This window comes from Balaenoptera physalus (assembly GCF_965194825.1).
Source record: "Balaenoptera physalus genome assembly, chromosome: 18".
Lineage (NCBI taxonomy): Eukaryota > Metazoa > Chordata > Mammalia > Artiodactyla > Balaenopteridae > Balaenoptera > Balaenoptera physalus.
Window position 1 is genome coordinate 18,334,501 of NC_138899.1, and position 576,716 is coordinate 18,911,216.

General features: G+C 37.2%; 1 protein-coding gene and 3 long non-coding RNA genes across 21 annotated transcripts; 2 read left to right on the forward strand and 2 right to left on the reverse strand.

Moving 5' to 3' along the window:
* Nucleotides 1-157,738: 157,738 nt before the first annotated feature.
* Nucleotides 157,739-169,389, reverse strand: LOC309647429. The gene is made up of 2 exons (XR_014256047.1): nucleotides 169,322-169,389; nucleotides 157,739-169,063 (listed from the first exon to the last, which is right to left on the reverse strand). It is a non-coding gene; the product is annotated as an uncharacterized lncRNA (long non-coding RNA).
* A 228-nt stretch (nucleotides 169,390-169,617) lies between these two features.
* Nucleotides 169,618-191,594, forward strand: LOC309647401. Its single transcript, XR_014256016.1, has 3 exons — nucleotides 169,618-169,732; nucleotides 189,592-189,672; nucleotides 190,585-191,594. It is a non-coding gene; the product is annotated as an uncharacterized lncRNA (long non-coding RNA).
* A 19,736-nt stretch (nucleotides 191,595-211,330) lies between these two features.
* LOC309647409 lies at nucleotides 211,331-217,471 on the reverse strand. The gene is made up of 3 exons (XR_014256027.1): nucleotides 217,204-217,471; nucleotides 213,195-216,866; nucleotides 211,331-212,384 (listed from the first exon to the last, which is right to left on the reverse strand). It is a non-coding gene; the product is annotated as an uncharacterized lncRNA (long non-coding RNA).
* A 16-nt stretch (nucleotides 217,472-217,487) lies between these two features.
* On the forward strand, nucleotides 217,488-416,005 carry LOC309647393 (uncharacterized protein). 18 transcript variants are annotated; one of them, XR_014255995.1, is made up of 8 exons: nucleotides 217,488-235,116; nucleotides 245,324-245,427; nucleotides 282,420-282,517; nucleotides 349,666-350,786; nucleotides 355,645-355,720; nucleotides 355,910-355,977; nucleotides 357,993-358,075; nucleotides 375,511-376,547. XR_014255995.1 is itself a non-coding variant. In XM_082434735.1 (8 exons), the coding sequence occupies exons 5-8, from the start codon at nucleotides 350,771-350,773 to the stop codon at nucleotides 403,495-403,497; spliced, it is 309 nt and encodes a 102-aa protein (XP_082290861.1). In that variant the 5' UTR covers nucleotides 217,488-235,116; nucleotides 245,324-245,427; nucleotides 254,995-280,620; nucleotides 282,420-282,517; nucleotides 349,666-350,770; the 3' UTR covers nucleotides 403,498-405,828. The 18 variants fall into 18 exon arrangements, 4 of the variants coding, with proteins under 4 accessions (XP_082290861.1, XP_082290859.1, XP_082290858.1 ...); XR_014255997.1 differs by lacking the exon at nucleotides 355,910-355,977 and having other exon boundaries at nucleotides 349,666-349,702; nucleotides 350,729-350,786; XR_014255998.1 differs by having other exon boundaries at nucleotides 349,666-349,702.
* The last annotated feature ends 160,711 nt before the right edge of the window (nucleotides 416,006-576,716 follow it).

Below are 576,716 nucleotides of genomic sequence, written 5' to 3' on the forward strand. Positions count from 1 at the left end.
CCAAAGAGAGCCCTGAAACTCTCCACCATCATCTACATATGAACTGCTGCCAAACGCTAATCTTATTTCATGCTAACTTTAGAGATCTGGTGACATCTGAAAGAAATCTTGCAGTTGCTGTGGTCAGAGGACTTCAGAATGAACCATGCCATATTTTTGCTGGTGACAGCGTTAGAAGAGGGTCACAAGAAGACGGAGCCGGGCTTCACAGGGGAGAGAGATGGGAAAACTGTGTTTGGAGACATATACACTCTTTATTTCGAGACATACACATCCTTAGGCAAACTGAATAATGTTAATGTTTCAAGAGATTTTTCTGCAACTTTAAGAATACTGTACAATCTTCTGTTTTCCTTTGTGGACTCAATCAACCTTCTTAGAAATTTAACATTCGAGGTTTTCTAGGTCTGACCTGAATTCTACGACAAATAAATCTTCTCTCAGAAAGTTTCCTAGAACTATCAGTTTGTTGATATAGTCTATATTCAAATGTATTTCATATGTTTAAAACTTGACACCATCTCAAGATTTTATTCTGATTCATTATGTTTTAAATATATCTATTTGAAACCTCTCATTTTAAAATGTTTTGTTTATGGTGTAATTTTACATTAGAATTATTCTTATAAAAATAACTCTAGATGTTTATGGGTAACAAATACATGTGAAAGTTTTGTAACATATAACATGTTATCATCAATACAATTTCACACGGGAAAACAAAGTATGAAAGTACATGTTACAGGTAGAATAAAGAACTGGGCTGTTTAGTGTTATACAGAAGAGGTAGAGACATGATTTCTACCTTAATGGAAATTACAGACTAGTTGGGGAGGCAAGGCTGACACAGAAACACAGAAATGAAAATTAAGAATAAACATGGGCGTTAGACTTTGCAATGAGTGCCAAGGGGTTCAAGGAAGTCTTGATGCAACAGGGAAGTTTTCACTGAAGAGAAGCAACCACTGAGGGCTTTGAAGACTGAATATAACTTGGACAAATAGCAAAGAAAGAGAAAGATGTTCTAGGAAATGGGAACAAAATGAAAGAAGATGGAAAAATAGTAATTTGATTTGCCTGTGGGATAGTGAGGACAGGAGTCTGGCTAGATTGGAACAGGATGGTGAGAAATAGCAAAAAAAAAAAAAAAAAAGTAAACAATAACAATAATAATATTGAGTAAACAGCCTTAAATGGGGTCAGGATCTGAACTCAAGCAATCTAGCCTCAGAGCCTCTGCACTTTCCACCACATTAAATATAACAAATAGGTCTAAATAGAAAATCAGCACCCCAAAGAGGAAGAGAAATCAAAAGTGTTAACGTTTTCTGCCAGTATAAAAAAAAAAAAAAAAAGAGAAATATTACTTGTTCATTCGTTTAGGTACCGAATATTCTTGAATATCCATCACATACAAACTTCTGTGCTAGACCAGAAAAATACAAGTGGAGAAGATAAACTTTCTGTCCTCAAGGAATTCACAGCCCAGTCAGGGAGAAAGGCAAGTAAATAGGCACCATTTCATTTTCTGAAAAGACTACCACATCCTTAAGAGGCAAATCCTTTCTTTACTTGTCTTTCTTCCTTTCTTCTTCCCTCCCTCCCTCCCTTCCTTCTTGCTTTTCTTTCCTTCTCTTTTCTCAGTACTTGTCTCAACTGGTATATTAAGCTTCAGGAAAGACAATGTATTAACAAAATGTTTAATATAACAAATGCAAAAGCAAGTTTTCAGGCAGTTATTTTTTGTAATGACTTGGTGTAAATTTGAGAACATGACACTTAAGCCGAAATTAGAAAAGATTCTGAAGAGATATTGTTATCATTATTATTATTATTATTAAACGATAAATGTGATCAGAAGACATTATTTATCACTCAAGTCCTTCATATATGCTGATGCTGTTAGACAACCAATTTTCTTAAATATTATGCTCTAGTATATAAGTAACATGAATAACACACTAATTTAATCATTAAGAAAGAATTAAAGATATTTACTCTACTAGAGTCAATAGTAAAGATATGTACTATTGTAGATGTAACTTGATTGAACACTAATATTTATAAACTCAAAAGCATGGCCCATGTTCAAGAATAATATTTGTTCTGAAAGTCTGACAATTTAATATTTAGCTAGGTACAATTAGCAACCATTACAAAATGATGTTTACCCTTTTAGTATCTTGGACGCATATTTGCCTTATATCTCAAACAAATTGGACATCCTCTTATATTTACATGAATATAAAAAAATTCCTGCTGATAGAAACTAAAAGAAAAAAATTATACTATCTTTCAAAGTATCTGATTTAAAACCATTGTCATCTTATGACCAGTTATTAGATTAAATGTTATTTAAATGGTTTAGTCAAATTCAGTCAAGTACATGTGTGCGTGTACTTAAGAATCATCACAACAAATTCTAACATTTGCATAAGTTAAATTTAAATTCACGTAAGTTATTGTTATTTTTCCCTTCAGCTTACCATCAGATGAAACAATTAAATGTCAGTGTAATCAGCTCCTGTTTTTGTCCATGGTGTTTCCACTGATAGCATCAAAAAAGAATTACCCAGGGCTTCCCTGGTGGCGCAGTGGTTGGGAATCTGCCTGCCAATGCAGGGCACACGGGTTCGAGCCCTGGTCTGGGAAGATCCCACATGCCACGGAGCAACTAAGCCCGTGAGCCACAACTACTGAGCCTGCGCATCTGGAGCCTGTGCTCCGCAACAAGAGAGGCCACGATAGTGAGAGGCCCGCGCATCGCAATGAAGAGTGGCCCCCGCTTGCCGCAACTAGAGAAAGCCCTCGCACAGAAACGAAGACCCAACACAGCCGAAAATAAATAAATAAATTTAAAAAAAATTACCCATTTGGTGGTATCAGTACCTTCAAGACATGACTTTGCCAAAGAAAATTTCAGCTGGAAGAAATGTCCTGCTACTCCAAGCACAGATGAGCCCCCATGGAGTTGGAACTCATCTGGTTTTGTGGGTGAATGAAGAAGGAAGTGCCACATGTCAGTGGAATACTAGATCATAAGTTGGCATGTCAACAGCTAAATGGGGCCTTGAATTACTACCTTTCAAGAGGTTTTGTCATAACCAGAAATATATGTGCCAATTTCCAAAAGACAAGTCTTCACATATTTAAATAAACCTTTTGCAGAAGTTTTACTGTTAGGTGGAGAATACCAACCCAAATTCCAGGTCAGTTTGATGAGGAAGAGTTGATTCATGGATTGGGTCATTTGACAGATATTTTCAGTCACATGAATAAGGTAAATCCTTAGATTGGAGGCCTTGAAGTGACACTGTAGATACTGATGAAAAGTCGCTTAGCTTATCTTTAGACACAAATTGCCACTCTGGAAAAGGGATACTGAAAGCAGACACCTTCGTGGATGGTCCAGCACTGGAGAAAATTCTTCAGACTATGAATGATAATAAGAGAGGTCAGGAAATTTCACTCCAAATGGGAATCTGCAAGCACCTGTAAGCCCTGCAAACCACGCTTGAAGATGTCTTCTGCACGATCATAAGGATTCCTAACTTGCCAAAGAGGATCAGATCAAAAACCACTCCACTGTGTTGAGTCTGAATTCAAGTCAAGCACCAGCAGCCTTCTTCTTGAATTTACTTTATACCTTATTTACCTGATAATTTTTTAAATTCACTTTCAATTTGTGAAAAAGTGAGAGGAAGGTATAATTCTTTGGTCAAAGGATAACATTATAACATTGGTCAAAACTCTTTCTGTGGCAAGTGACAACTCAAACTAGCTTAAGTAAAAATGTAAATTTAGTTGGCCTGTATAAGTAAGAGTTTTTTCATGGTGAATCTTCATGGATCTGGGATTAAAATGATACAGGCTTGCACTATCTTTCTTTTTTTCCACATTGTGGGGGAAAAATGGCCACCCACAACTTAGTAACCCCAACTGAAAGATGAAGCTCTTCCCCTATAGCTATGAAAGTAGAGTCTCATGGACTTTGGGGTCAAATGCTACCTTTTACCCAACATTCTCACTGAGACTGATTCAGGTGTCCACTTTTATGACTAAAGAGAGGTGGAGTAACTCATTCCTCACAGGAAAATGGACTTCTCTCACCAGTAACAGAGTAGGATACATGGAGAACTGTTCATGGTCCCCCTGGGAAAAACACACTCATCACCCCACAGAGGCAAACTGGGTGTGTTGAACAAGCATGATGTAAAGATTGTCATCACAGTGACAAGTTATGTCTCTTACCTTGGTTTCAAAATTTATTCAGTTCAGGTAATCTTGCCTTATGGCGAAAGAATACTTGAGCAGACTCATGGCTTTTGTGGTCACTCACTCACAGAAAATAAAAGTTCTTCAGTTACTGTTAGTGGTAAGGACAGTTTCAATTTAAAAAGTAGAATGCCCAGTACAAATTATAAAACAAAATCTTAAATTTTATTTAGTGTCAAACATTCTTTTTCTCCTAAACTGCGACCTGCTTTCTCTGGAGACACATCATGGGAAGTGGCAGTGGAGGGTAGTGGGGGGACAGAGGGGGTGTCTTTCTGCTCTTGGCCCCCACCCCTTCTCTTCAGAGATTCCTTAATGCAGGATCTCTCTCTCCCACAGCGCCCTTGACCCAGGCAGTCAGATGAATTTCACCTCCAGATGGTCTTCCACCATTCTCTCCGCACTCGTATACCTGTAATGTGTTCATCTTCGTCCTTTTCCTGCTGAGGTTTTCTGGCCCTTACACAACAAGATCCATGATATCCTACACATGTCTGACATCTGGCTCATCTGTGCAAAACCACAACATAACTTGGTGTCTCCTGACCAGTACCCATGCCAACAACTCTTCAGTAAAGTCTCTTACCCAAACTCCTCTTTACCTTGACCCCTTTTTACACTCCTTAAGGAACAGGTCTTTAGAGCCATTTCCTTTCTAATTCTGCATACGTATGCTTCTTGCGGGCAGACAATTTTAACTGCTTTGTTCACTGCTCTATCTCCAGCACTTAGAATAACAAGTGACTCATTATAAGCACTCCACGTTGAATAAATCAATATGAAGTTGAGATCTGTCCCCCTCTCAGTTAACCTGACACTGATTACTGGTGCCTTTGTCAAAACGGAGACAGGAAAGTCCCGCTTATAACATCATTTTAGACGTGCACAAATAATTCCCACATTTCCTCTATTTAATAGAGTAAATACAATTATCCCACTTACAACTGAAAATGCACTTACACTTCCCCAGAGGCAGAGAACACAAAATCAAATCTAGCTACTAAGTAAAATGGTATGTCCAGGATCTCTTGAGAAGCACGTTTTTCCTGTCCAATGTGAGGTATCATATCTGGCAACATTTGACTAAATTGTAAGTTTAATCACCCTATGTTCTGGTTTATCTACTGTTGAGTCACAAACCACTCCAAAACTTAGTGGTTTAAAACAATAATGTTTACTTTGCTCTGCAGTTTAGCAAGGGCTTGGTGGGGACATGCCATCTTTGCCCCTCTTGGAGTTAGCTAAAATGGCTTAAAGGCTGATGGCTGGAATCATCTGAAGACTCAGTTACTCATGTTTGGTTGACACTGACTTTCAGCTGAGATGGTGGCTGGGATACTGACACATGGATTCTTCCCACGGGTAATTAGCTTCCTCAGAGTATGCTGGTTTGGTTCCAAGGGCAAGTGTCTCAAGAAGACCAGGCAGAAGCTGTACCCCTACCAGGAGGCAGCCTCAAAACTCACAGTGTCAGTTTTTGCATGGTCACAGGCTCTCCCAGATTCAAAGCGAGAAAACACAGACCCTCTCCACATCTCAACAGACATGTCAAAATTGCACCATACTAAGAGCATGGAGGCTGGGATACACATTATTGTGATCACCTTTAAAAAGCATGCTCTTCTCCATCTCAAACTACCAAATATAATGATGAAGACAGCAGAATCGCCACCTTTGGAAAAAGAGCAAAAGTGAGACAACAAATAGTGACGCTTTATACCGTCTCCTGTGGCCAGGACAGGCAAGGCCCACAGTCCTGATTATTGTTCCTCAGGCTGCCAACCTTATGCTCCTCCACAGCCGTGCCTGGAGGGGCTTAGGGAATAAGTCTCTATCTTTGACAGCTCTCTTTTTGTTAGTGATGGTTCTGAAGTTCTGAGAAAACACAATTAAGGGAATTAATCATAACAGTATTTTCAGGATCCAGGCTTGTCTTGAATTACCTAAAATCTGAGGTGCTGGTCAGTTATATTTCTCTTAGTTCCACCAGTTAGAATGCTGTTCTAGGGTCTGAACCCCTCAGATACACTCACTGCCTTTTTGCTCCTCTCAAACCCCACAGGCTACTGTGTGACCTGCCTTTTGTTAGAATGAAGAAAGTAGGGTATTTCTTCCTCTGCCTTGGTTGGCATCTCTGGCTGATTTCCTTAATAATCCCACCCCCTGAGTCTCAGGAACACTTCCTCCTCCTGTTGTCCTGTAAGGAGATGGTACTCCCTGCTGTGGCTCAGCCCTGGGTTGACACATCATCCACTCGACTTCTCTAAAGCATTCTATCATCTAACCAATTCCACTATTACAGGTTCTTTGTTTCAAATACTTAAAAGTACTTTAGTATCATTTAAGCCACTGTTATTCTGACTCTCTGTTTCAGCAGCTGAATCTACAAATTTTTACAAGTCGAATTAAATCTATGGAGTGTTCTCTATCTAAATGGTGACCTCTCCCATTTTAAAGTATATTATTCCTTTCAGAGAAGAGACGTATTTACTGAACATTTACTAAAGGCTATACATTTGATACATCATTCAATTCTCACAATTCAGTAAAGTTGGAGGATCACCCTGCTTTTATAGTGGAAAAACCTGAGACTCAAGATAAGTTAATTAAGTAGCTTATCCAGTGTCTGACTCTTTATTATTCTTAACGTTACACTACACCACTGCATATTTTATTTTCTATCATTGGTCTTTACCCCGATTTGAGATTAGCCATTTGATGCTTAGTAATACATTTTAGTGTTTTAGTGAGCACCTCCAAATCAGACATTTGTGTTCTTAATAAGTACCTTTTCATCTATACTTTGATAAATCAAAGTTTTGGCTGAGAATTAGCTACTATAAGAATCCAGTTAATAATCAGATGTGGGGCTTCCCTGGTGGCGCAGTGGTTGAGAATCTGCCTGCCAATGCAGGAGACACGGGTTCGAGCCCTGGTCTGGGAAGATCCCACATGCCACGGAGCAACTAGGCCCGTGAGCCACAACTACTGAGCCTGCGCGTCTGGAGCCTGTGCTCTGCAACAAGAGAGGCCGCGATAGTGAGAGGCCCGCGCACCACGATGAAGAGTGGCCCCCACTTGCCACAACTAGAGAAAGCCCTCGCACAGAAACGGAGACCCAACACAACCAAAAATAAATAAATAAAATTTAAAAAAAATAATAATCAGATGTGGAGAGGAGGATAAGGCATTTCAGGATAGGTGGACATGACAAAATCACCAATAATTACTTTTTTTACTTCTTGCCTACTAATCTCCTAGATCCTAAAAAATACATTTTTTGTAGGAAAAAAATCATAAATTAGTATTAAAATAATCCTGTTACTTCGTATACATGGTAGGCTTGACATGAGTTAGAAAGAAATCATATTGAGTTAATACAATGTCATTATTATAATCTATTGTCAGCTACTATACTGTCACAAAAGTACTTCACCATAAAGTGATGGTTTAGTTGAAGCTACATTTGCAATGAAAATGATGAATAGCATCTAAACTTATTTGGTGTCACCTTGAAACATGTTTGCAAGCCCAGGAATACGCTTCTTTTATGTATATTTTATTACATGTAGACTAATTTAGTGACAATTTGAGTTTTTCTGAGTTTCTTTTGGAAAAAAATGTTTTAAAAACGACTTGGGTGTAGACAGAAGTCAAAGAAATCTGTAAAGCTGAGCGTGAAAGTGACAAAAGCCTCAAAGGCGGGCAGTTTTCTAAGATGTCCCCCTATATTCCCTGTCCTTGATGTACACACCCTGCCCAATCTCCAGGACTGTGAATTGAATGTGTTTTACTCCTGGGATTAGGTTATGTTATATGAGGCCATTAACCTTGAGATGAGGAGATTATCTTGGAGGGTCTGACCTAATCATATGAGCACTTTAAAGCAGAGAAGTTTCTCTGGCTGCTCACAGAAGAGGAAGTTAGAGAAAGTCAAAGGGTCATTCTCCATTGTTGAGATGGAGGGGACCTCGTGGTAAGGAACTGGGACCAGCCTCTAAAAGTTCAGAGCCACAGCCAGCAAGGAAACAGAAACTTCAGTTTTACGAGACCAAAGAGATGTATTCTGCCAATAACAAGAATGAGCTAGGAAAAGCCTAGCTCCACATGAGAACATGGCTGGCTGACACCCTGATTTTAGCCTGAGCAGAACCCAGCCACGCTGTGCAAGGCTTCTGACGTATACAACTGTAAGCTAATAAATGGGCGTTGTTATAAACTGCTAAGTTTGTGGGAATCTGTTATACAGCAATAGAAAAGAAGGTGGCCTGAGAGCTAGCTTTCAGCACACTCGGAAAACATGGGGTTGATGGAACATGGAGGGACGAATTTGCACAGCCTTGCTCTACGTGGCCATGCTAGGGCTCCCCACTGTACTCGGAACAACTGGAGTGGGTTTATGGAGTACTGAAGTTTCATTACTCAGCTGTAGTCCATCAAAGGCATGTATGGTGTCCCAGCTTACCAAGCACATTTGATCTGGGCAAAACTCCAAGAATTAAACTGGGTTGAAGCTTGACTCCATCCAGCATTTTGGTCCATAACCACATTTGTAAGCTGATGGTAATCCAACACATTGGGTGATAGAAAACCCCTGTTATAAATACGCTGTCTCCAAATCCAAATGCACTACCCTTTAGAAAGATGTGTCATAGTCAATGAAAATGGTGTACTGAATTTATAGAATAATCTTTCTTATTGCTTTATTATCCAGCGAACATAATTTGAATTTTTGAGAGTTCTTGCCTGCAAACTGGCAATTTACAGATATGCACAAATACAATCACAAAAACCTAAAATATTGTTCAGTGTTATGCTGACAATTATTTTCTTACCTCAAAGATAGTTGTAAAGTATATTATTCAATTGTTCTGGGCAAATGAAATATTCCTGAAAAGCTGGACATAAACAAGTTTCTTTTAGTAACGTAATTGCTACTGAACATATTTAATTTTAGAGATACAATTCATTGGCAGCCCTTATCTCTTTGACTATGGTGAATGTGAAGCCACAGCAGCTCAATTAGGGAGTGAAGTTACCCTTATTAATAACACCAGCTGTTCTACGTCACAATTCTCTATAAAATGTGTTCTACGTTTTATTGGTTTGCTCAACAGTTTTAGTATCTTCAAGGGATGGAATTATTATTATTACCTATTATTATGCTGGCTGGTTAGGGCATGGATACACTTTTACCACAATGACATTTTAAGTCTAGCAGATTTTTGCATTTTACTTATGCCCTGAATACTAGAAGAATTTTATATACATTAACCAAAGCGTGATATGTGGGCCATGTGAGATGACTTTAGACAGCACACCTAAAAATAATTTTACTTAAGTAGTTAGAAAATAATATTATGTGCTGAGAATAATATTTACGGCAAAACCCTGATGCTGATTTTTTTAATTAAATATATTTAAGTAAAAGTGAATGAATATGATAAAATAATAAGGTAAATATTATTTTTGTGTTATATGGCTATGGCAAAAATTTTGAAAGTAGCTTAAAATGACTAAAATTTGGGAAATACTACATCATTTCTAACTTTCTACCTCTATTTGATTCCCAGTTTTGAAATTAGTTATACCCCTTTACTTTCTCACAATATATTTTCAAAAGCATCAAGATAGTGTTAGCAATTACGTTCATTTATTTTGGAAAATGAAGGCATTTATTTTTAATTATTTGAATATTTTTACTAAATGACTCACAAAATACCTTCTCTTACATAAAGTTTCTAGATTCAAACTTCTGTGAGTCTTGTGATGCGTGTTTAAAATCCAATCAGAAAAACAGATTTATTTATTCATGAAGTAAATAATGAAAGTATTTACTTATTTATTTATTTATTTATGAAGCTCTGCTTCATATAAGAGTTTGAGTTTTGAGATAAGTATATTTGAATTTAGTCAATGAAAGAGCTGATCATCAATAGTAAATCACTTTTACAGTGACTGCTTCTGTGTGTATGTTTTAAAGTTTTCATATATATGTAAATATTTAAATACTTTAAAAACATATTTTAGTGTATTATATTAAATGATCTTCATATATGTATACGTATACATATATATATTTAGTTGTTATAAATTACATAACTGAAACCTGATCAGTATTTGTGATTTGATAATAGAAATCACGGATAACGTTTTGTTAATCATCATCTTGTGTTCAGGATAAAAGAGAACCAAGTCACTTAGTGCTTTTGAGGATGAACAAAAATACTACTTCATTATGAAATATTCTGCGCACCTCCAAAATAAATTAGAATTCTCCCATCCCACCCCTAGGGCCTCCAAATTATCTGAATCCTCCCCAGATCATCAGCAATGAAAATGGATAATGTTTTATATTGTGGTCTGCCTCATTTAGTGTTAGTTACTACAGCTATTGCCTCTGTCTCTGTCTTGCTGTGTGATTGACACTAAAAGCAATCTTAAGTTGGAGAAACAGATTCTTCTTATTCTTCTTATTTAGGTGCACCTTGGAATGCGTTATAATTACATACTCAAGGGAACTTATGCTGAACACAATTTTACATTTACATCATGGGCTCTGCCTGCAAGCAGTGACAGTAAAGAGTAATGAGATGAAGCCAAAGATTGCTGCAAACTCTTCTTTGCAAAAAATGGGTGGGGTAGACTCAAGGGAAAGAAATACTGCAAAAGTTCCATGTCAGATGGAAGGAAAATAATACACTTAATTTGAAAGGAATATAAGAAAGATTGTGTTAGTTAGGGAGCAGTCTCAGCTGATACAACAAAGAGACCTATATCAGCTCACAAAAGCAACAAAATATTTTTAAATTTTTCTCTCACATATCAGTCCAGAAGTAAGCAGGAGATTCTGCTTCATAAGGACATTCAGGAACTCAGGTTTCCTATGTAGGGCTCTTTAAAACCCTTGAGTTTCCCCTTGACCACATCTTCAGAACTGGCTCACTAGCACTGTGTCTTTACTTAAGACCAAGGGAAAGAGAGAGGGGAGCAGACACTTACTTGTGTTAAGAGCAAGACTGGTATGTTACATGTATCACTTCTCCTCACACTCCATCGTCAAGAACCCAGTCTTACATACCTACAAAGGAGAATGCGAGAATAGAGTCTCTGGCTGGGGTACTCACCAAAAATTCAAGGAGTTTTATTATTAAAAGGAAAATGGATAAAGAATCCTGGAAAACCGAAGTTTCTGTCTTCGGCCTCTAGCCCCAACATGTTCACATGCACCAATCTTCCCATGAAGAAAACACAGAGCCTCCCCAAGGAATGCAACTTCAAGTGCATCTAGTTATTGTTCCCAGTTCAAAATCTAGGGTTGCCTAGTGATGTTTATTTCTCTCCAGCTGATCTAAAGGTGGATCTTCAAGGACTAGCAATTTATTATCTAATACACGAGTTGCACTACCACACATCTTGATACAGGATAAAGAGCTGCAATAAAAACTACCATTCTGAAAATGACAAGTGGGAAACATAGTAATCACTGTGATATTCCTGTTTGGCAGGAATTGAGAAGTCTTCCTTCCCAGGCAAGAAAGTAAACTCCTTGGTTAGGCTCTGATTCTGATCTCTGGAATCTCTAGAAAGAACTTGTTTGTCTACTGCTCTCATGGCCACTGGTCTTACCCCCTGGGAGAGTCATTCTTTTCCATTATCTGGAAGAGATATCAGTGGTATCATCCTATATCAGTCTGGGTCCAATCAGGAGAGAGAAACCATGTGGTAATTTGAGCAAGGAAAGTTTAATATGAAGAATCACTAACTAAACAGGGGTTTGGAAGAACGAGGGATTGGCTAGTAAAAAGTAAAGAGAACTCTGAAGAACATAGGAATAGCAAATGTAAGGAAAAACCACTACCCTATGACAAAGATAGGGCCCCAAGGAAGAAACCCCCTAAGCACTGAGATCTTGAACTTGTTAAAGAAGGTCAGCGTGGCTCACTGAACGCCAGAGAAGAGAAGTCACTGTAGGGTTAAGTCAGGGGAATTTATCAGTAATCCACTCTCTGGAGAGCTAGGGATGGCTATTCAGGGGGTAGTGTCCGGCCATGGGTATTCCACTATGACACTGCCTGAGGAGGCCGCTGCCTCAGTTGCTGCTGTTACACACTGAGGGAGCTGGGCAATGGAGAAGAGCCCACCGGGTGAGCACACCAGAACCATCCCTTATCCAAGTCTAGCTGACACATAATATTAACCATCATAGCCAATATATGGTTATGTGCCCACAGAGCTAGAAGACATACTGCTCAGAACCAAGGGGCAAAATGAGAATTGGCTTCAAACCATTACTCCCTGTGACCTGTTTGCAGAATTTGTGCTTCTTGACTTTGAGACTTTGAGGCTGCCATATTTGAAGTCCATGTTTGGAAGGAGAGTGGGTGGGAAGTGTTTCTACTTGGAGGACTTAAAGAATACACTGAACTTGATGCTACAAAAACTATCTGGTAACTTTGGGCTCCTTAGTGCAGGGAAAAAGTTGGGGGAAAAAAATTATTTATTTATTTACTTACTTATAAACCTCACAGTAACCACAAATCAAAAGTCTAAAATAGATCTACACACAAAAAAGAGAAAGGAATCCAAACCTAACACTAATATACTCATCAAATCACAAGGGAAGAAATCAAAAGAGAAGAAAGAACAGATAAGAACTACAAAAAAAACCCCAAAACAATGAACAAAATGGCAATAAGTACATACCTATCCAGAATTACCTTCAATGTAAATGGACTAAATGCTCCAAACTAAAGGCATAGAGTGGCTGAATGGATATAAAAACAAGGCCCGAATGAAATTAGAACACTCCCTAACACCATACACAAAAATAAACTCAAAATGGATTAGATACCTAAATGTAAGACCAGACAGTATAAAACTCTTTGAGGAAAACGTAGGAAGAACACTCTTGGACATAAATCACAGCAAGATCTTTTTTGATCCACCTCCTAGAGTAATGGAAATAAAAACAAAAATAAACAAATGGGACCTAATGAAACTTAAAAGCTTTTGCACAGCAAAGGAAACTACAAACAAGACGAAAAGACAACCCTCAGAATGGGAGAAAATATTTGTAAACAAATCAACGGACAAAGGATTAATCTCCAAAATATATAAACAGCTCATGCAGCTCAATATTAAAACAACAAACAACCCAATCAAAAAATGGGCAGAAGACCTAAATAGACATTTCTCCAAAGAAGACATACAGATGGCCAAGAAGCACATGAAAAGCTGCTCAACATCCCTAATTATTAGAGAAATGCAAATCAAAACTACAATGAGGTATCACCTCACACCAGTTAGAATGGGCATCATCAGAAAATCTACAAACAACAAATGCTGGAGAGGGTGTGGAAGAAAGGGAACCCTCTTGTACTGTTGGTGGGAATGTAAATTGATACAGCCACTATGGAGAACAGTATGGAGGTTCCTTAAAAAACGAAAAATAGAATTACCATATGACCCAGCAATCCCACTACTAGGCATATACCCAGAGAAACAATAATTCAAAAAGACACATACACCCCAATGTTCACTGCAGCACTATTTACAATAGCCAGGTCATGGAAGCAACCTAAATGCCCATCGACAGATGAATGGATAAAGAAGATGTGGTATATATATATACAATGGAATATTACTCAGCCATAAAAAGGAATGAAATTGGGTCACTTGTAGAGACGTGGATGAATCTAGAGACTGTCATACAGAGTGAAGTAAGTCAGAGAGAGAAAAACAAATATCATATATTAATGCATATATGTGGAACCTAGAAAAATGGTACAGATGAACCAGTTTGCAGGGCAGAAATTGAGACACAGATGTAGAGAACAAACGTATGGACACCAAGGGGGGAAAGTGGGGTGGGTGGTCGTGGTGGGATGAATTGGGAGATTGGGATTGACATATATACACTAATATGTATAAAATGGATAACTAATAAGAACCTGCTGTATAAAAAAAAAAATTTAATTTAATTTAATTTAATTTAAATATTAAAAAAAAACCAAAACTTTCCCTGAAAGCCATCAGGGAGTTGGGTCTTTTGAGCACTAGCAGCCTGGACTCCTTGCTTGGTGCCCTGCAATAAACACTGCACTTTCCTTCACCACAAAAAACTAAAAACAAAACAAAAAAAACAAGGCCCATCAAGAAACTCACTTCACATCTAATGACACACACAGACTAAAAGTGAGGGGCTGAAAAAAGGTATTCCATGCAAATGGAAACAGAAAGAGAGCTGGGATAGCAATACTACATCAGACAAAACAGACTTTAAAGCAAAGACTGTAACAAGAGACAAAGAAGGACATTACATAATGATAAAGGTCAAACCAAGAAAAAGATATAACAATTACAAATATATATGCACCCAACATAGGAGCACCTAAATACATGAAGCAACATTAACAGATATAAAGGGAGAAACTGACAGTAACACAATAACAGTAGGGGACTTTAACACCCCACTTACATCAATGGACAGATCATTCAGACAGAAAATAAATAAGGAAACACTGGCCTTAAATGACACATTAGACCAGATGGACTTAACAGACAGACATAGAACATTCCATCCAAAAGCAGCAGAATACACATTCTTTTCCAGTGCTCATGGTACATTCTCCAGGATAGATCACATGCAGGGCCACAAAAGCCTTAATAAATTTAAGAAGATTGAAATTATATCAAGCATCTTTTCCTATCACAACGGTATGAGGCCAGAAATCAATTACAGAAAGAAAACTAGAAAAAAACACAAACACATGGAGGCTAAACAATATGCTACTAAACAACCAATGGGTCACTGAAGAAATCAAAGAGGAAATCAAAAAATACCTGAAGACAAATGAAAATGGAAATGCAACAATCCAAAATCTATGAGATGCACAAAATCAGTTCTAAAAGGGACATTTATAGCAATACAAGCTTACCTCAGGAAACAAGAAAAATCTCAAATACACAACCTAACCTTACACCCAGAGGAACAAGAAAAAGAAGAACAAACGAAACCCAAAGTTAGCAGAAAGAAAGAAATCATAAAGATCAGAGCAGAATAAATGAAATAAAGACTAAAAAAAAAAACAGAAAAGATGAACAAATTGACAAACCATTAGCCAGACTCAAGAAAAACAAAGAGAGGGACCAAATAAATAAAATCAGAAATGAAAGAGAAGTTACAACTGACACCACAAAAAATACAAAGGATAATAAGAGATTGCTGTGAACAATTATACACCAATAAAATGCACAGCCTAGAAGAAATGGATAAATTCCTAGAAATGTAAAATCCCCCAAGACTGAAGCAGGAATAAATAAAAATATAAACAGACAAATTACCAGTAAGGAAACTGAATCAGTAATCAAAAAACTCCCCCAAAACAAACCAGACGACTTTACAGGTGAATTCTAGAAAACATTTGAAGAAGAGTTAATACCTATCCTTCTCAAACTATTCCAAAAAAATCAAAGAGGAAGGAATGCTTCCTAACTCATTCTATGAGGCCAGCATCACCCTTATACAAAAACCAGACAAAGAAACCACACAAAAAAGAATATTACAGGCCAATGTCACTGACAGAACAAATAATTCTAAAATTTGTATGCAAGCACAAAAGACCAACAACAGTCAAAAATCTTGAGAAAGAAGAACAAAGATGGAGGTATCATGATCCCTGATTTCAAACTACAGTAATCAAAATGTATGGTACTGACACAAAAACAGATACATAGATCAAGGACTCAGAACAGAGATACCAGAAATAAACCCATACTTATACTGTCAACTAATTCATGATAAAGGAGACAAGAATATACAATGGGAAAGACAGCCTCTTCAACAAATGGTGTTGTAAACTGATGGGCTAAACACAAAAGAATCAAACTGGCCTATACTCTCAGTCCATATACAAAAGTAAACTAAAAATAATTTAAATGTGAGATCTGAAACCACAAAACTCCTGGAAGAAAACATAAAAGAGTATGTTTTCCTGGACCTCAGTCTTAGTTTTATCTTGGCTATGTCTCTTTGGGCAAGGGAAATGAAAGCAAACATAAACAAATGGGACTATACCAAACTAAAAAGCTTTTGCACAGCAAAGGAAACTATCAACAAAATGAAAAGGCTGCCTACTGAATATGAGAAGATATTTATAAATGATATATCTGATAAAAGGTGAATATTCAAAACATACAAAGAACTCATACAACACAACATCAAACAAACAACCCAATTTAGAAAATGGGCAGAGGAATTGATAGACATTTTTCCAAAGAAGACATACAGATGGGCAACAGACACATGAAAATATGCTCAACATCACTAATCACTAGGGAAATGCAAACCAAAACCATAATGAGATGTCACCTCACACCTGTTAGAATGGCTATTCTCAAAAAGACAACAAATAAGTGTTGGTGAGGATGTAGAGAAAAGCGAACCCTTTTAACCCTTTTGCACTGTTGGAGGGATAGTATTCAATAAATTGGTACAGCCACTAAGGAAAACAGTATGGATGTTCTCAAAAAATTAAAAATAGAACTACAATCCGATCTAGCAATTTCACTTCTAAGTATTTTTCTGAAGAAAGCAAAAACACTAATTTGAAAAGATATATGCACCCCTATGTTCATTGCAGCATTATTTACAATAGCCTAGGTATGGAAGCAACCTAAGTGTCCACTGACAGATGAATGGAGAAAGGTGTGGTGTATATATATATATATATATATATATATATATATATATATATATATATATATATATATAGACACATACATACATACATACAATGGAATATTACTCAGCAATCAAAAAGAATGAAATCTTGCCATTTGTGACAACATGGATGGACCTAGAGGGTATTACGATAACTGAAATAAGTCAGACAGAGAAAGACAAATACTGTATAACTTCACTTATATGTGGAACCTAAAAAACAAAACAAATGAACAAGCATAACAAAACAGAAACAGTCACAGATTCCGAGAACAAACAGGTGGTTGCCAGAGGTGAGGGGATGGAGAGATAAATGAAATAGGTGAGGGAGATTAAGAGGTATAAACTTCCCATTATAAAGTAAACGAGTCACAGGGATGAAATGTACAGCATACAGAATATAGTCAATAGTACATTTGACCTTTGAACAACACGAGTTTGACCTGCCCAGGTCTACTTATACATAGGTTTGTTTCAATGGTAAATACTATACAGTAGTATATGATCTGCAGTTGCTTCAGTATGCAGATGTGGAATCGAGAATATGGATGAACTGGAAAATGGAGGAACCACGTATATGGAAGGCTGACTATAAATTATACATGGATTTTCGACCGCAGGAGGGTCAGTGTCCCTAACCCCCAACTGTTTAAGGGTCAACTGTGAAAACTCTGTATAAGTGACACATGGTAAGTAGACTTATCATGGTGATCATTTTGTAATGCTGAGAAGTATCAAATCAGTATGTGTGCACCTGGAACTGACATAGTGTTGTAGGTCAATTATACTTCAAAAAAACATTTAGAAAACGTGGTGGAGAAAGGAAATGATAAATGACAATAACAGAGACAGGACTAGCTACAGTAACAGGACCGTAACTTTTTCCAGAAACACTCTTATATTAAGTGCTTGCTGAAATTGTGGCCAGCCATAACTTTAAAGGAACTCTGTGATAAACTGGGATTAATGCAGGACACAAGTGGATCTGAGTGGTGCAAGGAGTGCATCGTGTTGAACGTGTCTCTTGTGCACCATTTTTATCTACCTAATCATACTTCTTACTGCAGCTACTTCTGAGGCAAGTTCTACACAAACTAACCAACCTTTCAGAGCACACAGACAATACTTCACCTTGAGCCTGTGCAGTATATCTCTTAATTTATGCCCAAGTGAATCTAAAAGATTTCAGTGTATATGTGTTTTCCAGAGAGTGGGATGGTTAACCACTGGAGCCATTTTAGTCAGCAGGAATTGAGAACCAGTAAGAAAAATGATTTCCCCTTTTTATACCAGGCAGACAGCTTTGGAATGCATTTCATTAGGGTCTCCAGAGGGTTTCAAGGAATGGAACACCAGGCAATTTTAATAGTGGCCAACTTGATAACTCCCTTCCTGTTTCATTCCTCTCTTCCTAATTCCTGCCCTTGGGATAATTTTAAAATAAACTACTTGCATGCAGGTCTTTGTCTCAGACTCTACTATCAGGGCAATCCCATTTAAGGTAGAAGACTCTGCACCCAAAGGTCATCTAGGGTCCTTTCAACCTGTTGCTCTCTCAACCCTAGAGTTTCCGTTTGCTTCTCTGCATAGTCAAAGCTGCCTCACCAGCACCAGGCCCATATTTCATCCCAAAGATAGGAAAAGAGATAGTGGAAGATAATAAGCACATCGCTTTAATGGAAATGATCTGGAAGTTGCACATATCACCCCTGTTTACTTCTCATTAGCAAGAACTTAGTCTCATAGCCACTCCTACTGCAAAGGACCCAGGACTCTCTAGCTGGGCAACCATGTGCCCAGGTAAAACTTCGCTGATCCCGTTCCTAGATGGAGAGGGGAAAAGAGATAGTGGGGTGAAATAAGCAGTCTCTGACAAGAAAACAAATAGAAAATGTAGTAATGCATATTAATAATATTCTAAAAATATTCCCTTCACCACCAAGTAAAAGTCCCTGGGTATTGGGCGTATAAATAAGCCATACCACCCATGCCTGACACTAATTGTGCCATTTTTCTCAACCAGTACATACTATATTTATTTGCCACCTTTTTTTCAGTTCCCTTCGATTCTCAACACCCGTTTTTTCACCTGTTCATTTCTTAGAGAACTTTATTTTTTATGGACTAATTATTTTTATATTAAGAATAGTAACTATTTGTTTCAAACATTTTTAGTGTTTGTATTTTAATTTTGATTCTGGCTTCTTATTTATTTTTGGGTTCTTGTATATAACAATGGCTATTGGAGACGTATTTATTTTGTTCCATTGATTTATCTTGATTATTGCCAGTGTGTCTCATTTTATTAGTGTACCTTTATAAACCATTTAATACCTAGTATATTTCCCATGATATTCAATTTTTTTCTCATCTTCTTGCCTGTTTGTTCTTCCAGATAGATATAAGATTTTTGCCAAATGCAAAAGTAAATTCCACTAAATTTATTGGAGCAGTGTTGGCTCAATAACGTAGTATGTGAAGACTGATCTATTACCGTTTTCTCATACAGAAACCTGGCTAGTACTCTATTTATGCAACTTTTCTTTTATGAATCTCAGTGATGTTTAAACGTTTCTACCTTTCGCTCTGCATGTCTCAAGATTTTTTTCCTAGGTATTTTATACTATTTTGCAGTCTTTTATTTTGTAACTTGTATATATTAGAATCTAGGAAAACCATTGTCTTTTACATCTTAATCTTATGGCAAATACCTCACTGAAGCCTCTTATTAGTCTTGATTTTTCTACTAATTTTCCCTGCGTTTGCAAAGAAGGCAATCATTTTGAATGCTAGTAATGATCATTTTGCCTCCACTTTTCCAATAGTTATGCCAATTATTTCTGTGATCTGTTTCAGTGAGTTTATTAACACTACCAAAGCAGAGCTAAGTCATAGTGGTGACAGCAGCTGTTGTAATATACAATTAAGTTTGTTATGATCTTATCTGCATTGTATTTATGTAGTTCTTTTGCATGTCATAAGTGAGATCATCCTGTTCTATTTCTGTATTTTTTGCAGGTGCTAGTGCTAACCTGAAGGAATGCGTTAGGAAGCCTTTTCCCTTTTTTCCCTTTTCTTCTAGTTTTCAAGAGTTTATAACAGCATTGGAACTGGCTCATCCTCAGATATTTAAAAGAGCTCAATGACCCCAAATTCTCCAGGCTCAAAGGCTTTGATAAGAGTGATTATTTAGTTACATCTTAAAGTACGTCTTGGTTATTGATCAGTTTCTATGTTTTCTGAATCATTTTTGGTAATACGTTTTCTCCAGAAAATCAGTGATTACATCAAGATTACTTTTAGCATAGAATCCCCACATAACTTTTACCTTATTTTTAAAAACTAAGGTTTAAACCAAATTCCAAAGAATAAAAGCACAGAAAAAGAAAAAAAAAATCACTGAAAAAATATCTCCACTCAGACAACATTGCCATGGACATTTTTGCATGTATTTCTCTCAGTCTTTCTGGTGAGAGTCCTTTATGTAATTCTTTCCATTAAAAAATATACTCATTTTTAAGTTTTTTTTTATTTGAACAGAAATGTGGTTATTCTGCAAAGTTTGGTGGAAGTATAAACTCAGATATTAAATCCCCTCAAATCTTTCTGTTCAGCAATAAGTAATATTTTGCTGTTATTTAAATTTTGAGTCTAATTATCATAATGTACAAGATGTTCTGAAAGGCAGTATAGCAGTTAAGAAACTGGTTCTAAAACAAGACTGCCTAGATTTAAATTCTGGCTCTTCCACTTATCAGCCCTGTAAACTGGCTGAGCTGCATATCTGTCTCAGTTTCCTCATCTGTAAAATGGGAACAGTGATTGTAGCAGTTATCTCAAGTGTTGCTGTTGAGATTAAACAGATAACCAGGGTCTGACACTGGGTCAATAATTGTCAGATAACTATTAACTTTAAGTAAAATTAATATAAGGATATTCACAAGCCCTGTATGAAGGATGAAGGGCTGACACTCCCATGCCTCCTGAGATGCACAGGAACCATTTTACCTCTCTCCTGAGCCATAATGAGTGGCAAGAAATCTGGTGAGTCTTTCTCAGGCCTGTCACCGGAGTGAAGTGCCAGGGCCAGCTGTCAAACTCCCAGTATAACTGGGATGTCTGTTACCTACCTGTGCCCAACCCTCACAAGACAGGAAAGAGCCATCATGATGTTTCTGCACTCTTTGCTCCCCTCCAACCTCAGCTGTCCACATTCCAGGGAACTTTTTACGGTCTTGAAAGACAAGAAGCTTTTCTTTGACATCATTATGCAATCTTTTAAACTCACTGTTCTGTGGGCATGGGTTCATGAGATTAAAAAGTCTTTGGGAGACCTTCATCTAACTTGGATTAAAATGGCATCAAGACAGACTGCACACCATGCAAATTCCAGGCACTCTGAAGTTAAGATGCCTAGGAAATACGAAATATTGTTATGACTATGGCCCAATAAATAGGCAGTTAATTCAGGTGGCAGTAAGAATCCAGTAGAAAATAATTTTGGTCTTCATCATCTGTTTCAAAATATACCATTGTTTTAAATACTAGTCTTGCCTCTGAGTTTTCCATATGAATGTAAAAGACCCAACTGAAACTAAACAAGTGTTATGTTTACCATTATAGTCCCCCAAGTACTTAAAATTTTATAAGGATAGGTTAATAATTACTAGGCAAAATCCTTAACCATGTGCATATCATTGATGATTGATAAGTGGATAAACAGATAAAGAGAGGGAGGGGGGAGGCAGGAAAAAAGAAGAGAAGGCAGGTAAGGGGAGGGAGAGAGATGAGGAGACACAGAAAGGAAGGAAGAAAAAGAAGGCAGGACTCTGTGATGCTTCCTGGAGCAAACAGAAAGTCCTGAGGATTTAGGAAGAGTAGAGTTCTGCTGTCATTAAGTGCATTTTCTAAAGATAACTTTATTCGTTTTATCCTGTATGGTCATCTCAGAGATCAAATTTGCTAGGCAATTGCTTAACTCCACTTCAGTTTACCTGTGCAAACAAAGTCACTGGGTCAACATAAAAGACTCAAACAATTTCAAAAGTGGAACATTTTGAAAGCATTTTGTTTGCAAATACAAATATACCTTATGGTTAACTATTTAGTAGAGATTGATTTCCTCAAACTTGGCTCAATTATTTGATGGGTTTAAGACAGAACAGTGTCAGCATTACTTAGACTATTAAAACATGGTGAAAGTGTAAAAATCAATCATTAATCTCAAAATTTTCTTCAGCATCTTAGTAGCATGTGTTCTGTGTTTACCTAGCACTGTACTAAAAAAAAGTGGGCAAAGATCATGGCTAATTCATTCTCAGCCACTTAAAATAATGGCATTATATAACATGCTTATTTAACATCTGCACCGTTAACCTCACTGAATTATCGAGTTATGACTTTACCATTTCCCAGGTAGATTTTTTTAGGCTCATTAGTGCTTCCTTATTCCAGATCCTATCATTATCCAGAACCGGATATGTGTAAGAAACCTATAATTTAAAGTTGAATTACATGACTGTATAAATGTCTTGCTGTCCCTTTTTTAATATAGCAAATGAATACAAAGCAATAACCCTATATAAAAAATGAAAATTACTTTTGGATGGCATCCTTTTGGACAGACCTATGATTAAAATATCACAGCAGGCTTTAAACATCAGCAGGGTTGAATAAGTTTTTAAAATGAATAAAATGTGTGTTTTGGGTCTTTGATATTTTAATATTCCATCAGCACTTTAAGTAGGCAAAGCCCTTCTATAGCAGTGAGATGTCTCATATTCAATATAAGCAAGAAAACCAGGAATTTATTCTCTGACAAGTAGCATCAATCAACTATGACTGAATGGTTTCACTTGGTACTAAACTGCACACTCCATTTTTGGCTGGAAAAAAATTGTAAAATATTAGATTCCTCACATTAAGCAAGGATCAACACACCATGACTAAATCTGTAAAAAAACAAACAAACAAAAAACTTGATTACTGTATTTATGGATGCTAAATTTGACTGAGTTAAAATGTGCCCCTCTAATTACCTGTATGTTATAATGTGTGCCAAATGCACACACTGTTTTAGTCATTTCCCTTCTGAACTCCAGGAGCACCTACTTTCGGAGCCTTTTATTGTTAGTTACCACTACATTTTACTAATTCCAATTCACACACGAGATTTATCTCCAAATCACCTACAATCTCCTTAAGCACACATAGCCTTTAGTATAAAGTTATGCATATATATTTTTGCAAATATTTGCCAGTTTATTAAGTAGGTTACTTCCCAAGGACTACAACGATCTGGGGGAGAACAGCAATGGCCAAAAAGTAAAAAAACAAAAAACAAAAAACACAGTAGTCCTGAGGTCATCGACTCAGTTCTCATTCCCTAAGTTACACAAAAGGAAAACTGGTTGGGAGTTACTTCTGCAAGATCTGTTCTGAACCCTTTTTTATCACACTCTGACCCACTAGTAAAGCTCCCACAATCCACCAGATCACTATTCCAACCCATTCAGCCAACCCTGTCACCTCTGCAAAACACATACAGATGTGCGCAGATAAGCTTTTTCTTTATATCCAGTGCCCCCGATCCCCTACTGTTCAGTGTCTTTTTCTATCCTTTCCATCAAAGTAAGCATAATCTTAAGCCTTGACCTCTGGACAAAATTTGGCATCAGATGAGAAATTTAAGAATAGTGTGAAAATCTACTGCAGTGCATCACAGAATACACTAATTGTAAAATAATATTTGGGATGGGAGTGATCTTCAATTCATTCCACAGACATTTACTGAATGCCTATTTTGCAGTCATTTTAGAGAATACAAAGTAAGATCTGTTTGTTGTCTCTGAGGAGCTGAGGCATCACAGAAGCCTCATCGCCAGGCCAAGAGCACCAAGGTAGGGGATAGGACTTAACTTTGAGCATGGCCAAACCACCACCCGCCTACATTGCCCATGGCTACAAATAACCAAGGTTTGCAGATTATGAAACTAACTACATGAATTAAAACACAAACTACTTAAAACTATTTTCTGTGCTAAATTTCCATAATTGCTTACTTTTGCTCCCTTTCTTATCTTTTACTTTGTGTGTTTTCTTAGCTTTTCCTAGTAATTTCTAAGTTTAGTGTTTTATTCTGCTAGTGGTTGTTTTGAAACAAAAATGTTTAAACCATTTCTGTATCCTAATTAACAAAGCGAGGCAAAGACTGCTTATTTACCTTCTATATGCCTCCAAAGGCTCATTTCCCAGTTTTTGCTGTTTGAGGTTTTAGACCCTGACAGTCTCTTTACATTCTATCTTCACTTCTTAAAGCAATTCTTCAATGTTCACGTTTTGTTAGCTAACATGACAAATATTTCATTTATTTAATGGCTTCCCCATTCTAGAGGTCTTTCTTTAAATAACCTGTTGACTGATGTAGTTCCATAATTTTCCTAGAATGAGTTAAATAATACTATCAGCCCTTGCCACTTTACTCAGACAATGACAACCGGGGGCTTCCCTGGTGGCACAGTGGTTAAGAATCTGCCTGCCAATGCAAGGGACACAGGTTCGAGCCCTGCTCCAGGAAGATCCCACATGCTGCGGAGCAACTAAGCCTGTGTGCCACAACTACTGAAGCCCGCGTGCCTAGAGCCCGTGCTCCGCAACAAGAGAAGCCACCGCAATGAGAAGCCTGCGCGCTGCAATGCAGAGTAGCCCCCGTTCGCCGCAACTAGAGAAAGACCGCACAAAGACCCAACACAGCCAAAAATAAATAAAATAAATTTTTAAAAAAATACATTATTCTTAAAAAAAATGACAATTGAGTGTTTACTGAATTTGAGTAATCATTTTCTTTTTAGACCTCTTTAAGCTGGCATCTAAATACTGCAGAGGAAAATCCTGAAGATAATCTTAGTTTACTTTTTCTAGATTGCTAAAAAAAATATTTTCCTTAATTCATTAATTTTACTTAAGCTCAGTCTGAAAAAAGTCCTAATTAGTTTATGTAGGCCTGAGACTCTAACAGTGTCCAAGCATGACATAATTCCATGAGAAGAGGGAAGGCATGGTAGGCAGAATAATGGTCCCCCCAAATATCTGCATCCTAATCCCTGGAACCTGCAAACAGTTCACACAGTAAAGGGGAATTAAGGCGGCAGAAGGAATCAAGGTTGTTAATCAGCTAACCTTAAAATAAGATTATTTTGAAGTATCTGTGTAATCACAGGGGTCCTTAAAAGTGGAAAAGGGAGGCACAAGAGGCCAGAGCAATGAGGTGTGCAGCCTCAGCTCACCATCACTGGATCTGAAGATGGAGAAAGAGGCAGTGAACTAAACAGTCTCTAGAAGCAAGGGAGGCAAAGGATCCTCCCTGAGAGCTTCCAGAAACACTGCTCTGCAACACTTCAACTCTAACCCAGTAAGACCTGTGTCAAGACTCCTGACCTACAGAACTGCAAGATAATACATCTGTCTTGTGAATGAAACATATGGCAGAGATGAAGACCTGAGCTGAGTAGGGTAATCAGGGAAGGCCTCTTTGACCAAGTGACATTTAAGCCGAGACTGAGAAGCAGCTGAAATCAGCCAAGTGCATCACAGGCCAGTTAAAGAATGTTTGCCTCTTACATGCTCAAGTTGTCACCTTACCTGAAAATCCTCTCCCTTCCCTCCTCCCACCCTTCTCCTTACTGAGCCAGCCAAAATGTATTCCATTCCCCCAACCCTCAGGTTGGTACTCATTATTTTATATCTTTCTGCCAACCAGCCCACCCTGCCGCTGAAGATGGTGTATAAGGGTCAGGCCTGAACAGGCTTAGTCCCCAGGTTAGTTCAGGTGGGTTCTGAGACCTAAACTTGTCCAAGCTGAGTGAAGCTGAAACTCCATTTCGAAGGCAGGGCGAACGGAGGCCTATTTTTGGCTGAATGAGAACCAGGATAGCCAGGACAGGTTATATAGCTCACTGGGCAAAAGAGAGAAAGTAACTTGCCTAAGCTACTAATGGGGAAAAAGCTGGTACTTAAACCAGGAAGTTTCCCTCTTAAACATTACACTAGGAAACTCCTTAAGTAGTTCTTTAAATTTCTCAACCAAGTAGCCAAGTACCACATGGTGACGTACAACAGCAGTCTTCCAATTGGAGTTTACGTATTCAGATGAACTTACGTGAAGGCACGCGTAGTTTTGAGGACATCAACGGCCGTCCACGTTTCTGTATGTTGTTTCCCAAAACTAATCTGAGAAGGTACCTGGTGTTTCCCTTTCTCAACTGCCCTTCCCTTTCATCACAGACTACGTCTCAAGCATACTGGTTTTACCGGTATACTGCTTTGTCTCAGGGTGCCACAGACGGCTCCTATTTTAATCAAGGCACCCCACACCAATGTAGGATTTCTTGTATCCCTGAAACCTGCTAGGAGTAGAGTCGAAAGTGAGCACACCATACAGTATGTCAGCGCCATGATATTCTAAGAATGCCAAGTTGTTTAACCACCAAAATGCAGATTTAGAAACTAGAGTGCCATTGAGAACAACGACAAGAAATACTACGTGAGACAGAGCCCAACTTCATCCAGCCGGCACCTGTCACAGCCCGCGCATTCTCCTTCCTCCTCCTCGGTGGTCTGGCGAGTGCTCTGCTCCGCCCTGGTGGTCTGAAGGTCAGTTGTTCATTTTGTGAGATTTAAGAGTGAAGTTCAAGATCTACTTCCAACGTTATCACCATTACACTGCCACACAAATGCAACATAGAAGGCAAGATCTTTATTTTGTTGACCCTTCACTTAGGAGAAAGGTTTTCATTTTTTGCCAGGGGATTACTAGATACTGTGAATCTTTTACTTGCCATCTTGTTAACACTCCTCTAGTCCTCCCCCTTCAACTAGGCATCTGATAGACCGCCAGTAACGCACTTTACAATTACCTTTTCTGAGCCCCAAATGTACTAGCAGACCAACGTCTTTCACGTTTGCCATGAGCGTCCACTGAGCCTAACAGCCACATTCACCCATGTGAACTTCCACTCATTTATGCAGAACTTACCAGGTACCCTTACGTGCTAGGTACCATTCTGTGTGTTGAATACGCATCAATGAGCGGACGTCTTCAAACCTTTGACCTCACGGAGGAGCACCCTGGAGGGGAGGAAGGCATGTTTAAAGTGAAGATTCCAATTCTGCTTTGGGGAAGGGCCTCCGATCCTGCATTTCTAACAAGATCCCTAATGATGCCACCAGTAGTCTATTAAGAAAAACGACCCAGGGAAAGGGAACAGAGAACATCGGAGGAGAGCAAGTTTGACAACTGTGCAGACTGGAAGCAAATAGGATTAAATCAGTTACATGGGGAGAAATTTTTCCAAGCTAAGGTAAGACCAAGTACAAAGTCCATGAAGAAAAAGTCCGCCTGGCGAGTAAAAGGTGGGGATGAGGGGAGGCAGAATAAACCACTGTATAATGACAATTAGGGGGTGAGCTGGAGGCTCCAGCAAGTTTCCCATTTAAAAAGTAGTCCATTGTATTATGACTAACAATACGTACAGTCAAGAGCAGAATCAGGCATCAGGAATGTTCACAAGGCAGAAACCATACCCTATTTAAACTCAAGAATTCTAAAAATCAAAGATGTGAGAAAGTACAAGTTCCATAACTTTCTTGAGGAAAAGAGGGCCAGAAAATCACTTGCCTTTACAACGACCCTGTAAGAACAGGGTGACACCAATCCTCAAGGAAATCCAGTCCAGCACAAAGGCTATTACACACCTGGTGTATTAGGTGCTGTTACCAAAACAAAAAAGTATCATTGGAGAAAGAGGAGACACTACTACTTCAAGTTGGGAGAGGAAAAGCCTGTTGATTCACAGGCCAATTTAAGGTTGGTGCTAGCTGAAAGGTGTCATGGCAAGCAAAGTAGTCAGCTATGAAACTAAGATAATTAAAGTATGTGAAACATAAAATGGTGAAAACGGCCGTCTTCTAGTCTTACGTAGTCTCTTACCTCCATCCAAATTCCAAGGTGCTGCTTTGACATTCTGCATTCCTCTGGCTCATCATTTTGGGCAATTTAGGGAAATGGTTACATTCTCAAACACATTCATCAAGATCAACAGATTTCTCATGTTTGTCCTCCTAGCAACCAGCCCTACTTAATCCCCAAAGATCTTATCTAACGCATCTGGACTAAAATTGTAGAACTTAATATTCTGAAAAATATCTTTGGGTAATTACAATGCCCAACTGTGGTTATGAACCTTGTCCTATAAATGTATGATCACTCTAGAATTCCAGCAGTGATTTTCACTGAACTTGATGCCTAGCCTAAGGCCACCTAGTGGCTTGAGGGGTTCACATACTTGAACAAATGCAGATAATTTTTATCTACCCTTGCAAGGTTCTGAATTCCCAGCTCCCTCAATCTGTTGAAGAGTGGTACAGATCGTTGTATCTGAATTAAGTATAGAAGAATGATTCCTTTAAAGTTTACGAATGGAATTTCAGTCTACAGAAGTTGAAGTCAGCATTAACAATTTCATAGTATACTTCTTATACAGCAGACATGTAAATTGCATACATGCTCACTTTCTCTTCTATTAAAGTGTACACACGTGTTAATCGTGCAGTTAAAGAATGGGGATACTACAGTGAACTTTAATTTGGTGTCATTCTGCTTGGCCAACCTCAGGTTTTTGTTCTTTACCTCCATACCATGTTAAATACTTACCTCATTAAGGACAAAACCTGCATTTATGCTGGCATTTACTTATTTTTGAAGTACTCAAAACTGGAATTGTTACTTTACTGGTCATAAGTACAACCTAGTATCTTATTTTTAAAATATTTACTATGATTTTTAACACTCAAAATTGTTGAGGGTTTTGGAGATTACTTTTAAATATACTACAGATCCATTAAGAAACACCTACCATCAATCCTACCATCAATAAATACTGTGGTATTTACTAAAAGCAGTTGTTTTAATACCTTTCACACACTTTGGTTTTCTCTTGGCTTAAACTTCAGTGCATCAATAGACAAGAAAACTTATCAACATATGCACCAATATCCCAGTAAGGACAAAATGGAGATGCTCCACTTAACTAGATTAATAAAACCTCAACTGGCTGGTTTTTAAGTGCCTATGATCTATAATTTAAGATAAATAAACAATTTGTAACTAGAATCCTTCTTATCAGATTTTAAGTTAATGTTAACAGGAATTAAGTCAATCTCCATATTAAATCCAGTTCAAGAGTGATTTGAGTATTTGTCAGATTTAAGACAGTAGGTCAAGAATAATATTTTTTATAGATTATTGACATGGGTTTGAATTCAGAGCCCATTTACCAGTTTTATATCCTTGTAAATAAAAGTTTGCTGATCTCATTTCCTTATCTATAAAATTAGGATATTACAGATGCCACAGATATCAAAGTTAGATAAGATAATACAGGTAAATTGCTTGGGTATCTGTTCCTACTCCCCCAATTACCTCAATTAATAAGCATAGGTGTTCGGATCTTTTACAGTAACAAAAAACGCCAGAAAAACTGCCACAACCAAGAATAACCTTAAAATTTTTATTTCAAAATGCTCATTCTGGGCAATTTAACAAGTAGTTTTAAATGCATGATTTTATTTATTTACATTAAAAGCACTAAAAACAACTCAAATAGCATGACTAAATTGCAAATATGTAAGCGTCTCCAAATGCTGTATCTGTGCTCAATTAGAAAAAGAAAACTAAGCCTTCTTCAGTAATTTTTCTATGGCCTTAAAATTCATGGGATACATCCATCTTCGTTACCCTTGAAAACTCAGTAAGAATATTACATCCTGAATTTAACTTAACAAAACAGAAAACATTAATTCAGACTTTAAGCACAATGAAAGCTTAACAACCTCTAAGGCAAAGAATTGTGTGCTGTCTCAAGTAGGCATGGTATTATTTCCAGTTGGACAACAAAAATTGGCCTCATATACTGAGCTCTCCTTACCTTTACAGCTCAGCTTCGAAGCTCCTAATTCTCTGATGCTAGACAAACTACCCCCAAGGTTGTCAATTACTAACAGAACAGTACTTCATTAAATACATAGTAAACTTTAATGTGACACCAAATTGTTCTCCAGGCAGTTGTAGGTTGCTTTTTGTCAGGAATCATTCTGTAGGGCTCTTCAAACTACAGGGAAAACCCTCAAGTCTGGTTTGCTCTGCTTAGATAGGTTTGCCTGTAAAACGAAGATCTGGAAGTTTTTAGTAAAATCACCACTACTTTGCAAGCAGCTTTGGAAAAGAAGAATTTGTAAAACTGTAAGTGCTGTCCTTTTAAACACAGACTGGAGAACTGTAATATGAATAACATGCAAAAGAAGATTATGAGGTTATTTTTCTGAAAATAGCCTTAAGGCTATCAAACTTGAAAAATTAAGTCATTAAGGAATGCCAAGGTTAAAAACACTATAAAAAAATGGTCGGAGCTGTTTTTCCCCAGGTCAGTTACACATGAGGCAATTACCAGCTATAATCAACTTATTCACTTATTTGTATCTCAAAATGGCTGAATGTCAACCTTTATATTTATATGGCTTTTCCTCAGCGTAACTTGAAAACTATGTTGTCAAGCCTAAGAAAATCTTTAGACTCAAGAACACAAAATTTGCCACACATTTGAAAGTCAAAAACAAATCAAATGCAATTCCTACTAAACCCTGTAACAACCTCAGCTCCACTGCCAACACCCACACGAAAACGTTCACATTTATTAAAAGTCCAATTAAGTTTTGAATACATGTACCACAGAAGTTCAGCATCTAGGAAGAGTTGCCATTTAACCTCATGATTCTTTTATTGGGTTGGCCAAAAAGTTGGTTCGGTTTTAAGTAAAAATAAAAGACACATTTGGGCCAACCTAATACTAAGTTATTACAATTTAGCACATTAAAGAAATCATCTGGCAGGCTTACTTCCACTTTGAACAAGAACCCTAGAGTATTTCCCCCAAGATGTAAACATCACTTTTTTCACTCATAAGCATAGCACACTGTTTTGTAGACTACTGTAAGCCATGCTAACACTATGGGACTTTCAGAGCACAGTTTAAAGCAATGTTTGTCATTAAACAACCAAAACAATTTTTAGGTTCCCTTCAATTCAAAAGGTTTAAGAACTCAAATTAAAGGACAGTTAGATTTCCATTTTGTAAACCACTACACAATTCTTAGTATTTTCTCATTCTGGAAATTTACCTTTTAATGAACTTCAGAACTGTGAAATTCTTACCTTTTCTATTCAGGGCTTCTTAATTAAACTCCTTAAACTTCTTAAAGAAGGGATATATTAGAGGTTAAACTTTTATTAGATTTCACATAATGATGTTTTCTAAATGTATCAAGTGGTATATTAAGTAAGGTTATGTTAATTTATTTCATTACTAAGATAGCATCCTTCTTCCTAAATTCAGCTTGGGTCCAATTTCAACAACTGATCATTTAAAACTCAGATCATTCTTAAGTTAACCCACATTTTTCTACACATACGAAACACAGGCTAGAGACAAAACACATGGAAGAAGAGGCAGAAATGTTGGCTAAAATACCCTCACTGCCTCTTCTTAGGTTCCATTCGTCAACTGTCACCGCTGCCAAAGTCTGCTTTATGAAGAAAGTAGGGAAAACAAATGTTAACTATAGGGAAAACAAATGTTAACTACAGACTTAAGAGAAAAACCAATTTCAGACTCCCACTCACACTCTTGGCATTAAGACCTGCACAAATACATACTTGTCACTCCGTTTAGCACTAGCACATCTTGTTTTCTTTTTAACTCCTATTTTTAAGTTCCAGAAAGCTAAGAACAATCTAAGCATCAATAACAGTTTATACATCATTAACAATTACCAAGAAAACATGCATATAACCAGTTAACAGTTAAACATCAAGAACACCAGTACTGGTAAAAGAGTTATTTGTTTACTAGAAACAAAAAGAAAACCTCCCTTCCCAAATCTAAATTGCATGCTTAAAAAATAACAGAACGACAACTTTCTTTACACAATGCTCTAAAAAGAACGGCATTTTGACCTAATTTAAATTCTTCACTATTGTAAAGCAATATAATTTATTGACTTCTAGATTAAGTAAAATGTCCTGAACATCAGGTCCAAAGAAAGCATAAAGGCATATCTTCACTTTACAGATCATCATCATGCCATTTATTAAAGTAAATTTCCCTTACAGACACAGTTGTAATGAATACTTGATAACCAGATAAATCTAATTTGACAAAAAAGTCAAATACAACGTGCAACCTGAGAAGAATGCTTAGTACAAAAACATGACAAAACCTGATTTCAAGGAACAAAAAGTTGCGTGTGTGTGCACGTGCGCACACACATGAATTTTAGACAAAATAATTACAACCACCTTTCCCCCCAATACTTTATATATCTCTGGAACGGTTAAAAGTGGAAGTCGAATCTTCAGTAATATTTAATTTTCAAAATCTTCTGGTCACAATCCCCACCAAACTCAACAGGCCGGGACAAGTGCAATACCATACAGAAACACAGCATTGCAACCGATCCCAACCTGTGTAGAAAGGGGTTTGATTTTCCCTTACTTTTCTACAGACTTTTCACTACCACAGTCAGTTTTGCATGGATTTGCACAGCAGAATATCACACAGCTGGATGCAAACCTGCAAAACTAACCATAGAACAGTGTTCAGTAACTGGACAGTCTGGGCGACAGGCCGAGGCTGGAGCTCTACAGCTAGCAGTACTTTAAGTGCTCGTAATGCAGTAGATAACGAAACACTACCTGCACTATAAGCACTTTAGTGCTGCAGAAGCTGTCGCGTCACACACACCAGGCAGGTTCTACATCGACACAATAAAAGTACACAGAATTAGTAAACATCACTTGAAGGCAATAGCAGGCCACCATCAGTTTTGCATAGATTTGCACAACTACATTCTTCTTGTAGTGCAACTATGCAAAACTAACAGAGGACGGCAAACAAAAAGTATTAAAACACCTATATACTTCCTTGGCTTGGATTATTGGATGAATACATAACTTCTTATGCCAGAAGGAGCACTTAGGGCAGTAGATGCTAATCTACTTCACTATCTGCACTAGATGCACCTTAGAACAAAAAGCACTCAACACCAGCAGGCCCTGCGCTTTCAAGCCCACCCTGGCTTCCGAGCGAGGCAGCCGTCACCATAATGCTACAAGTGCCTTCACTGCAGTAGATGCACGTATCACTACCTGCACTGTAAGCACTTTGACATTATTCTGACTGGTCACAATCTTCAGTTTTACACGGTGATGTTCTCTTTACTCCTGCTAAATTTGAAATAAATAATTAGACAAAACAATACCTCAAACTCTTAACAGTTACAAGACACACAAAAGTCAGCATACACCCTAATAGGGAAGAGAAAATGAGTTTAATTATCTCAAACCTGCAAGTTCCATTTAGAAGCAAATTTAGACCTTAAAATTATAAAAGGTTTTTTTTCCATAAGACAATCGTAATTAACCATCATTCTAACACTGTATATGAACACGGTAGCTCTTCCTTTGCCATTCCCAAAGGCATACTTAAAAAAAAATCAAAATCGGACTGCATATAAAAGAGACCTAATATATATCACCAGGGCAATCTGACTCATATACCTTTTAGAGGAAATCTTCACATCCACGTGGCAAAACATTTTTCTTTTCTTCCAGCTTCCAGTTAGCAATTACTTGGTAAACTGATTAATAAAATTACCGTTCAGACTACATTTCAAGTGTATCAGCTGGTTGTAGAACTTAAATGTCCCAGTTAAATTATTTTAAGACTTGAAAACTTACTCCAGATGAGATCTATTTTGTCACCCAACTTAAAGCAGTTCTGAATTTTGTAAACTGTGCATCAGCTTGCAAAGATTTATAATGGCATTTGCGTCGTACTTTTACTAACTTACACATTAGCTAACCCAAACTAAGTTTTCTTAAAAGAAAAAAAAAAGACAAAAAAAAAAGTATAGAGTATAAAATAACTAGTTTACCCTTTGAAATCCCAATCCCATCTTATTTATTCAAATCAAAGATTAAAGTCAAGAGAAATCTGTTTTTAAAAAGTTAACAAATAAAATTAAAATATACACTTACCCACTCGGGCAAACTTCCTTCTTAGCAAATATCCTTAGAAAAGCTTTTGGTGCAGTTAGGTCCACGTGTATGGCTGGAAAGGGGGGGAGGGATGGGAGGAAAAAAGACAAACATTTGCTCAAAATTACTACCACCCTCCAAATCCGTATTTTAAACTCCCCCCCCTTTTATCAATTAATTACATCCATTTGCAAAACTGAGGTTAAGGTAGTCAGGCAATACTGGAGTTTAAAAGACCAACAATATATGGGTGAAAAGGTGTAAAAGAATAAAGTTGAAAAACTCACATGTATTAGATTCACCTCTTGTGGAAATACTCGAGTGTAAGCAACAGCAATTGTTAACTCTACTGCACAGCTCCACTGGGAGGGAAAAGCAGTAGCAAAGGGACTATTCTTCACCACCCCTCCCCCAATCAAGACCTCGTGGCTGCAAGCCGGGATAAAGAGTTGTTTCCCCAACTGATGTGGTCGAGATAGCACTATGCTAATTTTTCCTCTTGGTGATATTACAGAAACAAGTCTGCTTTCTCCAGTTCCAGTCTGCCTTCGTCCCGCTTAGGAACAGAAAAGAGGGCAGGAGCAGCCGGGACTGCAAAGTGCCCGCCACGCTCATGGAGCCCGGGCCGGCAGCACATGTCGCACAAGGGGGCGCGCGGCCCTGCGATTCCCGGCGCGGCCGCCAGGGGGCGGTGGGTCAGAGTCGGGGCCTGCCGGACACGGCACCACCCCCCCCACCCCGTTTCCCGGCGGCAGCCGCGCGGCGACCGGCGGCGCCGAGGCCCGAGCGCGGCGGGGACGCGGGCGCGCCGCCCCTCCTTTGTGTCCCCCAGCCCCCCCCCTAGCCCGGCCCAGAGGGGCGGGGGCTCCGCGACTGCGGTGCCCGCCGCACGCGGCCCAAGGCCTAAGCCGGGAACAATCGGCGGCGGCGCGCAGTCGCCGCCATGTCCCCCGCCCTCACCCCCGTGCAGCCCGCCCCGCAGGAACATGGCGGCGCCGCCGCCGCTCCCGCCGAGCCGGGCTGGCCCTCCCGCGCCGCGCTCCCAACCAGCGGGCGACCGAAGACGGCTCCACGCCGCCGCCAAGGCCGGCCCGGGCCTGCTCAGCCGGCCGTGGTCCGGGAAGTTGCGAGCCCCGCCCGTGGTCTGCCCACGCGGGTTAACAAAGCCCACTCGGAGTAGGGGTGGCATCCAGGCCGCGCCGCCCCCAGCACCCGCGCCATCCTCCCACCCTGGCGCGCACAAAGTTTGGGGGCCCGCGGGCTCCCGGCCACGCCGCGCCGCCCGCCGGCGCGCAGGTACCTCGTGGGCGCGCCCCCTCCCGGCCCGCGGCCTGCCCCATGTGCCGCTGCCGCCGCCGCTTTGTTCTGGAGGCGCTTTAACTCGCGCCCCCGAGAGAAACTTTCCCTGCCCGGAGACCCCGCGTCCCGCGTGCGCCCGGAGCCCTGGAGGGGGCGCAGGCCTCGTGCGTCCCTTCCCCGAGGGGCCATTGTGTGCGCCGCGCGCCCACCCGGTCGCCCGGCCGGCCCAGGCAGGGTCCGCGCGGGTCCCGGGCGCGGCCGCCGCGCGCACGCCACCCCCTCCCACCCTCCCGTCCGCGGCCCGGCCCTGCCCCTCCGCCAGCCCGCGTGCCAGCTAGGGGGCAGCGAGTCGCCGTTGCCACACGCCGGGGCGGCCAACGGCCCGAGACCCGCCCCGGCCCCCGGCCACGCCGCGGCCGCCACGCTGCCCCGGGCCATTCCGCCCCACCCGCTCGCCGCCCTCCGGACCCGGCCCGCACACAACAGGTTTCACTCACTCGGCGGAGGGGCGGGCAGACTCACCAGGAGGAGTAGCCGCCACCATCTTCGCCTCGCCCGCCGCGGGCTCTCGCTCCCGCCTCCCCACCCGCCTCCGCTTTACTACGACCGGAGGCCCCAGGCCGGGGGTGCGGCCAGCCGGCCGGCCCGCCCCGCCAAGGAGGCTTCGCGAGGGGCGCAAGCCGTGGCGGCGCGGCGGGGGTCGTCCCCACCCCCTCGGCCTCGCCCGAGGGCGCGAAGTGGCGCGAAGGCGCAGGTCGGGTTGGGACGGCGGAACCTCGAAGGACCATGTGGGTGAATGAAGGGCGGCGGCTCCCGCCTCAACGTAAATACGGACAAGCCCCACTCCCTCATTAGCATAAAAAACAAAGTACTTCCGACCTCCCCGCCCGCCCGCCAATCACCGCAGGCCCCGCCCACGGCGGCTCGGGCTCGGCAGCCCGGAGAGCGGGAGCCGGGAGACGCTCGCGGCGCAGTGCTGCCTTCCCCGGTCCGCGCTCCCCCACCGCCCGCCCACTGCCGCCCGCCTCACGGAGCTCCTCGCCCGGACACCTCGCGCCACGCCTCCGGCACGCCCTCCGTTAACAAGCTCCGCGCGCATGCAGACCGCCGCGCGCCGCACTCCCCCCTGGAAGCGCACGCTTCCTGTGGCTTCCTGGGGGCTCTGCTCCCGCCGGCCCTTTACATGTACGCTATGTGATTACTGTTTATTACTTTTCTTGCCCGAGACGGGTCTCGGTGGTAATTAGGGCCTGCTCCATGCCAACGTGAACCAGAGATAAGTAAAACCCAGTGACTTACTCTCACGTCGAAACGGGATTACTCAGTGCAAAGATCATTTTAGACACAGAGGTAAATGCCTTACACCCAAGACTTATGAATGCACAAATCGCTGAAATGTGTTTCCTTAACCCGGCCGTGTGTAAGCCAAAACGCATGCCTGAGCAGAGGTTTCACAGCTGCAGTACCTGATCTTCCTCCCATACCCCGCTGCATTTAGTAAGAACTCTTGGCTCTCCTGTAGAAACAGTAGATATCGGAAAGAACCTCATAAACAACCACAAAGCAAAGCTGAGAAAGCGAGCCCACTCGGGAGTGCACCTCCTTCTACATGTTGTGGTTTAGGAAATTCCAGAATTCTCAGAAACATAATTGTTAAAAGAAGTGAGGATTCGTAGCACTTAGTACAAATACAGTAACTTTAAATTGGTTTTAATAATACAGTATTTATTGGAAAGCCCATGCCACTATTCTGTGATTTTACAAGTCAACTTGTAAAAAAAAAAAAAAAAAAAGATACTGCCAGAAGACGTCTATAACGTACAAATGTGAAAATTTTCGACGTTCACATCTTGATGATACTGCTATTTACTATCTTTCTGACTCGTTTTATCATGCTTTGCTTAAATTCAATTGCCAAATTAGTGATGATATAAAAAATTGCTTTTGCCGCTCTTTTATATTAAGGATCTATTTTCTAGATATTTCTGCTTTACAAATCAAAATAGATGGCCAAATCTGAAATTTTACAATATTTAATCTTTCTATAACAGTCATTTATGAGTCTTTCAAAGGGGAAAACTGATTGCTAATTTTATTAAAAGTCTAGTTTACATTACTTTTGGCCAGCATTGATAGGTCAGATTCCTTTTTCTCTAAAATTTTATCTTCAGCTGTGAAGTAGAATGGTTAGGAGGAGGGGTGCTGTGAGTAAGAGTTCATCACGTTCTCTGAATCATGGGAAATCCCACCGATTTACAGTTTTCTTAGCAGGAGAGAATTATTTATCTCATAGTTTATTTCCAATTAAAGTCAACACTGCAGTACTCCTAGTTTGGAAAAGCTGTTTTTAGTCATCTAACAGTATTTCTGCGGAAATCTAACATGTAACCAACTGTTTTCTATGACTACAGTATGAGATTTAATTGTTAATGTATACATTTTTTACCGTAACCAGGATTTTGTAATATGTAAATTCATTTAAACCTACTTACTTGGAAATCCCAGAAAGTTTCACAATTAGTAGATTACACTTTATTTTTAAGGGGTTCACTCACACTTCTTTTCAGCATTAATAAACAAATTATTGTAAGTATAATTAGAATAATCGAAAACTTTCCCATCCCAATGAGTTTAAAAATTAGCCAACTTTATATATATTTTTTGAAGTCACTACTAACTAACTGGAAACTCATCCTCCTCCATTTAAAGGGCCACAGCTAGTCATACTTTATAACTAAAGATTTTGTGGTTATGATTTTGAAGATCAGGAAAATAACTAAACTGTTAACAAATGCTTTCTGCAACCAAGGAATGTAAAAATAAAGCTATCTGAAATGCCAAAGTAGACACACAGCCTTCTCAAGTTAGCTAAAACACACAGTACTATTTTACACAATCCGGAACATTTCAGATGAAATGAAAATCTCAGTTCAATATCAGAACAGTTGCATATAACTGACTGTTTACATTATATATAGTAAGTACTAGAGAAATATCTGTGTTTTTCACTTTTCACCCAGATTGAATTGAGAATGTGTAAAAACTTCTGACCTTATTAATAACATTCAGAATTTTATTCCCTGTGTTGTGCTGTTTGACTATGTCAGTATCAATTAACTTAACTGTATTGAAATTTTGAAAGATAATTTCAGTTAAAATATTCTTGTTTTGTAACATCATTATAGGTTTTAAGAAGCTAATGAAGCAATAATTCCCATTCACGTTATAGATTTGAGAATTTAAGAACAATGCCAGAATATAAGATGAATACAACCATCCGTGTTATTTTAAAACTATATCTATGTATAATTTGAATACTAACTTGGAGATAGCCTACAAGTTGGTTATTGCAATTAAGTATATTTCATATTTTGGCAATTTGGCGTTGTTAACATAGATTCCTATAGTAATTTATTATTTTTTCACAGTGTTTGAATTTTATGGGAAAGGGGAATAAATTTAAACACCACTTTGACTTTGGAAAATTAACTGGTTATAAATCCAGTACATTTTGAACTCTTTTTTGTAATGTAGCAAACAGCGATCAATGAGACAAATTCAGTGATGAAATTTTGGATTTTCTACAATATATATTTGTAAATGTCTAAAAATGCATAATCTAGTCTTACCATATAAATTATGGTTTATATTTAGGATTTTTATAATAATTCAATGCAAATTAACAATCATCTATTAAGTGCCTGCTATTTTTCTGGCACTGGTGGAAGTTATAAAAAGGAATAAGACAGAACCTGTGCTTTTGAAAAGTTTAAGAATTACACAATATTACGGATTACCATGAATGTTTCACGAATAAACCAAAAGATTGAAGTCTTCAAGTTTTTATTTTATTTATTCCTTCCAACGTCTAATAAAATAATCCCACCAGAGTCATGTTATTTTATTTCTTTAGTTAAGAATTTCGAACAGCTACATTTTGTATGTTATTTGATAATTGTGCATAACATTAATATATGGATTATTTGCTATGAATGGCATTCAAAGGTGCTATTAATGAGCATAAATTTATAGTGAACACAAAGGCCATGCTTATTTAACCTGATAATTCCATCTATGGTTTTGAAATTAAGAAAATATAAATTATAGAGGGAAAGATGAATGTCTGTGGTTTTGAATAAAGAAGCAATTGAAGAAAGTGCTTTCCTTTTTTTTTATCTTTGAAATTGTCCCTGAGGTACTCTGTAGAGCCAGATGGGGGTAATTGACGATTATTTAATTAAAACTAGACATACTAGGTACTATTTGCCACAATGAAGAGACAGTATCTACCCTTAAAGAGATTCAGTATGCATTGATGTTTGTCAGTATATTTAAAATTGTATGGCTTTTAGAAAACAAATTTAATGCATTTTTAATTAAACATTTCAAGGTGGTGTACTACTATAGTACCTTACAGTAAAGTGTTTCATTTGTTTTTCATTTGTTTTTACCGGAAGAGTGTAACATCAAAATTAGAAGTAGCTTATTTTAAATTTCTTGTTCTTACCTTAAGCCAAGTTCTCAACCTGGCTGTACTTTACAATCACCCAAGGAGCCTTTAAAACATGCAAACATCTGGCCCGTACTTTGCAGATATTCTAATTTAGTTGGTCAGAAGTGGAACCTGAACATCGTTTTTAAAAAAAATTTCCAGGTTATGCTTATGCTAAGTCAGGATTGACAAGCTCTGGTACTTAGTTCTTGCATTAAGTACTTAGTACTGCATTGACTGATCAGTACCTTTGGCTGGTTAATCTTGATAGGTGCTTTGCCATTGGCCATCCATACTGCATATGTGCATTATTAATTCACGCAGAGAAACCATAAGAAACTGACCCCTGATATTTCAAATCCTTCACCAAAGATTTATGGGCATAAAAGTTAAAAAAAAAAAAAAAAAGACAACTTTCAGAAATAATTTTGAAAAACTTATATGTACATTAACTGTAGCAACCTTTGTTGATGAGGCACATTGGAAACTATAGAGTGCAGCTATATTTTCGCTATCTGGGGCTGCAGTTTAATTTAACTAATAAATCCACTTAACAATGGAAAATCATAGCAAACATGGATTGTGTTGTATTTGGAAAAATTCTCTGTAGCAGACAGGTTTAGATTTAAGTTGAACTTTTTTTCTCAATCACTTAGCTGTGAGAAAGGGGTATATGGAGATCATCTGAGTCATCTATAATATTGTTAAAATAATAAAAGGCAGACAACAAGAGGACAGGTCCCAGGTAGAAGTAATTACCAAATACTAATGCTATTAATCAATTTTACTTAATTTCCTAAAAGCATTTTAGTTTTCCTTTATGGTTTTGCTTTTAAATATAGGCTTTAAGTTCAATTTATATTAGAGGAAACAAGTTGATTCAGCCTGACCTAGTTGATCTAGGTCTATTTTGTTAGTCAATAGTTCCAGAAACAAGATATTGATTACATAATTACCTCTTTAAGATTGGTTAAAATAACACAGATTTCATAATTGTTATATCATTTTACAAAACTACACTTGAGTACTTATATTTTCACCTTAACATTCAGGCCTAATACTTTCTATATATGTCAAGGTGATAAAAATTTATTTTTATTGTATGTAAATCGTTTTTAGTTATGTGAATTATATTTGCAAATAAAAACTTCTGAAGTCACTTTAAAAGTTGCATGACAATGTGTTCAGATTGAAGATATGTGATAGTTCAATTGCTATAGTTCTATAAGTGCCTAATGAATAATTAAACTGATAACAATTATAAAAACACAGAAGTATTATTTACATGAGACTTCCAATAAAGTGGATACATTTTTGGAAAATCCTACAAGCCAATGCACCCTTGCTCCCTTAAATGCCAGTTAATTAGTTAATTAAGTCTTTTCCAAATGCAGGCAGTAAATGTCAGTATGTTAGCTTATTTTTCACATACCAATACTCAAAACAAGGAGGTACCGTATATTACAAAGTATTGACCAAGTAAAACCCAAACCGAATTGGAAAGAAAGCTGACATTTCTATGTCTGAGATGATAAAAGTGTGAAGGCCGATTAAAAACTTTATGGAGAATGAGTCGGAGCTCTACATTACAATTGTCCGAGAGAAATCACTACCCACCCGAGCCTCAGAAACTGTCTTGAGAATCTGAATGATTTTCTTTGTTTTCTGAGAATACATGCACGATGGCATTGTGGTGGTCGGAAGACCAGCTGTGTCTGACACAGTCGCTTACAGGAATTCCCAAATTATGTGGGAATACCTTTAAAAGCAAATGATATTAGATTTAGCCATACATATTTAGATATGCCCAGTGTTAAATTTGCTTGCAAAATGTTTAGAGCAAATTGTTTGTTTTCCTTCTCTGGCTGGGAGGTCATGGTAGCTGTAACAGGGAGCTGCAAGTAAAATTAATCCAAGAGAATGTTTAAAGCCAAGTGAAGATAGGAAGGGAAGCTGAAGTTTATGAGCCATAAAAGTCCACAAAGGGTAGCAAGATAAGGATAAGGCAGAGCTCAGAGGATGGGAATGGGGTGTGGAAATTAGCCTAGGAAGTGGGTGCTGGAAATGTTCTATGTTTTTGATCTAAGGGGTGGTTACATGGATGTAAAAACAGTCATCGTTACACACTTGGGATTAGTGTATTTTCTGCTCTCTGTTCTTTGTATATTATCTTTCAGTTTCAAGACAACAATACAGACAGCAATAACAACACCAGGGAGGAAGGAATCAGTGCAAAAACCCAAGGGAAACAGAAGAGCAGGGATTAACGACACACGTAGAAGGACACTGGTTAAATACCTGCATACTGTCTGTTGCTGGCTGCTGTGTGTTCTCTAAATGATCTTGCATGGAGGAGCTAGTTGCAACTAAAGAGTCATGCAGAGGACAGATAAATCAGTCACAGGTAATATTTAAGAAACTACTAATGCCTAACATTAGCCAGACGATATCAAATATTCAAGAAAAAGACATCTCTAACATTAGCCAAGAGAATTCTGTTTTTCAATATTAAATGTTTAAGAGATGACTAACATCTTACATTATCTAAGTGAGCTGGCTGTTCCAGTAGGCATTGTTTATATTCACATCTCACATTAGCTATAGGAGCTGACTATTTCAAAATCCAGTGTTCAAGATTAGTGCTTACTATTGGCAAAAATATGAGTTATTTTGAAGTCTAATGTATGTTCATCTAAAATAATTGCCACAGAGTATGTGCTCAAAAATTATTTGTTGAATTCATCAATGAATATGAAAGTTCTATCTGCAGAATCAGGAATGTAATTCCCATTTTATGAATGTATCCTTAGAGACATATTTAATGAATAAATCTTGTAATTCTATCTGAAGAGGGAGACGGACATTTTTTGGTTTTATTTATACGTATGCAGTATTATACAAAGGGACTTGAAGTCTTTGTAGGAACCAGTGGGAGGCTGGAGAATGGAAGAGACCAGAATTAAGAAAGAGTGGAGATACTGGTACAGACTGTGACAAGATTATTAAGCTTTGGATCTATGAAATCGGAAGTGAGTTGGGACTAAGGGATAAAATTTTGATAATGGCTATGGAGTGGGGTTGTAATCAAAATGGCAGGGAGGCAGACTGACAGGAAGAGGAAAGGGTGATCATGGTTAAACACATGACCCAGAATCAGAGAAACAGAAACAGGAGAGGCACTGAATCAGCTGCTGTTATAATGAGTGGGTCTTGGGAAGACACCTTTTATCTGGGATGGCCCAGTGATACCCAGAGCATCCGTGGCCCCCAGATGAATGTTTTCTGTCTTAAATTGCATTGGCCACTGCCTTCTTCCACTGTCCATGAGTCATTAGATATCATTTGATATCATTCTCTGATATCAAAATTAAGTTTTGACAAGTGAACATGTGGGGAAGTTCAGCAGTGAGCAAGATATAGGTTGATACATCCAGTTTCATGAGAACTACATACTATATCACATATCCCTGCCATAAAACTAAAGTAGATGTGGGACAGAAATGGGTGTTTCTAACAGAACAACTTTTGACTGGAACTCTGAAAGAATTGTAATAGATTATAGCAGATTGTACTTTGACTATTAATCAACTGAATATAATATTAATATAACCACTCATTCACTTGTGTGTGTTTGTGAAGGTAAGTGATTGCATTCTCTAATTTGGGAAGCTGATACAAATAGTTTGATAGTGATTAACAAATCCACATATGGATTTGCCTACATGAGAACAGTCAAATGATCAGTAATCATTATCTGTGAATATGATATCTAGCTCGCCAAACTGGGGACACGGAAATGCAAAGAAGATACAGGCAGACCCTCTTTTACTGTGCTTCTCTTTGTTGCCCTTTGCAAATATTGCATTTTTTACAAATTTTACAAATTGAAGGTTTGTGGCAACGCTTCAACCTTCAATTTAGAGCAAGTCTAAATTGGTGCCATTTTTCCAACAACATTTGCTCAGTTCATGTCTCTGTGTCACATTTTGGTAATTCTTGCAATATTTCAAAATTTGTCATTATTATTATATTTGTTATGGTGATTATTTTTTAGACATAATACTATTGCACACTTTCTAGACTACAGTATAGTGTAGATATAACTTTCATATGCACTGGGAAACCAAAAAATTTGTGTTACTCACTTTATTGCAGTATTCTCTTTACCGCAGTAGTCTGGAACCGAACTTGCAATGTCTCCGAGATACGGCTGTATTAGGATTAGAATAGACTTCCCCGCTCTTCCCCCAAAGCCTGCAGTTCCCTGTGGAACTGTGGAAAGCAGGTAAGGACTACAGCAACAAAACAGTCAATGTAAAGCAACAGCAATAATAACACTACCTGGTAAATCTGAAATGGCGACAAAATTCTGTCCCAACTGGGAGTTTTAAATTTTCCCTTTTCGGAGCGTATACTAACCACTGGCGGTCCCGAAGCAATAGGAGAGAGCAAGTAAGTAAAGGTTAGACTGACAGAGCAATAAGAAACTAAGTGTGGGTAGATTCTAAGACAGACCACCAAGGGCCACCATCTACAGTTCTCTCCTCTGTGTGCATTGCCCCTTCCCCTGATCCTGAAGGCAGGACCCTCTCTAGCTTCTTTTAATCTTCTTAGACAAGATTAACTGCTGCATTTTTGCAGTACTTCATAGATGTGCTATCACATTTGATATATTTTAGAGTACATTCAAACAATATCAACTAAACTAGATTTAGAGGTTTAAAACACTCCATGTATTTTTCACTTTTGTTTTGACTCCGAAAGAAAAGCCTGTATTTTTGTTCCCTAAAACTGCCTAGGTAGAACAGTATTGTTCATTTTATATGGCATTACTAGTCATTAGGAATAGTCAACATGACTGTATTGAAGAAAAATTAAAGAATTTAAATCTGAACATTTCCAAAGCATCAAATCCTCCTTCAGGAAATCTTTAAAAGAAATGACCCTTTAAAAAAAAATCTCACCTTCTTTAGCTCCCACGGATATTCACTGAATAGCAAAGTTGCCATTATTCTGACGGCTAGAATAAACAAAAGTAAAAAATTATTCTTGTACAGTCAGTTCTAGCCAATAGAGAATTGAGATTCAGTAATATAGATTAAGTAATCCCTTTCAACTTCTCCTAAAGTCTTAAAGGCATCTCAAAACCCTCTCAGGTGGTCCATAAAACATCTGGCATTTCCATGGCTATTTATTAAAGTAGGAACAACGTATACCAACGTTTAAAGTATGGAATTTAGAGCAACAAGGATTTGCATGGGGGTCCCCACTGTTTTATTCACTAGCAAATTATCATGGATAACCTTCGACCTCTCAATTTCCTCATTTTTAAAATAAGAATCTTAATAATATCTACTTTATTGTTGTTAAGAATTAAATGAAATAATATATATAAATGGTTGAAGGTCATAAATAGTACACAAAGATAATAAATATTAGCTTTTATTATTATTAACAGTAATATAAAGTTAAAATATAAGATTATTTGCCAACATCTAGGATCTTTTTATTGTTGAAAAGATACTAAATTATAGTATTCTACATATTGAACCAGATTCTCAAAACATTCTATTTTATAAGATTAAATTATAATTGAAGACGTTGTAGTAATTTTTCACCATAAAAGTGGCCATTTTACTATCAAAGGATCTAAAAATAGCTCTATATAGACACTTCTACATACCCATGCACACATATTCACACATGCAGGGCATGCAGAACTGGAAAGGCTGTGTGTTCATGAAACAAGATAAATAATACATTTGAACCTAGTCATGCAGTTAGTACAAAGGGGAGGAGAAACATTTTCTTCCCAAGTCTGTTGTCCCTGGTTTAAGATTTATGGGAATGAAAAATAACTTTTAAATTACCTCTAAACTGATACATTTGCTCTAAATGGAAATTGACATTGCCTTCTATGGTACATGATAGAACAAGTTTCCCACCCCCGTTTTGGCCAAATCCAATGTTCAATAATGAATGAATGAATGAATTCATTTATTCAGTCGACAAATAATCCTTGAGTAAGATACAGAAATGTATAACACAGAGAGCCTGTTTTCAAGGAGAAATATCCATAGAATGGACATGTGTGTCAGTATTGTATGGGAAAATAGCCTGCACAATGCCTCCCAGTGAGAAGATGCTGGATACAGGGTTTCTTTGTATGTGTCTATACGTTTTAAAAATAAGTATACAAACAGTGGATCTTCACTGATACGCCTGCACCATTTCAGTATTGTTTGTTCGGAGAACTGAGGTTAAGAGAGTTGCCAGCGTTTGCTGGATGGGTGAAAAGAAAGCAGGAGGAGGGCAAGGAATGCTGATTTCTCTCCTTGTTTATTTAAGAGCTCATCGAAAAATCTCTTAAGGCTTTTCTGCGAGAGCTGTCTCCTAACCCCCTACCCTCTGCAAGAATTAGAGCCAAGTGTTTTTTCCCTTTCCTTTGTAGAATGCATTTAAAACTGCAAATCACCCCAATGTTTTCCTTGCTCTACTTTTTTTTTTAGCACTTATCATCTTAAATAAAATATTCAATTGAATTTACTTTCTTATTACTTCTATCATTTATTTTCTGCCTCTCTCTCCTCGAATAAAAAGGTCTATAAGGACATTATCTTTTTGTTTTTGTTTGTTTCTTCACAACCCAAAGATTTTTGTTCTTTGATCCATCTTTTTCTTAATTCCAATTTTGTTTTACTCAAAGTCATTTCCACTCCAGTCCTCCCAACACCCCTTGCACCAAACCCTCCCTCTGCCAAACTGGGAACAGATAAAGCCATATGGGAAAAAAGCAACAACAGAGAACAAAAATTCTAAATGTTATTTAAGTTAAATCTTAAATTCAATTTATTTTAATGGGGTATGTGTGTGCATAAAAAAAACTCTCCTATTTCTAAGTTTATAGCCTCCTTCTGGGAGATGTTAATTTATTATTACTCATGATAGTTACAGAAAAATGGCAACACCTCAGTTAATTGGCATAATTACATACCATATTGTCCCACTGGTTGATATTCTCTGATTTTCCAAGGATTCATCTATTTATGCAATCGAACAATCAGAGACAGGCCAATCCTGATAGGGTGCAGGAATCTGGGTCAATGGAACTCTTTAACTTGCCTTTTTGTATTGGTAGACTCTCTAATTAAGTATTTTTAGAAATATACCACTTTTACCAACCCAAAGCCTTTAAATAGTCTTCTAGAATGGACTGTGTATATAGTCAGCTCTCTTTGCAAATCTTGCTTACAGACCATTAGTAATGCAGGCCATCAACCTCAGTGTCAATACATTTTGAAAGAGGCTTTAGAAAATGCCAGTTTTATAATTCCTTTTAGTGGCTTACCCTGAAGGAAACATATAATCTTTCTCTAAGGCTTCAAAACTGTAGAAACGAAGATAGTTCAGAAGCATACTTTGGTAGACACCTAATCATTAGGGCTGACTCCTAATTCCTTGCATGGAAGACAAACCACAAAACCATCCCAGCAAAAAGCAGGGCAAATTCAGGAATTCATTTAAAACTAGGAAAAACTTTTATTTTATTTTGATCCAGAAATCCTGTATATACACATATGTGCATATTTTGGTCATGCTTGTTAAATTATAACTTTCTAATGGATAAGAGCAAATAACAAATATTTTAAAAATAAACTGTGTTTGATAATGCAAGGAGCTGTAATAAATTATTTTATGAAAAAATTGAACAATTGAAAAGAATTTAAAAATAATTCCACTTTAAAGAGGTAATGATTGCACAAACTTGTATAAGTGCCATTGTCTCACTCAGAATCTGTGGAATTATTTTTTTTTTTCCTTGTATCAAAAGTGCAGCTCACATAACTTGAAAGCCAAAGGAAGAGAACAGAAAGCTTCAGAAACGGTTGTGAATTATTGGATAATGGGATGAGATAAGTACTACTGTCTATTAACCTAGACTTTATCTCCAAAATAATAAAGATTTAACTGTACTTGCTATAAACTGGCATGGCCCAAGACTGCAGGTTTCTTACTCCCAATTCATGGAGTTTGGGGGAAAGAAAGGGCAGAGGGAAGAGATTCAGCCAAGCTGCGTAGGAGTGGAGAGCTTTACGTTTGGAGATTTTGTTTTCTTCAATTTTTGCCTCTAACTTTTGGGGCAAACATGGTGCCAGAGGCTCGTGGGTTACAGTTGACTAGGTGCCTGTTAATAAGGGTGTGGCTCCAGCTATTCTATTAGGAATAACCCCTTTGGTTGGATCTAAAATGAGGTCAGTAGTCCTCTAGAAATTATATATAGCATGCTCCTTTTCCACTGGAAACACTTTAACAAGTATGCCAAAAATACACACATACACACACACACACACACACACACACACATATACACAGACACACACAGACTGACTTTCTGGATCAAAACAAAATAAGGGTGTTTTGGAGTTTTAGATGCAGCTTCTGAATTTGCCCTTCTTTGGTAGAAATAGTTGTGTCTTTGGTGCAAGGAATTAAGAGTCAGCCCTAATGATTAGTGTGATTAGGTGGTTTCCATAGTATTAATTTTCAAAGAGGGCTAAGAAGTACTGTCACTGAAAATTCTTTCCCAATTCCTAAGTCTTCCATAACACCTATTAAAATCCCTACCATTAATCACACCTTTTTGCGTGAGAGATTATCTCCATAAGATTTCTATTAAAACCCATATGTTATCTCAGCAGGGTGGCACAGTAACTCATGGGCATATGTTAGATATTCATGTTATTAACCACATTAATATATTCATGTTGGTATACCTTATTAACTGTTAACCTATTAACATAGCAACAACAGAATCTGAAGGGAAGAGCTAACTTTTGATGTGGAAGAATTTTGAGGGAATTTGAGAATTTTGGATGTCAGAAATAAAGGGCATTTGGCAAGCTAAAAATATTTAGTATGGCACTGAAAGAAGTAGTAAGTGAAAGGGTGATACGGATAATGAATGTTTGAAAAAGGATATATGGAGGGCTAAATGGATGAAACAAAGTTTGTCTATGTTACGGTTTGTCTATGGTCAGCTTGAAAATTTGAGTAAGGAACACGGTAGATCTAATATTGCTCCCCCAGACCTATAGTCTCTTTTTTTCAAAGCCAAGATATTCCAGATACAATTTTGTTTTAAAAAATTGTAAAGAATATCATTATTATAACTTTCTCTGTGTCATTTAATAATGTGGCAATGCTAAAATGTTAGTCTTCTATTCTTGATTACCTTTTCTAGCAGTTAATGGAAATTAAATGAGAAAATAGTTAAGTCAAACATATGTTTTGTTTTTTTATTTAATCAAAGCTCTCTCTTTCTTCTGCAGAATATACTGACCCAAGTCCACAGCGTACTCACTAGAGCTACTAGGCTTCCTTCCAGTAAGTTCTAGGTTTCTACTCTCACTAGTCAGAGCTGGGGGCTTGCCAAAAATCAGTTGTGTTTGTTTCCAAACCGATTTATGCTAGCTGTTATTGTAATTATGTAATTGCATTAAATGTTACGTAAACTAATGAAATAAGAGTTGAATGGGAAAATTGTTGTTTCTAGGAAAACTAAGTTGAATGCCTTAGAAAGACCCCCTACAGACAATATGATTTTTTTTTAAATGCTGTTAGCTTAGATATGCATGAAAAACTGTAGGTTTTGAAGAAAATAAGCCAAAAATCTAAAAAATTCTCATTGTTTTGCTAATGTTTTACGATTGTTTCTTCTTTATTAAACTAATATTAGAAATCTCAGAAGATGCACTGAAATATAGTTCATATATGAAGGACATGATCTAATCAATAAAACTCTAACCAGTGAACCTATACTTAAAAACAAGGCCTGGGCCCTACATGGAGGGGATTTCAGAATAAAAGGTACTCTTAAATGTTTTTTGTTAATTTGTTTATAGTATGTAATGTTAACACAATTAGAATACAAATTAATCATTTTGCATTTGCTTGTATATTAATGCAACTATTTGTATCAAGTTGCTAATTTACATGTCACAGTTTTTATGAAGCCTAATTCTAAGCATGCAGTGTAAAACGCTGATTGCTGTAGCATTTAGCAGATTTATTTGTAATATGTGATGTTTTAAAGGCAGCTAGATTGACTTAGGTTTATAAAACAATAAAGAGTAATTCCTTGTACCGTTTCCTAAAATCGAGGTCAGTTTGTAAGACCTCGTATACTTCAGGTTGAAGGGATGAAGATGGACTGCTCAGAAAGTATGGGGCTGTGTGTGCTTAAACTATTGTTATGGACTGAATGTTTGTGTCCTCCCAAAATTCATGTGTTGAAATCCTAACCCCCAATGTGAAGATATCTGGAGGCAGGGTTTTGGGGAGGTGATAAGTTCATGAGGGTGGAGCCCTCGTGAGTGGGATTGGTGCCCTTACAAAAGAGACCCTAGAGAGCTCTCTAGCCCCTTCCTCCATGTGAGGACCCAGCAAGAAGATGGCTGTCTAAAAACCAGGAAGTGGGCTCTCACCACATATCAAATCTGCTGGCACCTTGATCTTGGACTTCTCAGCCTCCAGAACTGTGAGAAATAATGTTGTTTAAGCCTCCTAGTCTATGGTGTTTTTTGTTATAGCAGCCTGAATGGACTAAGACAACGGTATTACAGAAAATGTGATCTACAGCAGTGAATCTCACACTGGTCTCTTGACAGATGATACAAAGTTCACTAACCTATGATGAAAAAAGGAAAATAAGGACAATGTAGTTATTTTTAAAATCCTAAATGCATTCCATATTAAGGACTGCCATTTATTCTTAAATATGTCTATTGTTTTGTGTTAAAATTGCTCTTGAGATTAAGATAATGGAAATTTTTTTGGTTAATGTCTTTAATGGGCAAAATAAAATTTTGGATACTCTTGGATACGCTATGTTAGAGTCTTCCCTTTTTTTTTTTTTTTTGGTTAGTACTTAGTGTTAGACACAAGTGGGTAGAGGAGCTATCAGCTTGCTTGAAAACATAACCTGTTTTATTTATTTTATTTACAATAAATTTTATAAGACATATGGATATGGGCCCATAGGCAAAGCTTGATTAACCATTGTTCTACAGTCTACAAAAATAGAAACATCAAGGGCACTCTGAACAGCTTTAGAGAGCATAACAACTGTGTGTTTTTGGTAAGGTTTAAATTCAAGCAATTCAGTGTTTTAGACTTCATTGTGAGATTATAGCCTCTCATTTTGGTGGGATTGAAATGCCCTTTATGAAAGGACAATAATGGTGATGTTTAGGGAGTGGTGTTTATTTCTATTAAATGAATAAAATTAAAATACAAATTAAAAACATAACTAAAAGACAAGACTGTGAAATCCCAATGCCTGGACTGTGCAGACCAGTGATTCTAAACATTGTTTTTTCCCCCCAAACCTTGATTTTACCTCAACACAAATATGTCTCCAGTTAATCCACTGAATGCTGTGAAATTCTCAAAACTCATTATAAAATTTATTTCAGACGAAAACAGAACTCTATGCCAATCAGCATGTTTAAAAGTTCAGGGGAGGAAATCACTGGATCAGTCAAAGGTAGTCTGTTGCGCATTTCTGACGGCAGGTGTGTGATGGAGAAGTTTCCACTTTGGAGTTCAACAGGCCGGTGGCAGCATGCACACAGGCGTCCCAGGAGACAACAGAAGCTCCAGGTCCGGCTGGACGTGGGCCTAGAGGCAGGGTTGTATTGCCCCAAAAGTGGAGCCTCTCCTTATATCTATAATGACTACCACTGCGCTGCAAACTTCCGGGGGATAAAAAAAAGTAAAATTAAGGTGAGCTTTGGAAACAGTTATACAAACCCCTGAGGGAGTCAGCCTGCAAGTTGAAGTGTGTGAATACGAGCATGTGTGGACACGAGGTGGCTGGGAAAGGGCTAGAAGGGGAGGAATAGTGAAAGGAAGCTACAGGCTTTAAAAAAGTCTGGGTTCAAATGCTTCAGCAGCAATTGGAAGAATATTCCAACAGCCCAAAGCAGGTCCACGAGAGAAGGTTCATGGACCTGCTCCACGAACAGGGCAGAGGAGGTGAAGTGGGGTTGGAGAGGCTGCCTGGTCCAAACTTGCTAGAGATCCGGGTGGCCTGAATGTGGTGAGCGTCCGTCCCAGCACACTCCTCTGACACCCACAGGGTTCCCTTCAGTCCCCAGGGACAGGTGGGAGGAGCCGGGCTTGCAGATTCCCAGAGGCGAGGCTTGCAGACTGGACAGTCGTAAGAACCCAAGGTCCCAGGTGTGGACTTCACTTGTGAGCCGAGGTCCATTAGGGCAAAGTGCTGGACCTTGAGGTGGGTGCAGTCCCACTCCTCCTTGACCTGGGCTGCACCCACGCCCTCGGCTGTGGGGACCCCACCCCCCCGGTGCTTGGCCTCTTGGCTCCCTGACTCTCTCAGTTCTACCCAATCCTGACCACCTATAGGTGGAGGCATGGGGGAGGGGAGCAGGTAGAGGGGGTGGAAGGGGTGCAAGTACAAGGCTTGTTTTCTTTACTAGATTTTCTAGATGTACTTTTAAATTTTATTACAATGTATTTCTTTCTCTTATTTTGTTTCTGCAAGTTGATGTTTTCGTTCTTTAACTAGTTTCAAAGTGACTTCTTTCCAGAGACATCACATCCTGGTGGGCGCAGGTGCGTCACCTCCAGCTCTGGCTTGCAGCTCGCCTGGGAGGCTCCTGCCCCTGCTCATCTCATCACTAGGAGGGGCTGTTTGTCCCCAAACTGGGGACCCCAGGGCCCTTCCCCTCCCGCTTCTGCTGGGCCCCTTTATGCTACGTCTTTCCCAGTCTAGACGGGTATGGGGAAACTCAGAACTTAGGTAGCTGTGAGCTATTATTTCAGTTTGCAAAGTGAGATCTAGGACCATGTGGGTTTTCACTCATCTCTGCACAGTCTTTGACAGGGTGATGCCAATAGGTTTTCAACCAGCATCTAATCTAAGTCGTCTGCTCTTCTTTGGGGACTCATCAGAAACACAGCATTCTTCTTGCTAATTTTAATCAGTGTTTTCTGTGTTATTATTATTCTCTCTATATTTTTACCCTGTAAGTGGTAGTGGTAGGATAGGAATGTCCTGGGTATTTTGCACCTGTGAACTGATTCACAGGCTAAAGACTGCTGTTTTAGGGCAGAATTTAAGTCCCCCAAACTGCATATCAATTTGATCTTATAGGTTAAAATCTTCCCTGTAGGAGCCTTCTTTCCACAGTATTTTCCAGAATGTAAGTAAGTTCCCTTGCTCACACCTTGTTGTTATTGTTGCTGTTGTTGATTTGATAGTATAAGTTCTCTCAACCAGCCTCCCCCTAACTGACGCTGGGTTAACAGAACTTCTCCATTTCTTTCGTGACTGATGCCAAAGACACTGAATGTTTAAGGCTAATGGGTTCCTCTCTGATAAGTAAGTCAGCTCATCTTTGCTTCCAGCAGTTGAGTTGTGTGCTTATCAACAATCTGAGAGTTAAAACCCAAAAGATATCAGTTCTGAAAACTATGTCAGTTGCTGTTGTTACTTTAATGGTGCAACTTAATTAAAAATTTTGTAAAGAGATACAAGATAAGTTTGAAAAGAAAACAGTTATTTCTAGAGAAACTAAATTGAATGTTTTAAAATGCTTCATGAAAGACATGATCAAAACTAATGTTAAAATGTTGTGGGAGATTGAGGATGGGAGAAAAAACTTACAAAACCCCCCAAAGTCTGCTCTCTGCTGAAGTGTCTTTAACTGTAACTTTTAGCCTGTCTTGAATTCCTGTTCTACTTGAGAGAAACTGAACCTGGAAATCGTACACAATTCATTAGATGTGGGCAAGAAAGATGATGTAGAGTTTCAATCAATGGGCTCATAGGCCAAGAAATAGACTAGACTGTATATGAAATGACTGGTGAATGAAACATGGATGTCTATGTATATGCATTAGCCTTAAGTATTTTAATTTAAAACAAATAAATGTGTTTTTCCATTAACAGACTAACCAGGGTATTAATCCTATCAGGTAAGCCGTTTCTACTTTATTTAGAAGTTTTTGAATTTTTTGAACGTTGGGTTTTTGTTTTGTGAACTGCTTTATTTGGTAAGTTGGTGCCTGGCACATTGTAGGTGCTCAATAAATAAATTGTTCAAGGTGTGAATGAATGTGACGATTGGGCTTTTCAATTTGAAAGAAAAAAAATGTAAATATGTCTATATTTAAGGTGGTCCTCCATATTATCTTAGGGGGTGAGACTGGGGGATTGGTGGAGGTGAAGGAGAGATGGAGGAAGAGACTCTTTTAAGGGAATAACACGACTGGGCCGGGGGACAGCTTTTTCAAACTCTCCGCACCACCATTCTGACACTTATCCTCAGTGTGTATTGTCCACCTTCTGCATCTTCCTTCCTTTTCTTTACTGAGATCCCCTGCAATTTTGTTGAGAACCACTGCCTTAAACTCTCGTCTGTATTGTAATGTAGCTCTGACGAATTTAGAATTAGTGCCACACACATCAGGAATAATACCTGTCCTGGTTTACTCTGCACTTTAACAGACACACTTTTTTGCAGGTTTGTTTCCTTGTTTATTGGTCAGGGGAAGACAAAAAGTTAGTCAATAGGCTACTTTGAAACCAATCAGAAAGTTACTGGCAATTTGCTAACCAGTTATATGATTAAATTCAATTTCTTTCCCCCTTATTTTGTTTTATTGTGAAATACGGTACATATATAAATTTCAAAACCCAAAAGCTGATATAAAAAACAAAAACAAAACAAAAAATCCACAAAAAAACTGAGCACTTGTGTACCCATTATCCAGCTTGAGAAATAAACTGTTACAGGTACCTCTGAGGTCACTTGATTGCACATTATCCTACCTTGCATCCCTTTCCCTCATTCCTAGAAATAGTTTCTCCCCTGAATTTGGTGCTAACCATTCCCTTGATTTTTCTTTATAATTTTACTATTTTTGGCTGTATTCTTAAACAATGTGTGTTTAGTTTGCCTGTTTTTGAAATTGAAATCAAGGAAAGGAATCATATTGTATTCCTCTGTCACTTAACTTTTCACTTAATATTTGTTTCTAAAAAATCTTCCTCATTGATGCTGTAGTTCATTGATTTTCTGTCTCATAAAATGTCCCAGTGTATAAGTATGCCATGAGTGGCTTAACTTATCCACTGTCGTTGGGCTTTTGAATTATTTACAGTTTTTCTGCTATTGTGAACAATATAGCTATGAACTTGGACATGCCGCCCAGGGCACAGGAGGAGGAGTTTCTCTAGTCTATACAGTATTGTACACAGGAATGGTCATACAGTATGCATATATTAAACTTTACCAAGCAAAGTAAAATTATTTTTCCACATTGGTTTTAGCAGTTTACACTTGCACCAGCTGTGTATGGATGTTTAAATTCAACTTTTCAAAACAAGGCAGGCATGTGTAGATTTATCTATATCCTGAATTGCTGTGGAATAGCTACAGTTGGAAGACAGAAGCAGCTTGATGTTCATTTCCTTTAAATCTTACATTCTCCAGAGGAAGAGGGGAGCCAGGGAATACATATGATTCTGTTTATGCTAATTTAAGATATGTTGGTTAAATAAGGAAAAATTAAGTAGTAGACCTGAAAAAGAAAGGAGAATATTTTCTTGTTCCTCTTAATTAAATCTTTGAATTTAATTGCTTACTGTGAAGGTATATCAGAATATATGGTATGCCAGATGTAGGAAAACACATCCCAAAGTCATTTTGTCCTTATTCTGTAAGAACTGTAATAGCACAAAGGTGACAGTTGACTACAGATTTGGGGGGAAATCTTTTTGTTAATTTTATTTTATTTTTCCTTTGATACTATAATTTAAAAGTTTCTTGAAATAACATGCCCTCTATTCTAACAATTGCTTCTGATGTTTTGTGCTTTAAGAAATGAAAATATATGCATTTTACATTTTTAAACACTAAACAATTTTTATTTCCTCATTATTCCAAATTATGTTAATAAAATATATTTAAAGGCTTTGAGACAAAGTGATCTATTTGCCAAATGTGAAAAAGAGACTTTATTCAAGAGTCTGGATTTAATTGTCCTCTCAAATGCTTCTAATTTCAAATTTCCAATGTATTTTAAGTATATACCATTTTCATCCTAATTTCCAAACTAGCAAACATGGATGATTCCAAGAAGTTCAGAAACTACAAGAAAATGACGAAGAAAATATTTTATGTGACAAAGTTGAAATCAGCAAAATGTATTGCTATAAATGTATCCTAATTGTTCATTTCTGCCATACGTAATTAAATGATGCTCTTTCTGCAAATATGAAAGCCCTTGAAAAAGTATTTAGCAAATTATACTTAATTTGAAAATAAGTATTAATTATTAGCTATGAAGAGATTATTTAACCAATTCAACCATTTTCCTCCAAATATTTCATATGTATATATAAATCTAAAATTCAATATGAATTTATATTTTGCTGCAGAATTTAGTCAAGAATGATGCTAAGAATGAAAGGAAAGAAGTTACTGTACTCTAATATTTATTAATTTATACATAATCAGTCAATAAATGTCATTTCAGTAATTGAGTTTTGTTCTTTACTAACATTTTTGATGGCATAAAGAAAACATATTTGTGTTTAACAAGTGTTTTGAATTTCCAGTTTCTTAGTAAGATTCAAGCTCACACTGTGACAATGAAGCAAGACATAAGATCCTATTTAACAACTGTCCTTCAAAAGGGAACAATGGATTTACTACTAGTTTTCTTTTACTTGTGCATTCTGCCCTTAGCTACAGCATGCACAGTTTGACCATTTTAAGCACTTGAACAGCTGCTAATTAGCAGTTTTAATAGTCAAGGAAAGGGTGAAGCATGTTGTGCATATAAACTGTACCTAAATGTTTTTTCTGAATAGGATTGCACAAACAAAAGCCTTTAAAAACTGCATTTTTCTTCATGATCCAAGGTAACATAACTATTCATATATGAATCTCCATGTGTTTCCTAATTTATCTTGCAAAATGACCCACAATATACACACTTTGAAATAATTTTTTAAAACTTATAGACTTCAAAATATTTAGTAGTAGGCACATACAAACAAAGGTGAGAATTACATTATCCACTGGGAAAGAATGCTAACTTAAAAAAAAATCGTTACATCTCTATGCATAGGAATTATAATCCTAACAATTTTTCATTAAAAATTCTGCCAAAATTTCTTAAGTAATGAAAACAGATAGTTGAGAAGCTTGTTTGCCTAGAATGGTCAGACTGATTTATTCAGAATTAACGATAATTCTGAAGGCTAGATAACTTAAAAGATTGAAAGAAAAATTTTAGTTTCAAGATGTGGTTCACATCAGACATTGCACATGGCACTAAACACACCAGTTTTAAAATTCTAGATGCCTTAGAAAACTATATAATACAAATAGCTGAGGGACTGTATTCTTTGTTGTCATTTTGTGTCAATTGCAAATATTGGGGGTTTACCTGAAAACAGAAAAGAAAGTTAGGTAAAATCCTACGTATTTCGTTATTTAAGATGAGAAAATATTAACTGTTTCAACAAAATCAAATTTTGCAATGCTAAATATTTGCAAAATTTTTAAAATGGTAAAAAACAAAAAAAAAGGAAATATCATCCAGCAATAACAAATATGCCAACGTTTTCTTTACCTGAAAATCTATACTGCTCTGCAGGGAGGAGTGGGGCAAGGTCCCCTGCTTGTCGGGTTGGGTGGTGAAGCATCTGCAGAAACCAGAGTAGATGATGATTGAAAAGCTTTCTTTCAAAAGATCCACCTGTAGGGACTTCCCTGGTGGTGCAGTGGTTAGGAATCTGCCTGCCAATGCAGGGGACGTGGGTTCGAGCCCTGGTCTGGGAAGATCCCACATGCCGAGGAACAGCTAAGCCCATGCACCACAACTACTGAGCCTGCGCTGTAGAGCCCGTGAGCCACAACGACTGAGCCCACATGCCACAACTACTAAGCCCGCGTGCCTAGAGCCCATGCTCTGCAACAAGAGAAGCCACCGCAATGAGAAGCCGGCGCACAAGCAACGAAGAGTAGCCCCCGCTCGCCGCAACTGGAGAAAGCCTGCGCGCAGCAACGAAGACCTAATGCAGCCAATAAATAAAGAAATTAAAAAAAAAAAAAATCCACCTGTATCCCGGGATTACTCTTGTGAACTTTATATTTTCAAGTATCTTTTGTTTTCAGAGTGAACAAGTGGAGTTAGTTTCTCCCGCTCAGTGGAACCTTTGTTCTATTAAATGCACTTCTTGTAATATTTATATTCTCTGACAGAGCTGCTTTCGTTCCATCATTTCTAACCTGTACCATTCATTCCATAGAACACGGTCTGGCTCTTCCTGCTGTCACCAGTATGGCATTTGCAGCTTTACAGACACACCAGGAAATTCTTCTTCTAATGTTAAAACAGCATGAAAAAAAAATAACATATTAAAAAAAAAAAAAATCCTGTCCAAAAAGTCCCATATTAAATGCTTCCCATATTTAAATCCCCTGATTTAAAAAAAAAAAGTTATTTTATCTCAAATAATTTAGAAAACTTAGGTCTTGTATTAAATTTTGTTATTTTGTAAATTGCTTCAAGTATGAGATTTATGCAGATTGTGGAAGAAGTTATGCAGAAGGAAAGAAAGGGGAGCAACACAGAAATATGCTTTTTATTCTTTTCATTGTCATAATCATGTTCATTCATATAAAGACTCTGAAGACCAGACATTTTAAATTATTTCTGCTGTTGATCACTAGATAGTCAGAACTCTAATTAGCAATTAGTTAACGGTTTCAGCTTCTTTTAGAAATGTTTGCCGCAGTCTCTCAAGTAGGAATTTTTAGTTTCACTGACTTACCTTCATCCTGCCTAACTCCCTGGTAGTGATATTTAATAATAATGAAATGCCTACAAAGGATACCAAAGAGAAGGAAAGCACTGGAAAGCACCGAACTGGGCAGTGAGTGCCGTAAGAGTTACAATTTAATTGTACCATAAATACCCAAAGAAAGATTAAAAAAAATTTAACAACCCCACAGTTGATCGGGTTCGTTTAGAAAATATCTAAAGTGATTTGGAAAGTAGAGGAAGTTATCTGTGTTATTCAAACAAAATAGAGTATTCCTTTTTTGTATCTGTATGTTTTAGGCAGAGATAGACCTGAGGCTTTTTTGACCTTAATTCTCATATGTTCAACCCTCAGATACAATTTAAATACTTAGAATAGGGTGTAGTCAGTAGAACTAAAGATTTGAGTAAGTTTGAAGGCTCTATGGATTGAGTCTGAGATGAATTATATGACTTGGAAATTATTTAAACAAGGAAAGAACTCATGGATTCAGGGAAAATAGCAGGCATATTAATACTTAGCAAATCTAATTAACGTTTGTGAGTTGTTGGCTTTTACCTTTATGTAATCTATTAATTCTTCCTAGGATGGATACACATTAAAAATTTTTTTAAAAAACCAAAAACAAAGACAGCCGGGGGTCATTTTGGTAAGATTTAAAGATGCTAGTCCTTTGAAAGTTTCCAGAATAAACATTATCTTTGTGCCCAGGACGTTTGTGGGATGTGTGTGTGTGTGTGTGTGTGTGTGTGTAGAGGGGGTGCTGAAAGAAGATAAGGATTATCCAGAACAATTTCAGAAGAGAGAAAACTGCTATCTCAGTGAATTACAAAGATGGCTAGACTAGCAGAGTACACTCTTAATTGTTTGCTGATAGACTCCTTTGTAATTTGCAACATGCTTCTGGGTAATGGGACCCTGGGACAGCTCTAGTCTAATTTCACTATCAAAGCCAGATTAAGTACCATAGTGCTATATGTGCATGTCTCAGAATTTAAGATGAAATCCTCTGATATTAACTAGCTTTGGGACTTTGGTGAGTCTGTTAATGACTCTGGACCACACTTTTCTCATTTATAAATTGGTGATAATAGTACTGACTCAACTAATCTCACAGGATGGTTGTGAGGATCAGAATGAAATAATATATAGCATTTTATAAAATTCTTAAATATTAAACAAATGAAAGGTGTTTTACTCCTACTACCTGGGACCCTTGGTTTCTAGGCATATTCTCCCTGAGCATAATTTCTTTCTATCTGTTTCTCTCTTTTTTACTCCCCTCCTTCTGCTACACCATACAGCTTCCTAATGATAGTGTTTTCCCAAGAATCTAACCCAGGGTTTACAAGACCTTTCCTAGAGCAGATACTTCACCGGTTACCAGTTATCAATTTATTGCCTCTCAGCTCCAAATGCACCCTTCACTAGCTGTTCTGAGAGTCCACACTGAACTCTGTAAGCAATTTTTGTTTTCAGTGAACATGATGTAAATTTAGCCAGTAGAGGGAGTGGGAGGGACATTGCCGGAAGAAGAGAGTAACTTTTAGGATCCCTACGTGGGCTGTTTTCCTTTGCTGGCTCCTGCTGCAAGGGTACTCAGCGCTGTGGGTTTGTGAGGTCAAGCAGTGCAGCATGTCCCAACCCTGCGCCTCGAGCCCCTAAGTTCCTCAGGAACCTTGTACCCCCAGCCAGGGCAAGGCGACTGCCTTTCTGCAGCCCTACTGACGTTGACACCAAGACTCCAGGTTTCTCTCCTGCAGGACCATCCTTATCCTTTCGCACATTCTCCTGTGGCTCTCTCTCTCTCTCTATCTATCTCTTTTTTTTTTTCTCACAAACCTATTATCTTATATTTCTGAAGTTCAGAAGCCAAAATAAATCTCTTTAGGCTAAAATCAAGGTGTTGGCAGGGCTGGTTTCTTCTAGAGGTTCTGAGGGGAGAATCCATTTTCTGGCCCTTTTCAGCTTCTGAAGGCAACTGCATTCATTCCTTGGCTCGTGGCCCCTCCATCACATCACCCCAATCGTTTGCTCCCATCATCACATCTACTCTCCTGTGGCTCTCTTGCACATTGAAGGGTTATATCTTGCTTTTCTAGCAACGGTGGACCACCTGTGGCCCAGCCGTGCAACCAGCCTCTCTGCCATCCACTGGGCTACAATCACGCCTTTTTCAAATTAGGTCTGAACCTCAGCCTCAGAAGGGGGCCATTCTTCCAAGTTTGTCCTTCCTTAAGTACATTCCTTCAACCTCAGCGTACCTTTTGGTATTCTCTGTACATCTCTATAACTACTCTCCTGTCATACCTTGATAATTCTTTATATTAAACATTCCCTATTTAAATTACTGTGTGATTTCTGTCTCTTGATTAGTGCCAGACTAAGACATTGGCTGAGAAAATATCACATAATTATTTTAAAAATCTATGACAGTCACAGCAGTACCCTAAGTTATTTTTTTATATTTTTTATTGAAGTATAGTAGATTTACAATGTTGTGCCAGTCTCGGCTGTACCCCAAAGTGACTCAGTTTTACACATATATATATGTTCTTTTTAAATATTCTTTTCCATTATGGTTTATCCCAGGAGACTGAATATAGTTCCCTGTGCTATAAGGTAGGAGCTTGCTGTTTATCTATTCTAAATATAATAGTTTGCATCTACCACATCCAAATTCCCAGTCTATCCCTCTCCCTCCCCCCTCCCCCTTGACAACCACAGTCTGTTCTCTATGTCTGTGAGTCTGTTTCTGTTTTGTAGATAGGTTCATTTGTGCCATATTTTAGATGCCACATACAAGTGATATCATATGGTATTTGTCTTTCTCTTTCTGACTTACTTCACTTAGTATGATAATCTCTAGTTGCATCCATGTTGCTGCAAATGGCATTATTTTCTTCTTTTTTTGGCTGAGTAGTATTCCATTGTATATATGTACCACATCTTTATCCATTCATCTGTCAGTGGACATTTAGGTTGTTTCCACGTTTTGGCTATTGTGAACAGTGCTGCTATGAACATAGGGGTGCATGTATCTTTTTGAATTATAGTTTTGTCTGGGTATATGCCCAGGAGTAGGATTGCTGGATCATATGAACAGTACCCTAAGTTATAATTTCCATTTCTATTATTTTTATTTAACATATTCATTAACTTAAAATAAGTCATGTTTTCTATTGGTTATTAGCATCAAAGAAAAAATTCATATAATTGCAGCTGGCACTAGACATGTAAATGATATTAGCACTGCAAATTTTGTTTTCCATTTTATTCAAATGTCTACTTTGCCCATAATTTCTGTAAGACCAACATTTACAAAACTATCAATAAATCATAATTATAAATGTTACTATCTCAGCTACTGAACTCTTAAAATATTGGGAAGCAGATAAAAAAGTACAATTCAAGTGATCAAATATTTTCCTGTATAATGTTACATAACTAGGCGATATTCTTTCTTTATCCCAAATAGTAATTGTTTATCATTTTTACTGTCTCTGGGTCAAGGTAACTGTGAATTCTACTGGTCAAACTTCTTTACTTTGACCAGAAAACAATGACTCTGTCATTGGTAAAGCATATGGTGGGTCACTGTGCTGATAACAAGAAAATACTATATGCCTTCGTGTATCTAAGATGCCATTGGTTGTAAGACACATAATTTAATTATTTATTCAATGTATGAACAAAGGAAAAGTGCTGGAATTAATTGTAAGACACTGTAAAATGTAAGAGATATGCTGATTCAGAGATGTTAAAATGTGGGACTTCCCCGGTGGCGCAGTGGTTAAGACTCCAAGCTCCCAATACAGGGGACCCAGGTTCGATCCCTGGTCAGGAAACTAGATCCCACATGCATGCCACAACTAAGAGTTTGCATGCCACAACTAAGGAGCCCACATGCCACAACTAAGGAGCCCATGAGCCACAACTAAGACCCAGTACAACCAAATAAAAATAAATAAATAAATATTTTTAAAAAAGAAGAGGAAGAAAAAAAAAGAGATGTGAAAATGTGAAAAAAATATGCTTCTTAGAATTGATGAAATATGGTAGAATTCTAGATAATTCTTAGTTAGGCCTGAATAGCCTTGGTATTGCTGCCCTGCCATAATTATCAAAATTTAAGTTGAAAGAAAAGCTGTTTTCTTTGTATTATTATAATATTGTACTTCTAAAACTGGAAGGTGGTTTGGTGTGTTAGTTTAATAGCCTATAGGGTGCGGGCTGCTTGGGCACCGTCAGACCACATCACATTTGAACACTCTGCCCTTATTCATAAATTGGGTCTTATAGAAACCTTGGCTGGTTTCAGCTTCTTTTCTCAGTTTGGCCTGCCACAATTTCCAGTGAGCTCTCTGTGACAATTTAATGTTTATTCTTAGGGTCATCAATCTGTAAAAAATTAATAAACGGAAACCTCAATTAAATAGAGGTGGAGACCACTAGGGGGAGCTCTCACATCCTGGGACAATAGCAGAGCCCAACAGCAAGAAGAAAGACTCCTTTTTCCTGGCAAGGATTCAGCCAATGAAACGCCATGGACTCTTTGTTTACTGCAGGCCTCCCAACTTCCTTTTCCTCTCTATAAAAACGATCCTTCCCTCGCTGTTGGGGGAGACTTGCACGTGGCTGGCCATGGCTGCAGACCCTGAACTGTAATTCTCTGTTGATCCCAAATAAACCCATCTTTGTGGGAGAAATCTCTGGCAGTCTATTTGTTTCAGGTCGACAAAGCCCACTCCCTTCCCTCCACTTCCTGTCACTCAGATGCTAATTCTATCTGGGTCTTGTAGGCCTTTATGGTTGTTCCTGTGTGCTCACATGGTGAGGTTTGTGGTGTTTTGTCCTAGATGTTGTCCAAAGGTTTTTGGTTTTGCTTTTCTTCTTTTGGCCTGTCTGGTCTATTTTTATGGATGAATTAAGGGAGATTCCAAAACTACACCACCACAGCCAGAACTTTACCATAATCCTTTTTTTTTTTTTTTTCTTTAAACTGCCACTTCCAGCCCATTAAATTAATTCATGAACTTCTGAAGGGTGGGGATCTGCAATTTGAAAAGCAATAGTCTATGTAGTCCATGCATCATGGAATTTATTAAAATACTGTACCTGCATACAGATTATTGTGCTTGTGTGCATCTCTCTTTGGTGATGTTCTATTCACTCCCCTCCCCTCTCCCCATTCTCATCAATCTGATTTCCAAAAAAATCTAGAAAACCTGCTTTAGAATGTGTCCATAGATTAAACAAGATCAACAGAATGTATACCTCAACTAAATTGTTTTACAAACCCATTAATCTCCACAGTGTCTCTTTTATGGAACATTTTTTGTTTTTATTGAATAAACGTTGCTTTACATTGAAGGATGCTAAAAGATGTTAAAATAAATATTATTATATTTGTTTTTATTGTATTTATTTTAAGAATGCTCTTACATTATTATGTCCTCTTAACAAGTATCTGTAGGAAAAATTTCTCTCATGTCTCAGTATCAAGGATTGTCAAGTGTCTTAATTATTATTTGAACAACATAGAAGCAAATAACTTATGAGTATTTTTAGGGTATGAATAGTTAAAATACATGGCTGATTCTTAAGCTTTTAAACTTTGATTATAGACAGATATTTTCATATTGTGATATCAACATGAATACCCCTGTATATTTGCCTGCTTTTATAGTACTATTCAGCAATATTCATTCTCCATTTATTCTTTTTTTTAAGCATAATTTTAAAAAATATTTATTTATTTATTTTGGCTACAGCAGGTCTTAGTTGTGGCACGTGGACTTCTTAGTTGTGGCATGCGGGATCTAGTTCCCCGACCAAGAATCGAAACCAGGCCCATTGCATTGGGAGCATGGAGTCTTACCCACTGGACCACCAGGGAAGTCCCCTTCACTTATTCTTTTTCTTGTCTACTTGTGAGACTCTTTTGCCTGTTGCTGATAATATAATAAAAACGTTGCAACGAAGTACTAAAACATAGGTAGATAATGCACTAGCTTCCTGACCTGGTGAAATGTCTTTATATTTTCAATTATGAAAAATCTTGGCTCTTCATCGTCTCAAACAATAGAACGAACATACTTTCACTTTTCTTAGTTGCAGTATTTCCTAGAAATAGGAATATTTTTTAGAGATACTTGAATATTTCTTAACATTCTTTACAGGGCAATGTTTCTATCTCACTGCCTTTAAGATGCTGAGATTTCAGATTGTTTGGTTCTCTTCTGAGCAGAAATACTTCTCCATTGATTTTAACTTGAGCCAGTGAAAGTATTATTCCAATAAATATAAACAAAGCTGAAACTTTGTGTCCTTTTAAGAATATTATTGCAATCTTCCTTTCCAATTACATCCTTTAAAGAACAAGTACTTCAACTTTACAGAAAAAATATTTCATGAGGAATTTGATTATTCAAGCAAAAAATTCACGAGATGTTTTGATTTAAAAATGTACTATCTTAAGTCAAAAGTACCAAATTTCCAGAAAGCAAGCACTGGTGATGAGGCTAATTTTAGAAGTACAAGGTTATAATCATACAATTCTCCAGATTTGTCTGAGTCTTCTGAATGCCTACGTAAATGTATTACTATTCTGTGGGTAGCAGTGATCCAGACACTGGCAAGAAATTTAGGGGAAAAAGTTCCAGATGCTGGGACAGGAATTGGTAGGAGCTTGGAAGGGCTTTAGTTCTAGGGGACACTGAGTTTTAGGCAGAACAAGAACTCAGAAACAGAGGCAAGGCAGGTCCTGGTCTCTCAGAACTAGGGCGCCACATTGGCACTGGCCTAATACCCATAATGATGAGTGTCAGGAAGTGTGGCTGCAGCTAAATTAATATCCACTGTCACAGATACCTACTAGATCCTCAGACTCTTGGGCTGGGCTGTAATCTAGAGGTAGGCATCAAACTAACCCAATTATGGGACAAAACATGTATAAGTCAGGAAATCTGTGGGTTGGATAATTAGTACATTTGAAGTAGGGTGCCATCACCACATTTCTACAAAATGAGAAAAAATGAAATTATTATAGAAAACACAAGTAGCATTAAAAAGATCATGATCCAAGAGTAAAAGTAAGAGAGACAGTTATTTGTTTTTTTCTTTTTTCTCTTTTAAAAACTTGCCTATTTCTCATTTAAGTGGCCTCGGCTTGACTCCTTAACTTTGGCCAGGATCTGGCCTAGTCACACGTTCTGTTTAGTTCCTGGGAGGAGAACAAAAGATTCTTCTTCATGAAAACTCAAACTATCCAACTTTCATACTGTCCTTAGTATTCTTCCCGTGTGAGAACCTCGGCTGAGGGACCTTCCTGATTTTCAAGGCACTGGAACACTAATCTGGGATTAAGTATGGTATAAGATGATATACAAGAGTCAAGTGAATGTATTGGCAAATAAACTAATTGTGAGAACAAATCTAAAATAGTTGGGTGAAGTCTCATAAAAGAAGAACTTTTGGGCAGTTCTGCAATTAACAAAACCTGTGTCAGCAACACCCAAAAGGAGCAGAACAAGGCCTATCTGACAGTAGCATTTTACCTCTCTGAAGTTAATATTTTATGGCAGTGAAAATATACTTGCAGCTTACTGAAACTCACTTAAGAAAAGGTATATATTTATATTCATTGACATACAGTTGAGTTCTCCTGGCAAGCTGGCTCTGAGTATAAAGGGAGTACCCAGGAAGCCAGGCATTTATAGGAAATAGAGGCTGAACGGGTTCATCCTTCTCTTCTTAAAAGTCATATCACAGGTCTCCTGCAATTTAAATGGAACCATAAAACATACATAGTGTTTCCTTTCTCTCAGCAAATGATAATTTAGAATTATACTACAGAGAAGAACCCAGAACTATATAATCACATACTACCTTCACTCTACAGCAGAGTCATTATATGGCTTTACCACTGTCTTTCCTGTTGCGATCCAGTTTTACATTGATTATGAGGGAAATAATTATCCTGACTTATTTTTCTTAATGCATTTTTTAAAAACTTGGCATTAAATTCCATATTTTTATGTGTAATTGTCTTTATGATTGCACTGGAATGTTAGTTCTGTGAGGACAGGGACTTTGTCTTTTTAGTTTGTAACTGTGTCCCCAAAGTGTCTGAAATAGTGCATGACGCACAGTAGGTATTGAATAAAGGAATCAGTGGATGAGTGAATGACTGAATGTTCTAAGGCATTTTTTCTACAATTCCAAGAAGGAGAATACATTGTGCAACACAGTGATGGTATGGAAGAGAAGGCTAAAGGAACTGATGATCTTTCTTTTCCCCAGCAGGTTCATGGCCTATAAAATAAGAAATACTATGCCATTTCATGCCTCTGTCTCCCATTTTTGGTTTATAAATGACATAACTTTTAATGTGAAAATGTGTGTTAGGGTATGATATTAGAAAGGCAATGTTTTTTAATAGGTATGGTATTGGTATAAAGAGTTCTAAACAGAAATATTTTATTTAGTAGTTTGCAAGCTGGTCATTACCCCAATACTTATGAAATCACATCAGAAAACCTTCTTAATTTCCTTCTGGGAAATTTCTATAAGCAGGGAATAGTGTATCATATGGGACTCTAATAAATTTGTTTTGATGATATTATTTCCTGTTTTTTCCAAAAGCTATTTAATTAGTCAAATGGACTTAATGCGGTAAAAACTTTTCTGAACTATATCCATACATGACATATGCACACATATTTTTAGTACTGAAATAAATATTTACCATAGGTAATGGTGAAATTTGGCTAAGGGTACACACTGGAAGAGCGTTTGATATATTATAAGCACCATTTAATTCTTAGATATATAATTATTATTATTTGGAGGACACCATTCACTTACTTGAGTAAATGTTCAATAACTGATTTAAAAGAATAGCCAGAGTTTGATGCAGAGCGTGACATGGGAGAAAATCTTTATTGTAGAAATATAAGTTGTAAATTGTTTAGATATCTAGAATCTACACCATTAATTGGGAAGATTTCATTGATTTCGGAGTAAGAAGTTTAAATCTTGCTTCCTTCACTTACTGCCTTTCTTAACTTCACTTTGCCTCAGTACCTTCCTCTATAACATGATATAGTATTATCTACTTTACTAGATCATTATGAAAACGTATTTGAAAGGTCATTTAAATAAGACTGTGTGTTCATGTTTACATATCATTGTGCATGCGATGTATGTTAAAATAGTCATTATTAATACTATTGTTATCATCTGGTCTATCCAGCTACACTATGCATGGATCTCTGTATACATCTATCCTTCCTAAACAGTCAACTAGCCTTTTAAAAATATATCTCTGGTATCTCATCTTCTTGGCTTCTAATGTATCTACTTTCTGAAGAGAAAAGAGAAAATAATTTCTCATTACTTCCATAAAACAGTAATGCTGATTACCAAAAGTTTTCCCTTATAATGGTCTCTACTGACTTTTCTTTAACTTCCACTCCTTAGCCCTAATTCTGCCACCTTGGTTCCTGACTCAATTCTCTTTTTAAACAAGTAGAAAATATAACATGCTGCTCAAAATCAAAAACTCAGTATCTACATAGTGTTTTCCAAAAATCTAAGAGAGAGATATTTGTGATCTAAATTTGAAATAGCATGTCTAGCAAGACCATAGTAATTCCACTATGAAGAGCAAAAAATCTTTACAATGCCAGGTTATGTTATTATCTAATTACTAAAAAAAAAAAAACAAAGCTGGACTATTAACTAGGATTTAAAAAAATTTTATATCTCATTGTTATCTACACTAATCTCCAGTTCTTTATTACATACATTTCCTACGTGGTTGTGGGTATGATAAGGGTGTGCTTCACATCATTGTCTGTTAATTGTGAGCAGGAAGGATTCTGAGATAAGGATGAATAATTGAGTAAACCAAAAACTTCACCAGTCAAAATGCTGGAACCCCATGCAGTAATAAAGCATTAAGCTGAATTAACTTTTAACTTACCCTACAAAATTTTCTTTAGTTTCCCCAGCTCCTCCACTGAAATTCCAATGTGGTCTTTGGTTTTTAGCTGAGACGTACCTCCACACACTGAAGATTCATGATAATGCTCTCTTCGTGTTCCATGTTGGAGCACGGTTCTTTCAACCAGTTAGCAAATCTTTCTTTGAGTTCTGCAGTGTAATAGCCCTGGTGACGTGCTGGCCTCTGCACTCAGGAGCCTCTTCTCTAACAGGGAAGGTAGTTATCAGCCAAGAAATCACAAATGGAATGAGTATTACAAGGAGCAAATCAGGGGGACCATATTCTAGTCTTGACAAAAGTGGGGATCACTTTTGTCAAGAAAAGGTGTTCTCAAGAAAATGAAACAACTTGTAATGAAGCCTCACCACTAAATGGCTCACCTTGGAGAGGATGCAACAAATCCTTATAATTTATCTCATGTCTTGATGAGACATATTAAAGTGAAATTCATATGGTGTAGATATGTAAATGTGGAGTTTCAATTTCTTTTTGAGGTGGGTTGGGCCCTTGGGGGAAATTTAGGGCATGAAAATATGAAACAATTTATTCTTTCATCAGAAGAGTTACAGGAATTTCCCATTCTGTGAAAGAATGCATTTTCCTTTTAGACTGATCTGAACCATGTAAAGAGATACCTTGAAAAGTCTGATGGTCGCTATGTACCACTAAAGAGTGCCATCATGGTGTCAGTGTAAATATCTTTACCTTTTTTTCTTCCAATTTTATTGAGATACAATTGACATACAGCACTGTATAAGTTTAAGGTGTTCAGCATGACGATTTGACTTAAATACATTATAACATGATTATTACAATAAGTTTAGTGAACATCCATCATCTCATATAGAAACAAAATTAAAGAAATAAAAAAAATGTTTGTGATGAGGGCTCCTAGGATTTACTCTCATATATAACATACAGCTGTGTTAATTATATTTGTCATGTTGTATACTACCTCTTAGTACTTATTTATCTTGTAACTGAAAGTAACAGCCTTCATCCAATTCACTCTCCCCCCACCGCCGCCTCTGGTAACCACAAATCTGCATAAATATCTTTAAAAGTTTTTTTCGCGGGGGGTGGGGGGGCTCAGAAAATCACCATGCTATTTTTACTATCAGTATGAAATCTCAATATATAGTAAAGTAGAACTAGGCATTGCCTATACATAAGCCAAATCTACTTTAGTCAAAGAACTAATTCAACTGTTTGACAAGATTTAACCAGTTCTTAACCCTTATCAAAATACATTTGGAGACCACACCTAGAGCCCAGGTATTGATCTCTAAGACCTTTCCACACCATAATGGCTCCTTGGAGAAGTGGCTGATTCCTAGAAGGAAACAAGGTAACTATAAGATGAGACAGTAATAAAAAATCTTTATGCTACCTTTATGCTGTAAGGTAAGAAAGAACAAAACAATCACCACACAACAACAACAAAAAAAAAAAAAAGAAAGAAAGAAAGGAAGGAAGGAAAAAAATACATATGTTATAACAGGAAGCAAAGAAATAGGTGAGGGAGATTAAGAGGTACAAACTTCCAGCTGCAAAATAAATGACTCATGGGTATGAAATGTACAGCCAGGAGAATATAGTCAATAACTGTGTAATATCTTTGGGTGGTGACGTATTGTAACTAGACTTATCCCTGTGATCATTTTGAAATGTATAGAAATATCAAAACACTATGTTTTGTATCAGGAACTAACATAGTGTTGTAGGTCAATTATCCTTCACAAACAAACAAACTCATAGAAAAAGAGATCAGATTTGTGGTTAATAGAACTGGGGGACCAGGGGGCGGTCAGTAATTGGATGAAGGCAGTCAAAAGGTACAAACTTCCAGTTAGAAGATACATAAGTATGATGGATGTAATGTACAACATGATAAATATAATTAATACTGCTGTATGTTATATATGAAAGTTGTTGAGTTCTCATCACAAAAAATTTTTTCTATTTCTTTAATTTTGTATCTGTATGAGATGACTGATGTTCACTAAACTTATAGTGATAATCATTTTGTGATGTATTTAAGTGAAATAATTATTCTTAAATTTATACAGTGCTATATGTCAATTATATCTCAATAAAACTGGAAAAAAATTTTAAAAATGGTTAAAAATACTACAAGTTCTTTTAAGATATGTTCAAGGTATTTCTTTTATGCTATTGTAATAAAATAATAAAATACATAACACTAAAAAAAAAAAAAGAAATATCTGTGTTACAGGACACAGGATCCTGTTTGAAAGGGCTCCTATTGGCTAAATATGAGAAAATTTGAGCACCAAAATAATTAGATCCAGTAATTCTAATCCAGTGAAAAAAGCAACAGAATGCCTGAGTGCACTCTGATAATCAGTTGATAGTTAGATTAATGAATGAATGAATGAATGAATGCTAGAGAAGGGAGGCTCTTATAGTCGAATACTGAGGGTCGAGTTGTAAATGTGGAGGGAATGCTGGAGTTGAAAAATCAGCTTTTGCAACCACCACAGTACAGATCTGAAGAGGAAAGAATCGTAAGTAGATACTAAGTCTAGAGGATCAGCATATTTGCATAGTCTTAAAGAGTCTCCTCCAAAACTTTTTCTCAGTTACATGGGGAAAATTAGTAATTGCACAGTTGAGAAATCAGAGGACACCTTGACTCGTGACCAAAATTATTATCATCAGTGAAGAACAGATGGACATTGTATGCCCCCTAAGAGGATACAACATCACCAATGCAGTACTCTAACTGGAAATGCACACCCTGAGTCTAATTGTGAGGAAATATCAGACAAATCTAAAATGAGAAACGGTCTATTGGAAAAAAGAAGACCCAATTCTTTAAAAGTGTCAATGTCACGAGAGACAAAGAAAAGCTAAGGAAATGTTCCATTTCCAGTCTTCCTGAAGAAGGCTAATGAGGCTTAACAACTAAATGCCGTATCTGACTCTAGTTCGGATTCTATACTAAAGGAGAAAATATTATAAAGTACATTACTGTGTCAATTGACAAAGCTGGAAGAATGATGGTTGACTAAACAAAAGTAATTTATCTGTTAATTGCTGAAGTTAATAATTGTACTGTGATTCAGTAAGACAATATCCCTATTCAATGCAGGAAATTCACACTGAGACATTTAAGGGAAAGTGTCATGAAGTATATTTTTTACCCTCAAATGTTTCAGAAAAGACACCCCCCCCCACACACACACACACACTTACATATATGTATACACAATCTGATTATAAAGCAAATGGGATAAACTTTTAACAATATATGAAAGGGTATATAGATTTTTTTTTTACTGTTCTCACTTCTGCAATTTTTCATAAGTTTGAAATTATTTCCAAATAAAAAGTTGAAAATCTATTTATATCATAAAGTTATTTTAAAATTTTAATGCTAAAAATTATTTTAATGATATAAAAGTTTAGACAAAAATGAAGCTTCTTATATTAAATAATTCAAAATCTGAAAAGAGTTAGCATGTAACATTCTGCTTAGGAAGTATTACATTTTATTGATTTAAAAATGTTATTTTTAGTATGATGTGTCTTTATGTATTTACTTATTATCTGAAAAACACTGATTTAAGGATAGATGGATCAATAGATCAATTGATATATAATATTTTAAGGAAATTCATAAAAAATTTTTAATTATAGCTTCTCTTGGAGAACTAGTATAAGATGATATTTTTAAAGACAATTTTAAAAATCAATAAAAACCTCACTTTTTCACTTTACTTCACTTTTATTTCAGTTTTTCACTATTTATTTCACTTTTTTCAAATTATTTACTGTTACCTCATGAATATAGTTAGTATAACAGCTCTTATCTTAACCAAACACAGGGCTGATAGTTATAAAGTTATTGAAACACAACCTTTTTCTCCCATAGACACAAGATTCCCTTATCAGTTGTAACAAATACCTCTTCTGTTCATTGATATTCAGTTAATAAGTGAATGTTTCTGTTCCATAATTTACATAAGACGATTTCAGTGGACTTTGCTAAATGACATACTGTGCTGACCCAAAGATGAAAGCCTTGATGTTGTTCTTGCTTGGAGAATGTGAAAAATGATGAGCAATTCTAAACTCTTTCCATTTAATTTTCAACAGACATCTAAAGTATAGTTGGCAGCGAGATTTTTGAAACCTATATCAACAGTGGATGAGCCCTTTAAACTCTAAGTTAGCCTACATCCCCAACATTCATGTTTTAAGGGGCAGTCATCTGACAGTACAATTGGTAAGCAAAATAATGGATTAATAACTTTGTATTATTTATTTACAGTTGTTATCAATCTGAAATCTGTTAATAAAAGCAAATAGCATGCATTTGTAGTAACCAAAACCTCTTTTTTATTTATGAAATTATATAATGAAAAGACCCTTAACACTATACAAACACATAGTGAACTTTGTACAAAAATGCTAACTAATTGAATTTAATTAGATTATCATAAAGAAATTAGTAATAGTTGGAGTTATTTAATAACCAATTCCTTGAATGTATCTTGAAACCGAATCTACCTTGTATAGCTAAAATTTGAAGCTATATCTGTATAACCCAAAGAGTCAGATAATTCAATAAGTAACTCAGATATATAAGTTGTTGTCTGCTTTGTTCTAAACAGCTAGATTCAGTATTTATAAATATACAAATAATTGACAACCATTTTTAGTTTCCTTCTGTACATTAGATCCTCAGATCTTATTCATCTTATAGTTGAATGTCTGTGCTGTTTGACCAACATCTACCCGTTTTCTCTTCTTTCCGCTTGTTGTCAACCACCATTCTACTCTCTGTTTCTATGAGTTTGACTTTGTTTTTTAGATTCCAAACATAAGTGATACTGTTTTTCTGTCTGGCTTAGCCTAATGTCTTCTGTGTTCATCCATGTTGTCACAAATGGCAGGATTTCTTTCTTTTTTATGGCTGAATAAAGTTCCATTACATATATGATGAAATATAATGTGATATGTATCTCACATTTTCTTTATCCATTCATCTGTCAACAAGCTTAGGTTGTTTCCATGTCATGGTTATTGTGACTAATGCTGCACTGAACATAGGAGTGCAGATATCTCATTGAGATAATGATTTTATTTCCTTCATATGTGTATCCAGAAGGGGAATTACTGTATCCTATGGTAATTCTAATTTTAATTTTTTGAAGACCCTCCATACTGTTTGCATAGTACCTATACCAATTTACATTTTTGCTAACAGTGCACAAGGGTTCCCTTTTCTCCACATCCTTGCCAATATTTGTTTTCTTGACTTTTTGATAACAGCTATCCTAACAGGTGTGAGGTAATATCTCACTGTGGTTTTGATTTCCATTTCCCTGATGATTAGTGATCTTGAGCATATTTTCGTGTACTTGTTGGCCATTTGTATATCTTCTTTGGAAAAATGTCTATTCAGGTCCTCTGCCTATTTTCCAATCAGATTATTGGGGTTTTTTTTTTTGTTTGTTTTTGTTGTTTTGCTACTAAGTTGTATGAGTTCCTCATAAATTTTAGATATTAACTCCTATCAGATAAATGGTTTGCAAATATTTTCTCCTATTCTTTAGGTTGCCTTTTCATTTTGTTGATTGTTTCTTTTGTTGTGAAGAAGCTTTTTAGTTTGATGTAGTCCCACTTGTTGGTTTTTCATTTGTTGCTTGTGCTTTTGGTGTCATATCCAAAAAATTCCTGCAAGACAATGTCAAGGGACTTTTCCCCCACATTTTCTTCAAGGTGTTGTATGGTTTCAGGTTTTACATAGGTCTTTAACCTATTTCACATTAATTTTTTAGAGTGGTGTAAGATAGGGGTCCAGTTTCATTTTTTTGCACGTGAATACCCAGTTTTCCCAGAACCACTTATTGAAGAGACTATCCTTTCCCCATTGTGTGTTCTTGCACCCTTTTCAAAATTAGTTGACTATATTTGTGTGAGTTTAGTTCTGGGCTCTCTATTCTGTTCCATTGGTCGATGTGTCTATTTTTATGTCAGTATCATACTGTTTGGATTACTATGGCTTTGTAGTATAGTTTGAAATCAGCAATTGTGATGCTTATAGTTTTGTTCTTTCTCAAGATTGCTTTGGCTATTTGGATTGATCTTCCGTGAGATCCGATCCTTTCTGTATAGTTATTCTCCATTTTTTTGCTCCATTATGTTGCAGTAGGTCCCTAGTTAGACTCTTGAGCCTTCCCAGGGCTATTTTTGTTTGTGGATAGCTGTTTAATTTGTGTGTGTGTGTGTGTGTGTGCAAGAGGATGAAGGCTAATATATCCTACTCTACCATCTTACTGAAGTCACTCCTGGGTAATGTTGTAAGGATTGGATAGTTGCTAAAAGTTCCAAAGATAGATAGATATATAGATATTATTTTTATTACAGTGTCTAATATATTATAATTATTATATATAAAACATTGATATATATATGTAATGGGTTCACACATTCATTTAAAAATTTGGATTAAACACCTACTATGTGCCATCACATTGTTAAAAAGTAATAACAGTGAAGAAAATAAGAAGGAAAAGCTAACAGGTAAATTCTGGAACACTTAAAGGAGCTTCTCTATGGAGGATTTCTAGAGACCCTGATTTCTGGAAACATTCTGCAATTGACATTTGATAGATTGACCCAAGCAAAATGAGAAATGCCCTCTAGTGGAGGATATAGGTTTACCATGTCTGGTCTAAGTCCAGCCTGCTTCCTTAGGGCACACTTCAGGGCTGAGGTTTGGCCTAGGGAGGATAGAGTTTAGGGGTGACAGGGGAGAGTGGATATGAAGAAGGCAGAAAGCAGCAACTTTTTAGAGGAACCATTCACATTGTTTCTCCTTAGTAACTTTATCCCAAAATTGCACTTACATTTTGGAAATTTTCCTTACTTCTGAGTACTTTGTTTTCACATTTTGAAGATAGAAAATCATGAGAAATTTCAAACTGGAAGGAAGAATGTGAACCTTTGACCATAGGCTTCCATCAGTGTTTAAAATTATGCATATTTCTATTTCTGCTACTTATAAATTATTTAGGCATAGATAATATTATCTTAATATTCACAGAAAAGTCAGGTTGTTTTCTTTATCTCCTATTTGGGTCATTCATTTATTCATTCATTCAATGTTTAAAAACCAAAAGAGTTGCAATCAGCACAGTTAATTAGTTTCCTCATCAATCTATGCTTGTGAGGAAAATCAGTCAGTACATTATTTTTCATCTTTTCTTATTTTTGACTTTGTTTATTAAAAAAATCGTTCTTTAGGGACTTCCCTGGTGGTGCAGTGGTTAGGAATCAGCCTGCCAATGCAGGGGACATGGGTTTGATCCCTGGTCTGGGGAGATCCCACATGCCGCGGAGCAACTAAGCCCGCGAGCCACAACTACTGAGCCCACGTGTCACAGCTACAAAAGCCCGAGTGCCTAGAGCCTGTGCTCTGCAACAAGAGAAGCCACTGCAATGAGAAGCCAGTACACCACAACGAAGAGTGGTCCCCGCTCGCGGCAACTACAGAAAGCCCGTGGGCAGCAACAAAGACCCAGTGCAACCAAAAATTAATTAATTAATTTTTTCTAAAAGTCTGTTTTTAGTGCCTACTGTGTGCTTCTTGGAGTAGAGGACAGAAAGAGGAATAAGCTAAACTCTTTGTATGTAAGAGTGCATTATTTATGAATGCAACTTCCTGGCTCAATTTGTATAATAATGCTATAAAACACTGTATGGTTCTTATAAATTTGGAAATCATAGTTGTTTTTAATAGTTTACAATGCTATATAAGCGAAGCTGTGATATGTTGATGAAAATGTATATTAACATACATTATTAATAGTTTAACTCCCTAGTGGTCGAAGTTCAGAATCACATGGAGGGCTTGTTAAAACATATTGTGACCTCACACCCAGAGTTTCTGATTCAGTGCATCTGGGGTGAGATCTAATATTTTGTGATTCTAACAAGTTCCCAGAAGCTGCTGATGCTGTTGGTACCAGAAACACACTTCGAGTTAAATGAAGACTCCACAAACTAAAAGGCATAGGCTAAATCCAGCCACCACCTGGATTTTTTTAATAAATAAAGCTTTATTGAAACACAGCCACTCCCACGGCTATTGTGTACAGCTGTTCTTATGCTACTGTGTCAACATAACATAGCTGTGACAGAAGAGACCTTATGACCTGCAAAGTCTAAAATATTTACTATCTGACTTTTTACAGGAAAAAAACCAAAAATACTGACCTCTTATTTAAATGATCACTGTGTTACCGTCTGGTATTCTCACTTAACACTATTCCTATGACTCTTAGTTGAATGTTAATCACAAATCCAAAGCAAGAATTACTTGCTTAAAGCTGTTTTGGGGTACGTATTATGCAGTTTTTAAGGATTTAACAGGTTCCAGAAAGTGTTGACTGAAAAGTAAAATAGAAATTCCTTTTCACTCCCCCAGAGTGTGACTATGCCAGTAAGAAAAACAGAACAAACTGCAGTTTAAAGGGTAAATTAGTTTGATGACCAGACCTAATTTTTACTGTAATTTTGGTTCCCAGTTTTCCATAGTGAGTATGTTCATTTTGTTTAATAACAAAATTTATTTTATAATAAATTATGAAAGGAAAAAATTGTCCTTTAAAATAGAAACAACAGTTTCAGTTTTGCAATTTTTTTAATATCATTTTTTGCTTATTTTTTCAAAACAAAGAGATCTTTCAATATATTTTCCACTGGATCATAAATACAAATGTGAAAGTAATAAAATTACAAATGATAATATGTTATGCAGTGGAGGCTAACACAACATTGTAAAGCAACCATACTCCAACAAAAAAAATAATAATAATAAAATGGCATCAAACTTTACATCACTGAGGATTGAAAGAGGCCTAACACTGTCTCTACAGCTTTCCCCAATGAACCTGATAGTAAACAATATCAGAACTGTAAATGAGCACAACATATGCATGCCTATTTGAAGCATAACTCATTATTTGAGATGAAAATAAGGCTAGACGCTATTGTCCTGTTATGGACTGAATCGTGTCACCTCAAAATTCATGTTGCAGCCCTAACCTCAAATATAACTGCATTTGGATTTAGGGCCTTTATGGAGATAACTAAGGTTAAAAAAGATCATAAGCGTAGGCTCCTATCTGTTAGGGCTGGTGTCTCTATAAGTAGAGGAAGAGACACTAAAGATCTCTCTTTATTTGAGCTGATGGACAGAGAAAAGGACATGTGAGGACACAGTGAGAAGGCGGTTGTCTGTAAGCCAGGAAGAGAGGCCTCACCAGAAACCAACCTTGCTCTACCTCGATCTTGGACTTCTAGCCTTTAGAATTGTGAGAAAATAAATGTCTGTTGTTTAAACTACCCTGTCTGTGGTATTTTGTTATGGCAGCCTGAACAGACTAATACATGTCTCTTGTGCAAAAAGACCTTAGCAATAATCAAACACCATCATTCTTGTAAATATATTTGACCCATCAACCTTGCAAAGGTATTTGAAAACAAATCACAAATATTTTAAAGGAAAGGTACTAGAATTTCTATAGCGAAATAGAGAAAAACACAGAAGAGAGACTTTAGCTAGGAGGAGTAGAAGAAATAGACAAATAAGAAAATAACAACATGGCAAAGATATCCCTCTTGCCTTAAGGGATGGGAATTTACTAGAAGAGACAGGTATAGAGAATTAATTGCAATACAGTAGCATAGTGTATTAGTATTCTGTTGTTGCCATAAGAAGTTACCACAGACTTAGCAGTTTAAAACAAAACTTATTAACTCACAGCTTGATAGATCAGAAGTTCAATATGGAACTCGCCAGGCGAAAATCAAGGCATTGGGAAACTGCATTCCTTACTGGAGGCTCTGGGAAAGAATTTGCTTCCAAACTGATTCCAGTTGTTGGGAATATTCAGTTCTAGGTGGCCAGAGGGCTGAAATTCTTTTCCTTGCTGGCTGGCGGTGGGGGCCATTCTCAGCTTCTAAAGACAACATGAATTCCCAGACTTACCGTCCCCCTGATTGTTAAAGCCAGCAAAGGCAGGTCAGGTCCTTCTTATGCTCTGATTCTCTCTGACCTCCCTGTCTGTTTCATCTCTCCTGCTCTCTTCTTCTCTCTTTTTCTTTGGCTTTTAAGATCTCAGAGGTGATTACCTTGGGCTCACCCTATCTTAAACTCAGCTGATTACTAACCTTAATTCTATCTGCGGCATTCCTTCATAGCAGAACCTAGAGTAGTGTTTGAATAACCTGCTGATGGGAATCTTGGGAGGGGTCACCTTTAGAGACAGTGTCTGTGGTTATGTTACGTGTAGGGTACGTTCAGAACTCTGCACCAGGATTTCTAATGCCTTCACTTGAGAGCAGTGAAATTGTCATTGCGGTGCCTGTCACTTATACCAGTCTTTTTGCCACCACTGCAGTGATTATCTTCAGCACCATAACTCCTGTCATAGGAGGGTATTTAGACAAAGCTCATTTTAGCTTTACTCTTTCCTTTGCAACCTCCTTGCCCTAGGACTCAGGCGGGAGTCCTTGGGCATTTGGCCAGAGAGGAATCTAATATAAAATTATTGTGCAGCACGTTTCCCTCTGACGACAATCTTTTATCCTTGAAACAGTCTCATATACACCTACATTTTCTCTCCTAAGAATGAATTCTTCCTCAGAAAGATCCTTGGACTCTCATGGAAATAGATTCCTGTCATTCCTACCTCCTAGGACCTATAGGTTTGCCCAGATATGCCCAAGTCTTAGGATAAAGATAGATTAGGTTAAAACTGAAGTCCTTGCTAGACCATGCTGCAAAAATGTACACTGGAACCTCCATTTTCCTTAGGTTTGGGGTACACTTTGTTCAGACTCCCCAGTTCATGCTCTGTGAGAATTCAAAGCCCTCCCCATGATTTCCACAAACTCCTCTCCAGCATATTTCCTCATGGTCTTGTCTCCCCCTTCTCTATCTCTGCATATTTATCAGTTAGGATTTTCTTTTAGCAGCATGTAACAGGAATGCAACAGCAATGGCTCAGACAAATAGGGGATTATTTTTCTCAGTCTGGCTTTACAATGTCATCATTGCCCTGGGCTCTTCTCTTCTTTCTGTTCCTCCACCCTCAGTGTAGGGCCAAGGCGCTTATCCTCCTGGATGCAAGATGACTGCTTCACCTTCATTCTCCTGACCACACGTCCAGTAGGAAAAAGGAAAAAGAGGAGACAAAGAGTCACCTTTATAAGGAAACCCAAATCCCCAGCTGTCCTCCAGCTACATTTGTTAATTAAGAAAAGCAAGGGTACGGCTGTTGGACAGGTATTAGTAGTGGCTGCCACAGAGAGAACCTTCTCGCTTCTGATTTCACGCAACTCAAGCAAACAGTCTTGCCATTCATCAGTTCCTACCGAAGATCACTCCACAGCAAATCTTTTCAAGAGTTTAATAATTTTCCTGAAGAGCTGAGATGTCATTGAGAATGGTGCAGTTTCTCAAATGTCTTCCTAGCTCCACCTGTTACTCTTTCTTACTCCTCATTTCACAGGAAGAGGGTCAGGCCATCAGTGCAGAATTCCTAAGACGAATGCCTGTGCCAGTCATTAATACAGTAATCTCCCACTCTGCTGCATACATGATGCTCTGATGTAAAAATACATACTGTAACAAGAAGAAAATATTCATGCTCTACATTTACATCGTCAAACTAATATTGTTTCCCACATTCACAGGATTGCAATCTCCAGAAAGTCAATATCACAGCCCATGTGGAGAGAAACAGCTGTGAGGAACCACAGTTTCAAAACTATTCTTCTGAACTTAAATAAATTGTTAAAGCTCAGTAGCGTTGTAGCAGTGTGATAGTACAGAGTCTGAAGCTATTTCATTAGAAGTTAGGAGACCGAGTCCTGCTTTTTTGCTGTGACACTAAGAATGATTGCTCTAAGAAGCTGGAAGAGTCCTATTTTGATCCCCGTGTCCCCATCTGTAAAATAGAGCTGGTCAGAATGATCTCTAAGGTCCCAAAAGGTCCTGAATTGTGAGGGGAAAAAAGCTTGTAATCAGCCATTGTTTTAACAGAAAGGAGGAATATAAGAAAAAAAGATGGGAAATATAAGAAAAAGAAGCCATAGAGAAGAGGCAGGGAAGGAGAGGCAAGGAAGGTAGGAGAGAAAGAATGAGGGCAGTTGGAGAACATCTAACCTGGTCAGGCAGACAGTTATGATCTAAGAGTAGGTGGGACGAAGGGAAAATACAACTACCTCGTACTCCACTTTTGGCTGTGGTGAGGCGGTCAGTTCTGTCTTGTTTGTAAAGCAGCAGTAAAAGCTCAGTTCCCTGACTTTCATTTCTGTGCCATATTATATGATGTTCCCTCAGCATGAAGACACTAGTTCATATCAAAGCATTCCTATTTCCATCACTGTGCCTGGCTTATACCTAGCCATCCTTCCAAGCTTGACATAGGAAATATCATCTTTGCAGGGGAGCGTTCAATCTTTTGCCTATACCCTAACTCTATCCATATTTTGACTTATGTTTTTTCCTATGGGCTCTTATACTTCCTGTGTTTTCTTCTATCAGATGTATGTTTACATACAGATGTAGTTATTTATTCATTTTGTGAGGCACTAAGTCAGCAGGGTTTATTGAGTAGATACTATGAGAGAAAGCACTGTGATAGGTAATAGGGTCAAAGATGAGTAAGATAGTGGTGCTTTCAAGGACTGAATGAGACTACCAGGGGAAATCACTTAAAGGGAAAAGATAAATGCTGTAAGATATGCACACAAATCCATGAGAGCAAAGAGGAGAGGTATCTAAATAAAACTGAAGGAATCAGAGACGGCTTTCCAGAAAAGACTCCTACGTTCAGACCTGAAGACAGATAATTATCTAGCAAAAAAGGATGTACAAGTAGGCACGCCAAGGAGAGGGCACAGCATAGGCAAAGGAAGGGAGAGAAGTGTGGTACAGTTGGGGCTGTAAGAAATCAGTGTGGTTGCAGGAGAGGGTTGTCCTGGTGATGGTGAGCAAAGGATGTTCATGACCATCCTGGGTACCAAGTTCAAGTTCAAACCCCTGAAAGCCATGGAGAGGTTTTAAGTAGGGGTTTGACATGATCATTCACACATGGATGCCACAGAAATACTTTTGTTTTTCTTCTGAAGTGTTGATTTAAAAAAACATACTGAATCGTAATCATGTATTTCTTCTATCTTGCCTAGTAGACTATAAATTTTTTTGAGGGCAAGGATGGTGTTTTATTGGCATCTCTTCACCTAGCAAAGCTTCTGCACATAGTAGGTAGGCATTTACTAAATATCTGTTGAATGAATGAATAAATGAAAAAAATGAGTAGGGGATGTCATATGGAAAGAAAAGTGAGCTCGTTAAATGCATCCAGAGATGCTGTTAAATTGCAAACAGAATGGAAAATACTTCGATCTCTCTAAAAGCTAGGCTTATACCTCCTGACCCTGATGCTGCAGTGACCTGAAACCCAGAGCTATTTTTCAATGTCTTAAATCCTGAAAGTAAAAATACCTTTACAATATGGTGACTTGATATTGTTAACAAATTTAGAGAAGAGACAGACATGAATTCCTAAAAGGTATTTACTTCCTCATGCTAATACAATACGTAAATACAGTGTAAGCAATATTTAACAGTAAACTATAATGTTAATGACTTGATTTTTAATGAAGAAAAAAAATCCTTGGCTTGGTCATGGGCATTTTTTGAGGTAGTATTTATATCTACCTTTTATTTTACATTTAGATTTCCAAATTTTAAACTAGCAACACTACTCATCTAGTGCCACTTATAGGATGGTTTCTAGGAGTAAGTAGTAACCAGTTTCCATATTTATAATTTCAACCATATTCCAGGAAGAGTAAATGCGTGCAAAAACAGTAAGTGGAAAATTGCTGTTGTCTTTCTTAAATAACCATGTCAATGAGAAGCCTAGTTATTCAAGACCCTGAATCTATAACTAAGATCAAACCACATATTTGGTATCATAGAATCTTAAACTACAGGCCTAATTCTTAGAAAATAAATAATTTCTAGGTAACTGGTCTTGCAAACTCACACCTATAAAATACAACAATTTTATATGTGGTTTTAATCTTTATTGCGAAGACCTTCAAATGCTTTATGGACAGATTAATCCTCATAACCTCTATTTGGGAGATGGCAAGTATTGTCTTCATCTTATGGAGTGAAAAATTGAGTCATCTAAAGGTCTTGGCTTGTATCCAGTAAGCAAACTGGAATGTGAAGGGGAAGAAAAAAAGCACCTTAAATCTGCTGCCTCTTGGTTTAGCGCTTCAGTCACTAAAGTTTGGCAGCCATCTCACTGGTAAATTACAAAATTTATTCCCTCCTGAAATTCAGTCTTGGCAGATGTTTCCTCTGCCTACGGAAGAAACACTTTTTCTCCTCCTAGGATTTTCCCTAGTAGAATTTGAAAATGCTGTTGGTAAAAGAGCAACTTTGTTGGTTTTTTTTAAAGTTAAATAAGTCTATCATTTAACAAAGCTTATATTTAAAAAACCCACTTTTCATGCATCAAGCTAATATTTTTTAATTTAAAAATTGACTATATTTGTTAAAATGTCCAATAAATATATCATTCATTCATATAAAACTTTAAATGTGATATATGTGTGGTATAAAGATAAAAGTATGATGTAAAAAAATAGTAAAACCAACACAATGTACCCCCAATCCAGCTTAAGGAATACATTACCAGTCACTTGGAAGCTCTCTTTCTATATCACTAGGGGGTATCCATGAATGTTGTATTTATCATTTCTTTGATTTTATTTATAGCCTTACCACATGTGAACATATTCCTTAAACAAAAACAACATACTGTTGAGTTTTGTCTGTTTTTGAGCTCTATATAAATGGAATTATACTGTATGTATTCTTTTGTGATTTACTTCTTATATCATTTTAACTCCAGTATTTAATCCCATTATGTATATACCAAAATTTATTTTTCCATTTATGTGTCAATGGACTTTTCTGCATATGTATATATATATATATATATATATATATATATATATATATATATATATACACATATACATATATAGTGGCACATATATAGTGCCATTACAGACACTGCTGCTATGGAAATTCCTGGTGGTAACTCTTGTCTTAGTTTGAGATCCCCCGAGAGCAGAACTCGATCTACTATATACAGACAGTTTATTTGGAAAGTGATCTTAGGAAGCAAGAGTAAAGATGAGTTTGTGAAAGATGATCATTAATTCTTATTTAAACAGTTGGTAGAATGTGAATTGTGAACAGATCTCATTTCAAAGTCTCTGTCTTTTGACAATTTGACTATGATGTGTCTAGGTGTGGGTCTCTGAGTTTATCCTCCTTTGAGTTTGTTGAGATTCTTGTAAATAATGTACTTATTTACAAGTGTATTTTCTCTATCAAAATGTGAGCTCTTAAAAGGAGGGATGTGGCCATATCATTTCTTTATCTCTAGCATTTGCTGTCTAGAACAGTAAGTGCTTTGTTACATTTGAATTAATTAATGTGAAGAAGGTTCATATCCAAATACTGTGTACCATGCAAACACAGCTAGACATAGTGGATCCTCTGGGGTATTTTTACACCATTTAAAGAAATGGATACTTTTCATTACATGGAATTAGTTTTAGAATAAATAGAAATATCATGAATTTCTTGATTTACTCTACAATAAATCTTATCCTATAAGACAGCATAGTGTAGTGGTCAGAGCACCAGCTTCTGAATAAGCCAGCCTGAGTTCAAATTCTTGCTCTGCCACTTATTAATTGTGTAGCTTTGGGCCAGTGACCTCCTATAGGCTTAAATTTCATCTGCTGTAAAATAAGGAGGGGTTGCTGTAAGTATGAAATGACATACAAGTAGATGGAAAACAATTGGCATAGTTCTAGACACATAGGAAGCACTCAATAAATTGCATCATTAATAAAATGATTACATGTATACATAATATGTGTAAAATAGATAACAAATAAGAACCTGCTATATAAAAAATAAATAAAATAAAATTCAAAAATTCAAAAAAAATAAGTAAAAAAATAAATAAATAAAATGATTAGGATTCCACTATAGAGAAAACCATAGATCAATCTCATCAATGTACATAGACATAAAATTCTTAAATAAAATGCCATTTCATATGATTTTTTAAAAAGATTTTTTTGATGTGGACCATTTTTTAAAGTCTTTATTGAATTTGTTACAATATTGCTTCTGTTTTATGTTTTTTGGCCGCAAGGCATGTGGTATCTTAGCTCCCTGATCAAGGGTCGAACCTACACCCCCTGCATTGGAAGATGAAGTTTTAACCATTGGACTGCCAGGGAAGTCCCCTCATATGATTTAGTAAGCAAAAATATTTTCTTATGACCAAATAAATCTTTCCCAGAACTAAAGAATGTCGCAACATATGGGATTCTAATAATAGAACAAATATCTTTGCTTCTGATCTTCCCTCTATATTTGATATGATGTTGATAGAACTGCCAGATGATTTCTCCTAAAATATAGTACTCATTGCTTCATTAATCTGTAAGGATTTTTTCCCCAGTGTATTTGCATTATCTATAGAATAAAATGCTTAACTTGAATTCAAGCCCCACATCTATCTATATTCTGGTCCTCACCATTTAAGTTTTTCTTCTGATATATCCCCATGCTACCATTAGGCCAGAAATAAAGTGGGTCACCCTTCTCTTTCCAAATGTCTCATGCTTTTCTATCTCTTTGCTTTTGTTCATGTCATATCATCCGCCCCCAAAACTGTAACTCACACTCTTTCCTTTGGATCATTCTTCTAAATCTGTGTACAGTCATAAAACAATCATATATTTTGTGTGAATTTTTCTTACTTTTGTAGTTATTGTGCATTTAATGCTATTATAACTTAAAGGACTTTTAATTTTTTTTAACTAGACTTCAGTCTTCTATAGGAGAAGGGTCTAGTTTCTTTTGTAGACTCTATGTGCAATGCTTTTGGTTACTAAGGAAATATGTGTTGATTTTAAAACCATCTTTACAAATCACACTTTGTAAAAGTTCAGTCTTAGCTTGTAATCTTTTCCAGTTACGGAGAAACCACTTCACTTCACTTTTCAGGAAACTTAATGTGATGTGCTCTGATCAAATGCATCTGTTTGAAGTTCTATTCTAACACAAACTTAAAATTTTAAACTGTATGCTGGTTCACAAGGTGAGTTTATCAGGGAACAGATGTGTCTGTGTCACAGTGTGATGGTTGCCGTAGAAACAAATGAATGGGACTAAATTATTAATTTGGTGATTTTAGGGTGGAAGAATGAAGACGTTTAGAGTGAGAATATTCTATATATAATGTAAATATAGAACACCAATTGCAGGAGAGAAAATTTGATTGGAAGAGAACAATTGTTGAGATTCTATGGTCTTTCTCTTCTGGCCAGTGTAGGAAGGCTGGAGAGAGGGGACTGCCAATGAGATTATGTTTTTGACATCTACCAACCATTCTCCATGAGGAGTCGTTTTTGTTTGTATTATGCAGGACTGGGAAAGAAAAAGGAAATGAGAAAACATTGGCTATCTCTTTTGAGAAAGGAAAAAACCAACTGCTTTTGTAGCCAGAGTTCTCTAGGTAACCTGACAGAAAAAAGAATAGAAAAAAACTGTCCTGTTCTTAGCAAAGGATAGAACAAGAATTCAGTAAAGCATCAATAATAATTGAGGATAAGTAAAATGGACTGCTAGTGCTACCTTCAGTTTCTTTTAAAATTACTTCTTTAAAATGTACTTCGCTCAGTAATGGCTATGTTTCTCTGATATTATAAAGAATTATTTAATGTAGACATATATCACTTTGACCCTCTCTCAGTTACCTTATGTTACGGAAATGTGGATATTAGATCATGAAGATTTTAGAAGCTACCACTTATCTCATGGCAGTATATTTTAAACAAAGGCAAAAAAGCTAAAAAGAAATACACAGCTTCTTGAATATTGAACTTGTGAGTCCATATCTATTAAGTCATAATGTTGACATTGAGCAACCATGTCAGGAAATCTATCTTATATTTAACTAGAATCCTTATATTTCAACTTTTATTTCTCAGTCTGTCAGTGAAGAATGTATCCTTTGCTGCAGTGGGATTTACCATGAAACTACTCAAGTTTAGCTTCATGGTTTCTCACTTGCATAGATCCCTTCCAAAGCCCTGGAAGAGACCCTATCATTGTGTCACATTTTTGTAAAATTTGAAAAAGTAAGATATTTTAATTGTACTTAGTTAAACTGCTATTACTTTGTATTCATATGTACTCTCTGTCTTGCTTCCCTTTGGTGATAGATGGTGGTAGAATGGCCAGGGGCATTTTAGGGATTCAGCTGAAAGGGAAGTTGAGTGTTGGATACATTTAGTTTGAATACAGGGAACATACTTTCTTCGTGGTTCATTGCCATGTCTAAAAGTAGTTCAGTTGTTGCTAGTTACCCAGTGATAGGAACTATTTCCAGGACCATTCCTGCATGCTTCCCAGATGACCAACCAGGTGCTGTGAAACGAAGATTTAGGACCAGATGCTGTAAAATGATATGAGCTTATGCCATGGCACTTGCCACTGGACCTATGTGGGAAGTGAGGAAAATTAAGGGTTGAAGTGTATGGAGCCAAAAGCTAATCTATGGGAAATGCTTTTTCAGACATGTAAAATTATAAGCAGGGAATTGGTTCTCACTAACATCTAATCAAAATGGAGATTCTCCTTTATCAGGAATACTTGGTAGTGTGGCATATAAAATTATTAATTCATCATCTATAGTTTTCCTTTTTATTGGGAATCGCACAATGGAGAATTTATCAGAATATCTGTTTGTAGGGCATAAACCTGCAAGTACAAAAAAAAAGGTCTATGTGTGAAGTCACATGTTTTTGTGCATCCTAACCTCAATGATAAAAAACAAATTTAAAAGATTGACCATACTAGAATTGTCTTTCTATTCTCTCTCTACAAAATGATATTGGAACAATGGCATATGAAGAGACAAAATCTAGGGAGTATAAAGATGTGCTAGACAATCACTAAAAATGCTATTTTTGAGTTTTTGATGTTTGTGATATTTGTCAGTTTTTTAAAAATTATAATTTGTTGTGATTTCTTTTATCATTCTGTAAAAATGTTCTCTTGAGTACCTATTTTCTTTCTTTTCTTTAAAATATGTCCCAAATTAAATATGGTTAAAATCCCATAAAATCTAGTTTTGCCTCTCTATGTTATGTAATGATAGTTAAAACTTCTAATCAATTTAGTTTAAAAAAGTCAGCTGACTCACTCAAATTTTTCAAATGTATAGAAACAGCATAAAAATTCTTCATATGGTATAAAAGTCACTCATTCCTTTTTTTCTAAGAGCTAAAATAATGAGTTCCTTTAATTTTTCTTTATGTATTATATTTTGTACACCATCCCTATCCCATAGAACTTTCTGTGATGATGGAAATGTTCTACATGTATGCTGTATACTATTATAGCCACTAGCCGTATGTGGTTATTAAGCATTTAAAATGTGGTTGGTGAGACTGAGGGATTGAAATATTAATTTTATTTTATTTTAATTAATTTATATTCACCTTGACATAGCCACACAAGTCTGGTAGCTCCCATAGTGGACAACGCAGTTTACACTCTTAATCAACTTTGGGATTAACTGTTTGTGTCTTGTCTGCATTTTTATCTAGTCATTTAGTATAGATTGTGAGGTCTTTATGCAGTAAAGTCCTAAGTCCTGACTAACACAATGTATATTATTCAGAAAGTTGTGTTTCATTTTTGAGTGATTTCTCAAATTAAATATTCTCATATTCTGATGATGTTGTGAGCATTTTTATAGGCAGGTCCTTGTTTATTATGTTTATTGTTGGCAAATGCTAGAAAGTGTAAAACCATTGTGGAAATTCCTCTTTCAAACATGCTTTTCAACATGGTGAAACAATCAATCAAAGAGTGCTTTATTTGGGGGAAAAGATGCATAAACTCCAATCAATAATGCATTCTGCTTTCCTAAAAGTTATGCTTACTAGAATGAGCTTGACAAGAGTTTGACATAGTCAACAAATGGAGACTTTCTGCTATATCAGAATGAATTTAACAGCTATAGCCAGATTATGCTCTACAAGTTTAGAGTGATACCCAAGGCCTGTCCCTGGAAGATGATTGTTTACACCCAAGAGCAATTCCTGGAATGTAACAGGAAGCTGTGCATGACCACAGAGCTGAGCTGGACGCTTCTCCAGGCTTCCTGTTGGAGGGATGACTGTTTTTCATTCCCCTCCAGGAACAGATGAAAATCACTCTGAAAACCATACAGAAGAAAATGCTTATTTAAAACAAATATGACTTCCCTCAGATATACGATTCTTTATAGAATAATCTCCAGATAACTATTATAGCAACAAGAGTTGGAAAACTAAATAAAAACTTCAGAAAAATCAAGAGCAGTCTCGACATTGAGATTCAGTATATTGCAAAGTTACACTGAAATTCAATATTAGTATTGAAATGATTTCTCAATCTTTAGACCCACAAAAATTTACAAAGCCTACAAATTTGATTAAACACATTTTTCATTGTTACTTTCTCTGTATTTTCATGACATTCTTGTGTTTTTGTCCACTCTTTTCTTGCCACTGGATTAAAAGAATACAATGAATTTTCTATTGAGTATAGTACTCTGTGTGCATATAATGCTAGATATAGGAATAAAACTGATATAAACCACCATCAGGATATTTGTTTAATTTAGTTCATTGTGTCCTTAAGGCAAGTGGGTGATGGCATGTGTATTTTTCAGTTTTCATTTAGAATGGACCTTAGTGCTGGGTGTACAAAAATTCAATTTGCTTAAAAACAGAAAGTCATAAAAACACAAAGTAATAACTTTTTTGGAGGCTCAGTTTTATTTATTCTTATCTTTTGATTTTTAGATTCTCAGGGTATATACATTTGCTAATTTTTGTGGCAGGAATCGGAGTTTATGTAGAAATATAATCACTTTCATTAAATTGATATATCCATATAAGAAAAAATCCTGGAGACAACACCAATGTCTATAAACAGGTGAATATATAAACAATCATGGTATATTCATACAGTGAAACACTCCACACACTAAAGGAATACACACCACAATATGGATGAATCTCAAAATACTTAGGCTGAGTGAAAGAAACCAGGAAAAAAAACACATGTACTATTTATATAAATCCATAAATATATTTTTATTTGTGAATATAAATATATAAATCTTATGTAGATTTCTATAAAATACATCCTGCTGTATAGTGACAGAAAGAAGATAGCTGTTGCCTGGGTCTGGGGTAGAGTGGAATGTGAGAAGCGGTGTGTGAAGGAGGGACTACAAAAGGCCAATAGGAAACTTTGGGTGGTCGTGCATATGTTAATTATCTTGCTTGTGGTGATGGTTTCACAGGTATACATATGTCAAAGCTTATCACCTTGCACACTTAAAAAAACACGGTTTACTTTATGTAGATTTTATCTCAATAGAGCTGTTTAAATTTTTTTTAATTAAAATATAGTGCTCTAAAAATTTTGACTACTCAAAAATAAAGCCATGTACCCAAATAGTTTTCACAGTCACATAAAAGAGACTAGGTGAGGTCCTAGTAAGTGCTGAATAAAATACAAGGGATACCTCAAAGAAGAAAATGATCAGTTTCCCAAAAAAGCACATCAGATGGTATCATCTCCTGTCTCTATGAATGGCATCAATCTTCATCCGTTTGCTGAAGCAAGATACTTGAGAGTCCTTCTGGACTTACTCTCTCCCTTGCTCTTTCATCCAATGTTACAATTTCTTTTCTATCCTATACTAGATATATTCTAAATGTATCTAATTTCTGTCCTGTTTCCTCTGGCCCACCATCCACTGCTTTGGTCAGATCCTCATTATTTCCCGTCTGCGATTACTTTCTAAGTAATCTCCATGCTTCCAGTCTTCTTCCCTTCCAATCCATCCTCCACACGACAAAGGAGAGTAGATACCTGCAGGGGCCAGGGAAAGAAGCACCTCCCAAATGCAAGAGCAAGAGAGAGAGTTCTAGTGGTAGGAAGCCAGGTAACAAGAGCTATGGCCTTTGGTAGGGAAAGGCCATAGCTGGCCCACGGCCTGGAGGGAAACAGGGAAACAGATGTGACTTCATATCCACTTTCCTTCAGTCTCCTACCCATGACTTTTATTGGTCAAACCCAAACTGAAAATCAGGAAGCCCAGTGGAAGTAGTTCGCAAAGGTTGGCCTTCCAAGATACAGAGCGGGGTGGAAAAGGGAAAGAGTAGATCTGGAGAGGCAGACAGAGATTATATTAGCACATCCTTCTAAAACATAAGATGGATCATATTATTCCCTTAAGAAAATAGTATTGTGTGTTTAGGGGCTGGGAAGACCTTTGCCCCTACCTTCAAAGTTGAAAGATAATACTTTGTTCATAAATTTGCTGAACTAAACAAACAATACTATAATTTATTACATGCCTACCATGTGACAGGCACTGAGCTAAGTATTTATATATATTATCTAGTTTAATTCTCTCAATGTCTGTGAGAAAGAGATGCTATTTTCATTGTTTTACTAATATTGAAGCTTATCAGTGTTTACAATGACACAATATTATACTTGCATAATGAATAATCTTATGTGAATTCACTAATACTTGTAGGGAGGAAGATGGGAAGCAAAATGACAATTTAAATAATACAGATGATCCCACCTGCTAGTTCATTTAACACTAGTGAGAGCCTAGAGTTTCCTTATTTTGTACAGTGTGATCCTTAAACACACACCAGCTAATTTAGTGGGTACTTAATGGAAGAAACAAGGCAGAAAGAAAACTGGTGATTATGACTTATTAAGAGATGGCATGTTATTTTCCAATGGGGACCAATTCCTAAAGGGTTTTCAAAAGTAAATTTTGTGTACCTTATTTTCATCTTATTCACTGACTTCAAAACCTAACCCTTTGATAAGATAACACTACTCTTAAGAACTAGACCCTGGATTAAAACACAGCCTGGTTATAAAAAGCCTGTGTGATTATAAACTCCTTGCTCTTTAGCATTATTGTATATAGTCTCAAATAAAAGGATCAAAAGTGTCAATTTTTTTCTTTCTCCCTGCAGAATTGGAAGCTTGAGATTATTTTTCTTTTTCTCAGTTTACTGTTACTTAATATTTTGGGGTGTCTGCAACTTGAAAGGCAATGGAAATTTTATAAGTTACCATTGTCTTTTATTAGCATAGTTTTTATGAAAGGGTACACTTATAAAGTAGTATTCATATTTTAGTGTGTAGGAAATGTCAGATTTTCTATTGGATATAAAAAGTTTATTTCTATAACTTATAAAATATGTCAGAAAATTTTTTAATGTGTTCAAGACTCATAGCAATTGTTTTATCTTGTTGTTAGTGTTCTTTGTCTAAACACTGTACATAAATATTTAGTGTTAACAATCTAACATTGTTGGAGACCCAAATACATCCATTTTTAGAGCAGAAGTTACTTCTTTTTCAAAGAAATTTTAATGAATAATATATACTGGTTGAGATAATCATATATTTCTCTTTGAGTCCACACTCCTGCTTTAAAAATTTCCTTCTCATTCATGAGGTACATACATTTATATCAGTGTTACTTATTTGCAGGCTTTGTCTTCATATTGAATTGGAAGTGTACCTTTCTTATTTGTATCTTGAGGATACCTAAAATGTACCTGCAAACAATAGACATTCAGTAAATGTCTGCTGAATGAATGAATGAATGTCTTCAATGACAGCTACCAAGATTTATTCAGAATTTTCATTAATTCCTTTTATAACTGGCCTACAAAAAATTCAACTGTTTCTATCAAGAGGTGATATAAACTTCTGTTACATATAAACTTCTGTTATATGGAGCTATAATTGTTATATCTTATACGCTTGAAATAAAAGCTTTTTTATTTCAAGCAGAAAACAACAACAACAAGACAATCAATGGCAGAAGGCACAAATTGGGCCGACTCAGTAGCAGTAGTGTTCTGTGGGTGTGCATAATACGTTTTGTTGTTGCTTTTTCCTTTTTTATTTTGGCCACGCCTCCGGGCTTGCGGGATCTTAGTTCCCAGACCAGAGATGGAACCCAGGCCCTTGGCAGTGAGAGCCCAGAGTCCTAACCACTGCACCACCAGGGAATTCCCATAATATGTTTTTTTTTTTAAAGGTTTTTAAGTTACTATTTTAAAATCAGGTTATTTGACATAATAATTAGGATTCCTGGATTTTCTTAAATTCGAAGGTAAGCCAGCACAGCCACTGTTCCCAAAGGCAACAGTAGTCTTAGCATTTCTTAGGTCTGGCCTTTGGTGCTCTGTAGGTCACTGGAGTCCCCCCCCGGCACGCAGTGCAAGCATCTTCCCTTACACTTGGCCAGATTCATCATTTACACCAGTCGCCCTGAGCCTGGGGGGTAAGTGAAGAAAGTACTCACACTGAATGCTTTTAAGGGAATCAGCTTCTAGATTTCCATGTTCTGGTATTCTTTCCTAACATTAGTCTGCCTGAGAACCTACCTGAGTTCACGATAACCCAGGTTATGGGGATGCCCTCTCCTCACCCAAATCTAACCGTGGAGGAATGCTCTGGGACATAAAACACAGGGGGCTGGAAACAAAATGCAAGCCTCCTGTAATGATTAACCAAAGCACTGCAAGACCTCAAGGGCTGCCTATCTTTCCTGTCTTATACATATCTGAGTTCCCGCTGAAGACTGTCATTAGAAACAGGGTCCATTCATGATGCTTGAAATTCAGATAAATTCTAGAACAGGATGGTGAGAATAATGACAATTTTTATTCCACTTATTTGTTAATTAATTAATTTAATAATTGGATAAATGCATGGCTCTTGAGGGAAATTCTCTTTATTATGCAACTAAGGAGAGTTTATAAGAAACACTGAACTCTTTTTTTTTTTAAGCTTTTTATTTATTTATTTTTTTGGATTTAAACGTAAAGTTATTTTGAGTCGACCTTATTTTTCATCTTATATCATATTGCTACATGGGTACAATTTTATCAAAATAAACAGAAGGCAAATTAATCATGAAGTCCAACAAAATTGATGGTTTTAGTTCTGATTTTGATAGTTGATTCTTATTTTTAATTATTCTCCAAACCTAAACACCACAATTCAGTGTGTACATACCCACCTATTAATTAGAGGAACACCAAATAATGACTGTAAAATTGTTCCTACACAGATAATAAGGTAATTAGGTAATCTACGTACATAGTTGATGAAAAACCCCTTTTTCTTTAAGGACAGATTTGGAGTTTGAGTTGCCTCTGTTCTTCATTCACTAATTCCTAGCCTAGTGATTATTCTTTTAAAAGAAATTATTTTCTTAAGTATACAACGTTCCACTCTCAAAAAAAACATGGTAACTTAGAATATTAAAATGCTTATAAAGGATTGCCACCTACAAATTACAGAATAGAAAATTTAAAAATAACTTAAGTAAGTATACAATTATTTTTGCAAGCCGTTAATAACCAGTTTGTGTAAACTATTGGTAACAATGAAAAAAATCCAGTTATTTAATGGATTTTAAAATATTTTGTCCTTTCTTTTTTCTCTCTTTTTTCATTACATAAACTGTTTTTTTTTAAACTTGTTTGCCATGTTAAACAATAGCTGTTACTTTGAAGATGTTTTGTCCTGAACATCAATGTCTCCAGTGGAAATGGTGGCTGGCATGTTAGAGTGTGAATAATGCAGTGATCTGGAATTGTCCACCTTTCAGTCCAAGGTGAGAGTCACTAAATAGAAATAGAATTCATGATTTTGAGTTCAGACAAACTGCTTCCGAAATCTTTGCAAAAAGAACTATTTTAGAGACACAAAAGGTCTTATGAATTTCTACGAGAATAATATCTAGCAAGCAAGTCCTAACATTGATCACAAATTATCTCATATTTATTTAGCTCCATTTGCAACTACACTCATTTTCTGAAGATTACCCTAAAATAAAAAATAACCTGTCCTGCATCTCCATGAACTGCTACTCATCTCAAGCCCATCGGCTTTCTCCCTCTCCAGACTTTTTAATTTTTCTCAAACGAACAAACTCTACCCTCTTAGCCTGACTTGAAAATTTTCCTTTATGCCTTTTTTTCTCCATCTTCTCCAAATCCAATAATAAGAAACTGACAATTATTTCTTCTTGTCATTGGTAGCTCATTTGAATTCCCACTGTCATTATCTTGGTCCCAGAACTCATTACTTCACAGCAAGACTGTTCTAATAATTTCTTAGCTGATCTTTCTTGATCGTGTTTCTGGCTTCTTCGATATTTTTATATACCACTGCTTTCTTTACACAGTTTATCTTTCTTACTCAAAATCCTTCAAGATTTCCACTTAACCAAGAAAATAAATTTAAATTTCCCTTGTCTATTATCTAAGACCCTTCACTTCTGACTCTGGTCTATTAATCCAACCTCATGGACTCATTCAACAGACAGTTTTGAGAGTTACTCTGTGCCAGAAACTGTGCTGGGAAGTTGGCACATAAAGATGTGTAAAGTATGTTTCTTGGTCTTCACAAGCTCGCAGCGCTTCTCAGTAAGAGGGCATTAGCCAGTAACAATTTCCATGGCCTCCTCCACAATTGCAAGTGCTATGTTTTCATCCAGTGACTTCTTATTTCCCTCATGAAACCTTCTTTAACCAACCCAGTCATCCCAGTTGCTTCCTCCTCTGAACTTCTATGCCATGAGATTTGTTTATGATAATGTAGAGGACTTGCTCTTTTTTCCCCCCAGCTTTATTGAGAGATAATTGACCTATAACGTTCTGTAAGTTTAAGGTGTACAATGTGATGATTTGATACATGTATATATTGCAAAATGATTTAGTAAGGTTGATAACAATAAGGTTAGATGAGACATCCTTCTCCTCACATAATTATACTTTTTGTGTGGTGGGGGGAGAATATTTAAGATCTTCTCTCCTAGCAACTTTCAGGTAAATAATACATTATTGTTAACTACAGTCACCATGCTGAATAATAGATCCCCAGAACTTATTCAGCTTGTAACTGGAAGTCTGTACCCTTTGACATCTCCCCATTCCTCCAACCTCCATCCCTGGCAATCACCATTCTACTCTGTTTCTATGAATTTGGCCTCTTTTTTTTTGTAAACTCCAAATGCAAGTGAGATCATATAGTATTTGTCTTTCTCTGTCCGATTTAATTCACTGAGCATAATGCCCTCAAGGTCCATCCATGTTGTTGCAAATGGTAGGATTTCATTTTTCTCATGTCTGAGTAATATTCCATTTTATTTATATACCACATTTTCTTTATCCATTCATCCACTGAGGAAAGAACAGTGAGGTTGTTTGCATATCTTGGCTACTGTGAGTAATGCTGCAATGAACATGGGGGTACAGACATATCTTCAAGACAGTGACTTCATTTCCTTCAGATATATACCCAAACTGTTGGTCATTTGTATATCTTCTCTGGAAGAATGTCTGTTCAGGTCCTCTGCCCATTTTTCATCAGATTATTTGTTTTATTGATATTGAGTTGTATGAGTTCTACATATATTTTGAATATCAAAGCCTAGTCTGGTATATACTTTGCAAATATTTTCTCTCATTCTGTAGGTTGCCTCTTCATTCTGTTGCTTTTTTCTTTGGTTATACAGAAGCTTTTTCATTTGATGTAGATCCACTTGTTTATTTTTGCTTTTGTTGCTTCTGCTTTGAGTGTCATACTAAAAAAAACTAACATGACATTGTGCTACATTGTGTACTTCTGCCAAAAAAAATTTTTTTTTAAAAAGCAATAAACAAGATTGAGGTCTTCATATCTGGCTCTGGAGGCGTGGATGGAAGTGTCTTTCACCCGGTCCCCGGATGGGTTGGACTGGTCTCTTTGCAGCTGGAGGGGCTAGAGCTGAGCATGGGGCCCTTTCAGAATTTCCTGAGGTGCAGATGCGCTGTCTCCTGCCTGGTCCTTGTGTCTGCAGGACTGCTCATGGACCATGGCTGGTAGGGGCTGGAGCCAAGTATAGGGTCCTTTCAGGATCTCTGGGAATGCACACACGAGTGTCGTCTACTGGGATCCTAGTTGGCAGGTCTGCTGGTGGATTGTGGCTGTGGTGGAGTTGGATGGTCCTTCAGGATCTCAGGGGCTGCAGATGGAAGTGTCTCCTGCTGGGACCTGAGACCCTCAGGACTGCTGTTAGAGGGCTTGAGCCAAGTATAGGGCCCTTTCAGGATCTCCAGGTGCACAAACAGGAGTGTCTCTTGCACAGTCCCTGCTCCAGCAGCTGTTCATGTACTGTGGCTGGGATGGGAGCCCAGTTCCCGGGCCTTTGAGAATCCTCAGTCTAACAGAGTTTGCCAGGCTGCCCTCCAGGGGCTCCCATACCATGGCCAAGAGAGGCAGGAGCTGGTTCACAGGCCACTTCAGCATCCACAGCTGGGACCAATCTCTGTAATGCCTATTACCCAATGCATGAGTGGGCATGACTGCTCCCAGGTCCCTTGGTGTCTGGTGCTGGTGACAGGACCAAGCCAAACGGGGCTGTAATCAAGTCCTCAGGGGTACAGAGCCGTTTCCAGGTCTGTAGGTGGTACCAAGGACATGAGAGTGTCTCCTGAAGGGTCCCTGTGCCAGCAGGACTGTTCAGACTGTAGCTGGAGTGGGCTGGAAGTACAGGCCCTTTCAGAATGTACAATTTGACCATATTTCGTGAGCTTACCTCCAGGGGCTCGCGGATTGTGGCAGAGGGAAGCTGCAGCCAGCTCACAGGTCACTTTGGGGTCCACAGCTGGAGCTGTACAACTTGATGCATGGGTGGGCGGGACTTCTCCTGGGTCCCTCCGAAGCTGGTTCCATCTCTGTAGCCCAGACTGAGGTTGGCGAGTCAGCCATCCAGCTGTGTGCTTGCCTTCTCCAAACAGCTCTCCTCAGTCTTGGACTGCACTGGGGTTTCACAGTCTCCTACCTGGATTCCAACACTCTCACGAAGGCACTTTTGTCTATGGATGGATCCGAAAGTGTTGTTGCTGAGGCGGGGATACAAGCTAGGGATGTCTTATTCTGCCATATTGCTGACGTCACTCCTTGATAACCTAGATGACTTGCTCTTTTTTTTTAAATTAAATTAAATTTTTTTTTTGTTTGGCTGCATGGTGCGCAGCCTGTGGGATCTTAGTTCTCCGACCAGGTATCTGAACCTGGACCCCAGCAGTGAAAGTGCCAAGTCCTAACCACTGAACGGCCAGGAAATTCACTAGATGACTTGTTCTTAACCAGGGGCAGTTTCACCCGCCACGGGGCAGTTACTAATGTCTGGAGACATTTATAGTAGTCATGACTAAGAGGTGGGTGTTACTGGCATCTAATGCGTAGAGGCTAGAAATGCTAAACATTTGAAAAATGCATTGGACAGCCTCCCACAACAAACAGTTATCTAGTCTCAAATGCCAATATCACCAAGATTGAGAACCCCTGATCTGGGTGATTGTTCATCTGTGCATACAAGCCTTTTTCTGATTATGCTATAAGCTTATTGAAGTAGAAGCCATTTACCTTTCCATTTACTTTCCTCACTTTTAAAAGACACAGTATAGTGGGTTGAATGGTGCCCCCCTCCCAAAAAAAGATATATCAAATATCTGGAAGGTGTGAATGTTGCCTTATTTGGAAAAAGGGTCTTTGCAAGTGTAGTTAAAAGTCTTGAGAGGAGGGGATCATTCTGGCTTGTCCAAATGAGCCTTAAATCCAATGAGAAGTGTCCTTAAAATAGACACACAGGAGAAACACACAGAGGGGAGATACACAGACAGAAGAAGAGTAGGAAATGTGACTACAGAAGCAGAGATCGGAGAGATTGGAGTGACGGGGCCACAGCAAGACACACAGAGGAGAAGATGATAGGAAGATGAAGGCAGAAATTGTAGTGAAGTAGCCACAAGACAAGGAATCCAAGGAATGGTGACAGCTACAGTGAGCTTGGAGGCAAGGAAGGATTCTCCCCTAGAGCTTCCAGAGGGACTGCAGCCTTCCTACACCTTGATTTCAGACTTCTAGGCTTTAGACTGTGATAGGATACATTTCTGTTATTTTAAGCTATCAAGTGTGTGGTAATTTGCTATAGCAGCCTCAGGAAACTTACACACATAGTAAGTACAATGCCTTACCCATAGGAAGTATTGAATACTTAATAAAATTTCATATTTATGATAAAAACTGTCTTGCTTCTTTGAAGAAATTCAATTATGTTTCCTTACAAAATCTAATTGAATGTGTATTCTTGTACTTCTATGTAACCTTCCTCAATGCTACAGTGTGCCACTAAATGAGACATATTAGACATATTAGCACATGAATGAATAGAATACTACCCATAGGAGAGGTCACTCAATGCAATTATCAGGTGTCAATGTACTAGATATAAATTCGTTCATGTATGTACTCATTAATTTATTTCAAATGTACGCCATATAGATGTACCCTACTGAACTTATTAGCTATAAAATGTAATGTTGTCATTTAGAAGCTAGTTGTGGTTAATGTAGCTTGTAGCAACATCAGCTTTAATCTCTAGATGGCACTATGTTATAAGGAATCAGCCTAAGATCTGCAACTACAATTTTCATATAACTGTTTCTGGAAATGAAGAATATTTTCCTGCTAAAATCTTCCAAAAATTATATATAACACTGTGAAAGTTCTATTTTACTAAATATGGCTAGGCTTCTGATTTTCATAGTACTGTGTGATATGTACAGATAATAGAGGAATTGAGTTCTAAAACATGCTAGCCAAGAGTAAAGAATCTATCAGAAAAGTTTATTTTCATTTAACTTTTTTGATTATTCTGCATACATTTTGTTGGCAAATGTACAAGCAACAAATGAGATAGCTCTGGTTTCTCATGTGAGACCATCCACATAACCTGGGACTTTATCTTTGATATTTATAGGTAAAGATTAATAACCTACTCTTCATTTTACCTTAAAATATAAACAAGGTGACATATTTATTCTTTATCCTCATTGAAATTCCACCTTCAGTCTCAGAAAAGATGAGACAAACTACTGCTGTCATCTTTTCCTTAATTCTTTTTCACATTCTTGACCTTCTTTTTTGAAGAATATTTTTTTTGCCTTGAGTCTCCAGTGACTTCTAGGAATTTTAAAAAGTCTATATTCCTGAAGGCTTTAGTAATTAGATCTTTCTCTATCTGCATAGGTGGTAAACTCATTTAGCCAATCAAATAATCTCTTATCTTTGTCTTCTCCACTTTCAAAGCATTTTGAACCACTCTTAAGGTACTTTTTTCATTTATTGTTCTGTATTTTAATTATTTGCCCAACTCTTACCTTCTCTACACTCCTGGGGGAAGGCATCTTGACTTATTTACCTTTATGCAAATGATATGTGCCTAGTAACTATCTTTCAAATTAAGTGGATTTGGTAGTGCATGATGTGATTTGATTCAGAGAAAAAAAAATAGTGTGTTTGTTAATGCCACTTGCAGCAACATGGATGGACCTAGACATTATCGTACTAAATGAGGTAAGCCAGACAAAGACAAGTATCATATGATATTGCTAATGTGTGGAATCTAAAAAAATGATACAAGTGAACTTACTTACAAAACGGAAACACTCTCACAGACAGAGAAAACAAACTGATGGGTACCAAAGGGGAACGGGAGTGGGGAGAGATAAAGGGGGGAGAGAGTGGGAGGAGTTTGGGATTAGCAGATACAAATTACTATACATAAAATGGATAAACAACAAGGCTCTACTGTATAGCACAGAGAACTATATTTAAAATCCTGTAATAAACTATAATGGAAAAGAATCTGCAAAAGAATACACACACACACACACACATACACAACTGAATCACTTTGCTGTATAATAGAAATTAACACAACATTGTAAATCAATGTACTTCAATAAAAAAACAGCTTATTTATAAGTTGTTTTTTTCTGAACATTTAAAAAACAATCTCAATGTCTTTGATTTGAAGTATAAAATGAGATTACCAAATAAAAACAAATTTTCTTGATCAGATAAATGATGTGGGGATTAAATTTGTTACTGAGTAAAATTTGGGGGTATTCCAAACCGAGTTATTTGAATTTTCCCATTTTCCACATACAAATGGTAAACAAATCTATCGCCACCCCTTGCCAATTTCAACCTTTAGTTTTTACTCTTTCTTCAGATCTCCACTTATCTACCAAATCTTACAGGTGTAATTATTTGATTTTTAGAGAGATGTTACCCTTTTTTGTTCCTAAAGCACACTGCCCTTCCCATATTATAGCTCATACATTGGATTTTCATTGTTCATTTCTTTGTCTATGCCTTTTATCATTCTTTAAATTTCAAAAGGGCAAAGAACCACATATACCTTATTTACCCTTATATACCCAGCACCTGGCACAGAGCCTGCTGCATCATGACCACACAGTGTTTGCTGTGTGAATGAGAGCTGGACAACTGATTTAAGGATGAAAGGGAAACTTTTACATTATTAACTTTACAAAGGTTGGGATATTTGTTATGTGTCAAGAACTATGCTAAACACAAGCAATAAAGCAGTGAGCATAATAGACAAATCCTCCTGCCTCCCTGGAGCTTCATTTTAGTGGGGTGAAGACACGCAAATCAATCAATAAATACATAAGTAAACAAATGAATGCAAAATAAAAGATAGGTAAAAATAGCTAAATGTAGTAATAAATAAGCATATAACATATAAAAATGAGGCAGGTGAATGCGACAGAGAATGTTAATGCAAAAGGCATGAAGCAGAAGCTGGCTTGGCATGTTTCCGGAACACAAAGGAGGCTGGGGTGAGTGAACTAGAGAAACAGATGCGGTTGGAAATGTGACCGAAGAGGAAACCTGGTGTCAGATAATAAAGGACCTCGTAGAACCCAACAAGGGCTTCGGATTTCATTCGAGATGGGATGTCTTTGGACCAGAGTCGTGGGGCTGAGGGTAGCAGGAAGTGGTCAGATTTGGTTTCTATTTGAGTTAGAGTTGTCAGACTTTGCTGAGGGAATACACGTGGGGTATGAGGGGAAGGGAGGCATTAAGGATGACTGCAGCATTTTTAGTCAGAGCACCTGGAAGAATGGAGCTGTCATTTATTGAGATAGATAAGAAATGGAAGTTAAAAAACAGACGTGGGGATAGGGAGGCTTTTGCTTTTAAGGCGGGAGGTAGAGCAGCAAGTGTGCCTGTTAATGGATGGTCCCCTAGTGGGGGAACAATAGACAGCTAGTGGGAAGCAGCTGCATAGCACAGGGAGATCAGCTCTGTGCTTTGTGACCACCTAGAGGGGTGGGATAGGGAGGGTGGGAGAGAGGGAGACGCAAGAGGGAGGGGATATGGGGATATATGTATACATATAGCTGATTCACTGTGTTATAAAGCAGAAACTAACACACCATTGCAAAGCAATTATACTCGAATAAAGATGAAAAAAAAAAAGATGCAGAAAAGCGAGGTGACAATTCCAGGAGTGTTCCTTGATTTGGTGAAAAGTGTTGTGACCTTACACAAGTGAAGCAGTTGTCTTAGATAGTTCACCTCATGTGCAAGGATATAAAGGTACAGAAAGATTGGTAAGATTAGTAGGTTTGAAGCTGGGAGCATTTGGAAGCTCTCTTATGAGTACTTTTATTTTTTCCTATGAAATAAGAAGCAAGATTATCAGTGAAGAGAATAAATGTTAGATGTTGGAAAAGGGAGGAAAAGGTGCAGATGATAGGTTTTTAATATGAGATGAATAATGTATCATACAGGACATTATTCCAAGTGGCTAAAAAGAATAAATAGCAGTACAGTCTTCATGACGTGGTTACATTTCAACTCTCTCTCTCTATATATATTTTTGCCTGTCACAAGACACAGTTTTTAACACTTTAACATCTCTGAAACTGGGTTGCAACTTACAGTTTAATTGGCTGCCCTTTTTCCTTCTTTCTTTTCTTTTTCTTAACATCTTTATTGGAGTATAATTGCTTTGCAATGGTGTGTTAGTTTCTGCTTTATAACAAAGTGAATCAGCTATACATATACATATATCCCCATATCCCCTCCCTCTTACGCCTCCCTCCCACCCTCCCTATCCCACCCCTCTAGGTGGTCACAAAGCACAGAGCTGATTTCCCTGTGCTATGCGGCTGCTTCCCACTAGCTATCTATTTTACATTTGGTAGTTCAACTGTATATTTTTAAACTAACAGAATCTAATGGAACAACTAATAGTTTACCAAGAAAGTTATCATGCTTTGATATTTAACTTTAGTCAAAACCAGATGATTTAAATATAATATGAAATTCTCAAACTGTCAGAAACTGCAAGTATATTGAATAGCATAAGAATGTTGTAGGCTGAAGTTGGCTCTGCCTTTTTTTTTTTTCCTTTGCTCTTTTGAGTGAGTTGCTTCAGTTACCCAGATGTAAAAGGGGTTATAATATATGCTCTGACCACTTCCCTGGACTTTTGTGGGGAATAAGTAAAATAATAATATAAGTTAAAATAATGACGCAAGTTAAGATATTTTGTAAGTAATAAAATGATAGATCAACCTAAGGTTTTATTATTTTATTGTTGTTAATTCTGAGAAAGTATTTTATGGGTCCAAATATATTGTATGTTACAGTATTAAAAGCAAAATGCAGGGCTTCCCTGGTGGCGCAGTGGTTGAGAATCTGCCTGCCAATGCAGGGGACACGGGTTCGAGCCCTGGTCTGGGAAGATCCCACATGCCGCGGAGCAACTGGTCCCGTGAGCCACAACTACTGAGCCTGCGCGTCTGGAGCCTCTGCTCCGCAACAAGAGAGGCCGCAATAGTGAGAGGCCCGCGCACCGCGATGAAGAGTGACCCCCGCTTGCCGCAACTAGAGAAAGCCCTCGCACAGAAACGAAGACCCAACACAGCCATAAATTAATTAATTAATTAATTAATTAATTAATTAAAAAAAAAAGCAAAATGCAAAAGGTCTAAATTGATGTGGGGAGAATACAAGTTGGTGATGATATTTATGAGGATCTCTTTCCACTCTATAGCAAAGACATCTTAAGGATTTTAGGTTTCGTTAACAATTTAAGTCTATGTGTCTTATGTTTTACGTTAGCAGGGCACTGCCTCCTCATCCTAATTGGTGTTTGTCTTCAGTCTGCTTTCCTTTTCATTTCTTGATGGAGATGTGAGTTAAGCAACTTCTCTATGAAGTTTTCTTTTTGTCTCCTTTTGAATAATAGCCTTGAGCCATACTAGTGTCGCTGATGGTAACGTTCAGCATCCCAGGCTTTGTTTCTAAGTTAAAGTGAGCTGGCTTCCAGATGTATAGGTAGAATGAGTTGTATTTGATAAGATTAAGAACTCTTTAATCCCAGATACAATATTCTAGTTAAATGATAACATGTCCTTTGAACATCGTAAACAGTAATATCTTGATTCCCTAGGTGATTCGGAAAAAAAATGGATTTGCTTTCTTTACAAAGTAATCATTCCATGTCATTCATGAAATAATTCAATAAATATTGGATGCTCAGAGAATAATTTCACAGCAGGCTTGATATTAGTAGTAAAGAGGCATACGCAGAATGTATTTAAAGTCTATGAAACGTATTCCTTAGTTATGGTAAATAACATTTTTTGTATCAGTGTCTTTAAACAATGGTCAATCCATGCGTAGATAACTCTGTTCTGTTTGTGAGGTTATGAAAACAGGAGGAAGCTGCAGCAGGCTATGAAGAGACCCAGAGTAGCACTAGCCTGGTGGCCCGAGTGTAGGTTCTAAAGTCAAACAGCTCAAAAGCTGAATCCCAGGTCCTCCACCTGAGATTAGCTGTGTAATTCTGGAAAGATTAGTTCGATCTCGGAATCTCATTTAAAAAAAGGAAAAGAAAAAGGCCACTATTAATGAGCCAGGAATTTGTGCATTAGTGCTAAAGCTTTACATGAATTATTTCATTTAGTCTTCCTAACATGTGTATGAGGCAATTACTATTTATCCCTATATCTTGCTGATGAGGCAGCTAGATTGGGGGGGCTGTAAGGATCCTGATTAAGATCACACATCAAATGAGTGGCAGAAGCACAACTCTACCAGAAGAGGCAGACTACGGATCCCATGCTCTTAAATAGTGAATTAAATAGTCTCATTAATAAACATCATGGAAATGCCAGACCTTGGATGAAACATCTGAAAATGTCTAACACAGCTTGGGGTCCCATCCACTGGTCTACAATCCTATCACCTACCAGTGGTGGGCTGAATTCTAAGTCGGCTCCCATTGTAGTGCATACACCCTATAAAATCCCTGGGATTGGGAATATGAGGATTTCACTCCCATGATTGGTTTATGTTACATGGCACAGTGGACTTTAAAAGGGGAAGATTTTCCAGGCGGGCCTAAGCTAATCACATGATCCATTTAAATCTGGGCCTAGGGGTCAGAGACCAAGTCAGAGGAATTGGAAATGGGAGAGAGATTGGACATAAGGGAGATTCTCCACGTCTGGCTTTGACAATGAAAGAAACCACATGGCTTGGAATGTGTATGTGGAATGTGCGTGGCCTCTAGGAGCTGAGAGCAACCCTTGGTGGACCCCCAGCAAGGAAATGTGGACCTCAGTCCTGTAATCACAAGGACCTGAGTTCTTGAGAATCCCGAATGAGCTTGGAAGTGGATATTTCCCTCAGAGATTCCAGATGAGAACTCAAGGTGGCCAACATCTTGACTTGAACTTTGGGAGACCCTGAACAGAGAATCCGGCCAAGTCTTGTCCAGACTTTTGACCTATAGAACTGTGAGGTAATAAATGAGTACTGTTTTAAGCCATTGCTTTTGTGGCAGTCTGTTACACAGCAAGAAAAAATGAATGCAATGCCTCAAAGTTGGTGGTGATGATCAAGTATCCAGTATGCCTAGTTAATTATCAAACCATGATCATTTCCATGGTAAAGCATTAATTTTCAGTCAGTTTTTATTAACTTGAGAATGGAGAGCTGATAAAAGAAAAAAGCCTCAAAACGGCAAGTGGTACATACAAACCACTGAACCCTTCTGGAAGAAGGCCTGGAAGTGATGGACACAGGAGGCACACACAAATGAGCCAGGAGATCTAGGGGTGGCTATTGAGGGTCCTTAGCAAGTTCAAACTCTAGGATTCCTTGGGGTAGAACTTAAGGGTGAAACTAAAGGGCAAGTCCTGCAGTGGGGGGAAGGCATTTAGGGTGGACAGGACCCAAAGCAAAGTTTTATTTGATTTTTTCTCACATTGGCTTTGCCCTTAATATAGTTTTATTCTAATTAGACTAATATCTGATCACGTTGGTTCAAAATAATGGCATTATTTTCGAGTCAGTGCTTCTACAAGTCATCAAGTCTGATTGATACTGCCTTCTACATTTCCTCTACATTTCCATTTCCTTTCCTAGCCCCTTATTCTATCCTCTGGTGACTGGTTTCTATTAAAAACCTCTACTTGGCCATCCGCAGGCCCATTTCTGTGCGTTACCACCAGATGCGTCCTGCCTAAACCTTTCGTTCCTCACGTCACTCCCTCGCTCATAACTTCTCAGGATTCTATCTCACCAAGATCTTTGGTCTTTCGGCTTCCCTCACTTTATGCATGAGGAAAGTGAAGCCCGAGGGGTCCATTTCCTTACTCAATGTCAGAGCAAGCAGAGGGCGAAATAACCTAAACAAGATCTCCTGATTTAGTTCAGTGCTTTTTCCATGACACTATTCAACTTCTCAGAATGGCTTCAGGGTTTTTCACCTGTATTTCCAACCTAACTTCCCCACTCTCAGTCTCTTTAGTTTTCTCCCCGTGATTCGCCCACTCCAGACAACCCATTTCCCAACTGTCCTGGGAATGTATGACTCACCGTATTCCACCTAGTGGATGCTCCCTCGTTTGTCTTTGCCTTTCATCGTTATGGTATTTTTGCTTGCTGGTCGCTTGAACTCACACCGGTTCCTCCTTTCTCTGAACCTCGTCTGCATCCACTGTTTGTATCACTCACTAACACATGAAGATCACAAGCCACCTCACTTAGTTGTAGATGATTCACGGCTGACAGTCTTACCTTTCTAAGAAGATTCTGCTTTCCAGGGTGATACGTATGGTTTCTCTTTCATTTGTAGCCAGCTCCGTGTACAGCAAAAATAAATAATATATTGAATTAAATTAGTCTTATTGTTCTTCTGCACTGGTTACATTCTAAATCAGCTAACATTTATTGAGAGCTTATTAGCTATTAGTCAGGGGCACAAGAGGTGAGGTAGGCTAAACCTCTGTCTCAGATGAGCCCACATTCTAATGGGGAAGTGAATTGCTCTGAAGTAATACGATAAATACATTGTGCAGTGAGTTTGGGGGTTACACTATTCCTATTATCAGTCCACTGATAACAGAAGGTGGGGTATCGTGGCTGGTCTGAATCTTGTCATGGCTTTCCTCAGATGCAGCTGTTGGCTCATACAGGGATTTTATTGTGATACATGCTATACTGGTTTCATGCTCTAGACAGTCCAACACACTCAGATAACTAAAAATACTGCAGCAAAGCCACATTCTAAAGGACTTTGCTACAGCATGGATCCAATTATTCTAAGTAAATAACCTATCCAATTAGTTGTCTTATTGTATTTTCATTTGAAAGATGCTCTGGTCCAGAGCCAGTTAATTAAAAAATCTATTTTCAACCAGGTTTTAAAAATTTCAAACAAATATGCCTTTACCTTATTGTGAACAAGGTAAAGCTTAGAATATTGGCCCTTCAGAAACATGTTGTAATTTAATTATAATAAATTCCGTTGCTTTGACAATGGCTACCAATGAAAACAAATCTTTTCCACATAATACTTTCTAAAAAGGCAAAAAAGAGAAAGACTGCAAAGTCCAGTTGACAAATTGCAGTCGGTCTGCACTAGGGTACTTTAGTACATCATTCAGTATCACTGAAATGTAAAGGAGCTTTGTTAGGCTTGAAAAATTGAGGACTTGGATTTCTACCCAGTTGCAATAACACAGTGTAGCATTGTTAGCTCTGATTCAAGTGCAACTGATCAAAAGGTTATTGAATATTCCTTGTCTCTCAGCCAACCCTGAATGTCTTCTCCCTGACTAGAATATTTGGATCCTGCTGTTGTTCATTAATGCTTATCTTACATTCCATTCACTATCATCATCTACCTTTCTCAGTAATCAGCTAATTACATTTTAAGATAATTAGTTTAATGAAAGTGTGGGAAGTATGCAGTAAGAATCTAAGTGATATTGTCATGACCTCTACGTGTCAATTTAGTAAAAAAATAAGCAACACCAAAAAAATTAAAAAGAAGGAACACTTACAATATTATGTATGTTCAAAACACAGTGTGTGTTTTGCTGAATTACTTCAAATTAAGTGCTAGTCTCCTTTGGGTGCAATTGCTCCTTGGGGGTATATAATGATATGTTGGATGTTACAAATGTGAATAATACTTTCAAGCCACTGGGGCAGCTTTTTGGCCCTTACAGATATAATGCTTGTTGCTGCTTGTCCTGTTTATGGATTTCTCAAGTACAAATAGGAAAATATAGAGAACTTCAGATTAGTAAAGTAACTATTTTAATAGAAGGACTAGAGTCATACTTGTAGTATTTCTCCATTTTAAAAAAAGACTATACGATTACATTCAACCTAAACCTCAATGCTTTTTTCCCTCCTTCCTTCCTTCCTTCCTTCCTTCCTTCTTCCCTTCCTTCCTTCCTTTCTTTTTCTTTCTTTCTTTTGTTCTAGAAATGTATATGTATATATGTGTGTCTTTATTGACCATAGCACTCTGTTAATTTCTGTATAAGAAAAGAAAAAAGAAGTGTATTGGAGATGCTTTCTATCTATAAAGAGGTTATTATCCTCTTAGTGGCAGCCATGATAATGTGCCTCTCAGGTCCTCCAACTACAGGGATCATAACTGACCAAGGACTATTGTTCCTTTGCATTGAGTCCCTGCTTCCTAGAGGCTGTTCCCAGCCAATGGCTGAGTCAGCTGAGATACTGAGGCAGGCCTATTCCTGGGAGACATGGGACTCCTATGCCAGCTGCCTTAGGTCCACGGACATCCCCTGAGTACTTCTGAACCTTCCTCTGACAGCACGGCCATCTAGGACACTTCCACCTGAACTTTCTTCCCATTCTCCTCCTTTGGGATCAGCTTTTGGATGGTTCTCCCAGCCTCCTCCAATTTGCTCCCTATTTTCTTTCTCAGGCATTTTTCTCCATAGAAAATCTTCGCACATTTAATCTCATCTTGATATCTTATTCTTGGAGGACCCAGTCTAACACATTAGTGATTAAATCAAATACTCAGGGAAAATGAAAAGGATCATTATCAGGAAGTATAAAATAAGAGGCAAAACAATATAGTTGAAGAGGTCACAAAAATGATATAGAGTACTTGATTCATGTAGGTAAAGGGAGGACGCGTAATGTGTATGAGTCAGTGAGCATTCTAAATGAGTGCAGTACAGAAGAATTGAAGATGGGTTTGAAGGGTTTATTGAAATCAGATTTAGAGGACATCAAATATCATGCTAACGAATTTGGCTTGCCTTTTTCCTCTGTATTCCTTCTCCTGAAAATGTGACAGCAGAGGGGCTTCAAAGGTTTGAGGAAGCTGGGCACCAGCTGGTGTTTCTCCTTTGGGTTCTTACTACAGAGGCATGACTAGTATCAGGTGTCCAGAAGCCCAAGTCCAAGAGGAAGTCTATGAAGGGGAACCTTAATACTAGCTTGGGATTTGGGATTCTGACACCTTGGTAGTTTCCTGGAGAGCTTAAGTATTGCACACATACGCGCAACAAAGACTGCTTTTGAGACTCAAGTCTTAGTTCTGTATCAAGAACAGGCTAATTGGCTTCTTTCTCGTCTTCCTTCTAGAAACTGGGTTACAATTAGCAGTGTATGGGCCAGAGTTGAAGAGTTTTGTTTGGCAACACAGCGCAGGCTTTATTTGGCAATGATTGTGCTTAAATGAAACCAGAAATTTAACATCAAAATCTGAATGTATGACTGTTTTTGAATAATCAGTTTATTTGGCTAGATTTTCATTCCTCTTTGACTGCAAAGCTGGAGTTGAGTAACAACTACTCCGTTTGGAGAGGGCAAGGGTTCTTCAGTGTGCCACGATGCCCACTTTACCTGGGAGTCTAACGTCTGCTCCACGCTGTTAGTTTACATTCCCGTCCAGTGTTGGAAGCCTTTTGAGCGTGTGACCCCACCTACATTTCAGCCTTGCTTTCTAGATCGTGCCACACAAGTGTCAGAAGGCTGTACCAGCTCAGCCACATGGGCAGCAAGTTTTTGCTTTCAGGCAATAGCTTTGTGTATATGAATAAGACAGCTGAAATGCATTGGATCCCAGAGAACTTGGCTGTGAGATCCTTCTTGTCTGATCAAGACATAGAAAGGGTACCATGTTCTACTGAGCACCAAGAGGATTAAGTTGGCGATAATGGCAACTGAGCGTCCATGCGATTAGCATTAAGACCAATGGTTGCAGAGTCTTGCTGAGGGATAACCCAAGTCCTGCCCTCATCTAGAGGTGATGAGGAAGATCAGTGCTTGTTTGAGGATACATGTAATGGAAAGTATTGTACAATGTATCATAATGATTTTTTAAAAATTGAAGTATAGTTCATTTACAATATTTACAATATTGTGTTAGTTTCAAGTATGAAGTGATTCAGTTATATATATATATATAAAGCTTGTTTTTCTTTTTCATATTCTCTTCCATTATAGGTTATTACAAGATAGTGAATATAGTTCCCTGTTCTATACAATAAATCCTTGCTGCTTTTCTATTTTATGTATAGTAGTTTGTATCTCTTGATCCCATACTCCCAGTTTGTCCCTCCCCGTCCGTCTCCCCTTTGGTAAACATAAGTTTGTTTTCTATGTCTGTGAGTCTGTTTCTGTTTTGTATATAGATTCATTTGTCTTATTTTTCGACTCCACATATAAGTGATATTATATAGTCCTTGTCTTTCTATCTGACTTATTTCACTGAGCATAATATTCTCTAGGGCCATCCATGTTGCCACAAATGGCAATATTTCCTTCTTTTTATGGCTGAGTAATATTCCATTGTATATATGTACCACATCTTTTTAAGCCAATCATCTGTTGATGGGCACTTGGGTTGTTTCCATGTCTTGACTATTGTTATCATCATGTTGTATGAGGGTTCGTCTTTGTTGTATGAGTACTTGCATAATCTGCCTACAAAGGTCCAAAAGCATGTATCAAAAGGCCACAGGAGCTACTCCTTCTGTGTCCCAGACCACAAGGCTTACATTTGATTTCTCTGGTCATTGCTCCTACCTTACAGCCCCATAGATGAGGAATCACAAGCGTTTTCTGTAAAGTGCCAGATAATAAATATTTCTAGCTTTGTGGGCCAGATGATTTTTGTCACAACTATTCATCTTTGCCATGGGAGTGTGAAAGCAGCTATGGGCATTATGTCAACAAAGAGGGATGATTGTGTTGCAATAAAAGTTTATTTACAAAAACGGGATGGGTAAGATGTGGCCAGCAAGTGTAACTTGCCAACCCTGCCATAAGGCATATGAAAAAAGGATACACTTATTACAGCCTTCAAAGCCACAGCTAAATTCTCCAAGAATTTAGGGGAGTGTCGTGTCAGAACTCCAACCGCCACTCTACATATTCCAGATTTCCCCCTTCTCCGGTTAAAACGCAAGCTTCTCTATACTTCTACAATCTGCTTCCTGGAAAATTCTGCTTTTCTCCTCAACTCTCTCATTGAACTCTCCATCAGTTTTGTCCTTCCTGAGTCACCATAATTTTTGGTTTTAACGAACCCCTGATTCTCCCCTGAGCACGCTGGCGCTATAGCCTGTGCAAGTGAACGCAACACCTGGAACATGACCTCTCATTTCACTGACATTTTCATGTCCCCAAAACTCAACATCACTTCATCTGTCCACTCTTCTTGCTACTCCCATCACCTCCTCCGTCATTTCTATGCCCGTTATTTCCAAATCTGCAGTCCTGACAAGAATTTCAACTTGCATGTCCTACTGCATAACTGATATCCATTCAGAGACCTAACAAAGAGCTCAAACTTAAGATTGCCCACACTGAATTCTGTATTTCTGTCCTTAAACCTGTTTCTTCTTTGCCTTCCAGCCTTAGAAAATGACCCCACTTTACCCTCAGCTGCTTCAGTCCCAAGCTTGTATTCTTCTTTCTTACTTATTTCCCACTTTTAAGCCGTTAAAACACATTCCAGCTCTCCTCTTTTCATTATTACCCTTTAGACTATTCCACCTTCATCTTTTCCCTGGATCCCTGGAATAACTACCAACAAACTCATCTCCTGACTCTCACTATTCATCGTCTACACATAGCAGCCATAGTCAACTTCTAAAGCATAAAGCAGATCACCTCTCCTCTTTAATCTTCTGATTCAAAAAAGAGCAAACTCCTTCTCTTTTTTCTGTTAAGCTCTACCCAGTGTGGACTATATCACTTGGATTTCATTCTTAGCATTTCCTCTCTGCTTACTCACCATAGTGTGGTGGCCTTCTTTCCACTCCAAGCTCATTCCTGCCTTAGTGCATCTGTGCTTGCTCTATCATCTTTCTGGATGGTTCTTTCCCTTCATGTATCAAAACTGAATGTTTCTTGTCATCCAGATTTCAACTTAAATGGTGTCTCCCCAGACACCCTGACAACCCAATATGAAACAGCCATCCTGTCACTCTACATCATGTCACCATATTTTAATTTTCTCCATGGTATTTATCTCTATCATGGCTGTTTTGTTCATTTACTGTTTTATGGCTCCTATTAATTTACCTTGCTAAGTTCAGACCACCTCTTCCTTTCCTCTCTCCTGCCCATTTCCCTGTTATTCCTGTTCTTCAATACTTCTGTAGCTTACCATCACGTTCTGTTCTCCCAGCAGGCCTCACTGTGTGCAGAAACTGGTGGGGGTGGTGTTGTGTCCCCACCTTCTGCTTCCAGTGGGTATTGTGAGAGTGTTACTGCTCCTGAGTCTTTCTGGCCCAAAAGCTTGTGGAGGGTAGACCCATAGAGTTGGATCACTTTTTTCTTTGCTTACTCAATAACCTTAGTTCTTTATAGTCATCTGATTGTTTTGCATACTCCCTACACATCAGCCCCTTCTAGTTTTCTCTCCTTGGTTTTGGTGGTAAATTGTCTTGACTGTCATTTCAGCAACTATCCTGCAAATAGCTCTGGCCTCTGTCCTTTTCATCACACCATCCTGGCAAGTCATCATTTCTAGATGAATCCAACTTCTATGCCATTATTCTGCTCGATAAGACTTGCTGGAGAAAACTGAGAAGATTGGTACCATTATAAACTTAGAGTCATCAACTCACCTGGGCCCTCAGTACTGCCTGGTAATCTTAATATATTTCCCAATCGGACTCATGCTCCTGTGCACCACACAAGTATTTCAAATATCCACCCCCTCACTCACAGCAAATGAGCTCACTAGCTACTCGACAGAAAAAGAAAATAAGTCCTGAGAGGCGCTCCCTCAACTTTCCACCACCAAACCTGCAAACCTTTCTTCCTTCCTTCCCTCCTGTCGCACTGGCAGAGGTGCTCCTCTCTTGAATAAGGCTGTGTCCTCTCTTGTCACTTTGGAGACTATTCTTTCCTCCTTACCAGGATCTGGCACTGTTCAGTTATTTTCGACTCTGTACCTGATGCTTCTGTCTCCGGCCTGGGTCTCCCTCACTCATTGTTCTCGTTGGGTTGAATTTCTCTCAGTTTCTGGCATCCAGCCGCCTTTTCTCACTCACTCCTTTTTCCTCCCTCTTTTGGAATTTTCAGCGCTTGCTCTGTCTGCGACACTCCTTGTCCGCTATGCTGCCGCTCCCACCACATCCTCTAGTTGATTTGTGCTCCTGTCGGAGTTCAGCTTAGGTGTCAGCTCTTCCAAGTGACCTTTCCTCTGCAGATTATATTAGGGTCTCTATTACTGCTTCCATCACATTTCGACCTTCCTCTTTCTTGGTACCATGATAGATATAATTTTTTGCTTGATATTTATTTTCCCTGATTCACTGAAAGCTCTAGGAGGGAAGTGACAATAAGTGGTTTGTGAGCCACTCTTTATTTGTACCTAATAAAGTGCCTGGCACAACCCTGGCATTCATTCGTGGATATGTGTTGAACGAATGAATGAATAGAAGGAGAAGGAGGACAAGGAAGAGAAGTAGGGGTAGAGAAGGAGGAAGGAGGAAGAAGAAAGGACAACGAAGGAAGGAGGACATCCCAATGAAAAGCACCCCCTAAAGCCTGCAGTGGCTTTGGCTAAGGTGTTTAGTTCATGCCTCCCTTCACTAGGTTGCCCCCTGGCTCCCAATAGATGGGAGGCCCCTCCCCATCAGGAAGGTGCTCCAGACTCACTCACTGTGTTACCTATAACGCTTGGGTAACAAGCACTCTGATGAAGCTCATCAAAGATGGGGTAACTCCAGGCTGCCCCCAAACCACTGGCTTCTCCAGCCTGATGTGTCTCATACTCCATTTCCTGGTGTTGTTGTTGACCAAAGAGTCTGATGTTGATCACACCTCCTTGAGGGTGGATTTGGGCGCAAGGTGCTCCTCCTACTGGCCATAATATACCCCTTACGATGAAGTTTTAGGTGGACTTTGGCTTGGATTGGAGAGATTAGAGTTTGAGGGTTGTAGTCTGGGGCAGCAGTTAGGAAGGTACTGCAATGGATGAACAAAGTGATAAGGATCTAAATTAAAGTGGTGAGAACTCTCACTTTACATTATTAGATCATGGGTACACTACTGAATATTAACATACAGCTTAAAAACACTAAAAACAAAGGACTAACTCAAACAGGCGTGTTCTTTTGTGTTTCCGCAGAGTGATAGGCTGAGAAATTGGTAAAATTTTTTTTTAAAAAGCTAATTTGAAGACATCAAATCGGGCTAGTGAATAACAATAACATTGCTTTAAGCAAAGGAGAGCATATTAAAAATACAAGTTTGCTATTTTAATTAGTAACAAGTTAAAAGAAAAAAAGAAAATTTTTAAATCCTTAAGAATTCAATTATAGAAACCTCTTAGATAAAATGCTATATGAATTTGATTTTCTTTTTATCATCTTTACCGTGTCACATAAAGAGTACCAGATGACATAAACAGATGGACTTGTCTTATATGTTACAGCTTAAAGCCTTCTCTAGCATTTTTGGGCCATATTCATAAACTTAGGATATGGTAGAGCTAACTTGCATCTGCTTACAATCTTTGAGAACTTCTGTTAAAATTTATTTTAGTAAGTTATAATATGGCAAGGCTTTTTAAAACTATGGACAATATTATGTCCACTTTAGAAATAAGGTCTGAAATATATTTTAATACTTCTAAGTAACTATAAGTTTGCAAAACGAAACATGCCTTTACTCAAGTTTTCCTATTGGTGAGCATTTTTAAGGAAATCATTGTTTTTTGAGGATAGTTTCAACTCATGAAGGAAATGGGAGAAAGACATGGAAGGATTCTTGTTCTATTTAATACTTTCTGTAGATTTGTATACTTTTCAAAGCATTTTAGGATTACCAATTTCATTCTTTACCTATGTTTTGCTATTTTGATAAGTAGGACGGTTATCAGCTTAGCAAAAAAGCAAGCTGCTTTGTCTCCATTAACATTATGAACTTTGAGAAAAGAATTTAGCCATGTCCACTCTACTTGGCAAGAGTTTGTCTGATTTTAGTCAATGTAACCCTTGAATATTGTACCCACATCTATAAATTGACAGGAAATGTCACACAGGGTCTCAAGGAATTCTTAAATAATTAACATTAATTAAAAGAATAGGCTCATATTTAAATAGTTATTATTTGGGTTATTGAAGAAAAAGATTCAAACTTCATGAAATTCACATCTAGTACAATTAATTTTTATAGAAAATTATTTATTGTCATAAGGCATTTAATAAATTGATTTTGAGTTGTGTAAACAGCAGGAAGAAACATGCTTTCTGAGCTAATAGTCATAGCTTTCAGATTCTGATTACTTGCTGACTACTTCATGATTTTAGAATAAATTTAATAACTTTTAAAAAAATATTAAAAAAACTAAATTTTAACGCTGGAAACTGTAAGCCTCAAAGAAGCTCCAGGTCAGGTAGTTATATACAGAAAAACATATATTCACTTTTCAAGCAAGTGTATGTAAAAGACTGTCTTTTAAGTAGGAATCATTGAGTAAGGACAGGTCCCTGAGTTATGTCCCTAAGGTAGAGCCTAAAGGATATACCCGTTCGCCGTTCCTATAATCAACAGCTGCAGATGTTTAGAACTGGGTCTGAGAGAAAAAGTACAAGTTGATGAGTCAAATGAAAAATGATAATTTAGAAGCTAAAAAGCTGGGGTTTCTCAACCAAGAATAGAAAAGAGAGGTTGAGATATGAAAAGCATACATTCTTTTATTTTTTATTATCGGAATAAAATTGCTTTACAACGTTGTGTTAGTTTCTGCTGTACAACGACGTGAATCAGCTATACATATACACATATCCCCTCCCTCTTGGGCCTTCCTCCCCCCCGGCCCCATCATTCATGTGTATTAAATGTTTTTGGTTTCTAATAGCTGCGGGTAGAAAACAGCCTGTGATACTCGTGGGCACCCCTACTTACAGTCCACACCAGTGTGTTTGCTTTCAGCTCCTAATGATGGGGCTGAAGCCCTAGAATTCAGTAGTGCCATCAGATTAATAATGTCACCCAGGGAATCCATTACTGTCAACCTCTATTCCTCTGCAGCGAAACCTCCTTATTCTGAAGTCCTTCGAAGCACCTTTCCTCTTTGTGAGGTGCTCGGTTCTGAAATACTCAGTTCACAATGGAAAAAGATAAAAAAACTTTGACATTCTCCATTTTATTCAGGGCAAAGAGAAATAAACGTGAATGTCTCTCAAGCTTGTGAGAGGTGACCTTTGTTGTCTTGACAGGAAAATGTAAAACCACCCATTTTTATATTTGGCTTAATAAGGTACGTGAGGTAGCAATGTTCAATAGCCAAAACTGACTGGTGATTTTCTTTCTAGTTGACCCATTAAAATTGGCTGAAGATAATGAATTCATCCATCACTTATGACTAAGTGTACTGTCCCCTGCATGCACTCAGGATAATAGCATTTTAGAATGAAGGGTATTAAAATCAGCAGATAAATCTAACATTACTGGGGAAAGTCATTTCATGATGATCATTCAGAGGTCATCATTATACACATTCATACCAGTTTCCAACTGGTTGAGGCCCAAAATTGGAGAAGAAGAGGGCAGGAAAGAAGCAATTTCTTTCAGGTGACATTAGTATTTTTCAGCTACTAGTTTGCCCAGCCTTTTTTAGGAAAAAAAAGAGAGAGAGATAGCAATTAGAGTGTTTCCCACTTCCGGTTCTGTAGATTTTTTTTCTGCTTTTCATGAAGTTGAACTTTTATATATCTGATTAATATTAAGCTACATGAAGGAATAATCTTCGTACAGAATAAGACTGAAGTCTGCTGAAGAACAGAAGGGCTTACGCAGTTCCAGGAGAAGCTGTCTAGTGTAAGCTGAGGACCTCCAGCTTCCTCCTGGCCTCCACCATTTACTGCCTGCATCAAGTTTGCACAAGTTATTTATTTATTCTCTGCCTTGGTTTCCTCAGCCATAAATGGGGATAATAGTATTAGCTACCTGGTGAGTTTGAGGTGAAAATTAAACGTAGCTATATACATAAAATATTTGTCATAGTGTCTGGCGCAGATAAGTCCTCAACAAAGGTTATTCATGGTATTATTATTATTATTATTATTTTTCTGTTCTGACTAGAAATGTGAAAAAATAAAAGGTGCTGAGTAGATGTATTTTGTGTGTTGACTTTTCTTGTTTTTCTTTGTTTCTCAACTAATTGCTGTAGAATACTCTCTAAACCAGCTTGCATTTTTCTCTTATTGGGTTTTATAGCCCTCTTAATCAGAAACTACCCTTGTTTAATCAAACCAACACATACACTTTAGAAAACTTGGGATCTGCAAGACGAAATATTGGAGTTAGCATATAGTGGGAGCAGGGGAAGGGGAGGGGCGAGAAGTCTGGAATTGTCAGAAACCTCTGGAATATGAATGGTCTGATTTATGGTTCTTCCATGATGGGAGGTCATAAAAAGACAGGACCCCAAGTGTCACTCACCTGAAACCTCTGTCTACTGTTCATTATGAGTGACTCCTGTTACGCTAAAGGACCATGGTGAAGGGAAGTGGATGTAGGAGAAGATACTGCAACCAGTTTATAACGCAGGAAATTCCTCTCTGTGAAGTAGATTTCAGGCAGGACACCTGGTTGCAACTTTGGTTAAAGAATACCAAGCAAATCAAGCAAACTGGCTCCTATGGAGCCCGAAAAGCCATCCCAAAGCCCATAAGAGAGGCCAAATTCCCCTAATCTGTTTTCTCTTTACCCTGGGACCCTTTAGGAGCTGAGGCAGGGTCCTCTTTCCTGATATGCCTGTAGGGAATATATTCATTTTTCTCATCATCTGCTTTGGAAACCATAACTGACCACTGTATACATGGGAGACACGCTGATAGAAAGTTTAGCTTATTTGCAGCCCATCTTTATCAAGAAACATTTATTTAATGGTTAAATGGCTAATGTGGTTAGACCCTGGGATGACTAATACAATTAAGACATAATCCTTGCCCTCAGGGATCTCACAGTCTAATGAGGGAAGATCCTTTGATATCATGATGCTAGTTGGCAACTTAAGCATAAACATTGCTGTAGAAACAGAGGAGGTAGAAGCCAGTTGCCCAAATAATCCATTGCTGCTGACTAATTTTGTTTAGCCTCAGCTTAAATTCATTCATTTAAATAAAGCTCATTTAAAGAGACAGATGGTCTCAAAAATGAAAATATCCCTAGACTGGTTCCCCCAGTTAACATATCTTGATAGAACTGAATAAAAATGGGGCTTCCTTAGGCTTTAATGTTTCTTACGTTGTAGCACCAAAGGAGGTGCTCCTAATTCAGCAGGACTTCTTCCTTCTAGGCCTTCTTGGTCTCCACGTTTGCATTTTGATTCTTTTAATATTTATAGGACAGCCGTAAGGTGCTCTGCACGGTCACCAGTTATATAAATTTTGTTGAGTTTCACTCTTAAAAAGCAACATTGGAGCATTCCACAGACATAAATATTTATTGGTGGAATTATATATCAGAAGAAATCATTTAAATTCATTACTCACTGTGCCCCTGAGCTATAATCCTATTGTATAGAAAGCACAACTAAGAAACCCCCCCTCCAATGCTGTAACTTGGGTTTAGAATCCAAGACAATTAGTGCACTGATGTAAATTCTATATTTCACAAGAAAGATTATTATTACTTACCACAGTAAATTGAAATGTAAACGACAGGGAAAATGTGCTGTTAAGTGTTTTGACCTGATGGCTAATTTAATTGCATGCTGCAAGCCTTGTGGACCATATCTACCAAATTACAAGTTTGAATATTTTTAAAAATTGTGAAATTTTGGTTGCACTGTAACACATAAAGGTCTAACAGAAATTTGATGTCATTTAATATGAGTATCTATTCCTCATTTCTTCTAGATACACTTAGGCTTATGCCTCCTTCTTGTTCACCTATTGTCTTTTCTGCCCACACCATCCCTGGAATGGGTTTGGTGTCCCCAACTTAAAAATTCATTCTCAGTTCTGTAAATCATCTCTTTCTTTGTAGTAAAATACACATAACATAAAATTCACTACTTTAGCCATTTTAAAATGTACAGTTCAATGGCATTAGTTCTAGAACTTGATCATCACCCCAAAAGGAAACCTCATAGCCACGAAGCAGTCACGCCTCACTCCCTCCTTCCCCTGGCAACTGTTAATATGCTTCTGTCTCTATGCATTGGTCTTTTCTGGATTGTGTAGCTTCTCCTGATGACCAGTACTGTCCAGCACACAAACACTCCAGGTCAGCCTGGAGTGCCGACCTTACTCTTATTTGGAGAAACTCAAAAATTTCACCTCTTGTCCAATTTTTTATGCATGTCCCAATACTTACCTGTGGGGATACTGATAGCCTGGATTTTAACTCTGTTTTGCCTTTTCACAAACATTTTGTTATACGGGACATCCAATGTGTTAAGAATGTCATCTGTAGCTACCGGTGGCTGAATGTGAAGATCACGGGATGGTACAATTAGTAATTACTTCAGAGGAAGAGAGCTACTACTTGGGGTTTACTTTACATAGTGATCCTGAAAGCCAGCAAATGTTTACTGAATAGTAAGTGCAGAGTGCTGGGAGTGTATTAAGGTAACATTTTTAGAGATTATGTGGGTGGATTAACAAAGCACTCAATCCCTCCAGCAGTTAAGGAAAAATACTGTCTCTTCAGCTTCTGCACCAAAGAGGAGGCCAAATAATGTATTGGACTCTTTGGATATTGGACCTCGCTTGGATATTCTACTTGTTCTTTTATATCAGCTACACTGAAAAGGGGCATCCTTTGAGTAGGGCTGAAATCAACAGGAATCTTTGCAAGCTGTGCACAAAGCTTTGACTGGTGACAGTCTATGTAAGTGATGATTTTTCCTATTGACATCTCTGTCAAAAGGGAGGCAGCCTCCTCCTGGAGGTGGCCCCTGGAGCTTTGGAATTATCCACCTAACCTTGTTACCGAGTACACTGCTTAGAGAATGCAAAGCAGTTTGCTACTAAGACCTTTTGGAAACTGAACGTCTGACCCATGTATGCCTTATAACTCTCCAGCCTGACGTGCCCATTTTATGGTGGGTTCACTGGGACTCAATCTCTAATGAGCTGGAAAGGGCAGCTGTCACTTGGAGGGAAACTTTATCCTCCATTTAGCCACCTGAAGCAAAGCCCCTGGCTCAAGGAGGACTTCAGTTCTCTGAGGATCCCCTAAACACCTGTGCTTAGTTCATGGGATGGTTCAGCTAATCTGAAACTTGATGGTGTCCCTGGGCTGCTGCAGCTGTTCAGCCTCAATGCCAGCAATGCAGAGTCGGAAATGGAAGTGATCACTCTAGTCAGTGGACAGAACTCAAGGTCATTCTCATAGCCCTGGTTGATGAATGTCATTACATTTTTACTGACTCTTGGCTGCTTAGTTTGCCACGTGGAAAACTATAGACAGATCGAAGATACTCCTCTTTGGGGCCATGAGTAGAAGATGCAAATCATGGCCGGTGAAGAATCACTGAGTCACTTATGTAGATATCTACTTTAGGAGTGTGTTCCCATGAAGTCATCTGCAATCAAGCTGCTGATGGAGCCTGCGCTGCCCTGAGTGACAGCATCGTTGCCTGTATCCGTCTTCATACCAGACCTCACAACACAATGACCATGATAGACTGGACACAGTCCACTAGAGGACTCCATGTTTCTGATGCAGAGGCTACCACTGCATGATGGATTTATGACTCCTGCCAAAGGTTGATGGGGAAGCCACTGTACATGGGGTATGGTTCCTGCCTACTCCTGAGAGACTATCAGACTTATGACCCCCTTCTTGGGGCTATTAGTGTATCCTGATCACTGCTGACACTTTCCAGGTTGTGAAGTTGTTGCAGTTTGACCAGCCAACTCTGACCACACTACTGTAGCCCTTGAACTAGTCTATATCATGTTTTTGCCTTTCTAGACCACTTATACTCTGACAATGGAGAGGCTCTATCACAGAAGCCATATGAAAATGGGCTGTTAGTCAAGCTATTTGAGAGATTTTCCATGCTCCGGACCATCCACTGCCTTCTGGTATTTCGAGTATTGGAATGACTGCCTCAAAAATTAACTCAAAAACATTTTTGACTCTAGTTCCCTCACCTCCCCCTGATGCACACACCTTAGTAAAGAAGTTTGATTATGGAATGCACCATCTTTGGAAAGGGATTATCTCGTCTCAGCTGCTTCCTGTGTTATGATTAAGGTGGAAAGTGTCAAGTAGGAGAGTTATACAGACCTATTTTGAAAATTCTGGATTCTGTCCTGACCATACTGGGTATGATACTTCTTTCTTCTCCTTAATGCCATCTCCACTCTAGTCTGGTTTATACACTCTTTGAGGGCAGCCTAGCCTAGGAGAATCAAACTTTACTTGGTTCAGTCACCTGGATTATCTTGTTGGATTGACATGGTCAAAGATCATATGGATAGTGACCACTTGGGCTGAATACATTAATCCCTGAATTTCCCCAAAATAGTCCACATAGGCTAAAATGGGGAACATAATGGTTCTCTCTAAGATTTATGAAAAAACCTTTGTCCCGCTTCTGCCTGACCCTTCTTGATGAAAGTTCTGGATGCAGGAAGAAGATGGTTGGGAAAAAAAAGGTGAAGTTATAGCTACTGGAATAGGACACACTGCCTTTTTTGGGGGGGTGGAGGGTGGGTAAAAGGAGAGCAACAACCTGGGGAGGGAACACTGTAGACCCTGGGGGTTACAGGGGAAAGAGGGACATTATTGATCTCTGTCTTTCAGAATTAAGCCCGGAGCTTTCCTCACCCAGGAAAACATTATGGTGTGTTTCTCCCAAACTGTTATGAGTACCTTGAAATAAACTAATTGCTGGGTCTTCCATCTCTTGCCACATGACTCTGACCATAATTTGATCTCTAGTCCCCAAAACTTTTCCTAGGATTCTATTAGAAGCATCAAAGATGGCCCAAGATCCTGAACTTCCCATGCAAAACACCTGTCATTACCTCAAGACATCTTTTCAAGCCCTGTTCCTATAGCCATTAAGGTGGCATGGAAAAACAGGCAGGTTGGACTAATAGCCCTAAGGCAGCTCTATGGACTGAACGCTGGTGTCTGATCAAAATTCATGTGTTGAAGCTCTAATTCCCAATGTGATGGTATTTGGAGATGGGGCTTCAGGGAGGTAATTAGGTCATGAGAGTGGCAACCTCATGAATGGAATTAGTGCCCTTATAAGAAGACACAAGAGAGAGATAATCTCTTTCTCTACCGTGTGAGGACACAGCTAAGAGACTGCTATCTACAAACTAGGAAGAGGGCTCTCATCAGAATCCTGATCTCGGATTGCCCAGACTCCAGAACTGTGAGGAATGCATTTCTGTTGTTTAAGCCACTCAGTCTATGGTATTTTATTAAGGCAGGCTGAACTAAGATAGACAGTATCTCCAAAAATAATAGATTCAATTATTTGAATTGAACTGGGAACCCTGAGGCTTACCAGCCACCGGAGAGGTCATGTAGGAAGCACTGTTACCTGTGTCCCCTGATTGATGATGGTCCCAGCTGGGGACTCCAGTAATTGATTTGGTCCCAGCCTCTGTGGGATTAATTATTGTGGCTGACAAAATGGTGTACTAAAGAGAAAATTCTCCAGAAGACAAGATAGTACAGAAATGAGAAAATGTTGGGAGACAACTCTCCATAGGTTTTTTCCCCTTTCTGCACATTTTTTGACTAGAAGGACTAACTGCCTTTGTTCTGGACGATATCTTAGAGGATGTTTGTGTAGCAAACAGCCTTGAAAGATTGAGATATTGTTTTTCTCTGGAGCAAAGGGCAGTTCTTCTTCCTGCCTATTATAAAAGATTTGGAATCCCTAAACTCACTGTGCTTCCATTTGTAGTGCAATCCCCTTGATGTGCAACCGTCACCTGGCCCTCTTTGCATTATCTTACAGAATTGAGATTTAGGATCCAGCATAAGAAAATTTAAACTCTGACTACTGCTCTTTATGTGAGTAATAAATTGCTTTGTCTCTGATCCAGGAGTGTTTTGTTTTTTGCCAGCATTCATGAAACTGGCAGGATCTCTTGTTAGCTTGCAAGAAGGGTAAAAATTTCAGATTCTTCACAGTTCCTGACAAGCATAGCCTGGAATTGGGTCTAAGCTGTGATGTGGATAGAGAAGTTGTTTGTGAAAACAAAATTTTCAAGGACTGAAGCCAGATCCACCAGCCAGAACTGCTCATGGAAATGTAGATCATGCCAATATGCTTTGAGGAATCAGAGGAGTGTATTTGAGGTTCTATGACTGGTTTTGCTTAAAATGTATGAATTTTTGGTGGGCTAATGAAGTGATTTTCTATTTTAGCTAAATTAATTGAATAATCTGAACCCATGGTCATATTATTTCTTAACTGCACAGAGTTGACACACTAAATTTTTCTTGGTTATCGCAACAAAGCAAGACTATCTGCTCATTCCTAGATACTTGGACAAGTAACTACAACACAGTTCTCATAATAAAAGCCAAGAAAAAAGCACAGTCTTACAAACTGGGTTACAGTTTTGAAACTGAAGAAAGGTCGAGATTAGATCCCCCATTATCAGAAAGGGGGCACCATTGTAACAGAATAAATTGATTTGGGAAATAATGCTGAAAGCCAGTGAGAGTCATGGGGCACTGGGTCTGGGTCTGGGTGATTAAAAAGATGATTCAGGGTACAAATGGGGGGTTTAGGGTCAAAGAAAAGACAACACTTCATGGTGAATAGTTAATAGAGAGAGTGACGTAAAACTAAAGCCCACCCTCTGTAGAAGCCACACGGCTTACTTGTATCTTGTCCAGCTCCTGCTGGAGGAAACTGGCGTGTGGCTAAATCTGAAGATGTGATGACTTAGAGCTGGAGATGGGATTGTTCTGCAATCAGCGGCCTGTGCAACTGCCAGGGAAGTCAGGGCGAAGGGAAAGGAGGCAGGAAACTCTGTGTCCTGGAGTTTACTGTCTGTGAGAATGATGCGCCCTTAAGGGGCTGAGGGAGCAGGAAATGGGAAACTGCTCCAGGAACCAGGAATGATTGCCTAAAGGGGGTCAAGATAGTGCCATCAGCGTGCTTAATTTGCCTTCATAATGTTTCTCCTAGAGCTTCCAGCAGGCATAGCTAGAAGACTCATCTCTACATGCAAGGGACAGACGCTTATTGTTATTATTGTTGTTACCGTTATTATTACAGGAACATTTATGATTATGTCATGGTAAAATATATATTTGAACCAGCAATTAATGAAACTCTCTCATCTTATTACTTTATTGTGTTGAAAGTGACATAAATTAGTTTTATTTCTATTTAGCTCCGATGAATAAATTTGGATGCTTTCCTTCAGTAGCAATATTACTTCTAGTATTTTCTATCCAAAGATGGGAGAAAAGATCACTTTGGAAGAAAGGGTCTAACTAAATATATAGTTTTATTTTCGAAGTCTACACTATGCATTTGCATTATCAAAATATGAATAGATATAAAACATGGTTGTAACTTCCTAAATTATACCAACATGGGGTAGGGAGACAAAGATAAAATGTGGGTAAATTCACAGTGGGCTTCCTCAGTTCAAACCTTCAGTTTTAAAACTGTACTTATTTTGGTTTGCATACTTTATTATTCTTCTTATTTTGGACGTGGGGGGAAAAGAGATTATTCAGGGAAGTGTAACAAATACTGAATCAAACTCAAACTGAGAGTTGATTATAGAAGAGCAGGGATCAGGAGTTCTGTCACCAGAATAAAGGCCTAAATGGGTCTTGGTTCTTCCCACTTTCATGTCTCCATGATTCACACCTTACACATGCTTTGTGCCTCCAACAAGGTTACATCTCAAATACCATGTGATAATCTGCAAATAAGTTATCATCCCTTAAAAATTTCAAATAAAATGACTCTCAGTCATTGCAACAATGACTTCCTTCCCTTCCTTAGGGTTCCCCTGTCATAGTAATGTCAAGACCCAAAGATCTGCAAAAAGAGTCAGTTTCCATGACTGCTACAAATGAAGAGGGGGGAAAAAAATCAGAAAAAAAACCCCGAAACCAAAACCAGGAAAACTGGCTTAGTTGTCCAAGATCAAGGCTAAAGAGTTGTTTCCTCTAATTTAGATATCACTGCCTTATTTGATAAACTCCTCACGGGCAGGGCAACGAAGGCAGCATGGGTGCGTGGAACAGGGCAATCAGGCAGCACCAGGAGGCAGAATTGCCGGCCACCAGCCTGGTGCCAGTTGGGATAGTGGGGTTAAAGGTCTCCCTGCACACAGCGCCTCCTCAAGTTAGGAAAAGACCACAGATTGGACACTGAGCTTTCTCTTCTTAGATTTTGAGCATTGTTTTCTCTTTAATAACCCTATATGAAGTTATAAACATACCTTCAGTATAATGCTTAGCATGAAAGAATGAGATAACAGTCTCAAGGCTGTTGTGGTCACTGAGGGAAAATAGGAAAATTATTCCCATAGTAAGAGAAACATTTTTGCCTCCAGCTCACTTATTGCCTTATTTGTTGGGTTACCTTGTTTGTATTCCTTAAGTAATTATTAGCTAACATCTTAATAAAGATCATTAGAAAAGGGGCTGTGATAATTAAAGGGGGAAGAGAAGGGTTTCAATACAAACTTGGTCTACTTCTCAGTTTTGCCCAAGGTGGGATCAGCTCCAAGGACTGGAGAGAGTCTTTGGCTCCTTCCCACCGCCAGTTCTCTGCTGTCACATCTTGTGCACACTCTGTGCCCCCAACAGTGAAACACCTCAGGCACAGGGCTGTACAGCCCAAGCCTCCTATGGAGCTTATATTTTATTATGCCAAGAACTTTCTGCTTTCTATGAAAGTAGTTCTTTGGGTGAACACTCTGTCTATTCCTTTTCTTAAATTCTTGCTCTCAAGTGAAAAACTGCTTTGAACGCTACAGAAAACCTACATAGAGAACAGAACTGGGAGAAGAACAGAGACAGTAGCCATCTGTTGATTTGGCTATCTTAATGCAAATTGGAAAAGCTTCCTTTTTTCTTCTTGAAAAAGATTTGTTTCACTCTGAAATTATATAAATGCATAAAGTAGTTAAAAAGCCCGATGTTAAACTAATAATTTCTATCCCCGAACTTATAAAGTGATATGATTGACTTTACTCACCTTCTAGCATATAAAACTCCAAATAAATATTTTCAAAATTAGAATACATAATAGGAAGCTTTATTCTTATTCAAATGGTAGTATCATTTTCTGAAAATTTTAAGATATACACTTTTGCAATTGGCTTCAGAAATGAATTACAACCAGACCAAAAATTACTTTCACTATATAGCATATTTTCTTGCCTCTTTTTCAACTTTTCATCAGAGTTGGAGCCATGTACCTCCTGGCTGTTTTCAAAATTCAAATCTGTTGTCGACATAATTTGTCACCTTTGTATTTTTCAAGTCATTTTCTTTTAGTTTCAAAAGAGATCCATGACTTTAGAGTATAGCGGCAGCAATGGACAAATGTCGAAAGTTTCCAGTGAAAACAAGGATTATAAAAGGACAGCACTTATTTAATTTTTGGCATGTGGCAGGCTTGTTTTTAAAAAGTCACTTTGCTAAATATCCAACCCCATATATTTATCTGTTTTCAAAACCATTGGAATTGATGGATATTAACTTTGGGTGTTAGAAGAACCCCCTGAGTTTTTGTTTATTTGCTTGTTTATTGCTGTGAGATTGCTTGTCATTTGCTTTGAACCATCTCCTTATTCTCCTATAAAGATGCCAAAGCCAGGAGCTTGGCAGAAAGGCAGTCAGCTGTTGTTAAGAGATTCTTAACTGAAAAAATAGACTCATGTTCCTCCTCTAACATCTCTGCAGCTATTTTGAAAATAAATTTCTAGGTTATTTTTGTAAGTGGATGGCGTACAACTCTCATAACCACATTAGTTAAGGATTTGGAATCTATAGTAAGAAGCTCTCAAGAATTTGAAAACAAAATCAGAAGTGGGCCCTCATAATGAAATTGTTACCAATAGTCAATATATGATGGAAGATAGCCAACTGAAGAAATAACACACTGAAGTAAAAAGAATGCTATTAAATTAACCCATTTTAAGAAGGCATTTGTAAATGTATTAATAATAAAAATTATGTTGTTGTTGTTGTTTTAATATTTAAACCCTAGCAAGATGATCACAGGGGTTGAATGCAGTGGGTCCCAATGCCAGTCTATAGATAAGCTGCATCAGAATGACCTGGGGAATTTAAAAATTGTTATCATTTAAAATGTTTGACGTAGTCTCTACAGACTATTAATTTAGAACTATTGAATCAAAATTTCAGAGACCAAGGAATCCTTAAATTTAAAGACAATTCCAGGTCATTCTGATGCAGCTGGGCTGCGGACTGCATCTGAGACCTCCTGGTGCAAAGGAGGGTATCCATAACAACGGTCTCAGGGAAACTACAGAGTAGAATAGACTTTTGAGAGCAGAGAGGAACAACACACAATCCTTGCTTTCCGGAGCTCTGGGTAAGGGGACAGGGGTTGGTGTTGGGGATTGCCGAGAATGAATGCTGTGCAGGCACCAAACAGAGAGGAACCTGAACATTTCTGGAGAGTCCAGAATGAACTTTCACAAGTGATGTTTGAACTGAGTATTATGGGATGTGAGATTAAGCAGGTGAATGGAAGATACAGGAGAGACACTTCGTGTGCAGAAGCTCTGGTCTGTGAGAAAGCATGTGCTTGACAAACTGTGAGTAATTCTTAGGATGGAGGGAAGGAGGGGGGGGAGCTGAGAACACTGAGGAGGCAGGGACCAGATTTGAAGAGCATCATATGTCATACTAAGGAGCTTTTATTTTATTCAGCATGAAGTGGGTGTCATTGAATGATTTCATACAGAGAAGCGACAAGATCAATTTAGCATTTTCACGTGCCATTCTGAGGGCAGTGTGGGGAGTAATGGGGAGCTGAGTGAGGTGAGAGCCAGAGCAGTTAGGAGGTCATTGCAATAGCCCCAGTGAGAAAAGAGGGGCTGTGGCAGCATGAGAAGAGAGGAGGGAATATCCTGAGCAAGCCATGAGCACTCCTTACGGACACAAGAATTACTTCCGCCAAAGCATCCCGGTAATGCAGGGAAGCAATGGTGTGACCTTTGAGGTTATAGCCTCGGAGCCCTGAGCATCCCACCATAGCACCACATTTCTTTGAATTGTTAGAAAACATCTTTTAAAAACATGCTCATTTTGCATTCCACAAACTTTATGCATTTATGTTCATAAAATGTGATGTGTTACATTATTTGTTATGATGAAGATGACAAGGGGAGAAGGGTATTCCAGGAAGATTCATTATGTTTATTCTGTGCCTTCATATATTACCTGGTATGATGTCACTGTCCATGGATGTCCTCATATTCCTGTTTGAAAACCACAGAAGGGGACAGGCGTTAAAAAGGCAGAATTAGAGGAAACCATAAACAAGACCAAAAGACAACCCTCAGAATGGGAGAAAATATTTGCAAATGAAGCAACGGGCAAGGGATTAATCTCCAAAATTTACAAGCAGCTCATGCAGCTCAATATCAAAATAACAAACAACCCAATCCAAAAATGGGCAGAAGACCTAAATAGACATTTCTCCAGAGAAGATATACAGATTGCCAACAAACACATGAAAGGATGCTCAACATCACTAATCATTAGAGAAATGCAAATCAAAACTACAATGAGGTATCACCTCACACCGGCCAGAATGGCCATCATCAAAAAATCTACAAACGATAAATGTTGGAGAGTGTGTGGAAAAAAGGGAACCCTCCTGCACTGTTGGTGGGAATGTAAATTGATACAGCCACTATGGAGAACAGTATGGAAGTTCCTTAAAAAACTAAACATAGAACTACCATATGACCCAGCAATCCCACTACTGGGCATATACCCTGAGCAAACCATAATTCAAAAAGAGTCATGTACCACAATGTTCATTGCAGCTCTATTTACAATAGCCAGGACATGGAAGCAACCTAAGTGTCCATTGACAGATGAATGGATAAAGAAGATGTGGCACATATATGCAATGGAATATTATTCAGCCATAAAAAGAAATGAAATTGAGTTATTTGTAGTGAGGTGGATGGACTTAGTGAAGTAAGTCAGAAAGAGAAAAACAAATACCGTATGCTAACACATATATATAGAATCTAAAAAAAAAAAAGTGGTTCTGAAGAACCTAGGGGCAGGACAGGAATAAAGACACAGACATAGAGAATGGACTTGAGGACACAGGGAGGGGAGGGGGAAGGGTAAGCTGGAGGAAGTGAGAGGGTGGCATGGACTTATATATACTACCAAATGCAAATAGATAGCTAGTGGGAAGCAGCTGCATAACACAGGGAGATCAGCTCGGTGCTTTGTGACCACCTAGAAGGGTGAGATAGGGAGGGTGGGAGGGAGACGCAAGAGGGAGGAGATATGGGGATATATGTATATGTATAGCTGATTCACTTTGTTATAAAGCAGAAACTAACACACCATGGTAAAGCAATTATACTCTAATAAAGATGTTTTTTTAAAAAAAAGGCAGAATTAGAGAATTTGGGTGTGGGAACTGGGGGGATGGAAGTGTAGGACAATTCCCAAGTTTCTGACCTGGGCCCCTGCTTGGATGACGATGTCACTGATCCCTGCTGGGTGGTCAGGGGCGTGCAAAGAGTCCTCTTTCTTTAGGAGAAAGGGGGACAAGGAAGAACAAGTTTTTTCTGGAGCAGTGAGGGAATAATGGTTCCATTGTGGCATGTTGCTTTTGAGCTGCTTGTAGGCACCTGAGTGGAGGAGAAGATACACAGGTAGATCCATGGCTCTGGGCTCTGGAGAGACACTTGATTCAGAGATACACAGACATTAGTTGACAATAGTTATACTTCGAAATCATCTTTACTGATACTAGAGATGGATTTAATATTTGCTTCCTGGATAAGTCTAGTCTGTTAACCTCATTAGTTTCCCAACTTAGTACTTGAAAAAGTAAACAGTTCTGCTTTGAGACAGTAGGGGTCAGAGGAGGTGACTACAGGGTTAACTGGAAGGGAAAATATTCCGTCTCCTTGGTTAAGTCAGAAGCAATTCTTAAGGACTCAATCCTCTGCTATGTGCTTGCTATATTCAGTAAAAGATAGAAAATGAAAAATGCAACAAAAGGTGATGATAGGAAACAAAATGACAAGATAAGAGGAAAGAAAAGAAAATACAGGTCAAAAGCAGTAAGAGAAATAGGTGAAATAAACAATTTAAGAGAAAGTGCAAATGAAATAAAAGCAGACTAAACCAGAAACAAAAACTAATGCGAGCTATATATTTTAATCAGAAAATTTTATTGTGACTTTTTTATCCTAAAGAAATTTATTTCCAAAGGAAACACCTGAAAAACACATATAAGCAAAAAGAAAATTAAGCCATTCATAATTTAATCTTCTGGGAGATAAACATTGCTAACATTTTGGTTCATATTCTCCTAGGTTTTTTTTCTCTATACATGCCTCCCACCCACATGTTATAGGATGCATACCACACAAGTCTATAGTATATATGCACATTTACAACAAATGTGTACATGGTAAAGTATATATATCTATGACCAAACAGTGTATATTACAGATATTCACATACACGTTAAATATAAACCATTTAAAATTCTAGCAGAGTAGAGGATAAAATTAAATTAATTAAAAGCAATATACTCTAAGTAAAATAAGTTTTTTTTTTTAACATCTGTATTGGAGTATAATTGCTTTACAATGTTGTGTTAGTTTCTGCTGTATAACAAAATGAATCAGCTATATGTATACATACATCCCCATATCCCCTCCAAGTAAAATAAGTTTAAATTCCAAAGCTAACGCCCTTAGGGTGGTTAGGGCTCTTGAGTTAGGACCCCTTGAAATCTTCCCTGAGCCTCCCTCCTTAGAGTTATATTTCCCTGTAGGGGATCTTTAGCAGATGGCCTTTGAGCTGAGAGCAGAAGGGCAAAGGGCATGCCCTTTGCCCTCTCGGTGGGTCCCTGTATTATCTTATGCAGCTGTTGGAGATGCTTATCAGCCTTCAAAGGTCGCCTGCAGGGAATCCCTGCTGGGTGCCTACTGGCACATAGAAATCCCCTTTCTTTGGAGAGTCTCTCTCCCTCCAGAAGCCAAACTGACCAACTGGTGTTTAGCCCAGGACAGTATATAAAACCCTTTTAAATGCACCATCTCATCTGATCTTCACAATAATCCTGTGAGGCAGGTATAATTTTCTTGACCTTTTTTTTTTTTTAGGGGATTAAGTCAGTTTGCTTAAGAATACAAATAGCTAATAAGAGGTGCAGCCAAAGCTCAAACCTACATCTCTGACTCCAAATCCTATGATCTTTGCTCTACGTTTACAGAGCCCCCTGCTTCTGAGTAAATAAAATAGAGATTCTGGGTTTCCAAGGCGGAAAGCCACACTTGCACTAATGATGCCTCCACCTTGAGATTTTGAGTCTCCTTGGAGTGTTCTTTAAAAGAACTATGTGGATCTCAGTAAAAGCACAATAAATATTTGTTGGAAAAGAAACAGATATATTTTTATACTTCGAGAGTCTGTGCAAAGTTTGAGTCCATCTTTCTTTGACGTTCGATTCAGAGGTATTTTATCTCTTTTAGATCTCAGAATCATGATCTTATGATTTTAATTAATGGGACAATACATTTTTTAAAAAAGGCTTTCCCAATGCAGACAGCAACTTACTAACTTAAATTGAAATAAAGTAAGCTATGGGGATAAGGGTGCAAATTTTGACACAGAAAGAGAAAATACCAGATACTGGGCAGCAAAAAGCATGTGAGGAGAAGAGGAAGAAGCTTACAAAAGAAAGAAAGAGGACATTTCTTTTATAATTATGCCCAGGACTTCCCCCGTCTACACCTGCTATTTTTGTACTTTCTTTATGAAATTATTATAGTGGAGTTATTTAGCATGCTATAGACCCATCAGACTATTTCACTTGCTCTCTTGCCTTCTACCAACCATCTATCAACTACCCTTTTCCTCAGTATATTAATGGGTATAGAAACAAGGCATTCGACCGAAGGAGTTTAAATGCAGAGATCAAATTCTCCAGGATAGTGCTTTTTAAATCTGTGATGCAGCTGAACCCATTCTTTAAACAAGCACCTGTATGGAAGCCCAATAAGTCAAACAAAAGCAGAGCTGGTGTCATGGGGGTGGGAGCAGGAGAGCAAGTTGCCGTCTCCTCAGGCCCTTGCATCCTTTGTGGCAACCTCTGTTGAGGGGTCTAACTCCTAGGATTTGAAGCAGGTTGAATCCTGCAGTTTTATGCTCTATAATATAATGAAACAACAAGACAGAATATATTCTATGTGTCTCACCTGGCTTCACTAAAAAGCAGAGCTTGGGGCAGTAAGGGATCTGGGTGTCACATAAACTCAGTGTCATAAAAATGGGAAGTGGTAAAACCAACTTGTGTCTAGTAACATTTCTCTCTATTTTTCTTACGAAGTGTTCATTGTGAACATAATTTCATGAGAGAATAGATGTTCTGTCATTTTCAGAATTTAAAGAATGGGATGAATAACTTTTAAAAAGACTGTAAATTGCATTGTATATCTTTGATTTGTGGTTTAGCTCCACCATCCATCATGACGTTAGGAGACAGAAGGAGACTCTTGATCATCAATCTATCCTCCCGCTCTTGTCAGTGTTTGTGTCCTCAGATGAACATGATCTGTTTTTATTATTTATTTTTCTGAAAAGGCTTGAATAAATTGAAATATAGAAGCTTTTATTCTATGCACATATTTTGTAGAATTGCATGGTTTTGGAACTTCTTGTGGTTAACGTTTGGCCAATCAGAAATGGAGAAAATAAATTACATATATGTATTATATGATAACCTCTAAGTCTGTTTGCTTTCTACTGGACCAGAGGATATTAGATTCTTTTGTACTTTTATAAATCACATGGTGAAATCTTTATGAAGCTTTTGTGAAAATTATGTAATTTCTAAAGTGCTCTTTCTATTAAGAACAGAGGTTTTTTATTTTTTAATTGAATAATGTTTCATACTCAGCATGCTTCTGCTTCTGTGTAGTAGCTAGAAATCTTGTGAGGAGTTTTAATTGAACGTGAACCTGGCATTGTTTTCTATTTCTCTTTTGTAAATAGTTTTTAGATTTACCCTCATATGTTGCGCAGTTTTTCTCTATACCCAATCACATCCTTCATTCATTTTATGGTGTTTCCCCAATCTTGACCTTTTAGGTATACAAGTTTTCCAGAACTTGACTCCAATGAAACATCTCTTAACTTATTCATAGATACACAGCAACTATCTCTGCATCCTAGAGAAACTTAGGGGATGCTGACCTCATTCTTTCTCCATAATGATCTCATTGGAAATCAGAAGTTCCCTTAAGTTATTTTCATCCCACACTGTTTTAAAAGCCCTTCATATATGCAAGAAAAGTTGGAGGTATAGGTATACAATATAAAATGTCTACTTTTTGAGTTTTTAAACAACTATTATGAGAGGAATTTGTTTAGAGAGCTTGTGTGGTGGAACACTATGGATGAGAGTATGGATTCAGGAGCAAACAATTCCTGTGGACCAGACAACTTCTTTGAAGGAAATTATCATATAAAGAATATACAAAGTTTTAAACTGACCACATAAGAGTCCCATGTTTCTACATACATGGAGGCAAGGTTAGTTTTACCATGAATTTTTATTCTCCAATATCTTCCTTTGGCATTAGAGGGCCTGTGTGATCTTGTTGCTAGCTTTTGCTTTTTTGATCCTCATAACAGAGATGGTAATTCCGAAGATGGCTACATTAAAGGAGTCTTGTTAAAATAAGTTTAAAAATGAGTGTGAAAGTAAAAAAAAAAAAAAAAAAGGAACAAAAAATTATGAGTGTATTGCATGAGAAGGCACCAATCAGGTTTGCTGTTCCTTTCCAAGTACAGATGAGTATGACATCAGCACACACATTCTGAAATGCTCAGACATTTGAAATACCAGCCTTTTTGAGGCTTTCAAAGTTCTGGCTTCTCAGGACAAGATTAAAGAAAGGAACTGACTCAACACCATTGAAAAAAGGAATAGATTCAAACTTGAACTCAAAAGCTCTGTTTTCAGTTGAGAAGGTCTTATTGCTAAAGCTTGGTTCTGTTCACAGGCTGGACACGCTGATCAAGACCACTTCTTTTGTAACCTCTTATGACAATATGTGTAGATAGTCATATGTGACCCTTTATAATGCTTCTGTTTTGCATGCAATCTGATGGTTATGGGTTTTTGTACAAGAATTTCCGTTTGAGGCTAACCTTTATTCCTGGTGTCATATATAGTTCCTCTTAAGATATTTATTGCAATTACTTATGATTCCTTAATGTGAAGTTTTGCAGAACAGTAACTGCCATCTCTTGCTTTGTTCCCACTACACTTTTTTTTTTCTTTTTTAAACAGACTTTACTTTTTGGAGCAGTTTTAAGTTCACAGCAAATTTGAGTTGAAAGTACAGAGAGTGGCGCCCGAGCCGGCGGGGCCGGGGTCACCCTAAGCTGGGACGGCGCCACGATGCTCAGCAGGTTCGTGGGCCTGCGCTACCGTCAGCTGGCCAGAAACTGCAGAATTCCTCACATAAAACCTGAAGCAGGGACTTCCCTGGTGGCGCAGTGGTTAAGAGTCCTCCTGCCAATGCAGGGGACATGGGTTCGAGCCCTGGTCCAGGAATATCCCACATGCCACGGAGCATCTAAGCCCGTGCGCCACAACTACTGACCCTGCGCTCTAGAGCCTGCAAGCCACAACTACCGAGCCCACGTGCTGCAACTACTGAAGCCCACACGCCTAGAGCCCGTGCTCCGCAACAAGAGAAACCACCGCAATAAGCCAGTGCACCGCAACGAAGGGTAGCCTTCACTCGCCACAACTAGAGAAAGCCCGCGTGCAACAATGAAGACCCGACAAAGCCAAAAATAAATAAATAAATTTATTGAAAAAAAAAGAAAGTACAGAGAGTTCCCATAGACCCTGGTCCCCACAAGTGCATGGTCTCCCCCACTATCAATATCCTGCACCTGAATGGTACATTTGTTGCAGCTGATGAACCTGCATTGACACATTGTTATCACTCTAAGTCTATAATTTACATTAGGGTTCACTTTTGGTATTGTACATTCTATGGGTTTGACAAATGTATAATGACATTTACCATGAAAATATCATATAATGCTGCTCTAAAAATTCTCTGTGCTCCACCTATTCACCCCTCCCTTCTCTAAAGTCCCTGATAACCACTGATCATTTTACTGCCTCCCTAGTTTTGCCTTTTCCCAAATGTCATATAATTGGAATCATGCAGTATGTAGCCTTTACAGAACAACATACTTTTTTTTAAAAAAACAAAAATTATTTATTTGCAAATCATGGGATTCATTTCTGGATTGATGGCTATTTTTTAGGATTAAAAAATAGTAAAGATGGTAAAAAAAAAACCCCATATTTTTCAAGAGCTATGAAGATTGCATTCTTTGCATGGTGGCTTCATCCAAGTTCGGGGGCCGTTTTCAGGTCCTGGTCTCTAGAGGTAATTTACTGCCTTAACTCTTTGCATATGGCGTTTCCCTGCCTCCTGTTTCTGTATTTCTGGATGAGATACCTGAGGAAAAAAAGAGACAAGTAAAGCTAAAATACTTGAAAAACTTTAAGATTCAGTTTTCTATTTTCATCTACTTTTCTGTCAAGAAAGAAAATCCTGAATTCTACCAGGGACATTGCTCTTTAACATAGTTCCTGCCTTGCTGGAATTTAGAAGACGTGAAAATTTCAAAATGGGTTGTTTCAGGCTGAATTTTTAATTACTTATTTTAGGTAAGACTTTCTGTTCTTCCAGACTAAACCTTGAATGGTTTGTCATTATGACTACTCTGGCTGCTGTGAAATAAGGTGACAGGGAGGTCTTGCTTTTTGTCGGAAGTAACTATTACAGACCTTGTTAGGTTGTGGTAATTTCTCCCCTCCTACACGGATGGTGTTAAAGGTTCAGAATGTGAAGTCTTAAAATCTCATAATAAGAAATCCATTTTCCTTTGAGCCGCCAACCCAACCAAGTTTCCACGTCACGATCTGCAAACATCATTACATTGAAAAACTGCTTATGAGTAGTCCTAGAGAACTGTGGAAAGAAACAGTTATATGTGTGAGTTTTGGCAGCTGTCAATTCCCAAGTGTTAAGTATGGACGCCTCAGGCAAGGCAGTGAAAATATTTAAAGAGAGGTGAGATACTGAAGGAACAAGAGCATTAATTTCAACATCATTGTTTAGAGTCAAATTCGGCCCTACTGTAATACTAAAAGTGCCTTACACTTTGTTCCAAGTATTTATAATGCTAATATTTTAAAATTTTGATTAAAATTTGTCATGTGCTCTTCTTTTTATCAATGGAATGTGATTTAGTTTTGAGAATAATTTTAAGTGTATGTGAAATGAGGAAGTCACAGAACCAAGGGACATTATTACCTGAAGAGGAAGTGGTTTAGGAAACTTGTCAATCACAGTCATGACTAAGGAGCCACTTTAGTCATCACTTCCGATCCTTACTAGCCGTTATCTGGAGGAGGGCAGATGGTGGCACTCAAGCTAGATACCACACTAGTGAAAACTGCTTGGGGTTGGGGATGAGGGAGATGCATCAAAGATATGTGTCTCTAAAGTGTGTTTAATTTTAAAAATTCAAGTTTAAAAATTACCTGTAAAATACCACAGTAATCTGTCCACCCTGAAATGCAGATGTTCTTCAATAGAAAAAAACCCTATAAAGTTCACATAAAAATAATGAACTACGTTAGAAAGGAAAATAGATTTTTAGTCTAAAATGAGTCACCTAGAGTTATATAATGGATAGATAGATTGATTGAATGATGAAACTTAACAGAAGGAATAGATAGAACAATAAGAGTTTGCCAAAGTATAGTCAAAGGTTTAGGCATGTGGAGGTGTAGTCTAACATAGCTCACCTTTCAGATCAGTTTCTAACAGATTGAAAGTGTTCTCAAAAATTTCATGTACAAAAGAATGTAATATAAAAAATGATTAATATAATTAACTCTGCTGTATGTTATATATGAAAATTGTTAAGAGAGTAAACCCTAAGAGTTCTCATCCCAAGCAGAATTTTTATTTCTTTTTCTTTTATTTTGTATCTATATGAGAGGATGGACTACACTTATTGTGATAATCATCTCATGATATATGCAAGACAAATCATTATGCTGGACACCTTAAACTTATACAGGGCTGTATGTCAATTATACCTCAATGAAATTGGAAGAGAAAAAATTCGAAGTATAGGATATCTTTATAGGGATCATGACTTATTACAGATCCTGGCACTGGTCCTGTTTCTTTTAAATATAACAGGGTGAAAATATGTTATCTCAACAGCTGGCTCCAGAATTCCTTTTAGGAATGTTTATGCAACTTTACTGGGGCAGGTGAGACCCTGAGGGTGTGGGTATGGACAGGAGTTAAAATATAGAAGAAATTGTTGGGCTTCTGTGAGTCAGATGCAGAGAGAGAAGGAGAAGAAGAGGTGGTGGTGGCGGTGAAATAGGGAATCAGAGAAACTAGGAAGGTTAGAGGCTGGGGTGCCACATGGGATAGAATCACTTGGGGGAAGTGGCTGAAAAACTACTCCCTGAGACTCCCAAACCTCCAGTGAAATTCTGTTATGGTTAATACCCTTCACTTTGTTGATGCTTTTGAGAGAGGGATTAGAAGAAGGACCGTCGTTCCATATTTAGGATGACAACAGAACCAATATATAAAAAGAGCCATGAGACAAAGAAAATGCTAAGAGAGTAGATCTTAAAAGTTCTCATCACAAGAAAAAAAGAAATTAATTATGTATGTGATGAATGTTAACTAAACTTATTGTAGTAAACATTTTGCAACATATACAAATATTGAAACATTATGTTGTACACCTGAAGCTAATATATTGTTATATGTCAATTATATTTCCTTTTTAGAAAAGCCGTGAGACAGAGAACATGGAAACAATTCACCTGGAGTTAGAAAATCATATCAGAAGAGATTGTGAGAATTTAAGACACACCTCTAGCCAATCCTTTCCCAAACATTTGGATATATTAAAGGAAGGGTTTTTTTGTTTTTTGTTTTAGCCTAAATTATGTATTTTTTCTTCTTTCAGTTTGTGTTCTTTTTTTATTTATTTTTGGCTGTGTCGGATCTTGGTCGCGGCACGCGGGACCTTCGTTGAGGCATGCGGGATCTTTCTTTGCGGCCTGTGGGCTTTTTGTTGCCGCACATAGGCTTGTCTCTAGTTGTGGCATCTGGGTTCCAGAGCACGTGGGCTCTGTAGTTTGCGGCACACAGGCTCTCTAGTTGAGGTGTGCAGCTCAGTAGTTGCGGCACACGGGCTTAGTTGCCCCGTGGCATGTGGGATCTTAGTTCCCTGACCAGGGGTTGAACCTGAGTCCCTTGCATTGTAAGGTGGATTCTTTACCACTGGACCACCAGGGAAGTCCCCTAAGGGAAGATTTTGAATTTCCCCAATCCATGGAATGGGAGTTTGAATCAATCTTATTTAGATTTTTAAGGGGCTAGGAGAATAGATTACATTGTAGTTACACAATAAAGTGTGATCTCTTCCATGATTGTGTGTAAAAAGAAGTCCATCTAAAACTGATTTCTGTGTATGATGTTAAGTATGGATGTAATTTTGTCTTACTTTATTTTATTTGTAATAGAGGTGATGATAAATTTTATCTTTGCTTTATCGTAAGGAGAATACATTCAACATTTCACCATTATGTGTGATGTTTGTTTAAATTTTCTTTTTGTAGATGTCTTTTTTCAGGTTAAGGAAGTTCTTTCTATTTTCATGTTTGTCTGTTTGTATTTCTTATGAAAGATACTGAATTTTATCAAATGCTCTTTTTGAATTCACTGAGGTAATAACATGATTTTCTTTAATTCTATTAGTGTAGTGAATAATGTTAATTTTTCTATATTAATAATTTTGTTATAATTAATTTGATCCTACATTTCTGGAATAATTCCAGCTGGGTTATTTCTTTTTTCTTTTTTTAATATTTATGTATTTATTATTTATTTGGCTGCTTCGGGCCTTAGTTGCAGCACACAGGATCTTCGTTGCCACCTGCAGGATTTTTGTTGCAGCATGTGGAATCTTTACTTGTGGCATGCAGCATATGCTATCTAGGAAAAGATTACTCACCAGTAATCTCCTGGGTTATTTCTTTTACACAATGCTGTACTCAATTTTCTGAACTTATGCTCATAAATGAGATTGGTGAGTAATCTTCTCCTAGATATCATAGCTTGAGAGCTCCATAAAATGTATTGAGGAGGATACCCCTTTTTTCTATTCTATGAAAGCTTGTGTAAGATTGGAATGATCTGCTAGAAAGCCATTTGGACCTAATGTTCTTTTTTGGGAAGATTTTTAACTATTGGTTTAATTTCTTTAATGGTTATATACTATTAAATTTTTTACTTCTTGGGTCAGTTTTGACATTTCCATTTTTTAAGAATTTACCTATTTAGTCTACATTTTCAAAATATTTGGCACTAATGTTACCCCTAATAACTTATTGTCATGTATTTAATTTCTGCAGCATTTATAATTAAGTCCCCTTTTCATTATAAATACCTTCTTTTGTATTGTGCCTTCTATTTGTCTCTTCATTAATCAAACCAGTGTTTTTAATGTGTTATTTTTTTCAAATCCTTTCAAATTTTGGTTTTATTGATCTTTTATTGTATTTTTTTCATTGTTATGATTTTATCTTTAATATTCCTTTTCTTCTGCTTCCTTTGTGTTTGCTTTTCTGTTCTTTCTCTAAATGTTTGGATTGCATGCTAAACTCATTAATATTGAATATTTCTACTTTTTAAATGTAAATATTTCATATTTCTAAGTATATTTCTATATCCTAGGTGCCGCTATAACTCTAGCAACCATTTTTTGATTTTGTTTTTGTAAGTATGTGTGTGTTTGTTTCTTTCACCTTTTTTGTCTTCTTTTAGACTTAATTTATTTCGTCTTTTTTGGCATTTTACTTTTTTTTCTCAACTTGTTTAGCAGTTATGCTTTATGTGTCTATTCTTCTAGAAATTATTCTATTTATTTTAACCTGCATATTTAACAAGGTTTAGAATTATCAAAATATTTACTTTTTAACTATAAAATAAAAAAAATTTTAGAATGCTATAACTCTGATAATATCTCCTTTTCAATTTACATACCACTGTTGTCTGATATTTTGGTTCTGTTACCTTGTTATATTTTAATGCTAAAAAATAAATATTATTGTTATTATTTTCTACAGTCAATACTTGTTTAGATTTAATCACAAATTTAACAGTATCTTTGCTTATGATTCCTCCTTCTTGCACTCAGTCCTTTCTTCTGGGATCATTTTAATTCTGCCTAAAATATATCCTTTAGACTTTTCATTATAAATGATTTTTTTGATAAACTCTCAGATGTTTTTGTTTGTTTCTTTTTTTCATTCTCATTTTTTCTACCTCCTCTTTATTAAAAAGATTCAGTTTTCTTTTGTTTGCTCAAAAGAAAGCAGTAGTAGTTAAAAAGACAAGAAATGGGGGAGGGAGCAGGGAGGAAAGAGGATTTTTTGCCTAAAGGGTATAGAGTTTCTGTTTGGGATGATGAAAAAGTTGTGGAAATGAATAGTGGTGATGGTTGCACAATACTGTGAATGTACTTAATGCCACTGAATTGTACACTTGAAGATGGTTAAAGTGGTAAATTTTATTTTATGTATATTTAAACACACACACACACACAAAGCAGGCTCAGGAGATGGATTGCCTATATTCAAATTGCCTATCTTTTATGACATAAGAACCTCAGGCAAGTAAATCAACATTGATTTTGTTGATTTGTTGAGCCTTTGTTTTCTCATCTGTCAAGTGGGGAGATAGCATTATTTACCTCATAAGGCTCTTATGAGGACTGAATGAGTTAGTATATGTAAAATGCTTTAAGTATTTTGCCTGTCCATATTCTCCATTCAGTGAGCATTAGGTACTATTATTTTTCTTTGTTTCTCATATAGAGAGATTACTATCCCAGGATAAAAGTGAGAACACAGACCTAGGAAGGGCATGTAACTCACCCAGAGTTTAAATATAGTGTTATGACTGAAAGTCTATGCTTCTTCCCTGGAAATCCTGGCTGTATATCCAATGGTTTTTACCCAATTCTGTCTTAGTTTCTATTTCTCTGCCATGTTCAGAGATATGAGCATGTAACATGACAACTATTATTTTTCTTTATGTATTTGCTTGCTTAGTTTCTGTGAGTTTATTTAATGCCACCATTTAAAAAACAAGTTTCTGTCATTGATTAATTTAGTGTTTAAGGTAGTTTATGAAATAAAAGTCTTCATACCGTGAGAGTAACTGTCATACTCTTTCATGTTACTATTATGGTACTTGAGTAATTGTCAGAAAACAAACACAACTTTGGCTGCCTTTCAATTCTCATAATAGCCTGAAGGTACTTGTGAGGATGACAATTTTTAGCTGTTTTATGTATTTGTTTGTAGTTCTGAACAAAGGAATATATTTATCTTGGATTTTAAAGACCCAGTCTATTTCTATTCTTTTTTAAAAACTTTATATTCTTTCTTTGTTGTGACAAAAGTTAAGAAAAAATTAAATTAAATATATAACTGTAGTTTTTGAAGAAAAATAATAGAAAATTACATAATATAACCATATCTAGTTTCTTAATCTGTAGGTCTTTTGGGCATAGAATATATATTTTGAATACAGTTAAGTAATTCATAAAGTTTTTTAAAAATAAATTTATTTATTTATTTTTGGCTGCGTTGGGTCTTTGTTGCTGCACGCAGGCTTTCTCTAGTTGCAGCAAGCAGGAGCTACTCTTCGTTGCGGTGTGCAGGCTTCTCATTGCGGTGGCTTCTCTTGTTGCAGAGCACAGGCTCTAGGCATGTAGGCTCAGTAGTTGTGGCTCGTGGGCTCTAGAGTGCAGGCTCAGTAGTTGTGGTGCACAAGCTTAGTTGCTCTGTGACATGTGGGATCTTCCTGGACCAGGGATCGAACCCGTGTCCCCTGCATTGGCAGGTGGATTCTTAACCACTGCACCACCAGGGAAGTCCCATAAAGATTTTTCGATATAAATAATATTTCTCTATTTTTTAAAAAAAGCACATTCAATTGCAGTTACTGAAATTGTTAACCTTATTGATCAGGCAGTCAAAGTATCTTTTAAAGGTACATAGAATGTTGAAAATACTTATATATATGTAAACAGGAAACATTTTATAATATTCGTGAAATAGTCCCAATTTTTTGATTTGGAAAAAAAATTTTAATTCTGTGTAATTGCATTTTTAAAGTGAAACTTATAGTGGAGACAGAAAGTAATTTAATTGATTAAGTCAGAACCCATCAACAGAGAAAGACTTTCCAAGTGCCCATGGGACATTTACAAAGTAAACTTCATACAAGGACACAAATAAAACTTCAACATGTTCGAAAAATTAAAAATGTACTAATCACGTGTTCTGAACACAATAAAGCTAAAAATTTACAATGAAGTTAAACAATTTAAAAAATATTTTAAAATACATGTATAAAGAAACTCTCCTAGATTTTATGCAGAGTGAAAATCAGAAATGCAAAATAAGTTATTTAGGAAATAGATTTAGACATTGAAATAGATGGGCAGTAGCCAGATCTATAATTGAAGCAAAATCATAGCCACAATGCTTCCATTATGGAAATGAACGAAAATAAACTAAAAGATCAATTCAAGAAGTCACAAAAGAAGCACAAATTAGTGATAAGGAATAAAAGAGAATAAAAATGAAAAAGATAATGTAGAAATAATAGATAAATAGGAATGATAAACAAATCCAAAACTAAGTTTGGCCAACCTCTGGCAAGTCTAATAAAGGAAGAAAGAGAAAATTAAAATGCAGAGAGTCAGGATTACCACAAAAGATATTAAGGATGACTAAAATTTTGAATAGCTATGTTAATAAGTTAATATAAAAGTGACCTTTTGTATTCTAGAAAAATATAATCAAAATGAGCACATCAATAAGAAGAAAAACTAAGTAAAATTTAAATGTTAATAAATGAAGGATATCCAATGATCAAATTACAGCACATGCTATAGCAGTTTTCAAACTTTATTACCATGACACATGGTAAGAACTACGTTTTACATCATAAGCCTTTGTATAAACAGAGTTATATGTATATAACTGAAACACAAAAGGCAATCTATGGAATGGGAAAAAATATTTGCAAACCATATTTCTGAAAAAGGGTTAATCTCCAAAAAAAGAAATGCTATAACTCAATAGTTAAAAAAGACAAACAAAAAAAACCCCACTAATAACCTGATTAGAAGATGGGTTAAATACTTGAATAGACATTTCTCTGAAGAAGAAAAACACAAGCCGAAACCACAATGAGATATCATCTCACATCTGTCAAGATGGCTATCACCAAAAACACAAGACAAGTATCGGTAAGGGTGTGGAGAACACTTTACACTGTTGATGGGAAAGTAAAATGGTGCAGCTGCTGTGGAACAGTATGGAGGTTCCTCAAAAAATCAAAAATAGAATTACCATGTGTTCCAGCAATCCCACTTCTGAGTATTTTTCTAAAAGATTGGAAATCAGGATCTCAAAGAGATACTAACACACCTATGTTCATTGCGGTATTATTAACAAGATGTGGAAACAATGTAAATGTCCATCAACAGATGAATGGCTAAAGAAAATGTGGTCTATACATACAATGGAATACTCTTCAGCCTTAAAAATGAAGGTAGTCCTTCAATATGGGACAACATGGGTGAACCTTGAGGACTTTCTGTTAAGGGAAACAAGCCAGTCGCAAGAAGACAAATACTGCTTAATGCCACTTGTGTGAGATATCTAAAACCTAATGCCACTTGTGTGAGATATCTAAAATCGTCAGTCTCTAAGCGGCTCCCACACCAGTCCAACTCTAAACTCACAATCTCAGGTGTATGGAGGAAGGCTGCTCATACACCCTTTGGCTGCAGCCAGAGCAGAAATAGTGCTGTCCGTGTAGGGGTGAAGCAAACCTGCAAGGTTGATTGTGTTCTGTGCTGGTTTCCATTGTGTGCTCCCCTAATTTGGCCTTGGGTTCGAGCAATAGAACGTGGTATATTATTACCTGGCCATGGGAACACAGTTAGGTACCTCCAGCGGTCCCTTAAAATGAAGGACCTCACAGAAGACACACATACTTTAAATACACATTTTTCCCAGCAGATCATCCACTTCATGTAAGTTCCTGTAGGAATATTTCAGCAAGCTGGAAGATAAAAATATCCTTTAGCATCAGGCACTTCAAAAATTTTAATGAGATGTTTTTAATTGGCTCTTCAGCTTTCATTTTTTAAATAAGGCAGCATTTCCTAACAACTCAGAGCTGGCATAGCTTTTGGTGGCGAAATGTAAGAAATGCATGAAGTTCAACCCTTTAGTGTAATAAAGATCAAGTTGCTACTGATTTTCAAGCCAATTGAAGTTATGTCATAAAAACTTTGTTGATGTCTACTGCATACAACTGATCTTACTCATGTAATATTTTAAGGGCAATTAAATGTAATATTCATCCCTAGGAGAAATTGTGGACTAATTGTTGTAATTTTTGTTTGTTTTGAGACCTACAGTCTGGATGGCCCCACCCCTAACCTGGTGAGAATAAATAATATTTAAAAAATGGAAGAACCATGGAAAATTCAATTAATTTTCCTGAGTCTGTCTTCTTCATCTTTAAAATATAAGTGTTGGATAAGTTGATCTCCAAAGTCTAAATGTATGAAATTCCAAGATTCTAAAATTCTGGGTATAAATTTTTATTTTCACCTTTGCTATCTAATAAAACCAGAAATTAATATTTTTCAGTGATTAAGTTGATTAGCTAGTGTACTGAAGACAATTGCAGAGGTTCTCCATAGCACAAATCTGAATGTTATTACCACCAACATACTTTTATTGTTGTTCTAATTTACTGTGACTTAGAAATCATAACCATTTTACCTTAAAATGGTAATGGTGTAAAAAAAAAGAGTCCTGATTTAGTAATTTCTTCACTTTTTACTTTAAATATGCTAGGAATGTAAGGATTCTATATGGCAGGTAGCATTAATATTTCAGGTGTACCTTTGTACAATATGCTATGTCTGTCACTTTTAAACATTGAGTTTGAAGAACAAACGTTTAAGACATTTATGATAGGATATTTTAAAGATGGAGGGGAATATATGGGTTTCTCTGATCCCTGTGTTTTACAGGTGAAGAAACTGGGACTTGTTTATGCCAAAAGAACACAGGTGTTAATGTACGTCCATTGTCGATTCAATTCCGGACATTGCTACTTACCAGCCCTTTGACCCAGTGCAAATTACTTAAACCCTCTGAAGCTCAGTTTTCTAGTCTCTAAAATAGAGATAACAAGACCTACCCTGTAGGACTGTAGAGAGTATTAAGTAAGAAAGTAAGTGTGTTGTCCATTTAGGTTGTGATGAATAGAGGCTCTGACAGGCTGATGTAGGTAACAATCTCAGGATGCTATCTCAGTATGGCCTGCTTCTCCCAACTGTCACAGCCCTGAGGGGCCACAGGAAGAAATCAGCCTGGCTGCAGGCAGGGCCTTTTCTGTCCTTTAGCAGCAGAAATTCCACAGCCTTTTGCTGGTGTTTTACCTTTAGCAATCTCTCTGACCTCTGTTCCTGCTTTTTTATTTTTCCTCTTATTGTTATTAACCAATCAAATTGTCTTCACAAATTTATTAAGTTCTCAGAAAAAAGAAACCGATTGACAGGTAATCATCACTTTCTCTGTTTAAATGAGGTTGTTTATGAATTAAGTCAGATACTCCCATTTCACCAAGAGGAAATGGGAAGGGAATTTATAAGTCAGACAACATAGCTGCCTCATTCAATTATACATATTGGGATTGAAGAAAGTGAGTGGCCTCACCTCCACTTGTTTGGTGCTATACACATGATCTGAGAAGATTTTTCTCATTCAGTCTAATTTTAAAAAGAAAAATTTATGTAAATTGAACTGAATTAGCCATTCTTAAGTGATTCAGTTTTTTTCAGAATGAACTTTCTGACATCACTGCCATAAAAATCCACATGTGCTTTTTATAGACTATTGATATAATTTTTTTTCATTTAAATACCACTCAATCTTGAAATCAGCATCTTAAAGGTGAAGTATTGAATTTTAAATTCCCAAATTACTGAATCATAGGGCTTCAAGTGAGCTTGTTTTGTTTTTAAAGTCCACTTTTCTGGCTGTTAGGAGGACTGTACATAAAGTATCACAGTCAAATAAGGTTGTATCCTGCTTCGAAAATTCCCCCAAAGGGCCGTAGTATGTAGCTCATTTTTTCAATAATAGACAGCTATTTGCCTTATTGGAAGCATAGGAATCTAAGCTAATAGTTTACCATCTCCAAGCTTTTGAAGATAACATCTTCTGTCTTTTATTATTTAGAAATTGCTGTCAGCCTAATTATTGAACCTATGCAAATAATCTGTCTTTTTTTCTGGTTGCTTTAAATGTCTTGTCTATGATGGTTACCGTATAGTTTCACTATTATCTTTCATCCTCATCATCTATCTATCATCTATCTATCTATCTCTTAGTCTTGAATGGATCTTTTGTTCTTTGAGTCATAAATTACAATCAGAATATTTTATCACTTCAGGAAAAATGTCAACCATTATCTTTTTGTGTAATACTTCTCCTGTGTTCTTTTTGTTATCACCATCTAGAACATCCATTAGCTGTATGTTGGAACTTCTCATTTTATCTTCTTTGGCTCTTAAATTCTTTTACTTTCCTAATTCTTTATCTCTCTGTGGTACATTCTAGGTAATTTCCTAAGGTCTGCCTTATCTTTCAGTTCAATAATTGTGTCTTAAACTGTGTTTTATTTGCTGTGTAATCTGTTTATTAAAATGCAATTTCTGTGATTATATTTTTCAATTTTAGAAGTTTTAATTATTCTTTTTCAGATATACCTAATCTTTTTCCATTGTGTCACATTCTTTTCTTAAGGTTTGATTCCTCTTTTAATAATACTTAAAATGCTTGTTTCTCAAGGGTTTATCAGATTCTTTTTTATATAAAGTTTGTGGGGTTCTAATCTTTTTGGTGGTTGTCTCGGCTAATCATTGTTGATGGTGCAATATATATATATAATTATATATAATTTTAAACCTACCTTTAGCATTGCATGTTTAGAGTACCTGTAAGAATATAGTGAACTTGGATGGAAGTTTTAGCCCTCCAGTACAGTTTTGTTTTTGCTCCTACCAGACACCCAAGAAGTAATCAGATGCCCAGGATCACTTTTGTTGTTGTTGTTGTTAATTTCTTGGCTTGGGAGTTCCTAGATAACCTGGTAGGAGAATTTTGAAACCCAAACCCTCCAAGGTGCTGGCTCATGGTTTGTTTTCAAAGGAGATTTATTGTCTTTTTAATTTTTTCTCCACCAAAACCCATGGCAGAGACTGAGTTTCTTTGTTATCTTGTGGAGTTTGTGAGTACATTTTTTTTTTTTCTACTCTACTTCTCACTGAGAATGAAACATTTTGAGGTCCCAGATTTATGCAGGGGTTTTAGCTCTAATTTCCTACTTTGCATGGGCCCAAGACCTTGTTTCTTGCCACTCATGGATATTTAAACCCAAGTTGTATGTTTACAAAGACTGTCCATATCAACCACTCGTAGGCAAGGAGAGATGCCTGTTGGTGTATTCATTTACTGCATTAGTTGTCAATTCTCTTTTGTTCCCAGTTCCTGCGTATTTCCCTTTCTTAGACTTTCAAATATGCATTTAGGTGAATTTTATCTAGCATTTCTAGGTGTTTGTGCCTGGATAATTTTTAGTATATCCTACTCCACCATCTTGTCAGAACATGTCATATAGTTATTAATGGCTGTTCCCTTAATTAAGTACTTGAGAAGTCAAATGAAGCTTTAAAATTACCTCTTCTTAGGCAAAATTCCATGTTCCTTCTTGGCTTTTCTCTTGAAGTAAGTTAGTTGTATTTACCATTTATTGACTTCTTACTACATACTTACTGCTTCAGTTATGTTGCTTTGGTTAACCGTCACAAAGTAATGAAAGGTTGGGTTTATATGCTTTTCATAAGAGAGGAAATTGAGACTCGAAGAGGTTAAATTTTCTAAGGTCACATAGTCGGCAAATGGCACAGGCAGGATGTCAGTGAAGGTCTATTGGATACAAGAGACCTCGCTCTTAAAACTTATCTATATGGTGCACTGAGGTGACCATTTTCAAGAGGCAACAATATTTGATGTGTATTATCTGATAGGCTTATTTAAAAAAATTTTACCTCCTTTTATATTTGGCTTTAGAATATGCCATAAATTTGTATATGTATACACACATGTATCAATATATATTTGTTTATTTAAATAATGTTCTTCTTGTTAATGTTTGGCTTTAGAATGCACTTTATGATTTAAAAAGTGTTCTCCCGAGCCATGTTTCCTAGGCAGATGTTAAAATCAATCAGTGCATATTTATCACTAACGGTAATTCACTAAGTACATTATATTCTTTCATTTACTTATATGACAAGGCAATGCTGGCCATGATTTAATGACTCATGATCATCTACAGGATAACGCCCATCATTTTCAGCCTGTCACTTAAAGCCTTCATGAACTAGTCCCACCCCCCTACCACTGACCTCACCAAACGTTGTTCTGTGCTTTTGGAGTGAGAGAAGATGCAGGAAGGGCCCCTAAGCATGCCTCCCCTGATTCCAGTCTAGTGATTGGGTGGGTTAGGGCCAGTTGCTGAGAGAGAGAATGCAGGAGGTGAGGACCACGATTGGAGACAGAAGGAGAAAACGCGTTCAGCATCGCACATAGTAAATTTTAGCTACTAAACTTGGGTGGGACGTTCAAGTGGAGATGTCTAGGAGTCAGTTAGATTCTGGAGAAAAGGAGAGAGAGTTTTGGGCTTCATCTTCTCAATCACAGTGAAGTTCCTGGGTACCAGGAACTGCATTTATATTTTATAATGTCCTTACTCTGTGCCTTGCTCAGTAGGTGTTCTCTGCCTAGCGTTAGAATCTTTGGAGTTATTTACATTTTACTTCCATGTATTTCCAGAACACCCTACTTACCAGTGCCTTAGCCCTTATCACATTGTATACCTTAGCTACTGTCACACTGTACTGAAATCTCCTGCTTAATTTTCTGCTCTCCCCGCTGGACCATAAGTTTCTGGAGAGCAGGGACAGCAGTTTCATTTATTATTATAAAAGGCACCTGGTGTTAAATACATACTGTGGAATAGATTAGTAGATACTTCCTAATTATATTTCTAATTCAATATGGTATTATGAAAACACATGAGGTAAGGAAGTAAGCCAGACAATTGTTACGGAGAAATGAGTAGTAAGAAATAAAGGCATTCTCTCCTGACTGGCCCAGGAGGAAAGCGCCATGAAAGTAGAAGCCCTCATGAAATGTACTTGCTTGGAATTATTTCTTACTCTTTAGCCTGAGAATGAACGGGAGTAAGCTCACTTCTTTCTGCTCTTATTGTGCTTTAGTGCTCTACACACACCAGTTCCGTATTCATTTTTCACAAGGTTAAAAGGGTTATTTGGAATTGTACAGAATGTTCTTCCATTGCTATGAAAGGAATGCATGTTGGTAACTCCCATTAGCATTTATCAAAGTTTATATGTACCTAACTGAATGTAAACAAAATGCTTCAAATTCACATTTCTTATAAACCTTGTTTATCATTAATAGTTTCACTATTTAAATGATAGGAACATGCACATGCTTTAAAACTCTATTAGTTGTTTAAAAATGTCAAGAAAGGTAAAGTTTATGTAGTCTGCCACCTGCTAATGCCTGTAAAATCATTCCTGCTGGAGATACCGAATTGTTTTCCATTATATTAACATTGCATGAATAAAATCCCAAGCCTTTTAAATCACAAGTTTCGTAAGGTGTTGATTGGCCTGGAGCGGGATAAATTCAGACAAATATTTATGGTGCCAAGAGTTGTGTATATAAATATTCTCCCTTGAAAATGTTTCCAGTCCACTGTTAAACTGCCAAGGTGATATAATTTAACAGGTACAGCAATGAATAGAGAGCCAGGGGTCACTGAGTTTGAATTCTTTCTCCATTCTCACTTTAATATATGACCCTGAACCATTTGGAGCTTTCCAAAGTCAAATTCCTAATTTGTGAAATGAGGAAAAATTAGCCATACCCTTGTGGGGGCATGAGGGTAGGGTCCATGGTTATAAAATCTTCTAAAGTGTTGAGTTATTATTAAAATTCAGAACTGCATAATATTGCCATTTATGAAGAAATTGGTTTGCATTTATTGTTAATCTTCACAATGTATTTGAGAACTGTAATTTATAATAATACCAATTACCATTTATTGGATGTTTGCTGTCATCCAGACACCATCCTGCGTGCTCTATATGCTACGTTTACTTCTTGTAACAAGCCTTTGAAGCAGGTATTATTCTTCCCATGTAATAGGATTAACATTGCAGGATGTGATGTGCTCAAGATTGCTCAGTTTGAGGATAGAACAACCAGGATTCTAACCCACGTGATTCTGACACCAGAAGGTTGGATTCTTACCCTCTATGCCACATTGCCTTCATGCTTTACAAGTGTGGTCTCTGAAGCTTAGAAAGGTCAAGCTGATCAATGAAGATCACAAGTTAACCTGCTGGATGGTTTGAAAACCCAGAGTGTTTGATGAGGGAGCCCTAGCTGTTTCTATTATTGCTTCTCTAATACTAATGTGCTTGGTGTCTTTCGTACCCTTTCTCCATTGGATTACCAGCGTAATTGGAGTCAGCGTTCTACTGAACGCCCTCATCTCTCTAATCTCAAAAATCCAATCTTGCTAATGAATTCTACTTTAGTGGATATGAAGGCGGAACCGGTTGCATTTAAATCTCTTTGGAATTCAGTTCCTTGTGGCTTACGTGAGGGGCTAGGATGGTAGAGTCTCCAGGTTTCCAACCTTCATTACAGTGTAGCCTCTTTGAGAGAACATACTGATTTCATCTATTGAGGCTCTGGTGCCTAACTTAGTGTCTGAAACTTTGTAGATATACCCAAACTATTTGTAAACTTTTAATGAAGTTGCATTAAATTCATCAAGACTAAATCAAATAGATTTTCCACTCTACTTCAATGCTTACTAAAATGGCAAATATATATTTCCTTTATAAGATGAAGGGAATTAATTATAGTGGCCAAATGATTTCCTTGAATAGTTGATTACATCTTTGTTCATAAGACAGAATACGTGAGCTAGTGTCATGGCCACACTGCTTAGGTAGATACACCTAGAATCATCCATTTACTTTATCCAGATGAAGCTGCCCAAACCAGTCATGCCGTCCTGCATCTTTTTTTCTGTTTTGTTTTTAAGGGATTATTAATCACTTACATCTGAGAGTGAATGAGTTAGAACATATAGTGTGATATTCCCAGACAGCATAAAGTGGTTAAACAGTAAATCTCCAGGTAGTTGTATCCATGGGATATAATGATTCCAATAGGAAGATAGTTCCAGAGAGCCTGAGGATTTCAAAATAAATGGACTTATTTTTAGTTCCTATTCCATTTGTACACTGCTCTCTTATAGGTAGTCCAAGAGTGGTATGATTGCTTCTAACAATAGAAGTTATTCTAAGCATGCTTTCATGTAAGTAGAGGAAGAATTGAAAGGTTCTTTAGGATTGATTTACATGTTGCCAAGTATGTCCAGGACAAGCAGCAGTTCCATCTGAGTTCTTGCCATTTGTGCCACAATAAGGCACCTCCCAGTTGGTCCCGGTGTGCCTGCAGTAGGCAGAATAATAGCTCCTAAAGATGTCCAGGCTTCAACCCCCAGAACCTGTGAAGATGTTACCTTACATGGCAAAAGGGACTTTGCAGATGCGGTTAAGGTTACAGACCTTAAGATAGGGGAGACTGTTTTGGATTACCTATGTGGGTACAATCTAATCACGTGAACCTTAAAAGCAAAGAACCTTTTCTGTCTGTGGACAGAGAGATGGATGACGAAGGACTCAATCCACTGTTACTGTCTTTTTTAAAGGGGTCACAAGCCAAGGAATGCAGGTGCCTCAAGAGGCTGAAAACGGCAAGCAAACAGCTTCTTTCCTGGAGCCTCCAGGAAGGAAGGCAGTGCCTTTGATTTTAGCCTGGTGAGACTTGTATTGGATTTATGATCTATAGAACTGTAAGGTCATACATTTGTATTGTTTAAGCTGATAAATTTGTGGTAATTTGTTACTACGGCAATAGGAAACTAATACAGTGACACTGTACGTGATCTTTCCTGAATCACAGCATTAGATTTTTTAAAGACTACCTTTTGAGGAGTATTTATGATGTGTTAGGTATCATGCTAAACAGTGTGAGTGTGTGTGTGTGTGTGTGTGTGTGTGTGTCTAATCATCATGCAACAACCCTTAAAAACCCAACTATGTTATCGTTCCTACTTCACAGATCAGAAAACTGAGGCCTGGAAAGTCTAAGTTACTTACATAAATCACATATCCAGTAAGTGACATAAGTATTACTTGAAAACAAGTCAATCTGGTGCCAAAACCCATACTGGGTCTACTATACCATTCATATACAAAATATGAAGATTAATTGCCTTTATTAGAAGGAGTTCAAAGACAATGAAGTTCATGTAAAAAAAGACTTAAGTCATGTCAGATCTTTAGTTATCTTAGATGTCAAATAATTTTCCCCAGCACAGTGCCTGGTGTGTTATAGGCACTCAATATAATGTAATTAAATAAGTGAAAAATCATCGTTGTTGAACAAAAATAAGGGTTATAGGTATATATTATTACATTTATTGTGTTCCACATATATATTACTTGTACTGTTGATGCATATGTATAGGAATCACATTTTTTCTTCATAAAACTAGCATAGAGATGTTACTATTTGCCACAAAAATCAAGGATTCAAACAGATTTCTTCTGCATTTATAACATTTCAAGTTATAATTACATATTATTTTTAAAGAAGTGATTTGTAGGTCATCTGCAGTTTATTTTTATATTTAATACCAGTAATGAGTTGATTTAATAAGGTAAAGAGATTAAAGTGGAAAAAATCTATATAAACTTTGGCATGAATGTTCTCATTAAAGTATTAAATGAAGATTACTGAACAATGCAAAGGAAATTAAATGACCTTTGTTTTTCAGTCAGTTTCATTTTCTTATTTAAATTGCCAGTTAAATTAGAAAGCTAACAGCAGCTAACTAAACCATGTTCTTTTCATTCACAAAAAGTGTCCACTAATATTTAAACACAAACTTATGAATAATAGTGCAACTTATTTATTAGTTAAGCTCCATTCCAAATTATTCCATTTTAAAATGATTCCTAGATGCCCTAAGGAAGAATATAGATGCTACAGAAACTTCAATTTCATAAGAAGATGAGTTACAACTAAATTGGTCCAGAGGACTGCAAATAAGAAATAAAATCTTCAGATAACCAAAATAATATTTTACTGTTTATTTCCTTACAAATCTTTTATGCCTGTTTCAACAAAGACTCCTAAATTATACTGGTTCATTTTATTAATTAAAAAAAATAGTCATCATCTTTTTATTAAAATGACAAAGGTTAATATTTGGCAACAATATAATCAGAGGAAATGGAGAATGTTATCTTCCATTTAGTAGAAATTTATTAAGTAGCTATGAGTAAGATACTTAACCATACACTAAAGAAATTTTTTAAATACTTAGTTTTGATATTAATAGCATGTGAATTTATTTTAAATCTGTTAATATAATTACACCTATATGCATTCAATATAATAATGCATCATTATGCAGAATTAGTTATATATAATGTATTGATGCCTAAGTAATAAGCAATCTAGATGCAAATACTTAACTTTGAAGACTTAGGGGATAATTCACGTGTGTTTTATATCACAACAATCTAGACTATAGCATATATCAAATAGCCAAATGATTAGGCCATTCAAACATTTTTTAATGACTAAATAGTCCCAACCTTGGGAATGGAAGTGGGTAGTTTTAGGAGAATGAAAAATAGAGGAAATTTCAGATGGGAACAGCCATGGTGATTTGGGGAATTCGAGTCAGAAATCAATCATGGACCCCAGTCAGGTCCACAAGGCACCAGTGCCCAGAGAGTAGTTATCAAAATGGAAATAGGGCTTGGAGCACAGGGAGAGGGGTTGAATGCAAGAGGTCTCGAAGCACTTCCACATACTGGTGGCCAAGAAGGAGTGGTCTAGAACCAGAGAAGAAGACTGCAATTGGAACCTATGAAAAAGTGAATGTCTTGACAACTAGTAGCTAATTATATTTGTCTTCCTTTTCCCCCTTCCCTCCTATCTCTGCAGAACCATTGTTTCTCTGCATTTATTTCCAGGGTGATTCCTCTCAACGTGAGTACAGGATTCTCACTGCTTCCATCTTCCATGTCTGGACCACTGCTTCCTAATTATCTCTTCTTTTTTGCATCTTTATCCTCACTCTCTTTTCTACCTCTGTCTTCTTTATTATGACAAAGTCAGGCCTGTCTATGAAAACTCTTCCACGAGTATTCCTAATTTTAAAGGGAATCTAGTTGATTCTTTTTTTCATTCCCTGTAAATATTCACACACATTTAACTCAAAATGCTTTATTATTTTCTGTAACTTCTGGTTTGCATAAACGCTAAAATAATGTATATATTAATTATGCTTTGCCATTTACTTATCTTTGGTTTCTGTGAAGGAAAATGCCACTATTTTTAGTTCCTGATCTTGAAATAACTCACTTTGAAATGCTGTAAAACCTTAATGAATATCTAAATTCATATAAATTATTTAAGCTATAATTTCCTATCCTAAACAGTCATTAGATTTATATGCATCCTTAGATCTCTTTCCAGCTGTACCAAATTAGCTTTTTTGAGTCCTTTTAGTTTATGATTTCAGGCAACGCAGAAAGTATTGCTTTCCTAAGTTGTATTCTAAGGTTACAAACAGCAATCTGACTTTAAAATGCCATTTAGAATGTTTCCTTCAGTTAGCATTCATGTAATAAAAGCGCAGTTTTATCTGAAGAATTATAGAATGTATAACATCGCCTGATTTTCTTATTTAGAGATGATGAAACTGAAATATAGAAAATTGGATGAAGTGCTCAGGGTTTCAAAAGGAAGTCTGTATTTTGGGATGCTCTCTTTTCTTTCTTTTTTCCTTTAAGAAATCAAGTGCAACAGAACGGTTTTGTTTGAATAGTAATGACTAAGAAATCAAGCAATTGAAATGGTGGCATTTTACAATTAAAATATTATCTTAGATTTTAATTTTTTTAACTACACAATATCTAAGAATTTATAAATTCCAATATATGTTTTTCAGAGCATCCCTGATTTTATTTTTCACTACATTCTTTTTCTGAGGGTTTCAATCTCCAGAAGACAATAAGGAAGAATCATCTTCATCTGTTCCAATAAATGCATTTTCTTGTTCTTATATTTTCTCTTTCTAGCCTTTAGATTTGGGCTCTTTCTGTTTCTATCTCACATCTCTTAGAGATTCATTTCACATACTTCACTCTGCTAGTTATTAACGTTTCCTCTCTGACAATTCCTTATTTCTCTTCTCTTGAAAGGGAAATCCTGCTGCTGTCATTACTTGTTCTTTAGATTTCCTTCAGACCCTCCCCTTTTGCCTGCTACCCAATTCCCAGTTTGCAAAGAACCTGTGGATGGCAATATTTCTTTTTTTTTTTTACTCAAAATGCTCAGAATGCTGCTTGCATAATAATGATGATAGATATATTGTATTTATAAATTACCCTTCATTTGGTGATCTCAATGTAATTTATGTGCATAAATTCATTAATAGTCTCAATTTTCCCAGGAGGTGGTGGATCAGTGTGTTTTTTCTCTCCTTGAGTGAAAGGGAAAGGAATCAGAAAGACAGGATTTGGAACCACTGTTAATCTAGAAACACGATGCTGGTGCAAGGTCTAATAGGACAGGTTTTGGGGGGACAATACAAAAATCTGTGTCAAAACCAGACTTCACTAATTTTAAGAAAATGATACGAAGTGGAGTAAAATTACCAGAAAATTAATTTTATTTCAAAAACACTCTACTTTCAGTTTCCCTTCCCCTACTAGCATTTCTAGACTCAGACAAGACGTTTAACGGGTAGCAGATCACTTTCTTCTTGCCATTTCTTTTTTTTTTTTTTAAGATTTTTTTTGATGTGGACCTTTTTTTTTTTTAAGTCTTTATTGAATTTGTTAAAATATTGCTTCTGTTTTATGTTTTGGTGTTTTGGCCACGAGGCATGTGGGATCTTAGCTCCCTGACCAGGGATCGAACCTGCACCCCCGGCGTTGGAAGGCAAAGTCTTAAACACTGGACCGCCAGTGAAGTCCCTTGCCATATTTAAGGTAGATTCAATTTAGTCTTGTTGGCTTATTACATTGCCCTATGCATTTGCATTTCAGTCTTTTATCTCACGCTGTGTCTTGATTATGATTGACAATGAAAGAATTCTTGGAAGTTATCTTAGATTTCCTGAAAGCAGAACTTGAGATGGCAACTTTTGAACAAGTGGTTTATCGTGGGAGTACTTGCTGGAGAAAGGGAGTGAGGAAACCAGGAGAGGGCAGAGAAGAAAGCTAAGCAAAAATTTCAGATGGAAACTAGCTTCAGTCTATTCCCAGAGGGAGCCTCGTGGAGCAGAATTGCTTCACTGAGTCAGTCCCACTTTGAGGCAGGGGCTTGGCTTGTACTCGCCTGTCAGTCATATTTTTGTGCACCGCCCTCTGGGGAGAGTGTAATCACCCAGGCAACGAAGTTCTCCAGCGCAGGGGGCAGGTCTGAGCCCTCAGTAACCTCAAAGAAGCTGAAGAATGGGCACCCAAGACTGGGAAAGAAGATTAAAGTGTATGTATCATATAGCTTTTATGGTGTAGCAAACCACTTAGTGACTTAAAACTACAGTGAATTATTACATTTCACATTTCTTTAGGTTGGCTATTTGGTGGGGACTCAGCTGGACAATTCTTCAGGTCTTGGGAGGTTTCAGCTCTCCTCAGCTGGGTCTTGCTCACATATCTGGGGCCTCTGCTGGAATGGCTGAAACAGTTGGGGTAACTGCAGCTCCTCTTCGTATAATTTCTCATCATCTATCACAGGGATCTGCCAGGTACACCCTGTGGGCCAAATCCAGTTTGCTGCTTGTTTGTGTAAATAAAATTTTATTGGAGTACAACCACGCTTACTTGTTTACATATTGTCTAGGTCTGCTTTATTAAAATGATGGCGTTGAGGAGTTGTGGCAGAGACTGTATGATCCCCAAAGCCTAAGATATTTACCATCTGGCCTTTTACAGATGAAGTTTGCTGATCCCTGATCTATCAGGACAGCTTCAGGCTGGCTTGAATGGTGGAAGAAGCATTCTCAGTGCAAAAGTGGAAGCTGCAAGTTCTCTTGAGGCCCAACCTTGGAACCTGCACAAAGATCCTTCTGCCTATTTCTGCTCATCAGAGGAAGTCATGAGGCCAATTTGGATCCAAGGAACAGGGAAATAGACTCCACCTCTGGGGGAGGAACTGAGGAAGTGGGTGACTGCTGTCTACCACAGTGGAGTCGTCATGGCATCCACTACAGAAGTTAGCCTGAGGTAGGTATATTTTGCGGATGAGGAGACCCTGACAGGTGATATATGTGTGTCACATATCATACAACTTGTTAGGAGAAAAGTCCAAACCAGAATCTTGGTCCTCTGATCAATATTGTACTACTATTTGAGCTCTGCTATGGTGCTTTTGCTCTATAGTTACATGTTGGAAGTAACTTTTGTTGGCTGTTGAATATTGCTCCCCAGGACTTTTAAACTGTTCAGTGTGAATTCTATTACATACTAAAGAAAAATATAATCAAATATTAATCAATCACTGAAATTTTGACTTTCCCATTTAAAATCAATTGTAATATAAAATTTAAAAATTGAAAACTTTATTTATTATATGTTGTATATAGTGCCATGACACAAATGCACTCTTCGACCAGGTAGACAAACTAAAAACATAATAATGAAAAGTTAAATATTAAAGGATCTCATTGTAGACCAACTATTTACTATTAATCTTACTAGGATATGTCATTAGAGGAAATGTATGAAAACAAAAGTATGTGATACCCTGCATATTTCTTGTACATTATCTTTAAAACATTTTGTGATTGAAACTGCCAATATAGGATCTGGAACACAACATTTATAAGCATCATAATAATTCATAGGTTTATTGAGCATTTACTACATGCCTGTCACTGTTGAAAGTTCTGTATATATGTTGTTTCATTTAATCTTCAAAAATCTATGAAGTCCTATTATTATCTCCATTTTATTGATGATGAAATTGGGACAGAAAGTCACACAAATAGTTAGCGATTGAGGTAGGATTTGAATCTAGGCAGCTGAAATCCACTACCTGTACCTTCAACTATGTAAGAATCCTGTCCCAACCACATCACTTACCAGTTCTGTGACTTTGGTCAAGTCACATAAATATACTGAGCCTCAGTTCCATCACTGAAGAGTGGAAATAATGATACCTATCTCCACGAGCCATCCAGTAGAGTGATGTACGGGTATGTGGATTTCTCTGGGGAGAGCATCAGATTCTCTAATGGATATATAACAACAAGAACTATAAAGGTTAGGGACCACTACACAGAAAGGCCGACTTTAATTATTAGATGGATATTTCTGTTTTTAGGGGGAAAAATCAAGGCAAGAAAATTTTCTCAAAACATGGACAATAATTACTTGCATAAAACTTTAATGTTCATTTCAGTTTGTGGTAAGTGAGTGAGTCAAGGGAGCAGACCTTCCTCAGTGACTTATACTTTGGTTTCTGTCTTTCATGGAATCTAGAGAGAGACTGGGCCTACATAGTCCCTGATGGCCAATGAAATTCACTAACCTGAACATCAGGCAGAAAATCAGTACAAGTGGTGTTTTCCCCCTTTATTCTTTCTTATATTTCCACATTATTTTTGAAGTTGTTTTGAGGACTGCAATGCTGATTTTTTTCTCCTGTGTGTGTATTTTCAATATCCCAAACACAAAGTGAGGAGAGCTGGAGATGCTAAAAACATTAGCTTGCAAGTTTTTTTGCACTCTTCACATTAAGCCTGTGATAAAAGGCCCACTGGAGGGCTGTGTTCAGTGCCTAAAGTGAATGCTTTAAATTTAATGGTACAATCAACATCATTTTTCCCTAGTAACTACTATTATGCTCATTTAAGTAGATTCCAGTGTAGTTGTTTTTCCTTTTACATTACGCTTTGTGTATAAATATAAGTGAGATGGGTTAGTTTATGTATAACAAGTATCTAGCTAATAATTTACTTTGCCTGTTATTTATCTCTATCAAGATGAATGTCTGCCTCTTTCCCATTCTTGGTTCATAGCCATTATCCTAATAATGTTAGTTCTGCATTTTAAGAATTCTGCATGGAGTTGCTGAAAATTGCTTAGAAGTACTTCATACCAGAAGGTTAAATCTCAAAGAATTTTGGTCTTGGATCTAGCAAGCTAAATTGCTCCTAATAACATTATATTAATTAATGTCAGGTCAAACTATTTCCTTTCCTTTGTGCTCAGTTCCAAGTACCCCAGCAAGTGATCTCAGCTGTGACAACCACAAACTGATTTGAATGGTAGAGGTTGAATGGACTTAAACTACTTGGTATTCTGAAAATAGCTACTTAGTTACAGATTTGACAATATTTTATCAGCTTTCAGAATCACTTTTAACAGTAAATCAACTCTTTCTTAAAAAACTGGTTTGAAGTTGCCTAGATACCGTTTATTCCTCTTTCCCCCAGATACTTGTATAAATGTGGTAGGATGGAATTAGTTTACATTCAGAGACAGATCTAGCCCTGGATGATTTTTCTGCCCTTTGGACACAGTGATCATGTTTTTCTTGTCAGTCTTAGCAGGCTAGCAAGGAAGTCAGAGCTGAAGGCAAAAGGGAAGGGAGGATGTTAGTGGATAAATCGTGGTGCGCTCACTGCCCACCTAGGCACCCTCTGTTCTGGTCCTGAGATTCGGCCCAGTGCACTGCTCAAGTTGTCCTTCCATACACCCTTGGGCTCTGAGTGGAGCCCTGTTTCAGGCCCACTCACAGTGTGAGGAAGGTCCTTGTGAAACCGATTAACCAACTGATGGTCTCCTTGTGGTTTAGTACGCTAACCGAAGCATTCTTAGTTTCAGGAAGTTGGAAGTTCAAATGAGCTTTAACCCATGAATTGAATTCTTCTAGGTGTGAAATATATGTGGCTATTATAGCCATAGTTATCTAAGAATTTCTTAACCACGTTGATAGGAATGAGTTTGTTAATATTTGAAAGTCTCATTAGGAGAATATCATATCGTTAGCTAAGCCTTAGATGATAAAAATGTAATAATATATAGAATATTTCAAATTTATTTATGGTATATTTCTAAAGAAATGTTTTATCCAAGGGGAGAAAGGTTTTATCAATACACTTTTCAAGAAGAAATAGAGGAAAAATCTGAAAAGTCTAAAGAGATTTAAATAGAAACCAGAATAAATATTGATTATATCAACAGGTTATCACCACTGAGTGATATTTTGCCTTGTACACTGTAGGTTATAATGAAATCAGTTTTATAATGAGTCACCATATCTACACCAAAGGTGCCTGGGACTGCCATGTTAGAACCTGAGCTTTCTAAAATTTATCTCAAAACGATTGCTGCAGTTAAAGGGTGCTAGTCGATAATACAATTTGTGCTGCCATTTCTGTTAGTAATTTTGGAGGACAGCACTAGGACATATTTAGAGTCTAAACAAAATTTGGATTTCTCCATTGGGCATTAGATGGCAGTATTAATCAAGACATTCACAGCTGACTTGTGTTACAGCTATTTCTAAAGGTACTCATAATTCTCCTAAGAACGTTTCATGAAATAGTTATTTATCCTGCATTTTCTACTTCTGCAAAGGGAAGGCATAAAATGTACCACAGGTCTGGTTTTGTAATCTTTTACCTCTTCTACTTACTTTTGTTTTAGGGAAGCTGCTAAAAGACAAGTGACTTTATTTCCAGTTGGTTATTTCTAATGTTAAGTGGTCAAAATGTTTCTTTTGTAATTTTTAAACAGTTTTTCTCTTCTTGTGGATATAACTGCATATATGTCATGATTAAAATTTCAAAGTTAGAGAATGGCCAATATTTTTTTTTATGGGCTTTAAAAACTAATGTATTATTATTTTATTATTTTTATTTTTTAATTTAATTTTATTTATTTTTTATACAGCATGTTCTTATTAGCTATCTATTTTATGCATATTAGTGTATATATGTCAATCCCAGTCTCCCAATTCATCACACCACCACCACCCCACCTGCCACTTTTCCCCCTTGGTGTCCATACATTTGTTCTCTACATCTGTGTCTCTATTTCTGCCCTGAAAACCAGTTCATCTGTACCATTTTTCCAGGTTCCACATATATGTGTTAATATATGATATTTGTTTTTCTCTTTTTGACTTACTTCACTCTGTATGACAGTCTCTAGATCCATCCATGTCTCTGCAAATGACCCAGTTTTGTTCCTTTTTATGGCTGAGTAATATTCCATTGTATATATGTACCACATCTTCTTTACCCATTTGTCTGTCGATGGGCATTTAGGTTGCTTCCATGACCTGGCTATTGTAAATAGATCTGCAATGAACATTGGGGTGCATGTGTCTTTTTGAATTATGGTTTTCTCTGGGTATATGCCCAGTAGTGGGATTGCTGGGTCATATAGTAATTCTATTTTTAGTCTTTTAAGGAACCTCCATACTGTTCTCCATAGTGACTGTATCAATTTACATTCCCACCAAAAGGGCAAGAGGGTTCCCTTTCTCCACACCCTCTCCAGCATTTATTGTTTAGATTTTCTGATGATGCCCATTCTAACTGGTGTGTGGTGATACCTCACTGCAGTTTTGATTTGCATTTCTCTAATAATTAGTGATGTTGAGCAGCTTTTCATGTGCTTCTTGGCCATCTGTATGTCTTCTTTGGAGAAATGTCTATTTAGGTCTTCTGCCCATTTTTTGATTGGGTTGTTTGTTGTTTTAATATTGAACTACATGAGCTGTTTATATAGTTTGGAGATTAATCCTTTGTCTGTTGATTTGTTTGCAAATATTTTCTCCCATTCTGAAGGTTGTCTTTTCGTCTTGTTTGTAGTTTCCTTTGCTTTGCAAAAGCTTTGAAGTTTCATTAGGTCCCATTTGTTTATTTTTGTTTTTATTTCCATTACTCTAGGAGGTGGATCAAAAAAGATCTTGCTGTGATTTATGTCCAAGAGTGTTCTTCCTATGTTTTCCTCTAAGAGTTTTATAGTGTCCAGTCTTATGTTAAGGTCTCTAATCCATTTTGAGTTTATTTTTGTGTATGATGTTAGGGAGTGTTCTAATTTCATTCTTTTACATGTAGCTGTCGAGTTCTCCCAGCACCGCTTATTGAAGAGGCTGTCTTTTCTCCATTGTATATTCTTGCCTCCTTTATCAAAAATAAGGTGACCATATGTGCATGGGTTTATCTCTGGGCTTTCTGTCCTGTTCCATTGATCTATATTTCTGTTTTTGTGCCAGTACCATATTGTCTTGATTACTGTAGCTTTGTAGCATAGTCTGAAATCAGGGAGTCTGATTACTCCAGCTCCATTTTTTTCCCTCGAGAATGGCCAATATTAAGCATTATTTATAATGATCACATGTAATCTTATTTCAAATGTACCATTTACAGGGAGTGGAGTGCCACCTCTGACTAGAATCCTTGCTCATCCACCAAATAGCTGTGTCCATGGGCAACCGATTTAACCCCCATGCCTAAAATTGCTCACCTGCAAAATAGTGATAATACTAGTTTCTATCTCACAGTCATGTTGTTGAGGATTAAGTGAATTCATATACATAAAGTGCGTAGAACAGTATCTGGCACACAAAAAGCACTATGTAAGTGTTTGCTGGTGATGGGGTGGGAGATGCCACTGTAATCCTAACACCTGCTCCCACAGTGTCTTTCTATAAAATCAGTCTGATTTCTTCTGTCTCAAGTATTTTGCAGAACACACCAATCAGAAATGACATTTTAAACAGTGAGCTCTCTTGGCTGCTGTTGCCAAGCAGGTCGATGTTCAATGGAGCCAAACAGACGGCATCATGGTTTGCATGCCACACAATGGGGGATTCTTTTCAGCAGTGACCAAACTCAGAGGTGACTCTTCCTACCAGAAATGTCATGGAATCAGGTTCCCCCCATGCCCTCAGCAGAGCAGGGCACAGGACGCAGACCTGGCAGCAGGCACAGAGGTGTCAGACTAGCAGCCATCAGAGAGAACCAGGAAGCTGCAGGATGCATGAGAGAGAAACCATTTTCAGGGACATGAGTAATCCTTGGCAGGCATTCAGAGGGGCACTTTGGAGGACAGTTGGAAGATCATTTACCACGGGAGACAAAGACTTGGATATTGAATGGGAACTTTTGAGATATTGCAGATAACATCTGAGACTTCTCAGTCCCGGTCCTGGGAGGCATCCGACCCCCATGAGGGGCAGGATAAGAACATCCTTAGGAGGTACTCCAAAGACGGTACGCAGAACCGAGAGATCAGAAGAGAACCGTAGATCAGATGCTTAGCATCATACACAGCTAATGGTTTTCACCAATTCTCAGTGAGGAGAAAGTATATTTTCCATGATATGTATGATGAAAAAAAAAATAACTAGCATTTTAAAAAGTTAGGCACACTTTATGTACATTATTTCCCTTCATCCACAATATAACAGTAAGGTATTCTTTCCTATTACGATCCTCAGGAGAAAACTGAAGTTGAGAGATGTTAAGTAACTTCCCCAAGGTAATTCAGTGTCAGGGCATAAGTTAACTGATTAGTAAAACTGAATATAAGGTTTTACTATGTTGGTTCAATCATTCTCCATTAAGTCTCTTATTGTTTCCTAAAGCTCCTAGTTAAAGAACCCTTCTAGGCAATTTTAAAGATACTCTTGTATTATTACTGATACAGAAGGACTGAAAGGATTCTACCTGATGATTTCAGTAAAGGTACTGGGTCCAAAGACAAGGAAACAAAATAAGTAGCTTTCTTTAGAGAATACTGCCTTCTTAGGACTGACTGTGGTCTGGGTATGTTACATGTATGTGTGTCTGTACCCGCATACACACACACACATGCACACACATACATACATTTAAGTATATATTTGTATTTATATATTTATATTTATATGAATGTCTATATTCATGTATACGGATCTTGCCTTCTTTATGCCTACTATATCATCCAGACAAAATTAAATATAGGATAGTTTTCATCATTCCAAGGCTGGGATTTCAGGAGCTCTGGACTTAAGGTTTTATATCTTTTAATTTTCTAAGACATAACATTCATTTCAACGTTTAAATTTGACCTTGTCTGACCTTATAACTCCCATTCATCTATATTATCAAATGGAACAACATCTCATTCTAATGTTAATATCTATTCATGGAAATCAGGTTTTTCACGTAAACATTCCTGACTTAACCTTTCTAATAGAGAGGTAAACCTCATTTAGAAGGTTTTTTTTTTTTTAACTTGAAGTAATCTGAACGAAAGTATCATTTTAAAGTCTCCCTGACATCCCCTTTCATCTTATATTTCATAAAATGTATGAATTAGCATTCATACATTGTATTAGCATTCAATAAAGCTGCCAGTGATTTTTTTCATAATGCTTGTGTCTAACACTAAGGAAAAAAATATGACTCATCTGCCACAGTGGTTGGATATAATGCCTGAAACCACTGTTTACAAGGTCCATTAATGTTTACAGCTCTGCCACTTTCCTTCATGGTCTGCAAAGCATTTTAGTTCAGACTGAGTTTTTCTTTCATAGCAACCGATTTTCTATAGTGTGGATATCTCTTCAACTTAGAAACTCCAAAGGGAGTTCTGATGTCTTCCGTGTGAAGACCAGGTAATACATTAGTGTTGCCGGGCAGCAGAGCCCTGTAGACTGTGATTTGTTTGTAGTGAGAGGGGAGACATGCATCCTGAACTCCAAAGTCAAAATGGTATCACAGATGACAATGTCTGGTTTCTGCTAAGCAGTTCGAAAGCTTGTTTTATTTTTTTCTATTGTTAAATTGTTAAAGAAACAATTCTTGGTGCCATTGCCTCTTCAGATCCTCCACACCTACAAACGCTTCATGCATGAATATATATGCATATTGGAAAATGTGATTTGGATGGAGTGAGAACTTGGGCTGAAAACATCTATACAACTTATCTATAAAATGAGCAAAATACTTGCTCATTAAAAAACTTACTACACAAGATGTCAAGCAAAGCCAGGAATACAGTGAATTAAGAAAGATGCCTACAGAGAAGGCCCTTGCAGGGTCCTGAGAGGGAATATGCCTCCTTAAAGTTCATGCCCGAGGAGTCTCTCTTGCTTTGCCCTGGTTTCATCCCTCACCCTCCCATGAGGCTTCAACCTACACCTGTATACATTCACATTATTTTCATGAAGGGATATTGTCATTTAATAGATTTTTAAAAAATTACTTCTGCTAACGACACAAGTTAAAGTTGTGTTTTTACAACTACATGCATAAACGAGACTTCACATGGTAGCTGGCTCCAACTGAATTTACCTAAGTAGTCTGTACTTGACAATGCTGAGTTTCTAGATCTTAAAAGTATTAGGGTTTCACTGTAGTAGATTATGTGGGTGTCGCTACACCTGTTCTTAATTTAATGGCAAGTGAGGTGTCTGGATGGCAGGAAGTGACTTTGAAACATGACCATTAATTCTAGTGGGATTAAATTTGAGGAAACAGTCATTTGCTTCTGAATCAATGGCTTCTTGTTTCTTTTTCAGAAAAAGGCTACCAAATCTCAAAATAATTGCCTTTTCCCAAAATTACAATATGACATTTGGAAAAAAACCCTTAAAACACACACACACAACAAAAACTTAGCTTCTTATTAAAATATATAATACTGTGCTGAAATGCAATCATTTCATATTAATTCTGGATTAAAAGAATCACATATTTTAAAGCAGATTGCATGCTAAATGGAGTGCAACTTGTGAACATATCTGTTATTTAAGATTTTTTCTTTTAATAGAATTCATTTTAGCCTCACCACAGCCAAGTAGTATTAGTAATGGCTCTCAGCCAGCACCTAGAAATAACATCATTCAGTAGAAATGGATACTGTAATTCTGGTCTTTAAAATTGAAATCTAAGCATACATGCATAGTTTGCTAAACTTATGAAGAGCGGTGAATAGGGAGGTGACTCAGGTGAAGAAATAACACTAACATTAACCAACAATAAGCTTCTCCAATGAAATATTTATTTTGAGTGGTTAAAGATATGCCCCATTTTGTTCAGCGATACACTGTTTTATCAAAGACAGACATTACTGGCTTCCCCTGCTATTGAAAAGTAGAGCGTTCCTATGAAACCTTTCGTAAGCCGAAACGGCTTAAAGTGAAGCAGCGAATTGCTTAGGACACATCTTGCTAACGGATGCACAAAATAAATCGAGATGAAGCCCAGATGTTCATAGACACAGTTCAAAGCTATGGAGGCTAGATGCTGAGATGCTGAGTGTAGTTCCTGGGGAAGGAGCTCGGCGGGGCCACTCTTGCTGCTGGGACGCACCCTGCCTCTATAGCAGCTCCCTGCAGAACAGAGGCTGAACGCAATTTTCACTTTTCACCTTTTTTCGTAAAAATGAAAATCCTTTTTGGATTTCTTTCGGTTATTGAAAACAGGTACTAGTGCAGAATTTTCATAAGAATAAAGTTAGAAAGCAGGGGTTACCTGTATTTCTTTTAAAAATAAAACATATATATATATATATATATATATATATATATATATATATATATATATATAATGTTCATTATTTTAGATGCCCCAAAGCCTTTATTTTATTCAGCCTCTTCTTTATCTGATAGTTGGTACAGTTTCTCCAAATACTACCAACCTAGCACATATGTGGAGAGCTGGCACTACATCTTGGGGAACCACATGTAGGCATTTAAAACATATTGAGTACATACACGTTTAAGGACCTATTGTGTGCCTGTCACAGTACTTCAGGTGATAAATACAAAGATAAACACAGCCTCTATTTTCTGTCTTCAGGGAGCTTAGGGAGAGCCAAACTCCACACAAACCTCTGTGTAGATGCAGAGCTACCGGACAGGGTCTGAGTATGGACCTAGCTGATGTCACGGTCCACTTGGAAGACTGCTGTGGCTCACATGGGCCGCGTGTAAGGCCTGTCCTACATATCTGTTTGTTTGATGTTAATAATAATGCCTGTCTACAAAAAAAAAAGAGGGAAAACGGACTTTCATCTCAAGTGATTTTAACACATCCTCTAGCAAGCCTGGTCTTTCACAAGAATGAGAAGAAAATGTATTTCCCTCTCTCTATTCCTTATACCTTCCTATCCTGTCTTTCCCTGCACTTCCCAGCACCTCACTATTTCACACAATTTCTCAGTGTCCTCCCACTGCCTGTGGCTGGTGAGCTAACAGAGTCTCCACCATATGACCCTCTAGTCTAGAATGGGGCCTTTTTCTGTAAGAGGCCACATGGTAAATACTTTTGGCTTTGTGGGCCACCTAGGTGTGTGTACAGTGTTCTTTGTTTACAGCCCTCTAAAAATATTCCAATCTTTCTTAGCTTTCTGGGCGGCACAGGTCAGCCAATCCCTAGCGGTTCTTCAGCACCCCAGTAACCTGGAAGGCTTGTTGAAACACACATTGCTGGGCCTCACCCAAGAGTTTCTGATCCAGTGATCTGGGGGTGGGACCGGAGAATTTGCTTTTCTAACAAGCTCCCACGTGGTGGTAACGCGGCTGGTCTTGAAGCCACACTTTGGAAACTGCTTTAGAGTAACCGTTCTGAATCATGCCGGCCTCTTGGCATCACCCGAGGAACTAAAAAAATCAAAACAAAACGAAAAATCCCAAATTATGTCTAGGCCCATCACAGGACATAGGAATAGCTGCTCTATTTTTATATGGTTGATACATACCCCAGCCCCAACCTGGTACTTTGTGTGTACACACACACACACACACACACACACACACACACACACACACGAACCCCTCCATTACATCTTCTTGTTTCCTAGGTGATTACGGCACGCAGTCAGGACTGAACGCCATTGTTCTATGCCTTGCGGGACTCACCCCTCCCCACCAGAAAATGGTATGTCCTGGGTACTCTTTCCCCAGGAACTCAAAGCTGGGCGTTTATTTAGTCCGCTTGAGAATTTTGCCCAGAACCAGTGATTCTCTTGCACTCTATTTTCAGGTGTGCGTGGAAGGGTGGGTGGGAGATGCCCAAAATAATTTCCGTTGACTCTCTCCAGCAGCTTTATCTTTTGCTATTTCTTTTTCAACCCTGCTTCGAAGGTGCTTTCAGGAATGTGCAAGGTCAGGAGTCCAGTTCGGCAGCGGCTCCCTCCCACCTTTAAAACCACTGTCTGGGAGGAGAGCTGCAGAAGGGTCCAGAAAAGAAGGAACAAGCGAAGGGGAGGACGCGGAAGAAGGGCGCAGGAGGTGGGGCAAGAAAGGGAGGCGAGCCCAGGAGGCCGAGAGGTACCGGCAACCCTGAGACCCCGCCTTGCTTCCCTGCGCGCCGCGCAGCGCGCCCTGGCCGCCTAGGAGAGATGGAGAGGGGCCGCCTCTGGCCGGCGGGGGCCGGCTCGCTGTCCCCACCCCCCCCCAGGAGGCCGGGTGTACCAAACCCCAGGCCCAGTTCTGATCGCTGACTGTCCGCTCCCGGGCGAGGGCTGGTCCCCGCGTTCCCGTGGCGCGCGCTGGGCACTGCGCTCTCGCGGAGGGCGCGCCGGGCCGGCGGCGGAGAGAGAGGTGCGCCCGGTCGGAGGCGCTGGGGCAAGCGGCCGGGGAAGTGGCGCCGTCGTCCGGAAGCTTCTTCCTGGAAAGCCCCAGCAGATCAGCCCTTCTGCTTTTTCTTGCTTCTCGTTTGCTCCTTGCCGTCCTTCTGGGTTGCGCTTAGCTGATGAGGGACCCCTGGACCAGAAGGAACTGGCGCACACCGAGGGTGTGTGTGTGTGTGTGTGTGTGTGTGTGTGTGTGTGTGTGTGTGTGTGTGTGTGTGTGTGTGTGTGTGTGTGTGTGTGTGTGTGTGTGTGTGTGTGTGTGTGTGTGTGTGTGTGTGTGTGTGTGTGTGTGTGCGCATACTGGGTCAGAGTGTCAGAGTGTTTAAATTCAGCAAACCTTGACTGGTCAACTCCTGAGAAAGGCTGGAGTTGCAGTGGGGTCCAGCAGATAAGGAAATGCAGCTTGCCATTTATTCCTCTCAGTCTTGGGCTCACTCTGTGTAACTGGGTTGGCAGATCTCTCATCAGAAGATAGAAAGTAAACAGAATATTTGCGTTTAAAGTCGCCAGCCTGTGGTCTGTGATGACCCGTCAGATACGACCTTGTCCATGGTTTCTTCCTCTGGAGTTTTATAGTACATGGTTAATCTTTCCTAATGGTACTTATCACACCAAATTTGATTTTTTAACCTGTTATTTCATCTTTATATACTGAGTGCTTGGACGCAGGAGGGACTCACAAAATGTCATGGAATGACTGTCCTAATGCAGTAATTCTCAAACTTGAGCGTGCATGTCAGAATCGCCTGGAGGTATCGCTAGCAAAGAGTCTTCAGTCCCACCCTTGGAGTTTCAGATTCTGTAGGTTTGGAGGCCCACAGAATTCTCAGAAGCCTGAGAATCTGCATTTCTGACAGGTTCCCAGGTGTTCTTGATGCTGATCTGGAGACCACACTTTGAGAACCACTGTTGTAGGGATGGAGCCTCAATCCTCACTGAATATTAGCATTAGATTCATCTTTGGAACTTTAAAACACAAACAAAAAAATATGGCTCAGCCCCAGTGCCAGGTATTCTGAATTAATTGGTTTGTCATGACACTGGGCCATTTTGATATGTTTTAAAATCTGCTCTGGATTCATTCTTAGGTGATTCTCATCTGCTGCTAAGGCTGAAACCTGGGCCACAGCGCCGGCAAATACCATCATTAGAGCCACCCATTTAGAGTAAGACATTTTTCCCCAAGGGGTGTAAAAAGCACACCCACTGCCTCATTAGGGGATCAGTTTGATTGATTTGCTTATCCTGAAAAATGGGAAATGAGACATACGTAGTCTCACATGGGGAAATACTCTGGAAAGAAGGAGGGTTTGTCTTGCAGGTAGATGATCCAGAGAGAGGATAAGGCAGAGGGAAGGGCATTCAAGTAGAGGTGACCTCGTTAAGAGTGATGCTCTCCTGTGGGCCTGAACTGCATCCCGCCTGCATCCCCACTCCTCCAGCCTCCTTCTTCCTAATTAGCCAAGAAACCCTCTTTATAACGCTGTCATTTAGTTTTAGCCAAAGGAAGTCATCATTTAGTGCTGGCCTTTTTAGGGAGGTGATCATGTTTAAAGGTATGAACCAGAAAGAATCTTCTGGAATCTAGACATGAACAGAAAAAGAGACTGGTAACTATAGGTGTGAATAAAGGCACATCTACTGAACCCCCTGAGGATCAGAACACAGGAGAGACTTAGAGATCCTGTCAGTCTGGAAGAGAGGCCCCTGGCGAGGCACAGGTCATCCAAGTGGGAGGAGAGATTTCCTAAACCTTAATTCACACCTACTCTCCAATCTGCGAGTTCTCCTGCTAGTGGAAAGAGCTTCTCTACCAATCTGATAGTGGAAATATAGCCTCTCGTTTTCATTTTGATTTGAAATTGTGAATTGCTAGTGAAGCTGAACATATTTATATGCTCACTGTCAATTTTAATTTACTATTCCACGACTTGATTATTCAAATCCTTTGTTACTTTCTATGGGAATGTTTTTTCATAGTAACGCTTAGAGTTTTACGTGTTTTAAAGACATTGATTTCTTTTGTATACATTTTTATATTTTTGTCATTTTTCCTTGAATTAAAATTTAGTACTGAAGGTTTAAATGTTTGCACAATCAAATCTATTATTAATTTTTCCTTCTGGAGGTTCTGCTTGTCATTATCAAAAATTCGTTTTCGTTTGTTAGATAAATTAGATAAATATTCACTGTGCAATTTGTATATTTATTTTTCATTTAAGCTTCTAGTTGGTCTGGAAATAATTTTGCTCTAAAAGATGAGGTAGGGATTGATTTTTGCTGCATTTTTCAAATGGAGACTCAGACCCAACACAATTTTTATTAACAACTTGTCTTTTTTCTTGATTTGAGATGCCACCTTTATCTGTAATTATACCTAAGTGTATGTGTATATATATATATATATATATATATATATATTCTGTCTCAAATATCAATCTCTCTCTTCTCTGGCCAGTACCTCCCTTTTAAAAATTATTGTAGTTTTTTTTAAAAGAGGATTTTCATATTTCAAAGAGCAAGAACCTCCTTATTTAAAAAAATTTCTTGTGTATTCTAGCTCATTTATTCTTCCAAATGATATAAGAGTTTGCTTTATTGCCTTCCCCAACTCAAAAATTATAATTATGACAATTTGGAACAGCTAAAGATGTTCAAGAATGTCATTCAGATGGAGGGAACAGTGTCAAGAAAATATCCCATATCATTTTCCCACATCACTGGGAAAATACCGCTCATGGAGAGTTGTCAACAGGTTCATAAGAGATTTGCTTTATTTTGCTCAGGAACGGCAAGATAGTGAATATTCAAAGTTGCCTTTTGATTAATAAATTAGTTTAAAAATAATTAACTAACCGAAAAATATGACTAGATAGACTATAGAATGTCTTAGAATGTATATTATTTGAGATAAGCTAAACTGCAAGGGATGGAGGTTTAAAGAATATGGAAGATGATTTCTTTCACAGGTAATATTTGCAGGTCGATAGGGCAACTATATTCCTCAAAGTTATTTGGTACCCAGGTTTCTGCCAATTTCATGTGGTGCATGGCAATCAAGAAACTGGATTGCTGCAATGTCTGAGTTACATCAAGAAAGAAGGGGAGAGAGTGCATGGAACAGATAAGCTCAGGGTTTTAAGGCACGGCCTTATTTCATTATGAGACTGAAAAGGCGTCCATCGCTTCTATTTATATTCCTTTGCCGAAAGTGTAGTCATGTGACCACACCTAACGGTGAGCAAATTTAGGATGTACAGTCTTGATTGGGAGGGGACATTCCCGGGACAACTGTTTAAACACATAGTGGGAGAGAAAGATTAGATCTTGATGGCCAGCCTGCAGTCACAGCTCAGGAAGAAAAGAGTCTGCTGTGCCTAAGCCTATTTGAGCTTTCTGAAATGAATCCCACCTTCCCACACAAAGGATGTATCAATATATGAATCTTGACTCATTTAAATGAAGGATGAGTCCTGGCCAGACTGCATCTCCCTTTCCAGCTCTGCTTTCTCTCATTCTTGTTTTCCTGGTTCTTTGACTTTGCCTTGGATTCTTCTTATATGGAGGCTAGCATTCCCCACTTAGCTCCCAGATAGTATGATAAGATCTGTACTTGGCAGAGAACCGGTGGCTCCTCTCTCGCTTTCCACCCTGGTCATGATGTCCAGGTCTCACTCTCCGGTTTCACATTTGTGAGAGAAGCCAAGAGTTACCCCTCTCCTGTATCTTGTCTCTCCAGCGGGCTTGTTGATTCTTTCTTCAACCACACCTTGACAGGAGAGAGGGGCCTGAAATCTGGTGCGGTATTTTTTGATGGTAAATGAAATATTTGGCAACTTGCTATTCAAAAATAAGATGGAGTGAAAAAATGCAATTCAAGCTTGGGGTGTTCAGATATTGGTAACACTATTAGTAACAATGGGAGAAACTGATAGGTAGTTAAATGGAGGCTTGGGTAAGAAAACAAAATAAACATGACATTTGATCTGCTCTGCTAAAACTTTTGTTTCTGTGTTGAAAACTAGCCTATATGTGGTGGGTGGATAGAAAGACATCATTGTAACGCATCAGTCACATAGGTCAGTCCATGGGTGATTTGCCCCAGCAGGTTACTGTTTTACACCATCAAGTGATAGCAGCTGAACACAAATACAGTAACACAGCTGGTGTACAGGAATAGAGTCTGTGCGTGATGTTCCTTACCCTATGCTCTTCCTGTTGACTCAGTGCGGCCACAGGACACGGGCTTTGTCTTGGAAGTTCCTATTTTGCAACTCTCCCCAACATTTGTCCATTTTGATCTTGTTTACAACTCAGCAGCCTCAACTCTTCCTTATATCCCCTTCCGCCAATACTTTCACTTAGTATTTCTTCATTTATTAGGAATGTCAATGTCTTTTTAACAGAGCTAGTATTTTTCTCAAAATCATTATTGTTTTTGCTAGCATTCTTGTTATGGATTGAATTGATAGTGAGTGGTCTGCCCATAATCTCATTTTTTGCATAATCTCTGGTTATTTTTCATGTATGATTTTGCTGAGTGTGGGTTTTTTTTTTTAGGAGCAGATATATTGCCTCATAGCATAAATTATATTTTGTAAATGCAACATGACCTGAGAAATGAAGTCAGCTGGTGATCTTGCTGTAGCATTTGATTTGTATTTTGTGTATATTTTGTTTTTCTCAATAAGATAAGAACCTTAAAAACTTAGGGATATTTAAAAAAAATATTCCTTATAAGGCCCAGCTTAGGGCTGTGTATTATAAAAAAAAAATATAAGGCTTCCATCTGCCTTCCTGGGTGTGGGGAACTGAGAGTCTCATCTTTGGCCCAGAACATGCCTTCCCCCGGGACAATGAAACCACTTTTATCGAGGACAGTGGCATGTAGAACTTACTAAATGGTACTGTGTGTGACCTGGGTACAGTGACTTAATGCGAACCGTTGACGTGCATCTTTTCCTTTGTAGATTTAGTAATAATCTATTAAATCAGATTAGGCATCCTAAGTCAATGTGGGCATCCCCCATCACACATAGTTAGGTTGGTACATCTTCTCTGCCTCTGAAACGAGATGGATGGCTGTGTATTTCAAGATGCAGGACCAGCCAATGTGTCAGCGCTAGAAAAATCAAGTGGGTACAGTATTGCTCTAAAGCACTCTATTGGCTGAACATCTAAACTCCTTGCTTCCCGTAATTCCTATTAATGCTACAAAGAGCCAAAGCCAACTCCTTGCTTTGCCAATCCATAGCTGACTTTGCTGGTCCCTTATTATGTGAGCAGTTGGAAGGGCAATGGTACAGGAAGCTTGAGATGACCTGTAAAAATTGGCCAGGAGTCATTTGGAGCGATAGCTTCCGTTTCTCCAGAAACTGTTGAACCAAACTAGTGAAATTGTTGGAGATGTTGGATTGGCTACAATGGATTTGTCTGCTGGCATTTCTGCTGCTGTTCTTGGCTGCTTTCCCTTGTCTGCTGCTGTCTGTACTGATGTCTGTGCAGCAGCGGGAAAGGGCAGCGTGATCTCAGGGGCATCATACCTTGTGAAGTCTCAGGCCACTTTTGTCTCTGTGGAAGCTCCTAGTGTACCCATAGGCATGATAGGTTAAGAGTAATACATATCCTTTTGCTTGGGTGGCTGATGTTTGAGATGGTTGCTTCCATATTTGCTAAACCTGTATCGGGAAAAGCAAACCCACATGGCCTCGAGTTAAGTGAGAAGGTCGTACACTGACATTTAGACCAAATCTGTTAGCAGCCAAGCCAATACTTGATATAGATTTAAACTCCATTTTTATTCACTAGAAGTCCTGTGTTTACTATTATTTTTTCAAGCAAAGATTTATAGCTGTTTAAGTATATAATGTTTTCATACAGTTTGAGTGAAATTATGTTTGCCGCTGTGTGAAATTCTTCCCGGTATTCTAAAATTAAAGCCATTCTTTGGTAATTTTCACACCCTTCCCCCACTAAGAGGGTCATTCTAAAATATTTTTCTGTCATTTAATGAAGCCAATGCCATTTAAGGCCGTTTTGTACTAATTAGCTTGGGTGTCATGGATTTTTTTTTTAAATAATTAGACCCTAGGTCTGACAGTAGGAAAATAAGATTTGATCTCTGTGCCTTCTTAGTAGGCTGTGAAGCACATGACACTGTTTGAATTTGTTTAATTTCGTTGAAAAGATTTTCCTTTCTCACCCCATTGCCTTATGTCTCTTGGGGGGAAAATCCCTTCTTTAACTAAATACATAGATTTCTGGGTACAGATGAAAACTTCTTGATATTCTGTTTACTGGTAATGGAAAACCAAACCTACGTTATGGATGGTGGAATCAGAGAACATTCCCCAGAAGGGGCTAGACCAGGGCTATTTGATTTCCAATTGAAAACCAGAGTTGAGGATTACTGACTCATTTTTGCCTTCAAGAGTATCCATTGCCATTTTCAAATAGTATTTTTCTTGAACATTTAGCATGGCCAAATCAAGTAGGCAAAAGACTTCTCAGCCTCTCTCTGTGTATATACATATGAACGTAGGGAGTGTGTGCAGATGTATGTGTCTTAGCCTGGCACCAAGGAACCTGAGCCCTTCTCCTCAATGAGGTTTTCTCTAATACCACTTTCGTTGTATCTTTTTTTTCCTCCTCAAGAGTTTAGAGCAGTTTCTCATGGGCCATCCTATTTCTGTGTCTCTGGGTGTCCAGAATTTCACTCCACCCAATTTCTATGTCTTTGCAACCCCTTATCAAACTGTCTGTTCCATCAAGTAGCTTCTTCATTGTTCCCTGTACACATCATGCTGATTTCTCTTTTTACTAGAAGTCTGGCATATATTAGGTTTACTTGTCAGATGAATGAATAATTAAATGAATTCCTGACTTAAGTGCTTTGCTCAGGCTGATTCTTAACAGGCCTGGTATGAAAGGAAAAGACATTCACACCCTTTTCTCTATTTGGCTTCAAATCCTCAGTGCTCATCTCCCATCTCTCTTCCTTCCTGAAGCCTTCCTTGGTAATGGTCCAGCTCTTTCCTTTCCCTTAATTCATCCTGAAGGTATCTATTATATATTTTGGTACTTAATTTTATGTTTAACTTAGCACTTTAATGAACAATTTCTTATATCATTTGATTCCCTATTTCACAGAGAGTTTTAACCACACGAAGATTTCTGAGTGCTGGGACCCTGCCATCTTTTTCTTTCATATCCTCCAAGGAATTTCGTGCACAATATCAAGCGCATAATATGCCCTTGATAATAAATACTTAGAGAATTGAAGTGAATGATATTGATTAATCTCTGAATGTGATCGATTTGTGTTATTGCTACAATGCAATCCATCACCTGTCTCTCTCTACTATTACCACTAAGTCAATAAATCACGTTGTCTACACATGCATAGCCATGTGTGATTTGCACACATACACACACACACCAAAGAAGCAGTTGTCTACTGGAAGATTAATTTTTAGGTGGTTTGTCATGCTGTGCAAAAGAAAAGGAAGTAATTCGTTGCAATCTCTACTCAACCTCCTTCCCAACCATGGGAAACTTCCATGAACAGTCAAAAATGTTCTGCCCTCTCCATCCTGGGCAAGCATCTGTTGTTCAAAAGTGGTCCTGCATTTAGTGACTGCTCTTCCATTTATAAACTGTATAACCTTGGGCAAGTGATGGAACCTCTCTAAACCTTGATTTCATCCTTATAAAGTGAGAATAATCATGTCACCCTTTTAAGGCCACTTTTGGGATTAGTAATAATGCCAATACCAGTCACCATTTATTGAGATTACTCTGTTCCTGGCAGTGTGCTCTGTCCATAAGTTTTCTCCTTTAATTGTTACGACATCTTTGGCATATACTAGGTGCTCAGTAACAGTGGCTATTATATTTCATACCTTGGCTTAAATACACACTGAGTCAGATTGAAGATTGCCAAAGACTCATTTTTCATTTCCCAGGATTGGCAGAAAGGCTTAATGCAGTCAGGCTACTACCAGGTGCCTGTGGCCACAGGCCAGTGTAATGGTTGGTCTGCGTGGAGGCCAGACCCTGGGTCCTGCCATCCCATCTCCATAATGGCCCTCGGGCCCCGGGCGGCTTGCTATCACAGCAAAATCTGGCTTAGGAAACAAGAAGGTACTGCCCTGCGTTGCTTGAGAGCTGATTCACACTACAGTTCAGTAGAAATGGCAAATCAATTTCATTAAGCACAAAAAGAACTCACTTATGTAAAGTGAGGTGACACTTCAAGGATGGAGAAGGGTACAATCTGAATGCTGTGAGCAGGTCTTGTTTCCTCTGAGCTAAACACTGGAATAATGGGACTTAGCTTTTAACAGGAGGGATTTAGATTAAACTTTGGTTAAGAGTTTCTTGATGGTGAAAGTTTTGAGCTATTCAAGCACATGAACAATAGCACGTTGAGGAACTTATCTAGGGGTTTTATCTTTTCTTCACAGATTTCAGGGAACTTCTAGGAAGCAAAGAAATGGCCTGGATGACCTCGAACAGTAATTTCCCAGGACAGTGATTCCTTTTCCCCTCGTTTCCTCTTCCCCTTCCTTTCTAAAACAAAATTATATTTTAAATTTTATTTCTACCCCCATTTCATCCAGTTAAACATTAGACTTTGGGGTGGGGCCTGGAGATTGGTTCTTTTGAAAAACTCTGCAAATGATTCCATTGTGCACACAAGGTTGGCACCTGCCCCTTGGGTAGAACGAGTCCCAGAAACCGAGAGGGACTGATCCTGTGATGGGATCCAATACTGGAATGTAGTCCTATTTCCCTGCACCTGTGGTTGCATCTTCCATTGTGATCTACAGAGCTGAGGTGAATGGAGAAAAGCTGTCTCCCCTCCACTTTTACAATAATTTTATAAAGTTCCCTAATGGAGTGATCTTAATCTTAGTTTCTTACAGGTTCTCTGATTGGTACATCTTCTATGAACTTCTTACTGCAACCCCTCATGTGAAAATCAGTTGTAGAGCCTTTTCTATTACTGTATCCCACCAGAAGCTTTGCCTACTCATAATTAACACTCATTGAGGTAATAATCAAGGGTATTTTTTTATGTGCCAGATTCATTAGCATCCTCATTATACAAATAATGCAGATGAGGCATTGTTAAGGTTAAGTAACTTGTCTAAGGTCACACAACTTAAGAATGATAGAGCTTGATTCAAAGCCAAATCATTGACTTTCAAGCTCATCTTCATGGTAGTGGGATCCAGCCACGAGGGAGCTAGAGATTGGTGGCCAGGTGGTTAGCAAGAGATGAGCAGGCCAGTAGTACTAGAAAGGGCTGTTGGAATACTTATGTTTTTTAACCCAACACGGAACTGAAGAATGCTTTTATTCACGAGGTAGCAGCCTCAGGAGATTGAGGCTCAGAATAAAGGGAGATGACTAGAACAGCTCAGGAAAGCCGTCAAGATCACTGGAAGCAGAAAGCTAACATCAGGATTCCCCTCAGCTCTAGGAGGAAGAGGAATCAAAAAATCAAGAATGTGTTCAGAGTAGCTGTGTGTGTTGGGAGTCCCACGAGAGGGGGATGGAGCCCCACAGCGTGAGTGGGTACAGTGGCTGATGTTTTATGAGCGCTCGCTCCTGTTGTAAGCAAACCGTATGCAAGTGGGATGCATTTTTAAAATTTCATCCTCAGAATAATTCCAAGAGATGGATAGCCTTTCCATTTCCATTTTAACTATCACACATATGAAGCTGTAACGAAACTACCCAAGTTCAAAGACAATCAATATTATAACTGAGATGTAAACCCTAGACTTCAGAGCCTTGGCCCTTCACCCCACACACGCTTGTCCCCATCCCCAGCCTGGGGACTCCAGCTTCCTACTCCTTCCTTTTTTTGTGAGGAGTAGATCAGTCAGGAAAATTGAATTCTAACTCTTTCCATGTATTAATTCAACTAAGTTAAACTGCTAGCACTGTCAAACATTCAGTATTTATGGAGGGCATCTGATGTGTCTGGTTTGGTGGGAGGGTAGAGAAGAGACTTCTGTTTTTGAGGAAGTTCCCTACAGTCTGTGAGCCGTGGTGAGAGACATAGCAGTTCACTCTCTCCCACAAATGATCAAATGATCATGTGACACAGGCCCAGTCAGCAAGGAGAGGTTCACGCCTGGGGCTTTGAACTTTCAGATCTTCAGGGGAAAAGTGACCAGTGAGACATCTCCCACAGCGGTCTTGGAAGCATCAGAGGAGGCTTAGCTTGAGTGCCCACTGGGAGCACTGTTAATAAGAAAGCACCCTAATCGGGCTGCTCAGTGGGAGCGCGGAGCCCACCTCCTCTCCCTTGGGTGCTGTCCATTTCTGAGACTCACTCTCCAGCTGCCTTCCACCTCCCTCAAGCAAGCCTTTGAGATACTGGATACCCTTCAGTATTTTGTTTTTCTGCTTAAATTTGAATTGATTTCTGTTGCTTGCCACGAAGGACCCCTACTGATGCTGACTGCTGCACTTTAGAACAACTTATAAACAGACAGATTATATACAGGAAATATACAGACTCGAGATATATATATATATACACATATATTTCCCTTAATTGTTGTTATCTTACACTTTAGCTCCCTCAAAATCTTGGTCATATTATAGAAAAGTTTTTTCCTTCTCTTCTAATTCACTTACATTTATCTCACTTTCCAACTTTCTTTTGATCTACTTTCCTGATTTATTCATTTGACTGCTTCTCCAGATTTCTTTCCCAGCCAGGTGGGCCACATATGGAGTCTTTAATACTTCCGTCAGCTCTCTCTCTGGGTATTCTGCACCTTGGCTTACCCTAATCATAACCATGATCGCCTTGTACTTTTACAAGGGTTTGCTTATTTCATTTATTTAGTGTACTGTTCAGTTAATGACTTAGTCATTGTTAGCTGAAAGTTTCTGCACTGCTTCAACTTGGAAATAGAAAAAGAGAAGTGCTGCCTTTTTTTTTTTTTTAATCTGAACTGGTTTGTATTGAAACAGAAAATGAGTATTTTAATTTTTTCATCGCTGTTGTATCTTCTGTAACCTCAAGTTAGAGCGTTATAAATTCTTTCTCTTGTAACAGCACTTCTAAAACTCGAGGGTATTCAGGGACTATCTTTGGTTATTATGACCCTGACATAAAGGACAACATGAGCTGTTTTTGAGTAAAATAAAGTAACAAGGAGGGAAAAATAGCCTAGTTAAAACTACAAATAACATAGCTGTTTTTGCCTCTAAGGAAGTGGCATAGTTTCTCTCTGGAGACTTTGTTTAAGAAAATATTTAAAGGTCTGACCTTGGGAGCCAATGCCTATATGATTTGGAAGGAGACAACAAAATAGAAGATTGGTAAATTGACTGCAAAATGAAGAGAAATTGATTGGTGGGAGCTTCCTAGGAGAAGTGAGAGGGACAGATCAAGACTTGCAATATGGGAGGAGGTCACCACCACACAAGGGTAAATGTTCTGTAGCGCAGGAGATAGTTGAGAGACTTTTAAGTGTGGAATGTCTAATATTTAATTTTTGTCCCAAACCTCCAGTAAAGAATGCTACATGTCCCCTTGATTTAATGACCTTCTGAGGTGTGAATGGGTGATTTCCAACTGAGAGAGTAGAGGCCTCAGATGGGCTAAGGAAATAGTGCAGAGGGGAAGTGACTTAGTAATTGATATGAACCAGTTTCTCTTTCCCCAAATAGACCAGAGGAAGGAGAACCCTGAAAGAGGATAAGGGTGGCCTGGAAGTACTCAGGTTGTAATTGTTACTACACAGCCAAAGTTTTGGGGAAAGAAATTGACCAAATAGGAAAGCAGAAAAGGAGACATTAAAACAGGTACAGCAAAGACAGGATTGGCTTGATGAACAAAAGCAGAAAGAACTGGAGCTTCTCCTGTTTTTCCCCTGTGTTTTGCAATGCTGCAGTGTGGCAGGTCTATCGCTCCTCAGTAAATATAGCTCTTAAGTGTGCAACCAAGTGGCATTAACTCTGTTTAGTGCCATCTAAATGAGGTGAGCAGTTTCAAGGTATTTTTCTCCAAGAGCCTCAGTCAAAATCAGAAAATATAAAAGAATATTTGAACACCTAACAGAAATGTAATTAAGCATCTTTAGAATGTAAATTTCTTAGTGGGAATGTTTGTGTAATGGAAATTATTTCCTGATAGATGATGGGTGGAGAGGCTACTTTATATTCATGTTTATAATTCCAAATGTATGATTTATATGACTGTAGTCACAAATTCTTAAAAAAATTTTTTATCCATGTATAATTGACATATAGCATTATATTGGTTTCAGGTATATAACATAATGATTTGATATTTGTATACATTGTGAAATGATCAACACAATAAGTCTAGTTATCATCTGTCACTGTACTAAGTTAACCTTTAGGATTTCTCTCTTGGCAACTTTCAAGTCTGCTGTACAAAATGATTGACTATAGTCACCATGCCATCTATAATACCCTTATGATATTTATTTTATAACTGGAAGTTTGTACCTCTTGATCCCTTTCACCTGTCTTGCCCATTCCTCAAACCCCTGGCAACCACCATTCTGTTCTCTGTATCTATGCTTTTGTTTTGTTTGTTTGTTTTGTTCTTTAGATTCCATACGTAAGTGAAAGCATACAGTATTTGTATTTCTCTGACTTATTTCACTTATAATTCCCTCAAGGTCCATCTGTGTTGTTGCAAATGTCAAGATTTCATTCTTTTCATGGCTGAGTAATATTCCCTTGTATATATGTACCACCCCTTTATCTATTCATTCATAGATGGACACTTAGGTTGTTTCCATATCTTGGTTACTGTAAATAATACTGCAGTGAACATGGGGGTGCATATATCTTTTCACATTAGTGTTTTTATTTTCTTCAGATAAATACCCAGCAGTAAAATTTCTGGGTTGTATGGTAGTTCTATTTTTAATTTCTTAATACAGCAGGTCTTGTTAATCTCTTTATGAACAAGAAACAACTTCCCAGTTTTAAAAAATGTCATTAAACTCCATGGAAATGAACAACATAAACTGGTTAGAACCAACTAGGTCCAAGACGGTGGAAGATTCGGCTTCCAGTAGACCTTGAGCCTCATTATACACTCATAATACATTAGCATGTAAATGACATACCCACAGGTGCCATGACAGTTCCCAGGCCGACCATAAAAGGTCAAAAAGTGGGTGGTGGCCCAAGTCCTGGAAATCCCCGCCCCTTCCCCAAAGTAGTTGGAATAATCCTCCCACTCATTAGCCTATGAAATTACCCAGCCTATAAAAATAACCACCCCATATTTTGGGGCCTCTCACCTTCTGAGATGGCCCACACTCTGTCTGTGGAGTGTGTATCTCCCTGATTAAACCTTCTTTCACTTTACTGTGGCTCACTCTTGAATTCTTTCCTGCGAGAAGCCAAGAACCCATACTTGGCAGCCGTCTCAGGGACTCACCTGAGATCTGGGACATGACCATCCTCTTGCGTCCCGCTTTCTTTCCTGCAGCAGAACTAGTTTTAAAATTATGAGCAGGTAGTTTTGCTTCCTGTCACTTTGTCCAATCTCTACCACACACTGCAGCTACTTCAAACGTCCCCTAGCATGGAGATGATCACGGCGCTCTTCTAACCAAGAACTTACAGAGTGATTCTTCCCTGTGTGTGCATTTGATTGGCAGCAAATAACAATTATTCAACTTATCTTTTTATTTTGTATCCTGCTCTCCTATTTCCTTAATATATATTTTTTTAATTTAGGTGAAATTCATACAAAATAAAATTAGGTATTTGAAAGTGAACAGTCCGGTGGCATCTGGTACATTCACAATGTTGTACAACCACCATTCCTCTCTCTCTCCTCCCAAAACATTTTCATCACTTTGAAAGGAAATGGCATAGCCATTGAGCAGTAACTCCTCATTCTCCCCTCCCCCCAGCCCTTGGAAACCATCAGTCTGCTTTCTGTCAGAAAATGGATTTGACTCTTCTGGATATTTCATATATTTGGAATTATGTAATATGTGACCTTTTTGTGTCTGGCTTCTTTCACTTAGCATAATGTTTTTGAGTTTCATCACTGTTAGCATGTATGAGTACTTCATTCCTTTTCATGGCCAAATAGTATTCCATGGTATGGATATGCCACATTTGTTCATCTGTTCACCCATGGATGGACCTCTGGGTTGTATTTAGATAGTGTGAATAGTGCTGCTATGAACATGCATGTATATATAGTTGTTTGAGTACCTGCTTTCATATCTTTTGGATAGATACCTAGGAGTGGAATTTCTGGGTCATAAGGAAATGTTATGTTTAACTTTTTGAGGAACTGCCAAACTATTTTCCACAGTGGCTGAACCATTTAACATTTCCACCAGCAACATATGAGGGTACCAGTTTCTCCACATCCTTGACAACACTTGTATTTTTAAAGAAATTATAACCATGTTAATGGGTATGAAGCAGTACCTCACTGCAGCTTCAATTTACTTTTCTTTAATGGTTAACGATGTCGAGCATCTCTTCATGTGCTTTGGACAGATGTTTATTTAAGTCCTTTGCCCTTCATTAACTGCGTTGTTTATCCTTTTGTTTTTGGGTTTCAAGAGTTCTTTGTATATCCTGTTTACCAGACCCTTGTCAGATATACGAATTACAAGTATTTTCTTCCATTCTGTTGGTTGCCCTTTCACTTTCTTGATAATGTCCTTTGATGCACAGAAGTTTTAAATTTCTGCTGAAGTCCAATTTATTTTTAATTTTGGTGTTTGTACTTTTGGTGTCATAGCTAAGAATCCATTGTCAAATCTAGTGTCATGAAGATTTGCCTCCATATTTGCTTCTTGGGGTTTTAAGTCTTATATTTAGGTCATTGATCTCTTTTGAGCTAATTTTTGTATATGGTGGGAGGTAGAAATTTCCTCCTCATTTTTAGATCATCAGGCAAACAGAAATGCATTCATTCAGAATAAATTCCTGTCTCCAAGCCTTTATTATTCTTTCTGCCTCCAATGGCCTAACTTATTATTGTCACTACCTGGGTTTATATTAACAATCATTCAATGTGCTGCACAAATCCCAACTATATTTTATATTCTTTCTTAAACTCCTATAACTTGTCTCCACTCCCCAGCTTACCAAAATTAACAGAAATCATTTGTCTTTTCTCTGAACTCCCATAACGTCTCTTAGGACACTAATTCATAAATCCATTTATTCATTTATCCAAATAGTTATCCACACATTCAAAAATATAATTATTGGGCATCTACTCTGCTAATTACTAAACTCTTTTCAAATATACTATGTATTTGTGAGCCATATTATATCACATATATGTATGTAAAAATATATACATATATTATTGTATATATGAAGGTATCTTCTTTCTCCTACTGGGGTAGAAGTTTTAAAACATGGAGACATCATCTCATTGATCTCTCCATCACTCTTTGGTCTCAGCTCAGAAAACTGAGTGAATTAATGAAGCTCAAATGCAATCATTTTCTAAACATTCTACCATTGTCTGTATAAACAACTGCCTTGCCCCTCACGTATCTTTCGCTACCATGAAGCACTCACCTCAGCTGCAGTTTACAGCACTACACTTTCCCCAAACTTATCAAATTCACTGCACCCTCTCTCCTTTGGCCCACTACTCATCCTTTCTTTTTTTTTTTTTTTTAATTTTATTTATTTGGTTGTGCTGGGTCTTGGTTGCGGCAGGCATGCTCCTTAGTTGCGGCTTGCCGGCTCCTTAGTTGTGGCATGCATGTGGGATCTATGTGATTTGCAGTTTCTTCAGGGTGGGAATTGTTGCGGCAAGATAACCATCAGCTATTTCCCGGCAGTGAAACCAAAGAATACAGGATTATTTCAACTTACTTGCTTATAGAGTTTATATAAATGATTGTGCCAGGCTCATTTGAAGTTTTAGTAAAGCCCGTTTGCAAAGTGCTAATATTAGAAGTGGTTGATATATCTTTTAAGTATTTTTTTCCTCAAATATTCCTTATGTAAAGATTAGGGGAAGTTATGATAGTTTTATTGTGTGTGTATGGGGGTGGGTGGGTGTGTGCACATGTGTGTGATATGCTTCCTTTAGCTCAACCATGGTGAACAGGGTTTCAAAAACTCTTTTTCTAAGTAGTCTTGAAGCAATGAAAATGGCCATGGTGGATACAGGATTGATAGCTTCTAACACAACATCTGACATTTTAATCACATCCCACATTGAATAAAGACACACTGGTGGATCTTTTCTAAGTCTTTGGGTTTTTTCAACTGATATGTTTTGATGACCTGTTTTCTCCAAGCTACAAAGCAGTCCTCGGATAGAAAAGATCTTAATTTAAATACTATTTGCTACACAGCACTGGTAAGATAAAAGATCTATTCTTGGAAAATGAGAAAAGATAGAGGTATTCAGAAAATAAATACTGCTGGTGTGCTGAAAAATAAGGCACAAGAGCCATGATTTATTTAAATACTGCATTCCATTTAATGTAAAGTAAAATCCTGATAACAGTGTTCTTAATTAGGTGGTTATTTTCTGTTTCTCTTGCTTCCCAGCAAAACTTTCCAAAGCACTTGCTGATTTTTAGCAATGCATTAGATGGCAGTGTTCACATAGTTTACAATGGCACTTACTGCCATCGTTTTATTGCACAGAACCAAATATACACCTTCATTTTGGATTTTACACCATTTCAGCTCTGTCTCTAAAGCTGCTCTTTTCTTGGAGTCCTTTTACGCCTTTGGTGCAACGAGGGAAAAAACATTTATAAGAATGTTAGTAATCGTGGATATCCCAGACAGACATAAAAGCATGAATCCTGATGCCTTACTTAAGCCATAAGGAAATATGGCAGATCCTACCTGTTTTTCCCTCACGAGTATTTGAAGTTCACCGAAATACACATTACTGTCATTGCTGATCTGAAGCCACCCATGCTCACCTGAAATTAAAGCCCGGTCTTTTTTAACAAGAAACTTATAAGGTTTGAATCACAGTTTTATTAAAAATTATTTCCAAAAAAAAACTTGTTTCCAGTTTAAAAGTCTTAATTTCACTGTTGCTGTTGTTTTTTCTTATGCCTTTATCTTTTGACTTTTTATTGACTCTGAGCCTTTGGCTTTGGAAAAGAAAACCTCAGTTCTAACCCTCCTTGTGCTTCTATTTATTTTTATCCTCAAATCCAATAAAGATAATTTACCAAGTCCAAGGCTGAGTAACTCACTTAGAGCTGAGTCCATTTCACACATGGACCAAATGCCAAATAATTTAATATGTCTTAAATGCCATCAGGGAAATATCTCAAAGGCCTAAATCAAGAAGCCTTTTTAGCATTAGGGCATAGCTTTCTTTTAGAAATTTAGTTTAAAGCAACCCCACATCCTCAAGTCACTGTTTTTCTCCAAATAGCTGAATGGTCTTCCTTCTCCAATTTCTACCACCCAGCAAAATCTGTCTTCCAGTTTTCCAGAAACACAGAGACCTCTTGACCCGGGAAGGTATGATGCCATATGTTAAATCCACTTAGACTAAATTTAGAAGCATCTCTTTCCCTACCCCAAGTGAGATCAAGCTGTCTGCATGGAGAGGATAGGCAGGACTTCCAGAATTAAGGGCTTAGAGGTCAGAGGAATAAAGCGAGCTTTGTGATACCTGAGATTTAACCCTTCTTATTATTTCCAGAAACACCAGAGGTTTTGGCTACACCCAATGATAATAAACATTTAAATGGAATAAAATCCTTTTGGAAGGTGGAACTCTCAAAATGAGTTTGTTGAATGAATACCCTCTAACTGTGAATGATAATGTATATCTGATTATAGTTATGAAATTCTCACATAAAATAAAGATTGGCCCAGTGGATTCTCTTATCCTATTTTGTAGGTGAGGAAAGTGAGAATCAGGGAGGTAGTGCTCAAGTTTGCATATCTAAGACTAATACCCACATCTTCTGATTCCTGATCTAGTCTTTCCATCAAACTCTGAAAACTCAACCAAATCCAATGCAATTTTCTTTTCTGTATAACAGTCTGGATTATGTATGTCCTATTTAAACATTGGCTCAAATTTCTCTTGACTTGTTAGCTCAAGGTGAAGCTAGAAGTTATTTTCTCTTCTGGTCAGGAAATCATGAGGAATAGCTAGAAAGTCCCACATACTTCTTAGCTGGCTAAACTGCCATATTATTTCCAGGTTAATCTGAATACTTTTAAGAGCCACTTTTCTCTGGATTTAAGGATTTTGAAAGCTGTGGGTAGTATTTCAGAGAATTCATCTCTTAAAGGAAGACTGAAGCAGGAAAATTTCCTTTAAGTGAGAGGTTCCATGAACAAACAAACAAAAATTTACAAAGTTGCGATAGACTACATTTGCTTTTTAATACTCACCATATGTCTGGTTTTATTCAGAGACTAGAAAAGTGGGTTAATGCTTATTTTCACAGATCATATAAATAACAGCCCTGCTATTGCTTATTTTTTCTAGGTGATGATAGCATTTTGGATTGTACTAAATAAAGTGCTAGGGAAAAACTTAAAACCATCCCTAATTATTAATAGAGACAGTTCAGTAATAGGTCTTTGGTCAGTGTCTGTAATACTTTGGACTTGAGTTTTAGAGTGTGGACTGTTTTACAGCTAGAGATAAAGGTGATTGCTTTTAGGGGTTTCAGTATTAATATTTTCATTTCCTGTTGTCTTTTTCTCCCTTTGATTTTTTTTCGGGCTTTGCTTAATGACTTATCAATCTAAAACTGAATTTTAAAATAACAGTCCAGCAACATTCTTTCGTATTTTTCTTTGCTTTTGTATCTATCCCCTCTTAGGACACCAGCTTTCCCCTATCTCAGTGGTAGAAATGCAGCTAGACCTGCCTAGGTTAGTGCCCAGAGGGAAGGAAGGCACTCCCTTTCGTGTCCAGGCGCTGTGCTAACCTGTTACATATGTGCTGGGATAATATTTCAAAGTGCTAATTGTCCAGTATAACTGCCAATTCTCCCCAGCTTGGCAGCTAAATGGAAAAGCAACGTGGCCTTGGGGACGATTTACAGTGGGGAACAAAGTTCTTTAGCTTTTAAGTTCAAAGGGCACCATCTGGGTATGAGAAAGGAAAATTTTTGAAAAGGAATGCAGTCAGGGAGAACAGGTTTTTCTTCCTAATTTGAGACGGAAGAGATAAAGGAGGCTGGAGCTGGCAACCAAAGTCGTCCAGTTCCCAAAACACCGGACTTGATGTTAACGTTTTTACTTTCCTTCCTCAAAACGCGTGCGCTGCAGCTTTGTTTCTGAGCCCACCCAGAATCAGCAGTTTCGCAAAGGGTAACAGATTGAGGTTACTTCTTTGGGATTTGTCACAAAAAGGGAACAATTGAGCACCATGGACACTGACTGAAGAATTGATTAAACATTTTGGTTGAAGTGCTTATAGAAATGCTGCTCAGTAATGGACTTAAATCTTCCTATTCTTCGTCATTTGTGAGTTAGTAACCACAGGTCTTGCCTCAGCCCTACCCTTCCTGATCGTTCTTTCTTTTGGTTTTACAGAGTTTACAGGCTCCTGATAGAGTGACTTCACCTTCAAGCAGCAGCACTGTGAGGGCTGTCTAGCCTTTGTAGCCAATCTCGGTAAGTTCCCCACTTTCTTTCAACTGCAAAGCTGCTCATCACCTACCATCTGCCTTTCCGTCTTTCCTGGCCCTTCTCTCCTTCACACCCCTAGCCCCAGCGCATCCAGGCCCTGCAGCACACTGCCCTGGGTCGCGCGTCTTTTTTCCACCAGTCCCCTGGCAACATGCAGGATGGGAGGGGTTATTTATTTCCTTTAGAAGGTTGTCATTTTGGGGATGAAAAAAGTGTGACTTCCAGGAGTGACCAGTTTAGCATCCTGCTAAGAAGAGTTCTCCTGCCTTTCCTCCTGCCCCAGGAAACAAACCCAAACCCTTTCTCTTACTTCCTGAGTTTCTACTTTTAAAGTGTGCCTGCAGCAGCCATCTTCAGAAGGGTAGCGACCACTGCTGCTGGAATTGCAGAGGGAGATAGGAGCTTTTACATCAGTCCCTGTGGCTCCTGCAGTGTTGGGCTACTGCGAGCAGAGCGAGTGGCGCTGGATGTGAGGGTCTTAAGTTCACGCAGGGCCAGCCCTTATGCAGATGTCACTTTGGACAACAAATCATTTGTCTCTGTCTCAATCCTTCATCTGCAAGGTGGATTCTACTGCCCCTGAATTAGGATACAATGAGATGAAAGATATTCCAACTTTTTCAAGATAAAGATGCTTTATTTTAAATGCAGAGTAGTGGTATTATTCTGCAGAGACAGTGTGATAAAAATATCCACTATCTTTTATTACAGACTAATAGACTCAAAATGTATATACTAGTTAGATTGGATTTCAAAGCAAATCTGTTTTAGAAGATAAGTAAAATCTGAAGTGTTTTTGACATCTTCATTCTGTACAAATTATTTAAATCAAACAATTTTTGTAAAACTGAGCAAATTGTGTTGATTATAAATCAGACTCTTCCTTTTACTTTGAAGGTAACAGTTGGGCAAATTAGAAGTCATTGTGTAAGGAAAGTGAGCACGAAGAACAAAGGCTGTTGGATTCTTCGCTACTTAACGAGAGATCTTGTTTAGCTCCAGCCGTTAGGAAAACTCATCACTTCCTATATTTGCTGGTGACAATCAAATGCAAGAAAACACAGCTTTAAAGAAAAAAAGTCTAAATAAATACTTTAGAGGAGATGCGGATCCTTTTACATTTCCTCAGATGAAAATACTGCAAAGTTGGTGAGAGGATATTTATTTCATTCAGGAAATCCCAGTCAAATCTTTCCTTCTATTCAAAAAATTGGAATTTAAATGAAAAACATGCCTTCATGTCACAGCGATGTCCTACGTGGCCTACATTTCAAAATTAATAGATGATAGACATAATTTTTTCTATCTTGTTAAAAAACTATGATCAAATCGTAAGTTTGTTTCTCTTCAAATGTTGTGATGTGGCAGGAAAAGAGGAGAAGATTTGGTCAGGGATTAAGGCTGAAAGATTGATGAAGTCCAGATAGTTGCAACATGAGACGGGAAGAGGGACAAGGTGACTGCGGAAAAAACCATCTCGAGTTTCTGCAGGAAAATGATGAAGAGTGGAAGGAAGCCTAATCTGCCTCAGAAATGCAAAGACATCTCAAGTCTCCGCTAACTACGTTCCTGGGATGAGATGCAGAAGTATCACAGCTCTCACTTCACCCCCCACCACAAACACTTGCACGACTGCCGCGGAAATTTAAAGCTCTACGCGTAAGGACGTCAATATTTCAATTTAGAATTTTACACCTGATTAAAGACACAGCCTCCCCTCCCTTTCAGTTTGTTCCATGTACTGGTGGGTTTTGGTAAATATTTCTATCTTCTGCATAGGGTTATGAATAACTTAGAGGTCAGGGAAACCCTCTCTCCCCTTTTCCCACTTTTAATTGTATCTTCGGCAAGACTTACTTATTGTGAGAGCTTAATAAATACCCTTAATTAAAATTTAAGAAATGAAATGTATCCAGTTTACAAGGTGTTTGTTTACTGTACAAAAATTATAAACACAGGTTCACAACCAGTAGAATGATACTGATCATAGGGCCGACTAGGCAAAAGCATACCTAGGCAACTGAAAAACATGTAATGAAATTTCAGAAAAATAAATACTACTTTTAAAAGAAAAATCTCAGTCTGGGAAATACTAGAAAAAAATATTTGCTTGTAGCAGAGACATGCAGGTTTCTCTATTTGCCCCCTGCTCTCTGGCCCCCAGGCCTTTCTCTGCCTTGCTCCGCGTTCTAGGAATACAGCTTCTATGAACATAAGTTTTTATTTCTCTGAGATAAATGCCCAAAAGTACAATTGCGGAGTTGTATGTTCAGTGCATGTTTTATTTTGTAGGACAGCTCCATTTTAACCTTTCCCATAGCTCTGTCAATATTCTCTTAATCCTTTGAGTTAGCCATCTCTTTCCTGTTTGAACTGATACACTGAAATTGGAGAAAAATGAAATGCTGGAAATATAAGAAGTCTCTGATTTTGTAAAACTTGTTTCTCCATGTGATCTTTGCATATAAGTACATAGGCCACCAATTTTTTAAAACTCACAGCTGTAAACATAGGTCAAGAAAGGTGAACAAAGAAAAATCACTGTCTTTCCCCACCTCTCACAAGAAATCCAAGATAACATCATCTTCTGAAATACATCAGCAAAAGCTTAATTTGGCTCTGGTTATACCTATTAGCTATTGTCTTCCGTAGGTCATGTGGATTCTACACAATGAAAAATAAAATAAAAACATCAAAAAGCTACAAAACTCAAATTAACAGTAAAGTGAGAATCACCCACCTATACGTGAATGTGTGGTATCATAAGCATATCCAGCATCGCCTAGCACAACTGCGTAAGTTGTTAGAAAGGGCAGAGAACATACAGCATGTCCAAGGTATGGTCCTGAAATAGTGGGATGATCTGAGCCTCTCTTCTAATTAAAATGCTACGTATCATTAATCATCCATCCATTCATTAATGCATCCTACAAATATTTGTTGGTCATCTACTGTGTAAAATGCATTATATGGGGAAGTAAGTTATCTCTCTATGCTCCAAGTTAATTCTCTGAGGACAGAGTAATTCATCAGAAGTAGCTTGAGATATCATCCAAACACTAGTGAATATGTTAGCAAACTTGAAAGAGGAACTCTGTGCTTGAATTTAAACAGCTGCCCAATTCTGCATGAGAAAATAATGGAATCATATACATTCACCCCAAAAGAAAAGCTTGATTTTAAAAGGTATTGGTGGCAATGGTACAAGAAAAATATTGATTGAAAAATTTTTCTTACTGAGTTTATCATTCATGGATGACACAAACCTAGACATAAAACTGCTAGATCTTACAACATTAAAATTGCTGCCTTACAAATACTATAAATGGTGTGTTAGTTTAATACATGATCAGAAGCTTAACATGCTATATGGTTCAAAAGAGTAGTGCAGATAAGGAAACAGCTCAAAGGTAAAAAGAAACACAGATATCCTTATTACTCTCCAGAATGTGTGGCACTAGAAAATGGGCAAGAATCAGAAGATGCTGGACAAATTCAGCCTCTAGCACTTTCCCACTGTGTGTAATCTTGGGTAACTCACTGCCTGGGTAGCCTACCTGTCTCTGTCTCTCTGTCTGCATGTCTGTCTCTCTTTCTCTGTAATTCTAACATTTTTTCCCCAGTTTTATTGAGAAATAACTGACATACATCACTGTATATGTTTAAGGTGTATAGCATGATGGTTCGATTTGCATATATTGTAAAATGATCACCACAATAGGTTCAATTAACATCCATCATCTCATATAGATACAAAAAGAAAAGAAAAAAAATTTTCTCCTTGTGACGAGCACTCAGGATCTACTCTTTTAACAACGTTCCTGTACAACATTCAGCAGCGTTAACTATAGTCCTCATGCTACATATTACATCCCTAGTACTTATTTGTCTTATATCTGGAAGTTTGTTCCTTTTGACCACCTTCCTGAAATTCCCCCTCATCTATCTCTTCCCCTCCAAAATTTAAAGTAATGGTATATTAACCCCTGCCTTTCTAAAGTGATTATAAGACTTACTTCACCAGATTTTCAGAGTGGCCCAAATGAGAAGCTGTATATGGAAACACAGTTAAATACATGCCTTCATGATCAAATAGCATGATTTCATTACAAACGATACACTTATTCCTATCAGTTTTTTCTAACCATTAAAATTCTTGGAAGTCCCCTTTTAAAATGATATTTTTGTGACCACGTTCTGTGCTTCAATAAAGAATCAATCTCATTATGTTACAGCTGCACTTCCTTTTTGGTCAGAACACCTTTCCTTGGTTTAATCACCCACTTTACTCAACGGCTTCAAAATTACCTTTGATTTTTTTCAAAAAATTCACACCCTCAAAGAAGTGAACATTTGCCATTACTGAAGATATTCAAAACAAATTCCCCACATTTTCATTTTAACTTTTTAGTATAAATAATATATACATATAGGTAGCTCCATAAATCCTAAGTGTAAAGCTCCATGAATTTTCACAAAATGAACACGCCAGTTAATCACAGCCCAGTTTCCATGTCAGAAAATAGACCATTGTTAGCATCCCAAAGCCCCCTTTTTGCCCTCTTACAGTCTTTAACAATTCTTTTCTTCCCCTATCCTGATAGCCATTAACATAATTTATATAGATGAACTTTATATACACAGGGTCACAAAATATGCATACTTCTGTGTTATTTACTCAAAATTGATAACTATCCAAGTTGCATGTATCTACAGTTCATTCATTTTCACATGATGATATATTGAATGAATATTATGAATATGGCACCATTATCTACTGTAATGGTTTGATGATCATTTGAAGGGAATGTCAACCAATTTGGGACTATTTCAAATAGTGTTGCCGTAAACATTTTTGTACATGTGTTTTTTATGTATGCATTTCTCTTGAGTACATTCTTAGGAGTGGAATTGCTGCTTCGATGGACATGCATTTGTTCACTTTCATTTGATACTACCTGTTTTCAAAACCGATGGTACCAATTTGGACTTTTATGATTGGTATCTAAAAATTCCACTTCCTCCTTCCCTCCCTCCCTCCTTTCCTTCTCCCTCTCTTTCTTTCTTTCTTTCTTTCTTTCTTTCTTTCTTTCTTTCTTTCTTTCTTTCTTTCTTTCTTTCTTTCTTTCTTTCTTTCTTTCTTTTTCTTTCTTTTTCTTTCTTTCTTTCTTTATGAATTACTAAATTTCCAAACATAAGGTGGTTTTACAGTGATTTGACTGTTATTGATTTCATTATACTGGAGAAGATACTCTGTCTGATTAAATTCCTTTGAAATTTGTCACAGCTTGCTTTCCAGAACTGCATACAGTTTTGATAACTACTCAATGTTTATTTGAAAAAGAATGTACATTCTGCCATTCTTGGTGCTTTGTCATATATTAACTCAATTAGGTCAAGAGTGTTAGAATAATTGTTCAAATCTTTTAGAACCTTAAAAATTTTTTTGTCTGATTTCTCTTTCCTTTACTGAGACAGGTATTTAAAATCTTTCACTATGACCTTTCTACCTCTCTTTATATTCTGGCAATTTTTGCACTATATATTTTGCAGGTATATATTATTAGGTGCATACAAATTTAGAGTTGTTTTATCTTCTTTGTGGAGGAATGTGAAAGAACATCTCTTTTTATGTCTAGCAATGCTTCTTTCCTTAAATTCTACTTTGTCTGATATTAATTTATATATGCTAGTTTTATTTGAATTTGTGTTTGCATGAAATATCTTTTTCTCATGCTTTTGCTTGCAGCCTTTCTTTGTCTTTTCATGTGTCTTTGTTAATGTGTCTTTTAAGCAGCATTTAATTTGGAGTTCAAAAAACCCAGTCTGGTAGTTTTTAAAAACATTTAGAGTATTTAGTCCACTTATCTTTATGCATGGGTTTTTGTTGTTTGTTTGCTTTCAATTTTTTATTTAAGTGAAATTTACATACAGTGAGACGTATCGTAAATGTATAACATGATGAGTTCTTACAAATGTATACACCCATGTAAGCAACACCTCAATCAAATATAGAACTTTCTCGTAGCCCAAGAAAGTTCTGTTGGCCACATTACAGGCAATCTCCACTCCACTCTCATAGACAATCATTGTTCTCAGCTCTAATACCATAAATGAAATTAGATATGTAATTCATATAAATGAATGATACAGCATGTAAGCTTTGCTCCACGTGAAACACCTGAGACGTGCTTAGCATGTATCAGCAACATATTCTTTTTTATTGCTGAGTAGTATAACATTGTATGACTGTTTTTCTATCAACATAGAATTGACCTGTTTCCATTTTTGCATATTATGTATAAAGTTCTTATAAGCATTTGTATGTGTATACATTTCCGCCTCTCTTGGAGAAATACAAAGGGTTGATATTTCTGGGTCACAGGATAGATGTACATTTAATTTTGTCAGAAGTTGTCAAAAAGTTTTGCAAAGCCATTAAATTTCTTTACACTTTTACTAGGCCACTTATATGTGATGTAATCTTTGATACATTTGACATTAAATCTATTATCTCACTCTGTTTTCCATTTGTTCTGCTTGTTCTAAGTTTCTTTTTTGAGGGTTTTTTTTTTTTTTTGCATCTTTTAGCTTTCACAAAATATTTTTATAGTTACATTTTCCTTCCTTTAGCTTTTTGGTTACACATTAATTAATTATATTAGAAATCATAACATCAATCCTTGACCTATAAGAGTCTAATATAAATGGAATCTTTATTACTTCTTAGACTATATGAGGATCTTAGAACACTTTAATAGCATTTATTGCCACGCCTTGCCTTTTGAATTATTGTTGTCGTGCATTTTAATTCTATAAATACTTTTTACCACATAGTGTGAAATTATAATTATTTTCAGTTTATATTTATTTATTTAGACATACATATTTAAGATTTCATAGCTTTTTATTCTTTCCTGCATTTCTGTGCTTCTATTATAACTTTCCTTTTGCTTGAAAAAATACTTGTAATATTTCTTTTATGCAAATCTGTTGGCAACAATTGCTATAATTTTAGTTTGTCTAAAAATGTCTTTATTTGTCTTCATTTTAGAAGAGTATTTTTACTGATTATACATTTCTAAGCTGGTAGGTTTTTTTCTATTCACTTAAAAGATGTAATTGCACTGTTTTCTGGCTTCATTTATTTCCATTGAGTTATTATTATAAGGGTCATTTTGCTCCTTGAAAATAAAAACTTGTAATTTTTCTCTAGATGTTTTGAAGGTTATCTCTTTTCTTTTTTTCTTTTTTTTGGTCACATTTTGGTGATTTGCCTAGGTGTGTTTTTCTTCGTATTTATCATACTTGAGGTTCATATTGCCTTTTGAATCTGAGGCTTGATATTTTTTATTTATTTTAAAGAATTCTTGGCTATTATATCTTCAAGTATTAATTCTCTCTCTTTTGCTCTTGTTTTCCCCTTTGGGATTCTAATCACACACATACTAGATTTTGACATCTTGTCCAATATTCTCCTAGTCTCTTTTCTCTCTTTTCTAGCTTTGTTCTCTCTATACTTCAATCTGGATATTTTTTCCTTGGATACATTTTCCAGGTCATTTTCCTTCCTTCAGTTGTGTCTAACCTATTATTATGCCTATCTGTTGCATCCTTAATTTCACTTTATCTAATTTTTAGCTCTAGAGAGCTCATTTGATTCCTCCTTTGAATAGATTTCAATTTTCTTATAGTCTTAGTCTATTCAGGCTGCTATAACAAAATACTATACACTGGGTTGCTTGTAAACAACAGTGATTTATTCCTTACAGTTCGTGAGGCTGGGAAGTCCAAGATCAAGGTGCTGGCATATTTGGTATCTGGTAAGTTCACACTTCCTAGTTCATAGATGACCATCTTCTCACTGTGTCCTCACATAGTGGAATGGTCAAGGGAGCTCTCCGGCATCTTTTTTATAAGGGCATGAATCTCATTCATGCAGGCTCCACCCTCATGACCTAATCCCTTCCCAAATGTCCTATCTCCTTATGTCATCATACTGGGGATTAGCTTTCAACATATGCACTTTGGGAGGATGTAAACATTCAGTCTATAGGATTAATGATATTCTTCATTTTTTCAAATATTTTCTTGACCTATTGTAAAGTCTGTACCCCATAATTCCATTATCTATCTTATATCTGCCTCTGTCACCTATTTTCTCTATACATCTGATCTCAGATTTTTTGGTTCTCTTCTCTGTGTTTACTTTCTCTCCACGATCTTGGCCCGTCAGTTCCTGGACTCCAATTTTTCTCCCCCCAGCCCTGTTAGACTGTAGAAAGCTCTGCTTATCTTTTCTGACCCTTCACACCCACATTCTCCTCAATTTGTCAGCCTTTATATCTGTGCTGTTTGGGAAGGGCAGAGAGCTCAAGGGAAAACTGACATAAAATGGAGGCTCATCTCAATGAGTGTCTCTTCCTCTTGGGATATTGGCCTCTTAAGACTGGCTGCCCCGATTGCTCTCCAAAACCTTCACGCAAATTCTTAAAAAGTATTTTGTCAAGCTTGTCAAGTTGTTCTTGGTGGGAACACCAGTCTACACTAGTCTGCAATAACTCGAGTTATTTACCTTCAGTGTTTCTGGCAAAGCCACATGACCTACTAGCTATAGAAACTCTGGGGTTGTGCAATAGTCCAAAAGCCCTTTTAGCTTCAGGGCAGAGGCAAACTGCCATCAAGAAAAGCCTGGCCAGCTGTTCTTCCAAGTCAGCCATAAGCAAAGCTCAGAGAAAATTAAAGAAGTAGGTCCTTGGCTATCCCAACCCCCTTAGAAAAAGTAGATACTTGACAAAGTCTGCTCTGAGGAGCAGCTCTGAACTATGCATGGAAATTTCAAAATGTCCGAATTTTCACAATACTTTTTGTCTGATTGTTATACTATAGAAATATTATAAAACATGAGGCACTACCCTCTCACCTACAGAGAGAAGTGGAGACTGATACAATCATTCCATCAACTTGGGCTGTGTCTATGCTATTAGTTGAAATATCTTAATCATCAAATCCCCTGCCTCTCTCCCAAATACACACACACCCCTTCTAAAATGCTCTAAAATTCATATGTGTAAATTTAAATATAGGGTACATCAAGAGGAATACCACAAACACTAATTTGAAAAGATATATGCACCCCGATGATCATAGCAGCATTATTTACAATAGCCAAGACATGGAAGCAACTTAAGTGCCCATCAACAGATGAATGGATAAAGAAGATGTGTTGTGTATATATATACACAAGGGAATATTACTCAGCCATAAGAAGAATGAAATTCTGCCATTTAAGCAATGTGGATGGACCTAGAAAATATTATGCTTAATGAAATAAGACAGAGAAAGACAAATGCTGTATGATATCGTTTATATGTGGAATCTAAAAAATAATAGAAATGAATGTATATGCAAAACAGAAACAGACTCACAGATATAGAAAACAAACTTACAGCTACCAAACGGGAGAGGGAAAGGGGGAAACAAATTAGGGGTATGAGATTGATACGAACTACTATGTATAAAATAATAAGCAACAAGGATATACTGTATAGCACAGGAAATTATAGCCATTGTCTTATAATAACTTATAATTGAGTATAATCTGCAAAAATACTGAATCACTGTGGGGTACACCTGAAACTAGTATAATATTGTAAATCAACTATACTTCCGAAAAAAGAGAAATGCCACAAACTTCTGTTTCAACTTTAAATGGACTAAAATACTGCAAGAATTACTTTTTATTCTCTGAGTTTTTTTAAAGAAAAAGCAAAAATAGAATTTGAATGACTAAACACTAAATATACAATTAACAAAATAGTTGATTAATTACTGTAATAAATCAGAGTAACAGAATTAGAAAATAAGTTTATAAAGACAAATATTGTTCACTCATTTCCTTTCAGTTACAATGAATTTCATCCCTTACTATCTTAATGTATTCTAACTTCTGGATTTCTCATTTTGCTGGATTATTGAGATTAACCTCAAAATCCTTAGAAAAAGAAAATGAACAGCAAAAGCAGCATTTAAAATACTGTGAACCTTTTAACCATTAAATATATTTTTGAAACTAGCATTTACCAACATTTCAGTGTCTACTGTTTACCTAACAACTGTATAATAATGAATTTCTGCCAAAGTAATTTTATCCTTTCCTTCTTTTTAAAAATCAAGTCCTATTTTTATTGTGGTAGAGGATTTTACTATTTAAACAATCCTGTAATAAAAGCATGAGGAAAAAGAATTTCTTTGGTAAGGTCAGCTCTTCCTTTTTGTTTATGTTTGTCCAAGTTTGGAATATCTATTATTAAATTGAAAAAAATGAAGCAGAGCTATTTTTGAGCAGGTATAAATTTTAAGTAATTCTGAAACCCTATTCAAGAACTGAATTATATTTGAGGTAATATGACAGATTTTGAAAACACAATTAGAGCCTTTGATATTAATGAATGCGTATTTAGCTAAATTAACATTTATGGGTTGGTTGTCAAGAGAGCTATTTCCTAGGAGGGACATCTGTCTCCCTGTGGTTCCCCCTATTGAGAGGCCATCTTCAAGACAAGATTTTCCCCTTAAAGCTTGCAGTAATGTGAATTCATTTTTAATCATAAGGTTAAACGTAGTCTTATGCGTTCTCTAAGTTCTCATTCTCTTTATTTGCTTTCCTTTGGTAGTTGTCTAAAGCCAGAATCCTGCAGCTTATTCAGAAATGTTTAAGCCAGACTGCCAAACATCTCTTCCTGCAGCTTTTGAAAAACCATTTCTCAGATGTATAGGAATTCTTGTTTGTCGAAAATCTGCATGAATCTAAAATTAAACACAACAACAGAAATTCATGTTGAAAAGAATTTGTAAAGAAGGAAACCATGGCAACAGAATCATTTATTTTTAAACCGCACCAGCCCTTATCTCTACCTTCACCCCAAAACTAAGCACACTTAAGCCATAGCTTTCTCCATGCTGCTTTATTCCCATTGTAATTTGGCAACAGTCAAAAATAGCCACAGGAATTGTTATATTTATATTACTAAGTACTGTGCAAGCCAGGCTTCTTCATGTTTACTCACTCACATTATCCTGCAAATGGCCTTGGAGGAACCTGCGTGGTTGTCAAGGGGAAGCTCAGGTAATGCATCCTTCAGGGGTAACACCAGTATTAATGCCAAGGACAGGCTCTTTAGTGGGGAGATTAGAGTCCTGATTTAATTACTCAGGGATTCCACATCTTATCAGAAGTGGGCTGACCATGCTGGGCAAGAGCAGATGTAACTGCAGCAAATTCCAACATGGTTTCCCTTGGCTCCCAGGGACCCTGTCTGTGCACAGTATCTAGAAAGCTCTGTTCCTGCTATACCACTGCCTTTTATATCAGTGCCCAATGTTACATCACCATGCCAGGAGAACTTCCACTTACAATGTACGGGCTTTCTTTAAGCCAACAATTACAAACTTCAGGCAAAGACTGTTTGGTTAAAATGTCTTAAAAGTGCTCATCAGAAATTTTCAGGTGATTGATAACACTGGAAAACACAAGCATATTTTCTATGAATAATTTCAAAACCAACACACTTTCCAGACGGGTATATATTTGAAAATCTACTAGCCTCTTTTAATAAATATCAACTGATAGGGTATGGTATTTGCAATGTGTCTTTCCTAATTCCTTTGTCTATTCTGATTTCTGTTAGTTCAGTCGCGTGAAGAACTTAGGGTGTCTGAAGATAAGGGTTCATTCCTCATTGATTCAGTTGAGCTATGCAACCCAGAAGAGCCCTAAGAGAAATGCAGACTTTAGTTTTGCAGATCAAAGCCTTGAGTAATAGAAATAGGCACAAGAATACATTTGAAGCCATGAAGGGCATTAACCCAATAAGCCAATTGAATTACTTGGAAAATTGATCTTATATTTTCTGAAATAAATCAAAATCTGAGAGTTAAAAGGATGCTGGCCCACTGTCTGTGAACCACACTCAGAGTTAAATCAGAGACGGCAGGAAGCCTCCGTCTTACAATATATTCCTAAAAACAAGAGGAGTGCAGAGGCATTGGCTCCTTAGTGCTTCATTCTAACTTTTACCTCATTTAGCCCACTTGTTTCTGTGGCCCACTTCCCAGGATTTCCCTCCTTTAAGTTGGTCTGTAGGTCAATTTGCCTGACTTTGTTTCACTGAAGTCTTTCTGGGTATGAAGGAGCCAAAGGTTATCAGGTTTATTTGCACAAAAGCTTTGGGAAATTCTCACATAGATACTTAATGAAAAGAATGAATCCTTACCAGTGGCACGAAGTGCCTGCATTTTTCTGAAGTAAAGGAAAATAAGAAAAACATTGTTCAGAATTATGTCTTTGAAATCAGACAAAACCAAAAGTATATGGTTTTTCAGCTTCAGTACAGAGAAAAAAAACCTTTCTCTTTGGAGGAATTATGAGGAGAAAAGCTGGAATTTCATGCAGTTTCCAGCTGCAGCTACTTTGTATCAATGATTACTTCTTTGTCTCCAATACTATCCATTTTTGGTAGCAGCGCTGAGGATTTATTCAGCAAATAATTATTTTGTCGCTACAAAGTCTGAGCCACTGCCCATGATAAAGGGCAGGTGTAGAGTCGGGCTGCAGAAGGACGGAAACATGAGGGGTTCCAGGTGTAAATGAGGTTTTGAACAGCCATCTCTCACCAGCCCAGAGAGACACACAAAATGAAAGGGGCTTTCTGCAAGAAAAAATAATAAGAACATAAAAGTAAAGAAAAAGGACAGAGGAGAGTTTTTCCCCCCTATATTTTGTGGAATATTGCTAAATGACCATCCTTGAAACAAACCAAATTTTGACACTATAATTCAATGAACAGAAAAAAATAAAAATAAAAGATTATCCTTTCTGAACCTATGGCCAGCTTTGCTATAGTCAGTCTTTATCAGCTTGGATGTCTTTGCATTGAAAGAACATCTAAGAAGCTGATAAAGCTAAATATATCTATTATTTGGATATGACACTGGCATTTTATTAAACATATTAATTAGGTGAGCAAGTGACAGGGAACATTTTGAAATGTCTGAACAAATTGCTTTTAGGCATTCAAGGTGCACCCACTTTGGGGAGGACGTAGTATTTAAACCCCTTTCTGTTGTCAGCAAACACCGTAATGAAAAGAATGCTGAAGTGAGCATAAGGGATAATTGAAGATTTGTACTTGAATATTTTATTTATAGCTAACCTATTCTTTTTTTAATTTTTATTTTATATTGGAGTATAGTTGATTAGCTAGCCTACTCTTAAATTGATGTTTTAAAGTGTCTGATGTGTAATAAGATAATGAGAATTAATATGTGAGGCAATCAAGGAAAGGAGAAAGCAGGGTAGAAAACAGCTGAGATTAAGCTAGAAGAGGCCTGGGATGCAAAAGGTATGTTTCATGAGGTGCTGCCCCCTTGCCAGCAGAGAGCCATTGCATGCCCCAGAAGCTTTCTGGCCACCATCCTAAATGGAAAACAAGCACTTACATGATTCACATTGTCCATGAGCTAAATCTGGAGCAGTTGTTCAGAAGAAGCATAATTATTTCTGGTACTTAGACCTGAGAGAAATTTCCCCCTCCCATGGGTCCTCGTAAAAAAGCCAGTGAGTCATCTGGTGAAGGTCTGGGAGAGCATCTTCCCCGGGGAGGGGAAGAAGGGGGGCAGGGACATTTCATGGAGGAACTGCCTCCTATCAGGCCCCTAGGGTCTTGCATCCACTCTTCCACTCAGTAGTAAATGAAGTCACTTAACCTCTTGGTGACAGAGATGCTTCAACTGGAAAACAAGGGCCTGGGTGAACTCTTGGGCTCCATCCAGCAGTAAAATTCTGTTTCTTGGATACTGATCACTGCAGTATGTCCTTTAAAAGCTCTGCTTGCTACAATTTTTCATCTTAGAAAGGCATATTTCAATATTCTTGAGATAAAACTATGTACATGTGTTTGTGTGTACGTATTCAGACTTTTTATTCATTGATCCACTGTTCCAGACATAGTCCAAGGAAACAGAATCCACACCAGTAATTTAAAAAGGGAACATTTAATACAAAGAATTATTAACTGGTAGCAGGTACACAGCCTCTAAGAGGGCATAAAGGAGAACTCAAAGACTCTCCTAGCGCTGAGAGACAGTACTCAATGAAGGAAGACCACTGGGGTGAGAGGGGCTCATCCTCTCCAACACAGATGTAGAATTCATTGCTGACAGTGTGGCTGGACCCACTGGATGGCAGAGAAGTTCACTGAATAGCTCCAGGACAAAACTGATCACAGCCAGCTGGCAGGGGCTGGTGAGAAGGGAAACCTGCAAAGGGATTGAATTCAGGAAGCCTTCCACTGGGGTCCCGGCAAGGCTTGCTGGAGGGCTGTGCCACTGGACCTCCTGAACACACACCTCTAGCAGCTGCATCCTAGGAGCAAGATGAGAGGATGCAAGCAAGTCGAGAGAAGTCTTTTCTCTGGCACTGTCCCTCTCTGACACCCTCCACTGACAAAGCTTAATATGCTGCCAGCTGGCAAAGGAGAAATCTTCATGGGTTCCAACTCCAATATCGTAAAGCAAGGCAACGAAGGGTAAATTTGGAGCCCAGAGGCAATTAATTGATCATGGGCATACCTACCTTTCCTTAAGTCATTAAATTCCAAAATGCGTAGTGTGCAAATGCTCATGACACATTTTATGCTACAGTATAAAAAAAGCGATGCATCTTACAGTGTTCAAAGTGTTGGAATAACAAACGGTGGGAGTGAGGCCTAGGGTATCAGTCATTTCACCAACAGTCACTCAGTAAGCCAATAATCATCTGAAAAATATTTGGGGTAAATGTTAATTCATTTATTCAGGCAGCCAACAAATATTTGATGAGTACAGTCGGCCCTCTGTATCTGTGGGTTCCACATCTGTGGATTCAACCAAACATGAGTTGAATATATTCTCAAAAAAAAACTTCCAGGAAGTTCCAAAAAGCAAAACTTTGATTTCTCATGTGCCAGCAGATATTTACATACCATTTACATAGTATGAGGTATTTTAAGTAATCTAGAGACGATTTAAAGTATACAAGAGGATGTGCATAGGTTATATGCAAATACCATGCCATTTTATATGAAGAACTTGAGCATCCATGGATTTTGTTATCCATGGGGGTCCTAGAACCAGTCCCCTGTGGATACCAAGGGACAACTGTACCTACTATATGCTAGGTGCTGGAGATACAGAGAAAGATAAAAATGAAAAAAGCCCCAAGGACTTTGCAGTGATAAGTGCTCTGAAGAAGGTGCATAAGTACTGTGGAAGAAAAGTTAGGCAGACGTTACCTACCCAAGAAGGGGGAGAAGAATGTCATCAGGAAGTGCAAGTGAAGGTGAGTGGAAAGGAGTTAATTGCCCAAATGGAGGGTGTGGTGGGAAACAAGTGTCCCAGGACTGGACACATCAGGTGCAAAGACCCACCATGGGAAAGGACATATATTCAAGGAACTGAGAGAAGGTCTGTGTCCCTAAAGCCTGAGGATCCCTTCTTGGGAAGGGGTCACTGAGAGAGATGAATATTCCAGTGGAACACCTTTCACTTCACCTGCGCCATCTGTTCTCCTGGGTCTCCAGCCTGTTGGCCCATGCTGTGGATCGGGACTTGCCAGCCTCCCTATTTGCATGAGCCAATTCCTTATAATAAATCTCTTTCTATCTGTACTACACTTCCTACTGGTTTTGTTTCTCTGGAGAACCCTGAATAACACAGGTTTTGATAGGTACGAAAATACCATGCAGACACTTTTAAAGGATTTTGTCTCTATCTCAGTGGTTCACAACCGGGGGAAATTTGAGGACATTTGGCAATGTCTGGAGACATTTTCGGTTGTCACCACTTGGGGAGGGTGATTGGCACCTGGGGAATAGAGACCAGTCTCTATCTTCTGAAATGAAAGAAGACAATCCCCACAACAAGGAATTATCCCATCCATATTGTCAGCAGTGGCAATGTTGAGAAACCCTGCTCTATCTGGATGCATAGTGACTGACATATGTTAAGCAGAGTTGCGCGTGTGCAGTTGGGGTGAGGTGGTGGGAGGTGAGAGCAGTGAGACTGATGGTTTGCATTTCGAAAATATCTTGCTCTAGAGGAAGTCCATAGCAGGGGGTCTTGAGAAATACTGCTGTCAATATTAGCCTTGTAAAACCCTAAGTAAAATTGGTTTGTTTACTATCTTTCATAATATTATTATTTTAAAATCACAGCTATAAAAATTCTAGAACCCTGTCTTTCAGGAAGAAGGAGAAAATGAGAGACAGCAGTATTTCAGTGACTCAGAGTAGGGGAAACAATTAAAACATGGATAATGTCCATCAGTTAGTTATCTTATCCAAATGATGTAGCACAGATTTCTGTGAAATTAAGGGATCAATTTATTTTCTATTGACTCAACTTTCAGACTCAAAAACATGTTCAGGTAAGAATTCAACAAATTCCCTCAGATTTCCATATGGTTAATTAAGTTTTACTGAAGACTAGCTCTACAGGAAGTCATAAATATTCCAGTGGAAAGGTAACGACGACTAAATTCTGAGCTTTCTAATTTGAAACCACAGGACCCTTAGCTGAGATCTGAGGGGAAAAGATCCTGGTTGCTGCAGGAAGTTTTTGGTATTGAGGTGACAGAAGTGATAATTAGGAAAAAGTACATTCGAATAGCACAGGATGTCACATAGTATGAAATACGTTCAGAGAGCATAGTATACCTACCACTCCATAGTTTGCTGCCCATTCACTTTATCTTACCTTGACCTCAGGAAGGATAACATTTTAAAGGTTGGACACCTTTCTGTCTGAATTCACCTTTCTGAATTCTGTCTAGAGATTACGAAAACGATAGATTGCAGATACACTTCTATAAACAGATTTGTATTAAGATTTTTAAAAGAGATTTTGTTTTCAGCTCTGTTTAAAATGAATTACAAATAGTGAAAAATTTTTGTTGCAAAGATTTTAACTAGACTTGTTTGAGTACTTGGCAAACGCTTAACTTTCCTTCTAAATTCTAATTGAACCGGGTCATTGCTCATCTAGAACTAACTTCATCAGTGTGCCAGTTTTCACTGTATTTTCAAAGTAGCAAGCACTTCTTTTGATTCTTAGGGAATGAGAAACTATCAGAAAAAAAAAGAAATTGGTGGATTTCCACTATACAGCCAGTGAAAACAGCTAAAAATTAAACTGTCCCCAAAATAAATATTAAAATATTCTATCTTAATGCAAAAAAAAAAAAGAATCTCCATGTGGGCTGGGAAATAAGTAACCACAAGAGTATTCCTTAAGTAGACAAATCCTACAGTATTAAAATTCAAGAGATTCCATTTGTTCTCATCCTGGTGAAAAAGCATACATCACTCTTTGCTGTATTGAGCCTTCTAGACACTTTTTTAATCTGTATCTTCAAGCGTCCCCTTCCCCATTATTTGTTTAAAACAAATAAGCAAGCAAATAAACTTGAGTATTAGAAAGGAAAACTAGTGAAAACTCGAATTACTTGATAGTTAACCAATCAGTAGTGTATGTTAGATCCTTAACAGTTGATATCCTAAAGGCTAAGTTTGGGACTGACATGTACACACTGCTATATTTAAAACAGATAACCAATAAGGACCTACTGTAAATAAATAAAAAAATAATAAAAATTTAAAAATCACTGTAAAAAAAAGACTAAGTAATATTTGGGACTTAATACTGTATATATTCAGTAACTGACTATTCAATCCAGAGGGCTCCTGTATACATTTTTAAAACTATGAACTGCCTTGGTGCCTCAGCTGTACTTGAGCTGGTTCCAATTCTACATTTTACTCCCAGTGTTTACACATATTCACCTTTCACTCACAATCCTGATAAGGGGAATTGCATTTCTTTGGAGATGGAAGCAATTTAGATAGTGGTTAAAAGGAAGTGTTGGTGAACACACAGCTGCAGGGGTGACGTCTGCAAGTTTTCATGACCGGCCTGCAAAGAATCAGAAGCACAATTTATAACAGCACCAACCTTCCCACCGCTTGCTACATTACATTTTAAATCAAAGAAAACAAAGATTTTAAGAGCGGGAACATGTGGTCAACTGTTCACACTGTAGTCCCTGAAATCAATCTACTCCACCGGAGGACACTTTAAATGTTAGCCATTTTCCTTCGTGCTTTGTGACTTTTTTGTTTTTGTTGTTGATACTTATCTTCTCTTGGCCAGACTGTTGGCTGACACACTATTTTTAAACATTTATATGACTTCTTCTTATGCATTCCAGAGGGGGAAAGACCTTTTGTTATAGGTAGTAAAAATCAAGCGAAACAGAGAGTCAGGGTTGTGATTTGCCAAAGGTCAAAGGTCATGACAAGTGAATGACTCCAGAGGCCTTGAGGTCAAAGGTGCAACTGCAATCCCATAACCTCCACTCAGTTTTTTACATCACAAAGGAGAACAGAGCTTTTCTAGCTTCTGTGAAGGAGTCTATAGGCATGTTCACATTTTTCCGTGAAAAATTATTTCAAAATGATTCTGCCCATGATTATTTTTCCTCTTGAAACCAAGTGGCATGAAATAAGCTTTTATATAAATTGAATGTCTCCTTAGCCTTTTATTAGTATTCTATATTGGAAACCTAGAGGAGGAAGAACTAACAAAGATTAATATGTGCTTTTTAAATGGAAAATAAGCACATTTTTTTAGAAGATCAAAACCCATACCAAAGAAGTACATTTATCTTTTTTGTTATTTTTTCCAATCCATGTGTATTTATTGAGTGTACCTAAAAATCTATTTTTCTTGGAAAGCTAACAGCAATAGTGATCTCTTATGCTTTCTATTTGGCATATACCTTTACGCTAAATTCTGAATACAGGTCCCAAATAAAGTTTTTGTAATGGGCACCATTCTGGTACTATTATAATGTGTTTTTTCTTTCTTTCTTTCTTTCTTTTTTTTTTTTTTTTGGCTAATTTAAAACAAGTAAATACCAGGGCCACTGTTTAGATCAGAATGTCTGTGGCAGATCTCATAATATATTAGTAGCTGGAGCTATATCTATAACATGTAAATGGGGAGAAAAATGCAAAACCTTATTTTTCAACTCCATTGGTTTCTAACCTCTCACGAGCACTTAGTTCCACACAGAGAAGGAAATAGTCACGCTGTAGAATCCTGTGGCCCATGAAGGGTAATTGGATAACATCTTTTGAAAGATTTACAAGGCTGCCAAGGATTTTGCCAGCTTTAAACCTGATTGATTCAGTGTGAAAAGATCTGAACAATTCTGACCTAAAAGTTTAAAGGCAGACCTTTCCTGTGAAAGTATAATTTAAAGCCTGTAATAAAATTGTATTGGAAAACACCACATTGAAGAACACAGCCATAAATTGCCAAACAGCATTATGTTAAAGGACATTTTTTTCCCGTTAAGTCCTCTGAAAGAACCCTAATTGTTCACCAGATACTTTAATAATGAGGTGTTTTGGGTTTGGCGCTTTTTTTTTCCTGGAAAAAGTCCCTAAAGAAAGACAAAATTACCCAACTATTTTGCCTCCCTAACCAGAAAGTTTGACTTCTTGCTTAGAAATGCAGATGGAATTTCTACAACTTTTTTCTTATTAGGTAAAATAAGGAAAAGTGAAATTTCATTTATCTTTAACAAACAAAGAGTAGACCAAACAGACTTGTTTCATATTTTAATTTTTCAAAGTGCTGATTCTCATCATATATTTATTTCCGTCTTGACAAAATATATATACACATGATTAGTGCAATACTTTGTGGGTAGGCGCAAATGCTTGTGATGACTCAGACAGATTAATGATTAAACATCTTCCAGCTAATTACTCCAGGCCATTAATTATTTATCCAAGCCCATAAGTCTATCATCTAGTTTAGCCTCTCTATTCTACTGCCCATTTTAGAAAAGACAGGTTTAGAAAAATGGAAGTGTAAAAATTTCAAATAAACAAAATTAAGTAGAGTACATACATTTTTTTTCTTTTTCTTTAAAATCAGGGGAAAATTGAGACCATGGTATTTAGACAAAAGCCTGTTTATCTTTAAACAATACCTCCTTTGTGACAGGAACACTAACTTTGCATTTCCTCCTCAAATTTCAGTTTGAAGGATTTAGGGAAAAATTCCATGTGCCCACTTACCTGTGATTTGAGCAATATGCCATTTGCCTGTTGATTCTTTGAACCACGTGAACTGGTCTTAGACGTTTAAAATAGGAATCTTGATTTATGGGTACTTTTGTCACTACATATATATTTACATGTGACCAGAAATGATTGCTTTCTCTTTAAATTTGTGAGCACACTAACTTTCCAACAAATTGAAAGCCCTCCCATCTTTTAAAAAGGCAGCATAAGAACAGAACTGTGGCACGAAGGGGAAAAAAAAGCTTCAATTAAGAAACACACATAAATAGAAAATAAAAATAAAGGAATTCCTTTAAAAAAAAAAAAAAAAAAAAAGAAACACATAAAGGACGAGCCCTCTTCTGCGTAAAATAGTTGGTACCTAGAAGAGGCATTCAGAAAGGAAGGAGGGACAATGTGCTGGGCTCTCAGATTTCTTTCCTGAACAATTAGGTAATTAGTTAGCTCAGCCTTTCACCCCCTTCCATACTCTAAGTAGAATTCAGTGTCTAGGAGGTAATTCAACCAGCCACCTGAAAATCCTGTCTTGTGAATTAAAAGAGTTCCCCCTTACTGCATCAAGAGTCGAATAATTTCCACTGTATCAGCTTCCAGCTGGCTGTTAGCAATTTCTGCCGGATGCATTACTTCATTGGTCTATACCAGTACTCTAAACTGGCAGGGTCCCCAGAAGCTCTTCTTCAGAACGTTACAGTTAGTTAAGCTGAAAATTGTTAACTACTGGAAGAATACCCCAGGGTGAATGAAGAGGCAAATTACGGATTGGCAATAAAAATATTTTTTGATATGTTCAAATCACATCAAATATCTCTATACAAAGTCATCCTCCAAGAACGGCTAAGAACAGAGAGACAGCCTTTTCTAGCGGCCTGATTTTGGGTTCTGGTGCCACCTAGTGGGGCAGGGAGGAAGAGAAGATGCAAAAGAGGACTAACCCTAGTCATCACTCAGGAGATCAAGACGATTGTCTTAATTTCCTTCATATCACTATGTATATATATATTTAAAACTTTATCACTTTCCTCATGCAGTACTTTTCAGCACTCCCCGTCAGTTAAAGGACTGAGATCGAATCCCTCTTTCGCTGACCTTCAAAGCCTCCTGCAGCCTGATTCCAGTCTATCTTTGAAGCGTTACTGGGCAGCCATTCTCCGTGAATTTTTCCTAACAGGCAGGCTGGTCTGCTCCAGACAACATTCCTTACCTTTGCTCATGTTGCCTTTTCAGTCAGCATAGATTCTCTTACCCTTTTAGAATCTCATATTTAGAAAGATCTTATGGTTAGATTAGATGTCTTCAATACTAGCACCTCCCAGAAAATTCCCCCTTAAGAAGTCCTCCAACCTCTTTCTGAGGCAATGAATTTAATCTTATCTGAAATGGCTTGTTATATTTTCAGCTACTTCTGGTACACAGTACTTTCTTATACTGGACCCACACCGCCAGTTCAAGAGCCGGGTAAGTGCTAGATGTAGGTGGTTCAGTGCACAGACTCGGGAACAAGGTGGGTTCAAATTCCAGCTTTGTAACTTTCTAGTTGTGTGACATTGAGTACATGATAAATTCCCCAGGTCTTAGTTTCTTTACCTGTAAAATTGGGATAAGAACAGTGCCTATTATCATTCAGGGTCATAAATCAGCTTATATGTGTGAAAGTGCTTAGAACAGTTTGTGACGTACAGTATGTACATGCTTTGTAGGTGTCCGATTTATTATATTTATAGCTTTGGGAAATCATTAAGATACAGGTGATGGCTGCAGTAATGAAAAGAGTGTACTGAACAACACATCTCAGTGTGTATACTTGGAGCACCTACCTGTAAGATGCTCCCCTAGCTAAGGTTCCATGGGGACGTAAGTTGGGGAAATGCTATATGCTATATGCAGCCCTGCTGTGTGCAGCTATATCCTATATTATATAGATGTATGATAGTTAGCATAATCAAGGCTGTCAACTCCTGACATATAACAACCTACCTTTGTCTAGCTTGGCATTTCCTAAACCTTTTTGACTCAAGAATTCTTTTTTTTTTTTTTCCTCCCGATGTGGACCTTTTTTTTTTTTTTAAGTCTTTATTGAATTTGTTACAATACTGCTTCTGTTTCATGTTTTTTTGTTTTTGTGGCCATGAGGTATGTGGCATCTTAGCTCCCTGGCCAGGGATCGAACCCACATCCCCTGCATTGGAAGGTGAAGTCTTAACCATTGGGCTGCCAGGGAAGTCCCAAGAATTCTTTTTAATATAACATCTTAACATCTCATTACCCATTTATGTTTTAGGAGAGGGATCTTCAACTCAAAACCTTAAAGGACAAAGCAAATAGTGTAAGCCAGGGAAGTAGGCCGGGTGAAATACAGTATGGAGTTGGATGAATTATGGAAAACTAGAGGACACATGTCTTACCTAAGTGCATTTCAATTTGGTTTGTGAAAAAACACTGTGTAGGCCAATGAAAACATAGCTGCAAGCTGAATCTGGGCCATGTTCAGCAAATTTGTGATTCCTGTAGAGCAAGAAAAGAGAACTAGCTGCGTAACCTGGGGAAGAACCAATTTTTAGAGATATTCAAGAGAAGCTAACAAGAAATTGCAAAGGAACAGTAAGAGATGTGGAACCAGGAAAGAGAAGCACCCTGGAAACAAAAAGAGGCAAAACAGGGAGGTCTCTGGGGCCACAGAGAAAGTGTATTGGTTTCCTTTTGCTGCTGTTACAAATTAGCACAAACAGTGGCTTAAAACAACACACATGTATTATTTTTCAGTTCTACGGGGCAGAAGTCTGACCTGGGTCTCACGGGCTACAAGGAAGGGGTCGATTGGCAGGGCTGTGTTCCTTCTGGAGGCTTTAGGGGAGAATCCACTGCCTATCCTTTCCCAGCTTCTAGAGCCTGCCTACAGCCTTCGGCTGGTGGTCCCTCCCTCCAGTGAAGATGTGTCCAGTCCTTTTCACGTCACATCACTCTGATCACCTCTCCTGCCTCCCTCTTCAACTTTCAAGGAATCTTGTGATTACATGGGACTCACCTGGATATTCCAAGATACTCGCTCTATTTTAAGGTCAACCAGTTAACAACATGAATTTTATCTGCTGCATTTTTCCCTGCTCTGGTATATATGATATTATATAGGTATTATATAGATATTTTATAGATATCTATTGTGTAGATATTATACCACCATACCTATGATCTCTGAAATTCCTATAGGCACCTAAAGTAGCTCCTTTATTACTGACTTAACTAAGAACAAACCCAACTTCGCTCAGGTTTGCGTGAATCACGCAGCACCATGAACACATGCAGATGTCAGCATACCTTAACTGTAAGTGAAAGTCTCCATCGCTACATGACAGAGTTCCAGCTGCACATGAAGCAAGACCAGCTGAACAACAGCAGCGATGCCAAGCTCCACCCGGATTCCACAGGTCCCAGGAATGGAATCCGCCACATCCTCATTCCTTGATATGCCCCACTGGCAGCAGACATGGGCCCCTGCAGGCAATGGACAGCCAGGAGTTATAAATAAACAGTCAAACAGCCCTTTGCTCTGAATGGCTAATTGCTAGCTGCTGCTTTGAGGCTGCTGCTTGGGGCAATACAGTTTTACTCTTGGAATCCTGGGCATTAATTGTTCAACCATATCATCCTTAATCTAGCCCACATGAGACCAGGAATTTTGGAGGGAAAATGCTTGAGCTATAAAGCCTGTTAATCTTCTCAGACTTTCAAAATAGCCATGCTTCCTGATGGAGATAAAGGAAAATGCTTGTCATGATTCTGTTGTCTGTTTACAAGTAAATCTTTTATGGGGTCACATTAGGGACATTGTAAGGCTGTGTTATGCTGATTTGAGTTTTCCAAATGCCAAAATGAAGTGATCCGTGAGTGGCTTGGAGTATTGTCTTAAGATCAGGAGGCATGGGGCATTTGTACCTATGGAATATCACTCACCTTTAAGGAAATCTCATTATTTGAAAATTTAGGGAAACTGGCAATCAGCCCTGTATTCACTACAGAATTAATTCAACAATCTATGCATTTCTAGTATGAATTGTTGACAATTGAAGCCATTTTATTATCTAAGACATTCAAATGATCACTTCTGCATGTAAAATAACATCAAAATAGTTGTAAGAGCTATAATTTAATGTTTATCAGATATCTTAAGTGCTTTTTTTGTATCCTCTCATTTAATCCTCACAATTTCCATTTTACAGGAGAGAAAACTGAGGTACAGTTGATTTGAATCCAGGCAATCTGAGGGTCAAGTTCAAGCTCTTAAGCCTTTCATTACCTCCTTGTCATGAACTTAAACTTCTTTTTTTTTTTTTTTTTAGTTAATAGTGTCTGTGAAGCATGAGTCTGTAATATTAGGGAAAAAACTGGCTGGTTTTAAGTGAAAATAAATTGAAATGGAAAGCAATTAATTTTTCTTAATGTGAATGAAGGTTGATCTAAATGCTTATAGAGAAGGGATTTCATGTATGAAAACTTACCAGAAAAAAAACCCCTCTTCTCTGAATAAGCAGTCATAGCATTAATCCTTCTATTTTTTTAATCTTTATATTTACATTTTTTATATTTGTTCTTAAAATTTGGTATTTTCTACCAAAACCACTGGTATATTTTCTCTCTCTCTCTCTCTTTCTATACATACAACTAATGGAATATATGTATTCCATTATTTATCCATAAACCAACTGAGAATCATTGCCCTGGCCGTCTTTACTCGTCTATAAATCTTTCAGTTCTCCAGTGTTTGGAAAGGAAGTATAAGCAGTAGAATAACCTGCAACCAAAGAGGCTTTTAGTCAAAGCCTTGCCCAAGCCTGACTGGCTGTTTGTGCCTCAGTATCTTCTATATGTAACATGAGAACCATAGCAGAACCTAAAAGGCAGGGTTATTGGGAGGATTACATGCAGTAAGGAATGTCAATAGGACCCTCCCTATGGAGGAACTTTAGGATTCGAGGCTTCTAAATCAGCCGGTTTGCTGACGTGCTGGTAAAAGACATAGTCTCGTTTTGGGAGGTGCTGGTTAAATTCCAGCCCTTCTCTCTGAGTCAATAAGCTAGGACTCAATATAAGCCCCACTCAGGCTGACCTCCCCGTTCTGTGTCAGTTATAAACTGCACCTCTAGCAAAGACAGGTTTTCCTCCAATGTGTGGTGGCCTTGAGGGAGATTGAGAAATAGTGAAACAGAGATCTAGGAAAATTAAGTTACTGAAAAATCACTGAAGTAATATACGTTGGAAAGCGCATGATGGCACCATGTGTATAAAATTTTCAAATACAAAATTTTTTTCTCTATGGTTATTGTTAACAAGGCTGTTGCCCCAGAATCATACCCCTGCCCCTCCCTCTAATAGAAACCAATTACTCTTATCTCAGTTTCAGGAGGAAGCTGCAAAGAGAAAAAACAAGAACCGGTTAGGACCAACAAGGCCCACGATGGTGGAGCATTTAACTTCCAGTAGACCTTGAGCCTCATTATACACTCCTTGTAATGTATTAGCTAAATGACGTGCCCACCAGCTGATGATTGCCATGACAACAACCGGAAAAGCCCAGACAATTGCGGAAAAGGAGAGTTGCATCAGTTCCGGGTTCAAGCCACCCCCCTGTTCTTGGATAACTCATGAATATTCCTCCTGCTCTTTCCAATTCCCTCCCTTTTTACCTGGACCCTCCTATATATTTGGTGTCTCCACCTGAATTGGGTTAAGAAGTTAGTTGGTGGGCTTCCCTGGTGGCGCAGTGCTTGAGAATCTGCCTGCTAATGCAGGGGACGCGGGTTCGAGCCCTGGTCTGGGAAGATCCCACATGCTGCGGAGCAACTGGGCCCGTGAGCCACAACTGCTGAGCCTGCGCGTCTGGAGCCTGTGCTCCGCAAGGAGAGGCCGCGACAGTGAGAGGCCCGCGCACCGCGATGAAGAGTGGCCCCCGCTTGCCGCAACTAGAGAAAGCCCTCGCACAGAGACGAAGACCCAACACAGCCATAAATAAATAAATTAATTAATTAATTAAAAAAAAAAAAAAGAAGTTAGTTTGTGAACTAGGTTCCCACTTCTCCATTCTTTGATCATTGAATAAAGCTTGTGCTGTTCCAGTCTCAGCATTGCTTTTGCTATTGGCGCAGAAATCTGATCAGAAGAGGAATCTCCCTGGCCGGGACAGGGGGTCTCGGCCCTGGCTATGACCCCAGCCTAGGTCCGGTTGACCAGTTTGGTAACATTATGACCATGGGTGCAATCATTTTTATGTAGCCATGTAACTTACATATGGATTGTCTAGATTTCTTTCTTTTGTATCTTTCAGGAAATTAACCTCTTTTTTTTTCTTTTGCCATTGTAAGATTCCTTAAAGAAATCTGAAAAAAGACACTCAAATGTTTCAAAATAACTATTTTGCAGTCCTAAATTTTTTATACTTAGCATGTTTTAGAGTATTTATAATTTTAAAACACTTTATTTTAAAATTACTTTAGATAATGTTTGTTGAAATGGCTTTTTAAAAATTGCTTTTGAGGATGTTTGTAGCCATTGTGTGGAGCCAGCAATTAAAGAAGGATTTGACACTTCAAAAAATAAAAGACTTTCAGCATGTGAAAAAAAAGTCATTTATAATCACACTTCAAACTATAGCTGTTAATATTAACAGGGATAGTTATAGCTGAAAGGGTCGTTACACACATAAAGGAAGTTTCACTAAATATAGTCAGCATTAATGAGAAGTGTTGACAAGAAGAACTGAAAATAAAACCTTGAGACAACTTTTTTGATTTAAAATTCTATATTTTGTGTGTGAATGTCATTTTTGAGGAAATTACACTTTTATGCAACATAATAAAGAAATGAGAAAATAAGCCAAAGAAAATGCTACTTAGCTAAAGTAGCAGGATAGTCTTAAAATAGGCACATAACTAGCCCATGGGACAGCTGGAAGCTTCATCTTGGTCACTCTGTTGGTCTGTTCAGGAGACTTGCCTATTCCAATTTTTTTTTTTTTTTTAAAGAAATTCACGTTCTTTTTATTTATTTATTAATTTATTTATGTATGGCTGTGTTGGGTCTTCGTTTCTGTGCGAGGGCTTTCTCCAGTAGCGGCAAGTGGGGACCACTCTTCATCGCGGTGCGCGGGCCTCTCACCATCGCGGCCTCTCTTGTTGCGGAGCACAGGCTCCAGACGCGCAGGCTCAGTAATTGTGGCTCATGGGCCCAGTTGCTCCGTGGCATGTGGGATCTTCCCAGACCAGGACTCGAACCCGCGTCCCCTGCATTGGCAGGCAGACTCTCAACCACTGCGCCACCAGGGAAGCCCTGCCTATCCCAATTTTATTGCAATATATCGTCTTATAGTTTTAATTGAATTACATGAAAATGATTTTGTCCTGATAAATAATCTGGATATTCTTCACTATAACACAGGGTTAATATTCTTATAAATATTAAACCAAAACATTTAAATTTCTTACTGAAAACGTGTCTCCCTTCAGGTCAAGGATATAGGGGAAGGCAGAGTTTGGTTTCCTTACTTAAAATGATAGCCTTGCAAACCCAGTTATTTTCGTGAGACGGTTTTCCTAATTTATTTATATAGGGTGGAGGCCCTGAACTCAGGTTTTCCACAGAGAAGATAATCTTTCCAACATAAAGACACAGTAAACTCTTCTATCTTCATATTTTTAAAAAACCCACAGGACTCAAATAACCATTATTTTTTTCATTGTGCTATAGAAGAGCAATATTCTCACAATGACATTTGAATCTTTAAAAGAAGGTTAAATTCATCTCATTATAAATTGAGTGATTACATTCATTTCCTCAGGTTTGTGCTCTGAGGAATCTGGGAATCAACCCCAGTGCCACTGGATTTTAGATATGAGATGTTGGACAAGTTGCTTAAACTTCTCAGAGTTGATGGAAGCATAATACACACACACACACAGACACACACACATATATGTGTATATATATATGCCTATGGCTACCATGGCTCATAGAAAGCATTTATTAAATATAACACAAATTACAGAAATATAGTAGTGATTTAGGCAGCCAAAATATCAAGCTAACTAAAAATATTCCAATGCTCTGGTCATACCACCATTCTCCAAAATGTGCATAGTTTTCCCCAAAATGTGCGTAGTTTACTTCAAATGTGTGAGCACAGCCTAGGTGAACCAGGAACACTAGTAATTTGACTGCAATAATAGAATGAATATGTTAAATAATTAATTGCTTGGCTTTCATTCACTCACTTGAAATATATTTAATGAGCTTCTGCTCATTAAGTGCTGTATGCCAGGCAAGGGCCTGGGCAGTGTAGATACAATGGTTAAACAGTGCTCGCCTCTACGGAGCTTACATTCCAGAAGGTAGAGACAGCTCAGTAAGTAAGTAAACAAACAATTCACCAAGATAACTTCAAATAATGGTAAGTACTTTGAAGAAAATCAACAAGAGTCATATGTTGAGTGACGGGGTTAGATCTACTTTGAATTGGGAGCCAGGGAAGTCCTGGATGAGGAATTGACATCTAAGGTCATAGGTAAGGAAGAAGGAGCCAGCAAGGCATAGGTCTGGGGAATCAGTGTCCCCAGCTGCGTCTGCAAGGAAGCAGAAAATGCAAAAGACTCTAAAGAAGAAAGAAGCTTGCTTATTTGAAAACAGGAAGAAACCGATGAAGGTAAGAAAAGCACAGTAAGTGAAGGGGGAGTGGGGGATGGGATCTGGGTCATGCAAAGCCTTGCTGGTCATGGTAAGAGTTCGGAGGTTTTTAAGCAGGTGAACGAGATATCTGATTTGCAATTTAAAGATAGCTCTGCCTGCTGTATGGAGAGTGGCTATGTGGGGACTTAAGAGTAGAAACAGAAGATGGATTAAGAGGCTATTTTGTCAGAGAAGACATGAAGAGGTTTGGCTTGAGGTAGTAGCTGTGGAGATGGAGAGAGTGGATGTTATAAGCCCTATAACATATATGCTCCAAAAGGGCATATTTTGGAAGTAGAGTTGGTAAGACTGCTTGACATGAGGAGAAATGAGAAAGGAATCAAGAACAACTCTAAGGTTTTTGGCTTGCAATTGGGTAGTTTGTGACACCATTTTCTGAGATGAGGAAACTTAAGGAGGAAGAAGGTGATGCCATGAGGAAAATTTTCAGAGCCACCTGGCCAATCTCAAGTGTTGGATGTTGTCCATTTCTCCAAATGTGATGCGATGACTTGGGAACTGAGAAAACCTGCCTTTTCCTTCAACCTTTTAAAATATCATTCACCTTCTAGCCCAAGCCTAAAACTTTATGCAAAAACCTGAATCTTTATGCTTAACATATGTCCACAGCTCCATATCTGCTATTCGAAGATCCATTTAGGTTGAAAAATTAGAAGATTTGCATAACTCACTTGGTAGCAAAACTCATCTGATGTGATCTCATTTGGTGGCAAAATCCAACTTGGATTTAAGTGAGGCCATTTATAGCCTTCATCCCTCTTAGTATCACAATTCACACATTTCAGTGCAGAAATATTAACACATCTGATTACAGGATGCCACCCTAGATCTTATTGGATTACATAGGATATGGTATATGTATGATATTATCTTTATAAAATTAAAAGAAAATTGAGAATTCTGAAACACATCTGTCTCAAGGTCTTAGAGAAGGGATTATACAGCTTGTACTCTTAAACTTCAAATTGGACAGTACTTAATTATGTATTTTACTAATTGGTATTAAAAAATGTTGACTCCTTTTGTGAGAGAAGGGGTTTACAAAGTACACTCTGCTCAGGTGAAGAGAAATTGGGAAAACAAACCTTGCTGACATTACAATCTCTTTAGATCCAAGCATGGAGAACAATGTAGGGGACTCCAAAATAATGGATTTTGAGGGCAGGAAGGTCAGTACTCTTACGAAAGAAAAAGTCATACAGACAGACAGGTTAAATTAATCAGCAGTTGTTTCACTGCTGTAAATATAGAATTGTGTCAAAACCGTTAAATCATTTTGCCCAGTTAACAAGGAACAGTTTGAACACTTAATGTCATTAATTCTAACTGTACATTTTCCACATTTTAGCTTTTCTGAAATTGGCATATATCTTACAATCGATGTAATCTTAAAATGGACCTTGATCAGGTGGAAGGGATGATGTGTTATTGCTTGAGTGTGCTCGACCTTGGCTGTTGTTTCTGACAGCATGATGGGAAAACTGAAACCCTCAACGTCTCAATCATAAACTATCTAGGGACCTTAATAAGATGGTGTCTTAGTTCACTCAGGCTGCTATAACAAAAATACCGTAGGCTGGGTGGCTTATAAGCAACAGAAACTTACTCCTCAGAGTTCTGGAGGCTGGGAAGTCCACGATCAAGGCAAGGGCAGATTTGGTGCTTGGTGAAAATCATATTCCTGATTCACAGATGGCTGCCTTCTCGCTGTGTCTTCACATGGTGGAAGAGGCAAGGGAGCTATCTGAGGCCTATTTTCTAAGGGCACTAATTGTACTTATGAGGGTGTCATCCTCATGAACTACTCACCTCCCAAAGTCCCCACCTCCAAATATCATCACATTAGGGATTAGGTTTCAATATATGAATTTTGGGCAGACACAAACATTCAGTCTATGGAAGAAGGTCTTAGTTGTTACCTGAAACCTTCCATTGTCAGTATCAGTTAAGATCAAGAAAGCACAAGTATCAAAACTTGCAGGATGTCAGAAACTTCAAAGAAGACCCCAAAGACAATATTGGGACATATTTTAAAAGTATCACTAGTTTTCTGGATGGCATAGAGGGTGATATTTTATGAGAAAACAGAGCTCTCTGTGATTCTTTGTGGGAAGTGATCCAAAAGAGTAAGATCTGGTGAAGAAGTTTTGGAGTTCCTTTACCAATTCATTTTTTATTCTCTTTTCCTTTTTATGAGTGCAAAAGAGTGAGCTATGAAAAGCATTATATGCATATATAATATTTTGCATATATTTCAACAAGTATAAAATAAAATTCTAGTTATAAGAGAGCATTGTCAGTTTAATTGGCTGATTAAAAAGCTCTACATGAACCAGGGGTGCATCTTAAAATTGATAACGTCTCAGATTTGATGAAACACTATTCTCCTTTACAGAAAAAGGCTAAAAGGACTTGGGGGTAGAGGGAGGACTGTGCAAAAGGCAAAGATTCCAATCTCAGATTATACTTCTTCTACTCTGCTTTTTTTCTGAGCCCAGGTTCATCTTTCCCTTTGGCCTTTTCCTGGTACTCTGCTGCTAATGCTTAAATGGAGTATCCACTTCATTAATTTCCAGCATTTCCAGCACATAAACCTTTGAGTACAGGTCAAAGACTGGACTTTTGGCCACGAGTAACTTGGGTGGATGTTTTTCTCAATGATGGCATATGCCTAGAAAGGTTAGGCTTTATTTTCATGAATCCTAACCTAATGCAAAATAAACTTTGAATTTATATTCCTTGAGTCTATCCAGCCTACATGATTTTTCTCTTAAATTCTCATTACTAAAGAAGAGTATGAGACCATTTATCTGTAAAAGTTTTTGATGTGCAAAATTGTATATCTACAGGTTGCAAAAAAATGCACACGCAATAGAAATTTTGTCAGATTTTCAGCTTTTAGCCAAGACACATTAAATGTCACGATTCATATTGTATTTAATCTTCCTAGAATGTCACAGTGACTAGGACACTGGTTTTCAGATTCTTTTAACTTGACTTGTGGTAGTCTGAATAAAACTGTATCCATTGAGGCCAGTTCAAATGTGCTAACACGATTAAAAGAAACACAAATCTTAATTCCAAAAATATTAGAAAGTAAAGTCTTTGTGGATATTTTCTGTATTTTTGATGTTGCTATAAAGCATATTTTGTAAGTAAACTATCTACAGTCTAATGGCTAAGTGAATAAGCTAAGAGCCAGACTATCTGAGTATGAATTCCAATTCTGCTACTTTTTAACTGATTTCAGCAAGGTACTTATTTTCAATGTTCCAGGGTTTTTTTATGTGTAAAATGGAGGATGCTAAGATGCTATTACTATTTTATAGTGTTGTTGTGAGGAACCAGTTGAAGCCATACATGTAAGCCACTTAGAACAGTGCCTGCTACATAATTAATAATCAATAAATTTTTATTACTGCTATTAATTTTTAAAATCTCTTTTATATATTGCTCTCCCTCATAGTGGCAGTTATTTCTCAAAATTCTTTCCCTTGGGTGTTTCAAAACTCTAGCTTACTTCATTATGACACTTTCTTCCAGGTCACTTGTTTTCTTATTTTCTCCTAAATGTAGCTCTGTTCTTTCTTATATAAACCAACTTAGATTTTGTAGGCACAATTCTCCACGCGTTATTTCAGGTAGCCTAATAAAAGTCTGGAGTCCAGTAAAATCTGGAGAAGGTAAATAAAGTATCTTTCTAAGAAAGAAAAGTGACTGGTACAGGAGTATGAGGTTGGGAGGAGGGGAGACTGTTATTTCTTATATTTTATATTGTGTCCATTCTGGTGTGTTCTTGTGGGAATTTTTTCAATTGTATTTGTAAAAGTTGTATAAATATATAAAATAGAACATGAAGTCATTTGGCCTCCCAGCCAACAGTGGAAAATATATGCTGACAGTTATTTTTAACAATTAATGGAATGAAATTTAATGGGTCAAGTCTGGACCGGAAGGCAGGGTGTGTTATTGATTTCTCATTGAGGCTGCCAAAGCACTCTTCTTTCTTCTTGAGTACAGTGGAGTAACACATTTAGAAATGACCTACAGGAACCCTTTGAAGGTTCATTGCCCTAAAATTAATTTCAGTACTTTAAGAACATGACAAAAATATTTATAGTATATATTTTAGTAATATACTATACCCTATATACAGTGGTGTGCTGGTAATATACTATACCCTATATACAATGGTGTGCTGGTAAACGTTTCACTGCTGCACCCCTACACCCATCTTCTCCCCCACCCAAAAAAGCCACAACCTGTTTTGTCGTACTTTCTGGTTTCCATGGTATAAATACTTCCACTGTGGCCAATTTCAAAGTACCAATGTGACATCACTGAGAAGATTTGGGAAGAGATATTAGTAGGATACCATTATAGGATATTTCCACCACAAATATATAACAAATGTAAGTAACCTCAAGAACATAGATAATAGGAAAATACGTTAAAGCAACTAAGATGTGATGAGTTTTAAGTATCTACTGTCTTTGATTTTGATGTAATTTATTTAATTTTAAGTTTATGTGATTAAATTTTTGATAATGGCTATGTTTAGTGACTGACTTTCAAACTTCCTGAAAATTAAAGAATTGATGCTTATAAGCCTCTATGAGCTGGCTTTAAGCACAGTACTTCTGTATATATGTTATTTGATGTTGCCCCTTATAACATAATAACATAGGTTAAAATATTGAAGCTTAATCTCATGTGATGTCCCTCCCTCCCTCCCTTCCTTCCTTTCTCCCCTCCTTCCTTCTTTCCTTCTTTCAGTTTTTGCAGATTTGCTGCACATGTCAAGGACTTAAATGGGCAGAAATCAATTTGGACAAATGATCAAGTTACTCATTTATGGTGTTGACATGGGGACTGAAACAAGGTTATATTTCATAAGAATTTTATAATATAAACTTTATATATCATGATATATGTACATATCTGCCAATGTATCTAGATACAGTAGAAGATCTATCTTTGTTTCTATGAAAACCATGTTGAATGCTATGGAAAGAATCAAGAAAGGCGAGTCACTAAAAAGGCTCTCTAGGTATGAGCTAGAGCTGTGAAAGACAGAGATACTGAGTACCAGCTGACAGTTTCTGTATCTGATTATACTGCTAGCCGCTGCTTTAAGTTGGACCTCTTTAAAGAAATAAAACTGGAAATTTTAGATAATGAACTTCTGAATGTGGAAAATACTAATCTGTTGATTTCTAATCAAAGCAAATATCCATATGTAAAGAAAGGCAAACAAATATGTTTTTATGCTAAAATAAATTTTAATTTAATTATTTCTAATGATTACTTGCTTGAACCTTTTCTTTTTTTCTTTTTTTACCATTAACTGACAAACTACTGCTCCAAACCCAGTGAATAATATGGCTTCAAATATATTTATATTTATCATTTCCAAAATTTATAAATGGAGATTAAGAATGTTGTAAGCCAACCAGATAATTAATAGCTTTAGATGTTTCTCTCCATACATTTAAATCTGACTAAATTCAATAGAAAAAAACAATGTAGCTAGTTCACCTCTTTTGTTGAAATTATTACACAATTTATTTATTTTAGAATCAATCTGCTAATTCCTAACAGTTCTTGTTTACATTTTGTTATGTAGTCCAGGCATAGTAGGTACTTCTAAGGGGAAAAAAAATCCAAATTCTCTTTATCACAAAAGTCTTTGTCATGAATGTGACTTTATAGATGCTTCTAAGGGGTGTGTGTGTGTGTGCACAAAATAATTATTAAGGGATTTTTGTTTAAAAATTAATATTAAATTTGTTACAGTCACAAAATTTAATATTTAGTTCTTTGTTAAGTTGTAAATCAATTTATAGAGTTATAAAACAAGAAGAATTTAATAATACCTTAAAGAGATCTATAATTAATGATTGGTGCTATTTAAAACTTAAAGACTAGTAAATATTTTAAACTAAATTTTCATTTAACTAGTCAAATATACTTTTAAAGTAATTTGATTTTTTGATCAACATTCAAATGCTCATGTAGTATATTTACTTATTAAAATTATTAAAATGGTTATTTGTAAGTTCCATTAAATGTCCAATACTTTTCATTAGTATTTCACTTGCACTTTCAACTTTAAATCACAAGTTGAAATCAATTATTCAGCAGCACATTAAATTGAAATCACAAGGCTGTTCTTTTAATAGGACAAATTATCTGGAACACTACAAATTATAGAAACTAAAAACCCAGATCGCTTAACACAAAGATATTAACACCACATGCTTGATTCTCTTAGGCTTTTCTACGCTTAATTTTAAAACCTCCCTGGGTTTAAAGAGTCGTATTTGCTAAATAAACAATTTTATTATTCCAAGCAATTTGGAGGATACCTTCTTAGCTGGTTATGATTGTGCAATGACCAGAAACATTTGACAGAATATTCACTGGCCTCTTTTTCATGACATTTATGGAACATCATAAGCTCTATTTATAATCTCTCATATTTAGAGCCATAGCCCTGTAGCCCCAGAGGTCTGTTTTCCAGGGCTACTCATGGAAATCTGAAATTCCCACCCATGATGCTATATTAATTGATTGGTCTTTGCATTTCTTTGTCTCTTAATATTTAAATGGCCTCCTTTGCAAGTTAAAAAGACCTTAAAAATTTTGGAGATCCTACATTCATTTCATATTCATTTTATCTGTTTGGGGCCATACAACTTTTGCAAATATAATAATGATATATGATTAAATTTTGAACATCTCTCATGGCTTTAACCGTTTGGCCAAGTCTTCCAGGATCTTTCTACTGTCAGAAAAGCATTTGAGGCTTCCTGTTAGTTTAAACAAGATCATAGTGGTGGTTCTATGACTTTACCACCAAAAGAGTGGAACGGAGGCATGCTGAAGAGGATTCATCAGTGCTGTCTGTTCAATCCTCTGTTTTTGGATAATGTCTTCTCTATGAAGAAATTATGCCTATGACATGAGGATATAAAGAGCCCTTGGAAACATTTTAAACTTCTAGAATTATAAATACTGTCAAGTTGGACTATTACCTCCCTCAAACCCTTGGTCTCCTGGGTCCCTTAAAAAAAAACAAAACAGTATCATTGATTTCTCATGAAAATATACGGAACATAAACACAGGGGGCACATAGATCAAAGATGTTGCAGCAGCAGCTGTAGTATAAGCATCATATGCCTTCAGGATGGGCTACGACATACCACCATGGGCAGAGGGGGGTGCGGGGTGTGAAAAGGAGGAGAGGCAAGTTAGGGAACGGTCTAAATGTAGCATTATTTCAATCCCACCTTCATATCTTTCTGTATTTTGATGGAAAATGATTAGAAAGTAATATGTTTTTTGCGTTTGAGTGCCTTCACCCTGCATATTATTAGAAAATTCACTACATACATCATAAATCAAACGGCAATCATAAAATCTCAAAATACACCCATAAATCTTAAAAATGCTTTTCTGAGATGAGATTTGGTGTGAGCTAGTCAACTTTTCACGATACCAGGCAAGGAGGCATTGGGCCCACCAGTAAATCTGTTCCATAAAAGTCATGTCAGAAACTACCAGTCCACTGAATTTTTGTTTTAATCTAGATTTCAAGCAGTTACACTTTCCTTTGTGGCTCTCCTTGCCTGCTACAAAAGTTGTCCTATTAATTGCTCAATGTCTTGAAATCATTTTCCAAGTAAAATGTGATTTTCTCATGGGGACAACTTGTATACCCTGAGACCATGTTTGTACGCATAAGTTGAAGTAGAAAGTTAAGAATTTTAAGTCAAATGCTTTCAACCTTTGCTTGCAGCAAATCAGTCTTTGGATTTGAATTATCATGGTTCCAGTTATAACTTGGAAAATAGTTTCACTTGAAATCAGCTTTAAAAATACTCGAGTCAGTAACAATTAGCTTTGAAGGACATGCAACGTTTTTTTAACCAATGTTTTCACTCTATAGTTGTTTTTTGGTTGTTAACATCTGTGTTAACATCCACTCATCTGATGGATGGGGCACAGCTGTAGATATTAGCTCAGGAAAGAGGATGCTGATCTAGATTAGAATGTATGTTTCCTTGTACAAAGAAAGTGAAATGCTAAGTGAACATGAGTCCATTACTCAAGTCTAAATTCACGTCACCAAAAGATCTTATTGATGAGTTTGAAACAGATGCAGGGCTTAAGACAAAGGCAGGAATAAAAGATAAATGCAGGAATGTGTGTGTGTGTGTGTGCAAATTGTTAGGTTTTATGTTGATAAAAGCTAAAAGTCAGGTGAAACTCTTAACATTAAAAGTACTTTGATGTTACTTTGAAAAACGTATCAGTTTTCCATCATTTGGCAAGCAAATTTTTTCCTGGGTACTCTCTCCTTTTCTTCCTTTCACTATATATTTTTCTAAATCAGTACCACTCCAAACTGATATTATCTATTTATTTAACAGTTCAATCAATGAATGTATTTATGCATATTCATAATGCAGGCCACTGTTTTAATAGTGATCTCCTGGACTGTATATTCAATGTTTTATATAGCCTTTCTAAGGATCACAAAATTATTTGAGAAATTTGGTAATTGGAAGAGATCTGTATTATCAAAGTGAAGAATTGAGCAAACTGTAAAAATAACTGTGACAATTAGGGACAGAAAAAGAAAGGGAGGAGAATACTTTTACCCTAATTCAGATTCCAGGCAAGAGGAATTGTCATTTATAGAACTATCTGGAAAATTACTTTTATACTTTAATTCATTCAAATAGTATAAGCTTTGGCCTCATTGATAGTTCATACTACATACATATAAATTGTGATCAAATCCAGGAAGTATGTATTTTAGTAAAAGTGACTTTTTGTGATAGAAAGCCTTGTATTCTGTAGTTTTCATCTTTTTTTAAAAAAATCCAACTTTCCTTTTTGGTTATCACTGAATCCAGTTGTCTGCTGTGGTTTGAATACATGCAACGAATGCTTAACTCTGTGGTTCTACTCAAGTGTTAAATTAATAATGGTGCTGGTTTGTTGTGTGGCCTCTGACTCACTTCCCACAATTCGAGGAGGTGTCAGAATTATGGCTTCTATTAATATTGCTCTGTGAGGGATTTGCGCACCAATCAGATTTGCTCCCAGAGAGAATCAGGAGAAGTACGGTAATAATATTTGTTGTTCTTCATTTCAAACCTTAGAAGGCACACCAGTCTCACCTTGTCAAGTCATTTCAAACCACCCACTGATCTGAACTTGTCCAACCTGATAGCTCTGTGCATCTGCCGTGATTGTGGCTAAAGTGGTCAAGAGCTGAAAAACAAAATAGAGTCCCCGAAAGATACTTCACTAGGATGAAAATCAACTTCCAGAGAAAATGTTTTCCATTTCCCAGGAAGCACAGCTAACATCATATTTACTGTGACTCATTTACTGCAGGGGAACATTTCCTCATGGATTCAGTCCTGAAGGTAAGTCAGTGACATTGATAGTAAATGCATTACAGCAAACCGTAAGTATCCTTTTGTGTCCCAAAAATAGAGGCTTTTATTTAAATATCATGTAAGAGATGTCTAAAGTCTGCTGAAAAGAGTTTACAACGACTGAGTAAACTTAACACAACAGGAGTAAGGAATAGTATTATTCCTAAAGAAAATTTTTGTCCATAGGACTTGTTTTACTTAAAAAACAAATCCTCTCACCTGTGGTATCCTTTGAAGTAGAGAAATACAGCTCAACAAGTCTACTTACCACAATTGTGGCAGGTTTTTATTGTTGTTGTTTTTGTTTTAGCTTATGTTTCCCCAGTGAGAGGGATTTCAGTAGGTTTGACTGTTAAATCAGTTCAATACAGAGCTCTTCTTCTACTGACAGAGAAGCATTTTGATTGAAGATCTCTTTCAACCTTGAAAGGGTCAGTTAAATTTTACCCCAGCCAATGGCTTTATTGTCTGAGTTGCCATGAACTGTGTTTCAAATAATAGGGCCTCTGCTCTACTTTTAAATCTAGTACTTTCTAGTGTGTGTTGCTTTTGTTTCTCCTAAAAGGAAGGGCACTGGAGGCATTTTTTTTTAAAGTAAATACATAAATACAAAACAAACTTCAACCATTGTTAGTATTATTTTTACCCCATGAGAGACATACTTTTCAGTTCTTTATGAAAAAAATTTTTTTATTGGGAAAAAGCTTGACGCTTTAATTTTTACACAGAATTCAGCTGGGTCAGGGTACCAATGCTTTGTAATCGATAAAGGGGATATGATATCTAAGATATGCATTTTTAGCTAAATCTATATTCTCTGCTTCCTAAATGGGCATTTCACTGCATATGTTAATGCTACCAATAGTAGCATAAAACCCCTCCTCCTCCCTCCTCTATCTTCCCTAATCTCTCCTGAATGCAATCACCTGAAATTCCACCACTGAAGGCTTTATTTCTGCCTGTAGATGTTTTCAGTGCCACCATAATTTTCCAAATCTTTGTTGAAAAGAAAATTTCTCAGGGAAAGAAAATATTTAAAAAAGTCATCAGTCACTTTTACCTATGTCAGAATTAACTTTGGTTCCATTCCTGAGATTGGATGTTGATCAAGGAAGGAAAACCACACGTACTGGAGATTGGAAAAGATAGAGGATGTGACTTAGTGCACAAAAATCAACATTTCATTAGTAATTTTAATTGATTGCAGCCAGGAATCTTAAGGCTTTTATAGGATTGGCATATAACTTGAATGTTTATATAGAAGAAAGGTTTCCTCATGCCCAGGTTGCAGACTAGGCTTAGAACATGGTTTTTCTTAATCAAAAGTTGTGTTGGTGGCACTAAAACAGAAACTTCAAATTATTAATACCTGGTATTATTTTCCAGTAACATATGTCCCCCAGTCAGTTAGTGATAAGTCTCCTACTTTCACAGAGAGATCCTATGAAGACTGAACCCTGTTCCATGTAGCTGACTCTAGTTGGAAAGGTCTAGGAGGTCTGCCAAGGGTAGAAACAAAATAACTTGAAGGGATTCTCATGACATTTCTGATCACCGGTGGTACTTGGATCTCTTCTCTACCTTTCTCTCTTCTCTCTCTGGATGATCTCATACATTTTCATTCCTTAAATACTATATTGTGCTGATGATTTCAAAATTAATATCTCAGCCAAGACGTCTCCTTTGATCTCCAAACTCACATATACAGACATGCCCACTAATCAGTATTTCCACATGAACATAACTAAGCGTGGGCTACTGATTCCTACTTCCACCCAACCTTGGTCTTCCATCCGTTTTGTTGGGGAGGGAGAGACCAAACCAATACATGCATTAACGTTCACCCATTTCCTCTAAGGGTCAGTCCTGGTTCCCTACTTTCCTCACTCCCATCTCCACCATCTAATCCTTCAGGAAATGCTATTCAATCAAAGAGCCCTACTTTTCCCTGTCATCATCATGATTGCCCCAATTGAGGCTGCCATCATCACGCAACAGAGATGCTTCTGTGGCCTTTAACTAGCTTTCCCACTTCCACTCTGGTTTCCCTTAAAATCTAATCTTCACAAGGCAACCAGAAAAGTGGGTTTTTTGTTTTTGTTTCTTTTGTTAAATTAGATCATGACCTCTGCTGTACTTGGAATAGGTCTGAAACTCTCTCATTGCACTTGGAATAAAATTTTTACCTTGGTTTTCAAGCCTCTGCGTTATCTGTCCACTGCCTCGTTCTCCAACTTCATCTTCTGCCAAACCCCCTCTCACTTACCGCTCTGGCCTCACTGGCTTTTATTTCTGGTTTCTTGGACTTTCTGTTTTCTCTCCCTCAGGAAACTGGCACATGTTCACTCTGTTTGGAATGTATTTCTTCCCACTTTTTGAATGGTTGTTCTTTCTTTCTCACCTTTTAGGTCTGAGTAGATGTCGTTTATTCTCAGAAGTCCCGGCTGACCCTACCCCTTGTCCACACATTACTATCTACCCAAGAACAATGCTTATTTCCTTTACTATGCTTTCCACTAGGCAACAAATTACAGGAGGTCAGAGAAGATGTTTGTCTTATTCATTGCTGTCACCCAGTGTTCGCCATGCAGCCTGGCACTTACCTAATATTTGGGTATTGAATGAAATGAATTCTCACTTTGTCTTGATTCTCCAGTTGCTGCAACCATCCTGAAACCTGTCTGCTTGCTTCTTTTTATTTTTTAGAACCTCTGCTGTTTCTCATTTATTTTCCTTACTTCTTTCTAAGTACCTTCTTCCTTGTTGGTTTCTGTGCATTATCTTAGACTTTGATTCTCCAGTTTTGAATCCATGGGTGTTCATCTGATCAATTCATTTAAATGTATTTGTGAACCCTTTAAATGAAAGGCGATTGGTTGGACATTGCAGGACATACAACTATGAGAAAAACAAAAGTCTACTCTGATGCCATTGGCACGTTTTTGGAGATAGGCATGAGGCAGAGATCAAGGAAGAAAAGGTAGGTAAACAAACAACTACTACGTTCGAATAAGGTAAGAACTACAGGGATTTCAAAATGCCTCACTATGTTCTTTGGTGCTGACATACTACATAGTCTAAATTTTCTGGTTTCTAGGACTCAGCTTCATGCTTTTGTTTACGCTCTGGGATTTGTCATAATTCTAAAACTGAATATAATATTCTTTTTTTGTTACTCACATACATTTTTATATTTCTACAAACTTACCTAAGAATTTCACCTCATTCGTTTAACAGACAGTTACTTTAATGACAAACAAAAGATTTAAAGAAGCTTGATTTATAATTTGAATGGCACAGATAATGGAAAAGCCAACTGACTACAGTATATTATTAAATATACTGTGACTAGATTCACCACCTCAAAACACTGATGTCATCCTGAAGACACACCCTTGACAGTCGTCCATATCAGCAGCACCAATAGAATTTTTCATTAAATTATTACACCCACTCTCTTATAAGCAAAATTTCGCTAAGGTTTTAGAATCTACAAGTGAGAGAGCTGCTTGAAAGTATGGAAAAATTTCAACCAAACTTTAAGAAATGTTTAGAAAATGTTAAACCAAACCTATTTCCTTTACTCAGTTAATATAATGCTTTTTCTTTTTCCTTCTTTATAAGGAGAACCTTCAGCAGTATAAAAATTCATTATTACTTCACATTGGTCTCTTTGATTATTCAAATATTAATCTGCAAGAGAACCAGCCAGAAAGTGTTCATGTTGATCAAACCTTGGATCCAAATTCAACGGACCAGTGGTTATTAAAAACTAGTGGAAGCTTAATTGCATAGCCACCTCAGTCCAGCAAAAACCAAAAGACACAAACAAAAACAAGGCAGAAAAGGCCCACAGAATTAAATTCTAAGCATTTGAATCCTGCAGTATCAAACTTACTTTAATAAGAAAGATTAATGCTTTCTTTAAGTTTATCCAGGTAGAAACAGAACTTTTCTGATCACTAACAAGAAATTAATGACTAGAATCTTGTGTCTGGTGTCTCAGTTTAACATTGTTAATTGTTTAGTCAGCCATCAAACATATATAAACACATAGAAACGTTTCCAAAGTTGCATAAGAATGGTGTTTGAGATCAATTCTCATAGTAATTTATCAGCTCAAATATATTGATACTTCGATTTTCAATTCACATAGTAGGCAGAACTAGCAGCCACTTGCCAATGTGAAGGGAAATCACAGGAGAGGATAAGGACTTAGAGAGGTTTGAAAAAGAAATTTTATAATTTATCAAAACAAAACGTTATGAACAAATACCTTACTGAATAAACCCAGGTCCCTGCCACCAAGGAGTGTACACGCTCCAGAAAGTTGTGAATGAGCAACTGAAATCATTTTCATTCATAGACTCTTTTAAAAAAAGAAATACCATAGGCAGTCATAAATATAGTCATGTCACTTTTTTTTTTAATAAATTTATTTACTTTATTTTTGGCTGTGTTGGGTCTTCCTTACTGCACATGGGCTTTCTCTAGTTGCGGCGAGCGGGGGTTACTCTTTGTTGCAGTGCACAGGCTTCTCACTTTGGTGGCTTCTCTCATTGTGGAGCACGGGCTATAGGCACACGGGTTCAGTAGTTGCGGCACTTGGGCTCAGTACTTGTGGCTCACGGGCTCTAGAGCACAGGCTCAGTAGTTGTGGCACACAGGCTTAGTTGCTCCGCAGCATGTGGGATCTTCCCGGACCATGGATCGAACCCGTGTGCCCTGCATTGGCAGGCAGATTCTCAACCACTGCGCCACCAGGGAAGCCCCATGTCACTGTTTTGATACTTCTTTTTCTTTCTGTTTTATGTTTTTTGTTGTACAAGAGGATATTAATTAGCTTAATTAGATGGTATTGAAAACAAACAGAAATTTCATTTGAGAATAATTACAAAGCAATGTCTCCTTCTTTCCTTTGTTTCCTAAAGGTCAGTGTGACCCTGAGACTGAACCAAACATAGTCCAGTCCCTATCCAAGAGGAACACTCATCAGATTTTATAGAATTACTTGAAATGCAACTCATCACTCTGCGCTGAATACAGCAACATTTTGATAAAACGAAACTATCAGAATAAAAGAGAGTTTGGAACTAGTGAACGTCAAAGAGAACATATTACTTTCAAAATTGGATCATTTTGAAATTAATGCAACCTAATGCAAGCATTATTGTCTTAAAATGATTACTGAGATATTTCATACATTTAATGAAGAAAATTGAGAAATTTCATAAATAATAAAGCTAGTGTGCTGTGATTTTGAAGGCACAAAGTTAGAGCGAATGATTTGAGTTGCAGCGTTTTATTATGTAAAATAAGTGTCAATATCATTGATTTGAGTTATAGCGTTTTATTATGTAAAATAGGAGTCAATATCATTGATTTGAGTTATAGGGGTTTACTGTGTAAAACAGGTGTCAATATCATTATTACTTCACTTTCCAGGATACTTTATAAGCTCTTAATATAATTTAGTTTAGTGGAGTGCACAGCAAAACAAGTAGTATTCTCTGGTACTACATAACGAATCTTTGCAACAGCTGTGCATTTACCACTCTCAGCTGCTCCAGTTACATTAATCATCCTTTTAACAGCCTGACACCTGTCTCTTATTATATTTGAGAACAGTTGTTAATTTCTTTAAATTTTCCCATCCCTCTTAGTGCCTTTGCACTGCTTTATTTCTCTAATGCACATTTATATGGTCTATTATATTAATTCTCTCATTTAATCTTGAGAACTTAAAAATTATTAGGAAGTTAATTGTTCAGGGATCATAGGTTTTTCTCACTTACAGCATAACTCTGTTAAATGACACAGTTTGTTCCAGCTTCTTGCTGACACTGCAAGGGATTGTCTAGAACAAAGAGTTCAATTACTTTCACAGTGATAATCATATATCATTATGTAGAGGCATGGATCCTTAATTCCCAAGCCAGCGCCCGAAGCAGCGTGGCAGCAATAAAGGACACATTCCAAATTCCTCTGTCCACTGCAGCATGCAGGTAATAACTGAAGAATAAAATAAGTGCGTCTCCTTGGCTATGCTCTTTACTAATTGGAATGTTTGATGCCTACAATGAATCATGTTCCAGTAATTTTTATTCACCCACACAAGATTTTTCTCAGAATTGATTTGAGATGCGTCGTTCCAGGCCAAATATATATTTACACTTTATTTTTTTGAGAACTTTTCCTCCATGATTTAGGAAACACTTTCTGGTCCTTTGTAACTTTTCAAGGTACAAATAAAAGTCAGGAAATAACACTGACTTTTGAGTCTCACAGGTAAAGAATTCCTCAGCGTTAACAAAGCCTGAGCGCTCCTTCTCCCCACACACTTTTAGACACAGAGGTTAATGTGTAATCCAGACCATTCTCTTGTTCAGCTATCCCAAGGTCAACAAAGAAACTGAATCAGAGAGAAGAATATTTTGTTTGTTTCATAGGCAGGGAAATGGCTTATGAAATCTCAGAGCAGGGTGTGACCTCATTAAGATAAATGTAAAAATAACTCACCAATCATAAGTTATGGAAACAGGAAATCAACGCCTGTGTTTTACAACAAAGGCACTCTTACATTTCCGGTATAAAAAAAGCTTCTGTTACCATTTTCTTTCCTCTCCTCCCCCCTCTCCTGCTATCCTCTCTGTTTGGGCAGGAAACTTGGCTGACTCTGCCCAAGTTGTCTGCTGCCCTTTTGTTCTATCATCTGCCCAGCCGTGGTGGGAGAAGGCTGATAAATTTCCCCCGTCCCCCCGTGAGTAGGATGAGTAACTTCCAAATCTGGGAGAGTTACAGTCAAATTGCCTTTTGGAAGAGAAACATGGATAGTGAGCGCAGTCCTTACTGTTAAATGCTTTTTTCTTGCTAAAGCTGCTCAGGATCTTATCACCTATTTTTTTACCTGATGTTTTGCAGGCTCCACGTAACTAAGAGCATTAGAGATGTTCTACGGTTGCAAGCACATCATTTTATTTACAGAAAATAACTCCAAAAGGAGTTTTGTATTGTAATCACTTCAATCAAGTAGCGAGATTGGCAAGTTGTAAGCTTGAAATTGTTCCATTGTATTTGTTTTGCTTGATTTTCCCTTTCTTTCTCTCTTCCTCTCTCCCTTCCTCCTTCCCATCTTCTTTCATTTCTTCTTTCTTTTTGGTAAGTTACTCTGTGCCCTATTGTATTCCACGTACCTAGCTCCTACACCTGGACTTCAGTCGATGATATTCAGCTAATGTTTCTTCTGTGTCTCTTTTATAAATCATCTGTAAATATAGCTCAGTATTATGTAATCTATATTTAAAATGTCTTCTATTTTACACAAGTCGAACCTAAGACATTGGAGTTTTCTGTTTTTCAGTCCCTTCCATAGCATAATGTTGAAACTAAACATGTACTCTGCTTCATATAACTGGGAACTAGTATTTTTTTCATACATAGTCATTTCTATAGATATAGCAGATTCTTTTTAGGGTTAACTGGTAATCTGTTGCCTTTATCTGTTATGTAATCCACCTTGACGACTGTGAGACACAGTTTACAAAAGTATCACTGTGTTACTTTGTAAATATTTAATAACGTGACAGTTCCTCCAAGTTTAGGTAATCAGAGCACATGACCCAATCAGGTTGAATGCAACCAGACGGGGAACAGCCTGGGACTGGAGAGTTGGCAACTGTAATTAATCATTAATTGACTTATGTATACCTGGGATAGGTCAAAGTAGTGATGATTATTAACCTTGGTTACAATTTAAATGGCCTAGGGATCTTTTAACAAGTACCAATATCACACCAATGGAATCCGAGGTGGGGCCTGGGCACCTGTATTTTAAAAAGCTTCCTAAGTGATTCTGATGCAAGCGAACCTGAGAATCCTTGGGTTTGAATCTCTTAGTAATATCAATGAAAAAACAAAACGGTTTGGGGTCATTTTAACCAGGTCATCAACTATTGTTCCTACATGCTCCTGACCCTCTTACTACTCTTTTTTCACTTTCACCCTTTCCTATTTATGAAAATATAAAAAGTTTGGGTTGGACTCATAATCCTGCCAAATCAAAATTTGCTTTGCATATATTAGCTAAGGCCTGGCTACCCTCTTGGCATCAGTCTCCATTTCAGAAAGTATTTCAAATTAGCTTTCTTAAATATGTCATGATCTCATTTGAAAAACTGTCATTCTGAAGTTTATGTTGTAAAAATTTGTTTACATTTATATATATATATATATATATATATATTTCTTTTTTTTTTTTTACCAGTGGTGATTTTTTAATTCAGGCTTATTGAGGAATAATTTACATACAGTAAATTTCACCATTTCAAAATGTACAATATGTTGAATTTTGGCAATATATATAGTAATATAATCATTGCAATTGAGATATAGCACATTTCTATGACCCCAAACAAGTTTTCTTTTGCCCCTTTGTAGTCAGTCCCCTCCTCCACCATCACCACGGCCCCTAGCAACCACTGATTTGATTCTTGTCCCTGTAGTTTTGTCTTTTCCAGAATGCCACTAAATGGTATCATGCAATATGTAAGGTTTTGTGTCTGTCTGCTTTCACTTCACATAATGCTTTTGAGATTCATCCATGTTGTTGCATGTATCATTCCTTTTTACTGCTGAGTAGTATTTCATTATGTAGATGTATACTATAATTTATATGTCTATTCACCAGTTGATAGACATTTAGGTAATTTCCAGTTTTGAGCTATTACAATAAAGCTGCCACAAGCATTCATGTAGAAGTCTTTGTGTGGGCATATGTTTTTATTTCTCTTGGGTAAATACCCAGGAGTGGGATTTCTGGGTTATGTGGTAAGTGTATGTGTAACTTTTTTATTTTTTTTTTTAACATCTCTATTGGAGTATAATTGCTTTACAATGGTGTGTCAGTTTCTGCTTTATAACAAAGTGAATCAGTTATACATATACATATGTTCCCATATCTCTTCCCTCTTGCATCTCCCTCCCTCCCACCCTCCCTATCCCACCCCTCTAGGTGGTCACAAAGCACCAAGCTGATCTCCCTGTGCTATGCGGCTGCTTCCCACTAGCTATCTATTTTACGTTTGGTAGTGTATATATGTCCATGCCACTCTCTCACTTTGTCACAGCTTACCCTTCCCCCTCCCCATATCCTCAAGTCCATTCTCTAGTAGGTCTGTGTCTTTATTCCCATCTTACCACTAGGTTCTTAATGACCTTTTTTTTTTTTTTTCCTTAGATTCCATATATATGTGTTAGCATACTGTATTTGTTTTTCTCTTTCTGACTTACTTCACTCTGTATGACAGACTCTACCTCCATCCACCTCACTACAAATAACTCAATTTCGTTTCTTTTTATGGCTGAGTAATATTCCATTGTGTATATGTGCCACATCTTCTTTATCCATTCATCTGTTGATGGACACTTAGGTTGCTTCCGTGTCCTGGCTATTGTAAATAGAGCTGCAATGAACATTTTGGTACATGACTCTTTTTGAATTATGGTTTTCTCAGGGTATATGCCCAGTAGTGGGATTGCTGGGTCGTATGGTAGTTCTATTTTTAGTTTTTTAGGGAACCTCCATACTGTTCTCCGTAGTGGCTGTATCAATTTACATTCCCACCAACAGTGCAAGAGGGTTCCCTTTTCTCCACACCCTCTCCAGCATTTATTGTTTGTAGATTTTTTGATGATGGCCATTCTGACCAGTGTGAGATGATATCTCATTGTAGTTTTGAGTTGCATTTCTCTAATGATTAATGATGTTGAGCATTGTTTCATGTGTTTGTTGGCAATCTGTATATCTTCTTTGGAGAAATGTCTATTTAGGTCTTCTGCCCATTTTTGGATGGGGTTGTTTGTTTTTTTGTTATTGAGCTGCATGAGCTGCTTGTAAATTTTGGAGATTAATCCTTTGTCAGTTGCTTCATTTGCAAATATTTTCGCCCATTCTGAGGGTTGTCTTTTGGTCTTGTTTATGGTTTCCGTTGCTGTGCAAAAGCTTTTAAGTTTCATTAGGTCCCATTTGTTTATTTGTATTTTTATTTCCATTTCTGTAGGAGCTGGGTCAAAAAGGATCTTGCTTTGATTTATGTCATAGAGTGTTCTGCCTATGTTTTCCTCTAAGAGTTTGATGGTGTCTGGCCTTACACTTAGGTCTTTAATCCATTTTGAGTTAATTTTTGTATATGGTGTTAGGGAGTGTTCTAATTTCATACTTTTCAATGTACCTGTCCAATTTTCCCAGCACCACTTATTGAAAAGACTGTCTTTTCTCCACTGTATATGCTTGCCTCCTTTATCAAAGATAAGGTGACCATATGTGCGTGGGTTTATCTCTGGGCTTTCTATCCTGTTCCATTGATCTATATTTCTGTTTTTGTGCCAGTACCATACTGTCTTGATTACTGTAGCTTTGTAGTATAGTCTGAAGTCAGGGAGCTTGATTCCTCCAGCTCCATTTTTCTTTCTCAAGATTGCTTTGGCTATTCGGGGTCTTTTGTGTTTCCATACAAATTGTGAAATTTTTGGTTCTAGTTCTGTGAAAAATGCCACTGGTAGTTTGTTAGGGATTGCATTGAATCTGTAGATTGCTTTGGGTAGTAGAGTCATTTTCACAATGTTAATTCTTCCAATCCAAGAACATGGTATATCTCTCCATCTGTTTGTATCATCTTTAATTTCTTTCATCAGTGTCTTATAGTTTTCTGCATACAGGTCTTTTGTCTCCTTAGGTAGGTTTATTCCTAGGTATTTTATACTTTTTGTTGCAATGGTATATGGGAGTGTTTTCTTAATTTCTCTTTCAGATTTTTCATCATTAGTGTATAGGAATGCAAGAGAGTTCTGTGCATTAATTTGTATCCTGCTACTTTACCAAATTCATTGATTAGCTCTAGTAGTTTTCTGGTAGCATCTTTAGGATTCTCTATGTATAGTATCATGTCATCTGCAAACAGTGACAGCTTTACTTCTTCTTTTCCGATTTGGATTCCTTTTATTTCTTTTTCTTCTGTGATTGCTGTGGCTAAAACTTCCAAAACTATGTTGAATAATAGTGGTGAGACTGGGCAACCTTGTCTTGTTCCTGATCTTAGTGGAAATGGTTTCAGTTTTTCACCATTGAGGACGATGTTGGCTGTGGGTTTGTCATATATGGCCTTTATTATGTTGAGGAAAGTTCCCTCTATGCCTACTTTCTGCAGGGCTTTTATCATAAATGGGTGTTGAATTTTGTCAAAAGCTTTCTCTGCATCTATTGAGATGATCATATGGTTTTTCTCCTTCAGTTTGTTAATATGATGTATCATGTTGATTGATTTGCGTATATTGAAGAATCCTTGCATTCCTGGAATAAACCCCACTTGATCAAGGTGTATGATCCTTTTAATGTGCTGTTGGATTCTGTTTGCTAGTATTTTGTTGAGGATTTTTGCATCTATGTTCATCAGTGATATTGGCCTGTAGTTTTCTTTCTTTGTGACACCTTTGTCTGGTTTTGGTATCAGGGTGATGGTGGCCTCGTAGAATGAGTTGGGGAGTGTTCCTCCCTCTGCTGTATTTTGGAAGAGTTTGAGAAGGATAGGTGTTAGCTCTTCTCTAAATGTTTAATAGAATTCGCCTGTGAAGCCATCTGGTCCTGGGCTTTTGTTTGTTGGAAGATTTTTAATCACAGTTTCAATTTAAGTGCTTGTCATTGGTCTGTTCGTATTTTCTATTTCTTCCTGGTTCAGTCTCGGCAGGTTGCGCATTTCTAAGAATTTGTACATTTCTTCCAGGTTGTCCATTTTATTGGCATAGAGTTGCTTGTAGTAATCTCTCATGATCATTTGTATTTCTGCAGTGTCAGTGGTTACTTCTCCTTTTTCATTTCTAATTCTATTGATTTGAGTCTTCTCCCTTTTTTTCTTCATGAGTCTGGCTAATGCATTATCAATTTTGTTTATCTTCTCAACGAACCAGCTTTTAGTTTTATTGATCTTTGCTATCGTTTCCTTCATTTCTTTTTCATTTATTTCTGATCTGATCTTTATGATTTCTTTCCTTCTGCTAACTTTGGGGTTCTTTTGTTCTTCTTTCTGTAATTGCTTTAGGTACAAGGTTAGGTTGTTTATTTGAGGTTTCCTGTTTCTTAAGGTAGGATTGTATTGCTATAAACTTCCCTCTTAGAACTGCTTTTGCTGCATCCCATAGGTTTTGGGTCGTCGTGTCTTCATTGTCATTTGTTTCTAGGTATTTTTGGATTTCCCCTTTGATTTCTTCAGTGATCACTTCATTATTAAGTAGTGTATTGTGTAGCCTCCATGTGTTTGTATTTTTTACAGATCGTTTCCTGTAATTGATATCTAGTCTCATAGCGTTGTGATCGGAAAAGATACTTGATACGATTTCAATTTTCTTAAATTTACCAAGGCTTGATTTGTGACCCAAGATATGATCTATCCTGGAGAATGTTCCATGAGCACTTGAGAAAAATGTGTATTCTGTTGTTTTTGGGTGGAATGTCCTATAAATATCAATTAAGTCCATCTTGTTTAATGTATCATTTAAAGCTTGTGTTTCCTTATTTATTTTCATTTTGGATGATCTGTCCATTGGTGAAAGTGGGGTGTTAAAGTCCCCTACTATGATTGTGTTGCTGTCGATTTCCCCTTTTATGGCTGTTAGTATTTGCCTTATGTATTGAGGTGCTCCTATGTTGGGTGCATAAATATTTACAATTGTTATACCTTCCTCTTGGATCGATCCCTTGATCATTATATAGTGTCCTTCTTTGTCTCTTGTAATAGTCTTTATTTTAAAGTCTATTTTGTCTGATATGAGAATTGCTACTCCAGCTTTCTTTTGATTTCCATTTACATGGAATATCTTTTTCCATCCCCTCACTTTCAGTCTATATGTGTCTCTAGGTCTGAAGTGGGTCTCTTGTAGACAGCATATATATGGGTCTTGTTTTTGTATCCATTCAGCCAGCCTGTGTCTTTTGGTGGGATCATTCAATCCATTTACATTCAAGGTAATTATCGATATGTATGTTCCTATTCCCATTTTCTTAAATGTTTTGGGTTTGTTATTGTAGGTGTTTTCCTTCTCTTGTGTTTCTTGCCTAGAGAAGTTCCTTTAGCATTTGTTGTAAAGCTGGCTTGGTGGTGCTGAACTCTCTCAGCTTTTGCTTGTCTGTAAAGGTTTTAATTTCTCCATCACATCTGAATGAGATCCTTGGTGGGTAGAGTAATCTTGGTTGTAGGTTTTTCTCCTTCATCACTTTAAGTATATCCTGCCACTCCCTTCTGGCTTGCAGAGTTTCTGCTGAAAGATCAGCTGTTAACCTTATGGGGATTCCCTTGTGTGTTATTTGTTTTCCCTTGCTTCTTTTAATATGTTTTCTTTATATTTAATTTTTGATAGCTTGATTAATACGTGTCTTGGCGTGTTTCTCCTTGGGTTTATCCTGTATGGGACTCTCTGTGCTTCCAGGACTTGATTAACTATTTCCTTTCCCATATTAGGGAAGTTTTCAACTATAATCTCTTCAAATATTTTCTCAGTCCCTTTTGTTTTTCTCTTCTTCTTCTGGGACCCCTATAATTCGAATGTTGGTGTGTTTAATGTTGTCCCAGAGGTCTCTGAGACTGTCCTCAATTCTTTTCATTCTTTTTTCTTTATTCTGCTCTGCAGTAGTTATTTCTACTATTTTATCTTCCAGGTCACTTATCCGTTCTTCTGCCTCCGTTATTCTGCTATTGATCCCTTCTAGAGTATTTTTAATTTCATTTATTGTGTTGTTCGTCGTTGCTTTGTTCCTCTTTAGTTCTTCTACGTCCTTGTTAAATGTTTCTTGCATTTTGTCTATTCTATTTCCCAGATTTTGGATCATCTTTACTATCATTATTCTGAATTCTTTTTCAGGTAGACTGCCTATTTCCTCTTCATTTGTTAGGTCTGGTGTGTTTTTACCTTGCTCCTTCATCTGCTGTGTGTTTTTCTGTCTTCTCATTTTGCTTATCTTACTGTGTTTGGGGTCTCCTTTTCACAGGCTGCAGGTTCGTAGTTCTCATTGTTTTTGGTGTCTGTCCCCAGTGGCTAAGGTTGGTTCAGTGGGTTGTGTAGGCTTCCTGGTGGAGGGGACTAGTGCCTGTGTTCTGGTGGATGAGGCTGGATCTTGTCTTTCTGATGGGCAGGTCCACGTCTGGTGGTGTGTCTTGGGGTGTCTGTGGCCTTATTATGATTTTAGGCAGCCTCTCTGCTAATGGATGGGGCTCTGTTCCTGTCTTGCTAGTTGTTTGGGATAGGGTGTCCAGCACTGTAGCTTGCTGGTCATTGAGTGAAGCTGGGTCTTGGTGTTGAGATGGAGATCTCTGGGAGATTTTCGCCGTTTTGTATTACGTGGAGCTGGGAGGTCTCTTGTGGACCAGTGTCCTGAAGTTGGCTCTCCCATCTCAGAGGCACAGCCCTGATGCCTGGCTGGAGCACCAAGACCCTTTCATCCACATGCCTTAGAATAAAAGGGAGAAAAAATAGAGAGAAAGAAAGAGGATAAAATAAAGATAAAATAAAATAAAGTTATTAAAATAAAAAATAATTGAGAAAAAAAAATTTTTTTTTAAAACAAAGCAGTTTTTTAAAAAACATTTTATTTATTTATTTATTTTTGGCTGTGTTGGGTCTTCGTTTCTGTGCGAGGGTTTTCTCTAGTTGCGGCAAGTGGGTGCCACTTTTCATCGTGGTGTGCGGGCCTCTCACTATCACGGCCTCTCTTGTTGCGGAGAACAGGCTCCAGACGCGCAGGCTCAGTAGTTGTGGCTCACGGGCTTAGTCGCTCCGCGGCATGTGGGATCCTCCCAGACCAGGGCCCGAACCCGTGTCCCCTGCATTGGCAGGCAGACTCTCAATCACTGCGCCACCAGGGAAGCCCAGAAAAAAAATTTTTTAAAGTAAAAAAAAAATAAAAAACGGACTGACAGAACCCTAGGACAAATGGTGAAAGCAAAGCTATACAGACAAAATCTTACACAGAAGCATATTCATACACACTCACAAAAAGAGGAAAAGGGGAAAAAATAATATATCTTGCTCCCAAAGTCCACCTCCTCAATTTGGGATGATTTGTTGTCTGTTCAGGTATTCCACAGATGCAGATACATCAAGTTGATTGTGGAGCTTTAATCCGCTGCTTCTGAGGCTGCTGGGAGAGATTTCTCTTTCTCTTCTTTGTTCGCACAGCTCCCGGGGCTCAGCTGTGGATTTGGCCCCGCCTCTGCGTGTAGGTCGCCTGAGGGCATCTGTTCTTCGCTCAGACAATACGGGGTTAAAGGTGCAGGTGATTAGCGGGCTCTGGCTCACTCAGGCAGGGCGGGGGGGAGGGGTACGGAGGCGGGGCGAGCCTGCGGCTGCAGAGGTCAGCGTGAGGTTGCACCAGCCTGAGGCGCGCCCTGTGTTCTCCCAGGTAAGTTGTTCCTGGATCACGGGACCCTGACAGTGGCGGGCTGCACAGGCTCCCGGGAGGGGAGGTGTGGAGAGTGACGTTTGCTTGCTCACAGGCTTCTTGGTGGCGGCAGCAGCAGCCTTAGCGTCTCCTGCCTGTCTCTGGGGTCCGCGTTGATAGCCGCGGCTCGCGCCTGTCTCTGGAGCTCGTTTAGGCCGCGCTCTTAATCCCCTCTCCTCGTGCACCAGGAAACAAAGAGGGAAGAAAAAGTCTCTTGCCTCTTCGGCAGCTGCAGACTTTTTCCTAGACTCCCTCCCGGCTAGCTGTGGTGCACTAACCCCTTCAGGCTATGTTCACACCGCCAACCCCAGTCCTCTCCCTGCGATCCGACCGAAGCCTGAGCCTCAGCTCCCAGCCCCGCCCGCCCCAGCGGGTGAGCAGACAAGCCTCTTGGGCTGCTGAGTGCGCTGGTGAGTGCTGCTCGGCGCCGAGCCTCTGCGCCCCTGTTGCTGTGGGATCCGCGCTGATAGCCGCGGCTCGCACTCATCTCTGGAGCTCGTTTAGGCGGCGCTCTGAATCCCCTCTCCTCTCGCACCAGGAAACAAAGAGGGAAGAAAAAGTCTCTTGCCTCTTTGGCAGCTGCAGACTTTTTCCCGGACTCCCCCCTGGCTAGCACCGAAGCCCGAGCCTCAGCTCCCAGCCCCCGCCCACCCCGACGGGTGAGCAGACAAGCCTCTCGGGCTGCTGAGTGCTGCTCGGCGCCGAGCCTCTGTGCGGGAATCTCTCCGCTTTGCCCTCCGCACCCCTGTGGCTGCGCTCTCCTCCGTGGCTCCGAAGCTTCCCCCCTCCACCACCCGCAGTCTCTGCCCGCGAAGGGGCTTCCTAGTGCGTGGAAATCTTTCCTCCTTCACGGCTCCCTCCCACTGGTGCCGGTCCCGTCCCTATTCTTTTGTCTCTGTTATTTCCTTTTTCTTTTGCCCTACCCAAGTACGTGGGGACTTTCTTGCCTTTTGGGAGGTCTGACGTCTTCTGCCAGCCTTCAGTGGGTGTTCTGTAGGAACAGTTCCACGTGTAGATGTATTTCTACTGTATCTGTGGGGAGGAAGGTGATCTCCACGTCTTACTCTTCCGCCATCTTCTCCTCTCTCTCTCTATGTTTTTAAGTCACTGAATTCCATGGTTTTACTCTTTGAACTAATGCTTTCTCTTGTTTTTCCAAAAGTCACTGCCTTCAAAATTCAGACATCCCTTTAATTCTAATACAAAAGGATTTTGTAATAAACATCATGTTCAAGTTTATAATTTTATAGGCTGATAATTAATGGCACTCATGTATATTATTGGGTCTGTTCCAACTTCATTGTCTCCTGATTTTTAAGTAAAATCATATCTTATATAAAAATGTCAAATTTTGTAACTTTCAAGTTCTTTCATGTAAATATAGTCACAAACCAGAACATACACTCTTAGTTCATGTATCTAAGTTCATGATTATTTAAAAAAAGTCACATTAAATATATTCATTTTTACTTTTCTTTCCTAACCCTCAAGAATGCTTTTCTTTTTCTTTGTGTGGCAATCTCCAATCCTTTTTGTCTTCTAGATTCTGGATTTGCTTTTTTTGTTTTTTCTCATCCGTTGTACTTTATGAATGGCCAGTGTCTGGCACATGTACCATATATCGATTAGTTCTTGCTGCAAAACAAATTACTCAGAAGTTCCATGGCTTAAAATAACAGTCGTTTGTAACTGTTCTTGTCTCTCTGAAGGTTGGCAGAACTTCACCTGATGTAGGCTGGGCTCAGCTTTGTAACTTTGCTTCTCTGTGCAGATTTATGGGATGCCTGGGGCAGCTCTTCTTCATGCTGTGGCGACCAGGATGGTTTCCTATTATGTATCTCTCATCCTTCTGATATGACCACAGCACCACTTGAGGTATGTTTTTGTTTTTTTTTTCATAAATCTATTTTATTTTTACTTATTTATTTTTGGCTTCATTGGGTCTTCATTGCTGCACCTGGGCTTTCTCTAGTTGTGGCAAGTGCGGGCTTCTTATTGCAGTGGCTTCTCTTGTTGCAGACCACGGGCTCTAGGGTGTGCGGGCTTCAGTAGTTGTGGTACGTGGGCTTCAGTAGTTGTGGCGCACGGGCTCAGTTGCTCCACAGCATGTAGGATCTTCCCGGACCAGGGCTCGAACCTGTGTCCCTTGAGTTGGCAGGCGGATTCTTAACCACTGTGCCACCAGGGAAGCCCGAGGTATATTCTTCTCATGAAAATGGCAGAGAGCAAGTGGAAACACAGGAGGACATTAAGGTCTTGGTTCAGAAATTGCTTACTTCTACCCACATGCCATTGACTGAAACAAGTTACAGAGCCAACCCCAAGTCAAAGGATAGAAAAGTCTACCCTGTCCTTCCTGAGGTCATGCAAAAGTATGGATGCAGAAAGAGGGTTGGAATTGAGGCAATAAGTCAATCCATGACACAGCAATACTTCTCATTCTTGTGCTCTTGGCTGATGTCATTTACCTGTTAAATCAGTCTTTCCTGTTGAGCTAAGATTGGTCTCAGAATTGTTCTCAAGTCAGTGTTCTATGAAGCTATGCAAAATTGATTCCCTAATAGAGTAGGAACTGTTTTCCCTTCCTTATCTAGTGTTTGCTTTCTTCATGTTGATTGTTTCTTCCTCCTTTATATTAAACATTAAAATTTGGTCTAGATTGGCTGACCAGTATAAAGCATTAGTTACTCAACATATTTTTATTTAACAAATAGTTCATTTTTGCCTTCTGTTAGGACAAGACTGCAGGGAGGGATGACACTTCTCTGCCCTCTTAAGGGCAGATGTATGGCCACTGACTTATGTTCCTAATGGAACGTGAGCAGAAGTGACCCATGTTTCTTCCAGGATGAATCCTTTAATTTTGAGACTCTTCCATGCTTTTACCCTTGCCATGTGGTCATGGAAGCAAATATTGATCTGGAGACCCTGGGTCATTACATAGAAAACAGATTCCCCTTAAGCATCAGCCAGACTCACCACCTATTTGCTTAAGTGAGGAATAAAACTTTTTTAGGCCACCGAGATTTTGGGACTTTCTGTTACCCCAAAACTTAACCTACTGTGAACAAACTGTGTTTTCCCAAAACTGAAGCTGAAGATAAAGATATGTATAAATGAATGCAATTCACTGGAGCCAATTCACAATTTTAGATGAACAAGAACAATATAATCATAGAGGTCTAGGAAAAGAAGACCTCAGCAGACAAATGTGAGTGATTTTCAATAGTTCTTTTTCTTATCATGGGTAGCTACTCAAATTGATGGCCTTTGAAAGAGCTCTCATGCTGATCACTATATCTACCCAAGTAGGAGAAAATTTAAAAAAACAAAACAAAAAAAACTAAGTGAGAAAAGGAGAGGCTTAAAAACACCAAGCAAAGGGGGTATCCTTAGCAAATTTTCCTTTTCTGCTGTCACTCCCACCTGACTGAACTGATGTTTGTATATGGGGGTATTGATTGGGAAGGTATCTTTGAAGAAGTTGTCTATTCAGCCTTTGTTTTACATCAGGCTAATCTTGGACTGAAATTTAAGACGCTGCTCTTACAACTCTCTGAATTGATTTATCTTTTGCCTGCCCTGCAAAATTGATTTTTGACATTTATTTTGGTATCCTGGAAAGTACAAAGTTGAGACTTTGATATATTTGTGGACAGAGACAGGTAATATTTTTTTTGACATTTGGCAGAGAAGTGTCCTAATTCATAAAATATTTTGGGACATTCTTAAGAATGTTCAGGAACATTGCTTCATTCGTAGGGACCCAACCAGTCCCTTGAGAAAGAACTTGAACACTCTACATAGTTAGGGCTCAGATATATAGAAACAGACTGATAGACTGATGGACCTGGAAGCAAGGATGGATATGAAGAGTTCCTGTTGGAGAATTACCATGAATGAGAAAGGAATCTGGTAATGTAGGCCAGAATAAACAGGTAAGGATGGATGTCAAGTGTGGTAGAAGTACTAGGTATAGAATGAAGCTGTGCTTTAATACTCTCAAGTCCAGAAGGTTATCAGTGCTCATGGGCTTTGAGAAGAAAAGGGCTGAGATAAACACAAAAGCCTAGGGAACTGGAGGCATGATTCTCCTGTGACTAACCACCGCCCCAGCCCTCAGAGACCTGAAGGTAAGATGTGGGAATCACTTACTTATTTCCTGAGATAAAAAAAAAATTACCAGAAACATGATGGTCGGCCGCAGCATAAATATGGAACAATGAACTATCCCAGTTTACAGACAGCAAGAACTGAGAACTCAAAGTGCAGAACAACTGTTGGAAACTGATCATATGTGAGACACACCCCTCATGTCAGGACTCCCAATAGGAAAGAGACTGTACTTTTGGAGCCATAAAAATGGTAAGGTTTGGGTGCCTAGAATATAACTGAAACTATCTCTGGAAGATGATAAATCTGAAATCTGAAATATATATCTCAATTTTATGTGAAATATACATCTTCAATTTCAGTTTAAGATTAGTTTGATATAAAAGCAAAGGCTGAATAGACAACTTCTGTAAAGATATCTTCCCAATCAATACCTCCATATTTAAACCTCAGGGCAAACATTTTAGTGAAACATACATACATACAAAAAGAGGACTAATAATAAATGTAGAACTCAAGGAACTTCCACAAAATGAACAGATAAGTAACTCCAGAACCCAGATCAAGAAATGGAATATTACCAGCATCCCTGAAGCCTCTTCATTCACCCTTCCAGTCAATATACCTTCAAGACTGACATAGCGTAGTTTTGCTTGATCTTGAACTTTGTATACATGGAACCACACGGTAGACATTTTTTGTATCTGGCTTCTTTGACTCAACATTTTATGTCTGAGATTTATTCCTTTTGCATGTAGTTTTAATTTGTTAATTTCTTATTGCCCTATAGTAATCCACAGCATGAATATAGCACAATTTATTTATCCATTCTACTGATGATGGATTTTTTTTTCCAGCTTGAATTTACTAGGAATGGTGCTAATGTGAACCTTCTAGCATATGTGTTTTGATGAGCATTTGTACAAACTTCTGTTCTTTGTATAACTAGGCATGAAATTACAGGGTCATAAGAGGATGCATATATATAGCTTACTGTAATGAACAGTTTTCCACACTGGTTGTACCAATTTACATTTCCATCGACAGTATATGAAATTTACACTTGTTCCATGTCATTACTAACACTTGATACCGTCTTTTATTTTTTCATTTTAGCCATTCCTGTGTAATTATAATAGCCTCTCACTGTGGTTTTAAATTGAATTTCACTGATGACTAATGATGTTGAGCACTTTTTCATGTTATTAGACATTTTGATATATTTTTTAATGAACTGTTCAATTTTTTTGGTGGCTTTTTTCCTATTTGTCTTTTCCTCATTGATATGTCTTTGATAATTACTTCTTATGTCAGAACATATTCTGAATTATTTCAATATTTTAAAGTTTGTTGTCTTTCATTATGGACCAGATTATGGTCAATTTTGGTAAATAGCCCATAAATATTTGAAACAAATGTTAATTCTATCACTCTAGCACATTTTACATATGCTAATTAGGTAAAGTTTATTAATTTTAGATATTTTATATCTTTACTATTTTTGTATGATTTTTCTGCCAGCTATCTAGAGACCTGTGTTAAAATCTTCATATATGATTGGGGATGCACATTTTCTTTATTTCTGTAAAATTTCGCTTACATATTTTGAAACTATGTTTTTGGATACACATAGATTTAGGATTGTGATATCTTTCTCTTGATTGATCTCTTTAGCATTATGAAATATGCCTTTTTATCTGTGGGAATCCTTCTTGCCTTAAAATCTAATTTAACTGCTACTGATAGAACTGCACTATCTATGTGTCTATCATCTATCAAGTATTATTATTAGCATGGTACAGGTTTTCCTATCCTTTATTTCTCAAACTTTCTGTGTTCTTGTATTTAAAGTGTGTTTTTCTTTTTATAAATAGTATATAGTTGGATGTAAGCAGCATGTAGTTTGCCTTTTATTTGGAGTATTTAGTCCAAATTCATTTAATGTAATATTGATGCAGTTGAGTTTATAGATACCATTGTATTACTTGTTATCTTTCTGGCCCACCTGTATTATGTTTTCTTTACTTCTGTGCTTTTAATTTGAATAACCAAATATGATTTTTTATTATTTAAATTTTCTCTTCTAAGAACAATGTGGTAGCTGCTAGCTGCAGGTGGCTATTTAAATAAAATTAAAATTTTAGTTGCTCAGTCATACTAGCCACATTTCAAGTGGATAATCATCTCATGTGGCTAATGGTTAAGATATTGTCAGTATAGATATAGGACATTTCTCTCATTTCAGAAAAATCTGTTACACAGTATGGTTCTAGAGGGTGCTACCTGCATCTTTATTAGGGTCTACCTTAAATTATTATTTTTACCACTTGCCTCATAATGCTAGACTACTCTTTTTTTTTTAACATCTTTATTGGAGTATAATTGCTTTACAATGGTGTGTTAGTTTCTGCTTTATAACAAAGTGAATCAGCTATACATATACATATATCCCCATATCTCCTCCCTCTTGCGTCTCCCTCCCATCCTCCCTATCCCACCCCTCTGGGTGGTCACAAAGCACTGAGCTGATCCCCCTGTGCTATGCGGCTGCTTCCCACTAGCTATCTATTTTACATTTGGTATTGTATATATGTCCATGCCACTCTCTCACTTTGTCCCAGCTTACCCTTCCCCCTCCCTGTGTCCTCAAGTCTATTCTCTACATCTGTGTCTTTATTCCTGTCCTGCCCCTAGGTTTTTCAGAACCTTTTTTTTTCTTTTTTTTTTTTAGATTCCATATATATGTGTTAGCATATAGTATTTGTTTTTCTCTTTCTGACTTACTTCACTCTATATGACAGACTCTAGGTCCATCCACCTCACTACAAATAGATCAATTTTGTTATTTATGGCTGAGTAATATTCCATTGTATATATGTGCCACATCTTCTCTATCCATTCATCTGTCGATGGACACTTAGGTTGCTTCCATATCCTGGCTCTTGTAAATAGTGCTGCAATGAACATTGTGGTACATGACTCTTTTTGAATTATGGTTTTCTCAGGGTATATGCCCAGTAGTGGGATTGCTGGGTCGTATGGTAGTTCTATTTTTGGTTTTTAAAGGAACCTCCATACTGTTCTCCATAGTGGCTGTACCAATTTACATTCCCACCAACCGTGCAAGAGGGTTCCCTTTTCTCCACACCTCTCCAGCATTTACTGTTTGTAGATTTTTTGATGATGGACTGGTGTGAGGTGATACCTCATTATAGTTTTGATTTGCATTTCTCTAATGATTAGTGATGTTGACCATCCTTTCATGTGTTTGTTGGCAATCTGTATATCTTCTTTGGAGAATGTCTATTTAGGTCTTCTGCCCATTTTTTGATTGGGTTGGTTTTTTTTTTGATATTGAGCTGCATGAGCTGCTTATAAATTTTGGAGATTAATCCTTTGTCAGTTGCTTCATTTGCAAATATTTTCTCCCATTCTGAGGGTGGTCTTTTCATCTTGTTTATGGGTTCCTTTGCTGTGCAAAAGCTTTTAAGTTTCATGAGGTCCCATTTTTTTATTTTGGTTTTTATTTCCATTTCTCTAGAAGGTGGGTCAAAAAGAATCTTGCTGTGATTTATGTCATAGAGTGTTCTGCCTATGTTTTCCTCTAAGAGTTTGATAGGGTCTGGCCTTACATTTAGGTCTTTAATCCATTTTGAGTTTATTTTTGTGCATGGTGTTAGGGAGTGTTCTAATTTCATTGTTTTACATGTAGCTGTCCAGTTTTCCCAGCACCACTTATTGAAGAGGCTGTCTTTTCTCCATTGTATATTCTTGCCTCCTTTATCAAAAATAAGGTGACCATATGTGTGTGGGCTTATCTCTGGGCTTTCTATCCTGTTCCATTGATCTATATTTCTGTTTTTGTGCCAGTACCATACTGTCTTGATTACTGTAGCTTTGTAGTATAATCTGAAGTCAGGGAGCCTGATTCCTCCAGCTCTGTTTTTCTTTCTCAAGATTGCTTTGGCTATTTGGGGTCTTTTGTCTTTCCATACAAATTGTGAAATTTTTTGTTCTAGTTCTGTGAAAAATGCCACTGGTAGTTTGTTAGGGATTGCATTGAATCTGTAGATTGCTTTGGGTAGTAAAGTCATTTTCACAATGTTGATTCTTCCAATCCAAGAACATGGTATATCTCTCCATCTGTTTGTATCATCTTTAACTTCTTTCATCAGTGTCTTATAGTTTTCTGCATACAGGTCTTTTGTCTCCTTAGGTAGGTTTATTCCTAGGAGAATATTCTAACTCTTATACTTTTCCAAAATGTTGTGTTATTATTGTCATTCATTTAAATTCTATATATTTTAATAAGCTTTTAATTTTCCATTTGCTTTAGAATTACAGAAAAATTATGAAGATGCTACAGAGTTTCTATATAAATCACACCCAATTTGCCCCATTATACATCTTACATTATTATAATACTTTTGTCACAGTTAACTAATATTGACATATTATTAATGAAAGTCCATACTTTCTTCAGATTTTCTTAATTTTTACCTAGTGATCTTTTTCTATTCTAGAATCCTATCCAGGATACCAAATTATATTTAGTTGACATGTCAATACATTTTTAAAAATTCTCAAGACTTACTGTTACTTTGTACCACTGATATTTGCTTGTATGTGCCCTGCCCCCAGAAAGAATGGCTGCAGATATTCAGGTCACTTCTGCGTGGTTCTTCCATGTCCAGTTTATTAGTTGCTAGTTTTTGTTGCTTCTGCAGTAATATGATGTTTTAAATAAATGTGACTTTTGTATTTTATCTACCTTTTGTAGTCCTTTGTGGGAGCATTGGTGTAGTATGAATAACTCAATCCTTCTCTTAGTTCAGATTTTCTAGATTTTATTTTTGTCTGAACAGTGGCTTTTCAGAGCATGGAGATTAGGATAAATATGGCACATGTTTAGCCATAAAATTATTATTTATAAAATTACTTTCAGAAATAAAAATAACATTAAGAAACTCTCCACATAACCCTGAAATGTATAAATATTTTCATTTTTTTCTCATTATTTATGGTAAAATTTTATAGTGCCTTATACAACACTGTCTAATATTACAGCATGTTGACTCTATGTACCTACCATTTTGAGCACAAATAAGCCTTACTTTGTTGTAATACAGAGCGAGTTCATTAAGACCATAGGTGCAAAGGAACAATTATTTTTTTAGTTTCCTTAATGTTGTTTTGTGAACTTTCTTAGTAAGGCCCTTTGAACTTGCACGATTTCTGCCAAGGGTAACCTGTTCGCAGGCTTTGATACTTTGTCTTCATTATTCTCAGTTTTCTGCCTAGTAACAAAGTTTGTTAGTTAAGCTAATAGCCATGAATTGTGGTTCATTAATTGAAACTTCAGATTCACTGGTTTTTATAAAAAAGCCCACAGTCACTTCTTAAATCACTTTCAGATGAAGTTAATTTCTTCTAATCATTTTTGTTGTTGTTGCTTCTTTTTCAATCTTTGTGCAAAAATAATTACTAGAGATTGATTCATGAAAAATAACTAAATGGTTCAGTTTGTACAATGAGTAAACTAGAAAACATAAAATCCTGATATTCTTTTCAGGTGATATCACTTCAGAATGATCTGATAAATAGAATTAAAAAAACTGGAAAAGATTTTTATAATCTTTTTTTTTTCAGTTTTTGAGATTAAATAGTAAAAAATGTAAGAGAGACAATTATATAATTTTATGAAGACCTTAACGTGGCAAGTTTTAAATTTTAATTCACTTTCTTGGTGTTATCACAAAGTACTTTGTTTCAAGACAGCATCATGTAGTTCTGAACTATTTTTTCTTTTTCCTAAAATTATTTCAGTAAAAATTCCAAATATACAAGAAAAATATTTTACATATAACACAAATTTAATATATATGTATGTGTATATATATATGTTAACACATACATACAAGCATACACACACATTACAAATAGAAATATAAATAATATTCTGTTGAATCTGTAATGGTAGAAAATATAATTTTCAATTGTCCCATATCTTGTCACCTCTCGGGAGAAAAGTGATCTTCATTATGTGGTCAGCTTTCAAAGTTGAGTGAAAGTTTACTTGCTAGTTACAGTGCTTGAACTCCTGTATAGTAAATTAGGTTCTACAAAGCTCCCATGTATTTACTGGAGTTTAACAAAACTGCATGATTTTGTACTACTTGGGTATCAGCAGGAAGCAACCCCTGGGAGAAGAAATCACAGCTGGGAGCAATTAAGACTGATTAGTTTGTGGCTGAGGAAATCAAAATGGAAAGAAACTTCTCTTCGGGGGAAATTAGGAGCTGCATTCCCAAGCATTTCCGAATTAAGTGCAATTCTCAGAGGAATTTAAGACTGAGGGAAAAATGTGAATTTCAAATATTTCGAGGTTTTCTCAGCTTATTTAACTTCTGCATAATCACTATGTGTTGACTCTTGGATATTTGAAGGAAAAGAAGTTCAAGTAAATTGACCAACTTTTCTTTTTACATATTTCCCTTTTTCCACATAGCTGAAGTTTTCCTTAATATTTTCATTTGCCCTTATAGACAGAATATAGATGGTTTCATAACTTTTTACTATTCATTTTATAGCGATTGGGTTAGCTGTGCTTTCTGAGATATTGGCAAAGCATAAATATCAGTTCTCTTGAAAAAAATACACATTATTGTGTATGAGATTGGTCTGAATTATCTTTCAGAAACTGTAAAATAGTCCAGTTGAAATTTTAAGCAAGAAATATGCAGAAACTTTTTACATAATTCCTGAAACTGCCATCTTGGATAAAAAATTGGTTTCTAAAGAGCTAGTAAGGATGTGCTTAATAAAGCAAAATAAATTAAATATAATAATAGAATGCATAGTTTATACTGGTTTCTTTTCCTTTATATTTGAATTATAGGTATGCATTAGAAACATATTTCTTTTGAATAGGCTGAATTGGGTTGCTAACAAATTATAATATAAATGTAAATTAAATAGGAAGTTGTTTTTCTAGATTTTTAAAAATAATCTATCAGAGATTCATTTATTCTCAATTCTACTTGTTAGTTGGTACTAACCTTGTTTTATGTGGATACCTTTGTTACTGTATTGAACCTTCTATAGCAGAAATATTATGACAATACTAGGATGTTATAAGCAATAATGATTCTATTTTTCTTTCTCTTAACAGATAGAATGGGTTATTTTCATATGTAACCATCTATCTAACATGATATTAATCTGTATCCAGATTTTCAAAATAATCTTTTAAAAAATTTTTCCTCTTGCCTTTCATTCCATCTCTCTCTCTCCCCTCTCTCACTATTGGGTGTGCTGAAAATATTACAGATGAGGAGCAAAGTGAAGGCCAATATTTGAAAACATTCCAAATAATCACTTTGAAGGACTGAAGGTACAAAGGGCATAAACAATGTAAGAGAAGGAATGCATAATTATTAACTACAAAAGATATGGCTTGGTGGGGTGATAAATAACTGAACCAAAAATTGCCTTGAGTTTTATTTCTAGATATACCTCTGTGTCACCTCAGTTAGTTTCCTTTAATTTATTTCACTACTTTAACCACTTTAGAGAGTGACTATGCTAATTCTGGATGATTGGATAACCTTAATGTTATACTTTTAGAAAAAGCTTCATTAAAAATATATTGAGAATCATACACGTTATTTCTGGTCTGGGGCAATTATTAACTAAATTATAGGAAGTCATGGTTCAAAATTCTGCAATTGCTGACCAGGGATATATGAAAAGGGATGGTTATTGCCCCAGTTGATTTTCTGTTTCCTAAACCAGTACTCAATTTTTTATGTTTACGTCCCATGAGTTCTTCTATAAAAGAACCCAAGTTTCAACATAAGAAACACAAAAGCTCATTTCCACATTGGAAATGCATATATTTGCCTGCATTACAAAGACATTCACAGTAAGATCTACCAACATAAATCACTGCATTAATGTTGGGGGTATATATTCTTGACACTGGAGATTTTATATCTGATAATACTGTTTTTCTCGGGCAGGACAAAATACATTACTATCATTAGTAGTTTAATAGAGCTGCTACCTACGCTGACAAGACAGTAATAAAAAGGCCAGCACATTGCGAGTGAAGTGGTGTGGAGTCTACAAAGAACCACAGAAACCATTAGAAAGAAAGCCCCGGAAATGAGTTAAGCACAAGTCTCAATTTCCAAGTTTATCCTATATGATCCATAGCAGGTCAGGTCAGCAATATATTCCTACTTGCAACTGGATGTGGGAGTTAAATTATCAATAGAAAGAATTCTTGGAACATTTAGGAAAGCGCTTCTTGTCACCAGTGGTCTTCAAACTGGGACACATATAATCTGGGAGTGAAAGAAAACTTTCCAAGGGGTAAGAAAGCCCGGGTGTTTTTAAGGGACAGTTTTCAGATCTTCCACTTTACTATGAACTCTTTCCTAAAATTAGTCTGTGACTGCTTTCACAATAATACTTCTTCCATTTTATCAAAGTAAAGCATCCCTCTTCACCCCAAATCTTACTACAGAGTTTTAGACCCCTTTGGATACTTCTGTGAAAGCTTTAAGGGCTGACAAAGCACAAAACCCCTCAGAGATTACCATCTTTCCCTCCTTGTACATATTCTCTTAAGCATACAGTATGGCATTAGAAAGCAGGGTATTTTGCTCTGTATGGGATCTTCATGGAATCTGCTGAATTCAGGTGTTTGGTAGCGTTGCACTGTGGGATTAATGGCCACATTTATTCAAAGGTTTTCTTTTTCTTTTCATCATCTGTCCTCTTATGAAAAATGCACTCCTTTAGCAGGAGAGTCTCATGAAAGCACATCTAAACAAATATCAGTATGAAATAGTGAACAGTAAAAATATTTTTCCCATGTATGTAAAAATAAACCATTCTTTTCCACTATTCTCAATATTCATCCTTGGAAAGATTTTTAAAAATTACCTTCAAATAACCAAAGCAAACATAGATTATTGACAATGCCTTTTAAATTCTAACTGAAATATTTTCAAGTGCTACCAATTTGTTCATGATTCATTGACTAAAAGTCTAAGGCTAGGATTTTGTTATGATTTCTTTGAGATTCATAATAAGTCATATTATGAAATATTTATTCCAATTATGGCTAACCCTTATCTTATTTTACCATCTAATATTTAATATTTTCTGCCATCTATAGACAAAGTCTAAAATCACATAGTAGCTCAGGGATAGATTTAACAGTATATGCCTTTCCATTTCATTGAGTACATTAAAAAAGTTCAGTCATGATATATATAGTTAAATGAGTTGTTTCTGATTTTGATGCTTGATTATTTAATTATTCTACTAAGTTGAATCTAGGACTTCAATACTTGCACATAAACATTTTTCAAAGAATATAGATAAGTTTAATTTTAGCTATTATAGTATATTCAGTTATATTATATCTCATTACAAATTAAAGAGAAACTATATTTTTCTACTCATTTTCTAAAGTTATAAATGTGGATAAAATAAATGCATTTGGATCTTTATCAGTTTAATCTTGATGAGACAACCTTTAGTAATCAATATTAAAGGTATTTTATTTCTTATAGAAGGGAAGTTAGATTGTGCCATTCAGGCTATATTGAGAACACTTTTCACAAATAGAATAATCAAAATATGTCAGTTCAAGGTTTGGATGGAAACAGAGTATATTTTAGAAAAATTGATATTATAAAAATGTTATTAAAAATATTGTATTGGAAAATATATATTGAAGTGAACAATGTTCTGACTTTTCCCCACCCTTTCTGAGTATTCCAGGTGTGTTGAGGGGTCCCCAAGACCACCCATAGGTTTGGTGGTTTAGTAGGAAGACTTGCAGAACTCAGCATATAAGTCAAAAAGAAGTGCCCCCAGATGAAGGAGTTATGGTCATAATTAATGGTCACTTAAGTCTCGGTAAAGCTTTCCTGATGTACTTCTTACACACTCAGAAATTAAAATCTAATGTCTGAGCAACAAATCCTTTTGCAGACAGGTGGTTTCAAATTTTCTGCTTTCAAAGCAATTGGAGGACAAAATATTTGAGTTGGTAGCTGACATATTACTTAAATCATTGTTGATGATATAGCATGTGTAAGAGCCCTTTCATTCATTGGTCATTCATTTGTTCAAACATGTATTCATAAATATTAATTGAGTTTAAAGTCTATTAGGAGAAACTGACTATTACGATGTAGTAAATGATGTGATAGTAGCATGTATGAGAAATGTGGGTTCACAAATTGGGGTCACCTGAATCAGATTGGTGTTCTGGAGGAGTTGGTAGAGAAAATGGGAAAGGATGCAGCAAGTTCAGGTTTGGATCTGGCTTTTAAAAGACATATATTTTACCAGTAACTTCTATCTCTAAAGGTTAAAACTTCACACGATATGCCCCTCAGTGGGGGAATGGATAAGCAAACTGTGGTTCATCCTCACAGTGGAATATTACTGGCAACAAGCAGGAACAGACACTGCTCCATACACTAACATGAGTGGATCTCAAATGGGCTATGCTAAGTGAAAGAAGCCAGATTCAAAGGTATGCTTCTGTTTATATGGTATTCTGGAACAGGCAAAATTATTAGGACAGAAAACAAGTTGGTAGTTGCTAGGGGATTCGGATAGGAAGGGCTGACTGCAAAAGGCATGGGGGGATTTCTGGAATGATAGAAGTTTTCTGTATCTTGGTGGTAGTGATGTCTCAGAACTGTCCGCTAAAAAGGGTGATAAGTACCTTAATTTTAAAAAAAGCAAGTAAGAGTTCATATGACCTTAGCTGTATTCCCATAGGTGCAGCTATGCATGTGCACACACACATCCATTCACAAAGCTGTGGGTCACTCGTTCCTTGCTGTTCCTGTTTCCCTGTGAAAGGGTCCCCAGCAGTGCTTCTCAACTGGAGTGCTACTGGATTTTAGGCAGGATGATTGTTCATTGCCTGGGAGTGTAGTATGCTCTGTAGGATGTTTGGCAACTCTGGCACTCACCCGCTAAATGCCAGGAGCACCTACATACATTTCCCAAAGTCCCCTGGTAATATGTCTGCACCCCTGCTGAAAACTACATGCCGCACGTTTTTTCTGGACTCTCTCTATGTAGAAAGGAGTAGTTCTCTAATTTATCAGTGAAGAGGAGAGAGCTGGCATGTTTGCCTCACTCTTTCTTTTTTGTGGGAGAGAACTGCCTACCTGTAGAGAAAGTACACTCTAGTCTGCTCTCTTCCATGAGTAGTGGAATTGACTTTGCTTCTGCCACATCTTGGGATTGGGAAGTGTGAAAAGGAAATTCACATGAGTGTTAGCAAGCCATCTGCCAGCTCACCTGCCTTGTGTCCGATGAGCTAGCTTTTAGCCTTAAGGGAACTGGCACTTTAGTCTCCATCAGTCTGATTGCTGTATCTGTCTCATCAGAGTTTGGGAAGGAAGGAGAGGAATGTGATATAGAGACCCCCTGCCCCCGCCTCAAGTTTATGTAACATTCATTAGAAGTATCAAAGGGTTACTACATGGCTTCCAATCTTTAGTTCCTAGCATAACACACACACTGAGCATATTAACCCAGACCTTGGAACTCAAAGTAATACTAAGGCACTGAACTTTCTGGAATTAGTTCAATAGGTGTGTATTAAAAACTAGTGCTATTTGCGTCTCACAGCACACCAGTTGTTTGAGTTCTTCATCCACCTTCGAAAGTTTCAGGTCAGGGTTATATAGCAGCAGTGTCTCCCGTGGTAACCCAATGTTAGGCTCTCTAATTGTGACACCAACTGATCTACACTAACTCCTGCACTGCAATTTGTACCCTGCATGCAGTATAGATGAAACCACCAGTGTTAGGTGGAGACAAGCTTTCCCTTTGAAGCATGGAACCACTTTAAAAAAAAAACAACAACAAGAAAGTCTTTATTTTGTGGGATAATGGAAGTGTCATAACATGGAACATTATCAGATCTTTTTGTCAGTGACTTTAAAAGCTAGACGCACTACCACCTACATCCTGAGGTTGAAAATTCTTGTTTTAAAATAGTATTGATGGCATTCTGAGATGACAGAGGTATACTAGTCTCTGAAAAAAATTAAGTAGGCAATTTATTCCTCCTACCTTATGTAAAAGTTATTTACATCAGTACTATCTTCTGTAGGCATAGAAATATTGTAATTATTCTTTCAGTATTTCATTCTAAATTGACAAATTGCTTAGCCCTTCCAGCACTCTCCTGTTAAGCTTCCTTGTTTTCTCTGGTAGAATCCCACTGAGTGTAACTAGTTGACTTAATCTAATAAACCATATGGCTAAAGTATCAGTAGGTATTATTTAAATTCCCCACCTTGTTCTAAGTGGTTGACTATGTTTTAATATGTAATATCACCTCTTTCCGCTCTTTATTGTCTGTTTTTTAAATGGACTTTCAGTGGTTTGGCCAAAGTCTCATTGGGTAGGCTTCAGGCACTAGCGCAGAATTTATGGGAATGACGTGGGTTCTCAGAGCCCCTCAGATAGCACTGCATAAGCCAGTCCTTGCTTTGCAAATACCAGCCTTCGAACTTGCATATTTCTCAAATGTGAGAATACTCTGTGTTATCTTATCTGATTAGGACTGCTATACATTGTTTTATTTTGGAGGAGCTTTTAATTCAGCAAATGTTTATTGAGCAACTATGATACAATGGGAACAATAATGATGAAACATATACAGTGTAACTCTGTGCCAGGCCTTCTTCTAAGTATTTCTGTGTATTGATTCATTTTAATCCTCACAGCAATGCTATGAGATAATTCCTATTATTAACATCTCCATTCGATCGATGAGGAAACAGGCTCAGAAGGGTTATGTAACCTGCCCAAGGTCACACAGCTGGTGAGCGTTGATTTGAGTTTGAACTCTCACATTAGGCTCAGGTCTCTGCTGTAGAGGTTAATGTTAGAGGAAACTAATAAAGATTCCATTTCAAAGATAATTTTGTGTCTGCATACAACGAAAACAACAAACACATGCACTAAATTTCTCCAGAATGGCTCTAATTATGAGGTGATTGTTTTCTAAAGGATATTATTTTGTTCACATTTATAGTTCTTTTTTTCTCCAAGTTAATTATTCTTTCCATAACTTCCTCTAACAGGTAATGTTAGTTTTGCATGTAGGCAGAAGCAAACTTTACAGAAATAGAATGTGTAGTTTTATCACAGGACAGTATAACATTTCTGAGTTTTAATTTGTAAATGACTAAAAATCTATTTAGTAGTGGTCTCTTTTCTCTTGGAAAGGAAGCTTTACAAAATAATTAAAAACCTGCATTTAGACTATGTATGCTATTCAAACTGATCAAAAAGCACAAGCAAAATTTGATAACTCTAAGTGTGTTTGTAAAATAGTTTTTAACTTTCTTATTAAGATTTGTTCCTACAGAGTCTATCATGTACTATATCTTCTCACTTTTAACTTATAGTCATTGATGTGCATGTAAACTTTGTAGGATGGCTTTTATAAGTATATTCAAATTGGCCAGGCCTAAACCAAAGCCCAAACCAGGGATACCAGTGTGCAGGGAGAACTCACTTATAGATCTTATGCTTGCTTATTAGGTTTTGAAAAATGTACCAATGGAAATAATTTAGGTACCTGAATTTATCAGGCTATCTTTTTTGAAAAAGTTATTTACATCAGTACTATCTTCTGTAGGCATAGAAATATTGTAATTATTCTTTCAGTATTTCATTCTAAATTGACAAATTGCTTAGACATTAAAGGAGGGAAAATAATCTTTTCAGCTCAATAAATAAACAAAGAAAAGATTAGGGAGGAAATTATTTCAATATTTTATGTTTCTTTTGTTGACTTGAATATACGTCTTCCATTTTGGTTATGAAACATGTCTTTTTACATTAAGCATTCTCCTCAAAGTGGTTGGTGACACCTGGCTGCCTTCCTGGAGGGGGGCTGTGACACTGCCTGCCTTCTGGGAAGAGAGAGAGGGTGGCCCACAGTCTTCCATCCCTCACTTTTAAGTCAGCCTCGTAATAATGAAGATAAACTTTCTAATGACTTTATAAATAATTAACCTCCATCAACTTTGGTAATTAAAATAAGCAAATCATTTAATTTTCTGATATAACTTCCTCAATTAAAAAAAAAATCAAAAGGTGGTGAAAGATTAAATTTGCATCTCTCTCAGAATCTGGAAGAATATTTCAGTAGTTTTAAAAGTGGAAAAGCTAGTATCAGTAGTGGAACCGCTCTTAACTAGAACTTTGGACACCTGGGTCTACATCCCTACCCTTCCACTAATGAGCTGAATGGTTTTGGGTAAACCACTTAAACTCCTGGGGCTTGGTCACCTCATTTATCAAAGTAAAGGCTGAAATAGGAAAATAATGAACCGTGTATTTTTAGTCTCTTCTCCATTCTTCACTCTGATTTTACGAAGATGCTTGTTCTTCTCTAGAGAAGTTAACGATGAGTCTGGTCTGGGGGGCCTGGAGTATGGAAAAATGGGGCCGAGAGACCCCTCCAAGCATAACTAATTCAATGAGTACCCACTGCTTTTTTCGAATCTTGTTGTTCTATGAAAAACCAGCAGAATGCTTCCTCCTTCCCCTTCAAAGTGCCACACCCACACGTAACAGATAACTGGAGCTCATCAGAGTTCATGCCCTTAGAATTTAACATCTCAACATTAAAATGATGTCACAGAAAGTGAATCAATTCTCCCCTGAGCATTGCTTTGTAGGGAATTCTGTCAATGCCCAAATTTAATTATATTAAATCACCATTTATCAAAAAAATCTAAATTTACCTGACACAGATTTCTTTCAGACATATGTCTATTTGCCTGTTTTAAAGGAATTCTTATTATTTTCTATCATTTTATATTTTCTAAAATTTATTTTCTGATGCATATCATGCAGTTCGGACTTAGACTGGGTTGCCTGGAAGCAGACCCTGGGATGAGGCTTTAAGTGAAAGTGATTTATTAGGAAATGTATCCAGGAAAAACACATCGATGAGTGGGGACCTGAAACAGGGAAGGGATGGGTGGGGAGGGGAAGGAAGGAATCAAAGCAAGCTTGTGATATCAAGTTAAATCCCACCAAGAGCAACTGCGACTGAATCCAGCAACGTGTTTCCAGAGAGGCTATGTCAGACTCAGATCTGTCCTAGCAAGGATGAGGGAGCTGAAGTGTTTCTACACCACACCTGGTGTCACTGATTGGCTGTCGTTAGGTAGCGGTGGATCATGTACATTTCTGGGCACTTCCGTTTTTCTGGGCACTTCATCTTTCCTGTGCATGGGTGGAAGGGTTTTGGCAATCAGGAAGAACAGGTGTTAGCTTAGGGGATGAAAATGAAAGAAACCAGTGGAGAGATGTGGCGATATGGGCCTAGTGCTGACCAGGTCTGCTGCAGAATCCTTTGTAATTGCTCCAGGAGCAACCATAAAGCTGATGAATGATTACCTAATGAAGTAGTTTCCTATAAAGAACAGAAGGGTAGAACCTGCTAATCTGTTTTACAGATAGGTTTTTGTATTAGCGAGGTTCCTGCAGGAAACAGATGGCGCATCATGCTGAGTAATTTGAGGAATTTAATAAAGGAACTCTTTTCAGAGGTGAGGGCAGAGAGCAGGGAACCCCAGGGGCTGCGTGCAACACTGGCAAAGGGGTGTATTTCCATCCTGAGGCTTGAAGGGGTGAGGAGGACAGAAATGCTGAGAAGAGAAGCCGCGTCCGCTTTAGTGGGTGGGAAGGCGCCGCCCGAGGAACGAACTATCTACCTAGTGTCTCTCTCCAGCCCCTTTCCTGTCTAGCCTGTGCTCCCTCGCTTCAGCCAAACCAGAATCCAGAGGGCTGCGGAGGCCTCGGCTTTGATTCCGATTGGAACTCACAGAGCAGAGCGGGTGGAGACAAGGGCAGGAGGGCACAAAAAGACAAATGGAAGGTCTGCACAGGGTGAAAGGTAAATTGTTAAATTAACTTAGTAAATTAAATCGCCTAAGTCCACACCCAAGGCATTCCTACCATTTTTTTTTTTTTTTTAATTCCTGGAAGATATTCCAAAAATTTTCTTCGGGATCTTTAGGATACAAATCTATTCATCAAACTTGAACTTCTTTTCTATCTCTTACCAGACTTCCCTACTTACCTTTCTAGAATTACTAAGAGAGAAATAACCCAGTCCTCCGGAGTTCTTTCACACTACCTGGACACAAGGCCTTTTCTCAGTGCCCCAGGATTTGGACTTTGACTTCATTTCATGTTATCTTTTAACATTTGAGTTTCTGTGGTTTTCTTCTCAACAGAAAAATCTTCTCTGGTCACATACATTTCTTTCTTTTTTATCAAAAATAGCTTTATTTCCTGTAATTATATAATATATGCTTATTATAAATAATGTAAACAATATTAATTTTTTAAAGTTTAGCAAAAATTTTCCTTCAGTCCACAAACCAGGGAATAATAACTGTTAATACATTGCTGAAGAATATCCATCCAATATTCTTCATTATACACACACACACGCAAACACACCAACAGATCCTTAGTTGTCAAAGTGGGATGATTTACAAAATTATTTGGATTCCTTCCTTTAATAATTCACAGAAATTCTTTTGTATCTAGGTAGACAGATCTTCATAGTAATTTTATGATCGTATATATATTTTATTTTATGCATACCAAGTAATTTATAATATATAATAAATTCCACAGTATTAAACATGTAATTTCTGATTTTTTGACATTCTTCACTATTACAAACAATGTGACTATGGTCTATTAGTACATATATGTTTTTGTTTTTATCCCTGATTTTCTTAGGTTAACCTTCTAGATTTAAATCTCTTGCTAGAAATTTTTTGTTAAAGAAATTCTTCCATTTTCCACAACTGGTATTCTTTTTGGAATGCCAGTTCTAGGTGATATTTTCAATTTGGCCCACATTTTATTTCATCAACTGAGCTGTTCATTAATACAACAAGAATATTTCCATTATATGTTTATTGCTCTTTTCTGGTAGAAATAAACAGAAACTTCTTGAGGCTAGTATGTGTAGAAACGGGACATGTATTATGATGCTGCAGAGGTTTTTCCTCTGATCCAAGGTCAGAGTTATAGTAGGGCCTTAAGAACAGATTGAGTTGGAGAATGGAGGGTTAAAAAAAAAAGGGAAATCTTTTGTGGGCATGTACTTATTCTCTCCTTCTGTATCTGTATATAAATCTGTTTAAAGCCAGTCTTCCTTAGTTTTCCATTTCTTGTATAAGCCATTATTTGTTCCATTGAAAAATAGTGTTGGTGATTCTCTGTTCCAGTTCTTAATTTCCTTAGGAAAGTGCCTAGTTGATTGGAATAGTTCAGGTTTGAACGCTCACTCCTGATCTCTCTCAATCCATGAGTGATGAGTAGGACCTGATAACATTTAAAACATGGCCACTAGAAGCCCCACTGCCATAACCATGTGCATTGTGGTAGACAGTGTGATAGACAGTCTTGAGATGAAGGTAGATGGGCAGACAAGGCAAAAGTTAAAAGTAGTAATTGGAGACTTCAATAACCAACTTCTAATAATGGATAGAACAACCAGGCAGAAGATCAACAAGAAATAGAAGACTTGAACTTCACTATGCACCAGCTAGACCTAACAGATACCTTTGGAACACTTTACCCAACAACTGTAGAATACACATTCTTCCCAAGTATACATGGAACACTGTTCAAGATAGGCCACATGCTAGGCCACAAAACAAACTTCAATAAATTTAAAAGAATTGAAATCATACAAAGTATGTTCTCTGACTACAATGGAATAAAATTAGAAATAAATCAACAAGAAAGAAACTTGGAAAATTCACAAGTATGTATTATAAAAATTAAGCAACACACTTCTAAATAACCAGTGGATCAAAGAAGAAATCACAAGGAAAATTAGAAATTACTTTGACATGAATAGAAATGAAGATACACATATGAAATACATGGCATGTAGCTAAAGCAGTGCTTAGAGGGAAATTTAGCCGTAGATGCCTATAATAAACATTTATCATCTAAATGCATATTATTTGTGCCTGATGTATCTTCCTGTGTTATTGATAAAACATGTAGACTTGTGGGAATATGAAAAAAGGTGCCACAATATGATACATTAAAGGTGAGAAGTATAGGTCATTTAAGGCAGAATTTCCAGTAAATGCATTTCTGGTGAGTTAAAAGGGATTAAGATGCACATTATTGAAAGCACAACCAGTATTCTGACCTTTGAACCAGAACAGGAGACAGAAGCTGGATAAGCATTTTGGCTATTTTCATTAACCAAATTTTATAGTAATATTTAATATTAACCTGATAACCAGAGGGTGAGCCCCCATTATATAGAAATAAACCCTGAGTTACAATGTCTTCACTTTCATTACTAACAAAGGGGACAAATGCTAATTTTGTTCTCTGTGGGCCACAATGTCACTTTGGTTTTGTAGTTTTCCAATTGTATGATAAGAACAAGGTCTTCCTGTTTCATTTGTTTGGAAAAGGAATATCATATTTTTTAAAATGTCTACTATGTGTCAGGAACTATGTTAAGCACTTTTATGCAAATTTGTTCACGTCTTTGTCTCATTATCTCTCCTGAGACATTTATTATCATCATTACTTCAGAGATTATGAAACTGAGGCTGTGGGACTTCCCTGGTGGTCCAGTGGGTAAGACTCCGAGCTCCCAATGCAGGGGGCCTGCGTTCGATCCCGCACGCATGCTGCAACTAAAAGATACTGCATGCCGCAACTAAGACCCGGTGCAGCCAAAATAAATAGGTAGATAGATAAACAAACAAACAAATAAATAAATAAGTAAATAAATATTAAAAACAAAAAAAAAAGAAAGAAACTGAGGCTGTGAGAAATTAAAATTTACCCAAAGTCATGGCCTGTATATGGGGAGGTGGATTTAAGAAGGTCTGACACAAGCCCGAGCTTCTACTTTTTCCATTACTCCAGGTTGTCTGCAATCTGCCACCTCCATTTCTGCATTTTGCTGGGAGAATCCCATCTCGAGTCCCTTTAGCTTGTACTTTCCCTTCAAATTATCTCAATGGCAGCACATAAGAAAAACTTTTGAATTGCTCTTTTTATTACTTCAGTTGCTAGAGAAATTTTGTGTTCTACCTCACATCTTAGCAGAATGATCATTGAAGGACCAATCTGAATGAATTTGAGAAATAAAAGTAATGACAGTTCTTCAAATATATTATTTTGTCTATTTATATGTGCCTGATCAGACCTCAGCAAGATTTAAGACATTTAATTCACATTTGTGAAGGCTTTAAACTGCTTCAAGTAATTTTGCATACATTGTCTTGCTCTGAATTTGATTTTATTTGCTTCTGATCTCAACTTATTCTCAACAAAGTAACCATCCACACTTATAATAAACTTTATTAGATTCTTGTATTTTCCTTTCCATTTTTAGAACATATAAATTCTTTATTATCACTACAGTGGTTAAAATTTAGCTCTGTAATTTGAATTATAAATATGTGTATACAAAAACCAAAACACATTTGTTTTACATGTTGTTGATAGACAATTGATGTTCCTCTGAAAAGTGCCACATGTGCCTATGTGCTGATTGATTGATGATGATATCAATACATTCTATTTTATAAATTCCGGGACTTTTACTGGCTTATGGTGACTGGTTCACTCTGAATGCATGAGGAAATTGCCTTGCCTACATGAGCTAGTACAAAAAAGCCTGTAGGTTAAAAGGGAGATTCAGTTGAGCCAGATAATAGTACTGATTTAAGAGCAAACATATCCCTCTTCAGTCTTTAATATCCAATACCAAGTAAGAAACTATTAGACCCTTCAGCCTTTCCTCTCTCCCTTCTCTGTCTCCTTTGGCCCAAGATAAATTTCAATTACACAAACTATTTCCCATTGCTAATCACCTATTCTAGTCAGTATTCTTTAAATAGTCATTTAAGGCTGGGATGAGATCTCTGTCATTTCTGAAACTAAGAGAAAATTTGGAGCAGCCCACTAACAGAACAGGAAATTCCCTAATATCCTCAGGATATGTATAGAAACCCATCACGATTAAATACAAGAGGGACTAACATCTCCTGGGGATATTTATTAAATAAACTTGCCTAAATACGTCTGACAAATACATTATCTTTCCAAAAAAGTCTAATTACTGAGATCCATTTATCTAATTAAGTGACACTCAAATACCCTAATTTTTCTTTTGAAACTCCTCTTTGACAGTGAATTTCCTGATCATGAAACCAGCTTGCTAAAATGGGTACCAAGATAATCAACTCATCTGTGCATCTTTTGTATTTCCTATGTGAAATAAAAGCATTCAGAGGAAAAAAAAAAACGTCATTCCATCCTCTAAGATTAAAGTAACTTTTCCTAAACAATTGTTCAAGGAAAACAAAAAACATTATTTACTTCACTGTTATTTGTAGCAGTGACAATAAGATGAGCAAAGGAGATAAATATTAAACAGCATGAATTATATTTGTAAAAGAAAGGAAATTTCAACTTTTTCCCTGCAAAACTGTGAAAACAATAACACACCATTATTCCACATAATCAAACAATAATTGTCTCATAAAAGAAAGAAGGCAAGCATTAAAATATCTACCCATAAAATGCAGACTTGTTATAGCACAACTTGCTTTGTATTGGAATTCAGCAAAATGGAGTCTCATTCAAGGAGACTTAGTCATCAAATACTCAAAATATCAATACCTTTTCCTGTCAGGGTCTTTTCAGTTTAATCTGTCATTAGTTTCTTCTTTTCTGTACAAAATCACTCTTTTCCCCCAATCCAGGCATATATATATACACCTAATTCTTTTCTAAACATTCTTTTTTTTTCTTCCTTTGGCACCATTTGCTCATGACTTGTCTCTCTGTTTTTAGAATACTCTTCCCCACCTCTCCTTGGCCTAGAATCACACAAGAGGCAGTTCTAGAGAATGAGAAGAGCAAAGATTTTGAAATTTGGAAGAAGTGGGTTTGACCAAGCTCTGCCTCTTGCTAGTTGTGCAACAGTAGGAAGTGTAAGACAATAGGACCAAAATGGAGTCACTTATGCTAAGCCCCATGTCACCAAACCAAGACTTAACTTTATAATTTTGGATCTCCCAGAAATGGAATCTTAAAGCCGTCAATCGGGGATCACCTTATCAGCACTAGTTAGGTCACCTGCCTGGTAGACCCCTGCCATCCCCTAAAGGAAAGTAACCTGCAATAATGAACCCACTTTTTCTGCCAAGTATAACTTCCTTGTTCCAGCTCCCTCTGCCTATAAAGTCCTTTACTTTGTACAGCTCCTCAGACCTCCTTTCTATTTGCTAGATTGGATACTGCCTGGTGCATGAATTACTGAATAAAGCCAACAAGATCGTTAAATTTTACTCAGTTGAATTTTGTTTTTTAACAGAAGGAAGCTTTAAAGTTCAGCTTTTGTCCTTTGTAAACTGGCAATGTATTATCTATCTCACGAGACTGATCTGAAAATTATGTGACATATTTGAATTAAAAAAAAAAAAAGTCAGTGGGATGGAAAGTTCTCCATAAAACCTCCCCCTCCATAGGATTTTTGTAGCAATTACAGCCACAGTGATCTCTCCTTTAAACATGCCTCACCAAGCCTGCCTCTTATTTGGCCCTTCTCACAGGTTTTATGTAGTTAGCCAACTTTTAAAGTTCACTGAAAAACAGTTACTGAACACTTGCTAAGAGTCATACTCAGTGTTACATGGTGGTGAAGATAGAAAAAATATCCACGAGAATCTTGTGATCTATGTTGAATGAGGGTCTAGTAATTTGGACTCTGCAGAGCTGAAAAAACCAACTACATCTTACCCCTAATTAAAGCAGTTATAAAGGGTAGCTCTGAGGAGGTAGCTTTAGTAGGAAATAAGACTGTGACCCCAAGATTTTCTCCTGTTATATATTTCTGTCTGTCAATAACAAAGACCAGATTATAGAGATTGCCTTCTTTCTAAAGCCTGTTCTTTCAAATTCTAAAGGAAGCCACAATTAAGTTGAGAGAAGAGGGAGATTGGAAGGGCCAAGAGGCCAGTAAGTAAAAGTCTTCAGACTCAAAACTTATAGAAGTCTTTCTAATGGAGACTAGTGCCAGAAATTTACTATAATCAGAGAAACCATAAGCCTGACCCAGAAAGCCTGTGATTACTTCAGCTCTATAGAGACCCTCAGGAACCCAAGCCTTCACTAGCAGGAATCAGGCTGCAAAAGTGTAGTCCCTAGGAAGGGCAAACTTCCCTTTCCTTCCCACTTTGATGGGGCCATAGAGAATAAAAAGACAGAAGAAATTTCTGGAAGTAGAATTAAGGGTACAGCAATCAGGGGCTGCCAGATGGAATTGACTCAGAAACTGAGTCCCTGTCTGGGCAGGAGTCTTCCCAGTTTCTGCCCAGCAGGAGTTGATAGTTCCTGTGGACCAGAGATTACTGTGCATTTCCTATTCTTCCCTCTTTTGGAGGAAAGTTCTTATTAAACTATTATTTTAAAAATTACTGTTCTCCTGTTTCTATGACATGATCGGGTATTGAGTTTGTAAACATGTGTGTGTCTATAGTGATGGGGAACATATTACTTTTCTTTTACTTCATAGTTTCCTGATCAGGAGAAGCAACATATGGAGATTATGGAGAAAGCTATCCCTCAGAGACCCTGGACTTTGATATGGGTGCAGGAACTGGCTGGAATTTTGTGGTTGTTTTCCTTGGGCAAAATATGAATGCATTTTTTTAAGAAAAGAAAGATGAACATCTGCTATTTTGGTGATCAAGGAGGCACATTGTGGCAAAAACTGCTGGTTGTTCCCTGATATGCATTCTTCCCACTTTGATTCTTTATTCATTTATTTGTTTATTTTTATTAATATTATTATTTTTCCAATGGAAACTTGAGTTTTACATTTCTTAGCCTCCTTTGAAGCTAGTAGAAGTGATGTATGCATTTAGGTTATGCCCTTAAAAGGAAAAAGCTCACTCACTTCTGGTTTTTATCTTCTTGTTGGCTAGAATGTGGACACGATGGTAGTGAGTCATCTTAAGCCTTGTGGATGAGGAAAAAATTCTTAATTTGAAAAAGCCAGAAAACAAAAACAAAAACAAAACTGGGTTCCCAACAATACTGGAGTTGGACAACTTCACCCCTGGACTGCTATGAGAGAGAAAGAGGGTGAAGGAGGGGAGAAGGGAGAGGGAAAGGGAGGTGGGGGAAAGGGAAAGACAGAAAAGGAGAGGGAGTGGAAAAGAAGGAGGAAAGAGATCTATCTTATAAAACTCTTGTCATATTTGATATATAAAGTCATGGATTGGGTTAGTTCACCAGGGCAATGATTCTCACTCAACAGGAGATGATGTTGGCTCCCAGGGGACATTTGGCAAGATCTGGAGACATTTTTGGTTGTCTGGAGGCTGGATGCCACTGCCATCAGATGGGTTGAGGCCAACGATGCTGGTAAACATCCTACAATGCACAGGACAGTTCCCACAACAAAGAACAAGGCCAACCCAAAATGTCAATAATGCCAAGTTTGAGAAACCTTGACTTAGGGAAAGGGTTGATAAAGTTGAGAAGAGGACCTAAGACTGAAATAAACAATCAGTTTGCCTACGACATGGAGCAACACCAGAAAGAACTGGAAAATCAGGCAGGTTCAAATAGTTAACATTCTTGTAAGCCACTGAAGAAGTTTAGACTTTGTACTAAGGACAAATAGAAACTGGGAGTGAAAAGGGGGCTTACCATAATAGGATTTGGATTTTAATGACGTGAATTTGGCTGCAGTGTGCAGACTGACCTGGAAAGAGCAGGTCTGCAGGCCATTTAGCCCAAGTTTAAGACACAGTATCCCTGGCGAGGGCAGTGCAGTAGGAAAGGAGAAAGCAGCAGACATATTCAGGGGACTTTTGGAGGTAGAAACAAAGTGTTTGGTGATTGTATTGACATGTTGGTGAAGGAGAGAGAATTCTAATTTGGACTAGAGGCACACAGGTGACACTCAGTGAGCTAAAAATCATTTTTTTTGCCTTGTTTATTTTCTCCAGCACTTTGGAGACAGCAGTTATGAGGCAAGGGACTTTACAATAAAATCACTGAAATCATCACCAGATTCCTATAGGTATTTAGGATTGGGGAAGAAGGCATTGCCTTTCATATGCAGTGGAACAAGCAAATGGAAGTCATCTCTGAGGAACGGTCAGGAACTAGGGTCCTGGTGAATAAACACCAGTCAACCTTTTCACCAAAGGTAACCATTTTCTACTGTAGCAAGTACATTCTCTCATGTCAAGGGATGGTGTCAGACTGGAATATTTAACCTGTCCCCCATCTTTGTAATTAAACTTGAAGTCAGAAGCACTACCAGTGTTCCAGGCTGCTTGCATCTGAGTTGCTATGGTTAAATACATACATCTTAGCAACTGTACGCAACTTTCTTAAGGTTTCCGGGTGCCTCCACATCAATGAAAGAAACAAAATCAAGTTTGAAAATTATCCTTAAAAATGATTTGTAAATGATTTTATATATATATATATAAAATACATGGATCAGTTGACTCAAGAAATCCAACCTATCAGTCCTAGCTCCAGAACACATATTAAGAATTCATGAATGCTAAATGCAATAGGTAGACATAAAAAATGTTCTCCTTGCTCAAAGTCTATAATAAAATTTTGGGTCTTATTAGGATTGCTCAGAATGAATAGTCATTCATTTGAAAGACTATTAATTTATTATTTCTAAGACTATGAAAGAAAAACTAGGTAAGATAGTATTTTAAAAACTCACTAAAGAATTTTTATTTTATTAAATCAAAATTTTAAGCCATTTAAAATTATTCAAATGATTTGATATTAAATATGAGAAATCACAACATAAAAATTGTGATTTTGAGGTCTAAATAATTAGATCATGATATTCCAATGTGAATTTCATATTACACAATTAATTCACAGACAGCTTATCTCAGAATGTGTAACGATTTTTTCCATTGTTTATTTGGCATGTTTGTACTACTACTAGCTTTCTAAAAGGCAGGTTTAAAAAACCCCACAAAACCAAAAAACTCTAGAACAGATTACTGTTAAAAATGCACTACGTATACTTTAGTATTTGAAGAGCTTAAAAACATTTTTTCTTTGTTTGGCTAATGTTTTGAATTAAATTTTCACAGATGTAGTACTTCTAGAAAAATGAAATCTTAGGATTTACACACAAGTGTTTTATAAGCATTTAATATATGCTATCGAGATTACTTGATACATTTTCATTACAAATTTGTTCTTCAGTATAGCCTCTTATTCAACACATTTTATCCAATAGCACATTGGAATTCACAGAAGTTCTATTTGGTAGAAATGAAAATGCAAAAACTTATTTGCTCCCTCTGCTGGAGAAATGGGTGTTAATTTAAAGAGACAACGTGGTTTTTTGTTTTTTTTTTCAAACATCTTTATTGAAGTATAATTGCTTTACAATGGTGTGTTAGTTTCTGCTTTATAACAAAGTGAATCAGTTATACATATACATATGTTCCCATATCTCTTCCCTCTTGCATCTCCCTCCCTCCCATCCTCCCTATCCCACCCCTCTAGGTGGTCACAAAGCACCGAGCTGATCTCCCTGTGCTATGCGGCTGCTTCCCACTAGCTATCTATTTTACATTTGGTAGTGTGTATATGACAACGTGGTTTTGAACTCTGGAAAGCAATGTGTATGTTTTATTTCTCAAACCCAAGAAATGTCTCAGTAAGCAAATATAATGGCATGTAGAGTGTAGAAATAAAGCACATTTAGTAAGGTACATTCTATTTTAAAGACTAAAATAAAAAGATGCACTTCTGGAAAAAACTGTTAACTCGAGAATGAAGATTTAAATGTTTGTTTCTAAAGCTTCCTTTAGTATTTATTGTACAGATTCACTTCCTAGAATTACCAGTCTATTTTAGAATGACTGTTCTGTATTCTTTCATAGATGATGTGGACTCTTGAGTATTATATTTGTATAACGTCAATACCCAAGGAAATAAAACAAGAGATCTTACATAACTTTTAGCACTAGAATAGTTTTCTTTTTCTCTTCTCCTCATTCTTCAAGTAATCTTTAAGCACATGTTCTGGTGCAGTTATTGTGCAAGTGTACTAGCAAGTCTGACAGTATATCAGTTTATAGATATAATAACAATTATCATATTTAACTTTATTGTGCCCCAACTAAGTGCTAAGAATTCTACTAAATTCTTTATGCAAATTATCTTATTTAGTCATTTCTCAAGTATGTGAGGGTTGGTATCAAAACTAGAGTTGACTTTCTGTAGAGGTTGGCACAGCTGATTGTGGGGATAAGGTCCTGTCCTATAAAGAAGGGGACTGATGCTGACTTGGTGAACTGCTTATCAGGGGCCTCCTTCACCGACTGCACTCCTCAGATTCTGAGAACCAGATTTATACCCTCCCAGGCAGAAAATCAGAGGATTCCTTTTTAGGGAACTAAGCCCAAGAAACAATACAGGTGCTGACATTAGAGTTTCCCTCAATGAAAAGTTCAGCTCCCTGTCTTTTCACCCCCTTTTGAAGTTCACCACTCAATAACCACCCCCACCCCTACATACCTCATAAACATGAATTCAGGTAGCAGTCATCAGATTTCCAAGGAAAACTTCTAATATAAAAGACTGGGACCAAAATAAATGAACTCAAACAAACAAGCAAAAAATTGGCCCCATTTTACAGGTGAAGAAACTGAGGTCTAATAAATAAGGAACTTGTCTAAGTTCAAACACCTAAAACTTACCAAGGCAGAATTTTAAACCAGACTGTCTGACTCCATCCTGGAGCTGACCCATGTAACCATTATAAGAAAGCCTGAATGATGTCTAGAGTGAAATGTTACCTGCACATTGTATGACTGCTTTTAAACCAATAAATAATAAAATATGTCACTACAAAGCTGCTATTTCTTCCTGCCAGGCATTATGTTAATGCACATTGCCATAAAACGTAAGTTTGTGGGAGACTCCTTGTTCTCTCAGACTGGACCAGTAAAGACAACCTGGCTAGGCTGTATGGGAAATGCATGGCACAATGGAGTTCTTAGTTAAGAAGTCTGAATTTGACTGCTGATCCTCTGAGTCAAAAGGTCACCATTTGCTCAGGTTTTCTCATCGTTAAAATGGTTGTGCCTCTTGCAGGAAATGTCATAATGATAAATTCGAAAAGATCTGCATGATGTGCTGATCCTTACAACCTAGGATAATATTCTCTGTAAGTACTCAGTAAAAAACCTATCAGCCCAAAACTTGATGTGTAGCTGTACTCTTGTGCATCACATATGGTAATGGAATAGAAAATTATCTGGAAAAAATCTTTTACACTGTTAGAAGAATCAATTCAATGCCCTAAAGCTGAAGAATTTTGAGTTAGAGTGTTAACACCTTATTTAATGGTTTGAATACTGACTTCTTACCAATTTAAAGGAAATGTAATAATGCATCTGCTGCTTTTTTGATGATAGAGTCAAACTGTAATACAGGACCATTGAATCCACTGCTATTTGAATGAGTCAATATTTTCTAACTATCTTAGCTGATGATTGCTGACTAATTGATTGATTTGGCCAATTATGTATCTGATTCTCATAGGCCTGCTATATTGAATAAAAACAACGGTATGGGAAATTTTAATTGTGACCATCCAACACATAGTTTAAGATATAGAAACTATGATAAATTGATTAATTGGTGAATCATAAACCATTTGAGGTCTATACTTTTCAAGTGAGATTGGTAACAAAAAAGTGCTGAATTTTGTACTCCATAGATATCCTTAAAAACATAAAACCAATTCCTCAACCAGAACATAGTAATTCTATTTCTAATACCAAAAAATCTCCAACACAGTGTGATAACATTGCACAGAAAAATCTCTTTAGGAGAAATTGCGCTAGCAGTATTAAGACTCCTTTAAATCGCCCAATGGGCATCAGATATATCTGCCACATCAATTCAGGAAACTTGAGCTAAAATGCAAGGCAAAAATAGTTCCGCCACAATATTGTAGATAGGGCTGTGTTAAAGGACACAAGAGGTATGCTCAGGGCCACTGAGAAAAACGTGTGTGGGGAGTGTTTCAGAAGTCCCATTATAGAGGCTGTTGTCAGGGACAAAACAATCTGTATTCTATTAATATTATTTTATTTTGATTTTACAACCAGTATAGCCTGAGAAAATACACATGTATTTGTACATGTTATGTTGCACACGAGAAAATGAGGCCCAAGGAGGTGGTAACTTTTTCAATAATATCACTACTCTTAATTAGTAAAAATAAGCTGTAAATACTATTTTAGAAAAAAACTCTTTGATATAGTGAGTATCATAGTTGAAAAAGGTCTAGCGTTAGAAATATCAGATCAATTCAAAGAGGCTATGTTTGTGAAGAATGAATGAACCAGGAGCTGATAAATAACTTAAGGTTCATCCATACAATGGAATTTTTATGCAGCTGTTAAAAAGAATGTGGCAGATACGTTAAAAAACACTATAGATAAATCAACGTGGAATTCTAAAATATGTTCAGGTAAGACACAGGAAGGCAGGAAAAAGAAAAGAGAGAAAATAAACAGAAAATCAAAAAATAAAACAAAATGGAATAATAAACCCTAACGTATCAATAATTTCACTAAATATAAATGGTCTAAATACACGTTAAAAAACAGAATTTGACAGAGTAAGTAAAAGATTATCAAACTATATTTTATCTACAAGAAATTCTCTTCAAATATAATGAGATAGGTAAATCGAATGTAAAACAATGGGAAAATATATATCATGCAAACATTAATCAAAAGAAAGCAAGAGTGGCTATATTAATATCAGATAAAATAGACTTCAGAGCAAAGAAAATTTCCAGAGACAGAGAGGAACTTTACATGATAAAAGGGTCAATCCACCAAGAAAGCATGACAATGATAAATGTGTATCATAACAACAACAAGCTTCATATCCTTAAAACCTGTTTGATAGCAATATTTTTGTACAATTAAAGATAGCTGTTTAGAATATCTTACTGATAATTAATTCTATATATTTATAATAACAATTTTATGTTTTCTTTGGCCTTTCATGGTTTTAAAAATTGACATTTTTCCATTACAGAACAACTTTATCAACCCTTTCTTCTCTGGTATAGAGTCACCAGTTAGGTAGATAGACACTTTCAGTAGTAAAGCTGTTAAGAGGTTTAAATTAGCACATGTAAGGGAAAGTATATAGTGTATTTTGAGAAGCTTTATGAGAGAGAGACGGACTTTTCCCTAACAACTTTGCTCAGTGTATACTGAGTTATACACCAATAATGCTATGTAACAAACTACCCCAACACTTGATGACTTAAAACAGCAATCAGCTATTGGCAAAGATCTGTGGGTCAGTAGGCTTGGCTGATTTAGGCTGGCTCAGGTGAGCAGCTCTTTTTTGGGCTGGAACAGCTTGAGTAATTTTGCTTCTAAACACTGGTCTGTAGGTTGTCTGGGGTGGCTCTGCTCACATGTCTTTCATTTCCCTTGGAACAGTTGGCTAGTTAGAGCATGTTTTCCACACGGAAATGGCAGAGGCACAAGAGAAGAAGAGAAAAGACATGAGTTATCGTAAGGTCTAGTCTTGGAACTGGCACACTGTCCCTTCTACTCATATGGCATTAGGTAAAGCAAGTTACGTGGCCAAGCTCAAATGTAAGGGGCAGGTGAATATACACCACTTTTAGAAGAATTGCAAACTCCTTAAGCAAAGGATGTAGATACAGGGAAGTGTGAAGAATTGGGGCCAATGGTGAGATTTAGTAAGACTGTTAACTGTGCTATCAATCCCGCTTGCCAAACAATACACACACACAGACACACACACACACACACACACCTGACTAATGTCTTCCCGCTAAGTTTGGGTGGATTTTTGATTTACTTGTTTTTATTTTGTATTTTTAAATTTTTATTTATTTATTTATTTTTACTTAATTAATTAATTTATTTGATTGCGTTGGGTCTTCGTTGGTGTGTGTGGGCTTTCTCTAGTTGTGGCGAGATGGGGCTACTCTTTGTTGCGGTGTGCGGGCTTCTCATTGTGGTGGCTTCTCTTGTTGCGGAGCACGGGCTCTAGGCGCGTGGGCGTCAGTAGTTGTGGCACGCGGGCTCAGTAGTTGTGGCTTGCGGGCTCTAGAGCGCAGGCCCAGTTGTTGTGACGCACGCGCTTAGTTGCTCCGCGGCATGTGGGATCTTCCCGGACCTGGGCTCAAACCTGTGTCCCCTGCATTGGCAGGCGGATTCTTAACCACTGCGCCACCAGGGAATTCCCAAGTTTATCAAATTTAATTGATTTTCTTAATGGGACTGAAATAATGTGGTCTAAGTGAAAAAATAGACTTTCTTCGTTAGGGCTGAATTTAAAAGGGCAGACTTTTGTGGTATCAAAATAACTGGCTTTACAATTGGATGTTAGCTCTGTGTGGCAATTATTCTTTACTTCTTTGCTCCTCGGATCCTTCTTGTGTTCCTTTTTATCTGCCATGCGTTACACTTTTATAATTAGGAGCTGATTAAGCCATGGTAGACTATTTTTACTTTTTCACTTCAAAAATTATTCTAGAATGCTTTTTTCCCCAATTGTCTATTTCACAAATAGCCTGATTATTGGTATTGGTGTTTCAGTGGTGAAACTGAAATCAACTAATGTATATTCCATGGTGGAGGAAGCAAAATGCCTATTGGTTGAATTTAATCCATATTAAGTTGTGATATTTGTGCCTTAAAGGGGTAAATTTAACAAGGCCTGGATTTAGTTTATCAAGTATACTGACGTAGGTAAATAACAGCATGGAACCTGATGCATCAGAGTTGGAAGTATAATGAGATCAGTAGGCAAGCCCTCCATAAAATTACTCGGGGCGTAGGAGCATCCAGACATAGCAATTATACTCAGCAAGAAGAAGCAGTTCTAGACAGTGTAAAGCAATTAGTCAGATTTACAATCTCAGAGAAGGGAAAATTACTTAAGTTAAACTCAGAAGCATCTTAAATCATCATTACACTGTATTGATCTCAGTTGAAAGTGACTGGCTAGAAATGCTTGGTTTATCTTTACCATTAAATATTTCCATGGTGTTTGACTAACACCAAGAATATATAGCCTGGCATTTGAACTATAGTGAATTATAAGCACCTAGGCTTTTGCTGTGTGTGCATGTCTTTTGGAAGAAGAGTCTCAGAACATTTAAGAGAGTTGATGTTGATCTATAAGCTAGTTGTATTTTTTAACATTCCTGATAATGCACCAAAGTAAAGGGTGGGCAAGTACATTTAAAGAGAATGAAGAAGTATACATGGCAGTGGTTTTACGTGAGAAATAGGCTGCACTATTTTAACTGGTTTTATATCAGTATATGTCATTGTCCATTTACTTATTAAATGGTCCTTATTATTAAGTGTATAAGTGTAAGGAGAATGATTTTAAAAAGCCGTGGTCCCTATAGAATCTCTCTCTCCCTTTACCATTTCCCATAAAGGGATGGTTGGTGGGGAAGGAAAATCTGAGTTTTAAAAGCTTCCAGGATTTGGTTCTTTATATGGCTAAAGGTGGACACTAGGGTTTACACCTCTTTGATATTTTTTGTATTCATGTTTGGGAAACACTTTAATGAGTCCTCATTTATGCAAATAGAAGGTATTAGAAACAATAAGAAAAATGCAAAGTTTTTTTTTTTTACACATATTGATGCAAAAATCTTAAAGTTACCTAGTAGCATCCAGCAGCACATGAAAAAACAATACATCATTACCAAGTGGGCTTCTTTCCAGAAATCTAAGGATGGTTCAGTTTTAGGCAGCTTTGACCATATTAATAGACCAAATGTGAATCCAAAAGATCATTGTCCCTGGATATTGAGATAGCTTTATATAAAACTCTACACCCATTCTTCACGGTGTGCTGGATATATTATAATTGCTCTTCCAGATCATTCTTCACTCTGCTCTGTGCCCCAGGAGGCTGGCCTGTATGGATTCCATCAAAGGACTGTTTCAGTCTCTGGGGTCTAGCTGGGTTCAGGAGGAGCTCATGGAGTGAGAAGAGATTGAGGTCAGAGTATTTAGTTCCTGTTTTCCTCTCTGAAGCAATGCGTCCAGCTACTTGTGTGCCTCAGAAAAACGTCCCTGCTACCCCGAAGTTGGCTTTTCTATATGACTTTCTCCCTCTGAGTTCTGGACAGTGCTTCAATTCCTTGTCCCTTCTATCCTTGGAATAATCCCAGTTTTATTGAAATAGGCTTTGAGGTTCCTTGATACTCCAGCCTCACCTTAATAAATAGTCCCTTTGTTAAAATAAAATTACCCTAATTTCAGTATGCCATCTGTTTCCTTCTGTGACCTTGATTGGTTCATATGGGAAACTTCCTTAACATGATCAAACATTGTGGTATATCAATAAAGTAAACAGACAAAGAAGCAATGTATCTGGTCTTTTGTCTGAGGTTCCTGGCACAGAGCTGCAAAAACCCTTGGAATTGCCTGAGTGATAGGAATGTCTTTGTTGTTATGCTAATGGAGTGACTCATCGTGGGTCCCTAGGTAGCTTCAGGATGGGGTCTGGTCCCCAAAACACCAGGCACATGATTAAAGGGTTGGGGACTTTGAGGTAGCCTGACATGTAGGAAGCAGAGAGGGGCTGGAGATTGAGTTCAATCACAGGGTCAATGACTTAATCATTCATGCCTAAGTTAGGAAACCCTGATTAGAAGCTCTGTGGAACTTCCTGACTGGAGAGTACATTAATGTGACTGGAGGGTGACATGCCCTGACTCCATGTGGAGGTGGCACAGGGACTCTGCATTCCCTTCCAGTACTTCACCCTATGAGTAGTATCCTTTTTAACAAAGCTTTAATTCTAAGTATAGAACTCTCCTGAATTCTGTGAGTCATTCTAGTGAATTATCAAAGCTGAGGGGGTTATGGGAACCCTCCAATTTACAGTCAGTTAGTTGGAAGTCCAGGTTGCCTGGCAACCCCCTAAAATGCAGCTGGCATCTGATGCAAGCACAGTCCTGAGAAGGGTTAAGCCCTTAAACTTGTGGGGTCTGATGCTAACTCCTGGTAGTTAGGGTTAGAATTGTATTGCAGTACATCCAGTTGTGATGGAAGTGAAACAGAGCAAACATATACCAAATCAGGAGACAGCATCATGTTTAATGGTAAAGCTTCAAAAATATTGCTACTAAGATGGGGATATCTACTGTCATATTAATATTTTCACTTTTAGTAATACTATTTATTAAGGCTGTGAATTTTCACAGAGTAAAACATTGGTTTTGCTGAGTCTTGTAAGTTCTAATATGTTTCATACTTATTTTTACAAAATACTCTTTCTCTTCCCTGGAACACTCTTTTGGTTTTACCAGAATTTGTGTATCCCAAAGTGCAATTCCTAAGACCCCACAGTAAACTCTTTTCTTACTTGTAGCCTTCTGTGTTTCTTCTTGGTCGACAATAGTTTACCTTAGGGTTTGCTCTTGGTGTTGTACAATCTATGGTATCGGACAAATGTATAATGACGTATATCTATTACTGTAGCATCACACGGGGTGTTTTCATTGCCCTAAAAATCCTCTGTGCTCTGCCTATTCATCCCTCCATCTAACCACAACCTTGGCAACTACTGATCTTTGTTGATTGTAGAGTTTTTTGTTTTTTCTTTTGGTGGGGGGGCGTGGGGTAGGGTTAAATGAAATGATGAAATGTTTACCAAAGCCAAAGCAGTGCGCCAGGCACATAGCAAATGATCAAAAAAATTTTAGCTTCTTCCTTTTTCTCAATTTCCTAAATATACTCTGAGATCTGGCTTTTATTTATAGACATTTAAAGGCTACTCTTTTTTTTTTAGATTCTCTTTATATAAGGACTCAATTATGGAAAATTACTTTTATTATATTTAGCCTATATGAGAAACTAAGAAATAATTTACTGGATGTAAATTTGGGTAGAAATGGATGTCTTTTTAAAGTTCCCTTACTATAAATCAAATTTATTCCTGGACAGCTATTAGTGATGTTAAAAAACAAAATTCTACTGAATAAATTTGAAGATCTAATTAACTTTATTCAATGATTTATGAATCAGGCAGCATTCCATCTAACAACTAGAAGCAAGCTCTGAGGGTTTATACAAAATGAATTTATAGAAAGGAGGGTGGGGCAGGAAGTCACTATTTAAAAAAAAAGAAGTTATTTTGGGCAAGAAATCTTTTCAGGGGAACCCAAGGGCAAGCGTTTTATCATGCAGATCGCCTCTTCTTCCTCTGGGGGGAGATAGGGAGGGCCCATGTGACAGATTACCTTACTGGTGCTGCCCAGAAAATTCCATATTGGTTAATTAAGATTACATTTCTCGTGAAGGTCGAAACTACAGTTGGGTAAGGTATTAAATCTAGGTTTGGCATCATGGACTTTAGCACAAGTGACACCATTTTAGGTCTGTGGTTTTTCCCTTTAACAGTGCTATTCTTCAATTCGAGAAGTATATTTACAGAATTTCTACATTTATGGGATGAATACATTGTTATAAATTCACTCTTAGGTATAATGCTTCTCAGATTTTGAAGTTTAAGCTTTTTTTTTTTTTTTTTTTTTTTTTTTTTTTTGTCAGCATCAAGTCTTTGATTTTGCTACTAGCAAAATGGTCTGGATTATCATACCTAAAACTGTGTAGCTAAAGCCGAGATACTGCTGGCAAGGCAAACTATGGTGAGTACTTTTCGAGAATCAAATATTCCTGATTTGATGTGCTAATAACCAGAGTCAGTCCCTGGCAAAAGGCAAAATTTGTTTTGGTTCATTTTGTACTTTATTCTTTTTTGGTAGCAAACCTTATGCTCTTTTTCAAACAGGTTTATTTTGCCTTATTCTTACTTTCATTGCGATTAAACATGTTTATTCTAAAGCATAAATTCACTAGGCAATGCATACAAGGAGATATTCATTTTATTCCTATGCAAATTTGTCTTTTTGGCAAAATAGAGTTCTTTCTGGTATTTGGGCCATGTAGGCCAAGTATCATATTGTTCTTTCTTGTAGAAGGAAAATAGATGCACATATTTTCTATAGTAAATTTTCACTGAGTTCACTGAAATCAACTGCTGTACATTTCTGTTTAGCAATTTGGAACTTTAAAAGTGCTTTCACGCTTTATCTTCTTAATAACTGTGTAAGATAGACAGGGCAGGTAGCATTGTTGGTATTGTATAAAGAAATTGCAAAGTAAAGACTCTGAATGACATATCCAGACTCTAGGAGCTGGAGGATGGGTTGAAAACCCAGTCTTTGGCCTTTTGGCACAATGATTTCTCTGCTAACCCACTATGCCTCTCTATTTGTAACTCAACTAAACTTAGTGACTGTTTATGTCAGAGAAGTTGGGGATATGTGGTTATGTATATTAATTCTGGCATGTCAAATCATAGGGTTGTTTGACTTTTTTTTTCTACCCATAGTTGTAGGGAGTTGTGAGAGGTGAGCTTATAATTCTAGCCTTTGCTGTTATAGTAACTGATGACTGTTGACTCACAGCCAGGTTCATTTGCTTAGAATTATTTATTTGGTAAGCGGATTTGTCTTGGGCCATGCCGGCCGGTGTCAGGCAATACAAGATGACTGGACTTGAATGCATCAGAATTTTGTAATTAGAGTTTGTCTAAACAAAAATAATGAAACAAACAAAGTTAGAATGTTCCCAGCCCTACTGATAAATTATTGTATTCCCAAGAATTTAAGTCAGAAACCAGAAGAAATCTTTCTCTCAAATAACAGTATGTGGATCCAAGTCATTTCTTGTCAAATTTTCCTGGTATAGGTATTGACAAAAAAGGAATCATTATTCATTGAATAGCATGTGCTTGTTCCTTTACTGCCCAGCTCTTTTAAGCCTATCAAATCTGCAAAGTCTATATTATTGTCCCATTTGACAGATGAGAACATTGAGACTCAGGGCGATCAATTGCCAGTAATGACAGAGCTCAAATTTGAATAGTGTTCTCAAACCAAAGTTCATGCTTTTTCTATTCTCCCAACAATCCTCTCTCACAAACAAATGTCTACAATTTCTGTAATCTCAAAATGTTTGTATTTACAAATCTTATCCCTAAGAGATAATCATTTCTTAAGTAAATTAGACGTTTTTATTTGCCTGAGTAACCAGAAGAATTTTTTCAAAAAGGGAGATAAATTGTAGATTAAAATATGTTCCTTAAACCATTTTGATAATGTCAGGCCATATTAAATAGCTGCAGATAATTTAAACCCCATGCTTAATCTAAGTTTGATTTGGAGGTAAGGAATTCCTCTGATACACTACAGTAGTTGTCCCTGGAGTATAAAAAATTATTTTGTATAGGTGAGGGAATTCAGCAGGGTTAGTGAAAATTTGCCAGCATAAAAATTTAGAAGGCATTGATCTGTGTACCTACATGTGAAGTAGAAAGATTTAGTATATAAAAGATTTGTGTGTTCTACTTATAAATTTTAATTACCATGCACATGATAAAAAGACTCCTAATACTGTAATTTTAAAATCTACATAGATTTATTTTCCCAGAAAAAAATCTTTATGATTAATTGCATGTAACACCTCTAAGAGATCCTCAGTACTTTGCCTCAGTGTACAAAGTTTTTGTTAAAAAAAAAAAAGTATAATAACTCGTTAAGGATTCATTGTGAATACTGTGTTGCATTTTAAATACTGTTTGGTAAATTCTAGTTTTGACAGTAGTGAAATGATTTAGTTTGGAGTGGGCTCTTGGTCATGCTGAAGGACTCTAGTAAATCAGTTCTGTGGAAAAAAATTTGAGTGTACGTCACTATACTAGCTCTAGGACATTCAAAAGCAGTTAAGCCTTTGTTTTACCTCAAAAAAGAATGTTTAATTCATTAGAACAGGTAGAAAAAAACACACTTATGCTTTTTCTTGGTATTTTACTTGAGGATTAATCTTTTTTTTCACCACTGGATCTGTACAAAAACAAATTTATTTGGAAGGAACTAACTGTCACGTGGTATGTGGGTCTTAGTTTTCTTAAAGTGAATAGGAAATGTCTGGGGCCTAAACAATATTTCAGTTTGAGGGTAATGTGTTTTCTGGTTTCTACTCTGTCAGATTCTCACCCTGGTCTCCAGGGGAGGCAAGAAAAAATTGTCTATATGACATATTTTGCCTAAAGCAAGTCCTGAAACTAGGATTCATATTATTCATTTGACTGAGTGTTGATTTCCATAGATTTGTCAAGGCTCAGAATACAATCCATTTTCTCAAAAAATGTAATACCTCTCTTTTACAAATGAAGTTGTATTTTGTACAAAATAGTGAGGGAAAATGGGGAAGTAAAGAATGTTTGACTTTGAAACATTTTTTACACATTAAACTACATAGAATCAGGCTTTTAAATGGGCTTGATTTTTTTTTAACTTATTTATTTTTGGAGGTATTGGAAAATTTAGGACTCTGAACACCCGTTTCTGGCCAGATGGAAAGAAACAACAACAACAAAAAAACAAAACCACGTATATAGAAAAACTACTTAGAAATCATGAGGTCTTGTCTCTTTTAAATGTGTGAATCAAAATAGTAAAATATAAGCTTAGTCTGATAAAGCAAATGAAATATGACTTATTCCATTCCAGATGTTAGTTGCCACTGATAAAAATCTTCTTGAATTGCTGACTGATCTTGCAGAGATGTAAAATCCATGGACTCAGTTGATAAAGATTAATGATGGTATTATAGTTTTCAGAGATTAATAGAGGATCATAATCATATTTTTCTATATGGGGAAGCTTTTTAAAAATAGGGAATATCCCATAATTGCATTCCAAACATAATAAGTATAAGAACAGACAGTTTTTGTTGTTGTACTTCTTCTTCAAATCCAGGGATAAAATAATAGTTCTATGAGGTCATGGAAAAGTTCTATGAGGTCATGGAAAAGTACTCTAGAATTAGGTTAAAAAGACAAAATAAGTACCCAAACCATATGATTTATCTGTGGTATAGACAGGAATTACTTTTACACTCTTCATTCTCCAAGGCCTAGTCACTAGGTTGAATTTTTCTGTAATGACTATTACAACTATAATTGCCCTTTACATTGAGAAAAGTCACATCATAATCCCCCCAACAACCTCCCAAACCAATTCCTTGACCTGAATTCCCCATAACTGTTAACATCATTACCAATGGACCACCCTTGACATACTGGAATACCTTTTATAACAATTCTTAAGTTTCATCCTCTATATTCCATAAAATGCCAATTTATGAATATTCTACCTACATGACACCTTCTTTATCCACCTTATTTTCCCCATATTCATTGCCATTACCCTTGTGGAAGTGTAAGTTAAGTTAATTCAGATTTTTTCTAATAGGAAAAACGAACTTCTTCCACCTTTTAGAATTTAAATATCTCACTACCACCATCCCCAAACACACAAATATCAACTCACTCAGAGTTTCAGGATTAAACCCTTCTTGCTGTAGAGCAAAGATAAATAGTTATTTGCTGAATTGGTTCTAATGGACCATCAGAGTCAATCAAGAAAGAACTAGTGGAGAGGATTTTTGCATAGCAGTTAGAAGGGAGGAAGAAGAGTGCTTGAAAAAGCAAGAAGGAAAGTAAAACATTTGAGGGAGGAAGTCATGTCCTAGTCTAAAAAGGAGATTAGAGGATGAGAGAGGAGAGAAAAGAGGGCTTTCCAGAAGAAGAGACCAATATTTGCCCTCTGGGGAGACTTGGAAAAGAACCCACTGTGAGGGGGCATTGCTGACACGCTCAGGGCTCAGGTACAAGATTTGACTCCCATACTGTGCCTCTCCTTGCCACATTGAGGTTTTATGCCATTATTTTTACTGGATGGGGTTTTCCCTTCATCTAGACCCTCATTGGGTGACTATCCAGTAGGAGTGATGCTGCTCTGTTGGACTTTGCTTGGTTTGGTCCTCATCTTAACACTCAGAACATCCTTAGGATCAACAGAGGGCTGATGTGCCTGCTTAGTCTCTAACCTCCATATATACTTGGGGAATTGCTGAACTTAATAACCAGAGACACCCAGAACTCCATGGTGTTTAATGATACACTGGAACATACGTAAGTCTTAGAGACAGCTTTGATCATCTCTAATTTATCATCTTTTTCTTTTCCTATTGTTAAAATATGCATTTATAAAAAGGCCAAATCCTGACTCTCATAAAAATCATAAGATCAACACATGTCAAAGATTTTACTTAACTCATGAATTTATGAGGTAACCAGTTAGATGTTAACAACCAGTTCAAAAAATAAATCAAAGAGCAGAGATAGAGGCCATGAAATGATTTTATAGACGGAAGCAAAACCAACTCTTTTCATAGGGATGGGGCGGGCAGGTGGGGTTAGGGAGGAGAAATGAAATGTCTCTCCATCAGACAGGATTGTTTTGCACGCTAACCGACAAGAGCCATTTGCAGTGCTATCAGTTATCTACAACTTACAGAATTCTAAAATAGCTCAAAAGACCGAGAAAGGTGCAAATCCCTTAGATTCAGAACCTGGAAGAATGTTCTTTAGAACAGAGGTTAGCAAATTTTTTCTATAAGGGACCAGATAGTAAATATTTTAGGCTCTGTGGTCCACATACGGTTCTTGTCACATATTCACCTTGGCTTTGTTCTGTTTTGTTTTATAACCTTTCAAAAAATATAAAAACCATTCACAGCTCCAATACTGTTCAAAAACAGACCACTGGCCCGATTTGGCCCGTGGTCCTAGTACACCTGACTCCTGCTCTCAACACCTGTAGCTTAGGATTAAAGTCATCCAATAACCTTTTTGGTCCATTTCAAAGTCTTTCACATTTTTCCTTGTACCATCTGGACCCGTCCTTCATTTTGTTGCAAAATAATTCTTTTAAGATGCTAATTTGGTCTCAGCTTTCTCCTTTCCGGGAAATTTCATTGGATCCTTGCAGAATTAATTAAGTGCAGACTTCTTGGACCTGGACCTGGCATTCAGGACTTTTGCTCATGTGACTGATGCAGATTTATTCCCCAGTATCTTCTGTGTGTGAACCACTCACTCACTCTTACTTAAATATGCCTCATTTTCTTACTACTGTACATTTTCATGTTTTAACCATTACTCAGAATTTTCTTCCTTTTTTGAAATCCTAGGCTTCCTTACAAGGCCTGTTTCAAAAGCTGTCTGCCCACTGGTGTCTATCCCAATTTTTACATGGCGGGATGTTCTTCCTCGAGTCATACTAACATTAGCATCATTATTACTATCCTTCAATCTAATCTTCCTCTATTAACTCATCTTTACCTGTATTACTTCCTGTCTTAGTCTGTTTAGGCAGCTATAACAAAAATACCATGTAGTGGGTGGCTTATAAACAACAAAAATTTATTTCTTAGAGTTCTGCAGGTTGGGAAGTCCAAGATCAAGGACAGATTCAGTGCCTGGTGAGAGCCTGCTTCCTGGTTCATAGAAGGCTGTCTTTTCACTATAATCTCATATAGTGGAAGGGGTAAGGGAGCTCCCTGTGTTCTTTTTCATAAGGGCACTAATTTCATTCATGACCTAATCACTTCCCAAAGACCCTACATTCAAATACCATCACATTGGGGATTAAGTTTCAACATATGAATTTTAGGGGTACACAAGCATTCAGTCTATGGCATTTCCCATTCAATATTGAACTTTTTTTCTTGTTTACCTAATCTAGGCCTTTCAAAGATTAGGTGCTCTGTGAATTTTCGTTGCATTACATCACTTGTTTCTTCTCTTGCTTCTGCATAATTTTTAAATTTGCTGGCATAAGAGTTTCTCTTGACTTACTGAAATAAGCTAAATGTGTTTGTTGCCTAAAGGCAACATCATTAGCCAGGCTGGTATCTATGGGAAATCACTGACTCTACTGGTATTAGTTACTTACTGCTGCATACCAAGCTACCCTAAAACGTATTAGCTTCAAGCTAAACACATATTTATGAGTTAATGGTTTCTGTGCGTGAGATATGCGTGTGTGGCTTAGATGGGTGCTTTGGCTTAGGGTCACGTGTGATACTGCGGTGAAGATAGTGCCAGGGCTGCAGTCACCTCAAAGATCAGCTGAGGAAAGATCTCCTTCCAAGCTCACTCATGTGATTTTGGCAGGATTCGGTTTCCTGCGGGTTGTTGGACTGAGGGCATCATTTTTCTCACTGGCTGTTTGTCAGAGAACTCCCCCTATTCCTTGTGTCTTCTCCACGGGGCAACTCACAACATGGCTGTTTGCTTCATCAGACTCAGCAAGTGAGAAGAGTCAGAGGGAGAAGGAGGGAGACAGAGAGAGGAGAAAGAGAAAGAAAGAGAGAGATGGAGGTCAAGTCTTTTATAACCTAATCTCAGAAGTGGCATTCCATTACTTATGCTGTATTCTATTTGTAATAGGCAAGTCTCCAAGTCCAGAACACAGTCCAAAGGATAGAAAATTACACAAGGGTATGAATACCAGGAGGCGGGATCATTAGGGGTCATTTTAGAGTCTACCTGCTCCAGTTCTCTATATTTCAGTTACCAAACCACTCAGATGATGGTAATAATGTTGAATCTACCAAACTCAGAGAACTGCAAAATTAAAATGCTATCATAAGTTCAAAATGCTATGGAATGCATGTTGTGGTCCCTAAATGTAAGAAGACCACGGAAAACTCCTCCTGTCAAATAATGGAGAAATTGATCATATTTATGGAAAAATAATTAATTTTCAGCAAAAATTAATGTTTGCTGAAAATGAAAATGATTTAGTATGACTCTGCATTTTCCCCTCTATTATCTAAACCTCCAGCTTTTGGAAATCCAGACCTTTTTCTCTTGTTTTGCTACAGCATTGCATATTCTAAATAGACACACTTGCATCTTAAAGGAACCTTTGCAAAGATAGTAATCAGACAAAGGAAAGGTTCTCAGGCTTCCGTGAAGGTCTCTAATTTTGGAACTTTCCTAAAAATCTTGAAAGAGACTGATTACTCTGCTTATATATGTATTAGAGCCCTGAGAAATCATCTTTAAAGTGTCTGGTTAATCCAATTTAATCACCATTGTTTCAACTCCTCTTGCTGCAGATTATTACACCTGCAGCCTATCATTGTTCCAGCAGATGGCAAAAGCATACTATGCACCAAGTTGGAATAAGTTTGAAACTTGTATATTGAAGGCATGAACAAATGGTCACAACCTGTTTTAAAAATCTGCCTTTGTTGTGTTTGGGACACCGTGGATGTGAAGGGAATTGTAGCATTCCATCACGTACACCACTGATGCAGAAAGGTTTTGCTGAAATTCTACAGAATTAAAGACAAAAAATAGTTCATAGGAACGAGTGATCTCAAGCAGAATTAAGTCATGCCTGCGTGTTAATCGTGTAGTTAATTCAACCAGGCTTTTTTATTTTTCTTTTTTCTTTTTGATTTATTTTAATAAAACAAACTGGATATAATATGGAAATCATTTTAATTAAAAGAAAGGCATATGGCAGTTTGTAATTATAAGCCAAGAAGATCCGTTATTTAGATAGTGTTCTGCAGTGGGAGTTAAAAGGCAGAAAGACACAAGACATTTGCATTCAAATGCTGGTTTTCAGTTATGGAATACCAGTATTTTTTAGAGTGTACATAGTATTGCACATATTGTAATTTAGAAAGCATATACGCATAACAATTCCATTGCTATTCTTGTCTATGTTCTTGCTAATTTGTCAATACTGTAATTTAAACCAAGAACATTATGCAGATATGTGATTGTAACCACTGAGAGATAAGGACGGCAAAATTTATATTCATGCAAAATAGACATGAATTAGACAAAATTCAGATAATTTTTCTGGTATTGATGCTATCTGGAAAGAATGCACACAACCAAAATGCAGTGAAGTAAAGCTTGGTTTTCTGTTTGTTTTCATTATATAAAATGAGATGCATTCTCACAAAAGAAAGAAAGAAGAGAGAGAGACAGAGAGAGAGGAAGAAATCTCCATAATGTATCTTGATAATAATGCCCATTGCTGTACTTGTTCTTCTGGCCTCAGCAGAATATCATGTCCAGTCCTTCCTGTGAGGCGTCCTACCCTTGGTAAGGGGCTCCCCATGGGGAAGGGCCACGTGGAGCCAGGAGAGGTATCAGGAGGTTTGCTGGTGATGCTTTCAGTGAGCAGGTGGGCAGGCTTTTAGCTGGAGCTAGCTCAGCTTGTCAAATCTGAGGGCTTGGAGCGGCAGCCTAAAGGGAAATGAATTCTGAAGTTCGTAGCTGGGAAATGAGAGCAAGACTGAAGGAGCTGTGAGATCGAATTGGGCAGTTCAGGAATTAGTTTCTGAATAGAGGCTATAACGCGTGGCTACTTTTTCCGTGTGGCGTTTTGGAAGACTCTCTGTTTAAAGGCATTAGCTAAAAGGAAGGCGTTACATCGATGTCTTTAAGAATTGTCAATCTCTCCTCTCCGACCGTTCCCTGCTTTCGCTGATAGCTCAGACCCAATTAGATTGTAAATGGGATTTGGATTACTTTTTACTTAAATACATTCTTATATACGCTTAGAGTAAAGCTTAGCTGGCATTTTTCTATCCACTGTAGACATCTTTCAAGACAACCCATTTGACTGGACATTTTATTATCTCAAAGTGCTTGGCTTTGAAGTACAGTTTTAGAGAATTTATTGTGGCTTGTAGTCTACAGTAGTTAAAACTTGAATCTATTTTAGCACTAATCCTTGGAGAGCCTTATTGTTCCCTTTCTTTCTCCAGAAGTGTGTTGATTTCCCTTTATAGATTTTTACGTATCTACACTGTTTATCCATTTTTCAGTCCCATGGACATTTTTAAATAACCATGAAAGTAGTTTTATTTAAGGTTTTCTTGATAACATAAAGTGTGTATATCTATCCATTTCCTTTCTACATGCATATTTTCCTTCATTCTAGATACTGTATGAAATCAATTTTGCAAATGTATCATTGTTTATCACAACACAAATTAGCTGAAAATAAGGATATCTTGAAAATCAGAATCTTGAAAAAATCAACAAAAGGAAAAATCAGGTTCAAAGAACTTAAGACCTTACAGTGAAAATGGCATTAGAGAACTTACCTATATGGTTTTCACATCTGACATTATTAGAAAAGACAGCTTTATTATTAATAAAGTAATATTTTTATTTACTGTATATGATGTGGAGGAAATTGTTAGGGTCTCTATCCACATTAGTTCCAATAATGTATTTATAGTTTGTTTTCTTTGTTGGAGAGAGCTTTCAGGCAGAGAAGCTCTTTGATGCTGGTTTCTGTGTCTTGGCCGCAATCTAATTGTGAATACTTTTGTGATTTTGTTAGAGCTGCTGACAACAGGGTTCTTATACTGGTTCCTACTTCCATGTCCTTTTATCCCTTTTCTCACTTTTCTAGTGACATCATTGCTTGGGTATTTGACTTTTAAAAAACTTTTTGACTTTTTTAGAAGTCAAAAAGTCAACTTTGGGTGACTTTTTTTTAACGTACTAAGGTATTTTTCACCTCTTCCCAATTCCCAGGGTTTTACGCTTTTAGCTAGGCTTTATGTGAAAATATACACTGTCAACCCATCTTACTTATGTCTTAGCTTCCCCATCGCACAAATACAAACACCACCAACGTGTAATTCCAAAGCACAGCATTGTAGTCTTTTATTTTCACTTGTTTCTAAAGGATTTATTGAAAAGTCACTCATTATTTCTCTGCTACTCATTTTAGCTTCTTTTTTCCAATTTCTGAATGCCAAGGTCCTCTTTCTTTAACTCTCTCTAACAGAACTGCATTTAATAATTTTACAATTGTATTCAATAATATTTACTGAATATCTATACTGTGAATACAGTAGTGAACAGAGCTGATAGAAGTCATATCCTAATCAAACTTCCAAGGTAAAAGAAATGACAGATATTAAAGACATAGTTAAAGTAACGTGAGAGCTGTGGATGTTGATGACAGCAAGACCAAGTCTCAGAGAAGGACCGGGGAGGCATCTTTTCCAATTACTAGGAAAACATAACATATTAACTTCAAACCTACTGCATCAAACCAGCACCATTATGCGTACATATTCAGTGAGTCAAGCCTTGAAACAGACTACGGTGTGATGGCTGGTCTCTGCTTCTTGATATCTGGGGAACTCAGTTGGAGGACTCAGCAGAGAGGCCGGAATTGTCTGAAGCACATTCAGTCCTATGTCTGGTGCTTGACGGTGGCTGTTGGGTAAAAGCTTAGCTACGACTCCTGGCCAGAACAACTCATAAGGCCACGAGCTTGGGCTTCCTCACAGAATTATGGATGAGTTCCAAAGCTATTGCAAGAAAAAGGCAGGCAGAAGCTGTATCCCTTTTATGACCTAGTCCCAGAAGTCACACAGTACCACTTCTGCCTTACTTTACTGGTTGGAGAAGTCACAAGCCAGCCTAAGTTCAAGGGGAGGGGAAACAGACTTTAGCTCTGCTGGACACGGGACAGAACTCCGGGAAAGCATATAAGATAAGAAATATTGCTCTGCTATAAACGTCTTCAGAAAAATACAATCTGACACAGTCTCTTTGAGAAAGTGATACTTAAGTTGAAGCTGTTTGCAAGGGAATAAATATGGAAAGACGTTATGGTCAGAGGAAGCTGTCTGAGTAAGGATCCTGAGGTGGGACAAGCAAGTGACTTAACTGAGAAAACGAGAGCCAGTTTAGCTGGGTCATAGAGAGTGAACAGGTGATTGGCAGGAGATAAACCTGGAGAGGTAGGGCCATATAGGTCTTGGCAAAGAGTTCAGACTTCAAGCAAGGCCCTACACATCATGTTAAAGATACACAGACCTCATCATGAAGATTATAGGAGACTGTGGGCAGGTTACAGTTTGGGAATGACGTGATCAGATCTGTTGTTATAGATGTCAGGCTGCTGGATTGCAAGACAGAAGTGTGGGTGATGGGAGCAGTTCAAGGACAATTGCAGTGAGCCAGGTTGGAGAGAAAAGTGGCCTGGACTAGGACGGTGGCTGTGGAGTTAGAGTCAAGTAGATGGATTTGAGATCTAATTAGTTGGAACGGGCAAGATTTGGGAAATGGTTTGGTGGTGAGGTAAGAGGGCAGTCAGATTTGAGAATGTATTTCTGAAGTTTTGCTTTGGAAACTATATATGGAAAGACTGGAGTAGCAGGAATGGCTTTTGGGGGTAGAGATTATGAGTTAAGTTTTAGAGATACTGAATTAAGTGTTTTGAAAGCTACATTGAGACGTCCAATGGTAAGTGGATTATATGGGTCTGGAGCTGAGGAGGGATGAAGTATATGTTTGTGAATCATCTGCATATCGATGGTACCTACAGCCATGGATTAGATCAGAAGAGGCTATCGATAAAAGGGGAAGCAGTGTCACAAATTAGGTTACTTAAAGAATAAATTAGGTTACTTTCATCTTGCAGAGAAAGAAAAGCAGCTTGGGAAAAGGAATTTGACTTTTCTTACAGTTTAAATTCCTTCAGAGCAGGAGTCATTTCCTTACAGGATGGATTGAGATATAATTACAGGTAGAATGGGTAGGGTCTGGGAAGTGATTTGGCTTTAAAAGATCTCTGCAGAGTCCATTTTCTATAGCAACTGAGAAAATTCATAGACACGAGGCTGGAAAATACTGAATTCATCAATAGTGGAGAATAATGCTTATAATTGGAAAGACATGGTTTTACATAGGTTTTATTTTATGTGCTGTGAAATAAGAAAAATGCTCTCTAGATAGTAAAAAAGTAAAACTGTATTTAGAGTGAAGGTGAATAATCAGAACTATTTGTACAAATTTGCAAGACTGTGTTCTGAAATTATGCTCAATGAAGCTGTAGACCCATGAATTTTCTATGGGAGTGAATATTTTCTATGTTTTGCAACATAGAAGAGTGGTTTTGAGAAGAGTGTGTCCAGGCCTTTGAAGTCCTTCTCTATCCCTTTGAGTGTGAGTAGGTGGGAAGATAGGAAGAGTTACAGCAGTGCGTTGTTAATAACTACTGGCATTGCTGTGGTTGGCCACATGTAACCAACTAGTTGGTGGAGCTAATGTGGGCAATTTCACTTCAATTTGCAATAAATAAATAGCCACCTGGCTGTCTCTGGGTAACCCGTCTTGTTTCTTGGTGACCTAAGAACATTGCCAATAAAATTATAATTCTGTTAGTTATGTGTTGCTTTCTGATTTTTGACTGATTGCTCTCCAGTAGTGGATTATTTTGAAGAGAATGGGCATTATGAATAATAACTCTGTTATTAAAATACTTTTAATCCCCAGAACCCCAGAATGTTGTATCTTCTCAGCAAAGAGAGACAACACTTTGGTAATAACAGTATCTGATGTGAATGGGTTTAATGTTTTCGAACCTGCATCAGTGTAGGGAAATCCTGAAGATGGAACTTATTATTGAAGTATTATAAATTATAAATTTCAATACTAGGTAATTGTAAATGGAAGGCTGATTTTCTATAAGGTGAATTCATTCATTCATTTAATATATACTGAATATTTACTACTTGCTACTTATGGTTCTAGGCTATTGAGGTCTAAGAAATGAGCACAGTAATTGCCATTCAGGAGCACACAGTGAAAGAGAAGAGAAAGTCTAGAATATTCCCTATTGCGTTCAGGGTGTTATGATAGTACAAAGAACCGTTACCTAAATCAGAAGCTTTTCCTGATGCCCTGGTCTAAAAGGAAGTTGACTTGAAATGAATCCTTCACAAGACAATAGGTGTTAATATCTCTAACGTTTTTCTTTTAACATTTAAAATATCCCAGGAAAAAAAGTAATATGGTTCCACAGTGTGAACAGGTAAATACTTCATTTTCTGTATGATAATTGGGATCTAGACAATGAGACGCTGAGTATAATGAGGCTGCTGGGAGCCGCACGAGATAGATTTCCCCATAGGTGTAATTTTCCTTCTAGATTTGACACTCTGCTGGGTAGATTGCGCTCAGGGCCTGAATGTGGTTCACCATTAGTGGTTCTCAAAACCATTAGTGAGTATCTGGATCACCAGGAGGACCCCTTAGAGCAGAGTCCCAGGCTCCAGACCTGGGGTGGGGCCCAAGATTTGCATTTCTAACCATTTCCCAGGTAACGCTGGTGCCAATGCTGCTGGTCCCAGAACCACACTTTGAGAACCACTGCATTCGATTTACCCTCGTCCTCAGTGAGTTTACAGCCAGGTGGGGAAGACAGCAAATGAGCAATACGGTGTAGTAAGTACAAAGGGAAGTGAAGATTTAAGGTGAGATTGCTTAGAACCATCAGATTTATGTCCAATAGTGACCTAGTGATTTGTAGACAGGCAAAATGAAGTAAACATCTGATGTAATTATTAAGACACTTTGTCCCCAGAGCCTAACAGTATAAACCTTTTAGTGAGGAAGAAAAAGTGACAGTGCCTCCTTGATTGTTTGTCTGTGCTGATTGGTTTCACCAGTTAAATGCTTCCCTTTACAATTCTTTGCTGATTTAACCTCACATCATTTGGGAACTACTTTTCTCTCCAGTGTCATCAGATAAATAGTGGCTGTATTTGTGTTTCTTGACAGCCATATAAAAGTGCATTTATAGGCTGGGATTTCATTTGTCTTCCTTTTTATGTATAGTTGCAAATATAATGAATTATGTCAGAGCCTAAATAAAAGTCCTTTCCTTTCCTTTGACAAAGTTTTTCTTCTGACCCAATTTAAGAACTGTGAACTGAGAGATTATCTTATACAATGAAGAGAATAGAAAAATCCTAAACTTTTGAAGATAGATTTTGTTATTACAAAGTATGTGAATAGTCTGTAATCATTTTACTTGAATTTCCAGAGGAGAAAAAAGTTATTTCTTTCATATTTCACTTTAGTGAAAGACTGAAAAGCAGTTTCAAACAGTGTAGGTGTTTCCCTCAGATGTCAGATATTTAGAATTGGCCCAAAGTAGAGAACGGTGCTTTCTAAAAGCATAGTTTGGAAATTAATGAATACTGCTTTGCCTCATAGTTCTATCTTCTGGTTGCTTTAATATAATTTTATTGCCCCCTTAACGCTTCTTCTCCCACCCCTCATCCCTTTGCTTTCTGCTACAGTCTTCTTGCAGGGAAAAGAGGAGTTTCTTGCCAGATAATGTCTCAGGGTTACGTACACCGTCTAATCCTATATCCTTCTCATTTTCTTTTCCTCTTACATACCCCAAATTTTGACCTACTTTTCCAATTTATGTCAGTTAATCTTCCCTGTGATTTTGTTCTCTTCTCCAAGACACTGTGGAATAGAGCATAGGATTTCTAATCCCTATTTCTTTTCTTTAAAGTACTTAACTCCCTTTTTATTTTTAAAGAACTTAATATTTATAAGAAGGCAAATATGGATTACCAAAGTTAACAAATGACGAGTGTGTAATAAATACACAAGAAGTCTTAGAATGTCCTCTTTGTAGCTATATCCAGTTTTGTAATGTGAACCAGATTTGCTTTTTTTTTTTTTTTGGCCACGCTGCTTGGCTTGTGGGATCTCAGTTCCCCTACCAGGGACTGAACCCGGGCCACGGCAGTGAAAACTTAGAATCCTAACCACTAAGCCATCAGGGAGTTCCCCCAGATTTGCTTTTTTTTTTTTTTTTTAAATTTTTATTTATTTATTTATTATTTTATTTTTGGCTGTGTTGGGTCTTCGTTTCTGTGCGAGGGCTTTCTACAGTTCCGGCGAGCGGGGGCCACTCTTCATCGCGGTGCGCGGGCCTCTCACTATCGCGGCCTCTCTTGTTGCGAAGAACAGGCTCCAGACGCGCAGGCTCAGCAACTGTGGCTCACAGGCCTAGTTGCTCCGCGGCATGTGGGATCTTCCCAGACCAGGGCTCGAACCCGTGTCCCCTGCATTGGCAGGCAGATTCTCAACCATTGTGCCACCAGGGAAGCCCCAGATTTGCTTTTTAAATGTTTTTTTTCCCCTGACTCTCTGATCCCTTTGACTACTTGACTTTCTAAGTTTCTGATTCTTCTGGGAATCTCTAAGAATTATTTTCTCATAGGACACAATACTAAATCTTCTCCCCAGACTTACTCTTGTGCCCCTTGGTTTTCTCCTAATGACAATCCTACATGCTACTACACTAGTACAAGCACCTTGCTTTTCACTGTCTACACTCGGCAGGATCACCTGGAACCAGAGCAAATCTTTTCCTTACTAAAACTTGATTTAATGGCATAAGGAATATCTGTATTTACCTTATATTCTGCAACTTAGTCCCCCCAAATTTTCTTTCGGTGGTATGATCTAGTTCCCACCAGGTTACAGTAAATAAATTAATTACATGTGTCCCCAATGCACCCTACAGATAATATCCTAGCCCTACCTGCCTTTCTCCTTCCCTACCTGAGAAACATCCCATTTCTCAAAGCCATATAGGCAAATCCCTATCTTGCTATGCTGTCCTTTGGCATCAGTTTCTATTCTAGACAGGGGTTATTGGTTGCAAGGAACTGAAACCTGCTCAAGATTCCTTAAACAGAAAGGGAAGCTTATTATATAGGTTTGGATAAATACAGCCAGGTCTATTGGGAACTGCCATTGGAAACAAGGCTTCTTTCTGTCTGGAACCATGTTTGTTCCTTCAGTATCCTTTAGGCAAAATGGTCTCCTCTAGGCCTTTATTTGTTAAGTCTGGCGTGTTTTTGTTCCCCATGATTTTCACTTAGCTTTGCTCTTTCACTTGGTTCCCCACGGTTCATTGATTCCATCTTTGTGTCTCTTGCATTAAATTCAGGAGAGGGGTAGGAATTCCTGATCCACCTGTGATCATTCATGGGGGGCTGCGGGAGAAAGTCGGCCACACTTTCAGCTATTAAAAAGATTTCATCACATTTGCGGGAAATTTTTTTTTCTGAGAGCCACCCCTCCCAAAAGGTTAGATTAGGTTAAGCTATTTTTAGAAGCAAATTAAGCTAAAATTCTGCACGTAGAAATTTTCTTAAAACAAAGTGTTCTAAAACTATCTCGAAAGTAGAACCTTGATACAATAAATAAAATATATTTTTAATATACGGCAAGAAGTGCTTTGACAATTGCAACCTCTCTTTTTACATCTGGAATGAATTCAAGTGCTCAATTTAAGAAGAAATCTGTTAATAAATAATGATAGGGACCTAAATTAGTACCGAATATCTACCAATCAAAGTAATAATCACTAACTATCAACAACTTTAAAGAAGGGAGAAAATAAACTTTGTACTATTTGCTCTTCATAGCAAGCTTGAACTACAATTTTATCTGATTTGTGAAGAAGTTCTACAAAGGCCATTTCTAAGGTCAGGAAGGTGATGCCCTCATGAAGAGATTAAGGCCTTAAAAGAAGAGACACCAGAGAGCTTGCTGGTTTTCTCTTTCCATGCGTGCACACACAGAAGAGGTTATGTGAGTACACAGTGAGAAGGCAGATGGGTACAAACCAGAACAAGAGCCCTCGCCAGGTCCTGAATTGACCAGCACTTTGATATTGAACTTTTCGGACTCCAGGACTGTGAGAAATAAATTTCTGTTGTTTAAGCCACCAGTTGATGGTGTTACGGCAGCCTGATCTAAGATGCTGTACGTTTTAACTTTTGCAGCTATTATCTTTTGCAGAGAATGCTCAAGTTCAGTGTATTCAGTACATTCAATGGAAATAATTTCCAGAACAATAGTCACTTCCTTAATCTGCACAGATTTGAATAGGAAACAGCACATAACAAGAAATACTTGATGTACAGTAGAAAGGAAGGCAAGGAAACTTTCTGGTACATAGGCTTGGATCTAGAGTGAAGTCACCTGGGAATTTAATTACCCAAAGTCTAGTTGTCTGCTTCGAAGGTCAAGATCTGTACAAGTAACCTTTTAAGTCTTGTTAGTTCAGAAGTTTCCAGTTAAGTCTTTCATGGATGATGCAGGTTTCACACTTGTACTTGATATCCTAAGGCAGGGATTGGCAAACACTTTCTGTAAAAGACCCTACAGTGTCTTTGGCAATTAATCAACTCCTCTTGTTGCAGCCACAGGCAACATGCAAATGAATAGGCATGGCTCTATTCCAATTAAACTTTCTCTACAGAAACACAGTCCACGCGCAGGATGTGGCTCACTGGCCGTAGTTTGCTGGCTTCTTTTTTTCTTTTCTGCCCCCTCAAGCCATCATGTATCAATCTTAGGGTCTTAGGAAAAAAGGCATTTCTGGGCAAAACTAAGCTTTTTCATTGCCCTCTCACAAGGGCATAATAGCTGGCGAATCACACCACAGAACAATTCCAGTCTATCCCATCTGTAAGAAGGACTTACTTTTCCTATGGAAGTGCTTGCTTCTTTCTTTCCAATATCCCTCAGTATCTAGGGTCTGTCCATGGAGTAATTCCTATTATGCTATTCATAGCTTGAGTAGAGATGCTTTGTTATAGTCATAGATCTACTGCATATATTTATTTTCCCCTCAGTTATTTGGATTGAACTCATATCCCACCTTCAAATTCAGAAATCAGTTGAACATTGGATTTCTAATTTGTGGAGAACATTGTGAAAATAAATATCATAGTGTTCCTGTTTTCTCCTGATGCCTCATTATCCAGAATCTTCAGTGAAAGAGGTGTTCCGTGTGACTGATTTCCTACTTATGAAAGCTCATTGTTTTAAGCACCAAGACTTTAGTTTATTAAAACTATTTTGAATTAAAGTTTGAAAAAGGAACTGTACCCTTTTAGTGCCTTAAAATTATGAGAGGAACCAACACAGTGAACGGTAATTCCGTTATACTCTCAGAAGATGGTGAGCTAGATAAAGATATTTTCTTTTATACTAAATGACTCAAGAGCGCTATGCTTTTGAGCATTGCATGATTTGTGTCATTCAGATCATTTGTTTCACAGCTCAGCTCGCCATGGGATTATGCCCAACTTCAGATATATGGAAAGTTACCATGTGTGAAAAATAAACAAGCTGTATCTATCTATTTACACTGATGAATATTTTTCATTCAAAATCTCAGTGAGAGGCTCAAGGAAGCAGTTTTCAACTCATTATCTGAGCCTAGTAGGAATGTGAGGGAAAGTACTTTCCCTCCTTCAGAAAAACTCTTTCAGCAGAGTCATTGATCCTTCTTTGGGAGGAATCCACAGTGTCAGCAGCAGCTGCAGTGTGAGAGGCTTTGAAGGCCTCAGCACAGTCGCCGTGTCTGTGCCAGGGCCAGCACTAGATTTTGCATTTAGCTCAGAGTGTCTTGACCTGGGGGAACAACTTGAGGACAGCCAATCACAAACAGCCAAGTAGGCTTTAAGCTCCAGTCCATCAATAGTTTATTCATGACAATAATTTAATTTCTTTATACTCTATAAAAAGAAAGCTTATAAGAAAGCAAAATGTCCTCTGAAGGATAAACTTTTTTTTAAGCAATTTGCAAATTTTGGTGTTTTTCTTGAACAAATGATTGTATCTTCAACTTCTGGGTAGAATTTAACTTTACGTGGCCATCATCCATTCTTTATTTTTTTTTGATATGACATAATATTTTTATTTTATTTTATCCTTTTATAATCCATCCTTATATGACGACATAATTGTTCACGTAAACTGAAGTAGTGTAAATTGAAATATTACACTAAATAATTAGAACAACCTGGACTTCTCAAAATAAACATGACAAAGCATAATTTGAATATGGTATACTTAAAGTTTTTAAATGCTCACCAATTTTAATTCTAATACTCCAAATAAATTTGTCAAAATCTTCATGTATTTAGCAATGGTCAGCTCACATTACTAAAGGTAATGGAATCTCATTGTACGATATTTCCACAGGCCACTCCTACTTAAGAGACCTCATCTCTTTAGTATACATATTGTCTTTAAATAAACATACTTATGTTTTGCATACACCAAACTATTGCTTGGTGCATATTCTTCCTTGAGATTTAATATTAGAAGTGTACTCCTCTGTGTAAGGTTCTACATTGGACACAGCACCCATCTTCCCAGTCAGTGATTTTCAATTCATTTCCTTGATATGCTTGTATTTGCCTCAAGAAGGTGGATTGAGGATGAACAATAGGGTGGAAGTTCAAATAAAAACAGGCAGGAGTCCATGCCCCTTAACTTAAATGAAATGTGGATTTCTGGTCTTTTTCATGGTGATATAACATATCAGTATCAAGGTACAGATCCAGCCGAGGATGACCTCATTGACTGTGGGGCCAAAGAGAGATGTGAGCAGAATTCAATCTTGAGAGTACTGCAGAACTCTGCTATTCCTTTAAACAAGCTTATTCTCATCTGGAAAAAAGCGGAAGGGCAAATTTGAGTACAATTTCTTTTATCTACCTTGTGGGTCGGGGATAACAGAACTTATTTCCACCAATAAAAAATTTAGGATTGACATTTGATGTTTACTCACAGCATTTTAAAAAACAGAATTCATGTGTAATATTACTTTATTTGGATGATTTGAATCTTCCTTCCTTTCCTCCTCCTCTTTTCCTTTCTCACTTTATCTATTTTCATAAGAAATGTATATTATTCATTTTTTCTATGAAAAGCAATATATATTTAAAAAATGAATATGTATTTTATGTTCTAGGTAAATGAATCAATGTCCTATGCCATGAAATGATATTTTTCCATTTAAAAATTTTTGTATGTATTTTTTTAAATCAGGAGTTCACTTAAATGTAAGTCAGGATTCTTCTTATTTTAAATGACTAAAAATCACTACTGCTAACAGGTAAATACAGAAACTATTGGCAAACATGGCATTCTCAGTCTTAGAGATGCTTGGAGTTAGAGATCCGAATGCTGCCAGGAATCTGTTTCTTTCCATATCTCATCTAGTGCCTGAAGGCTTTATTCTCCTTGATTAAGTCACAGACCCTTAACCAGGCAACTCCAGGGTTTATAGTCTCATAATCCAGACTTATAGTTTCATAATCAACAGCCCCCTCCTACCAGTTCCCATTTGAGAAATAATAGGAAAAACCACTGTCTGAACCATGCTGGGCCATAGGACATCTCTGCATTAATCACTGTGGCTTAGAGAGTCTGTGATTGCACACACTCGTCTACCCTTACCAGTCCTCCGTGGTTGGAGAGGAAGAAAAGCAGTTCCCCCCAAAGTGGACTCTGCTATCTTATGCAGATTAATCAACTAGAAGCACTTTCACAGGGGATCTGTGTCCTGAAAGCAACTGCCAAGTGCTGCCTTAATGTATCAGAAATACTGCAAATGTAGAATATTGTAAATAAATCTGCCAAAATGGTGTAGTGGAGGAAGTGGGAGTCTTAGAGTTTTCCGCTTAAGAGCTCTGCTGCTTCAGGAGAGTCCCTTAAATGATCTGATCCTTTCTATCTCTATCTGTAAAGTGAGCATAAATAACCACATTATAGTTTTGTTTAACGACTGGAAACTAGAAAGCATATGTGTATACTGCCCCCAGTATACAGTCGGCACTCGGGTGGTGGTAGCCTTCATTGCTGTACATTGTTGCTGCATAATTTTGCAGGGAAAGCACTTTTCCTCAGCTTTCTTACAGCAAAACACGCCATCTGAGCTCTCTGTGCAGACTGTGAAAGCTGTTTTTTCCACCTCCTAGCACAAAAGAAAATGTTCTACAGTGTGCACAATGCACATTTCTCCTGCTTCCTTTTCTTTTGCCTTCTTCCTCTCTAGGTCCCTACTTTCTGTTTCCTTTTTCTTCCTATTCTGTCATCTCCACTTTACGTTTTTCCTTTTACATCTATCTTTTATCTTTGACTTCCCAGTGCTGACTCCCTGCCCATCAGCGGCTTTGGTGCCCCTTCAAACTTGGGGGCACAGTTTATCAGAGAATAGGAGGCCCATTAAGCTTCCAATGCCATGACCAGATCACGAGTAACAAAGTTTTAACCCCGGCAAGCTATTTCTCTGTGATGTGAGAGGAAAGTGATGGTTAATTACACAGGAAACAGTGAAATACTGAACTTAACTGCTTGTTCTTGCAAATCACACTGACAGGTTGCTATAGGCAGAGTTCAGAGCAAGTAGTTTCGAAGGAAATGTGTAAGTGTATTCTTTGACATGAAGCCTCAGTGAAAGGGGAGTGGATTCAAGATCCAGATTCTCCAGATGTGTGTGTGGGGTGTGCATGTGCATGTGTGTGTGTGTGTGTGTGTGTACGACAAATAAAATCCCATTGTGTCTTTCATATTTGCATGACATTAGCATATCTCTAAAGCATCTTCCTTTTCAATAAGCAGTGTGTGTTCTGGAAATGCCAACTCATATTAAAATATAATTAGGAAAGTAATCGTCTTCTCCTTGTAATAAGAGTGCCTTTCAAATTCAACATATATATTTTGGTACCTGCACCATGTTTCCAGTCATTAGTGTATATAAGCCATTCTATTTTCTGCTCATACACATTGGTGGACCAGGTCAATATATGAGCATAAACCCAATATAACAGCATCCACCTGAGATATCATACTCAGATATGTACGTGTGGGACTAAATACAGCTCTTCTCTATCATTGAACTTCACCACAATTTCACCTTATCGACAAGACATATCACTCTCAGTTTCAAAATACACTTAATTCTGACTTACTCTTCAATGTCCTCTTGACTTTGTACCTTATTTTATGCTGTACTTAGGTCCCTTCTCTGTGTTTGCACAAGTGTGTTACTATTTTCAATATGGAAGCCCTCCTTACTAAAAGGCGTTTATGTAATACTGTTAGCAGAGGTTACTTAAGCACTTTTTGACGATGATGTTGTTGGTATAAAAATACCCCACATTATGTAATTGAGACTGTTTGACAGTGATTTATGCATTTGTAACACCTTAAGACTTTGCCATTAACAAGTGTCATCCGTGTCAAAACATAAAAAGGTAATTACTTTGTGCAAAGAGATGTTACCCAAGTAATTCCTTAGAAGTGTATGTTACTTCCAGTAGAACTGAAATTGCATGCCATTGCTGGTGACTTCAGTCGTCAGTGCATAATCTTAATCTTAATGAGGTCCCAATCACGTTTGGCTGTCATAGGCTTCTAAACATCTCCTAGGTCTGTTACTTGGTTCCATTAATTAGTATGTATATTTTCAAAAGCCTAAAATAGATATCATATTAAGTAGAAAATTTAGAGATGTTCTTGACATCCTGTTTGGTTTTTACACTATTCATAGGCTAGAGAGGCTTAAGTATTAGTGAAACAGCCTTTTCTATTCTGATAAGATAGAGAACATGTGTTACAGGCATTTAGTAACTTCACAAGAAAGTCCTATTAACTTTTTTTTCTTTAATGGCTTTACTAGAAATGAAAAAATAATTGTCTTAAAGGTTCAATATGCACATTTTGGGTATATTTGGGAAGGGTGGTGAGGGATAGAAAAACTCTATAGGTATTAATGAATTTTATCAATTCCTTGGGTGATGTGTCATAATTAAGAACAAGATTTGTTATGGACTGAATTAATGTCCCCCTAAATTTCATATGTGGGAGCCTTAACACCCAGTATGGAAATGGGGCCTTGGGAGGTAATTAGGTCATGAGGGTGGAGCCCTAGTAATGGGATTAGTGTCTTTATGAGAAGAGACTCAAGAGAGCTCTCTTAGTCTCTCCCTCTTTCAGTCTCATCCTCTCTCCACCATGTAAGAACACAGCAAGTTGTAAAGCAATTATACTCCAATAAAGATGTTAAAAAAAGAACATAGCAAGAAGCCAGGAGGAGAGACCTCATCAGGAACAAAATCAGCCAGCATCTTGACCTTGGCCTTCCAGTCTCAGGAACTGAGAAATAAATATCTGTTGTTTAAGCTACCCTGTCTATGATATTTTGTTATAGCAGCCTAAGGAACTAATACAAGCTTTGTAATCTAAATAGACAGAAATATGCTAATTCTATTAGAAGAGTTAATAGCTATTTGATAGGCAATGATAAAGAGACTGTTTCTATTTGATTTTACGGGGAAGATGTCCTCAAAAATAAAACCAGCTCATCTTGAATGGCTCAGAGTTTAAAAGTCTGACTCAGAGTCTTTATGCTCCAATGACATATTTTACTTTTCAATTTGGCTGAGCATAAAGCATATGAGTGATAAATATGTGGTAGACACATGTGACTATAGGTCATGTCTGCCCCCATTGCCTCATGAAAAGTCTCTTTCTTTCTCATCTTTTCTTCTCTTTCCTTCTCATCTTGAAAAATGGTATTTTTCAAGAGCTAGTAAATGTAATAGAGCTTTGTAAATTTTTTGAAGCATTCAAGTGACTATGATAACTTTCCTACAGTTCCATCTAAGTCATATAACGTGTTGCAAATATTAAAATCAGCTTATCTTTATTTAAAACAAAAGTCAGTGTTTCTGTGACGTGCTTTCAAATGGCTGTCAAATATTAACTTTGCACTGTATATTTCAACATTTATAAATAGCCCTCTAAATAAATCATGGCTCTCAAACTGTGCTACGTTAGCTTCTTCTATCAAGGTTTTATATAACTATATAACTAATGAAGAAACAACAATTATTTTAACAATTTTGAAGAGATGTTATTTGATAATGGTGATAATTCTTCCTACAAAAATATTTTTGGTTAAAATTCTACATGGTAACATAATAAGGTTCCAGGATGAACAATTTGAAAATAGCAACAGTTTCAGACTCCTGGATATTCATTTTTCTATATAGGGCAATTTTAATTTTCTACAATAAAGTTGTATTTCTACATCAATACTAGGTGGCAATGTATTTGAGTAGGGTCAACCAAAAAAAGAAAAAAGTAAAGATAGTTTCCAACATAGTACAAATTCGTGCTCTTTTTAGAATCAAAAACATTTTTCATCATCCTGATTTATAGATTTACAGATTTAGAGACTGAAATTAAAAAGAAGTTTTACAGATGTATTTGAGTCCATTAGAGAAGCTGAACTCAGAAATATGTTTAATGAAATAAAATAAATTAAAGCACTTCATAAACTGTAAAGTGCTGAACAAACCCCTCAAACAATAAAAGCTTCTTCCCCTTAGTTTAGAGATCCTTCTCTTGGAACAAAGTAAAGCAGAGCGTTCTGTGCCTATAATTAGTAAAAACAGTTCCCCCTATGCTAAAAACTTAAATATCAGGGCAAGTATCTGAATTGATTCCTTTCCAGCCCAGGATATTTAGTTGTTTCAGCAGTCATTTGAGAATCCTAATGGAATGTTCTATGAAGCATTCCTAAGGAAGGAAATTCAAAATGCTCACTTAAGTTTAGACGATTAAAGTCAAGAGTTTTTTCTTCGGTTCAAGGATTCAGCTGGACATATAGTTCGCTTTTCAAATGATTAAAATGAGAATGATATTGTAATAATGGTAGCCTTAACTGCAGTTGCCAGTTACATAAACTTATTTTAAAGGATAGAAATACCTCTTGTACATGGGTCTTACTTGACCTGAACAAAGGTGGTCTGTGATATAATATTAATTCCTCTGGGAAGAATCAGTACTTTTAATACATAGTAAAATGTTAAAAATGCACAAGTGGCTCTTTGGGAGAAGTAAGTTAGCATAAACACTTTTATTGCAAATTGCTACTTGTGTCCTTGTGCTTGGAGTATTAAAGAAAATGTTCTCTTACTGGGGAGAAATTAAACTGAGAATAAAGATAAAAGGCTTTAATATAAGCAGTATCCAATATAAACATAGGTTATTTAAGTTGGTTTAAGTTCTCTGAATATTAAGTAAGAGAATAAAGCCAGTACACACACACACACACACACACACACACCCTACACAAAATTTTGCCTGAATATAACTGAAGAAGTAAACATATACAATGGGAAAAAAAAATAGAAAAGATTTCTGTGCATCTTGAATCCTGGTGCTGAGGAATATTAGTTTATTTAGAAGAGGCAGTTGGACAGTTTTGTGAGCAATGAGGGGGAAATTTTCAATTCCTTGGAGGGCTTAAAATATACTCTATGGTTTTTCTTTTTCTTGATTCAGGTAGTTAGTAATAGTATGTTTTATCAGCCATGTTGTTTTTGGTTCTCAAGTTAAAATTAGAAGGATTGAGAGATTGATGATGAGAAATTGCTGATGAGATTGAAAGATGAGAAGGAAAGAGACTTTTCATGAGGCAATGGGGGCAGCACAGAGAAAGCAAGAAGAACAATGGGACCTACAGTAGCTGTAGCTCTGGGCAACACAGATATTCACTGTGTTGAAATTAAGTGCATTATGGACAATGTGTATCAAACAAGAAGAAACAAAGAAAGTGAAAGAAGCTATGCCTAAACATTGATTTCTGAGAGAAATTAAGGAGCATCTGGTCATCAACTCTCATAACCAGCCAGCAGGTGGAGCCCAAGGCCCAGAAGAACTGGTAATTGTGCAGAGAAGAGCATTTAGGGTGAAAAAGCCCTGAGGAAAAAGGTGAAAGTCAGTAATTTGAGTGGAATGTTTATTACCCTAGAAGAGGCTGAGTTTTCTCCCTCATAGACGAGTATGAGGTTGATGGACCTGCCTTTATTATTATTATAATTAGTTTTCATCTGTCTAATTTGTTACCTTTGGTTGTATTTTAAAACATTAAGATCATGAAAATGGAAATTGTATTAGTCCTATCATGAAAGAATAAAAATTGTAAAAGATACATAATACTTTCCATTGCCATTAAGATTTCAAGGACTTGAAGCAGATAAAAAATATGATTACATTGTTTCCTTTCATATTTGAAATGGTTTTTGGCATTGACAACCCATGTCTGAGAAAAATGGGCAATCACCATGCATTCTTTTTGCAAAAAATTTCATGTACATCTAGTTGTAATTAAAAACAAACTGAAAACAGGCTGTTCAAAAGTATAACTAATGTATTTTAAACCACATTTTAAAACATTTTGGGATGTGCTAAAATAGCATTTGATTTTAGGAAAAGGATTTTGCACTTTATCAATAGAAAATAATTATCTGCTTTTTCATATTTAAAAGTAGTATAGAAAGTTAATGCCAACTCTTTTTTAGGTTATTGTGCAACGTTACCATTTTTGACATTAAGCACCATGCTTATTCCAAGAATAGTTTTCTTTAGAAATCATCTGTTCAAATATGTGTTAGTATTACCATATAAATGATGAGTAGTTACATTTAGTATTATTAAATGGAAATCTTACTATTGCACACACTTAGCACATCTCTTGCAATCTGATCTAGTTTAAATGTATTTTTTAACATAATTATATAAAGACAAATTTAATCTTAATATGTCAGAAAGTATTATCATTTTGCAAGCAGTTCTCCAAGGTTAATAATGTCTGGGAATGTAAAATGCTTTTGACTGTAAGATTAGTCTTCTTATTTGAAAAAGGCTTTAAATTTCATTTCAAAGGAGATTTCACGCCCCATGAAATTTAAACTATGACATTTAGAAAACATTCACTTTATTATAATGCACTGAAAAATTATAGTGCCAATGCTTCTTGTTCCTATCTATCAAAACTGTTGTTAGAAATGTAAAGGAACTATTTTCTTAGGTAAAAATTATGTGATATGCTGGAAAAAAAAAAAAAGAATGCCTCCTATTGTCCTTCCTGAAGTCAGGTAATTACTATTTCAATTATGTTACAGAATGCTTTGAAATTAGGTCCTACAGGTGTTTTCAGTAGAGTTTATGTTTAGATAACCTTTTGGTCACTGAGTTTGCCATTTATCCAAAAGTTTATGAAGTTCTCCATATGCTTTAAAAATAAGTTTTGAGGAAATCTTTATATGTACTCTTGATATTACTTCTGTCACAAACTAATACTGAGGTCTAAGGCACAAAAATGTGCCACTTTTAAATACTAATGTGAATATTTCATTTGTTATCACATAGTAATTTTAGATGTCCTTGCTAGAACTCAACTTTGATTTGAGTGTCTTCTTTTTAATGTTTTTTCTTTTCAAAACAAAATAACTTTGAACAGTCTAAAAAAAAAATATCTAAGACATTCACATTAGATTCCTACAAAATTCAGTATCATAATACTTTTATTCTTTTCATTATTTGATAATATATCCTGAATTTTAGATCACATTCACTGTGATGTAGTTACACTTTAATGTCCATTTTGATTTTTAAGAAATTTGAAAGTGACCTAATTGCTCAATATTTCTAAGTTCCTAAGTGATACAAGCCACACTTTGAGTAGTAATGGCAGAGAGCAGACACTCAATAAACATTAATTGAATGAGTACACGGATAATGTTAATACAGGGCAGAAATGATGTGAGTTAGACTTATTTTCATGTCAAATAATGATGACGAAATCTTACTAAACAAAGAAGTTGTGTGCCTACATTCCACATCTGTAAAAAAATCTCATTGTCTTAAATTTTAAGGACAGCTCATTTAAAAAACAAAAAGGAACAAATAAAACAAAACATCAAGTATACACTTTGTTTCCTGTCCAAGTTGAGGGCCAAATGAGAAATAACTCATTAGGAGGATAAGAAATTAAAATGTCACCCTTATTACTGTTGAAGCCAATTGGTTCATGGACAGAAGTGTTTGCTGATCTTTGACCCTCTAGACTGAACTATCCATAGGTTTTCAGGAAGAGTTAGACAGCAATAACACCCCACACCCAGCACCTGTGAGCTTACAAAAAATGTTACCTTGGTATTGAACAGGTCAGGGGTGAAAATAAGTCCCTGAGAAGTAATCACAATTAGATGGTTCTTAGGCAGTTTTGCAGCCCGAATTCACATCAAATATCTTGGAGTGGAGCCATGAAAGTATACTGAAAAAGACCCAGACTTGTAGTTTCCCTAGGCTTCCGGCAAAAATAAATAGAAACCTTATCTGAAAAATGTCACTTTTGTTCTAGGTATCAAAGATTCCCCACAAATAATCTTTTGAAGCACATTAAGCAGCACTAGTCAAAAATAAACATATATACATAGAAAAAAGGCACAAAGAGAGAATTGGCAGAAAAAAAATGAAAGCTGAAATAGACTTCAAAACATTTAATAAATTGTAAATATCAGGCCAGGTTAGAAAACAGCTATTCTTTTTATGTTCAGAGAAGGAAACGACAAGTTTGTATATATCTGAAGGGAACAAAAGTATAAAAAATAACCAAGCAGATTTGAAAAATCATGAAATATAACTTCGAGAAATAAAAATGACAATAACAAATACTGAAAAGTCAATGAATGGGTTTAACAAATGATTACATACAGCTGAAGAGAAATTAGGTAGAAGAAAGATCAGAAGAAATTACCCAGAACACACTTTTCAGAGAGACAGGTTAAGTGGTATGGGAGGTTTCATTGGATCATGATTAGAAGAAAGAATGAATGGCATGGAGGGTTGTTGTCTTTCCAGGACTGGTGAAAGACACCAACCCATAGATTCAAGTAGTTCAGTGAATCTTAACCAGTATAAGTACAAAGACCGTTACGTTTAGGCACGTTATAATGAAATTGAAGAACATCAAAAAACAAGGAAAAATCTTAGAATTCACCAGAACAAAAAAAAGAAAAAAAAAAGGAATGTTCCCTTCAAAAGATTTTTAATTAGACCGATGTGGCTCTCTTGTCATCAGCAATAATGGTAGCCAGAGAGAGGGGGCTGACAGTTTTAGTATACTGAAGGAAAGAAAACTCTCCTAATCCAGTAGTACCCAACACCGGCAAGAAAAAAATGTTTTCAGATAAAGAAAAACAGAGGATTTCCCATCAGTAGATTTTTTACTAAAGGAAGCAGAACAATAGTATGAGTTCTAGAAAGACATGAAGCACAATAAAGGTAGATTGATGAATATGTTTCATCCTTCCATGTTTTCCCTCCAATAGTTTGGAAGCTATGTACTTTATTCCTTTTACCAGTTTACATATAAATTTTCCCATGCATCTTGAATTTTTCTAATATTAATAAAATTTGCCACTTCCTGAATAATACAAGGACTTGACTTCACATTATCTCATCCCCAGTCTATGCATTATTGTTGTCATGTGTTTTAATGCTTATCATTTTAATCCACTATGACATTATTATTGATCATCCTTCCAGAAAAAGAACAGATTGAAAAAGAAACATTTAAGAAACAGGCTAATTACAAAGCCCAAAATAAGATGATAGGCTTAAATATAGATATATCAGTAATTACATTAAATGTAAATTGTCTAATTGACCCAATTTAGACAAAAATATTGTTAAATAAAATCACTGAGCATGTCACATTTAGGACACTGAAGACTTTTTCTTAAATATGCAGTTTATAAGAACAGAGCACAGTGGGATTAGAATTGTCTGGAAGTTTTGCCCTGGGCAGTATGAACTGGGCCAAATGGAATGAGTTTTATAATTTTGAGCAGGTTACCAAATGAAATGTCATGTCTTTAATTTGGTCAATTTGCTAGGAAATTTTTTTAATGTGCCTTATTTGTTTTGACTTACGACTGATTTGAGGAAGGCAAAAGTTAATGCTGGGCTGATAGAAGGACAGAAAGTAGACCTCATCCATGCTCTTAGCTCCCTAAATGAGCCTGGTAGGGGCAGTCTGTCTTTCTCTGTCAAATCAGGAAAACTATCAAGGACTAGCTCTGATCCTGCATATACATTTTTGTCATTTCAAAAACTGCAGCACCTAGCAGAATACCCTGTATATAGTAGATGCTCAGTAAACTTTTATTGAATGAATAAATTTTCTGAGACCAAAAAAAAATCATCTGAATGAAAAACATTATGAAAGACACATCTAAGCTATAAGGCTATATAAAAAGTTAAATGCAAAAGATGAAGAAGGTAACCATGCAAATAAAATCTAAAACAAAGCTGGTATGTCTATTTGATATCGGACAAAATAGAATTTAAGGTCCATAGCATTACTAGAGATAAGAATAGTCATTTAATAATACTAACAGTTTCAATTTCCCAGGAACATAAAATATTCTACATGTATGTATGTATCTAAAAACATGGTCCCAAAATATACAAAGAAAATACAGAAATAAGGGGACATTGACAAATTCACAATCATAGTAGTAGAATTTAACAAATATCTCTCAGTAATTGATAGGAAGCAAACAAAATCAGTAAAGAATATGGAAGGTTTATAGGATGTGATTAACAAATATGACCTAATGGATACAAATAGAATACCATATCATATAACTCTAGAATATACCTTCTTTTCAGGCACACATAGGACATTTACAAAAGTTGACCATTTGGAACTTGACCATAATGAACATTTTCAAACATTTCAAAAGATTGCTATCGTAACTATGTAGTTAACCTAGAATTCAATTAGCAATCAATAACGAAATTAAGTAGAATATTTCCATATCTTGGAAATTAAGAAATTAGCTAAAAGAATCCATGTGTTAAGGAATACATCCTCACAGGTATAGAAAGTGATGGAAAATGAAGAAAATTATAAGAAAAATACTGCTATGTCTTAAATTATTAGAAAACAGCCTAAACATTTCTTATTTAGAACCGATGTTGAAAATTAATGAGCTAAACATATATCTCCTGTTTTAAGAAGAAATCCAGAACAAATGCAAATAAAAAGGACGTAACAATAATGTAGATGAAAGAAGAAATTAATGTCATAGAAATAAACACTAGGAAGTTTGAAAAAAGCCAAAAGGTTGTTATTTGGAAAAGTAATAAAATAAACAAAATTTGATTAATGATACAGTTCAATAAAGTATAAGGCACAAATAACTAATACCAGAATGAAAAAAGAGACCTAATTACAGATGTTACAGAGATTTTAAAAAGGTAATGGGAAGAATTTATGAACAACCTTTGGGCCAACACATTTGAAAATTTAGGTGAAACGGGCAAGGTCTTACAAACGGTAGAGCTTAGCGGATCAAAGAAAGAGGGAGCCGGACCTAGTCGTCAGAAATCTCGCACAGAAATATCCAGGCTCTATGGACTTTAATGTGCTATTATTATAGAAAAAGATAATAATGGCAAAACATAGTAAATATGATAAACTGCAAATTAAGGCTCTTAAAAAGCATTTCCCATGCTTACAGATGGTATCATCAGCTTGCTGTGGAGTTCCAGGGCCTTGGGCTGTAAGGAAGCAGATGCTTGCTATCGTTTTCATGACCATCTCACTCAAGCATGAACGTCTCCATTCTCAGCATCCTAATCCTCAATCATTCTTTGTCACAGCATTAAAGAGCTAAATGTCAGGCCATATGCATACTGGCACGTTTGCCTTTCTTTGAACCTTTATAAGATACAAAGAATGAAAAAAATACTGACGTGTCATACTTGGCGTTCAAGCCTGGCACTGTGCGGACATTTGGATTACAGAAGGAATAAAATCAGCACATTAGAAGGAACATTGTGTCTTCTAATCTTTGAATTTTAAAGCTGCAGGAATGATCACAGTGAATCGATTTTATTTTTAGTGTGTCTGCCTCCAACAAGTTTGATTTTATGAAGAAAAGGCAACCTGAGTTTTTGGAACTTAAAAATAAGTATATTGGGCACCTTTCTATGGGTCTCACTTTAAAAAATACATAGAAGTCACCATATGTAGCCATAAGCTTTCGATTTCTTTTATTTTACCTTGAACTTGAATGTAATTTAAGCATTTTATTGAACTTGAACATATTGAAGCATATTATTACTTGATCCTGTTTCACAATGACATGTAATAATAATAATAGTGATAATTAAAATAATAATTATCATACTAGTGGGTGTTTACTGAGATGCTTAATATAGTCCAGCACTATCCCAAGTATTTTAATAACAGCCAGCATTTATTATTCTGCTTCATACACTTCACATGGACTATAGAAATTTAGTAACTTGCCTGTGGATATATAGCTATTAAATGGCCAACCTAGGATTCAAACCCAAGGAGACCAAGTCTAGGGTTGTGGTTCTCACCTGTGTTGTGCATCAGAACCACCTGTAGGACTTGTTAAAACACAAACTGCTAGTCCCACCCTGAGCAGGTGTGGAGCAGGTCCTAGGAATTTGCATTTCTAACATGTTCCCAGCAGAAGCTGATGCTTCTGGTCTAGGTACCATCCTTGAGACCCCATTGTTATAGGACCTGTGCTCTGAAGCACTATGCTGTATTGCCTCTCTGCAGCATCTCATTTATTCCTGTCAAAAACTCTGATATGACTATATTATCATTATCTCCATTTCTAGATAGGAAAATTGAGAATGTGAAAGTTTAAGTATTAATACTCAATTTCGAGCAGCTAGTAAAGTCAGAATTTGAACCTATCTGCCTCCATTCAATTTCTTTTGGAATGTGTGTGTGTGTGTGTGTGTGTGTGTGTGTGTGTTTGTGTGTGTTTGGTTTAAAAATAGTTTAATGTGGATTTTAAATTTTAATTAAAATCCAACCTTTGCAGAATCCATGATTCTCTGTGGAACTCCACCCAATGGTTTCTTGGAACATGGTTTAAAAACCACTGCAGAGTCCAAAATTTTAACCACTGTTTCTAACATAAGTTAAAAATAACCAAGACCAATCTATGCATTTCTAGCAATCCCTTAAAGAAAAATCAACCAACAACTTTTGTCTTTATTTCTACCAATTCTGGATATTTATTGCAGCTTACAGTATACAGAATTTTCTGGGACTACTGTTTATTTTGAATAATCCTTTATTAAAATAAATGCTTTTGATTCAAAATTGATAAGTGATTAATGATGGTGGAAGGAAATTTTCTCTCCAAATTATAATACAAAATTCTCTAGTTTAATGACAACTCAGAACAGTTTACTAAACTAAAAGAATTCCCAAATTAATTTAGGAATTCACAGTGGAGAAAAGGACATCACAGAATTATGAAGTTTGAGACATCTATGCATCTAAATTCTTGCATATTTCCTTATCACTGAATACTTGGACCCTAGCTCCTATTTTCTGGATATCCCACAGGGACTAATCCACAAGGGTCAAAGGGCTTCCACATTGATCATTGCTGTTGCTTATTCTTCAGTTTTTTAAAGTACTGCATTAGTTTTAGATCAAAGCCTTCTTTCGGGTGGTCTTCCTGCTTAAGAGGCAGAGATGGTGTGGTGGGGGAATTTTAAAATCCAAGGGACATCCCATTTGGACAAATGTAGCTATCATAGAGACTTCAGGAGGATATGGAAAAGCTGTATCTTAGAGTTCACGGTTGCAATGTTTATCTTGGTATTTGAAGACATCAGGAAATAACTTTGACATTAATAATACATATTTTACTTAAATGTACTAATTCTTATTCTCAGGAACTTCCTTTGTAAGTCTAGCCAAAAGGTCGCTATCTTACCTTTGCTGTTTAGGCATAGAATGCCTTAGGCATTAAGCCCTGGGTTAGCTTTGGGCTAGAACAGTGTGCTTGCCTGGCTTCTTCCATTTCCTTTTCCCTTTGAAGCATCTTTTAAAATGAGCTTATTTCAGGGAGAAGCAAACATTACACTGTACTATTAATATTTGAGTGGGGTTTAAAATATTTATTAGAATATTTTTATTTCTTATGTGTAATTTTAAAAGGTCTTTGGTTTTCTTCAATGATCCAATAGACCTATAGGCTTAATTTAAAATCATGTAATTAAAAAATTTTAAAATGGGGGACTATTATAATTCACCTGAACAGTTCTTAATTCTAGGTAAATCCACTTTATTTGTTGAGGATGGTAAGTGGATTGGGGACTCTTCAGTGACGTATTTATTAGAGCTCCATGGAAAAACATGGCTCTTTACCTTTCCCTGTATCAACTACCAAGAAGACTGCTTTACATGCAACATAAGTGTTTCATCATCATTACATTCACTGGTACCATCATTAATATGGTCCTGAGTTTGATCCTCACAACAGAAAGCAAATACTTCATCTTGCTCTGAATTCTCTAAAAAAGGATGACAAGTCAGTGCAGGAATACATACTCCTTGACTTTGAGAATTCTTAGTCTAACTTTCCTTGATCTTTTCCCCATAAATGATTTCCTGAACTATTAGAAAACTCTTCCAATATTCCTATCACCATAAATGCTTCGAGTGGTGATAACCACGAGTGGATAAAATTTCCTGTGGCTACCTTGTTTTCAGTGACCAAAGTCACTTGGGATTTTTTTCCCCCCAATTCTGAGCTCATGTATCATTTTAAAGACCTTTAACTGAATGTCTAATTTAATAATAAATATGGCTCATTTTCTATAATGTAAAAATAATTTCCTTTTATCACATTATTGAAATATCTGTATTTTCTAAACGATTTGAGTTATTTCTAATGCCATATTCTCTTTCAGTTGTGAGTTGGTCAAGCTCTAGGCATTTACTCTTTTCAATCTTTCTTCATAAATCAATCCTTCTGGTTCTATCGGCCTTTTCATTACTCATTCTTGATTTCTCATATAAAATGCTAACTATAAAAACTATATAATCTCAACGCATTTCTGAAATGTAATATGTATGACAAGATTAAGTATATTTCTGTGCATCTTATGAAAAAAAAAGGGACCTCTCATGGGAATCTTCTACTTGTCTTCCTGCATCAACTGGATACGAGTAAATGTGGAATAATGTGCTTGGGTTGCTAAGCTCACTTGAACCTCTGGGAATTGTGTGGCTATTTGGTTAATATCTGTCCTCTCACAAAACTGTAAACACTTGAAAGCAGGAACTATACTTTTCAGTTTGAATAGTAATATATATATATATAGAGAGAGAGAGAGAGAAATAAGAACGAATGATTGAATTTTGAGTTGAAAACTCTAGTTTACAGTGTAATGGCTTAAAGTAAAAACATCAGACTTTCTAAAATTAGGTTTCTAGAATTACTTTAACAACCAGTTAACAGAGTGCTTGAATTGAAATAATTGAATCACCTGCCCCGTCCTGGTATTACAATCTGTTGGAAAAAATGTCAGTCTCTAAGCTAAAAAAGATTTAGAACGTGTTAATATTTTAAACATTCTATCAGATTACATTAGTTAGCTCAGGCTGCCATAACAGAATACCAAGACTGGGTAGCTTAAACAAAAGAAATTTATTTTTTCACAGTTCTGAAGGCTACAAGTCCGAAATCAAGGTGGCAGCAAATTTGGTTTTTGGCGAGAACTTTTCTTGCCTTGCAGATAGTAGCCTTCTTGCTGTGTTCTCACATGGCCTTTCCTCTGTGTGTATGTGTAGAGAGGGAGAGAGATCTTTCATGTCTCTTCCTCTTCTCATAAGGACACTAGCTTTACGAAATTAGGATCCCATCCTATGACCTCATTTAACTTTAATTACTTCCCTAAAGGCCTTATCTCCAATTACAGTCACATTGGAAGTTCAGGCTTCAACATATGAATTTTAGGAGAATACTATTCAGTCCATAACACAGATTTATTTTCCACATCAAGTAATACTCACTGTTTTCACAGTGCTGCATTCATCGATACTGAAGCATGCATGCTTGGGATAGGAATGGGAGAAGGGTGCAGTGGTAATACAGCAAAAAACCATTGAAGGCATTGCTTAGTTTTGCTTAGTTTAGACTTTCAAAATCACCATGTTGTGAGGTGTTTCCTGACACCAGCAATCAGTTCGCTGATTCTCCAGACACCTACTGGCATCCAACAATTTAATTCAATTCTGATACTAACTACCTGGAGTTAGCACAGACCCCACAGGCTAAGGATACAATCCCACAAGACTTCCTGCACGTCAGGTGCCAGTCACGAGTCCTGGGCCACCTTCTGACGGCTAGCTATAAATCAGGGGTCTCTACCAACCACTCCTCAGTTTCAACAATTTGGTAGAATAGCTCACAGAACTCAGGAACATACTTTACTTATACTTATTGGTTTGTTATAAAGGATACAATACAGGAACAACCAAATTGAAGAGGTGCATAGCTCAAGGTATAGGGGAGGAGATGTGTGGAGCTTCTATACCTTCTCTGGGTGAACCATCCTCCCTCTTAGCACCTTGATGTGTTTATGAACAAGGAAGTTCTTTGAAGAATCTCATTGTTCAGAGGTATTACAGAGTTCAATCTCCAGCCCCCTTTACTCCCTAGAAGTCAGGGGTGGGGCTGAAAGTTCCAACTTGCTAATCACTTGGTCTTTCTTGTGACCTCCAAACTGAGGCTAAATAGGGGGCTCACCCTAAGTCACCTCACTATCATAAACTCATATGTGATCCAAAGGCACTAGTTATGAATAACAGAAGACACTCTTTTTGCTCAGGAAATTTCTAGTGTTTTTGGAGCTCTGTACCAGGAACTCAGGACAAAGACCAAATATATTGTTAAATTATACCACACCATGTTTAAAGAGTAAAGCAGAAAGAATGAGTCCTGAAAGTCAGAGTTTCATTTGCAAGGATCAGATTGGAGAGAAAAAGGCTCTTGATTTCCCAAGTCTATTCTATAAATATCAAGATTCAGAGTCTAGAGGAATCAAGAGTTTTAGGATATTTGCAGGAATCAATGGGAAGTTTTTCATTGAAAAACTGCAGTTTTTCAGACTGAACAAGGTAATGGTTTGACCAAGGAAACCTCAAAGGAAAAGAAGTAGAAAAGAGAGTAAGAATTAAAAATAGGTGAGTGTTTCTGAGAGGGCCCTGGCCTTGGACCCTCCTAAAACTGAATCTCTGGGGAGCTGGACACTATCAGTTTTCCCAATAGATTTGGAGATCCATGAGCAGACAAGAATTGTATTCCAACTTCTATACAGACCACTGGGAGTGATTATTCTTATAGAATTTCCTAAACTATGGTAGAAATTTGAAATTGAAAATTTTTTCTGCTCAACTCTGCATGATATGACATTTCAGGCTTACAATTAAAATTAATTATGTCCTTTATCAATTTTTAAATAAATGAGTGTATTTCTATATTAAATATATTGGGGCCTGGAATATGGTGTGTCTTCTGAATTTGGGCAGTTTTCCCTGCCTTCAGAAATGCTGTATTTTGGGCCCCTTCTTGGAATACTAAGCTGTTAATTTCCTGGTAACAGTTACTAGAGATGAAAACAAAGGTAATGAACTGAGAAAAGATAAGCTGTCTTTCCAGAATGGTTTTGGAAACCTCCAAACTTTTGCCATGATAGAATTGTCACAGTGAATCTCTAACTCTAAACAAATTAAATGTCAGATGATGTCTTATTGTAATCAGTGGAACTTCAGAGGTGGTAAGGTGATCCAGTCACTGTTATGAGTTGTGGTCAAACACATCACTTTTGGGAACCATTATATGACAAAATGGAAACCACCAGAAAATGTCTTCAGCATAACGTTTTTAAGATATTGACTAGTGAAAGGAAAATCCATGACTCCTAGAGTAAAAAGTTATTTTTTTCTGATATCTGGAATCAACTCCTCTTATCAGATGCATAGTCTTTCTGTATGTGTATTATCCATACCGTAGTTTTATAGTTTTAAGATTCCTGAAGTTTTGAAAGACCAAAGAAGTTAAGTACCAATTGCTCTAAATAGATTCTGCAGAACATTTGTAGAGTCCCTCAGGAGAATACAAATTGGAAAATGCTTGAGAAACTTTGATCGGAAACAAGTTGTGATAACTTAAGAAAATTTGTGCTCTCCTGGTTTTAAAAAAAGAATCTTCCCTTTCAAAACCTGAAAGAGATTTTGTACTTTGATCCTTTTATCGAGTGCTGTCCATATTATTTTAGATGATAATATCAACTGGTAATTCCTGCTTCACTCTTTAACTTAGAATAGTTGAATATCATATTTTAAAAGGTATCTGTAGAGATAGGAAATGACAATCTTTATTGAAACTTTCAAAATGAGCAAAATAACCACATGAGCTTTGGATTTGTATAGTAGAATTACTTTTTGGTAAAAGCACTCATAATGAGATCATTATGGTAACTTAAACTGTTATGAGGTCTGAGATGGAATTTCCATATTCAGAATTCCTTACCATAATAGGCTTATAGTGACATTTCAAGGTACTCTGCACATATCAGGTATTTTCTGCATGGAACTTCTCCCCGCTAGGCTTCTACTAAGTATGGAATAGAGACAACATGTTTTCCTTTATAGGGCAGCATCAAGAGTGACTATTTGTTATAACATTTGTTCTGTCTTGCCAACTCTGTGGAGTGTGCCAAACCAAGCTGATTATACAGCAGTTCAGGTTTTTGGCAGATTTTTCTGCCATTTCAGTAAGACCAAAGGTAATGTTCTCTGTAAATAACACCTTGCCTAATCTGGCTGAAGAGCTCTAAGGCAATGTCATGGCAGTTTAGATGTTGAGGCACGGAGATGAAAGCTTGGTAAGGACATGTTCACTGCAAATAGTAATTGTCATCAGTATATCTAACTGCAGCTACGTTTCAATTTCTTTTCCCTTACAGGTAATTAAATGAGGCCCTAAACTATCCTATAATAAAGAAAACAATGACACATGTCATAGATCTTTATATGTTATCAGGGTTTTACTGTCAAATATGAGTGAATGCTGAAAACACTCAGTAAGATGATGGTAATTACAGATGGGGAATATAAAATTAAATCTACCTGAATTTTCATGTTAGTAATGAGTAGAGGGAAGGGAGTTTGCAGAAACACAGTTTTCAGAAAAGCGGCTAAATAATTTAGCACAACACTCAACATGTTGACTGTTTTAAGTAAAAGGCCTAAACTCTTAGTGTACACTTTTAAATTTGTTGGATTACCTCTGAGTGACAGAGAGAAGCAAATTATAGAGAAAGATATTTAAAGAGAAGTCATGGTTTGATCATGTCTTCTTGAACCAAAATGGAAGAGGAAGTAACTTCCTTAATAAATCTAAATGATGTGTAATGTTAATGTTACTATCAGTAAAAATATAATACTTATTAAGGGCCAGGTGCCAGTCTAAACATCTTACATATAGTAACTCATTTAATCCTTCCAACAACACTGTGAAGTCATTAGAATTATTATTCCCATTTTACAGGTGAGAAGCTGAGAAAATGAGGGGTTAAGTAAATTGCCGGAGTCACAAAGCTGACAGTGGTTAATCTGGGATTCCAATCCATACAGCCTCCCACTATGGTCCCTTACTTACATAATATACTACACTGCCACTAAAGTAATACTAAACTAACACTTATCTCCCTACAACTTCCCTACAACAGGCACGGCTGACACAACTAATCATCACAAAACTCTGTGAGGTACGTACTATTATTACCCACACTTCTTGAGACTCTGAGACCCAGAGAGACTAAGCAGCTTGTTAACATCACAGATAATACATAATGGAGCTGTGATTCACACTTAGAAAACTTGGTTGTAGAATACCTATTAACTATTCTGTTATTTACCTAATTTTTTAAAAAAGTAGGCAATTAATTTAGCTTTGTCTCAGTCATAATAATCAAAATTTGATGATTTGTTAAGGTCTCTTCTTTTTAAACTTTACATCATTTATAAGGCTTGAACCAATGAGGAAACTTTATGCTATACAAGGAGCAATGTTTATCACCCAGGAATTAATGAATGGATATCTACTTTGCTAGATTTGGATTTTCTGGATTGGTTCATTGGATTGATCAGGTTCACTGGATTCTTAAAATTTTTTCTTCTTTCTATTGTTAAAATGTAGAGATAATCATAATCAGAATCCACTGATGATTAAAATTACTAAATTACTAAGACATACTATAGTAGAGTGGTTATGGGCATCAACCCTGGGGTCAAACTGCCTAGGTCTGAATTTTTCATTGATAGTTTTGTGATCTTGAGCAAGTTACCTAACAACCTTTGCCTCACTTTACTCATCTATAAAATGGGAATAATAGTAGCCCCTGTATCAAAGGGTTGCTGTGAAGACTAAATGGGTATTTCTATGTAAAATGATTAGCACACTGCCTTGTGTATTTAAGTGCTATATATATCTGGTAGTACTAACTCTCCAACTCACCAGGCATAATCCCACCTCAGGGCCTTTGCACATGCTCCACGTTCTACCTGGACCACTGTTTGCCCCAGATAAGTGCATGACTCATTCTTCATTTCCTTTAGGTTTTTACTCAAATGCTGTCTTTGATGTAGGCCTTTGCTGGCCACACTCTCTAAAATTGTAATGCCTTCCCCAACTTCCCCATACTCTTTATTCCCTTTCCTTGCTTTATTTTTTTTCATATCACTTATGTATCTCCTTATATTTATCCTTAGCACTTCTTCTGCTGCTTTATGTTTTATTGATGCTTTATGTTTTATTAATTTATTATAATTTAGAGTCCGATTTAGAGTCTGTCTCTCCTCACTAGAATATTAGCTTCATGGGAAGAGGGATTTCTTTCAGTTTTCCTCTGGGTTCTGCTTCCCTCTGGGTAAGCATGCATGCATGAATGAATATTTCCTCTCAGTGTAAGGGGGTATCACATGTCAGATGTTATGTGATAACTTTGATTTTGAATTAAAAATGATACAGACACTTGAGTTTTTCTTTTTCTTTTTTTTATGGTAATCTTTTATTTATTTATTTATTTGTATAGTTTATTTTTTTGGCTGTGTTGGCTCTTCGTTTCTGTGCGAGGGCTTTCTCCAGTTCCGGCGAGCGGGGGCCACTCTTCATCGCGGTGCGCGGGCCTCTCACTATCGCGGCCTCTCTTGTTGCAGAGCACAGGCTCCAGACGCGCAGGCTCAGTAGTTGTGGCTCACGGGCCTAGTTGCTCCGCGGCATGTGGGATCTTCCCAGACCAGGGCTCGAACCCGTGTCCCCTGCATTAGCAGGCAGATTCTCAACCACTGCGCTACCAGGGAAGCCCTTGAGTTTTTATAGAACTGTAAAATCTCCTACCAGCTTTGGTGTAAATTAGAAAAAAAGATGCTGCTTCCTCCAGGATATAGCCTGAGCTAGGGCATGTGACTTGGCTAGGGAAGCTCAGGTAGATTTCAGGCTGTGTGCTGCCTTTGTACCTGCAAGAAGCACAAATTCCTTTTAATCAGAGGATCAACTGAGACATGAATATGATGAATTGAAATATTTTTTAAAAACCAACTAAAATTGGTTAGTAAATATCTATCTATCATCATCATCATCGTCATCTAGCTAGCTATCATCTATCTAGCTATCGTCTATATCTATGTATCTAAGTATCTATTGATCTATGCACATCAGGTTCTAATTTCTTCTTTATCTTTTCTGATGAGGTTGATATTATTTACTTGACAGCAATATGTTTTATATTAACCTTTAAAATGTATTTTAAATATTACAAAGAATAACTTCAACAGAGATTGTTGCATTTTAAAATCAATGAAAGATAACTAATAAGAACCTGCTGTATAAAAATTAAATAAATAAAGATGTTCAAAAAACAATCAATGAAAATTTGCTTGAAATTTTACTTTTCAATGCAAGGAAATTTTTGCCAGGGGAATCAGAATTGCCTTTCTGGTTTTTTAATTTGAAATTGCCTCATTGTACGCTGGATTTAAAATTTTTACTTTAACTCTATTTTGAATTACCAAGGAAAAATTGGACAATGTTTATAATAGGATGATCCATTTTCTACCTAGAAAAGTTTAGGAGCAATGATTTCTGGACTCAGCCTAGAAGTACTAGGTGGTCCCTGATTCTGGTTTGAAATTTGCATATATTAACAAGCCCAGATTATATCAGTAATTAAAGATATACCATATATTTGTGTCTCCCCATTTTTTTCTCTACCAGTGGATTAACATGAAGTTCTTTCTTTTCTGTTTATACATTTACACTTAATTCCTTCACTTAGAAAGAGTTTTTCCTCCCTCATCATCAGTTTGTCTCAGAAAAAATATCACAAGTTCCCATACAATAGGGAATGTATGAATTGCACTGGTGTGCCTGAGTGGCCTCGCAGAGCTTTTTCTCCATTCTTGGATGAGAGCCTCCGTGGCCTGTAGGAAGAGCCAGTGGCTACAGTTCAGCTCCTTAGATAATCTAAGGATAATTCTTCTCACGTATATTCTGCTCAATACGGTCTCTGAGTTGAAATTGTGATTTCTGTCCGGGTGTTTTATACCTAGACTCTCTCTCTCTCTACAGTCACTTCAGTTGTATGTTTTTCTGATTTTCAGTATCAGTTTCTTTCCTAGGCTCTTGCTGTTGGATTAACCTGAATGTGGCAATTTGTAGTTTAGGGATCAGTCTAACCTGAGCCTAGACTTGTACCTTAGAATTTCAACACAGTCTGGAGTTCAGATACATGGAGTTATGGGCACCTACTCTCCAGGGAGTCAGAGAACATTCAAAGAACGGATATCTTAACAATAGTCATTTTCTTAATCCTAAAATCCATAGATCTCTTCATTTATTTTCATTTTTAAATTTCTCTCAACAAAGTTTTGCAGGTTTCCTGTAGAGATCTTGGACATATTTCATAAGATTTATTACTACATATTTGATATTTTTTGTTGCTATTATTAATGGTATTAAAAATCATTATTGTTTTCTAATAGTTGTTACACCAAAAACAAAAATTAATTCATGGTGGATAGAAGACATAAGTGTAAAAGGAAAAACCAAAAAGTTTTCAGAAGATAATATAGGATAATATTTTTATTATTTCAGGGTAACAAAGGGTTTCTTAAACAAAATATAAAAATTATAAACCATAGAGAAAAAGCAATTAACACATTTGTTTATATTAAAATTAACTTTTTAATATCAGAAGCACCAAAGAAAAAAGAGTGAAAAGACAAGTAACGCCAACACATGGAGCCACTTTCTGTGCTGCTATGTGGACGGGAGCAGAACCCGTCCCTGTTGGCAGGCACCCCAGAGGAGGGGGGCAAGGGAAGGGGCGAGCCGGTGGTCCTCACAGCTGCTGACTGAACTGTTACAGAACCAAGACGGTAATCTGTATTCAGTAAAAGTATGCTGCTGCCCATTAAAAGCTAGCCTTACTGAATAACTTAAATAGATTTGAAATGTTAAATAAATAATAATATTAAATTTGATAAAAGAAAAACATTCAAGAGAGGATACTAATTAAGCCGAGAGAGGGAGGATGAAAAAGTGTAAATAAGTAAGGATGAGGAAGGTCAAATAAAGCTAGGGAGGCATAGGGAACACTATATGCTTAGGTTTTCAAGAGCTGGGAGGTCAAGGGTTGCGGTATAAGGTGTTTGGGGAAGAGAGTTAAAGGAAAAGAGTGTACTAAGAGGTGTCACAATAAACTTTTAGGCTTACAGTAATCTGAATTTTAGGTTGTTGGCTAGCGTTATTCATCCATAATATGGTCCCCCAAAGCTTATTGAGATTAAATGAGAGATAAAAATCTAGTAATCCTTTTAAAGCTAATTATAAGGTGCCAAAGTTTACACATAATTTGCTTTAAAAGATATGTTAGAATCACATTAAGATTATATATATATATATATATATAATATATATATATATATATATTATATATATATATATATAAACTGTGCTCTCACTTGCAATCTGTCCTGTTTTCTTGAGGGATAGATTTACAGTCAGTGGCTGGGTAATTACATTTCCCTCTGAGAATGCCCATGGGTGTGGGTGACTCTTTTTTTTTTTTTTATTAATTAATTAATTTATTTATTTTTGGCTGTGTTGGGTCTTCGTTTCTGTGCGAGGGCTTTCTCCAGTTCCGGCGAGCGGGGGCCACTCTTCATCGCGGTGCGCGGGCCTCTCACTGTCGCAGCCTCTCCCATTGCGGAGCACAGGCTCCAGACGCGCAGGCTCAGTAGTTGTGGCTCACGGGCCTAGCCGCTCCGCGGCATGTGGGATCTTCCCGGACCGGGGCACGAACCCGTGTGCCCCGCATTGGCAGGCGGATTCCTAACCACTGCGCCACCAGGGAAGGCCCCGTGGGGGAGTCTTATTAGTAGAGTAGGGACTGAGATCCTCCTCAGTAGACTGTAGGGTAGATGAGGCTAGATAGTTTGGTTGGGGCCTGATTTTGGAAGTCTTTGAATGACATATTAAGTAAAGCATTTGAGTACATTGGAGGGTCATTTCCAGTTCGGATCTGTGTTGCTGGAGGACATCAGGCAGCAATGTGAGGGCAAGAGATTGGAGCCTAGGAAACTACTTACAAGGAAGTTGTAGTCATCGAAGTGGCAATGACCTGAATTCAGGTCATGTCAATCGGGACGTATGAAGGTGGATTAATGAGTCACTGTAGAGAGAGAGCAAGATGTGGCCACGAAAAGTAAGTGGGAAATGAGGGAGAAGGAAGAATAACAAAAGGATTCCCTGGGGGCTGCATATTGGTAGGATGATGGCTTTATTCAATACGGTAGAGCTCACGGAGATGAATCATTTACTGGGGGGAAATAATGAATTCAACCTTGGACAGTTTGGATTTGATGTATTCCTGGGACATCTGCATGGATAGGCCTAATGATAATAATTACAGTAAATACAACATTTCTCAAATCCTTACTTCTTAATAGGTACTGGGCTGCATGCATTTTTCTCAATTTAGAGATGATGAAAGTGAGGCTTATTGAAGATAAATAATTCGACCAATGAGTGGTGGCTGGGAGTTGAACACAGACTGGCTCTAAAGCCTGTATATACATCCTTAGCCACTGCACCATACTGCCTCTAGGGCTTAGAAGGGATGTTGAGTTAGAGATGGGGATTTGAGAGCTATTAGTTTATAAGTGATCCCTGTGGAAAGGAGATGAGTTTTCCTAGGGAGAGATTATAGAGAAAGAATGCTGACAGAACACATCTATACACGTTAAGCAGAATAAAGTGATTATAGACATTTAATGTCATGCAATGTTGTAAGACTGCTTTATATCGATTTCCTGTTGCAAGCAAATGGCTTTCTGAGTGTAGTGATGTCTCTTTGTTCAGTGCAGTTCATCTCTCATTTATTCTTTGGGGATGAAGCCAATTTAACAATATGTATGACTAATTCTTTTCTTGAGAAATAGAGATGAAGAGGTGACCTTCTGCCCAGCCTTCTGATGGCAGGTTAAAATGGAAGGATTGGGGTTAGATGAACTATCTGTATTTCCCTGTAAGACTGTAATTATTTTGCCTCTTTAGTTCACTTGGTATAGTAGATTTATTTACTCTTGATCAGGGTGATAGATTGGGAAAGAAAAACCTTGGGAATTTATAACATAAAAGAAGTAAAACACCCCACCTTTGGATGTTACTCTACAGGCTAATTTAGAATGATTACTTTTAGTGCAATATCAAGGAATAAAAATGCTTCATTGTTTCATAATGCCCTTCAGCCTATTTTCAAATTCCTTTTAAAATATTACTTTCCAGTCATAATAGAAGTGATGGCAGATTTTTAAAGGATCCAGAAGTCTCTAATATATGTTGTCACTATTCTTAGTTTCCAATACATTCCCTGGTACAAATAATTTGCCACCAGGCATTAATTTTTCAGAAGGTCAAGAATGTTTTTGGTCTTTCAGAATAAAGAAACCCTCACTAAAATGATAATAACTCTGGAAGGGGAAACACTTTAAGTTTGAGCTTCTCAACCTTAATTACATGCAGAGTTATGACTACCCCAGGGGCTTTAAACAACAGCAAAGTGCCAGGACTTCACTTCCAGAAGGTATTGATTTAATTGCATAGGCGTGGAATTTGAGCACTGGCGTTTATTTTCTTGGCTTAAAACAGAAATTTATTGTCTCACAGCTCGGGATGCCAGAAGTCCAAAATCAAAGTGCCAGCAGGGCTGTGCTGCCTCTGATGGCACTAAAGGGAGAACCAGTTCTTGCCTCTTCCAGCTCTGTGGCTACCGGTGTTCCTTGGCTTGAGACTCTATAATTCCACTCTCTGCCTTGGTGTTTGCTTGCCTTTTCCTCCATGTGCTTAATCTCCCTCTGCCTTTCTCTTCTAAAGACACCTGTCATTGGATTTACGGCCCACCTGGGTAATCCTAGAAGATCTCTCCTCAAGATCCTTAATATCTACAAAGACCTTTTTTTCCATATAAGGTTACATTCACAGGTACTGTGAACCGAATTGCATCCCCCATAAAATTCATATGTTGAAGGCTTAACCTCTAACGTGATGGTGTTTGGAGACCGGGCCTTTGGGAGGTGATTAAGCTTAGATGAGGTACTGAGAGTCGGGTCCTCCTGATGCATTTAGTGCCCTTATAAGCCGAGACCCACCCCCCCAGAGAGTTCGCTCCCTCTTTCTTTCTTTGCCATGTGAAGACAACGATCAACAGCAAGAAGGCAACGATCTTCAAACCAGAAGGAGGGTTCTCCTCAGTAACTGAATCTGCTGGCACCTTCTTTAAAGACTTCTAGCCCCCAGGACTGTGAGAAAATAAATGTCTGTTGTTTAAGCCACCCAGTTGATGTTGATATGTTATGGCAGCCCGAGCTGACAAAGACAACAGGTTTCAAGAGCCAGGATGTAGACATATCTTTGGGGGCCACCCTTCAATCCACTGCAACTGGTATCACCCGACGCTCTTTGGTTACATTTTTACTTCCCCGGGCCAGGATTAAATCATAGAAAAAGAACTTCGACAGACTCTTTTCCTTTCTCCCTCACCATTGAATTTTTGGATACTAGTATTTTTAAACTCCCCATGGAATTCTAATTCACAGCTAAGCTAACACACGATTGGATAGTCAAATCAGATTCTCATAAATCAGAGATCCTACTCAGCTCGGATGGAGCAAAGAGAGGTATGGGGACTTCAGAATGAATCTGCAGGTCCTATCTTCCATCGATAGACATGCACTTTTTACCCAGAATAATAGATTGAGACTTGTGTGCAAGATTTGTAGGAATCACCTCCCGTGGTGAAGCATTCGAATTATTAAGCAGATCTATTTTACATGTGATAAAGCATGTGTAGCATTATTCATGGCTTATAGATGCTACTTTCCTTTTACTATAAGTAATTGTCAACCAGGGATGGCTACTAAGGGCATTTCAGAGAAAAAGTCTGTTCTTCCTATTAAGTACTATTGGTCCATTTATCTGGCGGTCCAGTTGACATAAGGATTAAACAAAGTCATCTGCTTTCTTTTCATTCCCCCAGGCTGCCCCTTGCCTCCGTCATCCCTCCCCCTTCCCTCATGGATCAGAGGTTGGCTACTTTCATTCTTTGCTCCCAGCAACCAAGGTCGAGATTTAGAGGGAATTAATAGCTTGCTGGAGAGCTGCTAGCTACTAGCAGAAATGGAGCCAGACAAAATGATACCAGGAGAAACACTGCCTGTATCAGTCTTATTTAGTGCTGTCATTCATGTAACAAACATTCATTGATCACCCATTATGTGCTAGACGCTGGGGATGTTAAGGGTAAAAAAACATAGGCACAGTCTCTAATGGGTAGACAGACAACAACTAAGTGAGCAAACACATAAGAAAATTAACTCTAGAACTATGGAGAGATTAAGAAGGCAACGAAGGGAACTAACTGGGGGAATTCGTATATGGTGCAGTCACGGGAGGCTTCTCTGGGGGAGGCATCGCATGAGCTGAGAACTGGAGCGTGAGAACGAGCCTGTTACCTGAAGGGCTGATAGAAGTGCATTCTGGGCAGAGAGGGGAAAGGGATTGGTGTGCTCTTTCAACCAAAGAAAGGAGGGCAGTGTGGCTGGAACACGGCGGCCAACGCAGGAGAGAGTGGCTGAGACGGGGCTCGGTGGGGAGAGTGGCAGCCAGACCATGCACTGACTTGGCCAGAGTTCTAGGTTTGTTCTCAGTGCAATGGGAAGCTGCTGAGGCTTTTGAGGGGGTATTTAAGTGGGGAAGTAAAGCAGTTCCTGATCCATTTCTCTTTATTTATGTTTTAATTTTTATTTTATATTGGAGCATAGCTGATTAACAATGTTGTGTTAGTTTCAGGTGTATAACAGAGTGATTCAGTTACACATATACATGCATCTATTCTTTTTCAATTTCTTTTCCCAATTAGGTTGTTACAGAATATTGAGCAGAGTTCCCTGTGCTATACAGTAAATCCTTGTTGCTTATCCATTTCCCTTTAGTAGGCACAAATTAAGGATGCTTATCCTTTGACAGAGGCTACTTATCAGGGAGAATACCAAGAGTTCCTTAACCAACGACTATGTCTGCTGACAAAGGTTTTGCTGACCAGAAAAACACTAATACCTTCAAGGGAAAGGTCAAAAGCTGCTCCTGCTGTGGTAGGGCAGAACCTTGTGTGGCAATTTGTAAAAGTGGGATAGATAACAGAGATAGAAATGCTTGGTGTTCGTGTTGGGTTAGGATTATCTACAAGAACTCTGAAAATGGGAAAATATTTTGAGCTGTCTTTTATAACTTTGAAAAGAATTTTAAAACTGAATACTTAAAGAAATAAACTGCATACAGGGGTTGGAAAGTATCTATTCTTTCATACTTAATGCAATACATGGGTTAAGTTCTTTATTGTAATAGAGGCAAAAAGAAAATGGGATACAGTAGACAAGCCAAAATAATTTACATAAAACACAATGGAAAGTGGCTGAGAAGAGGACAATTTTGGAAAATGATCTCTCCAGGAATGCTGCCAAGGTAAGTGGCAGTAGATATCGATTACATAGACGTGTCATGGATTGGTTAACCAGTCATTCTGAAAACTGAATTGGATTTTTCTTCCTGAAATGATGTTCTTGAAGCTAGGCCAAATGCAGTCTCTCTTCCCACCCATTCTGGTTTGTGTCTGCTTTTCAGAGTTAATAGTCCTCAGACGTTTATAATGTTGGTCACAGGAAAGTCTTCCGTATACCCAGAGCAAACTGATCATGTTACATCATTTTACATGACAATTTCCCTCACTTTAAAAATACTGTATATTCTGCAACAGTGGATGTATAACGTGCAATGCAGTGTGGGAATAGGTGAAGCACAGAAAAGAAGGAAAAGCAACAAAGCACAAAAGCTGCATAAAATAAGGTGACTACATAATTTATCCTCCAAAACCTGGAAACGTTTGGGAGTAAAAAGGGATGCTACAATTACACTTGTACGACAGGCTTAAACTGGAGATGTTCTAGGCAAACCGGTTTGTATGTTTACCCTGTGAGTGAGAGGAGATAAGAGAATCCGAGTGAAAGCAAAATGTTGTGACAGGTAGGTATTTATTTAAGGAACAAGGGTCAGAATGAGGCTTCAGAATAGGATGTGTGAAATGGTGGACTATGGAATGGGACACATGGAAACTTGGAAGCCAATAAGAAAGGCTGGTAGCAACATCCTCTGTAGTAAAAACTTACCCAGCATGTTAATGAAGACGAAGAAGCTGATCAAATCTAAACTGCAGCTCTATGCAGGGATCCCATATATGTAAGTAAAAAGTGAATGGAACTTAAATGTTGTCCTGTGAGAATGGGAGAAAGCAAAAAATATAAATACCAAGAGGCAGGTGACTACCATGAAACAGTCATACATTCTGGTATGGTTTGGGAAGCTTTTATGGGTGACATACTGTTTCAGGCAGGCCTGGAAAGATGGCTAGGTTTAGGGGGGAAAAAAGCAGATGATAATAAAGAATATTCCAAGTATAGGGAATGTCAAGATGTAAGGTGTACATAGGTAATAATTTGGCTCAAATATTATACATGAATGGGAGTTTCAGGAAATAATAAGTTTTGAAAGATAGATTGTCCCCAACTCATAGAATGGCCCTGAGATTCAAAATGTGCCACCTGCTAATTGAGGAATATCTCACTAAAAGTTAGACCTGATAACAGATCAGCAGAATCTGAAACTGAAGATCTTGACAGCAATAAACTGGTTCAGAATGCAAAATTCTTACCATCAGCTTTATTAAATTCATTTTCTTCTACTTATCATGAGCCTACTCTGTAACTAGAAGTTAGTTAAGGTTGCCCTGTCATTTGAGATATAAATAAGATCAACTCAATCCTCTTGTCACCCTTCCCACAGAAATGTCAGGGCCCCTCAAGACCCCTGCTTAGAATCCTTGTTACTCCCTGGTCTTCCTCTCCCCCAGCCTGCTGGCCCTCTCAGCTCTGCACTGGCTCAGGTAGGGAACTCAGCCTCTTTCCCTCTGTTTGTCCACTAAAACAGTTTCCACAAAGCATCTAGGTCTGGAGTCTATTGAAAGTAGAGTCATGGATGGGTAAAGCCTTGGGAGTCTATTGGGAAGATGTTCCCGGGCAGCCAGAGCGAGGGAAGCCGGGGGAGGTGTAAGGCAGGGATGGAGGAAAAGCGCGTGAGGTGTGCCATTGGTGTTGCTGTTGTGAGCAGTGAAGGCTCCATCCCACAGGAGCCCCCCCCCCGAGAACCATGCGGGATGCCTCCCTCCATGGGCAGGGGCTGAGCAGTTATTTGCCATCTCCTGCCCCCTGTGGCTGAAGGTTGACATGATCATGCATACTTACCTACCTCCTGGGCTGGGCTGTATTTGGATGAATAGCTCCTGTGGCATGTGAGAAGGCTCTGGGGCAGGATGCCCCAAGAAGGGGGCGCAAGCATGCAGGCGGCATCGATCTGTGTATGTCTAGGCTCGCTCAGAAATGTTCTCCACAGATGTGCTTGAAATCGGAAGTGGGCGGATGGAGCATGAGAAAATCAACCAGCAGGTATCCACAGGGTACTTTTCCAGAATGGATCTATCCCCATTTTAGAGAAGGTTTATACTGCAGAAAACTTAGGACATCAACTTAAAATTGAATATTAGACAGCACTATTTCTAAAGGGCTTTTTACTATCCCAAATTTCTTGCGGGACATCTTAATTTGTAGGCTCCAAACTCTTCAAAAAACTGCTGCCTCATCCCTTAACTCACTTCACACCTCATGCTTCTCTCTCTTTTGGGTACCCGCCATTGGGGCTTTCTTATGAAATTAAATATCCTGATATTATCAGCCAGAACAATCTAACTTACTTCCTCTAACTAGACTCTGGACTAACACCTGCATATCCCCAAATGTATTTATGTTCTTGTCAAAGACACAGTCATCTACACTTGGAGTCACCCAGGCACATTAGAAAACTGGCCAAGATTTTGAGAAGGTTAGTCTTTTCTTATCTCATTCCCTCTTAGCCACAGGTAGGTTGAATGGAGCCGTTTAAAATTTTATTTTCCCTTTAATATGAATGTTGCCTCCTACTCTTAGCCTGACAACTTCCTAATGATAGAAGGGCCAAGAGGCAGTTTTGATTCTAAATAGTTTCTTTTTTCCCCCGAAACTCAGAGAAATTAAGTAACTTCCAGCTCACATAGATAATGAGTGCCAAAGCTCAGATTCAGATCCACTTCTGTTTTTTTGACATCAAAGCCTCATACCAAATTGTAACTTTTCCACCATATCGCCTTCTTAAAAATAAGGTCGTGCTTATATTTAATGTATATGTTAGCTCCTTCTCTCCTAGCTAGGACGGATTGGAAAGCTCTTAGTTGAAGACAGAAAATTCTAATTCTTGAATAATTCTTGTAGCTAATTATCAAACTTATTACTTTGAGACTGAGGAAAACTTTGCTTTTCCTAGTTGGTTTGTCAGTTGCTTTCACATCAGCTCTGTATTGAATTCAACTGCATTTTGTTTATAAATAAATTTGAGCAAATGGGATAAAGAAAAAATCCAGTAAGATTCCTAAACTACAAAGGAATCAGATCAAGGGCCTGTGCACTTAGGTCACGAATGCTCAGTGTCAAAAATAACATGGAAAGGAAAGGATTAACATTAAGTGCGGGTCTTTAACATAATTTGTCTTGAACGTCTTGTGATAAAACTCAGGCTAATATTTTTCTAAGTCTCCTTTCCCCAAATGATTTTATATATTAAACCTCACAATTATGTATATGCGTACACACATATTTATATATTTACACATAAAAGAGTGATGTATTGACTAATTTTAAATTTCTTTGGATATGTTTTCTGTTATCAGAAAAGTTTCCAGGGCTTCCCTGGTGGCGCAGTGGTTGAGAATCTGCCTGCTAATGCAGGGAACACGGGTTCGAGCCCTGGTCTGGGAGGATCCCACATGCCGCGGAGCGGCTGGGCCCGTGAGCCACAATTACTGAGCCTGCGTGTCTGGAGCCTGTGCTCCGCAACAAGAGAGGCCGCGATAGTGAGAGGCCCGCGCACAGCGATGAAGAGTGACCCCCACTTGCCACAACTAGTGAAAGCCCTCGCACAGAAACGAAGACCCAACATAGCCATAAATTAAAAATAAATAAATAAATAAAAATTTAAAAAAAAAATAAAAGTTTAAAAAAAAAAAAAAAAAAGAAAAGTTTCCAGTACAAAACAACATACAAAATTTTAAACGACTATGATTAAGAATTTCAGATTTGTCTTTACTCTTTTGTTTCATCCTATAGCACCTATGTGTTTATTAAAAAGCTTAAAAAAGGTATTGGTTACACATATAGTTGTTAATATGAAGCTTAATACCTTTCAGCTGCGTTTGTCCATATCATTTATGTCTTTGATTATTAGTATGTTTAACTAGCAAATCTATATCTATAAATGAGACCCTTTCCGTGTGTGTATGTGTGTGTGTGTGTAATGTGTGAGAGGATTCTTTAAAATGCTCCAAACTAGTTTTGAAATTAAGTCTTGAAGGAAAGAGCCCTTGCCTTTAGAGATTAATTATTTCCAGGCTTTGACATTGTGAAGTCAACTTTTATTTTCTCCAAAGCAAAGTAATTGTGTTGATATTGAGCTGTCAATGGAAAAAAGTAGATTTGGTCTCTCAGAAATACAGTTTAATGATTGCCATTCCTGTCATTATAGGGACAATAATGTACTTAGTTTTTCCTCCAAAAAGGTTAAGGACAATGTTACATTATCGCAAGTAGCACTTTCAAAATTGCACAAAATGATACATGTTCTTTTGAAGGCATTTTATCAATGGCTATTGATTTAACCCAGAAACCGGATTTAATAATGACTGCTTTACTAAGTACTGTCACAGTAAAGTCCCTGAACCAGCAGTCTTCAAATGAGTAGCCTGTACCTGCATTGACTCCTTTTCGTAAGACTTACCCCTAAAGACTTTTAGCTTATCAAAATATTTATTTAAATTGGCAAAAGATAAATTGTGGTAATTTTGTTACATTATTTCTAACATTCCTTGTTGGCATATCTTTAAATTTGTACCATTATGACGAATATTAGTTTAATGAACATTAGCTTTTTTCTTAGATTTTAGGCTGGAGTGTGTATTCTGAATGTTTAGAAAAATGTATGCATTTGATTTTCAAATTATGCAATTAAGAAATTGATCTAGTAGTGTAAAAAGATTGAAAAATTTGGAGTAAATACACAATCTCACTGATTTTTTCGTGTATTTTTTTTTTTTTATGAATTTATTTATTTTTCGGTGTGTTGGGTCTTCGTTTCTGTGCGAGGGCTTTCTCTAGTTGTGGCAAGCGGGAGCCACTCTTCATCGCGGTGCGCGGGCCTCTCACTATAGTGGCCTCTCCCGTTGCGGAGCACAGGCTCCAGACGCGCAGGCTCAGTAATTGTGGCTCACGGGCTTAGTTGCTCCGCGGCATGTGGGATCTTCCCAGACCAGGGCTTGAACCCGTGTCCCCTGCATTGGCAGGCAGATTCTTAACCACTGCGCCACCAGGGAAGCCCTTTTCGTGTATTTTTATCTTTAATGTTTTATATTAATTGTCTAGTTTGTTTTTAATTCACTGATATTTTCCATGCCGAACTTTTATTTTAGGAAATAATACCAAAATAGTAAAGCAAGTAAAAATTATTGAGTACAAATTTACTAGGTCCTGTTTTTTTCAAATGGTTGAATTATATAGTATTGCACAGTTTTAACTATCTACAAAATAAGTTTAGCCTTCTCTGCTCTGGAATAGGGTTGACAAACAAAAAAGGAAGGTTTAAAGTGGACTTTGTTAAGAACTCTGAGGAGTCCTGAGACTGTACCTTACTTGCAAACTAATAAGCTGACCCACTACAGTTTCATGGATGCTGGCAGAAGCCACAAGACTCCTGTGACAGAGACAAAGGAGTAGACATAGTATCAGCATTTACTCCAATTCTCCAAGTCCCTGATCCCACCTGGTGACACAAAGAGGCACAGGTATTATCTGCACACCTAGCAGGTTGTGTTACAAGAGAGAGCCCAGAGCCTGGATCTTTAATCTTTCTTATGGGCAGTAAACAAACCCAGCTTTTGCTCCAAAAAGACACTATCTTCATCTTCTAAGGCTATTCACGATCCAAACATACTTGAGAAGATAATCTGTAACCAAAGGACAGCAGTGCCTTCCTGCAAGAAAAACCTGAGAGACCTCTGGAGAACTGTCTCCCAGCAAAGTGGTTTACACGTTCCTGGATTCCTATAAGTGGTGTAGATAGTTTTGTGAAGTAGTAGAATCCTGTGAGAGTGTAGATCAGTTTGAGAAATGGATATATCAATTCCCAATTAGTTCAAATTCTCACTGCTAGATAATATGTATTGGGAGGTGGCAATGTACTTTCCTGTCTAAATTATTTTACTATGAATTATCATGACTTATCATGGCAGATGTCAGCCCCTTTGGGTTAAATTGGACTCTGATTTATATATTTTAAGCTGTGATTGACACCATGGTTAGAAACATGATTCAGAGCTGTAACAGGTGATTCTTAACATATATTTCCTTTAGGTGACTGTTGCTGTTAAATCTTTGCCATATCATCTAAAAGTTCCTTCCAGGTATCACCAGAATTTATTTAACTTCCTTGTTTTAAATTTAGGATTAATTAATTTTTTAGCATACATTATCTCAACTAATTCAGTGGTGTCTCATAGTTTAATTTATAGCTTCCGAGTTCCCCCATTTTAAATGTACATTTTGATGAGTTTTACTGAATTTATACAGTCGTGCAACCATAACTAAAATCTAATTTTAGAACATTTTCATCATCCCTAAAAAGCTTCTTCCTGCCAATTTGCCCATCCTCACTTCCATCCCTTGTCCCTAATAACTTCTGATTTGCTCTATGTTTCCGTTTTTACATTTTCTAGAATTTCTTATAAGTCAAATCAGTTTTTGTGTGTTTGTGTGTCTAATGTTTTTAATTTAGCATATAATACCTTTGTGATTCATTTATACTGTTGCATACATCAGGAGTATTTTCCTTTATATCTCTGAGTACTATTCCAATATATGGATGACTATTATATATTTTTCTATTGAGCAGTTGCTTATCTATTTTTGTTGCTTCTAGTTTTTGGCTATGAATAAAGATGCTGTAAACCTTCATGTATGTCTTTGTGCAAACACTTATTTTCATTTCTTGTAGGCCATATGGTAAGTGTATGTTTAATATTTAAGAGGCTGCTAGACTGTTTATCAAAGAGGTTTTACTATTTCACGTTCTCCTCAGCAATACAGGAGGGTTACACTTTTTCCACATCTTTGCCCACAATGTGTATTGTCAGTCTTTTTGATTTTATCCATTCTAGTGGGTATGTAGTGGTATCTCTTTGTATTTTTATTTTGCATTTTCCTAATTTCTAACGATGTTAAACTTCTTTTCATGTGCATATTTTCATTTATATATCTTCTTTGGTGAAATGTCTATTTGACCTTTTCTAATTTGGATTATCTTATTATTGAGCTATAGGTATTCTTCATATATTCTTGATGACAACCTTTGTTACATATATATTTTGCACGTATTTCCTCCCAGTCTATGACTTGTCTTCTCATTTTTTTAAACATTAACTTTTGAAGAGCAAAAGTTATCAATTTTTATTATATTTTTTATTTTGGGGATCAGAATATTTAAAATCCATTGGCCATAACCACCTACATTTATCTCTATTTGTGGTTCTAGGCCACTTCAAGCTTCCTTCTCCTATACAGTGGTGACATGGGCATTCACCACATTTGCCTTGTTGACTATTTCCTTCTGGTCCTATGGTTAACAAGTACTCCTAATTGACACAATGTTTATATAGTTAAATATGTAGGATTCTAGTCCTGCACACTTGATCCATCTTCCTCTTTTCATTGACTCCTAGAGAGTAATCTATTTCTTTGATTTCTACATTCTTGGTGGAGCCACCTCGTATCTCCTAAGAAACTATAATAAAATTATTACTTTATTATTATGGTCACATTATAGCTATGTAAGGACACATTTTCTTGATCTTAACCACCTGTTTTTTTTTTAATATCTTTATTAGAGTATAATTGCTTTACAATGGTGTGTCAGTTTCTGCTTTATAACAAAGTGAATCAGTTATACATATTCATATGTCCCCATATCTCTTCCTTCTTGCATCTCCCTCCCACCCTCCCTATCCCACCCCTCTAGGTGGTCACAAAGCACTGACCTGATCTCCCTGTGCTATGCGGCTGCTTCCCACTAGCTATCTATTTTACGTTTGGTAGTGTGTATATGTCCATGCCACTCTCTCACTTTGTCCCAGCTTACCCTTCCCCCTCCCCGTATCCTCAAGTCCATTCTCTAGTAGGTCTGCATCTTTATTCCCATCTTGCCCCTAGGTTCTTCTGACCATTTTCTTTCTTTCTTTTTTTTTTTTCAGATTCCATATATATGTGTTAGCATACGGTATTTGTTTTTCTTTTTCTGACTTACTTACTTCACTCTGTATGACAGTCTCTAGGTCCATCCACCTCACTACAAATAACTCAGGTTCATTCCTTTTTATGGCTGAGTAATATTCCATTGTATATATGTGCCACATCTTCTTTATCCATTCATCTGTCGATGGACACTTAGGTTGCTTCCTTGTCCTGGCTATTGAAAATAGAGCTGCAATGAACATTTTGGTACATGACTCTTTTTGAATTATTGTTTTCTCAGGGTATATACCCAGTAGTGGGATTGCTGGGTCGTATGGTAGTTCTATTTGTAGTTTTTTAAGGAACCTCCATACTGTTCTCCATAGTGGCTGTATCAATTTACATTCCCACCAACAGTGCAAGAGGGTTCCCTTTTCTCCACACCCTCTCCACCATTTATTGTTTGTAGATTTTTTGATGATGGCCACTCTGACTGGTGTGAGATGATATCTCATTGTAGTTCTGATTTGCATTTCTCTAATGATTAATGATGTTGAGCATTCTTAATCTGTATGTCTTCTTTGGAGAAATGTCTATTTAGGTTTTCTGCCCATTTTTGGATTGGGTTGTTTGTTTTCTAGATATTGAGCTGCATGAGTTGCTTGTATGTTTTGGAGATTAATCCTTTGTCAGTTGCTTCATTTGCAAATATTTTCTCCCATTCTGAGGGTTGTCTTTTCGTCTTGTTTATGGGTTCCTTTGCTGTGCAAAAGCTTTTAAGTTTCGTTAGGTCCCATTTGTTTATTTTTGTTTTTATTTCCATTTCTCTAGGAGGTGGGTCAAAAAGGATCTTGCTGTGCTTTATGTCATAGAGTGTTCTGCCTATGTTTTCCTGTAAGAGTTTGATGGCGTCTGGCCTTATATTTAGGTCTTTAATCCATTTTGAGTTTATTTTTGTGTGTGGTGTTTGTTAGGGAGTGTTCTAATTTCATTCTTTTACATGTAGCTGTCCAGTTTTCCCAGTACCACTTATTGAAGAGGCTGTCTTTTCTCCCCTGTATATTCTTGCCTCCTTCATCAAAGATAAGGTGACCATATGTGCATGGGTTTATCTCTGGGCTTTCTATCCTGTTCCATTGATCTATATTTCTGTTTTTGTGCCAGCACCATACTGTCTTGATTACTGTAGCTTTGTAGTATAGTCTAAAGTCAGGAGCCTGATACCTCCAGCTCCGTTTTTCTTTCTCAAGATTGCTTTTTAACCACTTATTTTTCAAAGAAAGCTATATAATTGAGAATCATTAAAATGTACATCAACAAAAGACTTGCTTATAAATTTTATTTGATTTCATGTTTAATTGAAATATTGTTAATTAGATAAAGTGATATCATTCAACCTCAGTGGATTGCAATCAAACATTTCATGCTTAATATTTTAATAAAAATGGTATTTTTCTATAAGAATGACTAGCTTTTCTATTTTTAAAGATTACTTAAAGCCCAACTCACAGTTGACATTTTGCTTTTATTGCAGAAATAATGGTAATAAGAAAGATTAAATACATGTTAGCAAACTGATACACTTAATACTATGTCGTTTGCTTCAGAGGATTTGTTGTTCAGATTCTCTGAGTCTTTAAAGATTGACACATGTGTACATTGTGAAAAAAGGTAAATAGCCTCTGAGGCTCAAGGATAGTTCTACAGAGTATTAAAAGCATCAAAAAGCATGAAAGTTAATAACTCTTATCTTCTAATGCAGAAAAGTGAATGAATTGTTTAATGCCCTACTAATCTACCAAGGGACCTTTCTAGTCTTGTCACGTTTTCTTCCCCTGTGAAGAGCAACTAAAAAATTATTATAATTCTATATTATTTTTCTATAATTACTCAGCTTTTTAAAAAAAATTACTTAGCTTTTAACATTTGGTTACAAGCATTTTAGTGGACTTTCAACCTCACATACATTTCCCTCATCTTTTACCTTCACAAAAATATACATATGGCAGAGATTTAAAATATAAAAGGTAAAAAGATGCAAATCCTAGATATAACAGTAGTTAAGAAATAGAAGAATACAAACAAAATGTCCTTTAAAATAATAATTAAAATTTCATAATTTTTCTATAGTCTACAGTAACAGACATGAGAACTCATGGCTGAAACTAATATATATTTCCATTTATATACATAGAATAAAAATATGTTCAATCTGTTTTTCAGCCTGCTGCCTGTATTTCTAAAATGGTAATACTTATCATGTCATTTCCATGTTTTAAATATGTCAGTGGTTACCTATCGACCACTAGGTCAAATCAAGTTTACTTTCCATATGTAGTATTTAATTATTTGTCCTCTTATACTTTTTTTCATATTTGCTACACATCATATCCTGCGCAGCTACTTATAGTTTTAAAATTTAACAAAGATTTGTTGATAATCCGTAGTGTAGTAGTTCCTAGGCTCTGGAGATAGTAAGATCCCTATGTTTACCTCAAATTGTCAAAGATTCAGAGACCCCACAGTCTAGTGAGGGTATGTCAGCATCCTCATCTTCATCCTCATCATTGTCATGATAACTGTTCTTCCTTGTTTACTCAGGACAGATGCTGTGTGATGGGTTTTATATGTATGAACTCACTTAACCATTAGTGTAACCTGTAAGGTAGGCTCCACTTTAAAAGGAAGAAACTGAAGCTCTGAAGATTAAATATTTTGATTAAAGTTACACTGCTAATAATTCATAAGCCATAACATCTGGAATTCTAACTGATAACCATCTTTGCCCTTTTCTCTACATGCCTTCTCCTATGACACATTTCAGTACCCTACAGGAAACGTCACAGGAGTACTGGAAACCAAGGAAGGGGGATTGGGGTGTCCACGATCCTGCCCGTTGTTGTAAAATGTTTAGGTTTTGCTTCATAGACAAAGAATCACTTCAGCTGAATTTTGAAGGATGCCTGTGACTTTACCAAGTGGACAAGGAGTGGGGAAAAGGGTATTTCAGTTATTTGCACAGTTAACAAATAAGAGCATGGCATTGGAGGAACAGGGAAGGGACATTGTAAAGCACAAATAACGTGGTAGAAGCCCTGTTTTCTGTGATGTGTGTGTGTGTGTGTGTGTGTGTGTGTGTGTAGTAGAATGCCTTAATATGGAACACAGTATGTGATTTATCAATATAAAAATTTTCTGAGGTTTCAGAAAGCAGTTTCCTAGAAAGACATTTACTTAGATAATCTTTTGTTTTCAAAAGAAATATTATTACCACCATAATAAGATCTCATAATAATAACACTATATTATTAAAAATCTTCCGATACAACACAGAAATTGTTTAAATTATTAGAACAGTTTTTAAAATTGGTATCTTGAACCCAAAAGACAAAACTAATCATGGGATTTTTTTTTAGGGTTCTGCTTTGGATTTTTGTTAATAATCTATTTCCTAACCTAAGGGAATGCTGTTGCCCAGCTAACAGAAGTTGTAGTTTTCAAATGAGTTTCCATGCACTCCTTCCATTTTCTGTGCTGTTGATTGCTATAGGTTTATTTCCTAATGATTTCAATTTTTCCTAAATAATACCTCTTTCATTTTCATACACATTTTCAGTCTCTTCTGAATAATGTTTGGATACTGAATCTCCAGGTGCTTAAATCTTTTGACATAAGCATTGTTGCTACTGCTCTGTTAGATGTTCCGTATATGTACTTCTTTCTTATACCTGAAGTAGAGACCACTACCTGTTTTGTACAGTCAGTGTCAATGTGTAGGAAACAATTTCTTCCACAGTCCATATTGGAATGCCAAAAAGGGAATAATTGACATAATCTAGATGTTGAATTTCATAGGAAGAGAAAAACTCTATTAGTCTAAAAATGTATCATCATCTAGAACATCAGGGATCATCAAGAATACCATTTAATGTAGAAATCACTGTGGAGTAGAAGAGAAACTAAAAGATTTTACTGTTGATCAGTAGGCATTTAATATTTATTTCCTTTTCTCCTCTTATATAATACTAGGCTGGTTATTTTCTAATGCAATCATTGTGATAATTGTAGAGGTGAGTTGCGGAATAGACACATAACACATCTAATCATTTATTAACATTCTCAGCGATTTCAGGGAAAAAACTATTTCTAAATCTTATTTTGATGTTAAAAATATATACTAATTTGCTAGTAGAATAAAGAAATGGAGGCCTTACTTGATTTTAAAGAAGGCCAGCTGACAAGCAGTTCCAGAGCAGGAGAAGGTCTAGAAATTCAGATTTTGAAGTCGGAGGCTCTGCTTATATTTATAGCAAACTGGCTGAACTACTGTAATCATTCTTAAATGTATCCTTAAGGTATTTTTAATAAGAAGATTTCATAACTTAATTTTATAATTAAAAAATAAAATTGTTTTATTAAGGCTAAAATTAGGTAATTTTTCCTGTACTCTAACCCAAACTTCCTTTTCCGATTAATATTTATGAGTTGCAGTCCTTAATTCAGATACCAGTGTGACTTTCCACTCCTTTGTTGCCACTCTCGCAAAGCATTTTCCATTTGTCTATGTCTGTAATATCAGTATTTCTAACTTTATTCCTTTACTTAAATTATTTCGCCAGCTCACGTTTCTTGATTTATTTTCTTTTACTCTTTTCCAATATAGGTGTAATTATTTTTATTATTTAAATTTTAACTCAATCTTCTGATTGACAGTAGTAATGCATATATAAGGCATTTTCTTATTCTTATATTGGACTTTGAACATGAAAATCCAGATACAGAGACCCACAGTTGTCTGCTGGAACTAAATCACTTGTTTGGAAGGGATGAAGAGACCCGTCACTCATAAATATTCTTTATGCTCATGACATTTTTAAGGTGCAGTTTTGAAAGTGATTATTTAAAGCTAGAGAGTCAACTTAGAGCAACACATTTTCGACTTCATCAATTGTTATTTATCAAATGTCCACTGAGCCAGTGGCCTGTGATTAGTATATGTCACAGGCTATCATGGGAAGATTTACCAGTCAACTCTAGAGTCCTCGGTTAAGATGATTAAAACTTCCAATGTGGCTTTTGAATTTCTAACTCCAGTTTTACATCTGGGAGGAATTTGTTTGAGATGACATCAAAATAGGCAATTTTTTTTTTGAGGGAATAATGATAGCAAATTATTTCAAATAAATAAGAGTCTTAGTATTTGGGGAATTTTGTTACTATAAAAAGAGTGCAATAAAATGGCAAGAAATGCAGAAATATTTAATCTAATTTTAAATTTTTGAATCTGTACAACACAAAAACATTTGTATTAGTAATTTTCAACAGAAGATATAAATGACTGTCAACATCTCCAGGGAGCTTTTAGAAAGGAGGCGCTACCTCAACCTTCAGTCTTTAGAGTGTCTCTTGCTCAGGAGTACACAGTAGCTCAGACCCATTGCGCAGCATCATATAATATTTATGTGGGACAGTCAGGCATTTGCAGAAATGGGAAGAGTAAGCAAAATATGTTATCTTTAATCAGTGCAAAACTCTAGGTAAGAATGTGAATGACAGGTGGAATAAAGCAGATTTTTTTTCCTCTAGGGAAATTGAAAGTAGGAGTTATTGTAGTTATCTGGTAACTTTAAGGTTTAACTTTGCCAAAAAGAGAGAGCATACCTCTGATCCTTCTAAATCCAGGTGGAATTAGGCAATTCATGAGGAGTTTCTCACTCTTTACACATTTTCAATATCCTTAATTCCAGAATTCCCTTCCTGCTCCTCTCCTTTCCTATCTATGCAAAATGAATATGGTTTTAAACAAGGACATCAGGTAACCTCTTTTCTCTGAAAAAATTTCTGGAATTCTCTACTTGTTCTCTGTTCTTCCTCTTTGCTTAAGTCTGAGTTAGAACTGAGCCCCAGACTTTGAGATTACTTCTAAAATAGAAGTGAAGATCAAAAAAGGCTACATTTGGCCAGGGCAGATATATGGGAGAAGGTGGAGAAATAGGACAGCACACGATGTCCTGTCAACTTTGTAACCATCTCCTTCTGGGTGACATTTTCTTTCTATTCTTCAGTTGAAGGTCTACAGATGAGCTTTCACGGAAGCATGCCTGAGGCAAGTCTCTGGAGAGGGTGTGTAGTGAGAGGTATCTGTATGGATGTGCATATATATTGAGCGCCAAGAAAAAAGGAGACAGGAGTGGAACAAAACAAAAAAGGAGGAAAGAAATTGCCTTTAAATAATATGTTTGCAATGGCTGTAGTTTTTATAGAACGATGTTGTGGGTGTTCTGGAAAAATGGAATCAAACTAATAGTTTCACGACTTATGACAAGAACAAGAAGATTAAAGAGTAAACCGGGAATGACTCAGGGAAAGGGTGAATGGGCCTCTTTGGCAAATACCCTTCTTTAGTGAGACTTAGGAGAGAGCTGACACATTCATTGGTACAGACTGCACATGTGAAAACAAAGGAAAATAACATTTGAAGTTAAGTTATCCCAGGACCTACATCATAAAATGAGTTATAGATCAAGACCAAAGCTGTGCTGAGGTTTAACATAAACCGTTTGCCAGAAACAGGCGTTCACATGTGATTTCTGAATTTTGATTAAATTCATGTCAGGAGATTACGAGTATCTCTTGAATCTAAAGACCCTTTCTTGGTTGGCAAGATTTACTACTTCTGAGGGCAACATAACAGGAGACAAGTTAGTAATGCTATTGATGACAGTCAATGTGTGCTGGGAAAATAAACATCAATCTGCTAAGTAGGATGACAGCGTGAGGTAACAGAAGACTGTAACAACAGTCTTAACGGTAAGAAATTGCAATTTCCCCTGCTGTGTTTTAAGCTGAGTTTATATGACTACTGCATTATACAAATTAATATTTAATGCAGTTCAACATCAAGCTTGTCAAACGGTAGTGCAGGATGTAGACCCTTGAAAAATCACACAGTTTCCGTGTGTGATAGAGGGTAACATCATACATTTTTTTCTGTTTTTCATTTTAGCTGATTCAAGCCCAGGGTTGTCTCACCAACCATTCCCCTTTTTGCAACCAATATTGTTGTGTAAATCACACTGACCCAGTGAAAATGAAAGGAAAGCAGATTTTGTTTTCAAGTGTTCTGAGAAATAATACCATGGATTATTGGAGAGTATTCTGTATGTGGAAGGACTGAGATAACATATTGAAATTAAAACATTGACTTCTGTTCTTCTCTCTTATTCAAATTTACATTGAGAGATATGACTTTGGGGGATGGGGTATGATAATGACCCAGAAAGACTTTCCTGGGCTTCTTTCCTTTGGTATGTTAGTAGTTTGGTCAGGGAAGGTGGGCAGGTCAAGGAAATAATTTAGTAAACTCCTTTGATCTAAAGGGGAAAGATACCCACTGTGGATTCATAGGCAAATATGTCATGATTTACAGCAGCCTGTGACTATATCCTGCTGCCCTTATGAGGTGGATGGTAGTCCTGTCTGTTCTCAGGCTCATGGGGGAAACTGAGAGATGTTTCCTTGTTTTTCTTGATTTGAAGTCAACCTAGTTATTTTTCTTGCATTGGAGATGGGTTGGTGCTCAGTGAAACTTGGCTGTCATATGGCAGATGGCCATGACTATGGCCATTATTGACTATGGTCAGTCTTAGGCAAAATAATGAAGCCAACAAAATTTGTCATCACCCTCCAGCCACGTCTCCTTTCTACATTCCTTTGCACAATTTCAGCCCCACTTTCAGTTTCTATTCGTAGTCCTCATGCACACCTTAACCAGACTGGTTGGTTTTCCTTTGGAAGTACACATCCAGCCCTTTTAACTCTTTCCCATTTAAATATGCATCCCATTAAAATATGCATTTCCCATTAAAATATGCATATTACAGGAATGTTATTGTGGAAATTTTTAATCGAATTTACTCTAGTTTTAGAAGCCGTTTGTCATAATTAACAAGGCCCCTATATTTCCAGTCACTAAGTATTGGTGAAGAAGTATTTTGGTCACAAGAGGCCTTCCCAGTAGTCTCATAGTGATCACACGTGAAGAGATGATGTAATCATAACGATTGACAGCTTTTGTCTCTGGATGTGGCAACTGCATTCTCCAAGTTTCTCAAGCTGGAATACCTGGAATCATCCTCAACTCCTCTGTTTCCCTCACACCCCACATCCCAATCATTGGAAAATCCTGTAATGTCTAACTTCACATCCTGAATCTGCTACTTTTAACCACTTGCACTGTCTTTTTTCACCTGCCTTTTGCTTTAGTCTCCAGAGTCAGTGATTCCCAATGTGAGTACTATCAAAATATTTTGAAGCATTTTCAAAACATGTAGAGCCATGTTCCTTAGTCAGAGGGGTTGAAGAAGACACTAGGCCTTTAATGGGCAGGGGCCAGTGATGCTAGATGCCCTTCAACACACAGAACAGTCCTCCAGAAAAAATGAATTATCCTCCATCCTGCTTTCCTTTTAAATGTCTCACATTCATGGTCATTCCTGAGCCTAGAATCTAATTCCATTTTATTTATAAATACAAAGTGGGTTTTTGTTTTTGTTTTTGTTTTAATGTATAGGAATTTTCCAGGAATGTGCCTGTTATGTAAATTGAAGGAATGTTATATTTAGTGTTGTTTAAAACTATTAGGATTTTTTCATCATCTCAGAAAATGACATCGTCATTGGCTGTGCTGTTCTTGGTCTTTGAGTTGCCCGTATAAAACACTGGTCAGCTCTTTTAGCTTTCACATTTACAGCAGGCATACAAATGGGTGTCAAAATCTGACCCTTAGTCGCTGTTTTCTAGTGTCTTCTTGCAGGAAAAGACACATTGAAATACATAATTTTTAAAATAAATTATTTTTCATTTATTGATGTTTGGTATTAAAAATAGGGCTTTTGAAATTCTGTATTATTCTAAGTGTTGATTTCTTTTGGTACTCTGTTGTATTGGCAGGTTAGATTTATTTAGAATTGTAAAGAGGGCACTACTAATATTTTTTATTTAAAAAAATGCACTGGGCTTGATAGGGTTGAGAATCACTCTCCTGCTGGTTTCTTCTTCTTTGCCTCCCTACGGTCAGTTCTTCCCACGGCTGTCAGTTATCCTACAACCCTGGAGCAGACCCTGCCACCTCTTTTGGAAGAGTTCTCCAATGGCTTCCGTGTCACGTAGAATAAAACGCCAGATGAAGGGCTGTGTGCTCTTTCCCTGATAACTTCTCTGCTTCCCCTCCTAACATCCCCTGCTCCAGTAACACCCCCAGCTCCCTCTTCTTTAGTCAGAACTGATCTCCTTGCAGTTTTCTTCACACATCCAGCAAACACCCACCTGCCTGATGGATGGCAGCGCTGCACTTCATTCCAGCCTCTGCTCAACTGTTTACCTTTCCTATCAAAAATGATCTTAGCCTCCTTGCCTTCACGATCTCTTCCCTCACCTTGGTTTTACTTTTTTCATCCTGTTTATTAGCTCCTGATACATTACACACGTACATTTCTGTCTCTTCTCCTGAGTAGAATATGAACGGTATGAGAGCAGAGACTCGGTCTGTTTGATCTGTGATGCCTAGAATGGAGCTGGCATGTCATAGTCACCCAACTATACTGAATGAATGAGTGTCTGTGTTTTCAAATTTCAAGGTTGAATACTGGGAGTGACTTTTCTTAAGAGCAAGATCATGGGCAATTCAGCTTTAAGCCTCAACTTCCACATCTGAATCAAGATGCCTAATTCTTAGGATTCTTATAAAGGTTAAGAAGGATAATTTATGTAAAGCCCTTATTATATTGCACAGAATATATAAACATTCAATGTAAAATAACTATCTAGCTATCCATTTATCTCATTTATTCATCCAACTATGCATTTACTCGTCCTTGTATTCTCTCTCTCATATCTGATCCTCTTACTTTGACAATTCACAGAGTAGTTAGATTAGCTCCAGTGTGCCTTTGGTCATATGGTTTTTGAGACTTGTATATCTTGTAGGTATACATAGACCCTGAAAGTGATTCTCTCAAAGAAGACAGAAACTTTTATAATCTGTTAGGTGTGATAGAAAAATTGATATAGAAAAACTCTTTGGGAATATATAATATTATTTTATTATTATTAGTCTATTCTAGAAAATGCTTTCACCTAGTAGATCTGTTTTACTGGATCTCATCTTTTCTTCTACCTCTGCAATTGTTATAAGAATTTAATTCTAGGAAACTGTTAAACTTAATTGCCAGATAGGGGGGAACTGACCATGATGTTACTGCATCATTGGAACCTCTATAAAATTATTCATACAACTAGAGAAGTTGAATTTCAGTAGAAACAATCATTTAAATCCATTTATAACAAATTTAATTAAAGGATTTTGGTCCATTAGAGACATAGAAATCAATCACACAAGTGCTTTTTTCAGTACTTTCACTCTCCAATTTTTCCTTTTTCTGTAGGTCATCCAGGGATTTTTGCCTTATTTCAGTCATTAAGGTAAGTAGTAATTTGTGGGTCTACTTATTGGTTATTTGCAGGAAAACTCCTGGTTACTAAATAACCAATATTTTACTCTTATTCCTGGAGTTTAGGGAAGAGATATGCCCTTTTATGAATACACAGTAATTGAAGATGCAATAAGTATTTCATACATAAGTTGATTCCTTAGAGGAAATTTCAAAATCAATTGCAGCATCATTTGAAAGAGCAAAAAACTAGAAACAATTCAACTCCTAAGGAGGTTGGTTAAGGGGGGAAATGGCATAGCTATATAGACTTAATATTTGTAAATTGAAACATGTAGATTTACCCAGAAGGATATATATCAATTTGTTGAATGGTTTTTGCTTCAGGATTAGAGTTATGAAGTAATTCACCTTCTACATATATCAACTTGATAGATTATGATTATTATCTAATAATAATTATAATGGTAATAATAAAGCAATGCAGATTAAAATCCTCTGCATTTAATATCCAGATAAATTTTCTAGAAAAGAATCATATCTGATATTAAGTACATTTTCCTGTAATTTAGGAGTCAGAAGAGCTTATATATTCAGTTCAATGCTTCTGGGAAGAATGTAATTTGTAACATGCATAGAGTACTTGGACAAGCTACTTAACCTTTCTGAGACCGTTTCCTCACTTGTAAAATGCAGATTATAAGAGTAACTACCTCAAAGACAGTAAAACTGAATCAGAGAATTACTACTCACACTAAATGCCATGGCAAAGGAAACTATTGGCTTGACTTTAAATCAGAACAACAAAGCCCTTCCAGAAGAATAGGGGACACAGAGGAAATCCTGCTTATTAGTGGTCGTAACCTTTGCCTCCCCTCCAGAACTTTATGTCTATTTCTTCTTTCACATATTTAAATAGAAATTATTATTTTACTGCACCTTCTTTTAGGCTTTCTTCCTAAGCTCACTGAGAAAGGATGTTTTCTCCTCAGAAGCTAAAGAAATTTGTCTAATTCTCCAGCAAGAGTTTAAGAAAGGTTTAATGCTGTAACTCTAGGTCATACCACAAGAACTTGGTCCCAAATGTGTACAGAAGGATATGTGCTCAATATCAGGTACGAGCAAAGACAGAAATTGAGGTGTAGTCCAGATCTCCAAAGATCTTGAGTTTATATGACTCATGGAGAATAATCATGTTACAACGAATGTCTTTATATTGCTGTCTCATTACCTGCCATCTGAACAAAAGCAGGGTGTTGGCTGCTCTCCTCCCCTAAAATTTCCTTATGAATGTCTCTGGGGGTTTTCGTGTACCCATGACCAGCACCTTATGTTCCTCTATCATGTCAAATAACTTGTTGATATTTCCTGCCTCATCTTGCAGTGCTTTTGCTACAAAGCATCTTGCAGTGGCTCTGCTTTTTACAAGGATGTTCCATGAGGCTCCAGGTTCCCTGCCTCCTGATGCTACCCAAGATGTAGAACCTTTGAGTTGCCAAATGCTGTACATTCCTTTATTTTTATTGTGTTAGGGTCAATCTCAGTAGCAATACAGAAAATAACTCTTTCCCCAAACAATGAGAATAAAGTTGTCCAAAGATCCCAAAGCTTTGCCAAGTACTTGCTCCTTGAATGTTGCCCATTTCCCAAAACTGTCCTTTTCATTTCAGTTCTTAGCCCAGTGAATCAAATCTACTTCCTGTCTGGGGGATAAAGTTCATATAGTCTTATTCCTTCTTCATCTTCCAGGTTTTTCAGAAGAACTTGGTCCTCCTTCCAGGTTCCTCACAAGAACTTTTTCTCCTATTAGATAGGAACATCGTCCCATGAATTCTGTAGATAAAACCAGATTTTAAGGCTAGACTGTAAGATTCATCTGGGAACCCAGATATTTGTAGTTATGAGAAGGGAAAGAGAGCTAGTATTTTTGATGGCCTTGTCATATGTTTCATCCCATTTTGTGTTTACAGTAGTCCTGTGAATTAGTTTTAGTGCTAGGTTTTGTCTGTGGACTGAATTCTCAATCCTTTCTCAATCATTCTGCATTTTCATCTTTTTTACGGGGGCTAGAAGTCTTGAAACTATATTCCCCAGACTCTTGACTCTCTTGCTGCCAGGTCTTGGGTATGGTTTAGGTTTGGCCATTGAGATTTACTTATGCAAGACTGGAAAGCTGAAGGGATGCAGGAGTGGTTTTTCTTCCTTCAGTGGTGATAGCTGATATGTAGACTTCCACAGACAAATTTGACAGGAGCTGAACTCAGTGTTGCACTACCTGGTTCCAAGATTTAGGGCTGTGGGCAGTTGGGAAGTTGGCAGTTATGTCAGGAGGCTTTCTCACGTCTGGGTAACAGCAGCAGTTTTATAATCTTTCACATCTGCAGTGGCATGAGTTGAAATCTAACAGCAACCCTATGAATTTTGTTCATCTAACACTTCTAATAAGTTTGTAAGCATCAAATTCCTCATAATCAATCTCTTTCAGTATGTAAATACTTAGAGGAATTTCTATTTTCCTCCATTGAACCCTAAAAGACATTGTGTTTTTTTCACGCTATTATACATATGAGATAGTGATAAAATTAGTAAATCTTATAGACACATTCACTGACTGAATTTTTTTAAGTTATAGTAATCTATTGCCTGCCCAAACCACTTAACAGTGATTGGAATATATTAGACCTTCAACAAGTGATAGTTTTAATATGATATAATCCATCTCTTCTTGCATAAAAAATTATATTGTCAGTCTCATTTTTGGTCTTCTTTATTTATTTGTTTCAGGCATGTTAGAAGTGAGCTTTTGTCATTTTTTGAGCTTAGTACAAGAGTTTTTTAAGACAATTCTCTATTTCCCTCACCCTCTACCCCCTGGCAACCACCATTATATTCTCGATTTCTACGAACTGGACTATTTATATACCTAATATAAGTAGAATCATATAGTTTTTATCCTTCTGTGATAGATTTATTTTACTTAGCGTAATGTCTTCCAGGTCCATTCATGTTGTCACAGATGGTAGGATTTTCTTTTTGTAAGGCTGAATAATATTCCATTATATGTATATACCACATTTCCTTTATCCATTCATGTGTCAATGGACATTTGGGTTGTTCCCATATCTTTGCTATTGTGAATAATGCTGCAGTGAACAAGGCATTGTAGATATCTCTATGAGATCCTAATTTCAGTTCTTTTGGATGTATACCCAGGAATGAGATTGCTGTATCATATGGTAGTTCTCTTTTTAGCCTTTTGAGGACCTTCATACTGTTTTCCATAATGGCTGCACTAACTTACATTCCCACCAATAGTGCACAAAAGTTCCTTTTTCTGCACATTTAGCCAACATTTGTTAGCTCTTGTATTATTGACGATAGCCATTCTAATAGGAGTGAGGTGATCTCACTGATTTGCATTTTCCTGCTGATTAGTGATGTTGAGCATCTTTTCATTTACCTGTTAGTCCTTTGTATGTCTTCTTTTAAGAGACTGTATTCAAGTCCTTTGCCCATTTTGTGATATGATTAATTAATTTTTTAACTATTGAATTGTAGGAGTTCCTTATATATTTTGGAAATGAATCCCTTCTCAGATATATGGTTTGCAAATATTTTCTCCTAATCCAAAGGTTGCCTTTTCATTTTGTTGATTGCTTTCTTTGTTTCTAATTTTTGAGCTTAGTTTATAAGAAATCTTTTTGATGAATCTATCTCATTTGTCTGTCTACAAAGACATTTTAAGTCTTTATGAATAGGTATAATGGGTATTCATTAAGCTAGTATTAATTACTGAGGTTAGTAGATGGTGTTAACCTAACTGTTTTACATTCATTATTATTTTTAACATAATCTTGCTGTTCTTCCATTGATCTTTCCTCTCTAGGTGGGTCACGTTTTCTTCTCTCTTTTCTATGCTGAAGAAGTGTAGATTGTACCCTGAACATCATGAATGTTATGTTTTGGAGGCTCTGGATTCTGTTAGTCTTCCAAAGAGTGTTAATTTCTTGTTTAGCAGACAATTAACATCATAGACAAAAGCAATCTCTTCTTGGGTTGTAGTTCAGTTCTCAGCTCAGTTATTTTATTCTTACCTGGACTGTTTTGAATCTGCCATGTGCATGCATAATTCAAGGGTCAGCCACAGACATTTACACAGAATTTGTAGCTCCCCATCTCAGTCTCCCTTTCTTCCAAGACTCCCCTCTCACTTTCCAGAATTCTGTAATCTGTTATTTTCAGGCTAGAAAGATGGGGATTTTCTATGAGAATTTTAGCTATCATGAACAGCATCAGCTATAATACAGTGTCAAGTTAGAGCATGTTGTCTCATGTTGTTTGCTAATTCAGTAGTTGACTCCCTGACAGAATTTGCCTGTTTTGTTCACTCTCCAGGGTCTTTAGACAGTGGTTTGTTGCATTTTGTCAGAAGTTTATAGTTTTTTATCTATGGGAAGGATGTTCTGGTAGAAGCTTAGTCCATCATATCAGATCTGAAACTTCTTTTTAAATTTAATTATTTATTTATTTTTAATTGAAGTATAGTTGATTTACAATATTATATTAGTTTCAGGTGTACGGCATAGTGATTTAGTATTTTTACAGATTATACTCTATTAAATGTAATATATGTAATTCCCTATGCTGTACAATATATCCTTGTTGCTTACCTATTTTATATATAGTGGTTTGTATCTCTTAATCCCGTACCCCTAACTTGCCCCCCATTCCCTCTCCCCTCTTCCAAACACCAGTCTGTTTTCTATATCTGTGAACCTGTTTCTGTTTTGCTATATACATTTGTTTGTGTTATTTTTCAGATTCCACATGTAAGTGATATCATACAGTATTTGTCTTTCTCCATCTGACTTATTTCACTAAACATAATATTCTATAGGTCTTTTTTATTATTCCCAAACAAGAGAAGTTTACTTATTGCTCACATGAAATCTTAAATTGTGATTCCATCCATGTCGTTCCTCCATGTCTCAGTTCCTTCTGTCTTGAGAGTCTGCTCTTCTCAGGAGCAATAAATGGAGAGAGAGTATGGAGCACTGCACACATGATGTTTCGATGGGCAGTTTGGGAGGTGGCACGCTTCATTTCCACTCACATCCTACTGAATAGAAGTCAGTCACAAGGCCATATCTAATTTCAATGAGTGCCTAAAGAATGTAGGCTCAGGAAGAAGAGGAAACCATTTTCTAATCAGCAGCCTCTGACACATAGCGTTTTAATCATTAATGCTTTTCAAAGAATTACTACAAATTGCATCTTCTGAGGAAAATTTAATATGTTCACGACATCTTTCCTCAATATCCATTAAGGATTCCCTGAACTGTGACTAATATCTTCTTATTGTCTTCAAATCATAACATTGTCTGAAATATACTTCTATGGAAATATCATGTTGGGATATGACTGTCATACACATCTATGAGTTCATTTAAAAACATTATGGAACACCTCCCAGATCTAAGATTTATGAGAAAGAGTCACTATTGCAGAAAAGCTCTTTATGGTCACTTATGCAGGAAAAGAAGAATAACAAAGTCAATTCTGCCAAATCACTACCATAGTGCAATTTACTTTGTATATTTCATACTTCAATGTATAAGGTCATGACTCATTTCTAACAGACAAAATTACTTTTACTCATTTCCTTTTATGAATATGAAGAACATTAATGTGGCAATGAGATGGACTAACAAGAAAAGAGGTCCCTAACTTGCTATGGGTCAAAAATCAAGTCCCAGTTTGGACTATGATGCTAAAGATAAAAGGATAAGAGTGAAAAAAAACTCCTTTATATCTATCTTTTAAAAACGAAGGGACAGAACTCTCAACCTCAGCAGCTTTATTTCTGAGACAGATTCAGGCCTTTGGGGAGTAATAGACATAGCACATTGTTTCCTGCTCTCCTGCTTGCATCTTCTAAAACCTGTGTGGTTCTTTTTTTTTTTTTCTATTCAGAGAAATAGAGAACTAGTGTAACTTCTGGATCTCTGCACATTTGGTACGCTGATGTAAGTCTGAGATGTGCTAACAGGTGAGCCAAGGTCAACGAGACTGTCATTTTTCTCTTTAGAGAAAGGAAGGGACTATACTTGCCTATGTCACAGTTTTCCTTTCTTTGTAGTAGTTTGCTAACCTCTGTGAGCATAGCAGTTGGGTACTAGGAAGGGAGTGGCAATTTGTTGTACATCTTCCCCTGTTATCATTTCCTCTTTGTTCCTAGACTATCATTTCACAAGTTATTTCAAGGAAAATTGGCTCTCACTAAGCTGAGGAAAAAAACACATACAGGTCTGTGGATTTTATTTGGTATTTTAGGCACAAAAAGTGGGGCTGCTGGAAATTTCCAGGTCACATGGAGCCAATCCCTACGTAATATCCATAATTATGCAAGAAAGTGATCATATTTTCAATCAATTTAGGATGTAGGATAAATATCTAGTTGTAAGACATCAAGTAGAGAAATGATGACAGCAAGCTTTTCTTAACAACCTTTCTCACAACCCAGAACAATTGTGACTTGAGATATGGACCTACCCATTCCCTTAGCCTCGTGGGCTTCCGTGTTTGCTGGGCAGTGGTTACCTTTCCCCTGGCTTTCAGAGATACAAACTCTAAACACATTGTTACAGTGTAATTTGCTTTATCATGCAATAACTCATAGCAAGCCCATTTCAGGTGGGCTTTTACATCAGGTGGACTCTTGAATCACAAAACAAAAAACTACTGTTTTCTATGCCTCCATACAAGAGCACTACCTCCTTGAAGCAAAGTATAGAACCGAATTTTCCTGGGGTATCAGTTGATTGCTCAGAACTGTGGAGATCAGGCATGAGACCTACAAAGCACAATGCTTATCTCTATAGGAGGTGGGGAAATGCCAGCGTAAAACTAATCAAGTAGGCCTTTACTTACAGAACTAAGGTACTTTCTGAGTAGCCATGTGTCTCATGGTAGTTAAGAAATATATTACAATTCATGGAGAAGACTACAGGTAGGATTTGGGGATGTTTCTATTTCCTCAAATGCAATAGGATCAAATATTTGCCAGATAGAAGAAACTACTATTCATTGTTTCCCACCAAATTATCCACTGTACTTGAAATTATTTATTGTGCCTTTTTATATTTGTTGGCTATGTGTTAAGTATACGTATTATTTTAGAAAAGTACACATTTTAACTATCTTAATCATATATATTCTTGTAACGTTTATTGAGGTCAGACTCTGAAGTAGTGCCTACAGTCTTGTACATAATACATATTTCTAAGTTCTTTCATTTTCATCCTATGACACAAGGCAAGGATGATTGCAGACTCCTGGCAATTGTGATGACTCTGATATACTCACATTATTTAGTGAATGACACTGAATCAACCAGAGAAGACATTTATTGGAATTTAGGTTAGAATCTTCATTTTCTTTTCTTATGACATTTTCATTTCTTAAGTGATTATCTTTTCAAGATGAAAGACTTTCTTTTTCATTAGTTTACTGTGTATTGTGTTAAAAGAGAAAGAGAGTAGGACTCATTTTCAAGTTTTATATTTGAAATTGTAAGATCCTTTGTTCATGGGAAGAAATTAAATAATAGTTCTATCCCCAATTTATGGCTGGCCAATTACTTCACTCTCACCATGCTTACAGGCTGCCAAGATAATAATACATTGATACTACTATGTCTTAAACCTTTAGCTGACCTAGTAAAGAAAACAAATTTTACTTAGGAACTAGCTTTTTCAAGACAGTGAATAAAACTTTCTTGCTTATAGGTAGAGTTTTGCATGCAAGGATTTTTTTCTCCTCAGAAACTGAAAGGAAGAAAAACTGTGGGTCTAACAAGCTTAACAAAAACAAACAAAACCTAACAAATTAGTACACATAAGTCCTGAGAGCGTTTCTAGAAATCACTCATGGGAATTGTGGTTAAGCTAGAGGTGAGGTGCTGGCACAGAGGACTAAGTGGTTACAGGTTCCTAAGAATCTTTCTTCCCTTTTCTCTCACGCATTTTATTACTCTTTCTATACCAGGATCCCTGCATTCTCCATCTAGCCCCTGACTAGGAAGTCTAATATTCAGGTGATGTCACAAGTGGTGCTCATTAGAATTGTTCCACAAATATTTAAGATATTTCTTCCAGTCCCTTACAGGATTGTACTTCATTTCCCCTTAGAGTTAATTGTGGTCACATGCATTGTTTTTGGTCCATGAAATGCTAGTGGAGATAATGTGCTTTTTCTGGGTGAAATATGTAAGAGCCACTGTGTGATTTATCCTTTATCTCTTTCCTTCTCCTTTTTCTCAGACAATGGTTACTCCATCAGCCTGGATTCCAGAGAGAGAAGACATGGAGCAAAACCTCTGGACAACATGTACAGGACATGCAGTGTGAGATTAGATACCTACATACATACATACTTATTATGAGGTGCCCAGATTTTGGAATCATTAGCATGCCCTAACATATCCTGCCTGATATACACCAATGTAGAGAGGGCGGTATTTCAGAATAAATTTTCCTAGAGCAATGTTTATTGTTTAAGCCTCCCCCACCTCCAAAAAAAAATTAACTAGCCCCAGGAGGGGCAGTCTTTTCCCAGCCAGAAAGGTTTTTTAAGATGTCAAAACATCATAATATATAGAAAATTAAACATATATACAATGCACAGTGGATAAACCAATCTCAATGCCAAGGAGGCAGGGATGCATATACATTCTGCAGGAGGCCCTGAAAATTATACAGCATTAGGTGTGAGAGGGTATAACCCACATGCTGAGAAGGGGAGCAAATATGTGGGAACAAGACATAATCTATCTCCAGAGATACAGACAAACTTCTCTGATGATAATTTGACCTTAGATATCAGGACTTTCACTCCCAGCATTTCATCTTGATTAGAACTTAAGAATATAATACAATAAACTTTAAAAAGTTACCACAAGGACATTCATCACAGCGTGGCTTATAAAAGCACCACACTGGATATCTTCTCAATATCCCATGGAATTGTTGGGAATTCTTGAAATAAGTTACAGCACCCCCATGTATTAAAATATTATAATGCCATTAAAATCACAGTGTGAAATTCCGTTTATGAAATAAGTAAAGTGAGGTGAGACTCTCAGTATGTTTTGTGAAGTGACACACTTGAATGAAACAATGTACCCATTATACTACCTGTGATTATTTCTGGTTATTTGAATAATGGACAACTTTTTCTTTGAACCAGTTTGCATTTTTCTAATTAGTTTACAGGTAACAGACATTACAGGTAATTAAAAATTATTTTTTAAAAAATGGAGCCAATGGAGAGAGAGAAGATGGCGGAAGAGTAAGACACGGAGATCACCTTCCTTCCCACAGATACAGTAGAAATACATCTACACGTGGAACTGCTCCTATAGAACACCCACTGAACGCTGGCAGAAAACGTCAGACCTCCCAAAAGGCAAGAAAATCCCCACGTACTTGGGTAGGGCAAAAGAAAAAAAGAAACAACAGAGACAAAAGAATAGGGACGACACCTGCACCAGTGGGAGGGAGCTGTGAAGGAGGAAAGATTTCCACGCACTAGGAAGCCCCTTCGTGGGCAGAGACTGCGGGTGGCGGAGGGGGGAGCTTCGGAGCCACGGAGGAGAGCACAGCCACAGGGGTGCGGAGGGCAAAGCGGAGAGATTCCCGCACAGAGGCTCGGCGCCGAGCAGCGCTCACCAGCCCGAGAGGCTTGTCTGCTCACCTGCCGGGGTGGGCGGGGCTGGGAGCTGAGGCTCAGCTTCAGTCGGATCGCAGGGAGAGGACTGGGGTTGGCGGCGTGAACACAGCCTGAAGGGGTTAGTGCACCACAGCTGGCTGGGAGGGAGACCGGAAAAAAGTCTGCAGCTGCTGAAGAGACAAGAGACTTTTTCTTGCCTCTTTGTTTCGCGGCGCGCAGGGAGGGGGGATTCAGAGCGCCGCCTAAACGAACTCCAGAGACGGGCGTGAGCCGCAGAGACGGGCACGAGCCGCGGCTATCAGCGCGGACCCCAGAGACGGGCGTGAGACGCTGGGGCTGCTGCTGCCGCCTCCAAAAATCCTGTGTGCAAGCACAGGTCACTCTCCACACCGCCCCCCCCCCCCCCGGGAGCCTGTGCAGCCCGCCACTGCCAGGGTCCCGTGATCCAGGGACAACTTTCCCGGGAGAACGCAGGGCGTGCCTCAGGCTGGTGCAACGTCACGACGGCCTCTGCCGCAGCAGGCTCGCCCCGCCTCCTCTGTACCCCTCCCTCCCCGTGGCCTGGGTGAGCCACAGCCCCCGAAGCAGCTGCTTCTTTAACCCCGTTCTGTCTGGGCAGGGAACAGACGCCCTCAGGCGACCTACGCGCAGAGGCGGGTCCAAATCCAAAGCTGATCCCCAGGAGCTGTGCGAACAGAGAAGAGAAGGGGAAATCTCTCCCAGCAGCCTCAGAAGCAGCGGATTAAAGCTCCACAAACAACTTGATGTGCCTGCATCTGTTGAATACCTGAATAGACAACAAATCATCCGAAATTCAGGAGGTGGACTTTGGGAGCAGGATATATTAATTTTTCCCCTTTTCCTTTTTTTGTGAGTGTATATGTAAATGCTTCTGGGTGAGATTTTGTCTGTATAGCTTTGCTTTATAATAGCTTTATTTTACTTCACTATATTATAGCCTCTTTCTTTCCTTCTTTCTTTCTTTCTTTCTATTTTTTCTCCCTTTTACTCTGAGCCGTGTGGATGAAAGGCTCTTGGTGCTCCAGCCAGGCATCAGGGCCGTACCTCTGAGGTGGGAGAGCCAAGTTCAGGACACTGGTCCACAAGAGACCTCCCAGCTCCACGTAATACCAAACGGCAAAAATCTCTCAGAGATCTCCATCTCAACATCAAGACCCAGCATCACTCAATGACCAGCAAGCTACAGTGCTGAACACCCTATGCCAAACAACTAGCAAGACAGGAACACAGCCACATCCATTAGCAGAGAGGCTGCCTAAAATCATAATAAGGCCACAGACACCCCAAAATACACCACCAGACGTGGACGTGCCCACCAGAAAGACAAGATCCAGCCTCATCCACCAGAACTCAGGCACTAGTTCCCTCCACCAGGAAGCCTACACAACCCACTGAACCAACCTTAGCCACTGGGGACAGATACCAAAAACAACGGGAACTACGAACCTGCAGCCTGTGAAAAGGAGACCCCAAACACAGTAAGATAAGCAAAATGAGAAGACAGAAAAACACACAGCAGATGAAGGAGCAGGGTCAAAACACACCAGACTTAACAAATGAAGAGGAAATAGGCAGTCTATCTGAAAAAGAATTCAGAATAATGATAGTAAGGATGATGCAAAATCTGGGAAATAGAATAGACAAAATGCAAGAAACATTTAACAAGGACGCAGAAGAACTAAAGAGGAACCAAGCAACGATGAAAAACACAATAAATGAAATTAAAAATACTCTAGATGGGATCAATAGCAGAATAACTGAGGCAGAAGAAAGGATAAGTAACCTGGAAGATAAAATGGTGGAAATAAGTACTGCAGAGCAGGATAAAGAAAAAAGAATGAAAAGAACTGAGGACAGTCTCAGAGACCTCTGGGACAACATTAAACGCACCAACATTCGAATTATAGGGGTCCCAGAAGAAGAAGAGAAAAAGAAAGGGACTGAGAAAATATTTGAAGAGATTATAGTTGAAAACTTCCCTAATATGGGAAAGGAAATAGTTAATCAAGTCCTGGAAGCACAGAGAGTCCCATACAGGATAAACCCAAGGAGAAACACGCCAAGACACATATTAATCAAACTGTCAAAAATAAAATATAAGGAAAACATATTAAAGGCAGCAAGGGAAAAACAACAAATAACACACAAGGGAATCCCCATAAGGTTAACATCTGATCTTTCTGCAGAAACTCTGCAAGCCAGAAGGGAGTGGCAGGATATATTTAAAGTGATGAAGGAGAAAAACCTACAACCAAGATTACTCTACCCAGCAAAGATCTCATTCAGATTCGATGGAGAAATTAAAACCTTTACAGACAAGCAAAAGCTGAGAGAGTTCAGCACCACCAAACCAGCTTTACAACAAATACTAAAGGAACTTCTCTAGGCAAGAAACACAAGAGAAGGAAAACACCTACAATAACAAACCCAAAACATTTAAGAAAATGGGAATAGGAACATACATATCGATAATTACCTTGAATGTAAATGGATTAAATGCTCCCACCAAAAGACACAGGCTGGCTGAATGGATACAAAAACAAGACCCATATAAATGCTGTCTACAAGAGACCCACTTCAGACCTAGAGACACATAGAGAATGAAAGTGAGGGCATGGAAAAAGATATTCCATGCAAATGGAAATCAAAAGAAAGCTGGAGTAGCAATTCTCATATCAGACAAAATAGACTTTAAAATAAAGACTATTACAAGAGACAAAGAAGGACACTATATAATGATCAAGGGATCGATCCAAGAGGAAGGTATAACAATTGTAAATATTTATGCACCCAACATAGGAGCACCTCAATACATCAGGCAAATACTAACAGCCATAAAAGGGGAAATCGACAGCAACACAATCGTAGTAGGGGACTTTAACACCCCACTTTCACCAATGGACAGATCATCCAAAATGAAAATAAATAAGGAAACACAAGCTTTAAATGATACATTAAACAAGATGGACTTAATTGATATTTATAGGACATTCCATCCAAAAACAACAGAATACACATTTTTCTCAAGTGCTCATGGAACATTCTCCAGGATAGAGCATATCTTGGGTCACAAATCAAGCCTTGGTAAATTTAAGAAAATTGAAATCGTATCAAGTATCTTTTCCGACTACAACGCTATGAGACTAGATATCAATTACAGGAAAAGATCTGTAAAAAATACAAACACATGGAGGCTACACAATACACTACTTAATAACGAAGTGATCATTGAAGAAATCAAAGGGGAAATCAAAAAATACCTAGAAACAAATGACAATGGAGATACGACGGCCCAAAACCTATGGGACTCAGCAAAAGCAGTGCTAAGAGGGAAGTTTATAGCAATACAAGCCTACCTCAAGAAACAGGAAACATCTCAAATAAACAACCTAACCTTGCACCTAAAGCAATTAGAGAAAGAAGAACAAAAAAACCCCAAAGCCAGCAGAAGGAAAGAAATCATAAAGATCAGGTCAGAAATAAATGAAAAAGAAATGAAGGAAACAATAGCAAAAATCAATGAAACTAAAAGCTGGTTCTTTGAGAAGATAAACAAAATTGATAAACCATTAGCCAGACTCATCAAGAGAAAAAGGGAGAAGACTCAAATCAGTAGAATTAGAAATGAAAAAGGAGAAGTAACCACTGACACTGCAGAAATACGAAAGATCATGAGAGATTACTACAAGCAACTCTATGCCAATAAAATGGACCACCTGGAAGAAATGGACAGATTCTTAGAAATGCACGAACTGCCGAGACTGAACCAGGAAGAAATAGAAAATATGAACAGACCAATCACAAGCACTGAAATTGAAACTGTGATTAAAAACCTTCCAACAAACAAAAGCCCAGGACCAGATGGCTTCACAGGTGAATTCTATCAAACATTTAGAGAAGAGCTAACATCTATCCTTCTCAAACTCTTCCAAAATATTGCAGAGGGAGGAACACTCCCAAACTCATTCTACGAGGCCACCATCACCCTGATACCAAAACCAGACAAAGATGTCACAAAGAAAGAAAACTACAGGCCAATATCACCGATGAACATAGATGCAAAAATCCTCAACAAAATACTAGCAAACAGAATCCAACAGCACATTAAAAGGATCATACACCATGATCAAGTGGGGTTTATCCCAGGAATGCAAGGATTCTTCAATATACGCAAATCAATCAATGTGATACACTATATTAACAAATTGAAGGAGAAAAACCATATGATCATCTCAATAGATGCAGAGAAAGCTTTCGACAAAATTCAACACCCATTTATGATAAAAGCCCTGCAGAAAGTAGGCATAGAGGGAACTTTCCTCAACATAATAAAGGCCATATATGACAAACCCACAGCCAACATTGTCCTCAATGGTGAAAAACTGAAACCATTTCCACTAAGATCAGGAACAAGACAAGGTTGCCCACTCTCACCACTATTATTCAACATAGTTTTGGAAGTGTTAGCCACAGCAATCAGAGAAGACAAAGAAATAAAAGGAATCCAAATCGGAAAAGAAGAAGCAAAACTGTCACTGTTTGCAGATGACATGATACTATACATAGAGAATCCTAAAGATGCTACCAGAAAACTCCTAGAGCTAATCAATGAATTTGGTAAAGTAGCAGGATACAAAATTAATGCACAGAAATCTCTTGCATTTCTATACACTAATGACGAAAAATCTGAAAGTGAAATTAAGAAAACACTCCCGTTTACCATTGCAACAAAAAGAATAAAATATCTAGGAATAAACCTACCTAAGGAGACAAAAGACCTGTATGCAGAAAATTATAAGACACTGATGAAAGAAATTAAAGATGATACAAATAGATGGAGAGATATACCATGTTCCTGAATTGGAAGAATCAACATTGTGAAAACGACTCTACTACCCAAAGCAATCTACAGATTCAATGCAATCCCTATCAAACTACCACTGGCATTTTTCACAGAACTAGAACAAAAAATTTCACAATTTGTATGGAAACACAAAAGACCCCGAATAGCCAAAGCAATCTTGAGAACGAAAAATGGAGCTGGGGGAATCAGGCTCCCTGACTTCAGACTATATTACAAAGCTTCAGTAATCAAGACAGTTTGGTACTGGCACAAAAACAGAAATATAGATCAATGGAACAGGATAGAAAGCCCAGAGATAAACCCACACACATACGGTCACCTTATCTTTGATAAAGGAGGCAAGCATATACAGTGGAGAAAAGACAGCCTCTTCAATAAGTGGTGCTGGGAAAATTGGACAGGTACATGTAAAAGTATGAAATTAGAACACTGCCTGACACCATGCTCAAAAATAAACTCAAAATGGATTAAAGACCTAAGTGTAAGGGCAGACACTATCAAACTCTTAGAGGAAAACATAGGCAGAACACTCTATGACATACATCACAGCAAGATTCTTTTTGACCCAGCTCCCAGAGAAATGGAAATAAGAACACAAATAAACAAATGGGACCTAATGAAACTTAAAAGCTTTTGCACAGCAAAGGAAACCATAAACAAGACCAAAAGACAACCCTCAGAATGGGAGAAAATATTTGCAAATGAAGCAACTGACAAAGGATTAATCCCCAAGATTTACAAGCAGCTCATGCAGCTCAATAACAAAAAAACGAACAACCCAATCCAAAAATGGGCAGAAGACCTAAATAGACATTTCTCCAAAGAAGATATACAGATGGCCTACAGACACATGAAAGAATGCTCAACATCATTAATCATTAGAGAAATGCAAATCAAAACTACAATGAGATATCATCTCACACCGGTCAGAATGGCCATCATCAAAAAATCCAGAAACAATAAATGCTGGAGAGGGTGTGGAGGAAAGGGAACACTCTTGCACTGTTGGTGGGAATGTAAATTGATACAGCCACTATGGAGAACAGTATGGAGGTTCCTTAAAAAACTACAAATAGAACTACCATACGACCCAGCAATCCCACTACTGGGCATATACCCTGAGAAAACCATAGGTCAAAAAGAGTCATGTACCAAAATGTTCATTGCAGCTCTATTTACAATAGCCAGGACATGGAAGCAACCTAAATGTCCATCGACAGATGAATGGATAAAGAAGATGTGGCACATATATACAGTGGAATATTACTCAGCCATAAAAAGAAATGAAATGGAGGTATTTGTAATGAGGTGGATGGAGTTAGAGTCTGTCATACAGAGTGAAGTAAGTCAGAAAGAGAAAAACAAATACAGTATGCTAACACATATATACGGAATCTAAGGAGAAAAAAAAAAAAAAAAGGCCATGAAGAACCTAGTGGCAAGACGGGAATAAAGACACAGACCTACTAGAGAATGGACTTGAGGATATGGGGAGGGGGTGGGGTGAGATGTGACAGGGTAAGAGAGTGTCATGGACATATATACAGTACCAAACGTAAAATAGATAGCTAGTGGGAAGCAGCCGCATAGCACAGGGAGATCAGCTCGGTGCTTTGTGACCACCTAGAGGGGTGGGATGGGGAGGGTGGGAGGGAGGGAGATGCAAGAGGGAAGAGAAATGGGAACATATTGTATATGTATAACTGATTCACTTTGTTATAAAGCAGAAGCTAACACACCATTGTAAGGCAATGATACTTCAATAAAGATGTTTAAAAAAAAAAAAAAAATGGAGCCAGGCAATCCCATAATTTTCAGTAGCTAGTGTCCACACAGGACATAACATTTTGTCTCTGTGTTCAAATCTGAGGAAAGACAAGTTAAAAACAGTCATCAAAGCTGGGTACTCTGAATAACCTCTTCTACTGCTTTGTCAAGTGGAGTATTTTTAGACATTTCAGACACACACACTGTGCACCATTCACTTGCTCTCTGTCAGAGCCTTCTGTGTCCTATAATTTTACACTCTAAAAATAGTGGTGAAATATTGATTTCCTCTCTAACTTCTGCCCAGACTTTAGTTGGATGCCTGGTAAGGATTCCATTCTGAGAAGATCAGTACTTGACCCTGCACTTTGTTCTTTAGTGAAGAAGCACATTGCATCTTCATACTCTCACCTCCGGCTGTCTATGTCTTTTTCTTGGCATTTGTGTTGTTATAGTACATTCAAAGGAGGATCATTATTTTACTTTAAACCCAGCCAATGATAAAGTATCCAAAGTGTGTACAGGTTTTCCAAGAAGGCAAACACCTATTCCCAACAAGGCAGTAGCTATATTGGTTATTTGTTTATTTATTCATAAATAAATTGCCATGGATTAAACTCAGCAATATATATAAATTTGTAACGTTTCCTTGGAGTACTAATTGTAATGAGCAACTAAATTATAATCTCTCTGAAAACAGAAAGATTTATTTATCTTTTTTTTGGATTTATGTCAAAATAAGTATTTAGTACATAGCTAATGAATCATAGAAGAGACTAAAAAGATCAGTTGTAAACATAAGCATACGTCAGAATTTTGTATATGATTCATTCATTCACTTATTTTCCCAACAAATATTAAATTATTAATTATTTAGTAATTATTAATTTATTAAATAGTTTAGTGGAAGACTATAATATAAAGTCAATACTTTCAATCAATGAATAAAATGATCAATGAATAAATGATGGGACAATTTGAATAAATCAAACCCAATACCACTGTGGCAAGGAGGCATATACTTTCTGTAGGAGGCTCTGAAAAGTCATTTGGGTTTGGGTAACACAATTGAGGGTAAAATTGGTTCCTAATTGAATATGTTTTCAATTTCTTTATTTTAGTGAGTCTGTAGCCTTATTTAAGCAAAGCTTGAATCTGTAATGGATGGGAAATTTAAGTTTCTGAGGACTTTGTAATATAATATCACACAATATTATAGTGATGAATAAGTTTTTAAAGTGGTATAAATGTTAGTTTAACTTAGCTAGTCTTTCAAAGAACTAGAAGTATTTATATGAAAGTAATTGAAATTAAATACAAGTTGCAGAAAAGAGGAAATATACCAAACAGTGTAATGTTTACTTTTAAACCATTAAAATAATAGGAAATGTGGAAAAATAGGCACATTATTTGTAGAGTAAAATCAAGGAGTGTTAATAACTCGTTCTTTTCTAAAGTAAATACCTTAAAGCTTTTTAGACTTTTATATAACATTTTCAGAAATCAGACTATTATGAAAATATCTTTAAAAATGCAATGATACAGAATGTTATAAATTGTATATAACTTGTTTTCATGGAAAAAGAATATCATCCTTGCTCTATTTGTATATACTTTATACATTTTTATATAAATTATTTAGCAAAATATCTAAGCCTAAATATGTCTTCTACTGAACATCTTCTTAATAATAACAATCCAGATGGCAAAAGTGGGGTTTGTCTAGAGTATTTGCTGCTGTGATTAGAGGCCTGGGGTGTAGAAAACACAGGGTGAAGGGAGAGACAGCGGAAAAGTTTGAGAGCCCTGGCCTGGCTGCCCTGAGGCTAGTATCCCAGTAAATTAGCTCTTCAAACGATTATTCCTAAAACATTAGGACCTGCTCGGAAGGGGAGAGGCAGCAAGTTCAAAGGAGGGCCTCTGGAGTGTGGAGTTCCAGAGTTTGGAGGCAGCAAACTCACCAACATCCGCTGATTTGTTCTGATGTCTCAGAGTAAAGCATTTGCTCTTGTGCACATGAGGAGAGTCTGAAGGGAACTCTGTGGAGTTAGACAGGGAAGACGAATTGTGCCCAAATCAGTGCATACCTATCAGTGCCAATGAATTACGCCCCTGAACGTCTAGCTCTTCAAAACAGAGCCGTGTGGCTGACAGGGTCTTCATGCTCTGACCAGGTGTCAGGCCTGAGCCTCTGAAGTGGGAGAGCCGAGTTCAGGACATTGGACCACCAGAGGTCTCCTGGCCTCACATAATATCAATCAGCAAGAGCTCTCCCAGAGATCTCCATCTCAATGCTAAGACCCAGCTCCACTCAATGACCAGCATGCTCCAGTGATAGACACCCCATGCCAAACAACTAGCAAGACAGGAACCCCACTCATTAGCAGAGAGGCTGCCTAAAATCATACTAAGTTCACAGACACACCAAAACACACCACAAGACATGGTCCTGCCCATCAGAAAGACAAGATCCAGCCTCATTCACCAGAACACAGGCACCAGTCCCCCCCACCAGGGAGCCTACAAACCCACTGAACCAACCTTATCCATTGGGGGCAGACACCAAAAACAACAGGAACTACGAACTTGCAGCCAGTGAAAAGCAGACCCCAAACACAGTAAGTTAAGCAAAATGAGAAGACAGAGAAATATGTAGCAGAAAAGGAGCAAGGTAAAAACCCACCAGACCAAACAAATGAAGAGGAAATAGGCAGTCTACCTGAAAAAGAATTCAGAGTAATGATAGTAAAGATGGAAAATCTTGTAAAATCTTGGAAATAGAATGGAGAAAATACAAGAAACGTTTAACAAGGACCTAGAAAAACTAAAGAGCAAACAAACAATGGAGAACAACACAATAAATGAAAGTAAAAATTCTCTAGAAGAAATCAACAGCAGAATAACTGATGCAGAAGAACGGATAAGTGACCTGGAAGATAAAACAGTGGAAATAACTACCGCAGAGCCGAATAAAGATAAAAGAATGAAAAGAATTGAGGACAGTCTCAGAGACCTCTGGGACAACATTAAATGCACCAACATTTGAATTACAGGTGTCCCAGAAGAAGAGAAAAAGAAAGGGACTAAGAAAATATTTGAAGAGATTATAGTTGAAAACTTCCCTAATATGGGAAAGGAAATAGTCAATCAAGTCCAGGAAAGGCAGTGAGTCCCATACAGGATAAATCCAAGGAGAAACAGGCCAAGACACATATTAATCAAACTATCAAAAATTAAATATACAGAAAAATTAGTAAAAGCAGCAAGGGAAAAGCAACAAATAACATACAAGGGAATCCCCATAAGGTTAGCAGCTGATCTTTCAGCAGAAACTCTGCAAGCCAGAAGGGAGTGGCAGGACATATTTCAAGTGATGAAAGGGAAAAACCTACAACCAAGATAACTCTACCCAGCAAGGATCTCATTCAGATTTGACGGAAAAATTAAAACCTTTACAGACAAGCAAGAGCTAAGAGAATTCAGCACCACCAAACCAGCTTTACAACAAATGCTAAAAGAACTTCTCTAGGCAGGAAACACAAGAGAAGGAAAAGACCTACAATAACAAACCCAAAACAATTAAGAAAATGGTCATAGAAATATACATATCAATGACTACCTTAAATGTAACTAGATTAAATGCTCCAATCAAAAGACACAGACTGGCTGAATGGATAGAAAAACAAGACCATATATATGCTGTCTACAAGAGACCCTTTTCAGACCTAGGGACACATACAGACTGAAAGTGAGGGGATGGAAAAAGATATTCCATGCAAATGGAAATCAAAAGAAAGCTGGAGTAGCAATTCTCATATCAGACAAAATAGACTTTAAAATAAAGACTATTACAAGAGACAAAGAAGGACACTACATAATGATCAAGGTATCAATCCAAGAGGAAGATATAACAATTATAAATATTTATGCACCCAACATAGGAGAACCTCAATACATAAGGCAAATGCTAACAGCCATAAAAGGCGAAATCAACAGTAACACAATAATAGTAGGGGACTTTAACACCCCACTTTCACCAATGGACAGATCATCCAAAATGAAAATAAATAAGGAAACATAAGCTTTGAATGACACATTAAACACAATGGACTTAATTGATATTTATAGGACATTCCGTCCAAAAACAACAGATACACTTTCTTCTCAAGTGCTCATGGAACATTCTCCAGGATAGATCATATCTTGGGTCACAAATCAAGCTTTGGTAAATTTAAGAAAATTGAAATCGTATCAAGTATCTTTTCCAACCACAATGCTATGAGACTAGATATCAATTACAGGAAAAAAAACCTGTAAAAAATACAAACACATGGAGGCTAAACAATACGCTACTAAATAACCAAGAGATCAATGAAGAAATCAAAGAGGAAATCAAAAAATACCTAGAAACAAATGACAATGAAAACACAACAACCCAAAACCTATAGGATGCAGCAAAAGCAGTTCTAAGAGGGAAATTTACAGCAATACAATCCTACCTCAAGAAACAAGAAAAATCTCATATCTAATCTTACACCTAAAGCAATTAGAGAAAGAAGAACAAAAAAACCCCAAATTTAGCAGAAGAACTCATAAAGATCAGATCAGAAATAAATGAAAAAAAATGAAGAAAACAATAGTAAAGATCAGTAAAACTAAAAGCTGTTTCTTTGAGAAGATAAACAATATTGATAAACCATTAGCCAGACTCATCAAGAAAAAAAGGAAGACTCAAATCAACAGAATTAGGAATGAAAAAGGAGAAGTAACAACTGACACTGCAGAAATACAAAGGATCATGAGAGACTACTACAAGCAACTATAGGCCAATAAAATGGACAAACTGCAAAAATGGACAAATTCTTAGAAAAGCACAACCTTCCAAGACTGAACCAGGAAGAAATAGAAAATATAAACAGACCCACCACAAGCACTGAAATTGAAACTGTGATTTATAATCTTCCAACAAACAAAAACCCAGGACAAGATGGCTTCACAGGCAAATTCTATGAAACATTTGGAGAAGAGCTAACACCTATCCTTCCAAAACTCTTCCAAATATAGCAGAGGAGGAACACTCCCAAACTCATTCTACGAGGCCACCATCACCCTGATACCAAAACCAGGCAAAGATGTCACAAAAAAAGAAAACTGCTGGCCAATATCACTGATGAACATACATGTGAAAATCCTCAATAAAATACTAGCAAACAGAATCCAGCAGCACATTAAAAGGATCATACACCATGATCAAGTGGGGTTTATCCCAGGAATGCACGGATTCTTCAATATACGCAAATCAATCTATGTGATACACCATATTAACAAACTGAATGATAAAATCCATATGATCATCTCAATAGATGTAGAAAAAGCTTTCAATAAAATTCAACACCCATTTATGATAAAAACCCTCCAGAAAGTAGGCATAGAGGGAACTTACCTCAACATAATAAAGGCCATATATGAGAAACCTAGAGGTAACATCGTTCTCAATTGTGAAAAACTGAAACCATTTCCACTGAGATCAGGAAGAAGACAAGGTTGCCCAGTCTCACCACTATTATTCAACATAGTTTTGGATGTTTTAGCCACAGCAGTCAGAGAAGAAAAAGAAATAAAAGGAATACAAATCAGAAAAGAAGTAAAACTGTCACTGTTTGCAGATGACATGATATGATACATAGAGAATCCTAAAGATGCTACCAGAAAACTCCTAGAGCTAATCAATGAATTTGGTAAAGTAGCAGGATACAAAATTAATGCACAGAAATCTCTTGTATTTCTATACACTAATGATGAAAAATCTGAAGGAGAAATTAAGGAAACACTCCCATTTACCACTGCAACAAAAAGAATAAAATACCTAGGAATAAACCTACCTAAGGAGACAAAAGACCTGTATGCAGAAACTATAAGACACTGATGAAAGAAATTAAAGATGATACAAACAGATGGAGAGATATACCATGTTCTTGGATTAGAAGAATCAACATTGTGAAAATGACTCTACTACCCAAAGCAATCTACAGATTCACTGCAATCCCTCTCAAAATACCAGTGGCATTTTTCACACAACTAGAACAAAAAAATTTCACAATTTGTATGGAAACACAAAAGACCCTGAATAAACAAAGCAATCCTGAGAAAAAAAATGGAGCTGGAGGAATCAGGCTCCCTGACTTCAGACTATACTACAAATCTACAGTAATGAAGACAGTATGGTACTGGCACAAAAACAAAAATATAGATCAATGGAACAGGATAGAAAGATCAGAGATAGACCCATGCACATATGGTCACCTTATAAAGGAGGCAGAAATATACAATGGCGAAAAGACAGCCTCTTCAATAAGTGGTGCTGGGAAAACTGGACAGCTACATGTAAAAGAATGAAATTAGAACACTCCCTAACACCATACACAAAAATTAACTCAAAATGGATTAAAGACCTAAATGTAAGGCCAGACACTATCAAACTCTTAGAGGAAAACATAGGCAGAACACTCTATGACATAAATTACAGCAAGATCTGTTTTGACCCACCTCTTAGAGAAATGGAAATAAAAACAAAAATAAACAAATGGGACCTAATGAAACTTAAAAGCTTTTGCACAACAAAGGAAGCCATAAACAAGATGAAAAGACTACCCTCAGAATGGGAGAAAATATTTGCAAATGAAGCAACTGACAAAGGATTAATCTCCAAAATTTACAAGCAGCTCATGCAGCTCAATATCAAAAAAAAAAAAAAACCCAATCCAAAAATGGGCAGAAGACCTAAATAGACATTTCTCCAAAGAAGATATACAGATTGCCAACAAACACATGAAAGGATGCTCAACATCACTAATCATTAGAGAAATGCAAATCAACACTACAATGAGGTATCACCTCACACCAGTCAGAATGGCCATCATCAAAAAATCTACAAACAATAAATGCTGGTGAGGGTGTGGAGAAAAGGGAACCCTCTTGCACTGTTGGTGGGAATGTAAATTGATACAGCCACTATGGAGAACAGTATAGAGGTTCCTTAAAGAACTAAAAATAGAACTACCATAGGACCCAGCAATCCCACTACTGGGCATATACCCTGAGAAAACCATAATTCAAAAAGAGTTATGTACCACAACGTTCATTGCAGCACTATTTATAATAGCCAAGACATGGAAGCAACCTAAATGTCCATCGACAGATGAATGGGTAAAGAAGATGTGGCACATATATACAGTGGAATATTACTCAGCCATAAAAAGAAACAAAATTGAGTCATTTGTAGTGAGGTGGATGGACCTAGAGTCTGACATACAGAGTGAAGTATGTCAGAAAGAGAAAAACAAATACTGTATGCTAACACATATATATGGATTCTAAAAAAACAAAATGGTTCTGATGAACCTAGGGACAGGACAGGAATAAAGATGCAGACCTACTAGAGAGTGGACCTGAGGACAGGAGGAGGGGGAAGCATAAGCTGGTACGAAGTGAGAGAGTGGCATGGACGTATATACACTACCAAATGTAAAATAGATAGCTAGTGGGAAGCAGCTGCATAGCACAGGGTGATCAGCTCAGTGCTTTGTGACCACCTAGAGGGGTGGGATAGCGAGGATGGGAGGGAGATCAAGAGGGAGGAGATATGGAGATATATGTATATGTATAGCTGATTCACTCTGTTATACAGCAGCAACTAACACAACAATGTAAACAATTATACTCCAATAAAGATGTTAAAAAATAATATTAATAATAATAACAATCCATCCAAGGAATGCAGTGACTGCTATGGCTATGGCAATTATTTTTGCTTTTTTGAGGGGAAGAGGATACCCATTATCAGAATTAGGAAGTTCTATTATATTACTATACTGTACAACAACAACAACATTTTCATAAATCAATTTTGAATTTACCAAATACTTTATTTCTTCATCTGTTGTGATAATATTATTTTTCTTCTTTTTCCTGTTAATATAGTGAATTGACAGCGACTACTCTCTCTTTTTTCATAATTGGTATTAGTAGGAGTATATCAATTGTATTAGTCATTTTAAAACACCAACTTTTGGCTTTGCTGAATTTCTCTGTTATATGCTTCTATTATTTTAAATTTTGTTCTAAGCAGTATTTTATCTATATTCCAAATCTTTTAATGTGTTTTATTTTCATTACCATTGAAGTTAAAAATATTTTCGGGGCTTCCCTGGTGGTGCAGTGGTTGAGAATCTGCCTGCCAATGCAGGGGACACGGGTTCGAGCTCTGGTCTGGGAAGATCCCACATGCCGCAGAGCAACTAGGCCCGTGAGCCACAATTACTGAGCCTGCGTGTCTGGAGCCTGTGCTCCGCAACAAGAGAGGCCACGATAGTGAGAGGCCCGCGCACCGCGATGAAGAGTGTCCCCCACTTGCTGCAACTAGAGAAAGCCCTCGCACAGAAACGAAGACCCAACACAGCCATAAGTAAATAAATAAAATTTTCTAATTTCCATTTTGGGTTATTTAGAAATATGTTACTTAATTACCAAATATTTGAGCTTTTTAAAGTTATTTTATTATTGATTTTTTTTAAACTTGTGCTGTTCAAATCCATATTTTTCTGTTTGTTTTTGTGTGTGTGTGCATGTGGTGTATTCTATCAGCCTAAGAGACATATGTTAAAATTTCTAAGTACATATGGAGATGTATCTATTAATACAGTCTCTGTCCATCTTTTGCTTCATTTATTTTTAGCCCATGTGATTAAATTTATACAAATTTAGAGTTGTGACATCTGCCTACTGAATTAACTGTTTTAACATTATGAAATATTCTTTTTAGAGTATAAGTTTTATGTAGAAAGTCTGTTTACATTCTGAAGTTCCATTGCTGAAACATAATTACAGATCCTTACATAATTATAGATTCTTATGTGGTGTATTGGCTCTGGTTTCACCACATTATAGATGATATGTGTAGCACAGAGCAGAGTATACAATGGATTTTAAATAAAATATCTGTTCTCATTTTTTTCTTCAAGTCATGGGATTTCTTTGTGCCTATATATCATGTTTGATATGGGCCAATATTTATTGTTGAAAAATCTGGGAAAGACCTTGATACCCTAGGTTTGGTAATAATGGAAGGTTTATTTTTATTCTAAGGTAAAAGTGGATATAGATAATAAGAGCCTTCAAGGGAAGACAGGTGATAAGCTCCAACATTTCTCTGTGCCATTAACAATGGAATTTGGTTGTGCTGTTAACTTAATGGATAATGGTGGAAGCAGAGTAAGGACCTGGAGCTGGCAGAGGATGTGGAATCGCTGAATCAAGGATTTGCTTAAGTCAGGAGCAAACTGTAGAATACAGATTCTTGGGAAGTTCTGGGACAGGATTGCTCCCCTTCCCTCTAAAACTTAACTCGGTTCAATTTGGCAATCTTATACTTGACACTAACCATATTCTAATATTTCTAGGTGTTGAAGTTCAAAGACAAATAAGACACAGTTGCAGTTCTTGAGATATTTGTCATCTGATGGATGAAAGAAACAAAAACAAATGTTTTGAAGTGAAATAAAAGAGAATGTGAAGTCAGACCATTGCCAGACACAAAGGAATACCTGTGACAGTGCCAACTTGTAATGCAGCCACTAACACAAAGGGAGAGGTGGGCATACGGCAGGGAGTAAATGGAGGGGTGAATAGTAAGAACTAATTAAATGCTTGTTTACTGGATCTTGAAATTATTGGAGATTTTTGTCAAATGTTTAATTTTCGTATGCAATCTAGACTGTTAGTACAATTTTGCGTATTACATTTAGAGAATAACATGTTTGTATAATAACATTAAAATTTTTTCTAATTTTTCTGTATATTATATGCACTAAAACCTTGTAAAATATATTAACTCCTCTTCCAAAAATCAATAATCTATCATCTTGAAGAAGGCACTTATTTGCTCAAAGTTACATGTAGATAAAATTCTATGACCTTTCTTTCCTTGTAGGTGATATTTTGATGAGAGAAGGTACATAGCAAGAGACCTCCTGTTTATAGGAAGGAAACTACAGCTTTTAGATTTCTAATGCTAGTGGAGGAGAATTTGACTGAGCTAAACATGTTGAAAATTCAGCCTTGACAGCTGGAAAAGATAAATGAAATCCAGTTTTTCTGCCTGAGTCATTATTTAAGTTCCTGCTTGGGATTAGGATAGGACTTGAAGGCATCACCTTCTATAGATCATCTGCCTTGCTCCTAGATGCTTCCATTTATACTGGGTAAATTTGCCCCAGCAGAGATGATTCAAAGGGGATGATATTCCTTGTATACCGTAAATGTCACTAAATTATACCAGGAAGTTAAAAAAGCAATTAATTTAGAAAAACATTAAGTATATGAATAATTTTAAAAATCCTAGAAGTTAATAATAGTTCAGTTCCATCTGGAATGTTACAAAATCGAAAGCCCTAGGTATAACTTCTTGAGCAACTGCTCAGAAATCTGACTTTTAAAAATTGCCGACACAGCAACAGTCAGCTCTACTCACCACCAGAGCCTCCCATCAAGCCTCTTAGATAGCCTCAACCACCAGAGGGCAGACAACAGAAGCAAGAAAAACTACAATCCTGCAGCCTGTGGACCAAAAACCACAGTTACAGAAAGATAGACAAGATGAAAAGGCAGAAGGCTATGTACCAGATGAAGGAACAAGAAAAAACCCCAGAAAATCAACTAAATGAAGTGGAGATAGGCAACCTTCCAGAAAAAGAATTCAGAATAATGATAGTGAAGATGATCCAGGACCTCGGAATAAGAATGGAGGCAAAGATTGAGAAGATGCAAGAAATGATTAACAAAGACCTAGAAGAATTAAAGAACAAACAAACAGAGATGACCAATACAATAACTGAAATGAAAACTACACTAGAAGGAATCAATAGCAGAATAACTGAGGCAGAAGAACGGATAAGTGACCTGGAAGACAGAATGGTGGAATTCACTGCTGCGGAACAGACTAAAGAAAAAAGAATGAAAAGAAATGAAGACAGCCTAAGAGACCTCTGGGACAACATTAAACGCAACAACATTCGCATTATAGGGGTCCCAGAAGGAGAAGAGAGAGAGAAAGGACCAGAGAAAATATTTGAAGAGATTATAGTCGAAAACTTCCCTAACATGGGAAAGGAAATAGCCACCCAAGTCCAGGAAGCGCAGAGAGTCCCATACAGAATAAACCCAAGGAGAAACACGCCGAGACACATAGTAATCAAAGTGGCAAAAATTAAAGACAAAGAAAAATTATTGAAAGCAGCAAGGGAAAAACGACAAATAACATACAAGGGAACTCCCAAAGGTTAACAGCTGATTTCTCAGCAGAAACTCTGCAAGCCAGAAGGGAGTGGCATGATATACTTAATGTGATGAAAGGGAAGAACCTACAACCAAGATTACTCTACCCGGCAAGGATCACATTTAGATTTGATGGAGAAATCAAAAGCTTTACAGACAAGCAAAAGCTAAGAGAATTCAGCAACACCAAACCAGCTCTACAACAAATGCTAAAGGAACTTCTCTAAGTGGGAAACACAAGAGAAGAAAAGGACCTACAAAAACAAACCCAAAACAATTAAGAAAATGGTCATAGGAACATACATATCGATAATTACCTTAAACATGAATGGATTAAATGCCCCAACCAAAAGACATAGACTGGCTGAATGGATACAAAAACAAGACCCATATATATGCTGTCTACAAGAGACCCACTTTAGACCTAGGGACACATACAGACTGAAAGTGAGGGGATGGAAAAAGATATTCCATGCAAATGGAAATCAAAAGAAAGCTGGAGTAGCAATACTCATATCAGATAAAATAGACTTTAAAATAAAGAATGTTACAAGAGACAAGGAAGGACACTACATAATGATCCAGGGATCAATCCAAGAAGAAGATATAACAATTATAAATATATATGCACCCAACATAGGAGCACCTCAATACATAAGGCAACTGCTAACAGCTATAAAAGAGGAAATCGACAGTAACACAATAATAGTGGGGGACTTTAACACTTCACTTACACCAATGGACAGATCATCCAAAATGAAAATAAATAAGGAAACAGAAGCTTTAAATGACACAATAGACCAGATAGATTTAATTGATATATATAGGACATTCCATCCAAAAACAGCAGATTACACGTTCTTCTCAAGTGCGCACGGAACATTCTCCAGGATAGATCACATCTTGCGTCACAAATCAAGCCTCAGTAAATTTAAGAAAATTGAAATCATACCAAGCATCTTTTCTGACCACAACGCTATGAGATTAGAAATGAATTACAGGGAAAAAAACGTAAAAAAGACAAACACATGGAGGCTAAACAATACGTTACTAAATAACCAAGAGATCACTGAAGAAATCAAAGAGGAAATAAAAAAATACCTAGAGACAAATGACAATGAAAACACGACGACCCAAAACCTATGGGATGCAGCAAAAGCGGTTCTAAGAGGGAAGTTTATAGCTATACAAGCCTACCTAAAGAAACAAGAAAAATCTCAAGTAAACAATCTAACCTTACACCTAAAGAAACTAGAGAAAGAAGAACAAACAAAACCCAAAGTTAGCAGAAGGAAAGAAATCATAAAGATCAGAGCAGAAATAAATGAAATAGAAACAAAGAAAACAATAGCAAAGATCAATAAAACTAAAAGTTGGTTCTTTGAGAAGATAAACAAAATTGATAAGCCATTAGCCAGACTCATCAAGAAAAAGAGGGAGAGGACTCAAATCAATAAAATCAGAAATGAAAAAGGAGAAGTTACAACAGACACCGCAGAAATACAAAACATCCTAAGAGACTACTATAAGCAACTTTATGCCAATAAAATGGACAACCTGGAAGAAATGGACAAATTCTTAGAAAGGTATAACCTTCCAAGACTGAATCAGGAAGAAACAGAAAATATGAACAGACCAATCACAAGTAATGAAATTGAAACTGTGATTAAAAATCTTCCAACAAACAAAAGTCCAGGACCAGATGGCTTCACAGGTGAATTCTATCAAACATTTAGAGAAGAGCTAACACCCATCCTTCTCAAACTCTTCCAAAAAATTGCAGAGGAAGGAACACTCCCAAACTCATTCTATGAGGCCACCATCACCCTGATACCAAAACCAGACAAAGACACTACAAAAAAAGAAAATTACAGACCAATATCACTGATGAATATAGATGCAAAAATCCTCAACAAAATACTAGCAAACAGAATCCAACAACACATTAAAAGGATCATACACCACGATCAAGTGGGATTTATCCCAGGGATGCAAGGATTCTTCAATATACGCAAATCAATCAATGTGATACACCATATTAACAAATTGAAGAATAAAAACCATATGATCATCTCAATAGATGCAGAAAAAGCTTTTGACAAAATTCAACACCCATTTATGATAAAAACTCTCCAGAAAGTGGGCATAGAGGGAACCTACCTCAACATAATAAAGGCCATATATGACAAACCCACAGCAAACATCATTCTCAATGGTGAAAAACTGAAAGCATTTCCTCCAAGATCAGGAACGAGACAAGGATGTCCACTCTCACCACTATTATTCAACATAGTTCTGGAAGTCCTAGCCACGGCAATCAGAGAAGAAAAAGAAATAAAAGGAATACAAATTGGAAAAGAGGAAGTAAAACTGTCACTGTTTGCGGATGACATGATACTATACATAGAGAATCCTAAAACTGCCACCAGAAAACTGCTAGAGCTAATTAATGAATATGGTAAAGTTGCAGGATACAAAATTAATGCACAGAAATCTCTTGCATTCCTATACACTAATGATGAAAAATCTGAAAGAGAAATTATGGAAACACTCCCATTTACCATTGCAACAAAAAGAATAAAATACCTAGGAATAAACCTACCTAGGGAGACAAAAGACCTGTATGCAGAAAACTATAAGACACTGATGAAAGAAATTAAAGATGATACCAACAGATGGAGAGATATACCATGTTCTTGGATTGGAAGAATCAACATTGTGAAAATGAGTATACTACCCAAAGCAATCTACAGATTCAATGCAATCCCTATCAAATTACCAATGGCATTTTTTACAGAGCTAGAACAAATCATCTTAAAATTTGTATGGAGACACAAAAGACCCCGAATAGCCAAAGCAGTCTTGAGGCAAAAAAATGGAGCTGGAGGAATCAGACTCCCTGACTTCAGACTATACTACAAAGCTACAGTAATCAAGACAATATGGTACTGGCACAAAAACAGAAACATAGATCAATGGAACAAGATAGAAAGCCCAGAGATTAACCCACGCACCTATGGTCAACTAATCTATGACAAAGGAGGCAAAGATATACAATGGAGAAAAGACAGTCTCTTCAATAAGTGGTGCTGGGAAAACTGGACAGCTACATGTAAAAGAATGAAATTAGAATACTCCCTAACACCATACACAAAAATAAACTCAAAATGGATTAGAGACCTAAATATAAGACTGGACACTATAAAACTCTTAGAGGAAAACATAGGAAGAACACTCTTTGACATGAATCACAGCAAGATCTTTTTTGATCCACCTCCTAGAGTAATGGAAATAAAAACAAAAATAAACAAGTGGGACCTAATGAAACTTCAAAGCTTTTGCACAGCAAAGGAAACCATAAACAAGACGAAAAGACAACCCTCAGAATGGGAGAAAATATTTGCAAATGAATCAACGGACAAAGGATTAATCTCCAAAATATATAAACAGCTCATTCAGCTCAATATCAAAGAAACAAACACCCCAATCCAAAAATGGGCAGAAGACCTAAATAGACATTTCTCCAAAGAAGACATACAGACGGCCACGAGGCACATGAAAAGATGCTCAACATCACTAATTATTAGAGAAATGCAAATCAAAACTACAATGAGGTATCACCTCACTCCTGTTAGAATGGGCATCATCAGAAAATCTACAAACAACAAATGCTGGAGAGGGTGTGGAGAAAAGGGAACCCTCTTGCACTGTTGGTGGGAATGTAAATTGATACAGCCACTATGGAGAACAATATGGAGGTTCCTTAAAAAACTAAAAATAGAATTACCATATGACCCAGCAATCCCACTACTGGGCATATACCCAGAGAAAACCGTAATTCAAAAAGACACATGCACCCGAATGTTCATTGCAGCACTATTTACAATAGCCAGGTCATGGAAGCAACCTAAATGCCCATCAACAGATGAATGGATAAAGAAGTTGTGGTACATATATACAATGGAATATTACTCAGCCATAAAAAGGAACGAAATTGAGTCATTTGTTGAGACGTGGATGGATCTAGAGACTGTCATACAGAGTGAAGTAAGTCAGAAAGAGAAAAACAAATATCGTATATTAATGCATGTATGTGGAACCTAGAAAAATGGTACAGATGAGCCAGTTTGCAGGGCAGAAGTTGAGACACAGATGTAGAGAATGGACATATGGACACCAAGGGGGGAAAACTGCAGTGAGGTGGGGATGGTGGTGTGCTGAATTGGGCGATTGGGATTGACATGTATACACTGATGTGTATAAAATTGATGCCTAATAAGAATCTGCAGTATAAAAAAGCAAACAAAACAACTAATACTAAACTTTCATTGGGTTATTTGTATGGAAATATGTTAATATAAATGTTTCAGATATTACATGAAATTTCTAAAAATCTTATATTTGTATTTGTATGGAAATATGTATGGAAATATGTTAATATAAATGTTTCAGACATTAAAAAAAAAAAAAATTGCCAAAGAGCAAAGAACTGGAATGGGAATCATATGATGATGCATATGACAAAAGAATGAGAAGTTATGTAATTTTATTCCTCTGGATTGATAGACTGTCTTAGAGGTTGGAGTCTTGGTTTCCTATGTAAAGGTATACAACTCATTTTTGACGCCAAAATACTAAGTGAATAACTCAATTATAATCTATCATTGAATTAAACATGAAAATAGACTTTTTATTTTAACTTAATAAAAATATTTTATATTAATTGAACACATACCTACTATGTGCAAGGCACTGAGTGAAATAAACACGTAAGGAATGCACAGGATCTGCTCTCAAGGAATTTTAATCTAGTAGAAGAAAGAAAGCAGACACTCAGGAAAGGATGGAGCACATTCCAAATAGTAAATTACAGACTTTCAGTGAGTAATAAAATCATGCTAAGGCACTCAGAAAGCAGAGTATTTCCAGCTTTGTTAGTCAGGAGACTTTTAATGGAGGTGATGAAGGCAATTATATTTGAACTGTCTCTTGAAGAATGAGTAAGATCTGAATAGATGTAAATGAGTGGGAAACTTTTCCATGGAAGAGTATTAGTAAACATGTAAATAGGAAAATACAATTGAGCTGACTTGGTAGGCTACAGAGGACAATTCATGAAAGACAGTTATGAGAAAAACTGTTAAGGGAGGTTGGGACCCTGTTTGTAATGGGCATTGAAACCTGTGCCAGGAATGTAGACTCTAATAACCATCGATATCACGAGTCTTTCACAATAAGCGAGGGAGTTGTATGATTGAAGCAGTGCTCTAATAGTTCTAGAAAGATTGCAGAGGAGAGCAGTGAAGCAAGAAGGCCATAAAGATGCTGTTAAGTGTCCAGGCACCACATCTCAAGATAAGGGGACTAGGGGCAAGGGATTTTTAATTAGATCTATTTGTATAAAACGAATAAAATTTGAAGAGTGATTAGATATTGTTGGTCTTAGGAACAATACAAAGAAAAGTAATGACTCCATGAATGAAAATACACAGGTCTGGAGAGAGAATTGGAAAGGGCAATACAAATGGAAATTCCCACCATATTGTTTCTTATAAGGAAAGAAATTTTAGAGCTACATCATTGCCAAAGGAAAATATTTGTAGTCATCAGTACAGCTATGAAAGTTGAAGCCAAGAGGGTGGGCAGGCTTCTTATGGACTCCATACAAGATGAGAAGAGTCATATAGCAAAGGCTATGATTAGGGCATGCCCACAATTAATCCCATAAAGAATCCAGTATAGGACAAGGGAATGAGTTTTCAAAAAATTAAAAGGACTAAAAGAGATAGAGTATTACTGAATCTAAAAAAGTCTTAAAAAGAAAAGTTGGTAGTTATCTAAGGTACAACAGAAAGATGGACAAAGGACTGGCAGCCAGCCATCCTAACGTACGGTTATGAGGTACCTGTAGGATTCTAAAGGTGCAGGTTTCAGAAAGTGAAGAATAAGGGGGAGTACATGCATAATTCAGGCCTGACAGGTTATCAGTTTTGGGTTCTCTCCATTCAGTCATTCACAACATATTTGTGGAGCACCTCCAATGAGCTTTAGGGGTTGGGGATAGAGCAGTGGACAAAACAAATTCTTTCTCTCATGCTTCTTATATTCTAACAGGGAAACAAATGTATATCAAGTGGTGATGAGTTAAACAAGAAAAATAGGAAAGAATGGGGATATCTAAGGGATTCATAGTCCCCAACTTAAAAGGGGATGCTTTTTCTTTTTTATATTTATTTTATTTATTATCATTTATTTTTGGCTGCGTTGGGTCTTCATTGCTGCGTGCGGGCTTTCTCTAGTTGTGGTGAGCGGGGGCTACTCTTCGTTGCGGCGCGCGGGCTTCTCATTGTGGTGGCTTCTCTTGTTGCGGAGCACAGGCTCTAGGCGCGCGGGCTCAGTAGTTGTACAGCATGGGCTTAGCTGCTCTGCGGCATGCGGGATCTTCCTGGACCAGGGCTCGAACCCGTGTCCCCTGCATTGGCAGGCGGATTCTTAACCACTGTGTCTCCAGGGAAGCCCCAGGGATTCTTTTTCTTCTCTTATTTACCAGTGTTCCATCTTTGCATCAGACTCAAGCATGGCCACAGGCTTATTTCAAGAATTATTGAAAAAGTGCAAAATGCCATTGGAGAATGGAGTCACTTCTTGGCCTCGCCCTTTCTTGTGTTTCTAGAACACACTCCTTAGAGCGTATGACTCTATTCATGTAGTTTATACAGGAGAAGAATTAGCCCTTTCTGTAAAATTTTAGAATTTTGTAGAAGCTGTGGGTAGAAAAATAAAACTGAGGAAATACAGTGCCAGTCCCAAGATATCTTTTTCTCTATGTCTGTCTTAAACAGATCAGAAAGAAGATCAAGTTATTTTATTTTAAGGAATTGGTTGCCTTAAATGTATTAAGGACCATATTAACACAACACACATGTGCCTCCTACTGACATGGCTTGAGCATATTTTCATCTAAACTCAGTGGAATGAACAAATATGAAACCTTCTACAATAATTCATGGTTCCATGTTGGAAGAGTTATAGCCTTCAGCATGCGCAAATAAATGCATAAGCAAGTTTTGATTTAATTTAACACTTTTTGCAAGGTCAGTTTGCTTAATAAGGAATATGAATGAATAAGGAAACCATGTTTCAAGCAGGACAGAAATCAATGCTGAGTGCTGGAGAGAAGGCCCTTTCACTACCTTGATTAACCTTGCACTTCTTTCTTAAAATGAATATATCTATAAACACAGGAAATTTCACTCTTCCCCAAACAGAAGGTAATTAAAATTGCCTTATGTGTCTGTTTAGTGGAGGATATGTGATGATATTCTGCCTTTATTTTAAACAACCTTTGGTATTAAATGTTGTCTTACCTAAAAAGCAATATGGCAGAATGACTTTTATTACAGATGGTAATTTATGAAAAATGTAGCCAAAGGAATTGATGTCAAACTTTTGTCTGCAAGCTCTATTTACTTTCATATTGCTCACTATTTACCAAGGTTTGCTATAGCACTAGGCACTATCTCAGCTGGCATTCTGCCTGTTTATATTTTTTAAAGTGGTTTTGTTTTTTATTCTCATACAGCGCTGGAGCTAATTACAGCTGCTCACTCTTCTAGTTCAACCCCCAAAGCTCTTCGTTTTCTTTGGGTTTTGCTTTCACTCACAGGCATAATATTTTTTTTTTCCATTTTGTGTCTGATCCTCTTTCATATACAGCCAGGAGAGGAGCGTCCTCTGCCACAGAGAATGAAAAGGCTTTTAGAACTAATTTTCATTTGCTGTGCAGTGCCCATGGCGTTCTTGGAGTGTGTGATGTGCTATCATCAGGTTTTGATTATGCAATTGAAATGCAAAAAGTTTAAAATCTCAGCTTTATTGGCCTTATCAGCAGTTTGCACTCTTCCAAAAGCTCTGTTAGAGCAAATACATGATCACATTTGGTTTAAAACTACTACATGTTTTAAGAAAAGGAATCTAATAGATGATGCTTACAGAGAAACTGGTGTTTTGAAATTTTATACGGTATTTTTATGCCAATTTTGTTCTTTGTTTTCCTGTTAAATGTTGTCTTATTTGAATATGATTTAAATTTGGAAAAAGTGCGCAAATGTACCTTGTCTCTCAATTTGCTGGCAAAGACCTGGGAGGATAGATCTTTATCAAAATATTCTACATAGAAGTAAATGCAGTAAAAAAAAAAAAAAAAAACTGGCTGTTTGTATTTTTTTTTCACCTTGCAAGTCTTCCACTTTACATCACTTTGAACTGGAGGGGACCTTGGATTATTGTAAAAAGCGAAACAATCTGTTGTCTTGGGAAGGACCTAAAAATCTGTGTATCTGCATGGACATGTGAGTGTGTGTGCGCCCACACATTATTCTAGGCTAATCAAGAAAAGACTTCGATAAACATGCAGAATTAGAGAAACTTCAATTAGGTTTTATGGGACTTCTAGTTGCATCCATGAGACTAGACTAGAAATAAAAAATGAGCTCTACTGTAGGGGATGTGGCTTGCTATATTTTCTCTTCCTCCACTGATTCAGATATTGCTTGGTGTCTTAGAAGCTGATGTAGGGAGAAAAAGACTGGACTATAAGGAAGTAAGGAATAGTTGAATTTCTTTTTTCTTAAATTTTTGAGGCTTTGACAGTCACATTAAAATAATTTTGTGGCCATTTCAGAAATAGGAGAGCAAATGCTGAAATACAGGATTCTTATGTAGTTTATATTCATATAAGACATCGTGCCCAAACTGAGATCTTAAAAGAGCTTATGCCACATTTGAATTAGATACACTAAGCACCCTTGGAAATAATAATGATCAAGTTAACCTGCCATGAAGCATGAATATAAATCTCTGTATTAGTTTAGCAATGTTGACCTCACTACATTACATTCTAATCATGAGAATGAGATCTGTATGCGACAATGTACTAACACCAAAGAAACTTGGGCAAGAAAAATGAACTTCAGATTCCTTACAGAATCAGAGATCAAAAGATCTGTTCCATTAAACTTTGAACCCGAGAAATTCATCTGTCTGCCCCAGTGCCTAGTGTCAATCAGTGACTCAGCTTTAGCTGGATTACGGTTAAGCCTGAATGGTCATGCAAGAGAGAATTTCAGACAACCAGTCTCCAAAGAGATTCCTATTCTAAGACTCAACATGAAACAGAAATATGCTTAGGTTTTTGCTGTGTAGCACAGAAATCTTGTTCACCTTTAAGGACATAGTGAAAGAACTGTATACTGTATTTGTCATACACATATACATACAAAAATACGATAATCATTAGAAATGTGACACAAACGGACATTTTGTTTCATGTATTTCTTTCTAAGGATTTGGGGCCTTTCTTTGCTCTCTTAATTTGCTTAATATAATTTAAACCAAGATTCCAATAGGCTATGGTGTTAAGAAAACTTTTGAGAATCTAAAGTCTCATTGTATCTTTACAGCTCATATAATTACAGCCAGTTTATTGAGGAATTCCAACTCACTGGAATATCAAGAAGTAACTGTTCCCTACCTGTGTCTTGTTGAAGCCTCCCTTTTCACTGATGAGTCAATTTCTTTGCAACAACTTAGTCAAATTCTGTAACTTTTCAGTTATATCAGTTGTTGGAAAAGTCTCAAATTTGATATTAAAACCTAGTCTTATTCATTATGAAAGTTCAATATCATTATCAGTTTCAGTTCTATGGTTCACTTTTAAATATGCAGAATCAGAAAGTCAGATTGAGATTCATACATGTTTAATGGCATCAACTGAGGAGTTGATCATGTGGTACATATTGAAAAGTACAGATAAAATAAGGTCTGAATTTAAAAACATTTTGATTTTAATCTTAACATGAAAGCAATGAAATAGATTAAGTCCACGTATATCCTGTTGGTTAATTGCACTATCAGAAGAGAAATTTAATTTAGAGGATACATTGATTCTAAATGAAATGAGTCATGAGACAAGAAGTTTCAAGATTTGTGACTCCTGTGGCCATAATTACACATGAAATCTTTGAAACATGAGTAAATTTCTATCTTTAAGCAGAGTGTGGAGAGGGTTTAGACTGGTATCTTTTGAATACATATATATACATAATTTTATAGTAAATTAATGTAGACTGAAATGTCTGTCTTTTAGGTAGATTCAATTTTATTATAAACATGTGGTGCATCAAAATATTAAACTGTATACATACTTAAAAACCTGGATAATTTTTTCACTTATTTGAAAGTAGTTAAAATAATTATTTTCTAACAGAATGCTGATCAGATATTAAAATCTTTATCCTGATTGTAAAAACACCCAGGAGATGGAAAGCATGTTGACCTGAGTTCTGGATCATGGGTTAGAAGAGGAAAATAGATGAAGGATAACTAGAGATCATGGTGAGATTGAAGTGTCATCTGTGTATCTCCACAGTGTCTGTCATCATGGCACCTGGGCATGACAGGGAAATATGCATGTGCACAGTCATAGGACAGCTTTGAGGCTCCGAGTCCTGGTGGCCTCAAAGATCTGAGAACTTGGAGTGGTTTTATGGATTTCCCTTTCCAGTCTTCGGCTTAGCTTCTAATATGACTCATTAACAAATAGTAATCACATAACAGTTTTCACTTGGGTGCTTATAACAAAATGACCCTCTCCACTTTACAGCCTCTACTTAAAGACAAAAAGTGCTTAACGCCTAAGTAGAAATAGCTCCAGTTCATTGCCTTTTTGCATATAAGGAATGAGACTGTGACTGATGTTTATGGCAAAGAGTTTTTATTAAATAAGAGTCTTTCTTTGAGAAGCAGAATAATTTGAAAAGGAGGAATTTGAGTTCATTTAAGAACATTGCCTCACTTTTCTCCAAACACCCTTGTGTTCTCTTCTAAAGATGTTGCTTGGCAGCCCTGTCATCTTCATCTGATTCAGCCTCCTAATTATTTTGCTTTAATGGAAGAAACTCTGATAACATATTCATAAATAAATGCTTATTAAAACAGCCCATTTATCAGTGCCTCTTTGTAATCAGTTCAGTTGGGTCATGATATTATTGGTTTATGTAATCAGTTCAGTTGGGTTATAATGCCTGCAGTGTGTTAGTTACTCAAGTGCAATAATCAGGGCGGACTTGTGTTTATATTTTGAACTTCCTTCTAAAGATTAATACCACCTTCAAAACAGTACACTAATAAAAGTATATGCGAAGTCCATCTGAGCATTGTATTATAAGAAAAGTCTGCAATTTGACCTCGTATTAGGCTAGAATAAAATATTATAAAAATATGATTATCTAATTATATTTTTGTTTTTGTAGAATATCTGTTTTGAAAAAGAGATACAGCAAATGCTACCCCTCTAATATAAAAGAGTTAATAAACTTCCTTCAGAACTTATTCTGCATCTACATAAAGTTTAAAAAATGAAAACAAATTGCCCGTGGGAAGGGAATGCTTTGTCCACTGAGACGTGGAGGGAACAAAGACTTGTTTAGCAGGACGACTTGTCTGGCCTCCTACTCCAAACTTCCAGCTTATTCCGGAGTCCTATTTTTCTCCTATTATCTGCATCTCTCCACAAATTGCTTTTTTTCAGTTTATTTCTTAATGGCTACTTTTTAAATGCCTACAATTTTCATAGCAGTGGGTTAATTTCACTAAGTTGCTCAAATTATTACAGTGAATGTTGTTATGAGGATTATATAAAAGCATCTATTTACACAATGCTTAGTCCACACACTTAATATCTCTTTGGCTCCTTTTGCCCATCTCTGCACACTGAGATATGGTTGAATAAATTTTTAAATTTATTTTTAATTTTTAAAAATTTCTAATTTTTAAGATATAATTGACATATAATATCATGTAAGTTTTAGGTATACTGTGTGTTGATTTGATACATTATCCAATAATTACTAGGTATCATTTTATGTCAGCTTTCAACAGCACTTGGTAGAGTTGGTCATTATGTTTTTAAAATAATTTCTTTCTTTGTGGACATCATATTCTCCTTTATTGGTTGCTTCTCAATTTCTTTTTCTGGCTCCTCCTTATCCTTCTGATATATTAATTTTGGAGTGCTTCAGTGCTCAGTTCTTGACAGTATTAACACTCATCCCTTTGGTGAGCCCATTCAGTCTTATTACCTTTTATATCATCTATACATTAATGACTCCCAAATGTATATGTAGCCAGTAACTTTTGTCTGAAATTGAGACTTGTACATCTGATGCCGTCTGCAATGTCTCTTTATTGATGTCTAGTGGGCATTTCCAGTATCTCCAATTAAATATAACCCAACTGAAACCTGTTATTACCATCCTTCCAAACTTCACCATCTGAGTAAAAATCAACAAATTAGTTCTAGTTGATCAAATTGAAGACTTTAGAATCATTCCTGACTTCTCTTTCACACCTCTAATCTATATACAAATAATGTTGGCTGTACTTTATGAATATTTTTTACCCCTCTACTACTACCTGGTCCAAGTTATTTTCCTCTTAAAAACAGATAATTGGAATTGCCTCATAATTTATATTCTTCCACCTATCTTTACTTTGCCTCCTAAATCTATTCCCATCTCCACAAAGCGAACCTTAAGAATTCAAATCAAGCCATATTACTTCTCTACCAAAATCTTCCAAATGGATTTCCATCTCACTCAGAGAAATAGCCAAAATCTCTATGAAATCTAGCATCTATCATTTCTTCATCCTTATTTCATCTACTCACCCTCTTACCCATTCTGGTTTTCCTACGCTCCTAATTCCTAACACACACCAGGCATGTTCTTGCCTCTGAGCTCTTACACTGGCTACTTACTTCTCCAGAAATTCTCTTTCTTAGCTATCCTCATAGCTGCTGCATCACATGCTTCAAGTTTTGCCTCTGCCTCCCTTCCCACTTACTTAGTACTTCTTTTCCTCTCTCATGACTTTTTTTCATAGCATTTACTATCATCTGATGCACTATGAAATTTAATTCTCTGTTGCCTTTCTCCTTTCATTAGAATGTGAACTACATGAAGACTGGCATTTTGATGGTGTTGCCCACTGCTGTGTACATTCTTTGGCACAGAGTAAGTACTTACTTAATAAATATTTGCTGAATGAATGTGGTGAATGAACATCTTATGCCCACCACTTGACCACTGGCAAAAAGTGATGAATGACCCTGATTTATTAGGCCAATTGGTCCTCCTCCCCTGGGGCTGGGTCTTATGTGCCGCCTAGACAAAACTGGGATTCTGTTAGTAAGGAAAGTGGATGGCCACGTGGTTGGCAACCAACATAATTGCTACCCAGAGGAGGAAGACAGAGTGTAGTGTCTGAAGTGTTTAAATGTGTGTGCATCTTTAAAATAAAGTAAAAACATAAAAATTCGTTTAGGTGCATATAAAAAGGTTCTGTAATTTCTTGTGCTTCTACATTTTTTTTAAAAAAGTTGGATTTTTAGAAAGTAATACAAGTCTTTGAAATATCAAGAATCCTAATTACAATTTCAGGTGTCTTATACTATCAAACCCCTTTAGCACCTTGTAAGGACAGAGTTTTCATTGTTGCTGTTGTTTTAATGCAAAAGTTCCTTTCTTTTCTTCAGTATGCTGATAATGCTACCAAGAAGGTTTATCTCCCAGTCCCCTGCCTCTCCACCAGTGTGTGATTCATCCCTTCCACATCTACCTACGTGAAAGCATCCCTCTGTGATGAGGATGGGGTGGTGGTCCACACAGAGCCCAGTGCCAAAAGAGAAAAGGTGTTGGTGCTCCTGAGTGTCAGGCCGGGTGTCAGGCCAGAGCCTCTGAGGTGGGAGAGCCAAGTTCAGGACATTGGACTACCAGAGAACTCCTGGCCCCACGTAATATCAATCGGCAAAAGCTCTCCCAGAGATCTCCGTCTCAATGCTAAGACCCAGCTCAAATCAACGACCAGCAAACTCCAGTGCTGGACGCCCCATGCCAAACAACTAGCAAGACAGGAACACAACCCCACCCAGTAGCAGAGAGGCTGCCTAAAATCATAATAAGTTCACAGACACCCCAAAACACACCACTGGACACAGCCCTGCCCACCAGAAACACAAGATCCAAACTCATCCATGAAACACGGAACCAGTCCCCTCCACCATGAAGCCTACACAAACCACTTAACCAACCTTACCCTCTGGGGAAGATACCAAAAACAAAAGGAACTATGAACCTGCAGCCAGTGAAAAGGAGACCACAAACACAGTAAGTTAAGCAAAATGAGAAGGCAGAGAAAAACGCAGCAGATGAAAGAGCAAGGTAAAAACCCACCAGACCAAACAAATGAAGAGAAAATAGGCAGTTTTACCTGAAAAAGAATTCAGAGAAGTGATAGTAAAGATGATCCAAAATCTTGGAAATAGAATGGAGAAAATACAAGAAAAGTTTAACAAGGACCTAGAAGAACTAAAGAGCAAACAAACAATGATGAACAACACAATAAATGAAATTAAAAATTCTCTAGAAGGACTCAATAGCAGAATAACTGAGGCAGAAGAACAGACAGGTGACCTGGAAGATAAAATAGTGGAAATAACTACTGCAGAGCAGAATAAAGATAAAAGAATGAAAAGAATTGAGGACAGTCTCAGAGACCTCTGGGACAACATTAAACGCATATATCAAGTGCATATATAATTCACTCAACATTCGAATTATAGAGGTCCCAGAAGAAGAAGAGAAAAAGAAAGGGACTGAGAAATATTTGAAGAGATTATAGTTGAAAACTTCCCTAATAAGGGAAAGGAAATAGTCAATCAGGTCCAGGAAGCACAGAGAGTCCCATACAGGAAAAATCCAAGGAAAAACATGCCAAGACATATATTAATCAAACTATGAAAAATTAAATACAAAAAAAAAATATTAAAAGCAGCAAGGAACAAGCAACAAATAACACACAAGGGAATCCCTATAAGGTTAAGAGCTGATCCTTCAGCAGAAAATCTGCAAGCCAGAAGGGACTGGCAGGACATATTTCAAGTGATGAAAGGGAAAAACCTACAACCAAGATTACTCTACCCAGCAAGGAACTCATTCAGATTTGACGGAGCAATTAAAACCTTTACAGACAAGCAAAAGCTAAGAGAATTCAGCACCACCAAACCAGCTTTACAACAAATGCTAAAGGAACTTCTCTAGGCAGGAAACACAAGAGAAGGAAAAGACCTACAATAACAAAGTCAAAACAGTTAAGAAAATGGTAATAGGAACATACAAATCGATAATTACCTTAAATGTAAATGGACTAAATGCTCCAACCAAAAGACATAGACTGGCTCAATGGAAACAAAAACAAGACTCGTATATATGCTGTCTATAAGAGACCCACTTCAGACCTAGAGACACATACAGACTGAAAGTGAGGGGATGGAAAAAGATATTCCATGCAAATGGAAATCAAAAGAAAGCTGGAGTAGCAATTCTCATATCAGACCAAATAGACTTTAAAATAAAGACTATTATAAGAGACAAAGAAACACACAACATAATGATCAAGGGATCAATCCTAGAGGAAGATATAACAATTGTAAATACTTATGAACCTAACATAGGAGCACCTCAGTACATAAGGCAAATACTAACAGCCATAAAAGGGGAAATCGACAGTAACACAATAATATTAGGGGACTTTAACACCCGACTTTCACCAATGGACAAATCAACCAAAACAAAAATAAATAAGGAAACACAAGCTTTAAATGACACATTAAACAAGATGGACTTAATTGATATTTATAGGACATTCCATCCAAAAACAACAGGATACACTTTCTTCTCAAGTGCTCATGGAATATTCTCCACGATAGATCATATCTTGGGTCACAAATCAAGCCTTGGTAAATTTAAGAAAATTGAAATCATATCAAGTATCTTTTCCAACCACAATGCTATGAGACTAGATATCAATTACAGGAAAAAAACTGTAAAAAATACAAACACATGGAGGCTAAACAATACGCTACTAAATAACCAAGAGATCACTGAAGAAATCAAAGAGGAAACCAAAAAATACCTAGAAACAAATGACAATGGAAACACGATGGCCCAAAACGTACAGGATGCAGCAAAAGCAGTTCTAAGAGGGAAGTTTATAGCAATACAATCCTACCTCAAGAAACGAGAAAAATCTCAAATAAACAACCTAACCTTACACCTAGAGCAATTAGAGAAAGAACAAAAAGACCCCAAAGTTAGCAGAAGGAAAGAACTCATAAAGATCAGATCAGAAATAAATGAAAAAGAAATGATGGAAACAATGGCAAAGATCAATAAACTAAAAGCTGGTTCTTTGAGAAGATAAACAAAATTGATAAACCATTAGCCAGACTCATCAAGGAAAAAAGGAGAAGACTCAAATCAACAGAATTAGAAACGAAAAGGAAGAAATAACAACTGACACTGCAGAAATACAAAAAATTATGAGAGATTACTACAAACAACGATATGCCAAAATATGGACAACCTGGAAGAAATGGATAAATTCTTAGAAAAACATAACCTTCTGAGACTGAACCAGGAAGAAATAGAAAATATAAACAGACTAATCACAAGAACTGAAATTGAAATTGGGATTGAAAATCTTCCAGCAAACAAAAGCCAAGGACCAGATGGCTTCACAGGTGAACTCTATCAAACATTTAAAGAAGAGCTAACATCTATCCTTCTCAAACTCTTCCAAAATTATAGCAGAGGGAGGAACACTCATTCTACAAGGCCACCACCACCCTGATACCAGAACCAGACAAAGATGTCCCAAAAAAAAGAAAACTAGAGGCCAATAACACTGATGAACATAGATGCAAAAATCCTCAACAAAATACTAGCAAACAGAATCCAACAACGCATTAAGAGAATCATACAGCATGATCAATTGGGGTTTATACCAGGAATGCAAGGATTCTTCAATATATGCAAATCAATCAATGTGATACACCATATTAACAAATTGAAGGAGAAAAACCATATGATCATCTCAGTAGATGCAGAAAAAGATTTCAACAAAATTCAGCACCCATTTATGACAAAAACCCTCCAGAAAGTAGGCATAGAGGGAACTTACCTCAACATAATAAAGGCCGTATATGACAAACCCACAGCCAACATCGTTCTCAATGGTGAAAAACTGAAACCATTTCCACTAAGATCAGGAACAAGATAAGGTTATCCACTCACCACTATTATTCAACATAGTTTTGGAAGTGTTAGCCACAGCAATCAGAGAAGACAAAGAAATAAAAGGAATCCAAATCGGAAAAGAAGAAGTAAAGCTGTCACTGTTTGCAGATGACATGATAGTATACATAGAGAATCCTAAAGATGCTACCGGAAAACTACTAGAGCTAATCAATGAATTTGGTAAAGTAGCAGGATACAAATTAATGCACAGAACTCTTGAGTTCCTATACACTAATGATGAAAAATGTGAAAGAGAAATTAAGGAAACACTCCCATATACCACTGCAACAAAAAGTATAAAATACCTAGGAATAAACCTACCTAAGGAGACAAAAGACCTGTATGCAGGAAACTGTAAGACACTGATGAAAGAAATTAAAGATGATACAAACAGATGGAGAGATATACCATGTTCTTGGATTGGAAGAATCAACATTGTGAAAATGACTCTACTACCCAAAGCAATCTACAGATTCAATGCAATCCCTCTCACACTACCAGTGGCATTTTTCACAGAACTAGAGCAAAAAACTTCACAATTTGCATGGAAACACAAAAGACCCCGAATAGCCAAAGCAATCTTAAGAAAGAAAAACGGAGCTGGAGGAATCAAGCTCCCTGACTTCAGACTATACTACAAAGCTACAGTAATCCAGACAGTATAATACTGGCACAAAAACAGAAATATAGATAAATGGAACAGGATAGAAAGTCCAGAGATAAACCCACACACATATGGTCACCTTATTTTTGATAAAGGAGGCAAGAATATACAATGGAGAAAAGACAGCCTCTTCAATAAGTGGTGCTGGGACAACTGGACAGCTACATTTAAAAGAATAAAATTAGAACACTCCCTAATACCATACACAAAAATAAACTGAAAATGGATTAAAAATCTAAATGTTAGGCCAGACACTATCAAACTCTTAGAGGAAAACATAGGCAGAACACTCTATGACATAAATCACAGAAAGATCCGTTTTGACCCACCTGCTAGAGAAATGGAAATAAAAACAAAAATAAACAAATGGGACCTAATGAAACTTAAAAGCTTTTGTACAACAAAGGAAGCTATAAAGAAGACGAAAAGACAACCCTCAGAATGGGAGAAAATATTTGCAAATGAAGCAACTGACAAGTGATTAATCTCCAAAATATACAAGCAGCTCATGCAGCTCAATATCAAAAAAACAAACAACCTAATCCCAAAATGGGCAGAAGACCTAAATACACATTTCTCCAAAGAAGATATACAGATTGCCAACAAACACATGAAAGGATGCTCAACATCACTAATCATTAGAGAAATGCAAATGAAAACAATGAGGTATCACCTCACATCGGTCAGAATGGCCATCATCAAAAAATCTACAAACAATAAATGCTGCAGAGGGTGTGGAGAAAAGGGAACTCTCTTGCACTGTTGGTGGGTATGTAAATTGATACAGCTACTATGGAGAACAGTATGGAGGTTCCTTAAAAAACTAAACATAGAACTATCATATGACTCAGCAATCCCACTACTGGGCATATACCCTGAGAAAACCATAATTCAAAAAGAGACATGTAAGGGGCTTCCCTGGTGGCGCAGTGGTTGAGAATCTCCTGCCAATGCAGGGGACACGGGTTTGAGCCCTGGTCTGGGAAGATCCCACATGCCGCAGAGCAACTAGGCCCGTGAGCCACAACTACTGAGCCTGCGCGTCTGGAGCCTGTGCTCCGCAACAAGAGAGGCTGCGATAGTGAGAGGCCCGCGCACCGCGATGAGGAGTGGCCCCCGCTTGCCGCAACTAGAGAAAGCCCTTGCACAGAAACGAAGACCCAACACAGCCAAAAATAAATTAATTAATTAATTAATTTAAAAAAAATATATATATATATATGTGAATGACCAAGCCACACTTCTTCAAAAAAAAAAAAAAAAAGAGAGACATGTACCACAATGTTCTTTGCAGCACTATTTACAATAGCCAGGACATGGAAGCAACCTAAGTGTCCATCGACAGATGAATGGATAAAGAAGTTGTGGCACATGTATACAGTGGAATATTACTCAGCCATAAAAAGAAACGAAATTGAGTTATTTGTAGTGAGGTGGTTGGACCTAGAGTCTGTCATACAGAGTGAAGTAAGTCAGAAATAGTAAAACAAATACCATATGCTAACACATATATATGGAATCTAAAAAAAAAATGGTTCTGATGAAGCTAGTGGCAGGAGAGGAATAAAGATGCAGATGTAGAGAATGGACTTGAGGACATGGCGAGGGGGAAGGGTAAGCTGTGACAAAGTGAGAGAGTGGCATGGACATATATACACTACCAAATGTAAAATAGATAGCTAGTGGGAAGCAGCCACATAGCACAGGGAGATCAGCTCGGTGCTTTGTGACCACCTAGAGGGGTGGGATTGGGGGGGTGGGATAGGGAGGGTGGGAGGGAGACGCAAGAGGGAGGGTATATGGGGATATATGTATACGTATAGCTGATTCACTTTGTTATACAGCAGAAACCAACACAACATTGTAAAGCAATTATACTCCAATAAAGATGTTAAAAAAAAAAGAAGGTTTATCTGAAGTTGTACACTATCAAGTTAATTGTGGATGACTGGACTAAGGGTGAGGGTCAGAATTAAAAGGGAGAGGGAAAACAGAACAGGGATTCAGAAAAAAATAATACACAATTTTTTTGGTAACTTTGAATGATTACTTAGGCATTTTTATCTCTGTTACATCTTTTTAGTTCTCTCAAACCCCCAAGTGGGATGGTAGGGTGAATAATACACCATGAATATACACGTGTGCACATGATCTAAAGCTCTGTTTAAACACCTCTATTATTTAAACACCTGGTTTGTTGTGACAATCTATAGCACAAAAAGTTATGTAGGTGGTTTTATTTGAGTATATGTAGATTTCATGTGAATATATAAAAATACATACACAAAAGTACAAAAAAGAAGGAAAAAAGATATGAAATAGGAGTTTTAATAGAATTACGTTGGAAATATTCATGAGAGGCTTCCACTGTGGATCAAATGCTACCTACACAGGCCACAGATCAGCAGACTTCCCAGGTCAGAGAGAAGGAGGCTGGTTACCAAACTCCTGGGGAGCAGTAAGTGTCTAGTAGTGAGCATTTGCACAGCAAAGAGAAGGCAAATAACACTTACTTTAAAATCTAATTGATAATAATATATGAGTTGTTAGTAATCCCAGAAAAAGATATTAGTACTTCACTTAAATTATTTATAAATGCCTTGATTCATGATATAATTATTTATAAATAACACGGAATGGGAAAGTCATTTACAAAAACATGAGGTGCCTGCATAATGCAAACTCCAGACTAGAGGGAGAAATTGGGATTGAATTCTAACCACACACATTAACATTAACTAGTTTAGTGCTTAAAAAATATCAAAAGTTAACTTTAAAATTCCAATATATAATATTTGGTAACATTTCAAATTTATACAAACATGTTTGAATAAAAAAATAAAGCATATCCCCTGGGAGTGCAATGATAATAGACAGTGATAAAGGAAATCTAAGAGATTTTTCTTTTTGTGTTCAGGATTATTTTCCACAATGTGGATATACACTTTGAATCTGTACATGTGCATTGTGTGTGTGTGTATGTGTGTCCGTGTGTGTGTGGTTTTCTTTTTCCATCTGAAACTTGTCCTCAGGAGACAGGAAGACCGCAGGAAGAGCTGGAAAGCTTTTGTTCACCTCATGTTAGACAGCTAACCTCATGTGGACCTACCGCACCGTAGTCCCCTTCCAATCTCTTGCACCAGACAGCACCTGAGTGTTTCTGCTGGAACCCGTGGTATATTATTTTAGGCACATTATCTCAGACTTGGGAAAATGCAGCACCGTGAATTATTGTATTCCTTGTATTCCCCTGGATGAATGAAACGAATACCTGTGATTTAGGAATGGACTTTTCTTTAAAAAGGTGAAAGATTTGCAAAATGAGACGTTGAGAAAGAACCACTCTCTTTAAGGAGAAGGAAGAGAGAAAGATGAATCTGGACACAAGAATGCAAGAATGAAGATCAGATCATGTGAGGTTTATATATGGTTGGTGCAATTAAAAATATTTTTTTCTTCATACTCTGACAACTGTACTATTTAATTCATATTTGCTTTGTCCTATGCTGTAATCCCCTCTTGCTCCAGTCTCCAGTGAAGTCTTATTACATTCAAAATAGTTTTGTGTTGGGGCAGTAAAAGAAGGATGAGCTTTTTTGCATCTGTCTTTGCAGAGGCCACTGTAACTGCACTGCATTTAAGGAGGAGAGAGGTGCCAGAATCCCAGAGCACGGGTCTCAGTGAGGACAGCAGAGGCTCAGGGCAGATCTGAGAGTGGTGGGTAGTGACCATGTTAGGGCAGAGAACAAGGCATGCACTATTCCAGCGGAGGATAAGAGACAAGACCCCGTTCAATCAAATATGCTGTGAGCCTTTAAAAACGATGTCAGGCAATTGAATTTGTATGTATTTATCAGTGTTTCTCACCCCTAAAGCAGAAGAGAGTTAATGTACCTTCTCAGGGATTCCACTGAGGAAACTAAGCAGTTGGGGATTTACAGGAAGTCTGTTTTATTTTGAACATTCATTTATCAGAGGAGTACAGAAACAGAACCGCAGTGAATAATATAAAATAAAGGATTTATTGTAGGGAGAGACCACAAGCATTTGTGGGTATTTGTTAAACAGTCTATTGAAGGCTGTTGTTTCTGTTTCTTGGGTTAGGTCTGAATGGTCAGCTGGGAAGGAAAAGATAGAGGAGAAACGGGGAAAGCAACTGACTGACAAAGAAAGATGTTTCTCATAGTCTCCGTTCTTAGATGCAGGTGCCCCACAAATATGTGGGTGCCCTTGACCATGACACAATATTCTCAGTCCAGTTGCTAGAGAAGCTGAAAGAGGAGATGGCAGGAACTAGAGGAGTTTAGAGGCCTGGCTGCTACTGCAACAAGATCAACCAGCAGATCGGCGACAAAGCGCGTGAGCTGCAGCAGCTCCCAAACTCACACTCCCCTTCTGAGGATAAACATCGGTGCTGCTGCCCTGCCATCTTTCAAGATATACGCAAATTCCACTTGTGGCCAATTCTCACTTGCAAGTAAGAAGATCTCAATGATAATTGCAATTTAAATTCTGATGTCTGGAGTGTGAAACTCAGCTAAGCAAAACTCATTAAAAAAAAAAAAAAAAAAAGGTATGCCTTAACCAGGGCTGTGTATTATGCTTTATTTTAGGTGGAAAGAAAGTGACAATTCTTGATTTTCTGAGTTTAAATATTGAATACAATGTTAAATGTGATAAGCAGTTAGGTTCCATATACAAGCCCTGGCACATAATCAGGACTCCACCAATGGAAGAAGCAACAATAATGATGGTGATGTTGATGAAGAAAGAAGGGGGATACTGGGTTATGATGGTGATGTAAGGACACAAAGTATGGTAATAAATAAAGGAAACTCCTCAACCACTGTTTTCAAAGCAATGCACGGCTGTTCTCATAGAAAACTGGATAAATCACTTACGGATTAGCAGTTCTAATGATCCACTCATCTTGTTGTATCCTCAAAGGTGCTATTCTCTGAATGTCTCTTATTATCTCCAACCCGTAAGTAACTCTTGTGTGAGCTTATCATAGCTCTTCATGTGCTCACCTATCATATGTCTCTGATAGGTCATATCATGACATATGATCATATCATATATCACACCATACGTCGTGACCTCTTACAGCTAAGGGATAATCTGGCTTTCAGGGTCGCGTGGCAAAGAGCATGACATCTTTGGGTAGCAAGAACCACTGTTATTTGGCAAAGACCTGTAGAAATGGCAGGCTTTTTGGTTTTACGGACTGTGCGTAGCTATCTGGATGAGCTGCATGGTATTCTTACTGTTAATTGTCCTAAAGAAAAACTTTTTTGAAATAGTGAGAAAGGCAAGAAACTTGAAGGATATGATACAGAGATGTTTTGTCTTGAAAGGGTGAAAGAAGTATAATACATAATTTTTCTAAGTTTGATTATTAAGGTAGAGAACATTACTCTCCCCCTGTATTCCTCAGAGGGGCGTCCACCTCTATTCCAGTTCTTCTCCCGGATGCGTGGCCGCATTGTACTGCGTCATCCCCTCCCTACCTCCTCCCACACTTCAGCTCGGCATGGCCATTGACCTGCTGTGGCCAGTGAAATAGGAGCAGAAGAGAAACGTGTCAGTTCCCTGTAGGAGGAATTAATTGTAGACACTCAGATTTAAACTTCTATTTCTCAGGTAGTGATCACAGGAGCAAGAGCTGAGAGGGGGCCTCCGTGAGCCTGGGGCTCTGAGTGACTTCCGGGGGCTAAACATTATGCTGCTCCATTTGGACATTTAGGATGAGTGAGATGTAAACATTCGTTGTGTTAAGCCACCCAGAATAAGGTGGTGTTTGTTATTGCTGCCTGACCTAGCCCATCCTGACTAGTAAAGGTGGTGACCTGCACGGCTTATATACTAAAAAAAGAACCATCCCAGAATGTACAGTCCAAAGCCACTCAGCTTCTTGTCATAAAATTCATACAGCGAGGAGGAGGCCACAGATCCACAGATGGTGGGCCAAACTCCTTGGTGGTTGGTATTGGGAGAACAAGTGTTAAGCCTAGGGAGAACGTGTGGGCAGCCATCTGTCTCTGGCCAAGTGAACATGCGAATGTTCCAGGTCTTTAGGCAAAAGCAGAAAAGGGGTGGCAGCTTTCTGCTCAACAGATAATCTCAAGATGCAAAACTTTTTCGCTCTGTGCCTTGTTTTTCTACGAAGCCTCCAGATCTCTAGTTCTCAGTCATCAACAAACAACTATATGAACGCATGACTTTGTTTTTAGTCTACTTCTTGAAATAAATAATTTCAGACACTTGATAACCTGGCCATGCATGTGTTTGGTGAAACAGCTGCACTGTTAAGATAATGACACAAAACATTTAACATGCTCAATTCATTTCATGTTAAAAAAAAGGAAATAAAATCGTTTGAGAATTACCCAAAAACGGCTAGATACAAATGTGGATATTATATTCATTCTAAATAGGCTTGTTCTCTTTATTATGAAGAATATCATTTTATAAATACTTATTAACTTAAAAGAAACTGTTAGTGGCTAGTGCTTTATAATTATTGTTCAGAGATTTTGAATGTTTTTTAATTCCATGATAACATAGCTTTTTCAGACTAAAATAATGTGCTGAGAAATATAACCTATTCATTACAGTCCATAAAGTGCTTAATTAGCCCACCTGTTTAAAATTATCTGGATTATCCTTAAGTTTGATTAGGAAAGAGAGATGTTTTAATTTCTTGAAGGATGCTAAAGGATCTCATATAACTTTTACCCTAACACCTATGTCAAAGTCAATAAATATTTATTAGGAGCATATTAGGTGTCAAAGCCTGTGCTAAATGCAAAGACACACAGTGAAAAATACAAGTAGGACCTGTTTGAATGTACTTTACAGATTATATTAAGATCAATATTAAGCATGCAATTACACAAGTAATGTGTTATGGTCTGATAAGTGCTACAAAGAGGGGCATTCAAGCTACTGTAAAGAAGATAATAGGAAGATGTAATCTTATCTGAAGTTCAGGAAAGGTTTTCTAGAAGAATAAGATATAAGCTAAGAGAAACTTGAAAGATAGGTAGGAAGCAGGTAAAGGGGCAGAGGAAGAATCTTCCAGATAGTGGAATTAGCTTTGCAAAAGCTAGATAACTAGAAGTGATGTGATATATTCAAGGAATAAAATAAAGAATAAGTGTACAAAAAAAAGAATAGGGGGATTGGTGGAAGCAGACTGGAGCAGACTGGTTTGGAAAAAGACCTTTGTAGGTTGCTGATATAGATAGATAGATGGACAGATAGATAGGCAGATACATAGATACTTAGATATAGATATAGATATAGATATATATGTAATAACTGAATGAGTTTGCCTAGGGAGAGCATTTAGAATGAGAACACAGAACCTTCTTCAGGACTTAGAACTGAGTCCTGAGAAATTCCCACATTTAAAATTAGAGGAGGTTGAAAAAATAATGGGGGAAGAACTGTTAGTGAATCAGGAAGAAAACAAAGTATGACATTACTTAAAGCAAAGAAAGAGTCTTTCAAGAATATGGAGTGGTGCTAGCCCCCATCTCAAGCTAACTGTCCACAGGAATAGAGACCCTGTGTTGTGAGATCTTCTGATTTTATAAACAAGCAAAAATCTAGACTATGTAAAACTCTTCAATTTTTAAATCAAGATTGACTGTTAAAATTGTACAAACTCAATCAAAAGGCTGTGTTATACCAAGATTTGTAAGCAACAGTGATAGCTATTTCGTTTAATCAGACATCTAGAAAATTAGCAAAAACATTTGGCTGTAATTCTTAATTCAGCAGGTATTGAACCATTGTACAGCCAGAAACAGGGACATACTGAAACAAGGAAAACTACTGAATTTTTACAACCAGAAGTGTTCAATTGACAACTAGTAGGGCTTACTCTATATATGAGAGTATCAAATTTAGTTATAGTCTTAACACCAGGGAAAGATTTGCACATGAGCAAGAACAGGCCCCATTATATGTTATTTTACTGCTTGTTCTACGTAATGCATAAGAAGAAAACCTTTTTCATCTTCTCTGGTTCTAATTTCACCAGACATACCCCCAAGTACAAGAAAATGTGTTGACATCCTTGATAACGTGATTATCTCCTCAACTAGGTGGCCAGCGCTATTGTACTACAGCCTGTATCTCTACCAGGATGCACACCAGGGAACCCTGTATCAATCTACTCTCAGATCCAGGCCTGCAATGTCTATCATGGCCGCTGGGATGGTGCAGTGACCTCAACTGAAGCATGACTCCTTCTCTGGAAGTCCCAAGTATTCCCTCTTTGACTTGACACCAGACTGGTGGCTTCGTGTGTACATTGGCTCTTTCTCCCCTGCTAGTATCTGAAATGCACGTTAAAAGCATGAGGGAAGTCTGCCAATGTGAATTTACATTAGACTTTGGAGGAGGTTGACAAAGAAAGAATTTGAACGGAAAACCTGACTAAATCAGTACACATGTCAAGTTCAAAATCATTTCTCCTCTTCTAGAGGAAGAAATCCTCTAGATTTTGAAATAACATTTTTGGTGTTTCTAGCAGCTACAAACAGACTGCTCATCAGTTAGGGCTCTAGAAGTGTAACTTTTTTTTTGGATTTAAAATTACTTGACATGCATTAGTATCACAAGAGAGAGAGAGATGAGACAAGAATGTGACTGAATATTTGATTATTCTGTTGTATTAGATTCACCCCCTGAAATTATAAACTATAGTTTGGTGAGCACATCCTTTTTTTTTTTTTTTTACTTTTAAATATTTCTTCTTTCTTTATATTTATGGGAATACTAAGAATTATGGTTACCAGAGTCCTCATTTCCATAAGATATAAATGAGGTTTCAAACGAGATTTGACATTAAAATAAGATTTCTAATGTCTGCATTTCCATTATTTCCACATCTATGAAATTTGAAATAACTTCATTAAATTGAAAGGTAAATAAATTGAATTTGCTAACAAGTCTAAAATGTAGTGATGAATATAGTGAAGTCAGCGTAGGCTAGATTACTTTTCATACATCATGTATAATTAAAGAGGTGATATGTTATTATGTCATTGAATATAAAATATAACCCTTATTTCTGCAAGATAAAATGCTCAGTGGCAGTGGGGTGTGACTGAAACATCTACGACCCAGTGATGGTCAGTGTTGGTTCGACCCTCTAAAAGGATGTCCTATGTCTTTCCTCACGACTCCTTCTTGGTTAAATGTGTTTAAAATCTAAGTTTGGAGAAAGAAAGGAACCTTTCCTGATAGGCAGTGATTTACAATGTAACTTCATTATGGATACATTTCCCTAAATGCAGTCTGGCTGACTATAGAGTACCAAGGAACAAACAAAAAACCCCAACTCTTCTAGACATGAAATCTATATTAGGCAGGGGCCCAACTAGAGGAATTTAATTCCGATGGCTTGAATGAAGATAATTTAATGAAGAAACTGTTTAAAAGAATCATGGGATATAATGAAGGGACTACTTAAAAGAACAAAAGCAAATCCTGAGTGAAGCATCCAGGGAGCGGCATCTTAGGAAGCCATCACCTCCCTTGGTGTTGAAGGGGCAAAGGGAGGAGATAGTGTCCATCCTGGAGGCCAGAGCGCAATGCAGCAGCTGAAGAGGGGTCGCCCAGTAGGAGCTCTGGTTGTAGAGGGATGGGGCCTTGTAGGGAGCAAGCTGTAAGAGTAAGTACCCTGTATCCCTCTCCTACTCCCTGATCTGCTGATGCCAAGTAGGGGTCAACTCAACAGACGTCAACAAGCCAGGGACCCTGGGTGATGCAGCCAGCAGAGCGCCCAGCAGAGCAGAGAGGGGCCGTGAAAGGATCTGAGTGGAGGGTGCAAACGGTGAATGCTCAGCACAGATTTGAAAACAGAGAGGCTGGGAAGGTCTCCAGGATAACCTCGGGCAGTGTGCCTAGGACTGGCCTCAAAAAGCATGTCCAGAAACTTGGAGATTCCAAGTAACTCTGTTTGGAGAGGTAACACTCTGAAACCGATGGTGCTTACTGGCCTTGAATACGGTCGTGCCAGGAATAATACTGGGCCCTTTTAACCTTTTGTCTTATTTCATATTGATAATACCCAGTTCTGGGAGGAATCATTACCAATGTGTATAGATTTTTTAAAAAAGAAAGAAAGCAAAAAAAAAAAAAAAAAAAAAACCCAAAGAAACAAAACAAAAAAAACAAAACACAGCCAAAAACCAAAAAACCCTGATTTTTGAGAGCTTAAATAGCTGGTAAGTAGAGAGACTGGTCTTCAGGCTGAATTCTCATCATATCTTCAGCCTGCATTCTTTCCTTTACACCATGCTTCCCTTTGACATTTGAAAGCGTTTGCTTAGCTTAAAGAAAAATAGGCAGCAAAACCCCTTTATCGTCTTTTCTGGAGGTAGCCGTGACCACTTCTGTCAGCAGGACTGTCACTGTGGCCTTTTACTTCAGACCTCCCAAGTCTGTTCCTTTTTCAGATCTGGCTTCAACCCAGGCCTGGTCTTCACTTTACTTTCCTACCATCTGGTCCACTTCTTTCCTTTTTTTTTTTTTTTTTCTCTGGCTCCAGTCCCTAGACTCTAGTCAACCACCTCTCTCTCTCTCTCACACACACACACACACACACACACACACACACACACACACACACAAAATCTTCTTGGGTTTGGAAAAATCTGGAATCAAAGGTGAAGAGTGTGAAAGAAAAAACTGGAAGTAAGTAAAGAGGCTAGCAAGTGTCCGCCGAAAGAGCTGGCACTTCTGAAGTGGGCCAGTGGAGTTGAAACTGCCAGGGAGCCTGGGCTGCCGCTCTGCAGCTTCGGGCACACGGTGAGCCCTGCAGACAGCACACGGCTGCCCTAGTTTGCCGTTCTGAGTTGAAACCTCAAAAAGAACGGGAAGAAAGCAGAGCAGGAGTGAACTGAAGTGCAACGGGGCAGAATTACACTTCTGCAAGCATCTCTTTGGTGCAGTAGTGTAGCTGTTACCCTCCGCTGTGGTGTAGTGTAGTGTATCCACAGCTGGATATTTTTCTGAGAAAATGGGGAGATCTAGCAGGACCTTACTTGCTTAAGAAGTTAAAGTTATATAAAAGATACTTTCATAATTCAGAAGGCAACTGAAATCTGGAAAATTCATTTTATGATTGAATCTATTAATGTTTATATTTTTGCATCGCAAGCATATTGATGAATATGGCCACTCCCTCTCTTCGATGCCTCCAGTCTCTCTTTTCTGTTGAAGCAAAAGATGATTTTCTTAAAGCTAATGAAAGTTAATTTTCAGGGTCCCTCACTTGTCTGGGCTGTTTCCAAGACTTTATGTCTAATTTTGTGTTTGCAATTTGGTATTCTTTTTCTTAAAAAGGGCCCGTCAAATTTTATAAGCTTCAGGCTCCACAAAACCTGGTTTCTGTGCGGGGAGGGGGTGGGGGGGTGGGGTGGAGTTTGGGCTTGGGCCTCAGGAAATGACATGCCGTGGTGAGACAATCCTTTTAGCACCAGTTGGCAGAATCTCAACTCCTTGGTGGAAATACTGTCAAAATTGTCACTTGTGACTTCATCTTTCTGCTCCATGACACATCTAAAAAAGAGTTAATCAGTGACAAATTCTTATGTAATAAAGTGCCTCCAAGATGCCTTTCACAGCACTCAGGCCAAATAAACTTGAGAGGTTTAATGGATGCATGAATTAAGTGCTGCAAGCCCTTCAAAGAAGCTTTCAAACCAATCGACTCTAAATTGTGTGGAAAGGAAAATGCAGAGTGATTGATTGTATCTGGTGCATTATTGCTCTCTAAAAATATTACTTATCTGTATCTTTGGAATAATACTTTCTTCTCTTTATTTTTCCTATGGTTCCACTTTCTATTTAAGCTCTAGGCATAGACATACATTAATGAGGAAGCAAGAATAGATAGCTGAGATCTACACACTTTTTCTGTAAGGGGACAGATAGAAAACACTTTCAGCTTTGCAGGCCACATAATCTCTACTGTAACTACTCATCCTGATGCCGTAGCATGAAAGCAGCCATAGTCAATAGTTCAATGAATGGATGTGATTGTGTTCCAATAAAACTTTATTTATGGATACTGCAATCTGAATTTCATATAATTTTTATGTGTCAGGAAATATTACTTTTCTTTTGTGTTTTAAAAAAATCCTTTAAAAATGTAAAGTCATTCTTAGCTCACAAGAGCAGAAAACAGTCTAGATTTGGCCTGTGAGCTATCATTTGCAAACCTCTGATGTATAGTAACAGTGGAAAGAATCTGAGTTGTATTCAGACTTGTTTTCAATCTTGAGTCTATCACTATTAAATAAATGAACTTGTGTATCAGTTCACCAACTCCCCAGAGCCTTTGCATTCTCTACCTATAAAATGGGGTTGCAATATTTATCCTGGAGGGCTGTCGGTAGAATTACATGAGGCATAGTATTTCAACGAATTTATCATAGTTTCTCAAGAGTAGTAGTTACTCAATATATTTGAATTCTCTTCAGTTTTCTTGACTATTTTTTTGGCTGACTTGACTAGTCCATTTTGAACAGATATTTTACAGCCATAAAAATTGAAAAAAATGTTTTGAAATTAAACACTAAAGTGGTTAAGTTTTCAAGTAAATTAATGAGAAGATACGATGAAAATGTCATTCATATTCATGTTTGTATTGCCATTATTTTAATGTTGCTCTTTGGGGGTCATATAGTTTTCTTTGCATTATTACAATTTTTAGTTTTCAATGAAAATATTTGTATGTTTTGAATTTGATAATAATTAGTATTATGTTAATTTTGTGCTTTTCCTGTGAGGCCTTACTATACCTGCTCCACTGGGCTTACCGTATATAATTTATGGCCAAGACGACACTGACAGTACAAATGCTACATGCTACTCTAAAAATGTATATTTATAGAGCAATGTGTGTGTCAGTGATTTAACTCTACTAGTGTATATTGAAAGTGTACACTGTTGACCAAGGTCACAAAGACCCTTGAAAAAAATGCATTACTTCCAGATAATCTGCATCCAATTAATTCTCCATATGACTTTATTAGTTAAGCCAAAATTCTAGGGCAGTTAATTCTAAACAGAGGGAAGAAGTAATGAGCTTTCAAATCATCCTAAGAATTTTTTCAAAAATATCCTGATTCTTCACCACTCGCCTTACCCCCCATGCTCTCAACACACAAAGAACTGTGGGGTAGGGAGCATGGTTTATTTGTATTTTGAAAAGGAAAAGCTCCTCAGGTGATTCTGACACCCCTACACACACACACACACACACACACACACACACACACACACACACACACACACACGTGCACACAACGAAACATCACTTTTGAAGGTCAGTGGCAGTACTTTTCTGTCTGTTAGGATTCTTCCTAGTCAAGAAGCTATTTTGCTTCAAAACCTGCTCTGAATGTAGAGGATTATTACCAGGGAGTTACATTCAGTTTTCTCCAGGTCAGCAGTCAGAATTTTGATGATTTTCTCCTTCAGTCTTTGATGCCCGAAACAGTTATTGAACGTTCACTGCAGGAAGACACTGCCACATGCTGTGAGGTATAAAAAAGGATGAATACTACTTCTCATCTTTTAAGGAGGTACAATATAATAGAAGCGATAAGACAGGCACACACCTAAGTGTATATTACAACATTAAATGAGAGGTATGCAAAAGAAATACAATGTCCTACTGGAAATTAGAGGATCGTGAGATCATTTATGATTTCAGGGACCAAGAAAGTCTTCATATATAATTGGAATTGCTATTTTTAAATGTTGCCAATTTCTAGGAAAATGGGTAAGCCTTATAATGCAGTAGTGTTTGTAAATTTAAGATTTGATTAATGGTATTGAACTGTTAGGTACATCTTGATTTAAAAATATTTGAGCCTCCCTGTGCCATGCGGCTGCTTCCCACTAGCTATCTATTTTACATTTGGTAGTGTATATAAGTCCATGCCACTCTCTCACTTCATCTCAGCTTACCCTTCCCCCTCCCGATATCCTCAAGTCCATTCTCTACATCTGCGTCTCTATTCCTGTCCTGCCCCTATGTTCTTCATAACCTTTTTTTTATTTTTTTAGATTCCTTGGTGCTTTGTGACCACCTAGAGGGGTGGGATTGGGAGGGTGGGAGGCAGACGCAAGAAGGAGGAGATATGGGGATATATGTATATGTATAGCTGATTCACTTTGTTATAAAGCAGAAACTAACACAACATTGTAAAGCAATTATACTCCAATAAAGATGTTTAAAAAAAAATTTTGAGTCATCCTCTTATGAGTAGTATCCATAAACGGTTTAATGCATCTGACAACATCAGCCTTCCTAAAATAGTTCCTTTCATTATATAAGAGCATATAGCTATAAAATCCAAAGTTTCTTTAATGTAACAATTTATAATTCCACCAAAAAACTCCTCAAACGGATCAAACCATATTTATTATATTTAGCTTTTTCCCTCCAAATGAAGGATTCCATCATCGCGCATTCTAGCTTTCCTGACTCTTTCATTAAACAGAGAAGAAAGGAAAAATTCATTAAAAAAAATCTACCTATATCTCTAACGTATGAAATAAAAGAAATAATTTCCAGAATTCTTAGAAAGCTGCAGACATAAATGGATTGTTTTCAACAGTTTTTGTTAAACTCTATGCCCCTTAGGAAAGAATTGCTTTCTGGGTTATAAACAGTACACATGAAAGTTACAAGCTTCACAATAATATTTATATTAGAAAAATGGGGCACCAAATGGAGATTTTCCATTTGATGCTAAAAGCATTTATCAATTTCTTTCCTTCAGTTTTTATCCCTTCAAATTCTTCAGCAAGAAATTTTGGTCATTTGTTAAAGTCTAGTTTGTTTGATTACATGTGAAAATTAGATAAGATTTAGTTCAATTTAGTCATGAACAGCTCATGAAACAGTTAATTCATAATAAAATGAATTTGTCTCTCTCCAGATCCTCACTGCAAATTTCACTAGAGGGCCTTTAGACATAGAGATATAATGAATAGAAATCCAAATTACCATTGGGAAATTCTCCAGTAAGGCCAGGGTTTTTAAAAGGTAAATTTTGAGCAATATATATTGAACTTGATTTCAACAACTGCTTGAACTTAAGAGTTTAAAATGAAAAGGCAAATTGCTGGGTACTTTCCTTTATTTTGTGACCTTAAAAATTTTCCTATAATCATAACAAAATTCTTTTAATTAAGAGTAACTTAATTTATGTGGTGTATTTGGGAGCAGTTGCTCTTAAAAAATATTTTTAAAAAGTGAAAAAAGTTTTTCTAATAAACAAATTTTTGTTATCTTAATTGTCCCATTTTCTCACAGTCAAGAGGATTTCTTTCATCTGGATCATTTTCTCACAGTTTAGAAGGGCACATGGATGAAACTATCACCCAGAGCATTCCAGTGACTCAAGAATATCAAGAACCATCACCATATTTGAGGAGAATGAGACAATAAAATGCAAACTCCAGAAGGGGTATACCTTTAGGCTTTAATATTAACATTGCTGTTACATGGCCATTAGTAATTTGAGTAAATACGAATTATATAGGTTATGTTTATTGATTTGAAGTGATGGGGTTACAAATCATTGGGTCCTGGATAGTGGAGAAATATAATGTTACTTATGTAGGCAACGGCCGTGCCTATAATACTCATTCTAATATTAACCACCGATGCCATCACACCTGTAGACCAGGGAAGTACTAGCCAGGAAGATGAGTTGACATATCTTTCCTTATCCTATTCATTTCTTCACTCATTCGTGAAGCTTTCTTTTTACTTTTGTAATCCTCCAATGGTCTGTACCCCCTGTACCTTGCTCTGAAAATTCTTTTTTATTCATTCAAAATTGAGTCCTTGTAGAACAGGCTTTCTGCCTTTGATATATATATATGTGTTTATACAAGTTTTCTTTATTTCTGCTTCTGTTCCTGACTGCTATTAAACAGCTCACATAATACAGAAACCACAAGAAGTAAACTCTCAAGAGTGACTTTCTTCAAGGGCCCTAGAATGCCTGTAGATGATCTATGAAAGCTTATGTAGTTCCCTTGGAGCATTTTCTCAAAGAACACCCTAATGTTAGATAGGAGAAAGTGGTATCTTCCAGGCTAAGTAACTTTCTTCCATTACTCAAGCACTTTTTCTTTCTTTTACGGCTGTCCCCTGCCTGTCTGCAGTTGTAATGGATGGGTAGAAAATTCTAAGTTTCTAAGCTTATGGCTTGAGGGTTTAGGTTTAACTCTTTCATATCCATCAGGATTAAGTTACAAGAGGTGGTAATTCTATTCTACATGAGCAGATAGGAAATCAGGAAAAAATTATCTGAACCAACCAACCCATCCAATTTGACATCCAAGTTATATTTTTTAGTGTAAGTTTGTCACATGACATACGTAGTGTCTTCTGAATGCATACCTGAGTGATATAATTGTAATTATTTACCCAGTTCTGTGTAACTTTGATCTATTACCATTTGGAACAGGTCTGATCTAAAGATATAGATTTATAACAGTTTCAGGTTAGTGGAGAGAGGTGTCACAGATTATCTCTATTAGTAGCATTAGTACAACTACTATCACCACGACCACTACTAATTTCAATCATTACTACCTTAAAACCTTCACATATTTTCTTGTTTATTTTCACAATAACCCTGACAGAACAATAGAGAGATGATATTATTACCTTACTTTTACAGATGAAGAAAGGGAAACACAAAGAGGTTAATTTGGACAATGTCAGGCAATGGTAGGAAAGGAGGCAGTTTTCTGATTGAGAAAGTCGGGCTTCCAGAGCCCATGCTTTACCACTCTGCTACGTGTTTATTCTGTATCCACTCAGCATTCAATAAATGCTCAAGTATTAGACATCAACACAGACACACAGACACTCAGTTATAAAAATGAGTGAGAGATATCCACAAGGTACCCTGCGTATAATAATAACAGGTACCAAAGACAGTAAATGCAACAGAAATTAGTTTGATAAAAGTATGCACAGGATCCAATGGGAACATAAAGAACAGATAGCTTATTTGACTTCTGTGCAAAAGTAAAGATCAGAAAAGCCTTCATCGAGGGCATGGACTTGTGAACTGTGTTTTTAAAGTAGATTAGTGTTTGTCAGGAGGACCGGAGAGAAGAATGGTACAAATGGAGTTGCCACTTGAAATGAAGCCCAAAGAAACCATAAGGGGTTTCTTATGGCTGTATAGTCGAGGGTAAGGGTTGAGAGCAGTAAGAAATGACTCCACAGAGTGATGAGGAAGCCAGTCTTGAGGGAGTCGGCATAGCCATAGGGAAGAGTTTGATTTTTTTTTCTTATGGAAATTGGATACTCAGTAGGGGTTTTAGGCCAAAAATATCTGGGTTTGAACGTTGGGCCCAATAACCTGTGTGATAATATTCAAGGCCTTGCATCTAAGTCTCAGTTCTCTCACTTCAGAAGCACAGGTTATTAATACTTAACCTCACTACCTGTTGTGAGTGGTGAGACGATTATATGTAACATACACCTGATCCCTTATCCCCTAGTCGAGAGAGAAAGGAGGAGCAGAGAGGGCGTGCGTGTGTCTGGATGTAGGTGTGGAGTGCTGGTGGTTTTAGTGGTTGTCAGGGTGCTTGGGTCCAGCAGTTGATAGGGCTGTCCACGACATTTGAGTTTTCCTCTTCCTTATGGGTTATGGGAAGATTACACTTCCTTCCTCTCTAGAACTAGGACATAGCCATTGGCAGGCTTGTCTATTGAGATTTTTGCAGAAGCCATGTGTGTAGCTTTAAATGGGTGCATTTAATTATCAGGATAAGACCCACAGCACTCTCCCCCTCTGCTCCGCTGTTTATGGAGGCTTCTATGGAGGCAGAACTTCCATATCCTGCAGGGCCCGGCATGGTTATCAGCCCCACTACCAACTCCTGCTGGGCCTGTACTATACGAGAGAAAACAACTCTTGCTGAGACAAACCGCTGAGAATTTGGAAGTTGTCACTGAAGCATAACCTATCCCATCCCAACTGATGCATGAGTCAAACAGAGTGTAGGCTGTTAATGGGGTTTCATGGAATTGGGGTTGGAGTAGGGAGTCTCTCACGTGGGGCTGTAGGAAAAGTAGAGCTAGTGGTCACTGAAAGGTGAGTGGCAACTTGACATTTAATAGTCCCCAAACTCAAGGGACACAAAACGAGGAATTCTTGTTCCCAAAGAAAAGTCACTACAACAGTAAGCTGGGAGAGACCTGAGCCAACCACTGGCAGTCTGTGTGGTCCCCCTGGTATGACTGATACGTGTGTCTCAGGACCATTAATTATACTAATCTCATTTTAAGATGCAGGGATGGGACCAGCATGGTGTCTGGCATATAACTTAAGCTCAACAAATGTTACCTGCATTATGAATCTTCTTTTTCCTTCTTCCTTTATAAGATCCTGTGTTTGCTATTTATTTAGCAAATGGTTGGGGTTGTTTGAACTGAATAACCTTAAAAACGCAACCCATATAATGATTTACTTCTGCAACTTAGTGTTTCTATAATTAAGTACTTCACATGCAAGCATAAATGTGCTCAGAATTATTCTTTTGCATCCATTCATTATGCAGTAGTGAATAAGGCATGACCTTATAATTTTTATATTAGAAGAGTAAACGCACCAAACATTTTCTTCATCCCATAAAGTTTTATTCCTTTGTTGTTGCGTTTGTGTGGATATCTGCACGGGGTTTTTAATCAAAGCATTTCATTTGGTGACTATATGGATGCCGATGCTTTGACACTATTAACATAGCTTAGCAACCAACTGTGATGACTGTCCAGTCAGTGAAGGGCTGTGCGAGGAAAAGTCTGTGCATGCGATCAAAATGTGTGCTTGTGGCATGCTTTATGCAATATGTAATGATAACTTATCAAACTTCTAGGAAACCAGAGTATCAAAAATTGTGGAATAACATCCCGTACTTGAGTATGGACAACCAAAAGAGGAATCACAAGGCAGGGCAGGTAGAGAAACATATGAAAGTCTGCAGTAGAAAGGGTGGAAACCTGAAGTTTTGTCACAGTCAAGTATCCAATGATCGAGATAAAATACAACTCACCAGTAACTGCCACCAGAGCCTCATTATTTCCTTGCCTTTCCTTTTTTTTTTTTTCTTTTTTTTTGTGGAAAAGGACTGACAAGACCATGCTCTACCGGGGCTAAAAAGATGAATTAGGCATTGTCTAGGAGTTCACAGAGTTTAAGCACGACAGTTAAATTAATGTATAAGACTACCCTAGCACAGAGTTTTAGAAAAAAAGCAAAAGCTGAACTGAGTATTAACAGTTCCAGTTTAAATTATGTGGGGAGCAGTCATAACATCATAGTTTGTTGGAACCTTAGCATTCACCTAGTTCAATCTTTTAACCAATCAAGAAACTCTGTGCAAGATCAAACAGCCTTCATTTGAATATTTCTAAATGCTGACTTGAGATTAAATCATATCCCAGCTTTGTGGTATGCTCACCAGGCATTTTATTAACCTTAATAAATTTTCCTTTTCCATTTAGCAGTCTTCTTTCTGATACAAAGAAGGTTCTAGATACATTAATTATATTATTTGAAGTCATACTAAAAAGAAATGTTTCTTAATGTTTAATAAGCTGAATTCAATCAATGTTTACATGCCAAAAATACAAATACGAGCTAAAGTCAAAATTGGATTAGATGTTTTTTCCCCCTGGAAATTAATTTGACAAAAGTCCAGGATTAAGAAGACCAACGTATGGGGCTAAAGGCTTTTCATAATAGTAATAGATTTGTATATACTCTATGCTAAGAGTATAAAGTTAGAGCATTAGTATTGTAAGCCTGTTCTAAACTTGTACTTGGAAGTCTAGGTATCTTAGATATCAACTATGAAGCTCTTTAACATGATACATTGGAAAATAAAGTCTTGGTTGTCCAATTCATTTATTTGCAGATTTGGGGACTTACAGTCAAATGTGGCTTCTAACATACATGAGCTGATCAAAGACAAAAACCATAACTCACTTTATTTTACTCTTATCATGGAACACAATTTGTTGATATCTTGGTATATAACATGCAATCTCTGGACCTTAGTGTTTCTGAAATAAATAAATATCTCTTAGATTGACTACTAATTGTATTGGAAATGCATTTAAGCTATAGCCATGGAGACAATTTAAGGAAGAAATAAGATAGATTGCCAGGAGCTATTAACTACTGGGGCATATCTGCTCGTCAATGTCTTGATAAGACAGACAACTCACACAAATTCAAATTAGCCAGTAGTACACAAGCAAGAAAGTACAGTCCTCCCTCAGCATCCACAGGGGATTGGTTCCAGGACCCCCGCGGATACCAAAAGCCGTGTATGCTCAAGTTCCTTATATAAAATGATGTAGTATTTGCATATAACTTATGCACATCCTCTCACATACTTTAAATCATCTCTAGATTACTTATAATACCTAATACAATGTAAATGCTGTGTAAATAGTTTACAATGTAAATGACATGTAAAAATTTGCTGGAGCATAGCAAGTTCAATTTTCACTTGTTGGAATTTGGAATTAATTTTTCAAAAATCTTTAATTTGCAGTTGGTTGAATCTGAGGATGCAGAACCCAAAGGTGAGGAGGGCCGACTGTTATGTCTAAAAATGTAAGAGCGTCTAAGAATTTTAATGAAACTTGAAAATGGGTTCTACATTTACAGTGAATCACTAATCTCAGGAAGACAGTTGATAAGTTTGTATAAAAGTCAGAAGCCACATTAATTTGTGTAGATTCAGTAATATTACTTAAAGATCAGGTTATTTAACATAGTAATATATAAGGTTTAATTGTATTTCTATAAATAATATAATAAACTTACCCAGTAAAATATCTTCCGAAAAGTCACTTTGGGAGAATATATACTTTTTTTGAAGATGATTAAAATGTAGCTTTTTACTTTTAATTTTTAACTTCTCACACTGAAATTGCCTTCACAGTCAGTTTATAATGCATTTGAGGGAAAATAAGTATCATTATTGGATAGTTACATCTTGCTGATGTCTGAGCTCTTTCTAAAGAAACACATTTATTGTCAAAGGATAAAGCTTTGCTACCGTTGACGATATTAAAAAGAAAATGCTGCTAGTTCAGAGGGAAGATGAAAGAGAACCTAATAAAATGCTTTAAGCAAAGACAGCATCACTGAAATAAATGGACATCTTTCCAAGGAAATTCTGTGTAGCTGACAATGTTCATTTGTTCAGGGAAGCAGGGTCTGGTGGGTGCAAAAAAAAAGAGCTTCCACACATTTCATTCTCTTTCACAGCAGCTTCTTTCCTCGCCAGGTTCTTAAATATGGGCGTCATCTAAGGTTTTGCCATTTGCTCTCTTTTTTCTCATTTGATGTCCCTTGTATCGTTTAAGCTCTGTCACTGGCTACAATTATCACCGTTATAACTACCTAATGTATGCCGCTATACCACATTTTTCTTCTCGATTTTACAATAAATACATCCATCCTCTTGTTGGACTTCTCCAACAAATAAGTCAAGTTCAACATGACTGAAATGAAACTCATCATTTACTTTCCTACAAGACCCTCAATCTGTTTTTGTCCCAGCTCAGTGAAGAGAACCACCAGCTGGCCATTCATCCAAGCCAAATGCATATGCTTACCCTAGATTCTTCTTTCTATCTTATTCCCTGCATCAGTGGGCCATCAAATCCTTTTCTAGAATATCTCCTCATTATTCCCTCCTCTCCATTCCCACTATCATTTCTTTTTTCAGGTCCTTTTTTCTGCTTCGAATATAACAGGCTTTGAACAGGTTTCATTGGCTCCTGCTTCTTTCTTACAACCCATTTTCAAGTGTTGCCAAAGTAACTTTCCTAAAATGAAAATAATATGTCACTTGCCCCATTACTTCAGAACAAAACGCCAATGCATTTCTTTGGACTTCTGCAGAAAACTTAGGTTTCCTTTCCTCTGTCTGAAATGCCCTTCCTCCATGGCCACTGTCTGCTGGTACGTACAACAGCAGTGAAGAGCCATGCATGCTGGGCCAGCTTTTCTCTGATTTTTGGTTCCAACTTTCATGAGACTCAAGTTAGTGCCACCTCATACAAGGTGCTTGTTACTTGTGTAGAGTAACAAGGATGAGCTAGAGTTAGGTGACCTTCTGTGACTGGGACTTGCTTCTTTTCTTAAGACAAAGTTGTTGTCATTGTAGCTGTTTTTCCTTTTCAAAATCTCTCTCCAGGACCTAGCAGACAGCCTTCAGGTGTTCACTGACTAAATGAATGAAAAAGGCTCTCCCATATTCTAGGAACTATAAAGCCGAAAAGATGAAAGACACGTCCTTTAAGAAAAGGCTATTTACAGCCTTCTGTGAGTGGTCTAATTACACATTTATTTCAATGGAAGAAGATAGAGTAGAAATTAAAATTATGTTATGGTGAAATAGTCTATTATTTTAAACACAGAGGGGATTAAACAGCTTAATTCATTTAAATAATCTACTAGCTAGAATAATGGTGGGAGCATTCAAAAATTATGGATGGATTTAGGGAGCCTATTAACATATAAAATACAGTGTTTGACAAAAACATGGAGAAAATCTACATTTTATTGTTTTTAAAGTTTAAAAGGGATAAACAAGGCTTGTATGTGAGCACTAGCATAGCTCAATATTATCATCTGCCACTGACTAGTACCCATAGTAAAACATATTTTGAAGAGAATATTTTATCAACACAGATCATGAAGACCTGCAAAAATGAAAATATAATGGAAACTGATAAATATTAAAAGAGGAAAATTCCAGATTCACAATCTGCTGTTTCTCCTCAAGTGTTTTCATAATAGCATCAAGATTAACTCAAATCCAAAAACATAAAGAAAAAGAATTAATTTGACTTTAAGTTATGTGGATTTCAGACATGCCTGTAGGTTACATTTGTAAATTACTTACATAGGTATTTTAATAATTTTTCTCCTAAGTTTAGATAAGTTAAGAAATGATTTCAATCAAATAATTCAGCATAAAACCCACACAAGCCAAACATCTTATTCAACAAAGTAGTCATAAAATTTTACCAAAAGAAAAAAAGAATCTTTGGGAGTATTCTATATTTTGCAAATATCCATGTTTACACTGTAACTTTTACATTTTTACATTAAATTATGAAAACCATAGTGAATTATTAAACATTGGAAACCTTGAAACAAAGCTTCAGGATATCTGAAAGTAAATATTAAGATAATATCTCTCACATATAGATTTTCATAAGTGTGTCTTTATGAAGTATCAGTGGTGAAACTGGGGAAGATTAAGCCTTTAATGGAAATTTTAAAATTGTTTTTACATTAAATAGTTTCTATTTACCTAAATACAGAATGGTATGAAATTTTAGATAAATGTTAAGGCTTCACAGAAATACTATGTTTCCTGGGTCTCTTGGGGCTCCATTTACCAAGTCCTAGAGATAAGTGCCCACCCTCCTCTGCTGATACAGGTACTTATACGTAGTAAGCAGCTTAAGCTGAATTGCACATTACAAATACACCCAAGGCTATTTCTCTATTATTCATGGGAATAAAGAGGCAGGTGTACGACTCCTCTATTCTATTCCTTGCCAAGGTGATTTTAGCTGGAAGAAACTGATGGAAACTCTGCTTCCATTTTGACACAGAGATTCTTACTATGTTTATACAGCCTCAAGGACCTTGCCTAAGAGTAGGAACATAATAGCTTTCATAACAGCATTTATTCCCTGAGTGACAATCACCTGCTTAGAGATTAGTACTAGATTATTATCACCATAGTATAACTAATATACTTTATAACTTCTTCTTCCTGATATTTCAAAATCTAAACTTTTATATTAAGTTTCTATTTTTCCTTATTGCACGCCATAATTACCACTGCTGATATTGCTGATGATATCAGTTCTAGATCTGATTTTATAACATGGCAATGTCTTCAACTAAATCAGTATTATACCTTGTTCATTGTATATCCAAAAACAATTAATAAATTCAACCATTTAAAAGATACATATGCAATTTATGCACGTATTAGGAAGGATGAGTTGAACTGTAGAGCTAAACACTCAAAAGGTTTCTATAATTCCTAAAATTTGCATTAATTATATATCTGCATATATGTGTATACACACACATATATAATGTTATATAGGTTGTATTTTATGTGTTTTTAAGAGATTCAAATTATATTTTAGTGTATACTTTTTCATAGCTAAGAAAATAATATTAGCAATTCACTGTTCCATAGAAAATCTTAGGACCAGTTGAGTTATTTGGTAATGTAAATGTTCTCCTGAAAATACATAGTAAGCATTAAATAATATATTTAAATCAATTTTACTTATTATTATATATTATTATATATTTCCAGTATATTAAAAAGTGATGACATTAGAAATAACAATATATTTCTCTCAGAGTTGGTTTCTGTATAAAGGTAGAAGTTACTTTTATAAAACACATAGCAAATTCCTTGTGTTTTGGGTCTTCTGGTCAGCTGTAGACCTATATGAACTACTATAGCTACACTACGTATCTGAGTATACACTCTCACGTCTATTTGTAGAAGGAACCTAAAACCACACCTGTAATTTTAAAGCTAAGACAAGTGAAGATAACCAATAAAAAGATGTATGATGAAAGAAGCTGGGTTTGAATACAGACAATTTTGCATTCTAATTTCACTCTGTGCCACCTATCCAGTAAGGTGCCACCTATCCAGTAAGGTGTTCTCAGGGCGACCACGTAAGCCCTCTGAGCCTCATTCTCTCATTTATAAAATGGGGCGATAAAAACCTTCCTTACAAGCTATTTTCTGGACTCAATGAGATCAATGGAATTAAAGCTTGAAATAGTCCTGAGATCACAGTTGCAGAAACTCAGCAAATTATTACAATTGTTATAATAATTATGAAGTGCTTAAAATTTTTAAATAACTTTCTATTCATGATTTTTTTTTTTTTCACCAGTGGAAGATGCAACAATTATTTCGGTCTAAGTGTCTCAAGTGTAGAAAATTTTAGAACCTGACATTTTAATCTTTTTATGATGATTCTAAAACTACTTCAAGTTGAAACAAAGACAGCAACAGAAATCAACAGATGAAATATATATGAAAATGTCTTCCATATTGTGCCTTAAATGATCTCAATGTTTCCTGAAAATTATGCCTTGTATAAAATATTCTGACCTTAAAGTGGAAGGTCAAAATTTAGTAATTTGTAAGAGGAGTTTCATTTTAAAGACTTCAAAGTGCCACTTAATAACTGTTATCAAAAATTTTTTTTAACATCTTTATTGGAGTATAACTGCTTTACAATGTTGTGTTAGTTTCTGCTGTATAACAAAGTGAATCAGCTATACGTATACATATATCCCCATATCCCCTCCCTGTGTGTCTCCCTCCCACCCTCCCTGTAATCAAATTTTGTGAGATAGCTTTTATATTCCCTTTGGTCTTGTTTTAAATTTGTTTTTGTGTTTTGATCTACAAATATTTACTATATTCATTGGGACACTCTCACAAGGACTCAAGAATGTTTACTTCAGGTTCACTTTGGGTGTGGGTAATGTTTGAAAATACTCTAGATCTGAACAACAACAACAATAAATTACTGAAACTTTGTTTTACCAAGGCTAAAGGAATGAATCCTTGAGCAGCAGGCCCTAATGACTTTGGAAGTGTATGGGGTGGGGCAGGGGGCAAAGCCAACAACAAAAAGCAAAGGCAAATCCTGTTTGGAGAAAAGCAGTAGAAAATGTGTTTTACATTACTGATGGTATGGATATTTGTTTTTACATGCTTGTAGTTTAAATTGTCCTTGTGAAAATTGATGGTGCTGCCTTCAGATATAAAAGCTGGTGGAAAAGAGTATACTTTAAATTTTACTCACTGATGTTACAAGTTACTGGATGCTATTAGGAGTTCTTTTAGAAAGATTTATGATAATAAGTATTCATCACAACGCACATCATTCTGGAGAACAAAAAGTGACGCTGCATTCATTTTGTATGATTAATGATTCACACATAATGAAGAAAAAACGCTCAGGACTAATCTAAGATTGTAAATGAAAATGAACTTTATAAAGAGATTTTTCTTGTTAATGTCAACAAAAGAAAGAAATCCTGCATGTGCACGATATTTGCAAGTGTTTACATCAGCTAACAACAAATATGATATCAAGTAATAAGACAATCTGTTAATTTGTATCAAAAGTAAAAATTCACATTCTGTAATATCTCAGGATATGTTTAATAAACATTAAACATAGGCATGTTTAATAAAATTTAGGTGGTATATTTATTTTGCTACCTCAGATATGATATTAATGAACTGGTGGATTCAAGCCTAATTTGCATAGTAAGTGAATATAATTAAAATCCATCTTTCATGAAAAGCTCACGAGAACTTTTCTGTAGCGTATTTGCAGGAAGGCAAGTAGCAGAGATTATTTTCAATTCTAGAACATTCCACAAGATCAGCTGTACAAGGAAACAAATTAGGCATATTGTTTGGTTATTTCCTTGCCACTGTGCTTTGGCATCATAATCATGTATTTGGGGAGAGGGTGATTTAAACTTCATTATGGTTTAAAAACCCTGTAAACATAAAGTGGGAGATGGTTGCTTTTATTGCTGGTGTAGATATTTCCCTTTTTGACCTCTGTGAATGGATCTGCTTGTTTGAATGGCACCCCTGAGGTGGGAAAGCATAGCTCACTACCAAATACATAGCACAGCTAAAATATTAGATTCTCATTGAGAAAATCAACCTAATTGTCTATTTAAAGATTTTTTTTAACCTTGCAAATATTATAGTACACTTAATTTTGTTTCATAAAACAAAATAAGAATATTTATTTCATTTGAAATATTGATGGGACAAATTCATCAGAAAATACAAAAAATAACTAAACTTATCTCTAATAAAATCATTTTATTTTTCTGACTTCTTTCTGATACATGGATCAACTCTGGTTGCTTTAGCTTTCCCTGAATATAGGTGGATGGTTTTCAGTATGCTGTTTAACTGGGGTGAATTAAAGCAGGGTCATTGATCACCTTTCTCTGATTAATTTTTAAAAGCTGTCTTGCTTTGGGTCTCATGATGAAATCTATATCCTTCAGTTATCCAATGTCTCATTCTGAATGCAATCTTTCCTTTACTTTTATTCTTTTTCCCCCTTTTCCTACCTTTTGTGGCTCTATTCTCCAAGGTTTTGCTTCCTTTCCCTTGAAACCCCTTTTTTTTTCTTGTTTCATATTGACTTCTAGTAGACTTGCAACTCTGTATAGATTAAATACCTTAAAGTACTCAAAGTTTCATTGATTGTCTGACTCCAAACTCTTCTCCTGTTACATTCTGATCCTTGATCTCTCTTGATCCACTCTCTGAAACATGTCTTCAATTTCTATTTCTCTGCAACCTGAAGATTCAAGTTCAGGGGCACAGATATTTCCCCTGGTGTGGGAAGAAGTACTGTAGCACGGTTACATCCAAATTAGAACAAAAGCAAAAAATAAAAGCAGCTGATTACATCCCAGTTATCTCTTACACTCTTTACATTATCAAGTAAGGGGTTGAGGTTTCTTCCCTGTTTACTTTATCACGTGGGTATTCATTCCAATTTCCTGACACAAACTCACAGATGCTGTGTAGTCTAATGCCTAAGATGGTAAGCTATAAAGCCACACTCCGAGTTCAAATTCCAGTTCTTCTATCTATGATATGTGTGTCATCTTGAAATACTTCAGGCATCTTGCTCTCCAGGGACCTACCCTATAAAGATTATGGCATAGAGAAAGAATGTTTGCTGCCTGGGATAGGCAGGTTCCCCTGTAGAAGGAAGTGGAGGGAAGTGGACCCGCAAGTTTAGTTTTCCAAATTCAACAGTTAGATAAATCACACCTACCCCAGGAAGGTGCAAGTGTGGGGATGGGGCAATCAATGCCTCCAGCATTACTCTAGAAGAGGTCCTTGCAGAAGGAAACACAGAACCAGGTGAAAGAGGATTCCCACACAAGTTAAACATCATGGATACACAAACTACTTTTCTTTAACTAATGCGACCAAGTTATTAATGATATTTCAGCCAGCTCCCAAAACCTTTTGTCAGTCTTCTTAGCATCTTAAGTATTTTTATTGCTGAAGTCTTATTATGATAAAAATGTGTGGCATAACCCAAAATGTAGAAATAGCCATTACACATAGACTCTAAAAATGTGAATTGATAAAAAATTTTACAATCTTCCACACCTGGAAGTCACCAAACATTGTCACATTAGGGAAACAGGAAGACATGTTTGAGGAAATGTTGCTAAATTAAAAATTTTTTTCACATCTTTATTGGAGTATAATTGCTTTACAATGGTGTGTTAGTTTCTGCTGTATAACAAAGTGAATCAGCTATACATATACATATATCCCCGTATTTCCTCCCTCTTGTGTCTCCCTCCCACCCTCCTTACCCCACCCCTCTAGGTGGTCACAAAGCACTGAGCTGATCTCCCTGTGCTATGCGGCTGCTTCCCACTACCTATCTATTTTACATTTGGTAGTGTATATATGTCCATGCCACTCTCTCACTTCATCCCAGCTTACACTTCCATATCCCTGTGTCCTCAAATGGTTGCTGGTCTTGGGGGCATATTTCCTTTTCTCATTTCGCTGTTCTGTTTCACGATCATTCTGTTTCTTCAACTTCCTTCCTCTTCCTCCCTCTCCTTTCCACTTCCCCTTTCTTAATTTTTTTTTGGTAACAACTTTCTGAGATATAATTCACATACCATACAATTAATCAATCAAAGTGTAAACTTCAACGGCTTTAAGTATACTCACTTCCTTCCATAACGGTTTCCATTCCATGGTCAATAACAGTGACCCCTTTCGTGCATACCCTACAATTGTCCCATTCCTCTCTCACTATGTCATACTCTTTTGGCTAAATTACAACCTAGGTTAAATCCAACCCTTCACCTATTCAGTGTCTATCCTTGTGTAACCAAATGTAGCTGCAGGAAAACCCACAACCAATTTGTCAGCCTCACTTTAAATTCATAATCACTAGCCTCTAATGGGTCCTTAATGCTGACTGGCATGGATAATTTATACTCCTGCAGAATACTCTTATTAGCTCCAAGATAATTATTTTATATTTATTCCTCTCTCCTCAAGTCTCCAATACCTCTTTCCCATCTCCACTCTCCATTGATGATCTTCTTCCTATTTCATTGAGCAAAATGGAGCCATCAGGGAAGTTCAGTGTATTCTCACCAGGGTGTATCCAGACACCTACCTTGGTGACAATGTACCCTCACTTCCCTCCTGTTCTAATGACTGAACTCTTTGTTTCTAACACCAACTCATGTGTAACACATCCTATCCTGTCTTACTTAAAATCATCCCTCGAGCCATTTTCTTCTGTGCCTTACAAATTGTCACATTTCCCCCCCTCTACTTCATTATTACTGTCCACATACAAACAAGTTATTTCCTCAGTTATTTAAAAAAGCAAAAATAGAAACAAAGCACTCAATGTCTTAATGATTTTTTTCAATTATATAGGTAATGACTGGATTTCCTATTGCAACTTACTGGAACAAAGTAAAAAATACTGCTTATAATAAATTACCTCAATTCTATTATCACTTCTCCCCACCCACCAAGGTTTCTTAACATCAATTTTCTTCTGGATATCAGCCCTTTGCTTTGATTCTATTTGTAAAACTCCTTGAGAAAGTTTTCTGTACCGAGTCTTCAATTCTCCTTCCACTTTTTGAGCTCACTACCATGGGGCTTTTATCTCCACTCTCCCCCAAAATAGCTCTTGTCAAGGTTACAAATGACGAAAGTACTGCTAATTCCTAATTCCTACGCGAATTCCCAGTTGTTCTCACCGTATTTAACCTATTTGCAGTTTTGACATAGCTGATCACTTCCTTTTTTTTTTTTTTCTTTTCAAATGTCCTTTGATCACTTCCCTCTTGATGTGATTCCTTCACATGGCTGCCAGAGTATCACACTCACCTCTCACTACAATTTATGGGTTTCTCAAGTCATCATTGAGTTTTTATCAGTTTTTGCTTCATGTATTTTGAAATTTTGTTTGCGTAGTTCAGACATTATTTATGCAGTGTTTTTCAATAGCTAGATATGGATTAATGATTCATTTTTTTGTATTGGTTGGGTGATGTTTTAAAATGGTTGTACCCCCCACCATTCTCATTCATTTATATACTTCCTGCATCATTTACATTATTATCTACTTAGGGAAAAACAAAACCAAAAACCTGTATTTGAGTTGGTGAATCTTGAAATAACCATTTATGAGTCTTTTATTCATTGGAACATTTCTAACTTGATTTAAAAATAACTTCATTTTATGCTGATTTATTGCTTTTTCACTGTATTTATTCAGGACCTTCTGAATATTTTCAAATATGATTGATTCTGTTAGAATTTGCTGGGTATTTCTTGTTTTCGCCCTCATTTCTCTATTTTCCAACTCTAGGTGTATTTTTGTTTAACTTTAATTCCTTTTTCAACAAGATATTTACCACTTACTTCCTTTTATCTGAAATGTCTCATGTTTCTTGTTATTTATTTATTTACTTGTTGGACAGTATCAATTATTTTATTTTTATTTGCAAGTTCTTCTCACATAGATTTGGTGATTAGAGGAGAGTGACATATGCTGTCAGGAGGTGAGTCAGCAGTTTGTCTTTTAAGAGGGATCATCCTGGGAGAAGGTTCTTCACCCACTGATGGCCTGCGGCATGGCCCTGCCTTTCAGGGTCCAACACCAATACTGGCTGATTTAGCTGTCAGCCAACTTGGTGGCTGTACTCAATTTAGCAGAGTGGGAAGAGAAGAGAGATGTTCATTTCCCCAGCCTCCCTAAAGGTGTTTTCTCAATTAATTCTAAAAGACTAGTATCCTGAAGGACTCCTCTGATTATGATATTGAAGCACCTCTCCTTGGTAGTCCTCCGGGCACTATGCCTGGATGAGATTTCTCGAGTCTTGCCTAGTTCTCAATCCAGTCCTGTCTGCTTTCTCTCTTTAAAAATTGTTCAATATTTTTCTTACTCTTTTGGCACTATTCCTTGCTGACCAGCATTATTATGGATTTATACAGTTTAAAACATATTTTTCTGTCATTTCAAAGGATTTTGGGCAGAAGACAAAAATGATGTATGTGCGGAGTTTGCTGTCATGATCCAATCCTTTGTACTGACTTTTCATTTTAAATGTGGTTCCCTTTTAATATTTTTTGCTTTTCTTTGAAGCTTTTTAAACATTTTATTGGATTTAGTTTGTTCTGGCTTTTGTGGTATAATATTGCTCTTTTGCTATTAATGTTTTCCTGGTTTTCTTTTTTTCTGTTGCATACTAAATTCTGATTTTGATTTTGTCCTTCCTTTTTTTCTTCCCTTATGTTTTCACTGTTTTATTATTTCCTGTCTTTCAATTTTATTATGTTAATTCATATCTGCTGCTAATGTGTTGTTTGTTAGCGAATTATTGGGTTGGCCAAAAAGTTCCTTTGGTTTTTAAATAAAAATAAAAGACACATTTTTCATTTTTACCAAGAACTTTATTGAACAATGTATTCACCCTTTTGTTCCACTACCTTCTGCTATTTTTCAGGCGACCTAATAATTCCATTGTCCCAAACGTTTTATCTTTTTTGAGCAAAGAACTGTTCTAGGTGCCTTTTACAGTATTCCAGGGAATTGAAATTTTTTCCATTAAGAGAATTTTGTAAAGACCGAAATAAATGGAAATCGGAAGGTGCAATGTCTGGTGAATATGGCGGATGAATCAGAACTCCCCAGCCAAGCTGTAACAGTTTTTGCCTGGTCATCAAAGAAACATGTGGTCTTGCGTTATCCTGATGGAAGGTTATGCGTTTTCTGTTGACTAATTCCGGATGCTTTTCATCGAGTGCTCCTTTCAACTGGTCTAATTGGGAGCAGCACCTGTTGGAATTAATCGTTTGGTTTTCCAGAAGAAGCTCATAATAGAGGACTCCCTTCCAATCCCACAATATACACAACATCACCTTCTTTGGATGAAGACCAGGCTTTGTGTGGTTGGTGGTGATTCATTTCGCTTGCTCTATGATCTCTTCTGTTCCACATTGTTGTACAGTATCCACTTTTCATCGCCCGTCACAATTTGTTTTAAAAACGGAATGTTTTCATTACGTTTCAGTTGAGAATTGCATGTGGACATATGGTCAAGAAGGTTTTTTTTCACTTAACTTATGTGGAACCGAAATATCAAAGTGATTCACATAACCAAGCTGGTGTAAATGATTTTCAACACTTGATTTGGATAGTTTGAGTATGTTGGCTATCTCCTGCATGGTATAATGTTGATTGTTCTCAGTTATTGTTTCTAGTTCATCGCTGTCAACTTCAACTGGTCTACCCGACTGTGGAGCAACATCCAGTGAGAAATCTCCAGCATGAAACTTCGTAAACCACTTTTGACATGCTCAGTCGGTCACAGCACCTTCTCCGTACACTGCACAAATCTTTTTGTGCATTTCAGTTGCGTTTTTACCTTTCTTGAAATAATAAAGCATAATATGCCAAAAATGTTGCTTTTTTTCCTTCCATCTTCAGTATTAAAATGGCTACACAAAAATTCACCAAGTTTGATAGTTTTTTTTTTAAATGCACGCTGATATGACAGCTGTCACAATACAATCTAACAAAATTGTTTCTAATGTAGTTAAATACAGCTAAGCGCTACTAGAGCCGTCTTACAGAAAAAACTGAACCAACCTTTTGGCCAACCCAATATTTTCAAAGTGTTAATTTACTGCTTTCATTTTATGTTTATTGCATTACTGTTCAATGTGAATAAGTAGATCTAATTTGTTTAAAATTTTTGATACTTTGGATATATTTTTACTTACGATTTTCTTATTTAATATTTATAATTCAACATTTTAGATGGAGAAGTAAGTTTGACTTCAGCTTTTCTTGTTGGAATTCTCTTTGTACCACCCTGCTTTTTTAGAACTCCTAGTTTGGTGCTTATTTTCATGATTTTTTAGCACATATTATGAAGTTCCACTACTGTTTGCAACAAGTTTCAAATAAATTTTGATTCATGCATCACACCAGTGATGTGACTTCTGACAAGTGCATTTAATAAACCTTTGGGTCTATTCTAGTCTCTGAATCTGCTGATGGGCATGTGTTGTAATCCATTATTTCCATTCTAAACTAACTAAACTAGGACACCTAATTGATACATAAGCCAATCCAAAATTTCCCACAAAATTCTCAATTTGAGATCAGAAAGAGAGATTATGGAATTTTGTTAATAAAGATGTAGGAGAAATTGTTACCCGTTTTCAGGAAAAATGTGTTTTTAGAGCTCTATTTCTACTGGTTTGAGACTATGAAACTACAGTTTTTTGAAAAACAATGTGAATGTCTACCATGTACATAAACTATGATAGAAAAACTCTAACACACTCTACCTTCCACATTTATCAGTGATTCCCTCAGTTGATCACTACACTGGACTCTCAGAGAATGTGAAGTATCATACACCCATCAAGTCAATTTTAAATTTCTGAGGGGAAATAGATATGTAGTGGAAAGCTAGATAAAAGAGTTTTTTGTACTTGTATGAGGTGAATCAAATATCTGCCATGAAATATCAGACAGAATAATGTTTCCTTTCATCTCAGTTGGTTATAATTTTAGAAGAAGGGAAAAGGAAGGCCAAATTCCATATTATATAAGGAAGTAGGAATTTCTCAAGAGATCATTGACCTGCTTTCTTATGTTGGCGAAATAGCATATTAAGCAAAAACTGTAGATCTGGTGTTTAAGGCTTGCTTGTTATTTCACTTGAAATTTCCTAATACATATACCTTTCTCTTTTGAAAAGAAAAAGAGCTCTACCAAAGTTAACTGCCATCTTTTAGGACAATGGACCACTCTCTGTTCCCTTCTCATGCCCTAAAATTTCTAAAATCTGCACTTTTATTTGTACTGTTACCATCTCCAGAATTTCCATTACTCCATTACGTGCTTTATGTGCAAAATAAATGTTACAACCTCTCTCAAGTGCCCTATCATTCTTGCAGTATTCTCTGAATTACTATATATAAGTCAGAGAGAGAGAGAGAGAGAAAGACATATAGACAGGCAGACACTAACTCAGTACCTTGAATGTAAACTAGCAGAAGTTGAGCTACAAAATATAGCTTTATCTGTGTAGCTTTAAAACCAAAACCAACTTTATCCACATGGATTACTGTTCATATTAAATTAAATTAGTCTGACTTTACCATTTCACTGACTTCGTCATCATGATTTTATTATTCTAGGAAACTGTGTCTTGGGAAGATAAAGGTTCCAAGTAACTTTATTTTTATGGAGAAAATCATTTAGATGAATACCAAACTATTTAACTCTTAAAGAGATAACTTTGACAGTTGTTTACTTCCCCAGTTCTTTGAAACCTCTTGACTTCAAAGCCCAAGTCTTGCCATGTTCACCAATCCTAAACTAGTATTATTATGATCCTTACCCAGTTTTAACCAATCCCCATCTCACCCCCTGTCTACCACACATACTGAAAGACCTGCCTTAAGCCAGATTCCAAACTCTTGTGAATATCCTGACTTCGCCTTTCTCTTTGAGAGGCTAAGACTCTGGCATAGTAGTTCCTATCCTTGCTGAGATAATGCACACCTAGCTTTGGGTGATTAACAGCTTGTTTGAATGATATTTCGGGGGAGCCAGCATTCAACAGATATGTGTCATTTACCTGATTTTCCCACTTTGGGCACTAGAATATTGAATTTATAAAGAGAACACAAAAATATTTGAGAAAGAATGAACCACACTATAATTAAAATAAATATGTAAAATTACTATATAGGAGCTTAAACACATTTCACACTATGGATGTGCTGTTATCTCCCAATTCTTCCTCACTAAGAAAAATGAAACTCTTAGCCACGTGTGTCCAAGGAAAATTTTCTGTTGATCAGTGTCTGTCTAAATCTTATTTAGCAGAGCTGACTTTACATCATTCGTTTATGGATTTCCTTTCCTTCTCTGTTCATATTCAACACCATGCAAGTAAATAATTGCTTCCTTGTTTTAGCTTTTATTTCTGCTACCAGTATATTCCTCAATAAATTTGCTCCAGTTTTCCTCAAAATTCAAGGTCTTTATCAACAATATTTACGAGGAGATTTGCTTTTGTCCAGTCTACAGTGTCTCCTTGCATTTCTCTGCTCTGTCTGCCTTTCTATATTTTCTTGTTACTTCATCTCTTATCTCTAGATTATGATGGTGGAGTTGGTAAAGTGTAGGAGAGAGGAATTTATCTTTAAAAGCCACTTTATTTTTAAAAGGAGAAGACAACTTTCAGATGAGATCTATCCCTAGAATGCAATATCCTTTGGGGAAACTATATATTTTATTAAGACACCTGTGTGTAGTATTTATGCACATTCCTCTTGGATAAAAAAGCTAAAGCTCTTTAGGCTCCACTGGTGAAGTTTTATTTTGCAGTTAGTCTCTTTCTGTAGCAGGGCATCAAGATGAGGAGAGAGGAGGTCCTTTCAACCTTCCTCACTCAAATAAACTGTTGTTTTGCCCATTGGGTATTACTAAGGTGCTTAAGAAATTGAGTTGCCAGTTAATCATTAGAGAGAATCAGATGCTAACGATAATGCATTAGCTCCACATTCTAGAAATACACTTTGTACAGTTTTCCATCCAATGTTATTAGAAGTGGAACAAAATGATTACACAGAATTAGTTAAATAAAGGTAGGAAACTACGTGGCAAGATGCAGAATTGACAAAGCACCTAAAGTTTATTAGGTGCATGCTGACAAATTAACTAGTTTCAAAGAGACCTCCTAATAGAAGCCTAAATTAGCTAAAAGTGATAAAAAATGTAATTGGTTACTTGGATCTTTAGAATGCAGGCTGCCCTGAAAAGGGGAAGTATAAATGACAATATAAGTGAAAGTGTAATTCTTTACACAAAAAAAGTTAATAATTTCTGAAGCATATTTCTATTTTTGGTACATTTAAAAAACAATCCAACAAACATTTGGATTAAAAAAGTATGCAAAATTATAAACCATATATAAACAGTCATGTGATTAAGTTTTAAGAATTATTTTTGCCAATTTAGCTCTGTGGTAATTACTATAGTCAATGAATAAAATTGAGTGATGGCATCAATTTATTTATCTATACATTGTCTTAACACATTTTGTGAATGTCAATTCTGTTCCCATCTCATGGTTTAGGGGAGACTGAAGAATGACTGCTGTCTTGGGAGATTGAGTGGATATGTATGTCACTGACAGGTAGGAAACATAAAGAACATAGCTGAGGAAAAATAATGAATTCAATTTTAGACATTAGGTCTGGATTTCTAGGTCAAGATTACACATTAGTGTAGGTAAAACCCTAGGATTTAAGAGTGAATTTTGTGATGGAGACATTTTGGGGGCGCACGACCAGCCCACGGCTTACAGAGAACTTTGGGATGGAGCTGGTCTTCTTGTGATCATGTGTAGAATGAGAATAGACGAGGGCTAGAACAGAGCAAGGGAAGAGTGACAGGATGGACCCTGAAGAAGAGAAAAAGAAGACCTTACACTTCTGAGAGAAAGGAAATGTGTTGTGAATCTGTAATGGATACTATACACATTAACGTGTTGGTATTTGTAAGTCATTCTGGTGAAAATTAATGATGTAGAGAGTTTGGTTCTCCTATTTACTTATTTCAAAAGTTTTAATTTGCTTTAACTTTTAGGAAGTGTATACTCCCTGGTGTGAAGGAGAAAAGATGCCCTTCGCCCTCTTCCCTGACCCTAACAGTTAGTTCTTCTGAACTTGACGAGGCCAGATTCATAACAGAGGGGCCTTGAAACTTTGGAGAGTTGGATATCGAAGCTGCATCTGTGACTCCAACTTGATTGCCAGCATAGTTCTGAAAGTATAGGAGGGATTCAATACGTATTTGCTCTAGATTAAATGAATCGACTTGGGGTTGCATTTCAGCCTTTGTCTCCTGTCTGTGCCTTTATCACTTACTCTTTTCCTGCAGATGAGAGGAAGGAGGCGGAGGCATAGATGACTTAATAGCTAGGGTTTTGTAAATGAAAGATGTGTTGCTGTAATCATATTTCTTCAACTCATAACTTTCTTAGGAATGCTCAGAGATTTGGGTGATTTTACGATTTCCCAAAGTCCTCATAATTAGTGCTCTTACAGCACAATGAGAGCATGAGAATTCCTGGTTCAACCAATACTCAAGTCCTAATATTTACTTTTTAATGTGAAAATGTGAAAAAGATAAAATCATTGATATCTAATTCTCTGCCTCTGTATTTCATATTTTGTTAAGCATCTCGCCTTTTAACCAAGAATCTTCTTTATGATTTGTCACATCTGCTGTGCTGTGAAAACCCTTTAAAAGATTTTTGCAGTTTGTGATGTGAAACTTTGTCAGCTTTGCATTTGTCTCCTGTATAAGTTTTGTGACTTTTACATGTTACCCGTAGTTTCTAAATTGGAAATAATAAATTTACTGCCGAATTTTCCATGCATTAATGAGATCCCATTAAGCCTTAGAAACTTTAGACTATCTAACTTGGTTTTGAATTAATAAATATTTTATAGTTCCTCTGGGTTTATTTTTTAAGCATTACATTACCAGACCTCAGCTTAGATTGTTTCTTATTTCCTAATATATATTTTCATGTGTTTCTAATATCACCCAAAAATGGGTATTCAATAAATATTTAAGAAATATTTTTAAATGAAAAACAAACTGTAAAGTGTTTTCAAACACTGTATTTTGACTGTATATAATTGATACCCACATTATGCTAACAGCAAAGTATAATGTTTCATTCCACTTTGCCCCTGGCTTTTTCACTCTTATAGGTATTTCAAACTAAAAGTGATGACCGTTTGAAAAGTCTTAGCAAAGAGATTGAAAAAAAAAAAACAGATGCAGTGACTTCTTTGGGAACCAGTTTTTGAATAACTCTTGTCTAGATTCTATGAGAACAGATGAAAAGCCACAAATAGCAATGTCAATATATATTTAATACAAAACTACTCAATCCTGCATATAAATTTAGGCTTTGAAAGAGATATAAAAGGGGACTTTACATAAAGAGCTCTCTTATTAATATAAAGACAGGTCTAGGGTGAGGCAAATGAGATGCTGGTGATTCTGTAACTTCTGATGCAGGAGTTTGTGGACTACACTGTAAAATCATTTAAAAAATATATGGATTCCTAGGTTTCACCCAAAAGATACTGGGTCAGTACTTAGCTAACAGATACTGTAAGGTACCTCCCTCAGATGCCAAATATAAGGGGCACCAAGAAAACCTTTAGAAATCAAGATAAAACAATATTTTAATGCAATATTTAAAAAAATAAAAATTACTGCAAAATGCAAAAAGTGATGAACACATTATAGAAATTTTAAATAAAGGTGTGATCAGTATTATTGATCTTTCCTTTTGCCTCAGGCTAGGACATGGCTCAGCAGGGCACTGGGTCTTAAAATCAAAGGAAAACAAAAGTGTGAAATATTACCAGGAATAAGCCAAGCCCTAGGGCAAATGTTTCCCTCAGTGGCCTGTTACATGATTCAGTTTCCTTCTTACAGGGAGTTCCTGCAGGTATGAGCTGCTTATTTGCTATAGCTGCTGGGATCTGTGCTCTCAGACCAGCACCCAAGATCACCCAAGAGATAGGAAGCGTTGGAAGACTATCGTTGGAATTATGTCTTCTGGACCTCATCTCACGAGGGCTTACACATTTCAATTATTGACATATGCTTAATTTTAAATTCATTATTGCTTTAGAAGAACTGCAAACCTAAGGAATGATTCAGATCTAGATGTAACAGAAACAAACAAAGGCATAGTAAACATGCTTATTTCCTCAAAGATTTTTTGATACTTTCAAATATGGGATTCAATTTAAACTGTAATCAGGCAGAACATGCCTCCTGTTCTTAGTACCATTTATGCTCATTAAAGTGAATGGTGATAAGTTAATTGAGGGTTTTTTTTTTGACGTATATTGAGCAATAACACATCGTTTAAATGTACTTGTCAAACATTTTGGTAAAATAGTCTGTATGCTTTTGATAATCACCACAAATATTTTCAGAAGGATAAAAAACTTAAAATCTGTGCTGTTTCTCCCATTGATTTTATTAACTTTTAAAAACCATAAGTATTTATTATTGCTTACCATGTACCGGTCATGTATATATAAAATGGGAAGAGAAAAAAGGCAAATTACCATAACTTAAATACTTAGTTGTCTAAAATAAAATGTACTCTATCATAATATAAACAATATACTGCAGGAATCACCTTGCAGGCCAATAGAGAGACCTTTAATATTACCAACTCCCACTTTGAAAAATACTAATAGAAAGTAAGCTGAAATTGAAAGACTTCCTAGGTTTTCCTGTCAGCAACATTTCTACAATTTGATCAAAATGAGTGGGGTCATATGTATATTTGAGTAATTCCTATGACAGTCAAAAGAATGCATGAGTTCAAAGAATGCATGAGTTCTGTGCAGAGGAAGATGGAGAAAAATCAATTCATTTAGTGTGGAAAAGATAATCTGTCCTATGTTGTCCTCTGTAATCCTTAATACTGGTTATATTTCCCATTGCATGATATAGTATAATAGTAATGCCTCAAAGATGCAATTAGCCCTGAATAGGAGTTGTATAAAAGTACGTCTCATGACAGTTCATGAACTTTACCTTCAATTCTCCAGGAAGAAAAGATCTAAATACATGAAATTAAGTTAACTGATTTAACAAATTTGGATTTCCCTTAGTTAACTGTTAATAGGCTATTAGCTATCCATTGGGAGGATGAGGCAGGCAAACAGAGGAAATGGAGAATGAGAGGATGAAGAAAAACATTAAGGTGCAACACCTGGTGTTGAGAAAGACAAGAGAAGAGACAAAATCAACAACTGTAATTCAGTCTGTGGACATTTGCTTTGCGGAGCAAAGAGCTCCCCTGGAATAGTTTCATTGTATATCATTGAACTGCAACCTAGCACAGTGAATAATCATCAGAACCATGCTCCTGGTTCATCATAAGAAGGACAGAGTGCGCTCAATAATTCTGTTGAAGTATGTAAGTTTATATGTTTTTAAATCCTCTATCAAAACTGTGTAAGTATGTATGTATGTATGTGTGTGTATATGTATACATATATTATTTGATGTTTAAATAAGTAAAACAATTACTTGGAAAATTAATTACTTGTGATACCGTTGTTACTTGTGATACCATCTTCCTGCATTATGATACTGTACAATGTTGTTTCTCTATTTTGGGTAGTCCTCTTAACAAAATATTAGGAATATGAGTATCTCCTAGAGGCAATATTAAAAATAGTTTCTTTGCCTCTGTCTGTCCAAGAAGATAGAGTGGTTATGAAAAAAAAAGCTAGATTTGATATTAAAATTCCTTGATACGAGACAGTTCCATAATTTACTTACTCTGTGATTATGAATAGAAGTCACTTAAACTTTCAGACTTATGCCTATTGAGAAAAAGAGTCTGTCCTGAGAACACTGATGTGGCGTGGATCAGACTGGATAACAAGCTTGTCAAAATTTATAAATGTACAGAATTATATATGCCACTTAATGGAAAAAGATAGTAATTCACAGTGGAAACCATCAGAATCTTACTGGGTCATTAGTATGAATTTTCAACAATCAGCTTTACAACTTTCCTGAAGACACATGGTTTTTACAACCATGTTCTCAGCATGAGTGAGTTTAAACAATGAATCTGCCCAAATCCATGTAGACTTTGGGAAATTACAATGTCATTTTTCAGAGCTATTTTATTTTATTTTATTTTATTTTTTTACACTACATTTCTGTTTTTGTTTTTTTTTTTAACACTTTTAAATTTTATTTATTTATTTATTTATTTATGGCTGTGTTGGGTCTTCGTTTCTGTGCGAGGGCTTTCTCCAGTTGCAGCAAGAGGGGGCCACTCTTCATCGCGGTGCGCGGGCCTCTCACTATTGCGGCCTCTCTTGTTGCGGAGCACAGGCTCCAGACGCGCAGGCTTAGTAGTTGTGGCTCACGGGCCTAGTTGCTCCGCGGCATGTGGGATCTTCCCAGACCAGGGCTCGAACCCGTGTCCCCTGCATTAGCAGGCAGATTCTCAACCACTGCGCCACCAGGGAAGCCCCCAGAGCTATTTTAAAAAGAAGTTTTTGGAAAGATACATTTTAATATTGTCAAATAGAAGATAATATAAACCCAAATTTGAAGGGATATTTATGCTTATCTAAAGTAATGCTGGCTATTCTTAGCAAGTATGTATCTTGTATTACAGATTTTAGTGGGAATACACTTTTTTAAAAAGCACGTTTGAGAATATTTTGAAATATTTGAACTATCATCCTAAGAAAAACATTGCATGTGAATATTTATAATTATTTTTCATATAATCTTAGAGGATTTATTGACATCCTGAAGTCAATCCATGAATTCTGAGTTAGGACACTGCTATATTTCTTTCCAGGCAGGATGTCTGATAGAGTTAAACTAAGGAGTTTTTCATTCAAAACCTGAATTTTTCCCTGAATTTGACCAATAGCAAACAGTGAAATGTGCCAAAGAATTTAGAGGTAAGAATAATACTCTGAGATATCCTGCTTCTTCACTTTAGATGGTTTTAAGATTTTCCCTAAATTAAGAAAACAAGATGTTATCTAAAGATAAAATGTGGAGCAAATAATTATAAAAAAATATAATTGAATGTGGGAAAAATCTTTTTTTATTTATATTACTCATTTGTTTCCTTATAATCTTTGAAAAGTTTTTCTTTGGGGGTAAACTTTATAATGGTTGATTCTGTTCTGAGAATAGTTGCCATCATTAATTCGAATTTGAACAGAAAATGATGTAAAAGGGAACCATTTTCAAGCATTAAGAACAATGTTTAGGGCTTCCCTGGTGGCGCAGTGGTTGAGAATCTGCCTGCCAATGCAGGAGACATGGGTTCGAGCCCTGGTCTGTTAAGATCCCACATGCCACGGAGCAACTAGGCCCGTGAGCCACAACTACTGAGCCTGCGCGTCTGGAGCCTGTGCTCCGCAATGAGAGGCCGCGATAGTGAGAGGCCCGCGCACCGCGATGAAGAGTGGCCCCCGCTTGCCGCAACTAGAGGAAGCCCTCGCACAGAAACAAAGACCCAACACAGCCAAAAATAAATAGATAAATAAATTTAAAAAAAGAACAATGTTTAATTTTTGTCAAAAACTCAATTATCCTGAAATAAAAAGCTACTGTTAGACAAATGAGTCACTAACAGAAAAGAAATAAAGAGAAGAAATGTGTAGAAGCTGGAGTGGATGAGAATAATGTAGCTAAGGTGAAAGAGGAAAAAAAGAAAACAACTAATAGAGCTAACATAGAAGTGGCCATATTTAATTGGTTATCACGTTTCATTTTATGCCAAGAACGAAGACCCAAGTAGAGTGTCATAATTCATTTCAAAATAATCTGTATTTTGAAAAAAAAAAAAGTCTATTTTAGATTGAAGACTTTCAGTTGATTTGGTACTTCCAAGGAGTTTGTGAGCATCCCATATTCAGTCATTCCCCAGGTATGGCTGCCCATCAGAGGAGTGAAACCGTGTGGGATTCAGGGCTGCACGAGCGGAAATCTTGTGAGTGTGAACTGAGAACCTACGTCAGTAGTGAGGCTGTTTGTAGAGATTGGGTGGCCGAGATTTCCTAGACTCAGGAAATCCTTCACCCTCACTCCTACCTTAAGGTTGGATAACTTATTTAAATGTACATATACTTTGGGACAACCAGGTATTCATTCTTTCCTGTCATCGTTCCCCACTCCACTCCTACTGTAAGGCTGATACTCAGGCCTGTTTGGGTCATAAGCTTAACTCTTAAAATACCTTGATGTGGTGGAGTGTGGAGAAGGGGGTGGATGGGAGATGAGCTCCATCTCACTATGGTGGGGAGTATCTTGACATGAAGCTGAGTGACAAACCTCAGCTGCTCATAATGAGCGAAATCTGGAATTAATTTAGACCCTTTCCCAAAGATGAAGAAACAGCAAGAAGCCCAACTGGGCTTTCAAAACTCAACCCCCTTGCTTATGAGCATGCATAGCCTCGGCAAGACTGGGCTACAGCATCCCAGGAAGTAGTGAGGAGGCATCTTACTTCTGTGTGGTGGAATTACAAGCCTTCCTGGGATTCTACATTATTCACATTGCTGGACCATAGCCATTTTTGGGGGTGGCATTTTTTTTCTCACAATGAGAAACCATTTGTCTAGGCAAATTTAAATGGTGTTTGTGAGTTGACATCTTGCATTGCATCACCTCCATCAGCCTGGCTTTGGAACTGAGTCACTCTTTGGAATAACTCTTTGGAATGTGAGTCAGAGTTGAAGTAAGAAGATTTATTATGCTTTTTCCTAAGTGTCTTCAAAGACTTTTAAGCAGGAAAATGGTATGATCAGATTTTCTTTGCAGAAAGCTCACTCTGACAGCACTGTAGAATTGGACAAGACTAGAAGCAGTCAGGTGGCCTAAGAATTCAGGTAGGAAACTTACATGGCCTCAGTCAAGACTTAGCCGCGGGGCTTGAGAGGATTTAGTAGATTTGTGAGAGACTTAGAAGAGGTGAATGAACTCGACTTTGACAACAGATTATATACAGTGGATAATGGAAAGAGAGAAGCCCAAGAAAGATTTTCAAGGTTCTGAGCAGAGTGACTAGTTAAATTATGGTTTTGTTAATGAAGATAATATTTGAAGGAAAAGGAGGTTTTAAAAAAAGTTTTGGAAATTTGGGGTTTGAAGTGCATGGGAGTCCAATTGGAGACAGCATGATTTGAGTTCAGCTAAGAGAACTGTTACAGAGAAATAAATGTGGGGTTCCACGCCTCATTAACTTTTGGTGAGATATCTAGAACAGTGATTGTCATCTGGGGTAGGTTATAAGGGCGGCCTATCAGAGTCATCTGGAGGGAGAAAGTTTCAAACTGTATATGCTTTCTCCTCTAAGATTATGATATAGCCCTAAGTATTGATAGAACGCACCCTACCAATTTCTAACCAAGATTCTTGCTACAGTGAATTGTTATTTATCATAGAGGTATGAAGCACATACCAAGTAGCTTGAGGCATAAAATAAAAGATTAACAAGCACTGGAACCAGGGACTCTGAAAAATTCAACTCAGTATGTATTGAATGATTTCTAAAAATCCTCCATAGTTACTCATAATGATAAAAAGTTGAATGACACTGGACTACACTATTTAGTAGTTATGGTCTCTTAGGAAAGTCACACAAGTGGTTAACAATTTTAACATAATGATGTGCAAGCAAGGATAAACGTAGTCCTGTGGTGTTATGGGAGAACAGAATACAAACAGAATATGTGTGTGTGTGTGTGTGTGTGTGTGTGTGTGTGTGTAGGGTAGGGTAATAGTGGTGATAGTGTAGACTTCACAGGAACAGAGAATTCTAGAGCTGAGTTTTGAAGGAAGGGGGTAGTTGGTTGGGTGAAGCAGATGCAATTTCCCAAACAGTGTTGTCATCATGTATCATTTAAGATTTCTTTTGACTGCAAGTAACAAAAATGCAAGCAACAATGGTGCTAGCAATAGAGCCATTTAATTTTATTTTATGACATGGAGGGTAGATGTGAGGTACAAATAATCTGGAATAATAATACATGACAAAAATTGAAAATCCCAGACATATCTGTATAAGCATATTTTATGGAAATATGGAGGCAAAAATAAGAGTAGCTAAGAATTAGAAAATGATTGACAGTAGGGAATAGGATTTGGGGATGTTGAGTGGTGATGTAAGAGATTCTTATTTTTCTGTATAAACCTTTCGATACTATTTTTTAAAACTAGATATAGATATTAATATAAAAATAAAGTTTTAAATAATATTTTGAGTATGATTGTTGCTATATTCATTACGGCCTTCACTTACTGATTTACTTATACAATTTTCAGTTGTATATCTTAATGGTAATACACACACAATTTTGAAACTCAGGCCTTGAGATGTGGTGTTTGAAAATGAGAAGTGCTTCAAGAAGAACAAGAGAAGAAATGACCAGAGAAAGTAAAATTAGTAGAAACAAATTTTTAAAATATATGAATCACCTTCTCTCTTTCTCTCTCTTTTTCTTTCATTTTTTGCATTGCACTTTTTTTCTCCAAGGGTTTCAAGACAAATTTTACTACCTTGAAGAGGTTTAGGATTAATAAAAAAGAATGTGAAGAGAAATAACAAGGTATTTTTTTGCTGTTTTTTCAATCCATATAAAGATGACAACCTAACCACCTTCTCCTAAATGAAACATGTGTATGTATCAAAAGAAAGCTTAGAAATTTAAATCTTAGTTTGCAATTAAGCCATAGAATTGAGAGGATTGAGGATATGACACAGGGGAATTCTCCTATCTACTACATCTTATCTTTCAGAAAATCAAAGCAAGGTCCCTTTACCTAGTTTCGAGAGGAGTCATGAAGGAATGGAGACCTCAAAAGGACAGGGTATGAGAAATGTATGTGTTAAGTCTCATCACCAAGTTGTGGTCGAAACCCACACTTCTAACTGTGCAAGGTAGATTATGGCATTGATGGAGGCTGGTGATCCAGTGGAAAATACAGAAATACCAATAACAACCCTACTTCTTTGTGGACATTCACTGATGTGTAACAGACCTAGTTCTTAGTGACACCCACAAGGGAGCAAAAAGTAGGTGAAATGAGAGATTTCATGTCTCTCATGAAGCTGCCATCTTGAGGGGTGAGGGGACTGTGAATACGAAGTTGAAAAATAGACATTTTAATTGAGGCAACATATGGAGTTTGTGCCCAAGAATCAGAGATGTGTAGTGTCTGCAAATTTAAGGATAGAATCAGTGGACCAGAAAAATAACTATGATCCCGGGAGCTATAATCACAGACCATCAGTGCTAACACTCCATGTCTTTCTCCAGCCTCTGAATTCATCAGCAGGAGAAAAGGCCAGGTATACAAGACAAGCAAAGACCAGAGACCAGCAGTCAGACTATGAACTGTGCCATGCTTTACTCTTGACTCTAGATGCCTTGTTAAGAAGTAGGGAAAGACTGGGAGAAATAGCTTTGATAGGGGCTTGAACTTCGAATGGTCTGGATATTAATGCAGAATTCATGCAAAAGAGATCAATTTGAAAAATCATTTTAAACAATGATACAGTAGTTATCTGTCTCTTATCTTCCTAACAGGTTGGTGGCCTGTGACAAAGTTAGTTTAAATATAGACAATTTTTAAAGCTATTTTTTTCTATTACTAGTTTTAGTTGTAGTTCATGTACTTTGATTCTGCTACAAGTAGGAGCTCAGCAAATGTAGGAAACACAGGAGGTACGACTTCTGTTCTCATTTATATATTATCCCCCAGGCTCTTTTGTGCACTTCTTCCAGGATTCAATTTACTTTTTACATTTTAAGGTGTTCTCTAGGTCCAAGCCTCCTAGTTGATCAGCTGTGGGATAAAACTGAAATGATAGTATTAACTACACAGGCCTATGAAAAGCCCAAGAAATGGGATAAGTGAGTTCTAAGTATCAACTTGTTAATAAGGTCAAGTGGTTATTAAGGAATGAGGAATTTTCCAGGTGATTCTTTCATCATTTTAAGATCTACCAGTATCTCAGTTCCCAATTTCCTGGCCCTCTATTGAAGAGATGCTTTACCTCATTAATACACTGCCTCCCCATGTTCTAGGTGATAAGATCAAGCCTGACTTTAGTCAAGAGGGATTTAAAAGGCTCAAACAACCCAGTGACTCAAGAGCAAGTCATTTTTTTCTACAAGAATAACTCCTACTCCATCCAAATCTGTCCCCTGTTTAACATAGTTTGCTTCTTTATTCATATCAGGTCTTCCTCCCTCCCCACACCCCTTCCCTCTTTCTCTCTCTGTGTTATTACCAGGGTCCAAGTCCTGTTTTTGTCATCTAACTAGTAGCAGAATCTAAGGCTGGATTTTTGTTTTGCTCTTATCTGTCTCCTCTTCTAAGAAAGGAAGAATTCTTCCTCAACACTGCCTCTGGGGCTGGGACAGAACATCGTGACAGATTTATCACTTGCTCTGCTGAGTTTCAGAGTGCTGCCTGTAGAGGCCCTTTCATGACATTGTGTTGAACGTTCAGGAAGCCAAATGTTTACTTGCGTTACCATCTGTTGACTGTATTCTTCCTACTGAGTTGGACTTCCACTCATCAGGTATAGTTGACTCTTTCTACCTTGAGCCAGTTTACAGTTCCAAGGGCTTACCTCTTTCCTTCTAGCCAGAACCACATGCTTTTGGACATGACGATTGTTTTTTGGGGAAAAATCTGTGGATCAATTTGGATGTGTTCGACTTTAGATAATGGAAAATCTGGCTCAACTGGCACAATGTAGAAGTTTATTAGTTTCTGAAACCTGAAGTGCAGAGATAGGATGACTTCAGGGTTGGGATCAACTAATGGCTTCAGATCCATACGTATAATTATAGAGACATGGGTATGGTGCAGTGAGAAAATATCAAGACACTTTTAAGACATCTTTCATTCTGAAGATAGGTCTTAAGGTGAAAATTACCCTAATGAAATGTATTATGAGGTCTGATTTAACTCAAAAACCAGATTTAAATGAGAGTAAGTAAATTTATCTCAAAAGTTTCAACCCTTCTCATTTGGATAATTAGAAAACTAAAATTCATATTGGTTTTTGTAAAGGTAAACATATAATTTGGTTGCATTTTGGAAGTGAAATATATGAGGTTTAGGCTGGGAGTGCTGTTTATGACATTATATCTTTGATCTTATATCATATTTTTATTTCAATACGCAGTCTCTTCCCAAAAGTGGTGGAGGGGGACTGAAATGTACTATCTAGCTAATACTCTAAGGAAATTAATGTAATTTGAGAGGAAATATGCATCCACTTATGGTATCAGAGTTTTGCCTAGGGAGCAACACCAAGTCTTTGACTGTGATTTGTGACCCAGAATCAGAGGTCTGTGCTCCCTCTTTTTTCTTCATAAATTTTCCTGGGTATGCGAATATGTCTGGGTAAGTGGGTAGCTATGTATCCTTCTTTCATAAATTACTGAATTTTAAGTTATATACTTGTGTTTTGGAATGTTTGAGTTGAATGGTGGTTAAGATAAACTTAGACTGTGACCATATAATGCTAAACAGTCAGCTGGATAAAAAGATACAATTATTTATGCTTCTAAAATTAGCACTTTAAGGGCTTTCTCCTCTCCCCGCCTTTCCCACGTTTAACATAAAGTCTCACCCAGGTTGCTTACCTGCCAATAGAGTAAAAGTTTAAGACTATAAAGAAGCCAGCACTGATAGCAACATAAGCACACTTTGTATTCATTACCTTAATTTGACTTGTGAAGGGGTATTTTAAAAGATAACCAATGGATAATCAAAGACTCAAGTAAGCTTTCTTGGAAAATATTTATTCAGGAAGCTCTTTGAAAGAAGAGACTATTTTTGCCTCAGACCTTAATCTACAAAATTCTGTATCCAGGTGTACTGCTTTTGATTCAGCATTATTAGATTAATCTGTATCAACTGACTCTTTTGAAACAGGGCTTTCCAGGGTAAGCTTATTTTTGGTGTAATTTTATCCTTGCCTTATTCAATTTTCCCTCTAAAAGCACTGGTCTTAAGCCAATAGTAATATTTATGGTATCATCATTATCTGATTTCCTGTTTTTTCTTCAATGGTATGTATTCCTCTCAATACATCCATCCCCCATGTCCCACTCCATAATTTTTTAGATTAAATTTAATTTCATTGTCATATTTTAGCCTACATATTTTTAAAACAATAAAATTGAAACAATGGAAAGTTGTTTCTATTTTTTAGTTTCATCACAAAGCTACTTATCAGCGGCTAGAGGTGAAGGCAGGAGAAGGTTCTATAAAGCTTGAATAGTTTTACTTGGAAAAACCATTTTCACATGTATCACTGCTTTTGATCTTTACCACAATGCTGTCAATTCAGTTTAGAGGTTATGTTCTCTAACTCTATACAGTCTGGGATATAATAGAAAATGTGCTAGACTTGAATCCCTAAGCCTTCCCTTTCATCCCAGATCTGCCTTTTACCTATATTAAGACTTCACATAATTTTAAGAATCAATCCATGATAGAGTTTCCCTAATGCAAAATCAAAATAGAAATACATATATTGTTCAATTCGTAGGAGTTGTTGAGTTGAAATAACGAGAGACCTTAGAATCAAAGTATTTACATTTACTAATGTAAATTAGAGATTTAGACTGAAGGAGACCGACACAAATGACCTAGGTAAACCAAATATGTTTGCTCATAAAAAGATGCAGACAGTAGTGAGCCAGTGAGGGTACGCAGCAGGGAAATCCACACTATTTTTAATGACAGACAGAAGTTTAAATTTCCAGATACCCTACAGATACAATTGCAGATTGGTAAGTGTGAGTAAGGAGGGTTACATAATATCTTCTGAAAGCTCAGAGACCTCCTTTCCTGTCCAGGTTTATATACACATGGCTGAAGATGTTCCCCGCATCTCCTGGGGGCGACCTCATTTTAGGTAGGTGTACCTCATCAATCACGGTGTAATATAATATACACTATGAATAGAGAATGCAGCTGAGCACGGTGCCCTGTACTCAGGAACAAGTGGTCCTCATTTATCACCTCCGCATCATCAGCACTGGTTTAAATTCAGAATTGAAGAATTGCGAAAAGAGTTACCAAGGGGTCCCTACTCCACAGTCTCTTAGATTAGCTGCAGACTGTACTTTGCAGGTCATTATGTTTACTTTCTACTTTCTGTGTAAGTGTTCATAATCCATCTAAAGAATCTGACATACAAATTTTGTTCCAAACATCATATTTTCTATGTCAGGGAGTCAGATATCCAAATCAGGCAAAAGTAGTCTCAAGAAGTAAAAAAAAAAAAAAAAAAAAAATGAGGGATAACTGTGTTTAATATTCTGTTACCTAACAGGTGAGGAGACAGTTTCTACTGACTTTTAGTCGAATAGGAGAATTAAATTACAGATCTTTTAGAACTTCCATAATTAGATAGCCACAGTATACAGTTTAGTTTATACTCATTTCCTGTCAACCTAGGTCAAAAGTAATTGGAAGATCAATGAAAATGCAAAGGGTTGTACAGTACAGATACGGCTGAAAGATGAAAGATGTTGTAGTGATTAACAGTAACTGAGTAGGTCCACCCGAAATGCCTGTTTCACATGTCAAATAATGTTCTTGAAAGCCCAGGCAGGAACTTGGGCTACAGTTCAAGTGAATGATTCTGATAACTAATACTAGTTTATTTGGGAGAGGGGGAGAATTGTGCTTTTGAAAATTGTGATGGACAATATTTATCCCATCCAGATGAAGTTATTTCTCGTCCCTCATTCCCCAACATAACAAGGTTTAACAACATCTGTCAACAAAATGTTTTCACTGACCGATTTAAGTAGCAAATTTTAGTTCTAATCAAATAAAATGAGGAAGTATTCTTTTAGCTCTAGACTTAAGAGGGACTCAGGATCTAAAAAATTTCTTTATTGTTGATAAGAATAGCCTGCTATATATCAGTTGGGATCTAAACTTTTCCTCCAAGTCCTTTCCTTGAATAACCATGCTCTCTAATCATCATTTTCTTACACATCTGCATTTTTTCCACATTTAATCATTTTTGGTCCGACTAATCACAGTTAAGCCCTTGGAAAAACCTATTTTTTCTTGAGTTATGTTTTCTGAGACAAAAGACATTTACATATTAAATGTTCATATATTCCTACATTGCTTCCTGTTTCATTTCACCTCAATAATCTAGGCAAGGGTTTAAAATGTTTCTTTCTTTTCCCACATAGTCCTAGTCAAAGCAGAACCCTGCTAAGTGAAACACATGTGTACACTGATCTGGGATGCTCAGTTCAGTAATAAGCAAGGGTTAGAAGATAAGAAGGGAAGCCAGGCTATAGGACATAAGAATTTTTAGAGTCTCGTATTTCATTTCAAACACTTTTACCAATACATTTATAATAGTAGCAGTGATATTTATTATTTATTGAATTCCTACTGTGTGCCAGGTACTTTAAATGATTCTTTATATTTTCTTTTAATTCCCATAAAACACTGAGCTATGTGTTAATTTTATTCCTCCCTCCCTCCCTTCCTACCCTCTTTCCTTCCTTCTTTTCCTTCCTTCCTTCCTTCTTTTTCTTTCTTCCTTGCTTTTTTCTTTCTTTCCTTCTTTCTCTCTTTCTTTTTTTTTTTTATGGTGGGTATTGGCTTTTATTATTTTATTTATTTATTTATTTTTTTAACATCTTTATTGGAGTATAATTGCTTTACAATGGTGTGCTAGTTTCTACTTTATAACAAAGTGAATCAGCTGTACATATACATATATTCCCATATCTCTTCCCTCTTGTGTCTCCTTCCCTCCCACACTCCTTATCCCACCCCTCTAGTTGGAAACAGAGCACCGAGTTGATCTCCCTGTCCTATGTGGCTGCTTCCCACTAGCTATCTGTTTTACATTTGGTAGTGTATATGTCCATGCCACTCTCTCACTTTGTCCCAGCTTACCCTTTCCCCTCCCCGTGTCCTCAAGTCCATTCTCTAGTAGGTCTGTGTCTTTATTCCCACCCTGCCCCTAGGTTCTTCATGACCATTTTTTTTTTTTTTTTTTTAGATTCCATATATATGTGTTAGCATACGGTATTTGTTTTTCTCTTTCTGACTTACTTCACTCTGTATGACAGACTCTAGGTCCATCCATCTCACTACAAATAACTCAGTTTCATTTCTTTTTATGGCTGAGCAATATTCCATTGTATATAGGTACCACATGTTCTTTACCCATCTTTCTTTCTCTCTTTCCTTCCTTCCTCCTTTCTTTCTTTCTTCTTTCTTTCTCTTCCTTCCTTTCTTTCTTTCCTTTCTGTCTTTCTCTTCCTTCCTTCCTCCCTCCCTCCCTTCCACTCATGCATCTTCCTTCCCTTCTTCCTTTATTTCATTTTTTCTCTTATTCCTTTCCTCCCTGTCTCTCTTGCTTCTTTCATTTTTGGATAAGAAAACTTTGTCAGTCCAGACAGAGCTTGTAAGTAGATCTGAGCTCTCTATACAACTATGCTTCATGGAAACTAAGAGACTTAGAAATGACAATATGAGGGATTATGGTGAAAGGAAAGTGAAGGCTATTGAAAAGTTTTAAGATCTCCTTCCTGCGAGTAGCATTAGGGGCTGAAATAATGGTCGATACATGAATGACTGAGGTTGATATACAGTTATGAAGGAATAATTCAGAAAAAAATATACTGATATGGCTTTTTAGCTTTTTTTATTTTCAAGGAAATAAATTTTAATTAAACTAAAATGTAAGAAGGAGACCCCAAACACAGTAAGATAAGCAAAATGAGAAGACAGAAAAACACACAGCGGATGAAGGAGCAAGGTAAAAACACACCAGACCTAACAAATGAAGAAGAAATAGGCAGTCTACCTGAAAAAGAATTCAGAATAATGATAGTAAAGATGACCCAAAATCTTGGAAATAGAAGAGACAAAATGCAAGAAACATTTAACAAGGACCTAGAAGAACTAAAGAGGAACCAAGCAATGATGAAAAACACAATAAATGAAATTAAAAATACTCTAGATGGGATCAATAGCAGAATAACTGAGGCAGAAGAACGGGTAAGTGACCTGGAAGATAAAATAGTGGAAATAACTACTGCAGAGCAGAATAAAGAAAAAAGAATGAAAAGAACTGAGGACAGTCTCAGAGAGCTCTGGGACAACATTAAATGCACCAACATTCGAATTATAGGGGTCCCAGAAGAAGAAGAGAAAAAGAAAGGGACTGAAAAAAAATTTGAAGAGATTATAGTTGAAAACTTCCCTAATATGGGAAAGGAAATAGTTAATCAAGTCCTGGAAGCACAGAGAGTCCCATACAGGATAAATCCAAAGAGAAACACGTCAACACACATATTAATCAAACTATCAAAAATTAAATATAAAGAAAACATATTAAAAGCAGCAAGGGAAAAACAACAAATAACACACAAGGGAATCCCCATAAGGTTAACAGTTGATGTTTCAGCAGAAACTCTGCAAGCCAGAAGGGAGTGGCAGGACATATTTAAAGTGATGAAGGAGAAAAACCTACAACCAAGATTACTCTACCCAGCAAGCATCTCATTCAGATTTGATGGAGAAATTAAAACCTTTACAGACAAGCAAAAGCTGAGAGAGTTCAGCACCACCAAACCAGCTTCACAACAAATGCTAAAGGAACTTCTCTAGGCAAGAAACACAAGAGAAGGAAAAGGCCTACAATAACAAACCCAAAACATTTAAGAAAATGGGAATAGGAACATACATATCGATAATTACCTTAAATGTAAATGGATTAAATGTTCCCACCAAAAGACACAGACTGGCTGAATGGATACAAAAACAAGACCTGTATATATGCTGTCTACAAGAGACCCACTTCAGACCTAGGGACACATACAGACTGAAAGTGAGGGGATGGAAAAAGATATTCCATGCAAATGGAAATCAAAAGAAAGCTGGAGTAGCAATTCTCATATCAGACAAAATAGACTTAAAAATAAAGACTATTACAAGAGACAAAGAAGGACGCTATATAATGATCAATGGATCGATTCAAGAAGAAGATATAACAATTGTAAATATTTATGCACCCAACATAGGAGCACCTCAATACGTAAGGCAAATACTAACAGCCATAAAAGGGGAAATCAACAGTAACACAATCATAGTAGGGGACTTTAACACCCCACTTTCACCAATGGACAGATCATCCAAAATAAAAATAAATAAGGAAACAAACTTTAAATGATACATTAAACAAGATGGACTTCATTGATATTTATAGGACATTCCACCCAAAAACAACAGAATACACACTTTTCTCAAGTGCTCATGGAACATTCTCCAGGATAGATCATATCTTGGGTCACAAATCAAGCCTTGGTAAATTTAAGAAAATTGAAATCGTATCAAGTATCTTTTCCGACCACAACACTATGAGACTAGATAGCAATTACAGGAAACGATCTGTAAAAAATACAAACACATGGAGGCTACACAATACACTACTTAATAATGAAGTGATCACTGAAGAAATCAAAGGGGAAATCAAAAAATACCTAGAAACAAATGACAATGGAGACATGACGACCCAAAACCTATGGGATGCAGCAAAAGCAGTGCTAAGAGGGAAGTTTATAGCAATACAAGCCTACCTCAAGAAACAGGAAACATCTCGAATAAACAACCTAACCTTGCACCTAAAGCAATTAGAGAAAGAAGAACAAAAAAACCCCAAAGTTAGCAGAAGGAAAGAAATCATAAAGATCAGATCAGAAATAAATGAAAAAGAAATGAAGGAAACAATAGCAAAGATCAATAAAACTAAAAGCTGGTTCTTTGAGAAGATAAACAAAATTGATAAACCATTAGCCAGACTCATCAAGAAAAAAAGGGAGAAGACTCAAATCAATAGAATTAGAAATGAAAAAGGAGAAGTAACCACTGACACTGCAGAAATACAAACGATCAAGAGAGATTACTACACGCAACTCTATGCCAATAAAATGGACAACCTGGAAGAAATGGACAAATTCCTAGAAATGAACAACCTGCCGAGACTGAAACAGGAAGAAATAGAAAATATGAACAGACCAATCACAAGCACTGAAATTGAAACTGTGATTAAAAATCTTCCAACAAGGGCTTCCCTGGTGGCGCAGTGGTTGAGAGTCTGCCTGCCAATGCAGGGGACACGGGTTCGAGCCCTGGTCTGGGAGGATCCCACGTGCCGTGGAGCAGCTAGGCCCGTGTGCCACAGCTACTGAGCCTGTGCGTCTGGAGCCTGTGCTCCGCAACAAGAGAGGCCGTGACGGTGGGAGGCCCGCGCACCGCGATGACGAGTGGCCCCCGCTCGTCGCAACTGGAGAAGGCCCTTGCACAGAAACGAGGACCCAACACAGCCAAAAATAAATAAATAAATAAATAAATGAAGAAGCTTTCATTAAAAAAAAAAAAAAAACCTTCCAACAAACAAAAGCCCAGGACCAGATGGCTTCACAGGTGACTTCTATCAAACATTTAGAGAAGAGCTAACACCTATCCTTCTCAAACTCTTCCAAAATATTGCAGAGGGAGGAACACTCCCCAACTCATTCTATGAGGCCATCACCCTGATACCAAAACCAGACAAAGATGTCACAAAGAAAGAAAACTACAGGCCAATATCACTGATGAACATAGATGCTAAAATCCTCAACAAAATACTAGCAAACAGAATCCAACAGCACATTAAAAGGATCATACACCATGATCAAGTGGGGTTTATTCCAGGAGTGCAAGGATTCTTCAATATACGCAAATCAAGCAACGTGATACATCATATTAACAAATTGAAGGAGAAAAACCATATGATCATCTCAATAGATGCAGAGAAAGCTTTGACAAAATACCACACCCATTTATGATAAAAGCCCTGCAGAAAGTAGGCATAGAGGGAACTTTCCTCAACATAATAAAGGCCATATATGACAAACCCACAGCCAACATCGTTTTCAATGGTGAAAAACTGAAACCATTTCCACTAAGATCAGGAACAAGACAAGGTTGCCCACTCTCACCACTATTATTCAACATAGTTTTGGAAGTCCTAGCCATGGCAATCAGAGAAGAAAAAGAAACAAAGGGAATACAAATTGGAAAAGAAGAAGCAAAACTGTCACTGTTTGCAGATGACATGATACTATACATAGATAATCCTAAAGATGCCACCGGAAAACTACTGGAGCTAATCAATGAACTTGGTAAAGTTGCAAGATATAAAATTAATGCACAGAAGCTCTTGCATTCCTATACACTAAAAATGAAAGACCAGAAAGAGATATTCAGGAAACAATCACATTCACCATTGCAACAAAAAGAATAAAATACCTAGGAATAAACCTACGTGAGGAGGTAAAAGATCTGTACTCAGAAAACTATAAGACACTGATGAAAGAAATCAAAGATGACATAAGTAGATGGAGAGATATACCATGTTCTTGGATTGGAAGAATCAATACTGTGAAAATGACTATACTACCCAAAGCAATCTACAGATTCAATGCAATCCCTATCAAATTACCAGTGGCATTTTTTACACAACTAGAACAAAAATCTTAAAATTTGTATGGAGTCACAAAAGACCCCCAAGAGCCAAAGCAATCTTGAAGGAAAAAAACGGAGCTGGAGGAATTGGACTCGCTGACTTCAGACTATACTACCAAGCTACAGTAATCATGACAATATGATACTGTCACAAAAACAGAACTATAGATCAATGGAATAGGATAGAAAGCCCAGAGATAAACCCACACACATATGGTCACCTTATCTTTGATAAAGGAGGCAAGCATATACAGTGGAGAAAAGACAGCATCTTCAATAACTGGTGCTGGGAAAACTGGACAGGTACATGTAAAAGTATGAAATTAGAACACTCCCTAACACCATACACAAAAATTAACTCAAAATGGATTAAAGACCTAAATGTAAGGCCAGACACTATCAAACTCTTAGAGGAAAACATAGGCAGAACACTCTATGACATAAATCACAGCAAGATCCTCTTTGACCCAGCTCCTAGAGAAATGGCAATAAAAACAAAAATAAACAAATGGGACCTAATGAAACTTCAAAGCTTTTGCACAGCAAAGGAAACCATAAACAAGACCAAAAGACAACCATCAGAATGGGAGAAAATATTTGCAAATGAAGCAACTGACAAAGGATTAATCTCCAAAATTTACATGCAGCTCAATAACAAAAAAACAAACAACCCCATCCCAAAATGGGCAGAAGACCTAAATAGACATTTCTCCAAAGAAGATATACAGATTGCCAACAAACACATGAAAGGATGCTCAACATCACTAATCATTAGAGAAATGCAAATAAAAACTACAATGAGATATCATCTCACACTGGTCAGAATGGCCATCATCAAAAAATATAGAAACAATAAATGCTGGAGAGGGTGTGGAGAAAAGGGAACCCTCTTGCACTGTTGGTGGGAATGTAAATTGATACAGCCACTATGGAGAACAGAATGGAGGTTCCTTAAAAAACTAAAAATAGAATTACCATACGACCCAGCAGTCCCACTACTGGGCATATACCCTGAGAAAACCATAATTCAGAAAGAGTCATGTACCAAAATGTTCATTGCAGCTCTATTTACAATAGCCAGGACATGGAAGCAACCTAAATGTTCATCATCGGATGAATGGATAAAGATGATGTGGCATATAAATACAATGGAATATTACTCAGCCATAAAAAGAAACAAAATGGAGTTATTTGTAGTGAGGTGGATGGAGTTAGAGTCTGTCATACAGAGTGAAGTAAGTCAGAAAGAGAAAAACAAATACAGTATGCTAACACATATATATCTAAGGGAAAAAAAAAAAAGGTCATGAGGAACCTAGTGGCAAGACAGGAATAAAGACACAGACCTACTAGAGAATGGACTTGAGGATATGGGGAGGGGGAAGGGTAAGCTAGGACAAAGTGAGAGAGTGGCATGGACATATATACACTACTGAACGTAAAACAGATAGCTAGTGGGAAGCAACCACATAGCACAGGGAGATCAGCTCTGTGTTTTGTGACCACCTAGAGGGGTGGGATAGGGAGGGTGGGAGGGAGGGAGATGCAAGAGGGAAGAGATATGGGAACATATGTATATGTATAACTGATTTGCTTTGTTGTAAGGCAGAAACTAACACACCATTGTAAAGCAATTATACTCCAATAAAGATGTTAAAAAATACATATATATAAAAAAAAAAACTAAAATGTAACAATCATTATTGTCATTTCCCCTTATAGCAATTATATCATGTAGGATATTGTATTAATTTTAACAAAGTGATCTGTCTTAGTTCATTACCAAGTTTAAGGGTCCACTAATGGTTAACAAAACCAGAAATCACATTTGTTCTTTTTTGTTTGAATAATCAAATAACGGGCGTTAACTAAGTTATAATCATGAAAATGTGTATTGCAGTAATAATAATAACGTTGTATTTTTCAAGAGATATCTTATTGAAATATTATAGGGAAATGAATTTAGTAAACAGAATACAATCGCCTCCTGATAACTAGATCCTTTGTCTTGTTGAATGCTCAAACTGTTGCCACAGAATTTTAATGTCCACAGTTTTTACTATTTCAAAATTCTAAAAAATTACTGATCAAAACACTGCAGTCAGCCATCTGTAGCTTGAGCCGTTAAAAACCTCTTCAACTGGCAAGAGACCCACATTAATCAATTTGTGATTTAACTGGACTTATAATTGATTTTCATTTGAAATCATAAATATAAAATAGTTTCCATTAAAATAGACTCACACTGCTAGCAGTGAAATAATGCACTATTCTTCTGACAATACAGAGTTGAAGTTCAAGTTCATAAATGGAAGAACTGGGTTCAAGTAGATGACAACATGCAGAATTAGATTTGTAACCGGCTCTTGAAAGTAAGACCAAAGATGAATAGAGACAAATGAAAGTACTTTTGCATCCTGAATAAATCATTTTAAGTACAGGTCTGAAGGAGAGTTTCTCGAAGGATAATTTGTATTATTTAAGCCCTATTTGTAATGTAATCCTCCTCTGTTAAACTTGTCACTCCTCTTTCAACAGATGTCTGGGGCTTGCATGGGGATAACAAATTTGAAATAACATTTTTACTGTTCTAAATAATAGCATTTCCCCCCCCTGCTTTCTCTGTCTTAAATATCAGTTGTAAGCATCCTCAGTGCACATGTAATAGCTGAGCAAGTGGTGATATTAAATAATCAAATAGAATTTGATGGCATTACAGCAAAAAGAGTTTGATATCAGATGCAAATAACAGTCAATTTCAAATATTATCAAAATGATATGATTGAACCATATAACAAAGAAAGCAGGAAAGGCTCATTAGTAAATAATACAAGCAAGGATATTTTGTTACAGGGAAATGGTCAATCTAGAAAAGGAGCGTGTATGGTTTCATTTCATATTTCATTTCTAATCACCTTTGATTGAATAAAAGAAAAAGATGTTTTGAATACAGATATGATGATGGGGTCTCTTAGTATTTCAGCAGAATCTTATTTCTTCAGAAAGTTTAGCAATGGAAATATTTGAGCCACTATTTCTATGTGAGACCCACCAGATGCTTCCAGTCAGTTCTGAGGTTTTGAGAGCCCAGTCTCCCTCCCCCACTGTGAACATCTCCTGTTCTGAAGGTCATGGCAGTAGAAGGCCCTCTCTGTTATATCTCCTGGAAATCTTATCCCTTCCCTCTGAAGCCCACTGAAAAACACTTACGAGTAGGCACTAGTCTCCCTACTCTTCAGACTGAACCCCTGACCCTCTCCTATATTAACAGAATCTTTGTTTCCTATGCCAGTCCATGCCTGACTGTCCCCCACGTCCTGGGAACTAGGTCTGAATCCAACATAAGAGGACATCTGTTACGCCTCCTACTACTGAATGCTCTTGGAGAGTCCATCCAATGTTAAAGAGAATGAGGGGACGTTTATTCCACAAGTGTGTGTTTGCATCTCTGTGTGTCTGTACGTGTGTGTGTCTGCATGAGAGAGATTTCCTTAGAATATCTGTTCCTGTATATCTGGGTAAATATGTGGCTTAATAGCTTTTCCAGTGCTCTGAAATCAGTTACTAACTACTAACTACTATTGAAGCATTTCTATGGGGACATGTATCAATACATTGAATCCCAAGAAAATAAAAAGTATAAAAGTCAGATTCTGATATTTGATTACACCTATACATTGGTTTATACATACCACAAATAGATTACCAAATACAAAAGAATTAGAACATATTAAATATATTTAGCATCTACATGGATATTATATAAATTTAGTTTTCATTAATGATCTTCAAGGTTATCATTAAAAATATATTCTTCAGCATTATAAATGCAGAGAGAATAGAGATTTCTTCACAAATTCTAATAATTTTCTGATAGCTGCTGAAAATTACATGTGTGTTTAAATTAATTTTATTCTTTACCTTGTTTTATTCTTATTTCTCTGTTTCAAAATAGATCTGAGTTGTCTGAGTCGTTCATATATTTCAATTTTGGGTAAACATGCTTTGAGGTAGCTCATTAAACAAAACAAAAAGTCATGCATCCAAAACATGCAGTTTCAATTAAACCTAAAACCTATCTCTAAGCTCCGTATCAGACTGGGAAGTTCTGTTTCTGAAGGAAATGTTCTGTTAAAATGCGATGAAACTTTCATCAGAATAAAACTAGCAATATTATGGGAGATAATATTTTTCCTGGTATTCAAGCTGCAGAGAAAATTCTCATGTGGACAGTGCAGTAGCCAGGCCCAGACTGGCTGTGATCACTTCCATCAAAGTCTCCACATAATGGATCATGTGACCACACAGAACAGGCTGGTTCTCCTTGTGCAGCTGCAGAGTGACTGGACATGTCTGATTCCTACTGATTGTTACATAATTTGTGGTCCAGGAAGCAAGAAGAAACCAGAGGCAAAGTTGGAAGTTTTACCTGATATCTAAACCTTGGATCCAGGTGACATGGCTTGCTAAAGGTTGAAGTTCCAGGTGACATGGTTGGAAGTACGAAAGCTTGGTAAGTTCCTTCTTGAGAAAGAGATGTGGCCATCCTTCTCCCTGGGCAGGTAGAACCCCAGTGCCACTAACCACACATGTCTGCTGTGGAGAATGGGGAGTCCTGAGGAGCCCACATCCCTAAGCCTGTGAGGCTTTGGTGAGAATTCATCCTTTTATCTCATCCCAATAAACTGCAACATTTATGAGATATATACGTGAGAATGCTCATTTCCTCCAGGCCTCCAACTGGGTTCTCTCCCTCCAACTAGTTCAAACGTTATGCATAACATTTGAGTAAATGACATAACACATAATATTCGAGGCAACGATTTTATGTTAATTGAAGCAAGAATACACATGTAACTTTTTCCAGTAAGGATGTTAATGGGTGTTAGATGATAAAAATACATTTATGGATAAGTCCTTTTAGGACTCGTTGAACTTACAAGTTGAAACAGATTTCTTTACTGAAACACACAGGACTTTTGATATGTTATTATGCATTATGATGGTAAACTTAAACTTTTTTAGAAACTTCCCTCACCTCACCCTCTGTCCCCACAATTCTCTACCAGGGAATTTACTGGGTTTAATATTCTATAGTTGATCACTTTGGAAAATATTATTTTCAAACAAACATATTTTACATTTCTTATACAGTGTCACAGCTGGTTGAAATTAGCTCCATATAAAATAAGGTGCACCATATGGAGAGCTGAAGAGAAAGTGGCTAACATGAGAGGCAGGCTGATCTGGGCACTCACTGAGGGATGTAGGTTACCAGGGCAAAAAGCACTCCTGAGTCTCTGATTGACTCAAGAACAGCAGAGAAGGAGGCAGCAGATGAGGAGAGACTTTTTCTGGAGTCAGAGAAGACATTAAAGACAGACGTCTCAGTTCTACCATTGTTAACCCTGAGTGTCACTATTCAACTTTAAGAAATAAGACAAGAAAGGCTGAGATACTGTTGAGTGATGGATTGACCTTCGTCAATGACACTGTAGGAGGGATGAAGCATGAACTTGAAATGGTCAGTGTGCAGTGACAACAACTGGAGAAGAGAACCACCAGGATACATTTTCTGTGGAGAAGTGAGGTAATGAATACACACCTTTCAAAAGCAATCTTTGATAAATGTTATTTCCAAGGTTAAATACGAATTCCTAAGCTAATGCCCTCCATTTAAAAACACTGTGGCCCAGGTCCCTACAGGTCCTTGGAACAGTCAGCAAGGGACCTGTACACCCCTAAGGTAGGTTACGGTCTGTGGCCCCTGTCCAGCAGGAGGCAGTTACAGAAGAAGAGACCTTGGGCCCCTTATCGCTTAAGAATAAGGGTGTAGAGTCTCTCAGGGGGGAATGAGACGGGCTGGGACCTGGGACCCTTTGCTGCAGTGCTTGCACCTGGACACACCTCTCCTCTGGCAACAAAATGTAAAGAAGCTATAAGGGACTAAAAATAACTGCATTCATGTGCAGCTGGGGCAAATTCTGGACAAAAGATACAAAGCGACCAAAAAACCCAACTGCTACTTTTGAAGAGCCTGGAGCAAAAGCAGGGTACTGCGCATGCCCCCTGCACACAACACCACCTAAGAGGTGGCAAACCCCCTAAGCCACCCCTCTGGCCCGACCCCTGGACCCGCCTTTACCCTCTCCCCACATAAGGAACAAGCTCGCCACCCCCCGCCAATAGGGAGCAAGCAGGCAAGGGAACCTGTTGCTTGTTCTCATTCCCCCCTGCTACAGCAGGGGCCCCAATAAAGCCTGGCCTGAAAAAACAAAAACAAAATGAAACAAAAAATCAAAACAAAACAGAAGATAAAAACATTGTTAGAGCCTGGTTGCATGCAATATGCAAGAGCTGTATGTTAGCACTAATCCCCCTCCAACAGACACACATACTTATGTATGTTTATATTTACACATATATACGTATTTTTTTTCTAGAATAACATAACTATTTCCATTAAAGTGCAAACTTAAATCACAGTAAACCTACAAATTGATTTAATTGAGTAGATTATGTGTACCACACACACACATATATATATGTGTGTGTGGGTGTGGGTGTGTTATATATACAGACAACTTAATGAAATACAAATTCATTAAAATACTTAGTTACCCAGAAAAATAAAGTATGAATTATACAGTTTGCCTTGTTTAATAATATATTCTCAATATGGTTTATATATTTAACTGAAACATAAGTAAAAGAGTGGATTTAAACTTAAAAAATAAATAATCTGAATAAATACAATCAATTTTAAGAAAAAGGCTAACTCACCCCCAAAAATGATTACAAATAGATTGTTGATTTACTACTGGAATCAACACATAGGCATATTCAAGTTTTCACTTCTGGGTAAATTTGATTGCATGTCTTTCTAGTTATAGTATCCTTATTTATTTGATCATTTGGCAAACAAGTGTTTTTGGAAGGCGTAAATTTAAAGATATTAATATGTATTCATATGTCTTTAATTAAGAAATAAAAAATATCCTGTCTTGATAGGTATTTTAGATAGATATATTCCCCTATTCAAATATTTTTACATTTTTTAAGGGGTTAGCTTTAAAATCTGTTGGTGTAAATAATATATAAATTTGACATAGTGTAAAGATTGATCTTTTTATTTTGTCTGAAATCCCATTGACATTTGACTTATAGATATACTTACTTAAAGAATGTGAACTATATCTATGTTAGTAGTACAACATCCTAATTAGCAAGCTTGCAAAATAGTTTTCTCTGATGGCTTACACCTTAACAAATGGGCTGTGAAGATAAACACTGACTGTACTACTTTTCCTCCTATACGTTCTGAACCAACCGATGGATTAGGAATGGGATCCCTGCAAAAGTATAAATAGGCTTGATATCACTTACTGATTTGTGGCCAAATGTTTCCTCACACTTAACTGCAAGTCTAGGCCTTGGGATGACCCAGCCAAGCATTATCAAGATCTGCAGATAGACAACTGCTGGTTTAGATCATTCCCCACATGTTACAGAGAGGGGACTCACGTGTGCTGGAGAAAGACAGGGAAACTTATAGAACCTTCCTCCCAGATCCACCCTGGCAATGGTTCTCAATCATTAAATCAACTAATTAAATCAGGATATCTGAGAGTGGGTATTTTTTAAGCACCTCTTCGGTCGTAGCATTTATGTGCAGGCAGAGGTGAGAAGCTCCACAAATAGAAACTCTCTCCTACCAGCACCCTATAATTTTGAAGTGGGGAGTTCCTACTTTAGGGACAAAGATGGAAATCCTGGAAGAGAAGACGTTTTTCCTGTTACATAGACTATATTATCCACTGGCTTCACTCCATATTGTATTAGAGAGAAACCCTGAGCATATTTTCAGCAATAATTTCAGCAATAATCCCATGCTTTATAACCAGTATTGGTCTAAAACAAGCCCAAAGGAGTGTGTGTATGTGTTTGTACATTTCAAGAAAGAATATTTTATGTACTAGAAAGGTTGCTACACGTAGTTGAAAACACCTTTGAACTCAGATGGAGAAGCCTTGAAGTTTGAGGTCCAATGCTGATTCTGAGTAATTGTATTGAGCAGATGATCTCTAAGATTCCTTCTAGCTCTATAACTTCACACCTCTCACTGGGTTCAGGGGTCTCTTAATTCTGTTTCAGTTTCGCTTTCTCTTCTGGCCTCAGCTTTTTCTCTCCCTTCAAGATATTCTCTGTGATTTCTGCCATCTAGGATTAACTATTATTGTTTATTTTTATAGTCTAGATTTCCATTCCTAATCTTTCCCTTGGTGCCTTTAAACTCACATTTTGAAACGTGTCACCCAGAAAGTGATCTACTCTTATTTAGTTACAATTTTATAAATAATCAGATAACATTGGGTCTTAGTAGCTGATACAGCCCCTTTCTTGACCTTTGATTCAATTAAAATTGGAACAGTTCCTTTATCCAAATGAATGAACTGTCAGTTCTCAGTGCAAGATTAGGAGAGAAGAAAATTTTAGAAAAGATGTTCTTCTCCAAACATTAATAAATATGTGCTTAACTTATGTGTAAAATCACCTAGGGCTTTAAATAGTGGTTACCCTCCCATAATTAATCTAGTATTAGGACTTTCTCTCCATAAATATTCCTATCCCTTTCAGTACTATAATTCAGTAACATTTATAGATATCTTAACATTGCCTCTAATCAGTATCCTTATTGCTACCTGTGATTTTTAATTTATTTCCCATGGTTAGTTAATGAACATAAAGAGTTTCAAAAGAGATAAAAACATAATTTTATATATTATACAGAAATCTAATTATATAATATTTAACCTATGTGTAACATCTAATGTTCAACAGGAAACAAAGATCTAAATCTAGGGACTAAAATTCCGACTGTGTTGGGATCTTAGAAGCCACATAATTCAGAACACAAATAAATTGTCTTCTGTGATGTGTGAGCAGTTCAATTTATCCAGTCAATAAAAAATAATACAGAGATGGAGTCAGAGGTATATTTCCTCTCAGTTAACTGTTTTCTGGTTATTGGTTTTAGATTGTTTTCTAACAATTTGATGTTTCTAATAAATTGTATGCTACTGTGTTCAATTGTGCCCCTTCTACTCCATATTGCTGACAGAGCTTTCTATAAGGCAAATCACATCACGTTACTCAGCTAATTAACATCTTTATGCTGCTTCTTCTCATCTAAAATGTTGATTTTCAACGCTGGCTACACATCGGACCTGGAAAAATTTTGAAAGATATTGATACCGAGGTCCCTCCCTCCCTAAACCTATTAAATATGAATCTTTAAGGTTAGGGACACCCATAGTTATTTTAAAACTTAGGGGCTTCCCTGATGGCACAGTGGTTAAGAATCCGCCTGCCAATGCAGGGGACACAGGTTCAAGTCCTGGTCCGGGAAGATCCCACATGCCGTGGAGCAACTAAGCCCGTGCGCCACAACTACTGATCTTGCACTCTAGAGCCCGCGAGCCACAACTACTGAGCCCACGTGCCACAACTACTGAAGCCCGCGTGCCTAGAGCCCATGCTCCGCAACAAGACAAGCCACCGCAATGAGAAGCCAGCGTGCCACAACAAAGAGTAGCCCCTGCTTGCTGAAACTAGAGAAAGCCTGTGCGCAGCAACGAAGACCCAAAGCAGCCAAAAATAAATAAATAAAATAAAATTAAAAAAAAAAAATTAGGATCCCAGGGGCTTCCCTGGTGGCGCAGTGGTTGAGAATCCGCCTGCCAATGCAGGGGACACGGGTTCGAGCCCTGGTCTGGAAAGATCCCACATGCCGCGGAGCAACTAGGCCCGTGAGCCACAATTACTGAGCCTGCACGTCTGGAGCCTGTGCGCCGCGACAAGAGAGGCCGCGACAGTGAGAAGCCCGCGCACCGCGATGAAGAGTGGCCCCCACTTGCCGTAACTAGAGAAAGCCCTCGCACAGAAACGAAGACCCAACACAGCCATAAATAAAAAAAAAAAAAAAAAAAAAAAAAAAAAATTAGGATCCCAGGATGATTCCAAACAGGTTGGCCCTACGTATCTATGGGTTTCGCATCTGTGGTTGGTTGAATCCCAGCATGTGGAGCCCACCATAATGGAGAGCTGACTATACTATGCCATTTTATATAAGGGACTTGAGCATCCAAGGATTCTGGTATCTACAGGGATGGGGGAGTGTCGGGGGTCTTGGAACCCATCCCCCTTATACTGAGGGACTGACTATATAGTCATTCTTGAGAACAGTAGGCTAAATGCTCAAGCCCAGTTTCTCTAGCCTGGCATATATGTAGAATGCCCTCATCAGAGACTACCTCTGTAACCTCCCAATTCTCTTCCCAACTGCACCTTGTTCCCCCAAACACATGGACACATATATACACATGCACATGCAGGCATACACACACTACGCTCAGATGCTTTTTACAATTTTTTTCACAACTCTAGAAGGTTTCTCAAGATTTTAAGGTTACAGTAAGAGTAGTAGAGTCTTCTAAGTACTTGCAGTTATTGTTATATTTTTCACATGTGAAATATAGTTAAATCAAGTATTTTTGAAACCCTTGAATACTTTAGGTATCGAAGTCTTTTCTCTGTGAATTATTATGTGATCCTATTTGATTTAATTTACAAAAAATTTTACTAAGATTTTTGTTTTAAGCATAGTTTAAGATTCACAGCAAAATTGAGGGACAGGTACAGAGATTTCCAATATATCACCTACCCCCACTCATGCATAGACTCCCCCATAATCGAAATCCCCCACCAGAGTGGTACATCATTTGTTACAGCTGAGGAACCTACATTGACATATCATTATTACCCAAAGTTTGTAGTTTACATTACAGTTCACTCTTGGTGTTGTACATTCTATGTATCGGGATAACTATATAACGACATGTCTCCATCATTATGGTATCACACAGAGTATTTTCACCGCCCTCCCCAAACCTCTGTGTTCTGCCTATCCATCCCTCTGCTCCCCATCAACCCCTGGCAACCACTGATCTTTTAACTCTATCTATGGTTTTTCCTTTTCCGTAATGTCATATAGTTGGAACTGTACAGTAAGTTGCCTTTTCAGATTAGCTTCTTTCACTCTCAGCTGCTTTAAAACTCCTTAATGTTTCACAAATGAGCCTCAGATGAGAGTAAAAATCTAGCTGAAAGTGGTCAACGTAAGTTCTGGATCATCCAGTCATTCAGAGGAATCCTCAAATGACTCTGGTTTGCGCAGGTACCTCGATCTTACGGAGAAAAGCTGTGCCTCACCTACCCCTCCTCCCACTGCATAGTGACCCACCTTCATCTCACCGGAACAGGTGTGCGCCAATCAGACACCCACGCAAGACGGACAGCCAACCGGACTCCTGGCGGAAACGCCTCCTCCACAGCCCAGAAAAGGACCACATCGTGTTCCCCTGCTCTGCTTGCAAATACCTGAGAGACAGAAAGGAAGGAAAGACCAGCTTTCATTTCTGGCATCTAACAGGCCACTAGAGTTCAGCTAGCCCTGGTTATCTGCTGTGCTCCACAGATCAGCTGGGACAAAATCCTTCAAGACTCATATCCCACTTTGCTCTGGAACTAGCAAAGTGCTTTGTTACTAATAGACATACACTAAAGTTTGTTGAAAAATGGATGATAGTAATAATAGCTACCATATGTCAAGTGCACTTCCAAAAGATCAGAAACTGAACTACATGTTTTTTATATGCTACCTTTATATTTTAATCCTTACAAGAAACCATAGTTGAGTAGTATTATCTCCATTATACTGATGAGAAAGCTGGAAAGTTAAGGAAGCTAGGCAACTTGACCATGAAGATCATCATTATCATTGTAACTGATATTTATTGAGTTCTCCTTTTGCTAGTCTCTATACTGTCTTACAAACTCATTTAATTTGTATTACTACCACATGGGTTATGTGCTAATATCATCCCAATTTTGCAAATGAGGAAATTGGGACAGAGAGAAGTAAACTTGCCCAAGGTCACTCAGCTACTAAGTGTCAGGGTCTGGATTTCAATGGAGGCCCTTTGACTTCAGAGCAATGGTCTTAATTATGATGTAGCACACTGTTATTTAAACATTGGCCTGTGGCTTGAACTCTCTTATTATTAACCAATATTTAATGATACATAATAATTATATGACTTCAAAAATTATTCTTCTAGAAATTGGAAGCACTATTTGTTAGCTTTTCTTGTGATATACAAAATCTTGATTGCAGATATTTACCCAATGGATAAATGTAGAAAGAACCATATCTAGGATAGCACACGTTGGAAAAAAAAAAAAAATTGAACATGAATTTTACTGTGACCTGAGAAGTAAAAATACATTTCATTAACTAAAAGCACTTACAAAGACTACATTATATTAGTTCCCTGGAGAATGTTATTCATTTGCACATTGGTGCAAGGCCATCGGCCTATATTTGGGGGATATTTTAAGAAACTATCTCTATGAATCTTTGTGCTTTACTTGCACATGGTTGCCGATGAGGTAGTTGTTCATAATATTTCACAATGTTTTCTTAATTGGAACCATTGGGGAAACATCTCTCTCATCTCATTTTCATTAAACGTCGTGCTTCCCCTGAGAAAATGACTTGCTTTAATTTTATGAACCTTGTAACATATTATGATTACCCCTTTATACTGGCTGCTAAAAATCACAAAGACAAATTTGTAACAAACATTAAGCAAATATATAGGAAATCATAACCCACATTGGGTATATTAACTTCATTTTGTAACTTCATTCATTAACTATATTTTGTATTCCTACATTTATTTCATCATGAATGCTAAGCTATTTTTACAAGCTAAGACTATGTTAATATAATTATTTGTGCCCATATCAGCAGAGAAATTTGCCTCACTCTTGTTTGCCTTGATTCGATAACTATTTTTGGAGATTGAGAGCACAGAGGGCCTAACATGGAAATAACCAAAATGTGAGGGTTCTTGAATCTGCAGAATATAGGAAAAGGAAATGCTCTTTTGCTTAGAGGGACTAGGTGTGGAAGTATAACACAACTCTGTTCCAAAAGCAAAATCTGTGATCCTCACCTAGATGTTAGCTGTTAAGTTCACAGACTCTGGTGACAGATCTTATGGGTTCAAATCCTGTCTCTTCTTCCTATTAGAGGAACCAAGTGAGTAACTTGACATCTTGTGTCTCAGTTTCTTCATCCGCATAATGGAGATAATAATAGTTCCTACTGTATAGAGTTATTGCGATGATTATCTTTATTAACCGAGGCTTTTATTTTTTGAAATTCCCTTTCTTTATTAAAATATATTTGACATATAACATTGTATAAATTTAAAGTATACAACATGTTGATTTGACACATTTATATACTGTAGTATGATTGCCATTGTAGCCAATGTTAGCACCTTTATCACGTCACATAATTGTTATTTGTGTGTGCTGGGTGGGGGGAACACCTAAGATCGAATCTCTTAGCAAGTTTAATAATTATAAAACAATATTGTTGTCCACATTCACTCTACTGTGCATTAGATCTCCAGGACTTATTTCTCTAGTAGTTTCAGGTTTGTACCGTTAAACAGCATCTCTCCTATTCCCTTTCCCATTAACAGAGACTTCTTAACTGTGCTTGTCATATTGCAAGCACTATAAAAGTGTCAGATATTATTGTTTGCTGGATTTACCACAATTGTTGATTTTATCAAGAATGATATTAAGGGGCTTCCCTGGTGACGCAGTGGCTGAGAATCTGCCTGCCAATGCAGGGGACACGGGTTCGAGCCCTGGTCTGGGAAGATCCCACATGCCGCGGAGCAACTGGGCCCGTGAGCCACAACTACTGAGCCTGCGCATCTGGAGCCTGTGCTCCACAACGGGAGAGGCCGCGACAGTGAGAGGCCCGCACACCGCGATGAAGAGTGGTCCCCACTTGCCGCAACTGGAGAAAGCCCTCGCACAGAAACGAAGACCCAACACAGCCATAAATAGATAAATAAATAAATAAATATTAAAAAAAAAAAAAGAATGATATTAAGAGTAGGGATAGAGAGAAAAAATGAGCAAGTGCTAAAGTCTTCAGCAAATGAAAAGGAATTACTGGGACGTCAGTTTATGATCACCCAGGGAGGAGTAGCCAAGGAATGTCCTTCAAGACAGTGTGTGCCTTGAAAGACACAGGAGGTAAAAACAGATTGGAAGTCACAATAGGACCAAGCAGGACAATACTCCCGCCTCCGCATTCTGCCGTACACAGATGTAATGAAAGCCAAGCTTCCACCTGAGAGGGCTACAGGGCAGTATTCTTTCAGAGGCCAGTTTTCAGTTAAGGGAAGAAGGTGATGAACATTAAATAAATTTGAGGATTATAGGTATTTGTTGTTGCCTATCTACCAAAGGTTAGAGTTTCAAACTTTCTTATAGTCCTTCCATTCTCTGTGCTAATAGTTGCGATAGATGTTTCTTAATTATTTCAGTTCCTCCTAAATAACACCTTTTCCATTTTCACATACATTTCAAGCCTCTTCTGAATAATGGCTGGATGCTTAAGTTCTCCAGGTGCTTAAATCTTATGCCCTGTTGTTACTATTGTGTTAGATGCTCCACAGAGTTTCCTTTTTATACCTTAAGTGGAAACCACAGCTTATTTTGTACAGTCAGTATCAATGTGTAGGAAACAATTCCTTCCACAGCCTATACTGGAGTGCCAAAAAAGGAATTATTGGCATTAGCTGTTGAAGTCCATCTATCTGAGGAGAAAAAATATTACTCTGAAAATGCATCATCTAGAATGCCAGACATTACCAATAATGCCACTTAATTTAGAAATCACTGTGGAGTAGAAAAGGAACTAAGATATTTTTATTATTGATTGGTAGGCATTTAACATCTATCTTCTTTTTTCCCCTTCATATAAAAGGAAGCTGAGGAAGAAAACATATGGGTTCACATGGATTTTATTTGGTGCTTGGGGTAAAAGAAAATCAGAGATGTTGGAAATATCTCAGACCTGGAGGCAATCACTTCTCAGTATCCTCCAATTCATTGTAATGATTATTAAATAGATCCTTAAAGTCCTGTAATAAGGAGAATTCCATAACTCCATTTTGAGTATGAGCAAAAACAAAGCTCCACCTCAGAGGGTTTCAGGGAAACAGTATTCTCGAGAAAGCTAGGTTTTAGATGACTTAAGAAGGTGATATAAAAGCTAAACAAATTTGAAGATTATAGAGGTTTGTGGGTTATTCCATAGGACTTTCAGAGAGTACAGTGGAAAAGTTTTGTAGATCTCTGAGTAGAGAATGCACAGAAGAGTGACACATGGGTATTCTGGGAGTTTGGAGCTTCTGGAAATTAGATATGAATGACCATAAGTCATAACGGGGTTGGTCTTGAAAACTGAAGTAAGGTAGTCTATCAGTTCAAGCTAGATGAATGGTTACTTAGCTTCATGAAACCAGGCTTCTGAACAACTAGTTCCTCCAAGGACTCGGGTTGGACAAGGGAGAAGGCCAATCGAACAGGGAACACATGGTAGGATAAGGACATCTGTGATACCGTCTCACAGGCAGCCACAGAAAGCATGGCAGAAAGATGAGAAAGATGCTAAGTGATAATCCTCCAGAAGACTGTTTTCTCTTCCGTTAATATTGTTAAAATGAGAGGTGTAAGTGAAGTGGATTTATCCAGTGATGGATTAGAGGATATGGCATAAGTGGATATGTTGCTGAAAAGTTGCCCAATGATGGAACACATGGCTTGCTTTAGTAAGTTTGCTGTCAGTTGGAAAGAAATCAAGGATGTCATGAAAAGGCTTCCACAAATCAAGTTAACGAAGGGTGCTAATATTCTAGGCATAGCATGGGCCATTGGTCTGAGATGGAATTCACATGTTAGAGAGGCTGAGAGGTCAAAGTGGCTGGAGTCCAAAGACAAAGTTGTGAAGATGAATGTGAAGGAGCTAGAGGTGGAGGCAGAGGCTTTATCTCAGGAGTGGTTTTAAGCCACGAAAGCATCTTCAACATTGGGTTAAAATAATGTTTGTTTTGTAGGTGGTCAGAGTTGTAGGTAGAACAATTATAAGGCTGTGACGATAGTATAGATTAGAGGAGCTTGCAGTAATTGTGGAATTAGGCTGTTACCTGGGGTTATCTTGCCCAATGACCCATGTCCTGTAGGAAGTCTACCCAGTCCTCAGCGTTTCTTTAAATTTGAAAGTTTATGTTCTGATGGTCATTTTTTGACTTGAGCCCTGCTGCTGTGGGATGCTTGGGCTGTCACACTGCACACTGCTGAACCCTCCTCTGCCCCAACCTTCCATAGCCACATGTGCAGCTCATTTTCTATGCTTTCTTCAACACAACATGCACACAAGGCAGTTTTGATTTGGTAACTAATGCAGAGGCTTTTTGGTGATGGGGAGAGTGGTCTACCACACAGTAAAAAACCTGAAATATTGATAGAATTAGACATCATTGTGCCTGAAAACATTTGACCACCTAGCCCAATAGCCAGAAATTGTATACTGAGTGGCGTTTCCCTCCATCTTCTTCAGACTACACACATTCTCAGCCCCTCAGTAGCTCTCACATCTCCCAATTCTTTAGACTGCTTCCAAACCTCTGAATTTGATGAATTTCATATGCAGAGCAGTTTAGCTGTCATCCTGTCACTATTTTATTATCTCTTTCCCTTCATGGAAATATTTAACTTAAAAAAAGCAATCTACATCAGAGAAAAAATTATGACAATATATTGTGCAGAGGGAATTGCAGTCATTTGTGTGGTTTTAAACAGCATGTTTTTTATACCTTAGAAAAACACAGACAACTAACACCACTCATGAAGAAAAGAAAACATCAGAGGAGTTTTCAAATAGAGATCAGGAGTTGTATTCAAATGGTATAAATCAAATTGAGTTTATCTCTACCCGCTAACGTCTGGGCAATTTTCCAATGTAATAAAAAGTCAATAAATTTATAAACTATTACCAGAGCATGCAGTCCTCTTTTTAAAGTGTGCATAAAGATTTTTTATGGTATTAAACATGTGAAAAATTAATAACTATGATTATTTTTTGTAACTACTTACTTTGATTTTTATTCTTTGGGCCAAATATAGTGCCATGGGAGAAATGAGGATAGATGGGAAAAAACAAAACTAGACTTTAAAAAAAAGTTTGCTTTAAGATCTGCTGCTGAGATGAGAGATAGAGGAGCTTAGCCTAAAGGAAGGGCATTTGTTTCTCTGTCACTGCTCATAAATCTAGTTATACTTTACTTTTACTTCATTCTGAACTTTTAAGAATAGAAAAGTTTCACTAAGATAACAGGATATATTCTTATGTATCTTTTAAAGCAGTTTTCTAGGTAGAAATAGTAACAGGTATATTTTTAAATAACAGGTACCAATTTGTTAAACAAATTGGATTCACCAATAAATTCACCTACCTTTGTTTAAATTCACTATCTTGTGGAGAAACATATCTGATTTCCAATGCCAATTACACTTTTGAGGGCTTGAATGAGCCATTGATTCTGGAATAAATCCTTTGGGTGGCTTTGTTGGAGAAGCCACTTAGGGATAGAACAGTTTGCTTTGGCCAAATTCAGGATTCATCCAAGCAGTGCTGGTTTTAGGGATTACTTTGCATCCTACTGAGTAGGTACGTATCAAAATATATGACAAAACAGTTTGTAATCCATTTCTGATGGGATCCACCTGAAAATAAATTGTTTCTATTCAGTCATTATTGAATTTATCTTATAAATACTGGTGAAATCACTGATTTAACTTGTAATTTCCTGTACATGGCATTAGACTCAGTCCACAAGGGGGCTCCCTTGCTTTAATTTTTCAGAATTTCCTTTAAAATGGATTATGATACTTCTGAAGATTTTTTAAAAAAAAATCTTTGCAGAGGAATTTAATAAACCGATTTTGAATGCACCAGAAACTCTGAAATGTATTAGTGGGTCACATTAACCTGAAAGAAAGAAGTGTAGCCTCCACACTCTCTGGGGCAGCTCATTTTCTTTAGTAAAAACTTTCTTTACCAAATGTCATCTTGTTAGTCAATTATGACAAAATTGTGCTTCTCTAGGTTGTGCAGAGCCAACTGTATCAATGATTACACAAACACTGTGAGACAAATAACATAATTTCAATGGTTAAGTTCGGTGAGACCCTCATGGTTTCCATACGGCAAACCGTTATGTCAAATAGCATGTATAGTGTTTGTAACATGAGTCTGTAAAAAAGTATCCCTATTTGTTTCTTCCATAAAATAGGACTTGGGGATCTTTGAAAATACGTACTCAACTATGCATTTATTAGATTCTTTTTCACGAATCCCACTGTTTATTCAATTTAGTTCAAAAGAGATTTCTTGAGTGCTGACTTCATCATAAATACTGTTTTAAAAACCAGATGGGTTTTATAAATGGAGAAGAAATGATATCCCCAAGAAGCTTGGAGTTTCCTAGTAGAGAGTGAAATAGAACCATTGTAAGGCAAAATGATGGAGGTGCTGAATAATACAAGGAGGTTTTTATCTTGATAAGCTAGGAACAAAGACCATGAATTTATGTTAGGTTTAAATATATCTGAATATCACATAATTTGACATTTCTTACTCAAATATTTGTTGCCTATTTGCCTTGTGCCACTCACAAGTGAGTGATGAATACCTTTTGTGCATTATCTCATGTAATCTTCATAATAAACCATGCAGTGGGTGGGTATGATCATTAGCCTACATTTCAGGCAACAATGGGGAACTAGACAATCCAGTGGTGCCCAGATCGGTTTCTAGGTGATGTACAAGTCTTTTTTTGTTATGAAACAAAAGTCACTGTTTTGTTTCATTCCCCCCTTTTCTAAGAAAGAGTAAAATTCCTCAGAAAATACTACATGCTTTCAAGTCTCACAAAATTCTGTGAGTAGCAACATAACTTAAACATTAATACAAGAGAGGAATAAAACACAAACATGTGACTGGAAGTTTTATGTTACCAAGAGCAACCTTAAATAACTGAAATATTTTATAAAGAGGGAAAGGATTGGGAGGATTAAATGGAATTGGAATGATAGAATATTAGCTGACTCTAGAAGGTATCTAAAAGGTCAGGGATCTTTATCTTTTTGTTTCCCCACTTTTATATTCTTACTACTTAGTATATAGTAAATGTTGAAATATTATTTGGTCAATAATCTGCCTCCCAAACATTTTCTGCTAAAACACAGACAGCAAATATTTTCTTGGTTTGTTGGCCATGTGGGGTCTGTCACAACTATATAACCCCGTGGTCATAATGCAAAAGTAGCCATAGACAGTATCAAAGAAGAATGAGCATGGCTACTTCCAGTAAAAATGTATCTTAAAAAACAGGTGGCCAGCCCATGGGCTGTAGTGTGTCAGCTCTTAGTGTTGGTTTTTTGGCCCCTGTTATGTATCTTCTTTCTTGTTCCTTGGCTGTTCAAGAGTTTAGAAAGTGACACTTCGTGGTTTGTAACAAACCAGATACTCTGGGAGTGCAGAATCATGTCTTGATATTTACATTAGGATCTTTTTGCTAAATAAGATATTAACGGAGGTGATCAGTTCATTACCAGTGCTTCAGTCTGTCTCTTTTGAAAGTGGTAGTTCTTTGTGAGTACCACTAATTATATCAGAAGAGCCTCTCCAATCCCACTCCAAGTTGATAATAGATCTGGAAATTAGCAATAGTTACCTCTCATGTAGAAGATTAAAGCAGAGGTCTTTACTAGCTGAGGTTTTCAGTTTATATGTTTGCTTGTCCTATAACTATAATACTTTCATTACCAGAACCACTTGAAAGAAAAACACAACAAAAAAAATCTGCCTGCAAACTTTTCTCAATTTACATAGTTCAGAGAGAAATTATATCAGCCCAACTATACACAGTTCTTGAGGAACTAAGGTTTAGTAACCAGAATTGTGCAAACCCTGTTACTTTCATTCTCTACTCCCCCATTCCTTCATCCCTACCATCAGGTCTTTACTGTGCTAAGTGTAAATGCAGAAAAGATAGAACAACAACCCTAAAAAACAGAGATATCCTTGAAGAGAAAACAAGGGTTTTCTAACCCCTATATCCTCTATTTCTGATTTATTAATGTTTGGCTTATTGTGACGGTTATTTTAATGTGTCAGCTTGACTGGGCCATGAGGTGGCCAGATATTTGGTCAAATATAATTCTAGTTGCTTCTGTGAAGGTGTTTTTGGATGAGTGTAACATTTCAATCAGAAGACTGAGTAAAGCAGATTGCCTTCGTCAGTGTGGGTGGGCCTCATCCAAGCAGTTGAAGGCTTGAATAGAACAAAGAGGCAGCCCCTCCACCAAGCAAGAGAGAATACTTCCTATTTGATGGCCTTTCAACTAGGACATTGGCTTTTCTCCTGCCTTTGGACTGGAACTAAAACTTCCTGGATCTTGAGGCTGCCGGAACTTCAGACTGGACTTATACCAACCACTCTCTTGATTCTCAGGCCTTTGGACTTGGAGTGGAACGAAACCACTGGCTCTCCTGGGTCTCCAGGTTGCCAACTCACCCTGTGGATGTTGGGACTGGCAAACCTCCATAACTGCATGAGCCAATTCCTTATAATAAATCTCTTTATATATAAGTGCACACATACATACATACACGCACATTTACATTGGTTCTCTAGAGAACCCGAACTAATACACACAGACGTCTGTGTGGCGTATATGTGTGACTTCACTGGGCACACAGCTCCCTGAGTTAGCAGCCCAGAAACTCTCCTTTACGTTCTGTGCTTGGCCTGTGAACACTGCCTATAGGTCCTCCTTCTGCTTTGATTGGGAATTCAATGAACTCTTCACTTCTTTGGCTGTCTGCTGCGGCTAAAGCCTTGAGATTCTTTTTTCTACTATGAATATTTTTAATATTAAAGTTGAGTATAGGAAGAGACATACTTCTCCCACAGCTGAATTTACAACAGGGGAGGAAGATGTGGCTGACATTTCAAACTGGAATATCACTGAGTTTTCCAAATACCCTCTGATAAAACTCAACTATGAAGATATTTTATTTAATATTTTAGGTTTTCGTAGAAAACAAACATTATGAAAAACATTTTTCAAAATACAGAGACATTCAATCTTCCACACAATTCACTAATAACTCTTGGAACATGATATCCATGCAATTTATAAATCAAGAGCTGCTGTGGTTCTTTTTGGTTTGTTGCATGATTTCTTAGGGTTTGGATTGATTTTTTAAACTTTCTGGCTTGTACACGTATGCTAATTTGTTTAATTTCTTTAATGGATAAAAAAAAAAGACATTAAAATGCACTGACATTAGTGATGAGGTTGAAGAAACCAAGGCATCTGGTTTACATAAGGTTCTATTGAAATGTCTGGGACCAAAGAAGCAGATCGTATTTCAAGGCTCTTTAGAAAACAAGACATAAATCTTTACTTGATGAAAGGAACAAATCAATAGAAAACAAAACACATTTATACGTTTCTGATAGCACTACAAATGGGGAATGGAACAAGAGGTTAATCTATTGCTTAAGGAGAGCCATTCAACCTTGTTGTGCACAGTGAATATAATTCAGGAATTTTGATAATTTTGAAAGTTAAGTGCTTCTATTTTTTAAGTACCTCCAACCCCTGTTTTATGAGTTGAAAATATGATAGGGTTTCTTATTTTTAACACTGTTAGATTCCCTGCAAAGTGTTGAAACAAACAGAAAAAGAACACAGTGTCTCTATTTAAAACTGAGGGAAATCTACTTTGACATTCATAGTTGCTAGACAAAGTCATCTTTTTTTTTTTAAGAGTAAGATAACACTAGAAAATATGGAACAGTAGCAATGAGGAAAGAAAAAAATCATTCTAACCCAATATATTGACTATTAAATCAACAGGTGAGGATAAAGAGTTATGACCCCACAGATTATACAATGAAGCAAATTTCTATCCAATCTTGAACTTGATTTATTTCTTTGTAGTAATGAAAACTTTTCTTTGATTATATTCCCTTTCCCCTGTTTAATGAAGAGTTCCTTCCTTCCCTTCTTTTTTTCTTTCTTTCTTTTTATGAATCTACTAAAAATCCCTAGTGACTTGCTACTTGAAACAGAATCTGGCATCGTGAAGGTATGAATTCCTTACTGCAACGTTTTTAGTTCTATGCTATCAGTAGACATCATAAGTCTCTGGTTTACCAAGCAATCGCACATAAAAGCAGAGAAGTGGATCCTGTGTTCCTCCTCTACGACACAGTAGAGCTTAGCCTTGCAGGGCCAGGCTCTATCACCACATTTTAAAGTCAAATTTGGACATCCCATTTGGAGATGGATTTTGGGCACACCATGTGCCCTTTGCATATCATAATAAGACATAGAGTTATTCCGGGTCACATAGAACATGCTTGTTGCTTCTGTGACATTGTTCGATACCTCACTAAAGGGTATTTAGAAAAGTTTCAGAAATGGTACGGCCACAGGTCATCATAATGTTGAAAGAATTTTCCTTTGTGCAGTGTGGAGCAGCAAGTGTGACTGGACTATAAAGTAAGATTTTTAGTGATTCCAATCCAGTGACTTAAAAAAGAAAGAAAGAAAATCTCTTTTTTCGGATTTTGCTAAATTTGAAACTTTTTGATTTCCACCTTTGTCCTAGACCACTTCACCTCTCTCTATTTACACTGATATTCAAATTGATTCCAATCAAATAATTCTTTTTGGTGTGCAAATCCTAATTTACTTGAGCAAGAATAAATAAATTTTCCTTTGATAATAAGGTGTAGGTGTATTGTACTGGTACATGGAGGTAGACTTTCATGAGAAAATCACTTTTCATAAGTGAGACAAAATTTTAAAAGATAATCGCAATTGTAGGTTCACAAGCCTATGACCTTGATCCAGCTCAAGATGTTCTCTCCAGAAATCTGAAAGGTCACTGAGAGATCGTCTACATGAAGCAGACTGAACACACTAGAGGGATATCTGAATTCTCTCTAATATACTAACTTTGCAATATTATTCTCAGAAAGAATATTACTTATGTAATGGCTTGTTGCCAAGAGGGTCAACTGTTTTTGTGCTCAACTTTTCCATCTATTTTTCCAATGTTGATTTAACACTGATAATTAAATTCCTCATTTAATAGTTTAAATTTATAAGATTAGGAGAACACGTAGGCCCAGGATCCACCATTAGGCGGTAACAGATATACATTCATGAGTCCTCTGCTATATATTTAACTGCTACATTATTATATCAGAGTGCATAATGTATCAGATACATGCCCAGGGTTATCAAAACTATACTACAATTCAGGTTTCTTTGGCCTCAGTCTAATGTTCTCTTTCCCACAACATACTATAGATATCTACAAACAGTTATTCACACAGAGTCAACATAGAATCCATAGTCATTTAATAATCTCAGGACAAAAACAAAGTTGGTGGATGGATACTGGGCCCAGAGAACTTTGCGCATCTTCCTAAGTCTTTATTGTTGAAAAATACCCATTTTGCAATGGTTTTTAAGCAGCATTTGATGATACGGCTTATATATATATATATATATATATATATATATATATATATATATATATATATATATATATATATATATATATATATATATATATATATATATATATATATATATATATATATGTGTTTTTTTTTTTTTTCTGATTATGCCTTCCTTTCTTTTTGAAATGTGCTCCTTCCTCATTTTCTTATTCCTGTCACTCTTTCAGGATTAATTATCTGCCTTTCTGATCATTCTAGGTAGGACTCTATATGCTCTCACAATCTCACAATAGTCACATTTCTGTTACAGAACTTATCATGTAGTATTATAATTAACTTTATATTGAATTTATCTCCCTAAATTGCCCTTGTACTTCTTAAAGGAAATGATCTTGTCTTAGATATTTGCAAACTCTCTTTGAATCCCATAGTGCTTCAATGAAAGAGCAAGCAACATGTGAATGAGGTCACGGTTATTTAAAAACCTAAACCTGTCACCTGCACCAATTCCACTTGCTTATTCAATTCCTCATTTTAGAGCAAGTATAAATGATAAGGAGTTGTTTATTTTTAGATTGAATTCATGAATTCTACTCTATAATGTTGGCACTGATGGATGCCAGAATATTCAAGAAAATAACCTTTTGCCCATTCAACATTTTAGTAATGATTTTAATAAAATTGAAATCAACAAACAGTAAATAATTGGTGGGTTGAGAAATTCCTAACTTCACATTTCTCCAAAGTTTAATTATTGATCTTATTTGCTATTGTGTTGGCAATCTGACCAAGTGTCCTGCCAAGCTAGTAATTAAAATATAAATTAGTTTTATGAATCAAAGTGTTTTCCTCTGCATAAATAAATCCTCAGGGACACTGGCAATTGATATCATACAAATTTGTCAAGTCAAACAAGAAAAGGTTATTTGCAATTGGAGAGAGAAAAACCATTACGGGTGTTCTGATTTGTATTGACAGAATTACTCTAAACAGAGATTCCCAGTCTAAATACCATCATCCATTGTGATAAAATTTGCCAGATAATCTACACCATGAAGCATTTAGTTCATACTAATCCCCTTGAAAATGCAGATAATCCAGTCGCGTAGTACCTGTGTTTATTTGTAAATCTATAATCTCAAACTCTGAAAAATAAACATCTCTCATGATGGTTATGTTTCTTTTCTATCTTTGACAGGACTATTTGAAACACAGGCCATTCCTGGGGAATATATTACATTAAAAGCATTGAAAGTCCTAAGTGTCATGTATAGCAAGATATCAAAATTTCACTTTACACACACAATACACATGTTCCACTTGGAATTGGGTGTTTTCTTCCCTCCTACCTGTTAGAGAGTGGGATGGGGACCATCCTGAGGCATGAGTGACTTTGAGGGAGAAACCAGGTGCTTGATGGGGGTGCGGTGCTAGAGAAGCTACACTTTTCACAGGGGTTTGGAGTGGGTATTCTGAGTGAGACTCTGGGGATGGGAGGAAAAGGAACAAAATCTGTAACTGTAAGAACTGATATGGCCCACCACCACGTGGATATTGCTGCTTCCTTTTTTCCTTACGTTTCTCTCTACTCTTACTGAGAATAGAATGGGAGGAAAGGAGAAGTGACAGTAGTAGGGGCTCTTTCCCTCCTTTTCAAGTGTAACCTTACTGAGGTTGATAGGATTGAATGTGACTCTTGTGAAATTAGTACCAGTTCTCCTTATCTGGCCACTTTCCTCCTCAGCATACCAATTAGATCTTACTTTTTCCTTGTGGATTTTCTGAAAACTAAAGGGTCATTCCAACTACCTCTCTCCTTAAATAAAAAGAGTTTCAAACCCGTCCTTCTAACCATAATGTCCTCCTCTTATTCCAGTCTGATGAGGCAGCGCGGAGGTGGGAGCTCTGATGGCGCGGAGCTGGGCAGGCTGGGGTCCCTGCCCCAGGAGATCTCGTTCCCTCTCCGGTTACTTAATCTTTTATAGTTTAGGTAAGACTAGGAGTCTCTGATTAAAAGTTACTACTGTACATAGTTCATTATTTGGTCCATGTATGTTTTAAAAACGCTTCTCAAATTGTGCAATAAAGGAGAAAGTGATAATGTTGGGTATTAAGTTGAGTTCAGAAAACAAGGAGGGAGGCCTCACAACTTGCCATCCCAAGTGAACACAGGCAGTGAGACATTAAGAGTAAAGTATTAATCTAATAATAAATGTGTCAATTAAAATTATACATTTCTATTATGTATCGTATATTCACATCTTGGTGCAAGAGCCCTTTGGATGGAAAACCACCCACCTTTTTCCTGGTTACACAGACTAAGACGCTAGGATAAAGACTTGCACGGGTAGACCACTCCAAGCATTTAAAATGCATATGCCATTGTTTGTGTGTAGGGATGCATGTGCATACAGCAGCACACATGACAATGTTTTAAGTAGGTTTTACGCTATTATAGGAAGAGAGAGAGAAAAAGGGGGGAGAGACTGCAATGCAGGGAGGATAGGGAGCCGTGGACCGCATTACAAGAAGATCATAATAGGGTGCTGAATGGATCCAAATATTGCTGTGATGGAGACAAATGATAGGAGGGTGAAGATTGCTCTTCTATCCTTTTTCCTCTACCAGTTTAAATTTATCCTTCTAGCTGCATGAATGTTATCATTCAATACTGGATCTTGGTTAAGGAAAAAAAAAAAAAGACAGAGAGACTGGGCCTGGGGTGTAGCACTGAGAGCTAGTGATCTGAACTGCAGGGTTGGTGGAGAGCAGATAAGAAATCATTCTTTTTCGAATCCAGAGAGCAAGAGTGGCTCATGCAACCCCCATATTGGAGGTGCCATTCTTAGGTAACATATATACAGAAGAACAGAGGAGATGACTTGCATTATCTGAATCAGAAATAGTTTTCAATACAGTGAACAATCTTATTTCTTCCCAATCCTGTAAACTGCATTACTTAAAGAAAAATCTTTATTATTAATAATAACAAATTGAAGTGAAGAAATGTGTATTCTTCAGGAATCCTGTCAAGGACACTATATTTGTTCAAAACAAATTTCAAAACAAACTCACGTAAGGTTAAGTTGAAACCTCCAGGGGTCTCAAAGCAGTAGAACCACCACATGTAAGAAGGGGTAAATTTTACTGGTTATTCCATAAAGGAGGCTTGGGAAGACGTAGGGATGTAGGCAGTGCAAGGGTAAAAGTTCTTGCACAATATGAGATGACCCCATCCTCAGTTCCTTCAAACTTTTAATAAAATTAATACTCACAAGTGTTACAGGCAAGTAATTGTGTTGGAGGAGGGTGGTGGTGAAAGAGTCAGGCTTCATGTTTAACTCGACGTAGGAGAAACTGTGTCACCAAATTTGGAATAGGAGGCCACAGAAGGATAGTGTAAGAGAAGAAAGTGTACAGAATTTGAAAAATTCCAGAAGTTGTGTGGAGGGTTAATCTGGATTAGTGTATGACATGACATTGTGAGTTAAATCCACTTTTAATCTATCTCAGTGAGCTCTCAGCTGACAGGTGGGCTAAAGTATATTTAAGGTCATTTTTTTGGTGTCCATATATATGGATGTATACATATACAGCTGAGATCGTCTTACTATGTATAAAACGTCTCCTCATTTTTATGAAGCTATAATTTGTTCCAAAAAACTAAAAATTTATAGGTAAACATGATTTTAATTTATAATATTTCATAAAATGAATATGCCATGTTTTACTTTTTGATTCCCTTATTTGGATTTTTTCAGATTGCTTTGGAATTACATTTGACACTGTAATAAACAACCATGTACTTAAATAGTTTTAAATGTGATTATCTCCCTTGGAGAAATTCCTGGAAATATTACAATACATAACATTTTTAAAGCTGTTAATACTTATAGACAAATTGCTGTTCAGAAATTTTCCACTCTCTAATCTCCCTGGAAATTGGAAAATCTCCTTTACATCACCTCTCGTTGGAATGGAGAATATCAAATTCTGATATTTGCTAATTTGGTAGCTGAAAGTGTTTTTAAAATTTAAATCTGAATATTAATAAACTCAAATAGTATGTGTTTGTTAATTTTTTGGAGGGTCTTGGTGATTTTCTAACAGATTTGTATAATCTTTGTATAAGAATATTATTTGTATAAAAATATTAATGAATATTAATGAAAAGTTTCAGATATATTACCTGGGGATATATTAATATAACTTTTTTTGAAACGGTTCCTATGATATCTAAGTGATTTAAATTTACAGCCCTCAGAAGAGTTCCTTTTGTTTAGAAAGTACTATATATATTAGCTTTTTATTACTATTAGCACTTCACTTGCAAATTCATCAAACAGAAGATAATTTACAAATTCTTACAGCTGAAGAGATCTTAGCAACTATGGAGAGAATTGATAATAGATATTTTTTACAAGTGGATAATTTATTCTAATTATAAAATATATCTTTTAAGAAACAACAAGTATAACTACTCTAACTTAAATGTGTAGGGGACCTGAGGTGCCCCCAACTCAGCTTTTCCTTTGTTTCCAGAGTGACCCATCTTCAAGCCACCTGTGAGGAACTTTCAGCATCCTGGAACATTAAAGATTAAACATCATTACAAAAGACCAAATTTCTTATTTACAAAAAAAGACTCAACCATACCCGAGAGGCAAATTATCAGTCCTTGATCATACAAGTTAAAAGAAGAGGTACATCTCTTATGTCTTTTCTTTGCAATTGATACAGAGTAAAAGAAAATTGATCTAGTATATTCTCCAGGGGTATGAAGTAAAACAGTCCTTATTTCAAAACACTTTGGAGGAAAGAATACCAGAATTATTTGCAGAGTCATTGTTTTGTAGAACCAATGGCGGAACACATGTGAATTATCTAGAGACATCTTTATTTTATCTATTCTAAAATTTTCACTAGAATTACACATTGAACTCTACTTGCATAAATATAATTCAAATACTATCTTAACTATGATTCACATTTAAAACCCACACATCTTTCACAGAAGTGTAAATTCTAAGAATTTACCTGGCATGCATACAAAAAAGACATTTAGACAGAAGAAGAAATCTCAAAAAGTCACATGTATGGGAAGAGTTTTCTTTTCCTAAGGGACTAATGAGCAAGTATTTTATACCTTGTTATTTTATCGCTTAACTTAATCTTTTATTTTCATTACCTACTTGAAGAATTAGTTGAGAAATTACAGTACTTTTACTTATTCTTTTCTTACCACATCCAGTGTGTCCATAACATTTCCATATTTCTTACATAAAAAGGATATTTTAGGTGACAAGTGTTTGTTTTAGTATTGCATGCAATACACCACAAGCAAACTAAACACTAATATTCAACAAGTTTGATCTGCTTTCTTTTTCTTTCCTCTCTTAAAGTTGCTTTGTGAGGGTACTGTATAGGTTATGCTTTCTGAACCCCGGGAAATCCAAGCAGGACTTTACCCTTTCCTTTGAATTTGGGAGTTTAACTACATGCACATAACAATGCGCAGTCCATCTTTATGCAAATAGTTTAGAAAGGCAATGTGCCTGAAGAGCTGTTTTATAGCATTATCTGGTTTTATATCTTTGCAATCAACACTATACAGCTAACATGGCCATGTAAATTCATGAGAGATTTTTCTATCGAAACCCAAGCAAGGTCACCTGTGTGTGAAGATCAGAGTGAGATAAAAGTGACACTGTTTCTACAATGCACTAAAAACAATGTGCACAGCCTCTTTTTTTAAACCTGATTCCATCTTTGAAAATACATCATTGATGTTTTTTGTTTTGTTTTGGAAATTTGGGTTTCTAATGCTAAATCTATTGAAGGAATTTTGGACAAGTTCTGCTACCAGCTATTCATACTTATTTCCTTTTACAGAATGTTCTCTAAAGCAGCGGTCCCCAGCCTTTTTGGCACCAGGGACTGGTTTTGTGGAAGACAGATTTTCCAGGGACTGTGGGGACGGGGGTGGTGGTGGTGGGGGGAGGGAGGGATGGTTCAGGCGGTAATGTGAGCGATGGGGAGCGATGGGCAGCAGCGGAGGAAGCTTCGCCCACTCACCTGCTGCTCACCTCCTGCTGTGTGGCCGGTTTCCTAACAGGCCAGGGACAGGTATCGGGGGTTGGGGACCCCTGCTCGAAAGCATTAAAAAAGGTTTCACAACTTGGTCTGCTTTCAAGGGTTACAGTTAGTTTTCTCAGACACCACATTTATGCATGGAGGTGAATGGGCATCTTTATGTTTGTATGTGTCCTTAGGATGTATTCTGTGATGCGTACCACAGGATAGACTTGTAATGTTGTTAAAAATCAACTGGCCAATATATTTAAAGAGTTTTCATTTTTTCTTTTTTTGGGGGGAAGTGACTGCCTTTATCTCCCTTCTTCTACCCTCTTTTCACAGTTTCATTTATTTATTAAAATTAAAATGTATACAAAATCAAGTTCATATTCACTTACACTTTTTTTTTTCTTTAGCAGTGCAATGGGTTTGTGCTAATCTATCTATTTCCAGTGTGTCTCGTTCTGATCCCCTTTCTGAGATGCTTTATGTGGATAGCTATCTCACAGAGAACATAAACTAGCTTACACAGAGATTAATCCTAGGACTTCCTCCTTACCAGCCTGGAGGCTGTACACACAGGAACTCTCTTCTATTACTCTGTGTTGTAATAGTTCTAATGGGACTCATCCTGATACTGTTATGAATTATAGGCATAGCGCATTTCATTGTGCTTCCCAGACGTTGCATTTCTCACAAGTTGGTTTCTGGCAACCCTGCCTCCAGCAAGTCTACCAGCACCATTTTTCCAACAGCATTTGCTAGACTCCTGTCTCTGTGTAACATTTTGGTCATTCTCACAATATTTCAAACTTTTTTCATTGTTACATTTGTTATGGTGACCTGTGATCAGTACTCTTGATGTTACTACTACAAGTTGCTCAGATGAAGGTTAGCATTTCTTGGCAAGAAAGTATTTCCTCATTAAAATAGGTACATCGTTTTTTTTAAAGACAATGCTATTGCACACTTAATAGTCTACAGTTTAGTGTAAACATAACTTTTATATGCACTGGGAAACCAAAAGATTCAGATGAGTCACTTTACTGCAATATTTACTTTATCACGGGTGGTCTGGAACCGAACCCACAGTATCTCCAATGTATACCTGTATCCATTTCATTGTCAGCAACTTCATGCCTGGGTACTATGATTTTCCCCATGTTACTGACAAGGAAACCGAGGCAGAGAGTAAACAAGTAGCTTCACAAAGCCCATAGAGCTAGAATATGGCAGAGCTGAAGTTCAAGGGCATACAGGGCCCTCATCTACTTCCCTATCACCTAAATTTGAGAGCGCCAATCCCTCAAGTTCTCTTAATAAGACAAAACAAAATGTAGAGTAGGGAGAGCAGAAGGGTTACACTGAAATTTCTTAAAGTGTCTTTTGCCACGGATAAGTTCAGTGGAAGTTCTCATAACGCTGACAGAGAGACTGCAGGAAAGAGAGAGGGGGTACTGGCATTGGCTTCAGAAATGCTGGGATTGAACTTCCCCCTCACCTTTGAATAATTATAAGGAAAGGTTGGGATGAGGCACTTCACCTCTTTGAGGCTTAGTTGATGAAATAAGAATAAAGATACTTTAACCCATCTCCACAATAAAGGAGGTTATGAGGCAGTAAACCTGGGAATGCAGGGCAAAGTATGAAGAATGATAAAAATACAAGGGATTATGTGAAGAAAATTGTTCTTTTAAAAACTAATTTTGAAAAGTTTAAACAATTATAGAAAAGTACAGAGGTTGAAAAAAGTGCATACTCACTGCCAATAACTAACAATGTTTATATTTGGTTACTTTTTAAAGAGTTGAGAAACCAAATAATGGCCTCTCCTTTTTCTTCCTCTGGTAAAGTTCATTACCCACTTTCCCTCTCAGAGGCAGCCATCGTGATGAACTTGGTGTGTAGTTCATCAGACCCTGTTAGTATACTTTTACTGAAAATCTACATATCCACTGTTTCATTGCTTTATGTTTCCACAGATTTACATAAATGCGATCAATGTGTATGAAGCAATTTATATTTTCACTCCAATTATGTTTTGGAGCTCTTTCCTGTGCATTTCTATATGTCTGATATCAGTGTATGAACATACCACACAGATTTACCCATCCTCCTACTGATAGATACTTTGAGTCCAAATTTGGCTATGCTTTAATAAGCATCTTTGCACACAACTCCTGATTTGCCCATGGAAAAACTCCTCTCCCTGTGTATCCTATATCAGAGGCATGCCAAGGTTCAAGACACAATGCCCTAATGTGATAAGCACACCTCATTTAATAAATGGTTCATGTTTATTCTTGTTTCCTGCACTGATTCATTTGTCAGCCTCACATTTCTAAAGGGCACAATGAAACAAATGTTTCGGATTATAGTACCTTGCTTTAATGGTGTCTTGAAAGATCTTTTCTGAGTATTAAAGAAGAAAGCACTTAAAATAGACTGCCATCTGGCCACTGGAATTCATTTCCAAAAATGCAAATTTGATTATCAAATTCTTCAGCTTAAAGTCTTTCAATTAAATTGACATCCCATGACTACCAAATAGGAACAGAATTCTTAGCATGCTTTAAAGAACCCTCGATGATCTCAACCCCTACTTTCCTCTTTCATCTCTTGAGTTGTGGCCCCTCACGTATGCTTTATCTACACTGAATCACTTGCGGTTCTCAATCTGTACTGTACAGTTGATATAGTTGAATACTTTTGTGCTTTGTTAATACTGCTTCCCCGGTCATCCCTGAGAAGACAATCCTTTTGTGCTTGGTGAACAAGTTCAATACCTGTCTGTTGAAACTCTTCGTGACCACTTGCTCTTTCCTTTTTGCATTCTACCTGGCCTCTAATTTAATATCAATTGGTTTTACGATCAGAATTGAAAAAAAGACCCAAAAAGGCTTCCTGTGTTCCCATCAGTGATTTTACTTGCGGTTGAAGGACTCAAAGCAGCATAAGTACACATAGCCAGACAGCAGCCGCGTGCAGAGGTCTTGCAATTGCTCAGGCCGGCTCCCAGGACACTCCATGCCTGGGCTGAGCTCTGCCGCAAGAGACAAAGCTGAAGTGGGCAGGGGCTGGAAGGGAAGCTACTAAGCTTTTCCTTAACCATCACTCACATTACGCTCACCAGGAAGCCTCACCGGGCATGTGTGCCGAGCCACAGCCCTCCTCGGGTGGCTGCAAATCCAGGGATTCCAATACTTAATTCTGAAAAACAGGTGCTATCTGTGAATTTACTAGAGCACGGACTAGTTTCTTTATGGGTCATAATTCATTATGGCTCAGAGAACGGCGTTGCAACAAGATAAAACCATGGTTTTAATCCCCAGCTGTCTCTCTCCAACTCTAAGAAAAAGTTATGGGCTGAATTGTGTCTCCTCAAATTCATTAATTAAAGTCCTAACCCCCAGCACCTCAGAGAATGTGACTGTATTTGGAAACAGGACTTTTAAAGAGATGATGAAGTTAAAATGAGGCCTTTAAGGTGGGCCCTAATCCAATCTGACTGATGTCCTTATAAAAAGAGGAAATGAGGACACACAGAAAGACACGAGGACTGTGTGGGCCAGAGGGAAGGCCATGTGAGGACAGAGCAAGAAGGCAGCCATCTGCGAGACAAGGAGAGAGGCCTCAGAAGAAATTAACCTGCTGACACCTTGATCTTGGACTTCTGGCCTCCAAAACTGGTGAGAAAATAAATTTCATTCCAGGTCTGTAAATTTCTATTCCTTAAACCACCAAGTCTGAGATATTTTATAATGGCAGCCCTGGCAAAGTAATACAAGAGAATCGATACGTCATCCTGTACCTTGGCCAATGTAGTGCGCGTACTCAGCTCAAAGTCTGTTTCTTTCATCAAATGGTGAACCTCAGTGGTGCTTCCCTGACTAGTCAATATAATGTTGCTCAAATCCCCAAGAGTTTCCTATCACTTACCACCCTATCACAATCTATTAGTTTTTCATGTATTTGTTTATTATTGGGAACCCCTATTCTCCCTCCTCCAACCTGTATCCAATCACTTCACTGGAATTTTAGCTGCTGGAGGCACACATTTGTGTCTGCTTTGCACACCTCAGAATGTCCAATGCCTAGAAGAGTGCCTGGCACAGAGTGGCTGTTCAAAAACTATTTGTTGTACGAAAGGCGGATCAATTTCAGGATTCAGCCATCTTCATATTTCTACACAGAGCACAAGCATGGTATAGCATAAACACATGTTTTTGTAGATATTTAGTGTTTGTTCAGTGAATACAAGATTTCAAATATCTTCTCCAGAAAACCTAATAATCGCAGAATTTCTATTCTCTATTCAAGTTCAGTGTTCCCTTTAAAAAGTAATTTTATGTGCTTTCTTTAAATTTAATAATAAAGAAATTTTAAAATTTGTTTAAAATTTAATTTTGCAATGATTTAGAAATGGTTCTCAAAGTTTTATAAAATTGATATGTTTGGCTCTCATGACAATCCTTTGTTGGATTTTTAAAATCAAATTGCAGTCTCCTAAAAAGTGGTGTTATTGGGAGAATGTGGGGAAGAGAGGGTCGTGTTTCAGGCTTTGCCCTGCTCGGCAATAATTCCTGGATGGATGTGGAGATCAATGGAATCTTCAAAACCCAGATTAGTATCAGGTAATAGGAGAATTGGGAGTCCTCATTGCTGACTTGATTTAGTGCATGGAGAATGTATAACCCAGGGATGCATTTTTTAAAAATTCCATCAGTGGCATTTTTAATAGTAATTTCCACTGGATTCAACTACATGCCTCCCCCCTTTTTAAATATATCAGTTTATAGTATCATGGTGTCAAGAACAGTGAAGGGTATGAAAATTTACAGTTTGCAAACTAACAAGTTAGCCTGCACAGCCTTATGTATGCTGGCAGAAAACACAAGACTCTTGTGTCAGAGACAGTGGACTTTGTTACTCATTAAAGTGAACATAAGCCTCATGTTTGCCTCTGTTCCTTTTCCCCTACGAGTCCATAGGGACAATGTGGAGGCCCTGGAGGATGCACCATATACAGTGGGTTTGTGCCACAGCTGAGGAACTCTGAGGTTAGGCAACCTCCAATCTTATAAAGAGTTCTTCTAGCAAACCTTCCCAACTTTTGACTTGGAGGGAGACATTATCTTTATTATCCTGGACAGCAAACAAATCTGCCCTTTGTTCCAAAGGGAGATACTCTCCCTATCTTCCAAGGCTGTTTCTGTAGAAATATCCTTGTAAAGATCATCCAGGAAAAAAAGCTGCCATAAGTACAGAAATGCAAACAACCCATGATGCCTTGTCCTCCAGCATGTTGACATTTTTCATTATTATCTTTATGCATTTTCATGAGCTACCTTGCACCTGAAATCTTCATTCTCCTTTTAAAAAAATGTTCTCTATATGCTTTTTAAAAATTCATATAAACATTTGTGCAGCATCTCCTAAACCTCATTCTGAATTCCAGTTTGATTTGCTATGCTAAATGATTCATTAAGTCAACAAATATTTACTGAACACTTGCTATGTGACAGACACTGTATAGCAACCAGGGATACAACAGTGAACAAGACAGACAAAATGCCTCCTGGTCTGGGGCTGGGGGTTCAGGTAATTAACAAATAATGAAATTAACATACAATAAAATTTTAGAGACTGTTAAAAACTATTTTTAAAAAAACAAACAGTTATGTGATAGAGAAGGATTTGGCAACTGGCAACATTAGATGAGAGGTACTGGCAAAATGCCCCCTGAGAAGGTGATTTTGGAGCTGACACTTGACAGATGAAAAGAGGCTAGTGGAGATTAGAGGTGAAGAACATTCCAAGAAGAGGGGAAAGATAGTATAAAGATCCTGGAATGGAAGAGGTAGGCTGCTTGATGAACAGGAAGAAGGCGTGTGTACCTAAGTACAGTAGTGTTAGGAAATGAGATCAGCAGGAGATAGAACCCAAAACATGTAGGATTCTTATAAATCATGGTGAACAGTTTTGATTTTTATACTAAATGTTATGGGAACAATTTTTCTCAAAGTAAAAGCTAAAGGTTTCCAAGTGGGCTGGCTTAGTCTGGGGTGGTAGCTATGAAAATGGAGAAAAGTAGACTACTTCGGGAGTTTCAGAACTAGAGACAGTGAAATAATTTATATGCTCAAATACAATTTCATACCCAAGCTTATTCTATATTCTGTTTTAACTCTGATGCCTGTTAATGCCAAAATTTTTCCAAATAATAAGTAAATAAATCCAATTTTTAGTTCTTTTATGTAATATAACTGGCAGTATCATCTCTAATAAATCATAATCAGGAAATAAACTAGGAATATTGAAATAGTCTTGCTAAGAAAAGAATTTTTTTGATAGAATAAAGTAATTATCAAATAATAATTAACAGTCTCTAATAGTAGTAAGGGACTGAAAGCATAAATAATTTAGCTCTTTCTGCTTAGTAGCACTTTTTTGGTTTCACAACAGACAAAATGACTAACTTCTAAGTACAATTTAGGACAAAGCAAAGATTCTTCTTAATATATGTAAGTCACCAAAGCCATGAAACTTTTAAATATATTTTAAATCTTTTTCATGGGCAGTCAGGTCCCAACTGAGGAAATAAATCATGTTTTGTAAAACTGTTGCAATATTCTCAGGCTAAAATGTGAGAACCAGATTAACAAAAATAAGGAAATAAAGAAACTATACAAAAATATCTTCATTGCAAACATGGAATTGACATGGAAATCTCAGGTTCTTATTAAATATGATCTTAAAGTATTTAATGTTGAATTTATTCTATAACAATTTGCTATATTTTCCCTCCATTTTAGTTTAAAAACACAAACATATGTTCAGAGAAACAGAAAGCTAAAACATATTAAGTTGAAACAACTTGTTTCATTATCTAATTTGGTTCGGTCTCTAAAAGTGTGACTTTTCCAGAACCAAAGTGATTGCCTGAACCTTAAGGATTAATTATTCTAATGAATCAATGTGATCCTAAGTGACAGAAATATGCAAGATAAATGTTCGAAGTCATCATTATGATATGCCAGCCAACAGATTTTATCTTAACACACTGATGACTTGTTTTGGATTTAGATATAATTTTTAAAATGTAGTTATAATTTAGACTTACACTATCCATTTTGTTTTCAGTTTAGCTTATTCTTTTTAATGCTTAGATGTAGAATTAGCAGACATTTATCAAAGCCACTATCTTGAAGAGTTTTCAGATGTTTAATATAGATTTTAAAAGGCAAGAGTTGATTTGGTCAATTGAGTTCACTAGTTACTGTCAATAAAAACATATTCTGTTATTTTAGTGTTTAAGAAAAAAAGAAAGGAAGAAAGGAGGAAAGAAAGAAAGGAGCTATTTGTTAGTAGCTTGAGACTTCCCTGAGTAGAACAGGGGAGAATAGGATGGTACAATGAGAGGTATTTCAACTGTGTCTAATACAATTAACCATAAAGACATATAAGAAGAAATCTGTTTCTGTACTTCTGTACTTTATTGATAATGTAGGGCCAAACCAGATACTCTACTCTTTGAGCATTAGAGAAAAGGCTTTCTGTACTTCATTTTGATTTGTTCCTGTTGCTTTGTTTTGTTTTGCTTCTACGAAAGTAAATTATTCACGGTAAGAATTCTTCTACATACAATTTATTAATTGATTTCAAAAGAGCTACAGTGATGCCATTTTTACAGATATTAAAATGACTGAGAAACCTGATAAGCCAACTGTCCATTCCACACTGTGTAGGTGCAAAGACTTTGATCCTTGGTACATTTGAATTTACTGTCCATTTGGCTCTTTGCCTCACGGGCCTTTGCCTAACAGTATCTTGTGTATTATCTGTGCATCTGTTGGATATCTATTCTCTTTGTGCTCTCTTTTTCTCTTTTACATTATTTTAAGATGTTTATTATTATATCCACAACGTTTTTCTTCAGCATTCAGCTTTCAGTCCATTATCCAAAGTGGTGTATGACATACAATTACTATCAGCTTTCTTGTGTGCTCTGTCCCACTGACTTATGTTGGATTCATCATCATACTTTGCTTGCAAATTGGTTGAGTTTTAGTAGCTTGTTTTCAATGCTTCTGTTTCCCTATTTAGTGTGAAGCATGACTCATGAGTGACATTACTGAACCTACTTATAAAGCCTTTTTTTTTTTTTTTTAATTAATTAATTTTTATTTTTGGCTGTGTTGGGTCTTCATTTCTGTGCAAGGGCTTTCTCCAGCTGCGGCGAGCGGGGGCCACTCCCCACCGCGGTGCGCAGGCCCCCCACCGTCGCGGCCCCTCCCGCTGCAGAGCACAAGCTCCAGACGCACAGGCTCAGCAGCCGTGGCTCACGGGCCCAGCCGCTCCACGGCATGCGGGATCCTCCCAGACCAGGGCCCGAACCCGCGTCCCCTGCACTGGCAGGCAGACCCCCAACCACTGCGCCACCAGGGAAGCCCTTAAGACATTTTGTAATGTGTTCTGAGGAACACACTACGAAAACTACAGAAACTGCCTTGTTTACCTCTTTAACCTTGTCCCCTTTATTGCCCTTTCCTGTTCTATTTGTTAGTATCATAATCATTTCACCACCCACGTAGTTTTTCTTGTCAAAGAACATCACCTATCTCTTTCAAATTTTTCCACCACTGAATCACTGTTGTTTGTTTTGACCTCCGACAGCTTCTGACAAATTCCATTCGTCCTAGTCCCTCTTTTATCTAAAATGAACCTATTTTGCACCAAATTCAACTGAGTTGCATTTTTTGGGCTTAGTCCATAGAATTCCAACTTGCTAATTGTTTATATATCTTTCTAAAAAACAATTTTGGGGACCAGATGGCTGTAACTGCCCAGGATTGGCAGCCAAAACCACTAGTAAACTACCAACAATCTTTGGCTCTTATACTAGTTCCTTGTTATTAGATCCCTGGGAACAGGCTGATAGAATTAGGATACCCTAATTCCTTTCTTACAGTCTCTTGACTCTGGTGTTTTCTAAAATAAAACATAGCTACACTGTCCATAGTAACAGTTATAATTTTAACACCATCATGACCATTCCCACTGGGAGAGCTGTCAACATGAATCCTTGATAAGAACATGGGGATTTTTATTGTTATTTTCCTAATCAAAGATAATTACTGTAGCAAATAAATGTTCACAGGGAATTGCAACCTAGGTTACATCAGACTTCCTTTTTACTGCGATATGCTTCCAGCAGAATAAATTATTTTCCACGGCAGTTGAGATGTAGTAGAATTTCTACAGACGTGCTCCCACCTATATTATTGTTATCAGATGCTGTTTTTAGTTGCTTTGTCTATATTGACAGCCAAACTAAATGAATTCCTCTTATAAACAAATATTTATTGACTATTTGTCTTAAGAAGTGTAATGGCCCATTATCATTAAAAAAAAAAAAAAAGCCCACTGTGACGTTAAAACATTTCTCTTGGGATTAGTTCCTTTATATTGATGCAATATATCACCATGTGGCATATTTTAGCCCTACCTGGGATAGTCTTTAGATTCAATGTTCTTCAATTTGGGGGAATATTATTCATGTGAATTTTCATCTAGAGAGTGAAAATGAGATTGTGATCAAATTTATCAGAAATATTGAAACAGTATGGAGGTACATACTTGTACTTGCATTTCACCAGAATGAAGCCAACATGACTGACAAGCGATCAAATTCTGAAGTCTTTGATGAGTTTTCTTAAGCATTTCATTGCCTTGCCTTAACACAATCACTTCAGTTGCCTATTGTTCTCTCTTCCAACACCATATCTTCGCAGAAATTAGTGTATTTGAATTGTAAGCCAATATCTGTTGAGCAATGATCATTTTTTCTCTGCTTGGAGAAATTATGTGCCCTCCATGAAGGGCGGTGAGAACAAACAGGCTCTCAATACCTTTATCCTGAGGTTGGCATCATTCTTTCCATTCCAGGCTGTTCTCTGTTCTAGAAAGTAGATGCAATAGACATCTATTGTTTTTGCCTAAATAGGATCCCCCTTTTTTGGTTAAAAGCACCCATCCCTTGTATTACATGGTTCTGGAAGGACTGAAAGTAACTTAGCACTTTGATCAGAGCTCAACAATCAGATTATCTCATTCCTCAACAAAGAGTAAGCCACGTGGACACCTGAGTTCTTCTCTGGTATTGGCATATGGACACTGGGGGAAAAAAACTTAATTTTTACTTCTCTGGTGCAGTAAAGTATGGCTGCCTAAGATATATTCCATGATACTGGAAGAAAGTATATCCACAATAGCTGAAAAATAAGAGCAACATGTAAAAATGGCTAAAAAAAAGAAAAAAGCAGATGGGAGATAATGCATAAAGCAGATAAGGTGTACAACTTTCACCTTAACCCTATGGTACAGATACGATTTGCAAATGAGGAAACTCTAACTCTCAAATATTATGTAATGTATTCAAGTCACAGTTAGTGAGAAAAGGGGATGGGATCTAAATAACCATTTGAATCCAAGGCTTATGTTCTTCATTCTGCTTGACCAACAAAGACATGTAAATGTTAAATTACTTTAGGCCATGAGTTTTTTTCAATAAATAACCTACTTTAGGTGAGAAAAGTAAACTCTCTTTCTGCGTATAATGGTGCTCATAGCAAATCAGATGTAACTCTAAATTCCATTTGATCTTATGATAAACACAAAGTGATATGTAAAGAAGTAGAGAAAGAAATGTTTGGGACATGTTATAGAAAAAAAGATGACAACTGAGTTGGAAATTGAAGTATGAATAGAATTGGCCAAAGGAATAGGAAAACAGATTATTTATGACAGATTAGAACAGCTTGAGCAAAGCCAAGTGAGGAAGTTCAAGACAATTGAGTTGTTCACTGTCAATGGATTTTAGAAAGTGTGAAGTGGAGTGACTGTGAAGTTTGAAAAGCTGTCTGGGGCCAGGGTGTTAAGGGCTTTCTTTGCTTAGATAAGTCAAATGTGGTTGGCAATGGAGAGTCATCACAGGCTTTTGTACAAAGCAGTGATGTGATGGGTTCACTTCCCAATGATTTACAGAACATCCATCATGTACAAATATTGCTCAAGCACTGTAGGAACCAAGGGAATAAAGGCATAACCTGATATTGTCATGAGGGTAGACAGCAGCCATGTAAGCACACAAGCCACAGTGAAATGGGTTCAATGATAGATGTACAAGCAAAGTTGTATAGCACTGTGTAGTGTGCTCTTGATATAAGCCCCAGAATAAATTGGAATATAGAGGGAATTGGGGAGGGTATTGAAAGGGATTTTAAAGGAAATAAGAAAGCGTGAGACCAGAAACACATAAGGTATAATCAGCAGTAAGCTATCTCCTTTTGGCTTTTAACACTGTTTTCATGATTATCTCCATTTTTTAGTATATATCCCATCAATTCATCCTAATGAATATCTGCTGATAACTTTGTAAAGTATATAAAGAAATCATAGGTAGAAAATTGAAAGAACCACTTACATGTTGGCAGTTTTCATTCTCTGAGTTAATGCGTCTTTTAAAAAATATGAGAAATTAAAATAAAGTGCATTTGACATATTTTATTGTCCATACTTTGTCCACCTATTTTATTGTCTAATTTTCATTGGAACCATGTAACATGCTTGAATAGGCACATGGTTACTTCTCAATAAACATTTGTGGAGTGAATGGATTTTATACATCTTTTTTCTCTAAACAAAAATGTGTTCAGAATCATTAATGCACATGCCATCATAAATGTTTACTATAAATATTTAAATTTATTTTTCTTTATCTCATTCTGTACCCAGAGTTGATTGCTTTCCAGCTCATAAGTGAAAGGTCACCACGTATAAGTAGAGTAAAATGAAATTGGTGACTCATAAATACATTTATTTAAATGGAATCAGGGCAGCAGAATCTAATTCCATATATAGTATTGTGAATTATTCATGTTTTTTATAGAAGTGGGCCACAAGCATTTGATGACATTTTATAAATTCTAACATTTTTATTATGCTGAGTTCAATTGTGCTGCAGATTTACATTAACTTTACAGGTGTCCTAAAAACCATAAATACTAAGACATTACACCCTTAGTACACATTGTTTTAGTTACAATTGAATTTTCAAATAGCCTAATTAGTTGATACATCTTTGAATTACTCAAAACCAAGTAGCTGAATTATGTTTGGCTGTTGGCTTAGTAGGAACAAACAGTGATTATAAAGACTAAACTGCGAAGAGAAAATGAACAGAGCTGACTTATTTATGATGGCTGATTTATATTCAGACTGAGCTAGAATAGTTAGCATTACTAAAAGCAGTATCAAGGTTCTATCATCCTCAGAGATTCTTAATTGTATAATTGACCTTATTCTCCTAATATATATAGAGGTGCTAGTTCCCCTATATACCTATTAAATTTAAATGTAGAGCAGAATACAATCAAAGGGAAAAAAGTTGTTGTAGCTTAACTACTCAAAAGAAAGCCCCTGTTTACATCTATCTGATTTAAATATTCATCCCCATGATTCTGTGACAGTAACTTTTTTTTCTGACAATCTTCACCTTTACGCCATTCATTTCACCATCAATGGTAGTACTTGGAAGAGAGATGATATAAGAATGGAGGGAAATGCTCACTAAATGGCAAATAAAAATTGAGAAGAGTAAGTATTTGAACTTGAACTGTCTGTATGTCAAATATCCATGCATTACTAATGGCTAAAATACCATGTATTAGTTCTGTTAGTTTAAAAATTGGAGCAATTTAATGTTAACTAGGAAACTTGAAATTCAATGTCTTCTCTTCTAGTAACGCTAACTTTTTCTTTGTTCATTGGTTGGACCAGTGATTCATAAATATATTTTCTTTTTCCTAATAATGATAAATGCATGTGTGTATTCAATATGTGAGCATTCTTGTGTTCTTTTCTATCTAAAAATAGAGGCATTTTATAACTAGAGATTTCGATTCATCAAGTCAGGTTTATCTCTCTCACAAACTTAACTTCTTTGAACCTCAAATTTTTAATCCATAAAAAGAGAGCATAATTGCCATGCTCACAGCATGGCTGTGAATTAATAGATGTGAAACCATTTTAAAACATTTTTATAAGATATGCAAATCCAAGATGTTAAGAGATGGTCGTATAAAAATGAAAGATTGGCCTACCAAACTACAGAAATAATAAATTTTAATGTAAGTTTTATGTAAATGATCTTTAGATGCTTAGCAGGCAAAGGTATAATCTGTCTGACCCATTAATGCCTTTATTCATGCCAGCCTAAAATAAACTTAATAAGGCTTATTCAGTTTTTAAAAAAAATATAACCTTGACCTTGTCTTAACTTATTTTTCTTGAACTTTAACACTGCCATGCTACACGCCTTTTTAGGACAGAGCCAATTGATGTTATTTTTTAAATAACCAGGATATAGGACACATTTCCTAAAATGTGGCAGTATTGGCAGTTCTCATTTCAATAGTTTAATCCACTTGTTAAAGAAGAAAATAGCCTTATGAATCTTGAGCTGATAGAAAAAGGAAGACATCTAAATTCAAAGACAAAGACCAGTGAAGAAAGCTTTATCTCATTTAAAAAAACAAAGGAAAATTAAAAAAATAGAGGATAGACAACAGTCTTAGTTAGGAACTGCTTAAAATAATTATAGCTACAAACAAAAGTAGTATTTTTATGATATCATGATACTTTTTCCAATGACTACCCAGACTGATGAAATGATCTAAAAGTAACTGAATATGCTGACGGAATTAGAGCCGCTGAAGAGTTTTCTTGCAGGTTTAGCGAATAATCTCAAAATGTCAATATATATAAATAATTTTTCTAAGGTGTAAAATGGCTCTATGGAGTCCAAATTCTATTGGCGTCTCACATGGCATTCTAACTAGAAGATTATGTAACAGTTACCTTTTTTTTTTCTAATTTTTTTTATTTTGGTTGCACCGAGTCTTAGTTGTGGCAGGAGGCTCCTTATTTGTGGCTCATGGGCTCCTTCACTGTGGCTCACAGACTCCTTAGTTGTGACATGCGAACTCTTAATTGCGGCATGCCAACTCTTAGTTGCGGCATGCATGTGGGATCTAGTTCCCTGATCAGGGATCGAACCAGCATCCCCTGTATTGGAAGGCAGATTCTTAACCACTGCGCCACCAGGAAGTCCCTGTAACCGTTACTTTTACGGCACTCACCTACATGATCCAAACACGTGGTTCATTCATATACCAGTTGTCTTTTTATGAACATATCAGCATGTTCTTACAAGTAAGTGAATCTCTTACTCAGTATTTCCTCAAGGTTTATAGAGAGTTTATGAAGCTTTTCAGTGGATCACATATACGTTGAGCAGTTGTTAAGAATTTTGGCCCCACTCCACAGTAAGTCCCTACACATACATCATTCTGTTTGCCATTTCACAGGGTTCACAAACTCCTAAAGCATGTTTATGGATGCTTTAGGGCAGGAGTGGGTAACCTTTATGGAAAGGGTCAGATAATATTATTGGCTTTGCAGGCCATAGTGTCTTGGTTGCACTACTCAACTCTGCTGCTATGGCACAGAAGCAGCCATAGAAAAATAAGCAAACCAATGGGCATGACTGTGTTCCAATAAAACTATATTTACAAAAGTAGGTGATGTGCCACATTTGGCCCTGGGCCACTGTTTGTTAAGCCCTGTGCTAGGGGTTAACAAACAAACAGATCAAAAACTCTTGGAATAGGGCATGGTTGTAACTGTTAGGACTTCAACCATCTGGTGTTTGGAAGCCAGTGCTTCCAGAATCAGTCTAGCTCATTTTTTAGCTCCTGAGACTGTAGGATGTCCCCACATATCTCATTCTCTATATATTTAATTATTTTTTGTGTAAAACTGTGGTCATTCAGATCAGGGACTGCATTCCTGCTATGGCTGAATTGTATCCCCCTGAAATTCATATGTTTAAGCTTTAACCCCCAATGTGATGATATTTAAAGGTGGGGCCTTTGGGAGGTAATTACATTTTGATAAGCTCATGAGGGTGGATTTTCATGAGAGAATTAGTGCCCTGATAAGAGGAGACACCAAGGAGCTTGCTCTCACTCTCATTCCACCATATGAGAACACAGTGGTCATCTGAAAGGAAGATAGCTCTCACCAGAACCCGACCACGCTGGCACTCTGATCTCAGACTTCCAGCCTCCAGAACTAGGAGAAAATAAATTTTTGTTGCTTAAGCCACTCAGTCTATGGCATTTTGTTATGGAGACCTGAGCAGACTAAGACAATTCGCAGGTCTCTGTTGCTACTAGATATGGCCTTGGATTGTGAGGACAAGGCTACCACCTTTGGGATGGAAGAACAGTGAGCTGGAAAGAGACACAGGTTTCCTAATGATTTTGTAAAGCAGAGACGATGCCATTCAAGGACAAACAAACAAAGAAAATACTATGGATTTTATGTGAAAGAAATAAACCTCTATCGTATTAAATTTCCAGATGATTGACCAGTGATTTGGGGGCTTCTTTTACATGCCACTGAACCTACTTTTACCTAATAAAGGGGATGTGGGTGAGTTCACCTCACACTCTTCAGTTAATGGAGTTGTGGTTGTTTGGTATAATCTCTCCAGGCAATTTCCTGGGTATCTGCTGTCAATATTGACTTGTTGGGGCCCAATATCATAGGTGTGTTAAAGGTTGTCATTCATCTCAGGATGGTGATGAAAACCAGTCTCAGAGCCAATGTGATCAGTGCAGCCCTTATACTGTGTGCTGATGATATGTCACCATATGAGTGATAGCCTCTGGATTTTGGTAGGACTACACACATCTTGTAATAAGCTTGACTAAGAATGTAACTGATGTTGTCCTGGCTCTCTCTGTTATCCATTTCCCCCCTGATCTCTCATAATCACTTCTGCCCACCTTTCTGGAACCATGCTTGGTCTCAGATCAACACCACACAGAGCAATCTGCGGTGTCACAAGCTTTCATTTTTATACAGGAATTGGGGAGAATGACCAATTGAGCTACCAGACACCCCTACTTATAGCACTGCTTTCTCTGGTTAGTTTAATTTATCCACATGGTACCATGCTTTGCTTACTAAACACAGAAAACAAGAGCTTTGCGTGAATTATCTTAGAGAAAAGATGACTTTGAGGTTAATGGGACTGTTGCCATTTCTCTTGAATCTACTGTTCCCTCAGATGGGGCAGAGTGGTACAAAAAATCTCATGGAGTCCATAGTAGCAACTACTGGAATAAAAAAACTAGAATTAGTGGCAGGTAGGATAACGAGATCCAAAAAATTCTCATGCCCATTCCATTCATTTTAGTGGCTTCCATTAAGTCCCAGTGAAATTTGGATCCTCTTCCATTTTGGTTTTTGTCAGTTGTTAATTGGGCTACTGTTTCTAATGAAAAAAATGAAAGTCTTTGTGTAACTGCTCCTTTAAAAGTCCACCAAGCACTCAATTATTTTCTCTGTCTAAAGGTAAAGAGGTGAAATTCTAGTTATTAGGGTATGGTCTTAATATCAGTGGTGATGAAATGGGTTTCTTAATCAGCAGCAATAGGAGCATGAATCCCACATACCAAGAACACATGGTTAATGAGTAATACAGCAACTCACACATAAGAGATTTTTTTTTCTTGGCAATACACCACTCTTTCAGTCCCACTGAAATATCCAGGAATTGATAGAAATTCATTATTTTCCTAGAAAATTGCCCATCAGAGGCTCTTGTCCTTACTAGGCTAGAATACTGTTTCCGCATACATCTCCCATTCTCCTAGAACTTTCTTCTATATAGTCTGCACTTCCTTACTATTAGTTACAACACAAGCAGAGTCTACAGTTACTCTGCAAGCAGAGTCTAAGGAAGGCTGGGAATGACCTAAGAGAATTATCCTGAGTACTCCTAAGAATCCGTTTTTAACCAAATATTATTAGCTTCAAACATATACTTTACCCTTAAAAGCCCATTCCCCACCTATCCTAGAGGGTTTAATAAAGAAGCATTCAGCCTCCAGAATACTAAGGGGTAGCCACAGCCAAAATCTGAACCACAGTTTGAATTTCCATTTTCATTTCCTAAATACTCACAGGCCATCAGATGCCAAGAATTCTTACAGGCAATTTCAGTACCAGAAGCTTTCACTCTTACCACCATCTCTACTCACTCTCATGTTAAATCATATCAACATGATAAATCCTTAGGAATATGCCAAATGAGCTAGACTGGCTCAAAGGTTTGATCCAGGCTTAGGACTAACAAGGAATCTGTGGGTCCAGCTGAAGTTCCTTCTACTTAGTTTTACTACTCAACCAGGGAAGAAGCAATATACATAATATACACATGGCCAAGGCTATACAGTACCTTCCTATACTTCCCCTATTCCTCACCATGGCATAACTCAAGTTTGGAGGTCTTGGTAGTCTCACTGGAGAGTGAGGAGTCAGCTTGATGAAAGAAGCCCAGACACTGGGGATTACTGTCTTCTTTCCTGGAGCATAACTGGCATTCTAGAGTCCATCTTATTACAGTAGTAACTAGTTCTTGCTATGTTACAGGAGCATACCTGTTTCATTTCTTTTTTCTGCATCAGAATCACACAAATAACAGTTGGGTAAGCCTAGCTATGTCCTACCTCAGAGACTACCTAAAATTATATATAAAATTATCTGTATAGCATTACATCTTTATTTTTCTAAAGAAAAATGTCATCCCTGTCATCAGATTCTCAAAGTGGTCTATGACCCAAAGTTTAAAGAAGAAAACAAACAAACCAAAAAATAAAAACTCCACTATTACAGAAGATGCCAGTAAAATGAGGAAACAAGTGATATAGTAACCACAACATTTAATACAAAACAATTGAGATAAAATAAATAAATTATTAATGTTCAGAAAATATTCTAATCCAACTCTAATTTATGAGAACATAAATTACCACATTAATAAATCTGGAAGAAAATTAGATTTTACTTACTTATCCAATTCAAATTCCAACAAGTATTTTTTTTAAATTAATTCATTTATTTATTTATTTTTGGCTGTGTTAGGTCTTTGTTGCTGCGCGCGGGCTTTCTCTAGTTGCGGCGAGTGGGAGCTACTCTTCATTGCAGTGCGCGGGCTTCTCATTGTGGTGTCTTCTCTTGTTGTGGAGCACGGGTTCTAGGCGCTCGGGGTTCAGTAGTTCTGGCACGTGGGCTCACTTAGTTGTGGCTTGCGGGCTCTAGAGCACAGGCTCAGTAGTTGTGGTGCACAGGCTAAGTTGCTTCGTGGCATGTGGGTTCCTCCTGGACCAGGGCTCGAACCCGTGTCCCCTGCATTGGCAGGCGGATTCTTAACCACTGCACCACCAGGGAAGTCCCCCAACAGGTATTTTTGAGAAACTTCCCATGTGTTGGCTTCTAAATTAGGTATCTGATGCAAAAAATGGATCAGATAATTTTTTTCCCTAAAGAATGTGATTTTTAATGTACTCGTTATTGTAACCAAGTGCTATAGTTTTATAGTCATCACTCATTAATTCCACAATAATAAAATTAATTCCCAAATTCACTGAGGACCTAGTAGTTTTCTATTAAACAAGTATTTATTGAGCATCTACTGAGGGCCAGGTATGGTTCTTTGTCCAGGAAATTCAGTGGTAAACAAGATGCATCTCTGCTCTCGTGGGAGACAGGTAAGGGAGCAGGAGATATCAGAGACAGGAAATGTTCAGGGATAAACAAATAACTGAAAAAGGTAATTTTAGGCTACTAAGAAAATATAGCTTGGCAATGTGGGTAAAAAGATATTATGGGGAGAAGGTTTCCTTTAGGTTAGGTAATCAGGAAACTGCATCCTAGGTTGATATATCTATATATAAAATGGTACCTGGCATAGATTTAAAAGATATTTTCTTTGTCCTCAAGAAACATACAATCTAGTGATAGACAAACGTGAAAATAAAATAGAATAATAAAGGTTGGTAAATGCTATGGCTGAAATGAGAGCTGTGGAAATATAGATGAGGAAATAATAAATTTTGCCAGAGCATGAAGCCCATTTGTCTGTTTGGCTATCTATATGTATTAGCTTCTTGAAATGAGTCTTGAAAATAAACAGTAAGATAAAATGTGCAATATAATCTTTTAGAATACTGTTGTAAAATAATTAGACTTATTATTTGTCATCATTTCAACTTGCTTATAATTAATTCATCCCACAGATTAGCCTCTTGTGAATGGACTTGTCTAAATTTAGTTGCAGACAGAAGATTTCTGCCTTTCAGAAAGATTAAAGGTCATGAAGAAAATGATAATTATTCAGAAGCAGGAAGCAAGATTAGTCTAATGGCATCATATAATTAGGTATATTTTGGGTTTGGAGAACATGATAAATGTTAGGAAACCCAAGAGATAGCAACTTGGTTTGGAATAGCTATTGATGGGTCATAACATGAGGAGCACATAGGTCATTTAAGTCATTCAAATTCAAGTTGTACATGTAGTTCAATTCTATTTGAAAATATTGTGTGCTTAGGGGCACTCTCTGAAATTCTCTGAGCCTTTGCTTCCTATCTGTAAATTGAGGATAATACAATCTATGTTATATGGCTGCTGCTGAAGAGCAAGATGGTAATGCAAGAATGCTTTATAATTTATTATGTATTACATCAATACTAGCTTGAATTATTTATTTTATTAATGAGTATAATGCAACTGGATTGGAAAGACAGAGTGGGGAGTTGTGGTTCATTCAACTTGTGTTTTAGAAAGCATCTTTTTATTCTTTTCTTTCACTACCCACATCTAATCCATTATCAAGTCCTACTGGTTGTAGTGACAAGATACATCTTAATTTCATTCTCACCTTCTTATCATCACAGCCTGCCACTCCTCATGTCCCACCTCATTCCAAGCTAAAAGCATCTCTTCATGGACTACTGCAAAAACCATTTAAATCATCTCTCCATCTTCACTCTTGGGTCCCTCTAATAACCTATTCTGTCTTCAGAAACCAAAGTTCTCTCTTTGAAATATAAATCCGAATAGTTTGGGACTTCCCTGGTGGTCCAGTGGGTAAGACTCCGCGTTCCCAATGCAGAGGGCCCGGGTTCGATTCCTAATCAGGGAACTAGTTCCCTCATGCCTGCCGCAACTATGAGCCCGCATCCCATGTGCCGCAACTAAGACCCAGCGCAGCCAAAATAAATATTTTGAAAATAAATAAATAAATACATCAGTAGAGTTCATTTCCCACTGAAAACCATTCAGTGGTTTCTTTCTGTTCTGAGAATAAGATCTAAGCTATAATGGTACCTCCTACTTTCCCATCCAGTGTCAGTTCACTGTGCTCTTTCCCTCCTTCAATGTATCTCTTTCATTGTATACATCGTATGCATATGTTGGGTGGGTCATAACGGTAGTAGATGAAGATCAGTTATAATATATTCCTAATCTGATAATCCGATGATTTAAGAACATGTAGAAGAATGAAGAGCCTGAATATCCTTCAGACAGTGTTCAGCAAACTTTATGTCTCTCAAAAAACTTTACAATAGAAACTGATTAGTAGAGGGCTGTGGTTATTAGTGCAAGTAATCTGAATTGCTGGTTGCGGCTAGATCTATTTGTTTTAGAGAACAGATCAGCGTAAACCTCCACTGGGTGGAGAGGCATTCTACCTTCCCAAGGAGGGGACCATGGTAGGCATGAAGGACACTGCATAAAAATTTGTATACTTATCAATAATATATTCTATGTACACTGAAGTTTTCTTTTCCATTTTAGTGGCTCTACTTTATTTTTATCTTTTAAGAATTTATTTAACTTATATAGAGTAAAATTTATTTTTTTGTTGTACATTTCTATAAGTTTTGACAAATGCATAGTTATTTGAGCACCACCAACATCAAGATACAGAAGAGTTTCATTACCCCAAAACATTCTCTCATGCTGCCTTTCATAGTCAGTCCCTCTGGGAATCCCCAGCCCCAGGCAAACGTTGATCTGTTCTTTGTCCCTCTAATTTTGTCTTTGACAGATATCATATAAATTGAATCATATAGCATGTAGCCTTTAAACTCTGGTTTCCTTCACTTCTTTCACTCCCCTGAGGTTCTACTTGATTCTACTTGAGCTTCGTCCATGTCGTTGAATGGTCATTCCTTTTTTTTTTCTTAATTGGAGTATAATTGCTTTACAATGTTGTGTTAGTTTCTGCTGTACAACAAAGTGAATCAGCTATATGTATACGTATATCCCCATATCTCCTCCCTCTTCAGCCTCCCTCCCACCGTCCCCCCCCATTCCCCCCCCAGGTCATCACAGAGCACCAAGCTTAGCTCCCTGTGCTATACAGCAGGCTTCCACTAGCTAGCTATTTTACACCTGGTAGTGTATATATGTCAACACTACTCTCTCAATTCATCCCACCCTCCCCTTCCCCTGTTGTGTTCACAAGTCTGTTCTCTACGTCTGCGTCTCTTTTCCTGCCCTGCAGATAGGTTCATCAGTACCATTTTTCTACATTCCATATATATGTGTTAATACACAATATTTGTTTTTCTCTTTCTGACTTATTTTACTCTGTATGACAGACTCTAGGTTCATCCACATCACTACAAATGACCCAGTTTCGTTCCTTTTATGGCTGAGTAATATTCCATTGTATATATGTACCACATCTTCTTTACCCATTCATCTGTTGATGGACATTTAGGTTGTTTCCATGCCCTGGCTATTGTAAATTGTGCTGCAATGAACATTGGGGTAACATGTATCTTTTGGAATTATGGTTCTTTCTATCTTTTCTCCCAGAAAAGTAGAAACTACTTCTGGGAAACTCGAACTGGTACATAACTGTAAGAAGGTCTTGACTTTTGGAAGAGATAATAGATGTAGATCAAGATCTTTAAATCATAAACTGAGAGGTACAGCCTGTAAAAAAATCTTCTTAAAGTAGAATATATGTAACAGTTATCTATGACTTGAGAGGGGAACAGATTTTTCAATTTAAAATTAAAATGCATCTCTTTTAGACAGCGTAGAATTCAGTTTTCCTTTTTCATACTGTATTTATTCCCAAGACCTACCAAAACAAAATACCATAGACTAAGTGACTTAAGCAACAGAAATTTATTTTCTTATGGTTCTGGATGCTAGAATTCCAAGATCTGGTATCTAAGATCTTGGTAGATTTTGTTTTTTTCTGAGTGCTCTCTCTATGACATGAGATGACTGCCTTCTCACTGTGTACTCATATAGTCCTTCCACTGTGTGCACATGTCTACATCCAAATTCCCTCTTCTTATAAGGACATCAGTTATAACAGATTAGACTCACTGAAAAGGCCTCATTTTAACTTAATTATCTTTAAAAAAATATTATCTCCAAGTACAGTCACATTCTGAGGTGCTGGTTAGCTCTTCAATATATAAATTTGGGGGGGGCGCATAATTCAGTCCATAACACTACCTAATGATCCCTGCCTTTTAAGTGGAATGCTTAATCTATTTACATTTAATATAATTTTTAATATACTTAGATTTAGGTCTGCCAATTTTAAAAATTTTCTTTCATATATGTCCCACCTGTGTGTTTCCCTCCATTTATTCTTTCTTTGCCTAGTTTTGGATTAACTGTGTATTATTTAATACCTCATTTTAATTCCTTTATCGGTATTTTAGACATATCTCTTTGCATTTTTGCATGTGTGCTTACTTTAGAGATTACTATATGCATCCTCCACTTATCACAGTCCACTTAGAGTTACTATCATACCACTCCATATAAAGAACATTGCAGCAGTTAGTATCATTCCCCCCCCATTTTTCATATATATATATATGGCATCTACTTATAAGCCCCACAATGTTACAACTTTGTGTTTAAATAGTCAAATATCTTTGAAATTTATTAATAAAGGAAAAATATATTTTCTGTCATTTCATTCCTTCCTTCTGGTGTCATTTTCCTTCAGCCTGAAAGCTCTTCTTAGCAATTCTTATAGTGCAGGGATTTATCTTGTTATGGATTCATCATGAATTCCTTAGTTTGTACATTGATGTTTTTCACCAAATTTGGGAAATTTTCAGCCAGTATTTTTCCAATATTTTTTCTACTCCATTCTCCTTCTACTCTGCTTTTAAGACTTAAAATATACATATGATAAAATGATTGATATTGTCCCATACTTCACTGTTTTGTTTTTAATTTTTCTCCTGTTCTTTAGATTGACTTTTCTTTAACCATCCTTAGCTGGATCACAATATTTAATAATTTATTTAATCTATCTTTAGTTTACTGACAAATTTTTCTGATATCTTCCATATGCTGTTAAGGCTGCACATTGAATTTTATTTTATTTAAATATTTTATTATTAATTTATGAACAGTATAGATGTATTTAAAATTTTCTTGACACTTTCTATTATTGTATTATTATTTAATTAAAATTATGAGTTGGTTTAATAATCTTGAGATTTGACATTGAATACAACATCATCAAATAAATTCACTGCTTTATTTAATGGTGAAGCTGAAAACTAACACCTAGAACTTTTAGACATTATTCAGCATAACTGAACCTTAAATCGTGTTTATTTCTTTTTAACATACATTAAAGTATGAAATTTGATAAAAATATAAATGTTAATCAGTATTCAATTTTCAATATATGTTAGTTTCTCATGAATGGGCAGCTTCTTTTCTGCATATGAAATATTTCCTCTGATAAGTCAGTTAAATATTAAATATGTGCTTATGTTCAATAATATTTTCCTATTGCAAATAACTAAAATTACTGAATGCTAGCAATGACACTGTAGTTGTAGATAAGCAGTTTGTTAGTCTATTCTTCCACAAATTATTTACCATTTATTATAACAGTGATAAATATTATCACAAATATTTTAAAACTGAAACAAAAAATCAAGGCTTCTCTTTGGACATAGTACATATAAATTTGAAAAGTAGATGGAAAATATCTTTTTAATAAAAATGCGATTTAATTTATTTTAATATTCATTTTACTATTATAAATGATAAATACTAAACAGTTTAAAAATAAAATGGGTAAAGACAATTCAATAATAAAGTTGGATAATATACATGAAGAATTTTTTTTAATGTTTCATATTTTCAATAAACTAAAATGCAGTAAAAATGATTCTATTTAAGGTCAGTTGTGATGTTGCAAATACTTTTACTAGCTACTAGTATTTTAGTAGCTGTAATACTAAGAATGTTAAGTTTAAAAAATTAAAATTCTGAGCATTCCTACATTAGAAAGAATATTATTTTCATCATTGCCTTCTTTATTCTATTTTGGTGTGTTTCACTGTAAAATGACAGTATTTTGCAATGGGAAGAACATTTAAACATTACTGGTCTAACCCACTCCTTTTTATAAATAAGGAAACTAACTGCTATGCTCTGAGTATTTGAGTCCCCTCCAAATTCATATGTTGAAAACCTATTTCCCAAGGTGATGGTATTAGGGGGTGGTGCCTTTGGGAGGTGATTACATCATAAGGGCAGAACCCCCATGAACGGGATTAGTACTCTTATAAAGAGGTCCCAGAGAGCTAGCTTGTCCTTTCTACCATGAGAAGACACGGTGAAATATTGGAAGTCTGCATCCGGAAGGGGGCCTTCATCAGAACCCAACCATGCCGGCACCCTGATTTTGGACTTTCAGCGTCCAGAACTGTGAGAAATAAATTTCTGTTGTTTATAAGCCATTCAGTCTGTGGTTTTTGTTACAGCAGCCTGAATAAGACATAAGACACTACTCTAATGATCCTATGAATAAGAATAAGACATAAGACACTACTCTAATGATGCTATGCAACTTTCCTGTGGTTGTAGATAGGAAGTGGCAGAGAGGAAACTGGAATTAGGTCTACTCAGAGCTATTTCCAGAATACCTCACCTTTCTCATTTATATCTAACTTTTTAAAGAAGCTTATTGGATTTTCCTAGTTATGCATGTCACTTTAAACTTTTCCATCTAAATGTCTACAACAGTGTTGTACACAGAGGAAGCAGTTGCCAAAACAGTGCTCAAACAGAATCTAGCCTAGAATCTAGCAAATGGGCAGTTAAACTAAAGCTAAATTTCCTTCTAAACCTAAGATAAAACCTGCATGGCGTATCTGTATGTGAACATGTATTATTTTCTTGAAACAGTCAATATTCAGATATATTAAGAAGAAACATAACAGATATTTTCTATATAGGATTATGCCATACGCTCTTAAGTATGAGCATATCATATTCATAACGTGGTATTTTTAGGAAAAAGACTTTGTTTCAATGCTGTCATTAGATAGTATAAGAATTTGCTTCCTAAACTAAAAGTAGTAAATGTAAAAAAAAAAAAAAGAAACAGCAGCATAGACGTTGTAAGCAGCCTCTAAGATGGCCCCCAATGATCCTGGCCTCCTGATATTCTTTCTCTGGTATAACTGCCTCCTGTTGAGTATTGCCCACTGGGTGGGGGGGAAACACACACACACACGTACATCCTAAAAGTTGTGAGCTATGTTTTATTCAGGAAACTTATCGAGGACTATAGCCCAGGAAAGCAGTCTCTCAGATAGCTCTGAGGAACCATTCCAAAGAGGTAAGGGTACATAAGAGTTTTTGCTGAAAAGAAAACATGTAGTTGGAACATCAAAAGACTACTGCTAATCACAAAACACAGACTTCTCAAGTTAATGATTTTAGTGATTTTCTATGTATGGGAAGATGCAAGAGTCATTGAAATTAATCCTTTGATATACATCTTAACTATCTAGGACCAGTATCCTGCTTTTTCTCCATCCTGAATTCCTCACAGGGTACAGAGTTGGGGGGCGGCTGCAGTGGCTAAAGGCAGGCAACATTCATTGTGTACTGGCATGGCAGGCGACATTCTTTGTTTACTGAAATGTCAGGCAACAATTTTTTGTCCACAAGGTGGAGTGGACTTATTGATTACTAACAAAGAAAATGCTGCACAAATGATGGGACGCCACTTCCAAGACTAGGTTCCAGAAAGACTTGGCTTCTATCATGAGTGCTTCCTGACTCACAGACACATACTCTCTCTCTCCCTCTCATCACCAGCCGTCATGTTGTGAGGTCACTCAGGGAGCCCATGGAGAAGCCTATGCGATAAGAAGCTGAGATCTTCCCTCAACCATGTGCATGAGTTTGGAAGAGTGTTATGCCTGCCTCAGAATAGCCCTGACTCAGTTGCCTGAAGTCCTGCCCAACAGGTTGATGGAAACTGCATAAGAGACTCTGAGCCAGAGGCACCTATCTAAGCTGCACCTAGATTCCTAACATGCAAAAACTATGAGATGATAAAAATTTATTGTTTGAAACCTCGAAGTTTTGGGGGTAACTTTTTACACAGCAGTGGATAACTATTAGAGTTGAAGAGGAGTAAAAACTAAAACTCAAGAGTATCATCATTATTTTCTTTTCCGTAGCAAAAATATTGCTGTTGGGAACTAGTTTTTAGATAAAGTCAAAATAAATCTTGGTTTCCCTTTTAAAGACTATCTTGTGTTTGCTTCCCAGAAGAGTATTTATATTTCCATAAACCTTAAGGCCACACTAAGTTTCACATGTATTTTAAATAACAAAATCACTCTGAAAATTACATTGCTTTTTTACATCTTCCAGTCACCTGGGATAATGGAAGAGAAATTGTTTGCCAGTTGAGCTCACCTCGAAGTAACACTCCACTGCTAATCAGTGTTCTCACTCTGTAGTTAAAGAGAGACTGCTAGCAAAGGGTTCTGTTTTACGATGCTTCAGGGCAACCATTATTCACCCCTGGTAGAGGTGGCAATAAGAAATCTAATGAAGAAACCATCAAGCCTGGAGTAGTAACTTCAGGAGAAACCATGCATGGTTGTTTGAATAGGGTTGACGACTAATTGACATTTCATGTGACTGACTGTTGTATAGGTGCTTTACCTCTCATCATTTGTACATTTATGCCAGTGTGATTCCTTCTGTTTTAGCAGGCAATAGAACATACTATAATTAGAGCCCTCTCTTTGTGCCAGACTTGGCTGCAACTATTCCAGCAATACTTTTTTAACAACTGTCGACTAAAAAAAAATGCACAACCTAAAAGTTGAGAGTTATGTTTTATTCGGTGGACAAAACTGAGGACTTAAGCCCGGGACGCAGCATCTCAGATAACTCTGAGAGACTACTCTGAAAAGGCAAAGGGAGGAGCCAGGATGTAGAGGAGTTTTTGCAACAAAGACCAGGTATTCGGAACATCCGGACATCTCACGTTAAGGAATTTAGTGCTTTTCTATGTATGGGAAGATGCCAGAGTCTGAGCTCACTGAAATCATTCCTTTGATGGGCACCTCAGCTCTCCAGGGCCAGTATCCTGTGTTTTCTCATCGTAAGTTTCCTCAGGGTGCACTGTTGCGGGGTGGCTGCAGTGTCTGATGATTTGGTGGTGGCATTATGTTTCCATCCTGAGTTGCCTCAGGGCTCACCGCTGGGGGTGGCTGTAGTGGCTTGATGGCTGCAACGTCCTTTGTTTACTGATATGGCAGGTGGCATTTCTAGTTCACACAACAATCTCTAATATAGGCTCCGGGAAGCTTTGTTACTCTTAGGTTGGTTTCTTTTCTTTTCTTTTTTTTAAATTGTTTTCCTACAAAATCAGATAGCCTAACTTAGATAACATGGGGATACTGAAGGTTTTTTTTTTCTTCTAAACTTTCATGTCTCTTTTTTCCCCTTTAATTGAAATGAAGTAGAATCTTTTTACATATTTCATAAGAGTTGTGATACATACATGCAGCCAAATTCTCCTCTTTTATGAAAGGTAAGCTCAGGCTTGTTGACAAGATTGGAGTAATGCTATTAAAAGGACATAAAATCTGAACTGTGTAATTTGTGACATCTGTCCTATTAAAAAGTCTATATACTTAAACTTCAAAGGTAATCTAAATATAGATTATTTAAAGATAAACTTTAAATATTGAATGTTTTGACCTGGCTTTTAAAAGTTTTTTGTGTTCACAGGAAGGAAAACTATCACGTTTATCAAAAGAAATAATTTATTACACCTTTGAAATCTAATAAAAATGGCAATATTCCTTATTACTTTCATGTATACTTTAAAAAAAACATATTTATAGAAGACAGGAATGTATTCTGTTTTATCAAGCTAAAGGGGATATTCCTATTTCAGGTATTTAAAGGAGTGAGTCACTGGCATAATACAACTGTCTGAAGATAAGTGCTTGATCACCAAGTGAAAATTAACTTTACAATCTTTAAAATGGTGATTCATCACCCTTGGTTGAAAATCTATACCTGAGGTAACTATTATTTATTATTTTCCTCCTTAACTGAGTATTCCAATTGAATGCTAACATACAGTTTTTTAAAATAAGCAATAATTTTCTGCAGATAATTTAACCACAAATCACATATCAAATTAAGACAACCAAATCTAATTTCTCAAATATCTAAAAGCAAAATTCTTCCAATTCTTTAGGATTTTATATACATCTGATGCATAAGTTCTGTAATCGAATTTAAACTTTAGGCTCTGTTGCCCCATGGCAAGCACACTCAGACAGTTCATTCAGCTGATAGGACTCTAAGAGACCAATTGAAGCTATTCAGCTCAAATGGTATAAAAGAATTCAATCCATGTGCCTTACTGAGTTATAGCTTACCATAATCAAGAGGGCTGCAAAATGAGTCTGGTGGCATTTCATCTGAGATATAATTGTTCAAGAAATAAACTCATGAGTAGAGGTTAAAGATGCACTGATAGAACACTTTAATTTCTTTAGTCTCCCATTTAAACAAATAGTTCTCATTGTGGCCTATTTCTATCAACAACTGTAAACTTGTAAATATTCCCAGATTGCTCTTAAGAGTGGTACTAAATTTAGAATATTGCATAAGGAATTTGTGCCCAAATTTCAGTAGCCTTCTGACTACAGAGATAAACACTTTCATTTCCAAGCAGTCTCAGAGTTTCCACCTTTCAAACAATATGAAGTCTGAACTCTGTTCCTCTACCAGGTTTCCCTTCCTAAAAAATTTCAACATGTTGGGCTTCCCCGGTGGCGCAGTGGTTAAGAATCTGCCTGCCAATACAGAGGTCATGGGTTCAAGCCCTGGTCCGGGAAGATCCCACTTGCCGCGGAGAAACTAAGCCTGTGAGCCACAACTACTGAGCCTGCGTGCCACAACTATTGAAGCCCGTGCACTTGGAGCCCGTGCTCCACAACAAGAGAAGCCACTGCAAAGAGAAGCCTGTGCACCTCAATGAAGAGTAGCCCCTGCTCGCCACAACTAGAGAAGAAGCCTACGTGCAGCAACGAAGACCCAATGCTGCCAAAAAAAATTAAATAAATTAAATAATTTTTTTAAAAAAGTTACGTTATAAAAAAAAAAAAATTTCAACATGTTATTGAACAATGCTTGCAGGCTCCACAAAACTGTCCAGACAATTGCTGACCTCCTTCAGAACTGCTGGGCTAAATTCCCCAGACCCCCCAGATCAACTGCCTGTTCTTCCTGTGGATGTGTGTTCCCCCCAGGCCATAGGCAGGTTCTTCCCTCAACTCACCAGACCACACTAAGTCCAGCCTGGCTGTACCTGTGACCACAAAAGGAATGTATGGTAATAAGAGAAACAACTGTACACAGTACACACTAGTCTTATAAGTATATAGTTACTTCTTCTAAGCTTCCAAGCTTGATTTGAAAACTCAGTAGTCCCAGGTAGGGTAAATAAGTTCCTCTCTACTTATTATAATACTTAGTAGTCCAGGAGAAAGATGGTGGTGGCTCAAACATAGGTGTATTTCTATAACGGAGAACTGGAATGATTTGGGATGTGTTGAGAGAAAGATAACTAGACTTACTGATGGATTGGGTGTGGAGGTGATGGGAGAAGATCAAGTTAGCATAGGACTGTAAGGGAATAGATGTGGGAAATAAAGAAGGAAGAAAAACCCTTTTCATGGTTTTGAAAATTGGGAAACCCTCTCTCACCCACATTCAATGAAATGCATTGCTATTCCAGTTTTTACCTAACACTGCAGAGACTCATTAAGGGCTGAAAGGAAGTGCAGCATTCATTACCCACCTCTTCATTGTAGTACTATTCCCTTAAAAGTCCAAATGGTTGCATCATAATAATTCTTGTTTACTTGGACAGGTTGTAATTTGCTTCCTTAGACTAATAAAATTTGCCTAAGTAGAGAGATTCTAACATATAAGAAGTCAACAGCTGGATACATTTAAATAGCTGGACATTTAAAGCACAATATAGGAAACAGTGAATCGGCCATGAAACCCCATACCCATAGCGTGTTACTACATTTTGTAAAATGCCTGGACAGATTCTCATTGAATTTAGAGGGTAGATATGTAAAATCTCTTTGGGTGGCCTCAGGGATTTCCCCAAAGTTACAGGCAGACATTCTTCAGCAAAGCTAAGGCTATGGTAAGGAGAGACCCAGATGATGGATTGCTGATTAAGAAAGTTGTGTCTCTTCTTAATGATTACATCCTTAGAGACCTTCCTGACCATGATTTGTAAAACTGCATCCCTCACTCTAGCCTCTAAGCCTCCTTTCCTTTCTTCACAGTTCTTATCAGGATCTGACCAAGTCACGTATTTACTTCTTTACTTTTTTATTGCCTGCCTCTCCTTTTCCAGATTCAGAATGGAGGACATGTTTTGCTATATGATTTGTTTACCACTGTATCTTTAGCATAGAAGCACCTTACACACAGGAAGCAAGCACTTAAGATCACTTATGAAAGGAATAAATGCTCCACGTTTGATTCTGGCCGTGGTCACCAGAGAATCTGCCACTTAATATCCATTCCAGCTTTAGCCTTTTCAAGACAAAATTGGGAAATGTCAACTTCATTGTCATTTCTGACATCCCTGAACTAGCACGTGATCAATGATTATGTTAGCACATAGGCTACCAGCATATCTCATCAGCAACACAGCATCTGTCATAGGGACATGGCCTGAATAAGAAAATATTCACTTTTTTTAAAAGTAGGAATAATAGATGTAACTTGCAGTGAAAAAATCACCTTATTTGTTTTATGTGTTGAAATTCTATTAGTCAGTTAAAGAAAAAGCCATATTCTGAGTAAAATAGTACAATATTTAATTATGGTGATATTCAATAACTGTAATAATAAAGTAATTATTAGGAACTTTCAAATATTTTAATAAATACCAAATTAGCTTGACAGTTAATATAAATATTAAAAGAGAATATGTTAGCCAAATAATATATTATGAACATGATATCCCTTTTATGCAAACATATGTTTATAAAAATTTAATAGAGATAATTATTTATTATACTGACTCATAAAATTAAAAAGAATAACTTTTTAAAACTATATTTATCTTATTTATTTCCACATAGACCAAGATTGTTTCAAGAAAACTCCTATTAAAAATTCTTTACATATTTGAGGATGAAATAAAGTTAACACAGTAACTTTGCCACCTCTAAGTTTCCTGAGGGGAAAAATCTCCAAAGTGACTTAGGGCATCTACGATAAATCATCTCCCATCCAGTCTAAAGTAGAACACAAGAAGTATAAAGAAAAATGAAGTGTTAAAGTAAATGAGATACTAACAACATATTTTGTTTTCACAAATCAAACTTTATAACAACAGGTTTTCAAAACTGCATTAAGTGTAGAGTATGCTTTTTAACAAGAGTAAATTTGTTCTAAAACAAGGCATTTCCTCAGTGCTGAGTTTACTGAGGCTAAAGATGGAATCAAGTTTGCTGAAATGATTGTGGAATACCAAATATTTTGCAGAATTGAAAACATGGTGCTTTTGCAAGCTACCCAAGGTACAAACGAGAGAAGCAAGTTGTTTTCTTTAAAAAATGTTACTGAAAAACATTTGTTTTTTCTAAATCATGTACTTCTGTAAAATACAGTTAGTGGTATTTAGTGAGCCAATTGCAAATAAGCATCTATTTGGATGCACAAATGTAAAAGGCACAGTAGACAGCAAGAGTAAGCTAGGAGCTGGCAATGTTAAGAATTTAAGACCTGCATTACTGATTGTCAAACTTTTAAAATTTTACTACTAAAAATTTAAATAGTAAACTTGGACTTAAAAAGTTTTGATAAAGTTTAAAATTTATTAAAAGTCCTGCCTTTAATGTCTATGTTAACAAATATATTGATTGGTTTTTTTAAGATGCAAACATCTTTCAGCGAAATGTCTATTGCATAAACCACTGTTGTGTAAAGATGTTTTGGGGGCTTCCCTGGTGGCGCAGCGGTTGAGAATCTGCCTGCCAATGCAGGGGACACGGGTTCGAGCCCTGGTCTGGGAGGATCCCACATGCCGCGGAGCAATTGGGCCTGTGAGCCACAACTACTGAGCCTGCGCGTCTGGAGCCTGTGCGCCACAACAAGAGAGGCCGCGATAGTGAGAGGCCCGTGCACCACGATGAAGAGTGGCCCCCGCTTGCCGCAACTAGAGAAAGCCCTCGCACAGAAACGAAGACCCAACACAACCAAAAAAAAAAAAAAAGATGTTTTAGATACAGAACACAAAGTTGCTTCTTGTCCGAGTGCTCAGTTCTTGACATGATGCAGATGCTCTGAATCGTATACACTGGACATTGATGACGTGGCCTGCCACCAGAACAACTGTATTTAGTGTGTTTTGTGGTGAGTAGTGGCACAAGGGATTTATTTGCTTAACGGTGCTTTATGATTCTTTATTGCAGCAAAAGGAAGGCCAGCTCGAGTACAACACTGTCCTTTTAGAAGCATTAGCTTGACCCGTGTTATTGCCACAATAAGAAAATTCTTGATATATGGGCTGGTTTATATAATTGTGCTACGAAGCGGCCCCTGAAAATGGCATGGATTCTCTGAGAAGAGCGCAGGTTTTGAAAAATGCAGTTCTTGTCTTGTTTTCATACATACCATGATGCATGCTGAGCATAAACATTTTAAGAGTAGAAAATTTGTGTGAGAAAACTTTGAAACTAGCAATTTATCTAGCAAATAAACTTTGCTTAGCTTTCTCTTGGTCACGCTTCTCTTCAGCTTGACCGATGAGAATGGTCTTAGTCACTGATTTAACAATTTATTCATGTCCCATTGACTTCTAGCAAAACGAAAAGATCTTGGTTAAAGTTAGAATTGTTTGAAAGCATTTAGAGAAAAAAATAACACTTTTGTTGGCTTTTGCTTAATAAGAAATAGAAGATATTGATATAATCAATATCTCATATTTATTATATAGAACATTAGAAAATACCTAGAAATTATGTAAATATAAGTATTTTACATTTCTGTATTTTCTATGGAAATATACTAGAAAACATCTAGAAATTATGTAAATAAATCAGAACATTTTTATGTAAAGTTTTTATAGAATAAAATTTTATATATTGAAATCTAAAAAAAATCTCAATACAGTGTGAAATTTTTTTTAAAAGTACAGTATTGGCTATACCTTTTAACATATTTATGCCCCCTCAATTTTAAATGTTTATGAAAAAGAAAACCAAACATCTAAATAAGAGTTTTAAATTTTGCTCCTTGTTACAAGTCAAAATCATATGGAAAGTTAAACATAATTTTGAAAATTACTTATGCTTTTGGTAGAATATGTCTCAGCCATCATTATCGCCTACAAATATGAAAGAAGTTTTCTCTACAGCAAAGAATGTTAAAATTTTTCTCTGAAAACTGTATCAGGCTGGGAATAAGGACTTTCACGTCGGAATTAGGGTTTCTGCCAACAGGAGAAAGAGCTGAAGTTCTGAGCAGCCAGATGAAGGTAGCAGCCAGAAATCAGACACCACACCACTAAGTGAGTAGCTTACTCACTACAGCAGCATGCAGTTCTGGATGGGAGAGGGCCGCACACTGCAAGGCAGGAAGTGCTCTGGTAGCATGTCCCCTTAGTGGCCCCAGTGACATGCTGAAAATCCTGGCTTCTGTTTCACTTTCACTTTGAATCTCTCGTGGGTTTCTCTCCTCAGCATATGGCCAAGAGCAGTTCAGAAGAGGAATTCTGAGAAATGTAGTTGGTGGCTTTTGAATTGACTACTGATGGTGCCAAGGTGACAACAAACAATAGACGTTTGAAAATACATTAACACTGCATTGTCCAGTTTACTGACAATATATCAAAAATCAAAGTGAAAAAATTAAATTCCCATCATTACGCAGTCTTTGTGCAGAACATGAGAGGCCTGGAAAGGGAGTGGCTGTAGCACGGGGTCCTGTGGAAAGGGGCAGAGACTATTGTGCCAGGGTGCCTGTGAGTGAAAGCTTTACCTGAAAGTGGATGCAAGTAGTGGGGTTGCAGAGACAGTCAAAAAATGTCCAAGGTCCCTCCAAATGCTGGCCTGCTGGACAAATACCAGACCTTAATTCTTTCAATTTAAAAGTTTTTATACCTCCTTTAAAATAAAAATGTCCTATGATGGTTAGTCTTGAAGTAGGACTTGGCTACGTCATTATAATCAATGAAGAATCTGAGAGGAGGTTTTGATTTTAGGGAAAGAGAAGTGAGGATGTAAGAGCCCTGACTTACTGAGTGAAGAGCAGAGACGAGGGAAGACAGACATCCACACGTGCCTATTTCCTCTACTTCAGCGGTCCCCAACCTTTTTGGCACCAGGGACCAGTTTTGTGGAAGACCATTTTCCCACAGATGGGGTTGGGGGGATTCTCAGGTGGTAATGGGAGTGATGGGGAGCGATGGGGAGCGGCAGACAAAGCGTCTCTCGCTCCCCCGCTGCTCACCTCCTGCTGTGCAGCCCGGTTCCTAACAGCAGGTTTGGGGACCCCTGCTCTACTTGACAATCATGTTTGAATTGAGTCCTGGGGGGTTTTCCAAGTGTTCTGGCTTTCAGAAGCACCTTCCTATTCTTTTTGGGCGGGTATAAACTATATATTCCCAAAATAACCTTATGGGAGCATTATTGTTCCACCTTATTGTATGCATATATATGTATACAAAAAAGTATCTTGATTAAAAGGTGATAGTACAATCAATATTATTTGCCAACAGTAAAAAACACACTTGGTTTTTAAAGAGCAGTAATGATTGTGGTCCTTCAGAGCGAGGAAATCAGATTTTACGCTTCCTCCAGTGTAAACTTAAGTCTAATATCCTGCTTATGAGGTCATAATTGTGTAGTGTTTTCAAATTAGTTGGAAGGTCTGTGAAAACTTTTAGTAATGCATCTCACTGATACTAAAACTGTATTACCCATTACAAAATAACCACACCTGGAGGAGCTATAGAGGACACAGTTAAACTGTATTTTTAAGTGTTGCACATTTATAGAACATTTACCTTCTCAGAACCCTGGAAAACACAAGTGTCAAAAAAACCATTCTCCCAGTCTTGAGAAAAAGTAGGAAAAAACCCCAAAACACATAAAATAGGATCTGTTCCATATATAATTAATGCATTTACATAATTGAGTCATCCAGTCCCAAAATTTCATTTCTCCTTGAAACTCATTCCAGAAAAAAAAAAATAGCCTCAGGGGAAATAGTTATAAATAGGTCTTCTACCCGGGTAGGTGTATTTCATTTTACTGAATAGAAAGTATTTGTTTCTGTAATTGCTTTACTGGTCCCAGAAAATGTTCTTTGTCTTGGTGAGTAACTTGAGTCCAGTTAAAATTTAGGGATTAAAACAAATCCATTAATTAAGTTTGGGCTTTTATAATCATTGTCCTTAGATTAAAAAAAAAAATCTATGAAGTGTCTATTTTTACTGTGGTTCTCCTTAGTGTTCCACAAGAAGACTAGTGATATTGTCTTTCAAAACAATTCAGGGACAGAAAACTCTAGCATAAAATTGAAAGCATGAGACTCATCTTACTTACTGTGGTATATGGTGGAAAGTACACAGAATGGAAGTTAGAAAGCAGATGTTCTCTCATGCTGCTTGTATTACTAACAGAATGTATGACTGTGAACATTTCATTGAACTACTTCAGGCCTTATGTTCCTTATTTGTAATTTATAAGATTGGACAAGAAAACAAGAGGTCCCTTTCAGTGCAACATTTTCTGACTGTCACTTTAGGTTATTTACGTGAGAAAGATTTTCAGCAATACTGTGGTAGAGAGGAAGGTAAGTCTGATGCCACCTTTCCTGGGTTCTTGCAGAATAAAAGAGAAATTCTTCTAGAGGTGTTTAAGGGAGGGATTCCAAAGGATTTACAAGGGGCATATAGTATAGCTCTCCCTGGGAATAAAAGAAGCTGTATAGTGCTTGACGCCCAACAGAAAGACAGAAGTTTACCAATCAGTTAGTCTTTAGTGATGTTCCTCTCCACACATGGAGAAGTAGTACAAAGAAGGAAAACCCAGTAATGGTTAAGAAAGTGGACTCTGGAGCCTGGCCTTCCAGCTCTGTAATCCCAAGTCTACCACTTACAAACTGAGCGTCATGGACAGATGACTCAGTTCCCTCATCTGTACATTGGAGGACAATTCTCCTTGGTGCTTCTACGTGTCTCGTGACAAACTTTATCCTGGCCTAATTTTCCAAGGGGGCTAGGGTAGCAAACAGTCTTGAAAGATAAAGATTGGGTCTCTCTGTGGGTGAGAAGACAGTTTTGTTTCCTGATTAGGATAATATAAATAATGTCTCTCTCCGGGTTAGAAATTGGGCAGGTTTGCTAGCAGCCCCCTTTATTGACTGAGGTTTTACTAAGCTTGATGTTTCTTACTTGTGACACAAACCTGCTGTGTCCTGCCTGGGCATCTTTTGCATGGGAGTTGGGGGGACATAGGGTTCTGATGTGACAATGAAGTTCATGGTACTACTATACCATTTGAAATTAAGACCTTTATCTCTAACCCAGCATCTATGAAACTGTGGCAGGGCAACCACTTAGTTAGAAAACAATCTCTGACCCTTCACATTTCCTGACACTGTAAAAGGGGATAAGACAATATTCATCTCATCAGATTATTATAAAGGGTATGTCATGAACATTTGTAAAAACCTCCAAATGGTAACTTGTACAGAGTAAGCATCATGTGTTATATCAAACAAAAAATAAGATATATCTTCTTCATTTCTCAAAAGTATCTTCTCTCATAAGACTCTTAATGCTTAAATGTATATCCTTATATTCAAAGGGACTTCAGAAATACACGTAAATTTAAACTGTTACTGGCATATCTGTGTTTTCATTATTCCCATATTAAAGGCTTTATTTTGAAACCCAGGACTTGCACTGGGAATCCTGCTCTGCTATTTACCGGTTTTGTGGGCTTATGGAATTTTTTAAAACTCCATAATGAGTACTTATCTCAGGCCAAACTATAAGTTTAATTTTCTACACCTGAACTTAATTTCTTTTACAAGATCTATTCCATGGGATATTAAAAAACAAAAACAAAACAAGCCTTCATTTATTCAGGTTCTTTGCTTTGTTTGTTCTTTAGCTGCTTCTGAGCACTAGAGACCTATGTGGTGTCTTGCTAGGGGTTGGAGGGAAGGGTCCTCAGCTATGAGCTGTGCATGGAGACAGACTGAGCTAGATGTTACCCAGGGGTGGATCCAGGCTTTGTATGTATTGCAAATTGTACATTTAGTAGTGGATGGAGGAGGCTTTAATGAAAATTATGGACACAAAATTAGGTACAAAAGCAAACATCTATTTAGAATGAGAAAATACATCATGACAATGTACAACTATAAAAAAGCTTTGACACCCTAAATATTATAAACTCCAGAGAAATAATAACTTACACTTTTATAATCTTTTTGCCTACAATTCTGATTGCATTTTAATCCTCTTGTCAAATGACGAAAATTTAAAGTATAATTATAGGAGAGGAAATAGATAACATGTTTTCCTTTTGATGGAGTTTTTTTTATTATTGCTAGGATTATAAAAAATGATTTCACATGAAGACAAATTCGTTTATAGTACTACTATAAGTTTGTAACCTAAAAAATAAAGGGGTTGTGATAAATTCTACATGGTGTAGTTGTTATATATCTATCTTAATATATTGGATTAATAATTATATATACTGCACCACCAACTACATTAATAGAAGTTACAACCTCCTGACAGAGATGACTAGGAAACTTTCACATAGTATGTTCTAGTTTTCAAAATGCAAATGAGATATTTTAAAGGAACATAGGAGCCCACTGGAAGAGCTCCAATGGTCAAACCTAAAATAATTTGAACAAAAAAATGAATAAATTAGGATAGGATTAAACTCAAACTATAAAATAAACATCCATGACTCCATGTTGATATAAATAAATTAATAAATTAATAAGTGGAGGAACAGATACAGATCTCCTAGGCAGAATTCAAAATAATTTATGCAGACACTCTACCATCAAGGATGTGGAACACAGTACTTTACTCCTTGAATGGGCTATGCATAGTGAATTCCTTCCAAAAGCACAGTACTGAAAATGGGAAAGACTCCCTCTTGCGAAAGCACCAGAATCACAACTAAATGCTAAACAATCATTGAAAGGCAGACACTGGAACTCACCAAAAAAGATATCCCACATCCAAAGACAAAGCAGAAGCCGCAATGAGATGGTAGGAGGGGCGAAATCTCAATAAAATCAAATCCCATAACCACTGGGTGGGTGACTCACAAATTGGAGAACAATTATACCACAGAAGTCCACCCATTGGAGTGAAGGTTCTCAGCCCCACGTCAGGCTTCCCAACCTGGGGGTCCGGCAGTGGGAGGAGGAATTGCCAGAGATTCAGATTTTGAAGGCTAGGGGGATTTAATTGCAGGACTTCAACAGGACTGGGGGAAACAGAGACTCCACTCTTGGAGGGCACACACAAAGTAGTGTGTGCATCAGAACCCATGGGGAAGGAGCAGTGACCCTATAAGAGACTGAACCAGACCTACCTGCTAGTGTTGGAGGGGTTCCTGCAGAGGTGGGGGGCGGATGTGGCTCACCGTGGGGACAAGGACACTGGCAGCAGAAGTTCTGGGAAGTACTCCTTGGCGTGAGCCCTCCCAGAGTCCGTCATTAGCCCCACCAAGGAGCCTGTGGGCTCCGGTGCTGGGTCACCTCAGGCCAAACAACCAACAGGGAGGGAACTCAGCCCCACCCATCAGCAGACAAGCAGATTAAAGTTTTACTGAGCTCTGCCCACCAGAGCAACACCCAGCTGTACCCACCACCAGTCCCTCCCATCAGAAAGCTTGCACAAGCCTCATAGATTGCTTCATCCACTGGAGGGCAGAGAGCAGAAGCAAGAAGAACTACAATCCTGCAGCCTTTGGAACCACATTCACAGAAAGATAGACAAAATGAAAAAGCAGAGGACTACGTACCAGATGAAGGAACAAGATAAAACCCCAGAAAAACAACTAGATGAAGTGGATATAGGCAACCTTCCAGAAAAAGAATTCAGAATAATGATAGTGAAGATGATCCAGGACCTCGGAAAAAGAATGGAGGCAAAGATAAAGAAGATGCAAGAAATGTTTAACAAAGACCTAGAAGAATTAAAGAACAAACACCTACAAGAATTAAAGAAAAAACAAACAGAGATGAACCATACAATAACTGAAATGAAAAATACCCTAGAAGGGATCAATAGCAGAATAATTGAGGCAGAAGGATGGATAAGTGACCTGGAAGACAGAATGGTACAATTCACTGCCACAGAACAGAATAAAGAAAAACTAATGAAAAGAAATGAAGTCACTCTAAGAGACATCTGGGAAAACATTAAACGCAGCCACATTTGCATTATAGGGGTCCCAGAAGGAGAAGAGAGAGAGAAGGGAAACGAGAATATATTTGAAGAGATAATAGTTGAAAACTTCCCTAACATGGGAAAGGAAATAGCCACCCAAGTCCAGGAAGGGCAGAGTCCCAGGCAGGATAAACCCAAGGAGAAACACAGCAAGACACATAGTAGTCAAATTGACAAAAATTACAGAAAAAGAAAAATTATTACAAGCAACAAGGGAAAAACGACAAATAACATGCAAGGGAACTCCCATAAGGTGAACAGCTGATTTCTCAGCAGAAACATTACAAGCCAGAAGGGAGTGGCAGATATATTTAAAGTTATGAAAGAGAAGAACCTACAATCAAGATTACCTGGCAAGGATCTCATTCAGATTCAATGGAGAAATCAAAAGCTTTACAGACAAGCAAAAACTAAGAGAATTCAGCACCACCATACCAGCTCTACAACAAATTCCAAAGGAACTTCTCTAAGTGAAAAACACAAGAGAAGAAAAGGAACTACAAAAACAAATGCAACACAGGTAAGAAAATGGTAATAGGAACATACATAGCGATAATTACCTTAAATGTGAATGGATTAAATGCTCCAACCAGAAGACACAGGCTGGCTGAATGGATACAAAAACAAGACCCGTAAATATGCTGTATACAAGAGACCCACTTCAGACCTAGGGAAACATACAGACTGAAAGTGAGGGGATGGAAAAAGATATTCCATGCAAATGGAAATCAAAAGAAAGCTGGAGTAGCAATTCTCATATCAGATAAAATAGACTTTAAAATAAAGAATGTTACAAGACACAAGGAAGGACACTACATAATGATCAAGGGATCATTCCAAGAAAAAGATATAACAATTATAAATATATAAGCACCCAATATAGGAGCACCTCCATACATAAGGCAAATGCTAACAGCTATAAAACAGGAAATTGACAGTAACACAATAATAGTGGGGGACTTTAACACCTCACTTACATCAATGGACAGATCATCCAGACAGAAAATTAATAAGGAAACACAAGCTTTAAATGACACAATAGACCAGATAGATATAATTGATATTTATAGGACATTCCAACCAAAAGTGGAAGAATACACTTTCTTCTCAAGTGCACACGGAATATTCTCCAGGATAGATCATATCTTGGGTCAAAAATCAAGCCTTGGTAAATTTAAGAAAATTGAAATCATATCAAGCATCTTTTCCGACCACATGGTATGAGATTAGAAATAAATTACAGGGAAAAACCCATAAAAAACAGAAACACATGGTGGCTAAACAATACACTACTAAATAACCAAGAGATAGCTGAAGAAATCAAAGAGGATATCAAAAAATACCTAGAGACAAATGACAATGAAAACACTACGATCCAAAACCTATGGGAAGCAGCAAAAGCAGTTCTAAGAGGGAAGTTTATAGCAAAAAAATCCTACCCCAAGAAACAAGAAAAATCTGAAATAAACAATCTAAACTTACATCTAAAGGAGCTAGAGAAAGAAGAACAAACAAAACCCAAAGTCAGTAGAAAGAAAGAAATCATAAAGATCAGAGCAGAAATAAATGAAACAGAACAGAAGAAAACAATAGCAAAGATCAATAAAACTAAAACCTGGTTCTTTGAGAAGATAAACAAAATTGATAAACCATTAGCCAGACTCATCAAGAAAAAGAGGGAAAGGACTCAAATCAATAAAATTAGAAATGAAGAAGGAGAAGTTACGATGGACACCACAGAAATACAAAGCATCCTAAGACACTACTACAAGCAACTCTATGCCAGTAAAATGGACAATGTGGAAGAAATGGACAAATTCTTAAAAAGGTATAACCATCCAAGACTGAACCAGGAAGAAACAGAAAATATGAACAGACCAATCACAAATAATGAAATAGAAACTGTGATTAAAAATCTTCCAACAAACAAAAGTCCAGGACCAGATGGCTTCACAGGTGAATTCTATCAAACACTTAGAGAAGAGCTAACACCCATGCTTCTCAAACACTTCCAAAATATTGCAGAGGCAGAAACACTCCCAAACTCATTCAACAGGGCCACCATCACCCTGATACCAAGACCAGACAAAGATACTACAAAAAAGAAAATTACAGACCAATATCACTGATGAATATAGATGCAAAAATCCTCAACAAAAGACTAGCAAACAGAATCCAACAACACATTAAAAGGATCATACACCATGATCAAGTGGGATTTATTCCAGGGATGCAAGGATTCTTCAATACACACAAAGCAATCAATGTGATACACCATATTAACAAATTGAAGAATACAAACCATATGATCATCTCAATAGATGCAGAAAATGCTTTTGACAAAATTCAACACCATTTATGATGAAAACTCTTCAGAAAGTGGGCATAGAGGGAAACTACCTCAAGATAATAAAGTCCATATATGACAAACCCACAGCAAACATCATTCTCAATGGTGAAAAACTGAAAGCATTTCCTCTAAGATCAGGAACAAGACAAGGATACCTACTCTTGCCACTACTATTCAACATAGTTTTGGAAGTCCTAGCCACGGCAATCAGAGAAGAAAAAGAAATAAAGGGAATACAAATTGGAAAAGAAGAAGCAAAACTGTCACTGTTTGCAGATGACATGATACTATACATAGATAATCCTAAAGATGCCACCAGAAAACTACTGGAGCTAATCAATGAACTTGGTAAAGTTGCAAGATACAAAATTAATGCACAGAAAGCTCTTGCATTCCTATACACTAAAAATGAAAGACCAGAAAGAGATATTCAGGAAACAATCACATTCTCCATTGCAACAAAAAGAATAAAATACCTAGGAATAAACCTATGTGAGGAGGTAAAAGATCTGTACTCAGAAAACTATAAGACACTGATGAAAGAAATCAAAGATGACATAAGCAGATGGAGAGATATACCATGTTCTTGGATTGGAAGAATCAATACTGTGAAAATCACTATACTTCCCAAAGCAATCTACAGATTCAATGCAATCCCTATCAAATTACCAGTGGCATTTTTTACAGGACTAGAACAAAAATCTTAAAATTTGTATGGAGACACAAAAGACCCCCAAGAGCCAAAGCAATCTTGAAGGAAAAAAACGGAGCTGGAGGAAATGGACTCGCTGACTTCAGACTATACTACAAAGCTACAGTAATCATGACAATATGATACTGGCACAAAAACAGAAATATAGATCAATGGAACAGGATAGAAAACCCAGAGATAAACCCACACACCTATGGTCAACTAATCTATGACAAAGGAGGCAAGGATATACAATGGAGAAAAGGCAGTCTCTTCAATAAGCAGTGCTGGGAAAACTGGACAGCTACTTGTAAAAGAATGAAATTAGAACACTCTCTAACACCACACACAAAAATAAATTCAAAATGGATTAAAGACCTAAATGTAAGACCAGACACTATAAAACTCTTAGAGGAAAACATGGAACACTCTTTGACATAAATCACAGCAAGATCTTTTTTGACCCACCTCCTCGAGTAATACAAATAAAAACAAAAATAAACAAATGGGACTTAATGAAACTTAAAAGCTTTTGCACAGCAAAGGAAACCATAAACAAGACGAAAAGACAACCCTCAGAATGGGAGAAAATATTTGCAAACGAATCAATGGACAAAGGATTAATCTCCAAAATATATAAACAGCTCATGCAGCTCAATATTAAAACAACAAGCAACCCAATTAAAAAATGGGCAGAAGACCTAAATAGACATTTCTCCAAAGAAGACATACAGATGGCCAAGAGGCACATGACAAGCTGCTCACCATCACTAATTATTAGAGAAATGCAAATCAAAACTACAATGAGGTTTCACATCACACTGGTTAGAATGGGCATCATCAGAAAATCTACAAACAAGAAATGTTGGAGAGGGTGTGAAGAAAAAGGAACCCTCTTGCACTGTTAGTGGGAATGTAAATTGATACAGCCACTGGAGAACAGTATGAAGGTTCCTTAAAGAACTAAAAATAGAACTACCATATGACCCAGCAATCCCACTACTGGGCATATACCCTGAGAAAACCATAATTCAAAAGGACACATGTACCCCAATGTTCACTGCAGCACTATTTACAGTAGCCAGGTCATGGAAGCAACCTTAATGCCCATTGACAGACAAATGGATACAGAAGATGTGGTACATATATACAATGGAATGTTAGCCATAAAAAGGAATGAAATCAGGTCATTTTTAGAGAAGTGGATGGACCTAGAGACTGTCATACAGAGTGAAGTAAGTGAGAAAGAGAAAAACAAATATCATATATTTACGCATATATGTGGAATCTAGAAAAATGGTACAGATGAACCAGTCTGCAAGGCAGAAATAGAGACATAGATGTAGAGAACAAACGTATGGACACCAAGGGGGGAAAGCGGGTGGCGGGGGGGGGGGGGTGTGTGGTGATGGTGGTGGGATGAATTGGGAGATTGGGATTGACATATACACACTAGGATGTATAAAACAAATAACTAATAAGAACCTGCTGTATAAAAAATAAGTAAAGAAAAACAAACAAACAAAAAAAGAAAATGGGAAAGGGAGGGAAGAGTAACTTTACATTGTAGAAACCTTAGGGGATTAAGGTCCACATTAACAGTCATAAATCATCTTGATGTCAGCTAGTACCCTAATATGAAGTGATGAAAATGGTAGTTTATCTCTGTGGTCTTCCTGTGTTCCCAAAACCCATAACCCCAACATAATCATGAGAAAATCATCAGATAAATTCCAACTGAGGGACATTCTACAAAATGCCTGACCAGTATTCCTCAAAACTATCAAGATCATCAAAAACAGGGAAAATCTTAGAAAAGGTCACAGCCAAGAGGAGTCTAAGGGACAGAAAGACTAAATGTAATGTGGCATCCTGGATGGGATTTTATACAGAAAAAGGACATAAGGTAAACACTAAGCAAATATCTGTAAAGTATGGACTTTGAATAAGAATAATGTATCAATAATGGTTCATTAACTGTAACAAGAGTACCATACTAACATATGGTGCTAGTAATAAGAGAAACTGGGTGTGAAGCATATGATATCCCTGTGTACCAGCCTCACAATTTTTCTGTAAATCTAAAACCATTCTAAAAAATAAAGGATATTAAAGGGAAAAAAAAAACATTATCCAGTTTTGAACATCTGAAATCTTGTTCTCACCCACTATCCATGCATTTCTTGTGCCAGGTAACCGCTGGTATTACACACTCAAGTTATTATATCAGCTGAGAAAGTGCAGTGGGCAGTAAGAACATTCCTGGAAACCCTTTGTTCACAGGATGCTAGCAATAATATACCTGAGAATCATCTAAATATATCCCAGTAAATTAAAACTATATGTATTGTCAACTGCACTTCTCCTTTACCAGGTCCCTAAAATGCCTGCAACTATGCTAAGGCCACCCCACACGAGTGGAAGTGTGGTAGAGTAGAAGTCAGTTAGAAAAGAGGCGTGTACTTAACAGACTGCAGTTAAAATATATTATTTCTGTAATTTTTTTTAACATCTTTATTGGAGTATAATTGATTTACGATGGTGTGTTAGTTTCTGCTTTATAACAAAGTGAATCACCAATACATATACATATATCCCCATATCTCCTCCCTTTTGCATCTCCCTCCCACCCTCCATATCTCACCCTTCTAGGTGCTCACAAAGCACCGAGCTGATCTCCCTGTGCTATGTGGCTGCTTCCCACTAGCTATCTATTTTATATTTGGTAGTGTATATATGTCCATGCCACTCGCTTACTTTGTCCCAGCTTACCCTTCCCCCTCCCCGTGTCCTCAAGTCCATTCTCTACATCTGTGTCTTTATTGCTGTCCTGCCCCTAGGTTCTTCAGACAGTTTTTTTTTTAGACTCCATATATATGTGTTAGCGTACGGTATTTCTTTCTTTCTTTCTGACTTACTTCACTCTGTATGACAGTCTCTAGGTCCATCCACCTCCCTACAAATAACACAATTTCGTTTCTTTTTATGGCTGAGTAATATTCCATTGTATATATATACCACATCTTCTTTATCCATTCATGTGTCGATGGACACTTAGGTTGCTTTCATGTCTGCAGTGAACATTGTGGTACATGACTCTTTATGAATTATGGTTTTTTTCAGGGTATATGCCCAGTAGTGGGATTGCTGGGGCATATGGTAGTTCTATTTTTAGGTTTTTAGGGAATATCCATACTGTTCTCCATAGTGGCTGTATCAATGTACATTCCCACCAACAGTGCAAGAGGGTTGCCTTTTCTCCACACCCTCTCCAGCATTTATTGTTTGTAGATTTTTTGATGATGGCCATCCTGACTGGTGTGAGGTGATACCTCATTGTAGTTTTGATTTGCATTTCTCTCATGATTAGCGATGTTGAGTATCCTTTCATGTGTTTGTTGGCAAACTGTATATCTTCTTTGGAGAAATGTCTATTTAGGTCTTCTGCTTATTTTTGGATTGGGTTGTTTTTTTGATATTGAGCTGCATGAGCTGCTTGTAAATTTTGGAGATTAATCCTTTGTCATTTGATTCATTTGCAAATATTTTCTCCCATTCTGAGGGTTGTCTTTTCGTCTTGTTTATGGTTTCCTTTGCTGTGCAAAAGCTTTTAAGTTTCATCAGGCCCCATTTGTTTATTTTTGTTTTTATTTCTATTTCTCTAGGAGGCGGGTCAAAAAGGATCTTGCTGTGATGTATGTCATAGAGTGCTCTGCCTATGTTTTCCTCTAAGAGTTTTATAGTGTCTGGCCTGACATTTAGGTCTTTAATCCATTCTGAGTTTATTTTTGTGTGTGGTGTTAGGGAGTGCTCTAATTTCATTCTCTTACATGTAGCTATTCAGTTGATCATTATATAGTGTCCTTCTTTGTTGTAGTAGTCTTTATTTTAACATCTATTTTGTCTGATATGAGAATTGCTACTCCAGCTTTCTTTTGATTTCCATTTGCATGGAATCTTTTTGAATCCCCTTACTTTCAGTCTGTATGTGTCCCTAGGTCTGAAGTGGGTCTCTTGTAGACAGCATATATACGGGTCTTGTTTTTGTGTCCATTCAGCCAGTCTGTGTCTTTTGGTGGGAGCATTTAATCCATTCACATTTAAGGTAGTTATCAATATGTATGTTCCTATTACCATTTTCTGAATTGTTTTGGGTTTGTTATTGTAGGTGTTTTCCTTCTCTTGTGTTTCCTGCCTAGAGTAGTTCCTTTAGGATTTGTTATAAAGCTGGTTTGGTGGTGCTGAATTCTATTAGCATTTGCTTATCTCTAAAGTTTTTAATTTCTCCGTAGAATCTGAATGAGATCCTTGCTTGGTAGAGTAATCTTGGTTGTAGGTTTTTCCCTTTCATCACTTTAAATATGTCTTGCCACTGCCTTCTGGCTTGCAGAGTTTCTGCTGAAAGATCAGCTCTTAACCTTATGGGGATTCCCTTGTATGCTATTTGTTGTTTTTCACTTGCTGCTTTTAATATTTTTTCTTTGTATTTAATTTTTGATAGTTTGATTAATATGTGTCTTGGCATGTTTCTCCTTGAATTTATCCTGTATGGGACTCTCTGTGCTTTCTGGACTTGATTAACTATTTCCTTTCCCATATTAGGGAAGTTTTCAACTATAATCTCTTCAAATATTTTCTCAGTCCCTTTCTTTTTCTTCTTCTTCTGGGACCCCTATAATTTGAATGTTGCTGCATTTAACGTAGTCCCAGAGGTCTCTAAGACTGTCCTCAATTCTTTTCATTCTTTTATCTTTATTCTGCTCTGCAGTAGTTATTTCCAGTATTTTATCTTCCAGGTCACTTATCCGTTCTTCTGCCTCAGTTATTCTGCTATTGATTCCTTCTAGAGAATATTTAATTTCATTTATTGCATTGTTCATCATTGTTTATTTGCTCTTTAGTTCTTCTCGGTCCTTGTTAAACGTTTCTTGTATTTTCTCCATTCTATTTCCAAGATTTTGGATCATCTTTACTATCATTATTCTGAATTCTTTTTCAGGTAGACTGCTTCTTTCCTCTTCATTTGTTTGGTCTGGTGGGTTTTTACCTTGCTCCTTCATCTGTTGTGTGTTTCTCTGTCTTCTCATTTTGCTTAACTTACTGTGTTTGGGGTCTCCTTTTCGCAGGCTGCAAGTTCATAGTTCCCATTGTCTTTGGTGTCTGCCCCCAGTGGCTAAGGTTGGTTCAGTGGGTTGTGTAGTCTTCCTGGTGGAGGGGACTGGTGCCTGTGTTCTGGTGCATGAGCCTTGTCTTTCTGGTGGGCAGGACCGTGTCTGGTGGTGTGTTGTGGGGTGTCTGTGACCTTATTATGATTTTAGGCAGCCTCTCTGCTAATGGGTAGGGTTGTGTTCCTTTCTTGGCATGGGGTGTCCAGCACTGTAGCTTGCTGGTTGTTGAGTGAAGCTGTTTCTTAGTGTTGAGATGGAGATCTCTGGGAAAGCTTTTGCCATTTGATATCACATGGGGCCAGGAGGTCTCTGGTGGACCAGTGACCTGAAATCAGCTCTCCCACCTCAGAGGCACAGGCCTGACACCCGCCCGGAGCACCAAGACCCTGTCAGTCACACGCCCAGGTATGTGGGGAGTTTCTTGCCTTTTGGGAAGTCTGAGGTCTTCTGCCAGTGTTCAGTAGGTGTTCTGTAGGAGTTGTTCCACATGTAGATGTATTTGTGGGGAGGAATGGAATCTCCACATCTTACTCCTCTGCCATGTTAAAGTTCCATCTATTCAAAATGTGATCTTAAGACCAGCACATGGGAATCATCTGGAAGCTTGTTAAAACTGTAGAATCTCAGGCCAGACCTACTGAAGTGGAATGTGCATTTTCACAGAATCCCCAGGTGATTTTTATGCACATTAGAATTTGGGAAACACCATTTTAATTCAAACCTGAGCAGAGTTACTGTCATAAAGCCTTTTTTTTTCCTTTGTGCTTCATCTAGTTTCACTTGTTCACAGCGTGCTTCATGCAGAGGCCTTGCACCTGCCACTTCAGAGTGCCTAGTGAGAAATGGCTGCACTGACACCTTAGCTCGGGGCTGGGCCGTGTGCGGAAGTGCTGCCCCGACACTGCAACTCAAGATCTCTGTAAAATTTTAAAAGTAGATGACAGTTTCTGGAAATGTCAGAGTATTGTATAGAAAACCAAAGCATCTCCCAACGACAATTATACTTTCTAGCTAGACAAATTATTTTTTAAAGTAACTGTGAAGACACTGTAGGGTGACCAAAATTAGGTGGAAACCAGAGGGTACCTAATCCTTGAAAGAATGGAAAGAGTGTGGGTGAAACTCAGATCTATTTAGTTTTTCTACTAAACAATGCCCATTAAATATATCTCAGGCAAACAGTGAAGTCGTAATGGGCTGAGAAGTCAGAAGCCAGAGTTTAAGATCAAAAGCAGCTGGAAAGTGAGAAAAAATACCACAAAAAAGTGAATAATAAATGGAGGTGCCCCAAACTTGCATACAAACTCCCCCCAGGTCCTTGGCTGCTTCTTGAACTGTGCACACATTGGGCGAAAGCCCCAGGGTGTTCAGGAAAGCAACAGCTTGAAGGTTGAGAGAACTGAGTAGAGATCACAGCAGGCACTGAGTTCTAAGGAGACAGAATTCAGTGTTTAAAATTCAAAGTCTTTTTGAAGAAATTAATAAGGTGATTCTAAAATTTACATGGAACCACATAAACTTAGGACAGCCAGGACAATCTAGAGAAAAACTGAACAAATAGGAAGTGTGTTTGGTTCTGGGTGTGGGCTATAATAGACAGGGGCACAAGAAAGCTTGCTGGGAGGATGGAAATGTGCTATATCTCGATGTGATTTGTGGTTACACGTGGATATAAGTTTGTCAAAATTCACTGAACTCTACACTTTCAAGCTGTGCATTATATTTTTGCAATGTATTCTTCAACTAAATAGAATATTGGAGTAAGGTCATTTCAACATATTCCATGCCACTGAACGAACTCACGTGCGTTAGGATCCCTGAACCTTAGCCTTCAATAGCTTCATGAAAAAAACCTGTCTTTGTGGTCATCCCATTTTGTCCTCCCATTTGTGTCCATGTAGCCACTGCTGTGGGCATCTCAGGTCTGGGCAGCTACTTGGTTAGTTCCACTATTTCCACTTCCCCACTTAGTGGCCTTGTGAAGAGTTGTCTGATCTTGTGCTCTTCTGGAGCTCTAAGAAATTTAGCATGGTTGTGACATGCTCCATCTCTGTGCTTTTCTGTGGAGCAGGAAAAATCGCTGGGACATGTTGTGGTATGAGGTTGACAAGATACAATCATCTGCTTGGACATATCATGCTAACACTTTTCTACTCTGATTTGATGGTGGGCTTTGGGGAACTCTGGGCTCTTGCAGCTTCTCTAGTGCCTAGCAGCATTTCAAGAGCACAAGCGCACTATATCCTTGGATCGCCAAATGTATTATTTTAAAAAAAATTATTTCTTCTTTAAGTGGGCTTATCTAAAAGGCAGAAGAGTACAGGGAATAAGAATCTCTTCAGTCTCTCAGCTCTTTCCTTGGGGGTGAAGCTTAGAGAGTTCTGAAGCCTCATTCTACTTCTTAATGTCTATGTGCCTGGGAAAGATAACCTATTTCAGGTCTGTGGAAGGTTTTATAAACTCAGAGGTAAGGCTCTATAAAATGTGTATAATCACAGAACATCTCTCCTAGTGTTTTTCAGAGGAGTAAATAAAATAATGTAAGCTATTTACAAAAATTTCTGTTATAGGGTAAAAAACAAAATAAAATTACTATCATTAGCTACTCACTGGACTATAGCTTAAGAAAGAAAGGGGGATTATTCTTATTGGAAATTAAAAAATTCTGTGGTGTCTTACTGTTCCTGAGGTATTGGGCATAAAATACCCTAGCTACAGCTGAATAAGGGACAAGAAATAGAGGGGCAACAACACATTAGTTTAATATATAAAAATATTACTCTGATTCACTCTCCACGCCATAGTTTCCTATGTAGAGAAAATAATATACTCATAAAGTTAATGTAAGGATTACATAGGAAAATAATGCATTCAAATTTCTTACCACGATGACTGATATATAGTAAGCACGCAATAATATTAAGTGAATTGACTTGTACAATCATCGTTTCTCATGAATTCAGAGGAGAAGAACACATATAGGAAAACGTTTATCAAGAATAAAATGTAGGGCTTCCCTGGTGGTGCAGTGGTTGAGAATCTGCCTGCTAATGCAGGGGACACGGGTTCGAGCCCTGGTCTGGGAAGATCCCACATGCCGCGGAGCAACTAGGCCCGTGAGCCACAACTACTGAGCCTGCGCGTCTGGAGCCTGTGCTCCGCAACAAGACAGGCCACAACAGTGAGAGGCCCGCGCACTGCGATGAAGAGTGGCCCCCGCTTGCCGCAACTAGAGAAAGCCCTCGCACAGAAACGAAGACCCAACACAGCCATAAATAAATAAATAAATAAATAAATAAAAAGAATAAAATGTAACAACGGCCAATTGCATAGTTATTTCCAAAAACTGACCTGAGTAAATTAGCCATCTAATAACAATATTGAGCCACCACCTTTCTAAATTAATGTTAACTTACACTAACATACTACAATCTATTACATAAAGTCCTATTACACTAATCTTCTGAGGTAATCCTCAAAACCTGTGAGATAGATATTATCTCTCTTTAATGAGAGGTTACAAGTCCTACAGAGGTGACACACAGCTAAGTGTAAGAGCTGGGATGAAAGTCCATGAATTTAGATTCAAAGTCTCTGGACTTTTCCACCAATCCAGAAATTTTTCATATGCAAAAACAGAGCAAGCTATTTCTGCCACTTCCCAACTTTTCCAATTAGGACTCCCCTGAGACCTCTCACTCTTATCCAAGTTCTTTCTGGCTTAGTCTTCTATGAACGTTTTTGTGCCTTATCTTTTTCTAATTAGTTTTGTAACAGAATGATCATGTGCATTCTTTTCACTGGATCTGAGCTACTGCAGAGCCTGAAAGAAAGGTGACAATATATTGTGAGGATGGGAGGTAAGAGCACTTAAGAAATAAATGGAATTCAAATGTGTATGTCGGTTCAGAATGGGCAGGAAAGAACCAAGAAAATGGTTTTCATTTATCTTCCTTTTAATCAAAGCCTGCATTTGAGGAGATGAGGTCCATCCCTCAAGGTAGAAGGCTAAGGGCTCTGTAATCACCAGATATTAATCTATGGTAGAACAGACTCTACTGTCTACCTCTTTCCTAAAATGGGGAAAATTCATCTTTTAAAGACACATCTCTAGTTTACCTTCCAGACAGATAAAACTTTATATCTGGTAACACTGATATTAATTAATTTTATCAGATCTCATTGCCAGGATTCATTTGTTTCTTTGTATACAAATACTGTAAAATCACTAAGACATTAACCAATAATGAAAATTTGCATAAAAATAGAGAACTTGTGCACCAGGGTGATAAGTACAGTACTTAGTAGCATAAGAAATATTTTCTGTATTAGTATTGTTATATGAGAAGTTAAAATTGATTTGTCCACCATTGCTTCATTGAATTTTAATGTTTTGATCAACTCATTATGATATTACAGTTTTGGGTGAATTTTAATGAGTTCAAGTATTCATTAGGATACAATATAATTATTTCCATGGAAGTATGTGCTTTGGTTCAGTGATATTTTATTGAATCATATAATTATGAAATCAAATGCAGCATCATAAACATCCAGAATTGAAGAGACATGTAGCATTATACACTGAAATCCTGGCATTTAAATTCAAAATTAAGTATTACTAACACCTTTGTTGGAGAGGACAATGTAAAGTATCTGAATCATGTCTTGCTGTCACAGGAAAAAATGCATCCCAAATAAGTTTTTAATAATTCATGCTTCAAAGTCACCAGTGACATAAAATAACATGGTGAAGATGTCTAAATTTTATTATAAAACAAAACTTTCTCATTGGTTAGTATTTTTTAAAAAAGGAGAAAAAGGAAACCTACCCACTATAGACCTAAGTAAAAAGATGACCCTGGGTGAAGATGTAATTTATAAAATGTGTAAAGTATAATCAATTCAGTTGTAATCAAGGATAAGACCAGGGCTTCCCTGGTGGCGCAGTGGTTAAGAATCTGCCTGCCAATGCAGGGGACATGGGTTAGAGCCCTGGTCCGGGAAGATCCCACATGCCGCAGACCAACTAAGCCTGAGAGCCACAACTACTGAGCCCGAACGCCTAGAGCCTATACTCTGCAACAAGAGAAGCCCGCACACGACTACAAAGAGTAGCCCCCGCTCGCCACAACTAAAGGAAGGCCACACGCAGCAAGGAAGACCGAATGCAGCCAAAAATAAATATATAAATAAATTTAAAAAAAAGAATAAGACCAAAACCACCAGTGGGAGTGGCCTAAAACTGTGATTAAAAATAATGTTAAATGTGGCTGCTCTGCCAAAAAAAAAAAAAAAAAATTAAATCTTACTTAACTCCTGAATGTCAATTTCAAGAGTTTCCCACTGGCTAAGACTTTGTAATCGGGGCTGTTTCTTTACTGAAGTAGAAATAAATTTTTCAGATACCTGTGTTATCCTTTGGGTCCTTCCTGGTTTCTGTAGTGGAATGGCTAGATTGATGTGGGTCCAGATTCGTGACAATTAAAGCATGACAGGATCTCACTGGCATTTTGGGGTGAAGAGCTGATACCTGTTGTCAGAACCCACGTCCCAGCCATTTGCCTCTTTGTCCTGCTTTCAGATTTGAGCTGCTGGCAACTCTGTGTCACCTCACATGGCACAGGGAGAGATTCTGTGTCTACTGAGGGTCACATGGGGGCCACAAGATGTGACCGACATTGTCACTTTTGGACCTTCTCATGTGCCTCCCACTGCCTCATGGCCTATTCAGGGGCAGAGGAGAGTCCTTCTCTAGTGGGAAAATCTTCAGTTTGTTCTCTTGAGGTCTGCATTTTGATATGTCCTAAGGAATTCAGAAAAACGGGTTCTTCTTCACGAAGCCTGGCATTCAAGGGCTTTTCTGATGAACACCCAAAAACCCTGTTTTGGATACCAGAGGTAAAATAATAAACTCTTTGCTCCAACAATCCTTATGCCTTATCCTTCAACCCTCTTCATCGCTTTTCTCCTCCTCCCCACAGATGAATGCCTCAGGAAACCATGGAGAAGACTGGTATATGAAACTGCACAAGGAAAGCCCATACTAATACATATACAAAATATTAATAATATTATTACCTTTGTTATACATGTATAAATAATTCTTTATTAAATACCTTTGCTGGAAATACTGCTTTGAATTTCTGACTACTTTTGTACTTAGTTATTTACAAGAAAAATTATTTGCTCATACTGTAGTAAACTTTATAATATTTAAAAAAGTATCGTTAAATTGCATTCCAGAAGGCTTGTGTGAGGGATCCAAACTGAGCCCATCCTGAAAACCTTATCTTGGCCAATTGAGGGTGGTAGGGAACGAGAGGGAGAGACAATGACAGGTTTTGAGAGAGTTGTGCTTCACTGTATGTATTTACATAAAAGGAAGTTGAACACTGGCCTCTTTTTTGAGGATCATTACTCACATTTTTGTCTATTCTTAACTGTGGCAACATTTAAGACTGGTGCTATTGTGCTTTTGTTATCAACTTTTATGAGCTCTTTATACATTAAGGGTATCAAATCTTTGTCATATTTATTACAACTTATCATTTTCCTTTAGTTTTAGATTTTACCTTTTTGATGGTATACTTTATTATAATTGCAATTTCCATAATCCTTTTACACTTTAAGTCCTGCAAGTACATAAACCACAACTGTCTTATTCTTTAGTTTATCCTAAGTACTTTAAAACAGTAACTGTAAATACTTGTTACTCAATAAGTACAGCAACCTAAGGTGAACTAAAAGTAAGGAATCAAAACATGAAAAAATAAAGATTTACTTTTTGCTATGTAGAATGATTTGGCTGGCTTAATTTTGTTCTTTTCAATTGTAAGAACAATTTGTACTTTTAATACAAATTACTAGAACTTCAAAAGGGAAACTGAAAGAAGTTGAATAGTTTCACAATCAAATATAATTTTTTTTTGTATTATCTCTATTTCGCTATGAATGTATTTTGCATTTCATTTATATTTCTTTGTACCTGTGAACATATTGAATGTGGAAACAATTATCCTTTTTAGTTTTTTTTTTTTAATTAATTAATTTATCTACTTATTTTTGGCTGCGTTGGGTCTTTGTTGCTGCGCACAAGTGGCGAGCAAGGGCTACTCTTCATTGCAGTGCACGGGCTTCTCATTGCGGTGGCTTCTCTTGTTGCAGAGCACGGGCTCTAGGCGTGTGGGTTTCAGTAGTTGTGGCACGCAGGCTCAGTAGTTGTGGCTCACAGGCTCTAGAGCACAGGCTCAGTAGTTGTGGCGCATGGGCTTAGTTGCTCCGCAGCAGGTGGGATCTTCCCGGACCAGGGCTCGAACCCATGTCCCCTGCATTGGCAGGCAGATTCTTAACCACTGCGCCACCAGGGAAGTCCTGCCCTTTTTAAAACTAAGTATATATATAGCACTGATCTGGGATTGGCGTAACCTTCCTAATATGAATGATCATTTCATGTGACTACATTTTGTTTACAAATTTGTGTTACTAACTCCTTCCCCAAGCTCTGTATCCTTTCAATTCTTAATATTGGGATTAATTTCAGAAAGTAGTGTTAAAAGATAAACTGAGGCATATTAAAAATTTTAGGAATTTATTTGTGCAAAAATTAATTCAAATCAGGGAGTGCTAAATGGGAAGCGGTTAGAAGTGTTCCACTGAGAGGAACTTGGGGGAGAGATTTTATAGAGAAAAGGCAGAGGCAAAGTTAGGAAATCATTGACTGCAGTAACTTAAAGAGTGGTTGGCTCTTTGTGACTGGTTGTCCTTAGGTTTCAACTTTGTAACCTTAAGGCATTTACAGGCTTAGAGTCTGCTTTGCTTATGTCGACCACCATGGCACTAGAACCAGGTCACTCTAATGACCTCCTTGTTTAATTAATATAACAGTGGTTACACTTTCCTTAAAAATATGCATTCAGGGCTTCCCTGGTGGCACAGTGGTTGAGAATCTGCCTGCCAATGCAGGGGACACGGGTTCGAGCCCTGGTCTGGGAAGATCCCACATGCCACGGAGCAGCTGGGTCCGTGAGCCACAATTACTGAGCCTGCGCGTCTGGAGCCTGTGCTCCGCAACAAGAGAGGCCGCGATGGTGAGAGGCCCGCGCACCGCGATGAAGAGTGGTCCCCACTTGCCGCAACTAGAGAAAGCCCTCGCACAGAAACGAAGACTCAACACAGTCATAAATAAATAAGTAAATAAAAGAACGTGAATTTCTAAAAAAAAAAAAAACAAAAATGCATTCAACTGATAGCAATTGTAATTTTAGTACTAACTGATTAAGAAAATTGATAATGCCAAATGAATTTGAGTATATATATCAGCAAATCAATATGTATATCAGCATACACTTGAAAAATGAGACATCCAGTCTCTAGTCATGGCACATGGATTTATAGACCCCTTCCAATACCTCTCTTAACCTCAGTGTCATTCTCTCACTCAAACCCCCATGTATGGCTCACACATTATGAACCACAGTTTGAAGAGGATAAATGCATGTCAGTCATCCCCCAAATTTATAATCCTATGAAAATGAACAATCATCACTTTAAAAATGGTTGATTTGTCTGCTGTTTTCCCTCAAAGCATAATTTTCTCATTCCCAAAGCAGAAAGTTATTTCCTACTTGTCAATCTTCCAAGATTAAAAACGGCTTTAGTCTACTGCAAAACCCAATGATAATTTGAAGAATTATGGGCTGGCTTCTTCACCCCAAATCTATGTAGGATACTCTGACATATGTTACTATGGAGAGGACAGTTGGCACTTTTAAAATACAAAAGAAGAGCATTTTGTTTTTTCATGAAGGAGAGATTTCAATATCTTAAGTGCTCATTTGCAATCACATAAAATGTTTTCCTTTTCTTTAAATGTCAAGGTGATGTTTTTGTGATAAATGTAAAATCAAATTCACAGCTCATTCTTTATACCTTAAGTGACTTTAGCATGTGGGAGACAAACAATTATAAGTAGGCATTCCTGAGGCTAAAGCAAAAACACCTTTACCTTTAGAACTTAAATTCTATATAAGTGGTAATAATTTAAAAAATATTTTTCTGCTCTAAATATTTTTAAGGTGCAAAATACATACTAAAGTACCAAGAAGGCATTCACACACTCACAGCAAATTTAACTGCATATCCAGTAGAGAAACAGCTATATTTAAGTATGACTATCATTACTCAAATAATCAAATTTATTTTAACTGCTAAAATTACACTAGCAATAATAGGTCTTATACTTTATCATTCACCACACATCCAAATTACATATTATCAGAGTTATTTTGCTCATAACAACTGTGGGAAGTATGTAGATTAAGTACAATTGTCCTCATGAAAATTCCAAGGCAGAGAGAATGGGAGGGCCCAGCTGTAACTCAAACAGATAATTAATGGTAAAGATAGGACCAGAATCAAAATAAATCCATTCTCTGCCAAGGTTTTATTCAACCAGAGTACCTCTCTCTATTGGCAATAATATAAAATGCTTTATTTTATTTAATATTTATAAAGAAAGTCTTAATTCTATAGTTGATGTTCTACATAAAAAAGGTTAAAAAAAGATTATGAACATTGTTGCCAGGAAAATAGTTATATCATATCAACATTAATATAAATGATAATATTATGCTGGGTAGGGGTTGCCCTCCTCTCCGTCCACCTCCCCCTCACTCCCCCCCATGGCTCCAGGCAGATCTGCTTTCACAGTTTCAGCTTCAGGTCACCTGGCCTGAGGTGATGGCCCTTAATGATATCTGAATCACCTTCAGGGCCATTCTCCCCTTTTCTTGAAGAATAGCACACATTCACAGCTAAAAAATTCTGTCATCCTGTTCTATAAAATCAAAAAAGTCCAACAGCCTTCCTTCACTCTGTCCCATTTTCTCCGTTCTCTTTAATCCCATCTGGCAGTATTTCTGCTGGTATAATCCCATCTCTGATCCTGGCCTCTACTTGATGGCTGATTAAGTCCATGGTTTGTATACACTCTGATGTCCTCATCAAAATGCTCAGTTACACTCTCAGTGTCCTCTTCAGAATATGCTTTCTCACTTTTTTGCAATATGGATAGGCTGAGAATTTTTCAAATCTTTAAGTTCTAGTTTCTTTTTGCTCATTGCTTAACAATTCCTTCTTCAATTTATTTCTCTCTTGCATTTTACTATCAGCAGTCAGGAGAAAACACGCCGCTCCTTCAACACGTTGCTTAGAAATCTCAGCTAAATATCCAGTTTTATCACTCTCAAGTCCTATCTTCCACAAGACACTAGAACACAGACACAACACAGCCAAGTTCTTTGCCACTGTATAACAGGAATCACCTTTTTCTCCATCATCCAACAACATGTTCCTCATTTCCATCTGGACCTCGTCAGAATGGCCTTTACTGCTGTCAACTAAAAAATTATTCACAACTTAAAAGTTGAGAGTTATGTTTTATTCAGTGGAGATTTTTAGGACTTCAAGTCCAGGAGGCAGCATCTCAAGTAACCCTGAGAGAACTGCTCCGAGGAGGTGATGGGGGAGCTAGGATATATAGGAGTTTTGCAACAAAGGGCAGGTAGTCGGGAACATCAAAAGATTACTGTTAATTAAAGAAAACCATGTGCCTCTTGGCCATCTGTATGTCTTTGGAGAAATATCTATTTAGGTATTCTGCCCATTTTTTGATTGGGTTGTTTGTTTTGATGACATTAAGTCTCATGAGCTGTTTGTAAATTTTGGAGACTAATCCCTTGTTGGTCACATCATTTGCAAATATTTTCTCCCAATCTGGGGGTTGTCTTTTCATTTTGTTTGTGGTTTCCTTTGCTGTGCAAAAGCTTTTGAGTTTAATCAGGTCCCATTTTTATTTTTATTTCCATTATTCTGGGAGACAGACTGAAAAAGATATTGCTGCAATTTATGTCAGAGAGTGTTCTGCCTATGTTTTCCTCTAGGAGTTTTATAGTGTCCCATCTCACATTTAGGTCTTTAATCCATTTTGAGCTTATTTTTGTGTATGGTATTAAAGAATGATCTACAATGAGATATCACCTCACACCAGTCAAAATGGCTATCATCAAAAAATCCACAAAGAATAAATGCTGGAGAGGGTGTGGAGAAAAGGGAAACCTCCTACACTGTTGGTGGGAATGTAAACTGTACAGCCACTATGGAGAACAGTATGGATAGAGCTACCATATGACCCTCCTGGGCATAAATTGGGAAAAAAACATGGCCTGAAAGGATACATGCACTCCAATGTTCATTGCAGCACTGTTTACAACAGCCAAGACATGGAAGCAAACTAAACGTCCATCAACAGAGGAATGGATAAAGAAGATGTGTTACATATATAATGGAATATTACTCAGCCATTAAAAAGAATTAAATAATGCCATTTGCAGCAACATGGATGGGCCTAGAGATTGTCATACTGAGTGAAGTAAGTCAGACAGAGAAAGAGAAATATCATATGATATCCCTTACATGAAGACTCTAAAAAGAAATGATACAGATGAACTCATTTACAAAACAGAAACAGACTCATAGGCTTAGAGGACGAACTTATTGTTACGGGGGGGAAGAGTGGGGGAAAGGGATAGTTAGGGAGCTTGGGATTGACATGTACACACTGCTATATTTAAGATGGATAACCAACAAGGATGTACTGTGTAGCACAGGGAACTCTGCTCAATGTTATGTGGCAGCCTGGATGGGAGGGGAGTTTGGTGGAGAATGGACACGTGTATATGTATGGCTGAGTCCCTTTGCTGTGCACCTGAACTATCACAACATTGTTGATCGGCTATACCCCAATATAACATAAAAAGTTTAAAAAAAATAAAGAAAGAAAACCAGATACGTGACGTTAAAGAATTTAGCACTCTTCTATGTGTGGGAAGATGCAAGAGTCTGGGCTCACTGAAATCATCCCTTTGATCTGCACCTCAGCCATCTGGGGCCTGTGTTTTCACATCCTGAGTTTCCTCACTGTGGGGAGTGGCCGCCGTCTGATGGCTGCTAGATGGCAGGTATTCCTTCCTTCCTGAGTCTCCTCAGGGCTCAAGGGCTCACGCTGGAGGGCTGCAATCATTGATGACTGTGACATCCTTTGTTTACTGATGTGGTAGGCAATATTCCATTTATCACTGTCTATATTTCTACCAACATTCGATATACATGATTACTTTTATATTCTCTAAGAAGATGGAAGATGTATTCTCCTTTCCTTTCTGAACTCTCAGCAGGATCACTTTTAACAGTCCGTAGGCTTTTCCTAACATGCACCTCAAAACTCTTCCAGCCTCTAAAACAACTTCCACATTTTTCCGTATTTGTTACAGTGGCACCCCACTTCTTAACTACCAAAGTCTATCTTAGTTCAGGCTGCTATAACAAAATACCATAGACTGGGTGGCTTAATAAACATTTATTGTAACAATATTGATATGATTATCATGTCAATATTGATGTAAATGAGAATACTGTTGCATATGAAACTGCCTATATCATATTATAAAATCAATGTTTAGGGACTTCCCTGGCGGTCGAGTGGTTAGGACTCTACCCTTCCATTGTAGGGGGCCTGGGTTTGATCCCTGGTCAGGGAACTAAGATCCTGCAAGCTGGACTGCATGGCCAAAAAAAAAAAAAAAAAAAAAAAAAATTACGTATTGAATGGGGATTAAAACTAATTTAAAAAGTTGTTTAAAAATCATTATGTTTTGGCAGCACATACACTAAAATTGGAATGACTCAGGGAAGATTAGCTGGGTCCTTGCAAAAGAAGACACACAAATTCATGAAGCACTCTGTGTATTTTGTGAAGCATGTACTCTTAGAGATTATTGTTTCATTGTAAATCTGAAAGCGATCCTGCAAGGCATTCAACGGTGGATAACCACTTTTAGAGAAAGTAGGTTAATAATTTTTATACTTTAAAGTAATTTTTAAAGTTTAAATTTTGCATTTTAAGTGCTAAAAGTGACCTATTTTATTTTCTGAATTAACACTACGTTCCCCTGTATTTTACCTTTTTCTCTTGAAGTGAATTTAGAATTAAATAATATTTTAATGTGGTGTTATTACAGTGTAGTATAGAGATATTGTATATAATCCACCAACTCATTTGTCATCTACTGGAGATTTCCAAAGGGAATAAAAAATAATTTAGACATTAAAAAATAGGTATTGATAGGACTTGCAGATTATCATACTAAGTGAAGTCAGAGAAAGATAAATACCATATGATATCCCTTATATGAGGAATCTAAAAAAAAAATGATACAAATGAACTTATTTACAAAACAGAAACAGAGTCACAGACTTAGAGAACTGTATTTATGGTTACCAGGGGGGAAGGGTAGGGATGAGGGATGGATTGGGAGTTTGGGATTGATGTGTACACACTGCTATATTTAAAATAGATAACCAACAAGGAACTACTGTATAGCACAGGGAACTCTGCTCAATACTCTGTAATGACCTAAATGGGAAAAGAATTTGAAAAAGAATAGATATATGTATAACTGAATCACTTTGCTGTACACCTATAACTAACACAACATTGTTAATCCACTATACTCCAATATAAAATAAAATTAAAAAAAAAAATTGCAGAAACATCATACATATTACAAGTATATTAATCGACAGTGTGAAATAATAAAGAGGTACCTTGATCATAACAATTTATTTTGTTCTTTAATTATTTGTTACCTGCTGCATCTGACTTTTCTATATATATGTTCACATCCAGAGAGGCAAAATTTTAAATACCAATTTATAATTAATTTGAAAAATTTATTATACCTTTAGCATTGTTTGAGCTCCAGAATTCCTTTTTTTTTTGTGCCAGATCTAAAGAACTCAGAGGGTAACTTGTAAAGCCATATAGGGGAGAAAATTCTTCCATTCCAACAAAAATTTCTCTTTAGAATTCCTCTAAGAACTTCTTCTTGGGCTTCCCTGGTGGCGCAGTGGTTGAGAGTCTGCCTGCCGATGCAGGGGACGCGGGTTCGAGCCCTGGTCTGGGAGGATCCCACGTGCCGCGGAGCAACTGGGACCGTGAGCCACAGCTACTGAGCCTGCGCGTCTGGAGCCTGTGCTCCGCAACAAGAGAGGCCGTGATGGTGAGAGGCCCGCGCACCGCGATGAAGAGTGGTCCCCACTGGCCACAACTAGAGAAAGCCCTCGCACAGAAACGAAGACCCAACACAGTCATAAATAAATAAATAAAAGAACGTGAATTTCTAAAAAAAAAAAACATTTAAAAAGAACTTCTTCTTTTATCTACAGGTCAGCAAATTGGGCTCCAAAAGTTATTTCGTATGATAAGTATATACAAGAACCATTAATTGCCTACTTCTTAGATTAAGAATCCTGACAGTTAGTGGAATTATCCTTGTAATTTCCAACAAGACAATCCAACTTTAAATGGCTGAAGCCTCCAAAGAATCTAATATGTTGGTTTTAATACACACTGAGGAAAAAATAGGTACTAATCTGCATTTGTGTATTAAAATCAAAACAACATCTTAAGGAGACTAATTATAAAGATAACTGATAGACACAAAAGGATAAACTTGGATATTGATTGCCCTAATTATCAGAAGAGGACCCACGTTAAATTATTTTTAAGGGCCTTTCCTCTCCTGCCCCTCCCCCCTCAGTTTTTTTTTTTAATATAAATTTATTTATTTTATTTTTGTCTGCGTTGGGTCTTCGGGCTTTTCTCTGGTTGCGGCGAGCAGGGGCTACTCTTCGTTGCGGTGCGTGGGCTTCTCATTGTGGTGGCTTCTCCTGTTGTGGAGCACGGGCTCTAGGCGCGCAGGCTCAGTAGTTGTGGCACACGGGCTTAGTCGCTCCGCGGCATGTGGGGTCTTCCTGGACCAGGGCTCAAACCCGTGTCCCCTGCATTGGCAGGCAGACTCTTAACCACTGCGCCACCAGGGAAGTCTCCCCCCAACAGGTTTTGAATATTAGCAACTGGAACTAGAAACCTCATCGTCACATTTTTGCATTATTAAATGATAGCACTTAATTCATTTCATTTTTACCAGCTTAATTGTTAGAAATATTCATTATGCAGAAATCTTAGCCCCATTGACTCCTTACTGAGTAAAGCTATTATGCTCATTCCAATACTTTTAGTAATCTGTCGCATTTTAATTCTTCCTTTGAAATAGTGAATATTGAATAAAATTGAAATCCCTTACAATATTATTTCAATCTACAATTCAAAAAAATTTTTAAAGGAGTAAAAGGGCATGTGTCCTATGACTGGATCCACTTAAAAGAGAGTGCCTATCTTGTCCAGATCCCCAGAGGGACAAAAATTCAAATGAGTTAACATTTCAGTTTTAAATTACCCTCTTCTGTTTAGATTTTAAATTTCTGAGTGAGTTACACTAATCTATATTCAACACTGTTTTGTTGGAGTAGAAGGGCAATGGTTATGTGTTAAAATTCACTTGGGAAAAGAACAAGGTCTACAAAGAAAAAAATTAAATAAAGGAGAGTAATATTTATTATAAGAACTACTTTTTAGACCTCTTTTCCTTGTCCTTGGAAAAATTTTAACTGAAAAGAAATATTACTTATACCGTTTTGCTATTCTCTTGAGTTCTGTGACAGGATTAGCTGGCAGGAATCTTGGGGCCAACTTGAATATGAGGCTACGAAGGGAGAAAAGCAAATCAAACTCAGCCTCCAGAAGTTTCTCTGCTACACTGGCTGCCTGGGAGGCTGCCTCATTGTTCTGTGTCTTTTGCGGGTTAAGACGCTGGCACTTTTTCCTCTGAATATGACTGCTCTGTGTCTATGTCTGACCCTTAGGATGTCATAGTGCTTTTTAGACTATGGGAAGTCATTTGGCAATTATCAAATGCATTAGGATTATAAGTAATGATTTTATAATTCTCATTTTGCTCCAACTGGGAATCAGAAAAATATGCTTTATATTTAGCACTTTCAAAGAAATTTAATGAAGCATTACTGAAATACTTCTTGCTGATCCCATTTTTTACAAGGTGGCAAGCGTGCCAGCTCGCAATTATTCAAGTCAGTGGCTAACTCTCAATGAGCAGAGGGTAATTTCATTTTAACCCATTGTTACAATTTCCTCTTCTAACTCATCTAAAATGTCAGAAGCACTTTCTGGAAATATATTTGAACTATTTAGTTTTCTTTCATTTTTATGTCTCCTGGTACAACTCCCACGTTGAAATTGCTCTTGTGTGAATTGCCAATGAATTTCACGTTATGAAAGCAAAAGGATGTTTTTTGGTGGTGTTATCTTGCTTAACCTCTTTTCATTCATTCATTTAATGAGTTATTGAACATTTACTATCACCAAGCACTGGGAAACAGAGGTGCACAAGAGAGAGAGAGACCATATCCTTATGGTATTTATAATTTAGTTTGAAAGACTGAATAGGTAATTATAGAGGTGTTAAATGTTAGGAAAAAAGTGCCTTGGGAACATATAATGGAGACCTACCCTAGCTTTGAAGTTAGAAAAGGTCTCTCTGTGGAAGCAATTTTTACTTGGGTTCTAAGTGTAAGTAAAGAGTTGATTTGTGAAGTGGAGATAAGCAAGACATTTTTTAACAGAGGAGAAAGCAATTTTCACTTTCTCAGTTTTCTTTCAGTTAACACCTACTCAGCTACCAAAGTAGCACTAAATCTAGATAAGAAATAATGAGGATTTAAAATCAGGGACAAAAAAGAATGAATGTATGCAGATATATTAGGAATGTGGATTTATGATTGCATGCATATGAAGATGGGGGAGGGGGTAAAGTTAAGGAAGTCCTTGAGGTTAGTTTGGGCCACTAAGTAGGTGATGGTGTCCTTTCCTAAGACTGGGAACACTGAACAGCAGCAGGTTTGGGAAGAGCTCATAAATCCAGTATTGCGTGTGTTGAATTTGAGGGGGTTGAGAGAAACTACTGGGAATGTTAAATAGTCAATTAAATGTATATTGCCCCAGAAAAGAGGCTGAAGATGCATATAGATATCTTAAAACAAACAAACAAAGAAACTCATCATCACACACAGCAAAATATGATGCCAATTCCCTGATCTCTTTGTGATCATGGGTCTAGCATCCATGTGGTCATCAAAAACAGAAGACCGAGACACATTTATTTCTCATATTTTCTTATTTCCCATGTCTTTTCCATCATTGTGTCCCCCCAATTCCACTTTTTAAATTTCCTCGTCCTCACCCTGTAGCACTTTCTCGCTTCTCTGGGGGATTGCAATAGCCTGCGAATTCAAGCTCTTTCCTCAGTGGCATCATTAAAATGAATATTTATATTGCTGCCAGAGTGAGCCATTTAAGATAGAGAACATTCCTGCGTTTTCTTTTTTCTCTTCTTCCCAATGTTAACTTCTAATAGGTCTTCTTATGCTTCTGGATAATGCCAGTGGAGTGTTATCTCTCAGTTTTCCATACTTCTATTTTTCCAAAGTATATATGGGTATAAAGTCCCTTTGATTATTTTCTCCTTTGCCAATTGCTTTGCTTAAAGTCTAGCATATAGATTGTAAAGCATTACTTTCATCATGGAAGTAACAGGAATAAGACAAGGGTTAACAGCATAGCCCATGAAGAAAGGCTATTAGCATTCAGAATCCAGCCCCAATATTTACCAGCTTGGTAACCTTGGACAATTAAACTACCTGTGCTTTATTGTCTTCACATTTAAAACAGGTATAATAATAGTGACTATTTCACAGTATTGTTCTGAGGATTGAATTACTTAACACATTAAAGTGCTTAGAATGGTACCTGACAGGAAGAAAACACAGCATGTCACTATTATTATTAACTATATAAAGGATGACTTCTGAATACTAATAAAAGAGGGACTTTATATATTAACTAAATTAACTTAATTATTAATGTAGTTAAGATTTATTGTGTACCTGATGTATGACAGGCACTGCCCCAACACTGGTTATATAGGAGCAAACATAAAAAAGTATGGTTTCTTCCATCATGAAAAATAGCACCTGGAGGAAGAAATGTACATTACACATCTGTGAGAAGTGATGTGCTTATCAACAGCTGAACATCACACGGACATAGCATATTTAATATTTTTGAAGTAAGATTTATCTTTTTATTCTAAACCTACTTTGCTTTTGCTTCTTGGTTTCAATAATGGAAATATGTACTCATTTGCTCTATTCAGAACTGGGAATTGTCCTCCATTCCTTGCCCCTTGATTCATGTACTTAACAAGTATTCATTGGGTACATTCTTTGGTGATATAACATTAAACGTAATGGATACAATCCCCACACCCTCAGAACCAATGCTATTGTGAATATCTGTATGGTCAGGCCACCCAAGGTGGCTGTTCTCTTGCTCTTTGTACATCCCCTGCTCAACCAGTGCCTGCTTCACCTACACCCTACTCACATGACCCACCTTCCTACATACTTGCCCCTGCCCCAGCTAGTGCTTGTTCTAACCTGTAGCTCAGAACATCACCACCATGATAGCTTATCAGAGGGACGGTGAGGGGTGTGCCCTTCTGCTAGTTTCTCTGGTAACCGATGAGCCAACCTGTTGGCCTGTGTGGTGCAGCCCAACAATATTTCACATTCATGGTAAGTTTTCCTTAAAGAGGTAGTGGTCTTGTTGGTGAGAAGAAGTCAAACATCTAAAGCACTAAACTGCATTAAATAGTTAACTCATTCAAGGAAACAATATAAGAGCTGCTATAAGGCAGCAAGTGACTCTAAAGAGAAGGAAAGAGGATTGCAGAGTTAGAGGGGGCCATTTTTTTCAGGAATGGTCACTGAAGCTTTTTATATTAGACATGGAATTTATGAGATGGAGGACTTGAGGCAGGAGATAGATGAGCCCTCAGGGCAAAAGGTTTGAGTTTGTTCCCTGTGGACCCGTACTCCAAGATGGGAGTAACAGGACAATTGAGAGAAGAGGTTGGGCCCTGCCCAGATAGAAGATAAGAGACCACCTGTTCCTCATTCTTGAAGTCAGGAGACCTCCTGACTACACATGCACAGAAAGGCTCCTTGGAGGTCAAAACGGGAGTGATGCCAAGTGGCCAAATCTACCCACAGGCCTCTTTGGTAGAATCCATCTTGGCTAAGAGATACACTCGCACACATGGGAAAATCCTGAGATATACCAGATATGGACTTTGAACCAGGCAAATCAAAATGATTGGCCCAAGGAAACCCAGAAGAAATGCCCCATATAAGTGATTCAAACTGCCACGAGGGCGTGACTCTCTCTGAGCCCACCCGTGTGTCTATCCACTCGTACTGCACTCTTTTCTCCTAATAAGTACTTTACTTGTTTCACTACTTTCCGTCTTTCTGGGAATTCTTTTTCTGCAAAGTCGTAGGGCCAGGACCTTGTCACTGACCCCTGGTCTAGTGGCTGGGATTTGGTGCTCTCACTGCCGCGACCCGACTTTAATCACTGGCCAGGAACTGAAACCCTGCTTCAAGCCGCTGCAGGCCGAGGCCACCCGAGATCAGTCTTACATAAGGAAGGAGGAAATATGACATTCCAGAGAGATCGAGTCAAATTCATTGTTTTCCTTTAATTTCTGGCCAAATGCCTGACTGTTGGGACTCCATCTCAGCCCCAGATTGGAGGTCTAGATCTTGGAAGTAGAAAATGACATTGAAGAAGACTCAAAAGTCACATTATATTAGCAAGTACCTAGCCAGTCCACAGGGGATCCTAACACCCACCCTACCCCCAAAGCTAGCTTTTTTGGTGTGCTCATAATTTGTCCATTTTCGCCAGAATTGTTTCTGTACATGGTTACTAAGGATTTCTGAAATGGCAGAATGGATCCAAAATTACTTTCATAGTGCTAGAATAAAGTTTAAGAGAGCTTGTCTTGGACACAAAACCCACCCCCAGAGCTTGTTTTGTCTGCATTTTCATGAAACCTCAGTTAGCCTTATCTATTTTCTCCATGTTTATCTCCGCTGATTCTTGTTCCCATCAGGCCTGTCTATAGATTTGTTTATTCCCCCTGCCAGTTGACAGTGACCTTAGCACATGCTGTGCCAGTAAACTTATTTTGTGAGTTCATGGTCATTTGTTTAAATTCTGCCTGTTCTATGACCCTGGCTTTCCAGACAAATTTGGGGTTCCCCATTAACATAATTCCCTGATCTAATACACAGTCATTTAATGAAAGGAAGGTATCTTAATTAAAACATATGATTAGCTGTGTCAATTCAAATGAAAATGACTCTAATTTAAACAAAGGCATAGAATTTTAAAGTTAGAAGGGGCCTCCGGGATCACCTAGTAAATGAATGGTTTTGGTAATTGTTCTTCCCTGCTGTGTGCATTAGCATCTGCATTTTATTCACTGCTGTCAAATACATACTTTTAAAAAAGATAATAAGACCTTAAGAATATGGAAAGTTCCTAATAGTTGTACTTCTTAACAATCTTGCTAAAGTCCTCTGACCTTACAGTTCATGACATAATTATTTATTAGTCTAGGGATAGAATCATTTATGGCTTAGAGTAGATAATAAAAGGGATTACTACCCAGGCAGTTTCTTCCTTAAACTCAGTTTTCCTAATCTCTTTTCCTATGGCAACAGAGCAATTACTTTTCAGCTTGTTGATTCCTTTGTACTTTAAATATAGATAAATGTAATCATGCTGAAAACCTGGGGGGTTAGCTAGTGCTCCTGAATTGAAATCCCAAACTGCAGAAAAGCATTGATTCACAGCTTAGTTTTCTACAAAACCTGGTTACAACTGTATGTAAAGAACTAGATGGCCCTGAAGTAAATCTATAACTGTCACCACTGTGAAGAATAAAGTCTAATATGCCTGAATCTTGATTAAAACATTATTTCCAGAAAATGGAATAAGTTTGTTGGTTTTTGTTTTGTTTTTTAAGAAATTACAAGTAAAACTTGGTTGATACACAAAGAAAGATTATAAAAATAAAAGGATGCTTGGCTTAAGATGGGGAGAAGAAAAATGATACAGCAGAGCATAATATCTGGAATATGTAAAAGAATCAAACAAATCATACAAGGAAACCAAATTATGCCAAAGAGAGTGTGTTTTAAAGTTAATATTGTACAAGAAACCAAGTAAGTTTAAGGAATGTAAATCTGTGTATCTCACAAGAAATGAGTCTTTCAAAGATTAGAACACCTGAATCAAGAAAAGTTTCTACAAGCCTGGGTGTGAACTTGCCCTAAATGAGAGTCAATTACACCAAAAACGAAAGTCCATCGAAAACACTGTGAGAATTCATGGGTCTTATGTCACCTACTCTATTTTTATCAGTTCCTGAATAGCGCAAAAAACTTTGTAAATATATCATAACTGGGATAGTTAAATAAAAAGAAAAATCTATGGCAGGAACTTGTATTCTATATCATTATCAAAATAAACTTTGAATTTATTATTCCTTGGGTTAAGAAGACTGAAGACCAAATACCTAAAGTATCTGAAGATTTTCTTCCCCTTTTTAAGAATAATATTAAAACATATCATTGTGTCAGGGAGGAAGAAATTTTCCTCTATGCTTTTAGGTTCTTTTGGCTAGTCTAAGAATTAAATTTACATGAGACAGACTAATTGGAGGACTAACTGGAGAAAATCTTTAAAAAAATTTAGTAACAAGTGTAAATGGGAGAGAGCCAGGAAAAGTGAGTAATTCTCCAAAATGGCTGAAATCCTCACCTTAAATACCATCTTCAACTTAAGATCAAAGAGGATTTGGGGAATAGTGGTTTGGGACTTCAAAGGGGAGGAAGGCAATTCACACAGAGATGGAAAAGTAAATGTTTGGTAAATAAACGCTTGCTGGGCCATGTGGAGACAATGGGACTCAGAGTGGACCCTGATCTCTAAGCTCCATGGAGTTTCCCCCACCAAACCCAGCCCATATTCTTTGCAGATTATCTCTGGTGATAGCTCTGTTCCAGGGACAGGCCCTTTATCTAAATTTTTAAGCAGTTTAGGGAGAGTTAAGTCTTCTGTTTCTAAAAATAATCAGCCTAAATTAATCCTCATGCCAAAGAGACATATTTTGGAGTGGTAAAGTTTGCTTCCCTACAATGGAAAATTGTTGTAATCTTTGATTTTCTCATCTGAATGGTAGAATGCAGGCCAAAATTATACAATGGCATGTCTTTAGAGAATTAAAAGGGATAAAGAAAATATCTCTCCCAAAGTGCACATTTAGCAATACTCGTGTTCAGTGATGGTAGATGTGACGTTTTGAGACAATCCAATGTCTACTGCTCAGCTGTACTATGAACTAGCAGTAATTGATGATGAAGTAGGTGGTTGACTTGATTACATTATTACTGTCTAAATTTATAAACATTGTTTCTTGATTCAAGAAATGCTCTTGTAGGTGGAAACATTTTCCCTTCTCTTCTAAATTCTTTGGCTGGTCTAATTAAATTGACACAAGACAGATTAACAGGAGAAAAACAAGTTTAATTTTGCATGTATAGGAGCCCCGTGAAAATATGAGACTCAGAGAAGTGACCAAGGCAGGAAGCTTTTATACCTTTTAGATAAGAATAAATAAATTAGTGAATAATTGACACGACAAAGGGATTTGGGTTTGAGGTAATAAATTAGTGAAGAAGTAAAAAGGGTGGTTTATCTACCCTTCTTGGCCTTACATTCCCTGTCTCTGGTAAAAAGGATACCTTATCATCTCCTGGTACAGTGAGGGTACCTTTCCCACGGAAGATTTGTTTCCTGATTTCAGGACAAAGGAAGGTCAGAGTGGCCTTGCACCAGGTTACTTATTGCTTAAGTAACTTTAATTCATGCGTGCCAAATGGGCATCTTTAGGAGTGGCGTATTCTGCTCTCCTTTACAATCTTTCAGTGCAATAGTTAAAGTAGTATTTTGAATTAAATTCTTAGTTATTAACTGAATAATCACCTCTATCTTTAACTGAATAATCATCTCTAATCACCTGTATCTTGAGGCCTCGTACATAATTGATGCAGGTGTTACTTTGGGGCCTATTATGTAGAGCAGGTGAAAACAAGATTTAAAAAGAGCAGGTTTGAGATCATGAAAAGTTCTGAGTGTGTTGATAAGGTCATATTTTATTCATTTAGTCAATACTGATGCAGAGGTAGTATTTTTAAGCAAAAGGGTTAATATAATTAGATTCATCATGGAAAGGTGATTCAAATAGCTTGAGAAGGGACTAACTGGGGCAAGATGGGAAAGTCACCCAGTTCTAATGACCCACATAGAAAATGTATGGGGTCAGAATAAAAAGCATTAGGATGGAAAGGATGGTAAGGATTAAAAAATGATCAGGAATTAGAGTTGTATGTGTCTTACTCCTGATTTGATATGGGGCAGAGAGAGAAAAAAAAAAAAACAATCCAGGATAACAATCACATTTGTGGCTTGGGTATCTAATGAGCGGTTGGTTCATTTTCTCAGGTAGTGGGTATAAAAACAGAACACATTTGAGAAAGGAAGATTTTAGTTGACTTTTGAATACATAGAGCTTGAGATGACTGTGTGAAAATGGCAAGCAGGTTGAGTTCAGAATTTCTGTTACTTAGATGGTAAAATAATGAGCATGGTTGTGGTGGCCCAGGGAATGAATATAGAAGAGAAGACAACTGAAGATGAAATTCTCAGAAATATTGGCTTTAGGTTGAGAACCAATGCTCAAAAGGATGAGTGGGAAAAACAAAACAACACAAAACAAAACTGTAGAGCAAAAGGAGGAAAATCAATAAAGACTGCTGTCCGATTAGCCAAGTTTTAACAGTGTTTTTTGAAAAGACTGAAACAATAAATATTGTCAAATCTAACTCCAGAGGAAAAAGAATGAAAAGATGCTCTGTGATTTATGAATGAAGATACTGTTATTATCCTTAATCCATAAATATTATTAGAGAAGAGATAAATGGGCCTAGAAATATTTTAATATTGACAGTTAATTTCTAGAACTGGAGGAGTTTTATAGAGCAGACAGCTTCAAATTTTCACAAGAAACACTTATTAGTTAACAAAAATTGAGCCCACTGCTCATATAAAAGTATAAATTATATACACTCATGACTCTAATATATTAATATATTATAAAACATAGCAGGATTAAAATCTGCATATAGTTTAATAAAGTGGAAATAACTAAAATATTTAAAATAAATATATTTTAGCTGATATGTTATAAACATGCTTGGTCTCAAAAATATGTAAGAGGGAGTAAAAAGCACAATCTTTAACAGTCCTCTCTGATGGTATGAAAATGTTAAATTAATTGGTCAGAGCCACCTTGCCCAAGTCAAATAGGAAGTTCTGTTTCCTTCAAAGATTATCTCAAAGTTTATGAGCATCCTCTCTAATATGAAGTTTTTAGTCTGAATAATAAAAGCAGTAGTTTATTTTTAAAGAGAGGAGGATTCATGCTGTTTATTATTATTCATATTATTTTGATCAAAACATCTACTGTTTATCACTGAAGAGGAAGGCAATTTCTAAAGTGACTTCATATCCTGGGAGGGAAAAAATCCCATTATAATTATCTCACTACTACCCAGCATCTCCACATGTCCCAAGGACAAAGAAATGAAAATCATTTCAAAAGCTTTCAGAGGTCAGCTGATCTTCTTGGTGATACAGTAAGACAGGAGTACTGTAAATTCTCTGAACATCAACTCATTCCAGAAAGCAGTACACTCATTTCATTTAAGCAATTTGCCCTTAGGATGAGTTTATTTTTATGCAGATTATTTAAAAATCTTTTCAAGAAACATGTATTCTTCTTAAAAGAGAGATTGATTTTCATTTGCAATGTGCACACAGACATTCCACCTGGGAAGTAGACTATGTCACTAAAAAATAGTTTTAACCTGAACAAGTTATTAGCTTTATTCTTTACTATTAGCTAACGGTAGGGCTATTACATCCCAGTTTTCTTCTCTATCAGGTAACACACAAGTGTAGAAAAAAATGTATTGCCTCTTCCTATATTGTGTGTATTTTACTTTTTCTACATGTTGAGCAGGTATTTATTTCGTTGTTAGCAGACTCTCAGTTGGATAACAAATCTGTTACGTAATTTGGGATCAGAAAATTATATGAATGAAAAAAAATCAGATTTAGGTGGAATATTGCAGTCTTTATTCAAAGATGTAAACATATAATTAACTAAGGGTGGCAAAAGATAGAAAAGTAAACTGAGCAGTGAAATCTGCCTCGTGTTTATCCTTAATTCAAAAGGACACTATTGTGGCCTTGACTCATCAGTTCTGTGAATCAGCCTCATCTTGAAAAGTGAAGCAAACTTAGCTCTATCTCACAGGGATTTCAGGATTCGATGCTAATTAATTAGTGATTACAACATATTCTGAAGAAGCAAACACTCATTAAGTAGCAAGCTGTCGCCAGGGTTCTTTCTCCTCCCCTCGCCAGTGAGCTCTGCGTGAGTTTGAACAAATCACGTAAAGACTTGGGGCTTCAGTTTCATCATCAAGACAGGATAAATTCTAAATGGTCTTGGATGGCACTGTAGGTCCCTGTGGGCTTTCCTGGACTAATTAGTTCAGACTTATCTTTTGCTGCCCCTCTTATTACCTACCCCCCCCCCCCATTCACATCTTATGCTCCAAGAATACTCAATTACTTGTAGCTCCCAGGAAAGGTTCTATTTTCCCATGCCTCCACATTTTCATATGCGCTGTTCTTTCTGTGCAGAATGCTTCCAACTGAAGAGCTGGCCTGAACTAGTTCCCTTCTCTTTCAGCCCATCCTGTAGTGCTCCTTCCTCTAAGAAGCTGAGGTGATCTCTGAGGTCAGTGATTTCTGGCAATGTCCACACCACACTTGTTCATTCTGCCTACTCTTAAGTGAGGCATGTATATCTGCCTGGTATACCATTAAATAGTAAGCTCTTCAAAGGGCTTGAACTTTTTCAAGGATATGACTTTGATGTCCCTATTCATATACAGAATATGTTTAACACCTTTATTGAATATACTTACATAATGGGTTTATTCAATGTATTTTTTTAAAGTTAGAAAATTAATTTATCATTGTAAATGAAACATTCAAGATCAAAGAACACTCTAAAAATGTTTACTGAGCAACTACTATGTACTAGGACAATTTATAAGTACTGAAAATATAAAGCTAAATAATATAGAGTCTTTGTCCTAGAGGTGTTTAAGACCAGAGGAGCAGGCAGGACGATGAACAGACCAAACGGAGAACAACCTGGTAAGTTCTACTGAGGGATAAACAGAGGTTATGTACTATGTGAGGCCAGATAATGGAGAAACTAACCCTGCCTAGAAGACATAAGGATCATCAAGCTGGTAAAATTTAAACTGGTCTTATACTTTTGGTATGAAAAAGGAAGAATGACTGACTCTTTTAGAAGGAGTGAATGGAATGTGCGAAGATAAAGAGTAGTGAAAATAGTTTGGGTCAAATAAAGAATGAATTTCCAAAATATCAGGGCATCAGAAACTTTTCTTAAGGTAGATGAATTATTTTCCAGTTTGGAAGAACTTCCAGGACCACAGGAGAAGACTTGCATGTAATGAATCTTAAGGAGGGAGAAATTAATGAATGTATGAACACCTTACCATTTAGGGACTGGTCTGTAAGCATTTGAATTTCATTCCTCAAGCAGCCAAACAAAACACGAGTAGTCACTGCCACCACATTGCGTTTTTTGCTCTCTTGTGTGGATCTCTTTATTTTCATTAACTTTCAGGGTCATCATGCTTTGAAATTGGGAGGGAGTGAAAGGATTCACTTCTCCTGCCAAGTAACACATTAGCATCTTACATTATTTCGTAACTGCATCCAATTGCAAATGTCACCAAACAGCTATTAAACAGCAAGTCCTGTGCACGAAACTCAGTGGTGCATGACACCTCTGATTAGGTGCGGTTTTTTTCTGAAAGGGTGATTATTCTTAGAAGGAATATTTCATTACCCTTAATCTGAGTCCAGTTTATGCAATCATAACCTGAAGTCTCATAAGATATGTAACCAAACCTCAATATAAAACTATCAGTGTTTGTGGGTTATCTTGGTGAACCATCTGTATGACTGAAATGCACTATCCAAGTTATGTGTCGGAGCTGATTAAAACTCTCATCAATTGCGTTGTTGAAATTTTAAAAAGGTTCTACTATTTTAATGCATGATTTGTATTACCCTTCACTTGAAACAAAGCAGTGTTCTCTGCAGTTTCCAAGCAACACATCTTTTTCAATTACTATTTAGCATTGAATTCCGGCCCTAGATTCCTAACGCACTTCCCTTCTTCACTATGTGTATATTTAGCCTTGCAGAGGACTGTAACTACTGCATTACTTTGACCAAATCTGTTGTGTCATGTGTAAACCTTCTGTAAACAAGATAAATTCATTAAGACATTCAAAACTGAATTACAGCAGTTGAACTTACTTTCAACAAAGGAAAAATTCAATTTAGTTAAACCTATTCAAAAATATCTTTACTGACTGGAATTTTCATCTTATTTAAGAAAATATAGAGTAAAAATTCTGAACCCAGATACCATATTCACTCTTACCTTATAAATTTTTGAAGATTCAACAACTACATCGCAGAAATGAAGTTGATTAAAATAGGTTCATAAATATAATGATGACAACAATGACAATAGATCCACTTAACCTGTGCTTATCATGTGCTTGGCCTTGATCTAAGCCTTTGATGTATTTTAGCTTTATTAATGCTCAAATTAATGCTTAGTTTGATGCATATAGTAAATTAGCATATTTAAAAGTCTGTTTTAGCTAAGGAGTAGGTGCACTGACAATGTTAATATATGGAACTCATATGAAGAAAAATGTTTCTGTTTATGCAACCATTATGAAAGAATGTTGCTGGGCAGTTATCACCTGGATGTAGCTTCCTTAAGGAATTCAGATTAAATTAGTAAGGTTTGCATAATTTGATGCAGTTTATATGTTTCTTCTTGATATTGAGATTTAATGACTTAGTAGCAGAGCATCTGAGATTGTGTCGTAAATTACCTGCTGTACATAGGTTATAGAAAATGCTAAACATGAATTCAGGAAAAAAAATGTGTTTATTCCTTTTTGTTGTACTTTCCCCAGGTTATTGTCTGGTTTTCCATCCATTCTAACATAAACAGAAATTTAAAATTGTCAACATTTTTACAATAAAATAGAAAAAAAAAATGCTTGGTTTGATGGATAAAGTTCACTACTAGCATTAGTCTTACTTTATAGATGAGGAAACCAAGAAAGAGGGAGTTTACTTGAAATGCCCAAAGTCAAAAAATTAAGAACCAAAGGCATTACTTGAGCATAGATAGTCTGACTTGTATGTAACAATAATTAATCGATGTTCCAAAATTAATTGTCATAATTTATACTCTGAGTTAAAGCTAAATCCAATGATCTACCAAAAGAAATTACCAGAGTTTCAACACATCCAAAATTACTTCTGAGTTTTATGACAAAAGTTGTATAGCGATTGTTTTGTTCAAAAAGAAATTATGATTTCATGATAAACCATATTGTGGAAAGCATTACTAGAAGTAAAATGAGACATTTCATTCCCCATGCAGTGGACTTCGATACTTACCGTCACTTTTCCAAGGGTCACTGTTTACCTCTTTCTTCAGGAGATCCACTGCTGTTTCAAGTAGTCAGGGTGACCTCCCCTGGAAAAAAGACAACATGGAAAAGTCTTTACAAACTGGCTGTTGTTGCAGGCAAGTGATTCTCTACCGACTGGCTCTGGAAAAACATTGTTGGGGATGGAGCTTCTTTCTCTCTGTGGATTTCTCTGTAGCTCTGTATGTTATTGGTATCTTCCAGGCCAGAGGGAAAATCAAGGTGAATAAAAACATATCAGTTCATCATGCAGCATACTCTATTCATTTGCTTTAACAGATGTGGTCTGTTTTTTCCACACACAGAATTTATAAACTTCTTTGCTTCCTAAGTAACACATTTTGATAAAGTGACACTATCTAGAGGACAAAAATTGGCTATTGAAAAAAAAATTTAATGGCTGGTAGGTTTTCTTGGGTAGTGGACAGAATTTGTACATAATGAAATGATACTGTGCAAGAGGTTTAACAGTTTTGATATAATTATCCAGCACAACGATATAAATGGCTTAGCAACATACACTTAGCAGCCAAAAAAAAGGTTACCATGGATATATAAAAATAGCTCTAGGTGGCTAGACATTTTATGTGCATTGGTGATGAGATAGGTAGTCTATGCTCCACTGTTCCAAAGTCCAAAATAAATGGGACAATTCTCAGTTTTTACCTTTGGTGCCTTAAAGACAATGGAGTGAGGGGTTCAGGTTCACCCCTAATTCTAAATGGAGTAATAGATGCTACTCCATTTGTTCCTTTTGTAAGAAGTCATGGATTATTTACTGTATGCTTGTTATCTTATGTCCAATGAATGGAATTCAAAAGAAATAATTTAAGTGATTAGGAACAACTTTCCATGTGCCTTGAGATAGTAGCTATATCTACTTCTTGAAGGCACAATGGTTTAAATAATCTGTTCATTTTGGTTCACAATTTTATGCCAACCTCAGTGCTTGGTACAGGGCAAGCAGAGCACCTCATAGAATGTTGCTGAATAAAGAAAAGAATTCCTAATTGTATCCTGGTGCAGTTAACTGGCACAGTCTGCCTACAGGATAGCAAACAGGGTCAGAAAAACAGTTAATTTTTGTTACCATCACTATTTCTCAGACACAAGACAATGCTTTATTCTAACCAGCATTTCATGATTCTTCTTGGCCAATGAGAAAGGAGACAGCAATTCGTGTGTGTGTGTGTGTGTGTGTGTGTGTGTGTGTGTGTTCAAACGCATGCATGCACACACTTGTGTTTTGTGTGTGGGTGGGGAGAGAGCGAAAAGAAGAGCATCAACACAACCTTTATGAAAACAATTATTTTCAGTTTGCTTTACTACCAGGTTTGCCATCTTAAATCCATTCTTCCATAAATTTCATCCGTATTCTCTTCCCCGCATAAATTCCTTTAATTTTTCCCCATATTCCGATATTTTCAAGCATCATCTCTCTTATTTACCACCACCCATATTGTTTATGGCCCAGCCATACTAAAGAAGATCATGTCTTTACAGGAAAAATTATTATATGTAACATAAGCATTAAATATATCAGAAATATATTATTTTAAAAATGCCAGAAACACTAAATAGATAAACTTACCATCATCAATATCTATTCTTATCCACTTCTCCTATTCTCTTGGAGAAAGTATCTTTTCCATAGAACATACTCATTCAGAATGTACCTTTCTATCCATCCATAAGTATTTTCATCCCTTCTTTGATCCCTTCACAGGAACTGTATATACTATCAAATATGACTTGTAACTCCTTTATCTTCAAACTCTTCCTGTTTGGTGCATCCTTCCAACTATCATTTAAACATAATCCAGTACTGTTCATAAAATTCCTTCCAAAGCCCCTATCTTCTTTTCAGCTACTTCACAACTCAACTTCTGTACAGGCCAATAAAACAGATGTGACCACTTCTGCTCAAGTCACCAATGACTCCCATCATGCAAAATTAGGAATTGGATTCTGTGGACTGCTCCCTCCATTGTGAAACAGTTTGGCCTCTAAGTTACCATACTTTTCTTTCTTCATTTATGTCCCTTTGATCTTTCTTTCTTTTTTACCCTTCCTTGTTTTTTTTTTTTTTTGGCCTGGGAGCCTCAAGCTTGTTTAGTGCAGTTCCAGTCCTCTAATGTAGAGGGGACTTTCCTCCCTGAAGCACGTCAGTTACTGTGTACAAGCGCTCTAGGATGGCAGCAACAGGCAGCTGGAGATGGTCATGCAAGTCTGGATAAAAATCAGATTGCCCCAGATTTGGTCCTGATGCGAGATCCTGAATGCTTATGAAGGCCTCACACAAATATATCTTGCAAGTTCAACTCACTTATTTCCTATTTCTTTCTGGACTATTTAAAAAATTATATTCCTATTATGTTTTTCAGGTTTCTCAGTCCTTATCATGTAGCATCCCCTACCCCCAAGCCAATTCTAGGGTTCCTAGGTTCACATTTTATCTTTCCAGTGGGTTTCGGGGGAGAGGCAGAGAGAAACTAACAAAAAAATTGTATCCTTTTTTTCATTTAGCATTTCATTAAAGTTAGAATATGAATTTTCTTTTTAATTTTTTCCCTGATCTGAAGGACAGAAAGGGTTTTAACTTCAAACATTCCCAGGATGTGTGGAAAAATATTTGCCCTATATCTTTCTTATGCATTCAAGAAAGTAAAACCAATGCAAAGGTGCTTGAATGTCTAAATCCTATTATTAAAAGAGAGAAATTCTTAACACGGTCCACATCATCCTTCCTCGCCCAGCCCTCACCTGTCTCTTCAGCCTCCTCTCACCCAGGAACCTTCTTGCCGTCTTCTGAAGTCACTACTGGATTTATGAGTTCCTCAGACTGCCATGCCCTGTCTTGCCACCAGAACTGTACATGCTGTTCCCCCAGTTTGAAATACCCTTCCTTTTCTGCTTCACCTCACACTTAACCCTTACTGTTCCTTTCTCAAATGTCATCATTTATCTCATCTCCTTGAACATGTAAAGAGAATCACTATTTTACACTTTAATAGAACTATATTCTTAGGTGCGAGACTTATAGTAAGCACTCAATAAATGTTAACAAAATCAGAATTAGCAAATACTTTAATAAATTGCTTGTGTAGGGTCTATGGTCTACATTTGCAACAATCATTAGGTTTTTTTTTCCCTTTCTTTCTTTTTTCCACACTATTACTGATGCTGCCGAGAATGAGGTCTTCATTCTTTGCTCTGATTCCTTGACTCAAATTTCTTCCCTAGATCGCTTATATTTCCTGCTGAATCCAATGTTATAGTCTCAAATCTCAAATATAGTTAAGCTACTTTTCTGTTCAAAATCCTTCATTGCATAAGGAATAAATACAAATATCCTAGCATGGTAAGGTACTCTCAAGTCTGAACTCTTTGTCATTTACCTACTTAAGAGTATCCCCACAAAATATCTTCTGTGTTAACTACAACAAAATATCTGCTATTCCATAGATATATACTCCAACTTCCTAAAGACTGATAAATAAATATATACAAGGGAAACTGAAGATACACTGTAAACAGTATGGGGTAGAATCAAAGAATTAAAAGGACTGAGAAAACCTAGGGTCCCTTAATGTCTCAAAGAGAATTCCCTTCCCCCACGTCAGACATACATATTTGCCTCTTTCTCTATGTATTATTTAAAACATTTTCTTAATAACTGTTCTCTATTTTAAGTAACGTAGATTTATTTGTAAACATGTTGTAAATAGGGCTTCCCTGGTGGCGCAGTGGTTGAGAATCTGCCTGCCAATGCAGGGGACACGGGTTCGAGCCCTGGTCTGGGAAGATCCCACATGCCACGGAGCAACTGGGCCCGTGAGCCACAATTACTGAGCCTGCGTGTCTGGAGCCTGTGCTCCGCAACAAGAGAGGCCGCGATGGTGAGAGGCCCGCGCACCGCGATGAAGAGTGGTCCCCACTTGCCACAACTAGAGAAAGCCCTCGCACAGAAACGAAGACCCAACACAGTCATAAGTAAATAAATAAATAAATAAAAGAACGTGAATTTCTCAAAAAAAAAAAAAAAGAATTGAGTTGATCATATTCTGTTAAAAAAAATGTTGTAAATAAATGCTATTGGTTGAATTATTATCATAGTAACATATGTCAGTTAGAAAAAGGGAAAAGAGTTTATGCATCAAAACAACATTAAAAGTGAGAATAATTGGATATTTTCTTTACTGGGTCAACTGGATATGAGTGGGTAATTAACTCCTGTAATATTTAACTGAATAACAACTGTGTATATGGAACACTGTTAAGACCTAAATGAAGAATGCAAATGTGATTAGAAAGAAACCATTGTCCTCATGAAGCTTAGTTTCTCCTGAGGGGCGTGGGCAGGCACATTATTACATTTAATTTAAGGCACATAGTATAAAGTGCCAAAAGTTCAATAAAAACTAAGTGTCTTGGCAGGGTCTGGGCAGGAAAGAGATTAATTTTTACTGAGATGAGGGCAGCTGACTTATTTGTATAAGTGACATTTAACCAGATTCAAAGAAAGAAGAAGATTTCATTAGCTAGAAATAGGGAAAGAGGTCACTCCAGGCTAAGGGGTAAGTATGAGGCAGAGTACAGAGGTGCACAAGGGCACAATCTCTTTGGAGAAAGGCAGCTAAAACAACCAAGCTGGAAGTTAGATAGGCCTTCTGTAAGAAAGTGATTCATAAGGTGAGATGAGGAGCAAGAGACAGATTGGGGGGTCAGGCTGTGAAGTCATGAATACCTTGTGAAGAAATTTTTATGGGTACAGCAAGGGGCAATGGGAAATATCACTTTTTTTTCATTTTGTTTCATTTTGTTATTGTGTTAAAACTGACCAGGTTTAATTTCCAGCTATTCTACTTACTATCTCTATGACATTGGGAAACATACAGAACTATCTTAGCCTTCATCTTTTATTCTATACAGTGAGATTGTACCAATTAAATTACATTTTGTTTTCTGAACATTTACTCTGTGCCAGGCTCTGTTCCAGAGCTGATGATACAGCAGTGAATAAAAGGGAAACATTCCAAGTTTACATTAAGATTAAATTTTTGAGGAGAGGAAGCACTTAAAGAAATCCATATACAGTATGTAATGTGGAGACAAATTCTATGAATGGAACTAAAGTAGAGTTAGGGGACAGAGAGTGATGGAGGTCACTATTTTAAGTGTAGTAGTTAGGGTAGAACTCACTGAGGAGAAAACTGCTGTTCAGGTTCCCATTTGGCTTTGTCGTGTTGAAAATCCAGGCAGAAAAGCTAACAGGTGTAAACTACCTGAGGTAGGAGTATGCTTGGCATGTTCACAGAATAGCCAAGAGTGCAGTGTAGCTGAAACATGATGAATAAGGGTTAGAATGGGCGGGATGTGATCAGAGGGGTGGACAGGGACCAAATGTCACGAAGCCTTGTTGACTAGGTAAAGAACTTGGATTTTATTCTGGGTAATTAAAGAACACATCAGAGGTGTTGGATATAGCTGTGATAGGGTCTTCTCTCCACGTTGGTAGGATTACTCTGGCTGTTCTATGGAGAATAAATGAGCATTATATAAGTGAAAGGAAATGTAATGCCGTTGGAATAATCTGTCTGAATGAAAGTGATGGCTTGAATGAAGGCAGAGGTGTACAGTGGTAAAAGTAGTTGGATTCCAGATATTTGGAAGGTACAGGTGACAGGAATTTCATATGGATCAAATGTGAGATACACGAAAAAGAGTAGCCAGGGATGAAAAACAGTTTTTCAGCCTGAGCACCTCAATAAATGGAAGTGCCCTTTACTGAAAGCAGAACATAGCAGAACAGGTAAGGAATAGAATCAGGACTTTTGTTTGAGGTCCTCTTTAGATATGCAAGTAGAGATTTCAAATGGTCAATTGTTAGACAAGTCTTTAGTTCAAGAGAAATTTGAGGCTGGAGATACTCATTAGAAACCATCAGTGCATAAATGGTATTTTGAGCATGGTACTATATGAGATCACCCAGAGAATAATGTAGAGAATGGAGAATAAGATAGAGAACAGAGCCTTTGAGTTTTCTCATACTTTAGTGTTGAGAAAATGAGAAGGTCCAATATTAGCTCCTGAGAAGGAATGGCCAGGGAGGAAGGAAAAAAATCAAGAGAGAGAGAGTACCTGAAGAAATGTAGAGAAAGTACATCAAGAAGAAAGAAGTGATCAACTATGTCATATGCTACTAATAACCCAAGTAAGCTGAAAACTCACAACTTATCATTAATTCAGCAACCTGGAGTTCATGATGAAAGCAATCAGGACACTTTGAGTAGAACTGTGGTAATTTGGTAGGTTAAAAATCTTTCCTACCCAAAGTTGCCAGTACTATAAAATTCATTCCTACTAAAAGACCCAAAATATTTAACAAAAATTTCAAACTTTTTAAACGTTAAAAAAAAAACTTTTTTTACATGGTTGAACTAAGTATATACAGGAAAATTTTGAAGGTCAAATCAAAGAACCAAAAAACAAAATGGAATACTATTTCCAAAGAGATATGCCTGTCATGTATGTGTTTTTGTTGTTTTTCACTTTGTTTTTCTGTTACTCATTTTTATCTGTGGGTATTCCTGGTGAATTTTGATTGGATTCCAGACGTGTATGAAATATTAGAGGGAAATTTTGAGGTTCTGAAACATCTTTCCTAGAGAGAATTCTTTGCTCTTAGCAGGCAGTTAGTGGAGGGGCAAATCTTAATCCAAGTAGAATTTAAGTGATTCGAAGGCAGGCTTATCTATTTCTCGTTCATTTTTTTCCTGGCATTCACAACTAAAATCCCAGAGTATTTACCAAGGCCTCTTCTCTTGGTATGCCTGCAATCCAGTCTTGTTCCCCATTCCTGTAAGATGCTCAGAAGATTTTCTGTGCTGCTAAATGTCTCACCATATTCTTTCTGGCTTCTCAGCCTCCTGGCTTCTGATTAATGCCTAGAAGAAAGGCCTAGAATATTAGGCTCACCTGTCTTCAAGAGCACTCTGTCTTGTTAGCATTTTAATTCCATCAAATAGATTCCTTTAAAATATTTTCCCAATTTGTATGTTTTTCTTTCTATCACTAGGAAAGTTGGTCTGAAATAAGCCAGTCTACCATTGCCATAAATAGAAATCCCAAGGATGGAATTTTACTTCTAGGAAGACAACTGGGAATATAATTGTTAAAGAGCTTGCAGGGGACTTTAGATATTCCCTTGATACTCTGCTCTATGGTCTAACCTGGGTGGTAGGCATTGTGCTATTATTTTGCTAGATATAAGCAAATGAACCTTATATATTCTATAGTGTGGATCCTAAATCCTAAAAAAAATTTTGAAGATAGAGAATTGGAAAAGAGAAATGGAATCAGCAAATACAGAGAAGTTTTTGATTTTGTTTCCAAGGGCAAGCTGAGAATTTGGACATTATTTGAAAGAATATAGAGAAAGAAGAGAAATTATTTTAAAAAGTTGTCTACAATCCACAATGTTCCCATGCCGGTGTGTGGTGGTGTAGAGATTGCGTTGATTCATCATGTAAAGCACAGAGCAAAGCATGTATATTTATATCAAGAGTGTAATACATTTAAGTTTCTTTATGGCCATAATATTTTAAAATTCCAGCTGCAGGAAGAGTGGATGGGCAGTAGTGAAAGCAGTGGAAATCAAAAAAATCAAGATGAAGTCTTGGAAAAGATAGAGTTAAAGATGAGGTTAGGTGTGAGGGAAAGTGAGGAGTTAGAGGTAACTCTTGGATTTCTAAACTTCATAATTCAGAAGCAAGCAAGCTAGCCTTGCAAGTATTAGGAACTGCAATGACAATTTATTATATTAACATCTAGTTCCAACTCCAATGAGGAAAGCAATAATCTGGGAAATTACTTTGTTATGGCTTGTCTTGTAAGTTGGCATTGATATCAAGTGTACCTACAGGATCCCATGCTATGGCAATATGGTAGTTCTAATAGGGGCAAACTTTTGGGTAAAGTTTGTGTCCTACTTAATTTGATATGACCGATACTTAGTCCTGAGTTATATAAGGGTCAAGTAAAAGCAACACGATTCTCTTGTTGCCATGCTTAAATGTCATAATTTCTTTCTCTTATATAGTCCAATTATCCAAAATTGGTGTTCAGATAGGGAATAAAATATTAGGGCAAGATGGACAAAATTCACGTAACCCACAAGGGATGTTATCTACTGAAATTGTTAGTTTGCATGAACTTGCGAAGTTTGGATTCCGAAAGCATGACAGCTCTGCTTGAGATGGAGAGTGTTTGTCAGCTGATTATTCTATGCTGTTTGGAATAGTCCCCTATGTACAGAACTGGAGCCACTGTCACTCAGAGAGAGGGTTAAATCGTTATGAAAATGTAAGAATTTATGGGAGGATAATTACGATTTATGTTCATTTCACCTGGCATTAAAATTTATTATTAACTATCAATACTAATATTTTTCTAAAGGGGAGAAATCTTTATGATAAAAATGTTTTTAAGAAAAATTGTCATCCTATAAAATTTGCCATATCCCATTTGTGGCTCACTGTATTCTAGAGCCATCAGTCTTATGAAGCAATAAATTTGTGTTGTATACTCCATGAGCTCCTGTGATAACATTTTATATTGCTGTCTGCTGCCTGAAGGAGGAGGGTAAAATATTATTTCAAGGTGCATTTTGCATCCAAAGAGACTAGACCTGTTTATTGCAATAGTCCCATTTTCACTCCTGGGCAAGAGTCATTAGATATGAAAGAGAAAATGAGAAGGATTTGTTTCTCTTTCCCAAGGAAAGGAAGAGAGAAGACATGAAAGAGGAGAGAAAAATGGGAGGGGGAGATAGATTAGTAAAATCTTGGGAGGCAGGTAATAAGCAGGTGACTGTTTACTGAGGCAACCTGCCCCTTAGTGGTGGTGGGCTGAAATGTCTTGTAAGAACACCAAATAAGCATTCTTATATTTTGCTTTGTTATGAACATTATAATTCTAACCATGTCACCCTCAAATCTTCACTATTGTTTTATGAGAGGTAATTTTTTGTTTTGTTCATGTGGTCCCTAAGGAGGAGGTTAAGTGTCATGTTTGGTGGTTTGCGTTGAATTGTGTCCCCCTAAAATTTATATGTTGAAATCCTAACCACCAGTACCTCAGAATGTAACCTCATTTGGAAATAGTGTCACTGCAGATATAATTAATTAAAATAAAATCATACTGGGGTAGGGTGGGCCTCTAATTCAATATGACAGGTGTCCTTATAAAAAGAGTACCATGTGAAAAGAGAGACATGTACAGAGGGAAGATGATGTGAAGACACAGAAAGGAACACCCAAGATTGCCAGCAAATCACAGAAACTAGAAACGAGACATGCAACAGATTTTTACCAAAAGTCCTCTAAAAGGAACCAATCCTGCAGACAACTTGATCTTGAACTTTCAATCTCTAGAGCTGTGGTACAATACATTTCTGTTGTTTAAGCTGCCTAGCTTGTGGTACTTTGTCATGGCAGCCCTAGCCAACTAATATCTTTTAACGGGTGAAGAGGAGAGACAGCGTGGGGGCCATTTGTTTCTCAGAGGTGGAATCACCTGGTGTTAGGTTGGGTCCTCAGAGAGATACCAAGTGGGATTAGATGACTAAGAGGTTTTATTGGAAGAAACACCGATGAGAGATAAAAGGAGGCACAGGGAGAGTCTTTTGGTCACCATGCAAGTCTGACACCTGTGGAAATAAAGGGGCTGAGAAAAAGGATTGGGTGGGAGGAGCCTCAGACTACAGTATATAACTAAGAAATGTTAAGCCAGGCTAATGGGGACTCTTTGACCCCAAGTCCCCCATCATGGGAATACCCATGTCTTGCAGCTGCAGGCTTTCTTAGTATCTCTGCCATGCTCGCTCACTGACTGAGGGCAGCCTGAGGGACATGTGGCCTCAGCACGAATGAAGCCATGGATATGGAGGGGTTCCTGAAGGCCGGTCAGTTGAGTGTGTTCCCCACAGCATGTGATCTGAGTGGCGTAGCTCCATGGCCGCCACACCCGGGAATCTGAAGAATCCTTGAGAGAGTAAAGAATTTATTTCTTGAGGTTCAGTTGAAATATAAGCTATATGTTTAAGGTACTCTCTAGATAAGGTAATAGCAGAAAAAAAAATCTTGATAAAAATTTAAATAAGACAGACATCTCCCTTTCCATCAGGAGTTGCCAAATATAGCCTGTGGACCAAACCCAGCTTCTGGCCTATTTTTTGTAAGGTCTGTGGGTTTTTAAATTTTTAAAGAGTAAAAAAAAAAGGAGAAGTTGAAGAAAGAGGAGGAGGAGGGGAAGGAGATTGGAGAGAGACTGTATGAAGTCTGTAAAGCCTACAGTATTTACTCTCTGGCTCTTTACCAAAAAGATGCTTACTGACCACTGCTTTAGAAGATACCTAAAGTCATCAGTATTGGGGTTCTACTACGATGTCAGGGTAGCCTGTTTCACAGGATTCATGATCAACCAGTTTTTCCTAGACCTATGCCTATAGAAAAAAGCCAACCTGGGCTGGGCGTGATGCAGTGAGCTGGGGGGTTAGGTCGCACTCCCTTTGAAAGGAAGGGACTTGGAATCACTAGGCACAACATGCCTGACTTCTCCTGGGAGTCACTTACAATATTAGTTCCGGCTTCACTTCTCTTATTTTCTCCTCCAGATTAGTGGGATTTTCACTGTGTGGTAGGTGTGGCCAGGTCACAGCCACCGATCTGATGAAAAGTGGATGATGGCGACCTGTGATCTAGCACCCAACCTAACCCACTAGGTGTCAACATATGCTATTCAAGCCAGCTCATCCTTCAAGGCTTTTCTTAGACCTCATGGAAAATTCATTGATGTATGTTAATTAAAATTTAAAAGTGGCTTGACAAAATAATCTTTGAAACTATGTGTAAAAACAATAATAGATTTTGAGATTTACCTATATAAAAATGTATTATAAAATTAACCATTTTAAAGATAAATTACTAGCAAAAGGACAGATACACATGTGGCTTTTTACCGTGAGAGAAATGTAGGAGCAGGTTTTTGAGCAAAGAAATGACATTATGTTTTAAAAGAATCACTCAAGCTTCTGGGTTGGGAATAAACTGTATAAGGGAATGATATAAAACGTCCAGAAATGGACACAACGCAGATATACAGCCTACGTATAAATAAGTTGCTAAACCCAGCTGTTATCAGCCATCACTTTCTCACCCTATAGAGCTTCAGGCCCAGTTGATTTTGCCTTCTCCTTATACTTTCTTCACTTGGCTTCCAGGATGGGGAAAGAATGAATTACTTAACAAATGGTATAGAAACCATTGGCTACCTATTATAAAAGATCTTACTCATTTTTTTATATCAAAATAAACTCCAGATAGAACTTGATTAATATGTAAAATAGTATCCTTAGAAATTAAGAGCATTTTAAATAAAAATAGTAATGAAAAAATATTACAAAGAACACAGAATTCACAGATTTAAAAATGTATAGATGCCCATTATTAATATTCAATCATCTGTCAAATATATATTTCATGTCTACTATGTTGCAAAATGTAAATTAGGCACTTGGGATGTATCAGTGAATGGAATAGACCACAAAATACACAATTGTGAAATTCATTTTTGGGGAGATGTCAAACAAGAAGCATACTTACAAATAAGTGAATTATTTACTATTTTAGATGGTAAGTACACAGGGTTCATGAGTGCTGGGGTAGGAGTAGGGGCTTGTTTGCAGAATTAGGAAGCATGGTCTGGGTAAACCTGATTTAAAAGGTGAAATTTAAGCAAAGATTGAAGGTGAGAGATTTAGCCTAGAAGATACCTGCACAGGGAGTGTCCTATGTGGAGGGAATATCAGAGCACAGGCCCTGCAAGCAGACCATGCATGATGTGTTGTAGGAAAAGGAGGGTGGTCCATGTGACTGGAGCATGTGGGTGGAGAGAAGTCCTTGAAGAGATGGTAAGCAGCCTGGATAATGATGGGTCTTGATGGCCTTGTGGAGAACTGTGACCATTACTATGAGACAAACACAGCACAGATTTTTACACAGAGGAAAGACATCATTCAACTTGGGCTTTAAAAGAATTCCTCCTTAAGTCTGACTATTTTAAATACCTCATATAAGTAGAATCATGCAGTGTCTGTCTGAGACTTATTTCACTATGCATAATGTCTTCCAGGTCCATCCATGTTGTTGCAAATGGCAGGATTTCCTTCATTTTTAAGGCTGAATAATTGTATAAATATAACACACTTTTTAAAAATCCATTTGTCTGTTGATGGACATTTGGATTGTTTCTATATCTTGGCTGTTGTGAATAATGCTGCAATGGATGAACATGGGAGTGCAGATATCGCTTCAAATACTGATTTCTATTCTTTTGAAGAGGTAGCCAGAAGTGGGATTGCTGGATCATATGATAGTTCTAGTTTTAATGTGTGTGGGGGAACCTCGTACTGTTTTCCACAGTGGTTGTACCATTCTACTTTCCCACCACCTTGACTGTGGTGATGCTTTCATGGGTGTATGCATATGTCAAACTCATCAAATTTTATATTAAATATATGCAGTTTTTTGTATATTACATATATCTCAATAAAGCTTTAAGAAAATGAAATTACTTTGGATAATGGCATGGAAATAGATTGTATAGGACAAGGACAGAAGAAGTTTTTTTGTTGTTGTTTTGAGGCTATAGTATTGTAGCAATTCAGGTTAGAAATGAGGACAGACTTTGACCCAGGAAGGCAGCAATGGTGATAGTAAGAAGTTTTTGTATTCTGGATATGTTTTAGAGGTAAAGACAAAAGAATTGGATGACATTAAATTTAGGTAAGAGAAAAACAAGAGTTGAAGATGACTCCAATATTTTTTGACCTATGCAACTGGAAGGTGGATTTGCCATCAACTGAGATGGGGAAGACGGAAGGAAGGAGTGAGTGGGTGTGAAGGGAGAAAGCAAGTAAAGAGGATCATTTTCACACATGTTGAATCTGAGATGATTATTAAGCATCCAATTGAAATTTTGAGTAGGCAATTATGTATTTAATCTGGAAATCATGGAAAAGTTAGAGGTAAATTTTGGGAAGTATTTGAAACTATGAAAATGAATATGGTTTCCAAGAGAGAGAGTATAAAGAAAACAAGGACTGAGTTTTGAAGTATTAGCACATTAAGTGCTAGAGGATAAAAGATGAAACCAGTAAAGGAGACTGCAGTGCACCAACCAATAAGGAAAAAAGAAACAGGGAATTGTGGGGTCCTGAAAGATAAATTAAGAAAGGGGTGGGGGGAGGGAGGGAGGGAGGGAGGGGGAGAGGGAGAGAGAGAGAGAGAGATCAACTGGATCTGATGAACTACTTCTTATATATCAAGTAAGATGAGGATTCAAAATTGACTTAGATTAGCAACAGGTGACCATTGGCAACTTGGATGAGAGCAGTTTTGGTGGCTTCCTGGCTTAACTGAGGTGAGTTAAGAGAGCCTGGGAGGAGAGGAATTGGAACAACAAAACTTTTGACGAGTTTTGCTGCAAAGAGAAGAAAGAAATGAAGAGGCAGGCGGAGAAGTAGGGTCTTGATCAAGCTCATTAGAAATGGATCAAATAGCCCATTCAGTAAGAATAATTCAGTAGAGAGTAAAAAATATAGATACATGATTTAGAAGCAAGAGAAGAGCATTGTTGAGGTGATGACATAATGGGATCTAGTACTCCTGTAGAGAGGCTGGGTCTAGAATAGAAGTTTGGTAAGATCATCTCTGACAATAGATGGGAAAAAAAAACGAGGGACAAATGCTGATAGATGGGGCCAATTTGTTGGTAGGAACCTGTGAAGTTCTCTGCTGAAGGTTTCAATTTTCTCAGTGAAATAGGAAGCAAGAAGATTGCTTTACGTTATATATGTAAAACACACAGAAGAATTCCTAATGTTTATTGTAGTAATAAGTATATTGACATAGAAAATATTCATAATATATCAATAATTAAAGAGGGTTACAAATGGTATTGATATAAAGCATATAACCCCATTTTCTGAGTCTAAAAATTTTTTTGGAGGATAAACATTAAATTTTTAACAGTAAAAAGAACCTTGTGTTGAGTCTGAGCCCAAGAGTCAAAGTTAAAGAAAGCAAAGAACACTTCAAAACCTCAAATGCAAAATTATTTTAGGTGCAAATCAAGTCAGAATAGGTGCCCAAGTGGAACAAATCGGACATACATTTGGAAGCAATGTCAGGAAGGGATATTTGGAAGAATCCAAAGAAGCATTGATATATCTATGCTTGTTGATCTTTATGCTGCTTTTAAGGTATGAGGTTGAGAGTGGGGTATTGTAGAGTGGAAGCTTTAAAAGGCAACCATAATCTCTTTCATTCCCCATATAGGTTTGTAGTGATTATTGTATCAGTTGTTATAGATTAGAATGTTGACTCTCCAGTTCATGTGTGTTTATTATGTATGCTGGGAAACAGCTGCCATCAAACAATTATTTACAATGGTCTTAGAGAGCTCCTAGTTAATGTTCTGTTATAAATCTTTACAAATATATAACTGAGTTCATGATTTATCCAGAGATTAAGTACAAGGGTGTTTTTTAAAGTTTGAAATAATTCCATAACTTGAAAGATGTAGTTTATAAATTTTTTTAATAATTAAATTGAAATCAAAAGAATTTTATGAGTTAGAATAACTTGTAAAAATAGTTTAAAAGTAGTGTAAGTTAAAAGTACAATATTTTTATGACATTTACTCTTTTGTAAATTGTGTTGCTCTTATTTTATCACTGTTTTCTCTTTTGGCAGTATCTTGACCCACATCTATTTAAAAATAATTTGCTTTTAAGTTTCAATTTTCTCTTGTAACTGGCATTTGGGTATTTTATTCTATATGTTCTTTTGTTTCAATTAGCTATTGAAGATACCTGTTGCTTTTTAATATTCCAAACATAAACTAATGTGGTTTTGAAAGCTAGAGACTAATACAAAGCATTTTATTTTTAAATATATCTTTCAATCTCCCTTTCCATTTATTTTTTATTTGCACATTATGCCAACAACCAAGTCACTTTTCACCTTAGAGACTTTAACTCCTCATTTGAAATGTGAGTCCAGATGTCCCTGACTTATGATGGCTCAATTTAGAATATTTTGACTTTATGATGGTGTGAAAGCATTATTCATTCAGTAGAAACCATACTTTGAATTTTTATTTTTTCCCAGGCCTGTAATATGTAGTATGATTCTCTCATGATGCTGGGCAGTGGCAGAAACGCAGCTCCCAGTCAGCCACGTGAGCACGAGGGTATACAGCCAATAAACTGACAACCATTCCGTACCCAGACAACCATTCTGTTTTTCACTTCCAGTACAGTATTCAATAAATTACAAGTGCTATTCAATACTTTATTATAAACTAGGCTTTGTGGTGGATGATTCTGCCAAACTGTAGGCTACTGTGAGTGCACTGATCATGTTTAAGGTAGGCTAGGCTAAGCTAAAATGTTTAGTAGGTTAGGTGTATTAAATGCATTTTTGACTTAATGATGATCTCAACTTACAATGAGTTTATTGGGGCATAACCCAATCATAAGTCGAGGAAGATCTGAATATCAGACTACTCAAAAGGTACCTGCCAACTTTAAGACATGATGATCTATGTTTATTTCTTCATAAATATTTCTGATCTTTTCCAAGTTTATGAAACTTAGCAAGAGCAAGGGCTGAATATTTTTCAGTTTACTTCCTTTACTGTAGTGCTAATCTAGGCCCCTACTAAGGTGATACCCTTCTCAGAATTCTATTCAGTATCTTATACCTTATGGGTCTTTCCACTCTAGCTGGTAGGACACAAATTATTTCAGTCCTGCGTGAGCTTCAGAAACTGGCCTACTTATTTCTAATGGTTCTTTCTCTAGTCTTAGGTAATTTCTTGTTATGCATACCCAGAGCAGGACTTAATAATTCAAGGGGTTCTTTGTGTAAATCTCTGGAATCTCTATACTGCTCCCTTCTCCTTAGTATTCTGCCCTATAAGTTCTAGCTACCTTGGCCTCCTTAAATTCCTATCTCAATCTCCTCAACTCAGCAACATTACAAGACTCTGGTGGGGTACTGCATCCCTACATTGTCTCAAACATTGTCTTCAAGCTGAGGTAATTTTAGGGTTCATATTATTGTATTCCTTCTCTAAGGGATCTCAGTCCTGCTTTGTTTCAGTATCTGAAATCCTTGTTTCAGATATTTTGTCCAATTCCCTAGTTGTTAAAGTTGGGAATGGTAAATCAGGTCCCCATTATGTCTTGAAGTTGTAACCGAGAAAATAAAATTTAAATATATTTTCTGTATCATGGAAAGTCATCAAATGCATTAAGAACAAATCTAAGGAAATATTTGGAAATCCTTTCCAAAAGCCATACAATGTTATTAGGAGCCTTAAGGAAGACTTAAATCAGTGGAGGAATACACCATGTTCAAATATCGAAAGACTCAAAACTGTAAAGAGAGCAAATTTCTCCAAATTAATTTATGGTCTTAATGCAATGTGATTTAAAATCCCAGAAGGTTTTATAATGGATTTAGACAAAATCATTCTAATCATGTTCGTCAAAATTCAAAGGGAAAAGTATACCCAAGACAACTCTTGAAAAATAACACTGTGTAAAGATTTAGTCTCTCAGAAATCAAGAAATATTCTAAAGCTACTTGATTTAATACAGGATGAAACTGGCACAAAGGATAGCAAAGAGACCAATATAACAGAATAGACCCACACATATGTGGGTACTTGATTTACGACAAGAATTTTACTGCATAATATTAAAGGAAAGATATTCTCTTCAATAAAATGTTCTGGATGAACTGGATATTTTCATGGAAGAAATGAAACTTGACCTTTATCTCAAACTGTACACAAAAATCCATTTCATATTGATTGTAGATCTAAAATATGAAAAGCATAACATTAAAGCTTTTAGAATATAGTAAAAAAAATATCTTATAAATTTGGGCTAGGTAAACAGGACACAAAAGCCCTTAAATATAAAGGAAAACAGTAAGTTGGATAATATTAAAATTAAAGAATTCTGTTAAGTGGCCTCATTAAAGGAATGGAAAAGAAAAAACTAAAGAGAAGAATATATTTGCAACAAATATATATAAGGAATTGCTATGCATCAGTATGAAAAAGGCAGACGACCTAGTAGAAAACTGACAAAAGACTTGAGCAAGAAATCACCAGAAGCTGGCATCCAAGTACTCAATAAGCTTGAAATTCTAATCAAGCATTAATAATGGGAAAAAAGCAAATTAACATGACAATGAGATATTCTAATATGTATCAGTATGACTAAAATAAAATAATCAACAAAGGAACCACCACTACTTTCAAAAACATGGTTTGATCTCATAAAGCTAATGTTGGATAAAAAAATCCAGACATATAAGTATATATATTGTATGACTCCATTCATAAAAGTTAAAAAAAAAAAAACAGGGAAAATGTGTTGACATATTTAGTAATTGGAATAAGAGTTACGTTGTATGGGATGGGAAGTGTAGCTAGGAGTCAGTGTAAGAAAATCCTGTTTTTATCATCTTTTATTTTTTGACATGGATGGTCAAGAAATATGTTCACTTTGGGACCATTCATCGAATAGTCTATAGGTTTATATACTGCTCTATATGTCTGTTATACTTCAATTAATTAGAATTAAAAACGAGGAGAAATTAGAGAACAAGAAAACTTGCCAGACCCGATAAATGATTAAAGGCCCCTATATAGTTTTACTTTCTGAATTTTCAATGCACTAGGAATGAGGAGGCGGTCTCAAAAACTTCAAGACTGAAGAGGAAAAGCAGGTCAGCTCCAAAAAAGGAAGGATCAGACCTGTATTTTTATCAACTTTAGATTATAGAAAAGAAGGGCAGAATAACCTCAAATTTCTAAGAGAAAATGATATTCAACCTGGAATTCTACACTGAGACAAACCGCCCAATTATAAATTCAAGATAAATACATTTTTTATAAATGATAGCATCTTAAACAACTGTCCTCCACACACCATTTCAGAGGCAGTTGCTCAGTACGGTGGTAAAAAAACAAGTGGGAACAGAGGCTGTGGAACTGCAGAAACAGTGGCCATGACTAAACTAAACCCTAGGGTGATGGTTCTACAGCAGGCCCTGCGTCTTAGACCGTTTCAACTGCCGCAACAGGATACCATAGACTGGTGGCTTATAAACAAACAGAAAGTATTTCTCACAGTTCTGGAGTCTGGGGAATCCAAGATCAAGGCACCAGCAGATTCCAGGTCTGGTGACAGCCCACTCCTGATTTATTGATGGCTATCTTTTAACCTCACCTGGCAGAAAGGGCAAGGGAGCTCTCTGGGATCTCTTTTATAAGGGGCACTAACCCCATTCATGAGGGTGGACCTAATCAACTCCCAAAGTCCCCACTTCCAACTGCTATCACACTGGGGGAATAGCTTTCAGCATATGAACTGGGGGGCAGGTGGTGCACAAATATTCAGTCTATAGAACATTGAAAGTAGTCATACTAGGACTGAATATATCAGTGGCTCCAGAATGATTATCCAAACAAGACATTAGCTAGTGAATAGTCAGGTAACTGAATGCAAAAAAAATTGCTGGAAGATAGACATTAAGTGATATATTGAAGGAATTCTCTCTCTTTTCTCGCCACAAGATTTGAAAATTAGAAAATTGAGGAAAAAGAAAACAACACAAAACAAC

Bases quoted from the DNA above. Each gene is read 5' to 3' on its own strand.
- LOC309647393 (XM_082434732.1), top strand. From the start codon at position 356,976: ATGACACAAGGCAAGGATGATTGCAGACTCCTGGCAATTGTGATGACT. The intron at 357,091-357,992 runs GTTAGAATCTTC...CCTTTTTCTCAG, and splicing joins AGACATTTATTGGAATTTAG to ACAATGGTTACTCCATCAGC. The intron at 358,076-390,387 runs GTGAGATTAGAT...TCCTTTCATTAG, and splicing joins ACATGTACAGGACATGCAGT to AATGTGAACTACATGAAGAC.